Source organism: Sceloporus occidentalis, unplaced genomic scaffold (assembly GCF_023333645.1).
Source record: "Sceloporus occidentalis isolate IW3139 unplaced genomic scaffold, rSceOcc1.0.p SCAF_3, whole genome shotgun sequence".
NCBI classification, from domain to species: Eukaryota; Metazoa; Chordata; class Lepidosauria; order Squamata; family Phrynosomatidae; genus Sceloporus; species Sceloporus occidentalis.
Genome location: NW_028316983.1, coordinates 242,275,411 through 242,731,488, shown reverse-complemented (window position 1 = coordinate 242,731,488; position 456,078 = coordinate 242,275,411). Strand labels below are relative to the sequence as shown.

At 39.8% G+C, this 456,078-nt stretch overlaps 3 protein-coding genes and 1 non-coding gene across 5 annotated transcripts; 3 read left to right on the top strand and 1 right to left on the bottom strand.

The window, feature by feature from the left end:
* Window positions 1-6,960: 6,960 nt before the first annotated feature.
* Window positions 6,961-53,789, top strand: AGO2 (argonaute RISC catalytic component 2). Of its 2 annotated transcripts, none has more exons than XM_089518019.1 (19): window positions 6,961-7,076; window positions 19,575-19,770; window positions 20,537-20,657; window positions 20,986-21,170; window positions 23,882-24,018; window positions 24,171-24,305; window positions 26,006-26,093; window positions 27,117-27,264; window positions 28,172-28,291; window positions 28,691-28,813; window positions 29,510-29,643; window positions 30,614-30,798; window positions 31,869-32,028; window positions 33,581-33,671; window positions 34,486-34,680; window positions 36,022-36,156; window positions 36,400-36,501; window positions 37,406-37,605; window positions 38,801-53,789. In XM_089518019.1, exons 2-19 carry the CDS (start codon window positions 19,694-19,696, stop codon window positions 38,907-38,909), a joined length of 2,445 nt encoding a protein of 814 aa, XP_089374145.1. In that variant the 5' UTR covers window positions 6,961-7,076; window positions 19,575-19,693; the 3' UTR covers window positions 38,910-53,789. The 2 variants fall into 2 exon arrangements, with proteins under 2 accessions (XP_089374145.1, XP_089374144.1); XM_089518018.1 differs by lacking the exon at window positions 6,961-7,076 and adding an exon at window positions 7,231-7,387 and having other exon boundaries at window positions 20,989-21,170.
* Window positions 53,790-56,275: 2,486 nt separating this feature from the next.
* On the bottom strand, window positions 56,276-61,369 carry CHRAC1 (chromatin accessibility complex subunit 1). The gene is made up of 3 exons (XM_089518017.1): window positions 60,833-61,369; window positions 58,902-59,028; window positions 56,276-57,265 (listed from the first exon to the last, which is right to left on the bottom strand). Exons 1-3 carry the CDS (start codon window positions 60,974-60,976, stop codon window positions 57,132-57,134), a joined length of 405 nt encoding a protein of 134 aa, XP_089374143.1. The 5' UTR covers window positions 60,977-61,369; the 3' UTR covers window positions 56,276-57,131.
* A 2,258-nt stretch (window positions 61,370-63,627) lies between these two features.
* On the top strand, window positions 63,628-401,339 carry LOC149317694 (trafficking protein particle complex subunit 9). Its single transcript, XM_089518016.1, has 23 exons — window positions 63,628-63,940; window positions 71,720-72,320; window positions 85,594-85,739; window positions 86,524-86,652; window positions 89,305-89,331; window positions 90,252-90,373; window positions 91,612-91,737; window positions 94,889-95,105; window positions 97,533-97,676; window positions 104,986-105,112; window positions 107,345-107,490; window positions 111,279-111,364; window positions 117,561-117,687; window positions 120,051-120,183; window positions 123,001-123,164; window positions 125,323-125,475; window positions 128,653-128,777; window positions 153,877-154,019; window positions 157,678-157,788; window positions 188,947-189,100; window positions 199,539-199,629; window positions 383,508-383,731; window positions 397,502-401,339. The coding sequence occupies exons 2-23, from the start codon at window positions 71,737-71,739 to the stop codon at window positions 397,679-397,681; spliced, it is 3,459 nt and encodes a 1,152-aa protein (XP_089374142.1). The 5' UTR covers window positions 63,628-63,940; window positions 71,720-71,736; the 3' UTR covers window positions 397,682-401,339.
* Window positions 286,384-286,519, top strand: LOC149317695 (U4 spliceosomal RNA). The gene has a single exon (XR_016280765.1). It is a non-coding gene; the product is annotated as a U4 spliceosomal RNA (small nuclear RNA).
* Window positions 401,340-456,078: the final 54,739 nt, after the last annotated feature.

Sequence of the window (456,078 nt, the reverse complement as noted above, 5' to 3'; positions counted from 1 at the left end):
TGGTGTGGGTTTGTTCCCAGGAGCCCCCCCCTTCCCCAGGGATACCGAAACCTGCGGAGGTCAAGTCCCATTGAATAGAGCGTTGTAGTAAAAGGGTAGAGAGCGAGTCTGGCCCAGGGCTTTGAGTGTGGGACTAGGGCTCTGGAGACCAGGGCTTGAATCACAGAAGAGGCGGAAGAGGCCCCATTCTGCCATGCAGGAACTCTCCAGCAAAGCATCCTCAACAGGTGGCCATGAAGACCCTTTGGCCTCAGAGGAGGCCTCTGAAGAAACTTGCCAAGGAAACCATATGATAGGGTCAACAAGAGTCAAAAGTGACTTGGAGGCACACGCCAACAAAAACAACAAGGCAAGAACAGACAATTAGATTGTAAGCCTGAGGGCAGGGAACTGTCTGATTAAAAATAATATTGTAAGCCGCCCTGAGAGCCATTAGGGCTGAAGGGTGGGATATCAATACCTAAATCAATAAATCAATAAATAAACTGCGGAGGACACAGGGGCAGCTCAGATTCGCAATTCACAACTAAGAATTTCACACAGCATTGCGATTAAACGGCCATTGCCCCAGGCATATGGCGCCACTGCAATAAAGCTTTTCACGTGACGTTGCGTTAAAACTGGCATTAACCCATGAATAACCAGGCAACAAACAGCAACAAGTCACTCACGGGGGGATCCTGAAAATGCTTTCTCACTGTTTATTCCCTGGTTAACCCCTGGTTAATCACAGGATAATGGCTCTTTGATCACACTGTGTCTGAAAATCTTAATTGCAATTTAATAGCAAGTGCATGATTTTCACGGGATAAACCCCACTTAAACTTCCAGTTTTCCTCCATGTGATGAAGTCCTGGGAAGCTTTCTGACCGCTGCCAGGACTTGGCTGGCCCGCTGGAGCTGTGTTGCTGCTCCAGTTTTCTTCCGTCAGACAGGCTGAGATAAGAGGCAGCCCAAGAAACAAAGTTGGTGGGGATGATTTCAAGCTGTGTGGGGAAAGTACATGTCTGGGGAAGGAGGCTGAGAAGAATCTAGGGCTGATCCTTCAAAAGAGTCTTCCTTCGCCAGGGAGCAAAGCAGGAAGCTGGCTGCACTTTTTGGGTGCAGTAGGAATGAAAGTCCTTCCTTGCAGGGGAGAAGCTTCTCCCTTTGCACCTCTCACCTTGGGAGCAGCAACCAAACGGTCGGTCAAGTAGTGACCAAGAAGCCTTCCGCCTCAAGGCCGGCAGGGGGACAGGCTTCTCAGTCTCTGCTGATCTAGCTGCTCAGCTGCTGCTCTGAAGAAGACCGGTGCAAAGGGAGCAGCAACCAAGATTGGTTGTTTTGAGTTTGCAGTAGAACAGTAGACCTAATATCAAGAAACAGGTGTTGGGGGCTGCTAGGGTTGATGCCCAAGAAAAGAAGGGATGATAGCCCAAAAACATGTGGGACCTACTGGCTCAATGCAATGGAAACTTGGGATTTGTAGTTTGTTGTGCCACCAGAGCTCTGTGATAGAGAAGGCGAGGTATGTCACAAAACTACAAATCCCATAATTCCAGACCCTGGGCAAGTCACTCTCAGCCTCAGAGGAAGGCAATGGCACTTGGCTGAATGAGACTACATGTGAAAGGGATCTAGGAGTCTAAGTAGACCACAAATTGAACATGAGTCAAAAGTGTCATGTGGCAGCTAAAGAGGCCAATGCAAATTTAGGCTGCATCAATAGAAGTACAGTGTCTAGATCAAGGCAAGTAATAGTGTTACTGTATTCTACTTTGGTCAGACCCCACCTAGAATATTGTGTCCAGTTCTGGGCACCACAATTCAAAAAGGATGTTGAGAAACTGGAGCACGTTCAAAGGAGGGCAACTAAAATGGTGAAGGATCTGGAAACCATGTCCTATGAGGAATGACTCAGGGAGCTGGGGATGTTTAGCCTGGAGAAGAGAAGGTTAAGAGGTGATATGATAGCCCTGTTTAAATATTTGAAGGGATGTCATATTGAGGAGGGAGCAAGCTTGTTTTCTGCTGCTCCAGAGACTAGGACCCGGAGCAATGGACGCAAGCTCCAGGAAAAGAGATTCCACCTCAACATTAGGAGGAACTTCCTGACTGTAAGGGCTGTTCAACAGTGGAACAAACTCCTTCCTCGGAGTGTAGTGGAGTCTCCTTCCTTGGAGGTCTTCAAGCAGAGGCTGGATGGCCATCTGTTGGGATGCTTTGATTGGGAGTTCCTGCATGGCAGAAAGGGGTTGGACTGGATGGCCCTTGTGGTCTCTTCCAATGCTTATGATTCTATGATTCTATATTTTCTCTGAACAAATTCTGCCAAGAAAACCCCTTCATAGATTCACCTTAGGTCTTAGGCACTTGAAGGAAAACAAGTGTGTGCAATATTATTTATCTTTTGTTAGTAATTATGTTTTAAATGTGTTTTTAACCACATTTTTAAAAACACGGTCATGCTGATAGTTCCTAGAGCCTATTAGGTTGGTGAACAAATGACAGCATAAGACAAAATATCCTCCGTTTGGCTTTCTAACCAGGATGGCTTTGAGTGAGGGAGCCTCCCTTTAGGCAGGATCTTTGGGCTTGCCAGGGTGCAAGTATACACATGTGACAATGCTTAGCATCCCCCCCCCCCTAGTTTTAATTCCCTTCTTGCCAAACATTCCTTGCGTATTTGAGAAGAAGAGGCTTTGGTCATGCCCAGGGAATGTTCCTGGCATACCGAGCTTAACCACTGGGATTTGAAAGGGGAAAACTGAAAAAGAAGGCATCTAATTGATATTCCATACTCAGGTTCACGCTGTCAAGTTGCTAGCTAATGGGTTCAGAAAGTATTTGTCCGTGGGATACGATGGGGGAGGAAAAGGTTTGGAATTGATTGCCAGAGGATATAGTGGCGCCACTCGTTTAGAGGGCTTTTTCATCAAATATTAATGGAAAGCAGGAAAGTGGAACTGTGGAATTATACCTTGGAAAAATCTTATTCACAATATAGCTTTAATAAGAAATGGCTTAAGAGAATAACATCAAACTGAGGCCCCATTCATACTACAGAAGTAATCCAGGATGAATCCGTGTTGAATCTTTGTTGTTCACATACATCCCGAATGCACTTTGTGGGGCAGGAGCTGGCAAAAAACCCCAAAACACTTAACCTGAGACATTCGATACTGGATTCCCCCCCCCCCACACACACACACAAATTTTCCTAAAAGATCTGCATCATCGGCAGTGTGAATAAGCTTCTGAATCAATTCACTCTGTATCGTTGCTTCTCCTTGAAAAGAAGGGAGACAGCTCCATTTTAACCTGAGACAATCGACTGTGTGAATAACACAAGGTTTACAATGAGCGAACCCAAAACAAAATGGGAACGACAAACCCGATATGCATCAGTGCAGCAATCTGCTTCTTCTCAGGATAAAAAAATGAGTGTGAATGCCCTCTGAATAACGCCTGTTCTTATTTTGGATAAATAACTGGTATAAATAACAGTCGCCATGAATTGGGAAAGACCCAAAGGCAGTTAACCACAATAGACAGGTAACATACCTGAGAATCAAGCATCCACTGCTGTCCGGAGCTGCCTCTGCCTTGATTTAACAATTGTTTAATATTTAAATGCATTTTATTGTGGATGGATGGGTTTGGGAGGGTTGGGATATAATGATGACAACTGTTTTATTGCATTTTAAGGGTGTTTTATTATCGTTAGCCGCTTCAATCTGCTTGGAGAGGCAGGATACAATTATAATAATAATAATTATTATTATAATTATTAATAATAATAATAATACCGAAGTGCTCTCTAGTGCAGCAATTCTGAAGTTTTCATAAGTTACTGGCTACTATTTACATTTGCACTATCAAAGAACCTAGGGGTGGGGGGGTTTATAAACAGGGTTTTCTCTGCATTGGGAGAGAAGGGGAGGACACCAAGTTTTGGGGAGAATTTAAAGAAAAAGAACAATTTGTACACGTTTACTGGTTCCTGGGTCTCTCTTCAGTTCTGGGATTTACAAATCGGTTTACAAATCCCCACAGACTACTGGATGATGGAGCCATGGCAATTAAAATATGTGGCATCAAACTAACTCTATTGCACAGAAACCCACCAAACAGCGATAGCCTTATTGGGCCAAGCAAAATGCTCATTATACACGTTGCAAGCTTTCGGAGCTCCACTGGCTTCTTCACCAGTGTTTCTAAAACTTTAAAGGTGTTAAAAACCATCCAGGAGGGAGGGAGGGAGGGGGGGAATGGAAAATGTTAGACATCGGCCTGCATTCAGCTGAACTGAGTGGAGAAATAGCAACATGCCGGCCTATGACTCCCATCTTTCATTTCTCCCCCTCCTGTGTGGTTTGTAACACCTTTAAAGTTTTAAAAACACTGGTCAAACCCTAGAAGCCAAGATGGCTGAACTGAGGCTGTTGTTCTTTGGCCTCATCATGAGAAGGCATGGATCGCTGAGAAGAGACTAATGCTAGGAAAGGTAGAGGCTGGAGGGAAGAGGGCCGGTGGCAGAGGGCTGGACTCGGTCTTAGGCTGCAGGACCTGAGCAGAGCAATGGAGGACAGCGGGGTTTGGAGGATGTCGCATCCATCCGCACACAGGGTTGCCAGGAGTCTCTAGCCTAGTCTTTGTTGCCGTTGTTGTGTGTCTTATTTCCAACTTATGGCCACCCTGCTATATTCACGGGGATTTCTTGGCGAGGTTTGTTCAGAGGAGGTCTGCCATTGCCTTCCCCTGAGGCTGAGAGTGTGTGACTTCTTGCCCAAGGTCACTCATTGGGTTCAATGGCTGAGTGTGATTGCCATTTAAAAGAACTACCAGATGGCAAAGAGTCACTTATAGCCAGGTGGCTAGGTTTTGTGCTGCTGAGGCAGTGGCTCCCAAACGGGGATTCTCCAGACGTTTTGGGCTTTTCAGGTTCCTTAGGAGCTGAAGCCCAAAACAGCTTCATGACCAAAGTCTGGCCTCATTGAAGGGAGGGAGGCAAGCCACGAAACGGAGGGCTCAGCGAATAATGGTTTCCCTTATAGACTTTAATTATTACTTGTTACTCATAATGTTCCAGATATGGGCCCAGGACCCTTGTCAATGACTTTGAATTCTGTTGTTCTGTGTATGTTTAGCATTATTGGACTGAGACAAGGGAATGATTCCTTCACACAAACCCTGCCTCAAGTTCTCTAACCGCCGTAACCGTCGCCGGCCTTTTCAAAATCCCCTCAGCCAATCACCGTTCCTTCCCAACATTCCATCCTCTCGCCCCGCCCCCACTCTGCAGCGATAGTTAATCAGAGGCCTTTTCCATGACCAAGGCTTATTCGCCGCCATCTTTGAACCTCCGGCGTGGAGCCTCTTCCCTCAACAAAGATGGCCGCCGGAAGACAGCGCATGCGCGGGAGGGCCAACTAGTGACTGCTTGTAGCCACTTCCGCATAGGCCTCGCGGCTTCTAGTGCGCATGCCCCGAGGGAAATGGCTCCATTGGATGCTCGCCTGAATTAAGCGTTACTATTTCACTTTTAACTGCTCTGGCTGCCTCCTGTTGCATTCTGGGATTTGCAGTTTAAGGAGGGGCATTTTAGAATATACAGCCAGAGAGGCTTTAGGCCTCGCTGAACTACAAATCCCAGAATGCAACAGGAGGCAGCCCTCCAGAGTAATTAATGCACTTTAAAAGAGTGCAGTGCAATAATCTCAATAGGTCCAAAACACACTACAGAAATAATAATAATAATAATAATAATAATAATATGCCGCCTCTCCCACAGGATCAAGACGGCTTACAGCATCAGATAAAAGACAATGTAAAATACAACATAGAATTAAAATACATCCCATTAATTCCCCCCCTCCACCATACTTTAATAAAATATCACTAAACAATAAAAAATAAACAAAAAATTAAAAGATTAAAGACAATAATCAACAATCAAGCCAGTCAGAGACAAAGGGGTGGCCAATTTGGGTGATGTCTAAAATAATCTAGTTTGAGACCGCTTTAACTGCCCTGGCTCAATGCTAGGGAATTCTGGGAACTGTAGTTTTGTGAGACATTTAGCCTTCTCTGACTGAGCTCCAGTGTCAGAATAAACTATAAGAGCTTCTGGACTTCAGCCCCCAGAATTCCAGCCTATTGGCCAACATGGCTGGGGCTTCTGGGAGCTGAAGTCCAGAAGCTCTCAAAGGGCACCGTTAATGGGGAAGTACATTTTCTGCGTTTCGTTTTGGACCATGGCCTAAGGCTCAAGCCACTCTGAGCTCAGCAGCATGGGCAACACTTGTGCCCACATTCCCTTTTCGCATTACAGAGGAAAGCCCTTCTGCCAGCGACTGCCAGCCTTTGATGCTCAGACATTCTGCCCTGTGCAGCCACCTAAGTCTGTGGAGGCTTACTTGGAGATCACAAGCGAAAGAGGGCAAACAGGCCCAAATGGCAGGCTCTGCCAGCCAGAGACCCCTCTTCCTTTGAAATCTTGGGCAAGTCACACCATCTCAGCCCCACGGGGGACATTTTGGGACCCTGGGCGGATGGCTTGAAATGTCCTGGAAAAGGATCACACTCTCTCAGCCTCAGAGGATGGCACCTTAAGGATGGAGCAAAGGACAAGAAGCAAATACAGTATGTGGCAATGGCAAGCCCTCCCTGAAGAAACCCCTCGAAAGGGTCACCATAAGCCTCAAGTGACTTTAGGCACACAACCCCCGGTCCTTCTGGGGGGAAATACGACAAAACGGCGGAGCTTGTTGTAGTGTGTTTTCTTTTTTGTGAGGGAAAAGTGTGTGTAGGGAAACCTGAGGGATCCTCTGAGGCGACTGAGGGAAAAGAGGGCGACGACAAGGCATTCAAGACAAATGCCGTTTTTGAGGGAGGGGGGGAATAAAACCAAACGCCGAGGCTCCTTGTGTTGTTGTTGTTGTTGTTGTGTTTCTTTTTGCGCCAGGGAAAAGTGTGTGAGGGGAGAACGTGAGGGGGTTTCTGAGGCAAATGGAGGCGAGGAAGACTGAGGTAGATCGAAGCCGGCGATCGATCGAGCGGAGCGGAGCGGGGCGTCTGAGGCCGCGTCGGCCATGGTCCGTCCCCTTCCCTTCCCTTCCCTTCCCTTCCGGGGCCTAGTGGGCTGCCTCCTCCCTGGACTAGTCTTGGGCCGAGGAGGAGGAGGCGGTCCGACTCTGGGCCCTCCTCCTCCTCCGCTCCTCCTCTTTCTTTCCCCCTCAGCGGCGCCTCCAAAAGAAGGAGAGAGAAGGAGAAGAAGAAAGAGGAGGAGGAGGAGGAGGCGGCGGCGGCGGCGGAGGAGGAGGAGAGAGGCGCCACGCCGCCCGCGCACCCTCCGCAGCCATGTACGCGGCCGGGGGAGCTGCCCCCGTCGCCCCGGGGCCCGGCGGTGAGGAACGCTAAGCACCAACGCGGAGGGGCTCCTCTGGGGCTGCGGGGAGGGAGGGAGGGAGGAAGCCAGGAGGCCGCGCGCGGGAAGCGCCCTTCCTCCCCGAAGATGGGGATGGCGATGGGGCCGGGATGAGCGGGAGCACGAGGCCACGCCACCGGCCTCCCTCCTTCCTTCCTTCCTTCCCCGGGGAACGAAGGGAGGGAGACCTGGGTGGCGGTCTCGGCCTCTCTTTTCTCCAGCCCGCGCCTCCTGGGGATGGAGGAGGAGAATCAAAAGGATAACAACAACAACAACAACAAGGAGGAGGAGGAGGCTGGGATGGGGATAATAACAATGAAGTTGTGAGGCTGGTGATGGAAAATATATTATTATTATTATTGTTATTATTGTTAACAACAACAGCAACATAATCATAAGCCTTTGGGGTGGAAGCGATGGGAAATTACTATCTTTATTATTAGGCTGGTAGGGGCTGGGAATAATAACAATAAGGCTGTGGGGGTGGTAATGGGATATTATTATTATTATTATTATTATTATCATTATTAGGCAGTGATGGGGATAATAATAGTAAGGCTGATGGAGAATATGATTATGGCGATGGGAATTATTGTCGTTATCACCATCATTATCGCTATCACTATTGTGGAGATGATGGCATGCAAAAACACCAACGGTCCATAAAGCAGAGATATAATATACTCCCATGTATAAGTCCAGGGATTTTAGTCCAGACATTGGCCCCCGAAAGCAGAGTGACCTTCCTTCCGCAAGGGTCAAGGCAAGGGCTGTGCCTTAGTTCTTACTGAGAAAGGGAGCCATCCTCCCTGTTGAAAGGAAGGAGCATGGCCATCCCTTCTGGCTCTGTTCGCTCATCCCTTCAGGCTTCAGGGTCAGGATTTTGTAAGTCCTTAGACATTGTTTTCCTTTGCTTCATCATCATCCTTTAGATCCTTTGTTACAAGCCCCTAAGTTTTACCCTCAACTTATTATCCATGGGTCATATCAAGATCCATAGTTTTGGCCCCAAAACCTGCCCTCGATTTATACATGAGGCCGACTTATAGTCGAGTGTCTGTGTTAGCCGTGTTAGTCTAAAACCAGTATGGAAAGAGGCCTTGCAGTTCTTCCAGTTGCTCTGAAAGGCATTACAAAGCCTCCTTTCCCAAGTCATAAAACAGCAATAACTTTGTTTTTATCAATCTTGTTAAGTGCAGTGACATCCAAAAACCACAAAACGGTGATCTGGTTATTCTTATTTACAATAACACCCAGAATCCACGAAGGTGACATGCAAAACTCACAAAACTGATACCATTATTATTATTGCTAATTACAACAACATCCAAAATCCACACGATTAGTAGTAGTAAATACAATAACATCTAAAAGCCACAAAACAGTGAGATGATGATGATGATGAAGAAGAAGAAGAAGAAAAGGGATCTTGATGATGATGATGATGGTGACTCTTCTTGTAAAGTACGATGACATCCAGAATGGAAAACAAACAGAAGTTTGGGATTTTGGGATTCCAGAGAAGGGAGACTCAAACTCAGAATTCCAGACAAGGGAGACTAGACTCATACACAACGAAATACCTTGGAGATGAGATCCAGCTCGGAAACACAGATTTTCATATACGCCACAAACACATGGCCTGCGGATCATTTTACACACATTAAAAAATAAAAACAAATTATTTTGAGTACGGAACAAACATTTGTGTACGTTGAACCCTCAGAAAGCAAAGGTGTTGCCATCTCAGCCATCCATGTGGACAATTTCGGGATATTTTGGATCTTGGAACTCAACCCGTACATATATAATCTTGGAGATGGGACCCGTCTAAACACAACATTTGTTTGTGTTGCATATACGGCTTACACACGTAGCCTGCAGATAATTTTATACATAATATTGTAAAAATACTTTTGTGTGTGACACAAAACAGTCAGAAAGCAGAGGCCCCGGTCTCTCGTGTCGCCCATGGAAGACCTTTTGGCTTTTGGAGTGTTTTGGATTTTAGGATTCTGGAATCTAAAAACATGCAAGATGTGAAAATTAAAATAGAGAACCAAGGTATTTACAGTATTAATTCAGCTTAAAGTTAAAAAGAATTTTAAAAATGCCATTAAAGTTAAAAAGCCCTTACAAACAGTTCAGAACCTATTGGTGGGGAGAGCGTTTCAGGTGCTGCTTTTACTCTCTTCTCCCTCCCTGTAGAAAGCTGTGGGGCTGAGAGAGATGTAACCTGAGGTCCCTTTTCCTCTCCCCGCCTTGGACCCAAATGGGAGAGGAGTAGTCAAGAAAAGGGGCTCCCTTCCCATCACTGCCTTCCCACCGAGACACACTTTCAGGCACACTTCTGTGTGGCTCCTGCCACTTGCAGGTGTGTGGCTTATCTGCTTTGGTTTCGGTGCTGTTTTGGCACTCGTCACAGCTGTACTTTCATTTTATTTTTGAGCAAGCGAGCACTAAGGCATAAGGCAATGGAAAAAGAAAATAAAATACTGTGGGATTGGGGATGGGGTTCTGCTGACCAGCTGATGGCCTGAGCCCTTTGTACAGTCGGACTTCCACATCTGTGGCTTTGACTTTGGCTGATCTGATTATTCACGGATTTGATTAATACATTCTCTCTAGGAATCTCTTGGTCCTCCGACTCTGAGGTCAGCCTCTGCCAGAAGTCACACTGGAGGACCCAGAGAGAGAAAACACTTTTCTGGGCATTTGCACGTCCTCCAGCGCATCTTCCAGCAGATGTTGACCATAGAGCTTTCCTAGGGGACCTAGAGATTCCTACAGAGGTGTTTTCTCAGGTAAAAAGAAGTAGTGGGTTTTTTTAATTTCCATTTTTTCTCCTGTCATGGGGATCCTCTGCCCCTAATCCCAGCAAATGTGGAGGGCACACTGTACTACTTCTTGTCTCCTTTCTTTGTTATGTACTAGGGTTGATGACTGCTGCTTTGTTAGCCAGGAAGTCTTCTACCCCAGAGTCCTGGCACTGAATGGAGAACTGCTGTCCATCTCCACTTCTGTCTCTCTCTTATACATACACACTCACTGTATATATGTCCCCCCTCCCAAAGTGCATTTGTGTCCCCACACGTACTTGTGGCATTCTGTGAGTCAGGCAGCGTAGTATGGTGCTTAGAGGGTCTTTTCAGCACGGTTTACCTTACAGGTAGTTGTGAAGATAAAGAGAGGAGGAGGGAGCAAGTCATTGTGTACTTTCTGAAAGGATATAAATAAGTAATATGCACACATCTGTGTCCCCCTGGCATCTTGCTGCCAGCTGGTTTCTGATCACAGAAAGCTTGATCACACTCTGATTCATGCATTGTTGTCTAGACATGTTCACAGGACCACTTTCACTTCCAAGTTTATTCGTGTGGCATAATTTCCATCTACCTGGCACACTAGATGGAAACCTTTTCTGATACCCGACTGGGTAAGGAGGAAGATACTCTCTCTGCACTACTGAAATATAAGCTAGGAGTTTTTATATAATATTTTATATAAATGTAAAAAGATAGCCCCGCCCTGCACTACTTTTAATATAAGCTAGTAGCGTTTATACCTCTTGCTGCAAATGTAGAACTGCAGTGTTCTTTTAACCCAGTGTTTCCCACACTTTGGTCCTCTAGATGCTTTCGACTTCACTCCCAGAATTCTTCATTGTTGGCTAAACTGGCCAGGGTTTCTGGGAGTTGAAGTCCAAAAACACCTGGAAGACCAGAGTTTAGGAAACAATGCTTTAATCCTATGGACTGGCCTCAACTTTGCCATGTTAGAGCTTTGCATTGAGTGAAACTATAATTATTATCCAGTGTAACTCCTCTTGTGTTGGATAAGTTACTTGTTTCTGTGCCATGTGTCTGGGTTGTAGAAATAGCTGGTCTTTGTGAGAATATGTTGCAGTTATTGCCCTCCCGTTTGGCAAGTGTAGCTTAAGTCTGTTTCAAAAAGATAGGCCCATCACATATACAAAAACTGTACTTTGCTGTGATTTTAAGTCTCATTTGAGCTGGGGAGCAGGTCTGCACAGGAGGACCAGGCAGGAGTGAATGTCTCACTCCTTGTCATAGCCAGGTTCATGGACCTTGCTCCTTGTGCCCAAGGGTGCCACAAACTAGTAGTCTGGGCTGGCCAGCCATGATGTGAAGTGCACTGTATTGTACTTTATTTAGTCCACAGCTCAATGTTGCATTAAGTAAGCACTTTGGGCTCCTGTATTTTCCTAGTCAAGAACAGTGCTATAGAGCCATGCAGGGGTTACCTGCTATGTCGGCCGAAGGGACAACTGTTTGCCAATAAGCACAGTATCTGTGGCAGCTTTTAAAATATATATTTAGTTAAGGGAAACTTGGTGGAACTCCTATCTAGTAGACGTCATCTCTTGAGTATCCCATTTGTGGACTGTTACCAGGGGTCTTCTAGACACTCGGTTAAAAAACATAGCACATTTTGCTGAGCAGTTGCATAAAATTATTTCCTCAGCTCTCAAGTTGCAGGACTTGTTGCTTGGAAGACGTATTATTTTTCCACCTTGTTATTGTCAGTGGCATCTTCAGTGCAATGTGGAATATAATTGCGGAGAGCCAGGCATGCTTCTTGGATGCTGCCGGCAGAATTGTTGGTGATATGGAATATGTCTCCTCCCCCCAAGTGCTTTGACTATTATTGTGGACATCATTAAGGTTACTTTAATTCATATACATTCTGCAGAGATCGAGCACTTTACTGCAGTATTTATTATAAGACAAGATGGAAAATTAAATTTCATGTTGCTTTCCAGAAAATGGTAAACACAAGCAAAGCTAGTTTCTAGTTGTGATACCAATGTCCAGTTTTCTTTTCATCAGTTTATTTATTTTAGTTCCTTTCCTCAATGCTGACCTATACATTTCTTCTGGTTTTATTAGTACAGGTTGAGTATCCCTTATCCAGAAATAGTCCAGAATCCAAAATCACACACATGGCTGGCTGAGATAGTGACACCTTTGCTTTGTGATGGTTCAGTGCATACACACACACACTTTGTTTATTGCACAAAATTATTTAAAAATACGTGTAAAATTACTTTCAGGCTATGTTTATAAGGCTATACAAAACATAAATGAGTTTCATGCTTAAGACTTGGGTCCCATTTCCAAGATATCTCTTTATGTATATACAGGTATTCCAAAATCTGGAAAAATCTGAAATTCAAAACATGTCTGATGCCAGGCATTTTGGATAAGGCAGACCCAACATGTAACAGGAAACATGGACAAAGCTCTTGCACTTTAGGACACTTGAGTTATCCTTGAGCTTTGTTGTTGTGTGCCTTCATGTTGTTTCCAACTTATGGTGGTCTTAGTTGGAAATGACTTGAAGGCACACAACAATAACAACAAACGCATCTGAGGAAGTAGACTTAAGTCGCTCATGCTGCCAACTTCTTTCAGTTACTCTCAAAGGTGCTACAAGATCTCTCTTATATACTGATTCCACAGACTAACACAGCTATATCTTTGAATTCAACAACAAAAGTAAGAGGTAACTCAGGTCCAAAACACTCTGCAGAAACAATCCAGTTTGAGACTGCTTTAACTGCCCTGGCTCAGTGCTAGGGAATCCTGGGAATTGTAGTTTATTGTGGCACCAGAGCTCTGTGACAGAGAAGGCTAAATGTCTGGCAAAACTCCAGTTCCCAGAATTCCCTAGTTTTAAGCCATGGCAGTTAAAGTGGTCTCAAACTGGATTATTTCTGCAATGTGTTTTGGATCTCAGTTACCTTTAAGAAATGGCTAATGAAAAGCGCTGCATTTTTAAGAATACTTTACTCACTACTTTAGGTCAGTATCAGTAGGTTTATAACTAATTCTTTTAAAAAGTAACAGTCTAAATGCTGAGACTGGCATTTAATATTAGCTGCTGCGAGGCAGTAACAGAGTTATGAGAAGATTTGGGCCTTCGTTGCCATGCTTGTGTGTGTTTTGGAGACACCTGTTTGGCTTGTCTGAAACAGGAGGGCGGACTAGCTGGAGCCTTGAGGTGCTCCTGCGTTCTGAAGTTTGAGTTGCTCATTTGAAATCAAAGGAGACAAGTCTGTGTACATGCCGCTCTGCAAACATCATGAGGCTCATGGTGAACTTTTGTGATACAGGAGGGACCACTCTTCAGAGACAGAGCACATACAATCCCAGATTCAGTCCCTTGCATCAAAGAATATCAAAAGGCAGGTCTGGGAAAGGTCAGGTTGAAGTTAGAAGAGGCAGTACCTTGCTTGATGAACCAGTGGTTTCATTTGATGTAAGGACATTTCATATTTTTATAGTCCATATCTTCTTTTTCTTTTTTTTCTTGGGTGCCTTCAAGTTGTTTCTGATTTATGGCAACCCCAAGGCAACCCTATCGTTGGCAAGATTTGTTGAGAGGAGGTTTGCCATTGCATTCCCCTCAGGCTGAGAAGATGTGACTCGCCCAAGGTCGCCCAGTGGGTTTCATGGCTGAGCAGGGAATCAAACCTTGATCTTCAGAGTCATAGTCCAAATTGCTATGCCACCCTGGCTCCCTCATATCTATTTGTACTTACTGTGTTAACGTTTTCTAAGCTGAAACTGTTGATCACTGGTACCCATGAGTGTAATTTACATCCCATCTTCATATGTATTATGAGAAAGATGCCACCTAGGGACACGTATTAGGACATAATAAATGTGATTAAAGCACTTTCTGCATACAAGTGAAATGTAGAGCTGTAGAGTTGACAGTTAACCAAACACTTACTGATATTCTTGTTATATTGTGGCTTTGGATGCCCATTTGGACTGGATTTTCCTAGTCATATGCTGCAACAGAATGGCAGCAGAACTGTTAATTTAACATAGTATTTACTTTTCACATTTCTTTCCTGATTTCTTCTGTGGGTCCTGATCAATTAATTGTTCACAAGTTTGGCCGTTTCATCTTAACTCTAATAGATGCCCAGGGAGATACTCTAATAAGGCTTTATGAAAGTCCAATTTTGTAGTTTTGTGAGTTCTTTAGCCTTCTCTGTCAGAGAGCTCTGGTGCCACAACAAACTACTGTTGCAGATATCAATATCCACCTCACTGCAGATCCCAGCATTCCATGGGGTGTCACCTTGATAATTAAAGCGGTCTTAAACTGCTTTAATTGTACAGTGTGGCAGCAGCCCAAGTGGAAGAGGCCTTGACGTGCTTTTTCATTTTGCACTAAAAAGAGGTGTCTCTTATCTTAGAAATGTCATCCTGAACACTTATCCAGTGTTGATCCAGGCAACAGTGTTTCCCAAGCATGTGCTTAATAATGCTGGGATCCGAGTAACAGCATATGAGATGACTATTTGTTTTCTGTTTGGTGACTATTCAGAGGTCGCAGGTATTACTGGCTGGATAAAGAGTCACTAACAAAGCGATGGCTGATTCTTTTGGCAGTTGCAGTACCCTTGTATGTAGGTTGGCTGTTGCATTGTATTGGAAATCCAACTCAATCTGACTTTGAAGAAAATTGATAAACTGGCCTTTGAAGGCCTATAAAGGTAGCCTTTTCTTTAATTCTGGTTAGTGTTCTTCTGACTGATGCAGTGTTTTCATAGCTTCGGTTATTTTAATAAAATGACTAAGGTGCCTAGCTTTTTAAAAAATGACTGCTTTCAGGAGATAGACGAATTTGAACAGCAGATAGTGGTTGGTTACTAGTTTATTTGTCCCAAACTTATTTTCGCTCTTCCCACAGTATCATAAAATTAATGTGGATTGGATCACGTTGAGCCACAAAGATTTTCCATATCTTTTAACTCATGAGCTTACGCTTGAAGCTTCTCAAGGCCTTGTAGGGATAATACTTTAAGGAGAATCTAAGTGTGGTAATGTGCCCATTGACATACCAGAACAATCCATGGGGAAAATAGGATTAGTAGCTCATACAGTTGGCCATTTTTAAAGGTTGTGGTTATATCACTTGGTTTGTGTATCCCCCACCCAATAAAAATCCAGGCTGAATGCGCTATCCCCTTTTAAGTATGCCATTTGAAAGAACAAAAGGTATGCTGAAACTAATCTAATAGTACAAATAACGACTGTGGTAACTGCAGGAGTATTTTCATAATCAAAGGCAGTGTATTAGCTGTGCAAATTATCTATCATTAGACAGATCACAAAGCAGCACTGGTATTGTGGTGCTTGTCTACCAATTCCTGAAAAGGGGGGTGGGATTCAGGCGTTTAGTAATGTACTGTATCACCAAGACAAAAGAAGCTGAAGCCTAGCATCCTTTTTTAAAAAAGAAAACTAAGAATTTAACTATTTATTAACATGACAATGGCACTTCCAAATCTCAGCCTGTGAGTATTGGGCCGGGGGACAACATATACCTATCTGGTTGGTTTCCCAGGGCTTGCGGTATTTGGTTAAATACTGAGACTCACCCATCTTCCATCCCATAAATGGAACAATATGGTTCCTGATGGACTGAATACCTTTGGCTAGGATGGGGTGAATGTTGCTCTCAGAGTACATTTGGTACTTCATTAAAGAAGTTAGGCCCCTGTGTCTATTTCTTGACTTGCCTGTTGTTTTTGTTTTGTGTGTTCCAAGTTAGTTCTAATTTGTGGTGACCCTAAGGCGAACTTCATCACAGGATTTTCTGGGCTGAAAGTGCATGACTCGTGCATGGGGGGCTGAGCGGGGAATTGAACCCTGATCTCCAGAGTTGTAGTCCAAACCACTGCACCATGCTGGCTTTAGTTTACTATGCAGTAAACTGAATTGAATTGCTGGCAGTCACTAGTGATTTGTAATAAGCATGGGCCAGTTTAAAGGGCTCATTTTAAATCGATGTAATGTCTGTTTAGGTTATTATGTTCTGAAGGAGATAAGACCTCTTTATTCTGCTAAGGTTGGAGACACAAGGTGTATCCAGACTGATTGAGAAGCCCCAGAATTTATTTATTTCTGAGCTTATATTGGGTTAAAATAAACCAACCTGTGGAGCTTGTATAAAAAGTCTCTGATCGTACTGGGAGCTGACAGAAAATATTCTGGGCTGAACAAAATGTGTGTGGATCTCCAAAATAAAACCAGAAGGAACAGGAGCAAAATGTGGCACTTTCTGGTCTTTTTAATCAGCCTGTAACCATGCAGCCGGCAAAGTGTAGTGGTTGGAGTGTGACATTTCAAATCCCAGCTCAGCCATGTAAACCCACTGGGTGACCCAGGGCAAGTCACACTCTCTCAGCCTCAGAGGATGGCAATGGCAAGCCTCCTCTGAAGAAACTTGCCATGAAAACCCTGTGCTAGGTTTGCCTTAGGGTGGCCATACATCATAAACAACAAAAAGGCACACAACAGAAAGAATAGACCCATAGTTAAGGCAGGAGCCCATCCAGTTTAGGGAAGCAAAAGCAGGCCAGTTAATGAGTATTTATTGTCTCTATAAAGTTATAAAAAAGGAGAGGAGGAAAGAAAAAAGGAGAAAGGGATATTGTGGCACCCTTAAGAATGAATTGTTTCAGTATTCTTTTTTCTTCGTTTAGTATTATTTTTTGTGAATTGCCGTTCACTCACTCAGATTCACTAAAATGGATTGTAATCCATGAAAACCTATGATAACATGAATCAGTCTTAAAGGTGCCACAAGACTGAGTTTTCCTTTTTTTGTTCCTCTTGTTTCTTTTAATACTGAAACTGATGTATAAGGCTGAAAATCTGTCAAGTTGCTCACACTCAGCTTTTACACATTGAATCTGCCATATCTGAAATGCTCCAAAATCCAAAACCTTTGGAAGTACAACACAAGTAGTATCGTATGTACTTTTGTGAGGCTGGAGAGGGACACAGGACTGAAGACTGACGTGACCCTGAGAAGATGCACATACAAGCATATCTATGTATTGACATTTATGTATTTATGTGTGCCTTCAAGTTACTCGTCTACATGTGTTGGCTCCATGAATTTCAGAGTTTTCTTAGTGAAGGAATAGTCAGAGGTGGTTTTGCCACTTCCTTCCTCTGAAAAGTAGTCTACAGAACTTGGTATTTGTTGGCAGTCTGTTATCCAAGTACAAACCAAGACTGGCCATGCCTAGCTTGCAAGATCATACAGAATCTGGTGCCTTTAGAGTATTTAGACAGAACATTGCCACATTTAACCCTTAAAAAACCCTTTAGTTCAAGCAAAGTAAGAGGTGTAATTGAAAATAAGCACTCCAGGTTTACATTTCATTTTCCGTCTGTAGACTATCATACGGCTTCAGCCACTTTGACACACTTATGTTTGAAGCTGATAGGAAGACATGGAGAAGGAACATGTAATGTTCTGTTGAAGATAGTGAGTACTTCCAGTATATTAGCAACTATTAAGGACTTCTTAATGTAACATAAAGTAGGCTTTGGTAAATTTTGATATCCTACAAGAATATAAAACTGTTCGGAATGACGTATGGGTGAACCTACAGGAAATTCTGCCATGAACCTCAGTATTCCTAGTGTATACCTCTCCTCTTCTTGTCTCCTACTGCAGAATAAAATTGGTGCTTGAGAAGAGGCGGTAGAAAAACGGATGTTAGCTGGGACTTTAGATAGGGATGTGCCCTGCGCATTTGTTGTTAAACCTTTGCAAGATGTTTTAGACCAAAGGTCCTCTAGATGTATTGGATTTCTGCTCCAAGAGTCCTTGACAATTGGCCAGGTTGGCTGAGGGTTTTGTTGACGTCCAAAAACGTGTTGAAAACCTCTCTTATAGACCATATTTCTGGGCTTTTTGATGTGCTCTCCTATAGAATTAAACCCCTGAAATGCTAAATTCCAATCTTATATCCCCATCTTGTTGGTTGTTACAAATTCAAATGCTGTTTGAAACATTAAGAAACATTGGACCCATACAGACAGGCCAAAATAAAGCTGCTTCGGGTCATTTGGAGGTATGCTGTTTAAATGACACATGCATCTTAAGAGGTCAGAAGCTGTGCCAAAGCTGCACTCCAGTCCTTAGAGCAGAGAATTGGTTTTGCCACTAATGGCAGGAAAACTCACTGGATAGTTTTGATTAAACAGTGTGTTTTCTCTTTGCCTCCTGACTTTATTTATTGATGTTTGTTACCTTGCTATTAATGACAAATGAGACGAAGACTAATTTTAAGAAGCATTACCCCAAAAGCTGGGGTCCTGAGAGGGGACCCACAAATAATATATAATAGGGGGATTTTAATACTCAAATTAAGACAGCCCCTAGGGACTTTGGAATAGGATGCCATGGGTGCTAGCTGGCTTAATGTTTTAGGCTAACAAATCTTTGTCTAGGGGTAGGCATGTTGGCCATATAGCAAATCTTTGTCTGTCACTTTCAAGGGGAAATGTACATAGCAGGGGAGGTGGGGTGGAAAGCAGAAGTACTTAACACCCATGAAGTTGTGTGGGTCCTTTACACATGCCCCAGGTCTCTGTGACCACTCATGAGAAGCTCACTTAAAGGTCATCATGTCCTGCCCAGATTCATGCTCTTTGGCCTTTTTGTAGCTACTATTATAACAAAATATCTGTACCCCATTGCCAAATAAAAGCTAAAAACACTCCTATAAATATACATTTGTGGTTCTTAGTCATGCTCAGAATGGAGGACATTTTGGAATCCTTCCTGGGTAGATGGTTGAAATGTGGGACATGTCCTGGAAAAGCAGGGTGTCTGTTCACCCTGGTTTAGCCTGGAAAACAGCAAGTGAAGAGGTGATAGCCCTGTTTAAATATTTGAAGGGATGTCAATTTGAGGATGGAGCAAGCTTGTTTTCTGCTGCTGCAGTGACCAGAATATGGAGCAATGGATTCAAACTACAGAAAAAGAGATTGTGCCTCAGCATTAAGAATGACTTCTTGACAGTAAGAGCTGTTTGAGAGTGGAACCCCATGGAGTGTGATGGAGTCTCCTTTTTTGAAGGTTTTTAAACAGATGGCCATCTGTCGGGGTGCTTTCATTGTGAATTCCAGTTTGGCGAGGGCTTGGACTGGATGGCCCCTGTGGTCTGTTTCAAACCTGTGATTCTATGATTCGGTGAAAATAATGCAGGGTGTAGTAACAGGAGGATGTTCTTTTTTGTTGTTTACAAATGGAATACTTTTTCTGAAAAACTATATTTATGGAACATGCACCACTCATATTGCTTTTCTCTTCTTTCTAGTACTTGCAACACCTCCATCTCTGCCACCTCCAGTACAGGCATTTGCATTCAAACCTCCTCCTCGACCTGATTTTGGTACTTCAGGGAGAACAATCAAACTACAAGCCAACTTTTTTGAAATGGACATTCCCAAAATTGACATCTATCATTATGAATTGGATATAAAGCCAGAGAAGTGCCCTAGAAGAGTTAACAGGTACAGCACACTTTGATTTTTGCTCAGCTTCATATATTTCACTGTCTTCATGTCAAAGCAAGTACTGTACAGAACCATTTCTTACAGGGACATTGCTTAGTAAGTAAGATGCAGTCATGTTGCTGATCTGTTAACACTTAAAGCTAGCTCCTCTTAAAAACAAAATCAGTTTTTTAAAATCTTCTTTTATTATCTTGAATATTTCCTTGTCTTCTTGCCCTGTTGTCAGTGGTACTTTTTTTAAAATGAAGTTTTGATATTTTGGTTGGTATTGTTGGTTTGGGAGCTCATGTTTAACAGATTTCACTGTGGTTCAACTACTACTTAACTTCTTGCTTTGTTCTTCAGTTTGTTATCAAGCCCCTTAAAGGGAAACAAGAGGTTAACAAATGCTTCTTTTTCTGTCTTCACTTGCTGGTGAGGGTGGAGTTGGGAGAGTGAGTAAATAGTCACCTTGCTCCCACTCTGGGAGAAAGGTTGGGCCCAAATTCACTAAATAAAAAATTTGTTTGGTGGTATAAAGATGCTTTACAAAGTTGCCTGTATAAGCTACAGTAACTGAGTTTTTATATAGGCTATAACGTGTAGCTCTGTTTTTGGACACTTGAATGATCCCAGAGGTTGTGGTGATCTGAGCCTACTGGTTAATGACATTTTGCTTTTTGTTCATAGCTATAATTAATTAATTAATGCTTTTTGATGGGAGACTTTAAACATTTTGTTTGAACAGTGGGAGCTATTTTTTAACAGAATTCTCTGTTTTCAGAGAAATAGTTGAACACATGGTCCAGCACTTTAAAGCACAGATATTTGGGGATCGCAAGCCAGTATTTGATGGAAGAAAAAACCTCTATACAGCTATGCCACTTCCTATAGGGAGAGATAAAGTAAGTATATAAGACTTGATTGAGTTGTCATTCTAATTGTTCCACATACATTTTCATTTAGATTGTAAGCCTGAGGGCAGGGAACCATCTAACTAAAAAGATTGCATGTACAGCGCTGTGTAAATTTACAGCGCTTCATAAATAAAGGTTAATAATAATAATAATTATGAGGGCAAAGCTACATGTTTTTCATATGATTTCTTGGTACATTTATATCCCATTTTTTCTCCTAGGAGCTCAAGGTGGTATACACAGTTATCTGTGTAGACACCTTTAAGTGTACATCTCTAAATGGAAAGAATCATCTTGTTGTCGTTTCCAAATGTTGCAGGTGGAATTGGAGGTCACATTGCCAGGAGAAGGGAAGGACAGAATATTTAAAGTGGCGATAAAGTGGATGTCAGGTGTGAGTTTGCAGGCCTTACATGATGCTCTCTCTGGTCGTCTTCCAAGTGTTCCTTTTGAAACAATTCAAGCACTGGATGTAGTAATGAGGCATCTGCCTTCTATGAGGTGAGAGAAATGTTCAAAGTAGGGCTTCAGGCTATCGAAATGGATAAATTAACATTAATAATAAAAGGGGAAACAGTAAACAATGTCAATCAAATATGGAAAAAATGATTATATACCTAAAGAAGTTCTGGTGTAATATACTGTAATGGGAGACAAGTATAATTTTGATTGTGTTACATCGACTCAATCTCTGTTCGGGATTTGCTAATTTCACTATGAAGAGATTAGGATCAAATAAGCTTGCATTGTAGTTATAAATAGTATAAGAATGGAAATAAGTAATGAAGTTACTCAAATCTAAGGAAAGAAAATCAGGTTAAGGAAAATTAAAGCAAACAGTGCTTAAAGGAAGAGGAAGTTGGTAAGAATGGAGAAAGAAGAACGAGTGTTGAAGATGGTTAGAGTAATTGATTAAAGGTTAGAGGTGAAGGGGATAAGAAATGAAAGACTAGAGAACGTTAGCAATGAGAGGTGGAAGGATTTCTAGAGGATATAAGGAGAGGGAAAGGAGAAAGGAGAATAAAATAGGAGGAAGGATGGAAAGATTCTGAAGAAATCGAAGGTTAGAGGAAGAAAGATTGGGAAAGGGAAGGATAGAATTGGAATATGAAGGATATTAACAAGGGAATGTACCTTCCTTAGGCATTACTTAGGGAAGTAATAGTGCCACTATCTTCTGCTTTGATCAGGCCCCACCTGGAATACTGCATCCAGTTCTGGGCACCACAATTCAAAAAGGACATTGAGAAACTGGACCATGTCCAAAGGAGGGCGACTAAAATGGTGAAGGGTCTGGAAACCTTGCCCTATGGGGAACGACTTAGGGAGCTGGGGATGTTTAGCCTGGAGAAAAGAAGGTTAAGAGGTGATATGATAGCCCTGTTTAAATACTTGAAGGGATGTCATATTGAGGAGGGAGCAAGCTTGTTTTCTGCTGCTCCAGAGAACAGGACCCGAAACAATGGATGCAAGCTGCAGGAAAAGAGATTCCACCTCAACATTAGGAAGAACTTCCTGACAGTGAGGGCTGTTCGACAGTGGAACACACTCCTTCCTCAGAGTGTAGTGAAGTCTCTTTCTTTAGAGGTCTTTAAGCAGAGGCTGGATGGCCATCTGTCGGGGATGCTTTGATTGAGATTTCCTGCATGGCAGGGGGTTGGACTGGATGGCCCTTGTGGTCTCTTCCAACTCTATTATTCTATGATTCTATGGCGGGATACAAACCGCCGCTTTGCGGCGCTTCCCCGCCGCCGCCGTTTGCTCCGCGCGGGAGCTGCAGCAGTCAAACCGCGCGGCTTCCGCGCGGAGCAAAAAAGAAGCTCCATTTCGGAGCTTCTTCTTGCGGCGCCTCTATGGCGACGCGAGGCGCCTGGCGCGGACTCGTGACATCATAGGCGCCGCGACACGTCTGGACGCTATGCGTCCAGTACGTAAAGATGGCGGCGCCCATGTAGAAGGGGCGCCGCCATCTTGTACGTATAGGATACGTACTAGGGTTAGGGGGGTGCGGAAGCACCACCCCTTCCTGACCCTAGTACGTATCCTATACGTACTATATGGAGGTTTGTATCCCGCCTAAGTTTGCTTATTGTATGGTTAATTTAATGTATATTTGGTTTGCCTATATTTGAAATATGTATGTTATTCCATTTTTTGTCTTGTTGTTTTTCTTTTTCTTTTGTATACATGTATTATTTTAATATGTATGTTTTAAATTTAATAAACTTTTTTTTTTAAAAAGTAGGGCTTCAGGGAACTTAATTTGTTGAAGTGACGTGACTTCCCTGGGGTGAGAGACATGTTCAAAGTAGTCTCACCTTTTTCAAACAACAAAGGGCCCGAACAGACATCCCAAAATAAAGATGTTTTGGGTCACTTTAGAGATATGCTATTTAAATGATGCATGCATCCTAAGAGGCTAGAAGACACCCCAAAGCCACTCTCTAGCCCTAAGGACTGGAGCACAGCTTTGGCGCAGCTTCTGGCCTCTTAAGATGCATGTGTCATTTAAACAGCATACCTCCAAAGTGACTCGAAGCAGCTTTATTTTGGCCTGTCTGTTCGGGCCCAAAAACAACACAATTGGGGTTCTTGTTACATGAGAAAAACAATGGAAGTAGTTGCCTTGAAGGCCCCTGTGTGAGCTGTAATGTACAAGAATAATAATAATAATAATAATAATAATAATGTTTATTTATATACCGCTTTTCCAAATTAGATCAAAGCGGTGTACAACAGGAAGTACAATACAAAGTCAAAATAAAAAAAGTCAAAATAAAAAAAAATAAAACAAGCATGCAGGCTTTTCATTTCACATTGATGGAACAAGTAGGTCTGCTTCTGAATCTGTGGCAATTTGAACATTTCAGGGAGGAGCTGAAACAATGAAAAAACCCTTTTGCATTTGGGGCTGGCAGTTGTACATTTTGTCTGTCTGTCTGTTACTTTTCCTCTGCCCCAGTCCCTGTATTTTTCTGCCTACCATTATCATTACCTTTCTTTCTGCAATCAGAACGTGCCTCTGAGTATTACTAATAAGATTGGTCTTTTTCAGAAATATAGTTCTGGATTCTGATGAGAATCCATGGGCCTTTCCAGAGTTACCTATTACTTGTGTTATAAAACAGTAGCATCATGGATATCTCTTGTGTCTGTCCATGAATAATCATTGTTTTCTGACTGTGAATAAATCTGTTTTATTGCTTTTCTAGGTACACTCCTGTAGGCCGGTCCTTTTTTACTGCATCAGAAGGATGCTCTAATCCCTTGGGTGGGGGCAGAGAAGTTTGGTTTGGATTTCATCAGTCAGTTAGGCCTTCACTGTGGAAAATGATGCTTAACATTGATGGTATGTTTTGTGTTACTTCTCCATCTGCTTTTGTTTACATTTTTGTTTAATTGCATGAAAGAATGCTCTTCAGACAGATTTGTGATGAATAGTCTTAGATCTGTAACTTCTTCAGTTTCATTCATTTCCTGTATTTTTCTTTTGATTTGTAGTATCTGCAACAGCGTTTTACAAGGCACAGCCAGTAATTGAATTTGTATGTGAAGTTCTGGATTTCAAAAGTATTGAAGAACAACAGAAACCTCTGACAGATTCCCAAAGGGTTAAGTTTACCAAAGAAATTAAAGGTAAGAAAGTTGGAAGAAGATGCAATAGAGCTGAGCTTTGTGGAACAATTATTAGGATTTTCAAAAGATTTTATTGAGATTGAAAGCAATTAAATAAAAGAAGAAAAATACAATATCATTTATACAGAAAAAAATATATGAACACTTATCATAATCCAACCAGTGAGTACCAGTGAAAGGGTCCATTAGGTCTTTGCCCATTGCAGTAATCATTCCAGTATCCCTGAAAGGACTGTGTAGCATTTGAGCAGTTCTGTTGTAACAGTTTAAAGGTTGTAATCGTATGTATGTCCTTTTGCATATTTCCCTTGCTGCCATTGATTGACTGTAAGGATGCAAGGATGCTTGTCAGTTGCATGCTCCAGCTGCTAGCATATGTACAGAAGTCAGCATGTGGGATACACCTTGTTCTATATCTGATTTGAAATATTGCTTAACTCTTGTGAGTGGATTTATTTGTAGGTTCAGGCCTGTAATTCTCTTGATGGGTATTTTATTGGAGAACAATATAACCAAATATGGGCAAATGTGCCACTTCCATTTCTCTAACACCAGAGCTTTGCTTTGTTGATTAGGACTAATTACACCTCATTTGAAGAATTCTTTAATTGTTGATTAAGCATTTTTAAAATGAATTATAATCTTTTACATGCCCATTCCTCTGGTAACTTTCTGAGTGTAATTCCTGATCTGCGGGTAATGGAAAAATGGGAAGTACAAAGTAACATTCCTTTTGGTCAATTTAACGTGTGAACTATTTACCTTAAGAACAATAAAGTCCTTAAATTTTATCAGATTGCCTGTTAACCATATCAAATAGTTCTTTTTCTCTCAAGCTATTTCTACTCTATAGGACAGCGTGCCCGTTCCATATACAGACGCACTATACGCAGCTTCTGGTTTACACGGAAGCTGCGCTCTAATACTTTCAATGGTGCATACGCCATGCTGCCGCATGCATGAGCCCCATTCACTAGTGGGGCTCGAGCATAGGTGGAATTTGTCTTATGCGGCGAGGTGCGGTACGGATCCCCCGCGTAAGGCGAGGTTCCACTTTATTGATAATTGGGGCCAATAAGGATGTAACTGAACACTGATCTATATTTTCCCCATACCTTGGTAACAGAATTCCTCATTTGATTTTGATGTTAGTATTTTTTTTTATCATCATGTCCAGTCTGATAATTGATATTCTATTTCTATTGGTTTGCCCAATTTTGGTGAGGAACCTTGGAATGATGGAAGTCATAAAGCCATTGTGGCTAACAGTTCCCCATAGTAAAAACATATTCAACTCTGTAAGGCCAGACCACCTTTGCTTCTCTTTTTTTGCATGACATTGCACTTGACTTACTGATTTAGGTTCCATATGTATTCATTGTTTACTGGCTGGAAATTATTTAAGATCCTTGATGCAATTGCCATCTGGTAATGTAATGGTGTGGGTAGAAATCAGAGTACAAAATAAATAAAAACAAAAACAAATATTATCCTCCGTTTTAAGAATCTTGAAACAGTATGATCAGTATCTTACCGATTACCCTTAATCAAGTGTGCAGATAGATGTATTTTAAACTGCACTGTTCTTCTAGAGAAAACTGATAACTAATGGCACACAAGATTGCTGTTAGTATGGTGAATTTTTGGGATCTAGGCTAAATGAGATAGAAAATTGACTACTTATATTCTTATATTGTTAGGTCTGAAAGTGGAAATCACTCATTGCGGGCAAATGAAGAGAAAATACCGAGTATGTAATGTTACCAGGCGACCAGCAAGTCACCAAACGTAATATTTGACTTTTAATCTTGCTAGCAATAATTTACAAGTTGCATGTACTTGATAAAAATCCTAACTGTTTGCTCATTGACTGCCAGTTGTCACATAATGAGCAGCAAAGGAATATTTGCTTGTTTGGGTGGTTCAGTGACATCACTGCATATCTGAAACAAAATAAATAGGTATACAGTTATCCCTCCATGCTTGCAGGTGATGCATTCGTGAGTTTGATAATAATAATAATAATAAAATTTTATTTCTATACCGCTATTCCAGCGATCACAGTATTATTATTGCCACCCTACTCTAATTTTAACAGGGACTTTGATAACACTGGTGTTCCAGTCAGGAAATCAGACAGGGTGGCTGGGCCTAGCTGCGCACACGTTTCCTCACTTGTTTACTCAGTTGTGCAGGGAGGCAGGGGGAAGGGGTACGATTGGGGGTGTGCGGGGAGGGATGGCATGCACATTCCCTCACTCACTAATATGTGGGCAGGAGGAAAGTGATTGAATGGAAAAGTGCAAGAAGGGAAGACTTCCACGTTCCCTCGCTCACTTGCGCAAATGGGAGGAAAGGGGTGAGGAAGACAGGTGTCCCCGTCCTTCCTTCCTTCCCCTTCCTCCCCATCCCATCTCCTTATGCCCTCCCATCTCATCCCCTTATCCCTATGCGCTCACTTGCTCGCTCTAGGGAACATGTGCAGGGCCTGAGCCAGCTATCCCCACTAGTAATTTTTTTTTGTATGTTACATACTGTTTGGGGGAGGGTTTGGAGATATTCACATTTTCTCCACTTTTGTGGGGGTCCTGCATTACTAACCCCTGTGAAAGTTGAGGGCTGACTGTATTCCCCTTAAACCACTTATTGCATTTTGGTTGGCGATGAAAGTTATAATAGCATAATATCTGCCAGCCTGTGTCTTGAAGCAGACCTGAGCATTTTTAAAATTGCTGTCTCGCGTTCATTGTGTTGAGAGGGTTTGGAGAAGTACTAAATTCTATTATTTCTCTCAAACTTTGGTTTCTGCAGATTCCCACTTCAGCAAGAGAGTGGACAGACAGTTGAATGCACTGTAGCTCAATATTTTAAGGATAGGCACAAGTTGGTATTACGCTACCCTCATCTTCCATGTTTACAAGTTGGACAAGAACAGAAACACACATACCTTCCTCTAGAGGCAAGTAATCTCTTTGCTAAGTATTAGGCAGCTTTTTCTTTCTTTCTTTCTTTCTTTCTTTCTTTGGCTCTCTCTTTGCAGTAGTTTTCAGGAGAAACTGTTAGTCATTTACCACATTTTTTTCCCCACCATTATCTGGCTGCCTTTCCCACTCATCCTTCAGAGGAGAAAGAGGACTAATGGCAGAAGTGATTATCAAATGCCTTTCATAAAAACCCATTATGTGTCACCACACATCACCATGCATTAATGTATTATTATTATACATTATAATTTATTATAATTTTAAAATTTATAAATTTATTTATTTATTTATTTATTTATTTATGGTATTTATACCCCGCCCTTCAGCCCTAATGGCTCTCAATTAATATATATATTAATGTGATGGTGGTTTGCTTATGTTTTAACTTCTTTATTATCAGATTTTTACCTTATCTTATTTTTTAGCCCTTGCAATCTGCCTTGCGTCCCATGCTGGGAGAAAGACAGTCTATAAATGAATTAAAGAAGTATATAAACCTCTTTTATCCAAAACAATTGTAACTTTCCTTTCCCTGAGTAAATGAAGGGGAAGAAATGGCTAGACAAGGGAAAAAAAGAACACATTGATTTCCCCCCCTCAATATGGCTTGGTGTGTTGCCTGCGTAGGTTTGTGCCCTTTGGGGATCGTGTCAGGTATAAGCACTTGAGCTGTATCAGAGTCAGTAAAGCTCTATATTCTGTATAGCTTTCCAAACCTAATTTGTGGCGGTCCAGTGAATAAATGTGGGGACATTTGCTTGTGCAGTGTATTTGAGTCTTAACTCAGGGTGGACCTGGGTGTGATACAAAGTGGGAGACCCATCTTTTAGCAAGGCTTAAATATAGTAAATAAATGTTAAAATCTGTGGTGTTTTGCTTTAGGTATGCAACATAGTGGCAGGGCAGAGGTGTATAAAGAAGCTGACAGACAATCAAACTTCCACTATGATAAGGGCAACTGCTAGATCAGCACCAGACCGTCAAGAAGAGATTAGCAAACTGGTGAGTCCTTTCTCTGGAAGTAAGAAGCAGAAATATGGCCAGAGTCATGTGTTCTGTATGTATGTTCTGTATTATACCTCACATAATTCCATTTCCAAAGTTTAGTGTTGTTAAGACTTCATTGAAATAACAGAGGGTGGTGGCAGGAAGGTTGATTCACAAGGTTAAAAGGTACATAATAGTAACAGAAAGAAAACAGGCACTCGTGGAGCATTCTTAAGCCTTCCTTGTCCAATGTTTAGAAATATTGTTTATCCCATTTTCAAAATCACTTGTATCCAGATACTTTTCAGCTGCTCTAAAGCCTTTGCAACTATAACAGCTAATAAACAAGTTGATGTTTTGGATTGTGTTGTAATGGAAGAATTTGGTCTTCATCGGTTTATCTTTCATTTCTAGATGCGAAGTGCAAGTTTTAATACTGACCCTTTTGTTCGTGAATTTGGAATTATGGTCAAAGATGAAATGACTGATGTGACTGGTCGGGTCCTGCAGCCTCCTTCAATTCTGTATGGAGGCAGGGTATGTGAACAAAGATCCTTTGGGGCAGAGTGACAACATATCTCTTCATTATTAAGTGTTAGCACTAGTTAATAATGCCTAGTAGTATAGGTTTCTGAAATTTCAGATTTTATTGTGTACTCCTAGTTGTATGGCTTGTAGTGCCTGTTTTGTAAAAATACTCTCTGTGTATCTGCAGGTGCAAAAATTTTTGTTTGCTCATTCCTTTGCAGTGGTGAGGTTTTAGTAAAGAAATCCTTTCAACCTGCTTTCTCTTTAAGATGTTCTCATGTACAGTTCACCTGAATAGTTTAGATGAGCTTGGAGTCACAAATGGACCACTTGAATGTTTCAGAGAAGAAAATATGATATGTTTCCCACTCTAACAGTCTTTTGTAGTTCTTCCCTATTCTGTCTTTATACTCAAGCCTCCTATCTTAACTTACTAGTTTAATGTATGTACAGGCAGTTGTGTGTAGTGATAACTTCTAGGTTAAGGGAATGCTCAGGACTTGTGTTTTCTTCTTCACTCTGCCATACTGTTTGCTTTTGGTTGGAGTTTTGAACTGTGAGTGACTTTTTGTGAACTGTGGATAATTCTTTCCTATAGTTTCCTCTGAATGTGGTTGTTAATAGAATGTTGAGGTAAGTAACAACTGTTGCAGTTGAAACTTTTTTTTTATTGAAAGGCTTTCATTCGTTTTTCTCTATTTCTAGAACAAAGCAATTGCTACACCCGTACAAGGAGTTTGGGATATGAGGAACAAGCAGTTTCACACTGGTATTGAAATAAAAGTCTGGGCAATTGCTTGCTTTGCTCCACAGCGACAGTGCACTGAAGTCCACCTTAAGTAAGCTTGATTCATGTTGTGTTTACATTGAGATTTTGAGTCACTGTAGCTTCTCATTGTATGTGTGAATATTAAGCATGTGTGGCCTTTAAAATTTGTCATTGCTTTTCAGAGTTTTGTAGTAACAGGGCATTCATTCAGACATTTGAGAAAAATAGCTACTATAATTGAAAACAAAATCATCTCTTGAAAAATACGTTTGTATTTTCCTGCTGGAAACCAATGACTTTAATATAATTAGTATTGTACAGGCTAATGAAATACTTGCTTTGCAGTACTAAAATAATAAATATAACCCACTTTTGAGGCTAGGTGTTTTTCACTGACTACTGTGAAATGTGGGGCTAGTGAAACCGACAGTTGTACTATAACAACACCCAACAATTTCAGGGAAACTTTCCACTTGGTATTACTTCCATATAAGTGCATATAGGATTTCAGCCTTACCTTAGAACCTTTTTTGCAACACAGACCTCTCTCGTTTCTCCAGCTGTCAAATTATACATACTGTGTGAATGTGTGGGTGTGTGTATTTGAAACAGTGATGCGAGTTTTCCAGAAAAAGTAAAACAAAAGTTTTGAGTGCTCCCATCAACAGTTAAACTTTTGTTGGCTGAAGTACCTTCAGCTTCACTCACTCACTCACTTTTTGTACTACTTATCAGTTCTGTTTTAATGAGGGGAAAATCTGATTCAATACAACTAGTTAAAAATTCTGTTTCACTGAAGGGTTGGTGTGTGTGTGTGTGTGTGTGTGTGTGTGTGTGTGTGTATGCACCTTCAAATCATCTGTGAACTTTTGGTGCCTCCATGATTTTCTTAGTATTTTATTTTAGGCATCATGTGTACGCCGCGTCCCCAAGCAGGCTGGAAGCTGTCTTTCCATGCTCGTCTATTCCGGCCCTAAATTGGATTTAACTGAAAGCAAAGCATTTTTCCTTAAATGTGTGCCTTCCTTTTTATTCTCAAGGTCCTTCACAGAACAGCTGAGAAAGATATCAAGAGATGCAGGAATGCCCATCCAGGGTCAGCCCTGTTTCTGTAAATATGCCCAGGGAGCTGATAGTGTGGAGCCAATGTTCCGACATCTAAAGAACACCTATGCTGGGTTGCAGCTCGTGGTAGTCATTTTACCTGGAAAAACACCAGTTTATGGTTCGTGTTACGTCTAACAACTAAAAAATACCCCCCCAACCTGTTTTTTCCTTCTCCAGCCTCCTCATATTTAACAGTTCCCTCTCCTGTGTAGGCATCATACTCATTGGTATACTGTTTTTCTTCTTATTAACTCTCTATATACCCACCTTTTCCCCAAAATTGGGACTTAAGGCTGTTGTTTTCTCTGGAATTGTCCCATGAAGGTCTCTTGCTAGCCATACTTCAATGCAGTCTGTTTAGTTTTGCTGCTGGTTTCTGAAATAATGTGAGAAGCAGTCAGAAATAAAGCTCTCTCTGTCTAACATCTGTCCATATATTGGATGGTAGCCATTTAATGTGACCATTGAGGTTTCAGAAGGTTGCATTAAAAAAACAAGATAAAATGCTGTAAGTCAGTTCCACAATACCGTTGTGTGGAGGTGCATAACACTATAAATATGGAGTAGCATGCATTTGTAGAAGTGGAGAATGGATGCTATTAATTGAAATACAGTGTGCCCTTGGCTTACGCGGGGATCCGTTTCAGACCCCTCCCTGCGTAAGCCAAATTCTGTGCATGCTCAAGCCCCATTCGCATGAATGGGGCTCGTGCATGCGGTGGTGTGGTGGCGCGCGCGCACCATGGGTGCACGCCCCATTCATGTGCGGGTGCATTGTATTATTATAAGGAGGAAGTTTTTAAAAAATAAATAAGTAAATAAGTAAGACCAAAGAGGGCAAGACAAACAAACTTAACATAGTATTGAAATGCCAATACTGTGAAAACAGAAAGACTTGGGAAATGTTTTAAAAAGCCTTCATCTGATTTTCAGAAAGACACCATAGGTGACAATTGATTCTCTGTGGAGAGAACACTGGAAAACTGGAGCACCAGGGATGAAAATGTCCTCTCTTTCATAGATAGTCATCTCCTCCTTCTCCACCAAAGGACCTCTGTTGAAAAACTTAGTTTACAGATAGATAAAACATATGGAAAAAGTGGACATCCCAGAGACAAATAAACTATATTTGAAACAGAGTGCTTTAACTGAATATCTTGTAATTTCCCCCCCCCCCCCCCTTTGCAGCGGAGGTGAAGCGTGTTGGGGATACTGTGTTGGGCATGGCTACGCAATGTGTACAGATGAAAAATGTGCAAAGGACAACACCACAAACTCTTTCCAATCTGTGCTTAAAAATCAATGTCAAACTGGGAGGCGTAAATAACATTTTACTGCCTCAGGGAAGGTAAGAGTTGTTTAGTGTAGAAATGATTAATTATTTAGTGGCATTATGGTGCTGAAGTAGGTAGTTTATAAAGGTGAAGTAAAATAAATGTGCAAATTAGTGCAGTGTCTGGATTCTCCTTATTTCCTGGGAAATAGTTGTATTTGGCATTGTGTAATTTTAGAAAATGTTGGTTTCCCTGGCAAAATTTTAATTAACACTTCCTAAAAATGCAGAGAGCAAGCCTTTTAAGTTTGATGTAAAGGATCAAGCTAGAGTCTGAGGTGCAAAACTTGTTTTATGTGGTACCAAAAGACTCAGTTTTGATTGGTTCTGTTATTGGAGGAGAGGGAGAGGCAGAATTATAATGATCTGGTTCATTGAATCCTGATGGGTAAGCTGTTATGCCAATTAAAAAAATAACAACCAAAACCAGATCACAGTGGGAAGTAACATGCATCATGTATTGTGTGTGTGTGTGTTTGTGCGTGTGTTGCTTATGACTATTTTTTGTTGTTACCTCACAAGCTGGTTTGCAATAAAATAACAATGAAATGAATAGAAAAATAAAAATAGAACAGAGTGCCAGAGTGATGGGATTGCAGCTGAGAAGGAAATATCTCTTACTTTCACCAGTTTGATGTATTCTGTGATTAGCCTCTGCTGGGTCATATGAGTTCAAGTGCTTTTTAGGGTCAGTATGTAAGTCAGTAAATATGCTAGACAATCTTGGAAGCCGATATAGGGTTGGTGCTGTGTGCTGTGATTGTTTGGCCCCCACCAGCAACAGAGCTGCTTTATTCTATACCAACTAAACCGTCTTATCCATCTTTGAAAGTGTGTGTCCCTTGGGACTTTTCTGCCAGCTGCAAGTTCATTTCAGTTCACATTTATTTCTCTCTTGCTCAAAGCTCATAACCCAAAGCAGTGGCAAAGGACAGAGAACTAGGGCTGCATCTACACTGCAGAAATAATCCAGTTTGACACCACTTTAACTGCCATGGCTCAATGGTATGGAATTCTGTGGACTGTGGTTTTGTGAGACATCTAGCCTTCTTTGTCAGAGAGCTCTGGTGCCACAATAAGCTACAATTCGCAGGTTTCCCTAGCTCTGATCTGGGGCAGTTAAAGTGGTCTCATACTGGATTATTTCTGCAGTGTGTTTTGGACCTAACTTTCTGCAACAAAGTTTATGTCTCATTTGTACAATAAACATGTTCCCCCTTTGTGAGCATCCCGGTTCCACATGTAGTTTGTGGAAGTGATTCACAAATGTTGGCTAGCCTCAGTGGCTTCCCTGTGTTGGGGGTTGGATAGGCCTTGTCACTGACATCATCCTGGATTTCAAAGGCACTTGGAAGCTGTAAGAATCCCTGTTGCTTTAAAGTGTCTTTCAAAGCCCAGTGGTGACACCCTATGCCATATTTGTCTCCTCTAATAAAAAAGAGCTCACAGACATGACCATATAAATTAAAGTATGAGACTAAGTGCACTGTATTGCTTGTGGGAAAAAAAAATACTAACCAACTTTATTATATTACTCTCTAATATTGTACTTTTTTTTCTTAATTAGGCCTCCAGTATTCCAGCAGCCTGTAATTTTTCTGGGTGCAGATGTCACTCATCCACCAGCTGGAGATGGGAAAAAACCATCCATTGCTGCTGTGAGTAAATTTGTAAATCGCTAGCCATGTATTTACTTGCACATGTATTGGTTTTACAATATTTGTATTTTATGTTTGTGTGATGGCATTTTTGTCCCTGTCTGTCACCTGCAAGTATTCTGAAACAGTGAATACCTTGGGCACCATTAAAGGCTCTTTAAAAGCCTCATTATCACTAGGATTGCTAGATTTTTGGACTGGGCTGATTCTCCTTATTCTCCTCTGTGAAAATAGCTTCCCTCACCAAGGAGGCTTTATATATATATAAAATATATATAAAATAAACAATCCATTACAAACAAGAAATAAAAACATAAGTACATACACTACTACTACAAATACACTACTACAACAAAAAATACAAATACCCATAACATACTAATACCACATAAAACAAATTACGTCTTAGTATAAAAAAACTCAGAAATATACTGTTAAGTTACTTCCAGGATAAGCTAAGATGACCTGATTATTAAGTTTATCTATATTCCTACAAGGTATTGATACTTGTTAAACCTCTAATGTACATATAGCCTTTTCATATGCTATCTGGGAGGCTTTTAAAGTGCTTTATTGTTCCATCAAAGAGTGAAACGATAATCCCTTATATTTGATCATGCTAACAAAGGCAGCTTGATGGGGACATCCCATAGGCTGTTTCTGGCCCACTGGCTGGAGTTTCTCCGTACTTGCCCTCAATCTTTGCTATTAAGGGATTCATTGTGTAGGTACAGCTACTGTGCAGCTACAGCTACTGTGGGTGAAGGGAGCACTGCATATGGCAATTGGAATTTTTTCCCCTGCTTTCCAACAGGTTGTAGGCAGCATGGATGCCCACCCTAATCGATACTGTGCCACTGTGAGAGTCCAGCAGCACCGTCAGGAAATCATACAAGATTTGGCCGCCATGGTTAGGGAGCTGCTGATTCAGTTCTACAAGTCAACACGATTCAAGCCAACTCGGATTATTTTCTACAGAGATGGTGTTTCTGAGGGGCAGTTTCAACAGGTTATCATTTCACCTCTTCGTTAGTTTAAAACCTTCTTCCGTTCTTTGCAGAACATCATTTTACAAAGAGACTGGACAGTTTTTACTGATGCTTTTAATTATTCTTTCATTGTTGGGCCCCAGTTTTTCCAGAATCCTTCCCCTCACCCATTTTTTTCATAATAACTCTTTGATGTTGTGCTGAGTGACAGGCCAAGCAATGATCAAATATGGATTTTAAGCTGAACCTCCCTGGTCAGAGTCCAGCATTCTTTACTACACCAGATCATACTGCTTTTCGAAAAGTTTTGAAGAAGCTATAGTAGTAGAATTTGTCTTCCACAATGCCTGGCTGTGGAACTCTCCCTGGTTTCCTTACTCTTGGGGTTTTGCAAAACATTGATTTCTCACCCTCTCTCTCTTTTTCTGTGTGTGTTTTTTGTGAAAATCAGTAAGGCGAGAGGGAAGGGATCTCTAGTAACCACAAGTAACGGCTACCTTTTAAGCTGTGGCACCTTAGGCCCATGCAATCTGAAATTTCTAAGATGCAATAATTTGTTCATCCTACCCCTATTATTGTCTCCAAGAGGGAAATCTTGAGATTGGTTCTTTAGTGGGATTTTTTCAATGTTATTATCGTTGTTAACAAATAGAAAGCAATTTTTAGATATAGTGAAATATATAGAGTGAAATATAGAGAAAAAAAATCTAGTGCTGAATCATAGAATCCTAGAGTTGGAGGAGACCACAAAGGCCATCTAGTCCAACTCCCTACCATGCAGGAACTCACAGTCAACCCCTGAGAGATGGCAATCCAACCTCTGTTTAAAGATCTCCAAAGAAGGAGACCCCATCACTCTCTGAGGGAGTGTGTTCCACTGTTGAACAGCTCTGAAACCTGATTTAAACTGGGATTCTCAAACATTAAGTAGGATCATGCCCAGATTAATTCTGATTTAGACTACCGTTTCTTATATACTATTGAAATTAGAAAACGGAGTACAATTCCCTCAGTCTTAATCAAACTATAGAATTAAATGTTTACATTAGTGATGAATACAGCACTGAGATAATAAACAGTGTTTGCCAAGCCCAACTGGCATGCCTAGACCTATGCAGATGACTATAATAAGGCTGATCTTCTCCCAAGTGCTTTCTAGTTAATCTCATTAAGTAAAGAATGTAGGGTAGGTCCTTGTATGTTTAGGATTGCCTGTTTTGCTTCAGGGGAAATACCTGAACCAAGCTCTTAACAGCCATTTCTTTATTTTAAAAAATCTTTTTTTATTATTGATGTTATGTTTGTAACATTTCAGGATGTGTCATGTCCTGTTCCTCATTGCCACCTTTATTTTACTCTAGGTTCTCCATCATGAATTGCTGGCTATTAGAGAAGCGTGCATTAAGCTAGAAAAAGACTACCAGCCTGGAATTACATTCATTGTAGTGCAGAAAAGGCATCATACCAGGCTGTTTTGTACAGATAAAAATGAAAGGGTATGTATCACTGACAATATTCAGAAGCCTGCAAATGTTCAAAAAGATAGTCTATACCTAGCCGTCTAAAGGCCTGTCTAAAGAAAAGAGTTAGTCACAGTTTTATTGCAGTATCTGACTTTTTGAGCATATAGATAATTTTGCTAGTTCTTATATTGCAGTTAAGTAACTAATTGTATTGTGGTATCATGTTTCAATATGAAATGTAATGGAAACTCTTAATTCCCCCCCCCCCCTCTTAAGGTTGGGAAAAGTGGAAACATTCCAGCAGGTACTACAGTGGATACAAAAATCACCCACCCTTCAGAATTTGACTTTTACCTGTGCAGTCATGCTGGTATTCAGGTACACTCTTTAACATGTACATTATTTTCAGACATTACAGATGAAAAGTAAGCCAGGGGAAATGGAAGTATGAATTTTCTATTGCAGTCATATTTGGCCACTTTATACATTAATTACCAGTGCTGATATGGTAAACAAACATTCAAGAAAAAGTAAGGATAATCCTTCAGTCCTTTATGGATTGTAACTTGATGTTTAGCCTGGAGAAGAGAAGGTTAAGAGGTGATATGATAGCCCTGTTTAAATATTTGAAGGGATGTCATATTGAGGAGGGACCAAGCTTGTTTTCTGCTGCTCCAGAGACTAGGACCCGGAACAATGGATGCAAGCTACAGAAAAAGAGATTCCACCTCAACATTAGGAAGAACTTCCTGACAGTAAGGGCTGTTCGACAGTGGAACACACTCCCTCAGAGTGTAGTGGAGTCTCCTTCCTTGGAGGTCTTCAAGCAGAGGCTGGATGGCCATCTGTCGGGGATGCTTTGATTGTGATTTCCTGCATGGCAGGGGTTTGGACTGGATGGCCCTTGTGGTCTCTTCCAACTCAACGATTCTGTGAGTGCTTGTTGGTCTGAAATCATCAGCTTGCAGTTCTGAATTAGATGTGCTTTTTTGCTTATCTGCGGGGGTGGTGGTGATCCAGAATGGATCCCCGTGAATACGGAATTTCTTTAATATAAGCCACAACAGGACCTCTGTGGACATTCCTGAAAATGAAAGGGAACTAAAATTGGTAAACAGCTTTTGGTTGTTTTTTTACCATATAAAGAATTTTAAAATAAATCTATACAGAAGCATAGTCGAGAAATTAATTATATATTTCCTACCAAGGGACATGCAACCAATCATGTTTTGTCTAGTGGAGGAAAGAAACATTTATCTGACACTTTGCGGTCTGTTTTCAGGGAACAAGCAGACCATCTCATTACCATGTTCTCTGGGATGACAATCGTTTCTCTTCAGATGAGCTTCAAATCCTCACATACCAACTGTGTCATACGTATGTACGCTGTACCCGCTCTGTTTCAATCCCTGCACCAGCATACTATGCACACCTGGTTGCCTTCAGAGCCAGGTATCATCTGGTGGATAAAGAACATGATAGGTAAGTAATAGATTTGGGATTGCTTTTCTACGGGCATATTCCTGCCTTCCACATTAAGTGTGATTCACCTTAGTTCTTGGTATGTGTATTCTTAAATGTTTTAATCCAAGATGTCTCTTTTGTAATAAAATACGTGTGTGTGTGTGTGTGTGTGTGTGTGTGTGTGTATTACTGCAGAAGAATTCAGTTTAAGAGATTATACGGCTGTAATAATAATAATAATAATAATAATAATAATAATAAATTTTATTTCTACCCCGCCCTTCCATGGAAATGATCAGGGCGGCTTACAAAATTTATAAAAACATTACAATACAGGATTAAAAATTCAGTATAACAATTAAAACCATTACTACAAAAAACAGGAACAGGAAACAGTAAAATAGGAAAATACTGTGTATTTTATGTGTATTATGTGGGTGTTTTGTGTAAATGTCCACACAGCTTTACCTTCTGGATCTTTTTGATGTAAGCACCATATTTGGCTGTGGGAATGCTTCAGATTTAGCAGCATTCTGATGTTGTATGACAGAATGAAAATTACTTTGCATGGTGAACTGGAGCTAGTTGGATTAGTGAGGACTTCTGTGACTCAGAACCGAGTAGAGGCAATCTTTTGTTGCTCTAGAATAACTGCCATAGCTCATACTAAGGGGGAAAAAATAAAAAGGCTTAGTTAGCCTTTGCCTGTCCCATTGGTCAGGGCCTGGGTTAGTCCCTGACCAGCCCCTGGCCAATGGGACAGGCATAGGCAAGAAGTGTCATATAGTTGTATAACTTGAGAACATGGGCAAAGTTTCCTTTAGCTGAGGCGAATCTCCTACTATTCAGAGAAAATCAAATGAAGGCTGTTTTCCAGTCACCATGTAGCTCCATGATAGGATTCAGGAACGGTCTGTATGTACTGCGTCCCAGCTTTTGGTAAGCCAGCTTTGTACATGGGATGCCCTGAATCCCATCACTACAAGCTGGAAGCTGAAGTACTTGGGTTTCTTAATCTCCTTTCCATAGCTGGCACATATCCAATGGTCAGGTGAATAATAATCTCTGTGTTAAATTTCTTGTTTAGTCTATTGTTTTCATTGATGTGATGTGGGCTGAGTATCACATTCAGTTGTCTTATATGGAAATATATTTTGGGACAGGTAACAAAGTGAGACTTTCTTTTTCTTCTCTCCTCCTCTACATTTTCTAGTGCTGAAGGGAGTCACACTTCTGGTCAGAGCAATGGCAGAGATCATCAAGCACTTGCAAAAGCTGTTCAGGTTCATCAGGATACATTACGCACCATGTACTTTGCCTGACATTGCTGCAATGATTTCAGTAACTCAGTTCAGAGTTGGATTCACAGGAGACCAGCTGCACTTAGACCAACAGTTGCGCACGTTACAGTGACAGCCAGCAATGAGTGATGCATCTTTTATTTTTTTTATTAAAAAATTATTATAGTTTTTCCATTTGCAAGGAAGCCTTCCGTCCGGAATTTCAGACTGAATTGCAAACTGCAGACCTGTACAAAATTGTACGGCTGTTAGAAGTGTGGATTTGCCAAAATTAAAACTTGCTTGTCGGGAGAAAAGGAAAAAAAATTATCAAAACCCATCTTTCATAACTATATCTAGAGCTGTGATCTCAGGGCTAAAAAAAAATACTGTTCATTTAATTTTGCCTTTCTCCATATATACCTGTATGTCCCTAATCTGAAAGTACTCAAGTTCAGGCTTAATGGGCTTGGGAAAAAACTATGATTTTGCTTTTATTCCTGAAAAGAGAACAAAACATTAATTTGAGTGCCATTGAAGTATTTGATCATTCTGGATGCATTCACAAAAGTTTATTATTGAAATGCAAAAAGAGAGAATCCTGGGTTGTCTTTAGCTGTCTTATAGCAGAACAGTCTATGGGGGTCTGTGGGCAAAAAAGTATTTTTGGAAGCTTGCTCATGAATGTCTTTCATTGTGCTGTCTAATTTTTTGGTAGACTGAATTACAGATTTATTTCAACTAGAAAAAGGAGCTTATGTGTACTTTAGAGTAGGTCCATTGAAAAATTAGCAAAGTGTGCCATTTAAAAAAAAAGATGTATTTTTCCTTTAAAAATCCATTTTGATTACTAATCATGGAATTGGTCCTATAGGACTGTGACACTTAATTTCCAAAGCTTTTCTAAAGAATACGGGTCTGTGGTGATACAGTACAATCTTTTTCACTGTTATGTTTGAATTAATGTAAAATTTGTATGTGTTTCACAGTATTAACATGACTAGATGCTATTTATTTTTATTTAGTGAGGAGTACTCAGCATAGTTCTGTTAACATATCATAATGTTTTGGATTTGAAAATGAGAAACTTACCAAGTGGACACTAGTGATTTGGGTCAGAATTCATCAACCATGGCTTTTGTAAGTCTCTGTTTATTTTAACAGGCTTGTGTGGGATACTTTACCCATGAATGGAGGATATATTGTAGCAGTACTTTGTGTAAAAATAGGAATATGCAACAGACTTACATTGAGAGGTTTACCTGATATATCTTTTGTATAGCTTGTTTCAGGAAGGACATGACTGGATTGGGTAAATTCTTCAGCTCTTAACAGTTTTTAGTTTTTGCAAAGGCATGAAAGAACAGTTCTTGACTCATTCAAGCACAAATATCATTATTCTGTTCAATTATCTGTAGAAATGGAAGGAAAGAAATCTGGCATTTTACTTGTGGAGGGATATGTTAATCTTATACATAACATGAAAAGAAAAAGTGAGGGAGGAATGGCATTCTCTTTGGAGAGGTATTAATTCAAAGGCCTAGAAATAAAAGCTTCTGTTTGTTTGTACAATATTATTTGAAATGACTTTTTAGAACCACCATTGCATGAATGGTGCTAACAAGAACACTAATAAGATGCTATAGCAGAATGCCCAGGAAATTTTGTTCCTAATCTGATTTCATTGAACTTCAATGACAAAAACTGAACAAAAATCTAAACCCTTGGATTGAGTCCTTTTTTCAGTATTTTAAAAACCTTCCTAAGATTAATTCAGGTTTATTTTCTTTCTTCTGAAAAGCAGAATAGATGCTTTTGTAAGATATGTTCTCATTTCTCCATTCAGTGAAGTGGGGAGAGTGGGATCAGACTGTGTTAGAAATAGCTTGATATTGCAGAACTGATTGCCGATGCCTGAGCAAGTAAGTGCTCATTTCTTTTGTTGCCTATGATTTTTTAGGGATCTAACTTGTGTTGTATATCTGTTGAAGTCTGCACTTAGTAAGCAGTGCCTCATGTTGCCAAATCGATGTGGCTAGAACAACTGGCCTTTGGGGCAAGAGAATAGGGCGCGGGGGCACAACACACGCGTGTCTTTCTGTACACTGCAGTTCTAGATCCAGATTAGGGTCTGTCTCATTCAGTTGTGGAAAGCCAATTGCAACCTATGCTCAGCAGTTGGTATGTAGCTTTTTCTTTATAGAGAACTTGCACTTTCCAGCTAGTGTTAGTGGATAGACTAAAATGTGAAGCCACATTCACGTTTGGCACTGTTCATTTGATGAGCAAGCTTGTTTTTAAATGATAATATCCTGCTTTTGAAATTCTGTTGTAATTAGCTGACTCCTTTGGGATGTGGCTTATGAGACATTCTTTTCTTGTTTCTCCATCACCTTGTACCTCCATCAGAAAGAAAGAGGTGTGCAGAAATGATGGTATCATCGTTGTCTGCCCCTCTAGAACTGGGTGGCCAGGTCACAACAAATTTGTCATGCTTGTTGTTAATTTGTAAAGAACAAAGGGAGTAGCTGCTATTTTTAGATGCTCTTTGACACCTGTGTAGTTTTCTTTTTGCTAATTTTCAAATCATCGAAAGATATTCATCAGTATGCAGATATATGCCAACAACTATAGTTAGGAGCTTGTGCAGATCCTTCTCCAAAGAATTAATGTTGTCTTTTTACTGACCCACGTGGCAATTCTGAGTGCATATTTTTCTGTGTAGAAGGAGGGCTATGGTTTCCTAAAACTTGGATATTATTGTATCAGAAAGGAGAAATGCACGTGGTTCTCTTTTAATCTTGTGTACTGTAATCTTAAAAATGGCTTTTATTCCCCCCCCCCCCCAATTAAATGCATCATAAACTAATCCCTAGCAAAATTCAGCATGTGGATATGGAGGGAGGGGTGTAAAACTGTTTTGAGCAATTGACAATGCACTTTTAAAAGGTAGGGCACCCTGAATATGCACAACAATTGCTTTTTATAATATATGCATAAACCAAAATTCCAAATTAAAACAAAGAATACACGTTTTTGAAGTGGTCATTTACTCCAGTGACACTTGTAAGCACAGCAATATCTCAGGTGAATGATTTCATACAATTTTATCCAAAATATTATCCATCAGAATAATAATAGGGGAATAGTTTACAGCAAGTGAGAGTGAATCTAGGATTTTGACACATACCTGGCATTCTTTTAAAATCAGATTGTTTTAGTTTTAAAATTCAAACGTAAACTTACCTTGTGACTAATATGGTTGGATTTTTTTCTTTTTGAATAAGCCTAGGAAATTTTCATTCTAATCTGATTTTATTTGGTTTCATTAGAAAAATTTGCATCTGATGGATTGTTATGGTTTTTTTCTTTTTAAAAAGTTTCCCCAAATGGGTTAAAACTGGCACTGACGTTCAGTTGCTAAAATTACATTGCTTGTTATTGCACCAGTCTTTTTTTGTATTTCACTCTTAAGGACTTCTCTGTAAGAATTAGAATGTCTTTCACATTTATCTATGCCATTACTAGTTTGATGCTTAAAAACTCATGTAGCATCTTGGTATGGAAGAGCAAGAGGCTGATATCTCAGCTCTGTTAACATGAAGCTTTGCCTTTGCCTTTTCATTGCAGAAACTTCATAAAGTAGAAAGCTTTAAGAAAATGAAACGCATGGAGCCATACGCATGATGGAGATTTGACAGCAGTAACCTGTTTGCCACTTTCCTTGTTCTAAATTTTATCAGCATCAAAAAAATAAAAGAAAAAATACAGCATTTGATAGCGATGCTGCTATTGCATTGTGCAAACCAGTAATGAAGCCGTTTTATTTTTTTAAAAAAACACATGTACTATAAATTGGTCTCTTGTGCCTTTTAAACACACTTTTCCCCCCGATGACGAAAGCACTCCTGTCTTCTGTAGCACATAAGATTGCCACTGCTGCCCTTTGCTCAGAGGTTGTGCTTTGTGGGCCAGAAATGAAGACAGGTGTAGGAACGGAAAGCCATGGGCGACTCTCCTCTGTGGCTCTTGGAGTTGCTGTCATAATTAGGTCTTGGTTTGAGCCCAGCCAATTTCTTTGCATGTCCTCTTCAGCTTCAGTCTGAACCACAGATTCAATTGCGCTACCTAGCAAAACAGCTGAAGCCCAGTTTAAATTTATTATGGTAACAGCTAGACCATTGGAATAGCTTGGTCACATTTTTAAAAATCCAGTTTGTTTATTGGGGGAGTAATTTTTGACTAATTTCTAATATATATTGTGTAACTGAAAATGAAGTCTGAAAGTTGGGTTGTGGTGGAGTTATTGAAGGTGGGTTCTTGACATTGTCTCTGCTCTTGATTCCTCCCTGCTTTTGTCTACTTTCCACAAGCTGAACATTCTGTCGGGCTGCTCCTGTGTTTACAGCTAGATTCTAAAAAGCCTTTGCATGTGCCCGAAATTCAAATCACACATCACAGAAGACATCTAAATATAAGTGGGTTGTAGAAGCACCATGAGGAGATAAGTATGTATCTTCTGTTTTTGTGCTTCAGGTTGTTGGGTATGGAGGAGGTATGCATTTCTTCAAACATTAAAATAGGGAAAAGACCTTTGCTGCTTCTCACCATGACATAGATGTAGCTGAATAGTCCCATCAGAGCCTTTAAAAAAATACCAGGAAAATTGGATTAGAAATATCCAGTAAAATTTCAGAATACTAGTAAGAGCACCAAGCCTTATCTCTTAAAGGTTATTATAGTCCCCTATCCCTCTTCTTGCCATGAAAATTGAATTTGTCTTCATTGTCCCTTTCCCATGCTGAATTTTGAAGAATGGTTGGAACACTGAAAGTTGCCTTATGCCAGTCATCTGGTCCAGAATTTTCTACTTTGGCAGGGGCTTAACACAGCCTCAAGTAGAGGTCTTTCATATCACCTGTGATTGATTGTGGTTTTTAGGTTTGTGTGTGTTTTGTTGTTGTTGCTGTTGTTGTTGTGGTTGTTGTTGAACTGGAGGTATGTGAGATAAAACCCGGGATCCTTTGCTTGTCAAGTTTGTGCTCTGCCACTCAGCTCTGCCCTTACTGAAAAGTCATCAAATCTTTTTGATCAACATGGGAGACCTTTCCTCCTATCCCTTGATGTTTTGGGCAGCAGGAACAAGACTGAGCCTTTTGCTTAGAGGATTATAAATTGTCATGTAGCTGTGTATGATTTAACCAGAGAACAAACTCCTATGGCATTTCTTAAGCCATAACATCTTTAACATATTAAAAAGAATGTAAATATGTGTGTCTCTAGTCATCCATAGTTGTAGATTCTATAGCATCTTTTCATTAGAGTATATTTCTTCAAAAACAGATTTTCCTTTTGTGTAAATGATAGCTTTGTGTTCAAAAGGCCATTGATTGTGGCGGAGACCATGCAGTATATTTTGTTGTACCCTTGTACTTTTTGACAACTTGCTTCTAAAGGCCTCCTAGCCATCATTTCTAGGAGAAAACTCAAGCAGGATGTAATTGCACTGATTATTCTAACTTTCTTACTGTAATGGACTTTCTGTTGGCATCTGCTGTAGTTATTGGACTAATAGTGTACATAGTGTTAGGTCTAACCAAGAGGGAAACACTCTGTGTTCATTGCTGTATTTCTAGAGTGAAAAGGCCCACTTTACAGTATTAAGGAGATGAACTCAATGCACATATGATTTTCTGGATTTTATCCATTTAGTGTTTAGCTGCAAATCCTTGGAGGGCAGAGGTTGCTTCTTTTGCTTTGTGTATTTTGTTGGATTTTTATCTGCCTTCACTCCATGGTTACTTCCCTATCCTTCTCCAAAATGCACTTTGTTTACAGAACACCTTCCCCTGCTCCAGTCACCTTGTTCTCAAAGGCTCTAGTTTACTTGGCCGGGCTTAGCTTAGCCATACCATTTTTACCATTACCGTGCTTACTGTTGATAAAGAATTCTTTGTTTGTCGCAACAGAAATATGATGGGGAATCTTGGCATCTGATTCACTTGGGATGTTCTAAAAGGACTTGTCTCAACCGGACTGTCAGAGTAGCTGTGTAAAGCGAGTGAGCAAAGGAGGCTGGATTTGTGTTTCATCCTGTGTCCTAGTGCTCCCTACCTAGAAGAACAGTGTTGCCAACAAGCCTCAAAGATATTCCCTGGAATGTTTTACCAAAATCCCCAGAATTCCCCAATATTTGTTACTACTATTCAGTCAAAATCCCCAGAAATAAATGAATTAAATTCCCCGGATTCCAGGGAATTCCTCGGAAATTGGCAAGACTGCTAGAGAAGCCAGACCACCGTAACTTCACTCTCAAGCTTCTGTATTAGTTAAGGGGACAGTCTTGATGAATTGCTGTGTTCTGGAAAGGTTGCGATGCAGATTGTTCCTTCTTTATCTAGTAATCTTTCGGGGCACAAATAAATATCTGCTGTGTGTTCTCTATAGTATTGCTCTACGTTCAGCACACTTATTAGAAAAGCTGCTGTCGAGGCATTCATCCACTTTCCCCACTGTCAGTCACTTCATCATCTTAAACCCAGTGCTTGCTTGCTTGTTTGTTTAATGCAGTATGTACCTTACTGAGCCTCATTTAAACTTCTGCTCTTTTGGTGTGTTTTTGCCTGAAGTATTTAAAAGAGAATGTAATGACATGGCCAGATTTAAGCAGAATATTCTTCAGGCAGCAAGCAGATCAAGTTTTAAAACTACCTCCTACATTCTGTGAAAGAGAATTTATCGTTATTGAAAGCAGCCAAATTTCACCAAAAGACTTCAGTGGCTATGACCTACTGATTTCTGCTTTGAGAAGTCAGGTGCCACCGATTGACTGTTTATCCAAGGTCAGGTGCCATATGAGGTCTTTTAATATCATTGATCAGAAAGAGCAAGTTGGATACAATCCATAGGAAATTGTCTGTATACCTTGTGAACTGTGAGGCAAGTTACTTCTGCAGATTTTATGTATTACATCTCTTTCATTAGGGGTAACAAAGATACTATGCATTAGTCAACTTTACTCTTGCAATTGCATTTTTCATACTGTTGTTTCCAGGCCAGAAATGTAATAATATATAAGCATTGTGTGCACTTTTGAGCACATTATGTGAGTGCATTTGGGGTGCTTTGGCCAGGATTCACAAAGATACTTCAGATACACCCAAGGACTTGGGTGACTCCTTTTTCCCTTTAACTAGCAAATCCCTCCTTCCATGTGGCTGATTTCAGATTTCCCATTTTAAAAGTTTGACCGTCTTGTACTTGAGGTTGGTGTTCAAGAAGAAATACAACAACAATCCAGTGCTCCCTGGAGCATGCCGAACTAGTTGTATTGTTCTTTGGATTCAGTAGTGTACATGTGCATACTGGAAGGTGCTTTAAACATTTTAAATCTAGGATGAAATTATGTGTTAATTTTTAAAAATATACAATTTAGGTTTTTTCCCCTTGAAACTTTATTGTTAAAAATGCTATTTTTCCTTATACCAGTCAATAATTTATATACACTCTAAATCTGCCAAAAGGAAAAAAAAGTTGTTGAATATTTTATGAGTGTGTCCTGTTTCATTGTACAACAATTTGGTCATGCCTCAGATCTTGAAATGAGTTCAGGTGCAAGTAAAGGTGCTTTTATCTCAAATGAAACTGTAGAAAACTGTCTTGCAATCATCACATTATTCTGATTGGATACATCTTGCTTTGTATAAGTAAGCATATTGCTGTCAAGACTGCTACCTTATATTATAGGGCTGTTATCCATAAATCACATACTGTGACATAGGATATTTACTTCAAGTCATGCTGAGGCTCATCATATAAGACATTTATTAACTGTGCTTGTACACTGGAATGTTAGTGAAATGTGTTATCCAAAATTAGCTGTGTTTACTAATGGTTTCCAAATTGGTCTGTCTGTAGTTCCTCTTACCTTTTGACAGTGGAGTGGAGGGAGAGTAATTACACAGACACTAATAAAATTTGTAGGCTTCAGTCAGGTATGTTCTGCTAACATTGTCTGAGTGATACTTAAAGTATGCCCCAAATCCTGTGCTGGAAGTTTTGTATTTGAATAACAGATCCTACCATCACAATTTATTTCAAAAGTTTTCTGAAGATTCAAAAGTGGGTTATTATGTAGCACAAAGTTGTTTGCCTTTCAAATTACATAATTGTCACCCCTTCCTGGTTGTACAGCGTTAGGCATGGGACATAGGAAGTTGCTGAACAGTCAGATTTAGCTCAGTCACTTTCTTAGTGAACCAGCAACTCAGGGCACCTGTGGCTTGCCTGCCAGAAACAATTCCATTCAAAAATTTGTTTTAGACCCTCATCCTGACCAATCCATCCTTGTCCTCAAACAGCAAGCTTCCTCAGCTGAAGTTTATTTCTGGAGACCTTGTGGTTACTGGGAAAGAAGATTCTTTCTTGATTCATCTTTTGGTCTGATTCAGTAAGACTGCTATTAGAATGGCTCTTGCTTTTGCAAATAAAGCTTTTATGTAAATCCATCCTTACATGTCCCCTTACTCTGCACGGCAGGGGAAATGTTAAACTTTGGGAAGGAGGGTGCTTCTTTTTGAGTGGCCAGAGATTTATGTTTATTTTATCCAGTCACTTAAGGCAGAGAGAAGGAAGGTTTCAGAAAACACTCTGATGCGTGAGTGTTCTTCCATGTATTGCAGTGCTAGGTTGTACGAAATTCATAGAAATTCTTCTTGAATTAGCATGATTGACAACCAAACTGTGACAGCCGGCAAGCCTACTATAAATACTAACATTTAAAAATCAAAAGGCTGCCTTTCCCAGCATCCTTTATTCACAACCTGTCAGAACTTCATAAAGAATGAATGGATGTAGCCTGATGACAACTTTGTAAGATGATGTCTATTCAGCATATCATCATGTAATTACAGGAATTGCTATATGATTGCAAGTATCTAACATCACAGTTCCTTCTTGAAGAGAAGGATGCTGCTATTTTATTTTATTTTATTTTATTTCATTTATTTCAAGGATTTATATCCCGCCTCTCACCCACAGTGGGATTCAAGGCGGGTATTACTTTTGCTTTGAAAGTGAGCCTAGACATAAGGTCTGCAACTATAACCTCTTGGGAGATCTCTGAATTCAGGCAGCTTTTCCTCTAGACGATTTAAATTGTCCAAAAAGACCAGTGCAACAAAGTAAGAATGATATATGCAAATAGCTCTGACCTTTCTCAGTCTTGTGAATCTCTCAAGATTATGCCCAGGACATAAATGCTTCTTGGGAAAAAGATCTGGGCCTTCTGCCCTCCTTTAAAAACAAAAAACTACCTCTGACTATGATGAGATGGCAGTATTGTCAGCATCTTTTTAGGTTTTTTTAATGCAGTAAAGTGATGTGGGGAGACAGAAGAGTTGCTGTGCTATTGACTTTCCCATCTCACATGTTCTACTGATATAAACTGCTGATTAGAACCCCATAGATTACTCAGGAGGTGTGTTTTAACTTCTTTATCCCCCCCCCTCTCCCACTCCATGTATTGTAAAAGCCACAATGTCTTCTGTTCTCCCTTGAGGACTGCTCATACATGAAGGGATTTTAGATGTACCTTTTAAAAATTATACACATTGAATGCACACCAACAGAACAAACCAAGGGCTGGAGGGAAATAGCTTGTGCTACCTGAGTGTTCCCAGATAAAGAATGTGGGCTCACTATTTGTCTGTTTTCTGAAAAGGTCTCATAATTCCAGCATTTGCAGGTTATGAGACCTCAATGCATATGAAGAAAACTAGTCGGCCAGCAATGATTAATGCATAATAGCAACAGATAGTAGAAAAGTTTTGTACCATGAAGTGTGGAAAAAAAGACCAGAATGTCTGATGTAATCTGCCTGTGATTTAGAACATTTCCAATTAAACTGACAACTCCTGGGTGTTACTTTAATGTGTAATTTAGTGAAAGCAATTACTTATAGGTTTGTGCATAAGTTACTTGGTTATTTGTGTGGGGAATCCAGACTAAGTTAGTTCCAATTGAAAATACTAGGTGTGACTCATTATTAAGTTGTCTAATTTATTTCAGTAGCATGGTAGTTCAGCTAAACTCAACCCAAGTGGGGAAAGGGTGAGAGAAATATCTAGGCACTTCTGTATCATACAGAAGTGTATTCCCGTCTTCCCTGGAAGAAGAATGAGGCTTGAAATTTGTTTTGTTAAAAAGTTGGTCATCCTTTGAAATTCAGCTGGTTGGTAAATAGAGGACAGTTGTAAAGGGCCTTATTTCAAATGGTACTAAGCAGAAATATATTTACAGTGCAGTTCTAGACGTGTCTACTCAGAAGTAAGTCCCACTGTTTTCAGTGAGGCTTACTTCCAGGTAAGTAAGTAATGGTTTGCAGCCTTAACTAGTTTACACCCTTTTGCTGCCTGAGTGTTGCAGGGTTCCAGGCTTGTAGGGTCTAGCAAATTGTTAAATTAGCACATTTTACTTCTACCTATTAGCAGTGTTTGTAGAGCTTCCATTTGATTAGATAGACTGTATACTTCACTCCATACATTCATTTAGAAAAGTTCCAAGTGGGAGAACTAGTATTAATGCAGTATACGTACCTTAATTTCTAGTTACATGCTTGCTTCATGCTATGTGGTGATGTTTTCTTGACTTAAGCCTTAACATTAAATTTGTCCAAGATCAGAATATGCAAAAACATTGATTTAGTAAGACTAGATCTTTCCCTATGAAGGCACAAGAGAATGAATGAATGAATAAAAAAATAAATAATGGTATATCCTTAAAACCAGGCTATGTTTTTAAGGAAGCAATGTAGGTATTTGCCAGTAGTCTTATTCATTCTACCCCAATTTATGTATCCTAGATTTGATTCTAAGATACAGCCATGCTGTTGATCCAAACATAATCCTGAGATATGTGGAGAAAATGTCTTTTGAAAGGGCTAGGGGTTTAATATAGATACTGATTCATTCCTCCAACTGAAATGTAGTTGTGTCAAAGAGAAGTCTTGACTATTTTTTAAAAATGTAAATATGCTGAAAATCTGCAATAGTGATTTTCCCCATCCTGTAACTGACATAGCATCATTCTGTCTTCAAGACTATTGAGAATGGCAAATGGGCAGTGGAGGCCCAGCTCTCTTTCCAGTTTGGATCTACCTCAGACTAAGCAGTTGGGTGCTAATTTATTCAAATTCACATTGAGATTGTCCAAAGTGACCAAACAATATGTGATGACTTGTCCTCTGAAGGTAAGGATATCTTTGTGGGGAGGGAGGGGGGTTGTTTTAAAAAAATGCATTTGATTTCTTATTTGTGCCTTTTGCGTTGAGTCCCAATGCATAGCAAAATCAAGTCATACTCCTGTGCTAGAAATGAATCCTTTCTATCAGAAAACCTGAAAACTGTGTTGGGTTTCTAAAAAAAAATAAATAAAAAGAAAATAAAAAATGACTAAAAAAAGAAAATATGAAAGTATATTTTTCATGTATGAAACTAAAAAAGAAACAGCATAATGGAATATCTGTAATGTGGAGGAATTAAAAAAAACAAGATAGGATGAAAGCATTAATACTTAGATTTCAAACTATTCTATGCATACATTTGTGTGGCCATATACACCAAGCTCTGTGGAGCTCCTGAACTTTGTGCTAGCAGGAAGTCGCTTGGCAGTTTAGTCTTGGGATGTGGATGCCCCTGTGTGCAAACCAAGCTCTGAGTGAGATGCTCCATCTATTTTTGTGACAGAAGCAAATCTGCAGACGTGGCTGATCAAAATCCTAGCTTTAAAGTAATAGGTATGAGCAACCTGTGTTCTCTTTTTGTTTGGGAGATGACACAAGCCAGCAAGCCACAATGAACCACTGCCTCCTTTTCCATCCTAACTAGGAAACTATGGTTATTGGCTTTGAACGCTCCCTGTCATGTCTTGTGTAGTAGCCATTCAGTTCCTTTTGGACATTTAAGGGAGGCTATAGTTAACTGTGGCTTCCTGGAATGTATGTAGAGATCTTGTAGCCCCTTAAAGACTCTGGGGCCAAAAGGACAGGCCAAAATAAAACTGCTTCAGGTCACTTTGGAGGTATGGTGTTTAAATGATGCATGTGTCCTAAGGACTGGAACACAGCTTTGGCGCAGCTTCTGGTCTCTTAAGATACATGTGTCTGTTTAAACAGCATACCTCCAAAGTGACATGAAGCAGCTTTATTTTGGCCTGTCTGTTTGGGCCCCCTCTAAAGAAAGGAGTTGGCAACATGAGCTTTCCTAGACTTAAGTATACTTCCTCAGATGCATTTCACCAATATATAGTCGCCTCTTTGTTTTTGCGGACTTGGAATCTGTGTCCCTTGCCTGTTTGTGGGCGGCAAACGGAGGGGGACAAAATGGGGTGCACACCACTATTCAAGCCAATAGGGCTTGAATATTGGTGATTTATTTTTTTCACATGGGGGGGGGGGTCCAGAACGGATCCCCCGCGAAAATGGAGGAGCAACTGTATACTCAACTTCATGTATAAGTCAAGAGCAGGTTTTGGGGCCAAAATTATGGGCATGTAACAAAGCTTGTAAAGGATACAGCAGAGGAAAATGATGCCAAAGAACTTAGAAAATTCCGGCAGGCATAACTGCTGGTGCTCACCCGAAGGGTTGGTGCTTCTTTTAGGTGCTCTCACCTTTTGCCACTCTACTCAGAAAAGGGGTTGATTCCTTCTTTTAAAAAAGAGGTAACGTACAGTACTTCAATTGGCCCATGGGATAACTCGACCCAAGTTTTTTGGAGTCAATTTTTTAACTTAAAATTCTAGACTTATTTTATACATTAAGTCTACGAAAGTTCATGCTGCCAACTTCTTTCTTTAGTTAGTCTCTAAGGTGCTACAAGATCTCTCTACATACTGATTCTACAGACTAACACAGCTATATCTTTGAATTCTTTCTGGACTGTGTAAAAGAAGAAGCAAAATGACTCCATGAGGACACCTGAAACTCATGCATATCAACAGATTAAAGCTGGATTTTGGTCTTCCAGACTTTGCCATTAGGGACTGCAGAGTTCTGTTGGGGTGCTCAGTGTGTGTGGAAATGTGTGTATATGTAGCTACTATACCTAAGTGTAAGAAAAAGAAAAAGTGGAAGTGGTGTGTGCATATGTCAGGTAAGGGACTAGAACATCAAATAACTTTCTGCATGCTTTTATATAACAGTTTGAATACCCTTTTATATAAAACTTTTTTTACTTACCTTTTTTTGGAGACTGAGTTGTAATATATTATTGCTTTTGAAGATTGGAGACTTTATAAACAATAACCAATACAGCATGGGAATCGTAAAATTATATTTAGTTTTAATATTGAAAAAAAGCAAAAAAGACAAAACAAAAACAGCACCAACATTCCTAAATGACAGGATTTAAGCTATACCCTAAAGGAGATTTTTTTTTTCTGCAGAGAGACTCAAATCAACAGGGAAAAATGTATGTATTACAAAACTGCCCCAATGGGTCTATAAGTAAAGCTATATTTTATAAAAGAGTAACCATCCTTTTAATATGCTGCATATGAGTGATCAGCATTGTTGCACTTTCTCAGTAATAATGTCCTGTAAATTGGCTTATGGTAAAGAACTGTAACATGTTTTTAATGTACCATAGTACTTTGGGCAGATGGTAAGACTTACAGGTACCTCAAGATTGAAACAAGAGCCTGAATATGCTGCATTTTGTTCCTTTTTTATTTCATAGAGCATTATGTTTGGCTTTCATTAGTTTTATTGTTGTTACTGGCTATCTGGCTTTTAATTTGTACTTCTTGGATCCCCATAATGAATTCAGAGAGTTGGTCTCTCTTCACTTGGCTAGATAATTCTTATCCTTTACCGGTGTGTGTTCAGTAGTTGATATCAAGTCTGCCCTGCATTGTACAGTAGAGGATGTAGTGACTGTTTTTACAGAGTGAATTTTGAGAAAAAGGATCTTAAGGTTTTAAAACAGACAATATATGTTCCCTCGTCGTTTATGTACTCGCTTTATAATAATGGAACAAGAGTGAGACCTGGAGGGGGGTGTTCCTTGTTGCTTTCCATCTCAAGAGAAACAGTCTAATAATTCCACCTAAAAATTAGGAGGAACGTCCTCCCAGTAAGAGCTCTTAGACAGTGGGAGACATTGCCTTGGAGAGTGGTGGAGTCTCCCCCTTTGGAGGTGTTTAAACAGACTGGATGCCCATCTGTCAGGGGTGCTTTGGTTGTGTTTTCCTTTAGGGCAGGGGGTTGGATTCGATGGCCGTTGTGGTATCTTCCAACCCTGTGATTCCAATTGTATGTTGAACAAAGACATAAGCTAATAAAGGCTTGGGAAGCCTGGAAGCCTGAGCCACAACGTTAAGCCACACACACCCCCAACCCCAGAAATTGAGATAGTATCAAGGTAATTTCAAGCAACATATGCCCTGTGGCTTGGATATATTAGATCAAATTTCTTCAACAGTTGGTAGCTTTCATTCCTCAAATGCATTGCAATAGGTGTGTGGAGGGAGTTGGTTCACGTAGGAGTGGGGTGAGGAGAAACTCTTGAAGGAAGCTTCAGAAGACTGTGAAATTTTAACATCTATTGTCTTGTTTTTAAACTTCACTGGTTCCTTTTTCAATGTCTGTTTTACAGCTTGCTAGTAAAATACTTTGCACTACTTCTGCAATAAACTCATGACAAACTAACATTTGTTTTGGTTTCTTGTGTATGTGTGTGTATATATTATAAACTACTACTAAAGATTTAGCATAGTGTTTTTACCTCCATACAACATATGTAACAAGCTGAAAATGCTGTAAATCTTGACGAAATATGTGAATGATATTTTATAAAGTTATTTTGTATGGTGTCAATTTTGTTTCTGCCTCATAGTATGTCAATAAATTACTCATATTTACAAGTTCAAATGCATCATTTTCTCTTAGTAATTTTAGTTGCTTTGTGGGATTAACAACATCTCTGTTTTAGATCCCCTTTTCCCTTTTCTTCAAGAACTTCAGGGTGGAACTATTCGTTCTGTTAACCTAAGAGATGATGGAGACAAGGGCTTAGTTCCTGCTGGTGACATATACTCACCCTGGATTAAGAGAGCATAAGTGCTTTCAAATTTGTTGTACAAATAAGTACCCGCTGCCTCCTTGCACATCGCCTCCTCACCCTGTGTTAGATGGCATTACAGCCCCAATGTACCCATACACACAAAGCGGTGGCCATTTAATGGCTACAGGAAGGTGGGGGGTACCCTATACGATCTGGTACAAACCTTGCATAAGGATGCTTATGGAGTGGTACTCGTGGCCAGTATCACTGCTGGGAAAAGATCTGTGACACCTCAGGATGACTTGTCACTTTTTCACCGTTTCATCACTTTGCTATTTCTACAGAATAGCAAAAAGTTTCTTTACATGTTCATATTCCATGGACCCTGGAGGCCTCTTGAAGCTTTAGAAAGAGGTATTACTATGTTCATTTTGCAAGCAACATGGCTCTTTGTAGGGGTGCTCCAGATGTCATGACTGAAAGTGCCAGCTGTTCCAGCCAACATATTCAGTTGTGAGGAATGCAGAGAATTGCGGTCAAACATTTGGAGTGCTGTATTTCTACCCCTACTATACTGTTTAACCTCAGCTTGCAACAAAATGCCTGGATGATACGCTTTTAGCGCACAAAGTTTCATGAATTTCCAATCCTACCTTCAACTACTTTCCTACCTCATCCCTTTTAGTAATGGCCATCTAGCATATGACTGAGAACAGCTCTTGCAGCTAGGATAAAAATGTATGTGTTTGCTTAACAAGCAGTAAACATCTCTGATAAAACTAGTTTTCAGGTGTTAAATTTCAATTGAGACTCCAGTATTGACTGCTTTCACTCATAAAGGAGCTGAAAACTTTGCAGTGAATAACTTCAAAAGTTCCCAGCCCCAATTAAGTCATGACTTTTAAAATACCTTCAGTAGGGAAAATGCACGCTGCAAGACCTGGACTCCTCTGTTAAAAGAGTAACTTTCTAGCAAGTGGAGGGGTAGCTTTGCTGCATTTCTTAGCCTTTGTCGACCAATTTTAGGTCTAGGAGACTTTTTTCCCAACAGAAAGGACATGGAGGTAAACTTTTGGGTCTCTTCCTACTTGTGAAGAAAAATCAAATGGACGAGAGATGGCTGAAAAGGATACAATTTAGCCAATGATACTCAAAAGTTAACAAACGTGTGACTCCCCTCCCATTGTGTGGATGCAGCCTATGTAAGCTATATTGATAACTTACCAATTTTTAATAATGGAGAATGACCACAGTGTGTTGATTTTTAAGCAGACATAGTGATATTCCTAATATGATTTCCGTATCAACCAAGACCAGGTTTGAAAAGCTTAATATTTTTCTCAAAGTTTGAGTGGTAACAGGTGGTAGTTCTATGTTCCCGGTACAGTGGAAAAAGAAACCCCTGTCCCAGATCAGGTAGCCTGTGATGCATTAGTTTAACCAACAGGATGGACAAGACAAAATTGTAAACCTTGGGGGGGAATGAGTAGGAAGCCAAAACAGGCATGGATGGAAGCAAAAACCTGGGACAAAGCAGACTGTAGAAGACTATAACAGGGCTCTTGGATGGGTCCACTGTGGTCCTGCAATTATCTTCCTGGATTTCCCCTTTGCCTCCAATGTTCTTCAGTAACACTAATGTTTTGCTCACAAATGAAAGAATAGACTAGCTAGCACATGTCTCCCTGAATTGTAACTCCACTGAGGAGAGCTTCAGTGTTTACCAGTCTTCTCAACCCACATCAGACTGGGGCATTACAAGGGGTAGTAATAGGATACACTCTGAACCCACCCCACAAGCTTGCAACTCCAATATGCTTGTGGTTATACAGTCAGCCGTTCTTATACATGGATTCAAGCATACATGGTTTGAAAATGTTCAAAAAAAGTATAAATTTCAAATATCAAACCTTGATTTTCCATTTTTATAAGGGGCACCATTTTGCTATGTCATTATATTTAATGGGACTTGAGCATACACGGATTTTGTTATACACGGGGGATCTTGGAACCAAACCCCAGTGTATAACAAGGGTCCACTGTACTTCCAAGCCCATCACTGCATCTGGTGGATTGGTATCTATGAAGGCTCTTGCTAAAGTAAGTCATTTAGCCTCAAAGGTTCTGCTCGATTCCTTCATCCACACACCCCATTTATTTTAGACTGAGACAGGCTAACATAGCTGTCGCTTCAAAAATTACCCCAAAAGGATAGTTAATTTGGAGTCTGAAAAAATCTCCTTTGTCACCATGAAGCCGTGTCTACCGCTTGCAACATCCACACTCTCCTCTGGCCCACTCAGTCCAGATGTTAAAAGCCTACAAAGCACTTAATTCAAAGACAAATGGCTTTTATCAGGATGCTTTATTTCCCTAGTAGCTTTTTTTTAAATAAAAGAAAATACTCATGTTAGCATACAAAATATGTTACTTTAAATTATGAAAATCTAAATCCATCTGCATTTATAAAACTTGCCCCACTCTAGGTGTGCAGTTCCTACAATTCTTTCCATGGCAACAAAAATATATTGCTCATTTACTCCAATGGTAAAAAGTCCTGTTACATAAATCTATTATCAAAACAAGAATGTCTTTTCTACAAACAATCTATATTCAAAGTCTTCCAAATAAATGTATTTACCAAATACACATACTGTCATAAAAAAGCAGGTTGGTTGTTTCCTTCCCTTTAAGACCATGCTTTTTGTTTTTTTCACTCTATTCACAACCAACAAATCTGAAAATGAGTTCTTTTTATTTCCAACTAGGTTGGACAGTCTGCATTGCAATATGTGGCTGGGCTTCTCCAAAGCTGCTGAATGAACAGCTCCCTTTTAGAGAAACAAAAGTAATTTCCTAAGCTGTGGCTCATAAGGAAGAGCCATCATTTTGGCAAGTAAAATAGCTGAATTTTTGAAGATTGCCCAATGTGGGCAAAGAAAATGAAACATCTATACAGAAGACTGATGATCTCCTGACAAGTACGCCTGGCGTGTCATTAGTAGTCATCTGAAGGACAGGATGTAAAAGAAATAACCTGTACATACTGAGTCCCACAGCCAAGTCTCTACAAAAATGGTAGTTCAAGCAGCTAGAGGATCCACTTGCTCCTCTGTTTTCAGTCAATACAGATAGTGCAGGAGTCAGCTTGGCCACAAGGGATTTCCAAATGTTTATGCAACAAAAGCATCACTTCCCATGCTTAAGATTCTTCTTCATCTTCACTTTCATTTTCACTGTCTTCCTCTTCCTCCTCCTCCTCCTTCTGTTTCCCTTTCTTTTCTTTCTCAAGCATTTTCAGGTATTTGCTTGCTAAGATCTTCTTTGGTAGGATATCTGGAAGAATATCACCATAATATTACAATCAAGTACTTTTCCAACTGTTACAAAATAATTAATTCTATCTGTAGACCACCGATTCACCATGGAATCTGATTCCCAGGAGGGAATTTTACACTTCCAGAATACAAGCATCAAGGAAAGGACAAATGAATGAAAGGTACCTATTGGTTTCTTTTGTCTTTCAGATCTTATTTCACCAGTACCTAATGCTACATCAAACTGAGCCATGTACAAAATAGTGGATGAAGCAAAACAATGTAACTCTGGATACATGATTTATTCTCCATACAGGAACACAAATTGTTTCAGACAACCCCTGTGACATTCTTGCAAATAAGCTAGTAAAGTATGGGTTACATGGATTTGTAATTGGTTGACCGGCCGAAGCCCAAAGGTGCTCAACAATGGCTCCTTTTCATCCAGGAGAGAAGTGACCAGTGGGGTCCCACAGGGCTCAGTCCTGGGCCCAGTGCTATTCAACATCTTTATCAATGACCTGGATGACAGAATTGGGAGCATACTTATCAAATTTGCAGATGACACCAAATTAGGAGGAGTAGCCAATACCCCAGAGGACAGGATCAAGATCTAAAATGACCTGAATAGACTAGAAAGCTGGACCAAAGCTAGCAAAATGAAATTCAACACGGAGAAATGTAAGGTATTGCACTTAGGGCGGAAAAATAAAATGCACAGATATAGGATGGGGGACACCTGGCTGAATGAAACTACGTGTGAAAGGGATCTAGGAGTCCAAGTAGACCACAAGCTGAACAGTGCAATGCGCCAGCTAACAAGGCCAATGCGATTTTAGGCTGCATCAATAAAAGTATAGTGTCTAGATCAAGGGAAGTAATAGTGCCACTCTATTCTGCTTTGCTCCGGCCTCATCTGGAATATTGTGTCCAGTTCTGGGCACCACAATTCAAAAAGGAAGTGGAGAAACTGGAGCCATGTGTCCAAAGGAGGGCGACAAAAATAGTGAAGGGTCTGGAAGCCATGCCCTATTAGGAACAACTGAGGGAGCTGGGGATGTTTAGCCTGGAGAAAAGAAGGTTAAGAGGTGATATGATAGCTCTGTTTAAATACTTAAAGGGATGCCATATCGAGGATGGAGCAAGCTTGTTTTCTGCTGCTCCAGAGAACAAGACCCAGAACAATGGATTCAAATTACAGGAAAAGAGATTCCACCTCAACATTAGGAGGAACTTCCTGACAGTAAGAGCTGTTCGACAGTGGAACAAACTCCCTTGGAGTGTAGTGGAGTCTCCTTCTTTGGAGGTCTTTAAACAGAGGCTGGATGGCCATCTGCTGGGGATGCTTTATTCCTGGACTGGATGGCCCTTGTGCTCTCTTCCAACTCTTCTATGATTCTATCAAGAGGCATGCTCTTGACCCAAGTGTCTGTCAATGCCATGAACATCATCAATCATATGAGTGGCACATTCCACACTTGCTTGTCTGCAGATAGCCTGGATGCTTCCATTTGTTCCTAGCACAGAGGCAGCCCTTAAGTCTTGATAGGTCCCCAAGAATGTAATTAGATATGCTACATTTTCCATTTTAGTCCCACATTTTGTGGGCTATTTTACAACAGTGACCTTACTTACATGGTTCTGTAAAAACCTACCTGCTAGGAACTGAAAGGTCTCAGATTTTTCGGCTGCATGAGACAGGTCACTGTAGGTTAATGCTTTGCTCTCTTTGCCCTGTCCATGCTTGTAGGAATAGGTGGCTAAGTACTGAACAAACAGCTCCTAAGGATAAGACAAAGACAGCCAGGGATATATCTAAGGCATCATCATCATCATCATCATCATCATCATCATCATCATCATCATCATCATCATCATCATTTTTCCAGTGACACTCATCATCTTGTATAAACCACCTTGGCAACATTCTTGTGTAGATGAAGACTATATGTCAGTGATACGACACAATACTTCCCACATACTTCTTAAAGGCTTTGGATCTCTTAACAGCCTGCAGTTACTTAAGCAAACTAAAACCAAGGTCCAAAACACACTGCGGAAATAATCCAGTTTGATTCCACTTTAACTGCCCAGGCTCAATTGTAGGGAAACCTGGGAACGGTAATTTCGTGAGACATTTAGCCTTCTCTGTCAGAGAGCTCTGGAGTTCCCAGGATTCCCCAGCAGTGATCCATGGCAGGTGAAGTGGCCTCACACTGGATTATTGCTGCGTTTGGAGCCAAATGTCTCTTCAACTCTCTGCTCAGGAAGAAACAGAACCACAAAGTGTGCATTTCTGAATTGAATGTATACTTTTTAAGTAGACAGCAGAGGGAAAGAAGGGCTTCCCTTGCAGGGGTCACGAAATCTAACTAAAGGAGGGAGGCAATGGCAAAGCTGCCGCCGGAGAAACCTTGCCCAGAAAGCCCTGTGAGAGGGAGGCTGTAAGCCAGGGTTGAACCGAGGGCTCAGCACAAAAAGCAATGTTTGATATGCAATGCCCAGGTGTTAAATCCTCGCCTTCTCCTAATGCTAATACCCCAATACACTTGGCCCTCCATCTTTGCTGGGGTTAGCAGCACAGGACCCTGTGAATGTGGGAAAGCCGCAAATAGCAAAAGCATGATGTTTCCAGCTGAGAGAACAGCTCTCTAGGCATCTCTAGGTCCTCCAGCAGAACTCTATGCTCAACGTCTGCCAGACACTGACCATGGCATTGCGCTGGAGGAGCTCCAAATGGCTAGCAATGGCTAGCAAGCTGTTCTCTCTGGGCATCCCTAGGTCCTCCAGAGTGGCTTTTGCTTAAAGCTGACCATGGAGCTGAGCTGGAGGAGGACCTGGAGATCCCTAGAGAGAACAGATTCGTAAAAGGCGTGAAGAATCAAAGCCACAAAAGCGGAGGGAGGTCCTCTGCACCAAGGAGGACAAGGCACCGCAGAATGTAGGACATGCAAGAAGAAGAGAGGACACGACAACGTATAAAGCTTACAAGCACTCAATGTAAACGCATGCTTGAAAGGTCCGTAACACACTGGAGAAATAATCCGGTTTGAGACCGCTTTAACTTATAAAGCGCTGTAAATGTGGACAAAAAGGGGAATTCTGGGAACAGTGGTTCTGTGGGAGATTTGAGCTCTGGCGCCGCAATGAAACTACAGTTCCCAGGATTCCCCAGCAGCGACGAAGGGCAGCTCAAGTGGCTCATTCCTGCAGTGCGTTCGGGGCTTTAGTCCTGCTCAAAATGGAGGACGTTTTGAAATGCCTTCCTGGAGAGGAGGCTGAAATGTAGGACGCGTCTTGGAAAAGGAGGACGACTGTGGCCCTGGAGAAAACATGAAATGAATCTCATCCTCTGAATGTCCCAGATGTCTATTGTTATATTATAAAACATATATATATATATCTTTCATTTAGACCTTATTGATTGAGCATTTATTATTGTGATTAATGCAATTACATAAGAATACGACTACAATAACAATAATAATAATAACAGCAACAGCAGCTGCCTTGAGCAAAAGCCGTTAAAGCGGTGTCGATGCGGATCAATCCCGCGGTGCGGATGGCGCCCGAGAGGGAGTCCTACCGTGGCCTTGGCGGTGAGGAAGATGGCGTCCGGGTTGATGCTGGAGACTTCGGGGGAGCTCTTCATTATCACCCGGATCCGAGACAAAGGCAGCGACACCAGACGGTTCTCGCCTCCGGAGCTCCCACCACCAGCAGCCGCCATTTCGTCTCACTCTCCGCTCACCGCTTCCATTCGCTTGCCTGGTGGGACTTGTAGTTTCATCCGCGTAAACCGTGAGTGGATTCCAGCCCACGAACGACTACGCGTCCCACAAGGCATTGCGGACGCGGCTAGGCCCCGCCCAGCGCTCTAACGCCCCGTTTGATTGGACGAGGCTCGCCGCCGTGCTGTGGAAAGACTACATTCCCCATGAGGCCCTTCGTCACGTAACCGTCTGCGTAGCCAACCAACGAAGCTTTCCCTCACAGCCTAGGAAAAGTTACTCCTCTGGACTACAAGTCCCAGAATCCCCATCCAGCACGACCCAAAATGGCGCTTATTTTTGACTCCTTTTCCACCAAATTTCAAGGGTCATGAAACATAAGGAACGAAAGAGAGAGAGAATAAAGCGCAACGCTATCAATAGATTCATTAAAGTGTAAATACAGAGGGATAAAAGAGAGAGGCCCATAAGGAATTGTAGTCCAAAGAAGTAACTCTAGGGAAAGTTGGAAACTACGTGAGAGTTGGATGTGCCCTTGAGATAAAATGCTTTCCAAGAGGGACGTTTCCTCACTTACAGCTGTTTATTAGCACGAAATGGACAGTTGCTGTTATTATATATTATATTATATTATAATATAATTGTATTAATAATAACAATAAATGCTCAATCAATAATTTATAAATTCTATATTATTCTACATTATTCTATATAATATAGATAATATAATATAGATAAATTATCCTCTACATTATAATAATATTATATGTGTGTGTGTGTGTGTGTATATATATATATATATATATATAAACAATAAAAGAATATAGAATGTATAATTCTATATTCTTTATTGTATAATATTATAATATATATATATATATATATATACACACACACATATAATATTATTATAATGTAGAGGATAATTTATAAATTCTATATTTTTATATTTTTATTTATTTACAGTATTTATATCCCACCCTTCAGCCCGAAAGGCGCTCAGAGCGGCTTACAATTATTATTATTATTTTTAATTAGATGGTTGTATATATATTATTCTACAGTTTATAATATAATATATAATATTATTATATTATATAAAATAATTTATAAATTCTATATTATTCTATATTCTATATTTGTAGTAGTATAGATTATATATATATATATATATATATATATATATATAATATTATAGATATTATATAGAATATAGAACAATATAATATACAATGTATGAATTATTAATTGAGCATTTATTAATGCATATATATATTGTTTATATAATATTAAATATATATAATTATATATATGATATATATAATTAAATATTGTTACACTGTATAAATAATATATATATATATATATGCATTAATAAATGCTCAATTAATAATTCATACGTTATAATATAAAATGTTATAATATATAATTATATTGTATGCAATTATATATAATTATATATATAAAAAGTGACGTTTCTGTAACTTTAATATAATGTTTAAGTTTAACCATAATGCCATTAATAATAATAATAATAATAATAATAATAATAATAAAATATTTTCTTTAGAAATGTTGTCTTGGATCCTGTAGTGTGGTGATTTGTATTAATGTTCTTTCAGTTGCAGCTCCTAAAACGTTCCCAGTGATCGCCAAGACCTTCAGAGAAATTCATTAGGGCGTAAAGTAGGGTGCTGAGGAAAATTCAGTAGGATGCGGAGGGAAGGTGGGGGGCAGGGATGGGAAACCTCCATCCTATGTAGATGAATATCTATCAATTCATGGACAGAAAGCTGGGTTTTAATGTAAAACTTTCAGAACGGTTGAAACCATAGGGGGAAAAAATTCTGTTTTCCCATTTTCTAAAATAAAAATGGAGAAAAGCATTATCAGCACCCTAGAACCAGCCATATAACACCAGTCTTAAAAGACCTCCATTGGCTGCCTATTCGCTTCCGGGTGCAATACAAGGTGTTGGTTGTTACCTATAAAGCCCTAAATGGCTTGGGCCCAGGGTACTTAGAGGACCGCCTCTCCCCGTACAATCCGCCCCGCACACAGATCAACTGGGCAGCAATTGTTAAGGGTTCCAGAGGCCAGATTAGCTGCCACCACTAAGAGGGCCTTCTCCATCTCGGCCCCCAGCCTCTGGAACGTGCTGCCCTTTGAGCTCCGCTCAGCCACCTCCCTTACCCAGTTCAGGAAGGGGTTAAAAACATTCTTGTTCGAGCAAGCTTACCCCTGACTCCCTGACCCCTAAAGTATTCTCTCCTCGCCCCCTTCGTCAGCATGTCAAGCTGGCACGAATTGTGGTGCTTATTGTTTTATTGTAAAAGGTTTTTAATGCTATGTTTTGATGTTTTTATATTGCTGTATTGTTGTATGTATGTTGGAAACCGCCTTGGTCTTATAAAGGCGGTATATAAATAAACTTTTACTTACTTACTATATATAAATGTTATATTGTAATTATATATTATAACGTTTTATATATATATATATATATATATGTATATTCATATTATATATATATATATATATATATACACATACACATACATATATTTATAAGGAATATATTTGGAATATATATATAATAATGTAATAATGTATAATATTGTATTATAAAGCATTAACTGATAGACCAGGATGAAAGGAGAGTTGGCCTAAAAGCAAAAGTAGCCTAGAATACAATCAAAGGCCACCTCTGTCACGTGACCAGGGCGACGGTTGGGCTTTGGCTCCGCCCCTCAGGAGTCCAGGGCAGTGTTTAGGCGGGGATGGGCAGAGAGATGGAGAGAGAGAGGTAGCAGGTGCCGCTAGTATTGCGCATGCGCACTTTCTCCTCCGCCTGTGGCTGTGCGTGGCGCCTGCGCAGTGCGCTCATCGGGTCCCTCCCTCAGGTTGGGGGTTCCGCGTTCCTGAGGAGGAAGAGCCGGAGCAGAGGAGGCGGAGCTGTCAGGGTGAGAGAGAGAGAGAGAGAGAGAGAGAGAGAGGGGGGGGTCTCCGGAGGGAGGGAGGGAGGGAGGCAGGGGCGCTCCGCCTCATAAGGCGCTCCCTCCTCCTCCTCCTCCTCTTCCTCATGTCTTCCTATGGAGCTGAGAAAGTGTGACCTGCAGCCGCAGGGAAGAGGAGGAGCAGGAGCAGGAGCAGGAGGGCTCCTCCGACACTCCCTCCTCATCTTGTTCTTGTTCTTCCAAAGCCACATAGACACAGATTCAACCAACTGTGGCATGAAGATCTTCCAATGATATATATCTATAGCTATGTCAGGGTGTGCTTTATGGAATATATATATATATATATATGGAATACATTTGGAATATATATATATATATATATAGGAAAGGAATATATTTGGAGTGTGTGTGTATTTATATATATTAGAAATATATTTGGAATATATATATATAGATAGATAGATAGATAGATAGGAATATGTTTGGAATGTGTGTCTGTCTGTGTATATATATATATATATGTATGTATGTATTTGGAATCAGGAATTATTGTTATTTTTTATTTTATTAATAAAATGCAGTCCAATATACAATTTCGATGTTACAGAATTAACAGCTAAGTTCTTTAAGCTCAGTTATTTCCATCTACGCTTCATTATGCTTCCGAAGGCTACTGGGTTTCCCTCCAAAAATAAAGATATTTAATTCACTAACTCTTACCTATAACCTATAAGCAAAAACCATGGAATTATATTCCATATATATATATATATATATATATGGGAATACTCTCTCTCTCTCTCTCATACACACATATATATTCTTATGTATGTGTGTGTATGTTCCTATTCACTACCACAAATTATGCTGTTGAGTTTCCCGCATTTCAAAGTCATGGGGCTTATGCGCATGGTGCGCTCCATTACTTCTTCTGGCGTGTGAGAGCTTTTTTGCCTGTCTGTATGACGCAGGGGCCCTGGATAGTCCTATAACTCTGTGGTCAGCATCTGCCAGACACTGGCCACAGAATTGCGCTGGAGGAGCCCCAAAGGCCTAGCAAAACGTTCTCTCTAGGCATCTCTAGGTCCTTCAGTGCAGCTTTTGGTTAAAGCTGACCACAGAGTTGCGCTGGAGGACCTAGATATTCCTAGAGAGAACATATTAATACAATCTGAATAGTCAAAGCCACAAATGTGGAGGGAGAGGCGTAGCTGCAGAAAAAGGGGACCCAAAGCGCCCCACCGTTGAAAAAGAGAGCGCAAAGGGCCATTTGTGTCATGCCCCTGAGTTCTCTTTCTGCTCAGTACTTTTGAAGTCATGGCATTTCTGAGTCAGTAAAATCAAGACAGTTCAGAAGGACTCATACAGCCTGACTTTACGCCTTTAATCCGAGTTCATGAGTGTCAGGGGTTTTTGTCTCTTTTGCTTGACCTAATAAAAGTATGTGTGTTTTGGATTTTATTATTTTATTATTGTTGTTGTTGTTATTATTTGCTGTATGGTCAACACAACTACCCTTGAACATGCTTTTATATCAATTCAATTCGAGGTGATTTATGGCCAAGCTAATGCGCATGAGAAGAGTAAAGCTTCTTGTGGAAAGGAAAAGAAAAGATCTATTTGCTTATGGGTGGCATTTAAGAGGAGCTTATTTCTCATTTTTGGGGCCCCAGTTTTGCACTAGAGAAGAAGAAATTTGTGCAAGGAAAATAAAGATACAGATATGAAAAGAGATCTGTTATTCCAATGTTTCCTGTTACCTTTTTTCAGCCCATGACTTTTCTGGCTTGTGAGGCATGTGGGCCTAAATGCCCTAAAGGCACCAGGCCCTGTCCGATCTTGGGAGCTAAGCAGGGTCTGGTTAGTACTCAGATGAAGACCACCAACAAATATGTTGCGTGCTTTGGGAATTCATGATGTCGAAGTGACATACTTTGGTTTTCAGAGGGTTTTCTCTGATACAGTTATTAGTTCTAATGAGAGTAGACTTAATTCAATCAATGGAAACTTAGTAGGGTGACACTTGTAAATTTCATTGATTCAGTGTGCCTTACTCTAAGTTGTGCCTCAACCGGATTCAGGCCTCTGTCTGCCTTGTAGTGACTGCATTTCTGCATGCGCTTTTGCCGCATGTGTTGATGTTTACCCTGTAATAAATAATGTAATGCATTTCAAACTCTTCTTTTTCTTTCCCCCAGTTTATCCGGAAACATTATTTCATTTGGGATAATACGAACCCTATTTGGGAAGTACCACTATTCTAAAGATAACTGTGATAACACACACTAGTTTTAAAACATTTCTGCATTTTCTTTTGTTCTCACAATTGAGTATAATAATAATAAGTCTATATCTGCTGAGTACAGTTATCATGATATTTTCTTATACGATGAACTACTGAATTATAAGCACAAGATGGAGAAAAATGTGAGGAAAAAGAGGATGTGAGTACTGGCCTCAAAGACAAAAAACATTGTATGTTTCCTTCCCTGGCACTGTGTCTTTTAACAGATAAATAAACCCAGCCACTTACTCCAGAGTGCATGTTTGTATGATTGAACTTTTATGTATTATCTGCCTTCTGTAATTTGAACTGCTTTTGTTTATTTTGTAGTAATTCTTACAGTTGGAGCTAGGACTTAGATGCTGTGGCAGCAAAAGTTTTAAGGCAGGCTAGCCCTCTGCAGAACTAAATGCACACAAGCCCTTTGACATCAGTTGGTTTAGGCTAGTCTTGTCAATAAGCCCACAAGAGTAACTGGCCTGCAAAACTGACTCTTAGTCTGCAGTGCGCTGATAGAGGACCAATGGGGAGTGATGTGTCTGTGGTAGGCACAGAAGAAGAGGCTTCTTTCTTCTAGTGGCCCACTTGTTTTGTGGAGAGAGGGAATGTGCCTTTCCTCCCTTGCCAACTATTTTATTCACCTGTGTCTAATTCCTGATCACTTCTGGATTTGTTGTTGTGTACCTTCAGGTTCTGACTTATGGTGACGTTAAGAAGAACTTACCAAAAGGTTTTCTTGACAAGATATGTTCAGCAGAGGTTTGCCATTACCATTGAGGCTGAGAGAGTGTGACTTCCCCATGGTCACCCACTGGTTTCCATGGCTGAGCAGGGATTTGGTCTCCAGAGTCTTAGTCCAACAGTCAGACCACTACATTATCCCGGCTTTCACTTCTACCATGCTTAAATAAAAATGTTGGTGAGACATGCATAACTCTGCATAAGACTTAAGTTGGAATTGTGGCAATTTTATATCAGATTCAGCTAAGATTATATGACTACTGGTTTAATGAATGAAATAGGCTTTCATCAATGAACACCAATGAATGAAATAGGCTTTCAAAGAAATATTTCGAACAGTTGGTTAACAAGATGTAACCATCCTGGTTACATAAATTTCCAAGGATGTTGCCTAATCATGGCTCCAGTCTGGAGCTCCTAATGGGGATCAACAATAGTACCAAAGGTTTAATTAGGTTAAGAATTACTGACATCAGAGCCAAATCTGATATCGCTGCTTTGCCCAGCTCTAGGGCTTTAAAATGCCTAGTGAAAGCCAAGTCACAATTCATGGCAGAGAAATACTCGTTTCTTGAGATGAGAAGGAATCTCTGTGTTGCTTTTACTCATCTTCGTTTTGAGATGGTAGACACAATGATCTTCCATGTAAGATTTCAGGGTATTTTTCTCACAGATAGGCAGTGTATATCCTGTTCTCTGGTAACAAAGGACTTGACACATGATCTGCTTGAGAGCCATTTATAGGCAAGCTGTAGTCAAGCCCATTATCTGGGCCCATTTCTGACTCACAGGAGAAACTGCTCTGCGCTGAACAAACTCACCTTCTTTTTGAGTTGTTCTAATGGTTGTGTATTCCAGAGGGTTGCCCTCTTTGTATCCAAGGCTCCCAATTTAAGGAAAAAAGAGTTGGAAAGGAGGAGTAATGTTTAGTTTACTGGATGATATACAGTTAGCCCTCCTTATCCACGGATTTTTTTATCTAAGGATTCAAGCATCTGGGCTTGAAAATACCTTAAAAATATACTAATTCCCATAGGTAAACCTTGATTTTGCCCTTTTCTATAAGGGACACCATTTTACTATGCCATTATATTTAATAGGACTTGAGCATCCACGGATTTTGGTATCCACGCGGGTTCCTGGAACCAAACCCCAGTGGATACTTTTATTTTAGTTCAATGTAACCTTAGCATCATGTGGGAAGACAATGTTTTTATTGTAACTGTATTGTACTATTTATAATTGTATTGTTTAATTATTTGTAATTGTTTGGAATGGTCAGTAGACTAATGCAATAAATTGATCTGATCTCTGCACAAGATTGAGTAGGTTTTTAAAACTAGTAAAAACACTTTCATCAAAAATTAGATTAGGTTAGTGTATCCGTTCTCCTCCTTCAAAAGGGGTGGGTTTGCCCACCTTTCCACTTGCCCATAACTTCTTTAAATATTCTGCATTCTTCTTCCTAAGTGGGGTATATCCCATGAAAGTACTGAAGGATGAAAGGAGGTGGAAGGCCTCTGCTACACAGAAAACACAGTAGGTTACATACTGCTGATCTCTGAGGCATTTTCAGATCTAATAAAACCTACCTCAAAGAAGAGACAAATTTTTAAGCTCCCCAATACATCTTCTGATTGGATTAAAATTTTAGTGTTGAAGAATTACTGATTTTTCATAACCAGAGCAAAGTCTGTGTAGGAGAGATAGGAGGTTTTGCAGCTAAGGCTGGATTGACTTTATTTGTCAAAGCTGTGTCAAACCTCTTAAGATTGTCTTTAAGAATGGAATAGACCTTGGTGTTTCCAGTGCATTTCACAGGGTCGTTTTAGAGATGTATGGGGGCAATGGCAAACCCCCTTTGAAGAAACTTGCCAAGAAAATCCCATTATAGGTTCGCATTAGGGTCTCCATAAGTCGGAAATGACTTGAAGGCACACAACAACAACAACAACAACAACAACAACAACAACAGATGGAGACAAAGTTTTACAGGAGGCCAAAGGCAAACTCCATTGGTTATCCAATGGGGATATGTTTGACTTGTAGATAGACAGGGCTACTGTGAAGTGGATTCATAATTGGATGACTGACCAAACCCAGAGAGTGCTCATGAATAGTTCCTCTTCATCCTGGAGAGAAGTCACTGGTGGGGTGTCTCACGGTTCTGTTTTGGACCCAGAGTTGTTCAACATCTTTATTGATTTAGGTGACGCTTTAGAAGGCATGCTTATCTGATTTGCAGATAAACCCAAATTAGGAGGGGTAGCTAATGCTACAAAGGGCAGGATCAGATTGGGCTGTTCGAGTCAAAACTAACTGAATTTCAGCAGATAAATGTAAGGTACTACATCTAGAGAACAAAATGAAATGCACAAATACAGGGTGCTTGAAAGCCATAGAAGTGAAAAGGATCCATGAGTCTCATTAGATCAGGACGCTAAAACAGTGTGACACATCAGCCAAAAAAGTGAATGCAGTTCTAGGCTGCGTCAGTAGGATTATAGGCTGTGTCTGCACTGCAGTAATAATCTGGGTTGACACCACTTTAACTGTCATGGAATTCTGGGAACTGTAGTTTATTGTACCATCAGAGCTCTCTGACAGAGAAGGTTAAACATCCCACAGAACTACAGTTCCTAGAAGTCCATATCATTGAGCCATTTTAGCTAAAAGAGGTATCAAATTGGATTATTTTTTCAGTGTAGATGCAGCCATAGTGTCCAGAACAAGGGAAGTAGTGGTGCTACCCTGTTGTGCTTTGACCAGCCTTATCCTGAAATACATCCACGTCTAGGCATCTCAGTTCAAGAAAGATATTAACAAGCTGGAATGTGTTCAGAGAGTGACAATCAAAGAGATCTTGTAGCACCTTTGAGACTGAGAGAAAAAAGTTGGTAGCATAAGCTTCCTTTGACTTAAGTCTACTTCCTCAGATGCTGCAAGATCCCTTTGCATTCTGATCCAGACTGACACAACAACAACAACAACAACAACAACAACAATTTATTTATAATAAATAATAATAATAAATGCTTTATTTATATACCGCCCTTCTTCCAATCAGGGCGGTGTACAACACAATATCAAACACAATATACAAAGGCAATAAAAGCGCATTAAAATATACATTAAAATCACCTACTAGCCAGCACATCATTGGCCATCGGGGGGGGGGGGGATTAACTAGAACTTCAGCCAAGGCTATCAGAGCGGCTTATAATTTGTAAATCAGACATTACCCTGCCCTCAGGCTTACAATCTAAAAAAGACAGACACAAAAGGAGAAGGGAATGGCAATGAGGAAGGGGAAAAGTCCAGCAGATCTACCCTCGGAGGCCTATTGGAGCTGGCTTGCCTCTCTCTCCCCAAGATGGTGGCTGAAGGGAGGGCTGTTGGATGATCAGAAGTCTAGAAACGAAGCCCTAAGAGGAACAATTTAGGGAGTTGGGTATTTTTGTAGGAGAGAAGACCAAAATATGACAATGTAGCCATCTTTAAATATCTGAGATGTAGAAGAAGGAGCAAGTTTGTTTTCTGCTGCTCCAGAATAGAACATAAGGCTGTGCATTGAAATGGCAAGAACAGAGATTCCAGCTGAACTTTGGGAAGAACTGCTTGCCTCTTAGAAGTGTTTGACAATAGAAACAGACTGATCCTGAAAGTGATGGGCTCTTCTTCTTTGGAATTTTTTTTATTATTTGGAATAAACAGAGGTTGGATGGCCATCTTACAGGAGTGCTGCAACTGTGCGTTCCTGCATGGCAGGAGGTTGAACTAAATGGACTTTGTGGCTCCTTCTAACTATAAGATTGTATGATCTTATGTTTTTGCTTCCATAGGCATTTTTGTTTCTTCCTATATTGTGTCTAATGAAACAGTTCTTTCCTAAGGAGATGAGAAAAATGGGTTCAGTGGATATGTTTCCCATGCTCCGTTTTTATCCAACTCTACCAAGAGACTACTTGTATCAGGAATTACATTTGGCTGTTTCCCTCCTTGAACTGTTTCCATCTGCAATAATGCCCTGCTTTGCTTTTTGCCTAACCTCAATTCCTCTCCCCTTTTGTGTTACATATCTGTTTATTTTTTATTTTATTTATATCTTGCCTTTTTTTTCAATATGGGACTCAAGGCAGGTTGCCATATAAGCTGGAACAAAATAGATCTAAAATAGTACCGTAATGCAAAAGTGAAAATAATTAAACAGACAATCCAATTAGAACGTATAAAAGAGTTAGAAATGTAAGCAGAGCGTACTAAAGGTAAATACAACACACCATATTAAAACATCCTGTTGTTACCACCAATCACAAGCTGAAGGCACATTTAAATAAAAAGATATTTGTCTGCCACCAAAAAGAGCAGAGAAGGGGCATCCTAGCCTATTGTGGAATTGAATTTCATGATCTGGGAGGAATTGGTACAAGCCTGTGAGAATGATAGGACCAAGACAAACTTCTACCCCAAAGATTGTACAGTAAAACTTCTGTAGACTTGTATAAGGTAATATGGTCTTTCAGATAGTCATTTCAGGAATTGTCTTGTTCTTTACTGATCTTTAAGCCATTTTAACTAAAGGGTGTATTGTTCAGGGAAACATGACATGAGGCCCTACTTGGGATTTTTCATTAGGAAGTGTTAGCCACTTTGTTTAAGAAAATTAATACATCTAATATTGTTTGTGTTTCACATTTTAAAATGATGTGCACTTGCAGAGCAACATAGAAATGATTCATTTTCTTTTTTTTTACTAGCACATAGATGATACAAAATGAGTGTCCCTGACTACATGCAGTGTGCGGAGGACCATCAGACTTTGCTGGTTGTGGTCCAGCCAGTTGGAATTGTTCCTGAAGAGAGCTTTTTTAAGATTTACAAACGGATCTCAACAGTGAGTCAGATCAATGTCCGTGATTCTCAGCGTGTGCTTTATATCCGATACAGACATCATTACCCACCGGAGAACAATGAATGGGGGGATTTTCAGACGCATCGCAAAGTTGTGGGGCTCATAACCATCACAGACTGTTCCTCTGGAAAGGACTGGCCTCAGACCTTTGAAAAATTCCACCTGCAGAAGGAAATATATGGTTCTACACTTTATGATTCCCGTCTGTTTGTCTTTGGGCTTCAAGGGGAAATTGCAGAGCAGCCTCGCACAGATGTGGCATTCTATCCTAGTTATGACGAATGTGACAATGTGGAAAAAAGAATAGAGGACTTCATTGAGTCTCTCTTCATTGTGTTAGAATCCAAACGTCTTGACAGAGCCACAGATAAATCAGGAGATAAGATTCCCCTTTTGTGTGTTCCTTTTGAAAAGAAGGATTTTGTAGGTCTGGATACAGATAGCAGGTAAGTAACTTAATTTATGGATATACAGATCTTCTAAAATGAGTGCCTCCTTTCTGGTTAACTCTAGTAGACACACTGTAACGGTTTGAAAAAAATTGTTCCTTGATACTGAATTGCTATATTTTTGAAAACAGTAATTAAAAAATAGAGTTCTGTCATTCACTGAAGTTTGCCAGCATTGTCATTCAACTTGTATTGTATTTTAAAAATGGATTAAAAGGCTGGGCAAATAACAGATATATTTTGACAATGTTTCTGTTCGCTTTACTGAATAGTGTTTAATTATAAATATTTTGATTATTTTAGGGTGTAATAATAATCACGGTTTTGGATCCGTTAAAAAAGCACAGTTAATAGCAGGGCAGGTATAAACTTTTTCCTAATCCCCTTCATCAAAATCTCTCCAGATAGTCAAGGAACTTAGACAAATGTCTTGGGCTGTGATGTGGTAGTCAGGAGTGAAACAAGAGCATTCCCCCTCAAAGTGGATAGTGGCAACTTCTTACTCCATAATTTATACATCTGGGGCTTTAGGAAAGTATTTTGAAATACTAAGTACAGCGAGTGTGTGTGTGCACAACCCGATGCTTTTCATGGAATAAGCAGTGTCCTGATACATGTTGTCTGGTTTCTCTTTCCTGCAGTGAAAGCATCTAAACCAACCTGATGATTAAAAAACAAACAATTACGTAGTTATCATGTTACCTAGCAATAGGCATCTTGTTGTGGATCTTCTGGATCCTTCACTGCTTCTTGTCATGGATTCTCTGGAGGCCACTATGCTCAACAAACTATATAAATCTTTGTGCTTGTGTAGGGACTGGTTAAAGTATCACATTTTATTCAAAACAGCTTTGCCCTCAAGGGGACCTCAGATTCCACCTCAACAGCAATCTTTAATCTTTAAGTGAACCGCTTTTGGAACTGAGTGATGCAGTTTGTAATGTGAAGATTGTAATTGTGAGCTTTTAGAAAAAAGAGAAACATTTTACTTAGCAAGTGCAATCCACAGCCTTGTGCTGAGGAGCTCCTTGTATCCCATCCGCTGTCCATGGTGCTGAAGTGTGCCTTCCTGGTTTATTCCTGTTGGAAGTCAGCTTTGTGTAGGAAGACTTTTCATGACCTGAGAGAAATGGCTCTGCATCCAAAACCAAATCCTTTTGATGAATTAATTGTTCTTAGAGTGAACAGCCTAAGAACATCTGGTGGTTGGTCTCTCTTAATAATGTTTTTGCCATTAATAATCTCTCTGTCATAATGCAGAGTCATAACTCATATACCCATTATGTGTAGACACTATTCCATTCGTTTATTTAATAACCCACCTTTCTCTCAATGTGGGACTCAAAGCAGCATAAATCAGAGAATTACAGTGTCTTCTGCACTAAACCATATGTGTTCTATGCTTGTGCTAGTCATTTAAACCTGCTCTCTCTGAAACTTTTGTTTTGTGTTCTGTAACAAAGGTAAGAATATATTGAAACTCTTATCTAAAAGATATGTACTGACAAAGCTTGTCAAAAACCTGAGGAGTTGTAACTGTGTAGAATTGTTGACACATTAGCCTATAGCAGGGGTAGGCAACCTTTTTGAGCCGGGGGCCAGGTTGCTGTCCCTCAGACAACTGGGGGGCCGAAGCCGGGGGTGGAGCTTCCACCCTCCGGGGGCGGAACCACATAACAGGGGTGGAGCGTCCACCCCCGGGGCGGAGCCGCATGCTGGGGGTGGGGCTTCCACCCTCCAGGGCAGAGCCACATAACAGGGGTGGAGCTTCCACAGAAGCATCATCATAATCATCACTACCACCACCTCCACTGCTATCATTGTTACAGCAGACCTTTCAGCAATAAATGCACCAAAAATACACAGAAATGCACTTTGGAAAGTCACACTCCTCCTCCTCTTTCTCATTGAGAGGGGATTTTGCACATAGAACACCAAGGGCAAGTGAAAATAATAATAATAATAATAATAATAATAATAATAATAATCAGTTACAAGCATGGAAACTACTAAAATGCAATTCAAAATAAAAGGCAGGAAACATGCACTCTTTCAACCCAGAAAAGCCACAAGGTACTACTGAGAGGGCATTTTGCAAAGAACACCAGGGCAATTAAATAATAATATTAAAGTTACAAGCATGGAGATTACTAAAATGCAATTCAAAATAAAAGGCAGCAAGCAAAGAAAAGCCAGAAAGTACTACTGAGAGGGCATTTTGCAAAGAACACCAGGGCAATTAAATAATAATATTAATATTAAAGTTACAGGCATGGAGATTACTAAAATGCAATTCAAAATAAAAGGCAGCAAGCAAAGAAAAGCCAGAAAGTACTACTGGGAGGGCATTTTGCAAAGAACACCCACCTAACCCCCTCCCCCAATGAACCAACCTGTGGCTGCAGCTGCTGCTCTGGCTCCGTTTCTCCCTGGCTTTGCCCTCCTTCTGCTGCCTCCTCCTCCTCCTTTCCCTGCTCTTGGGAGGAGGAGGGCGGAGGGCGAGGTGGAGCCTGCTGCAGGCCCACTGCAGCTCCTGGAGCCCTGTTGGAGTGCTCTAGGGGCTGCAAGGGGCCTGCTACATGGGCGCCGCCATTTTGTTTTTCAAAATGGCGGCGAAATCTCGTGTGACCTTTGCCATCCTGAGGTCTCACGAGATTTCGGCCGCCATTTTGAAAAACAAAATGGCGCCCGGAGCGGCAAAAAAAGGGGGAAATCGGCGGCAATCGGCGGCAGGAGTGCTCGGGGGCCGCTTGGAAGGCCTTGGCGGGCCGGATTCGGCCCGCGGGCCGCAGGTTGCCTACCCCTGGCCTATAGGTCTCAGCGCAGAAAATGCCAGTAACTCAACTCCTATAGAACATAATTTAATGCAAACGTGATGTTATTGTGAGATTGTGGAGTTGTTATTAACATTATTGGGGGTCCGGCTTCTTCCCGTGCCTGTTCTGCCCATTAGTACCAATTGCTGTTAGAGGGATTAATTTTTTAAAAACAATTTTGCCACTTTCTGTATCTTTTTAAGACAGACACAAATTGCTTTTAGTTTCACTGATATGGTACACTGATTCAAATGCAGTCATGTATGCAGTGTTCATAGTTGGAGTAATAAGGCATCACTCATTACTTTTTGTCGACAAGTTAATGGACAGTTAATAGACAGTCACTTGTTCAGCTGATCTGTAATGCTCATAGTGCATCCTGACATCTCTTACTAAGTTAACTCCTTTACTTCAGTAGTTCTGCGTGTAGTTGGCTGTTTAATTTTTTCTACTCTTGTGTGTTTCTAATTTTTGTTTTGTTCCTTCCTTGTTTGTTTTTTTCCCCCTCTCCTACTGCCCTGTGAGTGTGTTTTTGGGTCTGAAAAGGTAGGCTTTTGATCATGTCCTATTTTCAAAGCTAGTTGTGTACTGCCTTCTTATTTTGCCTCCACTGCCTAATATAGTATTGCTTTTCGGTGTCTTTATTTCACACAGCAATTAATTGTTTCTGCTTGGACTCCTACAGCAGTTTATCTTCCTTTGGAATGTGGCAAATCCTTTTGACAGTGCTGCCACTATTATTATTATTATTATTATTATTATTATTATTATTATTATTATTATTGCTGTTATTAATTTGCCATTTTGAGCAGTGAGATGGAAGGAGTAAGTAAAAATAGTAATAAAACAACGATTTCTGTAAGAAGCTGCTGACTTCCAGAACTTGCTAGTTTTGTATTTTGTTTCTTTTTTGTTTAAAACTGTACAGTTATGTTAAGCACTTACCTGTTCAGTTTTAAAATGTAGATTTTTTTATGCTATGAGACTTAATTATTGCTGATTTATAAAAGCCTGAGCGATGTTACAATTGAAAGTAATTGGAGCTGAGCATGTCATCTTAAGTTTTGTGAAATATCTATTGTAACACTTAACATGGACACCATTGCCAACTCATTTTGCATGCTTTTTTTTTGCTTGTGCAGCTTTCAAGAGCTGATAATTGCCAATGACTTGTTTATGATGCAATTATCTTGCAATTGTGAATGAAAGTTATATTTAATAAGCTAAATCTGACTATTATAAATGATCCTTAAGAGTATCTTGAGACTAGCCTGGTATATTTTAACTTCTCTGTGTTTGGAGGAAATGTGGAGGTTTAGAAGCAAGCATTAAACAAACATACAAGATTTGTCTTACCTACAGGATACAAAGTGTGTGTCCACAGTGGGCTGGTTTGGATCTAATGCAAACCACATGAATAACCCTTGGACTTGCACTATTATCCCTTTGCATCATATTGACTACAATTTACTCTTGCCTTTCAACTGGGAAATGAAACTTCATGCAAACTATATTTTCCATGAAAACCAGAATGAGAAATCATGATCAAAATGCTGTTTCCACATCTGGTTTATGGCTTGCCATAGAAGATGATGCTGGAGTTGCAAGCCTGAGTCTCACTCACTGTGCTTTCTTACTCATGCGCAAATGACTAGAAATGCTTCTTGCTTGATTGTCCCAAACAACGTCTTCAAGTTTTTGTTGTAATTCTGCTTTTGTTCTTGAACAAGCGGCCTGCCTATCATATGCCTGTGTTTCTACAGCCAAGTATCATTTGGTCATTTTCTATCCTTTCAAGTCCTAGTTGCTACCAACTCTATTAAATCATTATTATTAATTTTTCTTCTCTTTGGCTCTTAGTTTTAATTAACTGTAGCTAGCAACTAATTATTTGCATTGCAGAGTTGGCCCCTCAGCTGTTCAGTTAATTTTTGTGCTTTTGATTAAGATTAGACTTTAAAATGACAGATTAAGGAAACAACTCAGAAGCAAGTTTACTCTGTAGTAGGAAATAAAAAGCACATTGAACAGCATATGAATAACCTACAAAATAAGTGAAATAAAGTAGAGCTGTCCCACCAAAACATTCTCTGTTTTAGAAGAAAGTAAAAAAACTTCTATAAATAAATGGTTAAATGCAACCTGTCATTTAAGCCACTAGATGCAGATGATTTTAATGTATGTATCCAAAAGGACTCTTTGAAGGAGGCTATTCTGTAAATAAATATATTCAAAAGGACAGTGACAAAGTTTAATTTGTTCAAAGCCAAAAAACCTCAAGGACTCAAGAGGATGTTTATCTGTTGTGAAATATTCAGAGAATGGAGTGTCTAAATTAATATTTCTGATTTTGCATTTATTTGCAATAGTTCTTGATCTAATTCTTGATCCTGATAGTTGTCCAGCATACAAGATAATATAAACCACATGATCAGAATTGCCGTTAGTAAAGGACTTCAGTGTATACCTGTGATTTGTGACAGGCTGAATAAACTCCTTAAACTGTAGATGTTTCTGACAACACGAACGGTGTCCACATTGGTAGTGGTCCGTTGCAATAGAAAGTGTGATTAACATGAAGAATGTCAGTGTTTACTAATGAACCTTGTAAGTTTGAAGTCTTGTAGACGAAAAATAGCTTTATCACAACCAGAGATCTTTTGAGTTGAATGCCAGTGTTTGAAAATAATTTTGTGAGAAATATGGTTAAAGGGTAAAGACCAAATAATTTCATCACAGAAGTCTTTCTGAACAGGTTATATTCAGGAGAATCTCTTTATTTTAGCAGACTTGTTTCTGGACATAGAAATAATAAGATTGGAAAACCTCTATCTGCTACTTTGGCCACTTTGGGTCCTACATAAAGAGAAAGGGGGAATAGAAATAAAATAAATAAATAAGAATCGATCAGCATAAACCTTACAATGGGTATGTATTGGACCAATGGAGGAAAGGTCGACATCGATGTCAGGTAGCTCCTGTCATCTGCTCGTCTATCATCATCATCATCATCATCATCATCATCATCATCATCTTATTTATATGGCACTATTACTGTACATGGCACTTAACACAAGTGATCTATAATTATTAATTTGATAGTTCCCTGCTCTCTCATTTACAGTCTAAAAAGATATGAATACACAGGGAAAAGGAATGGCAGTGTTCTCTCCTTCTAGAGGTCATAGTAGTGGCATTTGGGATAGCCTTTCATCAGATGCTGGACCTAAACATGAAGGAGCGGTGCCTTCCTGATCTTCTCTCCCTCTGGAGACCACTTCTCTAGAAACTTGTTTTGTTGAGTTGACTCTGCTGTCCATTTGTAAATAGCATTGGGTGCCCTGATAGACGAGATTGTGTAGAAATGTATTAAATAGTAAATATTTAGAAAAATATCTTGTAATGCTTCTAAATATCCTAGGTAACCTTGTACCTTGTTGGATGACAGTCAAATGCCTGCATTTTAGCATACTGTTATTTTTACTTTTAAATTATCTCCTGGATTGCTTGATGATGCAAAGCTCTATGTTTATACCAAAGATTTTGTGGAATTATATTATAGTTACAATACAATTTTTACCTTGTTGCAGAATTTATTTTATGGTAGCCATTATCTAAATTTGTATTCTGAGACTTAGGTGGGTTACAGACCGCCCGTTTGGAGTGGCCTGCACCCGCCCCTTTTCCCGCTATATTGGCCTCAGCTGCCAGACCGGCAGCCTCCGAGGCCCCAATCTGCCGCTTTCCAGGCCGCGGGGAAGCTTGGCCCCTTTCTCCTCTGTGCTGCTGGCGCAGCCGTCTGAAGGCTACGCCAGTGATGCAAACTCCAGAAGGAGCTCAGTTTCAGAGCTCCTTCTTACACCGCATAAAGGGCGCTCTAAGCGCCCTCGCGTGGCGCAAGGACGTCACATCCGCTCCGCCTCGTTTGGAGGCAGCGCGGTCGTGACGTTGTAATGGCGGCGGCTGTGTGGAACGGGCACCGCCATTTTGTGCATGCTCTGCGCGTGCTAGGGTTGGGAGCATCCAGAAAGGACGCTCCTTTTTAACTCTAACACGCGCGGAGCACACACTTTTAGGCCCATCTGTAACGGGCCTTAGTTTATGAAATTTAGATCTGTTTAAAAGTATGTGGGAAATGGCCTTTAATCTGGAAATATTTTTCATGTGTTCTTATTGACATTTCCAGCATGTAAAGAGCTGTTAGCAGAAACAGATTGTCAATAAGTTAACCCATTTATCAAAATAATTTTGGGCATGATTTTCCCCTCTCAGGACATAAAGTGTGAAGGAGACTGAGGACTAGTGTTGCTCAGGATATCTGATGCAAGGGACTGTCATAACTCACCCTGTGGAGTCTGAGAAATCTAGCACAGATGTTAGATGTACAAAGGCCTCTGTTTCCAGATGACAGCTTTCACCCACAATTTGGGCAGCTAGTGGCGGACACAGCTAATAAGGACCTTCTGTGAGATGATCCCCCACTTCATCCAGAATTGATGGATGCTGAGAAAACATCCGTATCATGTGCATTGTGTTAACAGAAAAAAAAAACAGCCATGAAAGTCAATACCGTACCTTTTGTAGAGGCTTAATGAGAAATGTTCAGCAATTAACCACCTACGGTTTGAAGTTCAAACAGCTATAAATTTCCCAGAAGATGCTGAGAGTTCTTTTTTGTATGCAGTACTGTAGTTCATTCTACTTGGCTTTCAGTGCTGAAGGATTTATTTGGATTCTTGATCTCTGAAAAGGCTTAAGTTACACAGTCAGCTCTCGCTATCCACAGATTCTTTATCCACGAAGTCAAGCATCCATGGCATATATATATATATATTCCAAAAAGCAAACCTTGATTTTGCTATTTTATATAAGGGATACCATTTTGCTATGCCACTGTATTTAATGGGACTTGAGCATCCACGGATTTTTGGATCCATGGGGGGGTCCTGGAACCAAACCCCAGTGGATAAGAGGACCCACTGTATGTCTCGTTGTCTGTCTCTTTTCACTTTGGTTGTCCTCACTGTCAGCTTCTTGTGATGGATTCTGGAAAGGCTGATATCCTCCTATTGTGTCTCCCTTCCTCTTAGGGAACTCCTTAAATTTCCTATGTATGGTTGAAACTGGCGTGATTCACCTGTAACTGCCTCCTCTTACTACAGCTGGCCCTTCTGGACACTTGCTGCCTCTAGGCATAGGATAGACAGGCATCCTTCCTCCCTAAGGGATTAATACCATATTTCTATTCATGACTACAACTGTTTCTTTCTTTTCTGCAAACTTGATGAAGACTGGTAGCACTGGTCTGTGGGCCATCATTTTGAGTATCACCTTTCTAGTTCATGAAAGCTCATTTCTTTATAAATTCATCAGTGTTTAAAGATGCAAAACCATCTCTTTCTCGCTCTTTCTTTTAAAGTTCATTGAAATATATTTGGCTTATGCCATTTTTATGGAACAATGGACTTGAAATCCTGAGAGAGGCTAGATGTAGATAAATTGTTACATTACTTTTAGAGGCTGGAGTGTGGATTACATGTGGCTTCTACTCTCACTTCTGCCTTAGACAGTCGTTGTAGCTACCCATTATTAAGCATGTTGAAAATGGGAAGGTTCTTAAATTAAATCTTACATTTTTCAGAACACTGAGTAACATTAGAGTGCAAATGGTCTGAAATTTGAAAAAAATGTTTGTGAGAGGGTGGAGCTGAGTAAAGTGAACACAAGGTAGAACACTTGGGCAGAAAAAAAATACAGTACATAAATATAGGATGGGAAACACCTGGCTAGACCACAGTTCATGTGAAAGGGATCTAGACGTCTTAGTAGACCACAAACTGAGCATGTCAGCAGTCTGATGCGGCAGCCAAGAAAGCCAACACAATTCTTGGTTTCATCAACAGGAATATATTGTCTAGATCAGGAGTAGGCAACCTTTTTGAGCCGGGGGCCGGGTTGCTGTCCCTCAGACAACTGGGGGGCCGAAGCCAAAAAATAAATAATTAAATAATTTTTTTAAAATTTAAATAAATAAATAAACCGGGACAAATGTAGGACAACATTTTCAAATGGTGGACACTTTTTTTTAAAAAAGTGGAGGACACGCAAAAAAATTGGCTGATTTTTAAAAAATGTTAATATAAATGCATGTTTCTGAGGCGTCTATAGACAATTGGCCCCCTTGCCCCTGCGCTTGAGAGGCCAAAGGCCCCAGCGGCAATCGGCGGCAGGACCGGGCTGGGGCCGGTCCCAAGGCCTCGCCGGGCCGCATCCGGCCCGTGGGCCGCAGGTTGCCTACCCCTGGTCTAGATCAAAGGAAGTGATAGTACCACTGTATTCTGCTTTGGTCAGGCCTCAACAGGAATACTGTGTCCAGTTCTGGGTACCACAGTTCAAAAGGGATGTTGACAATCTGGAATGTGTCCAAAGGTGGGTGACCAAAATGGTGAAAGTTCTGGAAGCCTTGCCCTGTGAGGAGTAGCTTAGGGAGCTGGGTATGTTTAGCCTGATGAAAAGAAGGTTAAGAAGGGACATGATAGTCAGGTTTAAATATTTGAAGGGATGTCATATCGAAGAGGGTTGTTTTCCATGGCTCCAGAGAATAGGATAAGGAACAGTGGGTTCAAGCCATAGGAAAAGAGATTCCACCTCAGCATTAGGAGAAACTTCTTGACCGTAAGAGCTGTTCAACAGTGGAACACACTCCTTCTGAGAGTGGTGGATTCTCCTTCTTCAGAGGTTTTAAACAGAGGCTGGATGGCTATCTGTCAGGTCTAATTTGATTGTGAGTTCCTGCACTGCAGGGGGTTGGACTGGATGGCCCTTGTGGTCTCTTCCAACTCTATGATGTTATGATTCACTATATCACTGTTCTCTTATTGTTGTAGTACACTTGCACTCATCCATGACTTAACTGAGCGAAGGCAATAATATTGTAAGGTAAGATAAACAGTGAAGAGATTCAGTCATTTAAAAGCATAACGCTCTGTTCTAAGAGCAATACATATTTTCTTTTAATATTAATTTTAATTCTCTTCTTGTGGGGCAGAGTATAAAAGGCCCCTAACCACTTCAAACAGCTGATCTGGATGATAGTGTGGAGATACAATGGGGTCAGAGAAGTATGATTTCTTCAGTGCCACCACCACAGTATATGTTTTTCAGTAAGATTAGCTCCATATTTTTATTTTAACTCCAGGGAGCACAACATGTAGTGATAAAATTCTCTAATAATAATCATCACACTTATTCTTTCTGTTGTAAGAAATGGCTAATGTATTGAAATGCTTGTAATTTTTGTTTGTTTGTTTTTGGCATTGTTTGTTTGCCTATTATGGCCTAATAAATAAGGTCTTCTGGAAACTCCGCTGAGTTGCTCATGTTCCAAAATGTGAGTGGAGAGAGACTGTAGAAGGACAGAAGTATGCATAACAGTGGAGTTAGCCTAAATGTTAAATACATTTGTTTTCATAGAATTATCCATATGTGTATCCAGATGCATTTTGGTATATCTGAATGCTTTTTTCAACGTACAGAGTAAACTAGTCATGAAAACATAAATGCAAGATTCAGTATAATTTAGCAGTGCTTTCTTAAAGTTTTTAATTTGAAGGATGTATCTTTCACATTACAACTTCTTGTAAATTTTTCAGACTTTGTCTAAACTGAAATAATGCAGTGATTTTTGCCTTTTAATTATAATCAAACTGGAATGTATATTGTAAATTTCTCTTGTATTATCTCAGATTATTTATGTGTATCATTCTGTACTCATTGTTCTCTGAAAATAATTGCCCTGTTTTGTTTTGTTTTTAATAATTTGGAAATGGAACTGATTTCAGTTTTGTATTTGTTCTAAAATTGCAATCTTGTATTCATATGGTTCATTAGGCAATAGTTGCATTATTGGTTGCACATCAGAGCTATTACAAGGGTGGTATCCAATACAGATTTAAATGTACAAGTAATTATACAAATTAGTCACACTGCTCAGCTACCAATCCTGAGGAATAGCAAAATAAGGACTCAGCAAATGCAAATGGGAAACCACTCAGAGTCAGGGGCTTTCCCAGCAGATAATGATCACCAATTAGACATTAATCCTCTTTTGCATTAGCCTCCCAGAACAATACACATGCAAATCACTCCTGCATTCCCAGGCTCACACAGTATATATATATACCCAACTTTTTCCAGGCAAAGCATTCTCTGAAGATGCTAGCCACAGATGCTGGGGAAACGTCAGGAAGAAAATCATCTAGATCAAGGCTACATAGCCTGAAAAAACCATAAAAAACCACAGTCACACAGCTAATGATGTAGTCTTCTGCAAAACCAAGTCTGCAATCTCTTCCGCACCTACTTGTGGAAATGTGTAGTGGAGCATAATTGTTCTAACAGGGATGTTCCTTCTGCTATTGATAAATTCAAACCAATGGGTCTTAGAACAGATCAAGCCTGAACTCTCCCTTGAAGCCAAGATAACTAAATTGAGGTTGTCATACTTCGGCCACGTTCATTAGAAAAGACAATGATGCTGGGAAAGGTAGACTTTAGAAGGAGAAGGAGACCTCATTCCAGATGGTTAGACTCCATCAGGGAGACCATAGGCCTGAACCTGCAGGAGCTGAACAGAGCGGTTGAGGATAGAGAGACTTAGAGATGTCTCATCTACAGGGTCACCATGAGTTGAGGTTGACCTGATGCCAGTTAGATCTTAAAGTAGCATATTAAAAATTGTGTGATCATCTTTCTTGTTTTGTCTTGGCATTAGTTAGGATATATACAATAGCAGAACTACAAACTGATCTTGTTCCATTTCTAGTGGTACAGTATTTTATTCTCCTTCGTGTCTATGAAAGCTATAATTGTGGCAAGCTGTGTTGTGTTTTAGTATTGCATAAGACGTCCCTAGGCATATACCATTTCCTCTCTTATATTTTGTGTGTGCAATATTTCAGCCTTCTTGATTCCCCCCTTCATAGAACCTGAGATTAAGATTGCCCCTTTTATTTTTAAAAAAGATTTGTAAGTGTGAACAATTTGTAACAAAAGCAGAATTTTATGCAGACCTCTTGTTTCACTGAAAGCTTTTTAACCAGTCATTAAAAATGTATGATTAAGCTGTTTTATCAAGCTTTTTAAGCTTTTTAAATATGTTGATTTCTCATTGATACCTATTAAAACATTCAAATCTCAGACATAATAATTAGTGATTCCTAAATATCTTGCCTTTTAACAATACTTTATTTCATATAGAATTTCCTCAAGTTGTGGAATTAAAACTACATTAAATTAATTGTGTTTCATTCTGCTTACACTGGTAATATTTGAGTTTCTAATTCAGTAGGACAGTGGAAAAAGCTGACAGGAAGAGAATCAATCCATTAGAAACGTGTGCTAGTGGAGATCCCAACAGATACCTAGGACTGCCAAAATGACCAATAATAAATGTGTCCTAGAGCAAATGAAGCCTGCTCTCCTTGTGGATTCCAAAGTGGGAAAATGGTTGTGCTTTGGTTATATCATGAGACAACATGAATGGAGGCTGTTGTTCTTTGGCCATATCTTGAGATAGCATGACTCACTCGAAAAGATTATACTGCTTGGTAAAGGAGAGGGGGGCAGCAGGAAAAGGGGAAGAACACGTTGTTGCTGGATAGACTCAACAAAGGAAGTCACAGCCCTGTATTTGCAGGACCTGAGCAGAGTTGTTGATGACAAGTTCTCATACTGGTCTTTTGTTCATAGGGTTGCCATCAGTCAAAGTCCACTTGGTGGCACTTATCAACAGCACGTTTTAGCTACATTTAATACAGATATTCTATGAACAGAAAATGTCTGCACCTGTCAACTGAATCTGAAAGTGTATTAACTATTGTCTGTGAAGTGTGCAGTATAGGTGAAGTTCTACTCTTGCAAAAGTTTGTTATTAATCTGGGAATTTTTACTTTAAGGCCTCCCCAGATTTTCTTAACCAGACAGTTACCTAGCCCTAGTACAATGTCACTGCTTGCTAAGCCTCACTTTAATGACAGATCAGCTATTGTCTTCAAAAAATAAAATAAAATAAAATAAAATAAAATAAAATAAGAGAATATAACACAGAGAGAGGAGAGTGAATGGGTCAGAGAATAATGATGGGCCTTTGGATGAAGCTGATCAGCACACAAGACCTGTTACACTGACAGATCGTTTTACAGTATTCACATATATAGGATGTGAGTTTGTCTCCAAATGGGTGATTTCAGGGGTCCCCCCAAAAAAGTGGCTATCTTTGCTTTTATTTTACTTATTACAATGAATGATTGGCAGCTGGAGTTGTTCATTGGTAAGGAATCATGACTATATTCCAGTCAGTGATGGGTAAACTGAAAAAGAACAGTTAAGTAAACACACTTACGGCAGCCTGGATCAAATGAAGCTAATGTTATGGTGTGTATTTTATATTCTAGACATTATAAGAAGCGTTGCCAAGGTCGTATGCGGAAGCATGTTGGTGACCTCTGTCTGCAGGCAGGGATGTTACAAGATTCCCTTGTGCATTACCACATGGCTGTGGAACTCCTCCGTTCTGTAAATGACTTTTTGTGGCTTGGAGGTATGAATGATTGAAAATGCAAAATGTAACTCTAATATCATTCCTGGTGCCTTCACATGGTTTACTTGTTACAAGTTTAAGGAAGACATTCACATTTTAAGTTAATAATATAAATAACTATAGTAGTATGTACAGTGTTTTGTTGGGACTCAGTTATTTCCTTGTGCTCCTGATTATACTGTGTAGTACATAACAAGGAGACTAGGAACTGTCCCAGAGGATATCTACTGGGCTTATCTCCTAATTATCTACATTTTGTCACTTGTTTTTGCTATACAAATATTAAATATTAAGCCTGAGGGCAGGGAACCGTCCAATTAAAAAGATTGTATGTACATCGCTGTGTAAATTTACAGCACTTTATAAATAAAGGTTAATAATAATAATAATAATAATAATAATAATGGTGCTCAGTGGATTTTTTATTTGTGAAACATGGAGTAACTATATGGATTAGCACTTAAATACCTGCTTCTATTTCGTCAGCAGGAGAGCTATAGGGGTGAAACATGACAGCAGCTGAGCCTGCAAGTGACATCGTTAATGTGTCAGTTAATCTTTATCATAATTATTTTATAAATTCACTTTAAGTAGGAATTTCCCTTGATGTTATCTCCCCCCCCCCCACCTCCAGCACCCTGAAAGTGATGATTGATTGTAAGATTGATTTAGCGGTGCTTTTCGTTCTATCTACTTGGGGCTGCCTATGCACCTCATAAACATTTGTAATTATGTGAGTAGGTAGTGATATTGCTGTCAGTTAACATCTTGCTTTCATCTCCAGCTGCTCTTGAAGGATTATGTTCGGCTTCTGTTATCTATCACTATCCTGGAGGGACAGGAGGTAAAGTTGGTGCTCGCAAAGCACAAGGCAATTCAGTTCCTACAGAGGCAGCTAACCGGCACAGACCAGGTGAGCAGTATGTTTGTTTTTTGTGAACAATTTTCTCCCTGACACATTTACTGTTAAATATTCAGTGACTTCAGCTTCTCAAGTCCACCCTTACCACCACCAGTGGCGCATGCCTGTTCAGTGTTTGGCCATGCTGCATTTTAGCCATTCAGTACTGGCTTACAAACCTACATTTCTCCATAGTGTTACAGCCTACAAGTGTTAGATGAAGAGGGGAATTAATAAGTGGCTGGCTGCTATATATTAACAGCAAGAGAAGAGTAGTATTCATTTGTAATTGCATTTTGCATGAAACTGACCAGTCTGTTCAACAGAACAGAACATTTTCTGCTCCCATAAGAAGCTGCTCTTGATATCAGTGATGTCTTGTGGGTGCTTTACGTAGGTGCCAAAGACTACACAACCATATTTCAAGCAGAACTTCAAATAGCTAGCTTTGGAGAAAAAGGATATATTAAGTAAATTGTATCCCATCACTGAAACAGAATATTGTTCAACAGAATTAAAACTAAAGTGTAACCCCATACACAAAGCAATAAACACGAAGATGGCACAACTCCTGCCTACAAGCAATAGCAGTTAGACAAGCAGTCGCTGCCATGGGTCCTGTGCAAGGAGCTAGCAGGAAATAAATAAATAAATCTGATTAAAATCAAGTGATAGGCCAAAAGCAGATGGAAGTGAAAGTCTTTTTTCTTCTCTGGGTATGCCATTAATTGGTGGTGGTGGTGATGGTGTAATCTCTGAATTGGGAAATTTAAAACTTTGTTTGGCTGCTGAAAATATCTCCTCATGTGTGCCTGCCAGATGCTCCCCTGTTATTGATGGGTTGCAGAAAAATAATCCATCCTGCATATCTTTATGTTTAGGCAAGGATAAGTTGGAGCAAGTTGCCCTAAGGGTATTCTAGCCCTATGCCATGACTTCCAAAGTCAAAACTGACATTTCAGTTGCTAAAGGACCTGTTGCTAACTATAGGTTCCTTTTAGCCTGCTCTTGTCCATAGCCCATAGGCAACATTTTGAATCAGCTGCAGTTACTACAGATTATTCAAAGGCAGACTCACATAAAACATATTGGATAGGCAACATGGTACTGTCTAAAGGTTTTCAGCTGCAACAGCTATTTCTGAACACTTTTGAAAGGTACCTCCACACAGAGAATGTTGTTCTAGACTCTTTGCTTGACCATCATTGGACTCAAAAACAAAAATACAGGCACCCGGGAATAACCTCCTTCAAAGTACAAAAAAAACCCAAAAAGAACTAGGGAATGTTCATGTTATAGAGTGGGCCCTTGGTATCTGCTGAGTTTTTAATTCTAGGACCCCTTGTGGATACCAAAATTTGTGGATGCTCAAACCCCATTATATACAATAATGTAATAAAATGGTGTCCCTTGTACAAAATGGCAAAATTATGGTTTGCTTTTGGAATTTTCTTGGGGGGGGGGATATTTTCAAGCTGTGGATGGTTGAATCCATTGATGCAGAATCTGTGGATGCAGAGGGCCAACTGTACCATATTATAGACTTTTGGATTCAGTGAGTGCTTTCTCCGAGGATGTTTTTTCTCTTTTGGCAAGTGGAATGGAGGAATCACAGGTGCTTATTTTAGAGCCCAAACAAGCCCCACTTTAATATTAGAACTGAAACAACTGCCATAGGTTTCCACACAAACAAAAAGAAATGTACAATCGGATATGTGAAGGAAGCAGGTATACAATGGCTTTTCCTCTCTGCAGTTAACTATGGGAGTAGTCTTATTTCTATTAGCCTTCCATACTTGTATTTCAGTTGCTGCTGCTGGTATAAAATTGATTCTTGAGCCAAGGCATGAGGATAACATTGATAAAAATACAAAGCCAAAATTGATAGGTGAGATAAGCAAATGCTTCATGTCCCAGGTGAAGGCAGGCACCCAGCAGTGGCAAGCACCCAGCCATTACTTTTGAGACCGCTGGCCTTTCCTTTCTCTTGAAAGACAGGTTTATGTGCCCCTCAACCTGTTCTGTGCCCCTTACAATAGCCTGCTCCCTTCAGAGGCAGTGACTCCTGAAATTCCTGTTCCCTGAATAGTCTGAACATTATTACAAGCCAAATAGAAACGCTCATCTGGGGGCCAGGCAGTGGCAGAGATATATTGAAACATTGTATTGCAAGTTCTCTTTGTACCTAGTAACTCAGGTCTGCAAAAAGACCACCTGTATGATAACCTGTAATATGTAAGAATCTCCTCTGAGCAGTCAGCCAGAGAAGCTTTAAACACATGCTGTTATTTTTATTCCACAAAGAACTAATGCTGTCTTGAGGGAAGCCACGTTGCCTACTAAAAACTTTGGATTATGACCCTGGAGACCAGGGTTTAATCCCCTGCTTGGTCATGGATCTTGGGCAGATCACACACTCTCAACCCCAGAAAATCTCGTGGTAGGTTCCTCTTAGGGTTGCAATAAGTCAGACACACCATAATAACTCCTTGTGCTGCATGATTTGTAAGATAAATTCTGTGATCTAACTTTCTTTATTATAACGATGTAACTGTAGATGTTCTCATTTTTATTTGAGTACATCTCATTGTAAAAGATATTTAATAGGCTCATTTCTTTTAAGCAATGCAGAATGTTAATGTTTTCACTTTGGTTTTCCCTTAGGGGCACAAGAAGTTCTTATTGATCCAGGTATATTGTCTTATAAATGTCTTGTGTCAGTAAAACCATTTTTTTATTTAATTGTTCTAGTATCTACATGTTGTTGCTATAAATTTTGTGTGAATTTGTCTCCAATCCCACAGTCTCCCTTACCTTGATAAACTGTAGATTTTACGATTGTCTGCTACCTGAATTTCCCCTCCATTTCTCAAATGGACATGAGATATTTAATTTAAAAACATTTTCTGGTATAAACTCAGTTACTAGTCCAAGCAAGAAAAAACCCACTAAATCAATGGGATCTTTGGCTATCAACATGTGTGCATGTTTCATTGATTCACTGTCTTTACTCTCTTACGGACTGATAACTGGTTTCAGTCCTCTCTTTAATTTGTGGTTTGGAAAATGCAGATTTATAGGATTTATAACTGTGTACAAGTTGAGTTCACCCCCACCCACCCTTCTTTGAGACCAAGCAATCTCATTTAACATCTTGAGTTTTGTTGAAAAGCATTTGATTACCTATGGTAGGCTAATATTTTACCTTGACTGTAAGACTAGCTTCCAGACAATTAAGTTTGAGTTAGAGTTTCAATAACATGTAAGCATTAGTTTCACACCATTTTTTGGTTGTTGTTCTTTTGGTCAGATAGTCTCTTCTAGCATTATGTTCTTTCTAACTTCTTTTCTTTGAATTGTTGTTTAAAAGAAGCCTCTTTTAGACTGAATCAATCTGTCTGGGGAATCATTCTGGTCAGTGCTATTTCATCTACTCTTTATTTTAAATGTGCATTTATTTTAAATTCACACTTAACTTGTGTACATTTCCTATTGGTAGGGCGTTAAGGTTTGAAAGGGCTTTCTGAAATGAAATTGTTTTTACTTGGACTTAATTGACATTAACTAGGAGTCAATGTTAATTTGAAATTTCTTACTTCACTATGTTGTAGGGGCTCTCACTTCAAATGGCATTAATGCAGATACTAGTACTGAAATAGGGCGTGCAAAGAACTGTCTGAGCCCTGAAGATATTATTGACAAATACAAAGAGGCCATTTCCTACTACAGCAAGGTAACATTGCTTTTTTTTAACCTGGTGCTCTGATATGTGAAATAAAAAGCCCTTCAAGTGATTTTTTTGAGTATCGATATTAGTAGCTTCCTGTGAGAAGCTTGTAATAGGCTAACAAGACAGTGGAGATTGTATGAAATTATAATTGTTTGAACTTGTAGTTATCCATATTGCCACTTACACTTGCATAAAGAGTATTGGCTAGAAAATGGCATTTTCTTTCACCTTGAACATCTGATTTTGAGTTAGAATTCAAGGTTTGTGCTCATATGCAGAACTGAACAGATGTTGGAGTTTGTATATTTAGATTATATAGCTGTGTGCAGCTATTTCCATTTATTAACCGCAGTTCAGCATTATGTCCAAACCTGGACAGACTATGTTTAGTATTAACTGGTATTTAGGGGAAAACAAATTAACATCAAGGAGGGTTATGAAGCTGGCTTTTTCCCTCCTATAAACAGTAATAAATGCTAATTACAGTTTACAGTAATTACACTAAATACTAATTAGGTTTTTGATGTAACACTAAACCGTGATTCCTTAAAAATGTAAGCAAAGCCTTCTGGTAGTCTTACAGCTACTCTGGGAGGAAGGTGGGCTGTATGTGCTGGGAGCTCATTCATACAATGAAACAGTATATTTCAGTGTGATATCTAAAGGCTATAAATGTGTTTCTGTTCTATTTGGGAAGCCCTTTGAAGGATTTGCAAGATATAGCATTGCAGAATTAGGCCTATACCTAACAATGCTCATGGTGGACTGTTGAAACTTGTGTCCCTTTGAAAATTTTGTCCTTGTCATCAGAGATTCAAGAATTCTATCATTGTGTTAATGACTGAAGATGAAGTACATTGTCTTGCAAGGAAATGAAAGAGCTGCTTGTCATCCTTAACACTGAAACTGTTTCGGAAATTATTTTTAAATGAACTTAATATAATTATATCATGCCTTTCCTTGCGGGGTGAGTATGGTGTACATCCCCTTTTCTTATCCGCACAACACCACAGGGAAAAGGTTACTCAGGGAAACAGCATTTGGCCAAAGTCACCAAGGTAAGTTTTTACACACATACAGCCTGTGTGAAGAAACTTTCCTGACCAGGCCCCATTAAAAGGAGCCAAACTTGTAGAGTAATTGTGCCATTGTAGGATGTTCATACAGAAGTTTGTTTTATGTTATCTTGTAGAGTCATATAATTTAATTCTGTTTAAGTCCTTTTTAATGTTATTTTATAGTACAAGAATGCTGGTGTGATTGAGTTGGAAGCCTGTGTAAAGGCAGTGAGAGTTCTGGCAATACAGAAGAGAAGCATGGAAGCTTCTGAATTTCTCCAAAATGCTGTTTATATTAACCTTCGTCAGGTAAAAATGTCCTTCTTCTTTGGACAAAGAAATAATGTATCTGTTGGCTTTTGAAATTGTTTTTGGAACATAAGAAGAACATTGCTGAATCAAGGAGCCTGTTTCATATAGCATCTTGTGTTAGCATACACCTAGCATTGGAGTACAGGAAGAAACTATCCAGGAAGAAATTTGCATGAGGAGATATAGATAGATAGAGAGATAGAGAGATAGATAGATAGATAGATAGACAGAGACAGAGACAGAGACAGAGATAGAGATATCCCTGAAACTGAGGAAGATTTATTGTATTAATTTGGATTATTAGATTATTTCTGATCTACTGATTTTGAAAATCATTGGGTTTGGAAATAAGGAAATGAAATACTAAATGAAAAAGAACTTCTGGAGTAACACAAAATGGAAAGTTGGATATTTAGAGGAATGGTTTAATGATGTTTTGAGTTTGTTAGGTTTTTTTTGGTAAAACTAGGTCAGGAATGTGAAGCTGGAAGGGAAAATGGCTTATAGGATAAATTCTAGCCTTGGGCAGCTTTTACCTAAGCATAACTCTACCTTACTTTGGTCACTTTTCTAATCTTTCCTACTTATCACAAGACTCTAAATTTGGATGTAAACTGTGATTTCACAGCTTTGTTATTTCTCCTTCTAGATTGCTATTGTTCTTGTGTGCCCTCAAGTTGTTTCTGATTAATGACTACCCTTATGCGATGCTATTACAAGGTTTTCTTGGTGTGATTTGTTCAGAAGGGGTTGCCTTTGCCTTCTAGGGTTGAGAGAGTGTGACTTGCCCAAGATCACCCAGTGGATTCCCATGCCTTAGTGGGGATTTGAACCCTGGTCTCCAGAGCAATAGTCCAGTGCTCAAACCATTACACCATGCTGACTTTCTCTTCCCATAGATACAATGGATTATTTTAAACGACTGTCTTTGGCCTTAAAACCATGCTATCAGGTCCAAGTGTTTCTCCTTCTCCCCTTGTTTGCTGCTTCAAGGAATTCGTTTCTGAATTGTATTAAGCCAGATTTTCCTGTTCTGAGTTCCCTGATATGGATGTGATTGGAAACACCAGCAAAATACAAATCATTAATGAAGTGATAGAAATGTACATACTGTAAGCAGAGGAAGACTCAGCCTTGGCATTTTTTTTCAGCTTCATAAATGATAGCTTATGAAGCTTGGAAAAAAAAATCATCTGAACTGAGCTGTTCAACAAATCTGTAATCCTGTGTAAGAAATCTGTAAACAGTGTCACCAGTTCAGCTGAAAATCCACTGAAAAGGTCTTTAATCTTTATTCTTTAAATAAACACTTACTTTATCACCACTTGTAGCAGGATTTATGTGTATGTTGTAGATTGTTCACTAGGGGTCAGCAGTGTTGCACTGTAAAACTTGGTTTTTGTTGTGGTTTGTATACGGCTGATGTAAAATACTGCTTAGCAGTGAGTTAGCCAAACAAAGTTATTTTTTCTCATGGGCTCATTTTCTCTTGGGGGCTTATTTCTTTTGTTAAATATTCTAGTCAAACAACAGAAATAATGAGCCCTGATGGGATTTGGTGCTACTGAAACAGAATTTATAGTTTGGGTTGCTGTATTATTTGACGCCTAGAAAGCCTTGTGTTGCTCATCACTCAAGTTGTTTTCTGAGACAGAGTGATATGCACTTGATAGTGTTTGAACTCTTAGATAGGTAGACAACCAGAATGCCATTAGGCTTCCATCTCTGAATCTCCTGGGAACCTCTGATAGGGATACATTTTCAGTGTGTCTCAGACATCATGAGCTGGCTAAAGCATGTTGTTTTGCTTCTACATAGGTTTAGAATTTTTTAAAAAAGTTGTCACTACAGAGGCATACTTGACAAAAGTTCTCAAAGTTACACCAACCTGCCTTCGTAGGACTAACTAGACTCATACACGTTTTGAATGCAGGATTGTGTTTTACTTAGAGGAATGAAATTTTTATGTTGAAGAATATTAGGTGACTAATAAATCTGTTTCAACATGTGGTAGCCTAGTCAAATGTTTGCCTTTGCTTTTTCAAACATGGGACCTCTGTGCCATTCATGCACTGTTTCTGAAATTCCCACATTTCATAAGCAAGTTGCCATGAGGTATGGGAGCTGCCATTCAAAAAGCCTGATCTAAGACATCAGGTTATGAGACTAGTTTAATAGCTCTTTGAATCATAACACCAAATATACTTTAAAATGTACCAAAATGCAGCTGTGATACGAACTATGGTATGCAGATAATTTTCCAATGCTTAATGTCATATATTTAGAAACATGTGGCCCAAACAGACAGGCCAAAATAAAGCTGTTTCGGGTCACTTTGGAGGTATGCTGTTTAAATGACGCACATATCTTAAGAGCCCAGAAGCTGCGCCAAAGCTGTGTTCCAGTCCTTAGGACTGGAATGTGGCTTTGGCACAGCTTCTGGACTCTTAGGACGCATGCATCATTTAAACAGCATACCTCCAAAGTGACCCGAAACAGCTTTATTTTGGCCTGTCTGTTTGGGCCCATAATGTATCTATTGGCTATATGAGAATGTTCTTTCTTCAGTCATTTGTTGAGACCTAGAAAATCATTATCTGGTGTTGCATAACTGTGCTTATAGTACTTTATATAGACTTCAGACAAATGTTAACCATAGTGCATTCATATCCTGTATGATTTACTTATAGCCAGCACTTGTCCATTCAAGATGGTGAATGCCTTGAAAATAGTACACAATTATAACAGTATACTAAAACACAAGCACATAAAATGAAAACTTACAAGTATAACAGAGAAAAATCAAACAACAATCTGCAGCTTATGTAAAGTAGAATGCGGGGTGAGGAAAAAACTTATATTGATTCTGTGGGCAAGGAATTGTTTGGTCCCTCATGATGGCCATTATCTGAAAACCAAAACAAAACATGTGTGCACCAGGGCAGAATTGTAGGTCTAACAAGCACTTGAAGATTTAGCTTCAGTTGGTCACTACTAAAAGTTCGTGTTTTAAACTGTTCCATATTTTTATTTCTGTTTTCTAAGACTGAATAAACATCCAGATACATTCATGTTTGATATGCCAGTAAGTTATGGATGCAACTTCTCTGTACTAAAATTCTTTACTTGATTTTTAAAAACTTTACAGCTCTCTGAAGAAGAAAAAATTCAGCGTTACAGTATTCTTTCTGAGCTTTATGAGCGCATTGGATTTCATCGCAAATCTGCTTTTTTCAAGCGTGTTGCAGCAATGCAGTGTGTGGCACCTAGTATAACAGAGCCTGGCTGGAGAGCCTGCTATAAACTCCTTCTAGAGACCCTTCCTGGTTACAGCCTATCTTTAGATCCCAAAGATTTCAGCAAAGGTACTGATGAACAGAAAGAGGGAAATAAGCATCAGTTGTTACATGCTTTCAAGTTGACTTTGACTTGTGGTGATTCTATCAGAGGGTTTTTTGGGGGAATGTTTATTCAGAGGAGGTTTGCCCTGGTCCCCCTCTAATGATGGGGAAGTGTGACTTGTCCAACATAAAACGATAGAATCATATGGATATCCATGGCTGAGTGGGGATTTGAATTCTGGTCTTCCAGAGTCCTAGTCTAACACACAAACCACTACACTGTGTCATCTCTCCTAAAACATCACCACCACCTCAGATTCCTATTATTCATGGAGTTGCCCTCCTTTTTGAGAAATTTTGGAGAACAGGTGAAGTGGCAGAGGACTGGACAAGAACATTCAGAAAATAATAATAATAATAATAATATTTTAATAAGTCTTATTTTTTTCAAATGTGCTGGATCCAGAATTGTTTCTGCTTTTGGGAGTGTGGGGAAGATTTTTTGTTTATTCCTCTTTCAACCTAAAAACTCTGGAGCTCTGGACCCTCCAAACCTACTTTGGAGAGTTGGGGAGCCCTTTAGAATAATCTGGGAGTGGGTCCTACAGAGAGGAGGGAACTGGTAAAAGTCTCCTCCCTCCATCTGCCAGCTGAATCCCTCTTCTTGATCAAAAGCCTGCGGTGGATGGAAGGAATTCTTGTGCATTCAGGAGGGAAAGTTTTGATCCAGCACCATGTTTTGAGGATTTGTTTAATGTGAAAGAATTTCTAAGTCATGTTTTCACAGGATAATAATAAAGTGGTTGCTGTTTAGCATGAATGGTTAAATTAAGTGGTAATGAAGAATTAATGACTAGAAAAGGTTTGAGAGAAAATGTGTCTTGGATTTCAAGAACATTAATAAACATCTTACTGATTATTATGATTTGTGTTCTATGCTGCAGTGTAATTTAGCTGATGAATGGAAAATATTAAACTGATTTTTCCAGATGGCAAAAAGTTGTTTACTGTGTAAAACAATATTCTGCAGTACTGTAGTGCAAAGAAGGATGGGGTTGTGCAGATTATGCAGGCTTTTGATACAGTTAAATTAAAACTCCTTAAACTCAGGAACAGTATTACAGTGGGACCTTGGAATTCACTGGGGTTTGTTTCCAGGACACCGTATGGATACCAAAGTCCGTGGATGCTTAAGTACCATTAAATACAGTGGCATAATAAAATGGTGTCCTTTATATAAAATGGCAAAATCAAGGTTTGCTTTAGAATTTTATATACCGTATATACTTGACTATAAGTCAACCTCATGTATAAGTTGAAGGCAAGTTTTGGGGCCAAATTTATGGATTTTGCTATGACCTGCAGATAGGTTGAGGGTAAAATTTAGGGGCATATTGCCAAGGATCTAAAGGATGAAGCAAAGCAAAACAATGTCAAAGAACTTACAAAATTCCAGCAGACATAACTCTTTGTGCTTACTCTTAAGGCTGGATAGATGAGAGAGTAGAGGCGGTCAGTGCTTCCAGGACAGATTATACTCTTGCTTTTCACCAGGGGATGTTCCTTCTTTTAAATAAGAGTTAAGATACAGTACTTACATTAAATTGATGCAGAGTTTTTTGGTCAATTTTTTACCTAAATTTCTAGACTTATACATGAATATATGCAGTATATGTATTTAATATTATGAGGTGATGGATAGTGGAATCCTTGGATAAAAAATCCATGGATATGGAGGGCTGACTGTACATACCTTCCAATATTTCACCGATGAAAGCAAGGACATGTTTGCCTGAACAATTCTAGAATGTGGCCAAGATGATAAATTCTATGAATGAGGAAGAACACACCTTTCTATCAGGACAGGTAACACCCCTCACCTTTCCTCTCCTGCTCCTTTATTAACTGAATACAAAATTCTTTCCCACTTTAACTCAGTTTGTGGCAGTTGGATTAAGCAGAGAACAAATATGGAATGTGGGAGGAGGATAGAAAAATTGGGGCATTTAAAAAGCATCTGAAAAAATGGGACAACAAAGGATTAATTGGGACTACCCCTGCCAAATCAGGACATTCAGAGGGTACAGTATTATTATAGAGGTATGGAATACTGACACGGGAGATCTCAAGAGATATAGTGAGATACACTAAAGACAAATGTTTTGAGAGGTAATGTGGATGTTATCCTTGATGAGATGGCTCCAGAGCAGGAATGACGCTTTCCATCACAGGATGGCTTTCTGTGGGATTGGATTTAGCAGATGAATAGCTTTCTTTGTATAGCACCACCATTTTAATAACTCCCTGGCAGTTCTTCATTTGTGTGGATTTGCTACTTTTGCAAAATTCCTCATCAGGTGATCTTTTAAAAAGATACTGTTCACTGAACAATGATTTCTGCTCAGTTTGAAGATTTTATTAATATGACAAATGTTCTTGACTTTTTTTAAGGAACCCACCGTGGTTGGGCTGCTGTTCAGATGCGTTTGCTTCATGAATTAGTGTATGCTTCTAGAAGAATGGGAAACCCAGCACTTTCTGTTCGACACTTATCCTTTCTCTTACAAACAATGCTGGATTTTCTTTCTGATCAAGGTATATATATATACATATTTGTGAAAAAGATATTTTCTATAGTATGTATAAAGGTAAAGGTTTTCCCTTTGACAATGTTGTCAAGTTGTCTCTGACTGTAGGGGTTGGCGCTCATCTCCATTACTAAGCTGAAGAGCCAGCATTGTCAATGACAACTGTGATAATGTGGCCAGTATGACTGCACAGAATGCTGTTACCTTCCCACTGAAGTGGTACCTATTTATCTACTTGTACTTTTACATGCTTTCAACTGCTAGTTTGGCAGATGCTGGGACTAGTGATGGGAGTGTACTCCGTCACATGGCACTTGGGCCTCGAACTGCCGACCTGCTGCTTGCAATCGCCAGAATCAGCATCTTAACCGCTGAACCACCTCATATAATGTGTGTGTGTGTACACACACACACACACACACCATGTATGTATAGATATTAAAAGATGGGAACCAGAGAATAACTTTAGGCAGCTCTGGGTCATATTACAGACTGCTTTTGAAAATTCTCTTAATTTCAAAATGGGAAATTTCATGCCTATTTTAAAACAGCATTTTTTTACTTACTGTGCATTTCTAGGTGGAATTCATAATTTCGTTGTTGACTGACCAATCTTGATATGATGTTAGAGTATCACAAGGTCTATCTCCTGTCCGAACATGGCTTCTTAATAATAATAATAATAATAATAATAATAATAATAATAAATTTTATTTATGTTTCCCTGCCTCTCCCAATGGATCAAAGCAGGGTTACAGACTAAAATAAAAGCACGAAGTGTTTACATTAAAATTCAATTACAAACAGCTAAAAACAATAAAATATCTAGCATCAGGAAATAACAGTAGCATCAGCAAGCAAGGCAGGGATCATACACAAACAGGGGCATGTCATTCATATCAGGGGGGTATTCATATCAGGTGGGTTATGCTCGGCTGAAAAGTTCGGTTTTAACCGCTTTTCTAAATGTCTCTAACGAGGTCGCCGAGCGGATCTCCTCAGGGAGACTGTTCCAAAGTCTCGGAGCCGTTATTGAAAAAGCTCTTTGCGAAGTAGTGACGTATTTGGAAGTTGCTATTTCCAATAAGTTCTTACCCAATGTTCTGAGAGTGCAGGGCTGCTTGTATAGGCAGATGCGGTCCCGTAAGTAACTCGGGCCCAAGCCATGTAGGGCTTTATAGGTAATAACCAACACCTTGTACTGTGCCCGGAAGCAAATAGGGAGCCAGTGAAGATCTTTTAAGATAGGTGTAACATGGTCAAACCTTGATGAACCGGTGACCAAGCTGGCTGCCATATTATGCACTAACTGAAGCTTCCGAACTTGGTGCAAGGGTAGCCCCATGTAAAGCGCACTACAGAAATCTAGACGAGAGGTTACCAGAGCGTGTACCACCCTTTCAAAGTCCCTTCGGTCTAGGTAGGGTCACATTTGGCGTATCAACCGAAGTTGATAGCAAGCACTTCTGGGAGGTTCTTCTGCTACTAATGCTAATGTTTTGCTTTAAGTATTTTGTTAGTTTGAATTTTAGTGCTTGTTTTTCATCTTTGTTTTGGTTTATTGGTTGTTTTGATCTTGTAATGTTTCTTGTTTTATAAATTTAGGCTGCTTAGAAGTCTCTTTATGTGGGATATAAATATTCATTCCAGTTAGTCAATAAAATGCCTTGCTGTGTGGCATGGCTGAAGGAAGACATTACTGTTACTATTTGAAAGAAAATGACAAAGTTTCTCTCCAAATCATTTGTTAAAGTCAATGAATTACCACAATATGTTGCATCCATATTAATCATGTCTGTATAGTTTGCATACATTTAATTTGTGGGCCAGAAAATTCAGACATAGGGATGGGATCCAATGAGGTTGTTCTGACAGATCTCTTTTGATTAAGTTGACCTAGAAGTGGAGTAATTCTTCCTCTCTCCATGCAACCCCCAGAGAAGTTTTTCTAGAAGCATGGGAGAATCAGTTGGAGAAGTTGGGAAGATAATTCTGTTGCATTAGCAGGTGCTGCTTTTAGGCTATATATATATTTAATACAAAGAAATTGCTTTACCGTTTCTGAGAGAACTTTATTAATGAATACATAACATAGCAAGAACTTTAGCTAATGGTGTAAGATAAGAAGCATCAGAATAACTGTTGGAATTTAACCTCAGTCACAATGTTGGGATCAGTTCAGAAGGAGCTTAATTGTAGTTTGTTATGTTGTGTAGAATGATATAAATGGTTAGTAATTGGCTAGCAAACCAAGAAGATTTCATTTGGAGACATCTGCAAAGCTTGGTTTGAACTTAGAATGATTTGATATAGCATATAAGGTACAAAATGCACTGCAGAAATAATCTGCTTTGAGACCGCTTTAATTGCCATGGCTCAGTGCTAGTAATTCCTGGGAATTGTAGTTTATTGTGGAACCAGATCTCTCTGAGAGAGAAGGCTCAATGTCCCATAAAACTACAATTCCCTGAATTCTCTAGCATTGAGCCAGGGCAGTTAAGGCAGCCTCAGACTGTTGATTCATTATGGTCTACTAGGATTCCTAGGCCTGTTACAGACAGCCAAAATAAAGCTGCTTCGAGTCACAGTGGAGGTATGGTGTTTCAATGATGCATGCGTCCTAAGAGTTCAGAACTCGCACCAAAGCCACGCTCCAGCCCTAAGGACTGGAGTGTGGCTTTTGTGTGGCTTCTGGACTCTTAGGACGCATGCATCATTGAAACACCATACCTCCACTGTGACTCGAAGCAGCTTTATTTTGGCTGTCTGTAACAGGCCCTAGATCCCTTTCACTGTACTGTTGTCAAGCCAGGTGTCCCACATCATTTTTTCTCCCTCAGTGTAGTACCTTAAATGGCTCCATTTTGAAATTCATTTTGTTAGTTTTGGCTGTCTTAATAGATCATTTTGAATTTGTATTTTGATATAGCTGATTTTGGTATATTAGCTAGTCCCCCTAATTTGGTGTCTTCTGCAAATTTGATAAGCATGCCCCCACTCCTTCATCCCAGCCATTGGTAAAGATGTTGAATAGCACTGGGCCCAGAACAGCACCCCACTGGTCACTTCTCTCCAAGATGATGAAGAAAAGTCATTGCTTAGCACCCTTTGGGTTCAGCTGGTCAACCAATTACAAATCCACCTAACAGATGCATTGTCTAACCCGTGTTTTACTAGCTTGTTTGCAAGAATATCATGGGGAACCTTGTCAAAGGGCTTATTGAAATCAAGATATGCTATATCCACAGCATTCCCTTCATCTTCCAAGCTGGTAATTTCATCATAAAAGGAGATCAGATTAGTCTGGAATGACTTGTTTTTGAGAAACTCATGCTGACGTTTTGTGACTATGGCATTCCCTTCACAGACTCCCTCTTTAATGATCTGCTCCAGAATCTTTCCTGATATTGGTGTCAGACTAACTGACCAGTGAATGTTGGGATCCTGTTTTTACCCTTTTTGAAGATATGGACAACGCTTGCCCCCCTCCAGTTTGCTGGGACTTCTCTTGTTCTCCAGGAGTTCTCAAAGATTATTTCAAACTGAGATTACATTTGCCAGTTCTTTTAATGCCAGTTAGATGTAGTTCAGCTGGTCCCGGAGACTGAAATTCATTTAGGTTAACCAGGTATTCCTGTACTACCTCTTTACTTATTCTGTGCTGCATTTCCCCTAGTGTGTTCTCTGCTCCATTTTCCTCAGGTTGAGCACCCTTTTTCTTTTCTGAGAAGACTGAGGCAAAGAAGGTGCTGAGTAATTCTGCCTTTTCTCTGTCCCCTGTTAGCAGTTTGCCATCTTCTCAGTGCAGTGACCCTACCATTTGCTCCTTCTTCCTTTTGCTACTGGCATGCTTTAGCTTTTCTGACTTTATCTCTACATGTGCTCGCTATTTGTTTGAATTCTGCTTTGGTGATTTCCCTCTTTTTCCATTTATTATACATGTTTGGTTTGAAACTTAGCTCAGTTGAAAGTTCTTTAGTCATCCATCCTGGTGTCTTGAGACACCTCCTTTTTTTTTTTTTTTTTTTAAAGAAATCCATGTTTCCTTTTTGTGCTTATGATGCTCCTTTCTAAATGCTTACAGACTCTCTGTTTAATGATGTGCTCTAGAATCTTTCCTGGTATTGATGTCAGGCTAACTCGGCAGTAATTGCTTGGGTCCTTTTCACCTCCTTTTTTAAGATGGGTACAACATTTGCCCTCCTTCAATCTGCTGAGACTGTAATAGTGGCGATCCTATATCAGCAGTGGGTTGTACTCGATGACCTTTGAAATACCTTCTGACCTTATGATTCTGTCTCCACGTGTTTGCTGTGTGTCAGTTTCTCATCTGTGTTGCTTCTGTGTTCCTTGCATAAGAAGTCAGGATTAAGCCATATTTAGGCCCAATGGTGAGAAGACCCTTTCCAGTGCTGAGAAGATGCAGTGCAGATGGGGTACCTAACCAAATAGTAATCTCTGTGGAATAGGGAGGGCTGCCCACCTAGGTCTGACAAACTGAAGACCTCACACTCTCCATCTAGGCTTCTGACCCAGTTCCCCACCGTAGGACTTTTGGGTGCAGGATTAGTAATGGGCCAGGATGGGAGCGCAGAGCCCGGGACAAGCACCCATTTAGCTGCTTGAGTTTGCCATTGATTTAGTCCTGAGCTGAGATCCAGTGGAAAGCCAGGAAGAGACAGATTAACCAGCTATTATAAATACTGTACTTCTGATTTTGCCTTCTTTCCCATAGGAGTCTATTCAAGGACTCTGTTTCTTGTTCTGAACTCATGTTCTCTGTATTTGTCTCCCCCTTACTGGTTGGGAGCACCAAGTTGTGCATTTGAAGCAGGCTTGACCTCCTTTCTTAAAAGGCTTCAGTGAAACCCATGATTTGACTAGTGTGGGCAGTGGGGCAAGCCAATTTCATTAAGGGCCTTGTTGTCCTTTGTAATTTTAATTCAAGCACAGACTAAGATCACTGTATGATTTCCCTATCCAAATAGTGATCAGGCCTAGACCTGCTGACTTGATCAGACCCATGAATTGAAACTATTGTCTGAACTATTGCAGTAGCATACTAAAAAATGGCACTGTCTTTACATGAATATGTTTATCTCAGACTTTATTGCTTTCCTGAAGTACACACTGTGCTGTAATTTTGGTATATTCAGTTTATGGTGTTATGTGTCCTCATCATCTTGCTTCATATTTGGTATTGGGGAAGGAAGTGAAAGTTAGTACTGTGAAGTGGGTCATTTTTCAGATAATATTACAGGATAAGTTCTACCAGTGGAAACATTTTACAGAAAGATTGAGGCTTCATTTTTCAGTGTAATGGTCAACAGCAGTTATAATATGCCATTTGGATTTAACAGTGGATTACACAAATTATATTGGATAGTTGTGGAAAGCCATTTCTCTTGTAAATGTTGAGTTATTAATTTAAAGGCTGAAATGGATGAGGATATAACTAGAATGTTCTGTGAATCTAATATAAAGTGATAACTTGTGATTAACTCATGACTGGAAGCAAAGATTGCTTATCTGTCATTTGTCTAATGAACCAGTTTAATGTGGCAGAAAGTATGTTGGTTAATTGAAAGTGCATCCTACTTGTCTTTGCATAACTAGCTTTTTCTTGCATGAACTAGTTAATTATAATGGCAAAAAACCCAAAGTGAAATATAACGTGGGATGTAATTTTTGATATAACTGGAATAAAACATTTTCTGACTTTTGATTGTTCTGTGAACTTGAAAAAATTTCTGAGCATCTTTAAAATATGCCACTGCAGTCATTTATTCATTTGTTCAGCAAATTATCAGTGATGATATAATTATTTATATCCCACCTCTCCCTATGGATCGAAGTGGGTTACAGAAATATAAACCAAACCAACCAAAGTCCACATAACCAAAAAAATCCCAAGATAAAAACCAAACAAACTAACCGAAGGGTTCTGGCAAAAAATATATGTGAGGAAATAACAGCACCCTGGAGCAAAGAAACAATATAGTATCTTAAAGGGTATAAATACCCCACTGAAAAATCTATAAATGCTAAGGGTGAATGTATATAGATAATAAAATAAAATAATAAAAAGCTACAATCTTTGGAATTCAGTACAGTCACACTGTTTGCTAAGGAGTTGCTATATATTTTATATTTTTAACATTGGTAGGCCACTGAAGAAGACGTTAGTCGAAACGCGTCTGGCCTTTGGTTTTTATTATTAGAATTGATATTATTTTATAATTGCCAAAGAAAAAAGGGTTTTTTCCTCAACCCTTTCAGTTGTTTTATTGGCTTTTCTCCAGGGTTTAATTTCTCTGGTTTTGAATTTTGGATATTTTATTATCTATATATATTCACCCTTAGCATTTATAGATTTTTCAGTGGGGTATTTGTACCCTTTAAGATACTATATTGTTTCTTTGCTCCAGGGTGCTGTTATTTCCTCACATATATTTTTTGCCAGAACCCTTCGGTTAGTTTGTTACAGAAATATAATTAATACAATAAAATACATAATAAAATGAAAAGTTTGTTTTGTGCATTCTTTTATCATTTTTGTGACTTCTTTTTGAAATTGCTAATTACATGACAGTCTGAGCTTACACGCAAGACATCTTTTATCTTCATTGTTTCCATAACAGATATCAAAGTAGATTTGGAGGGAGCCCACATTGAAGTCAGCTCTTTATCTCTTGGGCAGGTGTAGCTTATAGAGGATGAATATGTTACATAAGTGAGTGAAGCAAGTAGAAGAAATTGGAACCATAAGGAAATAGGACTGTAATAAGAGAGGAAATATGAATTGCTGTAAAATAATGTGTTCAGTTTGCTAAAACATACTGAACAACACATGCTATAACATTCAAGTTAGTTTTGAAAATCCAAAGTATGGATGCAGTAGTAGAGCATTTGGTATGCTCAGTTCTAGAAATGTGTTCATATTTCAAGAAATAGATCAATATACCAATATAAAGGAAGCATTCCCTTTCCTTTGACTTTTTTATAACATTTAATTGATGGCAAAATTAAGATTTGCTTTTTGGATTTTTAAAAATATTTTCAAGGCATGGATAGTTGAATCAATGGATGCAGAATCTGTGGATAAGGAGGGCTGACTGTACTTTTGAACATGTACATGAAAATGCTGGATGGGGTCATCTACAGTTTTGGTGATGAGTTTCATCACTCTACTGATGATACCTCTTCCCTCAGTACAAAGAAGGTTGTGAAAGTCCTGAATTGCTGTTTGGATGCTGTGAAGAAATGTGTGTTACAGTTCTGAGAAAGCTTTAATGAAAAATGTTGCTTTCTTTCAGAAAAGAAAGATGTGACACAAAGTCTAGAAAACTATACATCAAAATGCCCTGGCACAATGGAATTCATCACACTTCCAGATGGTTTAAAGCTCCCCCCTGTTCCATTCACGAAACTTCCTATTGTAAGGTAATTGTATCTTATAAATCAATAACTTGGACTTTCTCAGGTTTCATTTTTGCATGTGGGCATTAAAACATTTGCTGTCACCCAGTATTGACTAAGCCATTCTCGAGTACTGCAGTAGAGTGTGTCCTTCCTTTAGGATGATTTGTACAGTGTTAGGGTTGTTGTATTGGTATAGGTACTTGTGAGGAGACTCCATTGATATAAGTGGTAATAAAAACTGGCCCTTCTTTGTCATACCTTGCACTCTCACCTGTAGCTTCTTTATTTGCACAGATTTGGGGAGCCTATTAAACCAGAGAATCATTTTTTTAAGGTATATCCCCAACTTCTGGTCAAGGCTCCCAAGTAATTCTTTTCTGACTAACCCAGCAAAAGCAGCAATGAACTCTCTTGGCTTGAACAAAGAAATGAAAAAAGTTGACTCTTGCGCTCAGTTTTTCTTTATGGGCTCAGAATTGGAAGAAACCTCAAAGGCAATCTAGCTATATTCAGGAAAACACAGCTAAAGTTGTCCCAAAAGATGGCCATCCACTCTCTGCTTAAAAACCTCCAAAGAAGGATAGTCCACCTTTTGAGGCAATTTTTTTTATTTATGGTCTTTGTGACTCTCTCATATGGGTCATTCTACACCTGTAAAGAGATCTCCAAAAGATTCTACAGTTGCATTTTGGCATTAACACCGCCCCATCACTGACACGCATATAAGCCATGTGTTCCCATAGAAATCCAATTTGTTTGTTTTTGTCATCATTAGGAAGTATCAGCGTTTTGGCCTCTCTTCGGTCATCAGTTTGTGCATTTTTGTTGTTCGGATGATTGTATCGCTGAAGACTTTCTTTAAGAAGTGTCTTGAGCGTGGATTGAAGATTCTGCTTTGGAGGCTGTCTGTTTGGAGGCTGTCTGTAAGCGAGTAAAGATCTGCCACCAAGGGCCCTTAAAACAGTGTCATTATTGTCCAGAATAGGTTGTAGTTCATCGATGATGCACTTGAGTGGTCCCAGTTGGGAGCTGCATGTGGCCACTAGTGAGGTTCTGTCATTTTCTCTCTTCATTTTGTTCTGTAATAGATCAGTTCTGGATACACATTATTTGTTTTTTCACTTCATGTGGTGGGTATTGTAATTTGAGGAATACTGCTTGTATTTCCTTGAGTTCGGCATGAAGAGGGAAAATGACAGAACCCCACTAGTGGTAAAATAACAATGGCATATATATGTCTGTAACTGGCTCCCATTTCACCAATTGCATCTGAAGAAGTAGACTGAAGTCTACGAAAGCTCATGCTGCCAATTTCTTTCTTTCAGTTAGTATCAAAGGTGCTACAAGATTTCCCTTGACCTAGACACCGTACAGACTTGCCGTCCATGGATTTAAGCATCCATGGATGGCAAGCCCTCTTGTACCCCAGGGTACACAGTGTCTTTGAGGTGGTTTGCATTTTGCAGCATCCTGCTCTTTTGGTACCTCCACTTTTGGTATCAAACATGGAATGTTTGGTCTTTCTAGTCCTATACTTGCTCCCTTGGCACATGCCTTCCTGCTTGTGATATGCATCAGCTGCCTTCAAAGGTAGCTAAAAGAAAAGAAGGGTAAGTTTCCTATGATAGACAATAACATTTGTAAGCCAGGAGACCTCATTACCAATATAATAATAGATTTTCCATCTGTAGCTTAAGAAATGGAACATAAGCATTCAGTTATTGTTACTAAGCATGCATTTCCTTGGAGCTCACTAGGCTATGCCTAAGTTCCAAGGTCCCAAATGCAAGTAAGAGTCATTGATATATTACTTGTCTGGATCCAGACATAGTCATACCTATGAATAATAATAATTTATTTGTATCCCACCTCTCCCTGTATTGGATCGAGGCAGGTAACAACAAACAAAGGAACAATAAAAATGCTACACAGCAAGTCACAATTAAAAACATAGCAAAAACACCCTAAAACTCCCTCCCACCCTAAAATAACGTTAAAACAACAATTCCCAATAAGAGATGTTGAAATAAATATAAGGTCCGATATACTTCAGTTGGTCCAAGTATGGATCAGAGCCATTGTACTTAGTATTCCTGTGCATTTTGTACATCTAACTTATTGGGAAATTCCAGCATTGTCATGATATACCTTGTTTCCTTTTTCACTGCATCTATCTTTCTCATTATTAGTGTGAAGTAGATATTTACACTTGCTTACAGGCATCCATCTAAAAATAGTTTGTTTATTTAACAGATCTGTCAAGCTTTTAAACCTCCCTGTTAGCCTTCGACCACAAAAAATGAAAAGCTTGTTGGGTCAGAACATGTCAACTAAGAGTCCCTTTATATATTCTCCAATCATTGCTCACAATCGTGGAGAGGAAAAAAGTAAAAAAATAGGTGAGACAATGATTTCTATTATCCCTTATTTTTAAGATGCATCCTGTTTTTGAATGTGATATATATCATGCTGACTGGCTGGCTGGCTTTCATTTTGCAAATTGAATCAAATGGTTTTTGCCAGTTTTTGGATCAATATGCTATTCTCTCTGCTTGATTACAAAATTGCTTAGACAACTTCGTGCAGACACCCTTGTTATCCATATTTAACGTTTCCAGTTCAGAGACTCTAATACTACAAGCAGTTTACCTTTTTTTGGAATTATCAAAGATGACTACAGCAATACCTAATAAAATGTTTTCTTCCAGACATTAAGTACTTACAGAAATCAGAAAATTAAGGTTCTGTTTCCCCATTGAGCAAGGGATTGGATAACCTGATATTGTTCATAGGTCCAAACAACTGGAATATTTCTTTAGACCACAGCAGCTAAACAGGGAATTGGATATCTGAGCTTTTGATACTGTATAGCAGAAATCAGTATATTTCAGAGAAAATATAATGCAATGATTAAAACAACAGAAAAGTTGTTTTACAGAGTAAGGACAAAAAAGATGACTCTTAATCATTCTCTTAATTATGCAAAATTAGCTTTTGTTAGCCCTTTATCAAACTTCAAATTTCCCTCCAATCTTTCATGAGTCCTCTAGTTAAAGCTCACTATGTTCTTACCTGCTAAGTTGTTTGGCCTGGAGTTTCAGAAAGTAAGCTTGAGGTTGTAACCTACTGTAAGATGTAGGTTACTACAAACTCAGAGGAATATTTAGAGAGATTGATCCAGGAAGATTCAGGTTGTAAAAATGAGTCCATGGAGAAATTGGGGTGGGGTGGGGAAATAAAAGTGAAGACTGAGCCTCATTGGGGAAAGGGGAAAGCAACCAGACAACTGTTGTCCCAGGATTCAATTCCTTTTAGATCATACACAATCTTTCTTTCTTTCTTTTTCTTTCTTTCTTTCTCATTTGTCTCTTTTTTCTTGTCACTAAAACTTTGTCCTGTATTGGGTGATGGAGACATGCAAATTGGTAACTTCTCAGTACTGTTTCATGGCCTTGTATCAAGACCTAGCCACCACTGCTACCATTTGCCTGTCTTTTTGCTTTTCCAGCAGGATCCAAAAGATCCAGGCCGAGAAATCTCTATCTATTTACTACTCCGTCTTTCTCCCAGCTTGAGACCCAAGGTGGCTCACAGCATAAATGAAAAGAAAGTACTGCTAAAAGACAAAAATTCGAACCATTACATTAACTATTTTAGTCAAAACAGCACTATTTTATCTTACAACATTGAAAATGTAACTATGGTGCGTTACAGATCGCCCGTTTGGGGCGGCCTGTAGGCGCTCCTTTCCCCGCCGGATCGGGGCCTCAGCTGCCAGAACGGCAGCTTCTGGGGCCCCAATCCGCCACTTTCCAGGCTGTGGGGAAGCGGCAAAAGGCCGCTTTCCCGTGGCCTGGACAGGGGTGTCCTTGGGGCTTCATGCCCCAAGGACACCTGACAGCGGCGGGGAGGAGGAGAAAGGCTGCGCCAGCGACGCAAATTGCGGAAGGAGCTCCGTTTCGGAGCTTCTTCTAGCGCTGCGGAAAGGGCGCACTATGTGCCCTCCCATGGCGCAAAGACGTCGTGTCCACACTGCCCTGTTTGGAGGCGACGCGTTCGTGAAGTCGTAATGGTGGCCCTTGTGTGGAACGGACGCCGCCATTTTGTACGTCCTGGGGACGTATTAGGGTTAGGTGCGTGCTTAAGGCATGCACTTTCCCTAAGCCTAGTACATCCCCAGGACGTACTTTACACCTGTTTGTAAGGGGCCTATGTGAACAAAAAGTACAGCAAACTGCCCTTCCTTAAAAGACTCTTCTGCAACAACTATTTAAACATGAAAAGCTGGTCTTTGCCTGAAGTTGGACCAAGATCATAAAAGGCACCCCCAGTCTAGCTTCCTGTTGGAAAGAGTATCACAGCCTGGGAGAAACCACTGAGAAAGACCTTTGATGTACCTTCATCAAACACATTTGTGATAGTTGTTCAAACAAAAGAAAGTCCTGCCCTGAGAATCTTAAAACTCAGACAGTCTCAGATACGGAGTTAAAATATTTCAGAATCTCTGGACCCTTACTGTATAGGGCTTTATTGAGCTCCGAAATCACCCTGTAGCCAGTGAAGCTGCTGTAACAAGAGAATTCTATGTTTCCTGTAACTAGCCCCAATTGTCAGTCTGGCTGCAGCATTATGGATCTATTTATACTTCCAAACAGTTTCCCAAGGCAGCCTCACATAGGTTGCACTGAAGCAATACAGTTGGGATGTAATCAAAACATTCATCACCATACCCAGATCTGAACACCAGGAACAGTTGCAGCTGGTGTACTAGTCTTAGTGCAAAATAAAATCCTGTCTGTCATAGAAACCTGGGCATCCAGGCTGACATGTTTAGAAACACATCTAAGTTGAAATCCTGAGATTGCAGGGTGTGTGTAACCCTATCCAGCACAAACTGAGTTCCTCTTCCCTGATTGCCTTTCAGCTGACCAGGAGCACCTCTGTCTCATCTGGCTTACGTTTCAGTTAGTTCACCCTCATCCACTTCATTAGTGACAGTAGACACTGGTTTTAGACCATAACAACTTCCTTGGAATGAATTGGAAGGAGAGGAAAAAACTATATGTGAATCAAACAATGTTTCCCCCCAATTCTGCAAATCTATATTCTTCTCAGTACCTTGGATCCCCAAAATAGAGTTTAATTGCTCAGCTGAGCCAGTCTTCAAACTGGTGATATCTGAAAATAAACTGACACTATATTTATTTATTGTTTTAAAATTTTGTTCTGTTCACTGCCTCTGGGAGACTTTGCCTGGAAAGGCAGAACAAATAAATCTTAGATAAATAAATAAGCTAATAAAAAGCTTTGGAATTATTGTTTAACTTTTTGTTGGAATGTGATTATTCTCTGCTGTGTAAAACTGTAGATGTAAGGCTGGGCTGTAGTTAAAGGTTCTGTTTAAAAACAGTCTGACTCTCTGGATAGCTCTCAGTCCTTATTCCCAGTATAAAGCCTATCTCTCAATGTACAGGCTACAGAATTCACAAGCCATCAGACTCTAGTAATTGTCTAATAAAAAGACCTCAAGAGCAAGATTGTTTCTGCCAGTAAGTGTTATAATTTGATGTCTTTCTCCATCACCTGGTGCTTCTTCCTAACCCCCATGAGTTGCTTCACAGTTTTAGCTGTGCAGCCTTGTGAATGAAATTTTAGACTCCAGTGAATGTCCATCAGGAAGATATGTCTAAAGGCATCGCAAAGATACTAGGTTACATAAGATTTTAATGTGCAGTCTGTTCTTGCCACGATACCATTAGGTGTGTATAACTGCTATACTAATATATGTATGCACATGTACATATGTATGCACATCTGCAGTTTATACTACAAACAGAGACACATGTTCTGTTATGTATGTCCACTAGAGAATTGTTGCAGAAGGAGTAAACCAAAATCATGTCCTTATGCTCAAAAATATTAAAATGCAGATGATATATTGTTGCTTTCCCTTGAGATTTCTGGAAAGGTGATGTTGAGAGATGATCAGTATGAGAATGATATACCTGTGTAGTTCTATGTGATAACAACAACCAGAACTGCTTAAATGTGCATTTCTTCCCCTTGCAAAGGAACAATCCACAGTCAGATGGGGGGGGGGGGGCATTTATGCTGGATCCAATACAGAAGCTGTTTGATAATTTAATTTTTTAAAAACTAACTCTGTATATTGATGATTTTTATATAGATTTTCAATGGGTCCAGGGAGATGTTTGTGAAGTACAGCTGATGGTGTACAATCCAATGCCCTTTGAACTTCGTGTGGAAAATATGGTATGTTCCAAATGCTTATTAAATTGAAACCTTTGTTAGCCTTAATTATGGTTTCTCTGATGTTAAGCATAATGGTATCCATTGACAACGATTAGCTGAAAGGATTGGAAGGGCTGTAGAATTATCCCATGCCCCATTTGTGAACTCTTCAGAGGAGGCCAAAATTAAAATGCTTTGTACCCCAATCCAGTTGGATATACAGTTGGCCCTCGGTATCTGTGGACTTGCTATCGACAGATTTGAGTATCTGTGGATGACAAGCCCACATTGTCCCCAATGGTGGCACATGCATGTGGCCTCACCACCATTAGGGACAGCCCCTATTGTCCCCAGTGGCAATGCGCGCACATGGCCATGCTGCCATTAGGGACAACGGGAATTCAGCAGTCACCTACCCCCCAATTTCCAAGTCCCACATGGCCATGGCTGTGCGGGACCCATAACACAGCCACCTACTCCCCTTGCGGTGTTCTTCCCCACTGTATGACATCCCGTCTGGGCTGTCACCTGGTGAGGTTCACACCATCACACTCCTCCAATGACGCCACTGACACCAACACTAACTTTTGAAGAGAAATGGGAAGGAATGAGTAACTTCTGTAGGCAGGAAGTAGAAAAGGCTTGAATTACATAGTTCAAGAAGCATAGAAAGAAAACAAGACATGCACTTCAAAATTCCCCGTCTATCCCTAATTACTAAAGAAACAAGTTTTGATGCCTGTTCACTTCCAACAGTAACTACTTTCTGAGGTATTTTTACATAATTTTCCCTTTATCTGACCTATATATTCTGTAGTGTATGAAGAATATTTTTACATATGCTTTACAGTGTCTACCCTATATACTCTATATCTAATTTCAGCTAATTGTGCTTTGAATTCTGTCTGGAACCATTTATTTAAATGTGGTGTAAATCAGAGCTGCTGGAGAATATTATTAATGATATCTGTGTTTGTAGTTAACTTTGTTTGCATGACCTACTTCCCTGCTTTCCATTGGTGTTTTCAAACTTCCTTTTTCTGCTTCCCTTTGCCATAAAAATTGAATTGATTAATTAAAATGTGAATTAGAATATTTCTACTTTGCTAAATATGTAGTAGAACTCAGGGTGGGATACAAACAGTTCAAAATCATTTAAAATGTTTTTATTAAATATGAAATTTTTCAATAGAATTCATTAACAGATAAACAATATAGGAAAATAAAGAATCGCAAACATGTGGGATAACAATAATCTGATAAAATGCATTGGAACGTGCCTTAAGAAAATGTCAGTCGCAAGCTCTGTGAGTCATGGAGGAGTCTGAGGAGGCAGTTGAATCTTGTTCTGTTTTATGAGGGGACTTGTAGCATAAATTATTTATCCAGAGGTCAGTTTTTCTGCTGGAGGTTTCAAATGTTTTGATTTCTTATTTATGTAATCAATATAAGGAAACCTATTCTTAATAAAAGTAGTGTGTGTGTGTGTGTGTGTGTGTGTGTGTGTGTGTGGCTTCTAGATGCTTTTACAGTGGAACCTTATTATACGCGAGGGATCCGTTCTGGATCCCTCCGCGTATAAAAAAATCCGCCTATGCTTGAGCCCCATTGTTTCCAATGGGGCTTGTGTGTGGCGGCGCGGCGGCGTGCAAGGCGCAACGGGTGCGCGCGCCCATTCAATTGAATGGGACGCGCCGCCCCACGCGCGCCGGCGGCTTTGAGTGCCTATGCTCAAAGCCGCCTATAAAAAGGCAGCGTATGAGGAGGCTCCACTGTATATTATGGAAGAGCTTTTCCAAGAGCTAGGTATCCCCCGGTATTTTCTACCAATTGCCCATTATGAGATATTTACCAAACAGGTAATAATAATAATAATAATAATAATAATAATAATAATAATAATAGATCTGTTTTAATAGCTTTCTTAATAGCATCTAAGATAGTAATACAACGGATCTCCTCCAGCAGGTCATTCCATAATCTTGGAGCAATTGAGACAAAGGTCCTCTGGGAAGTGGACACCAATCTGGTCTTATGTGTCTGTAGTAAGTGCTTCCCAAACGTTCTGAGAGTGTGGGGTGGACTAAATAGGGAGAGGCATTCCCGCAAGTAGCCAGGGTCCAAGCCATGTTGGGCTTTAAATGTGATAACCAACACCTTGTAGTGTGCCCGGAAGCTGATTGGTAGCCAGTGAAGATTTTTTAATACCAGTGTTATATGGTCAAACCTCGATGTACCGGTGACCAGTTTGGCTGCCATATTTTGGATCAACTGAAGCTTGTGAACTTGGCACAAGGATAGCCCCATGTAAAGTGTGTTGCAGAAATCAAGACGAGAGGTTACCAGTGCATGTACCAATGCTTCAAGGTCTCCCTGGTCCAGGTAGGGGCACAGCTGGCGTATCAATCGGAGTTTTTTAAAAGGAGTTTAACATCAGACAGTCACTTTGTTTATGCCTTTTATTTATATCCATTCTTTCTCCCAAGATTTTTACAAAAAATCATAAAGCAGTCACAAGATGGAGGACCACACTATTGTCACTGAAAGGGCTCTGAATGCTGTCACTGCTACCTTAGGTTTTGATCAGAAGCATAGTGACAGCTAGTGCCAATTAATTTAAAACTGATATTTCTTCTTTGTGATCTCTGTGACTCACATATGTGATCTTCTTCTGCAGACTGTTTGGAATTTTCTGCAGCTGAGCAAGTATTTATTTATTTATTCTATTTATTTATATCTCACCTTTCTCTCTGCATAGGGACTCAAAGTAAGCAGGGAAAGGGTGATCTGAAGGATTATCTGAACAGTCTTGAGATGTTTGTATAGAATTGTGCCACTTCACGTGCCAGTGAGGGAATCTTTTTCTTTGTACATTAAAAAAATCCCTACTATTAGAAAACTAAATGTAGCATGAAATATGCTAGCTGGAACATTTTTCCTATTATGCATTACATTTTATTTGACAACAGGCTTTTTTGTGGGTAAACTTTTTCCACCTGTAGCACATGATATGGAATACCATATTTTTCATTACAAGATTCTGCTGTAAGTGTAGGTTAGGTTTGAGTGTATTTGATAAGGAGAACTATTTCTTTTTCTGGAAGAATCCTCTTTCCCACTCTTTCTGACTGTGGAGTACTTGCAGATAGAACTTTTGGCTTGAACGTACCTGGCCTGGTTGTGCAGAAGAACCAAGCTCAGCATGTCTCTCTTGCAGCAACTCCTCTCAGCCAAACCATTCCCCCAGTAATGGGCCATTAAGTCTGCTTCTCTGTGTTTGGGGAACTTCATTGTGGCAGATGTTGTAACCTTCAATTGAATGAATATATTAAACTCCCTAGCTTGCATACCGTTTTCAATCAAACTATGGGCCATGTACTTTGATAAAATAACTTGGATGTTTTGAGAGATAACAGATAGATAGCTTAATGAGGGACTGGCATAAGTGGCTGCCAGATGCTGTAGAATTGCTGGTAAGTGGTATCAGAATGAGAACCTGCGTAGCCACCAGGTTGTTGGTTACTGGATGCATTTGTTCTGAGCTAGTAAATAGTGCAGGTTATTCTCTTTGATAGGTAATCTATAAGGTGTTGCAGGATTGTCCCCTTAATAAGCCAGAAGTGAAGGGAGGAGGAGAAACTGGGAAGGTGGTATACCTTGAGAATTAGATCTAGAAGAGCAAGCAAATGCAACTAAACCAACAAAGAGAAAGCAGTGAGAAAGAGTGTTTAGTGTTATGCTTAACTCTGATTTAGGAGCTTTCCTGATTAATAAGTAGAAGGGGGATTCTATGCTGATCTATTAGTGTAATAAATTACTGTTTGATAGAAGGGATTAATCACCTGGCTCCCTATTAGTCTCTCTCCACTTAAGACTTTCCTGGATGTATATCCTCTCCAAACTGTCAGGACCAGAATGGACTGGCAGTAAAAAGTGGCTTCATTATGCTTTTTCTGAAAGCGAGTTGAAACCCTGATGTCCGCATGGCCTGCTCCAAGGTGGGCTGAACACTCACAGGCATACTGCACACTATTAATTTTTTTTGGTCGCCTACCCACCATGCATGCACACAATTGTACTAACACGCCACCAGCAACCTCCAAGCACAGATTACCATCCCATTGGATGGCTGTCTCTTTGATCGGACCACATAGTCGCACATGCAGTGTTCTGCTAGTATAAAGCATCAGAGCATTGGTGTTCTGAGTGATACATTGGTAAAGCACAATCATGGGAGCCCCACCCAAATGCTCCCTTCACTGCCTTCATCCCATAATATAAAAGCTCCACCTTCAAAACGGCTGGATGACATTTTATTTTGCCCATGTGTTTCACCCCCCAGAAAGGCAAGGCCCCAGGCCAGCTGCTGTATGAGTCCTGCATATCAGTCCTCTGTACCTTCACAACTCATGTCCAGAGGAGAGGTCTGTACACCTGCCTCATCTCTGCAGTCTTGCAACTGTTTCCTGTTCATGTTCCTTTCTCCAATTTTCATGCCTCCTTCCTCTAAATCTAATCCTGCTTTATATATTATATATTCAGCATAAAAGTTAAACTGATGGGGTGATAAAATGCAGTCTTTCCTGATCCCCTTTGTAATTGGAAACTAATTAGAAACATTCTGTTTACTGTCCTAACAGTCATTTCCTGTCCTGGGTAAAGGTTATGCATCAGGTAAATCAAATCTGTGGTACATCCATTTCTTTAAGAGCAATTTATAGTCTTTCATGGTTTATACAGTCAAAGGTTTTGCTATAATCTGTAAAACACATTTTCTTTTGAAAATGTTTGGTGCTCTCCATTATTCCGGGTGCAGTACAAAGTGTTGGTTATTACCTTTACAGCCCTACATGGCTTGGGCTTGAGTTACTTGAGGGAATGCCTCTTCCTACACAATCCGGCCTGCATTCTCAGAACATCCGGAAAGAACTTATTAGAGCATGCAAAGACCAGGTTAACAACAACTTCCCACAGAGCATTTACAGCTGTAGCCCCTAAATTGTGGAATGGCTTGCTGGAGGAGATCGGTGTCATCACCACCTTAGATGCCTTTAAGAAGGCACTTAAGATGGATCTCTTCTGGCAGACCTATGCACCCAATCTGCTATAAGAGAGTCAAAAATGCTCCACCTCCATTCGTAATGGTATGTATTTTAGATTTAGTCAGTGCATTGTATTGGTAATGGTGTCACTGTTTTACTGAGTGTATTTTATATGATATTGTAGCTTTTACTGTTGTAATATTGGTTTTATTGTTGTAATCCCGCCTTGATCCGCAGGGAGAGGCAGGAAATATAAATCATCATCATCATCATCATCATCATCATCATCATCATCATCATCCTCAGTGCCTCTTTCTTTCCTGAACCCAGCTTGGACATCTGGCATTTCTTGCTCCATGTTCTCTCTCTTTCTCTCTCTCTCTCTCTCACTCACACACACACACACACACACACACAGAGTGAACAGACTATTACTCCTTAAATGTTTAAAAATGCTAATTGTTTAATATTTTTTAAAGGACAGTCTCTCCTAGTAACAGATCAGAGATTTAAAAGGATAATATTAACACAAACACATCAGAATTAACATTAAATAAAAAATTAGCTAGCATGAGTTACTTTAATATAATTATTATCAGTCTTTTCAAGAGGGAGCAGGGGCAGGTGATGGTAAAATGTCTAGTTGGGGGAAAGTAAGCAAGTGTTGAAAAGGGGTGGTGGGTTTGTGAAAGGAGCTGAGGTTTAAGTCTAAGTGTAAACAGTTATGTGTTGTATGCATTGTATGTCTGTTAGATGTATGTATGACGCCTTAAAATTTTAATAAATAACTAATTTAAAATGGGAAAATATTTTTGTGAACATTATGATATTCAAGTACTGCATTAATCATAAGCAATGCACAAGTAACATCATTTTTCAATTAAATATTTTTTCTAAAATTGCACCCAAATGACCAGAATGACCCCAGTAACCAGACACAGACACATGTACACACAATAAAATAGAATGTAGTTTTAGCTTTTTTTCCTTGTTAACGTTGCTATTTAATGCATAAAATAATTAGTTTTAAAGCTGTTATAGAAAATAAGTAAATTTGGAACTAAAATTATTTTAATGGTTTGGACTGAGTACATAATTTACTGTCTCATTTACACCGTTGTCACGTGCATGTACTTAATGTAAACTAAATAGACTTTTCTCTTAATCTGCTTCAGGGCCTTCTGACAAGTGGAGTTGAGTTTGAATCTCTCCCTGCAGCTCTTTCTTTACCAGCAGAATCTGGTCTCTATCCAGTTACACTTGTTGGTATTCCTCAGTCTGCAGGCCAGATCACTATCAATGGTAAAACTTCTAACTACTTTCTTTGGTTGTCCTCTGGAAAGCAGTAGGCTTGTGAGAAGAATTTTAAATGTTGTCGTTATATGAAGAGCACTCTGCCTGTGTGTAAGGGAATGACAATGCTTCCTAATGACCATTTTACTTATTATGACTCTACTCAGCCATGCAGAAATACCAATAAAAGGACAATCAAAGAAAACTTCATTAATTCTTAAAAATTTATTTAGTTTTGCTTTAAGTCTAGACTGAATAGGGTGATCTGACAAGAGAATATTGAGATAACCTAATTGCCTTTGAAATTCACATGAAAGTACTTTTCAGGTTAAAATCCTGTTGTACAAAAAAACATTTTTAGATATCACTGGAAAGGATAAAACAATATTTATTTATTTATTTTGAGTGACTAGGTTAAAATCTCTTTTTAGCTTGGGTGTTCTCAGTAACTGGGTTATGGATCTGGCAGCAATAAAGCCTGTTGCCCAGGCTTGTTGCAGGCAGAGACAGAAGGAATAGGGAGCCACACCAGAGCAATACTGATGGAACATACAAGGGCCATATTTATGTAACTTAGCAAAGAGGATATGCAGAGGAAATGAGTGTGTGCCAACAGATTATCCAAAAGTTCCCCAAGTGAGTTGCCTGAGATTCAGGCAAATCTTATGCTTGCTAAAGGAATGGATGGTACCTTACTCATATGAGAACTTATGAGAACTGAACTTGCAGCTTTGTTAGATTTAATGTCATCTAAATCAGTGGGTAGAATTCACACTTCCCAGTTCAGAAACAATTTGTCCATGTGCCCAGTTACCGTGAATGGATGGTGTGAAGCTTACAGACTACAACCAGAGATTGGGTTCAATTTCATTTTAGTTTAGCATGTTGTCAAAGGCAGCCCATAATCTAAAGGCTGCTATCATTTCAGGCCAATGTACTCAGAATATATCCTGGAAGATATTTTCTATTTTCTGTTTTCTCTCCCTATTTTCCTCTACTCTGAAAGATAAAGTATTTTGTTAAGGCATCATCCTTCTCTGGTTGATTATGTCCCCAAAGAAGCAAGGAAACCATCCATTGAATTTGATGAATTCCTGTCAACATATTCCTTAATTTTGTTTTGATATCTCTTAACCCCTTTCTCTTTTTCTCCTCCCTCTCCAAAACCAAAGGGAAAATGAGGCAACATATTTTCCTCATCAGGTTTTCTCTTTACTTGCCGTGAGCAAGTGATAACCCAAGAGTGATGGCACTTTCCCCCTAAAATGAATAAGTAGATTCATAACTGTTACAGAGTGATCAATAGCTTTAGCTTGGCTTAGAATTTGTGGATAATAGGGCGAGAAAATGGTGGCAGAATTCCTGGGAAGATTAAATGAAAAGTAAGGATCAGGAACCAAGAGTGTACAAAACAAGTTCAGGAAAATGTAACAAGAGGTCTGCACAAGCTTGCTGAGTTATAACATGAACTATCCTGATTTGCATTTCCCAGACTTAATAATAATAATAATAAATTTTATTTATATACTGCTTTTCCACAGATCAAAGGGGTGTACAGACAATTAAAACCATACAGACATTTATATGTGCTTCAAGTGATTTTTGCACTTTCAAAAGTTCCAACATAGTGTTGGCTCAAAAGCGTATCAGCATTTTAAAATATGTGTATTCAGAGAGAATACTTTTTGAAATAGTATAGTTTAGAGTGGTTTATCTCTGTCCAATGTCTTCCAGTGATGGCGAACCTATGGCACGCATGCCAGAGGTGGCACTCCGAGCCCTCTCTGTGGGCACATGTGCCATCACCCCAGCACAGAGTTTGCCAGTTTATTACTAGAAAGCCAGAGGGACACAGCACTTTGCTGAGGGTTTTGGGTTGCAGTTTGGGCACTCAGCCTATAAAAGGTTCACCATCACTGGTCTAGGCCCTATATTCCTAGATGTCAGGAGCATACCTGGCCATGTTAGCAACAGATCTTTAGAGCAATGGTGACATAAGGATCTGAGCATCCTTTGTTACTGCTGTTGTGGTCATAACAAACTGATACATGTTCTTGAAATTTAGGTTGTGGATATTGTAATGACACAAGAATAAAAGTGGCTGATCTCTATGTATTAAGTGTTCTACTGATTCCATGTCAGATCACAGCTATTTGTAGGATTTCCTAAGACAAAATTTGCTATGTTACAGTTTGGAATTGTTGCTAGGCAATTGCTAAGTGTATCTTAGTTGACTGATGAAGAGGGCCTAAGTGAATTGCAGTTATGGGAGGACTGAATCTTTTTATTCATTTTTCATAAATCAGCCAATGCTCTCAGTTTCTAACATCTTCAGCTAAAATGGGGCTTATATTTATCTCTCTTGTTGACAGGTTATCATACTTCAGTCTTTGGAGTCTTCAGTGATTGTCTTCTGGATAAACTACCAGGAATAAGGACAAATGGTTGTACAGTGGAAGTTATTCCAGCTTTACCAAGATTACAGATCAGTACTTCTTTGCCAAGGTAAGCATCCTGAGTGTTCATTTGCAGTTGTTTAGGAACTGGGTGCATTGTAGTCAGGGAACCACAGAAATAGCAATGAAAACCCAATGAATTAATATCTTTTTTGAACCTAAAATGTTTATATAGTGCTTTTTTTGAAAAATATCCAAAGTGGCTTACAGTAAGAAAAGCTTTATTAACTGTAAAACAAAAACAGTTCAAACAACAGTGAGAAAAGACTAAAGTTAGTGAAAAATAGGGAAGGTAGTTCAAAATTCATCAGGCACCCATTACCTGGGGAGTAAGAAAGCCTGAGTCATTCACCTATATGTTCAGAGCTGTTGTGGGCTGGAGCACATGCATAACTGGGCACTACCACTGGAAAGTAGGGATGCAATTCTTTGCTTATTTTGTTCCCATGTGCAATAATAATTTCAGTGGACCTCTCATGAGAATATAAGGACAGTTTTCATCCACTGTTTCTGCTTCAGAATTGTCTTGGAAAATTTCATTTCCACAAAATTTCACATAGGTTTCCTTGTTTTTGCATGGCTAATATGAATTTGTACAAAAGACACTGATTCTGGTGTAAAAAAAACCACACACACACACACACACACACACACACACACACACACAGAGCGGAGAAAGTTCATACAGAAAACTACAAGAATCTCTGTTTGCACAAATAGTTGCATAATTTATGTAAACACACAGAATCCAATGCAGCAAAGCAATAATATTTTTGTGCAGGAATCACTCCTCCCCCCCAGTCCTGCTGTCAGGCATTCTTTGGATCTCGGACATTTTCAATAATGTAATGGACATAGAAGTGCTGTTTGCCCTTCTTTTTAGAAGACGTAGGAGAGAAGAGGAAGTATCAATATGTTCTGTTCAGTTTATTGAGCCTGGAAAGGAAATGCTCATGGCACTTGATTCTCTAAGCACACACATTCTCTCCATTTTTGAAAGTAATTAAAAGCAAACGTACAGTGTTTTGGATTATTTTAGAGAAGGAGTAATACTGAAGATTCCCTCCAGGGGTGTGGAAATAAATTATTTCCTCCTGGAAATGTAAGAGGAAATAGCGTGTCATTTCTCTGATGCAGTCCCAGTTAATGAGCAGTTACGTTTTATTTGATTCGGTGGGAAGTTTGCTCCAAATAAATTTTAATTGGGAAAATGGACCATAGGTCTGTTTGTGAAGATTTTATCTGTACTTAGGTTGTGTTTAAGATGAATTCTTTTGTAAACCTTGAAAGTTAATTAACAGTTAATTTAAAAGTTAATTGAATAATAAATTGAACAATTACAATGAAATCTTTGAATGAATTAATAACTTCTTTGACAAATTTAATACAGAATACAATTTCTTGATCTATTAATTGTTTAAAGATAACAAAAAACAAAACAAAACTCCATAATGGCTGCCAGCTTGCACATGCTCTTACCCTCTCTTTCTCTTTTGTGTTTGAATTTCTTCACCATTTCCCTTTTTCTTCAATATATTTAACAGTAACATCTGCTCTTTGTTTAATGCTTAGCATATGTTTCTTTAAATAAGAATTTGAAATCATGGCTAAAAGAAGACTTTAAATTACCACTTAAAACCGTGTTTTAAGAAATTGGGAAATCTTCTTGCTTCTACACTGACAAAATATTTCAAATTCCACAAATAGATTAAAGTAATATGAACAATCATAACTGCTATGGACAATATATCATATTTTCTGAAATAATAAAAAGGTTGCCTAGTCCTTTTGCTCACTGTGTTTTTATAACTTAAATGCACTCCAGATTTTTTGTTTTGTTTGGCAGCTTAAGAAAAGTGTCATCTTAATGTTAGATGAACCTGAACATTAGACTGGTATAATAGAGAGTCATTGAATAAGCCCAGAATTTTATCCTGTTTTAACCAAGGATTAATATTAATATTGGGGATCAATACATTATCTGTCATTAAGGGCAAAAACACTTCAGCTTCTCCTTTCTTTGGCATGCATTGCAATTAGAGTTGTAGATGCTGAAATTCTCCAAGTCCAGCATGTTATCTTGTGTTGGTTCCTACTTAGGAATTCAAAGTGCAGCTCTTCATATCAGCTGTTCCCCCCCCCCCCCTTCAGATTACCACGCTCCATCCAGGTGTTGAAGGGCAGGAGGTAAAGGATAGGATAAGCAAGTTAGTGCGGCATAATATACTGGTTAAGATCATGCTAAGGAGACTTGCGTTCACATCCCCACACTGCCATTACCCTCATTGGATGGCTTTCATATACTCATGTATAAGTCTAGAAATTTTGGTTAAAAACTGACCCAAAAACCTTAGTCGACTTGCGTGCACACACACACACACATACGATGAAAGGAAAGAGTTTAATCTGCCCTAGAAGCACTGACCCCTTCTACTCATCCAGCCTTTAGTATATGCACTTATAGTTATGCCTGCTGGAATTTATAAGTTCTTTGGAATTGTTTTCCATTACTTTGTCCTTTACATCCTTCATTATATGTGCCTAAGTTTTACCCTTGACTTATCCACGGGTCATATCAAAATCCATAATTTTGGCCTCAAAACTTGCCCTTTACTTATATATGAGGTTGACTTATAGTTGAGTATATACAGTAATTACTCATTCTCAGCCTAATGTAAATCACAAGATGGTTGTGAAGGTAAAATGAGGTAGGTGGAAAGTAGAATTACCCTTTCCTCTTTGTAAGAAGAGCAGGATAAACATGTAATAATTAAAATGACAAATGCATACATAAAATTAGACAATGAGTTTTATAAAATGTCATATGCCTTATTTATTCATTTATTTATTTCCACTACTTTTAAAGGTCTGCTCACACATTACAGCCTTCCTCGGGAGATGAAATCACCACCAGTGTTTCTGTTCAGCTCTATAATGGCGAGACACAGCAGCTTATAATTAAACTGGAAAATATTGGAACTGAGCCTTTGGAGAAGCTGGAAGTCACATCAAAGATGGTCAACACAAAAGGTGGCTTTCTTTCTTGCTCCTGTAGTTTTCTTGATGCTCTGGCAATATTAAAAACATTACAAGTGCTCCCTCCAGTCCAATAATACTCTACTCTGTATGCCATGCTATTCCGTTTCCTACCATATAGATAAAAGTGAGAGGGAGGAAACAGAAACCCAGAACATACAAACATGTTTTTTTCATAGTAATGTAATAGTAACAACAACAATAACAGCAAGAACTAAATATAAGAAATTCTATGATAAACAGACTGGAATTGTATATTAGGATCTCTGCATTGAAAATTAGCATTGAAAAAGTATGAATTAACATCTGCAAAGAAATCATACAATCATAGTGTTGAAAGATACCTGAAGGGCCAATCCAACCTAAACCCCCGGCCATGCAGGAATACAAAATCAAAACAACCCTCACCGATGGTCATCTAGTCTCTGTTTAAAAACCTCCAGAGGAGGAGACATCACCACATTCCGAGGGAGTATGTTCCACTGTTGAACAGTTCTTACTGTCAGGAGGTTCTTCTGCTGTGCTCTGCGACCACAACAAACTACAGTTCCCAGAATTTCATAGCATTGTGCCATGGCAGTTAAGGTGGTGTGAAACTAGATTATTTCTGCAGTGCAGATGAAATCTTAGACAATTAGAACCATATTATAAATAAAGGTTAATAATAATAATAATAATAATAATAATATCACAACGTAACACAGGATACTAAAAAGAATCCTGAAGGTTTTGTAACTCTCATGGTGATGCAAAATGAGTTTCTGCGAACCTTGTTTTGTTTTGTTTTGGTCTGTGAACAGATGTCACCTTTCAGTGTAGTGCGTCGCATCAATCTTGCAGCAGAGGGAATTTTTAACTGCTGTTTGTTTCAAGTAAGGCAATGAACAAAGTGCACACCCTTTAAAAAAGTAAAACAGAAACAAAACCCAAATTCCACTTCAGCCTTAACATTTTAGCTGGGGGGAAGCGTCCCTGGCAGGGATTAATTTACAGATATGCCTCAAATAGCTCACCTCTATTTTAAATTAGGCTTGTTTGTTTGCTGCTTGGTTACTTACCTGTTTATTACCTGCTAGTTTGTTTGTTCCTTGTTTTTTACTCGTTACTTTGTTATTCTGTTAAGTGCTCTTTTAATGTACAAATTGTAACATCTACAATATTATTTTTGTTAAATTCCATATTATCTTTGGTAACTAGGTGATATTTAAAAGGAGTAACCCATATTTAAGCACACACAAAATGTTTGGAAATGTATAATTCTTTGTCCCTTACTATTTAGTTAGGTTTTGGAGAGATTAATCTCCTTTTTAAGGCATTGTGTCAAATGAGAATTACTGTCAAATTGGCAACTGACATATTCATTGACTATATGTGCCCTAAATCTATTGTATCGAGTTCAGATTACATGTTAATCATATTTACAAGACAGTATAAAACCTCAAACCACAGATTTTATATCCTTGTGCTAACTTGTCTTTTTCAACAAGTTTATCTAGTTTACAGACATTACTTTGTTATTCTTTTAGTATTGCAGTTAAACATTGAGGCCAAGATCGTGAAAGGACTTTATGCTAACTTAGCTGCAATTTGTGCTTTTGCATGTGCTTCTAGTAGGCTTACATTAGGAGATTTCCTTATGCCAGCAATTCCTAGCACCACAACAAGTCTGCAGTGGTGCCCCTGGGATGCTTTCTCTCCCAACTTGTATTCACCATCTTAGGGAGTTGCACTAGTGGAACCTGTTGCTTCATTGGTTCTCAACAGGATTGCATCCTGAAGCATGATATATAAATTCATTTTTTCTCCTACCTACACTGATAAAATAATTGGAAGAGCCAAGTTGGATGCATTCGTTTTCTTGCATGTTCTGATATACAGTGCGCCCGCGCCATACGCGGGCGCGCCATACGCGGCCTTGAGCATATGCACTCAAGCCGCGGCGCGCGCACGGGGCGGAAGGGGCGGCGCGTCCCATTCAATTGAATGGGCGCGCCACCGCGCACGAGCCCCATTGTTTCCAATGGGGCTTGAGCATAGGCGGAATTCGCCTTACGCGGAGGGATCCGGAACGGATCCCCCGCGTAAGGCGAGGACGGACTGTATTGGATGGTGTGTCTCTGCTTATAACTGCTGTGCATTATTTTTAATACAGGAAAGCTTTTTGGTGACTTTCTGAGCTGGAATCTAGAAGACACACTCTCTCAGTTTCCTCTGAAACCAGGAAATACAGCTGTATTTACTGTGTACATTAAAGTAAAGCTGGATTTCTCCTGTCAAGAAAACCTCCTGCAAGATCTTAATGACGGTGAGTTTTGGATCCTCTTTCAATATGAAGACCTATGCTTTTATTTGAACAAGGATTGCTTTCTGGCTCAGTAGAAGCTATTTCAGAGCTTGAAGATTAAAGAAAGAATTATCTTGAGACCCTTTATGAAAAGGTAGCAATGTTACTGTAATGGAGCCAGTGATGAATCAAGTAGTCTGGGTGCCATTCTGGGAGAAAGACATAAAATCATCATCACTGAGGCAACATGAATCTTTAGAAATTCCAAGGGTCCATATGCATAGAGACACATCTCACTAAACTTTGCTTTGGTGCTTAATCTGAAATAATGTGCCACTCATTCCTTAACTGTTTTGGTGAAAGATGGGGGCTTTGGTTGATTTGTTGATGGTCTGCAAAGTTTTGGAGAATCATCAAATTTTGTGTTGTCAAAACATGATTAAGAAATTACTTCTGACAATAGCATACTCATGTATTTTGGGAGAATACAAAAAAGTCACAGATTAATTTTTCAAGATTGCTCATAATATAATTGAAAAGTGATACATATTGCACCATATCTCATAAATGTTACAAGTCTGATATCACAAAAGAAGTTCTGTGAACATAATGTATACGTTACAGTAGTGAGTTTAGTGATGCCTCACAATTTCATGCAAAATGTAATAATGTAAATTTAATATGCCTAATAATAATGATTTAATGACATACTATTTTAATTAAGGAGGGTTAAATATTTAATGTAAATCAAGTATTAATAGATTTATACACTGAGCGAATGTACACCAGAAATATTCTACTCTTATAGAACATGTTAATCAGTGGTTAGAATGAAGATGTTGTGCCCTCTTTGACATCAAAATATTATGAAATAATACAAACTTGGCATGTTGACATATGTTAGAATGCCAAAAATGTGAAGCCCTTTGCATTTGCTGGAGTTTTGCTAGTGATATTTTGATCCTATATTGGAGTAGGCAAAGTGTGGCCCTCCAGATGTTGTTGGTCTGCAACTCCCATCCCAGTCCACATGAACAGAACAGGGCTGGCCGTACTGCTCAATAACAGCTGTGTGTGAGGTAGATCATTTTTCTCAATATATGTTATTAAAGATATGTACCTTGCCTATATAAAAGTAAATAGCATTTTTTTGTTTATCAAATATTATTGGAAGGGGCTTTATAATTTTATTTATTTATTTATTTATTTTCATTAAGTTACAGCATCATCTTTAGAACAAACTAAACTTTCTGTACATATACATAATATCAGTTGGAAAAAAAGAGAAGAAAAAGAAAGAGAAATGTGTCTACATCCATTTCGAGTTTCAATTTCTATTCCGATTTTTTACAAGTTTATAGCAGAACATCTTTCTTGATCTCAAATACCTTTCCCCATAATTGTGTTATCGGAAACCATTCTTCATTTAAGTCAGTTTCAGATCTGTTATTTATCAGCTTTGTAAGTCTGTCCATTTCCCTCAAGTCTTGTAATTTTAACATCCAATCTTCAATTTATAGTGGTTTGCTGTTTTTCCAATTTTGTGCAATCACAAATCTTGCAGCTGTAACTAAATATAAAAAATCTCTCCAGTATTTTTTTTCTATCTTTTTATCTAATGCTGGTAACATGTTTAATAGATAGAATTCTGGTGACAAATTAAATTGGAGAGTAAAAGTTTCTTGGATTGCTGCATGTACTTTAAACCAAAACTTCTTAACCTTCTTGCATGTCCACCACATGTGAAATAAAGTGCCCTCACTTTTCCCACATGTGGGATGTGGAAGGGGCTTTAGATTCACTAGGGAGCTATTCCCACAGTGAAAGTAGAGCAACAGTATTGAATTCAAAAACATATGGTTGTTTTCCCACTAGTAGTTCAAGAGCTGCAAAACAAATCTCCCTTCTTTTTTTGCTTGGCTGTTTGAGGCATATAAATGGAAGGGCAGGGAAGAGGCGCTGGTACTTTTCAAGACGAAGTTTAATTCTCCAAGTCTCTTAAACTGACTTGGGAAATGTTTTTAAACAAATCATTTAATATCTAGATTAGTCCAAGGAAAGCATAGGATAGTAAGGAGACAGTTACCAATCTCGGATAATTTTTCTTGACTAGTATAGGGCCTACACAGGTACAGTTCAAATATCTGGCATTTATTTACATTGATATTAATCAGCTTAAAGACATAATTAATGATGCAATGAGTCTATGGAAAATAATTGCTAGAGCCTAAAGATCAATCTCTTGCCTTCGATAATGAGGAACTAATTAGCTATGCGTATATTTTATTTCCCTGAGATATGAATTATTTCATTTGTCAGTGAGCCATTAAAGGCTACATGATCTTGATTTCCCTCCATTTGGTAGAAATACAAATCTCACTGGAAATGATAGCATTTGAAGAAAGTAGCAGTCATTCAGCTGATTCCACAGGGAAGGTTACACATTTCAAATAACCCATTTAATGGTATACTGGTATATACTGTATGATGAAGGGTTGAATTTCTAATGTCAGTCTTTTAGTCACTTCTCTAATGTGGAAATTTGAATGATAAATGAAAGATTATATGCAAATAATTTTAATGGCTTCTTGATGTGGCATCATTATGTGATGCTTTAAATTTAACTGAGCTCATTAATAAAATCTGTGCTCATAGGCTATAATCGGTTCTTATCTGACAAATGTTGATGCTGTTTTTGTTTTTTCAGATCATTCACTCTAGCAAATGTATATTCATTCAGTATAGACTATATGTCACATTTGTTGGTCAGATTTACTATAACATTTAGATTGCTTTAAAAATCAGCCCTATTCTTCTGCAATTATTTCTAAAATTGCTTCAAGAACATAGGATTTTTTTCCATATTGTTCCAGACCATGAGATAATCTTGGACTTTTGTGCTTTTCTTTCAAACCAAAGTTACAAGTCGTGGTTTAATTGTGGATTGCAATACACAGAGCAACTCTATGTGAAGATCATTTATCCAGGAGCACTTCCAATATATATTTGATTCCCAAAAACCTACATAATTTTTGATGTCAGTCTCAATGGAATAATGTTCTTCCCTGTTCCCCATAAAATCTTCACCTGCATTTGAATAAAACATTGCTTTGTAATGTCATTCTGGAAATTACCTTAGAACTTGAAAGTAGTAAAAAATAATTTTGGTCTTTTTCTCCTCGATCCCTTCATTTTCAGATGGAATTAGTGTGAGTGGTCTTCCAGTTTCCAGTCCTTTTCGACAAGTGATAAAACCCAGAGTAGAGAATAAGCCTATTAATCCTCCAGAAGCAAATAAAGTTGGTGACTTCAGTCATGTAAAGGTAAGTGAGCGGAATCATCATAGTTAATTGTGTAGCCTTCTTTAAATATGCTGTATTGGAGTGTGTGTGTGTCTATTTGGAGGCTCCTAAGGCTGTGAGAGGTAACAAATCTTGCATTTGAAGGCACATGAATGTAAATTCATTTCATCCTCAAAACCTCTATCATGAAAGAATTGTAGCTGAATCATAAAATGGCAAATGATATTTGGTATGCAACAACCAGGGTTGAAAAAAACCCTCTCTGTATTAGTGAGGACTACTTTGTTGGTACTCTGCTGTATGCTCATCTTACAAGGCTTGCAAAACACCAGTGGATCCCCTGCCCCCCGCTCAGAGTTGGGACCTGTATGGCTGAGTAACAGGAGAGCTTGTTCATGAATGCATTAAACTTGTAACAGGGAAACTACAAGCTAGAAACTGGAACTTTATGTGAAGGTCATTTGTCCAGGGTCAGGAATGTGGGATTGGCAATAAGATTCTTGCCCAAAGAGGAGGACTGGATGTTAGGAAAACCATGCCTAGTACATTGATTCAAGACTTGTGCCCTGTTCAGTACATTTGGGGAATAATAATAATAATAATAATAATAATATTTATTTGTATACCGCCCTATGGGAAACCAATCCGGGCGGTTGACAACAGTAAAATATAAAATACAACGATTAAAAACACTTTATCCCTCCCCCCCTTAAGACAGTATTAAACAGTATAACATATTAAAAACACAATATCAAGCATAAAAACAACAATTAAAAACTAAAACCCCTGATATCCCTCTGTTGATCCTCAACCATCATTAAAAGTATTTTAATTCAGTAAGATTTTTTTTCACTGTAGCATACTTTCCCCCTATCATCTGCAATCTAGAGAAAGTAATTTGTGTTGTCATATGCCAAATTTAGGTAAATCTAAAATTTACTAAACCCATTAATCATTTCTTCTATCAGTCTGTCTCCCCTCCCACTCTTGCATAGGTTTGCTAATAACGTAAAACTGTATTTTTCAAATTGGGAGCTGGTATGCACAAGTTGGTATCTGCATACATTCAGGTGGGTCTTACTGCAGCCCACCCTCTATCTTTGCTTGAAGGTCCTGCTCCAGTGTTGTGCTGCAGCTTTTTAATGGGGCCAGTGTTACATATATTGTGCAGCAGCAGGTATGGGAACTGGAAATGGTAAGAGAGAGAGAATGTAGCATACAAAATTAGAGGATAAGAAGGAAAGAAAGAGATTACACAACAAAGTGGTTGAGTGAGTGAAGGAAGAAAAAAGAACAAAAAGGGGGTGGAAGGGAGGGAATAAGTTAATTGTTCATTTTATTGTTCTTAAATACTTGTTAAAATTGTTAAAGATATATAATTATTTTATATAATTTTTTTGTGTGTGTATGTGTATATGAGAACCTTTGATGTGCTGATGCAAAGTTTGAGTAACTTGTTTAATTGAAACATTTTGAATTTAATAATTCATTATCTAAGTCTCACATTTATTGATATGTAGATTCCAGTCTCATCTTTATTATTATTATTTTTAAAGGATTTGGGAAAAATGAGCTGGACATTTTTGCATATCTGTTGTTTAGCTGTTAAGGTGCTAGTGTACTTGGTAACTTTATCAGTGGGATTTTTTTTGTGCTTACTTGTGGGCAGGATTATCATAGACTGTTAGCAGTTGGTCTACTGTCAGTATACTGTGCACTTCAACTTGCCAGTAAACATTCTCATTCTCGGGAGGGTCAGGAAGTGCACCATTTATGATGGAGCTGTCCTTAGTGTACAAATTTGTTGTACAGGTGAGAGCCATAGGAACATGTGAGAGTTTCTACAGGTACAAAGAGCTTCTGGACTGAGCTGAGCTTAGAACAGAGAATTCTGCATTTTGCCACTGCTGTCAGCCAAGCATTCTCTTCTAAACACTAGAGAGTCATAGCTACTGCTTATGAGAATTAATCATGAATTCAGTTATTTTAATTCTGCCTCATCGTAAAATTAATTATTGCAGCAAGCAAAACCTAATTATCTAAGCACAGCTGGAGTTTTTTCATGGATGTTCACACACTTCCACACATAGGCCAGCCAACAAATTGCTCACTTTTTCTGCTCCTAATCATTTACTTCTTCTATGCCTTTACTGTACTTTTTACTACTTTCTCTCAGAGTCTGTTACTTTTTTAGGCAGGCCCACTTGGCCCTGAAAACAAATGTCAGGAATAAACTCTTCTAGAACATGGCCAGATAGCCTGAAAAACCCACAAAAAACTCTGAAAAGAATGTTTGTTTCTTATGGCCAGGATATTTTAAAAATAATCTGTCATTCTTTTGGCTTGAACATTTGGATTCCTAAATGCTTGATGTGATCATCTCCTTGATAACAAATTAATTGAATCAGTTTTATCAATTCTTTGATATATTTTACTGAACTCATTCTTTTTCTAACCTGTATTTTTGAAGGAGAAAATATAGTGGTGATTCACTTCCTAAAACAATTAGGAAAATTTTGAGATGTACAAACCCGATTATAGAACAGGCTATATGTGTAAGGGGGATATACACAGTTGTATTTGTTGAACTACAAAGCTTTTCTTTTTCACCTAGCTAATTGGAGATATAAAATTTTACTCATATAATTCTGGGAATTTGTTAAGCGTAGATCAAATACTGAGGTTTTTGGCATAAGACATTTGGGATGTAGAAGGTGACAGCTCCAGTTGATTCTGAACATTTTGAAAGAGCATTGTAAAATCTACCGAGTTTATCTATACCTGGAAATAAAGAAACAATAACTGTAACAGTTTTCATCCTTATTGCTTAAATTGATATTGTAGTTGAATAATATCTTACTTGTCATTTTAAATGAAAAAAGTATTTGACAATATTTAAGAGTAACATACTTGTCAGTAAGAAACGGTACTGTATTATTCATATAATAGGTAGTGTATGATATTCCAGGTAATTTCATAGAACAACCCATTTATTTATTTATTTATTTATTTATTTATTTATTTATTTATTTTTAAATCCCAAATTCTTAACACATAAATATAGTGAACACTCTTAAGGTAGGCACATGCTTTGTGACGCATGGTCTGCCTTTTGGGCCTTCAGTTGAGGTTACAATCAAATAATGTAATCTTTCAGACTAGCATATGAGAGAAGTTTGGATGCTTTGGTGGATAATTTACTTTGGAAATTGATGAGGGAGACTGTGTTCCTGTTGTTTTTCTTGGAGTGCTGCGTGACTGGGACTTCTGATACCTCTATAGGCTTTCTTGTAGTCCTGCTATCATCACAGGCTTGCTTGGCGAAGACATGATAAGCCAGCTTTCTCATTGGCTGCTCCCACCCTCTGGAATGGCCTTCTGTGGGAGGCTAAGCATTCCTCTCGCCAGCAGGCCAGTAGCATCACTAGGGGAGCATGGGGGGTGAGGACTGCACTGGGTAACACTCCAGAGGAGTGTCACCTTGTGGGGTTGTAAACCCAGAGGGACTGGTACAGCAATTGGACAAACAAGAAAGGGTGCTTTACTGCTTGCCCAGCAACTGCACTGGACCCCGGAGGGCAGCAGTGCCTTTGGAATCCCACACGGCGGCTGCCACACGGGACTCTGAAGGTCTGGATTGTTTTTAGCTAGATGATTTTAATTGTTTTTAAACTTTTCTTGTAAGGTTTTATGTGTGAGCTCCCTTGGGTCCCTTTTTGGGAGAAAGGCAGCATGGAAATGAAATAAAATAAATAAAGTGCACCAAGATGGCTCTTGATAATGGATTAGATATGGAAAAAATAATATAAACTTAGTCTAGAGAAGATAGAAGTGGTCAATAGAAAGATAGAACAGGGAAGATGATTCCAGCCAATTCTAAAATACAGTGCACCCACGCCGTATGTGGGCGCGCTATATGTGTCTTGAAGCTATGCTGAAGCTGCGTGACAATAAAATGTGTGGTCTGTGTGCCACCACGAGCACGCACTCCATTGTTTTCAATGGGGCGCAAGCATACATGGAATTCCCCTTATGCAGAGGGATCTGGAATGGTACCCCATGTAAAGGAAGGCCCCACTGTAAGTTGCATTCTTCGCTGTCAGAGACTACTCTGTGATCATGTGGTCAGCATGATTGCACAGAACACTGTTACCTTCCCACCAAAGTGGTAACTATTTATTTACTTGCATTTGCATGCTTTCAAACTGCTAGGTTGGCAGAAGCTAGGACTAGTGATGGGAGCTCACCCCATCATGCGGTACCCAGGCCTCAAATTGCCAACCTGCTGATCTTGCCATCAACAGAGTCAGCGACTTAACCACTTGAGCCACCACATCCCATAAAAATACAACAAAAAACACTTTTTACTGAAAAGCAGATTCAGTCTATGTGTATAAGCTGGAGGGTGCTGAAACTATTTTGAATCTATAGGCACCTCAGCACTGCAAGAACAAGCGAAGAGAAGGATTGTTGCCTCTCCTATCCATCACACACAGCACTGCATTTTCATTAGGTCTTTTAAAATATTTTAAGATTCTGATTTTGACTCATAGTATTTAAAATTCCAGTCAGTGCAGCCTTATAGTCTTTACAAAAAGTTATATTGCTGTACTGCTATTTGTAGGGTAGACACAGAGAAGAGAGGTCAGAGAATGTCACATTGCCTGTCTCTCGTGTGCCACAGATGTTCGTTTTGAACTACATGAAGGGAAAAATTGAAATTCACCCAGTGTATGTGACAGAGTGCTTCTGAGGCCAAGTGCTCAAATGCAGCATTATCAAGCTATTTTTAGAATACTGCTATTCCTACAGTGCTGTTTAAAGATTCAGTTGAGGCTGCTAATAGGTGTATTTATATCCATTCTGTCAACTGCCACAGCATGAACACTCTTACAGATGATAATTCTATTCTTGGGAGACTGTGCCATGGTTACCATTACCCTGACTGCTTAAATACATGCTGTATATCCATATACATTTCTCAAATACTTGGTTACATATTAATGCACTGTGAACATGTTGAAACAATCAGATTGAGGATTAGAGCACCAGTTTGTCAGACCATTAAGTCTTTCTTTGTCCTCAGCTAGATTTACACAACTGAACTGTTGTCACTGTTGACCAGCACTACAAATTTTTACCAGTTGTGGATTGTTTGCATGTTTCCCACTTATTGTTACTAGGGAAAAGTTATTTCAAAAGGCAGAAGATAATATGGAATAGGTAATCACCATTGTACTTACTCCACTGTGTTGGTTGTACCTTAAAGTGCATCCCCCCTTTCATATGGTGGGATTGCAGCATAATCAGTTTCAATTACAATGTAAGAGAGTACTACTAAATTAGGACGGGCTTCTAATACTTCAAAGGACAGGATCAGCATTCAGAATGACCTTAATGGATTAGAAAGCTGGGCCGCAACTAACAAAATGAATTTCAATAGGGAAAATGTTGGATACTGCACTTGGGCAGTAAAAATGAAATGCACAGGTGTAGGATGGGTGACACCTGGCTTGAAGGCAGTACATTCGAAATTGATCTAGGAGTCTTAGTGGATCACAGGCTGACCATGAATCAGCAATGTGATGCAGCAGCTAAGCAAGCCAAAGCAATTCTAGGTTGCATTAATAGGATTATAGTGTCTAGATTGATGGAAATAATAGTACCACTCTATTCTGCTTTGATCAGACCTCACATGGAAAATTGTGTCCAGTTCTAGGCACCACAGTTCAAGAAGGATGTTGACAAACTGGAGCTGAAAGGTGGTGAAAGGTCTGGAAACCATGCCCTATGAGGAGCATCTTAGGCCTGTTACAGACTGCCAAAATAAAGCTGCTTCGAGTCTCTTTGGAGGTATGCTGTTTAAATGATGCATGCATCCTAAGAATCCGGAAGCTGCACCAAAGCTGCCCTCCAGCGCTTAGGAATGGAGTGTGGCTTTGGCGCGACCTCCGGACTCTTAGGACCCATGCATCATTTAAATAGCATACCTCCAGCATACCTGAAGCAGCTTTATTTTGGCAGTCTGTAACAGGCCTTAGGGTGCTGGGTATGTTTAGTCTGGAGAGGAGAAGATTAACAGGTGACAGGTTTTAAATATTTGAAGGGATGTCATATTGAGGATGGAGCATTCTTATTTTCTTCCTCTCCAGAGACTAGGATACAGAGCAGTGGATTGAAGCTACAGAAGAAGAGGTTCCACCTAATCATGAGGAAGATCCCACTGCCTTGGAGAGTGGTGGATTCTCCTTCTTCGGAGGTTTTTAAACAGAGGTCGGATGGCCATCTGTCAGGAATACTTTGGTACTTTGGCAGGGGGTTGGACTGGATAGCCCATGTGGTCTCTTCCAACTCTGTTCTCTCTCTTTAAACAGCATGGGCAGTTCTCTCCCCTTTTCCCCTTGCACTGGGTGACACCAGCCTTAGCGATGCCACTGTCAAAATGTGTACATTTCTTCATATACATATTGCACAATACATGGCATTCACAAACTAATGGCATGAGGTTGAACAGGAGTTCCCCACTGCAACTTTCTGGAAATAGTAGACATGGGCAGTTCTCTCCCCTTTCCCCCTTGCACTGGGTGACACCAGCCTTAGCGATGCCACTGTCAAAATGTGTACATTTCTTCATATACATATTGCACAATACATGGCATTCACAAACTAATGGCATGAGGTTGAACAGGAGTTCCCCACTGCAACTTTCTGGAAATAGTAGACAATGCTTTTTGACTTACTGTAGTCTTTTTCATGTGCATTAAAAAAAACCTCACTCTACTCTATTGGTTTGTGTCCTTTGTGTTTGCAGGTGGATGAAAGCACCACAGTGATTACGTCAAGGCTTGATGGGGAAGAAAAAGTTTCTGTTTTAAATGTCACTGTAGTCAGTTGAAAAACAGGCTGAGTAAATGTTAATTAGTTTGTAGGCCATAGAGGAAAAAATATGTTTGTGTAAATTACCTGTTGGCTGATATTTCTCATTAGGAATTTCTCATTGTAAACTATCCCGTTGCAAATTGAAATTGACAGGTTAGCCAGTGTCACTATATAATATCAAAATACCTTATTGCAATGCTATAATATAGAGATTGTAGCTGGGACTACATAATAATGTAATATTATAATAACATCGTATAATAATAATATTGTAGGTGGGATTCAAAGCCTAAATTATGGCCTAAAATAGTTGTGAGTTCCAGCTACAATAGACCCATTGAATTTATGGAACTTACATATTTATGTTCTAATGGATTCAAAGGCTATACAGTTGGCCCTTCTTATACACAGATTTTTAAAACATGGATTCAAGCATCCATGGTTTGAAAATGTTCAAAAAAAGTATAAATTTCAATTATCAAACCTTGATTTTCCATTTTTTATATGGGACACCATTTTGCTATGTCATTATATTTAATGGGACTTGAGCATCCATGGATTTTGTTATCCACGGCGAATCTTGGAACCAAACCCCAGTGTATAACAAGGGTCCAATGTACTCTAGTTAGGGACTAGGGGTAACAATTTGATATAAACCTATTTGCTGTGATGTTTCTATGAATGATTTACTTCTTAAGGTACTGATGTGCCTTCTGCATCTTAACACAGTTAGCAATGTACTTTTAGTTCCTAAATTTAATTTTAATATAGAAGAAATACATATTTTATTACTGTTTTGTTGTTGTATGCCTCTGCCTTATAGCAACCCTAAGGTGACCCTATCATGGTGCTGTATGAATGTGACTTGCTCAGGGTCACCCAGTGGGTTCCTATGGCTGAGCGGAAATTGAATCCTGATCTCCGGAGTTTTAGTCCAGTGCTCTAACCACTATACCACAGTGATTCACACACATCTTATCCTACTTGATAATGTAAACTTCTGTTGATTCATAAATGAGCATAATATAGTTATCTTTTATTTTAAAATATGATGCCACAAAGAGTGAAATTGCATATAAATTAGTAATTTGAATAGGAGTTTTCTCTTGATGATTTAAACTGGTGATTTAAATATTCCTAATTAAAAGCTACCCTATAAGGGAGCATCTAAAATAGGCTAATGTGAACAATATGATTGATATTCCAGATAGGACTTGGACATACAGTCTGGCTTCTTGTACATTAGATTTTACATTGTAAAGCATTACACCTTTTCATGTATTGTCTTGGATTGGTATGTGCATGTAGAAGAGAACAGCTTCAGGTGTGAGAATGTAGGAAAAGATTGGTTTAGGATTTCTATTCAAATAGACGCATTTTCATCTGTATTTAATTTTTTCCCCCTAGCAGAGCAATGCTTTAGAAATCCAAATCTTTTATTGAATGTGAGATACTGTAATTTGTTCTATATATAGGAAGTTAAGTGTGGCTTTTGCAGCCATTGCACAGTTCATAAATATATGTTTGGATAGGAGAGAGTCTGAAATCTTTCAACCAATTTATTTTTATATTGTGCAATGAAAACTAGAAATGGTCATATATTTTGAATTGTAGAAAAATCTTGGTTCTGTTTCTCTCTAGATGTTGAGGTATGGAAGCGGAGATCTCTCTTTATCTGTTCTGCCTCTGGTAAATGTTGACTAATAAAGCATTTGGATATGAGACTTACTGTAGCTCTGTATTGTAGATAAATACCTATATTCAGAAGTGGTGACTCAGTTTCCATTCCAGACGCTGACCTGGGTCTTAAGGACCTACACAAACTATTCTGTTGTAATCTCTTACAATGAACCTAATTTTCCTTTCAAGTATGATGCATCTGCGGTCCAAAATACATGAACCACTTCAGGCTGCTTTGACATATGACATATGCCCCCAAAGTGGCTGGAAGCCGCCCCAGCACTATGCTCCAGTCCTTTGTACTGGAACAAGAAAGGAGCAGGTTACATTTGATTCCTGGTGGCACCGGTTTGGGATTGCAGTGGCCCATAATGAGAGCAGGCTATGCAGCTGCTGCAGTCCTGGACCAGTGTGGCCATCCATCTACTTCACCCCTGCATAGCAGAGGTCTCAAAGTATATTGCAGCCCATGATTTCTGATAAAATACACATTTAAGGCAAGTACTAACATTTAGCTTGAAAATTAAATGATGTAGGCCATGACAGCTCATTAAATTGCTATGTATCTAACATTGCATGTGAAGGACATAAAATCTCCAACTTGTATTTTATGCTGTCTAGATGGCATCTTTAGAGACAGTGTTAAATTAATATAATAAAAGACTTAATATTGAACAAATCATGGGCTCTTCAAATAATTGGAGAAAAGTTTTCTTGTATGTAGGAACAGATAATTTTTCTTCAGTCATGAGCAGTGGAAGACTAACAAATGATATGTTACTTTTTTATAAAGCAGTCACTGCAAAATACTATTCTGAGCAGCTTTCAAGATGTTACTAACAGAAAAAAAATTAAATTGAAAGGGCACTAATTCAAATTGCTGTGCCCTCCTACTTTACTATAATAAGCAAAGGTAGTTTATAGACTTGAATTCTAAGTTGTTCCTCAATTCAAATAAAGAGGAGGCATTTCCAACAGCTCCCCTCTGCCCCACTATGCCATATCCCACATCACTTCCAAGGGCCACTTTGAACCTCAGAACAGGGAGAGAAAACTTTTCATTTTGTGGGGGCAGAACTCTGATTCATTCACCGAACGAAAATCAGAACCAGTGCCAAAAGGGTCAGATTAATATTTTAAGTGTGTGAGATGGAGCTGGTGGTAGCATTCTTCTCAGCACCTTCGTCCCTCCTACCGCTCATCCAGAATCTATAAAATGGTATATGAGATTGAGGGGATCTTCAAAATGAGTTAGCCTGTACTGTATAAATCTGATGAGGTGATTCTCCAAAAGTTGGCACTTTCTGTGAATGAAGGTATAGTTTATGTAACCTTTGGAATTTGTTGTCGTTAACTGCCCTGTGGATGAAACATCTCCAAGACTCCCTGTCCTCAATTGTTCTGCCCAGAACCTACAGGCTCAGGCCTTTCTGATTAAGTCAATCTGCCATGTAGTCTCCCTCTCTTTCTATTTCCCTCTACCTTTCTTAGCATTATTGTATTTTCTAGTGATTCATACCTTCTCATGATGTGGCCAAAGTATAACATCATCAATTTTGTCATCCTAACTTCCTCTGAGAGTTTGGGCTTCATCAGTTCTAGGATCAATTTGCTTGTCATCTTGGCCATCCACAGTATCCTCAGCACTGTTCTTCAGCAATACATCTCAAATTAATCTATTTTCTTTCTATCAGCTTTCTTTAGCTTTCTGTACATGGTGATGAGAAATACGATGGCTTGGACAAACCTCACTTTTGAATTCAGAGGTATAGGTTTACACTTTAGGATCTTGTCAAGTTCTTTCATGGTTGCCCTTGCCAATCCTAGTATTGCTCTAATTTCTTGACTGCAGTCTCCATTCTGATCTATGTTTGATCCAAAGTATGGGAACTTTTTGACTATTTCAATTTTCTCATTATCTAGGATAAATTCTTGTAGATCTTCTGTTCTCATTAGTTTTCTTAATGCTCAACATTAAGCCTGCCTTGGCACTTTCCTCCTTGCCTTTCTTCAGCAATTGCTCCAGTAGTTGTTTTCTGCTAGTAATATTGGGCTGTGTGCATATCTTAGGTTGTTAATGTTCTTTCCTCTGATCCTTACTCCTCCTGCCTCTTGAGTGTAAGCCTGCTCTGTGCAAACTTACAGTGCTTTATAAATAAACTTTAATAATAAATAATAACAATATATTCTGCATACAGGTTGAATAAATTGGGTAGTAGTATGCAGCATTGCCTGCCCCCTTGCCTGACCTTTGCAACTGCTCTTTGCCATAGTGGATTTGTGATTAGTGTATAATTAAATTGTAAATACAAACAATTCATACTAGAGTGCTTTATCTTTTTGTTATTCATTCCAAAAAAGGGCTTTTTAATTTTTCCCCCTCAAGGCTTCTGGCCTGATAACCATGTTCTAGGTGATAAAAGCGAAATAATGCTTTCTCCTGCCATGGTAACAGCAAAAGAGTGGAGAGTTGTTCTCTGCATTGGATTTTAGATCTCCTGCATGCAGCATTTTGTAACAGATCCCAGTGAAATCCTACAGCCTCAGCAAAAGCATAGTTGTTGGGTTCAATCCATGCATTAAAATCACCAGCAGTTGCCAATGGAGCAGTAGGAAAACTTCCAGTTTAGCCCAGCAGTTTGTGTTGAGTAGGATGAAGTTCTATACATATACATTAATGAGCCCATACCAAACTAGAATTCCTTTGGTCAAATGGGACATAGCTTAAGGATTCAGTTGTCTGAGAGGTTGAATTTGTACACAAAGAGAGGTTGCTATTAAAGCAGCTAATCCCCCTCTTGGTTTGCCATTTTGTGGTGATGAATTGCTGGTGTAGTAGGCTTCATAGCCAGATAGGCTGATATCATTGCATAGCCAGCTTTCTTGGGGAAAAAACCAGAATTTAGAAGTTAATATAGTTTAGGAAGCAATACTTTTCTTTCTATATTGTTTTTCCAATATAGAAATCAAATAGACTATCTAATTGGAAGCAGAAGACGAGGAAGTTCCTTGCTCTCTACAAAGACAAGACCAGAGCTAATATAAAAAAAATTAGAATAAAGCTTAGAAAAATAACTCTAAACCAAACATTGTGCCAAAATACAACATGAAGAGCATCCCTGTAAGAAATTAAAGCTGATGTAAAAATAGATTTGCACTATTAAGCCTAATTGATCAGGAGCCAGAAGAACTCAGAACCAAAGCCAGTTGTGAGAGTAGAAAGCAAAAGGACACTATCTGCAGCCAAAAAGAAAGAAAAGCCTCATTGGCTGACTGATTAAACTCCAAACAGTTAAAGACAGATAAGAAACAAAAATAAAGGGAATAAGGTCAGAATTCTGAATGCAACTCTTGAATGTCCTGTTGAGTAGGAACAAACATAACTACAGTACTATAACAATGAATGCAGAAAAATAGAAGATGACAGCAAAAAGGTAGAGCAAGAGATGTTTTCAACAGGATCCAAGAAATCAAAAGAAATTTAAGTTAATAGTGGAAATGCTCTATGACCAGCAGAGAAAAATACTACATGATTAACAAATAATAATAATAATAATAATAATAATAATAAACAGTGGAAGTGATACACTGAAGAGCTGTATAAAAAGATGAAGGGATGACAGATTAATTCAAGGAAGAATCATTTGAAGATGAACCCACAACTTTAAAAAGTAAAGTAGAAGCTGAACTCAAAGCAGTAGGGAGAAATAAATTACAAGATAAAAATGATATATGGATAAAATTGTCCCAAGCTACATGGAGGGAATCCAGTCAGGTTCTAAGTAAAATCTGCCAACAAATAAGGAGAACAAAAGAATGGCTCACAGATTGGAAATGCTCATTACGCATTTCAGTCCTCAAGAACAGTTGAACAATTTCAGAAGAAAACTAGCCTTTGCTTTTTAGATTATAGCAAAGCTTTGGATTTGTAGATTAATCATGGATTCCTCTTAAAGAAATGGGTATGTCACAACATTTGGTTATCCTAATGTGTAACCTGTACCCATTAGGACAAGAGGCCACCATTAGTAAAATTGGAAAAGTTTTGAATTGGCAAGGGAATTGGGAAAGGCTGTCACCTTGTATGTTCAACTTGTATGCTGAAACATATAATGTCTAAAGCTGGATTAGACTCGGAGGAATGAGGTGTGAAAATTGGAGGAAGGAATGTCAACAGTTTAAGATATACAGATGGCACTATACTACTAGCAGAAAATACGTAGTAGAGGCTTAGAACAACTGCTGGAGAAAATCAAGGGAGAAAGTGCAAAGGCAGGTGTAAAGCTGACCATTAAGAAAATGAAAATGACTAAAGATGATTTACATGAAACTTTAGACAATGAAAACATTGAATAAGTCAAAGATTTGCTGTACCTTGGCTCAGTCATTAATCAAAATGGAGAATGCAGTCAAAGAATCAGAAGAAAACTAAGGGGCAAAACAGATTGGTCCAGTATGCTGGTATGGGGCAACATGAGGGTGTGGCATTCAGATGCTGCACACTCTGACGATGACCTCGAGCTGGCATTATGCTGCCCCACTGTCCACAAAGGGGCAGCTTTTTGTCACTCGAGCGGTGCACTGTTTAGATGCTATTGCTATCATTGGGTTGGCATGTCAAAATTGACTTGACAGCAGTGACAGTCGTAAGGGGTTCACAATATTTTCATTGCCACTGTAGGGAGGGCAGAAGGTAACCATCATGTTACCTTCTGGCAGCAGGGTAAAGAGGAGCAGTTTAGTCCAGTCTGCATTCTTTCACTGTAAGAATGGAATTCAGCCTACCTTTTGGGACATTTTCTTTTTTTTTTTTTTGGGGGGGGGGCGTTACACTTGCAGCAGTGTGCCACTGTTGATGTTCAGACATTACTCATTTCTCTCTTCTGCTTAGACTTTGTTCATTGAACTGGCAGGCTGGTTACTGGATTTGTTTCTAGATTGTAAGGAAAGGCATGTGTGTAATGCCCCATATATAAAAAGAAAATAAGAAATCCTACCACCTAACCTCAAGATATTAAGGAGAAAGGTACTAGCATAATATGCCTATGTGCAGGGACCTCTCCCCCTTTAATTTTGTTTTGAGGAATTTTCAAGTACATGGGCAGTATGGAGTTACTATATAATCCACACATAGTCCTGACCTGTCCTGTTTTTATTATTGTTCTTGTTTTTTAGAGCCATGCCCAATTCAAAACAGCAGAGGAATATGGAGAAAGATAGTTTAGCTGTAGTGTTTGTTTTTCCTGTCTTTTTAGTGGCATGATCAAGTGTGGGAGAGAAAACCAAGTCTCTCTTTGGAAGTGACATTCAGTCAGCATTTGCTATCTGATTTGTTGCTCATGTCAAACATATTCAACTCCACATTTTCTGTCTGGCTTTCACTTACATTTTAATGTATATCAAATTGTTTGGTTGACATTTAAAGCTCTTGACTAATCTACTGATGCATATTTTTGTAACCTCTTAATTTCTTTTGCTGTGGGATGGGGATCTAGGGTCTTGTAAAGTTCTTGTTTTGATGACCCCTAGACATTTAAAATTGCAGAGCGGAAGGAATATAATTACCCATTTAGAGTTTAGCCAGGGCATGGGGGTTAATGGTTCATCTCTGGTAAAAAGGCATCCGAGAAGCTGTAATGACAATATTGGGACTCCAGTTGTCTCTGTGACATTTCTAGCATTTCTTGAAACACCAGCAAATGTATATTTTTGATCCTTTTTTCCACACTGTTCTCATGCTTTTCTCTGAATTCTTTTGTATTTGTCTAATGTGTGCCATCAGTACTTTTGGTGTTAACTACTTATTCTTACAACTCTGGTATCTGTCTGACTTGGCTGGCTGGCTGGTTGTCATACATGTATAAAGGGAGAAGTAGAGAGATTTGGGGGGAAAGGTGACAGTTTAGTTTCAATAACCTAAAGGCCCCAGACTCTGTCTGATCTTGGAAGCTAAGCAGGATCAGTCCTGGATGGGCCAGCACTTGGATGGGAGACCACCAACAAATACCAGGTACTGTAGGCTATATTTCAGAGGAAGAAACTGGCAAAACGACCCCTGAGGATCCCTTGCCTAAGAAATGTCTTTTAAATTAATGGGGCTGCCATAAGTCGACAGGTGACTTGAAGGCACATACAGACAGAAGGATGCTTCATGAAAGATGGTGATGCTGCATTCCTTGTGATTCATCACCTAAGGCTTACCAAGCATTCAATGATATTTACTGAGTGAGCACTTCTTCAGTCTGACAAATGGATACTGGGATGCTGGTGGGAAAAGATGCACTAATAATGAGCCCAAGCTGGGATGGAGACAGTGGGCTAATATATAGCCACTGATAAGTATAGTGTCTTCACTCAGTTTTGCCTTATTATTTGTGCCATTATTTTCAGTGCAGCTTTTAATGTAGCACTGTAAAGACATTTCAGTTTCTGAAGCAAACCTTTGAATATTGTACTACCTAAAAACATCCTTGTTTTAGTGCAATATTGAGATTCTAAACCTGCCACAATTTACAGAAGTGTGAAGGACACCAAACGTATTCAGATTCCTTTAATTTAAAAGGGCTGTTTGCTTTGGGAAGGAATGGGGCTTTGTCTAAGACAAGAGTGAGAAAATGGATCCTGTAGACTGAATGAGTCCTCAAAAGCCATTTTAAGACCTAGATTGATCATGTGGTTTAGTAGAATTATAAGCAATATGAGTCATGGCTACTTGTCGGTATTGTAATTTAGGTAAAGAAGTGGTATTGCTATGTTAAGTTAACAGTGTCTTCCTTCCCCCTCTCTATAAGAACTCCTTCCTTTATAAATAATTATTACATGCTGGTTATGTGAAAGCTCAGTAAGTAAAAAAAGATATAGAAATTGATAGGAACTGCTGTGTACCAATCTTGGATTATGCTTACAAAATATTTAGAATAATGCAAAATAGTGTTGCATGAAAATAATTAGCTTAGAAACAATCTTTAAAACAATCATTTAAGAGTCAAACACACCTTTTCATACTTGTCCTTTCTTTTGTTTCTGCTACTTTCCTGAAAGTGGTGCTGCTGACTTACATTTAGCTATTTTAAAGCTTAATATCATAAATTGTTTTCTGTAGATATTTGGTTTCCAATTGTACTGATATTTGAAAGTGCCAGTATAATCCTTTCTGTATATATAGACAAATTTAGAACATGAATTGATGGGGGAAACGTGATCATCATGGACATACTGACTTTTGGTAACTATCTCATATTTTGGCCTTTAGATGGTTTCCTTTGAGTTCATCTTGAAGAGAAAGACTTCGGTCTCACCTGCTTTGGTGGACACATTTTTTTTAGCATTCTTCCATTAACCTAGTGATCCTACACTGTTATATCCCAGTTAGCAAAGTGGATCTTTTCCTGGACATTACTTATTTAATAGAAAATTTGGCACCAGAAGCAGAAATAACATGGAAAGAACATGGAGGAGCAGTTCAACAACAAATGCTTTCTTCAAAACTTAGAATATGAAATGCATGTGTAAAATGAAATAATCAGGTCAGTTAAGGCTTACTTAAGTAAACAAAAATATTTTGAACCTTCTAGGGAATGCTTGAAGGCTTTTTCCAAAGTATACCCAGCAATTACTTTCCCCCCTTGAGTAATGCAGATCTCAACAATAAAAGCTGCCTTCCTCAGAGATGTGGCATTAGGGGCTGCTCTGGCACTGAGGGTAAGAATGCATGTTTGGGTGACAGTGGTGGATGGAATGGCTGGGACCATCCAAGTTGCTTGGTCAAGATAATCTGACAGTTGAGGGGCACCATGCAATGCCATTTCAATCTGGCATAGGTAGCAGGGTCATATTGGGCCTGGACATCTTGGAGCGAGACTTTCGAGGACTTGGAGAGACAGAGACCAGCCCCAAAGTGGTGACCAGGATGTCAACACATGGCAGGGCTGGCTCTACTGAAAAGGATAGCCCAGAGATGTGTGCTGGTTAGTGTTTTCTCCCATTCGTTGTTGGATGACTGTCTCTCTGCTAAGAAAGGTAGGACCTTCGTATATAGTTCTGACACCCCTTCTTCTTGAACTTGGCCCAGGTGTCCAGTGAGGTCACTGAGGGTTTCCCTTCTTCTGTATTGCTACCCCACAGCCTACCTATGGCTTGCTGATCTAGAGGAAAGGGAGTGCTAAGGCTCAAAAGGAAAAAGAACCAAAGAAAGTTGGCAAATGTGAAAATTATAGAAAATGAAATGCATTAGTTCATCTCTGTATGAGACCCTACGTAGGCCTAAACTATGGGTGCCTGAGAACATATTATCACATTACCAGCATGTTCTACAACATATAAGATTCGTGGCAGATATGCCAGTATACAACCAGTACCATAATGCCAGAGAGATTCAGCATTATGCACTGTAATCTCCAAATATAAACACTTACAGAGGCTTATTAAAGATCAGACTATTGTGTCAGCTCTTTCAGAATTTAATAAAAAGTCAGGAAGAGACTCCCAAATGGTGAGTCATAACTCAGAACTTTCAAGTAGTTTAGTAATCAGGCATATAGGAACTGTGTGGTTGCACTCTATTTAATCCCCAAGGCATAGGTTTCTAACTTCTGAGAATTCCACTTCACAATCTGTTTAGATCATAATATGTTACAGAAGTATGGATCAGGGCTCATTTTTTTTAAGCTGCAAGAAGAACCATCATAAACAGAAATGCAAGCTCTTTCAAGTCTGATGCAGTGTTAGACTAGCATATCTAAATGCATAACATAAAACCTCCCCAGCACTCCACAAGCTCCTTGTTATTTACTAGGCATATAAGGACCATGTTTGTTGTTTCATTTTCCCCACAGATACTATGGATACATCCATGAATCTCTGACTAGCTGCTCAAAATACAGGAAACTGCCTTTGTGAGAACAGGATAAACTGATTGAAATTCATGATATATTTTTTTAAATAGCAATTGCTTAGCATTTTGCTTCATGCATTTGTTTGGAAAGTACAGATTGGGTTGCTTTGTTTTAAAATGTGAACCATACCACTTCCCCCCACATTCCTACTTTTGCCTCATCCTGTCTGATCTAGGAATATGTCTTCGAATTGCCAAGCTTTTATTGTGGCTGCACTTTGGCTGTATTTGAACAGTCATAGCTCAAACTTAGTAAGCCAAGATGAGAATGAGTTACTTAATAAGTCAAAATAAAAACGGACTACACATTCAGCTTTTCTTCTACTCGCTGCTCAGCATACCATGATTCAGCCAAGAAGTTCCGATTAACCATAGGAGCCAAATTGGGAAGCTAGGTCCACAAGGTTAAGATCCTAGACTAAATCATAACATTCACACTGTTGCTGTAGTGCTAATGTAGAAGATGTTCCCTCCTTTCTCCTCTGGAGCTTTTTGCACAGCCTGAAAACTGTCCCACAAGTTTCTCAGCTGTATAAAACCAGGTTGGAGGACACATAAGGGGGTTATAGTGGGGTACAGTGAATACTTCTCCCCATTTCCACTGAATCCCAGTGCTTATCCAGCTGATGTCCAGTGCTAGACATTTCCCACCCGACATGAACTGAAACTACAGTAGTACATTAGTTTTCTGGGTCAGGCCCAGTTTTAACCTTGGATAATTGGAGAATTTCACATTTCATTGTTACAAAGGGAAGACAGAAGAGTGCAAGTGCACTCTTCACTTGTTAAACACAGATATGATTGCCCAAAAAGAGACCTTATGGGCAGGGGACCTTGTTTCTTTTTTGACAAGCGTGCCTGTCATTGCTGTTCCCTTTATGGAACTGTAGGTCTTCTATGTATGTAGTTTGACATGAAGGTTTGAAAAATATGTTTGTCAATGCTGCAAACAGATTCCTGCTATTGGAAGCTGGTCCTGACAGTTCAAAAGCATGCCTTTTAATTGAGTAACAAGCTATATTGTAGTTCCCTTTTTTTCTTCCGGAAAATTTAGCTTATAGAGTCAAAGGGCAATCTCTATGGATGTTGTTGTATTGCCAAAGCTTCTATATTGGATTGACTGCAGAATCTGCACTAGACTTCATTGTGGAGTGCAGGGGAACCTGTTTGATAGATATCTGGTAGGAAAGTAAAACTGGAATTGCTCTTGATTTTGGATCCAGAGCTTTGGATTGATAGTGAGAATGAAAAAGATTTTTCTTGTTGTATTAAAAAGTATGTATTATCATTCTTTCACACACACACACACACACACACACACACACACACACACACACACACTTGAATAGTAATGAACACTGTGCAACTGTCAACATATGTTAGAACATCAGAAGAGAATGTTAAAAATAGTTGAAAATATTATCACCCTCCTGTCCTATTGTTTCCTGCTATTTTGTGGTCATTGTGTCTGCAGCATATTCATCTGTTTCCATTACATCTCCTCCCCCCACCGCTTCTTCCTATAGCATCACACAGAATTGTGTCATTTTCATACTGTTCTGCCTTTTTCCTTGAGTTGTGCAATGGATCGTTTTTGCTCTATATGCCTACTTAGTTCTTTGATATTTTTGCTTACCGGAACACATTCAGGGAAGCCCTTACTCACCACACTAGACACCTGGGGCAAAGCCAAGAAGAGAGGGTGTCAGGGCTATGGAGGCTTAGTCTTTTTAACTTTTAACAGACATTGAATTACAGTATTTTAAAAGTAAAACTACCAGTGAATGTCCAGTTAGCAAGTCACTGCAGTGAAGAAAGGTATTGTGGAATAGGCAGGAAACTCTAACATTTACCATTTTCAAAAAGAACTAGAGAAGAAATTATCAAACATCAACATTGGACATATAGATGTGAAGAATCTAGAACTGTTTGGATGAAGATTTAGAAAGGACTTGGACAGGGTCTACTTTAAAGCAAGAATGATCAATTAGTGACAGCATACACTAAATTTGGACCTTGGATGCATTTCTGTGTGACCTTTAGAGACAGTATATTTTGATTGCTACCTGTATCTGGATAGGGAAGATGGGGATGCAGATCTTCCTGGCAGAATTTTTGAGGAAGATCTTATTCTTTAGCTTTCACTTGCAGTGTCCCACACTACCATTGGCCTCATACAGCCCACAATACCCATACTGCTAGGTAGTTTATAAATTCTGACTTGGAAGCCTTGGATTGCTTTGGCCCTGGGCCTAGTGGTTGGACAGTAAAGTGGCCTTGGCAGCACAGAAGCTCTCCCTTGCTGCAATGGAGGACTACAGGAAAGCCAGCTTTGTGGTCATCAACAATAGTGCTTTTGGGTAGTATTTCATTCTGGAAAACAAGGTTGGAGTTGGCCATCTGGGGTATGGCTCTGTCACTTGCTGCCCTAGCAATTCTCAGACTTTTTCTCTGGCGCCTCAGATTTGGAGCAGGATCTCTCTAGTTGCATGCAGATATACACTTATACAGCTTAAAAACTGGGGTAGGAGTAGACTTAGGGACATGTAACAAGGAGGTAAAAGACAAAGCAAAGGAAAATGACACCAAAGAACATACAAAATTCTGGCAGTCATAACTGTTTGTGCTCACCCTAAAGGCTGGATGGATGAGGAGGGAACTACGATAAATGATGACTGTGCGATGTGTGGGGAGACAACCAGGCACAAGTGGGACTAAGAAAGTGCACATATGTCAAAAAGGATGAAAAGGCAAAGCAAAGAAAATGGTGACTATGTTAGCAGTGATTATAGCCTTTAATTTTTATGTGATAATTTTGCCTGGTTTTTAACCCATAAAAACTGACAAACATATACAAATGACTTACTCAAATCCTTCAAGTCTGATTCTTCTTGGCATGGCTTTGAGGAGAAGTGCCAAAGAGCTGCCATTGCTACCATTTTCCTACCCAGGCATTCAAAAAGGCCAGAAGCTGTGCCATGATGGAGAAAGTAGCATGGTACTTCTTTTAGGTTCTCCCAGGATGTACTAAGTTCTCACCTTCTGCCACTCTACTCGGAGATTGTTCCTTTTTTGATAAGAGTTACATTGCCCCATGGTAAGTCGACCCAGATTTTGGGGGTCACTTTTTTTGACAAAAATTTCTAGACTGATGCATGGATGTGTGGGTAGTACCCAAGTATGTCTTGGGATTTGTACTGGGAGAAAGTGTTGGACTCAGTGACCGATAGTTCAGAATGGAGGTCTTTCTTTGAAAAAGGTTTTGTTCTAATAGGAAAATTTCACACAGAGATTCTAATGTTATTACGCATTTGTGTAACATGGTCTCGGGTTAGCTGAAGACCGAGGCAGTGAATCAACTCCCTTCCAATGCAAAATCTACTTGCATATTTTTCAAAATACATGTTAGATATTCTCTATCAGTTCTTTTCATGGACAGCAACTCATACAAAGGTATTTGAAAGAAATGATGTAAATTGCCAAAATGCACTTTGCTCAGCAATGTGACCATCTGTCCTCCAGTCCAATAAATCTGAAATCCTGAGGCAGCTACGCTAATGTGTAAAACCAAGAAACTAAATCCCAAGTGTCTGTCTCTGTTTTAAATGCTTAAAATAACTCTTACAAATTGTCTATTTAAAGCAAGTTGGCATTCTGTGTTGTTTGCTGCCCTTGAGAGCTAAGACAGTTATTATAGAAACAGCATGCTGACCTAACATTTTGGGACATAATTACTCAAAATAGGTCTGTTAAGCAGTGAAGCCTTCCCTCAGACACGCTGCACGTAAGCTGGATTTAGTTCATTCATCTATATTTATATCTGATCAAGCCACTGGGCAATGAAATTGCATCATATTTTCATGTAATAATACAACAGTAGCAACAAATGAGAAAAAAATATATATAGCTATTATTCTGCACAATATAAATCTGAGGAATTAAACAATGCATTATAGGCCCATCACTCTGCTCCTGCTTGCCAGAATACTTAGCCCCAAGATCTATCTTGAAACACCTATTGTAGCTCAATAAATCACCCTCCCCAAATGTAGAAGGAATGTTTTAAAAAATTTTCTCAGCCAGAAATAGCCTCCTTTGAAATGACTGGAAGTGTGATCAGAATAACACTCCATTACAAAGCAGAGCTGGCAGGCTGTACTGCATGTACATTAACTAATGGAGTAAAACTATGCAGCTACTCTTAAGTTTTATAGTCAACTGCCAACATAGGTTGGCAGATGTATATAAAACACTGAAGAAGCTCTTATGAGCATATAAAGAAGCTAAAAGACAAATTGAGCTTTCTGAAATGGTTATGTTCAGAAAAGTATTGTTTTCTTCTTCATTCTTAATAGTGGGGGGGGGGGGATCTATCCCAGCCATTATGCAATGTATTGAAATATTTTAAATTATATTATATTTAATCTGGAAGCAGGATGGCATACCCAGGTACATAAGACTTGAGGCCTCATGCTCCATAAGTGAGTTGGTCAATATGGACAATAGCCTGTTTTTAATCAATTGTCTTTCCACCAACAAATCCTTTAGGGAACTTAAATATAATCAAAACGTAAATATCAGGGAGGGAAGAAGATCAAAAACGTACAGCAAAACACAGGTAGAAGAAATCAAATACAGTTATACAGTACTGTCATTTCCACAAAAGATATACACTCTTACCCCGGGATACGAATGCGCCGCGATACGAAATTTCCGGGTTACGAAAAAAAATAATAATAACAAATATTTCCGGGTTACGAAGGTTATTCCGGGTTGCGAATAAAATTTTGGTGCTTTTCGGCGCTATTTTGCACCAAATCGCGGCTTTTCCCCATTAGCGCCTATGGCTTTTTCGGCTTACAAAGCCTTCCGGGTTACGAAAATGGCGGCGGAACGAATTAATTTCGTAACCCGGGGGCCGAGTGTATTTAAAAAGTGGCCTTTACTTGGGCTGCATCTGCACTACAGAAATAACCCAGTTTGACACCACTTTAACTGCCATGGCTCAACTGCCATGGGTAGAATTCCATAGCATTAAGCCATGGCATGTCATAAGACTGAATCATCCAGATCACATTTACCTAAGTAGAGTTCCATGTTGATCGGCCATAGTATCTAAGTCAATTCTTGTTGCCTAGATTCTGCCCTGCCCCTTCATTCATTGCAGTGCTACACATATCTATATCTGCCTGCCAATGCATGCAGCAAAACAAACTCCTCACCTCTACTCCTACCCCAGTTTTTAAGCTGTATAAGTGTATATCTGCATGCAACTAGAGAAATCCTGCTCCAAATCTGAGGCTCCAGAGAAAAAGTCTGAGAATTGCTAGGGCAGCAAGTGACAGAGGCATACCCCAGATGGTCAACTCCAACCTTGTTTTCCAGAATGAAATACTACCCAAAAGCATATTTTGGGTAGTATTTCTCGACTTCTCCATGGGTCAAAATCCATAATTTTGGTCCTGAATTCTGCCCTCAATTTATACATGAGGTCAACTTATAATTGAGTATATATGATACTTGTTGTAGCCATTGATTTAAGACTGGTACTTACCTGGATGGGCTTTCCGTATTAATCCCTTTGTTCAGAGTTATTAAACATAGTATAAGAGGGTAGTAAATATCATCTGGATTTTTCTCTCATACACACACATAGTGAGAGAGAGAAAGAGAGCATATTAAAAAAAGTGTGAAATGTGTGTGTTACTGGCCTGTGGTTCAGCCATTAGCCATTTCCACCATGGCTTGGAGACTTTTGGCTTTTATTTCCCTTCTTGTCTTGTCTTTCTTTGCTATTTTATTCTCCATTTAATATATTTTTGGGACTTTTTGCTTCTTTCACTTTCTATGTTTGGTTTTGGATATCCCCTCCTCCTTTGCCATTTTAAAATCATGCCCTTTGCTTTACAAGGAACTTTAGTTTAACACACATGCTTCTGTTTCCTTTCATGGATAATGGATTGTATCTGGAGCAAAGGACTTGCTGCTGTTATGAACTTAAAGACTGGTTTTGTGTATTGATATGTGGATTTTTTTCTTGCTCCAACTCTCTACTATGAGATATAATCATAGTGTTAAATTTATTCATTTCCCCTTTTCTGTGAAATAGCTTCTTGTTTTGAGGCAGAGCAGTATGGGCCCAAGCCACTGTCTCAAAGTGAAATCTCGGAGTTCGACTTGTCTCCATCTACTGGGACTCCATGGTTTTACCTAATGTTAGCTGCAGGCTGATCCACCAGCCTTAGAGGGTACTTGTAGAATAACGCTTCTCAGAATTCCCCAGCAAGAGCTTTTACTGCATCTTTATCATCATGTTCAATTCTGCCCCCCTTGAAAGAAAGCAATAGCAACTTTAGGAATACTTTAATTTTTTTTCTGTAATGGGTTTCCCCCTCTCTTCTTCTTTCATCTTTGAGTCAATAGACAAAGAGATTTATGTGAATAAACCTAGTGGTGCTTCCCTGTCTCTTTGAGAGTGATGAGATTCTTAATTCAGAAGTAAGCAATTTTTGATGTATTGCCTATAGAGCAAGCATAGTAAGTTCACAGTCTTATCACATAGTGCAAAACTTCTGTATAGCGTTCCAGAGGTGTTTTCCTGTTTCAGCATAATCGAGGAATGCAGTTATGTAAGATTAGCAGTGTTATAAATGAGTAAGCGTTAAGAAATGTTCTATTTGTGTTATATCTGATAAATAGGATTCATTAACTTGCAATACTTGTATCCAGATATTGAGAGAAATTCATCTGAGTGAGTGAAGGTTTTATTGTCGATTTATAGTTATGTATTAATGTAGCTGTTTCACTGCCAGCCAAGTTCCCGGCTAACCATATGTGCCCTAAGCACATCTTGCATTTGTTTTTGGTCTCGTACTGGAATATTAAATAAACAAATAAGCAAGCAAGCAAGTAGTAGCACTGTAAAATGCAACCATGTTATTGGTAATTCATAACTGGATAGTAAAACAAATATATGTTCACTTCCATGTGGTCAAATGGGTAGGGAGATCTATTCAACCCACATAGTATCACCCTGGTATTAGAAATGGTTATGTGAACTCGTATTCATTTACATACCTTTGGTACCTTCCTTTATACATCTAGTTTAGTTGAGTTGAGTTGTGTAATGGAAAGCTAAATAGTTTACATTTTATTTCCAGGAACAGCACATTGTAGTTTAAATGCCATTTGTACCAAAACAGTTTTTAAAATTGTGTATGAAGTTCCTTGAAAGATTAATCAGCATTTGACTTCATTTATTCATTTGAAAGAGCTGGCATTTCTCTTGGAATAACTGAAAAATATATATGCTCATTTAAAAAAGTTACTATGTTTAAAGTGAAGAAAGTCGTTATGTTTAAAGTGGAGAAATGGAGAAATATGATGGATCTTGAGAATGTTTATATTGGACTTAAGAATTACTCCTATTTTGTAGAGCAGGCCTTCATAACTTGTCACACAATATACTAAATTCATCCATCTTTAAGGGGCTTGACAAACCTCCTGTTTTGCCTGCCTGATATTGCTGAAACCCAAAGTTTTTCAAGTGCTATGTCATATCACAAAGCATGGTTGATGAGCTGCATTTGCTACCTGATTTGACAAAGCACTACATTTTACAGTGTAGCGGAAAAAGCAGATTAATCATTTTTCCTGTAACTCTTCTAGACACTGGAAGCCATCTTGAATTTCAAATACTCAGGAGGTCCAGGACATATTGACGGATATTACAGAAATTTGTCTCTGGGTCTTCATGTGGAGGTGGAGCCATCGGTCTTCTTTACACGTGTCAGTACCCTACCTGCAACAAGGTGTGTTCGTTATTCTTAAGTATTATTTTTATTGGGATAAATATTACTCCCTGTAAAGACCAAAAGTACTACAATAATAAGCAATGTTGAAACTAATTTAGAAACAACAATCTTGTTCCACCACAAGCTAAACTAGATTACTTCAGTATTAATTGAGAAATACTGATGAAATGGAAAAATAGTAGGAATTTATTTGTCCACACTCTTATAGAAAAAACAACAACATGTTTCTTAGTTATTGATGTACTGTCTGATTGTTGCAAGAACTGAACGCTGCAGTTTATCAAATAAAGTTTGTTTTTTAATCTGTTGGAATTGTTTTTGTTTGAAATTATATGTTTGTATTTATTGTACAGTGCTTGTGTACTCTCTATTATTTTTTTTAATTTACTGTCCATTTGCATCTTATGTTTCTATATCAGCTTTCAAAGGTGTTTACAAATAAACCAGTTTTTTTTTAAATGTTAAAAGGTTGTGAATTGAGGGGATTAACTAACCACATTTGAGAAGTGATGGTGCTGGAAGACACGGAATTACAGTATTTTCCTCTTCAGTGCTTCCATGTCAGCAGGCTTCCCTTTATTTCCCTCTGTGACATAGTTGTGCAGTCCAGCTGTCACTGGTTTAACCTGTCCCTTTTTATAATGTTTCTGCAACTGCATCCCTTCCCTTTCTTAGCAATGAAGCAAATCACTGAACAAATGTAAATGTATATAACAATTGCATTTGCTTATTAAGTGAAAATATTATATTCACTGGAAAAACTATTGCCTTCCTGCATTTGAGCTTTTGGTTGCTCAACGATATCTTTTCTAAGCACTTCCTAAGGAGTAGTTGTGTTTCATATAATATAGTCCTTGTGACTTGATGAATCATGCACACCTTTGGGCTCCCTTTTTCTTTCTTAAACCAACCTCTCAACCATTGAGCTTCATCAGATAAGATACCTTTTGCACTACTGTTGAGATTCCTCTGCCTTGACCCCTGTTACAAAGAGCTACGTCGAGGCTATAATTATGTCAGTGGTACGACTAAGTTCTCTCATCCAAGTACTAACCAAGGCTGACTTTGTTTAGTGTCCATGATCAGTTGGGATCTGGTGCTTTTAGGGTGTTTCGGCCCGGTGTGGGGCTGTATGCTATGTTTCAGAGGAAGGACTGGCAAATCCACCTCTGAGTACTCCTTGTATAAGAAAACCACATGAAATTCATGGGGCATCATAAGCCAACAGATGACTGGAAGACACAGGGATACATGCCACTAAGTTGTTCTGATTTTACAACTGCATCTGGGAATTATGTGACTCATTGGAATAAAGTAATCTGTCTGTCCTTTAGGTTTCTTCCCCTAGCCTCTGGCCCTTTGCTGGTCCAGCCATTCTGGATGCCCCTTTCCCCAGTTTCTCTGCCTTTCATTTCCATTTAGCAATGTGCACCCATTCCATTCTCCAATTCTCATGTGAATTTTTCACTAACAATATTTTTCACACAAAAACAGACTGTGTTATTATTTTGTCATGGAGCCATTTCTTTCAGAGTTAGAATATTCATGAATGTTGCATGACTTCACAGCACCTCAGCCAGTGTCTTGGGAGGGGTGATGTTAGCAGAACAGACACAATTCTTAACTTCTTTTTATGTTATGCTTTGTCTGTTTAAATCAGTGTCCTCTTTCAAGGTTCATATGGAATAGGATAAAAGTTTCTTTGTTTGCTGATAAAACAAAGTTAGAATCCATCAGCTTTTCCTAATTCTCAAAGCCCAACAAACCTGCCTCTTTCCAAACTTGAAGTAGTTTGTCATTTGGTTCAATGAAATTTTATGAGGTTCTGTTTCAGTGTTACTAATGAATAAAGCAATAGCATTTGCCTCTTTCTTCTCATCTCTTCTATTCCATATTGAATGTAGGTTTTCCTATTTTTATTCCCGTGATAAATGTTTTATACATTCATGTGCTTATAAAGGGTTTTTCAATTATTAAAAAAATATGAAATTACGATGGCAGGGCAATAGATTTTCATTCTTTTAAGTTTTATGCTTTATCAAAATAGCTAACCAAATAAATCTAGAACATATCAAACATGCATCTTGGCTCATTTTGTGACAGAGGTATGTTTAGAACCAACCCAGAATGAAGAATTTAAAGAGCATTTTAAGCCCTATCATTCAAAGTTGCATTAACATTTCAACACTACATGTGAGAAATCATGCATTCATAATATACTGGAATGAATCTGGAATCAATACTATGGTTTCGTTCTGTACATTGACATCTAAAAACAATTGCTGTTCCCAACTGGACAAGACCCATTGGAGAAATGGGATTTACATACAGGTTGATTTACTATGCAACAGTTGCCTAAATGGATCTGCTCTAATTGAGACTAGCAACTAGACTTAGACATAATAAATATTCTTAATGAACATATGGACTCTTCTCTGTATGATGCATATTGTTAGTAGAATGGCTTGATTATAAAAGTGCCTTCAGTAGACTAAGGATTGCTGTAATAGATACGAACCTAGATTGTGATCCATCAAGAGTTTTTTGTGGGGGCTAGACAGATATAGTTGGCTGTCAGTATGGTGTAATGGTTTGAGTGTTGGATTACATCTCTGGAGACTAGAGTTCAAATCCCTGATTGACCATGGAAACTCACTGGGTCACACTGGACAAAAAACACTCTTCCAGTGTCAGAAGGCAAAGGCAAAACCCCTCTGAACAAATCATGCTAAAAAGCTACCTTGACAGGTTCGCCTTAGGTTCTCAGTCAGAAGCAACCGGAAGGCACATAACAAGACAGATAATCCTGAGAAGGAATGAGAGAGTGATGGCTCTGGGTGTATTCCACCCTCACCCCATGCTCCTTTCATTGACATACGGACTTGAATATACTGTATATACTCATCTATAAGTCTAGAAATATTAGTCCAAAAATTGACCCCAAAAACCTAGGTCGACTTATCCACGGGTCAGTGTAAATACTATTCTTTAACTCTTATTAAAAAGGGAGCCATCCCCTGATTAAAGGCAAGAGTGCAATCTGTCCTGGAAGCACTGACCTCCCTCTACACTCTCTTCCATCCAGCCTCTAGTGTGAGCCAAAACAGTTATACCTGCCATGATTTTGTAGGTTCTTTGACATTGTTTTCCTTTACTTCATCATTTAGTTCCTTTTTTGCATGAACCTAAGTTTTACCCTCAACTTATCCACGAGTCATATCAAAATCCATAATTTTGCCCTCCAAACCTACCCTCGACTTATACATGAGGTCAACTTATAGTTGAGTATATACGGTATGTGTTAAGTAATACTATATGGCTTTTAAAAAAAACATGTAGTAATAAATTAAAAAATGTAAAATCAGATGTATGTCCCCAGTCTCTCTTGGACAGTAAACTTTGCATCGTGTCTCTTTCCACTATTTTAAAAGGTAGAAATGCAAAATTTATTTTGGTCAGAAGCATGTTCCAGGAAAATCAGATGGTGAAGAGAATAGTTTTTTTGCTTGTCCTGAAATATGTTGACATATGTATTAAATATGCAATTGGAAATTTTGTAATATTTAAATATACTAAAACTTTGAGATGGTTTATTAAAATCATTATTTAAAATTATTAAAATCTGTATTATATTTCTGTTAATCTCTTCAAATAGTACTCGCCAGTGCTATCTCCTCCTTGATGTGTTCAACTCAACAGAACATGAGCTCACAGTTAGTGCACGGAAGAATGAGGATCTGGTTTTGCATGCTGGAGAATGCCAGCGGTAAGTTTAAAAATAAATACTCCTTCTTTTTCATTTATACTTATTTATCTGCATCTGAGCTTCAAGCCACCAAAATTTGTGCCACATAAAACTTGTTAGAATTTAACGATATAGCCGTGTTAGTCTGTAGAATCAGTATGTAGAAAGATTTTGTAGCACCTTTGAGACTAACCGAACGAAAGAAGTTGGCAGCATGAGCTTTTGTAGACTTAAGTCCTCAGATAAATCTGAGGAACTACAAAAGCTTGTGCTGCCAACTTCTTTCTCTCAGTTAGTCTCAAAGATGCTACAATAAAACTTGTTAGTACAGTGGACCATTGTTATATGCTGGGATTTGGTTCCAAGATCCCCCGTGGATAACAAAATCCATGGATGCTCAAGTCCCATTACATATAATGACATAACAAAATGGTGTCCCTTATAAAAAATGGAAAAATCAAGGTTTGATAATTGAAATTTATACTTTTTTTGATTTTCAAACCGTGGATGCTTGAATCAGTGTATAAAAAAATCCATGTATAAGAAGAGCCGACTGTATTTAAGGGACCAGAAGATTATTTGTTCATTTTCATGTAAGCCTTCTCAAACCTCTTTATAGACTATATTTGTTTTCCATCATCTGACATATTTATACTCCATCTCCATTACTACCACTCTCAAGTTTTTTGATGTGTTACATTTGTATAACAGCATGAACAAAAGAAGCTCAGATAATTTGAAATACATGTGTTTGCTATATAGTGTCACAGACATCTTGATTTTAATTTTATTTTCTCAGGTTAGTTTACTTCATTTTTTGATGTTCTACTATTATCATGATGTTTATACTGGGGTGGACAAATTGTGGCCTATGGGCCTATGGGCTCTCTAGGGAGGGTGTCCCTAAGCCTAGGGCCAAATATGCTGTAATCACTAAAAAGCAAACATGAGTATGTGTGTGTGTGTGTGTAGAGCTACAAGCTTGGTAGATGAAGATGTGGATGTAAGATACGTTGGTTTCAGTAATAATAATAATAATAATAAATTTTATTTTTACCCCGCTTTTCCAAAAAATATGATCAAGGCGGCTTACAAAATTTAAAACATTACAATACAAGATTAAAAATTCAATATAAAGGTTAAAAACATTACTACAAGGAATAGGAACAGGAAATCAATAAAATACACATGACAAGGGCAAGAGAAGAAAAATTAATTTACAATGGTCCGGGGTCGAAAGGGAAAAATAAGGGGCAGGAAAACAAACAATTTAACTAAGGTGGGAAGGCCAACTGAAATAAATACGTTTTCAGATTTTTCTTAAAAATAACTAGTGAGGTGTCGGAGCGAAGCTCTATGGGGAGCTTATTCCAGAGTGAAGGGGCAGTGATGGCAAAAGCCCTCTGTGAGGTCCGTGCAAAGTTTGACCTAGGGACCTCCAACAAATTAGTCCCAGATGTTCTGAGTGTGCGGGGCGGATTATATGGGGAGAGGCGGTCCTCCAAGTACCCTGGGCCCAAGCCATTTAGGGCTTTATAGGTCAAAACCAACACCTTGTATTGAGCTGGGAAGCGAATAGGCAGCCAGTGAGGGTCTTTTAAAATAGGTGTTATATGGTCCGACCTGGAACTACCAGCGACCAGTCTAGCTGCCATATTCTGCACCATTTGCAGCTTCCGGGTTTGGTACAAGGGTTGCCCCATGTAGAGCGCATTGCAGAAATCTAATCGAGAGGTTACCAAAGCATGTACAACAGATTCAAGGTCCTTACGGTCCAGGTAGGGACGCAACTGGCGTATCAGCCGAAGCTGATAACAAGCACTCCTGACTGTCGCATCCACCTGAGAAGTCAGCTGGAGCGACGAATCAAGGAGCACTCCCAAGCTGCGCACCGAGTCCTTCAGGGGGAGCGTGATCCCATTCAGGACCGGGTGACAGATCTCACCACCCGAGACCGGGGAGCCTATCACCAGTACTTCTGTTTTCCCTGGATTCACACTGAGTTTGTTCTCCCACATCCAGCCCATTACCGACGCCAAGCAGGCATCTAGAGGAGAGATGCCATCCTTAGTTACTGCATCAGTTGGAGACATAGAGAAGACTATCTGGGTGTCATCAGCGTACTGATAACACCGCGCCCCATGTCTCTGGATGATCTCTCCCAGCGGCTTCATGTAAATGTTAAATAACATAGGGGACAAAATCGCTCCCTGAGGGACACCAGATGTCAGAGCCCTCCTATCGGAGCGACAGTCCCCCAGTTCCACCATCTGGGATCTGCCCGAGAGGTAGGAACGGAACCACTGCAAAGCAGTGCCCCCGATTCCCAACTCCCTCAGGCGTCCCAGAAGGACGCCTGACGGACTTTGACAAGGTCTTCCATTATATTCTGGCAAGCAAGCTTGTAAAATCTGGTCTAGACATTGTGACTGTTAGGTGGATTGTAATTAGTTGACCAACTGAATCCAAAGAGTACTAACCAGTGGCTCCTCTTCATCGTGGAGAGAAGTGACTAGAAGGATGCCATAGGGTTCTGTCCTGGGCCCAGTACTATCAGCATCTTTATAAATGGCATAGATGAGGGCATACTTATCAAATTTGCATATGACACCAAATTAGAAGGGATAGTCAGTACTCCAGAGGACAGGATCAGAATTCCTAATGACCTTCACAGATTGGAGAGGTGGACTAAAACTAATAAAATGAATTTCAGCAAGGGGAAATATAAGATACTACAGTGAGGCAGGAAAAAAATGAAATGCACAGCTATAGGATGAATGATACCTGACTTAACGGTAGTATATTGTGGGCAGGGAACGGTCTGTTATCCCCTCTATTGTAAACCGCTCGGATTCCCAGTGATTGGGCGGTATATAAATAAAACCTATTATTATTATTATTATTATTATTATTATTATTATTATTATTTGCAGAAGGGATCTAGGAGTCTTTTTATTTTATTTATTAATTTATTTCCAGGATTTATACCCTGCCTTTCTCCCACAGTGGAATTCAAGGTGGGTTACAGTATACTCGCCTTAGCTGGTCTTAGTAGACCACCAACTAAACATGAGTTAGCAGTATGATGCGCCAGATAAAGCAGTGCAATTCTAGCCCACCTCAATAGATGTATACCGTCTAGATTGAGGGAAGTTATAACACTGTATTCTTCTTTGGTCAAATCTCACCTGAAAAACTGTGCCCTGCTTTGGGCATCAGAGTTCAAGGATATTGACATGATAGAAAGTATACAGAGGATGGGACCAAAATGGTGAAGAATCTGGAAACCATGCCCTATGAGGAGTGGCTTAGGGAGCCGGGTATGTTTAGCTTGGAGAAGAGAAGGTTAAGAGGTGACATGATAGCCATGTTTAAATATTTGAAATAGTGTCACATTGAAGAAAGAGCAAGCTTGTTTTCTGATGCACCAGAGTCTAGGACAGGGAGCAATGGGTTCTAATGGCAGGAAAAGCGATTTCACCAAAACTTTAGGAAGAACTTTCTCATGATAAGATATGTTTGACTGTGGAACGTGTTGCCTCAGAGAGTGGTGGAATCTCCTTCTTTGGAGGTTTTAAAACAGAGGCTGTGGGGACTGCGTGTGGCAGGGAGGCCCCAACCAGGCGTAAGCCTTCTTTTGTGGTGTCACCAGTGCAGGCTGCACCACTGCACCCCCTAGTGATGCCATTAATGTATTATGGAATAAGTTTTTAAACCTCATCTCATTTTATTGTATTCATGAAATACTTTGTAGAATTTTAGGCCTTGTCTTGATTTTGTATTTAAGGTGTGCTTTTAATAACAAAAGACAAGGAGGTACTGTTTGTGTTCAACATAATCCATAAAATAATGCATGGTTATGACAGTGATATATGTAATGCATTTTTGGAAATGTATTATGCTGTGTACTTGATGACCATGTCATTAAAATCAAGGCTGATTTGTCATTAACAGTAAATATTATTAAATCTTATTTTACCTAAGTATTTAGTATCTCATCACTTATCAAAGTGATTATCTGAGTGAGTGACCCATATCATTTGTCTTTTGTGGAGCCATGAAAGGCTTTTTAATGCATATGTGATATTCCAGAAAACAGTTGGAGAAGACATAATACTTGCTACTTGAACAACAGAAGTTTAGTTTCTATATCCTGAACTGCCCTCGATATCTTGTAAGTCATAACATCAGCCATGCTGAAACAGCTAGGAAATAAATTTCCAAGTGTAATAATAGCAAACGAAAAACAGTGTAGTTGAGCTAAGAGTTAGCTACATTTTCCCTGAATTGCCTTCACTTCTCTACAGTTTTTTCCCCTGGATAAAGATTTTCTCTATCCAGACATAATAAGTGGTACTGTGAAGGTCAGGTCAAGACTGAATACATTATGTTTCATAAAGAGAAAAGGAAAGTAGTATTTAGGAATTATATTCTCCCATGTTTGTGAGTCTAGAAAAGGCAAACACTGAGAAAAAGGGGGGGGGGTTCTTTTGTGGTGTGATGTAATGGAGTTTTTACTTTTTCTACTGAATATAACAGATCCTTTCACTTAGAGGCATTTAAAAGTTTTACCAATGGCAGAATTTGCATTAAAAGGAATGCCCTGCCATCTTCTGAACACTAAGGGTTCTTCCAGATGGACAGCTCCTACTGTTACTAATAAAAAGCACTGTGCAGCTATTTTGTTTTTTCTTCCTTAATGGTGGAGCCATGGTAAATGCAGTCTTGAAGTATGCAAAAGCAGGTGTACTCTCCTAGGCTCAGCTGAATTACCACAAAGGTGTGCACAGAAATGGAGGGAACTTTGAGAGATCTTCTGCTTCCAACATCTAATTTTCAAATAAATTGCATAATACAGCAAAACGTCTTTCTAAGATCAAAAATATAAATTAGGCAAGCCACAGGATATGCAGTAAATTGGTAGAAATCAGTTTCAGTTTTATAACTATACTTCATGGAACTCTGATTATTTGATGCTCAGTAATGAGATAGCTATGCATTCTGTATCACCTCTCTCCATTTCTGTTATGGTCATGCCTGTAATTTAGATCCTGTTATGTATCCAGGATAGTAGTATTCTGTTCAGCTTTCCATAAGTAATCTCAAAAGCTGTTGTAATAATAATGATATGCCACCCAAAAATTACCTAGCCTCTATAAGAAGGGCCACTCAGACCTTATACTGAGGATAAAGTAAGGAATTGGCAATTGCCTCATTCTCTTGAGCTCCTCTCTTCCTCCAATATCCCTTGTCTGAAATTGCTGTTGGTGCATGAACTTCCCTTGGGTAGATGCTTTACTGATAGCAGTTGTTCCTACCATGTTAGTTCAGCTATGGCAAATAGACTTTCAGCATGGGAACAATGGGGTGACATATTCCTAGCACTGGGAGGATATGGGAACAGGCAGTGGATTTACTTTTTATATTTTTGATTTTCTCTAATTGTATAGGAGGCACAGTAAGGTAAAACATGAGAATGGGAGCTAATAGTAGCTTTTTAATCCTCCTGGATTTTTTTTGTGGTGGGGGGGGAATACTTGGTTAGAGAATCCGAAATTACAGTATATATATGCAGTGTCGCCATCTGTGTACTGTTATACAGTAAGCCACTGAATCATACAGATATATAGAGTATTCATATACAGTTATCCGTCCAGATTTGCTGACTTCCCATTCACGATCTTAAATTTCCACGGACGGGAAGCCAGGAAGGACAGAATGCTGTGTGCGCAGGAGTGTGCAGCCATTATTTTCAATGGGTGCTTGAATATTTGCAGTTTTCTGATTCACGGTGTGTGTGTATCTGGAACAGATCCCCTGTGAATCGGGAGGAGCAACTGTACACTCATCCCTCCACATTTGCAGCTTTGACTTTTGCAGCTTTGATTATTCATGGATTTTATTAATATGTTCTCTCTAGGAATCTAGTGTAACTCCAGTGCAACTCTATGGTCAACTTTAAGAAAAAGCCGCACTGAAGGATCAAGAGATTCCTAGAGAGAACACTCTACTAGGCTGCTAGAGAGAACACGCCACTTAGCTCCTCCAGCGCAATTCTGTGGCCAGTGTCTCGCAGATGTTGACCACAGAGTTGCAGTGGAGGACCTAGAGATTCCGAGAGGGTAAAAACATAGTCTTTTTGTTAGTTGCGGTTTTTTTCCACTCATGAGGGGTCCTGTGCCCCTAACCCCAGGGGATTTGGAGGGACGAGTGTATACAGTTATTGTTGAATGTTGTGAACTGGAAGAGATCTTTGTTAAGAAGAAGAAAAATTTATATCCTTGTTGATTCCATCAAATGATTCTTATGCACTATTGGTTGCAAAGTAATTTTTACATTTGGGAAATAGTTTTAATAAATGATTTGTTGCTGTTGCTTTTTCTGTATTTGAACAAATGAAATACAAAATATTTTGAATCATTAGTCAGAAACACACAACAACACAACAATAACAAGAGTAACAAAGCAGACTAGCAACAATGATTCTAAAAAATGAAAAAAAATCAGTTATACAAAACTAAAATACTGCAGAACCTAGTTAGTTATAATGGCTTGAAGGCATATGATATCACTAGAAGGAGTAAGTGGTATTCATTCTTTCTACCATTAGTGTAACATGATATATCACATAGTTATCTGGTCCTGCAAAAAATAATAATAAAATTAAATAAATACAACATTGTTTGAAAGCATATTCCCTCCAATGCCATATATCTTGCTTTTAGTATATGCTTGCCTTGTAATCTGTTTTCCTCTCTACTTCACACTGGACAGATTTTACTTTGCTTACTTATAGAAATTGCCAGATAATTTCCCCTAAAACTGCTGTTTCATGTAGGAGTTGGCAGTTTGTTTCTAGCCAAGGGCTGTGTGACACAGTAAGCCAGAGGCTGCTCATAAATATTATACTGGTATAAACTGAAAGGGAGCATTGATCTCTCTGTTGTTTATGGATACTAAAATATTAGCTCATCTGAAGCCAACTAGGAGAGATAATATCTTGAAGCCCTCACTGTGTGTCAGTATGATCTATATTGTAATTCATTAAATATATCTATGAATATGAACCACTCTCAAGCGGTCACAAAACTGACAAAAGTGGACATAAGTAGGCTCCCATACCAGTTCTGTCCACCATTCCAAGTAGATAAAAGACATGAGCTACAGTTAGATTAGCACAAAAGCTTTCAGCACAACCCTTTGTGTCTCAAAACTAACCCAATTGCTCCACATTCCTCAGCCTTATATCAAAGAGAGATTCCTCCTCCTGGCCCTTACTAGGTAGCTGGTTAAAATCACACCTCGACATCTCTACTGCGCATTTTAATACCTTGGAGTATCTTCCAGAATAGGGGCAGAGATGGGAATAAGTATAGAAATTAAGAACAAAGACATATCCTTTGGACTCCATCATGAGATGTGTGTACATGGAATGGGTCATTGGGTGGAGGCTTACTGGCTTTTTGGGATACTCCTACTTGTAGCTTGTGGGGTCCAAGTATGATGGCATTGGGAAGTAGTCTTTCCCCACTCTTAATATCTGCTGAACCCATTAGTCATTTAATAAACTTAACTTTGTGCCAAAGTCTTTGTCTCCTCAAGACCATTTTCAAATCTGTTTTAGTGTAGTGGCCCTGTCCCATGATAGCAGTCCTTCTGTTAGCCCCAGCCATCATGGTTGGTAACTTCATTGTTGTGGGATGATTAAGATTAATAGTCCATCACCATTTCTCTGGCCACCAGGTCTCTTTGCCTGGTACAGATAAATCTGCTAGTTTACTTAGCCTTGTGGATGCCAGGATTCCTTAAGAATATTTATGTAAACTGTATGAGCATCCAAAATGTGCTAGATATATATAATTGGAGAATAAAATAATGACATTGGTTATCCCTGGTCTACAAAGATGCTTTCATGGGGGCCTTTTAAAGTCTTACATCTGCTTAAAAAAGGTGAAACAGTTTGACTATTATGTATGTAATCATGACCCAGGAGCCTTGCAGCTAATACACTGAGGTCATTTCATGTTTTTCAGAGCTTCTACCTAAGTCAGATCAATGGAAGCAGGGTTGATGTACATAAATATGAATGTGTTTACATAATTCCCATTACATTAAAAGTCCATGTTCATGTTTTCAAAGTTTCAATATGTTATTCCTAGTATACAGTGTCAGGAGAGGTATTAATGGGATGTGGTGTGATAACCATGAAAAAATTCTGTCTCATTGTACTGTCTGTGTTTTGTTTGTCAGTAGTCGTATGTGACTAAAAAGCTGTTTGCAGTTTTTATTCAGTACTATTCTCTCTATCCAATAAAGAGGCCATCTAGAACCCTTTGCAGAGGTGACATTCTGCTATGCAAAATATGAAAAGCAGAAGAATTAACTTTCATCATTGAAACTCAGAGCACATTCTCTGTTTTTAGCTTGCTTGCTTTTAGTACAAAGAATATAATTTTAGGGCATATGAGAGAAGTGCTTTCTCCTTCTCTTTGATGAATATTAAATGCCCTGATTGGCTCATATTTTGAACATTTGAATAGACCTGAGACAGGAAGAGAGTTTTTTTGTCTAATTGTTCTCTCTGATCTTTCTGGCTTCTGGTGCTAGAAATGGAGTTTACTTAAGAGTAATATCTAGTACTCCAGAATACCTTTGTGTGGCAGATGTAGCAATGCACCATTTCCATTTTTAAAAATAGAATTGCTTTCCCCTCTTTAGGTAGTAATGACCTTTTTCATATGCCAATATTTGTACAGGTTTTCTCATTACACTTTATAATGGAAACCTCTTTTTAAATATGTTCTTAGGAGAAACCTCACAAAATTACATACTGTTGCATTTATTGTACTGCTGTTGCTTTTGAAATCCTTCAGGTATATTCAGGAAGGGAATATTTTAAAAGCACTAATTAAAAAGAAGAAAAATGAACCTAAAATATCATTGTAATTTGCAGCTCAGTATAGATCCACCTAGAACTGCACATGAACCAAATATTTCCTTACATTACAGTTATGAGGTTGTCTTTGTCTGTGCAGTCAACATTGCATTCAGGTACGGTAGTACATATGGGAAACAATACATCCCACGTATTTCAAAGATGACCTCTTTCTATATTAGCCCTCCATCCCAACCTCTATCATATTTTCTTAATGCATGAGATAGGGTGAAAAGAAGAGCTTTTAGAGAGTATCCTAATACTCTTGATTAATTTCAGCAGTATTATGGCTGTTCTGCTTAGGTCTTGTGTTAAAAGCTGAGGAGGATGTATATTTCTGGCACCAATTTCATAAACTGGATTGTGTCCAGAGGAAGCTGAGAATGATGTTGAGGGCTCTAGAGAACAAATCCTATGAAGAAAAATGGAAGACATTGGTTATGTTTACCCTAGGGAATGGATGATAAAGAGCTGATAGGATAGCCATTGTCAGCTGAAAAGGTGTCACATAGATGTAGACCAATTTTTTCTCCTCTCTTCCTTCACATGGTAGGGCCTGAAAGAGCAGATATATTGTAGCTGCCCTGAATCTCATTTTGGGCAAAAGGCAAGATATAAATCCAATAAATGAAAAAAAAGAACAGGTTTCACTACTTGTGGGACAGCCAAGTTGACGGACAGAGTTTCCAGCAAGAATGATGCAGCAAAGTAGAGCTTCACTCAACTCCCAAAGCTGTCCCCTTTGTCTTATAGGAAACGAGGTTGTCAAATGGTTTTTATACAGATTGTTGCTACAGTGATTGCATTTTACTTCATTTTATCTGTGAAAGAGATGCATCCTTCAGGTAGGCAGGGAAAATAAGCACTGTTTGTGAGCTGAAAGTTAATTTTTGTTTGGGGAGATTATCTGATTTCCAGTATAGCATATGAAGTAGCAACAGTCTTTTCTAATGGTCCTTAACCTGGTTGTTAGAATTAACTATAAACAGAGACTCTGTGCCTCAGGAGTTTTCCATCCATACTAAAACATCTAGTTTTCTTATTTGGTTAGCTCCTTTGGCAGCAGCTAGAGAAGATCTTGGGAACTGTTAATCTGAGAAACCATACAGAGTTGAGGCTTAATCACACACTCAAAAAATCCTAGTCCCAGAGCTCTGGGCAGAGGAAATAAATAGCAGCTCTGGAAGTAAAAGAGTACAGATGGATTGTTCTTCACCAGAAGTGGACCTGTCAAGTACAGTGCTACATGAGCAATCTGAGGTGGTTGTGGTTATCTCAGCGGAAGAAAGAGGAAGAAAGAAATATTCTCACCCCTTCTCCCTTGTTATCTCCTCATTGACCTCCTGCATTGCCACTCAAAGTGATGGTAGCAGAATCCCTGGCCCCTGAACCATTGGCTACTGCTCCATGGAGAGTTTCCAGGAAAGAAAGACACAATTGTACCAAATTGGACCACATGTAGCACTGATAATAGCTGGCACATTGGTGGTGGTGGGGGGCCAGAATGTACCAGTCTGCCACATTTTGGTAGCCTAAAAAGCAGTTATCTGCCTGGTCCAGATAAAGTTATTAGTGCAGGCAAACAAAAATGTGGTATGCCCATGATCCAAGTACAGGTGTACCTCAGTTAACAATACCGCTGGCAAGGAAGCTTCTTTCCTTAAAGTCTTTTTACACGAGCTTAGACTTCTCGTTCTTGTCTTCTGTCTAGCTAGAGGGCTTTTTGATGGCGAAGGAGAACTGGAGAAAGACAGACTTTCAGTGGAGATTGTGGCACTGTTTGTAGTAAACGGTACAGTTAAATGTGAAGTCGAAGGCTTTCACGGTCATCATCCATAGTTTTTTGTGGGTTTTTTGGGCTACGTGGCCGTGTTCTAGAAGAGTTTATTTCTGATGTTTTGCCGGGAAAAACAACTGCAACAGGAAAGAAGAAACCCTTAAAGTGAACAAAGTTTGGCTACCAGTCTTAAAAAAAAAACATCAAAATTAAGACCCAGCAAAATGCAAATGAAAACCACACAGGATCAGAGATTTTCCCAGCAGACAATGGATCTCTAAACAGACACATTCCTCTTTGCATATCCTCCCACCTTGAAGCCTTGCCATTCAACAACAACAATACATAGATTAACATAAATCACTCTTCCCAGTGTATATATATACCCCACTCTCTTCCATACCAACATTCTCTGAAGATGCCAGCCACAAATGCCAGCTAAACATCAGGAATAAACTCTTCCAGAACACAGCCACATAGCTTGAAAAACCCACAGAAAGCTATAGTGTAGTTAAAGCTTGACCTGAGAAAGAATGAGATTCTGCTCTACATGATCCTACTGCAGCTGTGTGTGCCTACATGCAACAAGGAAGGTTGTATGTAATATTTTAAAAAGCATATTTAAAAGGCGTATCAAAATAGGATAGCTCTTTGTTTTACCACCAAAATGTAAACATAAAAAAGTAGAGGCTGTTGAAAGAAAAAAAAATTATCCTGCATTTTGGAAGAAGTTTTCAAATGGTCTCTAGAAGATTCAAAATGGTTTTGTTTACTTATGGAAGGCTTACCTGATCTGGTTGTTTAATTTCACATGTACATAATGTTAGTTTTGAATAAAATGTTTGTTAAAAACATGGAATTGCTCTGTGTTTGAGAGCCTATCCCTGTTCTTTCCATGGCTCTGGGGAGACAGCTATGGGTGAGGAAGGGCCCATGAGGGGGAGCAGAAGAGCCGGCATGCGGCCGTTCCTCCTGTCCCCCCGGAGATAGCTGAAGGCTGGGAAAGATCTCTAGGGAGCAGCAACTGGCATGTGACAGTCACTCACTCCTCCTCCTCCCACCCTTTTTTCGGCCTCTAGCTGTCTTGAAGAGGCAGCTGACGGCTGGGAGAGGACTAGGAGGAGGAGCCAAAGGCACGCGCCTCCGGCTCCTTCTGCCCACCACCATTTTGTGAGATAGCTGGAGGCCAGAAAAAGGCGGGGAGGAGTAGGAACAGGCACTCCTTGTCCCTGGCCCGTGCCTGGCAAAATGGCATTGTGTGCCACCCATGGCACACGTGCCATATTTTCGCCATCATGGATATAGGACTTGGCATTTACCTTTTCTCTTTTTTTACATTTAGAAACTATTATACATTAATTGGAACAGTACTTAAAACAGTCAGCTTCAACAGTTTCCAGTACCAATGTGTGTGGGGGGGGGGGGGGCGGGGGGGATGCCTGAACAACTTAAATTGATAGTCTACATACTCTTGCTCAGATAGTATCTGAAGCTAACATGTAGAATATGTAGGAACAAGATTGTTGTGAGTTTTTGGTTGGCTAAAATAAATATTACCACAATTATGGCTGTGAAATTTCTTCTGTGGTGAGTAGAGCACTCTGATTTATATGAGTAGAACAAACCTGTTAACTGTTAGAATGTAAGAAAGCTTTTATGAAGTCCACTTATTGGGGAGTATTCTGAAAATAACAGCTTAGTGGAAACACAGAAAAACTGCACTAGCTGAAAGTGAACTTGAAACTCTAGGAACTGTCATCAAGTATTGAGATAGCTTACATGTTCTGTTTATTTCTGATTACCTTTATTGCTTTTATTTCTTCTCTCATGCCCTATACTTTGAGGTATGTGACCGGTACCTCAATGAATGAAGTAGATGTGTTCCTGTGCATTATCTTTAACTGAAAATTTGGTACCAGGAGCAGAAAAAAAGGAAAGAATAGTGATAGATTCTGACACTAGCAAAAAACCAAAAACAGTTTAAGATGTTTCAGCAAAGATTTTGTTCAAAACTAGCAATAAGCATGTGTGAAATGAAACGATCGGGTCAGGCAAGCATTGAATAAGTAAATAAAAACTTTTTTCATTTCTACAGATCACTTGAAGACTTCCTGAATGTGTTCAGGGATGAATGTTTCTTTCACCAGACTCCACCCTTATGATTTCTATTTTAGTGGCCAGTCTTACTGATCTACACTTTTTTGATATGCTGCTCCCCCCTTTGTCTCTGTTTTTTGTTCCTCGCATGCTTGGTAAGGGATTATGGAAGCAGCTGCCTTTTCCCTTGGCAGCTGTAAATGGTTCTGGCAGATATGGGTAGAGTAGGCTCATCCTCTTTCCTAGGTCTCTCAGATGCACATGGATGCACAGAAGCCCCTGTGGTGCAGCACTGCATCCATTCACAGCCACAAGATTGTGAGTTCGATCCTAGACAGGGCTCCAGGGTCCACTGAGTCATGCATCCTTTTGTAGGTTGCTAAAATGAGTATCCAGCTTGTTGGAAGCAATTGGCTTACACATTGTAAACTGCTTAGGGAGTGCTTTAGTGCACTTATAAGTGGTATAGAAATGTACATGCTATTGCTATTGGGGATAGTTGGTGAGACAAGCTTACCTGCTCCCCCCTTTTGTCTCTGTTTTCTGTTCCTCGCATGCTTGGTAAGGGATTATGGAGGCAGCTGTTCTTTCCCTTGCCTGCTGTAAGTGGTTCTAGGAGATATGGGTAGGGTAGGCTTGTCCTCTTTCCTAGATCCCTCAGATGCACATGGAGTAAATAATGCTTCTGGAGTACTGTTTACTTGTAGACATGCCTCTGCAACCTGATAATGAAAGTCTGTGTTTTTCCTCCACATGCCCTTTCATTGCCTTCAGCATTAAATATGGTTCCTAGCTTCAGCATTGTTTCAGTGGTGCTGCTGCTGCTTATAAAAAACTTCCAGCAAGACAGCAGATGAGAAAGAAGGACAAGTAATGTGTAGAGCAGAAAAAGAGGTGCTTAGGAGGCTTCACACCTGGCAGCCATAGAAGGTTAAGAGGTGATATGATAGCCCTGTTTAAATATTTGAAAGGATGTCATATTGAGGAGGGAGCAAGCTTGTTTTCTGCTGCTCCAGAGAACAGGACCTGGAACAATGGATGCAAGCTGCAGGAAAAGAGATTCCACCTCAACATTAGGAAGAACTTCCTGACAGTAAGGGCTGTTCGACAGTGGAACACACTCCCTCGGTGTGTAGTGGAGTCTCCTTCCTTGGAGGTCTTTAAGCAGAGGCTAGATGGCCATCTGCTGGGGATGCTTTGATTTGGATTTCATGCATGGCAGGGGGTTGGACTGGATGGCCCTTGCGGTCTCTTCCAACTCTATGATTCTATGATATCTCTTGTACTGGCACCACTAGGAAGCTTTTCTCTTCCACGAGGGAGAAGTGGGCATGCATGTGCATCTGTGAAGGAGCGTACTTGTAGTCATGTGAATCCAGAGGCCTTTGGTAAAAAGCAGGATCACTAGTAGGGTAAGCTTGTGCTTGATTTATGCACTGTGTTTTGTTAAGCCAATTGTTTCTATATTCTTGTCAGTACTGCTAACCAAGCTCATGCTTGCTGTTACCTAGTGAGTATAGGTTTAAATAAATGATGTTGCAAGAAGCCCAATGACTTTAAATTATTTTTGATCCCAAAATTGTGTCTTCACTTAACCAAATACCATGGATTTTTTCCCGTTAAATCCTTGTTTAGTATTAATCAAAGAATTTAGGAAAGTCATGGTAGAATATCCCATGTTATGATGAAACAGAAATACTGGGCAACATTCACAGGGCCAACTATGTAGGATAATATTTACTTGCTCTCCTTTAATACCAAGCTCTTTCCTACTCAGTTTAATTCCACCTAGGATGGGAGATTTCAAGATTTATAAAACTGAAGTAACTGTTTGTAGGAAACAGACTGGATTGTCTGTTTTGTTTATTGCATTAAAAAGAGCATTTGGACAGTTAGAAAACCTGGAAGCGTAAGGTTGTGCTATCTGTTGGAAATCTGGTAAGAATTGTATAATCTGTCACTGGACATCAGAGAGATCAAGTAGATGGTATTGGATTGTTGTTTCCTTGAGGGAAATTTATAACTCAACACTGTGGTGGACACAGCTTGCCAGGTCATCTGTATTCTTTTCAAATGACTTATTCTCCCTTCTGCATAACTAGAGATTTTCTTTTTCATTTTCTCCAAATTGAAATGTATGTCAGCCACCAGAGCAAGTGGGAGGATGATATTAATTTATCATTTCCAGCAGTAAGAGCAACCCTTTTGGCATCAATATGTCTTTGTACCTCATGAAAAAGTATTAGCTGATGGCTAAACAGAGAGATGATGTGATCATGGAAAATTTTGACAGATATTTGACCTTTATAGTGGCTATACCTTCCTAAAAATAATGAACTCTGCTAAGCTAAATAGTTTTGGCTGACCCTTATAGGCTGTTTAAAGCTAGAATACATCTGTATTCTGTTCTCTGGGAATGACTGGTATTGCCTGCTCTACTTGTGATTTTGGAGAAAGGCAGTAAGGGCCTTTGTTTTCTTTAACTTGCCTGCCTAAACATGACAAGGAATATGCTCTAGTTCCAGGTTAGAGGACTGCAACTTACTGAGCAAACAAATATATTACCAATGAAAGTGTTTTAAAAAATAAGTAAATCCACTGTTGTGGACATGTTATCAGTTTTTTTACTGACATCAGTAAAAGAATTGTAGAATAAATAAACATATAAATGGAAGCATAATCCAGGCAAGGCAGAGGTGCTGCTGGTCTGTTGTGGATGGGTTTCAGCCTTCAGCCTGGAAACCCAGGTTTCTCTAGTGGTCAGGCATGCTTTTGTACACCTAAAACTAGTGCAACAACTTTGCCCCTTCATTACTGTAATGCATTCTACCATGGGACTACATTTGAAGAATATTTGGAAGTATCAGCTGATACAAAGAGATGACAGAAAACAAAGCTGATAGGAAGAAAATCCACTCATTTGAAATGTGTTGCTGGGGATGACTTCTGCAGATACCAGTGGCTGCTAAAAAGACAAATAAATGGGGCTTAGAGCAAATCAAGCTTGAACTCTTTAAGTTCTTTATGGTTTTTAATGTGATTGTTTACATTAGTTTTAGTTTAGTTGAGCTTTATTGTCTTTATGCGATTTTTTCCACACATATGCTTTTTACCCTTTTAAACTGTATGTTTTAAATTGCTTTAACTTTGTGAATAGTTTAATTTTCAGTGTTGATCCTTGCATGTTTTAATTGTATTGTACCTTTTTTAAACGGAAAACACCTGGTGTCCCAATTTTGGGCATAAAGTTCATCCTTGTTTTCCTTTTCCTACTCCTTTAAAATAAAAGCTGTTGTTGTTGTTGTTGTTATTTTTTAAAAGGAGGTGGCTTAATGTAAAAAAGGTTAAATTGGAAATGACAGAAAAAAATGTAGAATTAAAAGAAATAAGACTTGAGAGTTTGGAGAGGAGAGGCTGGAAGCCATGCACTTGCCCTCCTGGCTGGTGTATTTCTTCTAATATATGGTATGTAAGGATAAATAAGTTGACATGTTCTTCATTGTGACCAGTCAGTATCTGGTGCTTTTATGGTCCACCCTCGAAGGCTGATGGAACCCAAAAGGTTCCAGGAAGCCTTAGAGGGATACATGGTTGGAAGTGACGGCGACTCTGTTGATGCCCTGACCGGTATTTGGAATACCGGTCTCTCTAGGGCTATACACAGCATCGCTACCAAGCGCCCTCTCAAGCCTGCTCCCAAACGTAAGCCCTGGTATACGGAAGATCTCCGGGCAAGGAAGCGGGTCTTGCGATGGCTAGAGCACCGCTGGCGGAAACACCTACGCTTAGCCGACAAGGCTCTCCTAGACCACCTTTTGGAGGACTATGGAGAGGCGATACGAGCAGCTAAGAATTCGTTCTATGCTGCTCGTGTCGTGTCCGCGGAGTCGCGTCCAGCAGAGTTGTTCAGGGTGGTCAGGGAGCTAACTCAGCTCCCTCCCACCCAGAACCAGATCCTTGAACCTTCTAAGGCCTGCTGCGACCAATTTAACAACTTCTTTGCGGATAAAACCTCTCGGATAAGCGAAGGTCTTAACGCTGGCATTGGAGCAGAACCTAGGGTAGAGGCGTCCAGAGCCTCCGTGGACTCCATTATACTGGATCAGTTTGAGTTGGTGAGTACCGATGATGTGGACAAGATCCTCGGAAGTGTTCGGAAGACAACCTGCTCTCTCGATCCCTGTCCCTCATGGTTAGCAGCGCAGGGGGGACCGGCAGCAACTTCGTTGCTGCGACGGATTATTAATACATCTTTGAGGGAAGGGCAATTTCCATCTGAATTAAAATTGGCCATCGTAAAACCTTTGTTAAAAAAGCCCTCCCTTGACCCCCTGGTACACAATAATTATCGGCCAGTTTCGCTGCTGCCATTTTTGGAGAAGGTGATCGAGAGGGCGGTTGCAATCCAGCTTCAGTCGGTCTTGGATGAAACGGATTATCTGGACCCATTTCAAACTGGCTTTCGGGCGGGTTACGGGGTTGAGACGGCCATGGTCGCCTTGGTCGATGATCTCCGTCTGGGCATCGACAGGGGAAGCGTGTCCCTGTTGGTGCTCTTGGACATCTCAGCGGCTTTCGATACCATAGACCATGGTATCCTTCTGGAGCGCCTGGCTGAGGTGGGTATCGGGGGCACTGCGCTCCAGTGGTTCCGGTCCTACCTCTCCGGGAGGTTCCAGATGGTGCAGCTGGGAGACGTGTGCTCCGATAAGAGGGCCCTCACAACTGGGGTCCCTCAAGGAGCCATTCTGTCTCCCATGCTATTTAACATTTACATGAAACCGCTGGGAGAGATCATCCGGAGACATGGGGCGCGGGGTTATCAGTACGCTGATGACACCCAAATAGTTTTCTCTATGTCTCCGACTGATGCAGTGACCGAGGATGGCGTCTCTCTTCTCGTGGCATGCCTGGAGTCAGTAATGGGCTGGATGAGGAAAAACCGACTCAGCCTGAATCCAGAGAAAACGGAGGTACTCGTGATAGGTTCCCCTGGTCCAGGAATGGCGGTAGTTCCACCTGTCCTGAACGGGATCACGCTTCCCGTGAAGGACTCCGTGCGCAGTCTGGGGGTGCTTCTTGATTCGTCGCTTCACCTTACATCTCAGGTGAATGCGACGGTCAGGAACACCTGTTACCAGCTTCGGCTTATTCGCCAGCTGCGCCCATACCTGGCCCAGAGGGACTTAGAAACGGTGGTACATGCTCTGGTAACCTCTAGATTGGATTTCTGCAACACGCTCTACATGGGGCAACCCTTGTATCATACCCGGAAGCTACAGCTGGTACAGAACATGGCGGCCAGGCTGGTCACTGGTACTTCCAGGACCAGCCACATAACACCGGTGCTCAAAGACCCGCACTGGCTGCCTATTCGCTTCCGGGCACAGTACAAGGTGTTGGTGATTACCTATAAAGCCCTACATGGCTTGGGCCCAGGATACCTGAAGGACCGCCTCTCCCCATACATTCCGCCCTGCACCCTCAGAACTTCTGGGCAGCAATTACTTAGGGTACATGGGGCTAAACTCTCCTCGACATCGAGGAGGACATATTCCATCATTGCCCCGACCCTTTGGAACACGCTGCCCACAGAGCTCTGCTCGGCCACCTCCCTGGCTCAGTTTAGGAGGGAGTTAAAGACCCTCCTATTTCGAACTGCATTCCCCGAATGAAGTCCTAGATGGCCTCTCTCTCTTGCTGACGGCAATTTGGAGAGCTGACCGGGGGTTTTATGATTGTTTTTAAAATGTTTTACTGTATGTATTATTTGTATTATGTTGTTCACCGCCCTGATCAATGGAAGGGCGGTATATAAATAAAAGTTTTATTATTTATTATTATTATTATTTTATGACCTCCTTTTTACCAATATGTGGATTCATATTGGTTTAAGAGTATGGTTTAAGAGTATGGATGGTGAACTTGTCACTTTAGATTTTAGGTTCTTAATCTGAGAATTTTCTGTATAGTTTATGTTCAAAATTTTAGATTTTAGCCTGTGAAAGAATTTGAACAGTCATGGTTTGGAGTAATAATTGGACATATGAATGAACACCTTTGCATAAACTAGCAAACATACAAGAAAGTTAATTATGGCTTTCTGTTTTATATGAACCGATTGCTAATGATTTCAGGGAGGAAAAAGCCAAAATACTGAAGTGTGGTCTGAAAATTAATATCTCGGTTTGTTCCAAATATATTTTTTCTGTGCAAATGAAAAGAGAAACTGTTCAAAGTATTTTTCCCAGGCTTGCAGGAGATGCCAAGATACAGTCGTCTTGATGAGGTCAGAGTTATTTAGAGGATCAGGTCTAGTGGATTTTATTTTATATTACATAGAAACAGGCTTGTAAAAGTTTTATTACAAGTTAGGCTTTGCATTTGCCTAAGTGGGCAGGTTTTCCAAAATGTATATAAAATAAATGCAAAATCTATAATAAATGTAGTATGATAGATCTTTGTAGATCTCACCTTTCATCCACAACACAAAAATCTGACATAGATGGGTGTGAAGTAACGAAAAATGTTGAGCATTCTTGTAGTTCATTCTCCCCCTTTGAGTAGAAGGAATGGAAAAGTAACAAAATCTTTAAATAGTGACAGGCTACCAACAGCATCTGGTTTCTTTTCTGACAGATAGCACACTTCTCATTAATAGTAGCTGGAAATTGTCTTTAGTTGCTATAGTAACTATCTCAGTTTTACACATAAAATTTATTCTGAGAAAGGTGCTTGTGGCAAATGCTGCTAATTGGGAGGTTTATTCCCCTACGTGTTACTATTTTTAAACTGTGTTAACAAAACCTTGTTTGTTAAATGTAACAGAATGGCAGCTCAGCTACAAATAATAATGCTTTGTTGCTATCAACAAATTTCCAATTTAATATTTTATTTTACTTTTGTCTTATTGGTGTCCCCCCTCCACAGATTTTAAGATGGAAGCCAGTGCTGAAAGTGAGCAGCACACTCAATGGTGAATGACTGTGTGCATAATAATAATAATAATAATAATAATAATAATAATAATAATTTTTATTTATATACCGCTTTTCCACAGATCAAAGCGGTGTACAGACAATTATTACTATAGTAATAATGCAGTTTGATATCAGTTTAACTGTCATGGCTCCATCCTACAGAGTTCTAGAATTTGTAGTTTGGTGAGGCACTGGCATGCTTTGGCAGGGAAAGCCAAAGACCTTGTAGAATGACAAATCACAGGATTCTGTAGGATGAAGCTGCAGTGTATAATGTGGTATCAAACTGCATCATTTCTACAGTGTTTATATATTCCACTTGTCCCTCCATATTCACTAGGGTTAGAGGCACAAGATCCCCATGAATATGGGAAAACCGCAGATAACAAAAACACCATGTTTTTACCTGAGAGGACACCTCTCTAGGAAGCTCTAGGTCCTCCAATGCAACTCTGTGGTCAATGTCCAACAGAAACTGACCATATAATTGCACTGGAGGAGCTACAGATGTCTAGTGGAGTGTTCTCTTTAGGAATCTCTAGGTCTTTAAGTGCCACATTTAGTTAAAGTTGACCATGGAGTTGCACTGGAGGACCTAGATATTCCTAGAGAGAACGTATTAATCAAATCTGTGAATAACCAAATCCGCAAATATCAAAGCCGCAAATATGGAGGGATGAATGTATATAGTTTAAAGTGAGACATATCCCAATTACATGTATAATGGTGGGTGGGTGACACCACTTTCCTACAGCATCCTAGGATTTGTAGTTTTCTGGTGCACCAGCACTCTGTGGCAGAGAAGGCTAAAGATCTTGTAAAACTATCAATCCCAGGATTCCATAGGACTGAGCTGTAGCACTTAAAGTGGAGTCAAACTTCAATTCTACAGTGTAGATGCACCCCAGGTTCATATTACTTTGTTTAAAGTGAGGCATGTCCCAATTACATGCATAATGGTGTGTGTGTACATGTATTTGTTGTTGTATGCCTTCAAGGAGTTTTTGACTTATGGCAACACGGAGACAAACCTATCATAGGGTTTTCTTGCCAAGATTTATTAAAAATAGGTTTGCCACTGCTTTTCCCTGAGGCTGAGAGAATGTGAGTTGCCCAAGATAACCCAGTGGGTTTGATGGCTGACCTGGGAAGTGAACCATGGTCTCTAGAGCCATAGTCCAGCGCTCAAACTACTACACCACACTGGTTCATGTGCATATTACATCAAGAGGGAGATACCCTTAATCTGCCTTATCTCTCATTTACTTGTGCCAACTCTTGAATGGAGATATTGTTTGTGTGGTGTGGTATGTTGCAGGTGAGGGCAAGCAAGCTGATATTTAAAGTATCTGTGTTCAGATTGTCTTGGGTGAGGGTTTGCATCCTATTTTAAATGGGTAGTACTCCCCCAAAGGACCAAGTACAGTGGGCCCTTGGTATCCACTGAGGTTTGGTTGCAGGAACTCTTGTGGATTCCAAAATTCATGGATGCTCAAGTCCCACGATATATAATAGGTGTAGTAAAATGGTTTCCCTGATGTCATGGCCAGCCAAGATCAGCTCTCGGAGGATGAGCCTCCTCCAGAGCAAGAGTTGATTGAGGCTACACCAGGTGGCAATCCTGCTCTGCCAGGTCCCAGCTGTGCTCTCCCAGCCCCAGAGGAGGAGGCCCAACCAGGTCCTAGTGCTAGAGAGGGGCCTCCTATGGTGCAACAGCCTAGTGGTGACTCTGGGGAGGAAGCTTGCCTGGAGGTGCCTACGTTCAAAGAGAGAAGGGCTGAGAGTGCTTGCAGGCGCAGATCCAAGAGGATTGCAGAGAGGCAATTAGCCAACCAGCCTCAGGTGGCATGAGGGAGAGTTCCGAAAGCCAAGCCGAAGTCAGGATACTGGTGATACTGGGAGTCAGAGTGGTCAAAGCAGTCCGAGGTCAAAGCAGCCAGAAGATAACAAGGGTCTGGTCCGAGGTCAAAGCAACAAGGAATCAAGATACAAGAAGCCAGTGCTAGCAGCAGTCATGCCAAGGGATCATGCAATAAACTCTGACAAACAGTGAAGGTCTCTCAACAGTTTAAATAAGGGAAAATCTCCCCCGTACCACCTGAGGCTGATTGCCTCTCTGCAATCCTCTTGGATCTGCACCTGCAAGCACTCTCAGCCCTGAAACACCTATTTCACCTTACCCAACCCTTTGAAAATGTAGAGCAAAGGACATGATTTACATCTTTCTGGATCCTATCCCACTTCCACAACTGTATATAATGCTTTGTAACTCAAGGCTTTAATTTCACTTTGTACTACATCCGAAGAAGTAGGTTTATACCCACAAAAAGCTCATTCTAAAATAAAAACCAGTTACACTTAAGAATATTGCCACATTCCTTCCCCCCTCCCTGTCTATCTTTTTAAAATAAAGTTAGTAGAAATGCTACTACTGGGAGAAGTTTAGCACTCCACCAGGTGTAGTCTCACTTTCCTCTCATCTCTGGATGCTGCCCTTTCACTTTGACAGAGGTCATAACACCTTAAAAACGTCAGAAATAAAGGTTAGAAATAAATTCAAATACATGTATAGAACTAAGCAATAGACTTTTTCAAGTATAATATTGTACAGCAATACTTTTGTTGATTTGTGTAAGTCTTCCACATTTCCTTTTTGGTCTTGGTTCTAAGAGGACTTTCACTTTGACTTCATTAAAAGGCAGAGGGACCTGTAACAAAAAATTTCCATAATAATAGTCAGTGCTTGAGTCATCACTAATGAATTCCTTGGCAGTTCATTCTTTTAATCCCCTCCAAGCAATATGAGGCTGATTTCAGGCCTCTAGAGACAAAGCTTTAATGACTAATGCACAGATTTGTGGAGTGTATAGTAGAGGTCATCATATCAACCACCCCCTATCCCTTTTAGTCCTGCAGTGTGAGCAAAACTTTTCTCTGCCTGTGGAGTAGGAATGAAATGAGAATGAAGCTGTTCCTAATGCTAATTCTGATATAAAAATTAGATAATGAAAAGTCAAACATTGTGTCATGGGCATGCACTTTAATATGTAATGCCTTTTTATATATTGGAATGTCAGCTAGCTTGTATCAAAACCTATCATTACTCTGAAAATAAATTATAAGCATCTAGGGCTATTCACCTCTTTGTTATAAAGTCTTGATGAGAGCACTAAATGTGCTTTAATTATAACATTCATTGTGCTTTAATTTTTTAGATGCTCTGAAGAAACAATGGAATATAATAAATATTATTGTCATAATATCCACCATTGTCATCACTGCTGTTGTTGTTTGTTGAAAACCTATGATCTAACAAAGCAGAAGTAACATATTTGGCTTGGCAGTAGGTTATCTGCAAACCAAATTTTATTTTATTGTGAGAACACCCAAATTCCCATTTGGTCAAAGAAATATTGGAGAAGTACTTTAAATCTGAATACTGACAAAATACCCTAACAGCTTTCAGTACAGATGAATTTTCATTTGGCTGAGAAAATACCACACACCTTAACACACTGCAAGGTTGTTGTTGTTTTTTTTAAATAATCCTACTACACTCTTACTCTTAGTAACCAAACCCTTTTGCTTGGTCTGACAAGTTCAATAAGTGTTGAATTTGGCCCTTTGATCATTGATGTAGGTAAACTGAAATCCAGGGACACTGGCAGCATTGGCACTGCAAAAATAATGCAGTTTAACACCACTTTAATTGCCATGACTCCATACAATGGAATCCTGGGATTTGTATGGCATCAGAGTCCTCTGACAGGGAAGACTAAGGGCCTGAGCATACAGGCAAGAATAGCTGAGCCCATACTATCCAGGCCCCAGTATTCACCCAGGGTAGTCCCTGGGTTGGTGTGGGGACAGGCGGAAGTTCACACATCTATCCCTGTAGCAACCCAGCTCCTGGGACTGGCACACCACTCCTTACCTTTCTAGCAGGTGATCATCTGAGAAGCCCTCCAGTTGCCCTGTCTGATGAGGAAACAGGGTGCCTGGCTGCACCCATATGGCCAAGCACCCTATTTCCGTGTCTTGTAAGATTTGGGGCTTAATGTAGTACAAGTACATGGAGCCTTACCCTAAGAAGCTTATGCTGAGCTGTTGCCAACAAACAAACAAACAAACAAGATTAGAGAATGTCAGTTTCTGATTATTCTCTTACAAATTAGAGACTAAAGAGGTCACTACTTTTGAAGGGCCAGTTTTTAACGGTAAATTGGAATGAGTTAATTGTTGACAAGGCTCCATGTACTTGTACTACATTAAGCCCAAAATCTTACCAGATTAAAAAAAAACTTTGTCATTTGAAAGGATACCTCTTTCAGGTTCTATGTTTATTCAGACCTCCAAAATGTCATAATAGAAGTTCAAAAAGTGCTGGGGTACAGGGGCTGCATGCAGAAGTAAATGTACGGTGTACAAAATTAATCAGAGGCAAAGTGTACATAATCTTTCCTTCGCATGCTGTTAAATTCGCAACAATGGGTGCTTAAGATTGAACAATTGGCACAATAAAATAGCGCCTTATCTCATTAAACATGATCACCTGAGATGGAAGGTGCTTAGAGGTTATAAAATATTAACCAGCAAAAAGTATAAATGGATTTTATTGTAAGACAAATTTAGTAAGTGGCAAACTTTGCCGTTGCCTAACAACATTTAAAGAGAACCTCTGGCATTTTTAACTGAAGTAAGCCTTAATCATAAAGGGGTAATGAAAACTGCACTGACTGTTAAATAGTTCCTTCAAATCCATTTTTTCAATACTTCTGCACAAAATAGGTTGTTCTTCACCTAGAAGGCCCTGTTGCAGACTTAATATATGCCTATTGCTAGCCTTCTCATGCTGACCATGTTACTCATGGTTTGATTCCAAAGTAAATATTCACATGCAGTAGCATTATTTGATGTGATGTGGGATGGAGGAAAGGCTTCTGGTTTCAACCCAAGGCAAATGTCTGCCTCAGCACATTCCCTGTTCTTCCTCATGGATCTTAAGCATGTCATGGTTCTCTATATCTCTGTTACATCCCTCATTCTTGTTAAGTTAGTCTCTGAACTACTCTGAGAGTACTAAGGATAATTTATTCTTCTGGATGTATATTTTTAACACTGTTTTATACACCTGAAATCCTTTAAGTCCTTGTTGCAAATAGTTACTGTGTGCAAATAGACTAAGGATTACCTATAAAAACTGCAGGAAAACATAGGATGATGACCAGCTTGATATAGCTGCATTTTTCCATAGTTATTTTATTTCCTATATCTTACTTTGCCCAGCATATGCATCTGGGAGTAAGCCTCACTTAACTCACAAGCAGAATTATGTTATATCATCCAAAAACCACAAAACAGTGATGCCTTTATTGGGCCAACCAAAAAAGCTACTGCCCTTGAGATCAAGTTTGGCTCCATGCAAAAGCATGGTGGCTTCCTGAGAAATACATTATTCTTTTCCTAACAAAGGGGTTTGTTCCCTCACAACGGATCCAAGGCAAACTGGATTTTAAAGGCAGTAGCTTTTTGTCTTGCTAATGGCATTTAAAGTTTATTTTCTGGATTTTAAGAATCTCTCAGTATCTACATGACCAGATGGAGAATGGGCATGCCTCCATCAATACCCTTCTATACCATTTGAATTGAGGACAACAACCACAAGATCTTGACAAAATGCAGGCCTAAGACTAACATAGGCCCGTTACAGACTGCCCAAAAGGGGCGGTCTTGGGCCGCTGCCGGTTGCAGCGCGGAGGAGCCGCAGCAGCCAAACCGCGCGACTCCTCCGCACTGCAAAAAAGGAGTGCAGAAATCGCACTCCTTCCGGCAACCCGGAAGAGCCGCCGCAAGTGCCAAAGCGCGCACTCGCGACGGCTCTTCCAGGTTTAGACGTCCGGATGCTGCGCGTCCGTTACGTCAAGATGGCCGCGCCCGTCTGTATAGGGCGCCGCCATCTTGCCGTACGGAATACGCGCGAGGGGCAAGGCGCGTCCGGAAGCACCGCCCCTCGCGCGTATTCCTGGCGCAACGACGGCGCCACTTAGGCCCGTCTGTAAGGCGCCATAGTCATCTTTCTTTCTTTCTCCTGTTTAATTTTTAACATATTTGCCTGATAAAGAAGCCAGTGGAGCTTCTAAAGTTTGCAACATGTATAATGTGCCTTTTATTTGGCTTCATAAAGGTATCACTGTATTGTGGGTTTTGGAAGATACAGTCGGCCCTTCTTATACACAGATTTTTTATACACGGATTCAAGCATCCAAGGTTTGAAAATGTTAAAAAAAAGTATAAATTTCAAATATCTTGGTTTTCCATTTTTTTTTATAAGGGACACTATTTTGCTATGTGATTATATTTAATGGGTCTTGAGCATACACGGATTTTGTTATACAAGGGGGGTCTTGGAACCAAACCCCAGCATATAACAAGGGTCCACTGTATTGTACTTTGCTATATGGCCAATACGGCTGCCCAGAATTATGTTATGATATGCCTTGCTTTATTCTATGGATGCCAACTTTAAGAATGGAGGCTTAAAGTTTCTTATGATATATACTCACTATGAAGACTTCTAGAAACATCAGTAATCTGGCTAAATTTACCTCTCCATTCATGTTTAGAAAAATAATCTGTAAGTGCAAAGTTTGTGAAATTAATAGAATGTTGATGCATTAATGGGAAAATGACCAGTTTCCCCTCCAGATCAATCTTATTTTAACAGTACCTTTACCTTTCTTTTGTTAAACCAGTTTTAGGCTATGAATGGTTTTGGAGGTTTTTTTTCTTTTTAAACTAATTTCATTCTGTAATTGCATTTCATAATACAGTACATTTTTGAGAAGTAATTTTTATGAAACAGTCATATAACAATAAATTAGCAGTAGATCATAGTTCTTTTTAATTAACTGTTAATTTTCTCCACTGTCACTGAAGCTGAGTGATCATCTGCAGAGTGTGCATTTAAAATCTGCTTTGTGTGCAGTAAATGGGTGGCTAAATTTATTTGTCCAAGTAGCTAATTTATGTGACATTCTGTGCAAAATCTCAGTGGTTCCTTTGAAGAAAGATACATATATTACTTATTATTACAAATAATAAGTGTCACATATTAGTTGATGAAGGTATAGATACACAGATAATTTAGAGGTGATTTGATTTAATAATGTATGATGGAACTTGACATATTGTTGTAACTATATTATTAATTGGGGGGGGGGAGGAATAATAAAAATGAGAAAAAATTCTAACTTCTATCTAGTTCTCATTTCTTAGACCTGCTCTTTGTAGTTTTTCTTAATTGATTGCTCCTTTGTCAAAAGTCTGTATATGAGCTTTGAGTTTACTGAACACTTGTTTAATTGACTAACTGGATGATCAGTGTTCATTTAAATAAGTAGAGTTTGGACACTTTGATAGTAAAAATAATACTGTTGGCCCTCCATATTTGTGGCTTTGACATTTGGGGATTTGATTATTTGTTGGTTTGATTAATATGTGTCACTAGCAATCTCCAGATCCTAGTGCAACACTGCCAGAAATTGACCATAGAATCTTTCTGGAGGACCTAGATATTCCTAGAGAGAACACTTCTCTAGGCATTTGTTTGTCCACCAGAACGATTCTGTGGTCAGCGTATGGTGGATGTTGACCATAGGGAGTACTGGAGGACCTAGAGATTTCTAGGGATGTTCTGTTTAAAACCCATACTTTGATAAGGCTAATATAATATTTCTAATATTTACTTTTGTCTGCTACCATTTCCAAACCAGTCACATTTTCCTTGCATTGAAACTAATTTTGATTTGACATGGATTACCTGGTGGGTCAATAACATCTAGGTACTATTTCTGTTCTTTAGCTGACTTTTTGATGTACAGATAGTACTACTGAATGATATTTTTTTCCTGAGCACAGAGAGGTACAATTACCCCTGGCCTCCTTTGACTCCTCTTCTCTTTATACCCAGATTGATTTTGGGCAGAAAGGGTTGTGGAAACATGATTATCTTGCAGAACTACAGTTCACCAGAGAGACTGTTTTGCCAAAGTTTGAGGAGGTGGAAACTCGGAGTAGTGGTGATTATCCTGATTCAGCTCTCTTTCCCACTTTCTTACTCCAGGACTTTTCTGACATTTACTTCTTGCATCACAAATTGGTTTTTGGAATGACTAGGGGTGTACAATATGACATTCTATGTATATGTATGTTCTGTTCAGTGGAAGCACCTAGAGCACTTTCCAAAGTATGTCCAGTTTGTGTGTGTGTGTGTTTTGTGTGCCTTCAAGTCATTTCTGACGTATGGCTACCCTTGCCATATCACAGGGTTTTCTTGGCAAGTTTCTGTGGAGGTGGTGGTTTGCCATTGGCATCCTCTGAGGCTGGGAGAGTGTGACATGCCCAAGGTCACCCAGTGGATTTTCATGACCAAGCAGGAATTCAAAACCTGTACTTCAGAGTCATAGTCCAGTGCTCAAACCACTGCGCCATACTGGCTCTCATAATTGGCATTTAAATGCCTAGTAAATATTCTTAGGTTTCAAGGCCTAAGAAGCATTGGACTCTTTATGAAAACTATAATGAAGCTCTCTCTGTGTGTGTACTGGAAAGGAATATCAAAACTGTTGGGTGAATGAAGCTTGGCTATATATAAAGCAAATTGTTCCTAATGTAGCAATCAACATTTCAGTTCCTAATTATGTTTGCAGAAGCTTGGTGAATATTGGATTGAGCCATAAAAACAGTAGTCGTTAAATCATTTCTGTTTGTTAAAAATAATTTCTTCAGCACATAATTAGCCATCAGCAGTAAATGTTCTTGGTGGAAGGGGAGAAGTAGTTTTAACTCAAAACTGCCACTGTGAAGATGTCACAGACAATCTCTTATACATGTTCTGTTACTGTCATTACAACAAACAGTGTATATGCCAGGGCTCCACAATTAAGCTGTAAAATAGATGGAAAAAACCCAATGATTTTTAGATCTCTGCTCAGTTAGGCCTCTTCCTTGCCCTTTATTCACTGGTCCACATTCCGTTTCAAGGAAAACCGTTTTGTTGTTAGCTGCCCTCAAGTCGACCCTGACTCATTGTGATCCTGTGGATGAGACATCTCCAAGACCCCCTGTCCTCCACTGCTCTGCTCAGGTCCTGCAAACGTATCCCGTAACCTCTGTGATTGAGTTTATCCATCTAGCATACAGCCTTCCTCTCGTTCTACTGCCCTCTACTTTTCCTATCATTATTGTTTTTTTCCAATGTGTCATGCCTTCTCATGATGTGTCCAGAGTATGACAGCCTTAATTTAAGCATCATGACTTCCAGGGAGAGGTCAGGCTTGATCTGTACAAGGACCCATTTGTTTGTCTTTTTTGGCCATCCACGGTATCCTCAGCACTCTTCTCCAGCACCACTTTTTGAATGAATTAATTTTCTTCCTATCTGCTTTCTTCACTGTCCAGTTCTCACATCCATACATGGTAACCGGGAATACAATGGCGTGGACAAGTCTAACTTTAGTGCTCAGCTGTATAGTAGGTCCTATGTATCCACAGAGTTTTAATTCACCAAGTCAACCACCCAAGGCTTGAAAGTATTAAAAAATAATATAAATTTCAAAAGCAAACCTTGTTTTTGGCCACTGTATATAAGGAACACCATTTCACTATACCATTATATTTAATGGGACTTGAGCATCCACAGATTTTGGTATCCTGTGTAGTTATTGAGTCAGTGTGACCCATACCTGTCCATTTTAGCTTGCTCAGTCCTAGGATTGCTATATTTATGCATTCAGTTTTCTTTTTCATTATTTCCAGCTTCCCCTGGCTCATGCTTCTGACATTCCACATTCCTATAATATGTATGGTACTACTTTGGATCATGTTTGTGTTGCTGGACATGTCTGCTGTTGTCTTCCCATCTTTTCTATGTGTTTGCTCTGGTCAAAATAACTTCCACTCCTCTCCCCAGTTCAAAATACCTTATCAATTGAGGGGTGTATATGAGCATTTCCTACTGCTGAGAAATATACAACATGGGAAAAAGGAAGACTTCATTGTATTTACTTGAGGAAGTTGATAATAACTCTAATATGTACACCAAAAAAGGAGATTTGGAAGACAAAGTGCACCAAAGAGCACACTGTATCTGAGCCCAATTTTGCCTTCAAAATTTGCTCTTGGGACATGAGGAAAAGATTTGGGAGTTATAAGGATAAGTAAAGTAAAGTAAAGGGTACAAGATTACTCTTCCTTACAAACAATAGCACCATTGAAACATTCTAAACAACAGTTCAGAGGGATGTGCACTCTTTTGTTCCCTACTCTGCTTATATGAAAAGCAAAAACTTAGAAGTAGGGATGGGGAAAATATTAAAAAATATTGGAGAATGGTGGAAAAACAGGTTTCTTGAGTATCAAAAAACCCTGATAGGAAGAATTTTGGCCTAACATGAATATTTACAGTTTGGCATTATTCTGTGTTAAATTCACATTTTTCGCCTCAACAGAATAAAAGCATTTTCTGCACAGGTAACAGCGTTTTGTGTTCAAATTATGTGAATTTTACACATTTATTGTTGCAGTTGTTATTTGGGCAGAAATGTTTCTTGTGTAGAAAATGCTGTTTTCTTTGCAAAAAGCCTTGTGTGTTAATTTTGTGCAGAATAACTCCTAACTATAGCATTTTCTTCACAGAAAATATTTCTGCGAAGAAAGAAATTTCTACAGTAGGATTGGGTAGAATCTCATTCTTTGCCAGTTCAAACTGTATTTTTGTGCTTTGTGCCCTAAAAACCCATATACAAATTTTATACAGAATAAGTCCCAAACTGCTAACTATGGAGCCCTGGTGGCGCAGTGGTTAAATGCCTGTACTGCAGCCATTCACTCGAAACCACAAGGTTGCGAGTTCAAGACCAGCAAAAGGGCCCAAGCTTGACTCAGGCTTGCATCCTTTCGAGGTCGCTAAAATGAGTACCCAGATTGTTGGGGGCAAATTAGCTTACTTGCTTATTAGCTTACTTGCTGTTCACCGCTATGATCTTTGGAATAGCGGTATATTAAAAAAAAAAAGTTATTTTTTGGGGGGGAGGGTTTCTCCAAATTACTCTTTGCTCCCTTCAAGAACAAAATTAGCAAAGAATTACATCCCTACTCTAAAGCAGAGAGCTATGTTAAAAATCCATGAGATTTTATAAATAAAGGTAAACATTTGCTATAATCATATTTACAAGTGGACTTCATAATTTCTGTTCATTTTAATTCTTTTTATTGATTCAAATCACTTTATATCATTCCTTTTCATGTTACATGAAAAGGAAAAATTAATCATGTGACCAAAATATTGTTTCAGAAAACTTCTCTAATAGGTACTGTGTTTTTTATTGTAGCATGGCTATCCAAGTTGACAAGTTCAGCTTTGAAAATTATCCAGACTCTCCTGGTGAAAGAGCACAGTTTGCAAACCCAAAGCAGCTTGAAGAGGAGAGGCAGCAAGCAAAAGGTCTGGAGATCAACAGCAAGTTAGATATTCTCTGGAAAATTATATCCTTTCAGAAATGTATGCTTCTTCCCAGGGTACTATCTAGCAGTTCTGTGAACTTTGTTCAGATTTCTAGGAAGAGATTCAGATTTCTAGGAAGAAGTCGAAAGAAGACAAGAGCCTGAGCATGATACCACGGCCCAGGCCTAGTACTGACCCAGGTCAGTGCCTGTGCTAAAACAATGATGAGTGTGTGTTTACAGGCCTTCTTTTTACATTACCGCTGCACACCCCATGCTTGCTGCTGCATCCATCATGCAGATCTCTACTGCTGCCTGTAAGGGTGGAAGTAGGGAGCCTGGTTACATCTATATGGTCAAGTACCCCCTTACGACATCAGAGGTGTTGGTGGGGGCCTTCAGGACAGACACAACGGCAGAGTCAGGTACAGGGCATGTGGGGCTGTCAGGTATACATGTTATTGCTGTGAAGTTCACAGCAAACAGCCGGTATTCTTGGACTAGATAAGTCCATTTCAGTCAAGATCAGTCCAGGAGTGTCAGATCAGCATCTGGACTGACTGATCCCAGCTCAGGGCTTGACATGAGGCTAGGGTAGAACAAAAGCCCTTTGGCCCCTGCATACTGGCCCCTAGTTTGAAATGAAGCATTAAACCCTTATTGAAGCATTCTTACATTTAATTCTATTTCTTAGATTTTAAAGTATTATATAATGTTTTACCATTCTCTGAACAAGTGAGCACCATCCAAGATCCAGCCATTTTCTATGTTTTAAGTAAGAACAAGGGAAAACTGTACAGTATTTTGGTTCTGCACATTGGGAATCAGCTCTGACATTTTTTGAGATGAAGTAATATATGAGCTTGTGATAAATTGAAGCTAGGTTCTGGACATAATCCAGTGGGATCTATAACTGTTAGGACTCTACTAGCAATATATTTGGGCCTAAAAGAAATTCCTGTAGGAGTCGTTCTCCAGAGGTATTAGAAAACACTAGCGTTCCAAGTAACTTCAGTCCAAACGACAGTGGTCCATGCGATGACAGCAATCTGTTAATTCAATTCCATCATAAAAAAAGGTTGTTCCAGCATTTACCATCAAAACCATGACCTGAAATCTTTTTGAAATAACTACTTTAAAGTACCAAAGGGGCTTGACAGATTGCCCCGAAAGGGCGGGCTGGAGCCACCCGTTTTAACTCCTGATGGAGCTGCAGCAGCCAAACCACTCACCCTACCTCCGCAGCCATTGGTGCACTGTTGCATGTCAATGATGCAAGCGCGGCATTGCAATGTGCAGATGCTACACTGCGCTTGTGTCATAATGGCGGCCCTCATGTGGACGGGAGGTCGCCATGATGGCACCGCCGCCACGCACTGGGGTTTGGGACCATGCAGTCTCTCCGCAATCCGGAGCCCTAAAATGGGCCCCATCCTGCCGCTTTACGGCAGTCTGTCCCAGGCCAAAGGTACATCACACTGTTTTTTCATGTACTGTATATTAATGTTCAGTTTTTTCGCTCCATTAGCTGCAATATCATGGCATACACACAAAAGGATCTTGTAGCACAGTGGTCCCTAAACATTTTCAATCTAATGCCCCCTTTTCTCTTAGCTGACAACCCTAGCATCCTTGATGCAAGGTCTACTGTTCTACTGCAAATTCAGAACAACCAATCTTGTTCCCTGCTCTCCAGCACCTGGTTGCCTTGGGAGCAGCAACCAAGCAGCTGACAATGCAGCAGCAAAGGATAGCACAGGCAAGAGGCTTCTTAGTCATTGTTTGACTGGCTGCTCAATCATTGCTCACTTTGCACTTGGTCACCTAGGAAGCAACAACCAAGAGGCCTCTCGCCCATACTGGTCTTTGCAGTTGAGTCTGTGCAATGGTTTTAAGCAACCCTGAAAAGAGACAGTTCATGCAACTCTCATCCCCACCATAGTCCTATAGGCCACTGTTTGTCCTTGTCTTTCGTGTGTCAGTACCTTGACTTAAGGTCCCATCTGCTTTTCCTCAGCACCCCCCCTGCTGCCCCCTTTTCCCTCATTGCTCCTCGGGACCTTTCCTCTGCCCCCAGAGGGGGAAGTACTGCCCAATTTGAGAATCACTGTTGTAGCACCTTTGAGACAAAGAGGTGAAACAGACAGCCCCGAAGGAGCTGCTCTGTGCTGCCCCTTTGCTTGCTGGATTAGGGCTGCGGCAACCACATACCACAGCCCCGATCCATTGTTTTTCCAGCACAAAAAGAAGTGGCAAAATGCCACTCCTTTTTGCGCCAGAAAAAGGCGCCTCTTTCTCTGCTGCCACAGCTATTCTCCGTTTCTGCAGAGCACAGTGTGTAATTGCTGCACCGCAGGAGCGTTCTCACACACTGCTCACTGTCTGGTTGGGTGAATGGCATGACACTGGTTCAGGGGTGGAATTGCAGCAGATGGCCACCCCCACCCCATGCCACCCCCAAGCCAGCTCTTTATGCCGGTCTGTTTTGCCCCGGAATGAGAGAAAGCAGTTAGTAACATACACTTTTGTAGACTTTCTACTTCATCAGATGCATGGAGTGAACTGTCTGGGCATATTGTGTGCCATGGAAATGCAAAACTTGTAGGTATGGTGATGAGATGACAAGTTCAATTTTAACGATGGTCACTGGGGGACAAAGATGAGAGGAAACATATTACCAAGGTGAGTAGATAATGATGGTGGAGGGAGTTGCTGAAATGTAGTATGATGCTTGCTAGGAACCAAAAATGAGATGTGATAAAAGGGACAACAGAGCCCTCATGAGGTGGATTATTAACTAGTGTTATAACTGGTTGTTTCTGTTCAACCCACTGTGGATAGACTGGGGTTTGTGAATATATTCCAATTCTTCTATTTCTCTTTCCAGTCTTCCTTTGAATTTGTTTGTTTAAAGATTCCACAATGAATCTTTATGAGGTCCACAGTGAGGTCCACAATGGAATGTCCTGGAAGATTTATGTGTTCTGCAACTGTTTTTGTGTATTATCCTTCCTAATGTTCGATTTATATCTGTTTATCCTCTGGTGCAGAGACTGGCCTGTTTGACTAATTTAGAACACTTAAGTGCACTACAATGGGGTGCTGAAAAGTTCTCAGCCTGACCAGGAAGGGAATGACCTAGAGCCATGAAACTTAAATGTTATTCCACATATTCACCCTGAGGTTTGACACACTTGGCACATTGTTTCTCAAGTTTCTTTTGCCCTCCAAGAAAATTCTGATGTCTTGTTATTGAAATACTGCTCTGCTGCTGCTGTCACCTCTGAATCATTTGAAAATTTTCTTCCTTTCAAATACTTTTTAAGGTTTGGAAACAGGAAATAGTCAGAGGGATCAAGATCTAGTGTGTAGGGTGGATGGTTTATGCACTAAAACTCAAATTCTTCAAAACATCAATGGTCTTGCCACCCGGTGAGCAGGTGCATTGGACTACCAAAAGAAAACAGCTTTCCACAGCTTCCCTCCCCATTTTTCCTCAATACTTCCTTTAATTGGCACAGCAGTTAGCGTATTCCCCATTTGGGCCTTCTGAAAATAGTTATCAAAGTACCTTCCTCATCTTAAAAAACAGTGGCCAAGACCTACCGTTCTTGCTGACCTTTCAGTCTTGTCTTTCTCCGGTCATGGAGAACCTGGGTGTCGCCACTGCAAGGACTGGTGTCTGGATCATAGTGATGCATCCATGTTTCATCAACAGTGATGAAACATTCCAAAAAAGTATCACTAGACCACTCAAAATGCTGCAACATCAATTTAGAGGTATCCACTTGACTTGGTTTCTGGTCAGGATTCAGATATTTTGGCATCCACTTGACTGACAGATCCCTTTGCATACCGACCCAGATTAACACTACTATATCATTGAATCATGGCATACAGTTATAATTGTCAGTAAGAATTTACCACAGCCTGCCCCAAACTTACATCATACAGATGTGCAGGACTATAACTCTTGTCATCTCTGCTAGGAGAGATCATCCAGAAACATGGGGCACAGTGTTGTTAGTATGCTGATGACACCCAAATTTATTTCTGCTGCAGTCACTAAGGATGGCGTCTCTCCTCTGGATGCCTGCTTTGGGTTGATAATGGACTGGATGAGGGAAAACAAATTCAAGGTGAATCCAGGGAAAACGGAGGTACTCGCGATAGGTTCCCCAAGTCCAGGGATGGAGATTTGCCAAACAATCCTGGACAGGGTCACACTTCCCCTAAAGGATAAAGTTCGCAGTTTGGGAGTACTCCTGGATCCATCTCTACAGTTATCATCTCAAGTGAATGCAATGGCCAGAAGTGCTTGGTACCAACTTCGGTTGATACGCCAACTGTGTCCCTACCTGGACCAAAGGACCTTGAAGCAGTGGTACATGCACCTCTCATCTAGATTTCTGTAATGCGCTCTACATGGGGCTACCTTTGTACCAAGTTTGGAAGCTTCAACTAATTCAAAATGCAGTCACCAGACTGGTCACGGGAACATCAAGATTGGACTACATAACACCGATGTTAAAATCTCTTCACTGGCTGCCAATTAGCTTCCGGGCGCAGTACAAAGTGTTGGTTGTTGCCTTTAAAACATGGCTTGGGCTCGAGTTACTTGAGGGAACTCCTCTTCCTACACAATCCGCCCCACACTCTCAGAACATCTGGGAAGAACTTATTAGAGCATACAAAGACCAAGTTAATAACTTCCCACAGAGCATTTACTGCCTTGGCCCCCAAACTGTGGAATAGCTTACTGGAAGAGATCCGTCTTATCACCACCTTAGATGCCTTTAAGAAGGCACTTAAGACGGATCTCTTCTGGTGGACCTATCCTCCTGATTTTCTATAAAAGACCATAAGAAGACACTCCACTCTGAGTATGCTTATATGAAATTAGATGTTGATATAGCTATTTTATCAAATTAATAGTACTGTTAAGATTTTATTGACTGTATTTTATATGGAATTATATTTTTATTTTTATTGATGTAAACCAGCTCAAACCGCAGGGAGAGGCGGGAAATATAAATAAAAACTAATATATATATATATATATATATATATATATATATATATCTTTATTAATTTTCAACTTAAATAATAATAATAAAAAACTACAACCATATCAACCATTTTGGTCCAATATGAAACAATCAAACATATACATTTTCTTGCTTAGTATAGAGCAAGGGTGGGCAACCTTTTTAAGCCGGGGGCCGGGTTGCTGTCCCTCAGACAACTGGGGGGCCGAAGCCAATAAATAAATAAATAAATAAATAAATAAATAAATAAATAAAGTGAAAAAAATTAAATAAATAAATAAACTGGGACAGATGTAAGTCAACATTTTCAAATGGAGGACACTTTTACAAAAATAGAGGACACAAAAATTTGCTGGTTTTTAAAAAAATGTTAATATAAATGCATGTTTCTGAAGCTTCTATAGACAATGGTTTTAGATTGTGAAGTCGAAGGCTTTCACAGCTGGCGCCCATAGTTTTTTTGTAGGTTTTTTGGGCTATGTGGCCATGTTCTAGAAGAGTTTATTCCTGATGTTTTGCCTGCATCTGTGGCTGGCATCTTCAGGTTTTAGATTACAGTCCCAAATTGGCATTTATGGCTGGGGAGTGGGGGATGCAATGGCCCAGTGTGGTGCAGAGGTTTGAGTGTAGGACTCCAGCCAGGGTTTGATTCTCACCTTGTCCATGCAACCCCCCCCCCCCCCCCCGGGTGACTTTGAGCAAGTCCCACACTCTCAGCCTCAGAGGATGGCTGCGGCAAACCTCCTCTGGACAAATCTTGACAAGAAAACCCCATGACAGTGGCTGTAAATAAAAAATGACTTCCAGGCACCCAACAACAACCAGGAGAGGGGGTGTAAATTTACAGCGCTTTATAAATAAAGGTTAATAATAATAATAATAAAGCATGTATCCCCCAGGGCTCCCTCACAGTCACAGTCACACACTCCTTGCCCCCCAAATGCCTAGGATGTGGGCCCACAACTACAGCCAACCTTCCCCTTGCTCACAATGTCTGCCTGCCTGACCTAGGGCTGAATGCAAAAGGCACAGGCCTGGCCAGAGCTCTCTCCCTCAGTCCAGGTCCTCCTCCATTGCCATCCCCATCATCCCCTTTCTCCTCCTCCTCCTCCTCCCCATCCTGCCCCGCTTCCCACTCTGCGGAGGAGACGTGACACTGCAGGGGTCTCCAGGGCCCAGGCAGCCAAGGGAGAAGCGGGCAGCAGGGGGCCATGGCCAAGGGGAAGGGGAGCACACACACACAGCCCCAGCAGCCCCTTCCCCTTCCTTCCGGCCCTGGAGGAGGCCAAGCCTGCCAGCCCCAGAGGTTTCCCTTGCTGCAAAGAAAGATAAAAGGTGGGGGGCTTAGGAGGAAAAGCAGAGAGATTACCTGGGCGCTGCGGCAGGAGGAGGAGGAGGAGGAGGAGGAGGAGGAGGAGGAGGAAGCAGGAGACGGAGGGAGGAGCAGAGGAGAAGGCAATGGCAGCACTTCCACCTCCTCCTCCTCTTTTCTCTCTCCTCCCCTTCAACCACCTTCTCCTCTTTCTTCTTCTTCTTCTTCTCTTCTTCTTCTTCTCCTCCTCCCTTCCTCCTCCTGCTTGCACTCCTTGGAAAGGGAGAGCTGCTGTGGAGCTGGGCAGGTGAGGGTCTGGCCAAAGGCCCCGGTGGCAATCGGTGGCAGGACCAGCCTGGGGCCGGTCCCAAGGCCTTGCCGGGCCGCATCCGGCCCGCAGGCCATAGGTTGCCTACCCCTGGTATAGAGTATAGGGGTTTTCAATTATCCTCGATTATTTACTCTAAAAACCAATAAATATTATTATCGCATCATCATGTGGTGGATGGTGGAAGTTGTAATCACACATCTGAAGGTGCCAGTTTGGTGAAAGTTGCTAAGCAAGTGCTTCTATCAAACTTGTTGCTTTCTGGTGTGGCGTGGATAGAGAAGTGCTCCTCATGCATGGAAATGATCTGCTAGGTTTTAAATAAAAAAAGATATTACTGTAGTCTTTATTGAAATAGTGTAATATAGTGATTCTTGATAGCTTGGCATAGGGAGGCTTTTTGTGTTTTTAATCAAGCATGTGCTGATGGCATCTGCTGTTGTCTACACAGCAGAATCTTGCTGCTGCTATTCAGTATTTGAGCAGATGGTATGCAATTTTTAGACTGGCTAATATTTTTTCAGCCTGTGCTTTTATTAATATTTTCTAAATATTTAGTACATTATTCAAAATAAGTAGCTATTTTTGGAGCAGTTTGGCAGCTTGAAGATCAGTTTTGGCAAGCAAGATGATTCTTGGGCCTTTAGAAATGGGAAACACTTATAGTCAGATGTTAAAAGAGGAAAATGAACTGAAATAATATGGAGAAAACAATATTAATTGCTTTTGGCGTATCTACTTCTGATCTGGCTGAGACAAATGGCTGTAAATAGCATGCATCTGATAACTCCCATTCAGTGTCCCAGGTTTTGAACTCGTGTGACCTGATGCCTATTCATTTGGGAGAGATTGGGCTACCTAAAAATAAAATATTGGTTTCTATATCTCTCAGACCTGGTTACATAGAAGTTTATTAGTATGTAATTTAAAACAAAACCAAATGGTGTTGCTGCCAGGTCTGTGTCCTTTCCCTTTCAAGATCTAAACAACATTGAGGGAGGTTGCACCAAGGGATGTTGAAGTATCTGTTTTTAACAAAGAAAGGAAAATGAGGAAAATTCTAAGCCTTTTTGTGGAAATGTGGAAATCTGAGGTCTTGCAGTTTTGGCCAAAGCTTTTACAGTGCGAATAACTACAAAGGTAGACAATACAAATATTGTGACAATTAATGTAAAGGTGGCAGCTAAGGATGGGAACAAAGCACACTTCAAAGAAAAAAAACCCTGCCTTTTCCTTTGCACATCCTGGACAACCTACACTTGACAAACATACTTTCTACTACCTTCAGTACAAAGTGATTGGTCACTTGAGGAGACACTGTTACTCCTCCCTTCATGATTCTGGCTGGGGAGTCTTCAGAGTGAGGCATTGGGATCAAGTTGTCTATGTTGCTGCCGTATAGATGATCTGTAGGTCACCATGCCCACAGTGTCCTTCTCTCAAGAAGGACTACATCTAAACAAGTCATTAGGGTCTGGTGAAGTCTCTGGAAAGTGATGGTGGCCATCTTCTTGCAGTGGCATTGCTGCAGTTGGTGAACTCTTCCAGCAGATGATACTTTGCCTAGCTCCTTTTCTCCTGTTGCCATTCCTGTAGTTTTAAGAAGAATACTCAGCCATGGACTCAGAGGGCTAGAATGTGCTGTATGAAACTGGTAAGTCTTTCCCCTGTTCAACCAGTTCTGTGAAGAGAACTCTTTACAAGTGAAATTAAAAGCCGTGGAACAGTGAAGAGGAAGATTGTAAAACTACTTGCAAAGTGTGTTTTCTCACCAATATTATTTTACTAAGTAGCACCAGGTTGTAAACTAGTTTCAAGTCCTACTATTAATGTGTTTATGATTTAATGTAATATTAATCTAAAAGGAAATTGGTAATTGAAATGGTTATAATATATTGTAAACCTGAGCCTTTAAAGAGGGAAAGATGATATTTCAAAGATTAAGTTTTAAGTGATATTGATGGGGTGTAGAAACAAGAAAATAAAGCATTTCCAGAATATCACAAGCACTATCATCAATAGCATGACAGAGTACTGCTGATTCATCTCACCTGAAAGTTGTTCTGGAAACTTTAAAATGTAACCAACTTAAGAATAGGATGGCAATGGGAAAACCTAGAAAGGCAAGTTTAGGGGGAGCATCTGAAATATGAGTGAGCAATGATGTCAAAACTGGAGAGGGTGAGGAGGATATGAAACCACCCATAAAGGTGTTTAACAGGATGAAAATGCTATGATAATCAGTCTTTCAAATGATCAAACTGCAGATGAGAGGGAAGATTTATGACAAAGGTATTCATTAATCATTTTAAGCAGTTTTCCATTAGTATAATTTCTGTTTATGAAAATAAGCTAATTTATTTATGCTGAAGTAGCACTGAGGTGCATTCATTCACCTTTGTTTATTCACATGGGAAATGGCAAGTGGGACAGAAAAAAATATCTTTACAGCAAAATGCCTGAGGTCAAACTACATAGCAAAGTGAAAGCAATTAGGGTTATAAGACTCCATGTAGGGTTCTGTATGGTGCAGCGTTGTATATGTGATGTCACCAATCAGATGTTATGTTGATATAGTATGATAGATACAAATGCCATCCTTTCTGCATTGGACTGTATGCCCAACTTATTACATCAGCTTTCTTCAGCATCCTTAAAGGTGGTGACCATATGCACACCTATCATGTGTGTGCCTTCAAGTTTACTGTCAATGTATGATGACTTCATAAATTTCATAAGGTTTCCTTAGGCAAGGAATCCTCTGAGGTAGTTTTCCTTTCTTTGAAATAAAGCCTGGTATGCATTGGTGGTCTCCTATCTGACTCTGCTTAGCTTCCAGGGTAAGATGGGATATTATTTATTTATTTATTTATTTATTTATTTATTTACTTACATTATTTATACCCTGCCCTTCAGCCCTAATGGCTCTCAGAGCGGCTTACAATTATTATTTTTAATAAGACGGTTCCCTGCCCTCAGGCTTACAATCTAAAAGACACGACACAAAAGGAGAAGGGAATGGTGGAGGGAAAGGGGATGAAGTCCAGTGGTTCTTCTCTCCCTCTGAGGCCTGGACCAAGGCAGGTGGACTAGAGGGAGGGCTCTTCTTCTTCAGGCTAGCCCTGGTGGAGCTGGGCCAGCCTATTCACTCCCTCCCAGGCCGAAGATATGGTGTCTTTAGGGTTTTTAGGCTTCTATCATAACTTGTAATATTTTCCAAATCTGAAAGATACACATACTATCTGTAAATAAAATTATTTCTTTTACAGCTTTGACAACAACGTAGTTACTGAAACAGAAAATAGTTTAAAAAGAAACAGGGTGTTTGGACCTGAAAACTTAAGTAAGAGGTATTTCTTGAAGGATCAGAGTGTGCTTTGATTGTAGAAGTTCCCCGATTAAATTGTTGTCATTTCTTAATAAGATATCTATCTTGGGTAGCAAGATTGGCAAAGCTGTTTCTGAGACCTTGAAAGCTGCTCCAAGGACTGTATTTAATGCTTGTCAAGATGAGCTTATGGTCTCATGAAGTATAAAGCAGTTTCATATGGTATCTCTACCACTTGATGTAGCAAATAGGCTTGTTCCCGTTTGTCATGTTTAGAAGTAGCATCTTATGGGTTCCCAGTTTTCTCTCTCTTCTGAGCAATCATAGATGGTCATTATTTTACTTAATTTTTTGTTGGTTGCCTAAAACTCTGTTCCATGAATTTTAGCCTTCAAGGTTATATTTATGCATGCTTTTCTTACATAAGCTACATTCCACTCAAATGTTCCTTAACTATCATTTACCCCTCTTTGAAGCGTGAAGGTGAAGCCAGTGTAGAAGGCGTTCTCAATCAGCTAGTCCTAGAGCACCTGCAGTTGGCACCTCTCCAGTGGGGTGAGTAATGTGGAAAAGTTTGATGATTATATAAAAGTTGCTTTCTGATACAATGCTTTTTCCAGGCATACTCTGCAAAATAATTTAGTAACCTCTTGAAATGTTGACCGATGCACAATGCTGTTTACAGCTTTCATTTCTGATCATTTGTTAAAAGATCACTGAAGTGGAATGGCTTAGCATGAAACCTTTCCCCCTATATTTAGTTTAGTTGGCTTTGGAAAATAATCTAGAGTAGAGATTTCTTTTAATCAAAACAAACTATTACTGTTCATAGCCTTGCTGTCTGGCCCAGTGGAATACGATTTTGATGTTCAAAATTACAACCAGTTATTTTTTGAAACTCATAATTCTTGCATGTTGTAGTGTTTTGTTTTATAGAAATTAGTCCAAAGTGTTAGCAGTGAATTGAATGGGGGGCATATTGATATTAGACACATTTAATGTGACAGAGTGTGGAAAATAGGTGCAAAAAGCAAAATCGTGCCAAACTGCATATTTAGTGCTCTTCCAAGCTGTTTTTATATATAATGTAAGAGAGTTTGCATGTGTGCAAGTACTTAAGTATGTAAGAAAAGCAGCCACTACAGATTATGACTTTGAACTAAGAGGAAGAGGGAGGTTGGGTTGGCTGATTTCCCTCCATTTCAGATAGAGTGGATAAAGGTTGAAGAAGGGGATTTGACACACACACAAAATACATTCTATGGTTTAGTGGACAACCTGTGGGATTATAGGAATTGCAGTTTGACAACATCTGCCCTGCTTGATGGAGAGAATATTATGCAATACCTTTCTCTTGTTCCTTCAAACTAACTAAACAGTAAAGCAATTGTTTAACCTGAATGCATAGGAATGTTTGATGCTTGCTGCATCATTCATTGGTCATACATAAACCCATCAAGGACAAGACATACAGGTAGGTGATTGCAGTGCAATTCATCATTCTTGGATGAAGTTGCTTTTCTGATTCAAAGTTGTTCCAGTTCCAGACTGAACAAAATTGCTCTGATGGGAGTGTGTGATGAAGAAGGGTCAAGAAGGTGTGGTCGTCTTAATTCTCCTGTACTTTTTAGTAATGTTGTTACTAATTTTAATTAATTATAATTTTAATTATTGTTGGTTGCCCTTGCAATCTCTGAACTAAAGAATTTGGTTCAAAGTATTGTGAAATTATTAAATGTGATTTCTGCATCATAGGATTAATTTTCCCACTGCATGAACTTTAACATTTGTATAGTTTGTGGAATACCACAATTTTATTCTGAATTCCAAAATTCTTTGTGAGATTTTTGTTTCATGCTAGGGGATGAGCAGTCAGGTCCCCTCCATCAGATCTTTCAACCAACCTGCAAAGAGTTCAGGGATTTTTCTATCTGTTGCCTTCTTATAAATTCATGATATAAATGTTTGAGCATCTGGTGGAAGGCTAGGATTCTGTGCAATTCATTTTTTTTAAACAGGGAAGAACAGCAGTGCTTTATTGAAGATATATGTTTAATAAAGAAATGAAACAGAAAAGATGGAGGTTTAGAAGAAATAGATGTATTAAAAATAATAAAAAGGAATAATGAATTCTCACTTTTAAAATAGCCACCTGTTAAAATGTGCAAGAAATAATGTGCAGTTGAAAAAGGGTAACGTAATTTCACATTTGTGAGTTGATTTAAAGTGTGTTTGTATAATATAAGAATGGCTTTGATGGCATCAGGTTCCATTAGTTTGATGGACTCAGCAAACAGTTGCCTAATTTCTAGTAGAGTTGCTACAGAATTATGCTTGGACCTTGGGTTCTTAAAAGGAAGTGTTCGAAGAGAGGCATATTCAAATGAATTACTGTTCTACAGACCTTCTTTCAACGGAAAGGAGAGGAGAATAGTCTCTTTTCTGTGTTGAAATTTTCTGTGTGCCTTCAGGGTCTATTTTTAAGGCCACATAGAAAACTACAGGTTGGAAGGACGGTAGGGGTGTTGATTTAGTTGTCATTCTCTCCTCCTCCTCCTCCATCTCCATTATTGATTCTTTTAAAAAAATTAATTTTAGCTTTGGGTCTGGAAAATTTGGTTTGGGGTGCATTTGGAATAATACTTAGTAGTAACTTAGTAGTACTTATTATTATTATTAACCTTTATTTATAAAGCACTGTAAATTTAAACAGCGCTGTACATACAATCTTTTAATTAGGCGGTTCCCTGCCCTCAGGCTTACAATCTAAAAAGACATGACACAAAAGGAGAAGGGAGTGGTGGCGAGGAAGGGGATGAGGGCCAGCAGTTCTTCTCTACCTCCAAGGCCTGGACCAAGGCAGATGGACTGGAGGGAGGACTTGGCTTCTTTATGAATGGGTAAACTTCTTCCAGGGAGGCCTGTTGGAGTTAGCCTGCCTCTCTGGTAGGATAATACATATAAAATACATAGCAATACAGGAAATGATTCAATAAAACAGGCAACAAAAGAACATTAAATAGCAAGTGACAATTATGCAATGCCTGGGAACGCTTCTCTGAACACGATGGTCTTCAACTCTGTTTTGAAGCTGGTTAAAGAAGTGATGGCTCTTGCTCGCAGGGGAAGAAGGTTCCAGGAGTGAGGCGCAGCAAGTGAAAAGGGGCGAATTCGGGATGGGGCAGAGGAAATCCTGGGCTGGGACAGCACACCTTGACGACCAGAACGGAGGGCACTAGTGGGAAGGTGAGGAGAAATAAGGTCTGATAAGTAAGGAGGGGCCAGCCCATGGAGGGCTTTAAACGTCGACAGCAGGAGCTTGTACTGAATACGGAAAGGGAGTGGTAGCCAGTGAAGGGATGCCAAGACAGGAGAGATGTGGTCAGAGCGGTGGGCGGATGTGATAATGTGTGCAGCTGAATGCTGGACAGAGATTAAAGGACGGCGGTGAGAAGGAGGAAGCCCAGTCAGGAGGACGTTACAGTAATCAAGTCGTGAGATCACTAGGGCATGGACCAGGATCTTGGCAGTAGAGGCGGAAAGATAAGGTCGGATTTTAGCAATATTGTACAAAAAGAATCTACAAGCCTTGGCTGTGGTCTGGATCTGAGGGATACACGACAGAGAAGAATCAAAGATAAAACCAAGACTGCGGGCTTGCTGGACTGGTTGAATAGAAATGTTGTCCACAGAGACAGAAAAGGAATGTTGAAGGGTGGACTTAGGAGGAAAGACAAGAAGCTCCGTCTTGGACACGTTGAGCTTCAAACGCCGATGGTGCATCCACTGCGAGACAGCTGTGAGGCAAGACGAAACTTGCTGTTCAAGCCTTGGAGAAAGGTCAGGGTGGAAAGATACAACTGGGTGTCATCGGCATACAGATGGTAGGAAAAACCAAAAGAGCTAATGAGTTTTCCTAAGGACAGTGTGTAGAGAGAAAACAGAAGGGGACCCAGAACAGAGCCCTGGGGAACTCCAACAGATAAGGGAACAGGAGATGAATTCTGACCGCCTGCAACCACTGCAAAAGATCTGCCAGAACAAATAAGATTTAAACCAGTCGAGAACAGAGTCTGAGAACCCAAGGTCAGAAAGTATATCAACTTATTCTGATAATAGGAAACCTTTTGTTGATGTCGATGCTAGTAATGGCTTAGTGTAGGTTTGTAATTCTTGTTCTGTTACAAAGGTACAGAAATGAAAATACAATTTGTAAATATGGAATATGAACAAAGCAGGGCAAAATCAGGAAAATATATGAAACTCAATATAGTATATAGAAACAAGCTGTTCTAAAAGATAAGCAAAATAAACATTCTGCCTTGGGGGAAACAAGAATATATATATATTTGGGCTCACATAGCAAAAGGTTTTTGGGCAGAAGTTGAGTTCATGATCCCTGGAAAATATGTGGCTTAGGGATAGTGTGGAGAAGAAAATAGAAAACTTTTAACATTAATAAAAATATTTTTTTAAAATTATAATTCCTGCCACAAACAGAGAAGATAAGAATCGATCAGACAAAAAGAATTTTGTTACATGATTACATTTTGCTAGATTATCACATGGCCAATTGATTACATAATATATCATAATCAAATACACTTGGTTATGCTTTATACTAGAAGAATAAATAGTCTTTTTCTAGGGGGAGAGGGAAGAGAGGAGAGAAGAATGCAATTGTGCAGTAGAACAGTGGAGTGGCCAATTTTGACTGTAAAACAGTCAAATATTTGTTCTTCAATGGTCTTATCCCAACCTAGACCTCAATTTAACTTCTTCTGTTTAAGATTAACAAACCAGCTCTAGGAGGGGACTGGCATACACAGATACAAGACCTCCATGTATAGCAGAGCTGCCAAGAGGTGCCTGTTCCAAATACATGTGTCCTTTCTCAATGAAACACCTCTAGGAAAATTAATGTCTTTGTATGTCAAGAGCAATATTTCAATTTTTTAATAGTCTCCTCAATTTTTTAATAGTTCTCATCAAAGAAAGATGAACTTTACCCTCCAGTACTGGTCCTGTTCAAAGAGGTAGACATAACATAGCCAGACAACAACTTCTACCCTGCCAAGCTTAACTGCCTTGAATCCTATTTTGGGAGAAAGATGAGATATAAATTCAACCAACCAACTAACCAATCAATAAACAAGCAAGCAAGCAAACAAACAAACAAACAAACAGGCTCCACAAAAATCTAAAGAAGTACATAAGTAATTCTGTAAATCTAGGGGGCTTTGTGTTTGCATTTCTCCAACCCCATCCTTCCCCACAGTCTTAATGGCAAAGCTTTTGATACTTAAAGAAACTTCAGATGCAGCACATGACATGATAGGAGTGTCATTGCTCCAAGTATGAAGGGGTTCATTGAGCACGCTTAAAGTAGTTCTTTGGACACTGGCCATTGTAAAAAGTTTAACAGATTTATAGCAGAACTGCAAGTATAACAAACACTAGGATAGTCAATGCCTGGTTATCTAATAAGGAGAAAGATATGTACAAATATGAGAGAAGAAATTCAAAAGGGCATACATACCCCAGGAGCCTACGGCTGGGTAGGCCTAGGATTATCAGTTTATTTAATAAATGTAGACATTTCCTCTCTAAGGCTCAAGGAAGCTCATTTAAATTTAAAGACTATATATAAAAATAGGTTGAGTCAAAATCATCATACTCCTACCCAACTATCAATTTCACTCAAATCCTTGGCAAGTTACCTGAAATGAAAACTAGAAATCAGCATTAAAGCTCATGCTTTGCACACAAAATGTTCTGAGCTGAGTTCCAGCTAATCACCAGTGTGAGCAAAACAGTGTGAGTTTTCTGTGTTGAACAACTATTTCACATTATTTATAAAACAGAATAGCACTGGAAGAGAACCATGGAATAGGACTGTCAAATTAAAAATCACAAAACAAGCCATGAAGTTGCAGGTTTAAAAAATCTAATAGAAAAAAAATGAAGCCACTGCTTTAGGAGACTATTTTCACACTTCATTTTCTTCCTACCTGTCAATTAGTTCCTGAGTAATTGAAATATATTTATCAAACCTTGAGTCTCTTAATCTGTTTTGTCCACTGCTTCTCAGCATTTTGTCTAATATAAAATACAATATGATTGCCTAATTCTGATTGTAAAACTGCCTGTGAGAAGGGAAAACCAAGAAGGAAAAGGTTTTTTGTCACACAGGTTGAGTACTTCTTATCCAAAATGCATGGGACCAGAAGTGTTCTGTACTGATAAAAATATTAAATTTGTGAGACAACAGTGTAAGGTACATTTTAATTGTGTGTGTGTGTGTTTTTAAATTCAATATCCTAAAATACATTAGAAATATCTACAATATTGAAAAAGTTTTTTAATCGCAAGCCTGTGTTATTAGTTTTGGATAAAAATTTTGCTGAAACACATCCTTATTCTTTCTGTTATTTCTGCCTCCGGCACCAAATTTTCTCTTAAAGAAGTAATGCTTAGGAATACGTCTACTTTGTTAATTGAGGTATACCTTTATTGGAGTGACTTTACATCTTATTGCTTTTAAAATTATACTTTTTTGTTCAAGTGGGAGTAATGCTTTGCTCAAATAATGCTGAGAATGTATAAATAACTTTCACAATGCTCTTAATTAAGTAACATGAGTTGTTTCTGTGCCGGCCTGTTCTCTCAGAGGAACAATTTGCTTGTAAAATGGCAGGTTAGGTTAATTTTATGCACTATTTCAAATTCTACCTGTGGAAAATACTTCAAAAGTTCAGAGACATAATTATTTCAGCAGTTTTTCTGTATCACTGAAATGGCAGAGAATGCTAATCAGATTCTTCAGTGTGTGCTAACTACCTATTGTTTTGAATCTTGCTGTGAGCTTACAGATACACACTGGAGAGCTGGCATGTATCTAGATGTCAATATAATAATAATAATAATAAATTTTATTTCTACCCCACCCTTCCATAGATATGATCAGGGCGGCTTACAAATTTTTAAAACATTTCAATACAGGATAAAAATTCAATATAACAGTTAAAAACATTACTACAAAAAACAGGAACAGGAAAACAATAAAATACACATGTCAAGGGCAAGGAAAAGGAGAAAATTAGTTTAGTTTACTACTATATGATAGTAGAGTTTGCATTGGAGAATTCATATATATATATAATTGCAAATGTTATATTGCTCGGTGCAACTATTTTTGAAGTGTTGATTTTTCCCCATTTCCCCCTACTTGGTAAGAAAGAGAAAGGATAAAAGGACAGTTCAGATGCAGTTTCTCAAAACGTCTTGAATAGATACCATTGAGCATCTACCTTGAATAGATACCATTGAGCTTCTGTGGACCCTGTTAAACTGGATCACTTTGAGTTTGTTAGTACCGAGGAAGTGGACAAGATCCTTCGAGGTGTTAGGAAGACGATGTGTTCTCTCGATCCCTGTCCATCATGGCTGGCAGCTCGGGGGGGGGGGGATGCGGTGCTAACTATGCTGCACCACATAATTAATACATCTCTAAGGGAGGGACAGTTTACATCTAAATTGAAATTAGCAGTTGTAAAACCTCTGCTAAAAAAAACCTCCTTAGACCCCCCTGATTCATAACAACTATCGGCCTATATCGCTGCTGCCTTTTTTAGGGAAGGTGATTGAGAGAGTGGTCGCTTTCCAGCTTCAATCGATTTTGGATGAAACGGATTTTCTAGACCCATTTCAAACTGGCTTCCGGGTGGGCTATGGAGTTGAGACTGCCATGGTCGCCTTAGTCAATGATCTCTGTCTGGGCATGGACAGGGGAAGCGTGTCCCTGTTAGTGCTTTTGGACATCTCAGCGGCTTTCGATACCATTGACCATGGTATCCTTCTGGAACACCTGAGGAAGTTAGGTATCGGGGGCACTGCGCTCCAGTGGTTCCGTTCCTACCTCTCGGGTAGATTCCAGATGGTGCAGCTGGGGGACGTGTGCTCCGATAAGAGGGCACTTACATCTGGTGTCCCTCAAGGAGCCATTCTGTCCCCCATGCTATTTAACATTCAATGAAACCGGAGGTACTGGTGATAGGTTCCCCGGGTCCGGGTGGTGAGATTTGCCATCCTGTCCTGAACGGGGTCACGCTCCCCTTGAAGGACTCGGTTCGCATTTTGGGAGTGCTCCTGGACTCGTCGCTCCAGCTGTCATCTCAGGTGGATGCGGCGGTCAAGAGCGCTTGTTATCAGCTTCGGCTGATACACCAGCTGTGCCCCTACCTGGACCGGAAGGACCTTGAAACTGTAGTACATGCTCTGGTAACCTCTCAATTGGATTTCTGTAATGCGCTCTGCATGGGGCAACCCTTGTACCAAACCCGGAAGCTACAGTTAGTGCAAAATATGGCAGCGAGACTGGTCGCTGGATGCTCCAGGTCAGACCATATTACACCTATCTTGAAAGATCTCCATTGGCTGCCTATTTGCTTCCGGGCTCAATACAAGGTATTGGTTATGACCTATAAAGCCCTAAATGGTTTGGGCCCAGGGTACTTGGAGGACCGCCTCTCCCCATATAATCCGCCTCGCACACTCAGGTCGGCAGGGAAGAATCTGCTGGAGGTCCCAACTGCACGCTATGTGAGGACCTCGCAACGGGCCTTTTCTATCTCAGCCCCAAGATTATGGAATAATCTCCCGGACGAGCTCTGCTCCACCACATCTTTAGATATTTTCATGAAGAATCTTAAGACCTTTTTCTTCTCTCAAGCCTTCCCCCCATGAGATGTTATTTTATGTTTTACCCCTCCTGTTGACGACCTGTAATGTTATGGATTTCCCCACTCAGCTGGCCCTGTTGTTGTTCTGCTATTGTGACTGTTTTTTAATACTGTTTTAACTGTTTTTATCTTGATATATTTTTACCTGAATCTGTTTGCCGCTTTGATCAAAGTTGGAAAAGCGGGATATAAATGAACTTCTTCTTCTTCTTCTTCTTCTTCTTCTTCTTCTTATTATTATTATTATTATTATTATTATTATTATTATTATTATTACCAGGATCTGAGTAGCATAAAGGTCATTTGCAAAATATATTTAAGCCAAACTGTGGTTCCACACTGTATCTGATTGACTAGTTATAGTGCAAAATGTCCTTGAAGATTGACTGGCCAAAGAGAGAAGTGTTTGGGAAATGAAAACTTTCTCATGTCTGGATGGTTCTTATTGGGAGGTTCAGAAATCATGCTTCCTGCTTGATACTGAAAGGCACTAGTTTTTAAAATGAAATTGTTTAATTAATATCCTGTCTTTCTCCCAGTGTGGGACCAAGACAGTTCATAGCATACTTCCAAACAAAATATGGCCAACCATACTAGGGAAAAACAAGAAATTAAATAGGCCATCTTTTAAAAAGCAGCATTAATTTAATACATTGAAAAGTTTTAAAAATATAACAGTGAGGGCATGTGTATAGCATCTCCTTTTAAAGGTCTCTTCTGTAGCCAAGAACCTTTCTGAATGAAAAGATTTTTGCCTAGTGGTCAAAGGAGAATAGAGAAGGGTCTGGTTTAGCCTTCTACAGCCTCAGAACATCCACCAAGAAGGACCTGTCATATTTCTTCACCAAATATCCCTGTGCCAGTGGCAGGACTGAGATAAAAAGCCTTCACCTGAGGATCTCAACACTAGGGAATGCTCATATAATGAGACAGGGTGTTTTCATGTTCTATGGGTTTTACTAGTTAGAAGTAGCTGGAAATGTACACTTGTCCCTCCACATTTGTTGGGGTTAGGGGTACAGGATCCCTGTGAATGTAGAAAAAAATGCAAATAACAAAAACACTATGTTTTTACCTGAGAGAACACTTCTCTAGGAATCTTTAGGTCCTCCAATGCAACGCTGTGGTCAACATCTACCAAACATTGACCATAGAACGGAGGATCTGCAAACACCTTGTGGAGTGTTCTGTCTCGGAAACTCTAGGTTCTTCAGTGCGACTTTGGTTAAATTTGACCATAGGGTTGAGCTGGAGGCCCTCAATATTCCTAGAGAGAACATATTAATAAAATCTGTGAATAATCAGATCCCCAGAAGTCAAAGCTGCAAATGTGGAGGGATGAGCATACTGATAGCTAGTGAAGTTCTTATAATAGGTGGGTTATATGTTCTTTTTATCCAGCCTTAGTCTGCTGCCTGGCCACAACATTTTGTGGCCAGGCAGCAGACTATTTGAAATTTCCAAATACAGTGGACCCATGATATCTGCTGGGGTTCGCTTCCAGGACCCCCCCTCCCCCATATATACCAAAATCTGTAGATGTTCAAGTCTCATTATATATGATGACATATTAAAGCGGTGTCCCTTATATAAAATGGCAAAATCAAGGTTTGCTCTTGGCAATTTATATGTACACTGGTGCCTCGGGATACGAAATGATCGGGTTACGAAATTTCCGGGATACGAAAAAGTTGGATTGGCAAAAACTGTTTCGGGTTACGAAATATTTTTCGGATTACGAAATTCATTTCGGCGCGAAATTCAAATGCTGCAAAGTGCAGCTATAGGCTTTCCAGTGCTTTCGGGTTACGAAATTTTCGGGTTACGAAAGGAATGGCGGAACGAATTAATTTCGTAACCCGAGGCACCAGTGTATATTTTAATATTTTCAAGCTGTGGATGATTGAATCTGTGGATAAGGAATCCATGTGTATAGACAGCCTACTGTAATTTCCAAACCACCCCCCACCCCCGAGTGTGTTACAATGATCCCAATAGGATTCAATTAAGGCACATGTCACTATGGCCAAATTTGACATCTCTAGGAATGGATAGAGATGGTACACTATTGGTGGTACAGACCTATTCGAAAAAGCTAGGGTTTGATTCTTTGAATGTTTATTCCCATATTAGTTTCTCTGTGAGAAGTTTTAAAGTGGATTTACAGTTGCATGGATTTGTTAGTACTCATACTTCTTGGCACAGACAGCAGACATTACTTTAGGATGAAAAATGGACTGGGATGATACAGGGCAAAGAATAAAAATGAGACAATTCAGAAATATGATTAAGTTTATTTGTGAGAGATTGCTTCAGTCTCTTCACTGTTACACTACCTTGTTCTAGCACAAAAAGTTCATTTGGAAAACAACACGTAATTCAGGCAAGCCATAATAACAAGATGTAGCCCAGAGTATGTTGCAATCTTGTGTTGCAGATCTAACACATGACATAGATTCTAACAAGAGGGACAAATTGTTTAAAAATTGTGGAAGTAACAGGGATAGATTTTCTGTTCAACACTTTCTTAAGATGAATAATTTCTTTTGAATGAAAACAGGAAAGCTGGTAGGAATGTACGGACATACCTCAGTTAACAAAGCCTCTGACAAAGAAGCTCCTTTTTGTAAAGTGTTCTCATGCCTCAGTCCCCACCTTTCCTCCTTGTCCTCTGTTTATCTGGAAGTTTTTTCCCAGCAGCATTGATACTGGGAGGATGGTAAAAGAAAGCTGGCAAAATACAGACATTCTGCTTCAGTTTGTGGGAATATGTCTGCAGCAAACATTGAAGTACATGAGGTGAGAATAATGGGATTCTGGTTGTAGTCAGTCCTACTGTTGCTGTGTGTGCCTTCCTACAGCAAGCCAAATAATAAGCAGCCACCTCCAGAATCCCTTACTGAGTTTGTGTGAACAGAAGCACAGAGAGAAAAGGAGAATGCAGATAAGCTCTCTCAGCAACTAAGGAGAGATCTGAAAATGTGGCCTCTAAATGGAAACCATAAGAAAAGTGGAGGCTGATCAGATTTTAAAACTCATTTGCAAGGATCTTTTAGGTGGTCTCTGGAAGATTTAAAATGTTTCCTTCTGCAAGGATTACTTGACCTGGCTGTTTTATTACTGCTCCAGGTGCCAATTTTCAGTTAAAGAAGTACGGTGGGATCTCACCTTATCTGCGGATATGAGCATCCACAGATGGCAAGCCCCATTGTCCAAAATAGTTCCTTTTTTAAATACTACATTAAACATTTATATTGTGTTAAGTAATAAAAGAAAAAGGCCAGGGTGGTGTAATGGTTTGAGTCGGATTAGAACACTGAGAGACCAGGGTTTGAATCCCAGCTCAGTCATGGAAACCCACTGGGTAACCTTGGGCAAGTCATACACTCAGCTTCAGAGAATGACAATGTCAAACCCCCTCTGAAGAAACATGCCAAGAAAAACCTCTGAAAGGTTTGCCTTGGGGACACCATAAGTCAGAAACAACTTGAAGACACACAACAAGAAGCGATATTAAACAGATGTGTATGTGTGTGCATGTGCATGCGTGCGTGTTTGTGTGTGAGAGATGTTAAACTTGTGATTGAGTATGACAGCCTGGCCATCCGTTTTTCGTGCTGCATGCTGCCAGTTACTTTCATTTAAAAAACAAACAAACATAAAATGTGAGTTCACTGGCATCTAAGAGTTTCTATTTATAGAAACAGCACAGTGCTTTCTGCAGCATGGAAAGCTGGTCTCTCTGGGTGGCAATGTTATTTTTAGCCCCAGCATTTGGAAGTGAAGGGGAAAGGTCAAGCATTTGGATGAAAATAAGTTCTGATACTTCACATGCTACCACACATCATTCGTTTACTCTCATTCTCCAAGAGAAGAATCAGTTATTATGATACTAAATACAAACCTTCCAAAGTATTTCCCCCCCAGATACCATTGTGAAGATAGTTCCAACAACTTCCAGTGCATTCTCTCCTTTTGCTTGAATGTCGGTTTTCTTCTTTTAATAATTCAGTAATGCATTAGTCAAAGAACTGGGAGATGGATCTTCTTTAGAAGCTTACTTTGTATTTTTTATGGTTCCAAAGCAATCAGCAGGAACAAGGATTTTTAATGTGCATTGTTCTTTTAACATCTACAGTAACAATTATTACCAGACAATAGAAGAAATGTTAGCATACGCTTTGATCAGCAAAGAATTAAAAGATCTTCACTGTGAGGTCAAAATACAGACGTGTGGGCTATTAATTATTTATGGGTTATAGAAAACTGCATTCAGATTCAGGGAAATGCACAGTTGGGAGGCTTCACTGCACTTTGCTAAAAATTAAGACACCCATTTCTTAACATGCCTCTGGATTTACGTTATTTTAAATGGATTAGAATGTGTCTCCTTTTGTTTCCATAGGCCCAGAAAATTAACACAGACAAAGCCCAACTAATTCCATAGTCATAGCACATAGTCCAGCCATGGTGTATTTTCAATTTCGCATTTTCACTATTAACCTTTTGCAGATACAGTTTTCTTGAACCAGTGAAACATATACACTCAGGGCTGATACATTCACAATGTTTTGTGAGATGCAACAGGGATGTTTTAAGTATACATTATATTATAATGCATGGATGCATAAAATTAAGCAAATACAAGGATGAGTACATTAATGTACTTTTTATGTTTATTTGCCTTTTATTTTAACATTTCCTTTATTTACTTCAAGTTATCATTATGAAAGTCAAATAAAATACCAGAAAAACTCATTTTCTATTTGGTTGATGCTTCTGCTGGAAACATTGCTGACAAATTGTCTGTAAATGGGCCCCTTTCCTGCATTTATAGAATTCAGGGAGAAAAGGAAGGCAGTTTTCAATCAAAAGTAGTAACTTCCGTCTTTGTCTTCTATTTCACTAGTAAATGTTGTATACAATAAAAGATATATTATTTTCCTAGATTTTTGTTGTGTGCCTCCAACTCATTTCTGACTTATGGCAACCCTAAAGATAACCCGCCATGGGGATTTCTTGGCAAGACTTGTTCTGAGCGGGTTTCCCTTTGCTTTCCTCTGAGACTGAGAGAGTGTGACTTGCCCAAGGTCACCAAGTGGGGATTTGAATCCTAGTCTCCAGAGTCATAGTACAACATTTAAACCACTACACCATGCTGGCTCTCAAGAGTAGTGTGATATTTTTGACATATTTAAATTGCTGGTGATATTAATGATTACAGTACATCATTTTAATTGTAGACTGGTTGATAAAGTGGTGTTGAAAGCTTGTCCCATCAAATTTGTTAGTAAATGTTTATACTTCAGTGAATTTATTGTTACTATGGAAAGTGGATGGTGCCACTTTTCTAAATTAAACAGAAGCTGCAACTCATTTATGAGAAGACTTTGGCCAGTTACAGACTGGCACTTTAGTGCGTGATGAGCACGCACTAGGGTTACAAAAGGGCGGTGCTTCTGCACCGCCCTAACCCTAGTGCGTGCTCGTCACGCACTAAACGGCGGCGGCCCTTCCATACGGCCGCCGCCATGAGGATGTCACGGCCGCGCCGCCTCTAGACGGGGCGGTGCGGACGTGACGTCCTTGCTCCGCACCAGGGCGCTTAGTGTGCCCTGAACACGGAGCAGGAAGGAGCTCCGTTTCGGAGCTCCTTCCTGGTTTAGTCCGCTGGACACAGCCTTCAGACGGCTGCGCCCAGCGGACTAAAAGAGAAAGGGACCAAGCAGCCCCTTTCTCCTCCCCACTGCCGCGGGGTGTCCTTGGGGCTTGAAGCCCCAGGGACACCCCATTTCAGGCTGCGGGGAAGCGGCGTTTTGCTGCTTCCCCGCAGCCTGAAAACCGGCGGATCGGGGCCTCAGCGGCTGACGTTCTAGTCGCTGAGGCCCCGATACTCTGGGGAAAGGGGCGGGTGCAGACCCCCCCAAATGGCCGGTCTATAACCCGCCTTAGTAAAGTTGGCCCTTACTGGGCCCACCTTGATTTGAAAGAAAACACAGGTGATATGAATATGAGTGGTGACTTGGCAGCCTTCTTCTGCAGACTCGCTACAGAAGCCCAGTGATTGCGTTAAAATGGCTGAGAATTGACTCAGAAATGCAAATTCTCCCAGTTCCAGAGGTGTTACACTATGTATCTAGATCCCGGATATTTCCTTTATCATCTTTGGCAATGATTGGCAAAGTATGGTGATTACTATATATATGTATGCATGCTTATTTGGGCATATGCATATGTGGTTTGCAGTAATATGCCTGACATTTTTCATTATTAGATAAACAATAAGGTAAATGAAAATGGTCTTCTGAACAGATGAAAAGTTTATTTCCTATAGCAATGGCCATGCTAAGAAAAATCAAATTTTGTGCAGTTGATTATGATTATACAATGTAATTCATAATGTAGTTTCATGATTATTTCTGCACACTTGTTAGTATACTGACTTCAGATCTTTAGATCTTTTTGTTCATATTAATAACCAGCAATGAATTTGAAGTCATGTTTCTTCAGGATTGTATTTACTTGATAGACACAGCACTGTTTCTAGGGAGAAGGAGCAATAATGCTCTAATAATCACAGATCTAATTGGGTAAGTAATCTTATTAATAGTCAGTCATTTATCATGGTCTCATTTAAGGCTGCCCCCCCGATAAAATAAAGACATCTGTTTCTGTAATTTCCCAAGGAGTTAAACAACACAGGCAGCGATATACTGAAACCAGGGCAGTAAAACCAAGGCTTTTGGATTAGCAGCTCTGATGGTGCCATCTATCATTCCCCCAGAGCTCCTGTTCCCTCTCAGTGTACTGTAGTTGCAATCCTCACACTAGCTGGAGGAAAACAGATTGTCTGTCAACAGTATATTTAGTGTCAATGATCTCTGTTACAAAGTATTTCATGGTAGCTGCAGCTTGGTGTTGAATGGGTAGTTGAGATCTACCGTCTGCCCTCACCTTTGCAGCCCTGACTTTTGTGGATATGATGGTTCATGAATTTGATTAATGTCTCTCTCTAGGTTAATTAATTAATATATGTGTAATATGTGTTAATTAATTAATGTGTGTAATATGGATGTAGGAATGAAAACTTCAATAATTTTAAATATATGTTCTCTCTTGGTCCTCCAGGGCTACTATGCCGGAAGCTGACCATTGAATCACTTGAGGACCTAGACAGTCCTAAAGACAACACTTCTCTAGACATTTGTAGGACCTCTAACATGATTCTGTTGTCAGCTTCTGGTGGATGTTGACCCCAGAGTTGCACTGGAGGACCTAGAGATTCCTAGAGAGGTGTTTCTCAGCATAAAAAAATAGCAGTTCTTTATTTGTGGTTTTTGCACTTTCACGGGGGTCCTGTGAAACCTTAGTGAATGTGGAGGGCTCATTCTATTAGCTTTATAAAAGCCTTGCTTCTAGTGGAAATAAAAACTGCTACAGCTGGTTAATTGCTGTGAATCAGTGAATTTATATGGATGGTTTAACTCTTTGGTATAGAGTCTACAGGCACTATCATGATGAGTACCTGCTTTTCAACATTTATTGCTAATCCTCTGAATGGAAGTAGCATATTGCAATATATTTGATACTGCCATGTATACCAAACCAGAATTTCTCCTCAGTATTTCAGAAAATCTAGAATGAAATCTTCTGGTTTATTTCACGAACAAGTCCTCCAGTCCCATGATTACATGGTATAAGAGCTCTCACTATGCATATAGGAGAAATGCCTTTTGTGCCTCTCAGCCAGAGGAACAGGCCAGTAGGCCAGTTTTGAAGGACTATCTTCTTGTATGAGCATATTCAAGCTGGAAGATCTTCAGGAGAGGTCCTTCTCCCTGTCAAATTCCCTTCTTAGGGGTATTTGGTGGAACAAGGGAGAGGACCTTCTTGTTGGTTGCTCTCAGACTTTGAAACTCTTTTCCTGGGGAGGTTGGTATGGCTCCCGCCTTACTTTTCTTCTGCCACTTAATGAAAACTCTCCTGTACCATCAAACTTTTGGGAACTGATTGTGATGGGCTTTTATGGTGTACTGTTTAGTTGAATTTTTAAATATTGTCTTTCAATGACTTTTTAATGGTTTTAACTCTATAGATTTTTTATCTTTATTTTTGTAAATATACAATCACAATTAAAAAAATTAAAATAAAATAAAAAGAACATATACTAACTAAACAGAAAGAAGAAGGAGGAATGAGATTTCAAGATCTAAAATTATACTACCAGGCTAATGTTTTAAATTGGATTTCAGAATAGATCACTCTAGAAAATGAAGTATTGCTAAATATAGAAGGATATGATAACAGGTTCAGATGGCATGTGTATCTCTGGTATGACAAGGCTTCTGTACATAAAGAATTTAAACATCATGTAATTAAAAGATCCTTGCTACGAACCTGGACTAAATTAAAAAAGAAGTTGCATAGAAAAATTCCATTATGGATATCCCCCCAGGAAGCCTTTTTTGGAAGATGGAAATCTTTAAATACCTGGTTAAGATATAAAGATACTTTATGTAAAGCAGATCAGAATAAATATGGCATAAAACCTATTGAAGAACTCGCTCAAATCGAGTTGAGAATGCACCGGCTTCTGTATATACAGTTAAAAGAGAGATTCAAAATGGATCTTAAATTGCAAGATTTCGATGAAGAACAAGAAAAATTAGATAAAGCACTGACATACAAAGGAAGCAAACAAACAGCAACAATTTGTAGAGTACTACAAGAATTAGAACACGAGGAAAGTCCAATATCAGAAGGAATGATTAAATTGGCAACTGATTGTGGAAAAATCATTGATCTTAACAGTAGGAAGTATGCAAGAACAAAAACTAAAAAGTTTACTAAGTCACAAGCACTGAAAGAAAACTATTTCAAAATGGAACAAAGATGGTATTTGACTCCTACTAAAATGGCGAAGATCTATAATTTGAAGTCAAAAAACTGTTGGAAATGTCAATCAACAATAGGAACATGGATCCGTGTTTGGTGGAAGTGTACAATGATGAAATTTTTTTGGACACAAATACATAGATTTATAGAAACGACATTTCATATAAAGTTCCAACTTAGACCAGAAATGTATCTCTTAAATATGTTAAACAAGATTCCCTCATCAATTGAAAAGAAGTATGGACGAATGCTACTATACGTAATTAACTGTATAGATTTTTTGAAAAATAATTTCTTGACACATTCTAACTAATGTTTTTATATGATTTTTAACCTCAATTAATTTTAATAAATTGTTTATCACTATCGTTGTTGTCATCCTCATCATCATAATAGCTATTCTCCCATGAAGACCTATTGTATATATTTGACTATAAGGCAACCTCATGTATAAGTCAAGGACAGGTTTGGAGGCCAAAACTGTATAGATTTTAATATCACCCATGAATACGGTGAGGGTAAAACTTAGGGATGTGTAACGAAGAATCTAAAGAAGCAAAGAAAAACAGTGCCGAAAAAGTTACAAAATTCCAGCAGGTGCTCACACTAAAGGCTGGATGGATGAATGAGAGAGTAGAGCGAGGCCAGTGTTTCCAGGACAGATTATATTCTTGCTTTTCATCTTTTTGTAAGAGTTACAGTACAGAACTTGCATTGACCCGTGGATAAGTTGACCCAGATTTTTGGGCCAATTTTTTGACTAAAATTTCAAGACTTATAGATGAGTATATACGATATGTTCTTTCAAATCAATACTTGAAGAGTGGAGGTGATTCCAGGACAGTTCTGTTTTGTAAATGTTTGCTCACAGTGTTAGCTGCAACTCACAATTCCACCATATGGGAAGGGTTCCCCTTCATTTCAGTGGAAGTGCCAGCAATGATGCTAAGCTCAGCACAGGTATGGAGGTGTTTTTTTTTTTATGAGACACAACTAGTGGCTGTCGCTTGCAGATGGTGCATTGTGTGGGTGCTGGGACTCAAGAGTTCACTTTATTTGTTCAACATATGTATTTTAACAAGACAGAGACCAAACATACACCTACCCTAACATTTTATTTCTTCATTTCAGTATTGGTATCAGGATGGACAGCATACCATCCTGTAAAACATGTCATCTTATACAGGGTCATGAAGTATTCATGCTTCTAAAACCAAACCCAGATGATGAATTCTGGTAGTACTACAACCAGTATGGGAGCACTGGGAAAGAGAAGGAAAGTTTCTACAATCTTAGTCTGTGTGCGTGTGACCCCATGAATTGCAGAATCTATGTAAAAAACTTTTTTTTACTAGAAAGCATCTCAGGACAGAAAATCTCAAAAATCCCAGTAAGAACTGAATATCTGAGATGGCTATGGAATGTTAAATGATGGTTGAAAAAGAGAAATGGAGATGGTAATGCCATGGAATATTCTTCAGGATGGCATGGGTGGGCAGAATTCTGAAAAGGAACAATCTTGGCAGGAGGTCTGCTGGAAGCCAATAATATAAAGCAATTCTGCATTATTAATAATTGTGGAAAGGAGATGTTTTTTTAAATCGACCACAGTCTAAGCATGAATTAGGAGAGTGACACTGTGGTTAGAAAGGCTGGTGAAATTCTAAGTTGTTTCAGCGAAGTTGAGTGTTATATGCACATGGTCTATCTCTCCTCTGACCAGGTCTCACCTTTTTTTAACAGATCAACAGTCTCTTTGACAATACTTGCCTAGAGCTATCCATGCTCTTCTGAACTCTTTCCCTCTTATTTATTTACTTCTATTTAAGTTTTTTCAACTTTTTTAGGCAAGTAGTCCTCCACAAACTGTACAAGGCAGAGTATGGTATCACCAAGCTAATATAAATACATTTTAAAGATAATTTAAATTACTTTTTAAAAAATAAATCTTGACTGCTTATACACTTATTAAATCTAACCTGTTGCAGCAAGAAATAGCCCATTTCTGATCAGCAAAGACTAGTGATCATCTGCCATAGCAGCAGTAGCCTTTTCTTTTCTCACCTCCACCCCACCCTCCAAACAAGGAAGAGTTCAGTAAGATGTAAATTCAAACTCACTACTTTTCTTTGGTTCTAATTAATGTAATATGTTATGGCTGGTGGGTCCCTCCCCTCTTCTTTGAAATGAAGCACTGTCACTGCTGATCTTTTTGGACTCCTTTGGACTACAGATATTCCTTAAAATACATGCACCTGCTGTTCTGCCTGATGGAAGCTGTCTCACATTTTATAATGCTGCAAGATTGCTTCCATTTGAAATGAAATCTGTTACTCTCCTATAATGACTGGAAGTCTACGCTTGCTGTAAAATACATATTTTTCACTTCTGTCAGTGGTGTCTATTCTTATTACATTGGCCAGGTTGCAATTAGGTTCGAAGTGAATATAATGATTTCATTGATTTTCAAAAATGATATGATGATGACCAGTGAAAAGATTTCCGCATATATCTGACAGTGATTGGCAGTGACTGGTTTCAAGGCATATCATAATATTTTTCTATTGCATTCTCCATGTCCTCTGTGCCATTTTTTCAATCAAGACCAAATGACATCTCTTCTACTTAGCATTTACCTGTCAGTTCACAGTCTCAGTATTCTAACATTAAAATTGAAAATCTCAGTCATTTCATGATACCACATAATTCTAGTTAGATTATTCTAGGTGTTACTTCAGGATGAATGGAGTAAAACAAGAAAATTTTCTGTGTGTATGTTTTGTTTTTCTTGAGCTGCTAATGGCATATGTTTTCCTGGGTTTGGGGAGGGGAACTTGGAGTGATTTTCTAACATCCTCAATTCTGTGAAATGAAAAAGGTGGTAATAGATATAAATATATGGTTTGGCTTTGGGGATACAAAGCCAGTCTCTGTCATGTATCCAGTTTCTTGGGCAAGTTAAGGACCTGAGCCTCATGTGTTATCTTCGCCATATTACTTCTGTGAAATGTATATATTATTCTGCTGTGTAGCAATTATGGATCCGACCATTATTTTGTATTGAATTTCATGGAAAAGTTACTCATCCTTTGTGAATAGGCAGGTCTGCATGGCAAACGTTTGTGACTAGCTATGTCCTCATAGCAGTGATTTCCTGACTAGCCATTCCCTTAGAAAAACAATTTTGTGGTGGCACCTACTCAGATTTCCAAAGATCCCATGCATAATTGAATAGCCCATCTTCACGAAATACAGAAGCATGTCTTTTCCAGACCTGCTACACAAGATTTTTAATGGCAGGTGCTGGTTCAGGTTGTTGTCATGGGGGTGGTATGCCTTCAAGTCACTTCTGACTTACGACAACTCTATTATGGGCTTTTCTTGGCAGAATTTGTTCAGAGGGGGTTGCCCTTACATTCTTGTGAGGATGGAATCTTGTGATTTGCCCAAGGTCACCCAATAGGTTTCCATGGCCAAACGGAGATTCAAGCCCTGGTTTCCTAATGTCATAGTCCAGCATATAAACTACTATACCACACTGGATCTTTATCTTCCATCTGACTTTTTTTTTTTTTTTTGGTGGTCAGTGATGGAAATAGGAGATGTTTGAACAAAGTAAGGAGGAAGTCTGAAGAGAGGTGAGCAATGATCATGAAGGAGACAGCAATTATAAGCTGAGTTGGGGGCCATATGGAAGTGTTGGTTCTGTAAAGCAGAGCAATCATCTCACCAAGGCACACATGAAGGAAGAAGAACAGCTACTGATGGGTAGATGACATGTGTTTGGGAGGTAAAAATTGTAACAGAATAATAATAATAATAACAACAACAACAATAATATTTCTTGCCTCTCCTTACGAATTGAGGCATGGAACAACAACAAATCATTTCAGCAACCTATACAAGTATGCCAGCCTGACCTGACCCAGAGTCCCTGGCTGGTATTGAACTCAAAACCTTGTGGTTTGTGAGTGAGTGGCTGCATTACAGGCATCAGTCCACATTTAAAATTAAGCATCTAAATTCACAATTTAAAATTGTCTGTATAAATGTGCTGGAAGAGACTTGTTTTCAGTGCTGTTTTAAATTCAGACTTAGCTTATTCAGCTGCCAAATCTCCTCCAGCAGATAAAACTGAAGTAATAGTTGAAGGAGACTAGGTCTTGGTGTACAGCATGAGATGAAACTGAGGACTGTTCACTGAATTGTTATCAGGGCAAAATAGTAAATATTTCACAGATAGATAAATAGTAAAGGTGAAGAAAAATAGCATGGATTTAAAGTAAACAAATTTAGATTTTAAAAAAAATTTGCTTGAAAGGTACTCAGAAGCCCAAGAGAAGAGTAGAATAGATAACAAGTGGAAACAATGCAATTCAGCCCAGAGGTGCTGTTTATTGCTTTACAAAGCAATTACTAGCTACTGGTATGGTTCTGATGGTAGCCGAGACAATAATTAACATTTCGCTATTTGTCTATTGTGGTCTTTGATAGCTATTCCATGGGCAATATAACAAAACTGTTTCCTTTGCTGCTTTAATCTGTACCTGTACGTTTGTGCTAGAGTGTATTTCTAAATTCTCCTTAGCAGAAGCAGCTCAGACATTTGCCAGGTGTATGTTTACTATGAGAGCCAGCATGGTGTAGTGGTTTGGGCATTAAATTATGACTCTGGAAGTCAGGGTTCAAATCCCGGTTCAGCCATGCAACCCCACTAGGTGATCTTGGGCAAGTCTCAGCCTCAGAGGATGGCAATAGCAAGCCCCCTCTGAAGAAACTTGCCAAGAAAACCCTGTGATAGGTTCACCTTTGGGTCACCATAAGTTGGAAATGACTTGAGGTCACACAACTACAACATTTGTATTACATAATGAGCATAAAACCTAAAGAAATTTTAAAAATAAATTGATTTTACATAACCAACCTATATATAGATAGATAATAAGTTACGAATAGTTCTTCAATGAAATGAACCTTGTTGAAGAGTCTTTTTAGTTTATGTAAAGTACTCTTGTGATGTGTGTGTAGCCTATTTTGTAGTTTTCAAAGCAGAGCATCATATTTGTTCTGATACTTTATTAAAATCTGAAAGATTTGTGGTAAAACTTAACATTACTGGTACATTTGAATGTGTTTTGATCTGGGCATCAATAAAACAAAAAGTGCTTGAAAAATGCTGGTCCAAAAAAAGAAGATCAGTGAATGGAACTGCGGAGTATACTGGGACACTGCTTCACATTTGGAGTAATTTGTTCCCTGCAGTTTACCCCTTTAATGTGCTGAGAGCTGGATAATCCTGGAATGGAGTAGGTGCCACCACAGCAGCTGGTGAAATTAAGTCAGGCCTGCTCTGTGATCAAATCTTGGATAAAATGGCTGTTGTATAAGATATTGGTGTCTTATAGAGCTTATGAGACCCATGTGGTACCAATAACCACAGTTTTTCTTAGTTGCTCAGTACCTACTTCCCCTGCTCAAGTGTTGACAGTCCTACACTTCCTTCTACATCTTCAGGATGGAGGGCTTGCCTTCTTCTCTTTGAAGTGATGGGTATCAATATTGACTGAGGACTCTGTCAAAGATAGACAAGCTATATGAAATGGGAAGTCAAAGTACAACATAATTACTTGCATTCAGCTTCCAATATGTAATTATTCTCCCCAACAGGACTTTATACCAGTTGTCATGGTGTAATTCCATTAGATTCATCTGTAAATTAGTTTCACATTAGGGTCATGAAGACATAAAGCATGTGTGTCTTCAAGTCATTTTTAACCTATGGCAACCCTAAACTGGGGTTCTCTTGGGAAGATTTATTCAGTGAATCCGGGAATGAAGTTATGTCAGCCAGTTCTGGATGGGGTCACACTTCCCCTGAAGGACTCTGTCTGCAGTTTGGGGGTGCTCCTAGACTCTTCTCTCCGTCTGACGGCTCAGGTGGATGCGACGGTCAGGAGCACTTGCTTTCAGCTTTGGCTGATACGCCAACTGCGCCCCTTCCTGGAGCAGGAAGACCTTGAAACAGTAGTACATGCACTGGTAACCTCTCGGCTCGACTTTTGTAATGTGCTCTACATGGGGCTACCTCTGTGTCAAGTTTGGAAACTTCAACTGATACAGAATATGGCAGCCAGGCTGGTTACTGGCACATCTTAATTTGCCCACATTACACCAGTTTTAAAATCCCTTCACTGGCTGCCTGTTAGTTTCCGAGCAAGATACAAAGTGTTGGTTTTAACCTTTAAAGCCCTACATGGCTTGGGTCCTGACTTCTTGCGGGAACGCCTTCTCCCATATCATCCTTCCCGCACTCTTCGTTCTGCTGGGAAGATTCTGCTTCAACCAAAGAGGACTAGACTTTCGGCAGTGACCCAGCGTTCCTTTTCAGCAGTTGTTCCTAGACTCTGGAATGACCTGCCGAATGAGATCCATCAGATTACCACCTTGGAAACCTTTAAGAAAGCTATTAAGATGGATCTCTTCCGGCAGGCCTTTCCAGACTAGGTCCACTTCTATTTTCCTGCCTCCCCCCACTCCACGTCTCTCCCCTTTTCTCCATCCCTTTTTCCATCCTGTCTGGACCCCGCTATACATTTCTTTTCTTTTCTTTTCTTTTCTTTTACAAATCTTCCACTGATTTTAACTGTGATTTTATACTATTGTTTTAATATCTTTCTGGTTGAATCTTTTTTTTTTTAGTATTACTATATTTTTATACTGCGAGGGGAGGGATAGGGTTTTTGGGAATTTTAACTGTATCTTGTTTTATTGTTGTAATCCGCTTGGATTACAAGTGGTTAAGTGGAATAATAATAATAATAATGATAATAATAATAATAATAAGTGGGGGTTTGCTCTTGCTTTCTCCTGAGGCAGAGATAGTGTGATTTGCTTAAAGTCACCCAGAGGATTTCCATGACCAAGCAAGGATTCAAATCCTGTTTTCTGTTGAGGCACCATGCTGGGTCCCTAGTCTGTACTAAAAACCTTTGGTATAAGCCAGATAGTAGGTGGTCAAATAATCAAATAAGAGTTCTAAGTAAGAATACAGGTCAATTACTTTTTAAGTCAGCAGCAATGTGCTCGTTCTTTCATTTTAAGACATTGATATCGTTTCCTTTTGTAAAAATAGTACGTGAAACTGTGCACAACATAAAGCAATACATTACAACAATAAAACAGCATTTAAAAGTGTTAACTGCTCCTATTAAGACACATCTATAAAACATTTCTTTCAGCAAAATCAATTTGCATCTTTGTAGGCCCATCATAGAAGATTTATTCAAAGTCAAATCAAAAAGGGACAGTGGTAAGCTGCAAGCACCTGATCTACTTTCCTCTGTAGACTGGGCCTTTTAAAGTTATACCAGATTGAGAGCTATCACAGTTGCTTCATTTTCCCTTGTGAATTGATGCAATTACTCCCCCCCCCCTCCATCTTAACACCTTTATAAGGTTTGATCTTTGGGAACTTCACTACAAACTTGTGATATTACTTGCTATTTCACATAATGTAGCTGGTGGATGTTGCAGCCTAACAGTATCTGCTCAGACATGCTTTGAACCAATTTGGCCTTTGTAAACCTAGATAAAAGAATCAAAGAATGGTTATTTTTATTCAACTGTGGGTTTTCTATATCAGTACGGGAATAGTTTTCTGATCAGACTAAACGGCAGTGGTCCTCAAACTCTGTAATGACAAAAATTTGGGGAGGGTGTTTGTGGTTGCGGTGTTAGTCTGTTGCAAATTGCTTAGTGACAATTTAAAGAACAGCACATTTTATTGGGAATAAGCTTTTGTAGAATACAGCCCACCTCAGATTCATGGGAGTTGTCTTGGCTGGGAAATTCTTATACACACGCTTGTGTATATGAGCAGATGTGGGATCCGTCCATAGGCAAAAAATGCAAACATAAGACATTATCTTAACAAACTGAAGTTGGGTTGTTTATAAAGTACCTGATTCTCTCATATAATCAGTGTGTGAGAGACAGACAGTGTGCTGTAGTGGTTTGATCGTTTGCCTTAAAGTCATCATAATTCAGAAATGAAGTGAATGCACAGAATAACCAGTGTTGCTTTTTGAATCAGAACAGATAGAACTTAATTTCTTAAGGAATTCTTGTGATGTTCTGATCAGTGGATCAGAAGGAACAGAAATGTGAAAAGTACAAACAGTAATTACGTTTTTCACAATGGCTTCATGAATTCTTCATGGTTTTTGCTAAAGCAATCTAATATGGCTACCACTTTGGGAGCAATGGGATAGATTTGTCCCTACATTTAAGGCACAGGAGCTAGACCATGCCCCTTGAGGAATTCTTGCTCAATTTATTTGCATTGGATTTTCTCTTTGAAGTTATTTTGTTCAAGAACAAAGACTGTGAAGCCAAAGACAGGCCATCCTGGGAGACTAGAGTACTCCTCCATCGGTTTTTTAAAAAAATAAATATTGCCTATTTAATACTGTATCGGATTTATATCACTTTATTATTATTTTTGTGGAGGCTAGCCCATTTATCCTATGAAGAACGCTGAAGGGCATTGCTGGCACATCAAGGTTTTTATCACAATGCAGAATATGCTCTAGCTGGAGCTTCTGAACAAACACTAACAGCATCCCTATGTAGAGTGCATTACATTAATCCATTTTTGATAAAACAAAGAGTTGGATTAGATGATCCCACTTTTATTCACTAATATTCATGTATATAATGTAATGTTTTAATCATAGAATCATAGAGTTGGAAGAGATCCTCCGTCTGGATCTGGGGAGCCTATCACAAGTACCTCTGTTTTCTCTGGATTCAGGGAAGTACATTTTATGCAATAATGTCAGCATGAGGGGTGTTTTTATAACCTTTAACAGAATTCATTCATAGCTTTCTGATTTAGGGGAAGATGAATCTGACATAGGCTTATTTCAGTGTGTCTAGTACAGTAGTTATGTATTCAGTCAGCCCTCCCCCAGTAGTGTAGTCTACTGCAAATAGAATGATAGAATTTTATCATAATAAATGAATGTGTAACCATAATCCAAAAACCAATGTTGAATTTTACTGTAGACACTGCATTATAATTTTTTGGTTGTACGCTGGTTGGGGAGGACCACTTGTTGCCAAAGGTCTGAGTATTGGCCACTCCTTCTCTAAGTGTTAGCAATTCATTTCCAACTGCTTCTTGTGTGTGATTTGTGAGAATAGCAGAGCATCACACTTGACTTGGAGCCATTTCTTCCTGGCCATCTCACCCTGAGGTTTGCAAATCTCTTTGAAAATGTAGTTCTGCCCACAAAATGTAGGGAAATGGCTTTATTAGATGAATGAAATCATGTTAGGATAAAATGGTTTTGTTAAATGAGGATAAAAGGAAGACAAAAAATTATAGTGTCCTTAAAAAGTGTAAAGCAGAATGATTGTGTGTGTGTGTGGTTTTTTTGCAGGAAAAGGAAGGGTAAACATGAAAAAGAGCTAAATTTGTAGCCAAGATGTGTCATTGGTAGTGAACAGAAGGTACCCAGTTAGTGTTAATTTTAGCACAGCAAGAGAGTATTGGTAAGAAGCCAGAAGGGGAGATATTTGGAGTACCATGCTTTGGTCTCAGGTTTGCTGGCCAATTAGAAGACCTAAAAGCATGTAACAGAAATATTTATTATAATGTAGATACTGTTTTCGAAAGCATTTCCCCCATTGTTTAAATCATCTTCCCACCGTATGTTAAAATCAAACTGCTTGAAGAGAACATGCTGTGAGGTAAAATCTTCTTCCTGTTTTTAACCCTTTTTGGATACTCTGGTCTTGCAGAGTTCTTTGTCTTCCAATTACGTCTTAGAAAACAACTAAATAAAGGCTGTCTGATACTGCTTTTAAGAAATAAAGAAATTGTTTGACAGGTGCATTTCTACTCTAATTCATTTGCCAACCTGTGTTATATTTCTGCTTTATCGTACTTTCACTTGTAATTTTAAAATATTTTTAAAGATTATTTCATTTATCAGAAAGCAAGCATTGCTTACCTGCAAGGGGTTTTGTGGGGCTTGTTGTTTTTATTGTTGTATATTGTATTTTCTTTGTTGTTACCCGCCTCTATCCTCAATCGGAAGAGGCGGGATATAAATAAATACTTATTGTTGTTGTTGTTGTTGTTGTTGTTACAGTGCTTATAAAAAAGGAAATTTCCCTGAAAGTAGTCAACTGATATTATTCTATTGTGTCTTGTGATCATGGTTTTATGCACACTGCCTTGGCAAATCATTACATGCTATTGACTGCATAGATCATGGAAAGCTATGGAATTCTCTTAAAGACATGGAGTGTCAATACATCTGAGAGTCCTGATGAGAAATCTGTACTTAAGACAAGAGGCAACTGTTAGAACAGAATACAGAGAAACAGAATAGTTGCCAAATGGAAAAGGGAAGGCTGCATATTATCACCCTACTTGCTCAACTTGTATGCAGGTCTAGAATGAGGAATAAAGATAGGAGGAAGAAACATCAACAGTTTAAGATATTCAGAAGACCCCATACTACTAACAGAAAATTTCATGGACTTGGAACAATTACTAAGGAAGGTCAAGGAAGAAAGTGCAAAGACAGGCTTGTTGCTGAACATAAAGAAAACAAGAATAATGACCATAGAGGATCAACAGAGCTGGACAGTGAAGAAAATCAACTCATTTGAGATGTGATGCTGGAGAAGAGTGGTGAAAATACCATCGACAGCCAAAAAGACAAACCAATGGGTCCTTGGAACAGATCAAACGTGAACTCTCCTTGATTAAATTGAGGCTGCCATATTTTGGCTACAGCATTTGAACGCATGAATTACTGGAAAAACAATAATGCTAGGAACGGTAGAAAGCAGCAGAAGGAGAGAAGACCACACACCAGAGAGGTCATGGGACTGAATCTAGAAGACCTAAACAGAGCAGTGGAAGAGAGGGGGGCTTGGAGATATTTTGACTTGAGGGCAGCTCAACAACAACAACAACAACAACAACAACGGAATTAAATACATTCATGCTCACATACACAACCTGGTTCTGTGGAAGGGAGGGCTTCAGGTTCAGGTTCCAGAGTCTGAAAAGTTACGTTTTAAAAAATGTGTTCTCTAATTTGTAAATGTGGGCTTCTTCCCACATAACATTTCACAATTAATGTAGTGATTTTGATATGGAAATTAATTATATTTATTTTGATTTTCTATGATGATGATGAGGAGGAGGAGGAGAGTGAGGAATCCATTTTAAAACTGGGAAAATACCTTTCCAAACCATTTTTTTTAAATCCTAAAAAGGCAAAAAGAAAAAAAATTACAAGCCAACTTTTCTCATTACATGGAAAAGTTATTGATTTTACTGGTCATTTTTTTTTAAAAAAGAATGTCATTGTGCCATCATTAAAAAAGTAACATTTTATAACAATGTTGTTACTTGCATTGTTACATTCGAAGTCTGAGATTAGGTTTATAAACACATCAAATTGTACATATTGTAGATTAGTGGATTAAATTAGATGTTTTATGTTTAGATTTATAAAGCTGTAAAAACCTCTTACACTATCAGAGATGGATACTTACCAATATCTTACTGAGTTGTGAAAAATCAAACAGAACTTGAAGTCATTTTATTTCATTCCAGTGACAATTATTGATATGAGCTGTAATTAAAAAAACACCCTTGACTTATAAGGCTGTCAGTTCCCTGGGGTGCCCTTTTCAAACTCTAATTTACAAGAACAACATAATTTACCTTGTTCACCAATAGGTTTTAGCAAGATTTGTGACTAAAATACAATTCTGTTCCAAAAGCAGCAGACCACAATTGAGAATGGCACGCATCTTGTAATTAGGAGGCTTGTAGTACTGGGAGATTGTTTTAATCATTTAAATGGGTTGGAGATCGTGTTGTATTTAAAGTTTCATAACATTATAGAAAATAAGAAGGCACTGTTATTAATCTGGAAATGACTTTATCAATAAGAAGCATTCTCTTTTGTAGCTCTCCATTTGCATATTGCTGATGCTGTTCTCCAAGACACCTTTATATTAGCATTTTTGTACCTAATTATAACAGTGTAAGAGGCTTTTTTGCCACAGAGTTTGATAATTGCAAACATTAAGCTTCCTTTTGCACAATTTTTATAAAATAAAAATAAAAGACTCCTTTTACCAAGGATCATGGAGAATAATTCATCAAGTGCTCATGTTTAATGTAGGGATAGTATGTTAAGCACCACGGCAGAACAAGCCTGATGTGATGCTTAATGGATGGATTGGATTGTGTACTATGTTGCATTCATAGTGAGAAGATAGCATGAAATATGGAATATGAGAACCTTCTGTCAAACTCCAATTGGGTGAAGGACCAGAGCCTCAATAGAAAAATTGGTGGCTTCAAGGCTAGCTTGAATCTCTCTAGACCAGTCTAACTCTGTTCCAGAAAGATTTCTGGTCTAGCTTTTCTTCCTGTGCACACCCCCATATTAAACATGCTCCCTGCTTTGTGCTCCCCAGTCTTACATTGCCTGTTGGATCGTGGGAATCCAGCTAATCTCAGTTCATGCCCAAGACAAGTAATCTTAAATTCTGACATTTGTATTAGCCTTAAAGGTACATTCTGCTATATATATAGTCTATACATATAGTCATGAGTTGGCAATTGAATCCAGTACTAGAGCTTTGGTATGAAGAACCTTTGCATTGTAGTTCAACTTGGTTAGCTCAGAGGTTTATGCGTTAACAATTACTATTCCCACTGTGTTGTGTTAGGCACTCTTTCGTTTTGGTTAGGGCATACATATGCGCTGTAGACTTCACTGGCTTAAGCAGTTAGATTTTGAAGGAGATCAAGCATGCCATACTATACCAGTCCATCTAGAATGCATTTTTGTATGCAGATTCCATCTCCACATGCACTCTTCTGAGTTTCTTTCAAAATTAAGCTGAAAAGTAATTAAAATGCATGTCTCTCAGGTCTCTTAATTAAAAAATAGTGTGTTTCTGCAATTGAAAGATGTGCTGAGATTTCCCTGAGGCTTCCTTCTGCTATAAAAAGAGCATTCTATTTTTGTTTTACTCTCCTTTGATAGAGAACCACCTACCCTACTTATTCATTCCCACTTGGAGTTTACTGATCCGGTTGTGAGTCTGAGCTATTTTAAATTAGCAGCAATGCTGTATCAGCCTTTAGGGTGCACTACTTCATTTAATAAAAGGAAGCTGTCAGCTCAGTGCATTACTTTAACAAAAGCATTCAGCCAGAATAACCCTTATAAAGTGTCAGTACCTTTTTATTTTTAATCTTTTAACTTTTCACATAAAAATTATTTTTGGCAATGAGAACAGGAGATACAACATGTTTTCATTTTTCTTCCCTAAGCAAATTCTAACCTCTTTCTTTGCTCTGCTTTGTGAAATGAGATGCTGGTTTCCTCTGATCTTTCAAGCTGTGGGTTTTGGGATATGTTAAGATAGTCTCTTGCTAGTAAAGCATCCAGGGATAATTTGCATAGCAAATTGAACATCTGTTGGATTTGTACATTTGCCTGTTTCTAAGTAGTTCTGTTAATTAACCATTGCAACTCAAATCTGCAGGGACTTTCCTTTTTAAAGTTCTGATTATGGATATGTGAGGCCTTTAGCATGAATTTTATACATTACTAGTTATCCTTTTCTGCTAAGAAGCGCCATGATGGGTACTAATTATTACTTGTTCAATAGCTGATGCAAAATGTCTAGCAAAATGCCAGTCATCATTATGATACAAGGAAAGGAGTAGGCAGCCTGAATGAGAGTCTGCATATACCTGTATGTTAAAACTTGAGGGATACAATATAAAGCATCTCCCACTGGCAAGACCATCCTGCCTCATCTTCACATCCAACACTTTACTAGTTTACTACATTTCATTTACTCTAAATGAAATACAGTCCTTCCATTTTCGTGTACTTGGTATCTGCACCCCTTGATGATCCATGGGGGGCAAATGGAGGGAGTTAAAATGGGGCGCGCCTCCATTCAAGCCAATAGGACTTGACTATGCACGGCTTTCCATCTTCATGTGGGGGCAGAATGGATCCCCCGTAAAAACAGAGGGAGAACTGTACTGTCATTCATTATTATAGGAAATGGTAATGGGATATATTCATGAGAATGAAACATGGGATTTCTGTTTCTGGAAGGGAAGAGATCCCCCTCTCAGGAGTCCTCTAGATCCGATTCTTCCAGTAATGAAAGCCATTGGAATCATTCTTGGTAATTTTAATTTGTGACAAAGACTTGGAGTTTAGCAACTACTTATGCATGTGACTGATGTTCTGATATTCAATCCCCACATTTCTTTGACTTTCACATAGTTCTCTGTTTGGTTTTTATTAAAGAGAGAGGCTATAGATTCCAGTCTATCATTGGGGCTTTCCAGACCGGTGCTTTGCCCTGCAACCCTAGCACGTCACACCGGCGTGATAATGGCGGCGCCCTGTTTACACGGGCGCCACTATTATGACATCATGGCCGGACTGCAGCCAAACAGCATTGGGGAAAATAATCTTATTGTTTGTACAATCTTCACAGATGGGGTGGGGGATTGCACTTGGGAGGATGTCTCCTTTCCAGCCTGCAAATTAGACTGTACAGGCTAAACAAATCAGGCAAACATCACTTTGCTTAAAATACACCTTTTCTTCTAAATCCAGAGAATTTAAATGCATGGAATTATTTTATTATATTGACTATTACGTTTTATTATGTTGGCTGAAGCTCTAGAGCCCTAGGGGATGTTTGAGACTGGTTATTCTGATGACTGCCTGACAGAAGCAGGCAGGCAAGATGCTGTAAATGCCAGCACAGTCTCTGTGAATTAGGTGTCACAAATATGTCGTAGCAATTGCCCTGATCTCTTTCTGCATTTTCGAGGCCATTTTTTGAAGCCTGGGTCGGACCACGTTTCCTATCTTCTCTGGAGTTACAGCAGGCAATTTTCTCCTCATGTTGTCATACTGATTGGCAAATACCCTTTATGGCCAGATGAAGCAAATTAGATAATGGGAAGCCTTTTGTTAACTGAATCTCACAGAACTGGAACATCTGTCCTTCTTGGGTGATGTGAAAATATGGTGATTCCAACATGTAGCAGAAAGGGATGTGGCAATATACTGCAGCTGAAGAGCAGCCAGCCGTTGGAGCAAAATAGCATTTTAGTAATATTAACAAATAATAGGTTGATGGGATTGATTAGAAACAACCTTCCAGACACAGGAAGCAATCTGCTCAATGAATAACAATCTTTAGAGATGTGTCAAGTGCAGATTTAAAAAAAAAAAACCCTTGTGTTGAACATCACCTGGACTGTTTGTGAGATAACAGACAACATGTGTCAGAAAACTAGAGCTGGATGAAGTAAGAAGATGCTATGTTTTATGTTAAGTGGCCACTCATCACTTACAGGATTTCAGTGATGGAGGATTTTGTTCATTTTTACTCGCTAGCATTTCTTTCCACTCTGCTTCCTTTTATAAATGAGAGGGCGGTTGCAATCCAGCTTCAGGGGGTCTTGGATGAAACGGATTATCTGGACCCATTTCAAACTGGCTTTCGGGCGGGTTACGGGGTTGAGACGGCCATGGTCGCCTTGGTCGATGATCTCCATCTGGGCATCGACAGGGGGAGCGTGTCCCTGTTGGTGCTCTTGGACATCTCAGCGGCTTTCGATACCATAGACCATGGTATCCTTCTGGGGCGCCTGGCAGAGGTGGGAATCGGGGGCACTGCGCTCCAGTGGTTCCGGTCCTACCTCTCCGAGAGGTCCCAGATGGTGCAGCTGGGAGACGTGTGCTCCGACGAGAGGGCCCTTAAAACTGGGGTCCCTCAAGGAGCCATTCTGTCTCCCATGCTATTTAACATTTACATGAAACCGCTGGGAGAGATCATCCGGAGACATGGGGCGCGGGGTTATCAGTACGCTGATGACACCCAAATAATTTTCTCTATGTCTCCGACTGATGCAGTGACTGAGGATGGCGTCTCTCCTCTCGTGGCCTGTCTGGAGTCAGTAATGGGCTGGATGAGGGAAAACCGACTCAAGCTGAATCCAGAGAAAACGGAGGTACTCGTGATAGGTTCCCCTGGTCCAGGAATGGCGGTGGTTCCACCTGTCCTGAACGGGGTCACGCTCCCTGTGAAGGACTCCGTGCGCAGTCTGGGGGTGCTTCTCGACTCGTCCCTTCGCCTGACTGCTCAGGTGAATGCGACGGTCAAGAGCACCTGTCATCAGCTTCGGCTTATTCGCCAGCTGCGCCCATACCTGGCCCAGAGGGACTTTGTAACTGTGGTACACGCCCTGCTAACCTCGAGACTGGATTTCTGCAATGTACTCTACATGGGGCAACCCTTATACCAAACCCGGAAGCTTCAAATGGTGCAGAATATGGCAGCCAGGCTGGTCACTGGCACGTCCAGGGCCAGCCACATAACACCGGTATTAAAAGATCTCCATTGGCTGCCCATCTGCTTCCGGGCGCAATATAAGGTGTTGGTAATAACCTATAAAGCCCTAAATGGCTTGGGCCCAGGATACCTGAAGGACCGCCTCTCCCCATACACTCCGCCCCGCACCCTCAGAACATCTGGGCAGCAATTACTTAGGGTTCCCGGGGCGAGATTGGTCTCCACTACCAGGAGGACCTTTTCCATCGCCGCCCCGGCCCTTTGGAACACGCTGCCCATAGAGCTCCGCTCAGCTACCTCCCTGGCCCAATTCAGACGGGACCTAAAGACCTTTCTGTTCCGGACCGCATTCCCTGAATAAGGTCCTATAGGCCTCCTCCGCCGCACTGGCAACGGGCCTGGCTAATCTTTGTCTTTATGTTTTTTGTAATTGTGCTATGCTTTTAATGTTTATTATTGTATTTTAACTGCTGTAAACCGCCCTGATCTGATGGAAGGGCGGTATATAAATAAAAATTTTATTATTTATTTATTTATTATAAATGTCTTATTGATTTAGGACCCTTAGCCAAATGAAGCAGTAGAAGTAGTGTTACTGTAAAACTGTTGATCAGAAAGCTCTTTAGCTATCTCTGGAATGAAATCTAATTTTCTGAATGCCAATTTAGTAGTAATCTAACATTTTTGACATTTCATAGAATCATAGAATCGTAGAGTTGGAAGAGACCACTAGGGCCATCCATTCTGAATTTCAGTTTCAATACTACATGATTGTTGTTGTCTAAACTTGTATGATTAAAAATCAAACAGATTTTCTGCCTAGTGACATGCAAATATTAGCATGTAAGTGGTACTCATTTTTTCCTAGAGACCATGGTGGGAATAAACAGATTTTCCCCCATTTTGGTTTTAAAAATTGAGCAAAAATATATACATCAAATAGAATAATAGAAAAACTCTGGTAACATAGTAAGAAAAATTGACCTTTAAAGTAAGATTTAGTACTCTACATCTGCATTAGGTGAAGAACTCTTTCACATATCTGTGGTGCATGAAAATAAAAACAATAAAAATTGTGCAATGTTAAAGAAATGAAGCATTCCTTAGATAGCTTTTATGAAGGGTAATATGGCACAGTTTAGTTTGTGATTAATGCAAATAACTCTTCACGTATTTTGCAAGAGAGATAAGACAATAATTTTTTTGGATGAGGGAGCATTTTCCCTTGGCAGACCTGAGTTGCTTCCTCAATATGTCCATTTTTTCTGGGAAACTGAACTAGCACAGTAGTTGTCATATAAGCAGCAAGCATGTAGTAGTTTCTCTCTGTTGGTGTCGACAAGTCTAAAGGGCACCACCTTCTGTTTAGGAGTCACAGTACTTCAGAAACATGTAAAGATTTTGCCTCTCACCTCTTTCCATTCTGTTCAAGTCCACATCCAGTTCCATTCTGGTCAGGTCTCATAGCACTGACTGAATTGATTATTGACAGACCTTAAAGATGAAAGAGGGTGTGCTATACTACCTAAATATCCAAGGAAAGACCCTTTACTTGCCACAGCTTGTTAGACAAGTCAGAGACAGCTATCTCTTTTGCCTGCAGCTTGGAAAGCACTCTCCCATTATCAAGCCACCTCTCTGTACCTTCCCAGGACAGCAGACCTATAACTGCTGTAGCCTACCAGAATATATCATGGTTTCTCTGCTGCCTTCAAATTGGGCACATCATTAATATTTGCCATTCTTTTTATGTTTCGGAGCTCTAGATTGCTGTCTACTTGAATTATTGGCTTAAATCTGATTGATAGTCCCGGCTTGAATCAGTTGTTGAATAGTAATAGTTAATGGTACTTAAGACTGATGTCTTAAGTACCATTAACCTTTACTATTCAGCAACTGATCTAGGATACTAAACAGGGTCCGCCCTGGTTAGTCCTTGCATGGGAGACTGCTAATGAATACTAGGTACTGTATGGTATATTTTAGAGCAGTGATTCTCAAACTTTGGCCCTGCATATGTTTTGGACATCAGCTACCAGAATTCCCGACTATTGATAAAGCTGGCAGGTGATTTTGGGAGCTGAAGTCCAAAACACCCAAAAGAGTAAAGTTTGGGAACCAATGTTTTAGAAGAAGGAACTGGCAAAACCACCACTGACTATTCCTTGCCTAAGAAACCTCTGTGAAATTCATGGAGTTGCTTTAAGTCAACAGATGACTTCAGAGTATATGCCCATGTAAATGTGCATTTCCCCATTGTTTCAATAGATCTGCTCTATTTAGACTAGCCACTGGTTTTAAACCATTGCCTCTATGGCTCCATCTGACACCACTTTAACTGCCATGGCTCAATGCTATGGAATTCTGAGGACTGTAGTTTTGTGAGACATTTAGCCTTCCCTGCCAGAGAGTTTAGGTGCCACAACAAACCACAATTCCCAGCATTCCATACTGCAAACTATTCTCAAAGAAGAGATGTTTTGCTATGAAATGCTTATAGACATCAGTTTTAGAGCCTACATGGTGAGACAACAGATTAAAGAAAGAATTTACTACTGCTTATTAATTCTGCTGTTTATTTGTTGGCAACCTTAAATTAAAATGGCACACTGGCCATTAGCAGAGTATTTTGAGACAGTGCGATTTATGAAAAGAAGATTTTGCACACACATTAAAGAATTTGGCCTATGGGAGTATTGTGGGTTTTCTTTTTCCTGCCTTCTCTTTCTCACACATGCACATCAACAGACGGTGGCCTGTATTGGACATCTAATTTGTGCAATAGAGTCATTGTGAAAAAGTTACGCTTCCTAGCAATTATGTGCCTCCAACATAAAATATCTTGACAGCTTGCTAGAGTTATGAATATCAAAACAGCTGGTGTCATCTGTGGCTAAAAGTGTCAGCTGGCATGTCTTTGGTTCTTACTTTAGTCACATAATAAGCCTTGGGCAAGCCCTAGCTTCATCCCCTCTCTGCATCATGGGAATATGAAATGTGTGGTAATAGGTATTAATAATCTCTTCTTCCTCTGTCATCCAGGTTGCTTTGCCAGCTCCTTTGTTATCCAGCTTGATTTGCCAGCAATTAGAGATGATGCAGGCAAATGCGAAAGAGCAGAACCACATAGTAAAAGCCGAGGGCATGATAAGAGTAATGAGGAACACAAGCACCAATTTAAAAACTGCCTAGCCTATATGCATGAGGAAGCTTAGGGAGCTGGATATGTTTAGCCTGGAAAAGAGAAGGTTAAGAGGTGACACAATGGCCATGTTCAAATATTTGAAATGGTGAAATGTATTGAGGATGGAGTAAGCTTGTTTTATGCTGCTCCAAAGACTGGGACACAGAGCAGTGGAAAAGAGATTTCACTTAAGCTTTAGGAAGAATTTCTGGAGGGTAAGAGTTGTTCGACAGTGGAATAAGCTGCCTCAGAGTGTGGTGGAGTTTGCTTCTTTGTAGGTTTTTAAACAGATGCTTGATGGTCATCTCTCAGGGATGCTTTAATTCTGTATTTCTGCATGGCATTGGGTTGGACTGGATGGCCCTTGACGTTTCCTCCAACTCTATGATTCTATGGTGGGCTACAGATATATACCAGGTACAGTACTGTTCAAATTGCTAATGCCACCTAAAGTTTTGTGGATACTTAATTCAGGGGTGGAAATCTTGCAGCCTGCAGATGTTGCACTGTGACTTTCAGCTTCCCTCACTATGGGTTATGCTGGCTATTGGTGCTGAGAGTTTCTGTCTAACAACGTCTGGAGCGCTGCATTATTCTTACCCCTGATTTAATTGATAGATAATTCTACCATTGTGCTCTACACAGGGTGACCTAGCAGGCACTTGTCTGATTTGAGTAATGTAATAATTTTCTTTTGAGATTTTATGTATGTTAGTAATAACCAGTTAATATAAATTATCCACTTCATTGGCCTCTTAAACACTAATGAAAACAGAACCCCAAATGTTTACTTTAAGGCTGCTTTAGGTACTTAGTGGTTGGTTGTCCGGGGTATTGGAGGATGCTGAATGCATTTCAGATGCACTTTTCAATGTTATTTCAATAGTGGAAAGAGATAATATATCTATATTTACAGTAATGCCATCTGTTAAGAAAGTACACTTAAGAGGTCATAAAAGTTCAGAGTTTTATGACTTATGTAACTGTCAGTCTATTTCCAGCGCCTGGGTTTAAAGGTTTCCCCTAAAAAATCAAGCGGATCATATTTAGCCGTACTTTGTATATGTGTGTTTTAACAACAACCAGTTTAACTTGCAAATGCAATTCCAAGCATTCTGGCATTCTGTGGTATATATGTATTACCGTATAACTCTCAGCCTTGCTTTTCTCTCATTGTATATTCATTTTTGGGCATTCATATCCAGCTTACATATCCATTTCTGGAACCACAAGGGCAGCTTACAGACAAAAGCTAAAACAGCACTCATTAAAAAACAAACAATCCCAAACATAAATAATTAATATTGCTAAAAGCACAAAGTCAGAATAAAACAGTGATCAAACAATTATCCAGAATTATAGAAGGTCTCAGTAAAAAAATTAAAAAGACTTTTCCTGGTAGAAGAATAATGCAGATTCTGGCACCAGGTAAATATTCTAAACACTTTGAAATACCTCTACCAATACAGCATACCCCATTAAAAGATTCTTCTGCTAACACAGTTAGAGAATGAAGGCCTGTTTGAATAAAAATATGGATCAGTAACTGGAAGGAATGAAAATGAGGGGAAATCCTTTCCATTGGCCAATCGGCTTTACATATCTTCCTGCTCAACCTCAAAATTGTACCTTCTCCTCTGCTTTTCACATAAAGTGTAACTTCCCTGCGGTTGAGCCCATCTGCAATAATACAGTGTATTTTAAAGCTGCTAACTGGCTTAACTATCACGATTTCTGTGAAGGAACTTTGGGGAAATGTTTGGAAGGCTACTGAATGTTTCCTGTTAAAGAAACCCAGAATACACAGCAGGACAAATGTGCAGTTTACTTCTTTCTTTCATGCCTGAGTGTGTAGCACCTGTCACACAGGTGAAGAAATTGTCCCATGTCATGACAGTAAAGCAGCCATAGTCTTGCACTGTGTTTAGCAGAAAACTGTATTATGGGGGGTTAAAATCTCTCTCTCCTTCCTTCTTTCTCTCAGTTTCTCCTCTCTCTTTTCATATTTTTGTGCTGTAAAAAAGAGGAATGCCTTCAACCTTCTTAAGAATGACTTTATTGCCAATAAAAATCTGATGCAAATAGAGCAAGAGGTAAACATCTGTGTCCAGCACCACAACACCATGGAAGATATCATAACCAAGCACTATATTACTGTACTCTAACCTCTCCGTTTCTCTGTCAAAGGCCCCAAACATAGTGCTTTCAAAGGACTGATTCTATTCTAAAAGTCCTTGCAGATGTCAGTGTTCTTCTCAGCAATGTGTTGCTGTTATCCTAATTTACTCACAGCAAGCATTCTGTTTAGGCACTATAGAAACTGCAGCAGCAAAATTCAATCTCTTTTTCCAAGTGCAGATTCTCTCTTGTGAACCTGCTCCTCACTTTCCACAGCTTACAGTCATACCTCTAGGTCAACTGCAGGTTTATAATTGTTCAGGTTCTTGCTAAACCCTTGTCAATGCACCTGTGGAAATGAATGCATCAGTCTTTCCCAGCTAGATATATAAAACAAGGTTTTGAAAAGGTAAGACAGGAATTCCAATACTGAAGCTCAGATGAATCTGGAACACTGGAACAAACAGAGGCACTAATTCAATATTTCACCTTTGCAGTAACTGCTTTGGTGTGAGCTGGTGTGAGAGAATCCAGGATTCAGGAAAATTCTCAGATTGCCTCTGTTTTAACAAGACTCATGGATTGTGTATAGGAAAAACTATAGTTTCATTAGTATTTATATTACACTGTGTTTTTCTATATATTATTATACATTAGGTACAGATGTTTGTGAGGAAAGATGGGATATACAATAAACAGTTGTGTTAACCTCTGATGAAATGAAAACTGAAGGCAATATGCATAATCTAAAATGATGCTTATTGGGATATTATTTCTTTCTTTATTTCGTACCTGCCCCTCCCCATGGATCCAGGCAAGGGATAAACCCCTTCACAACAAGGTCCTTTACTAGTGGGATCTCAGTTGGAAGCCTGGATGTTTTATTGACTTTTTATATTTTTAATAGATTTGTTTTGAAAAGTTTTAATTTTAGAGATAGTTTAATTTTGTATGTACTTTTGTCTATATTTATTTTAATTTTTGTATTTTTTCCAATTTTGAGAAAAAGCTGGTATATAAATTATTAGTAATATAAATTGATCCCATTTTTCTCTTATTGCTCTGTATCCCAAATTGTTGTTCATATTCTTTCAGTTGCCAGTTAATGGTGTCTGAATGCCAAATTATTTACTTCTGAAATTTTATTTAGATGTGTTTGATTCAATTATTCCAATTGATAGAAGGAATACATTGATTTATTTAGCTTGTACATTAACTACTTTTGTTAGTAAGCTAGCACCTCATTAGTTTTGCCACCCATCTGTTTACAAATTGTCCACGTATTCTCCCTGTAATTGGTTTGATATTTCATTATATTTCCTGCGTAATTACCTGCTGTTCATTTGGTGCTCTGAATAAATGTTGTTGCATAATTAACATCCTTTTTAGCGACTTAATTATTACTTTTTGAATATCTTGAGTTGAATTGCCTGTGTTAGCCTTCTAAATATTTCTACTCTGCCAAGTCAGCTAGCAACTCAGCTCTCACGGTGCTTTTAATTTCTATTTTACTTTTAATTTTATTTAGCTGCTTACTATTCTTCACCCGTTCAAGTGTCCCTCTCTATGAGATACATCTAGTGTTGTCAGATAATACACTTGGAATCATCTTTTCAGAGTTTCACGGTTCTTGTTCTTGATGCAAGATGCTTGGCTTGAGGGCCTTAGGGTCCCCTGCCATAGTACCTCCTATACTTCTCTTCTTTTTCTCTTTCAATGGCATCACAAAAGTCATACAATGAGCCCCTGGTATCCTCTGGGGTTTGGTTCCAGGACCCCCTGTGGATACCAAAATCCTTGGATGCTCAAGTCCCATTAAATACAATGGCATAGTAAGATGGTATCTCATATAAAATGGCAAAATCAAAAATTGCTTTTCAGAATTTATATGTGTATATTAATATTTTCAAGCTGTGGATGATAGAGTCTGTGGATATAGAATGTGTGGAAACAGAGGGCTCACTGTATTACCAACTAGGAGCAACTCCTCTCACCTCAGTCCATATCAAACCAAGATGTCTTCTGTCTTTAATTAGGTTTAACCCAATGATTGGCATGTTTCCCCCTCTCCTTTTCTTCTCTTCTTCCATCTACTCCCTTACAAAGAAAGAAAATCTCAGCCTTTTCCTGGTCTGTGACCCATCTGAACATGTAAAAGATGGGAGGGAGCAATTAGACTCCCAACCCTGCTGCTGGTACTATATGTCTAGTTTTGGGAATGAGATGGACCTTGGGTTAATTTTGTGACTGCAGTTCCTATAACTGCCCAATGATCATGCCAGGAAATTCTGGGATGTATAATCCATAGAATCACTTTTCCAAGATATGAGGAGACAATATACAACTGGAACAGCAACCATACGATAAAAGGAACCTACTTTTTTTGCAAGTCTTTTGACTCCTGTTCATTTGAGGACTTTTTTGAGGTGGGGAATTGCTGGTATGGTGTTGTTTTTTTAAACAGCATTTCTCTCAAAAACAATGAATTTTGTGTAGAAGATGTTATGTGCCAAATAGATTTTAGCTAACTTTGTTAAAAGAAATCACAACATGAAAAATATCTCAGGTCAGCAAACTCTTTCTTGATGAGGATGAGAACATTTGTGAGTATTCTTGACATCTATACAAAGTATATGAAAGATACCTGATGACGGATGTTCTTCTCAGAGTGGATCAGCTCTTAGAATATTTCTTTGAGTAAATACTTCTATAGTTTCGCAAGTGCCACAGCTATTTTGTTATTGTTTGCATTTTCCCATGTGGTTTTATCTGAATATGACTGGCAAGTAGAAAAGAACTATGTGTGCATTTTTCTTTTGTGTGAAGACAAGCTTGTGTCTTTCTGTCCTTTGCAAAAAGGAGTCTCTGTCATGTGATAGTTTTTCCCCACACTTAAGAATTACATATCAGTTTTCCATTCTCATGCTTCCCATTTTATGATTTTAACAGGATGACTTTGTACTTAAGGAGGAGTGCTCTTAGTCATTTATCAATAGTTGATGAAACAAAAAATATTTTTTTGTTTTCTAATGGCAACGAATGTTGCCAGGAATAGGAAATTAATTTATGGTCTTTACAGCATAACTTGAAAAACAAAGCAAATTCTTCATATTGCATAGCACTTGCAAAAGTTGCATTCCCATGGAATTTTCCACAGAATGTCAGCACTTTTTGAGAACTGTTAATTGTCTATCTGGGAAAAATCAGTGTGCTACAAAGAGCTGATTTGTTATGAGGGCACTGCAAGCCTTCATGAAAAATAGAAGATAGCGAAAGTGCACTTAGTGAACACAAAGAGACAATTGGCTCATGCAGTCACCACTAATTTTTTTTAAAGTGTTTTCATTCATTTAAACCATTTATGGGCATTCAGTGGAGCTTTCTTCAGCCTTAGATTTATTATTCCAATATACCCTCATAGCATGGAATAATAGAGTGTTGAGAATCTTAAGATCTTTTGAATGTGCACTATCCAATGTGATCGATAATAAGCTGACATTGAGACCCACTTTTGATTAAGGGCACATTTTTTGTTCTTTTTTCCAACTCATACAATTTCCAGTGGTTACCTAGGATATGTTGTTCTTACATGCTTTCAGAGGGCAAAGGAGAATGGCATTTCTGCTGCCTGTGAAGTAACTGGAATTGAAGCAACGTACTGCTTTTTGTGAGCTGTCTTAGGTACCACACTGGAAGAAAGCCAGCATATTAATGGAATGGAATGTTTTCCATTCCTTTAACCCACAAAAACCTAACCCTGGCCCTATCTCTGAGATCTGCTGCCACAACAAACTGAAATTCCCAGTTAAAGTGACATCACACTGGATTATTTTTGCAGTGCAGATGCAGCCGTCGTGAACTTTAAGGGCCGAGTGAGGACTGATCCACATTGTTCTTAAACTGGAGCCTTTTTCATGATACATTAATTTAGTTGTAACCTTTCAAATCTGTGATTCTGCCTCTTGCGTACCTTCCCATTTTGCTGATGGAAATTATTCTGACTTGGTTCAGGGCACAGAGAATTTCCATTCTGTAGGGTTGAGATTCATTTGGAAAGCAGTTTTAGGAATGAATTGGATGTCATTTAGGTTTCATTGCAGGGTAAGGGACAGCTAGGGGCAGGGGATATCACAGAGCATAAACATGCGTTTAAAAAACAAACAAACCATCTGACACCCACGCAAAAACTTTCTTGGCTAGTTTGCCTGGTTTCTTCGCTCTTTCCAGCTCCATCTTTGTTCAGAGGCAAAAGATGGAGCAGAGGCTGGTTCTTGCCTTAGTTATCCTTAGATCATTACTTCAAGAGCCTATACAAGCTAAGTATGCCTGCAGGCTTATCCATATGGTTTTTACTTTATGAATTTTTAGATTATGAATTGACTACTTTTAATATGTATGCTTTTTAAACTGGTGTTGTGCTCTTTTAACTGATCATGTATTTTTAATTGGTGATCATATTTTAACTGCATTCTATGTCTTATATGTTGCTGTATTTTAATCTGTTCCCTGCCTTGATCCATAAGGCGGGTAAGAAAGAATAATGATAGTAATCATAAACAATAATAAAAATATCATCAAACTCCTTGGATGCATGGCAGAACTGCAGAAAGGTCAATTGATGGATGTTTCTTGCCATGTATTGTTAGTAATGTAGATAGAGAAAAGAGGGAAGGTGTTGCAAATTGTTTTTGGGTCAAAACATAATTTAAAACAAACTACTTTGCAATAAATGTTGAATTGAATGAATCTGTATCGCATCCACCTTGTTGACCACTGGAAGACACACATTTATCGTTATACCATATTGGAATCCAGGTTTTCCAACATGTATTGTTTGTCGAAGACTTTCATGGTTGGCATCCATAGTTTTTTGTGGATTTTTCGGGTTATGTGGCCATGTTCTAGAGGAGTTTATTCCTGATGTTTCGCCTGCATCTGTGGCTGGCATCTTCAGACATAGCCACAGAGGACATGGCCACAGAGCCCAAAAACCCACAAAAAACTATGTATTGTTTGTATTTTTAAAAATTACACTCATTGCCGCTCATGTGTTTCATTGCTTCTCATGCATCTGTTTCAGCCATATACAACCTGGAAGGGGAAAAAGAATCTAGGTTTGTTTTGTTTTGTTTTGTTTGCATACTGTCTCTAGTTGAAATGGCAGAAGTAACGAAGTTGAACTTCAAAAAGATTCAATAATTTCGTGGAGGACTGGACTGTCAACCATGAAATTTAGTCACAGTAGTTAGATGCAACCTTCACGTTAAGAAATAGCATGCTTCCCAACACAAGATATCAATGGATAACATGAGTGGGGAAGTTGCCTTCATATCTTATAATGAGTTTTCCAGAAGAATCTTGACTCATCGCTGCTAAAAATGCAGAATTAGATGGTCATTAGAACTGGCCAAATAGATAATTCTTATGTTGTAGGAAAAGTTTAGGGTCATCATTAGTCGGAAACAACTTAAAGGTACATCACACATACACACACACAAAAGAAAAACATCAGGAAAATCAATGTCAGGTGACTTCGCTGATTCAGTACTGAATTTCCTTAACTGAAATTCTTGGTCACAACCTCAGTCTCAGATTTAGATAATCAAACTGCAAAATCACTAAGAATTTTAAAAAAAAGTGCACTCTGAGAATTGTTTCATTTGTACTAGGAGTAATCTCCCATGATAATAAGATACTACAATCTTGTTTTGTGTCTTCAAGTCATTTCTGACTTACCACAACCCTAAGGCAAAGCCTGTCAGCGCAGCTGCTGGGGTCCAACAACCACTGTCAGCGACTCCAACGAGTCCTGGGGTTAAATCAGACCCTTGGAGCAGAGCTGGCAAATTTCCAGAAGCAGAAGCGTGGCTCCAAAGTCCAAGTTGGGATGACAGCAACTGGATGTCTTCCAGGAACTGCAGCAATGCAGGAACCTCCGGGGACACACAGCAAACCGATGCTATAGCTTCTTCTGATAAACCACCAGAGAAACTAAGTCTCCCAAAGTGCTCTTTATTTACAGTGCTATTATACAAAACTAGATCTCTAAAACTCCAAAACATACCAATCCAACTCCTACTTCAAACCCACAAGCTATCCCTTGCAACCCCTGGGTTTATACAGTCTCCAGACCATGTGGTCTCCCAAACCCAGTGAGTTCAGCTGTGTAACCATGTCATGTGTCTCCTGTGCAATCCAGACACATGGTTTGTCATCCATGGCTACGTGCACTTGGACACTGAAATGTCCTTGAGCCAATGAGCTTCAGCTGTGCTGATCAGCCTTGCCACTCTGCTGAATGCTCATGGCCAAACACACACACATCAAGCATTTCCCTGTGTGCTGTGTTTTAACCCTTCAAATCCCTGACAAAGCCATCATGGGGTTTTCTTGGGAAGATTTTCCTTAGGGTCGTTGTAAGTTTTGCCATTGCCTTCCCCTGAAGCTGAGAGAGTGTGACTCACCAGGGTCACCCAGCGAGTTTCATGTCCAAGCTGGGAATCGATCCCTGATCCCAGAGTCATAGTCCAGCACTCAAACCATTACGCCACACTGGTTCCACTGCCCTCTTATATGTATACTTAAAACAACAGCAGTGAAAACAGCAACAGAATAGTAGCTGGATTTGCCTGTTGTTCTCTTGGCTCAATGTACTGTCATATTACTTTATAGTCACAATATACAAAGCCAGACAAATTAAAGTATCGTGATTTTTGTAATTCCAGTGATTTTCCATTAGTATTTACTAAATCAATATTAACCTGACCATTTTTTGAACTGCCTCTTTACAAGATCCTCTGCATGAAAAGTTGAATAATTTCTATAGTTTCTTCTCATAGTGAAATAAAACCCAAATCTGTGCCTGGTTTTTGCCTGATACTCACACAGCTTTACATGTTTGGGGAAATTGTTTTGGGCAGAAATACATGTGTGTTTTTTATGGGTAAAGTCCACATTTTTTACTCACCTCCTTCCCCACCTGTGTTTCTGGAAATAGTATTTTTAATTCATAAAGGTAATTTTTGCTCAATAAATCCCATGTATATTTCTGCACAAAATATTTTCTCTTATATCTTGGAATGTTTGAATGTAGGGGAAAACGGCACAAAAATCTTGCATCTTGGATATTCTTGTCTGGAAGCCTATTCTTCTGTTGAGAAACAAATAGAGTGTATTCTTTGCATACTTAGTGGCAGCTGAAAATTGGGATAGGGGCTGTCTTGGTTGCAGTAGGTCATGTATGACAGATTTATGTTAAAATGGTAATGTAAAAGAGATTACAACATTGTTATTTAGCTTGAGCGTACTGATATAATTGTGATGAACTAGCTAAGAGTTGAGAATAACATAAAAGATAAGGGAAGTGCTTTAACTGGTATATTCTGCCTTTCTGGGAGGCGGTAGGAAAGCTTGTGTTCTGAAAAATGGGATTTGTAATTACTTTGAAATCCCATGTAGAGAACAAAATGAGGCAAGTATAGTCCTGCTTAGTGAACAATGTGCAGAGAATTCCTGAAATGCTGTAGAATAGTAATCCCTTTATTTCACCTTGCTTGGATGCTTAAAGGCAATCAGAGCAGGGATGATACCGCTTTGTGCTGTGGCTCCCTCTAATGCTTTTTCCCCTGTGTAATTGTGTGTGGGATGATGATGTCCTCTGAATGCTAACACTTGAGTAAAATGTTTCCCAACAGTAATGTTAAAAATGTGTGTGGCCTCTGTTTTGGAGGTTACAAAATGAGCTTTATTTTGAGCTATAGAAATGTCATGAACATGTGAAGAGGTGTGTATAATACAAGTATGCTCAGTGTAGTGGTTCTGGACCATTTATCCTCCAGATGTTTTGGACTTCAGCTCCCATAATTTCTGACTGTTGGGGCCTCGGGGATCTGAAGTCTAAAACAAATGGAGGTCCAAAGGTTGGGAACCACTGCTCATGTAGAACAGTTTTGGAGGAGTTACAAATCAAACATGGATTATCCCGTGGACTTGGTTTCAATCACATTGCTCTTGTTCATGTCCAAGATTTTTTTTTAACTCCCATAGCTATTCTGATGTCCATGCAACTCTCCCTCAGCAACTTGGTCTTGGTAATTGATCAGTTTGGGTCACGTTGTACTGATTCCTTTGATAATGAGATATGTGTCGTGAGCTTTTAGGGGCCTCAGTCTAAAAGTTGGTGTTCAGCACATTCTCTTTGAAGAGGGCTGCAAGTGACTGTTTTGGAGTTGGTGGATGTGGGTCTGTGGAGAGACGTGATTCTACCAAAGTTCACATCAATGGTTCCTCTGATAATTACATCTGTCCCTTTCTGATCACATAATTTCTTTATTTCTTTATTTTCTCCAGGCCATTCATTCTTTCCCCAGGTACAAACATCTTCATTCAATTTTACAGGCCAAAACCATCATCTTAAGAACTATATTGTTACCTCACCCTCCTTCTGGTTCATTCCATTTTCCTGTTCCCGTAACATGCCCCCCCCCCCCCCCGTATTTTGTTGGTTTGGATTTGGGCTAGTTCTGGGTACAAAAAGAATGTTGACAAGCTGGAACATGTCCAGAGGAGGACAACCAAGGTCTAGGTATCACACCCTGTGAGGAACAGCTTAGGGAGCTGGGTATGTTGGAAATGGGGAGATTAAAAGATGATAGGATTTATTGTTATTAACTCCCCTCAAGCTGATCCTGACTGATGGTGACCCTATGGATGAAACATCTCCAAGACCCCCTGTCCTCCACTGTTCTGGTCCAGCAAATTCAGACCCATGAGTTCTCTAATTGAATCTATCTGTCTAGCATGCAGTCTTTCTTTCTTCCTTCTACCCTATAACTTTCCTAGCATTATTGTCTTTTCTAATGAGTTGTGCCTTCTCATGATGTGGCCAAAGTATGACAGCTTCAATTTGATTATCTTGGCTTCCAGGGAGATTTCACAGGTGATCTGTTCAAGATCCCGCTTGTTTGTCTTTTTAACTGTCCACAGTATCCTCAACACTCTCCTCCAGCACCACATCTCAAATGAACTGTCCCCCCCCCCCCTTGAAATTGAAAATCAGAAATAGAAAAACACAACAAAGGCACAGTAGCATACCAGGGTCCCTTGTTGTCTCAGTGATTTTACCCATTGAGAATTGGAAGCTCAGATTCACATGAATATTTTCCATTGCAGCACTGAGAGGACATGGTAACCTAAAGATTTCCTACCCAACCAGAACCTGAACAAGGTATTCAACCCAGCAGTCCTTCACCAAGAGAAATGAGGTGTACAGTGATTAATTAAGTTGTTAAGATAATTATAAGAGGCAAAATTAAGAATGTATATATATGTGTTTTGGTAACAGTGACTTCATGATTTTAAAAGTTTTCACTCTTTCACCAGGATCCAAACATTAATCAAGAAATATCCATTAGCTGTATAGCCTTTTGGAAATGGCTTTCGAAGTAGGAGGTGACAGCACAAATTATTTAGCAAAGCTGATTGCAAAGGATAAACAGTGTCACAGATTTAACACCCACACGATGAAAGAGGAATGGTTTTTAAGGGCCAAACACTGAATCACTCATTGATTATGAACCACATCTGCAACTTTCTCTTTTTTTACTGTGCCAATTTAATCTGCGTTTCAGTATTGGAATTCCTATTTTCTTTACTCTGCCCCTCTTACTTCCTCCTCCTTTTATCAAAACCTTATCTATTAAAAATCACAGAAATATCACTGCATTAATTTTCAAAGGTACATTGACATGGCTTCAGCAAGAGCACAAACAATGATTAAACCTGCTGTCCCATTAGAGGTCTGATTAAAGATGTGGATGAAGGGATGTTTTCTACTTTTTCTGTTCACATGAAAGAATTTGTGCTCTTTTTTCACACTTACTGCCCTGTGACAGTAATGATTTCAAAAACATAGAGGTTAAAATATAATAATCTATTCTGTAGAAGAAAGATATTAAGAGCACTCTAATTCTAATCCAAGAATCTTTGTTTCTAATCTTTGTTTTCTATGAACCCAAATTTAAAGTTCATTTTGCCAATAATATCCCCATCTGTGCTCAGCTATTTATTTTACAGCTTGTTCAAAATACATTCAAATTAACATTAGAACCCTAAAATGTAGAGTGGAACACTTTAAAACTACTAGTATTAATCTAGACATGAAGGACACCACTGGGCAGGACATTTCTATTTGACATTAATTTTTTATCGTCCTTAATAATTTTGATCATAAGGACAGCACAAGTATACACCTGTCACATCTGATGCAAGTCTTAAATAAGCTCAATAGGGCTTACTCTGTAGTTATTGGGTATACACTGAAGTCAAAGATTCATAATAAAGTTGTTACTATAATTCCTACTTTTGGAAATTAATTAAGGTTGTGTCCCCATCTTCCTGAGTTGTAGATGGCACAAACCAGAACCCTTGGGGCACCTGGCCATGTGGGTGCAACTAGGCACCCTGTTTTCACACCAGATTTGGCAACTGGGAGGCTCTCCGATGGATCGACCACCAGAAAGATAAGGAGCAGTACGCTGGTCCCAGGTCATGGGTCATTGTGGGTATGGTTGTGTGAACACCTGCCCATCCTCCACTGACCTAGGGACTAACCCAGGTGAACACTGGGGCCAGGAAAGCACTGGCATAGCCCATGCTTTCCTGGCCCATCTACTCAGGCTCTCCTTTAACAGTCATGTGCCCTCTAAATAGGAAGAAACTAATTTATATCAGAGCAGACATTGATTTATCTAGCTTAGTGTTATTCATTTCAGTTACAATGGCCTCTAGGGTCTAATATGAGAAATGGCATCCAGATGCACTCTAGTGTCTACAGATACTTGCTACATTGCATGACATCACGTTATAAGACTCTTTGTCTCTACTTCACATCAGTCATGGGGACAAGAACACTCACAAACTAATGATGCCATATCACGTGTTGAGAAGTTGCCATCTTTACACTGTGGGATATACAAACAGTTGCCCAGAATTGTTTCCCTCTAAGCTACTCTCTACCTGCAGACCTTTTTTGATGTGAAGTGGAAAACCTCGCAATGTAATGCTACTGCAACTGTTGGCAGATGTTTTAGTATAGAGAAGAAACTCCTCTTGATGAAGCACATAAAGATGGGTAAAGTGAAAGCTAAATTAGCTTTAAGAACTACAGTGGTTTCTTAGTATCCATTAGGAGTTAGTTCCAGGACACCCCATGGTGTCTACCTCAGAGGCCTGTTGTGAATGTTAAAGGGCGGGTTTGCTCTGAGTTCTTTGGAGAAGACACATGATATAAACACAAGAAACACAAAAGTAGGACTAAAAGCCACAATCCAGAAACCCCTCGGGGGTGGAGGACCGATTAGAATGGTCTGCCCTCGAAGGCTGATGGAACCCAAAAGGTTCCAAGAAACCTTAGAGGGTATTATGTTTGGGAACGATGGCGATCCTGTTGACACCCTGGTTAATAATTGGAATACGAACTTCACCGGGGTAATAAACAGTATCGCCTCTGAGCGTCCTTACCGGCCCGCTTCAAATAAAAGACCCTGGTATACTAAAGATCTTCGCCAGATGAAGCAGGCTGCGCAACGACTAGAGCACCACTGGCAGAAATATCAGAACTTATCCGACAAGACACTCCATGAGAACATGTTACGTTCCTATGGAGTGGCAATCGATGCAGCAAAGAACTCGTTCTGTGCTGCACGGATTGCATCGGCGGAGTCTCGTCCAGCAGAGCTGTTCAGGGTGGTTAGGGAATTAACTCAACCTCCGGCCACCCTGAACCCCCTATTGGAACCAACTATAGCCTGCTGTGATGCCTTTAATGACTTTTTCGCCAATAAAATCTCTTGGATAAGGGCTGATCTTGACGCTGGTCTTATGACAGAACCTGTAAGAGAGGCGTCCAGTGACTCTGGAAACGATGTTATTCTGGATCGCTTTGAGATTGTAAGTACTGAGGACGTGGACAAGCTTCTTGGTCGCGTGAAGAGAACGACATGCCCCCTCAATCCTTGTCCTTCTTGGTTGACTGTGCAGGGAGGAGATATTGTAAAAATTGCATTACATTGCATAATAAATACATCTCTTCGGGAAGGGATATTTCCATCCGCCTTAAAACAGGCTATAGTAAAACCTTTATTGAAGAAAACCTCCCTTGACCCCCTGTTAAGGAGTAATTATAGGCCGGTCTCCTTATTACCATTCCTGGGCAAGGTAATCGAGAGGGCAGTCGCCTCTCAGCTACAAGCTGCCTTGGATGAAACGGATTATCTGGATCCATTTCAAGCTGGCTTCAGAGTGGGACATGGGGTTGAGACTGCCATGGTCGCCTTAGTCAATGATCTCCGTCTGGGCATTGATAGGGGAAGCGTAACCCTGTTGGTGCTCTTGGACATCTCCGTGGCCTTCGATACCATTGACCATGGTATCCTTCTGGAACGCCTGGGGGAATTGGGCATCGAGGGCACTGCGCTCCAGTGGTTCCGATCCTATCTTTCAGGAAGGTTCCAGATGGTGAAGTTGGGGGACACTTGCTCTCGTAAAAGAGAGCTGACATCTGGTGTCCCCCAGGGTGCCATTTTGTCCCGCATGCTGTTTAACATTTACATGAAGCTGCTGGGAGAGATCATCTGGAAGTATGGAACTCGGTGTTATAAGTATGCTGATGACACCCAGATCTATCTCTCCATACCTCCAGCTGATGCAGCGACTAAGGAGGGCATCTCTTCCCTGAATGCCTGTCTGGAGTCAGTAATGGGCTGGATGAGGGAAAACAAACTCAGGTTGAATCCAGAGAAAACAGAGGTACTCGTGATAGGTACCTCAAGCCCGGGCAGGGAAATTTGTCATCTAGTCCTGGACGGGGTTACGCTCCCTCTAAAGGACAAAGTTCGCAGTTTGGGAGTACTCCTGGATTCATCGCTACAGTTATCATCTCAAGTTGATGCAATGGCCAGGAGTGCTTGGTACCAGCTTCGGCTGATACGCCAACTGCGTCCCTGTCTGGACCAAAAGGACCTTGAAACGATAGTACACTGGTAACCTCTCACTTGGATTTCTGTAATGCGCTCTACATGGGGCTACCTTTGTACCAAGTCCGGAAGCTTCAATTAGTTCAAAACGCTGCATCCAGATTGGTCGCGGGAACTTCTAGAACCGACCATATTACACCGGTACTAAAATCTTTACACTGGCTGCCAATTAGCTTCCGGGCACAATACAAAGTGTTGGTCGCTACCTATAAAGCCCTACATGGCTTAGGCCCAAGTTACTTGAGGGAGCGCCTCTCCCTACATAATCCGCCCCGCACCCTCAGAATAACAGGGAAATATGTCCTTGAATGGCCAAAAGTAAGATTGGCAGTAACACATCAAAGAGCCTACTCCGCAACAGCTCCAACTCACTGGAATGCGCTCCCGGAAGAGATTCGACTTAGCTCGACATTGGAATCCTTTAAGAAGGCCCTAAAAACTTATCTCTTCCGGATAGCATACCCTCCCGATTTGTAAAGCTGGTTCCTAATGGATGGATGAACTTTTTTACCTAACGCCCGACTGCTGTTATATATCTTTTTTAAAAAATTTGGTTCTATTTTTGAAATTGTATGCACTGTTGATATATTGTACTATGACTTGGATCATAGAGTTTTAGTGATGTAAAACTGCTTTGATCGGAAGGAAAAGCGGTATACAAATAAAAGTTTTATTATTTATTTATTATATTATTATTATATAAAAATGGTAATAAACAAAAGGTTCTACAGAGCCCTTCTTGACAAGAATGAATCAAGAGCGTATGACATATTGGTTCATGAAACACCAGTTGAAATATTAAAGCTTCTTACTGATGATTGCCAGTTGCAAATTACAGTGCTGCTCAGATGTGCTTACTGTACACTTTGAAACCTCATGCAAACAGAGATTAACTTGACAGTCTATCGTAATATTATTAAATTGTTGCTTGTGTTATAATGAATAGCTAGTCTTTTTCTCTATAAAAGGATATCAAACAAATTTGTTAAAGCTCTTTGAATTTCATAATTTAACAAATATAAAGTGACGGTAAAAATAGAACCTGCTTGCTGTACATATTCACATATATCTTTTTCTTGCTCCACTGAGCCAATTAATTCTTTCTCTAAACAGAAGGAGGGAACACCTGAGATTTTAATTAGAAGATCTCAAGGGCATTCAGATCTTTGGAGAATTGGTCTATTTTTGGACATGGCAGTTAAGAAGAGGAAATATGGCGAGAATTGCTGGAATTACAAAATGTTATGATCCTGCTAGTGAAATGTCATGTAGAACTGCTGGATGTAGAGAATGATGCATTTTAGTGATTTGATTGAAATACAGGATGGGATATTTGTATGGAGGACGTAAAGAAGTATATTGAGGGGACTGAAGGCTAGACTCAGCTATTATACCATAGAATCACAGAATCATAGAGTTGGAAGAGACCACAAGGGCCATCCAGTCCAACCCCCTGCCATGCAGGAACTCTCAGTCAAAGCATTCCCGACAGATGGCCATTCAGCCTCTGTTTAAAGACCTCTAAAGAAGGAGACTCCACTACACTCCAAGGGAGTTTGTTCCACTGTCAAACAGCTCTTACTGTCAGGATGTTCCTCCTAATTTTGAGGTGGAATCTTTTTTCCTGGAGCTTGCATCCATTGCTCTGGGGCCTAGTCTCTGGAGCAGCAGAAAACAAGCTTGCTCCCTCATCAATATGACATCCCTCCAAATATTTAAACAGGGCTACCAGTTCGGTTGTTTCTGTGTTTTTAAAGCAAAATATACCCGTATTTATCTTGAGAGATAATTCCATTTGTAGTAGAGCAGCTGAACAGCCACATCTTTAACAGTCTGTAATAATTCTGATGCCTTACTGATACACCTATGGCCAGAAGATTATAAACTTTTGAATTTTGCAAAGTGAACGGCTGATAGTTGAATATAAGCTCCCCCATTTGAGATGACAAAGGACCAGGAGTGTGGCAAGTTCTTCATCCTCCAAGTATTTTTGATACTTCAGAATGGCTGTCTTTTACCAACAGGTGAAACATTAAATGCAAGCCTCTATAAATCATCCCTTACCCTCTCTTTCCAGCCCCATAAGAACTCCATGTATGATGAAAGCTGGTGTGAGTGTTGTTTTTTTGTGAGTTTTTCGGACTATGAGGCTGTGTTTAGAAGAATTTATTGCCCACGTTTCGCCAGCAGCTCTGGCTGACATCTTCACAGATTCTCTGAAGATGCCAGCCACAGCTGCTGGCGAAACGTCAGGAAGAAACTCTTCTAAACATGGCCTCATAGTCCGAAAAACCCACAAATAATATGGATGCTGGCCGTGAAAGCCTTCAGCTTCACACAGTTGTGAGTGTGTTAGAAATTTCCTTTATGTGGATTGTTTCAGATTAACCTTTTATTTTTATAAGATGGTTTGTTTGCCATTTATTGTAAGAGTTTGAGGCTTAGAATTATGACACCTCAAGGGTACTTTTACTTACTCACCCTTGATATATACATTTTTTCTGTTTAGAAGAGACTTAGAAATATTCCATGGATACAAACTGATTGTATAATCCTTTATTAAGATTTAGCATTGTGTTGATTTGAAAACATGATTTCCCCCAAAACCTTTATTATTCCTTGGTATTTAAACTGTTTTCAACTTAATTTGGATCTTTTTACAGAAGGATATTTAAATTATTGCTTAAAATTAAGAAACGAATGTAGCTCATTGTGGGTGCAATATCTGCTTGTGGCGGGTTTTCCTAGGGGAATAGCAAAAGCAAGTACAGTCATCCATCTGCTTTCGCAGACTTGAAATCTGCATCCCTTGCCCATTCTCAGGTGGCAAACAGAGGGGGACAAAATGGGGGTATGTTCCTGTGGTGCGCCCGTGTGCGTGCACTGCCATTCAGGCCAATGGGGCTTGAATATAGGCAAGTTTCCATTTTTGTGCGGGGGGGGTGGGGTCCAGAATGTATCCCCTACGAAAACAGAGGGGCGACTGTACATTTCTATACCGCTTATCAATGCACTTAAACACTCCCTAAGTGTTTTACAGTGTGTAAGCCAATTTCCCCCAACAAGCTGGGTACTCATTTTAGCAACCTATGGAAGAATGCAAGGCTGAGTTGAGCTTGAGCCCCTGGCTGGGATTGAACTCACAACCTTGTGGTTTATGAGTGAGTGGCTGCACTACAGGTATTTAACCACTCTGTCACCAGACCTCTTTGAATGACAGTCTTATTCTTCACCTTTGCTTTATGCAATGTAGACACTCAGTTTACTGGGCCCTTAGAGAGGATTGGAAGCCTGTCTGTATTTTTCTCATCTCAGCCCAGCATCTTTTTTCTGGTACATGAAGGAACATGAGTTGGAAGCTTTGGTTGATTGAGGAGCATAAGGGAAGTGCTGCATCTCCTGTAATCCAAATGGACAAGAGCAGCAGGATAGATAGAAGTAAATACTTTGTTGTGTAATGTATACTGAAATTGTAGAATTTTGGTGCCCTAAGAAGTTATGAGGGCTACCAACGTAGACAGATCTTAGAGGGAATGGATTAGTCTGTGGAGGATGGGTCTAAAAGTAGCTACTAGTAGTCACTATGGGTATATGCTCTTTTCATTACCATAGGGACTATTCCTCTCTGTATCTGATGCTGGGGAGCATGAGACAGAGGGTGCTATCGCACCCATATCCTACTTGTGGGCTTCTCATGGGCAATCAGCTGGTCACTATGTAAACAGAATGCTGGACTAGATAAGTGTTTGATCCAGCATAGATCTTATGTTCTTAGGTTCCTGTTGCACCTGCATTCCTGCTGCACAGAGAAAGCACTATTGTTTGTATCCTTTGGAGACACAGTTGTACCTCTAGTGAATTGATCTGATCCTAAATTTTCAGTTATTAAAAGGAGAAATGTTGAAGACTGAAAACTGTGGAAGGAAAGTTTGGATACTTACAGATGGATGTATGCAGAATTCAGAACCTGAGGTGACTTATTCCTTTTACGTGTAATTTTTAAAGACTGTGTGAAAAGTTCAAAAGTATGCGACAAAACAGAATAATTGATTCTGTGAAGTGAAATAAGAAGCACGAGAATCCTGACTTTATGTTTTGATCTTATTCATGTTATTTTTGTTCATGGTCAGAAAAATCTGCAAACAAGGGGAAGAGTGTAAGGAAAATTTCATCGGTATTTTAGATATATGCCCAAAACACATACACTTGCCTAAGCCCAATATCTAGTCCTGACTACAGTAGCCCCATTAAATCAATTACTGGACAGTGAGTTAGCCCTTGGTTCACTGACTCTGGTGCCCAAACTACAGTTCCCACAATTACATAGCATTGAGCCATGACAGTTAAAGTGGTGTCAAACTGGGTTATTTCTGCAGTGCAGTTCAGCCATTGGGTCTTCAGTGTGGAGCAGGAGGTGGGAATTAGTTGTTCTAATTAATTAATGAATTATCCTGTCTTTCTCCGAAGATAGAGAAGGAGCTATTGTAGCTTCAGGATGGCATGATTTGTACAAGTCGGATAAGACTATTCATAATATATTCCCAAACATTTTAAGGGTTAAATTCAAAACTAGAGAGCTAGTGAACTGGAAAGTTAACATGGTTTAAAAGAAGGAAATTGTTTCTATAATATCATCAAGATCTCTTATTTATTACTTTGGGTGAATTAGCTTAACCATCACATTTGGAATGTCAACAATGAAATGCAGGAGAAGACATTGCTCCAAATACTCTGCCTTAAAGTAGCATCTTCTTATTAACAGAATGATATCATAAAAGGCACCTTTACTGAGATGAAAGTGTAGCATATTATTCCCCAGAAAACAAAAATGGGTGCGTAATACAGCTAGATGCACTGGGATTCAGGCAGTGCAGTAGAACCAGCTGAGTCTATGAGGGAAATTTAATACTTTAATTAAAATATAAAAGAAAAGAAAAACCACAGTGTATGCATTATGAAAACACCAAATGGCAATTCTCTCTTGTTAAGTGTAATACCAGGATAGCTTTTATTAGCAACACAAAAGCAAATGTATCATGTTGATACAACAGTTTCACCTAGGGAAATGTCTTTTATGTAGGGAGCATTTGAAAATCATTTAAATCCATCCGCTCTCTGCAGTGGTACAGTCCAGAGAACTTTCACCACAATGTACAGAGTACTTCACGTTAAAGATTTGCTTAATGGAGTGCTGTTCTCCACAAGATCTAACCCCGGTAACCCTGTTTGTTTTAGAGCTGACCCTCTGGAATTCTCTTCATTAGCTGCAATTCTGCATCTTTTAAAACCCTGGATTATACAGAACATACCTTTTATGCCAAGTCAGTTCATTGTGCCATTTATCCTAGTAGAGTGATTTATAGTGGTTCTGATCTCTAGAAATCTGGAGAAGACTGCAGTCCAGCCCTGAATGAAGATGACCAAATCTGGGATGTCCTGCATATGAGACATATTGACCTACAGATGAGCTAAACTTCCCCCCTTCATTTAGCATATCCAGCTTGGTAGGCTTAGAAGAACATTGAACAGCAGATATATATATATCTGAATTTTCATAATTAGGTTTTCTTTATAAATTCAGTAGTATATTTGTTTTCTGGCTGATGCTTTTCAAAATTCTCAAAATTTTTGAAATATGAGATTTCATTCATTCATTCATTCATTCATTCATTCATTCATTTATTTTTGTGATGCTTTTGTTTACACATTATGTACATAGGGGTGTTATAGCATGTTACAGTGTTGTTAAAACTCATTGCTGAAACTCATGGCTGGTTATTTATATATTTACTTGAGGTAGATCTTGTTCTTTATGCAATGTATGTGTTGTGTTGAGTATGTTCTGTACGTATAAAACTGTTGTATTATTGTATGTCTGCATAGCCCCATTCTCAAATGAAAGGTGGGAAGGATCTTAATGCCTAAAATGGAAATCAATATATGTGCTCTTTGGATCTCTCTGGCATTGAATATTTTATAAAATATAATTGACAATTCAGGAAAACAACCAAAACATTATGCCATTTGAAAGAGCTGAATTATGAAGAATGTATAGGCCCCGTTCCAAAAGTCTACTTAATAATATTGAAGAAGAATGTGAATACCTGAAATACTCCACAGTTTAGCACTTTGCTGTGTGAAAGTCACAGTAGAAAAGAGAAGTGCCTAGTCCCAGCTGCTACGGGCCCAAGACACGGGTTCTAGCCAGCCTGGAGTCAGAGGATTTCAATGAAGGAAGAAGGAAATTACACCCCAAACCCCGCCAAACCCCTCATGCCTTCTCCTAGTGAGCCAGAACAATTAAGTAATGTCTGAGGTTAAATTTGTCTGTTTGAAATTTCCAAGAGCCAATGCCAGTAAAAGCAGACAGTCCTAAACCTTGTGAATAAGCAATCTGACTTGGTATAGTACAGCTTCCTTTTTTGTTTTTGGTGTTTAGCATTGGGGTTCCCAAGCCTCAACCTCAACATTTTACAATTATATACTGAGTGAGAGAGGCCTGGAGAGTGGTGCACATTCCCCCAGCCCTAATTCCCTACCATCCAACACCATGCGTCTCATCTGATTTTAATTTTACCCAGTTTTCAGCTTATTTGGGGGATTCTCACATGTTTCTAAGATATGTGGAAGAGGGTTTGGGAGACCTAAAAGCACTGAATTTTGCAGCATGGGGGCAAAAGAAATCACCTGGAATTTAATATTTTTAAGGTGGTCTGAGGGCTTTGGGGAGCTAAACTTCAGAGCCCCAAGGGCTGTCTGTGGGTTTTGTTTTTTGTTTTGCTCACTCTTGGTTTATATTGTGGGGATTGACCAATCACACTTTGCAGCCCAAAGTGTTCAAGCTTAAAACTGCTTGGCTCCTTGAAGAACAGAGTTTATTCTGCTGGGTTTATCATGTAAATAAACTGGAACAAAATGAGCCCTTATTAGTTCAGCTGTTTCCTTAGTGTGTTATTTTCCATTCTGTTTTTTTGTCGCCTGTCACAGTTGTTGTTGCCACCTTGCCATTGCTGCAAGTTATTCTTACAGGATCCAGTATATATTTTAATGTGATTTAGAGTAGCAAATGACATTGGGGACTGTGGAGTGATGTGAGCAAAACAGTCCATATTTAACACATCATTTTGTTTGCTCATGTTGATGCTACAGAAAATCTAGAATATTCTTGGGCACAATTATTCCTTCCACTTGGAGGAGTCTTTGTTAAGTGTTTCCAAAGCAAAGTTAATATTATATTCATTTTGCTTTACTTAAATAAAATGAGCTGATAAATTTCTCATTTTGTTTAGTACTTTAACTTGGGTAAGCTTATTCAGCTTTCCTGTTCATTTGAAAATGGAAATGTGCAATTAAGCCCATTTCTTCTTACCCTAAACCAGAATACGCTGAGGATTCTCACTCAGAAGTCAGCAAAATGTTACCAGAGTACACCTTGTAACTAACCACTATCCAAACACCTGGTCTGTTTTTCTTAGACAGGTCATTTTCACATATTATTGACAGATGTTTTCAAATGTCACATATGAGACTTCCATAAAAAGTCAATGAATGCATATTTTAACTCTAGGGTAGATAATCTGGTGCCCTCTGGATGTTTTCCAGTACAACATTGGTGATTCTGACAGAGTTGCCATGCTGGCTGAAGGGATGGGAAATGTAATCCTAACGTTATTTATCATCATCATCATCCCCAACCCACATGGCCAGTTTAAGTCTCCATACCTATCAGTCTCCCATTCAGTTTTACATGGGAAGGGATGATGAGAAATTACTGATCTGATTTACAGGTTCCAGAATATTCCAAGATAGTTATTTAAAGTAGCTAAAGCAAGGAATTAATAGATGCCTAGTTAGTCTTAGAATCATCATCTCTATTGCTTCTGGATTACCTTAACTATGGCCTGTTACAGACTGCCAAAATAAAGCTGCTTCGGGTCACTTTGGAGGTATGCTGTTTAAATGATGCATGCATCCTAAGAATCCGGAAGCTGCACCAAAGCTGCACTCCAGTGCTTAGGAATGCAGTATGGCTTTGGCGCGACCTCCAAACTCTTAGGACCCATGCATCATTTAAATAGCATACCTCCAAAGAGACCCGAAGCAGCTTTATTTTGGCAGTCTGTAACAGGATCACCTAGCCTGTGGGTTGACTCTGCTATCACCTATCACTACAGGTGGCCCTCAATATCCAATGATTCCTTATCCATGTTTTTTGTGGGTTTTTCAGGCTATGTGGCCATGTTCTAGAAGATTTTCTTCCTTATCCATGGCTTGAAAATACTACCCAAATATATCCATTTCAAAACGCAAAGTTTGATTTTGTCATTTTCTGTAAGGGGCACCATTGTACTATGCCATTGGGGACTTGAGTATCCACAGATTTTGGTATCCACAGGAAGTCCTGGAATCAAGCCCCAGTGGATACCTAGGACCCACTGTACTACCATAAAATCATGCATAGGGAAAAGAGCAAATAGATTAAATAAAATATACTAATATACTAATAGAGCACGAATTTGATCTGTGAACTCAGTATGATTTTTAGCAGTTTTATTTGTTTATTTAGAAGAGTCAGCATTTTAAATAAAGAAGTGGATGACTGGAAACAATAACATAAATCCACTAATCCTAAAATCAAACTACAAATGATTACCATGGAACAAATTATTTGTAAGATGCATAGTGGAACTCAGTGGTGTGTGCTGTCTTTAAATTAGGTGGCACAGCTTTAATATGTTAATTAATACAGTAACAGTATTTATTATATGATCCAACATTACATGCTTTCTGTTCCTAATTTCATGATGCAGATCTCTTTGGTTATTCATAGGCAGGTAAGAATTATTATTATTATTATTATTATTATTATTATTATTATTATTACTATTATTATTATTATTATTATTATTATTATTATTACCGAAAAGAACTGAGCAGTCAGGACTTGTCCCCCAGACTAACTGAAAGGAATGCTCTTAACAGCATTCCTCTTGTAATAATCAAGGTAAAAAGATTGTCTCCCAATTTGCATAATACAGCACCTTTGAAACACTTCACAAGTTCTGTTTCTTTGCTAGTAATCCAGAGTAACCAAAATGATCTCTTATTCATCCTCAGGGAAGTTCTAACACCATATAATAACTTATTCTGATGAAATACATTTTAAAGCATATTTCATTTTTTCTCACATAGAAGCAACAGAACATTTTTCACATCACCTGTCTTCTTTAATTGAGTTGTACTGAAATTTGACTTTGACATATTGATAATAGGGTGCCTCTCTTTTATTATTTGTTTCATCCACCTTCCCTCAGATTCCACCATCTGTGACACTCTTATAAATTCTATCCACAGTCAGTGCTTCAAGGGATGATCTCAGCTTTTCCATGACCCTATAGTTAGTTTGACATAGTTTGACACAGCCTATGGGCTTTTAAAATGACTGGTGGTAATTTCTTGTCAATGCTTCTTTTGCAGATTATTGTGAAATATGAAGCATTTAACCTAGTCTTTATTGAACCAGTACCTACAAAAGTCGTATTAATCTTACTGTGAACTCACGGATGGCAATACAGTGTAGACAATGCACACACATCATGGCATTTCCAGAGATTGAAACTGGATGCATTCCACTTTCTGTCATAATAATTGATTTTATGAACATGCTGTTGTTCAGTTGTGAGTTTATGCTACTTTTTTGGCTTTTGCTTCAAAATTTAAATTGCTTTGAATGTAGGTGAGGCTGGTTAGGAGAATGAATTATTTCCCTTCTTCCTCTGTTTCCCCCTCCTCTTCATGACCTCCATCACTATCATATTACCAAAGAATCCCATATCACTTTCTTTAGCAGTCATATCTGAGAATGAAAAAAAAAATCAAGCTATAGCAGATGTTAGAAATTTACCTGTTTTCTGGTTCTGATGCAACGTTTATTTTTGTCCAAACCCCTTCTCCCACCTGGCATCCTTTTCACACATAAATCAATATGCTTTGGATCTCATTTTGGAAGAAAGATATAAACCAGCCTGAGGGCAGGGAAATGTCTAATTAACAAATTGTAAGCCACTCTGATAGCCTTGGCTGAAGAGCGGGGTATAAATAAATAGGCATTATTATTATATTATTATAAATAAAGTAAGCTAAAAGTTCTATCACCTGTCATTTCATACTGGATTTCATGATGGAAACTCCTTGGTCCTCTTCGTTGACACCTTATCTTGAGAAAGAGATATGAAGAATGCATCGTACTTTCCTGGACTATTCGGTGGTTTTTAATACCATCAAACTCCTTTGCATCACTTGCGAGAGGAATATCAGGAACTACTGTTTTGCAGTGGTTCTTGACTTTCCTGCAGGGTAGGTTTCAGAATATGGTGCTGAATTTTAGATGGAAGAAAAAACAACATCTAGGTATTTTAGGGGAACATTGTTACAAGGCAGCTTCCAGCAAATAATCTTTAAGGTGCCAGAAAACTGTTGGTTGCTTTTTCTGCAACCCCTTGAAAATTCAAGTTTAAGAAACCACATTGCAAGACTAGTATGAGAGGAATCAAACTAGAGAGGCTCAAGCATTTTCTAAATCATTAAGTCATTAAGACTTCATAGATAATGAATTTAGGTTAATGTTACATTAATATGTGCCTGACAATCTTATACTAATACTGTAAATACTTTGTCCTCTCAGAGACTTTGTCCCAATGCAGATACAGCTTTTGGACAGGATAAGAGTAACTGTACAAATATTTCTCCCATGTGATAAAAGCTATGGACTTGTGCTCTTGTTACCCTGCATTAAAATAAAATGGAAAGGAATTTCAAAAGCACTTTGTGGTATGAAAGCAGCATGTGCTGTTCAAAGGAAATGAAAAATAAATCATTGGTAGCACTTTTCTCAGGCACACCTGATAATTTTTTCATCAACCTTTCTACTGATTTATAAATTTCCAGTATACCTTTACTGTCTGGTATACTGTGACTACCTATCCATCAACTAACCACGATTTTGACAATTTTGCTCCTAGCTATCTGCATTTTTAAAATTAAAATGATGAACTGGATTAGTAAAACAGAAGCATCTGTGTAGACAGGATCTTTTTAGTACTTAGTATATCAGGGAAGGAGCTATTTCTTCATGCAACCTTTACATTCCTCCACATCTGACTCTGATCTCTTTCTGATGTTCTGTTATGTGTGGAGAATTACTATGTAATCTAACTGCATCTTACAGATGTAGGGACACTCCATATGATTATTTAGCTTTCACCAAATGTTATGTCGTGGCTAATATTTGTATGGTGATATAAGACCATTTCACCATTTTTGGTGCAAGACTATTATGTACTCCGTAACTTGTGCCATCTGGCACATCCATTCTGTAACTCTTTGCCTCATTGATTCTCCATCTAATTAGAGTCACAGCTGAAGATAGCTGAAAATAGAATGTAATGTAGCTTTCCCATCCTTTTCTTACAGTGTCTCTCTTTTAACTTTATCATTATATTGGTCTTGGCCTTGCCACTTGGGAATAAGACATTAACCTTTTCCCCCACCCATCTGTAAGTGTGTTGATTGAGGATACACAGACTTGAGACTGTAGGGTCTGTACGTTAGAAGCTGAGGCCTCTAATAAGATGCTAGTGCAAAACAGTGGCTCAGAAGTACATTATCAGTCCTGGATTTAGTGACCAGTACCAGAAACAAGTTTAGAGATCCTTTCACACTTTTCCAGTGCCATGTTCTTTTTCAGCACCTGATGGAGGGAACTTGGTCACTAGTCCAGCTCACCTGGTGTTGGAAGACTTTTTAGTTTGGGCACTTAGCTCCTAAAAGGTTTTAGGTTCACATACAGAGAGACAGAAATACATGTGCCTTTAAGCAGGCCTCTGTTACAAGCATCTCTCTCTATTCATCTGTAGATGAACTTAATACTCTGAGAAGAAACCCATCCTATCTACCTTGCCTTGATATCCAGACAGGTGGCTCTCTTGCCCTCCCTCTCTTCCCAGTATTTTTACCCCAAGAGATAGCCTAAGAAGCATCCATGGGAATTCAGCTGCTGGAAGCAGTCATTAACTGCCTGAACTTTGTCTCTCCATGCTCAGCTTTTGTATTTTATCTAGTCCCTCCTTATCTGTTCATCCAGCTATCAAGAGTAAAATTCACTAGTCCCCCCCCCCACAAGATTGAATTGGATTGCACTCATCCAATCAGAGTTAGGTTTTACTGGTGTTAGCTAGCAAAGAGTATTACTGCTGCCTAAGTCTTTGTTTATTTTGCACCTGCTCATTTTAACTTCTGTCAATTGGAGTTGAATCTTTAGAGATGTGTTCTGTTTTGGCTGTCTGCCATCACAAATGACTCAGGTGACTGCAAGACTGAATTGCATCTGGCCAGCTGCCTGCTTTTTCTCTTCACGTTTAACTGAGTTATTTCTTATCTTTTCTTTATATTTTATTACAGTGAGCCCTTGGTATCCATTGGCATTTGGTTCCAGGGTCCACCCATCCATGGATACCAAAATCCATAGATGATCAAGTCCCATTGTATACAACAGTGTAATATAATTGTGTCCTTTGTATAAAACCACAAAATCAAGGCTTGCTTACTGGAAGTTTTGTGTGTGGAAATTTTCAAAGCATAGTTGGTTGAATCCGTTGATGAAGAATGTGTAAATTAGGATGTCTTGATTAACCCCTACTCTGTTAGCTGATAGTTTCTAGATGGGTATGAACTTGTTTTGTACTCTCAGAGAAATGCATTTTCATGAAGTTAATTTTAATTGGGGAAATAGTGCAGGAAAAAAGTATGTAATAGGCTTTCCACAATAATGGAAAATCTTTCTTCTTTTATCTCTTGTATCAACTTGTACAGTTCAGAATCTTTCTGTCTTAATTTTACAGTATATTTTATAAGTCATAAAAATATAGTAATACTGAGAAATACAGTGCTGATGGTTCAGCCCAGACTGTTTGTGCAGTTTGTAAAATCTTAATGGTATGGTAGACATTACTTGTAGATGAGAACCAGCATGATATAGTGGTTTGAGTGTTGGACTATGACTCTGGAGATCAGGGTTCAAATATCTGCTGAGCTATGGAAACTCACTGGGTGACCTTCAGCATGTCACATACTCTCAGCCTCAGAGAAAGCGAAGGAAAAACCCCTCTGAACATATCAGGCCAAGAAAATCCCATAATAGGTTCAACCCAGATCACCATAAATCGGAAATGACTTGAAGGCACACAACAACAATGAAAGTGAACTAAAGAATATTCTTCAGACTGTGATCCACAAGCTATAGAAGAAAAGACCTGCGGCCTTTGACTTTCATAATGCAATCTGATGTTGAGTGAAGAAAAAAATGTGATTTTGTTTTGTTTTCTCATCAGTCACATTTGAAACACAACACTACAGTTATTAAAATGGAAATGGTGCATGTTCTTAGAAGTATAAAAATGATTTATACTAAATGATTTGGTTTATAAAAAAATTATAAAAATTGCAGCAGTCAGATTTGAGTGTTATTAGTATACAAAGTGCTGTGGCTGGCTTATCTCTGTCCAGGAAAACCTCCAAGGTACAGCACTCCTTCAAAATACTATCTGATAATTAAGGTCTTTTTCGAATTTGATAAAACAGTCATGTGCACTAAACAAGAATGTCTGCAGCCTTTTCAGAACTGATAGTAGCTGTTTCCTTTCTGCGGGTGCTTATGCAAAATTTGTGTATGTCAATTTTTGGTGCAAATCAGCATATGCGACATCAGAGTAGTGGTTAGTGGTTACCCTAGTAGTAATCAGGCTTTATTAGCACATGTTTTATCTTTGATTAACTGCTGTGTTGCTCTATACTTTACAGTATAATAAAATTCTTTCAGAAAACAAAAGTATATGGCATGAACCAAACTGACTTTCACTAATATGATATCAAAGACATGTTTAACTTATATCCAGTGGTATTATTCTAATAGTGCAAAGCTTGTGCCATTTGTGGAACCCAGTTTTCACCCTTGTCACAAATCGTAAATTCCGTGCTTTTTATTGCACAAGATATTGCATCACCCATAACAACTACATTAGCTAGGCAATGCTTGCACTCAGTGTATTACTTGCACTTCTATCATAGCTGACCGTTCAAGGTTTTATTGCTAAAAATAACTCAGAAAGTAAATAAAAAATTTGTCATCTGTGAACTTGGGAGCATTACTGATTTGCTTCAAAGAATTCTGAGAATAAATGGGAGAAGAAGTAGATTGGGCCCTTAGTATCCACTGAGGCTTGGTTCCATGACCCCCTGTGGATACCAAAATCCATGGATGTTCAAGTCCCATTATTTGCAATAGCATAGTAAGATGGTGTCCCTTATCTAAAATGGCAAAATCCAGATTTGCTTATTGGAATTTAATTTTTTTTTTACCCTAAGCCTTGAGTGTTTTAATGTTAATGCATAATGTTTGAGTGTTGATGCAAATCTTTGGCTGATTGTATAAAGATTTCTGTGTTTGATTTGTATAAACATAGTCCTCTATAAAAACACTTACTTAGTGTCTTGGATGCCACTGAGCATTTCATGTTTGTTTTCTTTGCTCAGCTGAAGAAGAACTAAGACTTATTTTTAACTGGTAATAGACAAGTTCATTATCTATTTTTTTCTTTTCTTTATACATAATATCTGATGATGTTGGAAAAACTGCTGTGGAGATTGGACTCACAAAGCTGAAAAATTTAAGCTTCCTAGATTTTTAAAAACTTGAGATTGGCATTCACAGTAATTTGTTCCTTTAAACCTTCATCTCATTTTCTTTGAATTTGTCATTATTGTTATTTGCATTAGAGAATCAGCTGGCCCACCATGAAGAATAAGCTATTCAGGAGATTAATTTTACAGAAAAGCTTGAAAGGGCAGGGATGGGAAGAGGTCTCCATTATATACAGCTAAGTATTTCAGCACACTTCTAGCCAGGACAGAGCCATGTCTATTTACATTATAATTAGTTGTTACGTGAATTTTTATGTTGCTCACTCCCCCACCCTAATCCCATCCAAAGCACACACACTCATACTTCCACAGCACAGGTTTTAATATTTTTCCTCCTTAAAATAAATGGGTAAAACTGAAGCCAATCTCTACCTCCCTGCTTCTTTTTTCAGATCTGATGATTTCACCCATCCCATCCCAAAAATGATCACTACCAGGGTACCACTCCTCCTTACCTTGGATGCATATTCTTGGCAAAAGAGAATATAGTTTAATTCTCCAAAGAAAGTGTTCTTTCTAAGGGATGGTTTCCCTCTTTCTCAGAATGGCACTTTGCTTCCTCAAGACCTTTATACTCAGTAGAAAAGCTGTCACTTTGGGAGGAATATGTTGCTAGCACATCTCTGGCCCTCTCTGCTTTTCTAGGTCAGTTACTTAGGCTTCAAGGGAGCAAACATGGCCCCTTAGAGGTAGTTGCACCATTACATCTGTTGAATAGACTAATAGCCATATGTATGACCCTACAAAATGCAGGATAACCCACATATCCATGTTTAGTTTTTACCATATTCTCAACTGTTTTTCTTTTTAGTGGAAGTGGGATGGAAATGGATAGCCGTAGTCACCTTTGCAGAACAGTAGTAAATGGGAATACAATTAGCAACAAGGAAGATTATGAGAGGCCACAAACCAAACACTAGAAAGCCTATGACCCACAGAAGCAGAACCATGCCATATCTTAGAACTACCTAATCAGTTTCCTTGCACTTTCTTCCAGAACTGGGATGATAGCTGCAGAGTCAGGGAGCGTGGGCATAGCCTTGGAGGGTTCTGTAGGTGAATGAGAAAAAAGATGTTACTGTCGGCGATTCCCTATTAAGGAAGGCAGAGGCACTGCTTTACTAGTGTGAAGATCCAAGGCATAACCGAGTTGTTGCCACGATTCATCAGATCAACTGACTGTCTACTATTCTTTCTGATCCATGTGGGAAATAATGATGTTACCAGAGACACACTTAAACATTTTATAAATGACTTTGATGCTATAGGATAGGAAGCTGAGAGACATTGGGGCACACAATATTTTCTCATCACATTTTCCTTTTGAATGTTATAATAATAAATAAATAAATAAATAAAAGTTTTATTTATATACCGCCCTTCTACAAATCAGGGCGGTGCACAACAAGGTTAACAATACAACAAACTCCAACAGAACAATATCCAATTACAATATACAAAACCATATCATAATAAAACCTAGACATATTAAAAAGCATTACTTCCTCATGCCCATCTAATACTGGCAGAGGAAAGGGGGGGGGGAGGTGAGTACACTTTCTGGGGGGAAAATATTCAGGGGTAAGCTTGCTCGAATAAATAGGTTTTCAACCCCTTCTTAAAGTGAGGTAGGGACTAAGAGCATACTGCAGATGAACACAGATGATGTTTCATAGATTATTATGTTGAAAAACATGAAAAAGAATTTCTGGCAAGAAAATGAGTTACCCCCAACAGGAATTTGGTAAGGAAGTGTTTGCTAGAAGTCTTGGAAACCAGGTCAGGAAGGCTTTAACCATTTTGAATCCCATATTGGGAGAAAGGTGGAATATAAAGTCAGTAAATTAAATAAATAAATGAATAAAAAAATTTATACTGAATCCTACAGGGAGGAAAATAATATTTTAGAGGGTACAGGGACACCAGGTATTGAGGGCAATAATGACATCAGTTATATGAAGGAAATAAGGGAGGAAGAAAATAATATGGAAGTAGCTAAAGGGAAAGTGCCAAGATGTGCAAATATGCAGAGTATGAAAAATAAACTTGATCACTTAAAATCATAGAATCATAGATGTTTATCACACTATGCTCTTAAAGAGCTACTATTCCAGTGTGACTCCTCTAGCAGCCTCCTGTTGCATGCTGGGATTGGCAGTTTTAAGGAGCTGAACTTCTCTGCCTGAGAATTCTAAATACCCCTCCTTAAAACTGCCAATCCCAGCATGCAACAGGAGGCAGCTAGAGGAGTCACACTGGAATAGTACCTCTTTAAGAGCATAGTGTGATAAACATCATAGAGTCCATGCCATGCAAGATTATATGGAACCCTGGTGGCGCAGTGGTTAAATGCCTGTACTGCAGCCATTCACGCAAAACCACAAGGTTGCGAGTTCAAGACCAGCAAAAGGGCCCAAGCTCGACTCAGGCTTGCATCCTTTCGAGGTCGCTAAAATGAGTACCCAGATTGTTGGGGGCAAATTAGCTTACTTGCTAATTAGCTTACTTGCTGTTCACCGCTATGATCTTTGGAATAGTGGTATATAAATAAAACAAATTATTATTATTATTATACAGTCAAGGCACTCCTGACATATGGCCATCCAGCCTCTGTTTAAAAACCTCCAAAAATGAGATTCCACCCCTCCCCAGCTCTTACTGTCAGTACATTTTTCCTAATGTTGAAGTGGAATCTCTTCTTAACCTCACTTAATGCTGGAAGGGAGGTATGATTTAATAGGCATCCCTGAAACCTAGTGGAATGGAATTCATGATTCAAATGTAAGAATTGAAGGGTATAATCCATTCTAAGGCTGCACCTGCACTGCAGAAATAATCCTAGTTGACACCGCTTCAGCTGTCATGGCTTAATGCTGTGGTATGCTGGAAACTGTAGTTTTGTGAGATATGTAGCCTCCTCTGTCAGAGAGCTCCGGTGCCACAACAAACTACAGTTCCTAGAATTCCATAGTACTGAGCCATGGCAGTTAAAGTGGTGTCAACCTGGATTATTTGTGCAATGTATGTCACCAAAAAGAATACATCAGACAGATAGGGAATAATATTATATATAAAGAATGTTTACTTGGAGCAAGAAAGGCAAATTGTGAACATCGAAATGACCACTTCCCCCTTTGGATTCATCGTGTAAAATAAAGGCAGATGTTTTCAGACAGGTACTCTGGATTACAATTGGCCCTTTTTTCTCATGGACTTGAGGTCCACAGTCTTAAATATTCACAGAGGGGTGACCTCTGTTATTTTCAATGGGGCACGTGCCCTGCAGCACACCCTCCCATTCAAGCCTATGGGGCTTGAATACCGGCAAGTCTCTGTTTTTCCGGGGGGGGGGGAGGTGACAGAACGGATCCCTGCAAAAATGGCGGCCGACTGTGTAAGAAAACCAGTTTCAATCTTTTTAAAGAAAACAACGAGTGAGACCTTTTGGTTAGAAATACAGTGAGCCTTCCACATTTATTGGGATTCAGGGTTGAGAACCCCTGTGAAAGTGGAAAAAAACACAAATAAAAATCAACCCTTTTTTTAACCTGAGAGAACACCTCTCTAGGAATCTCTAGGTCTTCTAGCGCAACTCTGTGGTTAGCATCTGCAAGATGGTGGCCATAGAATCATGTTGGTAACCCTACAAATGCCTAGAGCAGTGTTTTCTCTAGGAATCTCTAGGTCCTCCAGCATGACTCTATTTTTAACATCTGAAAGAGTCGCACTGAGGATTTAGAGATTCATAGATTGAACATCCTAATCAAATCTGCAAAAGCCAAAGCTGCAGATGTGGCTTAAAAAAAGAAGGGTGTTTATGATGGAAGGAAGGCTTTTTTTAAAATGAGTTACTGAAAGCATAATGGTAAACAATTCAAATAAGCAGGAAAGGGGGGGACCTGAAGAAACTAGTGTGGGTGCAAAATAAAATTTGGATGATCTGAGATTTAAATGGGTGTGTGAATAAGAAATTGAAGATTAAAGAGGGCTACAACTCAAAATGAGCTCAGGCTTCCAAAAGAATGTAATAAAAAGAGGGTTTTTCAAAAAATGGTAGCTGTTCAACTGTGGAAGCATATATTCCATGGAAGGTGGTATACTCACTCTTTGGAAGTTTTAAGCAGATGTTGGATGCCTATTTCTCAGAGGTACTTTACCATTGGATTAACAAAAAAAGAAAATACATTGAACAGTCATTAATTACAGCATTTTCAACTGAGAAAGTCCAGAAGAAACAGAAAAGTGAAACCTGCATTTTAGCAAACACAGAAGACAAGTAGAAAACAGAGTAATGGAAAATGCCCACAGGGAAAAGGTGAAGTGGTAGAAGAGAAAATAAGCTATTTGTTCTCAGGTAAAAAAAGAGGAAAGCTAGCTATAGCAGTAGGAGTAAGTGAAACAGACGAAGGGAACAGGAGAAGTTGGAAAATATTTAGTTGGAGTAGCTAGTACAGTGATGGTGAACCTTTTAGAGGCCGAGTGCCCAAACTGCAACCCAAAACCCACTTACAGTATTTATTGCAAAGTGCTGTGTCCTTCTGGCTTTCTAGTAGCAAACTCTGGATAACTTTGTGCTGGGGTGACGGCACATGTGCCCATAGAGAGGGCTCTGAGTGCCATCTCTGGCACACATGCCATAGGTTCACCATCACTGAGCTAATATATAATCAGTGAATTTTTCACTATGGGGAAGAAAAGATGAAACAGAATGGATGGATAAATGAATGGAGAAGAAAAATTATGCCCAAAAAAGATGCTTGTGAACAAACAAATGATGAAAAATAAGACCTGTTTGCCAATACTTGAAAAGGTGAATGTATACTTTGTAAATATAGACTGACAAACAGCCTGAAAGAGAAGAGACAAAAACATGTTATATGGATACTTTGGATGCTAGAAAGTGTACTTACTAAAAGGAAGCTTCAAAGAAAGAATGATAGCCAAGTATCAAACTCAGACTGATACTGATATACCAGATAGACAACATTAGAAGATTAATTGATGCTGTTGCTTTGTTTAGGATCTCTACTACGTAGTATTTTGAATGACTCTCAGATCTTTCTGTCTAGAACAGAGTTTTCCAAACTTTGATCCTCCAGAAGCTTTGGACTTCAGCTCCCAGAATTTCTGACTGTTGGCCAAGCTGGCCAGGGCTTCTGGGAGTCCAAAACACCTGGAAGACCAGTTTAGAAACTACTGATCTAGAAAGACCTACTACTGATGCTAGCTAGCTCTTCTCTTCTCTTCTCTTCTCTTCCAGACTTGTTTCATATCACTTGACATATCTAATCAATTAATTCTTTTAAATAATACTAATCAAAGATATATAGTTTTTTGTGGGTTTTTCAGGCTATGTGGCCATGTTCTAGCAGAGTTTCTTTCTGACGTTTTGCCAGCATCTGTGGCTGGCATCTTCAGAGAATGCTTTGCCTGGAAAAAGTTGGTTGTATATATATTGTGAATGCAGGAGTGATTTGCATGTGTATTGTTCTGTGTTAATGGCCGGCCTCAGGCTGGGAGGCTAATGCAAAAGAGGATTAATGTCTGCTAATTGGTGATCAATTATCTGCTGGGAAAGCCCCTGACTCTGAATGGTTTCCCATTTGCATTTGCCGAATCCTTATTTTGCTAGTCCTCAGGACTGGTAGCCAAATTTTGTTCACTTTAAGGGTTTCTTCTTTCCGGTTGAAATTGTCCAGGTGCTTGTGGATTTCAATGGCTTCCTTGTGCATCCTGACATGGTAGTGGTTGGCATGGTCCAGAACTTTGGTGTTTTCAAACAGTATTTTATGCCCAGGATGGTTTGTGGCATGTTCTGCCACTGCTGATTTTTCTGGCTGGCCCAGTCTGCAGTGTCTCTCGTGTTCCTTGATTCTTGTTTTCACACTGCATTTGGTGGTCCCTATGGAGACTTGTCTGCAGCTGCATGGTATGCGCTAAACTCCTGCGGCTGTGAGAGGGTCTCTCTGGCCCTTGGCTGAGCAATGCATTTGCTGGATTTTCTTCGTCGGTTTGTAAACCATTTGCAGGTTATGCTTCCTCACCGCTTTGACTATTCTGTCTGTGACAGATGCTTTCCAGGCAAAGCATTCTCTGAAGATGCCAGCCACAGATGCTGGCGAAACGTCAGAAAGAAACTCTGCTAAAACATGGTCACATAGCCCGAAAAACCCACAAAAAACTATGGATGCCAGCCGTGAAAGCCTTCAACTTTGCAAAGATATGTAGTTTTACATTATTTTGTGCATGGCACTGGTTTTAATTCATTACTAGTACAAAACAGAAAGGTTTTTTTTTTTTTTTACAAATGTATGTCTTTGATTTCAAGGACTAACTTAAAGCATAACAACTTATAATATGGAAAATAAAGAACGGTATGTTTTTTTAAAATGACTCATTACCATTAAATTTTAAACACACTGAAGAAGCAGAAATCAAGGACCAAATAATATTTGCAGTAATGCATTATTGATTATGCTGGACAAATGCACAATTACACTTACTGCTAGTTCAGCAACTATATACACATATTCATTGTGTTTATTTTTAAAATAATCACAGCTTGCCTAGTCATGTAGATCTAGGTAAAGGGGTGAAACAGACGGACCCTTTGCAGCATTTCACCGCTGCATGCTCTGACTCCTCCTCCAAGCCAGTGTCATGCTGCCTGCCTCACGGCGGGTAGCTTTACAGCACTCCAGCTGCATGGCATTTATTTGCACGCCGTAGCAGGACTGCAAAGCCGTGGCATTGGGGAAAAGCTGGCTTTTCCTGGCCCAAAAAGGAGCAGCATTTTGGGCTCATCTAGATGAAATCTTGAAACACCACAAAAGCCAATGGTGTGGAACCAACACAGCCTCTAGCCACCCCTCAGTGGATTAGAGCTGTTGAAACTGTCAGGGATGATGGGAGTTGTAGCTCTTCACCTCTGGCTCGAACTCACCACCTTGTTACGCACCGGCGCTGACCAGTTTTGGCCAGTGGTTAAAGCTTTGCTCTAAAGCAGCAGAGTTACAGAGAATAGGCTGAAGACCCTGACAAACTCTCCAAGCCTTCTCACTCTTGCTTCCACAGAAGTCTTCCCACTTCTTCAGGATCCAGCTGGCTCTTGTATCTTCACCCAAGACACCAGACAACTCAGTAGTCTTATATAAAAGATCTACTTTATTCTACTATATACAGCTCCAAAACTATCCAACACAACTTCAGTACTCCACAACTATCCACTACTACCCATAAAATACATTGGGATTGATAGCCATTATTATAGCCCGTGGAAAACACCACCCACTCTTGTCAGTTTCCACCCAGTGGGCGTGTACAACCATTTTCATTGATTCTCTTGGTTCATCCCACAATTAATGATTTCATCATCTCACCTTGTCCACTTAACAATTCTCAGGTGTGTTCAATTATCCACTTTGCATTTCTGTCCTTGGCATTTAGGACTTGCTAATTACATTACCTTTTACACCTGTGTGGCTTCTAATTGCTTTTGCTGAGTCATCCTGACTCTCACATACATGTTTTATTTCTTTCACTGTATATCCCATGTTGCTTTTTCCTTAACAGAAACACCATGCCCTCAACTGACATTCCAGAGATATTTTAAAAATCAGTATTTATTGTTATTTTTTACAGAAAATTATTTATATATACTCCAGAACAGGATAATTAATTATCAGTAGCCTATCAAGCCTGCCAAATTTTAATCAAGTTAGGAAACAGAGGGAAAGACCCTATATCCTTCTGCTACATCACTTTTGGACCATACTTGGGCATACACATTCCATTACTGTAAAACATTTATGTTATATGACACCAACATTATTATGTTCAACATGAAAAGGTTAGCTTTTGCAGAATGATCTCCTATTTTCTAGGCAGTTGTCACAGCTTGCTAGTTTTTAATTGTTTGATTTTCTATTTATACTGTTGGAATCTGCTTTGATTCCTTTGTGAAAAAGCGGAATACAAATAATAATAATAATAATAATAATAATTATTATTATTATTATTCAGGACTGAAAATTCATTGATATAGAAATAAATAAATAAATAAATAAATAAATAAATAAAGGCTTTATTTTTACCCTGCCCCTCTGTCAAAGGACAATTGAGGCGGCTTACAATTAAAAGAATGCAACAATGCCCAACATCCCAATTATACATTCAAATCTATCTTCTCTCATGTTCTAGTTCCAGCACTGCAGAAATCCAGAATAGATTCTGTAGGAGGTATCTGAATTGTGAAGAAGGAAGCTGAAACACAACTCAAGCATCACAGAAATGTGTATTGGGATGTCTGCAGATGTAGATGGTAGTGTTTAGCTATTCGTAGGCCTAGTTGCATTCCCTCAAAGCATCAAGCACAAATTTAGAATATCCCTAGCAGAGTCTGTGTCATTATTGATAGCCAGAAATTTGTGTGTGTGTGTGTACCAACTTTGGAAGGTTTGCCAGCCGCTTCTAGAGAATATAGACCATGCCTTAGCAATACATATGGTCTGACCAAATTACTGTAATTCACTGTGTGTGGAATGACCCTTAAAAGATTTTGTGTAGCCAAGGTAGGCTGTTGTAGATAAAGTTAACAAAGATGCATAGAGAGCAACCTGCCTTAATAGATATTTGCACACAGTAGGAGGAGAAAATAAGAGAGGCTGGAAATACAAAAGGTACTAGCAAGTGGTTTTCTTAACAGGAAATCTTAGTGAAGAAAATTGAAGAAAAATCCAGTATTAATGAAGAGATTAATACATGTACATCAGTGAAAAATCTGTATCCAATTCAGAAAGAAAACGGCTTGCAGATACAGTTTTCATTTCCAGTCTTGCTCCCCAGGAGGTGTATAAATATCTATCAGATGAGACTGTTTTCCATACAGGGATGGAGTGAGTTTGAATCTGTGAAAACTTATGCCAGATAAAATGTGTTTGTCTTCAAGTGTCCCAAAACTGATGATTCAGAATGATTGTCTTGACAAAATTGGAGTTAACCTGAAGGCAATAAAAGGAACAACAAGAGCATAGTTCCTCTCGCTCCTGCAACAATGAATAGATTTTTGGAATAGAGAACAGATTTCTGAAACTTAATTTTGTCCCTAAGTTATCATTGAACTAAGCCTCTTGGTTAAGTTATTTTTCTTTCTGAGGTGAGAATTCTCTATAGAGATTATTTCTTGTTGTCAAAAATGATCCAATTTGCAATCTCACTGTCTACAGTACCTGCAGTAATCCCAATAACAGGCTAATAAGGATAGTAATTTATTTCTTACCTTTCACCAAGATTTGCTGTGATTTTTGAATCATTAATGTATGCACTTACTTCCAGCAAAGAGAGTAGCAGAGATAGTGCCAAAGGAATTTCTTTGCACACCAGAGAAATTATTATTTTTTTGTATAAATCCACAGAAAACATAACCAAGTATGGAGTCATGGTCTTTTCACTCTAACAGGACAAAAGCTCTTACAGCAGTTGACCCTTTTTTTGTAACAGGCAAATATTCTTCACTGTCTTATAACTTAGGCCTGTTACAGACGGGCGTAAAGTACGTCCCCAGGACGTACTAGGGTTAGGAAAGGGCGTCCATTCTGGACGCTCTAACCCTAGTACGTCCTGGGGACGTACAAAATGGTGGCACCCTATACACATGGGCGCCGCCATGGGGACGTCACCACCACGCCCCTCCAAACGGGACGGCACGGAACTGATGTCCCGGCGCTGCGCGAGGGCGCTCTTTTCGCAGCGCCGGAAGGAGCTCCATTTCGGAGCTCTTACAGGATTTGCGTCGCTGGCGCAGCCTCTACACGGCTGCACCAGCGACGCAAATGAGAAAGGGGCCAAGTGGCCCCTTTCTCAGCATCCCCACCACCGTCGGGTGTCCTTGGGGCATGAAGCCCCAAGGACACCCCTTTCAAGGCCGTGGGGAAGCAGCCTGTTGCCACTTCCCCATAGCCTGGAAAGTGGCGGATTGGGGCCTCAGAGGCTGCTGCTGTGGCAGCTGAGGCCCCGATCTGGCAGGGAAGGGGCCGGATACACACCGTTCCTTTGTTATGATTATTCTTCCCTTATGACATTCTTTTCCAATTCTTTTGGTACTCCAGTGACTTCTATAGGCTAAATACAACACACTCTTATTTCTCTGTGTCTTGGGAAAGAATTATGCCATTTGGACAGTCAGGTATTTGGAGTATATGAAGTACAGGTGGATAGACTTAAGTTCTATCCATCTTAAATTCTATCCACAGCCTGAGTTTGCAAGACTTGAGCAGGTCAGTTGATGACTGGAGTCTTTGAGATTTCTTGTTCATAGGATCGCTGTGAGTGAAAGTTGACTTCACAGCAGTTAACAACAACAAAGCAGAAAAAATAGAAGAAAACTTTGAAGAAAAATAATGGCAAGGGAAGATTTAAAAATCTTGTCCTTTAGATTTCTCTCTTTGACCAGCACAAAATTCTGGAGTATATGAAAGCATAATAGCATAAAGATACCAACAAAACACCTCCACTCCCTTCCCCTTTTGTGTCATGTCTTCTTAGATTGTAAGCTGAGGGCAGGGAACCGTCTAATTAAAAAGTTTGTATGTACAGTGCTGTGAAAATTTACAGCACTTTATAAATAAAGATTAATAATAATAATAATAATAATAATAAAACAAAAGTCTGTTAAAATGTGCTAGGCACTATAAAATGCACTATGCTGATGCTTGAATTAAATTGATCTCACACTGATTCAGTTTGATTTAATGGAAATAGGTGAAAATTCAGAGACTTTCTAAGTTCATTGAGGTACGACATGTCAAGAAGATTGATGCTTTGAAAGCTCTCACCTGGTACCACGTCTTCAGTTGTCTTTACTCTGTTGTTGCTTGGTGGAAAGTTGATGAACAATGAATCCTAGAGGCAATGAACTTGTTTTTTCTCTCTCTCAAGTAGCCTCTGTGTCATGATTTTATTGATTTTGTCTATTTATCTTCCACCTTTCTCCCAATGCAAATGGTTTTTGTTTCCTTTTGCACTAAAGTAGTGGGCGTTGGGTGAATGAATGAAGCAAACGTGATTCATGAAGTATGGGAGTGAACCTGGAAATGAGTAAAGAAATATGCATCTGTTACTATGCTAAATATTAAATCACTGGGACTACTTAACTTTTGGTGAGTGATATCTCTGGTTCCAGTGTCAGAGGGACATTCACTTGTTAAGATGAAACCTTTGGAACCAACCCAACAGCTATAAAAAGGGGGTGAGATATTGATTACTTTATACAGAGTGTTGTCATTGTGCTTCCAAATGAAATAACAGGTCCTATTGGTTTCTCTTCATTAGCTTTTCTTTACTTTTCTTTCAGTTTGAAAACAATAGAATTCTTGATTTTTGCCACCTTGAATAATTGCCTCTGGTATAATCCGATTAGAAAATAAGTGAGGGTACATCTGCACTGTAGAAATAATGCAATTTGACACCACTTTATGTGCTACAGCTCTTTCCTATGGAATCCTTAGCTTGACAGAGTTCTTGTGTCTCACAAAACTACAAATCCCAGGATTCTGTAGGATGGTGCCATGGCAGTTAAAGTGATGCCATACTGCATTATTTCCTACAGTGTAGATGCACTCTGATTTTTGTTGAATAGAACAACAGAGAAAAACGATTCCTATAGGGTTGTTTTTTGTTACACAAATTGCCCCTTCCCTATTCCAGTTAGTCTAGGTTTTGCTGTCCTACATGTCATAATTATAAATCAAATAGTATAATGTTGTGAAAACTGGGTTACTTTTGGTTGTGTTCTGTTTTTTGGAAAGGGTATGAACTCAGTTGTATTCACAGTGGCATTACTCCAACATACATTTCTGAGTGATAATCACGGGTGAATAGATTATCACCATCCACAAATGGGTGCGTAAACTCAGATAGAATCAGCTGGATCTGCCTCTGGCTTGGAAAGTCTTCCTCTGGTTTGAATAAGTATTTGTTGCTATTTGTACATAACCTCTAGAAGCAGCTTTTCTCCCTGCAAACAATATGTCTCCATAAAAACAAGACTATCCAAGAAGAAGTTGAGTATCTAATTTTAAATCTAGCAGAGGCTTTCCAAGGACCCATATGTAATAGGAAAAGATTAAACTGTTGAAATAGATTACAGTTGTTTGTAATGCTGGGTTCTGCAGCTGAGCAACATAATCACCATAATAATTAAAGGGTTTTGCCCCTGTTGTCCAGGTCTAGATTTGTTTTAGTCCCATTGCAGTTAATATTGTGGCTTTGAAATAAGATAGATATGGACAGAATTAGGCTGTTGATTTAAGCAGCAGAGATGTTGTTGTTTTTCTTAGGAGAACAACATTTGTTCTCTTTTGATTAGCAGTGATAAAAGAATGCGGTGATTGTTCTTTTAGCTTGGATGTGTGTGTCTTGCTCTCTTGCAGAGATTGGATGTATTCTGTTTACCTTGCGTTTATGCTGGAGGTGGGTATACTTCCTGCATTGTTTTTGTTTACGAGAAAGGCAAAAGAAATAAATAGATACTTCTGCATTTAGTAAACACAATTAAACATATCTTAATAGACCATAACTCAAACATTTCAACAGAGAAGTAGGGTAATTAAGTTCATGGGGGGGGGGGTTAAAATTCTGTATCCTGTAGTTTATATACCTGTTAGTGTCCATTTATGATTTAATGGGAAAGAGCCATTTGTTTTGCATGTGATTTCTGAAGGGAAACTGGAATTCATCCTTTACCATTGTGTAACCTATCAACATCACTTTAGCTGCTTAATTCCTTAGAAGCATTAGAGAGTGATAACGGCACTTTAAAGCTGTTGAATAAAATCCCATTTCCTGTTCTAAATGTAGCACAGATACAAAATATAATAAAAGAGAATCACTAGAATCAAGATGCAGCTTTATTTAATCTTAGAAGAAAACACAGAAATCAGTGTTGTAATTATCATTTGGATGGCCTATGGGAGATGTAGTCCTTTGTTGCCTTATTCTGGCAGTTGCTGTATAATCAGAGTATGGCCCTTTGTTGCCAAGGGATAGAAGTGTGTCAAATCCAAACATCCCTGTCCAGATACAGGCCTTGAGCCCTGGGGGTGCAGTGGTTAAGTGCCAGTCCTGCAGCCATAACATTGTGAGTTCCATCCCAGGGCTCCGAGGTTGACTCAGCCTTCCATCCTTTTGTAGGTCAGTAAAACGAGTACCAGCTTGTTGGTGGCAATTATCCTAAACCACTTACAATGTAGAAATGTAAATGCTACTGCTGTTGCTATTGCTATTGTTTAGGTCATTGTGCTGGTGGCCAGTCAAAGAACACTTGTCAAAAGTGGCTTTACACAAAAATAGCATAGCACCTTAATGTAAAATACATTAAATTCAAGGTTATCAGTGGAACATAGAGGAAGAAATCAATTTGAAATGAACAGAGGAGAATGTATTCAACAAAATACAGTTGTCCCTCCCAATTCGTGAGGGATCAGTTCCAGACAACCCCCCCCCCCCCCCAAATTAGAAGAACTGGAAATATCCAAGCCCCATTGGATATAATGGGTGCACACACCATTTTGTCCCTCCTGGCTTCCTGTCTGCAGAAATTCAAGACCGTGAATGAGAAGTCTGCAAACTAGGAGGGACAACTGTATATCAGCATTTAGTTTTTCACCTGTCTAACTTTTTGAGATGCTTCTGAATTGCCTAGAAAGATAATTATCTGTACTTGCTAGATGTACTGTGAACATAGGTGTTTGTGGCCTCAGCATAAAGTATTCTGACAGGAACTGTATCCCAGAGACAAAAAAATCTTTATTCTTGGCTCCTTGACCCTCATGCCCTTGAGTCAGTTATGCTAGTAGGTGCTTCAGCCACACAAGGACTGCGATCTTCCTGGAGAAATTGTGGCCCATCTACAACAAAAAGATATGCAGCCACTACTCACAACATTCACAACAGTACTGTTTGACTATCTGCTGGAAGCTTCAAGTAGATGGGGCCAGCCTAGTTTCCTTGGGGAGAAAGTTCTACAGTTGAGTGCTACTGCAGACAAAGCCCTGTTATGTGTGCCTACCAAACTAACTTCATGAGGTGTTGGGACACTCAGCAGGGTTTTCTTTGATGATTTCAAATTTCTGGCAGGCTCGTATGGGAGGAGGTGGTCTTTCAGATATTTTGGCTTGAAGTTTTTTAGATATCCTGGTTTGACTTTTCAGCCTATTCCACTTCCTGACCATCCTCTGGTCACTAACTTATCAGATAACCAGGTATATCATACCTATGGGCAACAGGCCTTGTCAGGTATCATATAAGTTGCTTCATAGTTGAGATCAAAATAGAAGGATAACTGGAACTGCCAGGTATCACTAAACTGTTTAGCCACAGCATTTTAGAGAAAGTTTGGGTTTGGGTTTTATCAAGTAAACTTCTGTTGTCCTGGGTCAACATCTGACATCTATAAATTATGTGCTGACTTTGATCACTACAGATTACTGTTCTCCTCAGAGCAAACTAGGCCCTACCATATATACTTGTGTACAAGTCAACCTTATGTATAAGTCGAGAGAAGGTTTTAGGGCCAAAGTCATGGATTTTGACATGACCTGTGGATAAGTCGAGGCTATAACTTAGGGGCAGGTAACAAAGGGTGCAAAGGGGGAAACACCGTTTCTTTCCCTCTTTGTCCTTCTCTAGACCTCTCCCAACCACTTAACACCACTTCCCAGTCGCTGGAGGAGAAGGTTTTAACATTGGATTGAAAAGGGAAGGAACTGGAAGAAAATGGGGTGTTTGATGGGGATACAAGGTTTTAACATCAGGTCGTGAAAAAAAGGGAGTTAAATGAGGTGTTTGGTGGAGAGAGAGAAGGTTTTAACATTGGATAGGGAAGGAAATGGAGTTAAATGGGGTGTTTGGTGGGCAGAGAAGGTTTTAACATTGGATTGAAAAGGTTAGTCACTATCCCCCCCCCCCCCCCCCGCCTCGGCATCTCTTTCAGAAATCACTGTGGAAGCATGGAGAGTGGGTATCAGGCAGTGCTTTCTTTCAGTACCTTTCTACCCAGTATTACTGTATTGAGCCAGGATTTTAGGGTCAATTTTGGGCATAAATTTTTCAACTTATAATTGAGTATGTACTGTAATAACTGAAAACATATTACACCGTTCAGAAGACCAGTTTTTCCCCTCTGCCTCAGACCCACAATTAATACCTTTTCTTTGCAGTACCTTTAAGAACATAAGGAGAGCCCTGTTGGATCCGATCAGCCCTGGGTGAATCTGCCATTTGGCAGCCTCTGAAGTGTAATTGGTTCAGTTTGTTCCCTGGACAATGACTTCAGTGATGAGAGTGAGCCATTTATCAATATGTCAGTCAAATGAATTATGCTGGATTGCAATCTGGAGTGGCGTCAACTACTGAGGGCAGACTGGAAAGAAAATCCGATATCAGTTCTTAAAATAGCTATTTATTACTGTCACTTTGGAACAGAGGGTTTGAGCTTTAAAGTAGTAATGTGATCATCTGTTTACTAGCCTTTGTGTATTCTGCTAATTTCGATCCAGATGCAACCTAAATGGGTCTGGTACAGGAGAAGTTAGTTTACAGCCTTGAAGGCCTGACAGATCGCCACAGAAATAATTTGCCAGCTCACATGTTGTCCAAGTCCTTGTTCTGAAATTTTGTATGATTCCCCTTCTGAACTAAAAGCAGCTAAACTGTCTTTTCCTGAAGGAAGAGCTAGAATATATATTGTCATTTGTGTTAATATTTGCTTGGCTGGTTCAACCATCACTGCTTTAAATGAAAGGAGTCCTTTGATTGTTTGTGATGTGATGGCAGTATGCATTACGTCTATGTCTGCTGATTCCAAACATAACTCATTTGTTTCCTTGTCTTTCTGTTTTTTATAGTTGCAAGACACAATGATAAAAACATACTTGTGGAGGGCCAGAACGTAGACACTGTGACCTCATGTATAAGTCAATGGCAGGTTTGAGGGCCAAATTTTGCATTTTAATATGACACACGGCTAAGTCGAGAGTAAAACGTAGGAGCGTACAACAAAGAATCTAAAGGATGAAGCAAAGAAAAACGATGCCAAAGAACTTAAACAATTCCAGCAGACATAACTGTTTGTGTTCATACTAAAGGCTGGCTGGATGAAAACAGATGAGGGTCAGTGCTTCCAGGATAAATTACATTTTTGCTTTTCACCAGGGGATGGTTCCTTTTTTTGTAAGAGTTAAAGGTACAGTACTTACACTGACCCATGGATAAGTCTACTCAGATTATTTGGGACAATTTTTAGACTTAAATTTCCAGACTTATACATGTGTATATGAAGTAGTTATTTTTCTCATTAGGACTACACACCTAACTTTTTATTTGCATTTCTGTACTTGATAGGAGGAATTCAGAGACATAGCTGTATTAGTCTGGAATATCAGTATCCAAAGGAATCTTGTAGCACGTTTGGGACTAACTGTGCAAAAGATGCCTTGGGATGACAGCAAACACATGTTGTGGTCCCAAAGGTGCCTTCTGCTGCCAGCCCAAATAGGAAAGAAAAAGATCTACTCCTATTTGGGCTGGGTTTGGGTTGCCTTAGGCGGCCCTGGTGGAACTTCCAGACACTCCGGCAGCATGTGGCATCAAAACACTATGTCTCTGGAGCATTTTGAAGCTGCTGCCATATGGTTGACTGGGTGTCTTCGGGGCATCTGGGGGTGTGCAGCGTTAAAATGCTGTGCCTATGAGCCCCCAGAAGCCAGCTTTTGCAGCCACTCTGTTCTAGCCCTCAGTCTACAGATTGGAAGAAGAGCTCTACCTAGATCTCTGAGTGTAGAGATATAGTGATTTCTGTCCTCTGAGAGTAGCTAATTTTAGTGCATGTTTGAACCTGTTATGGTTAGGTTACTAAGGCCTGTTACAGACTGCCAAAATAAAGCTGCTTCAGGTCTCTTTGGAGGTATGCTATTTAAATGATGCATGGGTCCTAAGAGTCCGGAGGTTGCACCAAAGCCACACTCCATTCCTAAGCACTGGAGTGCAGCTTTGGTGCAGCTTCCAGATTCTTAGGGTGCGTGCATCATTTAAACAGCATACCTCCAAAGAGACCCGAAGCAGCTTTATTTTGGCAGTCTGTAACAGTCACTCTCAGTGCAGACATAAAGAAATACATGCTTTTTATGGAATAAAAAAGAGTCTCATACAAATCTTTAATTATTTAATTCTTTTTTTCAGCACACTAGAAGCTCTTTCCAGTTTTATTAATGTTCCTGAATTGAGGAATCACTGGAGTAGAAATGAATGAGCTGGATGAGCTGATGATCACATATGGTTTTAAGGCAGCTTATTGGTTTTGTCAGTTTGAATCCATTTCCCGGAGCCATGTGGCATCTTCAAAATAGTTGTCTTACTCAGTGGTTTGAAATTTCAGTACTACAAAGTTAATTAAAATAACTGTGATATTTCATTAAATAATTTAGAATCATTAAAACTCTCCTTTTCTGCTTGCTAACTGATTTTTTGCATATTGCTCATCACAAAAAGCAAATCCGTAACCTATAAATTAAAATATTTAGATGCCACCTTTTCATTCCATAAGAAATCATCCCCCAAGGCAGGTAGCAATTTAACTTTGAAAATAATGCAGGGTTCAAACAAAATAAAGCAAAAGAAGACAAGCACCTCATAATCAGAGACATTATATATGAAGTCTGCAGAGAAGGGCAGAAAATTATTTCAGGAGAAGCCGGGTAAAAGTAAAACAAATTCACTGTCTGCTACAGTTCTAATGAAGAGAGAGCTTCCCAATCCCAGAGCAGGACTAAGCAATTGTGAAAGACTAGGGGGCTACATTAACCCTACAGGAGACCTTGGGAACCACAGCCCTACCACATCTGCTCCTGCAAAACAAATCACACTTTTTTGCCCCCAAGTACCCTCTCTGGGACATGGAGACATGTTTTGGAGACTTCCTGCTGAGCCCTAAGAAAAATATTTAGAAATACTGTTTAGATTGCTTGTGAAATACTTACTGAGAGATACTGCTTTGGGTTCCACATGGGAGATAAGCAGGGTATAAGTTAATTGTTTTTGTTGTTGTGTGCTTCCATGTTCTTTCCGACTTCTGGCAAAACCTAAGGCTAAACTACCGTATTATCGGGTTTCGTCGGTGAGTTTTGTTCAAAGAGAGTTGCCACTATCTTCCACTGAGGCTGAAAGTGTGTGACTTGCTCAAAGTTACTCATTGGTTTTTCATGGATGAGCAGAGATTCAAACCCTACTCTCCAGAGTCAGCCCAGTGCTCAAACCACTACACCATCCTGGCTCACATCAATTAAATTAAATTAAATTAATTAAATTTAATGTATGAGAATAAAATAAAATAAATGAGAAATAAAATAAAATAGACGGATAAGTAATAAGAGTCACCTTACAGAGGTATGGGCTTACTCTACTTTGCCGCAGTCTGAAGAAAAATAAGACAGTTTTGAACGCTACGGTATCCAACATTTGAAAAGGCTTTAAATATTGATTTACTGGATCATGGATTGACAGGACTAAGAAATCACAAAAGAGGCTTAGCAGGGAGCTGAGCGCTGACTGTGTGGTAAAGTGTAAGGCAGAAAACATAGAAGCAAACCCAAGGCTCAGTCAAGGGAGTTGTTATACCAACAAACATACAGTAGTTAGGAGAGGGTGGGTATACTAACTGATGTACTATGACAACATTTCAAAACATGCTGTTGTGACAGCATTGCATGGGCCTTCTTTTAAACTTAATACTATTTTTTAAAGATTCCAGCAAAGTTTCCTCAAGGAATTTCAAAACTGATTTATGGAGAAGGTTAAATGAGGAAATTTTACTCCTTAATGTGAGAAAGTCATCACAAACTACACAGTTTTTGAAGATGATTGGCAGTTTGGGATTTAATTTGTGCAACAAAATGTCTGTGGTTTTTCCTATACAGAAGAGAACATTTTCTGGATGCACAACAACATTTCTGTGCAAAACACCACTGGGCAAAACACCACTGGGCAAAAAAGCTCCGTCTATCTTAGTCATCTGTTCCTTGCATGCCTCTCTTTTGTGCACATGCACGCACGCACGCACACACTTACACACAAACAAACTAGAGATGGCAACACTTCAAAAATATTTCAAAATTGGTATAAAAATAGTTTTCTCAAGTGTTAGGAAAGTCTGACTTGGGGAATCATTGCACTTAGGCTGAGATGGGTGAGAATCATTGCAATTCAGGAATTATTCCAAGGGGAAAATATTTTAATTTTTTTCCTTCACAAAACAGCATATTCTGCACATATACTTTATTTTTTGCCCAGTAAACTTGGTGGTATTTTGCACAGAAATGCTGTTGTGTATGTTTCTCTTCTGGGTAGGAAAAACCACAGACGTTTTCTTGTTGCACAGAATAAATCCCAAACTACTAAGTCTTTAGAAACTACAGTTTGTGATGACTTTCTCACATCTAGGAGTAAAATGGAAAAATCTTTCTTGCCTATGAGAACAATATTTATGAAGTTTATGTTCTTGACATACAGGGCCCAAACAGACAGGCCAAAATAAAGCTGCTTTGGGTCACTTTGGAGGTATGTTGTTTAAATGACACACACATCTTAAGAGGCCAGAAGCTGCGCCAAAGCTGTGCTTCACTCCTTAGAACTGGAGCATGGCTTTGGCACAGCTTCTGGATTCTTAGGACGCATGCATCACTTAAACAGCATACCTCCAGAGTGACCTGAAGCAGCTTTATTTTGGCCTGTCTTTTCGGGCCCACAGTTACACATCACTTATGTTGGCAAAGCCAATGAGAAATGAGAAAGAAGGGAGATTTCCCTGTCTCTTGCATCCTTTTCTTGCTCTGTCACACTTACTGACAGTATGATAGAATGCAAATAACGTAAGGTGCATATAGTTCTCCCCCAAATGCCTGTGACAAGTGTGATTGGTCCAAAAGAATGTGGAATAAGCAAAACCTTCCTCAGCACCCTCCCTATTTTTCTTTACCAACTCTAACCACTGCTTCCAAGTAAAAGAGAAAGAAAGAGGCCCATATTTCAGTATTAGGGATGGTGGAGAAGTATGAGAAATGACTTCCTTCTAAGTTAGGAATGTGAATTTGCACAGTGGCAGTATCATGGCCAATGAGGTCAATCCAAGGCACAATTATTGCTAATTGAAAACTTTTCCCAATGCCCCTCCATGATGACTTGAAATATAGTTGGCAATGGCAATTTTGACCGTCTATGGAATGGGAATCATGCAGCCTTCTAGATGTGATGGGAGTTGCTGTCAAACAAGATTTGGAGTGCTGCATGATTCCCATCTCCAAAACCATTGACAGAGCTTGGGATCTTCCCCCAGATTCCCCCCCACTCTAATTTCTTGAGAGATTTATTAGAATCATAGAGTTGGAAGAGACCACAAGGGCAATCCAGTCGAACCCCCTGCCGTTCTGGAAAACAGAATCAAAGCATTTGTTTTGTTGTTGTCATAATCAGTGTTGTCATTTACATAAATGCTAACAAAATGTTGGGAGAAAATATTACTATTTGGTCATTTTAAACTTTGTTCTTTGTGTTCTTATAGATCAATGTTAGGTTTAGGGTTAGAATTGTGGACACACGCACTTTAGATGATGATAATAATAATAATAATAATAATAATAATAATAATAATAATAGTTTTATTTATATACCGCTATTCCAAAGATCATAGCGGTGAACAGCAAGTAAGTTAATTAGTAAGTAAGCTAATTTGCCCCCAACAGTCTGGGTACTCATTTTAGCGACCTCGGAAGGATGCAAGCCTGAGTCGAGCTTGGGCCCTTATGCTGGTCTTGAACTCGCAACCTTGTGGTTTTGAGTGAATGGCTGCAGTACAGGCATTTAACCACTGCGCCACCAGGGCTAGATGATAATATTCACTTCAAAATGTGATAAGCAGACCTGCTACATTCTGTTGGCTAGGACCCTCAGTGTCTACCCATTGGTCAGAAATGAAATGGTGTACACTAAGTTCTGTTTCTGCATTTCTCATTTGAAAAAAATCAAGCAAGCTATGCTGTTAAGTTTTTCTGCTTAACATCCTTCCAAGAACTTCACAAACTTGCACCCCCTTTTAAAAATTGCATTGCTTTTTGGCATATTTCATAAAAATTTATATTATAGCTGATTCCTTTTTTCAAAAACCTCAGATCATACAACCAGCTGATGAATTGTGCATGGTTGCTCAGGGAATCAATATCCTCTGATATCCACTGTGTAGGAATAGTGTGTGCTGACAAGAGTTGGAAAACTAAACAGGATCAACAAGCTTATTTAACTATTTTGTATATAATACAGTATTGTCAGATGAAGCTTACGGTGTAAACAAGGTGGCATGCAATGTAGTAAGTTTGATTAGTTTGTAGCTATGAAAGTATCTACACTTGAAGCTTTGTTTTTAATGATTTGTTGTTATCTGCCTTCAAGTCATGGCGACCCTGTGAATGAGACACCTCCAAGAACCCCTCTCTTCTACTTCTCTGCTTAGTTCCTGCAAGCCCATGTCCATATCTGTCCTGATTGACTCCATCCATCTGCATGCAGTCTTCCTCTCCTCCTCCTACCCTCTATATCTCCTAGCATTATTGTTTTTTGCAGTGATCCATGCCTTCTCATTATATTGTGAAAGTACATCAACCTCAATTTGATAATCTTAGGCGGGTTACAGACTGCCATTAGGGACGTCCTGAGGACGTCCCAGTTTGAAAAAGGGGCGTCTCTTCCAGACGCCCCTAGCCCTATCATGGACAGAGTCCGTGACAAATGGCGGTGGCTGTTCCACACGGCTGCTGCCATATTGACATAGCGGATGCTGTGCGTCCGCATGTCACGCCCCGGAAGTGACACCGCGAGTGCACGACTAGCACCTTGCGGTGTCTCTTCCGGGGCCCAGGAAGGAGCGCGATTTCTGCGCTCCTTCCTCGGAGCGTCCGGGAGCCGCATGGTTTGGCCTCTGTGGCTCCCGGATACTGAAAGCGGAGGTGGAGCCAGACCGCCGCAATCCGGCGGTCTGTAACACCCCCCCGCTTCTAAGGAGGTCTCTGGCTTGATCTGTTCCAAGTCCCATGTGTTTGTCTTTTTGGCTGTCCACGGTATCTTAAGTCCTCTTCTCCAGCACCATATCTCAAATGAGTTGATCTTCCTTCTGTCTGCTTCCTTTACTGTCCAGCTCTGTACATGGCGATGGAGAATATAATGGCTTGGATGATTCTAACTTTTGTACTCAGTTGTATATCTTTATAATTCAGTAGCTTTTCTAGTTCTTTCTTAGCTGCCCTTCCCATTCCTATCTTATTATTTCTTGTCTGCAGTCACCATTCCAATCAATATTTGATCCTATATACAGGAGTTCTTTCACTCTTTCGATTTCCTCATTGTCTGGATTGAATTTATGTATCCCTTCTGTGGTCATTATTTTTGTTTTCTCTGTGTTCAGCCTTAAACTGCTTTTGCACTTTCATCTTTGAACTTCCTTATTAATGTTCCAAGTCTGTGATGTCTTCCGCCATTATTATGGTATTATCTGCGTTCCTTAGGTTGCTGATATTCTTTCCTTCTTCCTATCTTCACTCCGCTTTCTTCTGATTCTAGCTCTGCTTTTCTTATGATGTTTTTAGCATATAAATTGAGCAAGTAGGGTGACAGAATGCAGACTTGTCTAACTGCTTTGCCTATTGGGAACCACTCTTTCTCTGAATTCAGTTCTCACAGTGGCCTCTTGTCCTTGATACAGGTTTCTCATCAGGATTATCAAATGTGGTGGCACTCCCATGTCACTGAGTGCATTCCATAGCTTTTCAAGATCTATACAGTCTAATTCTTTGCTGTAGTCAATAAAATTAATGCTGATTTTTTTCCTGGATTTTTTTGGTGCACTCCATTAGCCACCGTATGCTTGCAATGTGGTCCCTGCAGCCTCTTCTTTTCTAGAATCCTGCTTGCAGCTATGGAATTACCCTCTGTATGTATGGTTGGATTCTGTTTTGCAGAATGAAACATTGGAGACTTTTATATTTTGTCTGCAACTTTTGGACTATCGTCTCGAAATTGTGACTACATTATCTCCCCGATGAAGATTATATAATGTGATGTCATAGTTGTAGGAGTAGTTAGCTCCTTGTCAGTACCTTTGTGGTACACAGCCTATCTGGGAATTTCTATTTTGTTTATACATCCAGCCCATATGCAGACATGTACTTGACATTAGCGTGGTTTTAAGGCCAACCGTGGAATCTCCTGTGTTTTCTAGAACTGTTTCCTAGAACTTGAAGCTTCACCTATTACATTGCTTGTTTTTGACTAGATGTATGCTTTAATATGTTTCCAGAAATTCTTTTGTACAGTATTGATACATTGTCCAACATAGAATGTTGTCATTTACTATTATCTTGTGTTTATATGTATTGTGTTCCTTATTGTTATTGTTATGTGCCTTCAAGTCAATCCTTATTTAATTGCATAAAGTTTGTTTAAAATTTCTGATACATTTGTTTGGGCTTCCTCCTCCCCCTCCCCCCATTTTGGTCCCTTTGGGGGATGTTTTACTTGTTTGGAGGATCTAATTTCTTGTTAGTACACATCTCCTACATGTCTAAAAAAAGCCACTGGAATTTGTCTTCCTCGATGTGGTTGTACATTGTGCAGAAGAATTGCTGGAGAGTGAGAAAAGGTGAAAGGCTTGCCCACAGTATTAGTGTATCTTCTAGTGCTATTGAAGAAGTAACATTGTTGGACCGCTAAGATGGCATATTAGAGCTAGTTCAGAGGTCCAGCTTACTACCTATGACAGCTCCTTTCAAATTGTGGCACATATGTTATGGAATCTTCTGCCCTACATGGCCTTTTTACACTGTTTCGCCATTCCTTTGATTTGATTATTTGGTTGTTGCCTGCGTTTGCTGGGTGTTTTTCTTTAGTTTTGTTTTTTGTGGGGTGATTAACTGATGGTATGTAAGCTGCCTTGGGACTCCTGTTTGGACCAGGGGATTGAATACAGTGATTTGAATATACTATGTAAGAAGCTGCCTCGTATAACCAGCTCATGCTGTTTGTCTTGCCAGTAATGTCTACTTTGATTAGTGCAGTTTTTACAAGCCATGGGCAGAGGTCATTCATATTAATAGATATCGGAGTATTTTTTTTTAAATTGACTGAATAATGCATGCTCTGTTATTTAGCCACCGAGGTTCTTCTCTAGAAAACTCAGTATTGGCCTGGGAGAATATCAGATTTCTTTCTCTGCACTAAATCTAACACCTTTATTAGCATATGGTGATGTTTGACATTGTGGAATTTATTACACTTGTGAATTAGAGGGAATGGCTTGAAACAATGTACTGACGTCCAGTATCCTAATTAAAAAAGGGGAAAAACCTATAGCTTGACCGCCATATCTGCCGGGGATATGTTACTAGACTTAGCATGCAAAGATTATACTATGAATAATAGTGAGAACCCTATTAAAACTAAGCACTTCTAGCAGACACATACCATAAAATCGTGCTGGAGAATATAGGAATGCCTAGAAAGAACACTTCTCTAGGAACCTCTAGGCCTCCAACCTCTGGCAGATGCATACCATAGAATTGCTCTAGAGGACCTACAGAGGACATTTTTTTCCAGAAGTGGGTAAGTGAAACCAGAGGTACTAGCCCCATGAATACACAGGTTGTTCTGTATTTGTGTTACCTGAGTAACACAGGTTGTCTGAGTAACAAAAGTCCAGAAATAGGTCTCTCTGAAGATATGCTTTCCAAATTTAACAGTATTCTTAATCTGTTTTGGGATGCTCACCTTGCCCAAAATTAGTTCAAATTTTCATTTGTTTTGCCTTTTTAGCAGCATTGCATTTTTCTTTTTATTTTACAAATGAATGCAAATGTGACACTATGATAAATTGGTCCTGGGTTTTGATCTTTGTTAGAGCATTGCAATCAGGTTTCAATCCGTGTTTTGTATTGCTTTATATTTTGTTATCCATGAAGAAAACAGATTTTTGGCTATTGCAAAATTAAATGTTATAAAGCTGTTTGATAACAATTGTGGGTAGTATCTCTCAGCCCCAATCACACTTTATTCAAAAAGTGATTTGTGGTTTTGCGACGTGCAGCTTTCTTTCCATTAGATATGAGTATGTGTATTTTTTGGCAAGGTGAGGATCCCAAAACAGATGAAGCATACTGTTAAATTCGGAAAGCATATCTATCTTATATTGTAGCACCTTTGAGATTAACTGAAAGAAACAAACTGGTGGCATGAGCAGTTGTAGACTTGAACCTACTTCTCCAGATGCATGTTTGGAGTTGAGAGTCTAGAGCAGTGATTCCCAGACTCTGGTCCCCCAGTTGTTTTGGACTTCAGTTCCTAGAAGACTCAGTCATCTTGGCCAATGCCTTGGAATTCTGGGAGCTGAAGTCCAAAACACCTGGAAGGCCAGAGTTTGGGAATCACTGGTCTAGAGAAAGACCTGTACAAACCGGTTGTGTGTGAGAATATCAATTGAAGCTCAAAACTCCCACCTGGGCTTTTTTCACCAAGGGGAAAAGTCCGGAAGAGAGGAGGAAAGGTGCACACATGCAGTCTTTCCAGCTGTGCTTCAGACAATGTTGGGAATAATCAAATCTGTGAATGTTATAAACCCATGGAAGTGGAGGGCCAACTGTAAGGTTAACTGGAAAGCTTGCAATAAGAAATAATCACCTCTTTAGATTTTTATGGGTTTTTTGGGCTATGAGGCCATGTTCTAGAAGAGTTTGTTCCTGACGTTTCACCAGCAGCTCTGACTCCTGGCAAAATTCAGCTGCTGAAAAAATGTCAGGAATAAACTCTTCTAGAACATGGCCTCATAGCCCGAAAAACCCACAAAAAGCTATGGATGCTGGCCGTGAAAGCCTTCAGTGTCCCAAACCACCTTTGTGTTTGCCAGTAATAATACTAAGCAGGTAGAGAATCATTGGAGATTCTCATTGGAGATTATCGCACTGCACTCTTAAATCATTGCTATTCCACTTTTAACTGCTCTGGCTGCCTCCTGTTGCATTCTGGAGTTTGTAGTTCAGAGAGGCCTAAGAATTCTCTGGCTGAATATTCTAAATGCCCCTCCCTAAACTGCAAATCCCAGAATGCAACAGGAGGCAGCCAGAGCAGTTAAAGTGGAATGGCAGCACTATAAGAGGGTAGTGCAATAATCTCCAATGCTAAGTCCGAAGTTCATTTCCATTTAAAAGGATCACGTGGCTGTTAAAGGCTGCTGTAAATCAGAGTCTACAGTGGTCAAGTGTACAATATGTACAATAATCAGAGCTTGTTTAGGACACTTTTCTGTGTTCCTAATATTTGGCCAGACACATGATTATACAAGATTAAATGTTCTATGAATGGTTAATACTTGTGTGGAGGAAATAGACAGTTGAGAATGATGACAGCCAATGGGAGTTAAACAAGAAAAAGGTGGTGGCTTCTCCCAGGCGCGGATTATAAAAAGAAAGGCAGAGGTGTATGTTAGGGGAGTGTGTCATTTTAGCCGGAAGGGTTAGGCAGCCGAGAAGGCTGGGGAAGACTGCCATGAAGTGCAGTTAGAAGGGGTTTAGTATCCAAGTTAGGGACAAGAAAAGTCCAGAGTTAAAGTGTATGTGGATATCCTGCGGGATATATACCTCTAGGAAGCGATGGATATTAATAAAGTAATCTGAAGGATAGATGAAGTAATCATTAGGAAATGGAAGACGTTCACTTATTGGCTGTGGTCACAGATAACCAGAAGGGTTAAGAGATACAGAGGCTAGATAAAGGTTCTATGGGAACTAAGAGTGTAAAGAAACATTTATAAAGTCAAGTAAGGGAAACTATTAAATCTTGTAACTACTGAAGCTTTTATACACCGTATCAATCTTGGATATCAGCCACTAATAAAGATACTGTAATCAACCCAGATTGTAAATAAAGTTCTTTTGTTGTTTCAACAATTAGTTGTCTTATGTGTTTAAATAAACGTATTCAAAATGCTACCAAAAGGGAGAAAAACACTTTTATTAGTTGGGACGCATCAGAGAGTGGGTATGTAGCTATCAATTAACCATTGGTGCCAAGCTAAGGGGATTTTAAAACCCATAGGGCAGGCATTTGTGAAGAGTTCTAGTGTAGGAGTCACTGGGGAGCGATCCGAGTTCAAGGGTCTGGGCACATAATTGGTGGCAGCGGTGGCACACAGTGTAAAAGAGTGCAAGGTTTTAAGAGATTTTTGGCAGTGTCACGTTGTCACCGTCACAACTTGTATTATAAAAAGCATTGACAAGGGGCTTGTCATTACTCCAGTGCAACTAATTTAATATGTATATAAGTCATATGAAACCTTTGCTACTGTTTAATATACAGTGGACCCTTGTTATACGCTGGGGTTTGGTTCCAAGATCCCCCGTGTATAACAAAATCCGTGTATGCTCAAGTCCCATTAAGTATAATGACATAGCAAAATGGTGTCCCTAATAAAAAATGGAAAATCAAGGTAAATTTATACTTTTTTGGAACATTTTCAAACCGTGTATGCTTAAATCCGTGTATAAAAAATCCGTGTATAAGAAGGGCCGACTGTACAGTTGTCTGTCTGTTTTTAGTTATGTCTTAGAAACAAGGCAAACAAGCTATGCCAATCTTGTAAATAATTCTGCTTTGCCGAAATAGTCCTGTGGATCGCAGTATGATTACTCATCTTTTCAGAGATTTTTAAAATAACTCCTGCAGCTTTTATTTTCAGTCTAGAGTCAAAGTGGCTCACTGCAGTACATGGGAAATCAAATTTGAAATCCTAAGAGCATAAACACCATTATAAACCATGCTTTAAGTGGGATGTTACCATTGTGCTAAGTAATGAATCAATATATAACCCATATGCCAATTCAGTCCTAATTGCCCAAAAGGCCTAGATGAAGTAAAGTGTAAATTATGGTTTAGAATATTGATCCTTAAATAAAAATTATTGCTTTGAAGTGCTGACGATGTACTTGGTGCTGCTGTGAAAACATTCTTTTGACTAAGGACATGCTGTCCAAAATTTCTGTCCCTGAAAAGCAATAATATTATATACTGAGACTGAAAGAGAAACTAATCAACTTTTCTTCACAATGCCAGCTGTAGCCAAGAAGAAAGGCTCATTTATATTATTCATCAGTGCATGCCTAATTGTTTGCATTACCCTCATGTGTTAGGGGGTCATTGCAGATGGATGACCCTGAGCAGAACAAACATGGACCTGCCATCTTCTGGTTTTCCCTTAATCGAGTAAATATTATCTATGACAGCATCACCCAAAACCAAAAATATATTTGATGCTATTTCACTGTGTATCTAATCATGATTTCATTATTCATTTACTGCCTACTGGTACGATGGCTAGATATGAAGACAGATGAGAGGAAGGTTTAGCCCGTGGTGGCAGACCTATGGCATGTGTGCCCGCTCTGGCATGCTAAGCCATTTTTGAGGGCACACGGAGAGATAGAAAGGTGGGGGAGAATAGGAACAGGCATGTGCCTGTTCCCCCTCTTCCCCCCCCCTTCCCATGCCTTTAGCTGCCTATTGAGAAACAGCTAAAGGCCCGGGAAAGGGGGGGGGGATCAGAACAAAGACTGCAGTCAAGAAATTAAATGAAGGGTAGAATTAGGATGGGCAGCTATTAAAAAACTAGATAAAATCCTAAAGTGCAAAGATATAACTCTGAATACTAAAGCAAGGGTTGCCCAAACCTTTGTATACCCCATCATTATGTACGGATGTGAGAGCTGGACAGTGAAGAAAATGAATAGGAAGAAAATAAACTCTTTTGAGATGTGGTGCTGGAGAAGAGTGCTGAGGATTCTGTGGATGGACAAGAAGGCAAACAAATGGGTTCTAGAACAGATCAAGCCTAAACTCCCCCTGGAAGCCAAGATGACTAAATTGAAGCTGTCATACTTTGCCCACATCATCAGAAGGTATGGATCATTAGAAAAGATAATGATGTTAAAAAGAGAGAGGGGAAACCAGCCACATGCCAGATGGATGGACTCAGTCAAAGTGGCCATGGGCCTGAGTCTGCAGGACCTAAGCAGAACAGTAGACGAAAGAGGTCTTGAAGAACTCTCATCCACAGGTCGCCATGAGGGTTAGGTTGACTTGACAGAACAACAACAACAAATTCCATGTGCCTTCATTATTAAATAATAATAATAAATAAAAATTTTATTTATATACCGCCCTTCTGTATAACCAGGGCGGAGTACAGCATTATAAAATACCTCAATAACAGTACAATAAAACAATTACAATTACATTAAAAACATTCTAGCCAGCTTTAAATGGCTTTAATAATTAAAACATTTAGACTTAGCATCGTTCATGTTCACAGAGTCCATTTAGAAACTCATGTGTGTTCTGAATTTAGATGTTGGTAAGAGATATTTTAAATTCGGCAATTCATTTTAGACAGATGGAACCATGTAAATCTATCTAAATTTTATTGAACATTCAAGAATCAAAATATGCACAACAATTGTGCTGGGAAATAACAAATATTGTAGTAGGGCTTTACAAGTGGCAAACTATAAGTGAATTACACAGAAAGCCAACAAAATGCTTCAGGATGGAAAAATATTATCTGAAAAAAGCGCATTTGCAAGCTCAAGAGGATTCTAAGACCCAGGCTGTTACTGAAGATGCTATAGAGTTGGATTCAAATTGCCTGAATACAAAGAGTTGGATTCAGATTTAGGGGCTAAGCAGAAGTTATTAGGAAAAGAGAGAAAGAGAGAAGACTCAGAAAAGGGCGGCAATGGCAAAGCTATTTTCCTAAACTGCATAAAAAGAGGGAGCAGGTGGGAAAAACTTGAGAGAGCACTCTCTGAAAAATAGATTTGAGGTGACAGATTTCATTTTTCTTGCTAGACTTCTCCAAAGAACTGCTAAGGAGTGTTGTAATTCTGGATGGATGTCAGGCCAGAGACTAGGTTAACAAAATTGTCTGGTGAAAATCCCAGGGCTCAAAAGGAGTAATTTCAACTTGAATTGATTTAAGCAAAGCTTGAAAGCCTAGTTGAGGCCAGTCATTTCACACAGACTTCAGCAAAGCCTGGTCTTCTTGCAGATACAACAGAGCTCTTGGAGCGATAGGATCACGAAGCAGTATGGTCAGCCAGAGAAAGAACAGTTACCTTTGTAGTGTAGGGTCTTTTATATGATTTCAGGAACATTAAAAATATTGTCTCATTATTACTATCAAGCTTGCATATCTCAGAATTTTGCATGATCACAAGGTCATGTACCATTTTGCTGATGGACATGTAAAATACAGAAAAGCAAAAGAATGACTAAGATTTGAGAAACTATGTATGAACTTTAACTTTTAAAAAGGAAAGAAAAATATTGAATGACTGTTCCTAGTAAAAAGGTGATTTTCCCTATCAGTGTGATTTCTCTATTTCTAAGACATTTGTTGATACTTTCAAGATGCCATGTCAGGAGACAGAAGTCTTTACCTGGGCGTACTTTCTCGTATCCAGTAATTTTAATCACTATTCCTCACACGCACAGCCCAAGCAGTGACAGTTAATGAAGTTTAATTCATCATTTCCTTCTAATATGGATACTGGGCTCGATGATTTGGTTAGCAAGGATTTAATTTCCATTCTAAAGTTGTACTGTGCTAATCCCTCTTCTGTAATCTGTCAGGCATAGAGATTAAACAGCACTTTCCATAAATACATGGTCATATATAATAATATAATAATAATAAAATTTATTTATATACCGCTTTTCCAAAACTGATCAAAGCGGTGCACAACAAAGAATACAAAATACAATAATCAAAAATAACAACACGATATATACATAACATTAAAACTTGACAATAAAAATTCAATCGCAATTTAAAACCATAAAAACCATATCAAAGCCAGCTGAGTTGATAATGGTATAAGATACATATCAGGGGGGAAACCACACATATCAAGGCACATGGGGGAAAGCTTGACTGAACAAGAAGGTCTTGAGTCTCTTTTTAAAGAGATCCAGGGAGGTGATGGAGTGGAGCTCATCGGGAAAGGTGTTCGAATTTTGTGGGGCCGAGATGGAAAAGGCCCTTTGTGAGGTCGCATATCTCGTAGTTGGCACCCTCAGCAAATTCTTCCCGGCTGACCTGAGTGTGCGGGGCAGATTATATGGGGAGAGGCGGTCCTCCAAGTAACCTGGGCCCAAGCCATTTAGAGCTTTATAGGTAATTACCAACATATATACATGTTTTGGCAGGGATGTACAAATTCAGGAAGTTCAGCAACAAACTACAGTGGGCTCTACGCATTCGCTGGGGTTAGGGGCACAAGACCCCCATGAAAGTGGAAAACCCACAAATAAAAAAGCCCACTTTTTTTTTATCTGAGAGAATACCTCTCTAGAAATCTGTAGGTCCTCCACTGCAACTCTGTGGTGAACATCTGTCAGAAGCTGACCATAGAATTGTGCTGGAGGACCTACAAATGCCTAGAGACGTGTTCTTTCTAGGAATCTCTAGGTTGGTCCTCCAGTATGATTTCTGCAGACGTTGTCCATACAGTCAGGCTGCAGGAGTTAGAGATTCTTAGAGAGAACACATTAATCAAATCTGTGAATAATCACATGTGCAAAAGTGAAAGCCACAAATGTGAAGGGCTGACATACAGATTATATGACTGCACATGGCTTTAAAGGAGTGTTCACATCTAGATAGGCAAAGGAAACCAGATATCTCTGACATTTCATTTCTTTTACTTATCGAGATGTGAGCACCCCTTTAAAGCAATGTGTAGTCATACAATCTGTACCATGAGTCCATTCCTTCATGATACATGAGTGTAGTTTGATGTCAGAGATAGCTCAGACATTTCTTGCATTACTATCATCTGTTATTATTAAATTAATTATGTATAATGACTGAATTAATCATTATTTTAAAAAGTGACAATACAAATAGAGTTCTATCATTAGAATTCTAGTATGATGTTTTCCTCATAACCACACACTCAAGACTTTCTTCATTTACCCCAGACCTGGTACATTTTTAACTTCCTTAGTAAAACTATGTATGGTTACGCTATGTGAGCTGAATGAATAAGGGTGGATGTCTTAATCTATGTCACCTGCATGGATGATCTGATCTTACGAGATGCAGGGGTGAAATCTCAACATGCTGAAAACTATATTTAGTTAAATGTCGTATCAATAGAAGTAACAATGTCATTACTGAATGCAGAAACCGAGTCTCCACTTTATTGAAGTCACTGCGTCAGCAGCTTCGAATGCTAGAGTCCAGCTCAGTTTCTGTCATCCACAATGATGCTTGAAATTGGCAAATTGTTTGGGAGCAGCCAGATTCTCAGTGATTTTAAATTGTTTTGTTCTGCAGTCTAAGTGAAGGCATTTCTTCCTGTCGATACATAACTGCCGAGTGAGAAACATCCAAAGCTAAATCCTTTTTTTCCTGGTTGGCATCCCAGGTTGTTTCTACCCCAATGACAGGATGACAAAGCCAGACTCTTGAAAAATGTCATTTGTTAATGTACACTCAGGTTTCTGTCTGTGCAGTTAAATGTCTTTTGCCTTTCGTCTTTTCAGTCATTTGCTAATGGGAGAAGTCATCAAACAGATGCAGATTTTGTTTGTCTGCTGCAAGAGAACCACAGTTGAATGGGCTAGATACACCTTATCTCTTTGAATTGTCTTGCTTTTTCCAAACAGACTTGGTAACATTGATAAAGTGATAGTACATTGACAAATGCAAGTGCCTGTTCCCCCCTTCCTGAAGCAATACCCAGACTAAGGAAAAGGATTCGAAGTATCACGAGAAATCTCCAAATGTTAAAATGTTTAACCCTTCTTGAGATCTGCCCATGCTGTATTTTGAGTTATTGAAAAAATCAACAGTGGCAGAAAGACAGAAAGGCACAGTTTAAGAAATTAAATGGTGAGTGCATGTCTATTAAACTGTTTTTTACATTTTTGCAACTGGCGCCAGGCAAAAGCTTGTTTTAAACCTCTGTGCTTTTATTCAAAAGTGGGGTTGGAGCTGAACTGCGGCACCAATCTGTAATCCAAATTTAGTTCTTGTTGTAACATCCTTCTCCCTTGCCTACGCCCATACCATCTTTTGTCCACTTTCATATGATAGAGCTGTATCATGCAAGTAGTATTTTGGGTGGTGACTGGAAAGAGTAGATGGGCAAAACTTAGCAGCTCATGGCATCTGTACTTTGGAGTTTCTTTTGACATATGGAATACTTACTGTCTATTTCTTCATAATCTGGGGTTTCATGAATTGACGTTTAGATATAAAAAGTAACCGCCAATATCCAAGGTGCCAATGGTATGAACATATAGTGGCACTATGAGCTTTTAATTATGAATGGAGAAATTCTTTCTGGATCCAGAGTTGGTTTGTTGTGAAGCATGACTTTACTGAAGCAATTTCATTTAATAAGTAATGATCTATGCAGGAGATGTATTGAAAAGCAAGACAATGTGGACATTTCAGAAAAGGAATTTCTTCAATTCATTTGGAAGCTACTGCCTTTTCCTTTTATTTAATGAAGAATGGAAATTGAGAGTGACCATAGCATTTTACATTTCACGTGTTGTGTGCATGCACATGTGTATCTTCTCTTTAATTTATAAATTCTATTACATTGTTGGGATTTCTCAACAAATTCAGCCATTAAATCAACAGTGCGGACTCCTTAATTCAGAGAGCATTTGATGCCTACCATTTTAATAGACCCATTTTAACATTGTTTTCCTTGCATACAAGAGGCAAACTGGAATATGGTGAAAGTTTGGATAAACCTGTAACTTTTTGTTGCAGTTATTTAACTGAAACTGTAGGGTGGCACAATATTATAAATTGGCCATACTGGGGCAAGAAATTAGGTTTTAAAATTTTGTTTTATATCATAGCTCTTGCAATATTGATTTCATGCTGACTTGCTAAGTAGCAAAAATCCCCATTCTGAGAACTGGTAAAATGATTATGAAACCATCTCTGATTTTGTAGTATTCTTATTGCCATTGATTATAATTTAAAATGAGTTGTTTGTGCTCTCCTATATTAAGTGAAGGGCTCTTACCTAACTTGAAAGAAGAGCTTGCTTCATGTTTTCCTAATAATTAACCAGGTGGCCTTACTCTTTAATAGAAGCAGTGTAAATTATTTAACATTAAGACATCAGTGAGAAATAAATTGAGTGCTTTCAGAATGTGCTGTTTAGGCCATGAACCATAGATTATTGTTTCTTTTTAAAGCTAATCAGTTTTATAAAGAAAAGGACAGAATACACAAGTAACAACTGAGAAAATTTAATCGAATGTTGTCGTTCTTGTTTTGTGCCTTCAAATCATTTTTGTCTTATGAGAACATGACTTACCCAAGACCATCCAGTGGGTTTCCATGGCCAAGCCATGGTCTCCATAGTCTACCCCTGGTCTCCAGAGTCATAGTCCAGTGCTCAAACTGCTACACCATGCTGGATCCCCAATCAAATACAAATAAATATTTGAACATGCCCACTAAAACCTTCTAGGCAAAACCAGTGGTGTTTCTCCTAGCATATTCTCTGGATGTGAATTGCTTTAGGATTGTTACCACATATTTAAGCATTCATTTAAGAACCTATAGGCTTGTGTCTAAAACTATATTCTCAATCCCAAAACAAAGCACAAAGGCCTAATGGGGGCAATGGGTAAAATGCTCCCTTGAAGTGTCCTTAAAATACAGTGCCGTTCCTTTTTTGTCGATACTTTCAGATTTCATACAGGGCACACTATTTCTACAAAATAATTCCACCTCATCTGAGTGATTTTTAACAATACCAGTATTCTTAAGTTCATGTTGGCCACATAGGTGTTGTTTCTCATGCAGTTAAGTATCCATTTGGTTCCTAATTTTGGTAGTCATGCCCTTACTGTGACTCTTCAAATTGTTTTCACAGGTGTAGCTTATTGGACACCATACCTGCATAGAGTATTTATGTTACCAGAACACCTTTATGTGTTGGTTTAATGTGACAGAATGAGTCTCTTATAGCTTAACTGTGGCAAATGGATGCTTTCATACCCTGCTCCTTTTCTGCACATAATTTCAGCTTCATTGTGGTTTTCTCCTTCCTGACTAGAATTCTTCTCCCCTTCCTGTGGAATGTTAGCTGTAGTTAGTGTCATACCTGTAACATTTAGCAGAGTGCAGCCTAAATCATGATTTACAATTTGCTTCTTATCAAATTTTAGAGAGATCAGAACTACACAAATCTGAGAAAGAGCACAAGTACTCCTATTCAAGAAACACTTTGCCTGCATTGAATCCTCCCCTGGATCCCCACACATGTAAAAGGAGCTTAGGCAGACAGATCTTATAAATGAATTATATTCAGTAATCTTCTGTCCCCCAAACAGTTAGTTTTTGTCTTATTGTCAATGTAGTAACATGGAGAGAGGAATACAGTTTATTTTCTGCATGCTCAAAAGTTATCATTGGATAGTTTATCCTAACAATAGAAAAGTATAAAAGTGGAGAGTAAAGGGCTCTGTCTCATGCTTTACATAAATCCTCCTGGTGTGTGCTTGAACTTTCAGGCAATATGAACAAGCGAGGCTTGGAATAATGGCATGCTGGGTTAAAAACAAAATAAAACAAAACAACTTTTTTGTCTGGACCTTAACACTTAAGATCATGATTTGAAAGTGCAAACTTTGCAGATGATGAAATCAGAGCCTGCGCACTGCCACTCTGACATGTAAAAAAAAGATAGATTATTAACATGTCAGGATAATTCTTAGCCAGGCAGTTGTTATTAGAATCATAAAGTTGGAAGAGACCTCAAGGGCCATCCAGTCCAACCCCCTGCTGTGCATTATTGGCTTTCATTATTTGCTATGTAATTCAGACACCCCACCTGCTTGATTTTTATCCTTGCCAAAGGTAGAAACACAATAAAACTTAGCTATCCCTGTGGTAGTTTCTTCACAATTCTTGTGCTGCCTAAAAGAAAAACTACTGTGACTATGTGAGCCCCACTGTATTTGTAATTTTACTCTTGATTAACTCCACTTCAGTTATGTTTTTTGTTATCCGTGGCTGGATCCCCAGGAAGCTAATTGCTACTGTAGAACTATAGATACTGCTGAGTTAATGCATTCTGAGAGTGAAAATATCAGAAACCAAATGAGCAGATAGCTAGGAAATGAACTTCTGAAAATGTTCATCTAATGAGCATCTCTGGTGCCACAAACGCAGATGGCAACACTACTCACACATCTACTCAGGAAATGGCATCACAGGACCAAATCACATCACCTACAATACTATAGGTACTTTCACTTGCTCATCCTCTAATGTGATATATGCCAACCTTTGTCAACAACAAACCTCAGTGCTCTACATTGGCCAGTATCTGCACGTGAGGAAAAATGGACATAAATCAGACATTACAAATGGGAATACACAAAAACCAGTTGTAGAATACTTTAATTTTCCTGGGCATTCCATCTCAGACCTCAGAACAGCAGTCCTGGAACAAAAAAAAGGAAGATAGGAAAGAGAAACAGCAGAATTGGAATATATCCACAAACTCCAGTCTATCAACAATGGGTTGAAAAGAGACAATGCTCACCGCACACATAATAATGCTAATTTACACCTCAGCCTTATGAGGACTCTCTTGGCTAGTTCATCACATCTCCTTTCTGGTCCCCAGCTACATTACACTCCAATATCTCCCACCACCATTCATATGGTTATCTGCTCACTTTGGCTTTAGGCAACATTCTTCCTCCTGCCTTTGTCCTGCAATGGCCATAGTTAAAATTGAACTTGTTACCTCACCACCATACCCATACAGACCCAGCCGGCTAATAAAGGTCTATTTCTAGGCACTTTATGCATTTGAGGAGGTAGACTTGAGTCTATGAAAGCTTATGCCAGAAACGTCTTTCTTTCTTTCTGTTAGTTATTCTCAAAGGTGGTACATGATCCCTTTGCCTATAATTGTCATAGTGATGGTCTCTCTTTCGCTTACTTTCTTCCCATGTTAAAATCACTTGATTTGCTTTTCTCAAGGAAGCCATGAGTAGTGAAAGAGACAAAGCACGAGGTCACCAATATCAGCCTGTGGCTAGAGCTAGCAACCTTCAGTTCTGAATTGCTGCATTCTGAATGGCAGCATAGAGAGAGCTACTAGAATTGCAGGCTGACATGTGCTACTGGTGGTGAAGTACTTGTAGGTTCTGGAACTCAACTGAACCTTTAACTCAGGCCCGAAATGCATGGGCCAGATAAAGCAGAGTTTGGCTGCTTTGGGGGTGTAGTGTTCACATGGCGCATGCCCCCAAAGCTGGTGTAAGCTGCTCTGAGGCCACACTAAGGGGGTAAAACCCAGACTTTTAAGGAGCAGAAATAAACCACTTTGGAAGCAGGGCATGCAGTCCAAGCATGATCATGGTTGAAGCAGCCAGAGGCCACTCCTATGACGCTGTCTGTCTTGCCCCTCAGAGGACAGAAAAGTGCTTTCTATTTGAGAACATTTCCTGAAAAGCAAGGTTTTCTAAGGTTCAGTACACCTCTGGATTTGACATCTTAGTTCTATGAACAGTTGTCCTCCATAGTCATAAACATGAAGTTATGCATGTTCCAAGGTACACACGTATAAAAAGTCTTTGCACATTGGCAGTAGTATATGGTTGCAGATTGGTCCCAGCATTGCAAAAACATGCAAGAGCTCCTCCTCAGGGGACTTGTCAAAACAAAAACAGAATGAAATACACACAATAATGACTTTCAGGAATTAGCTTGGTTGCAAGAGGGACACAAGTATTACTATATGAATTTTAATAGGTTATTAGTTAACACATTTTTTTTAAAAAAAGAAAAGGCCAAATGAACAAAACACAGATCTGTACACCAGACTTACATGTAGAGAAAATAGCATGAAAGGATATACCCAACATCTAAATCACAGCTGGCTGTTCTGAGAGACTGTGCCAGAGCTGTTTCCCATGCGTTACTTCATGTTTGCATTTGCCGTTCGTTTTGTTTCTGTTGACTAAACTGGGGCTAAAACAATGTATTGAAATATGAGACTATTCTACAGTAAAAATTAATTCTTCCCACACCTGTGTTACGCTGTACCGCTTTTCTTGCCAAGCAGGCCTCCCTGGCTTTCTTTAACACCATGCATTTTTCACTCGTGCCTGCTTTTCTTTCACTGCGATGAATACTATTCCTTTTTTGTTTATTTTGGGTAAATCTAGATGGGCTGTTTGCTTTTCCATCCTCAAACTTATTATATTACTGAATGATCATTGTTGCCTGTTTATCAGCTTTTGTCTCTCTGTACAAACATTGTTGGATTGAAATAGCCTTTTGGGAAAACTGGTCTGCCAAATAAGCAAATATGAGTGGTGAAAAGCAGTGAATCTGTTTGATAAAAGCTTTGCTGCCTGGAAAAGCTGTTATTTTTAATGGATATCAAGTTCAATTAGTTCATTATAATATAGTTAAACTGGAGCAAAATGTGCATGTTACAGTCTGCACTTGCCATACTTCCCTTACGTGGCTTTGAGCGTATGTGTACGGGAAGCAGTAAGGGACAAAATGGCGCACGCTCCAGAGGAGCATGCCGCCATACAAACAAATGGGACGTAAGCATAGCCGTTTTTTTCTCATATGCAAGGAGGAGGGTCTGGAATAGATCCCCTGCATATGAAAAGGTTGGACTGTAATTCCTGTATTTAATTTTTGAAGAGATCGTCAAGTTAATCTGTTTCAGTATACAAAAAGGGGGGCAGAGGAATTGTATCTAAAAAAGTGGATCAAACTCCACCAAAGTTCATGCTAAAATAACTCTTAAAGGTATTTTTAGATTCCTCCTCACCTTTCTTTTTGTACAGAGTTTGTTTCACTTTCATATATATTAATAATAATAATAATAATAATAATAATAATAATAAAATTTATTTTTATCCCGCTTTTCCACGATGATCAAAGCAGCGTACAGATTAAAATTTCAACATCAATGTACATACATAGCAATAAATACAATATATAAAAATATCATGTTAAAAACTATTACACAGCCAGCTGAGTTAAAAATCCACGAAACAATGCAAAAAGCATTACAAGATAGGGGGAAAGGACATAACATCACAACTCATGGGGGGAAAGGTTGTTGAAAGAAAAAGGTTTTAAGATTCTTTTTAAAAAGATCCAGGGAGGTGGTGGAACGGAGCTCGTCGGGAAGGTTGTTCCACAGTTTTGGGGCCGAAATAGAAAAGGCCCTTTGTGAGGTCAACACATATCTCGTAGTTGGCACCCTCAGCAAATTCTTCCCGGCTGACCTGAGTGTGCAGGGCGGATAATATGGGGAGAGGCGGTCCTCCAAGTACCCTGGGCCCAAACCATTTAGGGTTTTATAGGTAACTACCAACACCTTGTATTGGGCCCGGAAGTGCCCAGGGTACTTGGAGGACCACCTCTCCCCATATATATATAATTTTATACTTGTGGAAATGATCTTTGTAGCCCAATTCTTGACAAGTGACTGCTTTGGAAAAACAAGCCTAAAAAAAGGATAGTATTGCTACAACAAATTTGTAACAAAATCCAAAATCCATGCCTTAACTTGACCAACCAAGACAATACCTTTCAAATATTCACAGGCTTCTTCATCAGGCAAAGAAGGGAATTATGATGTGTTGACAGGTTTTAGTATAATTAATCATTCTGGGAATTAGGAGGCGTAGGTTTAAATTGAGAGTGTGTCTGAATGAACATCTGACTATGATTTGGTAATAGCAGTTAAATAGACTAGAATAATAAATGAATAATAATTAATAAATGCTTCAGTTTCAGTTCAGTTTCTACTTCATTTTCATCTTCTTTTGGATACTTCACTGGTGCATGTACATTTCCTCTATTACTATTTTCTCTAGATATTTTTCATTATATCAGAGATTCTTAACTTTTGGCTCTCTAGATGTTTTGGACTTTAGCCGCTCAGAATCCCAGACTTTTGGTGATGTTAGGTGGAGCTTCTGGGAATTTAAGGAGCCCTGGTGGAGCAGTGGTTAAATGCTGGTACTGCAGCAATTCACAACCACAAGGTTTTGAGTTCGACCCCAGACAGGGCTCCAGGGTCCTCTCAGCCTGGCATCTTTCCGAGGCTGCTAAAATGTTGGGGGAAATGAGCTTACACATTGTAAACTGCTCAGGGAGTGCTTAAGTGCACTGATAAGCAGTATAGAAGTGTACTTGCTATTGCTTGGTATATTGCAATTTAAGTCCAAAACATCTGGAGGACCAAAGGTTGAAAATGATTGCCATTCTGAGCTATGGATTTTCCTGGTTCAATTTCACATATAAAGATTTGGTACTGAAACTGACTGGCAGGACTAATCACTCCCGTTTGGGAAGAAGCTTTGACTCCTGCTTGGAGAACTACATTATTAAATGCCTTGAAGGGATTTGGGAGTTTGGGTATCTGAATGTTGTAAAATGTGTTTATACATACTAAGCCTCTATTCATTCATATTCTGGGATGCATAGTGTCTCCTCAAAGGATTTTGGAGGATACTTTCTGAATGTTGTAGTAGGTCAATCCATCCTACTAATTCAAACAGACAGCAAACGCTTCACTTAAAAATGATGAAAGTTAGAATTTGAAGTATTCTCTTGTTAATTGCATTCATTTCATTCTCATGTAAAAGCTCCATTTTATTTTAAGGAGTCTTGATCTATACAGAGATGTCAGCAAAGTTGTTTTAAATGTGGCTAATTCTTTTTTCAAACCACTCCCTGGTTTTTCTAGATGGAGGTTAGAGGAGCCATAATAATGTGTATTAACTACTTGTGCTGCGGAGGATCTTTACATTTGTTCTTAATCTTGTGGAGAACTGTACCCTTTTCAAAGCTAAATTCTTGCATTTTTACATAAAATGTTTGTGGAACTTTTGACACTATCAGTTCTATGGAAGGTTACGTCAAATACTTTAATGTCATTTATTTCATTTAACCCCTTCCCATCCACGGGAGTTTGGTTCTAGGGGTCCTCACAGATGAGAAAAAGCATGCATACTCAGTGGGTGACACTACGCACATCTGCATGCATGGGCTTCCATTAACAATAATGGGATGGGGAAATCCATGGATGCTTAAGTCCGCAGATAACTAGCCCATTGATACAGCAGACCGACTGTATATGGGAAAGTGAGCCAACCTAGTTATTTCTCTCTCTTTAAAGAATAACTGCCAGTGCTGGATAGATTCACTAGAGATCATAATGGCATAACTGCTAAATAAAACTATGCTATATACAGAGCATTTTTTTTTTTTTTTGGTGTACATCGTCTTGGGGGATCTGGTTAAGAGATGATAATAAATGCAATAAACAAATAAATAAATAGGTACTTGTTACCCCTGATTTGAATATTTTCTATAGTGAGTTTTACGCAAGCCCCAGCATTTTTACATATTTTCCTCACATGTTTCTGCTAGAATAATGTTGCAACACACTTTGGAATGTGCAAAGATTGCATAGAAAGAGAAATCATTTTTTTTCCATAGCAGGGGGGAGGACTGTGGAAATTCCTTGTCTTTACAGGTGACAATGAAATAGCTGAAGATGTATATCCCTAGTTCATTCCAGTTTTATATTAGTGTTATAATTTACCACTGTAGCTTGTAGAAACACTATAACAGCAGGGTTAACTGTCTGCTTTCTAGAAACTTGAACATAGCTAGGAGGCAAAACAGAATCAAACTCTTTCCAAGGAACAATATCTGCAACCAAGAGATTACATTTTGTGTCTCCCCTTCACCCCGCCAATCCTTTCTAAAAGATCTACATTATGTGTCCTTACAATTATAGGTTCCTCTTGCATGTTCTTCCTGTTTCTGTATATACAATAGGTATTTGATATCCATTGGGGTTTGTTTCCAGGACCCCCATGGATACCAAAATCCACGGATGCTCAAGTCCCATTAAATACAGTGGCATAGTACGGTGATGACAAATCTTTTAGAGACCAAATTCCCAAACTAAAAGGCCTTCTGGTACCAGGTGTTACCCGGTGCCTGAGACAGGACTTCTAGGGCAGGATTTCTTCCTTCCCTCCGCTTGCCACAAAAAATGGCTTTGCCTGCCATCTCTGGCACACGTGCCATAGGTTTGCCACCATGGGCAGAGTAAAATGGTGATCCTTATATTCAGTGACAACATCAAGGTTTGCTCTTTGGAATTTATGTATATGTTTAAATATTTTCAAGCTGTAGATAAAAATGTCTACGGATATGGAGGGGCAACTGTAATCTTTTTGCCTGATGGTCTACATTATGACTGCTCACTGAAATTAGTATTACATATATATTTGGCAAGCAAGTAACAATGCAGTGGTTATTTGTTTTAAGGTTTGCCAAGATAATGACAAATGAAAAGAATTCAGACAATATTTGTATAGTTTGGGATTATAGTCAATATTCGGGCCTAGAGCTGTTGGCATGAGGGACATGTGGGAGGTTTTTGATTTACTTAGAGTATTTAGATTAGTATTTAGATTTGTGCACAATTGTCCAGTTCTGTCCAAGTGAAGGAATAACAACCCTCTCCCTCCTCTTGAGTGGGAAGAGGGTTGTTGTTCCTTCACTTGGACAGAACTGGACAATTGTGCACAAATCTAAATACTAATCTAAACAATCCAAGTAAATCAAAAATCTCCCACATGTCCCTCATGCCAACAGCTTCTAGTTCCAGACTTTTGTTGGGCTTGCCCTTTTTAAAAACAGATGACAGAAGAGGAAATGAGTGCATTTGTAACTGAAAAGGCTAAGCAGCATTGTCCCAAGTAACAGAATGCTCAGTTAGGCAGACTAGACACATTGATAACCCATTCCCATCATAGGGACTCAGAGGTAAATCTAACCTGCATTTGGCTACATTTACAATTTTGAGAGGACTGTGCCATCTCTAAAATACATATATTGCAAAGTAACTGTCTTCCTATATGAACAAATCTTCAATCCTACTAAACATTTGGATGCCTGAGGAATTCATTCTCTTCATTGTTTTAACTCCATGCACACGAATATGGATTGTACTGTGAAACATGATCCTTGCCTCTCTAGACCGCAAGCCAGCTTCTGTCTCAGTCTGCATAACCATCAGCTTCCCCTCCTCTGTCCTGGAACACAACCATGTAGATGCACAACTTTTGCAGGGGCCTCACATTATCTGCATATATTTATAAATTGTGTTTTTCTTTATTCAACAAAAGTAGTGAAGTGTACGACTGGGAGGTAAGAAACAAAAAGTGCTTATTATTATTTACAGTGACTGTACAACAAATCAGAATTATCTCTGTGTGTCAGCATTTCTATTTCTGGCAAAGGAGTAGTCTTGGAAAATTTTATTCACAGATTTTCAGGTAACAGATTTCTTAAGATTTTTATTTCTACTTTCAAGATTTCTGGGAAGCTTTTGTGTAGAACTCATAATTAGGGGGAACTTATAACAGAATTATTATTAGGCTATTAGGGAGGCTAAACTTTACATATCATTGAATTGAACAGTACTTAAGATGTGTATAGGAAGAGCATCAGTTGAAGTAATAATTTAAAAAAATGACTCTAAAGCCAAACCAATAATTAATTGTGTGCAAAGGGATCTTGTGGCACCCTTTGCTACAAGATTCCTTTGCATATTGATATCCTAAACTAATATGGCTATGTCTCCCAATAATTAATACAGTCTGACCTTCTTATACACGGATTTTTTATACATGGATTTAAGCATACACGGTTTGAAAATGTTCCAAAAAAGTATAAATTCACCTTGATGTTCCATTTTTTATTAGGGACACCATTTTGCTATGTCATTATACTTAATGGGACTTGAGCATACACAGATTTTGTTATACACGGGGGATCTTGGAACCAAACCCCAGCGTATAACAAGGATCCACTGTATTGTTATATATTCTGCATCACAGAAAATGTGCCATTTATATGAATATCATTTGGGTTAGGAGCTTGGGGATGTGTTGCTCAGTGCTTCCTGTCAGGGATGATGGGAGTTGTAGCTCTTCACCTCTGGCTCGAACTCACCACCTTGTTACGCACCGGCGCTGACCAGTTTTGGTCAGTGGTTAAAGCTTTGCTCTAAAGCAGCAGAGTTACAGAGAATAGGCTGAAGACCCTGACAAACTCTCCAAGCCTTCTCACTCTTGCTTCCACAGAAGTCTTCCCACTTCTTCAGGATCCAGCTGGCTCTTGTATCTTCACCCAAGACACCAGACAACTCAGTAGTCTTATATAAAAGATCTACTTTATTCTACTATATACAGCTCCAAAACTATCCAATACAACTCCCCACTACTACCCACACAATACATTAGGATTCATAGCCATTATTATAGTCCTTGGATCATACCACCCACTCTTGTCAGTATCCACCCAGTGGGCGTGTACATCCACTCTCATTGGTTCTCTTGTTTCTACCCAGAATTAATGATTTCATCATCTCAGCCTTGACCATTTAACAATTCTCAGGTGTGTTCAATTATCCACTTTGCATTTCTGTCCTTGGCATTCAGGACTTGCTAATTACATTACCTTTTACACCTGTGTGGCTCTTAATTGCTTCTGCTGAGTCACCCTGACTCTCACATACATGTTTTATTTCACTCACTGTATATCCCATGTTGCTTTTTCCTTAACACTTCCATCCCTACCTACAAGAGAGTGGTATTGAAGACTATTTCCCAGTTCCCAACAACAGTTCTACGGGTGCCACTAGATATTATCTTATGTTTTAATATATCTAAGATACTGTTTGAGTGCAGTTGTAAGGAGCAAAGGATAATCAAGTTAAAGATGGCACCCAGTTCTGTACCTTTGTACAACTGAATTATGTGCAGGTTCTAAACCAGTGCCCAGATGCAATGGTGGGTTGAGTGAGGGTTAGTAACCTATGGTTGAATCTGGGTAAGATGGAGGTCCAGGAGAGTACTTATTCTAGATGAGATTACACTCCCTCTGAATGATAAAGAGTGTAGTCTGGGGAGTACTTCAAATTGCAGTCTTTGTTGCTAGAGATCCAGGTGACCTCAGTGACTGAGATTTACTAACTGCAACTGTTCTTGGCCTGGGATACATTGGCTTCTGGGAATGCAATGTTATTCTGATGATAATGCACTATGATGTGTGGGGATGTCTTAAAAGTTGGTTTGGAGACTGCAAATATTGTAGAATGCTTCAGATAGGCTTTTGAATAGATCAGCCTACTGGCAGTATAAAACACATTTGTTGAGGGAGTTGTGCCAGCTGCTTATTGGCTAACAATCCAATTTGATTGTTATACTATACAATAGTACATAATTAGGAAGGAAACATCTCTTAAGTGTCCACAGTGAGAACTGGGGAGCAGATTTCCACCAAAACTGTGGTTGGCTACCTGTAGAGTCCATGCTCTCTGACGAAACAGAATCCTTCACTGCTGAAGAAAATCGTCTTTGATCCCACCAGACTGGAGAATTATCAGCAAGTGTCAAATACCCCATTTGGGGCAATTGGAGTGTGTTGTGGCCTCCCAGCTCCAAGGGTTCATGGATGAAATGGATTAACTAGATCCATTTCAATCTGGCTTCAGGCCTGACTATGGAAAAGAGATAGCTTTGGTTGCCTTGGTGAATGACCTATGCAGGAAACTTCAGTGTGTCCCCGTGTTGCAGCTTTTCATACCATCAACCACGATATCCTCTGGGCTGGCTATCTGGGATGGAGTTTGGGGGCACTGTTTTACAGTGGCTCCATTTCTTCTTGGAGGGGCGGACCCAGAAGGTGGTGGAGGACGTCTGTTTGACACACTGTGATGTCCCTCAGGACTCAGTTTTGTTCCCTTGGCTATGATGACACATGCCTTGATTCCATCTTGTTTGGACTGTTGTAATGGGCTCTACCTAGGGCTGCCTTGAAAACTGTTTGGAAGCTTTAGTGGGTAAAAAATGCTATGCCCAGGGGTGTTGATGGGGGCTGGCTACAGGGATCATGTGACTCTTCTGCTGAAACAGCTGCATTGGCTACTGGTTCATTTCTGGGCAGAATTCAAAGCTCTGGTTTTGACCTCTAAAGCCCTAAATGGCTTGGGTCCAGACTTTCTCCCATATTTCCCCATCCAATATGTGGGCAGGTAACCATTCAGAGAACCACAGTTACAAGTAAGCAATCTGGTCTCCACCTTCCCAAAGGCCAGTCCCTTTTCATATTATGGTCTGTGTTGCATCTTCATTCTGATGCCTTTGCATATCTTTTATCTTCATTTGCTGGTTTCTGCATTGAGAGCACTGCATTTAATGCTGCTGCTTGACTATTAGCCATTTAAATGGCTCCATCTTTAAACCTATTTAATTCTTTATCCAATTGATTAATGTAATACACTTATAAGTAGTATCTTATTCCCATCACATTAGCAGTCAGAGGCTCAGGGCCAGTCCCATGGTCTAATTGAAGTGCAGCTGAGTTTTTCTTTTTGAGGCTATCCAAGATAAGGAGCCAGAGACAAAGTGCTCCTTTCCTGCAGAGAGGGAGTTCTTCACATAGCCCCCTAATGATTACTTTTCTGGCCAGGCGCAACATGTCTCAGCTACAGAAGGGCAGACATTTCAAAACATTTCAGTGAAAGGGGCAGCTTTTCACAGGCGCAAGGCAATAAATTGGGTTTCTTAGTAACCCCTTCCTTTTGAGTTTTTAATGGGGGAACAGAAAATGCTGCTTGAAAACCTATTACCTTTGGCTGATTGTATTTTTACTCAAGTATAACCTCAAACTGAGTGTATCTCTTTAATAGTTTCTGTTCAAGAGCTATAAAAATAACTTGCCTAAATTTATTTGATTGACACCATTTACTCTTAGCAAAGTGTTGTGTTTGTTATCAGGTCATTATATATTGGTTCCATATTACCAACAACGGATAATGTTGACTCAGAACAGCCAGACGTCTTGCAGTATTTGGGAAATATATAGGTTGTCTGAACTTCATGTTGATTGAACATTAGGTTTCGAACAAGCCTGGCTTGTGCTTTCTGTTCAGAAAATGATGATATTAGAATGTTTCATGACATCACTTAATGTGTTCACTTGATGCAGCAGAATTAAACAACCTGGACATCCAGTTTTATTTGGGGGAGGGGGGGAGTGTAAAAGTGTTTACATATTACAAGAGTATTTCAGGTTGCTCCTTCTTTGTCCTCATAACTGGACAACTGCCTACATTTCTGCATACAGTATACAATATTCAGACAGTAGTGTGTGTCAGTTAAAAGGTGTAAACTTACTTGTTCTCTGCTGCTTTGGGGATAAAATACAACTTAAGAAAACCTTTGAAATAGCAGGGGGAAAGTTCTGTTGTAGAAGATCTTAAAATGACCCCTTCCTTCAAATCTGATCTCTCTTTTTCAGAATACTAAATAAATAAATATCAGTCAGTATAGATCTGTAACAAAAAATAGGGTATTGTTAAGGGGTGTGTTCATATGCAAAAGCTCCCACACTGAATGCCTTGGGAATGTATTCTGCAAGGAAACAATACAGCCAATGCCGTGTTGTTGGGGCAGGTCACATGAAGTGATTCACTGCTAGAGAGAGTGGATCATGGGTATGAGATGATTTACTTATCCATTTCATTTGAAAATCTGTTCTTTTTAACTTGTGGAACCTTGAAATTATTTACAAGCATTACAGTTTCCAGCAAGTGGAAATCTTTTTCTGCAGTGCCCCTTGACAGCCATGAAACCTTCAAAGTGTACTGTAACAGCAGAAGTTGAATGAAACCTTTGGCAACCCTCAAATTCATAAATCATCAAAGAGTAGTATCCACGTGAATGCTGTAATGAAGGCCTATTAGATCAATATATGTCGACATCTTACTGCCATAGCAATTAATGTAATAGTAAAGGATGAAAAGCTAAAAGTTTCATGTAGTATGAGAGTGGCTGAAAAGAACCAGGCACATGTTGTGATAATGGAAGGCAGATTGAAGAAAATGCGAGTGACAGCTCATGTATGCTCGCTATGGTCTCTGTTAATATTCTGGTCCAAAGCTTTGTCTGTACTCTGGAGCAAACGCTCACCTCCTGCATTCCCAAAGCTTCCTAATTTATTTAACCATCAAGAAAATACATAATAGAGTGGGCCATGGCATTGGAATGATACCCTTGTAGGTAAGTATTGGCCTAACTTGGATTTCTTGCATTTGGACTTGCACTTGGTCTAACTTCTATATACATCACATGGCAGTAAAGCTGGGTCCTTCCCCGTGGGTTGCAGGTGGGCCATTTTACCCAATCCGCATGAAGTGAAGAGGGCCCTGAAAATTCTGCTAGTAGTCCTGCTGGGAAGACCTCTGGTGGCCAGACCTGTTACTCTCAGAGAGATCATTTCAAATCAGTTTCGGCATCGGTTTTTTTCCTGACTGAATGTGTGTGGAGTCTTCTTGGGAGCTATCTCTGCCTGGAGTTTTAGTTTAGAATAGCTGAAGGTAAGCAGGCTGTTGAGGATGACTAGTCATCAGTCTGCATGCAGCCTTGGTCTGAGACATGCAAGGCTGCAAAATGGGGGCGATCTTCCTGTATATACCTGCCTGATAATAAATTTTACATTGGCCTTACCCTACTTTGTAGACACTACATTTCCCATGCTGTCATTGACATGTACATACAATGCTTCTCATGACAAATATAGATGGCTGAAAGGTTTGTATGCAAGGTATTTTCCAGATAAGGGGGAAATGGTGTGGGGAGAAGAAAAGATTCTCTCAAGAGGCTTGAAAGGGGTTCTCTGACTGCAACCACCTTTTAACCTTCCTGCCCATTTAATTCCAATTTCCCTGATGAAAGAGTCATCTGGCATGCTTCCTCACTGATCATTGAAGCTCACAAGCCATTCAAGCCCCATTAGCTCCTTTCAGTTCAAAGTATGCACTCTTTTGTAGGAGATAGTAGTGTTTTGACTGTAAAGGTAAAAGTGCATTTAGATTGGAATCTTACCCTGGAACAATGAAGGAGGATCTGAGCCACTTAATGATGGTGCTGTTTTTAATTATAGCTATCTTTAAGTGGTTCTGTATTGTATTTTTTTTATTGTGGCTGCTATAAGATTTTATTGGTTATGAACTTGGATTTTAAATGAAATATTGAGGGTTCAAAATGTGTCTTTTATGCAGCACTATCTTTTTAATGTGATACTCCAAACTCTGATTAATTGTTTCAAAGACGCTTTCAATCTAATTCACGAATTCATGCTTACTGCATCTCATTTGGAGAAGCACTTCAGAGGGCCTGTGTGCGTTCCTAGAGGAAATAAACATCTACTTTCTATATTGAAGTCCCTACTTTTTATAGCATTAATGTAATCTATTTTGTCTGCTCGTATTGAATGTACGAGGCCTTCTTCCTCTGAGCTGCAAGAGCAGTAGCTGAGGAGGCATTTGTATAAATGAAAGCAATTGACATTTCTAAGATTTATGGTGGCTTGGTTTGTTTTTGCCATTTTATTTCTTTCGTTGTTTAAGGTATACTTTCCTGGTTTGAATCCCTCTTTAGCATTTGGGGTGGGGCAGTTACCCTTGTTATTACTTTGTGATTCTATTGATGGATGTAAGAAGAGGACACATAGAGTTGAGTTTTGTTTGATTTTGCACCAGTGACCCAAAGTACCATAACTTTCTAAAAGAGTCTGAAGGGCCTATGGAGACTGAAATGTATATGTTTGGTACTCAAAAGGTTATGTGATGTGGCAGTTTTGATGTGATCCTCTCCACGATCAAAGGCAGAATGCTCCAAACTAACAAATCTGTCCTGCTTTTCCTTACATAATGACAAGGAAAGAAATATACCCAGGAAGCTTGTCCTTATGTTGGACTTCATTCTTAGTTCTTACTAAATGTTGATGTTTTAAATGAAAATCTTAACCTCCTATAAAGTGGATTGAGCCAGAGTGTAATAGAGGTGTGCTCTCTCTATAGATTCCTTCTATTACTGAAGTGAGAGCAACTGCACAGTAGGGGCTGAAATGTGGTTCTCAACTTCAAACTTCAATTGGAACTGAAAGGATGGAATATTTCTTCCTGAAAATATCTATTTCACTATGTACATCTAGAGAATGACTATGTCAGGCTGATAGACTAGAAATCTTTTCTCAAACAGCTATTACTACTATTTCTCCTCCTCGTCCGCCTCTTTTATGGCAAAGCAAATCGATTAGCACTACTTACTGACATGTCAAAAAAGAAATGTTAAGTCAGAAAGAACCAACTAAATGGGCTTATCCAGACTGGCAAATTGTGATATGTCCCACACCATTTTATGTCATTTTTGCTGCTTCTTTCCATTTCCCAGTTGAAATATTCTTCAAGGGATGGCAGTTGGGGAATGGAACTATGACTGGGAGAAAAATAAGTTTCTTTTTTCTCTTCCATTTTTTCTCCTCCATCCCAATACCTCCCCAACACAAAGCTCTGCAAATTCAACCTTTTTTGAAAAATGAAATTTGTATAGCTTTAACATTAAAGCCACCTTGAGTCCCAGCCTATGAGAAAGGTAGGACATAAATAAAGTTATGGCAATGGATGTATGGATGCAAGCTCCAATCTTGCTTTTGTTGTGCTTAGATCAAAACCCCACCCTGTCGATTTCAGTTGGGATCAATGGTGCCTCCGTCCCCCCCTTTTCTCCCCAGCACCACCAAATCCTCAATGTTCTTCACATCTGTGCGAAGATATTGAACAAATAGCTGTTATGTGCTTTCAAGTAATTTCTGACTTATAGCAACCCAAAAGCAAACTTATCACTGTGTTTTCTTGGCAAGATTTGTTTAGAGGAGATTTGCCTCTGCTTTCCTCTGAGGCTGAGAGAGTGTGACTTGCCCATGGTCACCCAGTGGGTTCTCATGGCTGACCAAGGATTCAGATCCTGACCTCCAGAGTTGTAGTCCAGCACTCAAACCAATGCAACACGCTGGCTCTTGAACATATTTTACAGGCTACATTTTACAACCTTTCCTCTGAACTCAAAAAGAGGAGAGCTTGCAACAGTGTCCTCCTCTCCTTTCCCTTGCTCATCTTGCTGTCTTCTGTTTCCCAGTGGCACCAGCAACCCCAGCTGAAATTAAGTAGTAAGTTTGAGATGGGGTTGATCTTACCTTGCATAGCAATAGTATTCCTGGAAGTCGAAGGCTTTCCTGGCCAGCATACATAGTTTTTTGTGGGTTTTTCAGGCTATGTGGCTATGTTCTAGCAGAGTTTCTTTCTGACGTTTCGCCAGCATCTGTGGCTGGCATCATGCCAGCCACAGATGCTGGCGAAACGTCAGAAAGAAACTCTGCTAGAACATAGCCACATAGCCTGAAAAACCCACAAAAAACTAAGTATTCCTGGAGTCTAGAGGATTAACAGAGGAGCAGGAGAATAGGACAATGGATAGAAATATCATGAGAACAGGCAGAGGGGAGGCATGGTACACACTAACATGGATCATTGTAATCTATGAGAAAAGCAATTTGCATCCTAGTTTTAAAAAAGCCAGCCTTTGTAGGTAAAGAATCAGTTTTACCTATGAATCAATATAACCTATGAGATAAGCAATTTGGATCCCAGTTTTAAAAATATACCTGGTTTTAAAAATATACCCTTTGTAGGTAGGTAAAGAATTCTTCAGAATACTGTGTCAAAGGACCGGGGAGGAATAAATAGCCCTATACCACAAATAGTGCTTTGAGATATGGTCTGGAATTTCTCATAGCTCACACATATTAAAGAGGTCAGAGCCCGTACATCCAATGGTAAAAGAGTCCCCTTACCATCTGAAAAAGACAGACCTGTCACTCTTGACCCTGCTTGTTGAAAATCTGAAACTCCATCAGGACACAATAAGACAAGAGAGGTCAAAAAGACTTTATTCTCAATGCTATACAACACACCTGGTTTTAGCATTCTTTAACACACTGTCTTCTCAGCTATTCACCTGTGTGTATGTGGCTTCAAGTCATCTGTTGATGATAAATTTCATAGGGTTTTCTTAGACAAGGAACAATTAGAGGCGATGTTGCCAGTTCCTTCCTCTGAAATATAGGCTACATCACTGGGTATTCTTTGCTGGTCTCCCATCCAACTGCTAACACCTTGCTTGGCTTTTAAGATTAGTCTGGATCTAGTAGCTTCAGATATTTAAGCCCTTGACCTATAATTTAGTTGCCCAAGGAGTGAACATTTGATTTTTGAGGAATCGGGTAATAAGGCAACTAACTTGAATGTGTAATCTTGTGTAATTTATTTTGCTATCATACTGCTATAAACACATGCGGTCCTTGCACTAGATTTTAAACTTAACTGTGACCAGTTAAAGAGATTGTGACATGTTTGTTCTTTATCAAAAAATTAAAATCCCAACCTAGAAAGGATTTGTCTAGTTGAGATTCTTCATTTAGTGTACAAGAGATCCTTTATTTATTTATTTTACAAAGAACCATACCAGTAACTGTTAGCAAAGGAATAGCAATTAATATATTATTTTTATGAAGTAGCTTTAATGTTTTTCTTGGACTCTTTACCCTTTTTGTGCACTTGCCCAGAACGTCTTCTTTTTTCAAATGCTCCAGTTCTGATGTTGGAATGGGTTTGTTTACTTTGTGCTTGCCAAAAGGCTGTTGACTCAGCAAAGCTAGCAGTTTCTGTGGAATGAAATTGTACAAGTAAAAAATAAAATAAAAAGGAACTGGTGGTTTTAAGCCCTGAGGTGTGTTCTACAGAGGCCTAACTTTTTTTGTTTAAAAAATCAATATAGCTTTTTATTTGAACGCAAGAACAAGCAGTCAACATGTTTTTAACTAATAAAAATGCTCAGGACTCTTCTCCTTTTCATATTTCTTGTAATTTTCCACTGCTTCCCTAGCAATGTTTATTTTTCACATTTATTTTTCATTGGAAAAGTAGGGCATAATCCAGCAGGAATTTCTCATGCTCATGCCACATTGGAAACTATGTGTGGTATGCACAGCATAAGCAGTCTGCCCCAAGCATACTTGCCTACTACTGTCAAGTAGATAATGTAACAGGAGACCTGTCAAATGATTTCCTTTGGCATAGTGGGAAGCTAAGGCTTAAGGGCTTCTAGCAGCATTAAATGGAGCTCTTGAAAATGGGAGAGGAGAGATGCTCACAAGTGAGACAAGAATTGGGAAACTGCCTACATCCAAAGCATATTATTTGGTCAGTGATTCATTAATATGTTGCCCATTCTTTAGACCAGTGGTCCCCAACTGTGCCCTTTAAGAGATTTTGGACTTCGGCTCCCAGAAGCCTCAGCCATGTCTGAGTACAAAATCCATTAAAGAACACAGTTTGGGGACCGCTGCTTTAGACCATGAAACAGGATACAGTAATGGGGAACAGCTTCGCAGCCTGTATTCATTGGGGAATTCCTTATGAACACTTCTAAAACCAAGCCTCATCTTCTGTTTTTCACTTGCATTTCAGTGGAAATGAAATACAAGCAGGTATGTGGAAATGTGTATTACAAAGTCTAATTCCTGTTGTAGTTTCCAGCAGAATGGACCTATTGAAATCAGTCTGGCTTATGTACACTTTCCATTCAGCAATTGATTCTGTGGGTCCACTTTAGCTGGAACTAGCAATTGAATTCAGGCCCAACTCAACATTTTAAAGGGTGCACATTTCTGTTACCTATGTTTTGTTTTGCTGGTTGTGTGCCTTCAGGTCATATCTGACTTATGAAGACCCTAAGGCATGAGGTTTTCTTAGCAAGATTTGTCCAGCCCAGAGGCTGAGAAAGTGTTAACTAAGGTCACCCAGTGGGGTTCCATGGCCAGGCTGGGATTCGAACTCTCGTCTCCATAGTAATAGTTCAATGCTCAAACCACTACACTACATTGTCTTTCATATAGCTATACCATCTGTATATAGTAATCTGAAGCAATCATATTCATATTGTGTGAAATAGTAGTAGTCCAGCTGCTTCTAACAAATGCATCAATCTTCAAGGGATAACTAATGAAAATTATGTTTTGTGTCTTATGATCTCATCATCTCTACTATTAATCAAACGTTTGGAAGTTACATTTCTGGTTGGCTTCTCTCATAGTCAGCAGAATAGGTTCTCTCAGTCTTTTCCCAATGTAAGTCAATTTCATTTAATTTTGCATCCATAGGTAATATGCCACAGTAAATCTTGAGGGAGTTTTAAATACTATGTAATGCAATGGAGCTGTGGAGGGATAAGTTTTAGTGCATATGCATATGCACTAAGTGCATATACACCCTTGTGTATACCTAAAGAGTAGTTTTTTGAATCATGGTGCCTGACATGTGTTGGGTTTTGGTTGATTCTAAAGAAATTTTCATTGATTCTAAAGAAAGTGACAACTCTAGAGTAATCCTGTCTTTGAGAAATATGGTATAAAACTATACTTCAGCTCCTTACAGTTAATTATGTCTCTTCCAAGAATGCTATTATGCTGTTTGTTTTTGCTAGAGACTGTGGTTTGTTTCATCATGTCTTAATCTTTCTGTCACAGATTCTGATTTCTGATTTAATTTTCCAAGTGTTTCTTTTAGTGGTCTATGAAATGGGCTGCTGCTTTGTAGATGTACTTGTCCCTGTTTTTTTACTTCTTTAATTTCTAGCTTGCTTTTTAAATCCCAAATATCCTCAAAACATGTCAATAGGTCTTTTCTTTCTCTGTATAGCACTGAGAAAGATCAGTGTGGGAGTAAGCGAAGGGTGGCTCAACCAGACCACAGAGCTTCTTTTCATATTCAGTTCCCCAATTTTAGCATGGAAATAGCAACCATTCCAGTTGATATCTCCAAAACAACAAACAGTTGGAAATTTGTATGTTCAAATATTCATCTATGGATGCTGAAAAAATGTGTTGATCAAAACTGTTATCACCAACTATTGCAAACTTACTTCACTAAAGTTACTGGCTTTACTTCTCATTTGAGTGCATTTCTTGCTTATTATTTCATTCTTCTTGTGTGGATGATACGAGTTTGGTCACATTAAAGGTGCCACCATGTGGTATGTACCACATATGCTGAGCTTTTACAGATTTATGCTGTTTAAATGATGCATGCATCCTAAGAGGCCGGAAGGCCACACTCCAGTCCTAAGGACTGGAGCACAGCTTTGGTGCAGCTTCTGGCTTCTTAAGATGTGTGTGTCATTTAAACAGCATACCTCCAAAGTGACCCAAAGCAGCTTTATTTTGGCCTGTCAGTACGGACCCTAAGTTGTATTGAAAGCCACACTTAGACTTCAGTCCTTATCCAAAAGAATTGCTGGCTTAGAACTGTCAGAAGTTCTGCAGGTAGATAGTTCTTTTGTGTGTAGCAAGCTTCTGCCTGAAGCAAGGAAAAGTCAGCTCTTTACATGAGTGTAGCACTGGAAGGAGAAAATGTACCTTACATTAAAATATGTTTAGAAGACTAGAAACACTTTATTCAGAAGAAGAAGCCCTGGACATCCTGATCCTGACTAGACCTTGATGGGAGGTACAAGAGTTAAACATTCCTGCACAGCTTTTTCCTGCTGGTGATCACATCACAGATACACCCGATTCTGTTGTCTCCCAAAGGCAGATTAGCACCATTCAAAAAGAGCCAGTGAGGTTTAGTGGTTTGAGTGTTGCACTATGACTCCAGAGACCAGGGTTCAAATCCTGCTCAGCCCAGGAAACCCACTGGCTGAGCTTGGACAAGTGATACCCTCTTAGCCGCAGAGGAGGGCAAAGGCAAACCCCCTCTGAACAAATCTTGCCAAGAAAACCCCATGATAGTTTCACCTTAGGGTCACCATAAATCAGCTTGAAGGCACACAAGGACAAACAACAACAAGCACCATCAAGGATAGATTTTGAAGGAAAATAGATTGAGGAAAGGGTTACTTATATTCCTGCTCCCCCGAGTTGTAGTCCCAGTTGGGGTGATGGTCCCCACAGGGAGAGGGTCTGAATCAGAAATTCTTCCTCCTCATGCCCACTTTGAAAGATGCCTGATAATTTTTCTGTTTAGTTTACTTGGGACAGCTCTCACATCTCTAGTGCAGAAACATGCTGCATCTACATTGTCGATTTAATGCAGTTTGACACCGCTTTAACTGCCATGGCTCAATGCTATGGAATTCTGGGATCTGTAGTCTTCTGAGATATTTAACTTTCTATTTTAGAGAACTCTGTTGCCACAGCAAACTACAAATCCCAGGATTCCATAGAATGAAACTATTACAGTTAAAGCAGTGACAAAATGCACTAACTCTGTAGTTGGCAGCAACCATAGTCACCTTCAAATGACCCTGGTTCCCACTTAAATTGAATTGCTGTAGCGATTCTGCGAGGGGGGGGGGCATACACCAGACTCATTTAACCCATGTCTTTTTGACGCTGAAGTTTTCTGTGTCTTTTTGGAGAAATCGATTCTGCACAAGTGTGAACCAAATGTGGATCAAAATCGATTTAAATTTGCCCTTTGGCCACCTGGGGCCGGTCCATTTTGAACCAATTCATTAGTGAAAGTGAACCACAGGTGGGTTATTTTACAGGGGGAAAATGCCATCGGGGCAAATGTAGTGGGAACCACACTCCGCTGTTGAATCGATTCGGATCGCAAAGCTATTTTTTTGTAAGTGGGAATGAGGCTCTAGTATGAAACAACAGAGAAGTAAAGCAGAACCTGTCCTATATAGTAGTTTGAGAACCACTGTTTTAAGAGATGAATATATTTCCCTTGATTATCTCTGCTGCCAACCCAATCCCTTTGTGTTGTGTAAGTAGCAAAGTATCTCCCTTTGTAAACTCAAAATACAGCAGCATTCAGATCTAAAGGTTTATATCTTACACATTACAATGAAAGTCTTGCACAAGACTCTGAGAGAAAGCTTAAAATAATTAAGCAGTTGACTTGATGCTGCTTCTTGCCTCTCCTCCCCCTTCTAAAGTTGTCTCCAAGTGTTGCATTATTTAAACAAATACCTGCTGTATTATGAAAGCCTGCTAGTTTGGAAAGCAAGAGGAAACATCAGCAGGGATTTTGCCCACCTATAGGGAAGATTTATCAAGTGCTGTCTGGAAAATTGTTGAGAAACTTAGAATATCTCAAGAGAGAGGGGGAATAAAATTGTGTTACCTTCCTTTGGATCAAGTACATTTCTGCCTTTCCAGCAGAGCTCAGCCTTTAAAGCTTCACCCCAGGATTTGCAGATATGCAGGTGTAAAAGCCTAAAGGCTTTACAGGATGCAATGTGAAGTGATGGTTTCAAAAGGACTAGACAGCTTCACAGAGAATACAAGTATTAACTGCTGTTACCCTCTGAGGACATACTTTCTCTGATTTAAGATATTCCTTAAATCACATCTATCTGGAAAAAGGGACTTAGCTCTTGTAGAATGAGTGCTGTGTTAGATTCCTGGAGTTGTAAGAGAGTTGTAAGGTCATCTAGTTCAGCCCTCTGCCAGTTCAAGTATTCACAAGCCGAAGCATCCATCCTAGGTGTCTATACAACCTCTACAGTCAGAATTTTCCTTCTTGTAATTTTAATTCATTGGTCCAGGTCCTGGACTAGCATATTTAGAAATGGCTGTCCTTTCACTTCTCAGTCTTACATTTTCCAGGCTAAACATATTCAACTCAAATGACCTTGTTTTACAGATCCTTTATCAATTTGGTTGCCTTCTTTTGGACATGTCCAACCTTGCTATTATCCTTCTTTAATTGTGTTGCCCAGAACTTGACACAGTTTTGCAGGTGACTAAAGGAAAATATATCTGACGAAAGGAGAATATATTGGCACTGTTACTTTCCTTGTTCTTGTCTCTATACTTCTGGTGATATAATCTATAACTTACCTTCCATTTATTCCTTTTGGAATTCATTTTGTTAATTTTGGCCTATTTTTGAAAAATGTTTAGATCATCTTGAATCCATATTCTTCCTTACACTTGTGTTCATATTGATGTAAAGCTTTCAATGAGGAGCTGTGCTTCATAGCTGGAGAAATTGGACTGGGCCATTTTGATATCCCAACAAGTCTCTTGTCAAATTTTTAAAACCCCAAATTTAGAAATAGTTCTTCATTAGTCTCTTCGGATTATAACCATATATGATTAGAATTAAGCAGTATAGTTTTGTGATTTGAGCGTTGGACTACGACTCTGGAGAGCAAGGTTCAGTTCACTCCTCATGAATCTCACTGAGCAAGTTACGTGTTCTCAGCCTCAGGGGAAAGCAATGGCAAACCTCCTCTATTGCCAGGTAAACCCCATGATAGGGTTGGGCTAGGGTCTACATAAGTTAGAAAAAACTTGAATATTATATCCCTTGACTGCTTTTGCAATGTCTTTCCTCATTATTAATTCCACCTCATTTTTTCTTAAATTTTCATTTCCTAAGTGAAACACTGCAATATTATGTTATAATAGAGGCAGATGAAAGTCCCTGCCTCCATCTTAACTGCTACCATCCTGGGCTTGCGGAGGAGAGAAGAACCAGCAGTATCTGATGGACTTGATCCCCTTTCCCACTGCCATTCCCTTCTCCTTTTGTGTTATGTCTTTTTAGATTGTAAGCCTGAGGGTGGGGAACTGTCAAATCAACCGTCTGTAATCCGCTCTGAGAGCCTTTGTGGCTGAAAAGCAGGGTATCAATACAATACAATACAATACAATACAATACAATACAATACAATACAATAAATAAATCCTGATTCAAAATGTCCCATTCCTTTCCACTTTAGCTTGCTCACTCCAAGTATTGCAATGTTATACATTCCATTTCTTGTTTTTACTATGTCTAGCTTCCCTAGATTCTTGCTTCTCACAATCCATTTTCCTATAATATGTGTTGTGCAGTTTTGGACTCTCCTTTTGCTTCTAATTATGTCAACAGCTGAGTGTCCTTTCAAGTTGTATCCACTTACATCATTAGCCACAGCACTACTTGGAGTTGGCTTCTGCTGTACCCCAGTAGCTTGTGGAGTGCCTTCTGATCTTAGAATGTCATCTTCTAACACTATCTCTTGTTTCATTTTGAATTATCTTGTCATAGAGTCTTTGTGGTAAAAGACATTCAAAAGAGGGTTACTGTGCCTCCTTTTGGAGGTTTTTAAACAGAGACTGGATGCATTCTATGATTCTACACAGCACTAATAACTGTTAGCTCTGGTGTCTCTGGCATTATCTCTTGAGAGATCCTCCACCAGTGTCCAAACCACTGCTGCTGCCGTGTAGTTGTTTAGCACAGATCTCTCAGCAAAAGCCTGTCTGGCATGGGAGATCCTACCAGCAGCACTGAGGGCATCAGCTTATCTTCTTGCCTCACAGGAGCATGTGATCCCATCAGATACCTACACATATCAACACAGGATACGTTAAGCTAAGATTTTGACATGCACAACACCTTTTGAAATGCTTGTTCATGTCTTCTGAAGTCATCCTAGTAATTTTGGGAAGCTCTGGCAGGCCTTGGGTTTGTGCAAGGTATTTCCAGTCATCTCATGGTCCAAAACCTTTGTCATCTACTGTGAGGAAATTTGCAAGAAAGATATTAGTAAGGAGAGTATAGATTCACTCTGTGAAGGAAATGGATGGAGTGAAGGTGACTATAAGTTGGCCTCATATATAAGTTGAGGGCAGGTTTTGGAGCCAAAATTATGGATTTGATGTGACCCATAGATAAATCAAAGGCAAAATCTAGGGGCATTTAATGAAGGCTGTAAAGGACAAAGCAAAGGAAAACAATGCCAAAGAACTTACAAAATTCCAGCAGACATAGCTGTTTGTGTTCAAACTAAAGCTGGATGGATGAGGGAGTGGAAGGGGGTCAGGGCAGATTAACTCTTGCCTTTCCCTACGTGTGTGTGTGTGTGTGTGTGAGAGAGAGAGAGAGAGAGAGAGATAAAATACATTACTTACCTTGACCCATGGATAAGTCGACTCAGGTTTTTTGGGTCAATTTTTTAAATCTAAATTTCTAGACTTATACATGAGTATATACAATATGTGAAATTCCCTGTTAATCCTGTAGATACTTCAAAATCTAATGACAAATAATTTAATCAGTTAAAATTGCCATTCTAACATTAATAAAGCATTTTAGTTCACTATTGATTAATGAAACTATTTTGTAAAAGTAGCTAATATGCCAAGCTCTATAGCTCTACAGCATTTTTTTCTGAAGATTTTTGTGCCTAAGGATGAAGTTTCGTAAAGGAACCCCTTTATCTGTGTGTGCCTACCAGCATGTAAGTTCTTTAGTGGAGAACTGATGTGCAGACGCCTCTGTCATTTGAGAGGAAGTGAGTAGCTTCAGCAGAGAGGGCCTTCTGTGTGATGAAATTCCAGCTGTGGAGTTCTTTTTACAAAGCTGTTCATATAGAGCCAAACTTTAACTGGTTTTCTGAGCTATACCTGAAGTCCTTCTAGCAGTTTTATGCTGCTTCTATTATTTTCTGGCATTTTTTCCCTTTTTTTTTCTTTTTGGGAGAATGTATTATTTCATTTCTTCCATAAACTTCCCTGGGAACATAGAACCATAGAGTCATATAGTTGGAAGAGACCACAAGGACCATCCAATCCAACCCCCTGTCATAGAGGAACTCACAATTACAGCCTCCCCAACAGATGGCTGAGCTCAGAGTTCTGTAATTGCAAACCAACAAGGCATTTTAATCAAGAAAAATACAGTTGAGTACGAATAATAATAATAATAATAATAATTTTTATTTATATTTCCCTCCTCTCCCTGCGGATTGAGATGGGATTGAGAGTTCCTGCATGGCGGGGGATTGGACTGTATGGCCTTTCTCTTCCAACTCTATGATTCTAGTCTGAAAAAAAACAACTACAGTATGCAAAGGGATCTGTAGCAACTTTGAGACTAAGGGCTGAAATAGATCGGCAGTAAGCGCCAGCTTGGCAGCAGCGTGAAACCATGGCGTTTAGATGATACACACCCAATGCTGCCCCCAACCAGAGTCATACCACCCATATGACTAGATGGTGGGCCACACTGCGGCACTCCGGCGGCACAGCATTCAGACACCACACACCGCAGGAGCGCAGAAGAGCCATGACCACAGCAAAAAGGGAGCTTTTTTCTGCCCCAAAAAGGAGTGGCATTTTGCAAGGTGGGATTTAAAATCAGGTGGATGGACTTAATCAAGAAAGCCACAGCCCTGAGTTTGCAAGACTTGAACAAGACTTTGGATAGTGGAGATCTGGAAGTCTTCTTGGTTTTGCCATAAGTCAAAGTTACAATAACTTGATGGCAGTTAACACCAACAAAATTAAAATCTTTATGAACAAATACATGCTTCTAAATGTCTGCACATTGCTTTAATGGAAGTGCAAGAAAAGGAGACCAATCATGATAGAACAGCAATCGCAAATACCTTGTTTTTTTCACCTTAGGCAGCAAAATGACAATCTTGTTTACCAGAGCCGAGCAGTATAAGATTTTGGTGGGTGAAGATGAGGCATTCAGAATTTCATACAGTGTAAGCTCAAATAACTAATTACACACACACACACACACACACACACACAGAGTAATTAATTATAAGAAGCCAAAAAGTCAAACTCTTGAGCATGTCCAGAGGAAGGCCACGAAAATGGTGAAGGGTCTGGAAACTATGGGAACGTCTTATGAGGTGAGACTTAGGGAGCTGGAGAAGAGAAGGTTAAGAGGTGATATGATAGCCCTGTTTAAATCTTTGAAGGGATGTCAAATTGAGGAGGGAGCAAGCTTGTTTTATGCTGCTCCAGATAACAGGACACAGAAGAATGGATGCAAGCTGCAGGAAAAAGAGATTCCACCTCAAGATTAGGAGGAACTTCCTGACAGTAAGGGCTGTTCGACAGTGGAACACACTCCTTCCTTGGAGTGTAGTGGAGTCTCCTTCCTTGGAGGTCTTTAAACAGAGGCTGGATGGCCATCTGTCGGGGATGCTTTGATGGAGGGTTCCTGTATGGCAGGGGGTTGGACTGACTGGCCCTTGGGGTCTCTTCCAACTCTATGATTCTCCTTTATTGTCATATCTGAACTGTCAATGAACCCAATTCACCAGTTGTTTAAGTGGAAATTCTCTGAAGAAACAGGAGTGTGTATAATTGATATAAATGGACCAAATGAATTACATACAGATACCTGTATTTCATATCTGGCATTTAGATTTCTCACTGTGTCAAAGAAAGTCTTGTTAAGTGCCATTAGAGAGTTTCTCTGTACTGTGTGCTTTCAGTGCCGTCATCTTATTAAATGCAGCGCTTCCTGCATCCTTTGATTTGTTTCTGATGTACTTGAATGCTGATTAGATATTGTCCAGACAAGATGATAATAAGATCTGATCAACTGTTGCTGCTTGCTAATGAAAACAAAATAGAAAAGATTGTATTAAAGGTTTAAAAATAAAAGTGTTCTTTGACAGCTTTTTTTTATTAGAGTTTGCCTAGTCTATTATTTAACAAACCCCCTGTTTATTGCTTAACGAAATTGTCGTTCTATTTCAGAAGGAGCTCATTTTTCTACAGTTTCACTAGTGTGCTTCAGACAGCTTTGTGTTCTATTTCTCATGCTAATTCCTTTTATTGCCACTGGTGGAGAATCTAAATGAAATTTGGCATGTTTAAGGTCTTTTCCCCCCTTTTTCTGTCTGCCATGTCCAGAGCATCAGTAAAATTTGGTTGATCAACTGATCTACAGACATTTCAAAAATGCTTTCAGGATACTTCCAAACAGAGTGGGACTGAACGTCAGGAATGCAGTTGCAGCATTGACAAGCTGTTTCCTATGCTTATCCCTACCAATAAACATGACATGATGGAGACTGACAGCATAGTCCAAAACAGTGATTGCACATAAACTCCCTTCCTCTCTCCTTTGCTACTTGGTCTTTCCCCCTTTTTTTATTTTTGGAGTATATTTTAAAAACAACTGTGGGTGAAGCTGTTACCTGATACAATTTTATCTATAGTAATAGGAGACTCTCTCTCTCTCTCTCTCTCTCTCTCTCTCTCTCTCTCTCTCTGTGTGTGTGTGTGACAGACATAAATCATCAAGACATCATACCAGATGCCTCAAAATTTGGCAGCGTTTTTTCTGCAGTTGTCCAAGTTTCAAGTTGAAATTCCAAACTGCAAGGGGGGGGGGGGGGAGAACAAAAAACAGTTGCCTGCATCTCTCATCCTGATCCTTACAACCATAGGCCTCCCTTCTCAAACTCCCTCAACCAGTCATCATCCACCATAGCTCATTCCTTTTAATTCACACCTGTCAGTCAGTCTTCTTATAGATCTCCAAACATTGGAACACAGTCATACAACAGCAGTATGTTTTTGTGAGAAAAATAAAAAGCCCCATGGATCCATCTTGAGAGATTAGATACAAAGCCAGGCAGTGATGGATACAATTCACCCAGAAAAAGGAGATGGCTCTCCGATGCAATAGTGTTAAGATTCCTTGAACAGAAAACAGGAAAGCGCTAAGGCATTGCTGCTAAAATTTCTAAAGTGGAAAAAATGGATGCAGGCCCTCTGAGGCACAGCTGGTAAAATTCCTGATGTTGGGGAAAAAAACGGGCAATCCATGGACCCCTTTTCAGATGCTAGTTAGAGACCTGGACATCATCCAGTACACTTTGACTAGTAGGATACTAGCAAATATTGAAGTAGATGGATGTTGAACTGATGCTAGCAAGGTGCAGTTGTAAGGCTGTCATCCCAAAAGTTCCATTTGCAGGCATTACAGGCTACTCAAGCTCAAAAGCAAACCTTAAGGCATGTTTCCAGTGGCCTATAAGCCTGCTCTGATGAGCTGTTATATCTCATAGACTCCATCATCACTCAGTGCTCTTCTGACTGAGAAACCAGGTGACTTTTACTCTCTGTTTTTGCCCATTTTGTTTTCTGCTCTGCTGCCTTTCATAGGTACTATTTAGCTGTCTTACACCAACTTTTAATTCCATTCCCTTGTCTTGTCTATGTTTCATCTGTACTTCAACCACATTTTTTGAAAAGAACCTATATTATACAGTATCTGACTGACATTGTAATCAAACTGTTTGAAGTTGACTACTTCTCTGCCTCTCTAGTCATCTTCAAACAAAAATCCACCAAACAGTGAGTGATAGTTTTATTGGCTAACCAAAATGCACAATATACTTGTTGCAAGCTTTCTAAACTCCACTGACTTCTTCATCAGGCAAGATGTTACAAACCAAACAGGAGAAAAATTAGTCATCTTGTTGCTTTATTGTAACAAATACCCAGAGTAATTTTTCTCACATAAAAAACCCTGACAATACACACTTTGGATCAATGTAGTCCTCTGGGTATGGAGTAGAAGGTGTTGGGACCAGTAGGATTGGGAATAGGTTCATATATGAATTACTGCACCTGATCCTAGAGAGGAAAAGAGGGGGTTCAATGTGTGGGATAAGGGCAGAACTAGAGATTACAAAATAGACCATTGTAATTCTAGTGCTGGGGAAGTGACTGTTCCAGGGAAGAATGAAGAGACTCTTAACTCTGTCTTGGATGGCTTCATAGCAAGAACGGCTTTGGAAGAACCAGTAAAACATGTGAAGGGAAGGCTGCCCTATTGAGGCTTGGGAGGACAACCTGCATTAATCTTCATCTTTAGTTTCTCACTACAAACAGCTAACATGAAACTTCTCTCTTCTGTAGATGTTAGTGCTCAGGATGCTGACTAGTTCATCAAGTAGACAAGTAGAAAGAAAGAAGTATGAGTTGGGCCTCAGTCGGTACAGGGGGATATGGGGGATATGGGTATCATCACTGGGAGTCATCATAAAACAGGCCATGTTCAGACAAATAAAACAGCACCCTACCAGTTCATAATGCCAAGCGAGGACCAAGCAAAGAAGTCCAGGATACATGCCAATGTCACTGAAGTAAAAGGAAAACAATAATAGAAAGATGAGACTGCTGAAAAGAAGGATAATAGAAGGAAAAAGACAGACATTAATTTCAACATCTCAGAAAGTGTGTGCTTATATACAGCTGTCCAAAAGATTTACTTGGTTACTTGGAGGACCACCTCTCCCCATATAATCCGCCCTGCACACTCAGGTCAGCCGGGAAGAATTTGCTGAGGGTGCCAACTGCGAGATATGCGTAGACTTCGCAAAGGGCCTTTTCCATCTCGGCCCCACAAAATTGGAACACCTTTCCCGATGAGCTCCGCTCCATCACCTCCCTGGATCTCTTTAAAAGAAGACTCAAGACCTTCTTGTTCAGTCAAGCTTTCCCACATGTGCCTTGATATGTGTGGTTTCCCCCCGATATGTATTTTGTACCACTGATTATCAACTCAGCTGGCTTTGATATGGTTTTTATGGTTTTAAATTGCAATTGAATTTTTATTGTCAAGTTTTAATGTTATGTATATATCGTGTTGTTATCTTTGATTATTGTATTTTGTATTCTTTGTTGTGCACCACTTTGATCAGTTTTGGAAAAGCGGTATATAAATAAATTTTATTATTATTATTATTATTATTATTATTATATTATTATTATTATTATTTTGTTGCTAATTAGACTGATTCTGCTTGGCCAAGCCATGCCAAATTCTGTATCTTCATCACATCTGAGTTCTTCATGCCACCTCTTCTGATGCTCTCTCTTTTGTGGGTATCTTTGCTTTGAAGTGTGGATCCTTTTCTTGCTCTTGTGGGGGAGACAGAAGAGGGCTGGTAGCTGGACCCTCCAGTTGATCCTGAGTTTTCTTCTTCTGGGTTCTGTTTTCCTGGTACTCCTCCTCCGAAGCCTGGATTTTCCTTCCCCTCTGACACACAGAAGCATGCATTTTTAAAATACCTGTTCTGATGGCTAGACTGTTGTGTGCCAGGATTTCAATAAATGTAGCTGTCTGGGTACAGTTGGATCAACCATAACATGGTATTTTTTGTGTGTCATAATAATACAGTAATGTGTTTTTGTCTTTACCTTTTTGCCGTTAAAATGCTCGTTTTCCTCTCATAAATATGTCTAATCATATTCTGCAGTAGAAGCAACCTTCACAGATAAATAGTTAAAGCAGAACACTTTGGCTCTTTTATGTGCTTTGAGATGTCACAATCTGCCCTGCCAGGGGATAATGTACTAAGTTTTCAGCTATTGTGCAGCTCCTGTATAGCAGCTGCACCATGATAAATGCCAAGCAACTAACTTTGTTTTTTTGTGTGCAATCTAATTGATTCATCTGGATTGAAGATTGAGACTCTGAGTCAGTTATACAGTTGCCCCTTGGGTCTTATTGCAAGATTTGCAAAGATCAACAATTAGCTCACAACCTTCCTGAGATGATCCAGAAATAGCATATTTTTCTTACACTTTATGAGAGCCCAGTGGCTTTTCACTGTCTGGCTAACTGATTAGACGCTGACTATTCATTCTCAAGATTATCACCTTTAGAAAGAATATTGGGAGAAGAAAATATATTTGTCTCTGTTCATCAATTAAAGTAGTATATGATTATGAAGGGTATATGATTATGAAGGGTAATCTTTAGTATGCAATTCTGATACTGAAAAAAGGAAAAAAGAATACTGTCATCTTTTTAAAAAGATCATTTCTTTTTCAACTCTGTAGCATTATATATCCTATATATATTATAAACAAGAACAGGGAATGGAAAATATAAATTGTGTTGGATGATCATACTTCTTGAATAGGTTCCGTGCAAGACTGTTAATTTCTTTTTAAGGATCTACCTCCTACTCTTATTAGTTCATTTTTAAAAAAGCTTCTATCTTGTGGTGATTCACATTCTAGAGGAGAAACTGACACTTCAATGGCTACCAGCTGCAAAAAAGAATCACCAATGAAACATGCGCAGAGCATGATTTCTGTGATGCATTTAATTTTCTTTGATCAGCAGGCAGTGCTCAAAAATGAACAGACTACTGGAATGTCATTCGTGCAGAGTATGTGATTCCTTGCTGACTCCAATGGGATGGATCGCAGGTGAAGTGTGATCTGTTTCCCTTTTCAAATCTCTGTCCAAAATTAATGTGCATGACAATCTGACATGGCAACTGAGAATGTTTTCCAATTGTTGTCAGATGAAAAACCAAGCCCTGAAATGCTTTCTTTATACCTGGTAATTTTTAGCAGAAACCTAAGCAGATAATGGAGTTCAGGGGTCCGAGTCCTTATGTTTGGTGAAAGATGCTGCGTGACACTGACAGCTAGACTAAAGAACTAGACATATAAAAAAAGCACAGGACTTGCACAGTTCAAATACACAAAAATACTGTGTCAAATTAAAATTGAGTCCACCTTGTTGTATAGCTAGCCATCTGCTGGACCAGTGAATGTATCATATTTCACCAGATCATCTTCTGCAAAGGAATATTCTTTAACTGTGTGAAATTGACAGAGTGAAGGTCACATTTCTGAGTGGGATTGCCCTTCCCATAGCTGCACAAAGAGGACACAGTTTCTCTGTTTGCTGCACATTCAGTGCTCATTCGAAGATAGAGGGACAAGACCTGCACTCTGAGGATTCTCTTAGTCCTCACTTGATTGCCCTTGGATACTTTGGGTGAAGTGATAATGGCAACACTGTTAGGATGGTTCCTAACAGTGGGCCATCTACTGGTCTTGGAAAACACCCAACTGCCTTTTCTTCTAGAGCTGACCAGACACAGACATCTCCTATTGCCATTTTTGCCCTATATGTTTTATCATACAGTTGTCTGTTTATGATTTGTTCTCACTCTCTCTGTATACTTCCAAGTTTTTCTATATCAACTTTAGATTCACATTTTTACCAAACCCTTTGAGTCTGGAGCCATTGCTTTATAATAATTGGTTTTAGATGCTGTATAGTTTTAATTGCTATGGGTGGTTGGTTTGTACACTGTTGGGGATATATGTTGCTTTAACTGTTTTTGTTGCAATTTATTGTTGGAAACCACTATGATCTACACAGGAATAGCGGTATATAAATAAAAATTTTATTATTATTATTTATTGTACCTCACTCTTTCTACATCTCCAGTTCTGGTCAGCTGGTCCCCAACATATTCCTATGAAACTGTCCTCAACATCCTAGATAAGCATCACCATGCATATCCATATCTTGCAGTCCTGGGTCTATTTTTATTACAGATATTATCATCAAGACTTTTCTTCTGGACCTAAAAGGAAAATTGCCCTGTTCTCTCAGGAAGTCAGTTGTTCTGCCAGGCTATTCTGTTCCAGGGCTTTGAAAATCTGCTTTTGGGGACTAGTCTCCAGCATGGGTGATTCAGCGTTGTGATGCACAAAAGTGACTTCCCTGATATTCTCTTTTTCTACTACATTACTTCTATAAATCAAGGAGTAGATGCAACTTAGAAGGAACCATACTTGCAAAGGGATCTCAAGGAGAACCTTGATATCATATTATGACTGTTGTGTGTCTTCAAGTCATTTTCAACATATGGTGACCCTAAGACAAACTTATCACAGGGTTTTCTGGCAGGATTTGCTCAGAGGGGGTACACCTTTGCCTTTCTCTGAGGCTGAGAGAGTGTGGCTGGGTTAGCCAGTGGGCTTCCATGGTTGAGAAGAGATTCAGTCCCTGATTTCCAGAGTTGTAGTCCAATGCTCAAGCTTCTACACCATGCTGGATCTCATTAATATTGTTACTGTATACATAATCTAAATTAGAGTGTCAAGATATAATAGGCTATCCTGTTATTGTCACCTTTTTTTAAAAAGCCAAATCATTCTGAGGACTTTTTCTGTATTTAGATGCAGCCTTCTTCCACTCCTTCCCTTCCCTTAGGGGATACCTAATTGATCTTTGAATGATCTTCTCACTGTCAATTAAATTGCATTGCACTCCAGAATTTATTTTTTTTATAGTTTTTACAAATATTATACGGTCTTTCAAAGCACAGCCTTGGCAACAGGTTTCCAGTTATTTTGAGAAGGCAGAATTGTACAGTTCTTTGTTTGCTCTTTGAATTGTAAACTATCACTAATTTTGGATTTGAGCCTCTGTGGAATAGTCATAATGACAAAAACAATAATGTATATTAATTTAAAGGCCTTGTATGAAGAGGAAAACATCTCTCACAACAAACTTAAAACACACACTGTCTGATTCAAATACTTCTGATATTAAAACAGTAAACATAATAATAATAATAATAATAATAATAAATATTTATTTATAGTGGGTTACAACAATAAAGAAAGAACAAAGCAAATAAACAGTACAGTAACAATAAAATAACGAAGCAATTCACAATAGCAATAAATAGCAAAAAATACATAGCAATTCACAGCAGCAGTAAAATTAACAAAGCAAATTACATAGCAATAAACGAACAAAACAAGTAAAATAGAAAATAATCCCCATTCTCAATCCCCCATCCCAAACCTAAAAACAATATAAACGACAAACAATCTTAAAACATTACAATCTAGGACCATGGGGGGGGGGGGGGGAACAGCTGGGCTCCTGTGCCTCCAAAGTCTCTGCTGGTCCCTGGTGTTTCTGGGAGAGGCAGGTGATGATTCTTGGGGTGGCAAGGCAGCTTTTTCATAGAATCATAGAGTTGGAAGAGACCACAAGGGCCATCCAGTCCAACCCCATTCTGCCATGCAGGAAATCACCATCAAAGCATCCCCGACAGATGGCCATCCAGCCTCGGCTTAAAGACCTCCAAGGAAGTGCTTCTTGTCTGCCACACCCTCAGCAGCTGGGCTTCTGTGCCTCCAGAGTCTCTCTGCTGGTCCCTGGTGTTTCTGGGAGAGGCAGGTGATGTTTTGCAAGAGATGTTTAAATTCATTTCCCTCCCAACCTGGCTTCAACACCACCTTATTTTGGAAAGACTGGCAGTGCTTGAAACAACAGTCTACTACAGTCTACAGGACAACTTGAAAAACAACATCTGCCACATATCAGATGGGGCTATTTTTGAAATGTGGAAGATGTGGGGGAAATTCACTATGTAATGAGACATGAGTGAGTGCTGGAGAATTTCTGCTCTGGCAGATCTATAATCCAGATAGTTATATGATTCTACAAGAACCTAGTAAATGTCAAATTAGAAGCAGAAAGCTGAGAATATTCTCAGTGACTGATTGCCGTTTCCTATTTTATGGCATGGTGCCCCACTTCAGTTCCAGTAAAGACATTTAGTGTTGTTCACTTAGTAACCTCAGTCAGGCTCTTTTTCTCTTGGCCTTAAACCCATCTAGTTTCTATGTACAATAGCAGGGTAGTACAGATGTAAATACTTGACTATTTTGTCCTTACAAATGAGGACAAATAATTTCCATAGTTTTCTCACACCTGTGGGAGAAAATGAGTAATTCTGCTGAGTTTTCACTCAATATTCTGGAGTGTCTTAGGAAAAAAAAATCTGTGCAAAAATAACGTGAGTGTTGTCAACAGAAATGTGGCTTTTTGAAAATGAAATACAGAAAACACAACCCAGCACTGTTTTACATAGCCATGTTTCTTTTGTGTCAAACTTTTGTTTCTTTTGAGGTGGGCTCCCCCCCTCCAGAGAAACAGCAATCTGGCTGTCCTAAAGATTACTGGCATGTGTATGTGCATTTGCACAGACAGAGACGAAGTGCTATGGATGCCCTTAGTCTGCTATCTAATTAAAGTTTATAATACTGTGAAATATAATTAGTATTGGCAGATTATTTTGTGATGGCAGATTACTATGGTTGTCAAATCATTTCCATTTATCATTTCGCTGCTCTATGGGGTCAAATTAATGACAGATTTCTGGTGGTTACTGACCCTTACATTCCACTTAATGTTTACTTAAACAGTGTGCATAATATTTCATTCCATCATCACATTCAACATTTCCCCACGCCCATAAACATTTTGCAGTCTTCGCTGTCTGCTACTGGCAAAGGGGAATGGTGAAGAAACAAAGAAAATGTGAATTCAAACCTTGCTCAACCATGAGTGGCCCCAAAGCTCATTGAATGACCTGGGACCAGTCAGCCAAAGCCACAGTAGGGTTGTTGTAAAAAGATTAGGGTGGGAGTGAGATCCATACATGCTTCCCTGGGTTCCCTGGAGGACGGGTAAAAGATATGTTAAATTAAATAATAATTAAATAATATACATACAATTTTTCCAGAAAGACATGATAGGAGATGTGGTACAGTGGTTGGCCAGAATGTTTCTGTACTATGTAGCTGGACTTCACCCCTACAAATACTGGCTATTTTTATTCAAATTAGGAAAAAGGAGGGGTCTGCAGTGTGATATATAATTACACAAGAGTGCCAAAAAGCACCAGACTGCAGAAAACTTGACTGCTTGAAATTTTGCTTTCAGTGTCTCCTATGTAAAATCCCATATCCATCATGAATTCCCTTTGCATATTTATGACCATATAATCTCAGTATGTCCTTAATCTTACTGAAATCAACTTTCTTAAAGTCCAGAATTCATGACCAATGATGTTGGGCTTACCCTTTCCTCTCTATAATAAATCCAAAGAGGATGTGGTGACTCCCTCGCATTCCTACCCTCAGTATCCACGGGGGAATCTGTTCTGGACACACACACACACGGATACCAAAATCCATGTATGCTCAAGTTCCATTGTTCCCAATGGTGGCACATGTACATGGCCGTGCCGCCATTAGGGACAACAGAACTTCAATAGCAGCGTGTGCACGTGGCTGTGCCACCATTAGGGACAGTCCACATTGTCCTGTGGTGGCACATGCATGCAGCTGTGGTGCCATTAAGTTCTGTTGTCCACAATGGTGGAACGGCTGCGTGCACGTGCCGCCGCAGGACAACAAGAGCTGCCTCTAATGGTGGTGTGGCCATGTGCATGCATGGTCATTCAGGACAATGCAGGCTTGTCATCTATGGATGCTTGAATCCATGGATGACAAGTTTGCGAATATTGAGGTCTGACTGTACTTCCATTTCATTCACCTTGTTCCCTGTTGATTAAGAATACATCAAAGATAGCCTGGACAATGAATTTTTCAGCAAGGAAGATAAGGAGTTTGTTGGACATTACATTCTTGGCAGAGTTGATCTTCCAAAAGATACCATGATGGTTGAAACCACACATTGGCGGGATACAGACGGACAGGGGAAGACGTCTTGGAGGTGTATTCTGCTGAATACGGAGCCTCCAGACCGCCCGCCCTGGGGGCGTGGCTCAGGAGATGGGGCTTCCACATGGGGGGCAGTGAAGACGCCTCACCTGGGGCCGTTTCTGACCTGCAGTTTCCAAACTGCCGCCTCGGAGGACGCTGCAAAGAGAGAGGCAGCTTCCTCACGGGCGGCCAAAAACGGGGCTTTTTTTTTTCCTTTGCCGGCTGGCGGATGCGCAGCTGCGCAGCTGCAGCACTAAGCAGCGGCGGCAGAAAGCCTATGGGCACATTTAAAGCGCCCAAGCCCCTTTAAAACTTTTCCCCCCGATCTGCCCAAGAACAATGGTGGTCTCCTGCCAGCTGGTGATCAGCTGGTGTTGGCATCCTTGTCCACTTGCACTTTGCCAGTGTCACCAGCATCATGGATGCCTCCTCTCCTTTGGTCCCCGCGCTCCTGCTGAATCTGCAATGCACAGCCACAGCTGTTGCCGCTGCCACTGCTGTCCCTCTGCCATCCCCCATCACCTCCCTTGTACATATGTAAATATTTACAGTTTTAGCGGTTTTTATTGTTAGGTGAAAATGGCACAGGAATGTGTGTAGGGGCTCACTTTAAAGTCCAAACTTTCCAAGCAGCGCATGCGTACATGTTGCTCTAGGGTTAGGGTTAGGGTTAGGGTTAGGGTTAGGGTTACGAGTCTTAAAATGCGCTGCAGCTGTGCTGCAGCTTCCACACCTGCATGGCAGCTGACGCTGCAATTAAAGCCTGACTGCAAACTGCGCATGTTCCAGGACCCCGACTCATTATGCGACGCAGCAGACACGGAGCTTTTAAATGGGCAACTTAAATTAGCGGCGTAGCAATTCTGACGTACCGGTGCAGCAGCTTACAGACGGAGCTGCGCAGCTGCGCATCAAACGGAAAAGAAGCGGAGAAAAGCAGCACCTTTTTAATGCCACTTCTTCCCGCTTGGGGCGTGCGGGGGGCGTGTTCATGGCGGCATTCAGGTAAGGCCCGTCTGAAGGCTCTACCTTCATGACGTCATGAATACACCCTTTTTTGCCCGTCTGTATCCCGCCATTATCTCACATTTTTCTGATCACTTTGTAATCTGTTCTAGGAAAGCACAATCAAAAGTCTCTGTCTGGGTTGGAAGTCAATAGTAACTACACAACTGATATCACTATTATTTTCCTTCCTCTTATATTTTACCCAAATGCTTGTTTTCCTTGCTTTAACCTTCTACTACTATTCACATCCTTAACACATAATGCTGATCCTCTTTCTTTCCTGTTTGGTTTATTTCTTTGGACTAGGTTATACCTCTCTGTTACTACATTCCAATCCTGAGACTTGCTTCACTTGGTTTCAGTGATGCCTATTAAATCCTATGTATCTTGCTGTGTTAAGAGGTCAAGTTCATATTTTTAATTTAATTTCCCATATTCTATGAATTGGTGTAGAGACAAAGACACGGGCCATTCTCTCCAGCTGCTTACTTATTACAGTTGACCTTTCATATTCACAGATTCTGCATCCACAATTCAATCATCCATGGTTTGAAGGCCATGCCCTTCTACAGGAGAGAGTGGTGAAATAACAGCCTATGCCCCTAAGGTCTTGAGCTTTCTACTCAGAGTCTCATGGTCCCTTACAATGTTTTATAGACTATATCTTGTACCAACATTTATTCCCACATGGATCAGAAGGAGAGAATAATAGTCAATGGGCTTGATGAGTCTTGTCAGCTTCTCTGTTTTGTTAGGAATCTTCACCCTTGAAAGACAGCACACCTCTTGGGACATCCTGCCAGTTCTTCATGTCTCTCTGTTCTTCTCAACAGGAAATTGTCTATCATTACCACATGTCTCTTCTTCTGAGAATTAGCATCAGATCTTTCATCCACAGAATCCTCCAAGCCACCTGTGTGCTGTCTGAGGACTGCGACATTTGTTCCTATCCCTCATTATCACATTTCAAGAGCACAGCTTGGAATGGTTTCTGATCCCTCTGCTCCTGTGTGTTACATTCTTCCAAATATATGTGTTTAGGAAATGTCCTTTACCTAGAGGCATCCCCTAAATGTGGCCCTTCCAAGAGAGTCTTCTCTGCTCTGTCCAAAAAGGATTAATCCTTCCTGATAAATTTCAGCATGGATATGTGGGCTGCAAGCTGTTGCACCTTCCCTTCCAGCAGTGTAACCAGCTTGCATTTGATCCATAGCATGATTCTCAGGCAAGAATACAAACATAGCAGACATTGCCAGTCATTGTACTAGTTCCCCCATCAGACATGTCCAGTCATCCTGGTGTCACTGTATTCTGGCCTCCCCTGTAAAACTCCTATTGCCCTATGTTGCTGCCACACTGCAGAAAAAAAAATCAGTTTGACACCCCTTTGACTACTATGGCCCAATGCTATGGAATTCTGGAATTTGTAGTTTGGTGAGGCACCACCACTCTCTGACAGGGAAGGCTAAACATCTCACAAAGCTATCAGAAATTCATAGCATCAAGTCATGGCAGTTAAAGTGATGTCAAAATGCTTTATTCCTTCAGTGTGGATAAACCCCCTAGTCTTGTTTGGCCAGTTCCAGAGACTAAGGGAGCAGCTATATTGAGCAAGGTATATCTAGCTCCACTCAGGTAGAGCCTGTACTCAGGTAGAGCACACAGTCCTCAAAACACATCACCACTCAAGTAAACATCCAAAGAGCTCAGCCAAACAATTAGCCTTGACCTTCAAAATACAAACTCATTCTATTCAGTTCCTTCTACCAATATCACATAGAACAACTTCTGTCCCTGTCGTGTTAGCCAAGCTTCTTTTTGCCCAATGAGACAAACAAATAAGATAAAACAAATCAATTAAGAAAAAACAGTTGGACAAATTGTACCATATTTACCCAGGCTCTAATGAATGAGCTTATTGACAGACTGATTTCAATAAAAGGCCTTCCTAGCAGAAGAAGTCCTCATCCACATCAACCCCAGTGCTTCATCAAATTCTTGCTTTCTCTAGAGTTTAAACTATTTCATCTTTCTCCTTTCCTTTTTGTTATTTATCATTTTAATGTACTCTTTTTCTTGCAGGATGTGGCTGAGAACCAAAATGTAACTGTTTGAAAAGTATTTCCAGCAGTATTGCTATTGTATTTCCATGTTAGCTGGAAACAGGTAGCACTGTGAATCTCAATAGAGATTTTTTTTAAATTACTTTTTACTTTCGTTCAGTCTCTTTCTTAAGAACTGTCTCAATTCACTCTCTACAAAGAACTATGGAAGAAGGGAGGGGGCCAGAAAGACAGGACAGGACAACTTGTGAATGATTTTATGTGTGCTGAGGAAGTCTGAAGCTCTGTATAGAGAGGTGAAGAAAAGAGAAATCTAATTGGCATAACTGCTCTCAACACAAAATGTCAGTGCTAGTTATTAGGTACTGGCAGTTTAGTGTGCAGGGAACTGAAGTGGAAATTCTAGAAAATATGGGACAGCAGTTAAATAGAGCTTAGGGGCAAGTCCTCCAAGAGTCAGTGTAGCAGTGTACTGCAGAAGGTCAGAAGAGATCCACACCATCTAGGGCAGAGTTCTACACTTTTAAGAAGTAGGTCAACATAACCTATGGAGGTTAGGAGGAATAAGCAGGCTGGCAGACAGAGATATGTGGAGCATAAGTAAGATTGCCAACAATGCTAAAATATGGTCGTCTCCCTGGAAAGCAGTGAGGTCTGTCCTGGAGGGTCTCACAGGCCCTCTAGAAAAAACACGTGCCACATCCAAACAGCATTGTGAGTGTATGATGTAACCACAACGCCGCAAGGCAGAAATGGCACCTTGGTGGCGTCACAGCAAGGAACTCCATTTCGGAGCACCTTTTTACTGTGGACATTGCCGGGGCCCTATGGTTGCCACAGCAACAGTCCCAAGAAGAAAGGGATGGCCTCTGGCCTTCCCTTTCTTCTCATCTTTACCGGGACTTAGAAGGGGAAGTGCGAAGAGCTGGGGTGGTGAAGGAGTGGATCAGCAAACCCATTTACCTTTCTTTTTAGTACTTTTTGGGACTCCCACATGTCGTTGAGCCAACATGCTTTTTCAAACATGTAACTTCCTAGTGTTTCAAAGGTCTTTGTAACTTCTCAAAAACATGCCTGACACTAGATATCAACCATGAAACCCCACACACTGAAAAGGCTCCTCCGCTTGCGTCCATCCATTATGTTTCTAACAGTTGACAGTGCATCAAGCAGCTTCCAAGAGTGTGTGTATATCCTATGGGAAGAGACGGGATATAAATAAAAATTATTATTATTATTATTATTATTATTATTATTATTATTAGGGAGAAGGCGATTATGAATAGTCAGTACACTCCATTCTGTTTTGTTGCTATGCAATTTTTGGACTGTATCCAATCCAGCCCCCTCAAATAAGAGTAATTAAGTGCATTAAAGGTATGAGTGGATATCACTGAACTTCTTGAATGTGCATAGAGCTCTCTTCTGGTTGTAGTGCCCCTCTTTTTAAACCCTTGTGTTGTTTTTTCCTTTGAAGAATGTGTCCCACTGCTTTAGCCTCTCCCTCTCTCTCATTTTAGAAAGACGCGAGACTACCTTTTAGCTATTAATGAGTAAATGCTGGGCACTTGTGTATCTTCTGTTCATTCTTCTGGGGCTTTCACAGGGGAACTGCCTGGTGGATTGTGCGCCGTCTCATTTAATAATGTACTGCAGGAGAAGTAATGTGCTGTATATTTTGTGTGATGTCATTTTCTGTTCCTAATGTTTATTTGACATGTCATTTTAAAGTGTTGAATTGAATTTTAAAAAAAATCATTTCAGTTATTTCCAGAGGGGAGATTTTGTACCTAGCAAAAGTTGTGTGCTTCATTCTGCATGCTTCAGTGCTAGATGAAAAATTCTCTTTCTTAGCCAAAATCAACTGAAGTGATTGGTTTAGACTTTGCAGAAAAACGTGTGTTCCTTCTGACAATCTGATGAGAAAGAATAAGGAGGCTGTCAAAGCCTTGGATTCCAGTGGTGTTACTGAGTCGTGTGAAGATTTGGGATGAAACATTTTATAATGTTTTCCTTAACAAAAACTGGAAGAAAAATAGCTACTTGGAGGTTAAGAAGAGTACACCTTCTTTTGTAAAATTATTGTAGAAGAGCAAATCTTACTGAAATGCACATGTTTAATTCTTGCGTACTCCTTGTGAAAGAGCACCACTACTTTAGCACTGTCAGTGTGATAGGTATTCTTTTCTGCCACATACTCTTTCCAGTGTTTATATCTTTGATCCCAATTAAGCAGTAGACTCAGCCAAATTTGGCTAACACTGTCATTCAGGTAAAAATTTGCTATAAATTTATAGGTCTGTGGTAGCGCTGACTCCCTTTGAAGCAATCCAACCATATGGGCAGGTTTAGTTTCTTGAGTAAAATGAACATGGAAGAGGGGCTCTGTGGATGAAACTCTCTGTTCACATAGTGGCTCAGATCCAGTTTATGATGGACAAAAGTTCAAAAATCATCAGAATGGGAAATAAGGTAATTCCCGCTGGCCTCGCAGATCCAGTAGCTCTCAGGTAAACAAGAACAATTTAGGATTTGAGCCTAATGTCAGTAATACTTTGGATAATCTCACTGAAAGGAATCATCACAGCACAAGTCCCATTGATTTCAGTGGTTCTAATCTCAACTATGGATTCATCCCTAGATAAATACTGTCTTGAGGCTTTATAGCATCATAGAATCATAGAATTGGAAGAGACCACAAGGGCATCCAATCCAGCCCTCTGCCATGCAGGAATTCACAATCAAAGCACCCCCAACAGATGACCATTTAGCCTCCAAAACCCCCAAAGAAGAAGACTCCATCACCCTCTGAGGGAGTGTGTTCCACTGTTGAACAGCTCTTACTGTCAGGAACTTCCTCCTAATGTTGAGGTGGAATCTCTTTTCCTGTAGCTTGTATCCATTGCTCCATGTCCTATTCTCTGGAGCAGCAGAAACCAAGCTTGCTCCATGCTCAGTATGACACCAATTGAAGTAAACAGGGCTATCATATCACTTCCTAACCATCTTTTCTCCAGGCTGAACGTACCCAGCTCCCTAAGTCTCCCCTCATAGGGCTTGGTTTCCAGACCCTTCACCATTTTGGTCGCCCTTTAACAGAGGTTAGACAATTTCCATTGTCTTCATCTTAAATTCCCATTGACTCTGCTTATTGTGACTTGTGATGAAACTAAAGGCAAATCCAAATAAATGAAAATCAATCAAACAAACAAATGAATAGTGAAAACCATCTATAGCCAAGAGAGTTGAAGACATATCTAAAAATAGAACTCATGCAAGAGGACAGTGCATGTTCACTAAGGGAATATGTCCATCATCATGGACAGCATTTTTGTAATGTCATCTTTAATATCAGTTTGCCTAGTATTGCTTCAAGGAATTGTGACCCATTTCTTTTTAGGGCATTTCTTCACAGGCTTTTCTGTATGGAATGATTGGCAGGGTTAAACAGTGCAATTGCTATGCTGAATAACAGTCTGTTTCAAGGATAATGTATAGGTAAGAGCAAAAAACAACAGATGTGCACTTTTTCACTGGAGTGTGGAACAAAATGCAGTGTCAATAAAGAAGAGTTGCTATAGAAGAATCTGTGGTAGGGATGGGAAAAACTAACTTACCAGAAGTGCTTACATTGTATAAACTGGATGTGAGACTGCAGAAAGATAATACAGTTGGCCCTCTACAATGGTGGCTTTGAAGTTTGCAGATTTGATTATTCATGGATTTGGTAAATATGTTATTTCTAGGAATCTCTAGATCCATCAGCACAACTCTGTGGTCAAGTTCCACCCAAAATCATGCTGAAAGACCTAGAGATTCCTAGAATGAACACTTCTCTAGGCAATTGTAGATCCTCCAACACAATTTTATGGCCAACGTCTGGCACGTGTTCACTACAGAGCTGGCCTGGGGGACCTAAAGTTTTCTTGAAAGGTGTTCTCTTGGGTAAAAAAAAGTGGTTTTTTATTTGCGGTTTTTCCACTTTCAAGGGGTTCAAGTGCCCCTAACCCCAGTGAATATGGAGAGCCCACTGTATAAGCAGGGAGTAGGCCCATGAGCTAAATCTATTGTGACCTTTCCTCTTTTATTTTTTAAAGTGAAGTGAAAAACATGTAAATCAGTATTGTAATTAAGATTTTCTTTGAGAAACATCCCAGATGTATGGGCTTCCATATTCATTGTTCCCTCCTGCTAATAAGCAAAAATTCCAAATTTCTATTTACTCACAGTTCCTTCTTGTGTCTGCAGTTATTAGGAGAACAATAAAATCTGAGACAGAAAAAAATATCAAAGGAGGTTATGGAATTAAATGCAGGTGCCTGGTTCCATTAGCTGCATAGGTTATGAAACTTCTATGACAGGCCTTTGGGGTCTTTTGTTTTTTCTTGGCTGGTCTTTGCTATAATGGTACGATTTAAAAACAATCAAAATGTGAAGGGATTGGAGGGGCTATAGCAGTAACTGCTGTTTTTAGGTAAAAAGTTAGAGGTGAAGTTGCTCTGTGCTATAATAATGTGAAGCAACTTATAATAAGAATGCTAACATGATTGCATCTGGAATTGTGTAAAATAAGAATAACAAATGTACGTCTGTACTTTGGCTTTATCTCGCCAGTGTAGCTGGCTTAATTAACAGACTCATTTCTGATGGAGATTTTGTTTTTCCAGATATACCATGCTATTACCTTCCCATCAGATAATACAACTCTAGAACTAATAAAAATGATAAGTGGGTTGTAATAGACGGCTTACTGGTCTATGCTATAATTTGTCTTTAATGTGAAGTTTTCTCCATCTTTTATTCAAGCTATCTTGTATAACATAATGAGTGATCATTTAGATAGGGATGGGGTGAAGAGCAGACCTCTTACAAAGGTACAGACACATTAATGAGATAATTGACAAAGAAAAAAACAAGAAATTGTCAGGCCTGCACAGGAGTTCTTTTTGTTGAACATCTCTCTTGTTTCTGTAAACGATTATTTGTTCCTATGTACTGTACATGCATTATGCAATACTAAATCTGGTAAAGACAGTGATAGGTTATTAAATACTGATGCTTTAGTTTTGGTTCTATTTTTCTTCAAAAAAAAAAAAAGCAAAACGAATAATAGGGATGAGCCTACATGACAGGGATGAGGAAGTACATACTTTGAATGAACATGGTTCTCATTTCAATCCATCATCCATAGTTAAAAGGTCTGTGTTCTTCAGTTTCACTGCCACTCAGAGGACATAACACTGGGATCAACAGAGAAATACTTTGCATCTTTATAAAACATCAATTTGAAAATGCTCACATTGTAGAAAAAAATATTACTGAGAGTGCCGAATTCTAAGAGCAAAATGTTTCCTGCAGATTAGGAGAACTTGCCTTTCACAGAGAACAAGGCAAAAACAAGGCTGTATTTATCTTTCCAAGACCACTTCATGTACAATAATCCATTGGTCCATGCATCATGCCTTAAATGTGGAATGCATGAGGAAATGAAGATGATGGTTGTATTTTCTGCCTTTTAATCCCAAATATTTGAAATGGATGAGAAAAGGTAGCAGTTCCTAAAAATTATCTTCATAGGATTACTTTACAGTTTAAACAGTTTGCAAGCATTTGATTTATGCAAGCTTCTGTGAAGAACAAAATTGAAATAGGATCTTATGTAAGAACTGTAATAATTATCTTATTATTATTATTATTAATATTCTATAGTATAGTTTCCTACTGTTCTATGCTATATAAGAGACATAAAAGTAAACAGATACATTCTTCTAACTTTTTCTTTGTAGTATTTCCTGGGGCAGATGAACATAATGATGTTTTGCAGTGCTGTTAACTATGGTGATCCTTGATCTGATGCAGATCTGTGAGCCATCAGCATAGAGTAGTAGTTCTCAAATGACGTAGCAGAACGCCCAGATGGGCAGAAGAGTTGCTAATGTGGGCATGAGAAATGGAGGCTCTGATCCCTTTTCCTCTTTCCCTTCCCAAACCTTTTTATGTCTAAAATGTACACATGTGTTGAGTTAAATATTGAATTTGTTTAGATAAAACTGTTCTAATTTGAATGAGATTTCCTTATAAAATGTTCAAATATGAAATGTATATTAATGTGTGAATGAAGATGCACACACTAAATAAACAATTTATTTTTTATTTATATACTACATTGAGTGGGGTATGTGACATCTGCATGTAGATGTAAAGCAGGGGAGGAAAGGTCCCAAGGGGGAAAAGTTTGAGTACCACTGGTGTAGAGAGTTTCCAAGAAAGAAAGAAATGGTTGTAACCATTATCAGAATTCAAATATGGTAATTTCAGACCTTCATATATCTTCATTGAGATCCAGTCTTTCAGTGTGAACTTCAGTGGCTATGAAAATGAGAGAATAAAAGAAGCCAAAAGGAGATAGCATTTAAATTGCTCTTCAGTCTGGAGCAGATGAAGAAGAGGCTGTGATGTAGCCTCTGAGGTTCTGTACCAAGCTGACAGTTTCTGCACAACCCAGATACACTGGTGCTGGTAAGAGAACTAATTAGGCTATGATAGATGGATATTATTCCTATTATGGTGAAAGGGACAAGTGGTTATGATATATGGTTTAAGATGAAATTCTTACAGATGGGTGGTGTAATGAATGTCTTACCTGCAATACAGTGGAATGCAATGCAGTGAAAACAACGTGTCTAGTCATTGACATGTCTCTATTTTTTCCTAAGGGGTCTAGCCTAAAAGATTACTGAACAGCTTGCTCATTCTCCCATATACATATCCTGGAATTCCAAGGCTTAAGAATGCTTAAGTAGCCTGTTTGGTTATCACCACCAACACAAGTTGGACACCCAGGTGGCCAGAAGGTCATAATGGAACCCCAAGAGTGGATACAAATTGACTGATGAATGGCAAGGACCCTCAATACCTCAATCTAAAGAGATAGGGACAGGGATCCATAATATAAATGGTGATATTCAGTTAAAAAGACCTCACTGCATTGCAATCAGTTTTTGTCCAAGGAATTTCCAGCCAGATGTTTGTTTGTTTTTGGTTTTTGTTTTAGCTTTGAACGGTTTGTCAGAAGTAGGTACAAAGGCAGTGTGTCTGAGTTCTACTTCTCTGGCAGTAACCATATGATGCTGCTCCCTTTGGGGAACTTAAAGGTCTTATTAGAGTACTAGGTTGGTTTCTTTCTATACTAAAAGAAAAGAAAGCCACAACACTAATGACTAATGTTGTGGTAATACACTGCCAGCTGGTATCTCATGAGGGAAAATCTTTGACAATAGGTCAACCATGGAGAATAGCATTGCGCCTCTCATTACCAAAACTTTGCCTGTAGGTTGTTTTAGGCAGCTGGTTGCAAGCATACAGTTGTACCTTACAGTGATGACTATATGGTTCGTTTACGCCAGAATGGATAAAGTTATTTCTTTTCTGTTCATCTTTTCATCATAGCTTTGCAGCTGTTTTCACTTTGCTAGATATAAAAAGAGTATATCCTTCTTCCTGTAATTTTGCACTCTTCCTTGTCCCTGTCAAAGCCTGGGCTATTATGTCCCAGCTCAGTTGTATTTCTTAGCATTTTCTATCATTTTCACCATGGACAAAAAACAGTGGCTATATCATAGCTGGTTTTCAAAATAATAGCCATAGAAAGGCAGAGGAATTTCTGACTATATCAGGCAATCTTTGGAGAGACGTTGTCCACAAATTCAAGCAGAGTGCCTCATATCAATTCCTTAGATACATTATGCTAAGAATCAGAATTGTGCTCTTTAGAAAAAAGGAAGCATGATCTCCTAAGACAATTCAAGTGTTACAATAATGAGCTATATCTTTTGGAAGATGTGTCATTTTTGTTCTTTTTAACTGTTGTTGGCATTGGTTGACACCATCTGTCTGTCACCACATTAGTATTTCAGTTTAAAACGTGTGTTTTGTGTGAGAACAGAAAATTTGGCTGTAAAGTCATCAAATATAAGTAGTCACTTGTCTGTTCATTATGCTCATTTATATTTTGCCCTTTGGTTATTTTGCCCTTCTTCCAAAGAGTTTAGCATAACACACATGGAATTATCCTGCTAATCCTCTCAACACCTTGGCAAAGCAGGCTTGCTCGATAGCTGATCCAAAGTCACTTAGTGATCTTTACAACTAACTGAGCAGAGATTTGAACCTAGTCTCTGTGGTCCTAGTCTAACACTTGATTCACTATAGGACATTGGCTCTGCACATGCAGAGAGCCATTTGATCTCAGTACATTCAGTTGAGTGAGGTGGTTTAGACTGAGAAACAAGAGATGCATCCTAAGTAAACCTCATATCTGAGAGAGTATCAGACTCATTTTTGTCATGTTCAAACCCAGTGTACTGCATTGCAGTATCCTTTGTGACATGTGGTTATAAGATGTCAGTATTCCCACTTTGGTAAATAACAGTTCTTTCCCAGTACTGTATTAGCTTTTTGATGCTTGGAGATGTGCTGCATTAGAATTTAGACTGTGTCCAAATGGCCCTCCTCATGTTGGGAAAATTCTCATCAAAATTTCTACATGAAAAACTTATGCTAGGGAGGGAAAGAATGTTTTAAAAATGGCAACCCCCCCCCCCCAAAAAAAAAAAAACCCGTAACATATTTCTCAAGTATCAAAAAACCCTGATGAGAAAGTGTCCCAAACTGACAAGAATCTTTGCAGTTCAGGACTTATTCAACATAAAATTTACACAGCAAATTGAAATAGCATTTTTTTCCCAAATAAAATGCTGTTTTTTTGCACAAAAAGACCATGTTTGAATTTTGTACGTAGCAAGTCCTAAACTGCGAATAGCCTTCGAAAAACTACTCTGTTATTCACAGACTTTCTCACAAAAGGAAGAAAATTGCTAGTTACTCCTTGTTTCCTTTGAGAACAAAATAACCAACCTATAATGGGTTCAGTGAGAAATGTTGATTGCTTCGAAGCAGACAACTGTAAATAGGTGTAAGCAGAAGAACATGATTGTGTGAGTCTGTAACATGCTTTAGATAGTAGAACAAAGTACTTTGGATGAATATCCCTGAGATCTCTAGCCCTTGCATTCAGTAAAAAACATTGCTAGCATTTCAGCTATGTGTGGTCCTTGAGCCATTTCTAAATGTCAAGACCAATATTTCACTAGACAACAAGACCATGCATATGGCTCCAAAACATACTTAATGTTGGGGAAACTGGTATTGGAAAGACTGGTATTTGTAGATCTGGAAAGGCTGGTATTAGTAAATCAGGAATGGACAAAGGCAATAAATATGAGTCATACATTTTATGTGATGACATATTCCTATGAGGTTTGCTTAACATAAATACTTGAAAATTATTTGTTATTTCTACTAGACAGATGATAACGCACTGGAGGTTGGCGAGTGGGTCTTCTCCTAGTCCTCAAATCCATTGCATTAAGAATGATTGTTTAAGTGACACATTTGGGTTGTGTGGTCATCAAAGAAAGGAGTGAAGTCTGGGTCACAAGTTGGAGAACATAGCAGCTGGTTTATTAGGGGAGGCACTTGGCCTTGTGTGTTGATGGAAAGATTAATTACCATTGGAACAGGAGAGGAAGAAATTCATTTTGTGACTCCCTGCTGTTTGTATCAGAAGACCACAGAGATTACAGTTAAGTAATATATTCTTCAGGTGCAACTATGTACTGCTGATGTTCCTAGACTACATTGAGAGACCATTGTACATGTTTAAAATTCAGATTCAAAATAATAGAAGCTCTGATCACAGATGCTCAAACAGGAATGCACAAATGGATAAACATAGGCTGTGGTTATCGAGTCCCTGCTTCCTTTTGCACCAGTAAATCAGCTGGAAAATCCAGTGATTGTCCTATTCTTTTTCCTTCATTCCTGGACAGCTGGAGCAAGGATGGGTGCCTGGGGCTGTTCCACTCCCCCTGGAACTGAGCCGTCTTTTCAGATCTGCTGCTTTAAGAATATCCAAAGAGGATCACTGTGCTATTCGGTTACAGCAAAAACAGCAAGGTGTTCTGTGGCATCTTAAAGACTTAGAGATCACTGGAGGTTCAATAGTGGTTTCTTATTACACTGTACATGTTAATGCCAAAATGATTTTTTTTAAAATCAGCAATAGTTTGGGGAATGTCAATTGTTAATAATGTAATAATTATTGTCAGTACTTTCTGCATTTAATTTAATTTAATTTAATTCTTACTTTAATATCTACAGTCCTGCTCTCATTAAAAATACTGATATGGATATAGACACACAGATCACACACATGCACGCACACACACAGGCATACAGACACACACACTCAGGGGAAAAACAACTCCATACAATTGATGAAATGGACTATAGTCTGTAATATAATCAACTCTTAAGTAAATGCTAGGTCCAAAACATAATGCAGAGATAATCCCGTTTGAGAGCGACCACTTTAACTGCCCTGGTTCTATGCTAGGAAATTCTGGGAACCGTAGTTTTGTGAGACATTTAGCCATCTCTGTCCAAGAGCTTTGGTGCCACAAGAAACTTCTCAGGATTCCCTAGCACTGAGCTGGGGTAGTTAAAGCAATCTCAAACTAGATTATTTCTGCAGTGCATTTTGGACCTAAGTCATCATGGGATAAGAGTAGGGTTGCCATAAGTCAGGACCTCCAAACCAGGACAAATGTAGGGCAACATTTTCAAATGTAGGGCACATTTTTTTAAATGGAGGAGACGCAAAAAATTTGAGGTTTTTAAAAAAATGTTAATATAAATGCATGTTTTTTTAGACATGATCAAAATGGAGGACATTTTGGCATCATTCCTAGACAGATGGCAGAAATGTACTTGCCCTCAGGTTCAACTGTACTTCTCAGAAGTGTGTACTTGGTCAAGGGACTGTGGTTTTTCTTCACTGTGCATGAGTTTGTAAAAATCACAGCAAGTTACATTGGCCGTGCCTCAGAGGCTTGTTGATATCAATATCACCACCACCACCATCATCATCACTATAATTGTCCAAGAAAGGCAGACTTGTTAGCATTCAAAGTGCCATAAATACACAGAAAATGCACTTGCATATATTTAATAATAAAAAATAATGGGGAAAAAAATAAAAAAACAAGGCAGGGGTGTATATATTTAATAATAAAAATTAATGTAATAAAACAAAAAACAAGCAATAATAAAAATTAATGAAACAAAATAAAAACAAGCAATAATAAAAATTAATGAAATAAAATAAAAAAGCAATAATAAAAATTAATAAAATAAAATAAAAACAAGCAATAATAAAAATAAATGCAATAAAATAAAAACAAGCAATAATAAAAATAAATGCAATAAAATAAAAACAAACAATAATAAAAATTAATAAAATAAAATAAAAACAAGCAATAAAAATAAATAAAATAAAATAAAAAGCAATAATAAAAATTAATAAAATAAAAAACATAAAATAAGTATTTTATATTTTTAAAAATTAATTTAAAAAAAAAACCCAAGGCAGACCTGAAATGGCCACTGACTCATCTTTCTACCTCCTCCTCCTCCCTCCCCTCCTCCTCCTCGGTGCAAGGGCTCCTTGGGAAGCCCTGCGCGAGGGCGCACAAGTGGGGAATGCTTGCGCACTGCTGCTGGCCCATGCTGCAGCCGGGGCGACGTGCGCAAGGGAAGAGGAGCCCATCCCCTTTGGCCAGCTGGCTAATGGCTGGCTGGCCCAAGGGGACGAGCTCCTCCGTCATAGCCCCGCTGCGGGTGAGGAGGAGGAAGGCGGCGCTGCCCAGGAGCAGGAGGGCGGCACTGCCCAAGAAGAGGAGGAGGAGGTGGGTTGGCGGCCAGCTGCATTAGCAGCCGCATAAGCGGGGCCGGCCTGGAGGTGGGACAAAGGCTGGGGATGGGGGGAAACTAGACCGGGGCAGGCAGGGGGCCCCCAAAAGCGGAATTGTCCCAGGGGCCACTGGGATATGGCATCCCTAGATAAGAGGTTAAGTCCCCTTATGATTTTGTAACTGGTTACAGTACAAGAAGCAAAGAATAGCAACTTTGTGCCAGTTTGCACAGTGATCGAATGTAAATTGCAGAGTACTCCAAGGGTCTTCTTGGGTCCAGAGATGTCTGTCTATCTATCTGTATATTTTACAGCATATTTGTACTGCCCCAATAAAAAAACTTCAAATACATGGATAAAAACTAAAACAAAATAAAACAAATCGTCAATAATCTTTGAGGATTCCTGGAGAACAGAAGAAGTCCCAGAAGGCTGGAGGGCCCCATTTTCAAAAAGTTGGAAAAGGGAGGACCCAAACAATTACTATCCAGTCAGCCTGACATAAATACCAGGAAAGATTCTAGATTAGACAATTAAACAGACGTGAAGTCAAAGGCTTTCATGGCCAGCATCCATAGTTTTTTGTGGGTTTTTCGGGCTATGTGGCCATGTTCAAGAAGAGTTTCTTCCTGACGTTTCACCAGCATCTGTGACTGGCATCTTCATAGCTGAAAGATGTCAGCCACAGATGTTGGTGAAATGTCAGGAAGAAACTCTTCTAGAACGTGGCCTCATAGCCCGAAAAACCCACAAAAATAATTAAACCAACAGTCTGGAAACATTTAGAAAGGAATGCCATAATCACAAAAAGTCTACTCAGACTAATCTGATATATATAATCACCAGCTTGGTAGATGAAAGGAATGCTGTGGATGTAGCACATCTTGATTTCAGTAAGGCCTTTGACAAGGTCCCCCATGATATTCTTGCAGACAAGCTAGTAAAATGTGAGCTAGATAGATTTGTACTCCATAAAGGCTCCTCTTCATCCTGAAGAGAAATGACTAGTGGGTAACTACAGGGTTCTGTCTTTGTCCCAGTGCTATTCAACATCTTTATCAATGACTTGGATGGAGGAACAGAGGGCATGCTTATAAAATTTGCAGATGATACCAAATAAGGAGGTGTAGCTAATATCCCAGAGGACAAAATCAAAATTCAATATGACCTTTGTAGATTAGAAGGCTGGGCCAAAACTAACAAAACACATTTTAAAAGGGAGAAATGTAATATACTACACTGAGACAGAAAAAAGAATGCACAGATATAGGATGGGGGACACCTGGCTTGACAACCGTACATGTGAAAGGGATCTAGGAATCCTAGTGGATCACAAATTGAACACGAGGCAACAGTGTGAAGCGGCAGCTAAAAAAAGTCAAAGCACTTTTTGATCCAGGGGATTTTCAGTAGAGCAGCCAGGAATCCGTTGGTTTTTGTTCATCAGTGATTTGAAGTTAGTGGTGAGCAGCAAGGTATCCAGTTTTGCCAATGTCACCAAAATGTTTGTTAAAACAGAAGATGGAGAATTCTTGTGTTCTTGTAACAACAGGTGAACCACCTTGAGAAAAAATCTATTTATTCCATACTAATTTTAGCACAAGCAGCTGGCTCACTGGGTTTGCAAAAGCAAAGTGCTGCCAGTAAGAATGTTGAAAATTATTAGCCTTTTGATAAAAGGATTACTTAAAATTTGAGTGACTTGATGGCCACGTCAACTAGCATTTTGAAAGGGAAGCTGCTCAGGCTGAGATGAGGATAAAGAGGGGATTGACACACACACAAGATACCTGCAACCAAACAGGGCATATATTGTGCTTTGATACCTATCATGCTACAGTTGGCCAAATGAGAATTTTGGGTGATGTTTTCAGTCCTAATTTAATGAAAACCCAGATTAGCTTTAACATTGCTACTGATAACTGACGAAAATCATAGCTGTGGTTTAGAGCTGTGTATGTTCATGTGCTGAGGAAGGTTTGTTTCAGCAATAGGAGAAGCTGCAGGAAATGTGCACGGATTCCCGAGACTCATTCCTGATTTGTTAACTCTTAAGCTCTGGCCCTTTCTCTGTTTCTGATTATCTTTTTGATCATTATCCATTCCGCAGGGTGATTTGCTGTTCATAACCAAGCAAGGTTATGCTTTGACTGCTTTTAATTACATCTGAACACCTTAAAAATGAATCTTCTTGTGCCTGCCTGTGGCATTTGAAATGCTAATGAACTCCACATCTAGCACAGCACAGCCTTGTCATTTGAATTTTCCAAAAGCCCTTTTCAGTATGTGTAACTAATATCACTTGATGGAGAAGGAAGCTTATGAGTGACTATCTTGTCATATGATTGCCATTAATGAACTGCTTATCTGAATGTCAGGTTGTTAGATTCACTATTGTGGATTTACTTGTTCTAGAACAAGGAGAAAACTGGCAAGTACACACTGTCCGTTCACTTGTTGCTGGGAACGTCCCATTTTGAACAATACAATTTGGTACAAATTGAATAAATTATCATATAATAACAGAGCTCTATTGGTGTTGAAGCTTTTGTGTATCTAGGTGGTTACAGTGTGGATGATTTCAAGGATGGGAATGGATTACTGTCTTCACACAAAAAAGTGACACATGTATGGGCCTTGGAAATGGGATTCATTTCAGATTTCCTAATCCACAGAATTTATGCTTTGACTGTTTCAAAGATCCCTAAGGTTATATGCATGCTGGATGGAGCAATTTGCTGGTAGTAAAACTGTAAAAACAAAACAAAAACCAGACGGACACACAAAATTGTATTTTCTGCTGTTTACTCAAAATATGTCTGAATTTTCATCTTTTCCTTTTGTGTAGCTAACCAAATTCATATTTTGTGTGTGATTGTGGTCACAAGCCTCCTGTTGACTTATGGCAACCCCATGAATTTCATAGGGGTTCTTATACAAGGAATATTCAGAGTTGGTTTTGCCAGTTCCTTCCTCTGAAATATAGCTTCCAAGCTCAGACAGGATCTGGTACCTTTAGTGTATTTAGGCCCTACATTCATATTAGTGAGCACAAAAGAATACCCCAATGGATCAGATGCCAAACCCATCCATTGCTACCAATTCTAATAGCCAATGCAACACAACAATGTTGTTTATCACAGTTAAACATTCACACTTTGACACCACTTCAACTGCCATGGCTAAATGCTATGAAATTCTGGAAATTGTAGTTTTGTAAGACATTTAGCCTTCTCTGTCAGAGAGCTCTGATACCACAACAAACCGAGATAAACAAGTCCAGTTACAGAAAACACAGCAGAAAGTCTCCTTGGCTGATGTTTCCGGATTGTGGTTCTTTCTGCGTTGTCTTTTCTCTTTGAGACTCGTTCGGCGTGAGCTTTCAAAAAAGGCTGCAGCATCATGGATAGTGCGTCTCTATGCCTCCCGATGCGAGGCCAGGGAGGACCATTGTTGGTGATCAATTTGGCTAAGCCTGAGATGTTGTTTCAGGGAGTCCTTGTATCTCTTCTTTGGGGCGTCCCCCTTACGCTGACCTGTGGCGAGTTCACCGTAGTATACTATTTTTGGGAGGTGATGGTCCTCCATCCTAGAAATGTGTCCTGCCCAGCGCAGTTGCGTCCTCAATAGCATGGCCTCAATGCTGGTGATCCCTGCTTGCTCAAGGACAGCAACATTTTGTCACATAGTCAGACCAGTGTATATTTAGAATTCTATATTTAGAATTGTGCATAAACAGCGCTGATGAAAGCGTTCAAGGAGTCGTAGGTGTTGGCGATAGGTGACCCATTTTTCAGACCCATAAAGGAGAATAGACAGTACAATGGCTCTATACACACTGATTTTTGTGCTTCGCCTCAAGTGTTTGTTACTCCAGACTCTTTTGTGAAGCCTTCCAAATGCACTATATGCCTTTGCTAATCTGTGATCGATCTCAAAATCTTGGCGTCTGAGGAGATGATGCTTCCCAAGTAGGTGAACTGCTGGACGGACTTAAGCACAGATGTGCCTACAGTGATGTGGGGATGGTAGTGTTCTTCCTGTGGTGCCGGCTGGTAGAGAACTTCCGTTTTCTTCAGACTGACTTCCAGTCCAAAGAGCTCTACAGCTGTAGCAAAACAAGATGTTAGGCGCTGCAGAGCTGTTTCCGTATGGGCAACAAGGGCAGCATCGTCAGCAAAAAGCAGCTCATGGACTAGATAGTTTAGAGTCTTAGTGCGGGCCCTCAGGCGGCTTAAGTTAAACAGGCTACCATCAGTATGGTAGCGTATATAAATGACGTCTATCTTCTTTGAGATCTGCTGTAGCCCTTTGGAGCATCATGTTGAAGAAGATTGTAAATAGAGTTGGAGCGAGAACACAACCTTGTTTCACACCATTAGTTATTAGAAAGGGCTCTGAGAGAGTGTCATCATATCTGAGTAGACCTTACTGGCCTTCATGTAGCAGGATGATCATTTGGAGGAATTTGGGGGGGGGGAGGGGTATCCTAGTCGTTCCAGGATCTGCCACAGACCTTTTCTACTCACAGTGTCGAAGGCTTTGGTGAGGTCGACAAATCTTACATAGAGTCCTTTGTTCTGCTCTCTACATTTCTCTTGCAGTTGTCTAAGGGCAAATACCATGTCTGTAGTGCTCCTATTAGCTGTGAAGCCACATTGGCTTTTAGGGAGAAGTTCTTCTGCAATGGCAGGAACTAATCAGTTCAGGAGTATCCTTGCAAGGATTTTTCCAGCAATGGAGAGCAGTGTTATACCTCAATAGTTTGAGCAATCGGATTTTGCTCCTTTTTTCTTATACAGGGTGATGTTGACTGCATCTCAGAGATCTGATGGCAGTTCACCATTTTCCCAGCAACTCACAAGGAGCTCGTGGAGTTTAGCATGGAGTACTTGACAAACAGAAAAATAAGTAACAATTGAAGGAACACAGGTAGTAGGAAGTACAGTATATGTTACATGTAATTTTAGGCAGTGTTATGTAGAGGGAAGGGTTATGTTCATGTTGTGGTGTTTAGTAAGTGAATATGTAAATGTGTATGTATCTGTTATGTGTAGCTTTTTGTGTAATTTATGTTGTCAATATGTTTTCTACATGTGGAAAATGATTAAAAGTAATAAAAAAATAAAGGTCTCCAAGGAAGGAGACTCCACTCCAAGGGAGTGTGTTCCACTGTCGAACAGCTCTTGCCATCAGGAAGTTCTTCCATCCATCTGTATCATTGTCTTCCTCTTTTCCTACTACCTTCTACTTTATCGAATGTTAATATTTTTGTCAATGAGACATGATATCTCAAGATACGTCCAAAGTATAGTAGCCTGAACATATTCATATTGGCTTCTAAGGAGAATAAATGAAACCCATTTGCAGTGGACCCTTATTATACGCTGGGGTTTGGTTCCAGGATCCTCCTTGTATAACAAAATCTGTGTATGCTCAAGTCCCATTTAATATAATGACATAGCATAATGGTGTCCCTTATAAAAAATGGAAAATCAAGGTTTGATATTTGAATTTTATACTTTTTTTGAACATGTTTAAACCATGTTTAAAAAATACGTGTATAAGAAGGGCCAACTGTATCTGTCTTTTTTTTAGTTCATGGTTTCTGTAAACCTCCTCTAGTATAGCATTTGAGAATAGTTGTTTCTCTTCCATTCAGCTTCCTTCATTGCCCCACTTTCACAACTATATACACAAATCATTGTGGATAATTCTGACATTGCTATTTAATGATATGTCTTTATATTTCATCTTTGCCCTTCAAAGTCTTAATTTTTTTTGATTTTTTAAACTTTATTTATCGTGTTTTTAAAAATGACATCAAATGAAAATAACACCACTTTGTGATTTGTTGACTGCATTCTGAATTTTAATTAATGACTCAGCCAAGGTATGGAAATCTTTAACAATTTTGATGTCTTCCTCTACCACTTTAAAGTTAAGGAAATCATCTGTGGTCATTATTTTTGTCTTCTTGATGGTTAGCCAGTTTTCACACTTTCTTCCTTAACTTGCATCAGTAGTCATTCCAAGTCTTCTCTATTTTCTGATGGTAAGGTGGTGTCATCTGCATATTTTAAATTATTGATTTTTCTTCTTCCAATTTTCACTCCTACTTCCTCTGAGACTTTTCCTGCTTGCTGTATGATATGATCTTCATATAAATTAGACAGATAGGATGATAAAATGTACACTAGTCTGATGCCCTTGCCAATGATAAACCTTTCTGTTTCTTCATATTCTCTTCTGACAGTGGCCATCAGTTTACCTTGTTGCTCTTGGGACTACTAAGAATGTGTGAAAGGGGCTTTTGAATGGTTTTGAATGCTGTGTTTTTCATAGGATGGATTGAAATGGATATCTCCGAAGACTACTATCCAAAAGCATTGTATAGGTATTCTCTCCCTCCCTCTGTAAGAAGTTGTTTTTGTTTTGTTTTTTAAAGAAAGCAAATGGAAGAAACAGTGTAAAAACACAGCTAGGTTACAAACAGAAAATGACTACTTGATCCCAGGTAAAATTTCGCGGATGAATCAGGTTAGTTGCACAATAAAAGCTCAGTTTGGAAGCATTCAGTGTTTTCACATATTTGTTCTCTGCTAATGTGGTTTTGTAGAATTCATATCTATTAAAAGAAGGCTTCCCATTATATTTATAGACTTAGAGAAGAGCAAGTAGATGCTCTATGATTGAACCGTATTCCCTATCATGCTTCGTGATTTCTGTAAAAATTGAACAGTCTAAGCTTTTTATCAAATATATATCATTTGGGAGATTTGGTAATTAATGTCCTAAATATGGAAAGAGGGCAATATATAAACTTACAAGGAGAGTCATTTTAGAATGTTTAAAAAAAACCTGCCATCTAAGTGACTGTTTTATTAAGTTTTCCTTATTATGGAAAGTCACACTTACAGCTTTCTTTGTTCAAGATACTCACGTTGCAAAATATTGTCAAATACAGGTGTCTGAAGCAATATGCCATGGCGGATACTGACTTTTTCTCCCTACCGAATGAATCCATAAATTAAGTTTCAATAGGTCAAACTTGGCTGCCTTTCCAGGTAATTAACAATTATATTGGATAGTCTTGCTGGATCTCCCCCCCCCCCCCCGAAAAACCTGAAGGTCACTGGAGCAAGAGATGATGATATTCTTTTAAATCAGTCCTAAGAGATAAGTGTCAGAGGAAATGGACCTTTGCTCTCTCAAAACCGATTTCCACCAAGCAGCCATGCAGCAGAATTTAAAATTACAGTCTTCCTAGAAATGAAAATGAGAGGGGGATATAAAAACAAAATTGCCACAGCTCACCAAGGTGGTATTCCTGCTGCACCTCAAAAGAAGTTGTGCAGTGTAGGTCTACAAAATATTTCAGATTTTATTTTGGTAACGGAGTTCTCAGATAGCATTTTGATAAATGAAGTGTCTACCTGTCAGTTACCAGAATATTTGTGTAACTGCTCATATCACATTTTCCATGAATAAACAAATCTACTCTTGCACACTCCCCTACCAGCCCTCAGTTATCTGGATCCATTTCAGTCTGGTTTCAGGCCATGGTATGACACTGAAATGGCCTCAGTTTTTCTGACTGATGATCTACTCCACGGGGGAGTGCTACCCTGTTGATCTTTCTGGATATCTCAGTGGCTTTTGATATATTTCATCTTACTAACTTACTCGACTGGTTTGTGGGATGGGAGTAGAAGGCACTGTTCTACAATGGTTCCACTTCTACCTGGAAGGCCAGTTCAAGACAGTAGCATTGGGAGATTCCTGCTCCTCCTCATGGTGATTAAGCTGTGGGGTGCCACAGGTCTCCATCATATCCCCTGTGCTGTTCAATATCTACACGAAACCACTGTGGGACATCATAAGTTGTTTTGGAGTGTGGTGCTATCAGTAGACAGATATTTCTCCTTGTCTTTGGAGCCAGCAGTGGCTTTACCTGGATGCTATAATGGGCTGGATGAGAGTTGGTAAACTGAAGATGAATCCTGATAAGATGGAAACTCCGTGGATTGGTGCTTCTTGAGTCTGGTGACTGAGTAAACAGCCTGTTCTGGATGGAATTGCATTCCTCCTGAAGGAGCAAGTACATAGCTTGGGAGTGCTTCTAGATCCTCCCTGCCACTTGAGGACCACATGGACTCTGTGGCTCAGAGTGCTTGGCACCAGTGTCAACTGGTGTGTCAGCTATGACTGTTCCTGAAAAGAGATAATCTATCCACAGTGTCCCATGCAGTGATAACCTCTGCAATGTGCTTTGTGTGAGGCTGCTCCCTTTAAAAAGTGTCAGAAGCTGCAGCTAGTGTAAAATGCAGCAGCTGAACTGTTGATTGGAATATCATATAGGTGGCATGTTATGCCAGTCTTCAAACAACCACACCAGCTGGCTGTATGTTTCCAGCTTGAATTCAAGGAGCATATGATGATGTTTAAAGCCCTAAAGCCCTCTCCCCATATGTGTCTGCCTGTAAACTAAGATCTGCTGGGGGTGGGGGACTCTTCCATGTCCCACCATTATGATCCACTGTCTCAAGACATGGGAGAGGTGTTTCTCAGCCAGGACACCCAACTCTGAAACGATCTCCCCCTAGACGCCCGGCTGACACCAGCACTCATGTCATTTAGGTGCCAAGTTAAAACTGCCTGTTTACCAAAGCCTCTGGGCCTCAATGATACAACCCCAAAGCCTGTTAAATATAGTTTTAAAAACCTTTAATTCTTTAAACTGTGTTTTTAGCTTATATTGTTTATTTTTTTATTATTATTATTTTAATGCATTTAAAAAAACAGTATAAAATTTACATTCAAATACCATATATAACATAAACAAATTACACCAGAAACAGACAGACAATTGACAAATAGAAAAACTAACATAAAGAAGCATTCCAAACCAATCGTTACTTCCTGTTACTGATCTAAAGACATTTCCTCATCCATTTTCTCAAAATGTGATCTTTATCTTTTAACTACTATTAGAGATTCTCTTCCATAATCTTCTTAAATTGTCAGCTTAAAATCTGTACCAAAAATTAATAGTCTCAATAGCTTATGTAGTGCGTATATTTTTTACAGAACTTGAATCTTATATCTCCAAGTCTATATCTAAAGTTGCTCGTTTCCCCCATTTTTGGTGAAAATGATCAAGAAGTAATTTCCAGTCTTCCAAATATTTATCAGTCATTTCATATTCCAAACTTCTTGACAGCTTATCTAGCTCCAATAAATCCAGTAATTTAAATGATCAGTCTTCAAGAGTGGATATATCTTTTTTCTTCCAGAATTTCGCATAAGTTATCCTCGCAACTGATACCATATAAAACATAATTTTACCAAATTTCCTATCCATATTTACATCCCACATATTCAGCAAAAATAGTTCTCGTTTAAATTCAGTATTAAATTTTATAATATTTTTAATTTCATGGTGTATCTGTTTCCAAAATTTGTTCACTTTTTCACATGTCCACCACCTTATATTGTTCAATATATTTTTTGCTTAGGTAAATTATCTTACTAATGTTTAACCTGCAAAGGGATCGTATAGCACCTTTGAGACTAACTGAATGAAATACATTGTAGCATGAGCTTTTGTAGACTTGGTCTGCTTCCTCGGATGCATGGATTGAGTAAATAGTCCATGTGTACAAAAGCTTATACAACTTCTTTCGCTCAGTTGAGGGTTGTCCGCATGGGCCAAATGGTCTGGGTTGCTTCCTGCCTTGCATCATCAAGTGCTGATGATACAGGCCAAAAACCCCAGGGCAGGAGCAGGGCCCAATCCTCCTGTTTATATGTTCACCAGCATGAGCCCAGGGCAAAGAGCCTTTAGCCCTGAGTAATTTAGCCCTGGTAGTCAGTGGAGTTTCCAGGACATGCCACAGCAAAAGTGAACTGTGCACATGGCCCTCCTACGCTACTTGGCTTTCCTGCAATCGATCCAACTAAGAAGCTTCCCAGTTGCCCCATTTGACACATAAATGGGGCACCTGGCCAAGTGGGTCCAGCCAGGTGCTCTGTTTCTGCATCAGATGGGGCGACTGGGGAGCTTCTCAGTTGGATTAATACCTGGAAAAGCAAGGAGCGGTGCATCAGTCCTGGGCCAGTGAGAGATGGGCTATGAACATCTCCCCATCCCTGCGCTGACACAGGGACTGATCCGGGTGAGCACCGGGGCCATCTGCTCAGGCCGTGTTTCAAAGGTGCGACAAGATCCTTTGCATGTTGATATTGCAAACTAACACAGCTATGCCTCTGTTTTAATTTGTTTTAATGCTATTTGTAACCCGTCCTGAGATTTCTAGATATATGATGGGGTATAAATATGTTAATAAAATAATAAATAACAAAATAAACAAATTAACATTCCTTTCATAGTGTTGCACTAAGACTGGGGAAAGGTGCATTGGATTAAGATTGTCTTTCTTGTTAGCTGTGCTTTTGTATCTGATCTATGGATTGCCCCATATTCCCAAAGTTGCTTCTTACTGTGTTATAAATTGTTCTGTTCTTGCTGCTGAACTGACATTGTTTTGAACCAATTTAAAACCTTTTTTATAATTCCACACAGGCTACATTGGTTGTGGTGAGTCAAAAACAGCTCTGTTGTGTGGTGAAGTTGGCAGTGCATTTTAACAACATGCTGTAGGCTTGGGAAATACTTCTCTTCTGCTATGATTTAATAATCTTTTTATTAAACATGCTTTTCTCTCCTGAAGAATCATCTCCTCTGTTGTCCTAAAAGTCAGGGTTATAATTCTTCTTTCCCCCCTTTACCAGTGATAACAATAAAGTCTGTAGAAGTTAACGTGTGAGACGCTGAAAAAGGAATTGGATGTACAGTATTTAATTACAGGCATGTTGGTTTGCTGGGCTGATCATATGGATTATCAGTAGCTTTCCCACTGAGTCAGTATTGCCCTCTTTTTTTCGTTCTTTAATTTGTTTTCTTGGTAGGACTTTGAATATGTGAAAGCCTCACTTTCCTATAGTTGGGAGGGGAGCAGATAGCAAAATAGCAGATTATCACAGCCTGAGCTCTGTAAAACAGAGGAATGCTCTTGGAAATTTTGATGTCTCTCTTCCATTTTTGGCTTTCTGTTCAGGTCACTGAATTCCTGCCCTTTCACCCTATATATACCTAGTTGTACCATTACGTAGCAAAACATATACCATTATAATGAAAGCAGAGGCTGCCTGTAATGAGACACTGTACTCATTTTAGCAACCTTGGAAGGATGCCAGGCTGAATCGACCCTGAGCCCCTGGCTGGGATTGAATTTACAACCTCGTGGCTTGTGAGTGAGTGACTGAAGTATTGGCAAGTCTTCTACTTGGAACTCTTCTGGGTTTCCCCGCAGAGACATAAGTGAGAATGCATTTTAATTTTTTTTTTAAAAAAACCACCCTTTCAAGACATTAATTTTTGCAGTTTTCAATACCAGCTTTTGAAGTGTTTGTGCATTCATCATAGTATCTTTATTACTTCCCAAAATCTTCACTTGCAGATTAATGTCACAAAAGCGAGCTAAGAATTTCATTTGAAAGCATACATTAGAGCAAATCTAAAGTGATGTTTACGCTCCTTTTGCAGCAAAAAACCTGCATGCCATCTGTTTTCTTTGCTGCTGTTCAGCAAGCATTAATCTCTGTGTTCTCTAATTATGCTCCTGTGTCTTTTGACTAGCTATATATGGCAAGACTCTGGTAATCAAAGTTTCTGCAGATAAGCTGATAGCTCATCCTTCTCTCTGTACACAAATAATTCAGAGAAGAGAGGCCTAATGAACCACCAGACTGCTTTCACTTTTACATGATTGCATCTTTGTTTTGAAAACTTAGGAATAGAGGAATAGATCTGATGCCTGTTTGTTAGTCACTTCCCCCATGCTGTTCTCTTTAAGAAATTAGTTCTAAATTACTGTAACTTTGCCACATAACTAACCAATTAAAAAAAGTGGCATAGACATGCTGAGAGGTGAGGCTGAAGGCACATACTGTGTGATCGGAAGGAGAGATGTCAGTTTTTACAGCAACATCTTCTGAACGTTTAGAGCCTTTTGCTTATAAGCAGATCCATTGGGAGAGGCGGGAAATAGAAATAAAATTTATTATTATTATTATTATTATTATTATTATTATTATTATTATTATTAGAGAGCAGCTCTCAAGTCCTGATCCTTGGACAAAATTCTGAGATTCTAACCAGAATTTTTCAAGCATCAGCAAACACTGGCAATTAGACGTTATTGAATAGGCCATGTAGTGCCAGGACAGATTTGGCCCCTCCTTAGAATGAGTTGCAGCTACACCATCAACCAGTGTGATCCTAACCATAATAAACATACAGCCTACAACTTACCCTTAGATCCTGAATGATTGTACAGATAGGCCAGGTCGTTTAGAAACCCATGGGAGTTCTAGAATTGTCAAGCTTGTTCCACTGTTCCCAGTTGACTCTGAAAGGGCAGCAAGAACTATACAAACTCCAGAGTTCGACAGAAATCCTGCATGGATTTTTACAGGAGGAGGGTTTATGTGTACAGGTTCATGTATGTGTGTGTGGCTGTCGAACTTCCCTTAATAAGCGCATTGCACATTGACCAATCCTATGCCAAACAGCTATTCCAAGAATTTACTAATGAATTTTCCTGTTGTTAAAATAAAAAACTGAAAACAGCTATGATGGCCAAATATGATCATGTTTCAAATTTCTGTTTCTTCACATTTATGTATTAATGTCAATCAGTACCACAATGCCTTTTTCCTAGAGGTTTCTAGAGGTTTTCAATGCAGGTACCACTGGCCAGTTCTGATGACTGGAAAATCGGAAGGTTGGCAGTTTGAGGCCCGGGTGCTGCATGATGGGGTGAGCTCCTGCCACTAGTCCCAGCTTCTGCCAACCTAGCAGTTCGAAAGCATGCAAATGCAAGCAGATAGATAGGTACCACTTCTCAGTGGGAAGGTAACAGGGTTCGGTGCAGTCATGCTGGCCACATGACCACCAGATTCGTCTTCGGACGACGCTGGCTCTTCGGCTTAGAAATGGAGATGAGCATCACCCCCTACAGTCAAGGGACTACCTCTGCCTTTACCACTGGCCAGATGCTGTGTTTACAGCTACCTCAGATCACTTTTTAAATTAATTTTTAACACAGGCAATCTAATTTACAATTAAAGTAATATACATTCAGAAAGGAAAAGAAAGAGGGGGAAGACATACAACTAATACACAATAGGGTCCTAATCGCTCCCCCACCATCCTGACTGTAATGAGGGGGATAAAAAAGAAAAAAAATTGTACCAAACCACAGCAGATAAAAAGGGCCCACTGTACTTTGGTTGTTTGATTTTTAACCAGCTTTTCTGAACTGAACCTTATTGCTAAAAGCTATGAGCCGTCATAATTATATAGACATAAATAAAAGCCAAATGGCAAAATAACCTTAAAATTTGGCATCAAAGACAAAATAGAAATGATAAAACAGAAATTTGTCAGGAATATAAAAATGTAAGAAATGTACAACATTGTGTTTTAACAGCACCTTTAACAACAGCTTTTCTCTAAATAAAAGAGAAAAAAGATTCAAAGCAAGTACTATTAATAAGCATCATTCAAAGATAAAGAGATTAGCTGCTGTGTAAGATAAATTTAAAAGTAATTAAAACATACCAAAAAGAGATACAAAAACCACACCTGCTCAGGTAATGCCCCTTCTGCAGCAACCCAGTTTAATGTCCAAATGCCTATCTGAATACAAAGATGGAAGGCCAGCAAAGAATTACCCAATCCTTGGTAGAGAGTTTGATAGCCTGAGGGTGGTCACTAAGAAGGCTCTCTTTCATGTCCTCGTCAAATATGAATGTGAGGTGGATGATTCCAAGAACAGGACTCCCTGTCTGACTTGGAGTCTCTAATTCCATTGCCTGTCTCTTAAATCCTATTTTATAAGATATCCTTGTTTGGGGAGCTTGGGGAGCATAAGAACATGAATATGGAATATGGAAGGGGTGAGTTCCATGGGGAAAATATTGCTAAGTGGGTGTTATTTTGGGGTTTTCTGAATCAAGGATCTTTTGTTTGAGAGTTTTGTGGCCATCAGATTGTTGTCAGGGCCAGGATCCAGCACCTCCACACAGTTGACAACACTCTACTGCTTTCTATATAGCATTTATCATTTGCATTTCTATACCATTTAAATGTGAACTCAGCAATCTCTAAGCGGTTTACAATCTGTAAGCCAATTGCCTCCCAAAAGCTGGGTACTCATTTTACGAACCTACAAAAGGATGGAAGGCTGAGTCAATCTTGGAGCCTTGTCTGGGATTAAACTCACAACATTGTGGCTTCAGTAACAGCATTTAACCGTTGTGCTACCAGAATTTCTTAATACATGGCTGCAGTTTCAGATCATAACCAAGATCCCCCTTCCTGACACCTTCTATTAGAGCCTTTTCTTAATCTAATTTGTTATTTTCTGAACGTTTTAAGTCAGCAGTGGGCAGCCATTTTCAGGTCAAGAGCCACTTTGAATATTAGGTGACTGATTCAACAAAGTCTACCTGAAGCAAAAGGTGCAAGTAGACATTCTTCATATTTATCATGCCTTCTAATTGCTTCCAGTAGTGATTGTAATTTAACTTTGGTCTTTTCTCTAATTATCCTTTCTTTAAAATTGTAATTTTCCTTTCCTCATAAGTTTGCATTATACTCCCATTCCTGTGCCCCTGCCACATCTCATCCAACAGCTGGATTTATTTTGGATGTGATTTTTTCTGTGTTAGGGCCATCAGACTTAAGCACTGATATGGAGAAAAGAGAACGACAGAGAAGCTAGTCCCCTCCAGGCTAGATATACTGAGAAGGTGGAGCCATAACTGAGAAGCCCAGTACTACATGAACCCTGGCACTTTTATATCAGTGGAACATAAGAAATACCTTTTAAAAGTATAATAGCACTAGAGTAATGGAGCCAGTTTCCAGGAGGGTGATGGGTTCCCCCTTCCAGAAAGTCTTTAAGCAGAGGCTGGAAAGACAGGTGTTAAGCACAGGCTTTCTTGCATTGAGCCGAGGTGCAACTAGGTGGACTATTAAGACCAACTCCAGTTTTATAATTCTTTGACTCCTTGGATATGTACATCTTTCCTCCTCCTCCAACTTTATTGATAATTGTTCCTGTCTGATTTTTTAAAGATTTGTTTTATGAAAATAATACTTCATATGATAGCCCAAATTTATCACAAGAAGCTTACTGCTGGAGATTAAAAAAAAAAACTAACTTTGGATCGCTCAGTTTTCTTTTCATTATATGAAAATGACACAGCTAACATGCTTTGAAGTAGAAACAGCCCATATGTCTTTAGTAATGTGCTCCTATCTATAACTATTTCTTAAGAACCTAGATGAATTGTAATTCCTATATGATTTCACCTTTGCATTTTGTACAGCTCATAAAGAAGAATGTTATTCCTGTGTCAATATGTACAGGCTTGGAAAAGACATTTGCTCAGTAATAATACCAAAACTGGAACAGTATAGAAGTGGTAAGATTAAGCAATTTAATTCACACCTGTCTGAACATAAAGAGCTTGGCTATGACTACTTAGGACAGTTAACACACTGGAAAAACCTTACATGACCTTTTTGTTAAAGATACATGTTTCCAAAGTTTTCTGCAAATTCCTAGGCCTGAGGCAGACATTTCTCTCATCCTATCTTTGTAAAATGCTGAGATAAGAAGATTTGATTTTCAATAAAGCCTTAAATGTCTCCAATTAATTCCAGCTCATTGTGCTTAAATCATCATTGCCTTCAGCAAGGTCTGAAAGCTCAGTGTTCTAGCATGGATATTTACACAGCCATGGACATGCTGTAAATCATCTACCTGCCTATTAACAGGGAGTAATGTGTTATCTTTTATATGTGCCTGAAAATAGGCTGCAACTTTGGGGTCAAAAGGCTCATGATTTGGTCAGATATGACATGGCTTTCTCTTATCACACTGGCCTGGAAAAATGAATCTCCTAATTGTTCTTTTTCGTGACCTTAAAATAGCTTATTGTGTCATTCTGTAGTTGAACTTGTACCAGCACCTGTTTGATGTGCTAGAATGGGCCTGTGATTCATTAGAATGTAATATACTTGGTTCAGTGTCATCATTTGATTCTACAGTAATACTAGTTCTGTGTAAATTTCAGAAATGACCTTTGTTTTATGTTCTGAGTGATTTGCTGAGGCACAGAATTTAAATATTAGCAATAGCAATAGCATTTACATTTCTATACCGCTTCATACTGAACTAAGCAATTTCTAAGCGGTATACAGCATATAAGCCAATTGCCCCCAACAAGCTGGGTACTTATTTTACCAACCTTGAGTTGACCTTGGAGCCCCTCAAGATCGAACTTACAATGTTGTGGATGTAATACTGGCATTTAACCACTGTGCCACCAGGGCTCTTTTAAAAGAAATTTTCCTAACAAAAGGTATTGCCCCATCAGATCAAGATCCTAGTCATTCATATTGTCAGATCCTCAATCCCTTGAGCACAGATAATTCTCAGGTCTTTTACCTGTTCTCTTAACTGGATACACATTTCATGTTGTTTTGTTTAACATTTTGAAAGGGCAGTGAAACAATAAGTAAAACAATTAAAACAAACAAAATAGATACCATCACAATAAAACAAAAAGCTCCAAATAATAATACAGTGACAGAGTTAGTTACAGGAAATTTCTCAATAAATGCATTAGTTAGCACCAAAATAATTGCACACTCAACATTATCATACGCACGGGACAGACTGTCCAAAAAGGATGGTCTCCTGACACCTAGCTTTGGTCTATGGGGAAGCCGCAGACTCCAGACCGCGGGACTTTCCCGCGGACCAAAAAGAACCCGCAAAAAGTGGGTTCTTCTTGCGGTGCCATTATGATGCTGCAGTGTGCCAATGGCGCACTCATCTAAAAGCGCTGCCCCTCACATGTGGCAAGGGCGTCCTATCGCGCCCGTCTGGATTGGGCCACACAGGCTTTTTGCGGCTCCTTTTTGCACCCTGGAAAGGCCAGATCGGGGCTGCGACATGCAGTTGCACAGCCCCTAAATGAAAGGTAGAAGTTGATAGTACCAAAGGCATCTGGGGAACTAGGCTCAGGTCTATGAAAGCTCATGCTACCAACTGATTTTCCAGACTAAGACGGCTGTGTCTTGGAAACAAGGGAAGAGAAATTGTCTGCCTCCGAATTTCTGAATTCAGTAAACAATAAACCAATGATGAGGCAAAATTTAGCCACTGCCATTTTAAGTGGAAGTAATGAGCTAGCATGAATCAGTACACTACTGATCACCAATAAACCAAGGTTGTTTCAGATCCCTGATATATCATATATATCATATCATCCAGAGTGGCCCATGCTACCTGAATAGCTTACCCTGATTATCTTCTTCTATTGATCTTGAACTATGTGACACCATGGAGTGCATTTTTAATGTAACATACCGTGAGCAACTTTTCCACATGAGCTATTTCACTTATGATGTCTTATGAACATGGAAATTGTAGAAAAATATTAATATTGTCCCATGTACAGTTTCTGGCCATGTATACATGTTGGAGAAACTGCAGGCAACCAATCTGCCATAGTTGCAGACCTGATCTGTGGGTATGCCAGTCAGCATGCATGTAAATAACAGCATTTACAATCTAGAAAGACCAGACTGGCGGTGACTTCCCAGAGGTCCTTCTCTGTCACCACTCCAAAAACTTGGAATGACCTGCCAGAAGAGATTTGCCAATTATCCTCATTCAAGGCTTTTAAAAAGGCGACAAAAACCTTTCTCTTCCAGCAGGCCTTCCCCGATTGATAATGTCCAGAACCAACTGAATCCCACTCCTTTTCTTATTTTTCTTATTTGTGGTTTGTTTATTAATTTTGTCATATTGTTATGTATTCTTAACCATGTTTTATTGTTTAATTTTATACTTGGGAGGGAGGGTTGGGTCGGGGTCTTGTGGGCTTGTTGTTTTTATTGTTGTATATTATATAAACTTTGCTGTTACCCACCTCGATCCTCAAAAGAGGCGGGATATAAATAAATTATTATTATTATTATTATTATTATTATTATTATTATTTGCAGAAACCTTTTTTACTGGATCCTCCTTATTTTACTGGAAATAATATGCAATAGAAGGTTACTCCCCCTCCAAACTAATTATGTTCCATTTCATTAGAAATTTCTATCATAGAGTGAAAAAGAGAGATGGAATTAACATGACAGTAACTGGGTCTCCTTTTTGTATGCGGTTCTACTAAAGTTTAAGAATAAATTATTTTGATTACATACTTTTCATATGGAAGTCACTCCAAGGTTAAGCTTACTGAGTCCAGATATTGTACTTGGATTTGACCGAACATGAGAGAGAAAGAGGGTGTGATATCTTGCTGGGAAATTTCTTCTGTAAAACTAGTGAATTGATTTAGTGTTGCCTTGGAAGGAAGCATGCTACTTTTGAATACCATCACAATTTCCTTTAGCAATCTGGGGTTCCTCAGAGGCCTGTGTTTCTCTCCTGACCACTTTCACTTAAACAGCAGGCAAGCTTGCAGCACCACATGGTTATGGCTTTAGGATACGATGTTCTCTCCATTAACTTCTCAGCTCCAAAAGTCTTTTCTAACAGCCTGAGGCACATGTCATTATATCTCACTGTCGTAGTGTGGGTGAAAAGAAACGTCTTGTGAAAACATAAAAAATCCTGGAAATGCACTGCAGTCTGAGCTTGTTTTTCCATGAAATACAACATTTCTGGTTAATCCAAAAAGCCTTGTATGCCTTGAATGATCCAAATTGTAGAGCACCAAATTAAAATCCTTTCCCACATTTCTCAGTCTCAGCGTCCCAGTTTAGTATGGGGAAACTTATGGTATAGCACAGAAATATATATCTTCCCATCCAGTCTCAACACACCACAATTTTCCTCTTCAAATCCCTTCAGTAATTCAGATGTGGTCCCCAGAAATCACTTTCCTACTGTTTCTGAATACCCTCATGCAGCTCCAATTCCTCATTCTCTAACGCCTCATTTCTGATGGCGCCGGTTGGCTCACCAAAAGGACTGACTGTGCCTACTACCTAAAGCAGCTCTTTTGTGCTTTGTTCATATACACATCCTAAATGTATTTACATTTACAACGTTTCATGTGGTTTGGTAAGAACAGGTCCTTGGCCTCCTGCCTGTTTGCTTACGGATAATTGTTTTATTGTTTCTTGTTTTAGAATTTTTGTTAGTCATTCTGGGAGTTAACTGAAAGATGGGATATAAACCGAAAAAGAAACACTGCAAGTTTACTAGCTCATGAACATCCAGTAACAATGGAAAGTGTCATTGTGCATGATTCTGTCTATCTGCAAAGATGTGTTATTCTTTCTCTTGGCATGTTTGTCGTGAAAGCACAATACATTTTGCAGTAGCATTTAGACTGGAAAACTAGTTTTAAAGAGATGCAGGTGAACATCGTAGCCAAAAAGTAGATTTCTGGGGAGCAGTGGTGTCACCCTGCTTAAGGTGTCACCTCCTACGTCTCTGCACCTCCTAATGACACCTCTGACTTCTCCCTAGTTTCAATGTGAATTACTTAAGGCAGGGAGGTGGACAGCCAGTGAATATGATCCTAGTAGACAAGCAAGTTTGTAGTAGGGTCACACAGTAATGTGTCATCATATGTCCTAAAATTAATTTTTAGCTTCCATACAGCTTTTCAATAGGAATATCGGAGCCAGCCAGCCCTCAGCGCACAGTGAGCTAAATATTTTTCTTCCCCGAGAACAGCATCTAGTGAGAAGATTTAATTGAAGAAAATTGTACACCATCCAGATTTTTTTTCAGATGTCAAGAGATTGAGCCAAGGATGGATTTGGGAATCAAGAGTGAATTGATGAATAGAAAGGAAGCTAATGCAATCTGGTTCAACAATTTTTTTTTTAAAAAAAGCACAGCTGTGCTTTTGAAATAGACCCTTGTTTTCTTTCCCTTTTAAATCAATAGCTAATAAAAGCACTTATGTGATGATCCTGATAAGATCAAAGGTGGGATTTTCCAATTGGAATAGTCAATTGGAAAATTGTTGCCTGGAATCCCAGTGCTATTATTCTGCAGAACAAAACCAGGCATATCAGTCAAAAGGTCTAAAATCTACAGGTGATTTATTTGAGAGATGGAGTAAAAAGAGCAGGTCCTTGGTCTCCTGTCTGTTTGCTTACTGATAATTATTTTATTGTTTTATGTTTTAGAATTTTTGTTAGTCATCCTTGGGAGTGCATTGCAAGTGAAGGGTGGAATATAAATCGATGCAGTTCTTAAAAAGAAAAAGAAACACTGCAAGTTTACTAGCGCATGAACATTCAGTAACAATGGATACAGTCATTGTGCATGATTCTGTCTCTGCAAAGTTGTGTTATTCTTTCTCTTGGCATGTTTGTCGTGAAAGCACAATACATTTTCCAGTGGCATTTAGACTGGAAAACTAGTTTTATTTTAAACATGAAATGCTCATGAAGGATGATGGGTGTCACAAGTTCTTTTCTGTTCCTTTTTTATTTATTTAATTAGTTCTGATGGTGCATTTGAAACTAACTAGTAGAGAACAAACACCCTATATGTTCTATTTGCATTTTGAAAAAAACAACCAGATTTCAAATCCCTCCTTAGCCAGGGAAACTCACTGGGTGACCTTGGGCAACTCATACTCTCTCAGCCTCAAAAGAGGCAAAGGCAAACCCCCTCTGAACAAAACTTGGTGATTCACTTTATGGTTACTATAAGTTGGAAATAACTTGAAGCAACACTGTAACAACAACACTTAAAATACAGTACATTCATTTAATCTGTTTAAAAATCTAAACCTAAGTGCCTTGTGCTTGCAGCATCTAGTACTTTTGTACTCACTGTTAGAAACTTGGAAGGTGGGAGCTGGTTTACTTTTTAGTGAGGTGGTTAGTAAAAACTTGTCAGAACTCCTAAAAACAGTATATTTCCGTTAACTCTGTAAATGAAGCTCCTTTTTGCAAAGTCTTTTTACATGTGCCCAGTTCCCTTTTCTATGTCATCCTCTGTTTAGCTGGGCTTTTTTAGAAGCATCAGCACTGGAATGATGGTGAAGAACAACCAGAGAAACAGATTTTTCACTGTCCAGTTGAAACAGCATGTCTGCAGTAAACAATGCAGTAAAACTTGTCCTGGAAAGGAAGGGAGTTATAGTCTAGCCAATCCTGCTATAGCTGAGTGTGCCTGCACCAAAAAGGCAAAATGAACAGCAGCTGTTTCCAGAATCTTGTATGTGTGAACAGATTATAGTCCTATGTACCCTAGAATGAGAATTATCAATCTTTCTGGAATTCATTTATTTCACCTTATATAGAAAGGATTGCTACAGGGTGTCCTTTAAACACACCAGGGGTTCTTTCAGACCTTATACATCAGACACGTGCATTCTAGATTTCAGGTTTTCAGAACCGTTGTACATTGGTCTGAGCCCAGCTTTTTATTTACCCAAAGCCCTTTTGCAGCCTTTGGGTTGACTAAATTCCTCTATTTGAATACTGACTGTGGGTGCCCTCTTGGGAACAAGAATCTTAAGAAAGATGCTACATTGGGATTTACCTCAGATTATTGTGAGAAAGAACAGGCCCAAATTAGTAGGGTAGTAGCAGATCAGGAGCTGGTTTTTCACAGTTGCAAATCTGGGATTTACACCTGTGCTCCTGGGATTCTTAGGCCTGTTACAGACTGCCAAAATAAAGCTGCTTTGGGTCTCTTTGGAGGTATGCTATTTAAATGATGCATGGGTCCTAAGAGTCCGGAGGTCGCGCCAAAGCCACACTCCATTCCTAAGCGCTGGAGGGCAGCTTTGGTGCAGCTTCCGGATTCTTAGGATGCATGCATCATTTAAACAGCATACCTCCAAAGAGACCCGAAGCAGCTTTATTTTGGCAGTCTGTAACAGGCCTTAGTTCTGTCTAAATTTTCATAAAGTTCTAAAACTGTAAGCCTCCTGCCCCCGAGGCTTTCTTTAATATTCCTAAATGTTTTGACATATGTGTGTCCTTCCTCCTTTTGTCTTCTTTCCACCTTTTGCCATCTCTGTGCTCCCACAAAGGCATCTGGCACCTTAAACAGAGTACTTGGCACAGCCTTACAGAAAAGTGCAGTGAAGTACCAACATATGCTAGCTGCTTACTCTCCCTTCTATTAGAACATAATTTGGGGTGGTTTTTCCCTTCATTCCTTGTCTAAATTTGAAAGAAAACAACTTGACACTAATTCAATTTTTAAAATGTTTATCATGCATGGGAAGGTTGCCAGAATCTAGGCGGCTAAAAAGGATTATGGAAGCAATGGACTGTTCTGCAAATTAGTATTGGTTTTTGGCTATTATGTGCAGTAAAAAGATGCTTCTCATTCTTGTGTTCCTTATGCATGCGGCATTTACAGCCACCCTTGTTTCTCTCTTGAATGGTTGTTTCTTAAAAAGAAAATAAAATAAAGTTGTATTGGCTTCCGTTTCTTTTACTCTAACTGTGAAGGCACCAGGCTTTCAACATTTTTTAAATCTAAGCTCTTATCAGGGCTGGCCTTATTCAGTATCAAGAGTTTCACATGCAACTGTCCTGCCATGGTATACCGGGAAGGTTAGATTATGTAGCAGTAAAAGTGTATTGCAGTGACATGATGATTTCAGCCACAAGTGGTGAGATTTCTCTGGGAGGGTGGCAGGTATGAGTTAAGCCTGTTTGAGGTCATTACTGTGAGAAGCACCTAGCTGAAAGAACTAAGAACAAGAGGGGGAAATGTGTTCAGAAATTATATCATATGAGAATAGAGCCTACCATGAATTTGAAATGTTGGTTAGTTTAACTAAGCAATGGTAACACTTACGGTTTAGTTCTGACCACGAACCTCTCTGGATTGGATCTATAGTTACCGAACAAAGGTTTGCCAAGTTTTCACTAGTGACGCCTGACTTTCTGAACTTGGTTTCCAGTTGCACTTGGCATTCAGATACAAATTGTCTTCAAGCCTAGCTTTCTTATTGCAGACTTTAGTCTGCTTGGAGTATGTCACCATGTCTGGTGTTGCCATTAAATTCATTTTGCTGTTGTTTGGTAAAGGGGCTATTTGGATTACTGTTCTTCCCTTTGTAATCTCACTCAGCCTTTTTATTTGTTGCTTGCTCCAAGGATTTCTTGTGACCTCCTGAATATCCAGATTTACACATCAGCCTGGCCTCTAGCCCATGGCATTCCCTTGCTGGTTCTTAAAATGCTCAAAAGTAAAATCACTAAAACCACTTAAAAAGTACTAGTAAGAAGGAAAAAAAAACTGATGTACATTTTTAGAGAATGTGTATAGTGTGTAATTCAGGAGAACATCCATTATCCATTAGCCACTTATTGTCTAGATGTTGTCTCCTTTCATCTCTAGAAACAGGGTTTTCTACCCAGCTTAAATGCTAGTTAAAGGTAGAATGGAATTTATGTGAGAGACATGCAGCAGATTTAAAGCAAAATGCACACATAATCTGAAGACTTGACTGTCATGAAAACACCAATTGGCACTTGCAGGATGAGTTTGGTGGAAGCACTGAGTGGGATCCCCTCCCTGAATCTGTCTTGTTTGGATTTATCTGTCTAATATTGGCCTTTTCCAAGATGGAAGAACAGGGATGTTAAAGCCTCACTTTGCAAATCATAAAGAGAATACAAAAAGAAAACCATTTATGCAGAAACATACAAATTAGGATCAAAGGGCACAAGAGCAATTTGTGGGGTCCTCTAACTTAACACATTCCATAATACAGTTCAAAACAGATTTAGAAGCCTTGAAAAGCAACCCAGGAGCCAAAAGTGCTTCTATCAAACATGTATAGTCAAGAGGCTGTCAGGAATTGCTTCAGATTGCAAACAGAGCACACAGGAGAAACAAGGTACTTGCCTAAAGTCAATACAAGAAACTTACTTTGCATTATACACTGCATTAATTTGCAATGGGATAGTATTTTTTTCTCACCTTAAATCTTTCCCCAGATGTTTTGAAAATCACAGAAGACATGAATTTAGTAATCCGACTTCTTTTCTAAAATATTTTCAATCCTTGGCTGTAAGAATTTCTCTCCATGTTCTGTTCCAAATCCAGAATGAGTTTTAAACAAAGACAAAAAAGGAAACACGATGAGGAAAGTTCGAACATTTTCTAGTTCAGTGGCTAGCAAATAAAATCACATCCAGATTTAGTGTCATTCTAGGTTTTAGTGGCTTCTCTCCCATCTCTCTTTGCAAGTGAAAATAATTTTAATGAAACACCTGCTTTTAAACACTTTTCTCACCTTTTCTCCCCATCTAATCTCATCTGAAAAGTATTCAGTCATACCTGTTACTTAGCTGTTACTAGTGGTCTTTTTATTTTATTTTTAGCACAGCTGCATTACAAATTGCAATATATTAGTACAGTGGCACTACCAATCTTTTAGAATACCATATAGGCACAGTACTGGAACTGAGTAAGGAAAGTGTCTTTTACTGAAGAAGTGGGGTAAGCAGCATTCCTTTCCCCAGTTTAGTTACAATTTGCCAATAATGGTAAATACCTTAATCTTCAGGGTCAAAAGGGACTATTTCAGATTTTGAGACACAGATTCTTAGCCCAAGGCCTTTTGGCCAAAAGCTCACCCTTAATAACTATGCAAGATTAAATTCAGGACATGCATTACCTGGTGGAGCCAACTAAATATCTATTTCATTGGAGCATTCTGTTTCCAGAAGTGTCCAATAGCCCACCTTTGTAGCTAAAATTTCTGTTTTACTATCATGTCTGAGAGCCATGAAAAGCTCTATCCTCCACAAATTGCAATTTTTTTTTAAAAAAAAGAGTGAAGCATAGTCTCTGTATTTCATGTGGTTCCTTTTCATGCATCATAATCACTTTAGCTGTTTTAGCAAAAACAAAATCCCCTCAACTATCCGCATTCCTGCCATAATTTAATCTTACTCATGTCAGACCCATTTAAGTGTTCATATACAGTGGTTATTGAATGTGTAGAACCAGAAAGGGGTCTCACATTCCCTGGTAATAATCGCATGCCGTCTAAAGCAGGAGGGATTGAAATACATTTCCTCTTTCCAAATGGCAACCCATTTCAGCCTGCAGGCCATGGTACATGCTTTGTGTGAGTCATGCATTTTATTGTATGCAGCTGCTCAGAGATGTGGGAGGGTGATGCTACACAAATAATCCCCCAACAAGAGGTAATTTGGCTCATTTTTTGTTCTCCCCTGGCCAACTTGTCTTTCTATGGGAGCTTTAAATGTTTCAGCAATGCTCAGCTTAGTCTCTTATCATCTTCTGAAACAGAAATGATCTTTGCAACAACCTCAACAAAATCGGAATCAAAGCAAAATGAGGGTAGCACTCGCCACTTGGCTGTGATGCTAGAGATTTGGAACTACCATACATTAGCACCAATAATGACTTTATATGCCATCTGTGTTAACAAGTGAAATCTTCAGCAATGGTCTATGGATCTGATTCGGTTTCCCCTCTTTGTGGTTGAAATAAACAGGGCCAAATGGTGAAATGGACCATTGCTATGGCAGGAAGGGAATGAAGCTTTGAAATATTTTCTTTGTTCTTATGTGACCATCTTGGAAAGTGCCTGACCATAATATATTCTTTCACCCACACTTGGTTGGGGAAACATTCATCGATCATTTGGCAGAGATGATTGTCTGTACACTTTTATAGGCTGTAACTACTGTTGCTGAGTTCAGGAAACAATTACCATAGTCTCTCAACTCATAACACATCCTAAATGAATGTGAGGCTAATTGACTGTGAGATATATGGCATAAATAAACCTGATTTGAGGTTGCTGTCTTCTGACCTTTCAGGTTTTAATTGGATGTGGAGGAGGGACACTTCAGATTATTGCATGAAAAGGTGCATTGTGTGCCCACAGAATAAAGGGGAAATTAAGTTAAAGTTCCTCTTTGTTCTTTATTGTTGGAATAGACCTTGTGTGGTTCAACAGAGTGGCCAGCTTTTCAGAGATGAATTAAAAACCCACTTGAAATTCTGAATGCCTATTGAAATATCTGGCCATATGTGTGATGGGAAGAAAAGACATGAGGTTTTACTAAATGAAAGACTTTTCCTTCTGCAGAGCCCTGTCAAACATAGTTAGAAATTCGTTGGGCAGAAGAAAGGAGAGAACCCTACTTTCTGACCAACAAGACTGAAGGCTTTTTGTTCAGAAACCACATAACCTTGATATTGGCAGTCTGTGAAAGATTCAGTGTGTGATCTCTTATTACCCATGCCGAATGTACCCAGCAAGAATAGAAAATTTGGTTTTTCCACTGTCTTGCAACAGAGAAGATGGAGACATCTTGAATCCAATGTATAGATGAAGGTTTCATATGCATCTCCGTTGAGAGATAACTTTAAAAAGTCCATCTAGGGATTTGAAAGTGGTATGGATCTGTTTTGCCTGTTTTATTTATGGAAAAACATATGAGACTCAAAGATTAATATGAATGCGTTTGGCTAATCGGCTGTGAAATATTCTCAGGCAGCAGTGAGAGAGAGTGTCAGTGAGTGAGTGTGTGACTATAATGTTGATAGCATTAGGTTTCTCTACAAACCAACCTAAAAATACCTGCGTTGTGGTGGTGAACAAAGAAAGGAATTGAAAAGTTGATCCTCTGATCTGATTTTTGTTATTGTTTGTAAAGATATTAAAATGTCTGATTCTCATGTTATCATTATATTATTCCTTTTCTCCTGGTATTGCATCAGAGCTCAGTTGATGAGATTCTGAAAGGTGTTATGTACTTGGTCTCAATGGCTGACAGCCAAACATAAGATAAAGTGAAGGGTACAGATTCCAATATTGACTTTGTTGGCAATAGCTAGATGTGGCTTCTTCTTCCATAGATTGTTTTTCCTTTTAGAATTCACTGTTGTTTTGTGATGGATATTGTATTCTTCAGGTTTAAGAGCAAACACATTAGTTCATCTACAATATCGATAGACTATCAGTAAGAAGCAGCTCATTATTTTATTAAAATATGCTCCAGCATGTTCCCAACATCTATAATTGGAAATACTACCTGGATTGTGGTTGTTTACGTTTATCTCTCTCTTATTTCTTCAGTGAGCCGTCTGTGAAAGTAAAACGTAATATTGTATTAGGGCCTGAAAAAATATCCAAAAATATTTTTAAAAATGGTTGAAACACGATTCTTGAGTGTCAAGGAACCCTGACTAGAAAAATCCTGGATTGGCAAGAATCTTCACAGTTTGGGACTTATTCTATGCAAAATGTGCACATGGTTGTTTTTCACAGAAAACAACATTTCCTGTGTAGAAATATTATTGTCTTTGCAGAAAACAATGTTTCCTGTGGGAAAACAAGCCATTATTGGGGCCTTAGTTGATGCAAATTTTGCATTTTGGGGGTATTGAAAAACAGCATCTTCTACACAGTATTTTTGCACATAAACATTATTTTCTGTACACAAAATGACTTTTGCTGTGCACAAAATGCTGTTTTCTGTTTTAAAATGTCACATATGAATTGTGCACAGAATAAGTCTCAAAATGTACAGGTTTTGAAATTTTCATCACAACAGGAAGGAAATTGCTCAGACTATTCATTGTTTCCTTGGAGAAGAAAATTAGCAAAGAATTGCGTCCCTGTGTTCTCCTTGTATTCTTAGACCAGCAGGAACCAAGGTAATGTGACTCTCACATTACTAACATGTCTTTACTGAGACTTTCTTTAGGGATTAATGGCGGGATACAAACCGCCGCTTTGCGGCGCTTCCCCGCCGCCGCCGTTTGCTCCGTGCGGGAGCTGCAGCAGCCAAACTGCGCGGCTCCCGCGCGGAGCAAAAAAGAAGCTCCAAAATGGAGCTTCTTTTGGAGTCGCATTTGCGACGCTATGCGTTCAGTACGTAAAGATGGCGGCGCCCATGTGGAAGGGGCGCCGCCATCTTGTACGTATAGGATACGTACTAGGGTTAGGGGGGTGCGGAAGCACCGCCCCTTCCTAACCCTAGTACGTATCCTATACGTACTATATGGCGGTTTGTATCCCGCCAATGCAACATGCAAGAGAGTTGCATCATCTTTTTTCAGTCCAACAGCTGTCTCTCTTTTGGCAAATGAAGTGACATCATGGAGTCTTCTGCAGCATTTGCAGAAGCCTCTGGGAAACAAGTTTAGGGTTCCCTGTGAATGTTGCAGTGAGGTCCTTCTCCCTTCATGGATTGGGTTCATTGAGTGCCCCTTTCTGCAGCTTGGACAGGAGGAGCTAATGGTGGCATCACAAGAGGAGTAACATCACTGTTTTAACAATGATAACCACTAGATCTCTTTATCTATTGTAAAAATATGTTGTATTTCTGTAAAAGTGTACATTTTCTGTGTAATTAGTTTCCATGTTCTGGAAGAGGATTTTTCAGCCTATTCCGGATGTGATTGTACTCAAACGTTTTGTCGTGGTTGTCTAAGTGTGACCATTGATTTTGCTCTGTCAGTGGAAATTCAGATAGCCTCTGTGGCAAGGATTCCATTCTATACTGATCAGGCCTTCAGAAGAATTTTATTTTGGTATATTCATGAAAGCTCTACTGAAGCTAAAGCATATCCCAAAATATAACGTCTTAAATTAACACAAGTGGAGTTTTAAAACTGTCAAAACCAGAGGAAGAGCTGAAGTCATGACTACAGTATTATTATGCAAAGGAATACTGTAGCACCTTCAAGACTGAGAGAAAGAAATTTGTAGCATAAACTTTCTTAGACTGAGGTTACATCTGCACTGCAGAGATAATCCAGATTGATGCCACTATAACTGCCATAGCTCAATGCTGTGTAATTCTGTGTAGTTTTGTGAGACATTTAGCCTTCTCTGTCAGAGAGCTCTAGTGCCACAACAAACTACTATTTCCCAAATTTCATAGTATTAAACCACATCAGTTAAAGTGGTGTCAACCTGGATTATTTCTGCAGTGTGGATCCAGCCTGAGTCTTCGTCATCAGATGCATCTGATGAAGTAGACTTGGTCTATGAAAGCTCATGCTACAAACTTCTTTCTCTCAGTCTCAGATGTTCTACATTCCCTTTGCATATCGATCCAGACTAACACAACTATGTCTTTGAATTCTATAACATTATTAGATAGCTAAAGCATTAGCACTATGTTAGGCGTGATGGTGCCCATCAGGAATCACTTAGAATATATGGCAAGTATGGCAAAAGACAATTTCTTTAAGGAACCAGCTTCCTCATGAAAGCTCTCTGTTCCTCTTCACATTGCTCTTTACCAAAAGACTTGTTAACGCATTGCACACGACCTAAGGATGACTATGTTGTGTTTCTGCTTTTCTTCCTTTCACCCTTCAAACTGCTTCTGAAACTTGTTTTCTATATTATTTTTACACATGTACAGATACTCCAATTTTATGCCATAACAGCAACAAAGAAACCATAAGTATTTGCTGTCTTTCATTTTTGTCTGTCTTATCTTCCCTTTCTCTTTTCTATCTCTGGACTGTAAGAATTTATTTGGTTTCTCCTTGAAGGAACCCCCCCCCCCAATCTTTTTAGCTTTGTAAGTCTTCATATGTATTCATGGGACAGATAAATAAAGCTTTTATAAACAGCTTCTTATCATGGCCATTTTTTATATGTTTCCAACTCATTAAGCTTCTCCTTATAGAGCCATAACAGTAGAAAAAATATTTTATGGCTTCTCAGCCCATAGCGACCCTAGTACTTTTCTCTCTTAAGTTGCCTATACCCAGGGAAAAAAGTAACATAATAATGATGCAACATGATCTAGATTGTATAACAGTGAAGATCACAAAACACAATATCAGCTCAAAATGTAAATATATGTAATTTTGTTACGTAGATGTTTAGTTGTCAAGTGCTTTATTTTGGTGCTGTGAAACTATTTAAGATTCCAAGTCCCTGAAGTCTAAACCATTTACCCAATCCTTTTGGTCTTTATGTTACAGATGTCTTGGTGGAAGGAAAGCTCTGTGACTGTGACATTGTTGCGGATTGCACAGTTGGAGACCCCGTAAAGCTGGAAGTGAAGCTAACAAACTGGAGCAAGCACAGTGTTGGTCCATTCTCTCTCACTATCATCCCTTATCAAGATTACCAAAATGGGGTCCACAACTATGACCTCCAAGGCGGTATCACTTTTGTCGGATCCAACACTTTTTATATTGATACGGTAAGTCCATCATTGAGTTATACAGTGTGCCTGGTCATACACGGGCGTGCTATACTGAAAGCCGCACAATGGTAGAGGCAATGGCATATGTCCGCATGGTGCATGTGTCACACCGCGCCATGTGCACAAGCCCAATTTTTTCAACCGGGCTTGAACATAAGCAGTATTTGCCTTATGAGGGGGGTCCAGAATGGATCCCCCATGTAAGGAAAGGACGCCTTGTATTCTGTTTTGCAACATGCATGTAAATAAATAATAATGTAAAGCAATGAAGTACCTGTGCCATTTAATGCCTTTTTTCCAGTGCCTGTTATGAAATAATGACCAAGGAGAGTCTACATAAATTCAACCTTGGTAATGAGGAAATCGAAATAGTTAAAAGATTGTGAAGTCGTAGGCTTTCACAGCCGGCATCCATAGTTTTTTGTGGGTATTTTGGGCTCTGTGGCTGTGTTCTGGGAGAGTTCATTCCTGACGTTTCACCAGCATGGAAGTGAGTGGGGTATATATGCTGTGTGAGCCTTGGCTGAGATGAAGTGATTTATATGTTAATCTCTGTGTTCGTCTGTTGTTGAATGGCAGGCCTCAGGGGGTCTATTTAATTAATTATCATTGTCTGCTAGGAAATCCCTCTGATCCTGGGTGGTTTTCATTTGAACTAGCTGGGTCTTGATTTTGGTATTTTCCAGGACTGGTAGCCAAACTTTGGCCCCATACAGACAGGCCAAAATAAAGCTGCTTCAGGTCACTTTGAGGTATGCTGTTTAAATGATGCATGCGTCCTAAGGACTGGAGCGTGACTTTGGCATGGCATCTGGACTCTTAGGACGTATGCATCATTTAAACAGCATACCTCCAAAGTGACCCGAAGCAGCTTTATTTTGGCCTGTCTGTATGGGCCCTTTGTTTACTTTAGGGTTTCTTATTTCCCATTGAAGTTGTCTAGGTGTTTGTGGATTTCAATGGCTTCTCTGTGCATTCTGACCTGATAATTGTTGGCATGGACCAGAATTTCAAATAGCATTTTATGCCCAGGATGGTTTATAACATGTTCTGCTACTGCTGATTTTTCTGGCTGACCCACTCTATAGTGTCTCTCATGTTTGATTCATGTTTGAACACTGTGTTTGGTGGTCACTATGTACACTCGTTCACAGTTGCATGGTATGAGGTAAACGCCTGCAGCCGTGAGAGGGTCTCTCCTATCCTTCGCTGAACACAGCATTTGCTGGATTTTCTTTGTCAGTTTGTAGATCATTTAGAGGTTATGTTTCCACACCATTTTCCGTATTCTGTCTGTGACTCCTTTGATGTATGGTAAAAATTTGCTGTGCTTAGTTGTTTGGGTCCCCATGGCTCCTGGAGGCTAAAAATTGGCCCCTGGATCCATAGAACTTACTCATCTTTGACTTCATAGAAGAAATTATAAGTGTCACGTAATTTTGCACACACAGAGATTTTATTTGAACAGTGCAGGCTCAAAAAAATGCACAGTTTTACCAAGTTGAAAGTTGACTCCTCTGACATCAATTTATTGTAGAGGGAGGATGTTATAAAGCAGCTTTTAAACTAATTTCTGGGAAAAAGCCATTGGGAGCTAGGGACAATTCACTAGGGTGACTCATCTGTTAGGTCTGATAGTATAAATGTTTGAAGGGGATCAGGTAGAGCTTGGCAATGAACATACAAAATAGAAAGAAAAGCAAGAATGTTATTTAAAGGGATAAAAGAGTCATAAATTGCATAGAAAAGGGCCCAAAAGCTCCAGTGTAAAAGTGGGGAAATAGAAGTGCTTGGTTCTGAAAAGAACATAAAACATTTTTAAAATCTGATTAGACAAAATCAAGGGGAGTTGTTTATTGGAATATAGTTATTAGAACGTGGTTACCTGTTCTATAGAAGAGTAATGGAGGAGGTTCAGCAGAGGTCCTGCTTTAAATGCCAAAGTGGGAAGTGTCCATTAAATAAGAAATTACGGCCTGTTACAGACTGCCAAAATAAAGCTGCTTTGGGTCTCTTTGGAGGTATGCTGTTTAAATGATGCATGCATCCTAAGAATCCGGAAGCTGCACCAAAGCTGCACTCCAGTGCTTAGGAATGGAGTGTGGCTTTGGCGCGACCTCCGGACTCTTAGGACCCATGCATCATTTAAATAGCATACCTTCAAAGAGACCCAAAGCAGCTTTGCGGGGTGTCTGGAAAGGACGCCCCGAGGCAACCCTAGTACATATGCAGGGCAGCACTTTGTGCCGGTCTATACAGCACCATAGAGTACATTGACTGGATACATATGGCTGTTGTTGCTGCAGCTTTTTAAAGAAGCAAATGTAGACATTGGCATGGAATGATCTACCTTCTCTCTTGACAATAGAAGTAGTGAGGCTCTATGCTCATTGCACAAATATAGCAGTTCAATGCCACTTCAACTGCCAGGGATCTGTTCATGGAATTTTAGGTTTGCAGTTCCCTACAGTGTTTAGAATTCACGTTCAAGAAGTTTTAATGCTCTAGTTTAGGGTAGTGCACGAAAGATTCTGTGGCTCCATAGCCATGTATACTGGTTCCCCCCACCCTTCACATGACCCTGTCCACATGAAGCAGGGTCAAAACTGCTGTTCGAATGTCGACTGTCTTCATGAGGAAAGACCAGTTCTGTACTGAATCTGGGCCACTCCTTCCTTAAACCAAATATTAATAACTTATCTTTTGTTCCGAATTTTCCAGGAAAATCCAGAGTACTCCACAACAATGTCAGATGGTGGTTTACACCTGTATCCCACTGTACCACCCACAACCAATGGCACAAGCTGCTTCCTTTGAGGTCACAACAAGGTGTCCAGCCACGTGATTGATGGTGGGTGCCTCATTTTCAACCTTAGGGCGAGTGACTCGCACCAGCAGCGCCATGGTTGGGTGGCACAGTAGGATGCACATGTAGATAGCCGCCTGGTGGCTATGTGGAGGGCCAAGGTAACTGAGAGATTTCAGGCCAGCTTCAGTGCCAGAATACTCCAGGAGCAGCCCAGAGTATGCTGGCCAGAGTAGACCTGCCCTACATATAGCTGCCCTACATACAGCATTACTACTCAAAGTGATGATATTTAGACTGGTGCCAGTGCATGATCCAAAAGTTACTAATTTATGGAGAATTTCTAGGAAAGATATAACAGTTGTAGCCAGCATGGTACTAGTCCCTGACAATTTAGGAAAAAATGACTAGTGCTCTCTTATCAAATAGCCTGAGAAACACTAATAGCACAGTGTCATATCATTGTTATTTCTGTTCCTGGATTCCCTTTTTCAGTTCTTTTTATGGGAATGAGTCCATTATGTCTGCTTGACATTGTGGAGCACTGGAGGAAACAAAATAATTATCTTTCTTTATTAATATGGATGGTTTGTTCTGTTCTTGCCCTTTTTTAGTCTGATTCTCATAAACTGTCAAAACCAAAAGGATTCCTTGCAGTTCAGCCATCCCTTACCCATTAACGGGCTTTTGTTTCAGTTTGTAAAAAAGAAGAATAAGAAAAACTTTAAAAAGGGAATTCCACTTTGTAATTTTTTAATCAACTGGACTTTTCATATCTCAAACATTATAATTTTATGCCAAACCAAGCTATATATAGCACACTTATGTCCCTAAGTCACTTTCAATCTGTTGAGGGGGCTGTTTCATTCCCCCCCCCCCAGCCCTTTTTTCCCCAGGAAAAAAAATATCTAGAAATTTTGTATCTCTAGCTTTCAGTTAGTTTAGTCTAGCATCATACTTCACAGACTGGTTTGCGGTGTGTGTGTGTGTGTGTGTGTGTGTGTGTGTGTGTGTGCGTGGGAAATAAGAATCAAAATTATCATGATCTATTAAGGCCAATTTTCACTTACCCGCTGCTTGTTCTCCTGTGGCTCCTCTTCACATACCTCCTGCAGCCAGCATATGAGGGAGCCACGTGGGCAAGACACACACTCCTAGAACTTCCAAGCATTGTTGGAAGCCATGAAAAACTTAGGACCTTATCGCACACACAATTTTCAACGTTCTGGGGACGGAAGGAGGACGCTCGTGTGTGTGCGCGCTCTGCAGAAAACGGAGTTTATCACACACAATTCAGTCCTCCAAGAGGCCCCGTTCCATCCCCCGGCGCGCACCCGTTCGCGTCCAGTCCTGACGGGCATGATTTTTGCCTGACGGATTACCTTCTGTCGGCAAAAAATGGCGCCCGTCAGGACTGGACGCGAACGGGTGCGTGCCAGGGGACGGAAAGGGGCCTCTTGGAGGACGTCTTTGTGTACGATCAACTCCGTTTTCTGCAGAGCACGCGCGCACACGAGCGTCCTCCTTCCGTCCCCAGAACGTTGAAAATTGTGTGTGCGATAAGGTCCTTAGGATGCATCCACACTGTTGCAATAGTCTGGTTTGACACCACTTTAACGGAGCCATGGCAGTTAAACCCGATTATCGCAGCAGTGTGTATGCATCCCTAGACTCCTTAAAGAGTCTAAGCAAAAATTCAAAGTAAGAAGGAGCGAGCCACATGTTACATTTCTTAAAATGTTTCCACAGGAACTTTCAGGGATCACTTAAATCTAAATTTTATGTGCAGTCATGCACATAGGACTTGCAGTGGTTCATCGTATGCATCGCCATAGCCAATTCAGTGTTGGTATGAGGAAAGACTATGAATAATACTCCATCCCAGTGTAGAATGAGGCATGCACAGTCAACAAGGATAACCAAATTCTACAGAGTATTATTAGGCTAACATCTTGAGAGCTTTCAGGGGTAACTGTGTTGGCCATTTAACAAATGCAAACAAAAATCCATCAGCGATACCTTTATTGGCCGACTGAAATGCACAATATACTTGTTGCAAGCTTTCGTAGTTCCATGGGCTTCTTCATCAGGCAAGATGTTACAAACCAAACAGGAGGGGGGAAATGGCGATGTTAGCCAGATGCCTGCATGTTGTTTCAGTCCTAAGTAAAGCTTTGCCTAGTACTTCTTACTAAAGCCAATGTGGGTTAGTTGTTTGACTGTGGGACTGGGAGACCAAAGTTTGAATCCTGGCTCAACCATGGAAGCCCACTCGGTGGCCTTGGGCAATTCATGCTCTCTTAGCCTTAGATGACGGTAAACCCCCTTTGAACAAATCTTGCCAAGAAAACCCCACTACATGGTCACTATAAGTCAGAATTGACTTGAAGGCACATAATACCATGGGGTAGATGCTCCCTAGTTTCCCATCTGTCAGCTTGTTCAGGCTGCAGACTTCATAGCTAAATCACTTCTCTTTCTATTCCTCTTTTTTCATATCAAAATCAAAGCTTTGAAACCATTTCTTTCCCTCTCCTCTGAAAAGCCACTTTTAACTTGATTGATATTCGCTTTGCCTAATAATCCTTTCACTTTGCACTAATATTGCCTCTTCAGTAATTTATTAGACTAGGCCTGATTCTTGCCAATTTAACAAGCAAACAGTGAGATGTCTTCATGGCTTTCAACATGCCTGTAACAACCTGTATCTCATCTTTTACTATATCCCACATTCACAATTGTTGTTTTCCAAATTACCTGCCTCAATATAATGAACAATAAAGATACATTTTAGCATTGCTTCAGTAATTAGTTTGATTCACAGAAAGGCAAGTGGAATTGTGACAAAATGTGGCAATGATCTCTCTTCCCCCCTTCATCCCATTTAAGATTGCAGGGCAAGAAGTCCCTCCCCACAACCTATTTCTGTGTCTCTTTTGCAAATGCTTACCTGGGGTATGCAGAGATAATGACTTTAAGTGACCCTGTTTCACTTCCAATTTCTATGTATAATTGTGAAAGCTGGACAGTGAAGAAAGCTGACAGGAAGAAAATTAATGCATTTGAAAAATGGTAGAGGAAACATCTACAGATCCCACAGATTGTTAAAAATACAAATGAATGGGTCTTAGAGCAAATCAACCCTGAACTCCCAGTAGATGCTAAACTCAGGCTGTTGTACTTCGGACATATCATGCGACACCATGACTTATTGGAAAAGGCTATCATGCTTGATAAAGTGGAAGGCAGTAGGAAAAGAGGAAGACCACGCTATGGATAGATTGAGTCAATCAAGTAGCCATGCTCCCGAATTTGTAAGTCCTGAGCAGGGCAGTGGTTGACAAGGGATATTGGAGGTTTCCCATTCATTGGGTCGTCATGAGCGAAGTTGATTTTGCAGAAGATAACACGTTCCAATGGCATAGGCACTGAAAAGAGTCTTGCAAGCAGTGTTTCCAATCACCCTTGAAGATATTCCCCACCATCCCGGATTGGTTCCCTGGAATTCCCCCAAATTCCCCGGAAGAGGGTGAGACCTCCGGGTCGGGGTCAGGACTTTCAGGGTGGGGGCGGGGCTTCTGGGTCAGGGGGGCACAAGGCACTATGGGAAGGCCCCCCTGACCTGGAAGTCCCACCCTGGGATGGGAGATAGGTTTGGGTAGGAAAGGTATGTTTGAGTGGGAACGGGATGTATTTTGGGTGGGAAAGTATGTTTGGCTGGGAAGGTTGGATTTCCTGGAATCTCCCCAGAAATTTGGCAAACACGGAAATAAAACGATAAGGTTTTTAATCCCCCTGTTTCAGGGGAATTCCCCGGAAATTGGCAACCCTGCTTGCAAGATGTTGCAGCTGATCTTCCTCCTTAAAAGAAATTCTGGGTGCTGATAGGCATCCATCCACTCCTTCCCTTAAAGTGCCATCAGCTATAAGAGCTCAGATGGGCTACTTGCTTTTGTATGCATCTCTTCCTTTTCTTTTTCAAAGGATATTCAACGCTTTATGACTTTCAGAGGATAGCAAGCTCCCTCATTCCTCATTGGGTTGTTTTCTTGTTTGGGGGAGAAGGATTCTTGTCTTTTAAAAACAAGGGTCACCCAAGAATACTGGTCTCTCCCTCTTTTCCCCCTTTGGCTCCTGCCTTGTCTGCAGTCTACCCCCTGAGCTTCATTATCATCATCTGGAATGGCAGGCAGAGTGTTCAGGGAGAGTTATTTGTAGTTTTGCCCCAGTGTAGTTTTAGCCTTAGAATCATAGAGTTTGAAGAGACCTCAAGGGCCATCTGTAGGGTAATTTAAGTTTCCTAAGGCTTCAGCCTTTAGTAAGGAAACAAAAATATTGAAATATCCAAAATGTCAAAGCCAAGCTTGTTACGGTCTAGCTTTAAATCAGCAGAGTAGCAGATATGTGCCTTTGTCTAACTCTGCTTCCCTAAGAACTGAGATTGACTCCAAAAAACAATAAACACAAGTAGCTTGTAGTTCAAACAAAAGTTTACTAATGGTTTTAATCTATGTATACATAGAAGCTATATCCTAATCTAGCTGGTAAATAGTTCAGTTAAAAAAAATCTTTATCTCACCATCTTTCCAAAGAAAGTTAAGAGAAGAGGAAGATGGAAAACATGCAGTTCAGAAGAGAATATTTGAGAGAGAATGCCTTTTAGTGCCCAAAAGGGGTGTAATCTAAGTTACATGGTTAGTTTGAATGAGAGAGAGAGAAAGAGAGAGGAGTGTTTGCATGCAGGAAATCCCTATTTATCTAAGGAGGGGGAAAGAGAATTCCAAAAATCTTCCAACACCATCCAGTCCAGCCCCATTTTGCCATGAAGGAAGATACAATCAAAGCACTCTCACAGATGGCCATCCAGTTTCTGTTTAAAAAACGTTCTTGAAAACATGTTGGCTTTGAGTTATTATATGTGATAAATATGTGACTAATATGACAGAAGATTGGCAAACTTTTAATTCATTACCTTAAAAACTACATATATTATAGAACCTTTTATTATCTGAAACTATTATTTAAGGGCAGTTTTTCATGTTGTACTAATGCTGTAAGCGCTCAAGGATCTTAATTATTACATGCCTCAGATCCTGTTAAGACCTGTCTTTAGAAGAGTTTAGACGTAGAACCAGGAGTGAAGGACCATTTTGGCTTTCAGTCCTTCAAAGCATTTCCATCACTTTATGTTGAAAATACACTCCTGCACCATAGAAAGGAAAAGGCAACGTCAGATGATGGACTAGGGTTACAGATCTCAAGATTTCTGGTGGATACCGAATACCTGTGCATAACCTGTGGTATAGGAATGGTGTATAGGGATTTCCATTTCCTTCCAGGGATAGTGGCACTTAAAGCAGCAGGGAAGGATTCTTTAATAGCGGTTGCTACCTAGGACCTTTGCTTGTCCAAAAATAGTTTTTTCACTGTAGAGCAGGAAGTAAGAGAGGTCTGTGCAGAAGTGAGGTGGGCACACATGGTCAACTTGAGTCTACAGTTTGGCAGGCATAATCCTGTCTAAGGAGAAACTATGCTTGCAAATGTTATCCTTTTCTGACTAAAGTTTTTAAAAGGTTCTGTTTTTGCATTTCCAGCAGTAGTGAATCAGAAGACTCCTTCTTGGGACTGCCAAATCTTGCTTCTGTGTTCAGAACCAAATTGAAATGGACTGGCTGTGGTTTGGTGTGACCAAAATTAAAAAAAAAAACCAAAACAAAAAACACAGCCAGAATCTGAACCAAAGTCTGTGGTCAATGCACACCCTCTGTTGTGATAAAAAATGACTTCTGGCAACAACAAGATTTTATTAATTTGCTCTTGGAAATAGGATAAAACCTTTACAGTTCAATAATGGGCAGTGTAAACAGCTAAAAGCAATATACCTTTGTTTCATTATAATGCCAAGAAGGATCAATTATATTTGTTTGTAGTTTAGATATATATATGAGCTCCTTAATATAAATCAAAAAGTATATAAAGCAGTAATATGAGACTGAATTATTTGGTTGCACATCTCATTGAAGGCAGCAAACTACAGTTCTAGTATCAAATCACTAGACTTCATTATTGTTTCAAATAAAATAATAACATCCGTAGATCTTAATGTAGGTCATGGGAAAGGTCATTCAATATGTCTGAGCAGCCGCCTCTCTTTCATTCTCATAACTCCATTAAATGGACCCAATTTTATATGGCTGCAGTCTGGCTGCAGTCCTTCCTTCTAGTTCCACAACCTAGATGGGGATGGAAACTCATCTGAGCCCCAAACAATTATTGCTAACAAGGAAAAACTTTGATTTTTCGTGGGTGACATTGAGCCAATGATTATCCCTCAGCCTAACCTCCCTTATAGGATTGTTAGGATAAAATGTGTTAATATCATGTCCAGCTCATGGGGAAAGAGCTAAGGCAGAAATGCAGGTGATGGTTATGATAAATTGTGGTTGTTAATTTCATTATCATCATCACCATCTGGCTTTTATTTTCTTTTTCATATTAAATGAGCAAATGCTATTTTAGCATTGCTGATGTTTATTATCCTTTTGGGGTTTTTCCTCATGGATTTAATATTTTTTCCTGTGTTATAATGGCTTGTGGCCAATTTTGAACAAGGATTGCTCTGCCTGCTGTTCTGTCCATTGAAATCCAGAAGGCTTACTCTTTGTCAGGCACTCCTCTTTCCAACTTCAAGAGTAGTTTGCCTTTGGGGCAGATGTTTCCAACCTTGATCCTCTATTTTGGGATGAGGAAATAACAATCTGTTCATCTGTAAATGGCCCAGTTGGGCAAAGAGATGTAAACAGTGGTGAATTTCAAGCATATGACTTTTCAAGGATTTTCAGGGAAAGGCAGCAGCTTGTGGCTGCAGTAAGCTAATTTTGCACTTGGGTGCCATCCAGAGAGTAATACATACTGAAGTATTGTTGACACCAGGCAGAGTCTGCACTGTTTTCCTGAATTTGGATCCAGTCTTGCTGTTTGATAAACAGGTTGCAGCTGGGGCTGAACTGCCTGCTACCACTTCTGTTGGATGAATCAGCAACAACCCATCTTGTAGACTGAGAGTTCGTGCTATTTTAAACACCTGTTTGACTACTGCAATGTGCTCTACATGGGGTTGCCCTTGATTATTATTCAGCAGCTGCAACATATGTAGAGTACTTGCATAGCTCTGAGAAGCTACAGGGAGGTGAGATGGAATCCAACCAGCTGCACTAGTTCCTGATGAGTGGCCATATATTTATTTTAGTTACCGTATATACTCGTCATGCTATATGAAGGCCAGCAAGGTCAAGTCAGATATGGTGATGCTCTCTCTGAGCCCTTTCTAATAAGTGATGGTGTGAAACAAGGTTGTGTTCTCACTCCAACTCTATTTATAATCTTCTTCAACATGATGCTCCAAAGGGCTATGGCAGATCTCAAAGAAGAAGAAGACGGCATTTATATATGCTACCATACTGATGGTAGCCTGTTTAACTGAAGCCGCCTGAGGGCCCTCACTAAGACTCTAAACTATCTAGTCCGTGAGCTGCTTTTTGCTGATGATGATGCCCTCGTTGCCCATATGGAAGCAGCTCTGCAGCGCCTAACATCCTGCTTTGCAACAGCTGCAGAGCTCTTTGGGCTGGAAGTCACGTCTGAAGAAAACGGAAGTTCTCTACCAGCCAGCACCCCAGGAAGAACACTACCATCCCCACATCACTGTAGGCACATCTGTGCTTAAGTCTGTCCAGCAGTTCACCTACTTGGGAAGCATCATCTCCTCAGACGCCAAGATTTTGAGATCGATCACAGATTAGCAAAGGCATATAGTGCATTCGGAAGGCTTCACAAAAGAGTCTGGAGTAACAAACACTTGAGGCGAAACACAAAAATCAGTGTGTATAGAGCCATTGTACTGTCTATTCTCCTTTATGGGTCTGAAACATGGGTCACCTATCGCCAACACCTACGACTCCTTGAACGCTTTCATCAGCGCTGTTTATGCACAATTCTAAATATACACTGGTCTGACTATGTGACAAATGTTGCTGTCCTTGAGCAAGCAGGGATCACCAGCATTGAGGCCATGCTATTGAGGACGCAGCTGCACTGGGCAGGACACATTTCTAGGACGGAGGACCATCACCTCCCAAAAATAGTATACTACGGTGAACTTGCCACAGGTCAGCGTAAGAGGGGCGCCTCAAAGAAGAGATACAAGGACTCCCTGAAACAACATCTCAGGCTTAGCCAAATTGATCACCAACAATGGCCTGCCCTGGCCTTGCATCGGGAGGCATGGAGATGCACTATCTACGATGCTGTAGCCTTTTCAAAAACTCATGCCAAACGAGTCTCGAAGAGAAAGACAGCGCAGAAAGATCCACAACTTGGAAACATTACCCAAGGAGACTTTCTTCTGTGCTTTCTGCAACCGGACTTGTTTATCTTGGATTGGTCTTTTTAGTCTTCAACATGCTTGTAGAAAGCGCGGGATGAGTCCTTCCTGAATCTTCGTTCGTGAAGAAAAGTCAGAGATACTCATCTATAAATCTAAAAATTTATGCCCAGAAATTGACCCCACAATCCCAGGTGGGTCATTATGGTAATGCGATAGCAGCTCTTTCAGATTTCCTCATGCAAGGTAGTTGTCAAATTCCTTTCACCAACATCGAGTTTGCTACTCACAGGATAGCAAAGTGGCTAAGAGACTTTGCAGAATGGATCCCCCTCATAAGGAGTGGACCCACTGTACCACTTTACACACACACTATATTCCATAATCAAAATTAAAAGGCCTGCCTAAATAAAAATATCTTCATCTGCCATTGGAAAGACAGGAGGGAGGGAGTAGCCACTGAGAATGCTCTGTCCCAAATCCTCACCATCCACACCTGCAAATGTGGAGGTACTGAGAGAAAGCCCTCTTCTGCAGACCATAAAGCGCACACTGGCTTATATAAGGAGATACAGGGGCTGTGCAGGCCACTCCTATCTTTGCCAGATCAGGCTGCAACAACTGCACGCCACGGCCCTGATCTGGCCTTTCTGCAGGGCAAAGAGGAGCTGCAAAAGGGCGCCGTCACTGCCGGCGTGTCAGCTTTACAGCACTCCTTTAGTGCTGCGTCATCTAGACACAGCACCAGAGGAGCGCTGTGTGGTGCAGCGTGTGGCATCACGCTGGCCTTGGGGGCGGAGTCAGGGCATGCGTCATGTAGATGCCAGTCTGCACAGCCCCACAGTCTTTCAGTCTGGACCAAAGCCATGTAAGGGTTTTAAAGGTCAAAAGCTGCACTTTAAATTCTGCCCAGAAATGGTCCAGTAGCCAATGCAGCTATTTCAACAGGGGGGTAACATGATTCTTGTATCCAGCCCTGGTCAACAGCCTGGTTGCAGCATTTTGGATCTGCTGAACTTTCCATACAGTTTCCAAAGACAGCTCCCCATAGAGCATGTTACAGAAGCCCAAAGAGGATGTAATCAAGGCATGTGTTGCTGTTGCCAGATCTGACTATTCAAGGAACGGCACAACTGGTGCACATCATACTGGTTGTGAGTTAAAAATACAGTTTCCATATCATTCAGCACAACTAACTAGCTGGTGTGCTGTTAAACAATTAATATTTTCCTTTAATTGGCTGGCCATCATACAGTCTATACACTCCACAAATAACCCTTTAGTTATACTGTCCCAAATGGAACATGTTTTATTGATTGTATTTGTATGCTTTTATCGGGTTGTAACCCTGCCTCAATCCACAGGGAGAGGAGGGAAAATATAAAATTTTTGTTGTTCTTGTTGTTGTTATGTTGGATCAGCATGCTTTTTCCTCTGAATAAAATTCACTGTTAATCTCCTTTTACATATGTGTTAGCCTCAATGTGCCCTGTGTTTTAGATAAGCAGTTGCTACATGCTTATAACAAACTCCTTTCAGAGAGCAGTTAACTATTTATTCAAGCTTTAATCAAATCATAATAATGTTGTCCTTCAGCTGGATCATCAGTCATCTGGATAACCATTCACAGCAGAAAAATACGTATCTGCAATTTATAGAAACATAACATGCTATAGAGGGAAGTGGCAAAAACTAGTACTCTCCAAAATTCATCTCTTATAACAAATCATTCTGTCTAGTGTTTAAAGGAGTCTACCATATTTCTCTGATAGGCCTGCCTTCTGTCGAGACCGTCTTCTTTGCCCAGGTTTCTCTGCATTTACTGATGATGACATCCAAAGCCCTAAATGGCTTGGGACCTCAATACCTAAAGGAGTGGCTCTCTCTGTATAGCTGCTTGAGCATCGAGATCTGCCAGAGGGGCCTTCTTCTGTGTCCCACCAATGGGGGCAATATGATGGAGATGAGAGAGGACCCCATTCCTGGAAATCCCTCTAACCAACATTCTTTTTTTTTTAGTGCCAAAGATGTCTTTTTCTTCAAAGCCTTTGAAGTTTACTTCCTCAGATGCATTTGGACACCTGAGGAAGTAGACTTTAATCTACAAAAGCTCATGCTGCCAACTTCTTTCTTTCGGTTAGTCTCAAAGGTGCTAGAAGATCTTTCTACATACTGATTCTACAGACTAACACAGCTGTATCTTTGAGTTTTACATTTAACCATGTATATGTTTTTTTCAAACTCTTCTAGCCTTTTTAAAAAGCTGTTTTGACTTGTTTGAATTGTTCGCTATGTTTTTATCTTGTTAATCTTATTTATTGATTTTGACTCGAATCATCTAAATTGCTTGTATTTTATTTGTTTACTGACTGAGATCTCATGATACAAGCATGGGATAAAAACCTTTTAATAATCAAATAAAATATACTTTTTCCATTACATGCTAGCGAAATGCACAGCTGCAGTTTACTGATTGTCTTTCTCTCTCTCTCTCTCTCTCTCTCTCTCTCTCTCTATCTATCTATCTATCTGTATCTCTTTTTCTTTCTCTGTCTGAATTCCCATTTGTCTTTTTCAGGTTAAACCAACAGAAAACTCGGTGTGCATTGGCGCTCTTCTTTTTCTCTATACGGGTGATTTCTACTTGAATATCAAATTCCATGAAGACAACTCCAGCAGGGAGCTTCCCCTCTCATGGTTTTGCCTGCCCAGCATTCACATCCGTGCTGTGAAGCCTGTGATCCAGACCAAGATGTAAATGTATCATGTAATCTTGCATTAGCCACATTCTCTGTAAGGATGACTGTAGCCTCCTCTCAATCCCAATGTGTTGCTTTGAAATCTGAGGTTTCTCCTGGTTCTCAAATACTTTCCACAGTTGGTTGATAGTAACTGGACAGCTGCTTTATCTTATTTGAAGGACTTTGATTTGCTTATGCCAAGGAACTGGATTTTCTGAATTTTTAAAGTGTTTACAGAATATCATTCCTCTCTTTCTTTCCCCATAATACTTGCTGAGATTAACAACACAATTTAGCAATTAACTGTTCAGGCTTCAATCTATATATTTGCTTGTATGTCCATGCTTGCCTAGTTTGAGTATATATGTTATTTTTTTCCCCTGTACAATATGATCTGACAAGGCAGAATTTTAAAATTCTGTTCCTTCTATTTTCTCTTGAATTTTTAGGAATGTGCTAGAATTTTTATTATCTACAGCAACTGCGGGATCAGAATACAACTCTTCATCTCCAGATTCAGCTCCTCAGGATTTCATTTGGGGTTTAGACTTAGTTTTTACCATTTATTTATTGTTTAAATTTATTTAAATTTAAATTTACTGGCCCAGATTTAATGTTGATGTGTCAATGCCATAATTTGATTGAGCCACCAAGATGTCAGGCTCCAGATTCTTTCTCTGCCACCGATGATCTTCTCAATGGTACATCAGAGTGAGATTGCAGCCCAGGATAGAGCAGGCAGCTAACAACATGCCAGCTGGACATTCAGTCCAACTGTACAAAAATATTTGGTAGAGATTCAAGACAAGCCCCTGTGTGGCACTTTGAACCCATCAGAATTAGTTTGTGCATAACTCATAGTAAGGAACAGGAATCTCTAGCCCTTTTTGCATGCTACAGAGAAAATCTGAAAAGAACCTCAAGCATGTGAATTTTCTCCCCCACCCGCACTTGTTTTTCACTCACCAGCCTCTTTACTAGTCAGAAAAGTTAACAAGTTAACTAATTTAATTTAGGCATTAGCACCTGCTGATCAAGCATCACAAGACGAAACTGATGGGATAGGTTTCAAAGCAAGTGAAATTCAAATAAGCATTTCACATCCCAGTTTACCTTTGCCATCATCACTTTATTTTTCATTGTAAACAAAATGGTTAAAGCATGTGTGGGACCATCACCTGCCACATAGGCTGCTTAGCATGCTTTGCACAGAATTTGTAGGATGCTATGGCTTAGTGGTCAGAGGCTAACCTTCATGTTTTCTTTGTAATCCAAATTTCACTCAGCTTGGTGTAATATACTGTGTACCTCATGGTCTTGTCTTTCATCTAGCAATTTTTGAAAAAACACACAAGAGTGTTGATATAAAAGCATGTACCATCCACAGTGTTTGGTCCTACCTTTTATTTTATTTTAAGAAGACACGTTCTTTTAAAATTCTTTTCACAGATAACCTTACGTCAGCTTCAGTGTGGCCTGTATTAGGAATCTGAAGATAAATTCACTTTGACCTCACCATGTGCACATTTGGTCTTGAATTAATTGAAAAGGGGAATCTCACAGGTGTGGATTGGCAGTATAGCAAGGCCATTTATTTTGAGGTTTGAAAAATAGCTATGCATGCCAGTCACACAGGTGCTTGCATGAAGAACAGATTTCTCCTTTCAAAGCGTTAGGATTATTTTCTTAGTGCAATATTTGCACATCCTAAATCTTCTCTTCTGGTGTTAATAGACAAGCCTGGGAGGTCATAGGAGAGAAATCAGCAGGGAATGTGCACCTTCCTCCTCCCTTCTTTTTGCCAAGGGTAGTTAATCCCAATCCTTTCTGTCATCACAAATAGTGGAAAGCATGAGGGAATAACCCTCCCATTCCTTGACATGATTGTTTCTGGTGCTGAGAATCACAGCATCCAGCAAAAGATTAGGGCTAGGGAAAATGCCACATTTAAAACCACCTCCCAGGAGATGGCATTTCTTTTTCAGTTTACAAGTATTTTTGGCTGGGATTTTAACTTGTATCTAATTCTGAACTTGGCATAGAAGCTTGCCAAATTTTTGTCACCTGATTACCCTCTTATACCTAGGTTTACCTTGGCTTCCAAAGGTAAAGAAAGAATTAGGAATGCAAGCATTAAGGTTACCTTTTGAAAATCCATTGAAATCTTTTAGGGTGTGCATTATTTATCCTTCTCTTGAGCATTACCTAAATAGCCATAGAATCCATTTAGCGTTTGCTTACGCTTGTTGCCAAACATTTAAGACTTTCCTGTACAAAAAAAGAAAGATGAAATGGATTGGAAAAGTAGCAACTTTCTCCATGCCATTCCACATGATGTCATAGCACCTCTTCTCTTCACAGCTTCATAGCATTTTCTCTTCACAAGGGGAGATGGTCATCAAGCCACCCCTTTTGCTGAGCAGGAATCTGTTCAGCAAAAGGCATGCTTTGATGAAGGTCTCACCTTAGGAAGAGAACAGAAGTGCTGTGAGGGCAGGGGGAGCAGCTTGGAGAAAGCTGCTACTCTCTTGATCCATTTTGCCTTTCTTTCCTGTGCAGTAAAGTCCTTAATGGCAAGCTTACTCTTATTTGTGATAAACAGAGAAAACTAGAAATTGTACAGTATTACCTACTAATTCTAACCACTCATCCTAACAACCGATAACATTTCCACAATAGGAAAATGCTTCTGCATTGTCTTTCCCCTTTTGTTCCTGAACTCCTGCAATCATGACTGAGAAAACAGAATGTCAAGGCTGCATAAAAAGTGTGTTTTCCTTCTACCTTGCAGTCCATTTGGCTGCTTCTCTCCAGAAGCCTCTGCCTGCTAATAGATACTGCTCTGTGCAAGGTGACCTTTGAAGTCGGTTCCATTATAGAAATGTAACAGCTAACCTTCCTCTTGTTAACTTTAGTGATTATCTGCTTTGGCACTCCCTCAGTTAGCTGCCTTGCTTGCACGCTTGCACCTGACTTAGAGAGAAAAAGTCAGTGGTTCTGACAGTTTTGGAATCCAGAAGATGGTGAGTTTCTAGGGAGAAGTGGTTTTCCTGTTGTGTTGCCCTTTGTTTCACAGAGGTGCATTTCAAAGGAAGCTGCTGTAACTCCATAACTGCTTAAATGTGGAGTCTTAATTATAATATAGTTCCACTGAAGTTACTGTCAGAAATTGTCCTTGCAAGAATTTCGGTGCAGATTTTTCTCCCATTTTTAAAAATGCAGGCAGATAGGTTCCCCTTTCAAGTTTGATCGGTAATGAGCCAATGTTGACTTGTAAATTCAGTCTGCCCTACTTGGATAAGTTTAAGATATTAGTTGATTAAAAGCTTGTTAGAGCTAAATTTGGTAAGTTTTATGTATATACTGGAGAATTTCAAGTCATATGTCAATTGAACTTGCCAAATAAATACTGAGCTTTTGTTGTATAACTATCTGCTTGACTCCACTGTGCATGTTTCTGTTGTGGGTTTAACTGCTTGCATTTACTTGACCTCCATGCTACTGATGTAACACAAAGACCTGTGGAAACTTTTCAAAATGTCCCTTGGTCTGGAATTCAGTATTACATTAGAAGCTATGCTTCTTAAAATAAAGATAGAGCAATGGACCCACAATGTTCCCTCTAGTTCCTTTTTAAAAAAAATCGCCAGTGTGCCCGCAACTACATGTGCTTACATGCTTGTTTTTAAATAGCCTTTCTTCTCCAAAATTTTTACTATTAGCTCCTTAGAACTTGAAGTACATTGTGCTTGCCATTCCAGATATATTATGGTATAGAGCAGGGGTCGGCAACCTACGGCCCGCGGGCTGCATGCGGCCCGCCGAGCCGTTGGGACCGGCCCCTGCTCGGTCCTGCCGCCGATTGCCGCTGCCAAAGGCCCTGCGGGAGGACATTTGGTGGTGCCCAAATGTCCTCCATTTTGATCATGCCTAAGAAACATGCATTTATATTAACATTTTTTTAAAATCATCAAATTTTTTGCATGTCTTCCATTTTTAAAAAATGTGTCCTACATTTGAAAATGTTGTCCTATATTATTTAATTATTTAATTATTTATTTTTTGGCATCGGCCCCCGCCGATGTCTGGGGGACAGCAACCCGGCCCCCGGCTCAAAAAGGTTGCCTACCCCTGGTATAGGGGGTAGGTAAAGAAAATCAAAGAATCACAACCAGGGCAAAGCAGTGATTACTGAGGAAGACTGCAAAAGGCTTGAGTGCTAACGCTACACAGTACCTTTTTTCTGGGAGGAAGAACCTTTTTGTTGTTAACTGCCTTCAACTCAACCTCAACCCATGGCAACCCTATGAATGACAGACCTCCAAGTCACCTGTCCTCAGTCACCTCATCTCCTGCAGACTCATGGCTGTGGCTTCTCTGATTGAATCTATCAAACCTGGAACATGGTCTTCCTCTCCTCCTAGCAGAACAGTCTTTTCCAGTGAGTCCTTTCTTCTCATGATATGGCCAAAATATGGCAACCTCAGTTTAGTCATCTTTGCTTTGGGGGAGAGTTTGGACCTGATCTGTACTAGGACCCATCCATTGGCCTTTTTAGTGGTCCACAGTTTAGCAGTCAAAACTCTTCTCCAGCGCCACATCTCAAATACATTGATTTTTTTTATATCAGTTTTCTTCACTGTCCAGTTTTCACTACCATACATAGAAATGGGAAACATGATGGCACAGACAATTCTAACTTTGGTATATAATGATATATCTCCATCCTACGGAGTACTGGGATTTGCAATTTTACAAGGTCTTCACCAGAGAGTGCTGGTGGCTCACCAAACTACAAATCCAAGGATTATGTGGGATGAAGCCATGGCAGTTAAAGTGATGTCAAATTACAGTATTTCTACAGTGTAGACATATGAAGAACAGGAGAATAGGAAGCAGGTCTGACCCATGAGTGTGGGGTTTTCCTCTGTAAAGACATCAAAATGAATTACAACAGCCTCAAAGCATTAATGTGACCCCCTTGCCTTGGATTCTGGTCACTTAGTGGGTGTGTAATAATAAGAAGCAAAAGAGAAGCTGGTGTTTTGCCCAGCATTGGGCCCCTTGTGAACAATTGTTTTCCATTTCCCTATATTTGCACTTATTTATGTTTTTTTTTTTTGTGTTGTCTGATACATTTTAAAGCATTGTGGCCATTCTGAGACTGCAGGGAAGACTAAAATGTAATAAAGAGTATTGCTTCTAATGCCTTTTGCTGCCCCCATGGGCAGCATTGTACTGTTTTGTCAGCTGCTATCCTGTGATCTATCTCTGTGTACATCTTGTACGTTAATGGAAATGTGTCAGCCATCATCATGATTGCTTTTTAACTAGCCTCTGTTGATTGAAAAATTGACATCACCCCTCTTGCTTTGAAGGCGGGGAGAGAGGCGCGGTCAGTTGTGAGAAATATCAGGTGCAGACCACAGAACAAACAGACGTTAGCAACTAAATATGGCAAACCTGATTAGTGCCATTAGGTGCAGGGCTGCTAGGGGATTCTCTGGCACATTTGGACCTTATTTCAATATTGAATCGCAGCTAAAGTGTTTACAACTCTGTGCACATGTGTGTGTTTTAAATCAAATTGTTTGGCTGATTTAAGAAGCTCCTTCCAAGATGCAAACAATTGTATTGATGTCCTTTAGTCTAAGATGCCTTGCATTGCATCAGATTGTTGTCCACCTGGTCCACTATTTTTTCCAAGTGCAAAACCAATCCAAAACCTTGCAACCCTGTAAATGAGAGTTTATGCTCCAAGCAAAAACTTTCAGGGCTGCAAATGAGAGCTCATTGCCTGCCTGCCTGCCTGCCTGCTTATCTATCTGTCCATTTGCCTATCTGCTATTTGCCTATCTAATCTAATCTAATCTGCTACCTTTCTCCCAGAGTGGAACCCAAGGCAGCTCACAGATAAATTGGATAAAAACTTAGCAATACCATTATTTCATTTACATAATAGAAAATGTAAAAGTTAAAAACATAAACACAACACACTCCAAAATAAGAAGCCTCCCTGAGAGTGATTGCATATTAAAAGCTAGCTTGAACAAAACCCATCTTGCCTGCCAGTGAAAGGAAAGCAAGCCTGGGCTAGCCTAGCCTCCTGGTGAAGGGCATGCAAGAGTGTGGAAACAACCACTGATAAGGCTCTCTCTTGTGTCTTCACCAACTGAACCTGTGATGGTGGCTGGTCCAAAAGAAAGCCTTCCTCTGGTGATTTTAAAGCTCTGATAGGTTCATATGAGGACATAAGCTCTTTCAGATTGTCTGGACCCGAGCCATATAGGGCTTTATAGCTGATGACCAGCACTTTGATTTATGCCCATAAACTGCTAGCCTGTGAAGATGTTTTAACAAAGGAATTATAGATAACCTATAAGTGACACTGGTCAGCATTCTGGCCACAGCATTTTGGACCCATTGAAGTGAACAGTCCAAAAGCAGCCCAATGTAGAGTGTGTTACAGTAGTCCAAACAGGATGCATTCAAGGCAAGTGTCACCATAGCCAGATGTGACATCTTAAGGAATAAGCACAGCTGGTGCACTAGTTTTAGCTATACAAATGCACTGTTGGCCACTGCTGATACCTCAGAGTTGAATCCAAGAGGACACCCAAGCTGTGAGCCTGAGATTTCAGGGGGAGTGTGACCTCATTCAACACAGGCAAAGTCCCTGTTCCCTGATCTGCCTAACTATTGACCAGGAACACCTCGGTCTTCCCTGGATTAATTTTCATTTTGTGAACCTCGTCCAGGTTGTTCCTGACAATAGACGCTGGTTTAATGACAGTAACAAGACAGCTACCTTCAGGGACGTAGCCAGGATTTTGGGAAGGGGGATCCAGACTAAGTATCACCATTATAATGGGGTGGCGGCACGGTGGCACACACCATTCATTGTATCTAATGGAAGAGGGGGGTCTGGACCCCCCCCCCCCCGGCTACATCCCTGCTACCTTGGAATCAGATGGAAAGAAGAGACTGAGCTGGATTTAATCAACATACTGATAACACTGAACCCCAAAACTTCAAGTTATCTCACCTAGAAGTATCATGTAGCTGTTAAACAGCAAAGAATCATAGAAGACACCACAAGGGCCATCCAGTCCAACCCCTTGCCATGCAGGAACTCTCAATCAAAGCATCCCCAACAGATGGCCATCCAACCTCTGTTTGAAGACCTCCAAGGAAGGAAACTCCACTGCACTCGGAGGGAGTGTGTTCCACTATCGAGCATGGGGGACAACACAGAACCCCAAGGACCCCCTCCACAGGCCAACAGCTGGGGCATCAAACAGCACCACTGTTTCAGTTTGCCCATCCTGGGCATCCAGACTCGAACCATTGCAAAACAGGACCCCCAAGTCCCATCCCAAAGAGTCAGCCCAGAACTCAGTGGTACTGAAAAAGCCCATCTTCTAAATATCTTATCTCTGATTGTCAAAATAAGGGCAGAGGAACCTGACTGGGCCAAATGAGTCCTGTAGGCCAGAGGTCCCTCTACTGTGCTATCTAATCATTTTAGCGGGAGATGTCAGGACCTTTCCTGTAGAAAGCATGTGCTCTGAGTTATACAGTAGATCTCGTTGTGTCCTGGTGTCATGAGCTATTACAGAAATATCAGACATAGACTGAAATGGAGACATGCAACACTCATGCCTGAGATTGCCTTACACCATGAAGTCTCTGTATTGGCCAGGCCCTGGTCACTCTTGGATCAAATGGGAACATCTCCTTTCATTTTTTTTACCCACCCACCGCTGCACTCAGTCCATACACCACCATTGCACCAGATTTATGGTGAATTAATCAGCATGTATACAACTATTCTGGTGATGATTTTCATAATTGCCTTCCATGTAGCAAATTTGGCAGTGTCTAAACTAGGACCCCTGAAACAGGGAAGCCACAACATTTGGTTGTGTAACACTGATCAGTGTGCAGGCAGGCTTCTCCTCCTTCTGTCCATGTGGCAATAGGGAGATTTTCAAAGTCCAGGAAATTTAAAGTCCATGTGCATCTAACAGCGACCCCTCTTTTCTCTCCATACTGGATTGCAAAAGAGATGTAAATGGACTTTAAATTTCCTGGACTTTGAAAATCTCCCTATTGCTGCATTGGCCAGAAGGAGGAGGAGCATGCCTGCGAAAGATATCCTCTCCAGCATAACATCTTTACTAAGGACTGAAACAATATGCAGGCATCTGACTAACATCTTCAATTGTTTCCCCCCCCCTCCTGTTTGGTTTGTAACATCTTGCCTAATGAAGAAGCCCATGGTGCTTCGAAAGCTTGCAACAAGTATATTGTCCATTTTGGTTGGCCAATAAAGGTATCACTGATGGATTTTTGTTTGCATTTGTTAAATGACCAACACAGCTACACAGGCATGTTTACTGATCAGTGTGTTATTGTGGATAGTGGAGTAAGAAATTTGAAAACCTCATTGGCTCATCAGTGCATTTGCACCACAACTCTTTAAGGCAAGGCTGGTAGTACCCCATTCCATGCATGAATGATAGTAGAAAAGATGCAGAATAATACTCAAAGACAGATCATGTAGAAATGCATCCATCAGCTTTCTCTGAGGTTGGATATCTCTGTCGTGTGTTTCTGTTGGGAGCGATCAACTGTTCCAGTGCAAATAGACAGCAAGATTAACCATCCTACCCCAATGAAGACTGACTGGAAGGTCGCAAAGCAAAACAAGAATATACTCTTGACACACTGGAGATACTCTCCTCCTGTGAGTGACTGCTTCAATTTCACAGTAGGTTTTCATTATTCGTGACCACACACCATTTGACTGACTTACGGAGTTCACTACTGTAAGACTCAATGAGCGTCACTAAGCTTAGGAAATAAATTCATGTAGTGGAGATCCATCAGTAGCTCTTAGTCATGAGAGCTAAACAGAACCTTCATAGTATTAGATCTCTGAGTGCCAGATGCTAGGGACAAAGAAGGGGATGGCTGGGTGGGAAGCAAGTTGTTTTCCTTCCTTGTTTATAAATTTCCAGACATATCTCGAGGATTATTCATATAAACTGAGTGCTGCACTGGATGTCCTTTTGGTAAAAGTGTCAAAACTGTAAGAGACAAGTCTCAATGAATTCAAACATACTGAGGCATTTTGTTTATGGAAATACATTTTTAATTGAGAATGACAGTGCACCAGCTCTGCTTTTGGAAGGTGTCCAAATGGTTGCCAGATATCTCATTGTCCTGTACCCTTGGGACTGAAATGCTGCAGTGGTAACTGTTCCTGCAGCAGAGTCCAGAGGCAGATTTGATGTAACTCAAGGAACAGGCAAGGCAGAGGATCTTTCTTTGAGGGGAAGAATGAATTTTTGTGGGGAAAAATCTCTATTTTTGTTAAAGCCATGCTGGGCGCGTGAGACACATGGACACCGCAATACATTTTATTCCAGGAAAAGCTTCTTGGGACAAGCGCCAGCATCTGGAGATATACTGATTCCATTACTCCTTCCAGCTACTGTGAGCAATTCACTAAAGACCTGGCACGGTTGCTCTGGCAATCCAGCATGTAGATGCAGCACAGATCCCAGACAAAGGCAACAAGAAATCATCGTAATGAGCCCACTGAATGTGCAATAAGACTCCCATAATAGTTACTGCTGGTCCATTTTCATTAACTCACCTTAATTTAGAAGCTTGGCATCAGGCATCAGAAATCTTTTTAGTGGAAGGAATCTTAACAAAGTGTAGCATCCTGCCTTGTTGTGGAATTTAGCATGCTTTCATGAGAGTTGTAAGCAAAGTGGACAACTCAAGTCCTCTTGATACACATTTTCTGGAGCAGTGGAGTTGCTTCTGTGTTGCAAAGAGGTCTCTCTCAGGTATTTTGCATATTGTGAAAGAGTGCCAGCTATATGACCCTGCCTGCATGCATGGCCTATTGCAACTTGCTGATATAGCTATCAAGCATGTGTGCAAATGCGACAAGGAAAGGAGCCATGCAGACAGAAAAGTCTAATGAAAACAGACCAGGCCATGCAATTGTATTATTCACATACATTCCTTTGTAGAGCAGAGGTGTCACAACAGAAAGAGTGATCAGGCTGTTGGGCCCACAAGTGATGTACAGAGACTGTTTCAGCTCCCTTCATTCTTAATTCCATCTTCATATCCTCAGTAAGAAGAGCCCAAATAAAAAAAGATCATATGTAGCTCAAACATATTTCATGCAAGGGAGGAAATCATGTGGTTCAAATGTTGTCGGACTCCATCTCTCATTATTTCTCACCATGTTCACTAGGGCTACTGGGAGTTGCAGTCTAAAAACACCTGGAGGAACTACCCCTTTTAAAAATGTGTTTCTTTGGAATCTTAAGGTTTAGCCTAATGGCTGAAAAAACAAGATAATTACCTGGTACATTCTGCCTAAATTTGGCCTTGTCCCAGAGGAATAAATTCAACATGTTTGGTGGTAACTATCCTGGGTTTCAGGCAGGTGTTTTCCAGGCTTTCCTGGAGTTTCTGCAGAAAGATACAGGGACCTTTAATATGCAATGCATGGCCTCTACTGAATAGCCATGGCTCCTTCATGCAGTGAAAGACAAAACTGGAAGGACTAGAATCTCTGCAGTTTAGGGCTTATTCTTTTGATAGAAGACTGGTTAAAAAGCAGGAAGTAGATGGTTAGTTTTCAAAACAGAGTGATTTCAGTAGTTTGGTCTTTCGGGGATCAGAATTGGGCATGGTGGTTTTTAACTTGTTCATAAACGATCTCTGGTTATGAATAGACAAGCGAGCTGTGGAATAGATAGAACTTTGGCTTCATCCAACACGGCCCTCCTTGGGATCTTCACATCTGCAGCATCAGAGTCATATGCTATGTTTAGCCATTTTATTTATAAGATATGACTTCTGGTTACAGAAAGACCATTTGACTGCTGGTTACAGAAAGGCCATTTCTTTCACTGTTCCTCTAGATCAGAAGATTATCAGAAGCAAGGAAACCAGGGTGTGTGATCAATTTGTATTGGGAGCACTTTTTACAAGAACTAGTCACAAAGGGAAGACTGAGCATGTACAAGACAGAGTTGGTTGTATTTATAAACAGACCTGTAAGCAGTCTGCAGCAGCACAGCGTGATTGTTTTATGAAATTTTTCATACATATTCAAGATCCCCCCCACACACACACACACAAAATAAACACCAAGGAAGCTATAAGGAAACAATGCAATGATCGATCATTCCTTGTATTGAATATGAAAATACTTCATTTGGAAGGTGGGATGTTGGTAAGGGAGCAATTCTAGTCTGGAAGATTTTAAAAAGAAAGAAATGCTATACCTAGAGACAGCCAACACTCAGCCTTGGAAACCCACTTGGTGACCTTAGATAAATCACACTCTCTTAGCCTCAAAAGGAAGGCAAAGGCCACCTCCCCAACAAATCTTGCAATGAAAACCCAGTGATAGGGCTGCCTTAGGGATGACTTCCAACTGTAAGCTAGAAACTCTTTGAAGCCACACAACAACAGCAGCAATAGATCTAGAAGATGAGCTTGCTTTGCTTAGTTAATGGGTTCTTTTGGGGGGTATTTGTAGCGGTATAGAAAATACTTCTAGATCTCACTGATGATGACACAGAGAGATGTGTCTGCTACAGTGAGCAAGCTTAGGGTCAAGAGGATTTTTTAAAATATGAAAACCAATATACCTGTTGAATGATATCACACTGAAATGCAATAATGGTAATAGTAGTAATGGCCGCTTATAGAAATAGCCACTTATAGAAGCAACACAAAAATGAATTCCAGAATAAGTTAAAAGCTCCAGAAAAAAAAAAGGTTTGTCTGGGAACAAAAATATTAACAAAAACAGGTACTTGGTGGGCTTTTCTTGACAAGATATTTCAAAAGTAGAGTGCCACCACTGAGAAAGCTTTCCGTCTCTCTTATCCCAGAGGGTGAGATCATATGGAAGGGAAGAAGATGCTTAATGGAGGGATGGGGTGATGTGGTAGCATGGGATATCTGGCCCTTAGCTGCAGGGGTAAAACAGCATCAGAAGGCTGAGTGATGCTTGGGAGCACACAACTGTTTAACCACTGTTGAGATGGATCCCAACCTCCAATCCGATTAGTAGTCTAAACTGTTCTTTTTAGCTAGTGTTTAGCTAGGTAGTCCCATAATCATAGAATCATAAAACCGTAGAGTTGGAAGAGACCACAAGGGCCATCCAGTCCAACCTCTGCCATGCAGGAACTCTTAATCAAAGCATCCCTGACAGATGGCTGTTCAGCCTCAGTTTAAAGACCTCTGAAGAAGGAGACTCCACCACCCTCCGAGGGAGTGTGTTTCACTGTTGAATAGCCCTTATTGTTAGGAAGTTCCTCCTAATGTTGAGATGGAATCTCTTTTCCTGCAGCTTGCATCCATTGCTCCGGGTCCTAGTCTCTGGAGCAGCAGAAAACAAGCTTGCTCCCTCCTCAATGTGACATCTCTTCAAGTATTTAAACAGGGCTATCATATCACCTCTTTAACCTTCTCTTCTCCAGACTAAACATTCCTAGCTCCCTAAGTTGTTCCTCATAGGGCATGGTTTCCAGACCCTTCACCATTTTAGTTTCTCAATATCCTTTTTGAATTGTGGTGCCCAGAATTGGTCACAGTATTCTAGGTGAGGCCTGACCAAGGCAGAATAGAACAGCACTATTATTTCCCTTGATCTAGACATTATACTTCCATTGATGCAACCTAAAATCACACTGGACTTTTTAGCTGCCGCATTGCACTGTTGACTCATGTTCAACTTGTGGTTCACTAGGACTCCTAGATCTCTTTCACATGTAGTCTCCTTTAGCCAGGTGTCCCCCAACCTATATCTATGCATTTCATTTTCCACCCTAAATTTTCCTTACATTTCTTCATGTTGACATTCATTTTGTTTGCTTTGGCCCAGCTTTTTTTAAATTAAGGTATAATGTACATTGCATTTTAGTAGTCTAGCCCAGGTGGCACTGATCATGGATTACCATGGCTCTGCCTATCTAGAAAGGGCCTCATCTGGTATAACAGTGTGAAGGAGGTGCCTTGTATCTCCACTAACAGAACTTGAACAGTGAGAACCCTGAAGTGGTAGACCTGATCATTTTGGATGAACACAATGCTTTCTAGAACAGGCTGAATCACATCATCCTGTGTAAACAAGCCACTCATGGAATTATAGAGTTGGAAGACACCCAAAGGCTATCCAATCCAACCCCATCCTGCAGGAATACACAACCAAAGCACACCCAAAGTCATCCAGCCTCTGTTTAGGAACCTCCAAAGAAGGAGAATCCACAATCCTCTGAGGCAGCATAGTCCACTGATGAATAGCTTTCACAATCAGGACGTTCTTCCTAACATTTAGGTGGAATCTGTAGTTTGAATCCAACGGCATCACTCATCCACTCATCAACAGTGACTTGTTTTGTATCTGAATTAAGTTTTATTTGCCCTTCTCCAGTCCATAACTAGGCTTCAGTTCAGCACATCCTCTACCTCACTTCACAATGAAGTGAAGAAGGCGAGAAGGAAGAATGAATATCGTTTAAACATGAAAATCCAGGATGAACATCTAGGACGATTATCAACTTGAAAATCCAGGATGATCATCAGTAATTTTTACTAGCAGATGAGGAAAGGCTCCTAACACCCAAAGGCTCCATCCTCCCTGAGGAAGTTGATCAACGGAGACTATGTGGGTGTTTCTACCTGTCTGGTGCACCTTTACCCCTCTCTCCAATGTATAAGGGTCCACCCATGTAAGTTGTCACAGGATCTAGCCCAAGCTGCCAGAGTCCTGGAAGGATTGGGGCTAAGTCAAGAGGCACAGGTGGCTCTGATCAGCTGGAGGTACTTTTAAGAGTACCATTTAAGGGTTATATTGGCCTCTCAATCCTTGCCACAGCATCATGGTCTTCTGTATTATTAGCAGCATCTCTGGTTGTCTTGTTGTGCTAACCTTGCTGTCTTTAGACTTTGGTGTGTCTCTGGCTCCAAGAACTCTGCCTTGCTCTGTTTAGACCTTGGTCTGCTTCCTGATCTTATCTTCTGCCTCTGGCCTATTGGATTCTCTAATGTCACCATCCATGGTTTTGGCCCCAGAAGATCACCTTGGAATCCAGGCCCCTCACACCGCAGATACTGACACAATTCTATCCTGTTCCTCTCCCTCTTCCACACCCTTCATCTACATGCATGCCCATCTTGGTCACTTTGTGGGGCCTTAAGTAGCTTGTTTTTACACACACACACACACACAAAATCATGGAGATAATTTCTCTGCTCCCCAGTGGGTATTTTGGCACACATGCTTGCAAAAAATGGATTTGGGAGGAGGCAGAGGTGCAACCCTTCGAATCTCCCGAGGTCCAGTCCAGCCCTCTAATCCTTTGTCTAGGAAGAGAAGCTGGGAGGCCAGATGGAGAGCTGCACTTTGAGGGTGCATCAAGCTTACATATCAGAGGCTGTCCACACCTGGCATAGATGCTAAAAAGCACAGAAGAAAAAATGGAACTTGGTGGGACTTCATAGCATTGATGTCATGTTATAAAGAAAGATGATGGGTTGTGATGCTTTCCTGAACTTTGAAAATCAGCACTCCCCATTGCTGCATGGTAGATTACTTTTCAATTGATTCACCAATCGATCATTTCATTTATATCCCACCTTTCCCCCAAGAGTGAGACTTGGCAATTAATGCTGAACCTGTTCTAGGGCTAGTTTCCACTATTTTTCAACTATTTCATATGAGCTTGCTGTCTCAAGGAGGACAGTCCCCTTGGGAACAATAAAGGAGGAGGTTCACTTACTTGTAGTCAGTGCTTCGGTTTCATAACCAGCTGCAAGAAGGGGCAACTACCAGGGCCATTGCAGCAAAATTAATGGCCATTGATCAAAAGTCAGATAAGTTTAAGGGTATTTGGAAGTATCTGGTTTTCCACAGGCCAAATTTGGTCTTTCACTGTAGCTTTATAACACTCTAATGAGAAATGGCTATGATTTATGTTGTTGGTAATAACTGGAGGGTTGATTAGTGTGTAATGTACTCCATTGCATGATATGTTCCCTAGATGATTGATTATATGATTTTTATATAACTCCTTATGAATGTTTTCCTATAAAAGGGAAGAACTGCTGCAAAAAAACACAAACATAGCACATAAACCACAAAATTAAACAGCTATTGCTCAGAACAATTTGCAAATATTGAATGACTGGTCATAAATGTAATAATGATGCTCTTTTCTACCCTCCCACAGTTTGCTCTAGCCCCACAACTGCCCTTGTATCAAGGAACTCAGGAGAATGGGCAGAGAGAAGAGAGGTATGAAAACAAGGAGATGAGATAAGAGATAAAATAGGTAAAAGAGAAACAGAAAGAGCCCTGGAGGTAGGAATGTAGCTCCATAGCACAGCATATGCTCTGCATACTGAATGCTTCAGTAGGTTCGATACCGGGCATCTCCAGGTAGAACTGGGAAAGATTCCTGCCCTCCACTCTGGAGAACTGCTAGCAATAGACTGCACTGAGCTATGAGGACTAATAAAGGACACAGCACATTTTTACACCCACCTTCTGTGTAAAACCATGAGAACTGGGATCTTTATTTTTACTAGACGGATGCCTGAACAGTAGAGTACCCAGGGGTAGGGTGGGCAAAATGAGGGCATTGCTTCCCCAATAAGGCTTCACCTTCCTGAAATGAAAATTTCCTTCATTCCTCAAGTTTCTAGCACTGCAGAGAGACACTGAAGGCTGTTCACACCTAGAACTCGTATATATGCTGTGATCCTGTTCAGGGCAGCGTTCCCAGGCATTGCATAACTGTCACTTGCTATTTGATGTTCTTTTGTTGCCTGTTTTATTGAATCATTTCCTGTATTGCTATGTATTTTATATGTATTATCCTACTAGAGAGGCCCCTTCCCCACCACCACTCCCTTCTCCTTCTGTGTTGTGTCTTTTTAGATTGTAAGCCCGAGGGCAGGGAACCGTCCAATTAAAAAGATTGTATGTACAGCGCTGTGTAAATTTACAGCGCTTTATAAATAAAGGTTAGTAGTAATAATAATAATAATAATAATAATAATCTCAGTCAGTTTACAGCACATGGTCTGCCCCTTTTCTTTGGGTGCCTGAAATTAATTTCTAAATGCTGCAAAGGCATGGTGCAATTGGCTAGTCAATGCAATGACACTGTGCAATTGACTAACATAGGGCCAAAACACACTGCAGACATAATCCAGTCTAGCTCAATGCTAGGGAATTTTGGGAACTGTAGTTTTGCGAGACATTTAGCCTTCTCTGTCAGAGATCTCTGGCGCCACAATAAATGACAATTCCCAGGATTCCCTAGCACTACGCCAGGGCAGTTAAAGTGGTCTCAAACTGTATTATTTCTGAACATATTAAAACATATGGTTAAATTGACTAACCTAATCAATGGCTAATGTAAAAGCAAACTATTCAGTGGAATTCATTGATCTTGTCAGGTACCAGTGAAGCAAAAAACATTGGTCCCATATTGGATGAAAGTAGAATATCAAATAAATAAATCACATTTCAAGTCATTTCCCTAGGCAATTGAAATAAGATGTCTTTTGTCTCTTCTTTTGCTGTCCCTACTACTGTTTTCCATTGTTGCACCATGAAAAGTTAATTTTAAGTTCCCCTTCTGATTTAAAATTTAAAATGGTTCTATAATGGCTTAAATACATTCTGTAATGAATTTCAGTTGTTCCACGATGAACTAATTTCACTCTCAAATAAACTGTCATTAATGCAGTGCTATATAATACATTAAAATATATTAGTCTTTTCAAATAAAAGTTTAGTGCATTTAGAGGGATTTTATTTCTTCATGGCAAAGGCTTTATTATCAAAATTATATGTTTATATTAAAATAAAGAATATTTGTCAAATCATACATGCTTTTACCATTTTTAATCAACTTATATCTGGTAAACAAAACTTATTATGTCACCTCCTGGACTTCCCCTAAGGCCATGCTTCTTTGGGGGTGGGCTACAGCCCCTTGGGTCCCAACTTTCTCTGGCTGAGATCTTACATGATTGAGTGTAGCATAAGAGTTCCTAATGCAGACTTCTACTACAATTCCCCCACTATCAAAACTGCAATAGTCCACTCCCATTGCTATTCTGTTGTGGAGAGTGGCAGGAGAGATCAGAGAAGCATCTGGCTATGTTTCCAGACAAAGGACTTCTTCCACAGAGATCTGCTGGGATCCTCATAGAATCATAGATTTGGAAGAGACCACAAGGCCATCCAGTCCAACCCCCTGCCATGCAGGAACTCTCAATCCAAAGCTCCTGCATGGCAGGGGGTTGGACTTATTAAAACATATGGCCCTTGTGGTCTCTTCCAACTCTATGATTGATATGATCATGTCTGTTTACAATGATGTAAATACCTAACAAGGCACCAGGCTACATATGCAAGTGTAAAGGTAAGCCAGTGTGGTGCAGTGGTTTGAGTGTTGGACAATGATTTTACAGACCCGAGTTCAATTTTCAGATTGGCATGAAACCCACTGGGTGAACTTGGGCAAGTCATGGAGCCCTGGTGGCGCAGTGGTTAAATGCCTGTACTGCAGCCATTCACTCGAAACCACAAGGTTGCGAGTTCAAGACCAGCAAAAGGGCCCAAGCTTGACTCAGGCTTGCATCCTTCCGAGGTCGCTAAAATGAGTACCCAGATTGTTGGGGGCAAATTGGCTTACTTGCTAATTAGCTTACTTGCTGTTCACCGCTATGATCTTTGGAATAGCGGTATATAAATAAAACAAATTATTATTATTATTATTATATGCTCTCAGCCTCAGAGGAAGGCAATGGCAAACTTCCTCTGAACAAATTCTGCCAAGAAATCCCCCTGGGAGGTTTGCCTTAGGGTTGCCATAAATCATACACAACTTGAAGGTACACAACAAGAACAACAACAAAGGTGGATTTAAGCTTGCATGTGTCACCATCAGGATGCTGGCCTCTCTGTCAGAGGGGTGCCTGCCATGAACTTTTGAGACATCTTTCACGCAATGGCAAATTGCTTGAATGACATTGTCACCTAGTTTGGCTCTGAATTTCCTGACTGAGCCAGGGACAATTTTGCCTGGCGGCTCACCCATCCTTTCTTTGCTTTTGCTTTTTTGCTTTCAAATGCCTCTTGAGTTGAGTCTTTGCAATTCGATAATCAAATCACTAGAAAGGGTCTCGATGAAATAATAGGCCTGGTTTGTAAACAGATTTGAAAGGCGAAGTCATTCACACCAGCCACATTTGTTGCCAAGTGAATGCCATGTTCTCTGAGGATTCCTTTCAGGGCTGATCAAGTGGCGGCTTTGCAGCTCTTGTGGCTGCTGGCTGTTATCAGGGCAACCTTTTGTTGCTCATGAGTTGCAAACAGAGTGATGAGCAAAAGAAAAATGACAGTGCTACTAATAACAACATTCTAAAAGTTATTACACTTTCCAAAGCCTTATAAGATTTCATTAAAGTTAATGCAATTTTACCCTAGACACCAGCAATAGAAACTGGGCTGTTCAAATGGTGTAATAGGTCTATCAGTTGTGTTACTGCTGCTCTTGGTTTTCTTTAAGTACACAGTATATCTTGGAGAAGAGAGAGAAAAAGAGACAAAGAAAGGATGGAGCTCATAGTATCATTTCTGTAGTTGGATTGCTTGAAGAGAAACGTATTGTTCATGACAGAACTCTCTGATGCTGGAACTGACGACTGAATGGAATTTGAAAAAGACATGGCCAAACATTTGGAGCATAAATGGGGAAAGTATTTTTTTTTATGAACAGGATAAGTCTTGAACTCTGGAAATTTTTAGGAATGATTTAAGGACCTGGGTATGTTTATCTTAGAGATGAAAAGTCTGAGAGATGACGTGATAACCATCTTTAAAAACCTGAGGGGATGTCATGTAAGAGAAGAAATGAACTTGTTTTCTGCTGTTCCAGAAACCAGAATGAGAGCCAAAGAATTAAAATTAAAAGAAAAGTAATTGCACCTGAACATTAGGCAAAAGAGTTTTTATGGGTTTTTCAGGCTCTGTGGTCATGTTCTAGAAGAGTTTCTTCCTGATGTTTTGCCAGCATCTGTGGCTGGCATCTTCAGAGAACGTTTGCCTGGAAATATATATACCCAACTCCTTTCCAGGCAAGCATTCTCTGAAGGTGCCAGCCACAGATGCTGGCGAAACGTCAGGAAGAAACTCTTCTAGAACATGGCCACATAGCCCGATAAACCCACAAAAAACTATGGATGCCAGCCATGAAAGCCTTTGACTTCACATTAGGCAAAATGTTTTCATTGTAAGAACTGTCTGAGAGTGGAATAGAGCACTTTGAAGGACAATGGACTCTAGTTTGGAGACAGCATGGGCATCTTTCAGGAATGTTTTAGTAGTATGTTCCTGCATGGCAAGAGGTTAGACTAGATGGCCCTTGACACCCCTTCCTACTCTATGGTTCTATGATCCTATCATATGATTTTCCCAACACATGGGGAAGCTCCCTTTTTATTTGTGGTATAGTGGTTTCAGTTTTCTACTAGGCCTTTGGGAGACCAGGATTCAAATCTCAATTTAGCCATGGAAACCCACTCCACTAACATGGAAATGACCAACTTGGGGAGAGAAGTTGTCACACTGAAGGTGGATTGGGGAGCTTTTGGTCACTGCAGTTAAAACAGATTCCCAGTGAGCCCAGAAGTGGGTTACAATGGCATACATTGAACTTACACCATTGTAACTCACTAAAGGAATACCAGACAATGCCTTATTCCAGTTGCAAGTGGACTTTGAGTTTCATCAGGAGAGAGTGTAGCAACCAATGGCATTAAACTTCTTATTAGTCACAATTAGAGTAGACCCATTAAAAGAATGGGATTTGCCTACATATTGACAGTAACTTAATAGGATTCATTGCTTAATTCAGTTGATTTACTGCAGTTGGGATTAACCAATAGGATTTAAGCCTATGGCATTGTTTTAGGGATGGAAATTTGGTCAATGGTATCATCAAAGTCACATATTCCTTGCTGTAAATAAATATTCATTTCTAGAGTTGGAGATTTTCAAATAGAGACTGGATGGTCATCTGTCCGGAGTGCTTTGATTGTATATTCCTGCATGGCAAGGGGTTGGACTGTATGGTCCTTGTTGTCTCTTTCCACTCTGTGATTCTAAGATTTTGCCTTCTGGTTCAGGTGCCCTGGAAATATCTGGTTCACTTGTGCACAAAATAGATACTGGACTAGCCACATTTTGTGCCTGGTCCACACAGGATCTCCTTATATAAAAATGACGTAGAATTGGCTACCCTTTGAAAATCGATTTCTATAACTCAGGGTTGGTGAACTTGTGGTCCACCAGATGTTCTTGGATGCCAACTCCCAGGAGCCCATGCCAGCATGGTCAATGGTCAGAAGTTGTAATGAGACATCCATAGGTTCTCGACTCCTTTGTTATCTGAGGTATGGAAGAACCCACAAATTATAGTCAATTGAGAGGTAGTAGGATATTAGGTTGCATTATCCATAGAACATTTCCTCCATGTTTCACTACCATTCCTGTTTCTTTGATTGGAGATCCCCATGATGCCCATGTAAACATCACCAGCTCCAGCACAGCTTAGGAATGTGTTGGTGCTGTCTGTGCCAGATCATTCAAGAGTCCATGTAACTTAGTGCGCAGATAGATGCTTTTGGGAAACTTCCATTAGAGAGAAGGTGTTGTGTGCACTCAGCATCTGTTCTAATTCTCTGTTGACATCCAGAGGCCTCTCTGTACACTCGGAGATAATGTCTATGATCTCCATCCCCCCTCCCCCTGGTCTTATAAGGTGGATTTTATCTGAGTAGCTGGGATTTCTGATGACTTCTGCTTTTCTGAAAGCACATATCTCTAAAGTTGCTCGGAGGTACAATCACAATTTGAGGGCCACATGTTCTTGGCTCATCAGGTTTTATAAATTTCTTGTGTTGAGGAAGAACTCCCAAACACAGGAACTCAGCTTTGCTAAGTTTCTCTGAATTACGCCTCTTCTCTTTTCTTGTTGTTATTGGCCCCCTTCAAGTGGTTTCTGACTTATGGTGACCCTATGGGGTTTTCTTGGCAAGATTTGTTCACAGAGGGTCTTCCTTTGCCATTTTCTGAGGATGAGAGGGTGAGACGTGGCCAAGTTCCCCCAATAAGCTTCCATCACTGACCTAAGATTCAAACCCTGGTCTTCATAGTCGTAGCCCAGTGCTGGCTCACATTTCTTCCTCTTTCTCTTTCATATCTCAATACAAGATTTCACAATTTCTTTCCACACTGAAATTCATGTATTTTTCTTAATTCACACAGTTATTTGCAGAATGTATCTGTTGTTAAGGAAAAAGCCACATGGGATATACAGTAAGTGAAATAAAACATGTATGTGAGAGTCAGAGTGACTCAGCAGAAGCCAATGGAGAACCACACAGGTGTGAATGGTAATACAATTAACAAGTACTGAGTGCCAAGGACAAGAAATGCATAGTGAATAATTGGACACACCTGACAATTGTAAAGTGGTCAAGGCTGAGATGATGAAATCATTAATTGTAGGATGAACAAAGAGAACCAATGGGAATGATGTACACGCCTACTGGGTGGAAACAGACCACAGTGGGTGGTACCATGCTTTGACTATAATAATGACTATAGATCCCATTGTATTGTGTGGGTAGTAGTTGGGAGTATTGGAGTAGTGAGGAGTATTGTTGTGTTGGATAGTTTGGAGCTGTATATAGTAGAATAAAGTATATCTTTTATATAAGACTACTGAGTTGTCTGGTGTCTTGGGTGAAGCTACAAGAACCAGCAGGACCCTGGTGAAGAAGAAGGGTGAAGACTTCTGTGGAAGCAAGAGTGAGAAGGCTTGGAGAGTTTGTCGGGGTCTTCAGCCTGTTCTCTGCAACTCTTGCAAAGATATAACAACTGGCCAAAACTGGTCAGCGTGGTGCACAACCAGGTGGTGAGTTCCAGGCCAGAGGTGAAGAGCCACAACTCCCATCATCCCTGACATCTGTTTGTTACAACTTTTCACATGGACTAAGGTGTGTTTCTGCATGCTTTAAATGTGCAAATTTTAACTCTTTGCATTTTAATATATGCACATTCTTTTATTTAGATTTTGTTTCTCAGAATAGCTCTGTAAACCCCACAAATGAGCAAATGTTCATGGCAAGGCACACTTTCCCTTGCAATAGGTCTCAGGAGGTGCAAAAATACTACTTCCATTGAGACTATTAAGTTGCACTCCAATTCTTTTCCTCCTTACCAAAGTTATCACGTTTATAAATAAATGCTTATAAAGAATTACTGTGGCTTCTCCTTAAAAATGCCACGAAACATCATTCAGGGGAGTATTGAAATCAATTCCTCCGTGAGTTAATTAAATAACAGTTCAATCCTGCACATATTTTTATTCCATTTTCTTTAATATAAAATATTTATTATTTCTATCCAATCCTTCAAAACAATTTTCCCCCAGAGGCATCTGTAGATGGTAAAACAATTGCTCAGTGCAGCACAATGCCTATGTTTTCAAAAATGAGAAGTACAACAGCAGACAAAAGAGCATAAAGCCAGTTCAGCAGGGAATCAAAACCTGTTTGTGGTCTCTGTGTGTGTCTCCCTGTGTGTGTTTTTGTGTCTCTGTGTGGATTGACCTGGTGTCAGACACATTATAGTGCTTGGAAGACAACTCTACCATTGGGGCAGCCCCACCGCTGAGAAGTCCTTGGTGAGACACATCAAGACCTCTTTAGGAATTAGCATGCCTAGGATTAAATGTAGAATTCAAAGATATAGCTGTGTTAATCTGCAGAATCAGTATGTAGAGAGATCTTGTAGCACTTTTGAGACTAACTGAAATAAACAAGTTGGCAGCATGAGCTTTTGTAGACTTGCCAACTTCTTTATTTCAGTTAGTCTTAAAGGTGGTACAAGATCTCTCTAGGATTAAATGTGTAACTGCTAATATAGCTGTGGTTTGATATGACGCATCAGTGCATCTGAAGAAATGCATCAAAATCCATGATCAAGGAGCTAGAGTCTTCTTTTCCCACCTCTCTTTCTCCTTCTTCGGCTGTGACTGACCAACAGGAACTCCTAAGTACAGTGGGCCCTTGGTATCCACAGGGGGTTAGTTCCAGGACTCCTTGTTGATACCAAAATCCATGGATACTCCAGTCCCATTAAATACAATGGTGTAGAAAAATCTTGTTCCTTATATAAAATGGCAAAATCAAGGTTTTTGGAATTTATACATTTTCAAAATATTTTCAAGCTGTGAATGATTGAATCAATGGATAAGGATTCAGTGGATATGGAGGGTGGACTGTTAAGTGTTGAAAAATACAATATTAAATGGATCAGAGAGCTAACAACCCAGTAGAAGCAAACACATAAGAACATAGCTCATCTCCTGTCTTTAAAAATTGGTGTGGTGGTGATTTTCTTCCTAGCTGAAGGTGGGCAAAAGCATGAGGAGGAGTGGGCAGTGTTTACCCCCATGACCAATGGAACAGATGCATGATATCATTTCTGTCCACCATTTTCAGCTGAGGTTTGTTCTTCCTAATGTTGAGATGGAATCTTTTCTTTTTCTTTCTTTCTTCCTTTCTTTTTAACATATCTTTATTGTGTTTATATTTAAAATAAAATGTAATAAAAAGTATACATTCAAACCATTACAAACTTCCCTTAGTTGGTTTTGTGTCTTAATTTCTACATTTTTGCTTCTTTAGACTCTAGTTTTCCCTTATACACCATTTCTCTAACAGCAAAGGAATGCACAGATTATATAGAAAAGAAAAATCAATTTTGTCTTCCTTTGTCTTACTTCAAGTAACAGTTTTGTTCTGTTTCCCTTATCTAATTCAAGGTGTATTAAAACTATTACCACATTTCATTTAGGATATCAGCTTACATCTATGCAGAAAAGAGAAAACCTCTCCCCACAACAGTGTATTTACTTATCTTGCATCTCTTCCCTAAATCTATTTCTCTTATCTATATTGCTTTCTTGAGTTTCCTATACAAGGAATTCATAATTTACTGTCTTACAATTAAACAACTTATTGGGTATTAACATATTTTTCCAAAATCTTAGTTTACTCTTTCCATTTATATTTAAATTAAACTACTTAGTAATTCTTTTTTTATACCCCAAATCTTGCCCCAATATTCCGTAATTGGATACCATTCACTTTCAAATTCTGACATGTCCTTATTTTTAACCTCATGTGAAAGTCTGTCCATCTCTTTCATATCGTGTAACTTTAAAAGCCAGTCTTCAATCTGTGGTGTTTCTTCTAATTTCCAACTTTTAGCAATTAGCAGTCTGGCAGCTGTCACCAGGGCTAGAATCATTCTTCAGTCTTCCTTTTCAATACTATATTCCATAAGCGTTGTCGTATCGAGTAGATAAATTTCAGGTCTCATCAAGAATTTAACTTTGTAAATCTTTTGTATTATTTCATGTATATTCTTCCAAAATATTTTTATTTTAGCACAAGACCACCACATATGATACATTGTCCCCATTTCCTGCTTGCATCTTCAATATTTGTCGTCTTTTAATTTATATATCTTTTCTAGTTTCGTTGGCATATAATACCATCTATTTGCAATTTTCATAAAATTTGCTTTTAGGTCTTGTGCCGCAGAGAATTAATTCGCTCTTGCCCATACTTTTTCCCAACATTCAATCATAATTGGGTGACCTATATCCTGAGCCCATCTATTCATTGAATCTTTAATAAGCTCTGCTTCTGTTTCTCTTTCTACTATTAATCTATAGATTTTGGCTATTTTCTTTTTTTCCTTATTCCAGATTATGCTATCTATGTCATTCAGTTGATCTTCAATACCTTCGTTTCTTATGTCTTCTTTACATTTCTTTTGATTCTGCAAATATTTGAACCAGTGTAGTTTTGTTTCTCCCTCACTGATCTCTTCAAGGCTCTTAATCTTTGTATTTCCATGTGTGTCTTTCATCAACAGATCTTTATAAGTAAGCCAATGTTGATATTCTTCCCATCTACTGAATAGTCCTTCTTGTGAAGATAAGGGTAGTTTTGTGTAGGACTTTTTCCTGATTTTTGTCCAAGTGAAATATAATGCTTTCCATTTAGGGTGGTAATTGAATGCCTTATTGACTGAAGTTTTCCTGTAGTTTGAATCCACTGCACTGAGTCCTAGTCTCTGGAGCAGCAGAAAACAAACTTGCTCCATCCTTTGACATCCCTTCAAATATTTAATGACATCCCTTCAAATATTTAAGCCAACATGGCATAGTGGTCTGAGTGTTGAATTATGACTCGGAAGACTAGGATTCATTTCATCTCCGAGCCTCAGGGGAAGGCAATGACAAACCTCTGAACAAACATTGCCAAGAAAATCCATGATAGGGTCTCTCATAAGTTGGAAATGACTTGAAGGCACACAACAACAACAACAACAACAACAACAATCATGTGACCCCTCAACTTTCTCTTCTCCATGCTAAATATACCCACCTCTCTAAGATGCTTCTCAAAGAGCTTGATGGACTTTTTACCAGTTTGGTCACCCTCCTTTGGACAAATAAGGAACCGTGTGTAGTGAGGGAAGCCCCGAGTCTGAGAGAGCTGGGGGAGTGGAAGAGGCCCAGGTGGATAGAGAGGGAGGAGTTGACTTGGAGGTGGGGCGAGGAGAGGAGGAGCCAAGAGCCCCAGGGAGGGGGATAAAAGAGAAGGGAGAGTGGCGCTCAGGAGGAGGGAGACGTCGCGGAAGAGGAGGTCGGGGAGCTGCGGACGAGAGAGGGGCAGCGCAGGTGACCAGGAGTCCTGGGAGGAATGGGATCCCAGTCTCTCTGCAAGGTCGGCTGAGTTTTCGCCGACGGGGCCCTCACGAGGAGGTGGAGTTGAAGAATCCTCGAGCAGAAGGAGACTTCCCTTACTCCGACGAGGAGGAGTGGACCAGGTCTAAGGGAAAGGAGGCAGGAGGCGACTGGTGGGACCCCAAAGGGGAGAAGTGGGAGTCGGGCCCTCAACCCCAGGACCGTGACAAGGCTGACTGCGAGCCACTTGAGAAGCACACAGGAGGACGGAGAAAGGAAGCCGTGAGTTCGGGACCCGCGGAGGAAACGCTGGACTAAGAGACTGGGGTTACTGGAAGGGGAAGCCTTCTGTCTTGTTTGGCCCGTTGGCCTTGTTTGTTGAGCCCGGAGTAATAAGGGACCAGTTGGGTGGTGGTTGAAATAAACTTTATTGCAGCAGAACCGGGTCCTGAAAGTTTGTCGCACACGTGGCTTACTTCCTCTTTTCTGTTGGGCTACAAACATGCAACCGGCTACTCCAGCCCCGCCCACACCGTGGCTCTAAAACAAGTTGAGCACCTTGTCTAGATCTTGTGAAGTCTGGAATAAAACCCAGAGTGGGTTCCCTGGAGTAGAAGTCATGGGTCTCTACTGCAGCTCCATGGAATGCTGGCACTTCCTGCAAAAGTGTTGCCAGGATTGCCATGTGCCTATTGAGGCACTCGCATGTAAAGACACATTTTGGAATGAGCCAAACCAGAGCATGAGAAAGTAATGCCTAGAGTTGAGAAGTGACTCAGCCCTTCACATGGCTTTCAGGCCTGACAACAAAGACAGCCAGCCATGTCCTTAAGTTTCTTTTTAATAAAATTATTCAATTGCTTGTTACCTGGAGCTGTTGCAACTGCCACAAATTGTTATGTTCTTACATCAACAACAGAAACAACACCAAAAAATGTTTTCCTTTTTTAAAAATACAGGATTTCTTGTTCATCTTGGACACACTTTGCAGGACTCAAGATGGGATTCTGAGGAAGCAGCCAAAACCTGGAAAAGTGACTTTGATGGGACTACAACCCCCAGAACCTAGCAGCTATGCTAGGCTGGGGGATTCTGAGAGATGTAGTGTTGAAAAATATCTTTTCCAGGGTCTAAGAGTAATTGTGTAAAATAAGCTGATGGAGGCTGCCATACCTAGACATTTTGATGCCTGAGGAATTGGACAGTATTGGCAGCTGGATGTAGCTTAGGGGTTGTCATATCACCTCTTAACCATCTCTTCTCTAGGCTAAACATACCCAGTCTAGGCTAAACATACCCAGTTTCCTAAGCCTTTTCTCATAAGGTATGGTTTCCCAACCCTTCACCATTCCAGTCACCCTCCTCTGGACATGTGGCAACTTGTCAACATCTTTTTTGAATTGTGGTGCCCAGAACTGGACACAATATTCCAGGTGAGGCCTGACCAAAGCAGAATAGAGTGGCACTATTACTTCCCTTGATCTAGACACTATACTTCTATTGATACAGCCTAAAATCACATTGGCTTTGTTAGCTGCCTCATCGCACTGTTGACTCATGTTCAACTTGTGATCTACTTGGACTCCTAGATCCTTTTCACACGTAGTCTCCTTAAGCCAGGTGTCCCCCATCCTATATCTGTGCATTTCATTTTTCCACCCTAAGTGCAGTACCTTACATTTCTCTGTGTTGAATATCATTTTGTTAGCTTTGGCCCAGCTTTCTTATCTATTAAGGTCATCTTGACTTTTGATCCTGTCCTCAGAGGTATTACCTACTCCTACTAATTTGGCGTCATCTGCAAATTTGATAAGCATGTCCTCTGTTCTTTCATCCAAGTGATTGATAAAGATGTTGAAAAGCACTGGACCTAGGACAGAACTCTGGGGGACCCCACTAGTCACTTCTCTCCAAAATGAAGAGGATGCCCCTGGGGATACCTCGTATATTTATGGTCATTTTTAATACTCCTGTCCTCTCTTGAACTACCTTTCCCAGGTTTAGTGGAGCTACTGGCTGGAGTGGGGGCACAGGGGAAAGGGAGGTGATTTGCTTTTCCACCTGGTCATCAGAGGGAAACTAGATCTGGAAGGCAGCCCCATCCCCCCAGAGGCCATTGTCTGCCCAGCCCTGCCTTTTAGGGAAGAGACTTCTAACAGGAGGGTAGGTAGATCTTGCTACTGATAAAGGATGTGCATTTGCACCAAGTCTTTTCCTTCCTAGACTATCAGGGAAATACCTGAGACTGCTGCTGCCACTAGGGCCCCAACCTCTTTTTTGTGTCCTCTCAAACTTCCAAATCCCAGGGGGAAAAATCATCCCCCCAATATACGATCTGACCCATTAAATGTCTCCAACTGCTGCTTGGAGCTGCATTGGATATCAGGGCAATCCAAGTCCTCTAGGTTTCTCCCAAGCTTGCAGAAGTAACTAGAAATTGACTGAAAAGTGACCAATGAGCCCAGAAACACAGGGCTTGATGCAGTTGTCCACTGCCCACCAGTGCTTTACCTGTACAACTCCATCACGCCTTGGCCCAACAGCTGAGGACAACTCCTCCCTCTAAGTTCTAATTGATATTGCAGTTGCCTCCAAGGGACAGAAGAGCACCCAGGCATAGGTCCAGTGTGCCTTGACTTGTCAGTTGGTGATAGCCTCTCCCTCCATTTCCCATCTCCTCTTGCTTTGGCCTCTGATGGATTGAAGAGCAGCCAGGCTTAGATCCATTGTGCCTTGGCCTGGCAGCTAATGATAGCTGGTGATGACCATTGTGTGCTGATCAAGTAGGTGTTACAGAGCAGACTAAGGTGGCCTTGAATTTCAAAAGGTATGGAGAATAATAATAATAATAATATGGTTTATTTATATACCGCTATTCCAAGGATCATAGCAGTGAACAACAATAATACAACAGTTAAAACAAAACATCATAGATCACAAATTACAACCCCCCTGTACAAACATCATATGCTATAAAACAATTAAGAATACATGAAAACACCCCCATACAAATAGCAGGGGGAAAAAAAAAGTTCCACCCGGTGGCGTGGGGGGTGTGGCAGCGTCCCTCAGGAGGCCGGGGAGCCGGCTTTTCAGGAGGGGCCTCTCTCATTGACCCCTCCCCCCTGGGAAAAATGCCGCCGCAGCGGCAAGACAGTCCTCCGCAGCTCTGGGGAGCTTCTTCCCCGGTGACATGGGGGGGCAGCAGCAGTAGTAGTCCTCCACCAGCTCTCCCAGCTCCTTCCCCGATGGCGTGGGTGGTGTGGCAGCAAGCTTATTAGGTGCATCTCCTTTCAGCTCTATGGGTGGACAGAGCTTGAGGAGCATGTTTGGGGAGCTGTGGTGACATCACTTAGGGTGCCACCTGGTGTGGTTTGCACCCCCTGCACTCCATAATGATGCCCCTGATGTCCAGCCCATGTTTCAATATTAGTAGTGTTGCCTGTATTCTTTCTTGGAGATTTCACTACAGGAACTGTCATAATAACAGCCTAAAAATATACCCAATGCCACTGAGCTGGAGTCCATTAGTATCCTACATATTCTTGGATCCTAATTGTTGTCAGCACTGTCAGAAGAAACAGAATCACCGGTTGTGTCAGCTGCTAGGAGCAGAAAGAGCATGGTTATATATAGCATTAGCATTCTTTAAACAGAGTTTTAACTTGCTTTTGTGTTTAACATTAAAGCACACAAATGTTTTATTCAAATGTTTTTAAAAAATACAAATGCAACTAAAGCTGAGGTGGATGGTGTCAGTGTGCCAGATGAATGGCATCTAATGGGCGTCTTCAGCATTGGTGCCTGGAGGCTTGGTGTGTGTGGTGATAAATGGCTTTGTTTTGGGTTGTTGGAAGAGCCATTAAATTATTAAAACAGAAACAAATACATTTGATTTTTCTTGCACTGTTGCTCTCCCACCTGGCTGTGAGAAAAATGAGCAAATGAGCAAATCCTTGTGCCTGGTGCTGTGGGGAGGGAGAAGAAGAGAGATTTAATGGACTAAGGAATTTATGTTACGTCTAGAAGTAATTTCTCTTTATTTACAGTGGCTGGCTTCCTATATTGAAGTTACAGATTCCTAGAGTTATAGATCTGTAACTGCTCCGTATTCAGTAAGACTACATAGGCTGCATTTGCACTGTAGAAATAATGTGGTTTGACATTGCTTGAACTGCCATGGGTCAAAGCTATGGAATTCTGGGATTTGTAGTTTTGTGAGCTATTTAGCCTTCTCCGCCAGAGAGCTTTGGTGCCCCAACAAACTACAAATCCTAGAATTCCATAGCATTGAGCCATGAAAGTTAAAGTTTTGTCAAACTGTATTATTTCTGCAGTGCAGCTGAGGTTGTAGACATGTCCAGAGTCATACTGTCGCAATTGTAAATGTCCCCCAAATGTACTTTAACAGCCAGCAGCTGCTCCGAGCAAAGGAGGTCTGTTCTGCTGGCAATCATGTCTCAGCAGGATGATGTTTCTAGCCCTTACCTGCAAGTAAATAAAACAGATAGTCAGAGCCAGGATCTCTGTCACATTTCCTTCTCTCTTTTGGTTAGGTTCAAAGGTGCTACAAGATCCCTTTGCATACTGATCTTCCAGACTAATGCAGCTATGTCTTTGAATTCTACCAAGGTGGCAAGTTGCGTTATTCCGTTTTATTCTAACAATAGCCCTGCAAGAGTGCTTCACCTGAGAAATAGCAACTGAGAAAAACTGGCAGTTATTGGAACAGGTGGCTACCATGCCAGTAGGACAGTGAACCCATTCCATGTTTGCATGCTGTTTTTAAAGTAGCTAACATAGCTTGATGTAGCTTGCCCAAGGTCACCCAACGGGTTTCCATAGACAAGCAGGAATTTGAGCCCTGATCTTCTAGAGTCCTCATCCAACACTCAAAAAACTGTTATACCATGCTGACTCCAAGCTCATCTACTGCTGGTTAAGTATCTGATCCTTGAGACATTTGCTTTCTGGGGTCCTCTTGGTTTTTTGTGCATACTAGGTTCTCTCATGCATGCAGTTGTACTTTTTTGGCCACTACGAAATGCCCCTCTGTTCAGTTCAGTCATATAAGTAGAGTTCTCTAAGTGTAACCATTGCACCCATGCAGTTTTGTATTCTCAGATGGTGAAAGCCAGTGAGGTGTAGTGATCTGAGCATTGGACTACAACTCTGGAGAACAGGATTTGAATCCCCACTTAGCCATGGATCCCACTGGGTGATTTTGGGCAAGTCCCACTCTCTCAGCCCCAGAAGAGGGCAAAGGTAAACCCCATCTGAACAAATTTGGCCAAGAAAACCTTGTGATAGGTTCTCCATAAGTAAAAAATGACTTGAAGGCACACAACAACAGCAACAATTCTCAGGTGGTGTATAATTGCTGATCACTGCCTTCAATGTACCATTGGATTCATTAGGATTGCAGAAACAACCATTGTATATTTCTCATTCCGCATTGAACAATAAGCAAGCACACTGCCAGATAAGCAATTGGTTGCACAGTGCTTGTATTCAAAAGAAAGATGGAGGAGCACAACTGCCACTAAACCACATTATGCGATGCAAGCCTGGAAGTGGAATGACTTTAGAGATACTTGGCCTTGTTGTTGTTTCTGTGTACCTTCAAGTCTTTTCCAGTTTATGGTGACCCTAAGGTGACCCTATCATGGGATTTTCTTGACAAAATTTGTTCAGAGGAGGTTTGCCATTGCCTTCTCCTGAGGCTGAGAGCCTGTGACTTGCACAAGTTCACTCAGTGGGTTTCATGGCTGAGCTGGGAATCGAATCCTGGTCTCCAGAGTTGTAGTCCAGCATTCAAACCACTACAGCAGGCTGGCTCAAGGGATTTTTAAAAAAAGAGTATGGAGTAACTATGTTTTTGGACTATGGCTTCCAGAGTCCTCCAGTTATATAGAAAAGTAAATTTTCCAGGCTCTGAACTGTACCTTGCATGGTGTACTTTACATTTCCAGGCCTCTTGCTTACAAATGAAGCTTCTGGTGATGACAGCTATAAATTGTATTGCCTCTAAGGAGGAGTTTGAGATACACTCTTTTACAATTTCTCCTAAACATATTGTTCTTTGCCAGTTCCATCCTTGCAATGACATTTCAAAAGTGGGGAACAAACCGGAGTCAAGGCTGTCAGATACAGCTATAAACTTGAGTGTAATTACAGTCGCAAATTACTGTGTTCCAGCAAACCCAAGTTTGATCCAAGCTAAGCAATCGCAGCCTACTTGGTGTCTTTTGATTAACCACTTGTCTGTGGGAAAACTTTTCTCAATAAAACAAGTGTAATGTTTTTATTGCCAGAAGCTGAGCAAGGAGGAAGCGTCATTTAAGAATGCAGCACATTTTGTATTCAGATTATCCCAGATCCCAGGGTCTTGGTGTGGGTTACAGTGCTTCATATAATGTGATATATGTATATATGTGTATGTGTACACACACACACACACACACACACACACTTAAATGGATGTCAAATGCAGGAACAGAACAAACCAACGTGCTCCCTAAATTCAGCCAACTTGTCGTCAGAAAATTTCTATTGGGTGACAATCCAGTCATCAATATGTTTCTTAGGTCCAAAACATACTGCAGAAATAATCCCATTTGAGACTACTTTAACTGCCCTGGCTCAGTACTAGGGAATCCCAGGAATTGTAGTTTATTGTGGCATCAGGGCTCTTTGACAGAGAAACCTAAATGTCTCACAAATCTACAGTTCCCAGCCTTCCCTAGCATTGAACCAAGGCAGTTAAAGCAATTTCAAACTAGATTATTTTTGCAATGTGTTTTGACCTAAGTGACAGCATGGCACCAATTTCCCATGGAACTATATGTTAATGAGATAGTAGACGGTTGGATAGAAATGAATTGGTAGTTAGAGAGGGCAATAATCACCAGTCCTGAAGAGAGGTTCATGAAAAATGGAGTGTGGCTCAGGCAGCATCTGAGGGTTACACAGAGAGAGTGGGACAGAGCCTTGGTCTGTGAAGAGCACCCCCATCTGTGAACAAGATGGCTAGGGCTGTGATGTATATTTATATCCCATTTCATGCCCTTGAGGAGTGTTTGATGTTACCAAACAGGGTAACAAAGACTTTGATGGTTTTCCTAAGGAATTGACAAAAGGGATCTGGAACAAGTGATGGCCCTAGCTCTGGAGTGACAAAACCATGATTAGATTTAAGACAATTCCTGATGGTCAGGTGGGAAGGGTGACTAGGAACACATCAGGAACTGAGATGAAGGGCATGGTCTCTGATCTCTTTGCTGTCATTGCAAGACTAAATGCAAAGAGCCAGGGTGGGGAGAACCGAGTGATCAGCAAACCGATTTGCAGTGGTGTCACTAGGACTGGCATCAACTGGTGCAGCAACTCACTGTACAGAATCCTTTGTAATGCTTTTTTATACTGATGTTACTCATAAATCGTAATTCCCAAATATCAATGAATGTTATAGCAATAGTTGTGACATAAAAGCAACTAGCAAAATTAAGATGATACCTTTAAATTACAGTATCATATGCACAGCCTCCTTGATCTTCTTTCATCAGCAGCTGAAAACATTCTTATGCCACCAAGCTTTTTAAAAACTATGGTAAATGGGACGGGCTTTTAATGATGTGCTGTGTTGTGTTGTGTTATGGCTTGAACTGTGTTGCAATGTTTTTTAAAAAGTTTTTAATGTTTAATGTTTTAACTTTATAAATTGTTTAATTATATTTTAAACGGTTTTATATTTACACTTTCCTCCAAATTGTGTTTACTTTTTCATCTGTATTGTTTTAAAATATGTTGTTAGTTGCCTTGAGTCCCATTATGAGAGAAAAGTAGGATATGAAAGAGAGAGAGAGAGAGAGAGAGAGAGAGAGAGAGAGAGAGAGCTCCTCTGGAACCCATTTGCAAGTTAACCCTTCAGCACTGAAGCTCATTATAAATATATGTTTCCTTAGATGTCAAACTAATTATCCTCTCTAAGAAAACATTCTCAACCTTTGTTCCTTTTCAATAATCCTTATAGGTACTTAAAATGTTTTCTGCTCCTCTTTTGAAGAATAAGTAGAAGTGATCTGCAGAATGTCTTTTGATAACAGCAGAAACAGCGTGTTGATTATAAAATAATGGAGTTGGCACATGCTTTGTTTCATTAATGGGATCGCTGTGAACATTCAAAGAATAGTGGAGTTTAAAGTTCTTTTGTGTTTTTGTTTGGAGGACTATTATTCAATGCACATGTTTACTCAGTAGGTCCCTTGGCACTTCTTTGACAAAACATGTTTTTAAATTACATGAAGTGTCTGTACATAATCTTGATGTATTGAATGTTGCATTACTTTCTGAATTGTATTACATTTTCTGGATTGCTCCATTTTGTTTATAACACAGACCTGCTTCCTATTGCTAATCCCAACTAGAAAAAGTATGTGAAATCTATGGAATTTACCTGTGGAGGTGAATCACCACTCAACAATTGATTTATTGCAGGGGTTGGTAAAGTGTGGTCCATGGGCCTCATGTGGTCCTGGGGTGGGGTGGGGGCTTCTGTCTAGATAGATAGATAGATAGATATTTGCAAAAATTGGTTTGCTCCAAAATGAGACAATTAGTGTTTGGCATGCTGCTAGACAGACTTTGGGTGCATCTACACTGTACAAATAATGAGCTTTGACACCATTTAAAGTGCTGTAGCTCCATCCTATCGGATCTTGGGATCTGTAGTTTTACAAGATCTTTAGCCTTCTCTGCCAAAAGTGTATGTGCTTTCAAAACCACAGATCCCAGGATTCTGTGGAATGGAGCCATGGCAGTTAAAGTGGTGTCAAATTCCATTATTCTACACTGTAGATGCACTCTGATATTGACAGTAACATAACCATAAACTCTGGGTCCATACAGACAGGCCAAAATAAAGCTGTTTTGGATCACTTTGGAGATAGGCTGTTTCAATGATGCATGCGTCCTAAGAGGCTAGAAGCTGCACCAAAGTTGTGCTCCAGTACTTAGGACTGGAATGTGGCTTTGGCATGGCTTCTGGCCTCTTAGGATGCATGCACCATTGAAACAGCATACCTCCAAAGGGACCCGAAGCAGCTTTATTTTGGCCTGTCTGTACGGGCCCTCAATTTCTAGCCCCATTCAGGAGAAAAGCATGGTATCAATCAAATAGATAGATAGATAAGATGGTGTATATTTGTTTCTGGTCCAGTTAGGGGCAGGAACAGAGGTGGGATACAGACCTCCCCTTTGAGTCAGCCTGCACACGCCCCTTTCCCCTACGGATTGGGGCCTGGGCATCTGCAGCGGCAGTTCCAGAGGCCCCAATCCGCTACTTCTCCAGGCCTCGGGGAAGCGGCAAAACGCCGCTTCCCTGCAACCTAGAAAAAGGTGTCCTTGGGGCTTCGTGCCCCAAGGACACCCCAACAGCTGTGGGGAAGGGGAGAAAGGGGGTGCTTGGCCCTTTCTTTTCCACATCACTGGCATGGCTGTGTAAAGGCTGCACCAGTGATGCATGCGGCAAAAAGGAGCTCTGTTTTGGAGCAACTTCCCGTGATGCTGAAATGGCACCCCAAGCACTCTGCAGCATCACAGGGATGTCACACCCATGCCACACCGTTTGGCTGCAGTGCAGCTGTGACATCATAATGGTGGTGCCCGTGTATACAGGGAGCCGCAATTATCACGCCGCTGTGACCTGCTAGGGTTGTGGGGCATGTTGTGGCGCCACCCTCGGGCAACCCGAGCATGTATCCAGGCCGGTGCAAAGCACCGGTCTGGAAAGCCCCTGAGTTTCCTCGGTATGCAAAGCACACAGAAGCAGTTCTTAGAATGACATTAATGCTGGCAACCATACTATATTCAGTCTCAATTAAGATGGCAGGGGATGACATGGATTTGTCATAGGAAGCAAGCAAGCTAAAACAGTCAGCACATACCAAGCCTCCCTGTTCTGTCCCTTCTCTCCTGGTTTCCCATTTTGTTGATAGATTAATCTTCAGTAGTATGAGAAGGAAGCCACCTTCCAGGTGCCAGCCTATGTGTTTGGCATGGGGACGGGGGGGGGGGGATAATGAAGGTAGAGAGATATCTGTAGAAATCAAGAAGGACTTTGATCATTTAAGTAATTGGGCAAAAAGATGACAAAGAGAGCTTAGTGTGGATAAATGTGGGATAATGAGTCTAGGACCTGGCATATAGATGCAAGTGAGGCTTCACTGCTTGTCAGGTAGCAAGAAAGTCAGGGGTCTGTGTGAATCTGTGCACAGTTGCTTTTGAATGATTGGGGTTGATGTGGCATGAATGGATTAGTGCGTTTCTGTTTTTCCTCCTGCGGCTTTGAGTGTTACAAGCAAGCCAGGGGCAGAACATCTGGGCACAACTTCTAAAGGTGTTCTTCAGTGCAGCTGTTAATCAAATACTTTTCTGTCTGGTTCAGAACTGTGCAGGAAAACTAGTCTCCAGATAGTGTTTGTATTCCTAGAAATCTCATCTCCCAGAGAAAGTTCTCCCATTCCCTTTTACTTGATGCTTTGGACACTTTGATGGACAGCAAGAATCTGACAGGCAGGTCACAGGTTTTCTACTTCAAGCTGGCCGTGTGAACCGTGAACCTCGAACCTCCGAGCCACCTTGAATTCCATTTTGGGAGACAGACAGGGTGTAAATGCCACAAATAAATAAAATAAAAATTAATAAAAACCTCTCTGGAGAGACAGAATTCCAAAGCCCAGGTGCCTGCACACAAAGGTCCTGGTATTGCTCACTGTCCATCTTATCTCAGGTGTTGGTGGGATCTTAAGAACAGGCTCTGAGGTCTCTCTTAATTATTGGATATCTTTATGTGGGAAAAGGAATGCAGAGTTGGAAGGGACCCCAAGAGACATCTAGTTCAACTCCTGGCCAGGGTAACAATCTACTGCCAAGCTACACTAAGACATGGGCAACCAACCCCTGTTTCCACTGAAGGAAGGAGTATCTTACACTGCCAAACACATCTTACTTTTAGGAAGTCCTAATGTTTACTTGGACTCTCATATACTGTAATATGAACCCATTGGTTTGAATCCTGTTCTCTAAAGTACCATGAGATACCATAGTGTGCACCTAGAGTATCTCCTAGAGAGCTGGCATGATGTAGTGGCTTGAGCATTGGATGAAAATTCTGGAGAACAGGGTTCGATTCCTCTCTTGGCCATGGGAACCCAAAGGGTGACCTGGGTGAGTCACACACACTCGGCTCCAGAAGACCCCATGATAGGTTTGCCTTAGGGTCACCATAAGGCACACACAACAACAACAACAACAACAGAGTATTTCTCAGAACTCTCTCCAAAGAGATGCTCCATAGGATATGTTCAAGAAGAAAGGTTTCCTAAAAGAGTGAGATGCACTGGATTAGAGTAGCCAGCCGTTATGCTTTCCACATATGTCATGTGGCTCTGGTCTGATGAAAAGTCCATCTTTTGACAATTCTCCACCACTTGGCACTTAGCCATCATGTCTTTATTAAATGTACAGTACTTAATAACCAACACTTTAATAAAACACTTAGGATAAAGTGAACCTTACCCCTGCTTGCTTGAGGGGGATCTCTTATCAGGATAGTCATAATTCTTTCTTCCCAATTAGTGCTTATTTAGTATGGACTTTTGCCTTCCTATTTGTTTTAAGAGCAAGGTTGATTAGTTTTTATCCTTCTAATCAAGTTGTTAATGAGCTTCCGAGGCTGCTCACTCCCTTATGGCACTTTGATGGGCTTCTCCTTGAAGCCTGCCCCAGACTTCCCCATTCACTTTCAACACACAAATTAGCCAATCCCCCAAGGCTTTGATATACCAGAGACTACAGCTAAACCACTGCTTTGATATCACATAAATGCCAATACTCAATTAAATGCTTGTCAAACATGCACTTAGTTCCTTTTTTAAAAAGGAAGGTACATCTTATCCTAATTCAAATAAATGTCTGGGGGCTTAAAGCAGGAAGGAATAGGGGTGTGAATATGTCGGCCGCACCTTCATATCCCCATGAATGTCCATTCCAGGGCTGGGCAGGGACATTTTGCTGCCTGAGGGACAGCAGAAAATGGCATCTCACCCAATGTCAAGGTACTGAAAGAAAAGGCTGGAACTTGACCTTAAAACCAAAATAAGGTAGAATGATGCTAAAGAAAAAGTATTTTGAATCAAGAGGAGAGAAAAAAACCTAAAAACTGGAGAGTTACTAAGCTCTTAGGAATCTTAAGGAAAAGCAGATTAATCATTGCCATGGCATTCTGTCCCTACTAATGGCTACTTGGCATTTTCTGATAATAACAACAACAACAATTTTCTATTATTGCTTAATAACTGGTTCTTTGGGTTCTGGTGCCATCAGTATGAAGATAACACCCAGCTCTAATACTCATTTTCATGTCAATACAAGGAAACTGTCTTGGTTCTAAATCAGTGTCTGTCAACAGAAATGACTGGATGAGGGCAAACAAATTGAAACTTAATCCAGACCAGACAGAGGTGCTCCTGGTCAGTCAGAATAGGGATTTAACATGTGTTACTTGGGGCTGCACTCGCCCTGAAGATTCAGGATTGCAGCTCCTGGGTTCAACCCTGAGCCTGGAAGTTCAAGTTTCAGTGGTGGCCATGTGTGCATTTGCACAGAGTGTAAACTGTACCTATTCCAGGAAATGTTTGATCTGGTCATAGTGACATACGTCTTAGTTACATCCTGTTTAGATTACTGTAAAACTCTATGTGAGGCTGCTTTTGAAGCATTTGGAAACTTCCACTGTTTAAAGAGCTGCAGACAGATTGTTAACTGGGGAGCACCCAACTCGTTTGCTGCATTACCTCCACTGGCTGCTGGTCCACTTCCAAGCACAAAAATGTTGGTTATGACAAATAAAACCCACATGGCTCAGGCTCCAGGTTATCTGAAGGTCCACAATCTTCCATAACGCTTGTTAGTACTGCACAGAAACAGGCACAGTAAGTCCTCTCTGAATGCCTTTCACCATGAAAATCCTATGGTAAGACAATTCAATATGAAACAAGAGATAGTATCATAGAATCATAGAGTTGTAAGAGACTGCAAGTGGCATCCAGTCCAACCCCCTGCCATGCAGGAAATGTCAATCAAAACATTCCTGACAGATGGCCATTCAGCCTTTGCTTAAAGACCTCTAAAGAAAGAGACTTCACTACACTCTGAGGAAGGAGTGTGTTCCACTGTCGAACAGCCCTCACTGTCAGGAAGTTCCTCCTAATGTTGAGGTGGAATCTCTTTTCCTGCAGCTTGCATCCATTGTTCCGGGTCCTGTTCTCTGGAGCAGCAGAAAACAAGCTAGCTCCTTCCTCAATCTGACATCCCTTCAAGTATTTAAACAGGGCTATCATATCACCTCTTAACCTTCTCTTCTCCAGGTTAAACAACCCCAGCTCCTTAAGTCGTTCCTAATAGGGCTTCATGGTTTCCAGACCCTTCACCATTTCAGTCACCCTCCTTTGGATACGCTCCTGTTTCTCAACATCCTTTTTAAATTGTGGGGCCCAGAACTGGACACAATATTCCAAGTGGGGTCTGACCAGAGCTGAACAGAGTGGCACTATTACTTCCCTTGATCTAGACACTACACGTTTATTGATGCAGCCTAAAATTGTATTGACCTAGGTTGGATGTCACTCAAGACTGCATATTAGATGGATAGACTCAGCCAAGGAAGCTGCTGCCCTGAGTCTGTAAGACCTGAGTAGGGCAATGGAAGATAAGCTGACTTGGAGGTCTCTCATTCATTGGCTCACCGTAAGTTAAAGTTGGCTTGAAGGCAGTTAACTATCTTTGGCTGGGTCATGTGGTACAAGCCGGATCACCAACTGGGGTTATAATTTGCTAAATTTAAGCCCTGAAAATGTAAATAATGGGTTCCAGAGATAGATAAAATATAAGGTTTAAAATAGAAAGCAGGACGCTTTGTGTATTAGAATGTGTGTGTGTGAGTATGTTACTGGGAACAAAAAGACAAGCGAATCTCAGGCAAAATGCCTACTCAGATTTGAACAAAGAGATGGGAATGCCTGTATTCTATCAACATTGAGATATAAATAGATTTTACCACTAATAAACTAAAGTATCAGTAATTTTGTTTTTGCTTAAATACCTTATCAGGGGTAAAAGACAATTCCACTCCTCTCTGTGTTGTTTTGTGGTTTTATTACTACAAAAGGTAATTAATTTGTCCATTTCAGAGATATCAGATAGTTTCAATAGCCATTCATTTATTGATGGAACTTGGGTTTTTTCCCCTTAGCATTTCCTCTACCTGGAATTTAACTGGAATTTGGAATTTAACTGGAAATTCCAAAACTACAGTTGGAATAGTTTTAGAGATCTGATGGTTGCTCCTCACTTTTGAACAGCTGTGCATATTTAATGCATGCCTATGTGATGTCTGGACAGATAGTCCTTCAACAATGAGATGGGGTGCATCGGAAATCCTTTTTTTAAATATAGCACTGCTTTGGGTGGTTACAGGAGTGAAATTTGTAGAAGGTACTTTAGGCAACTGATCCGCTGTCACTTGTCCAGTTGCCATAATTATGTAACAACTACTAGACGGACATAATTTGCAGTGATTCATTGGTTTGACCTTTGTGATGAAGGAATGATAAATGAGTCTTCTGGCCTACATTCATGAAAAAAAAGCCCCCTGGAAACTACGGAGGAGAAATCTCTACCAGTGGGGGAGGAAAATATCCTGATAATAGCAATGAAGTCAATCTGGTTTGAAGGGGGAAAATGATATTGATGCACTCTAGAGATGCTCTTCTGGAGATCCAAGTTGCCTCCTTCCTTTATGAAACTACAAGCTCCTTTCTTAGGCAGAGAGCACCGGGTTTCTAAAGAACACCTCCATGTTTTTGCATTAGGAAACATTTTCAGGTGTTCTTTTGGTAAAGCATACAAAACGTACTCCAAATATTTTAGAAAAATGTTTTATGTTTGTTAGAGTTAGAAACCTCAAATGGTCAAGTCTTGGTCCATTGTCCCTCTTTTAGATTTCTCTTTCTGTGGCTAAAATGTGGTATATTACATCCAGAAAACATATTTTCTGGAGTACCCACATGGCCAGAAAGAGGAGGAACTTGCTTGCATGAATGCCACTTCAGTACAACCTGAACTGAGAACAGCAACATCTTGAAAAAATGCAGGATTGGGAATAACATCGTCTTAATCCCCCCCCCCCCCCCAATCTGTATCATTTTCAACATCTTTGCCTAATGAAGAAGCCAGTGGAGCTTCAAATGTTTGCAAGATGCATTTTGTGCATTTTGGTTGGTCCAATAAATGTATCATTGTTTTGGATTTTGGATGTTTCTGTATTTCTCATGTTGAATGGTAACACTGCACAACTGAACCAAGACAACAAATATGTACAGCTGAATGTTCATGTGCATGAATGCACATTACCCATGTGCATCCATCTGCAAAGACAATACATGCACAGCTCTCATTTCTGCAACCTTGGGTTGATAGTGACCATTTTATGTTGGACAAAAATGTCCAGTTATTTCATGGGGCAACTTATTATTTTGTGTAACTTATTATTATTTTGTATCCAGCCCTTTATATGGTAGATCTCAGTGTGGATTATAATAAAATAAATTTTAAACAATAAATAATTAGAAATGTTTAAATGGTTTAAAATGTAATAAGTAGTTGCTGGATTTCAAAAAAAATTGAAACAATGTAAAACCGGATAAAACCCAGGGAAAGTGACTTTTGGTAGGCAGATCTGAAAGACCAGTATCCCCTTTGAAAATGTAGGGCAAAGAGGCACGATTTGCATCTTTTTGGAGCCATTTACATTCCATCCCACTCCCAAAACTGTGTAAATATGCATTATACCTGAGCATTTATTATCTCTCTGTACTGCATCCAAAGAAGTGGGTTCATATCCATGAAAGCTCATGCAAAAATGAAAACCAATTAGTTTTGTAGATGATGCCACATTCCTTCCACCGCTCTCTTCTACCTTTTCATGCTGCAAGAGACTAATATTACCACAATTTGTGGGGCTCTCACATAAGCCTTGGGCAAGGTACAATGGCAAACTCACTCTGAACAAATCTTGCCAAAAAAATCTTGTGATAGATCCACCTTAGGGGTGCCACAAGTCAGAAAAGACTGGACTGCACACATAAACTATAACAGGATTAGAGTGCTAGTGAATTATCTTAGCTTATTTGAAGAGAGTTTGTGTTATCTTGTTGTGAACAGACTACCTAGAGCTGGGGAGCCCAATGAAATTCACAATGCTACTCCTTCATTAGGATCCTGGGGTGAGAAGAGAATAGCAAAACATCTTCCACTGTTGTTGTCATTTTCCATTTTCAAAAAGAGCCTCAAATGTCTCTTGGTGTGTTGCGGGAAGCCCTGGAATCCTCAGCAGGAAACTGCTAGCAAGGGCCTCATTTATACTGGAAGAAAGCCCATTGGGGAGCCCCAGCCCAGTCTCGAGAAAAGAAAAGGATGCTTTGCTAAAGTTTGGCAACTACTTGTTTTCATGGCTTCCTTCCTATCCACTGAGATAAGTCTTCAGGCTTTGGGGTAGGGAAAGAAGGTGGTGAAGACATCTTTCAGAATTAAATGATCAGGAGGCCTGTTTTGACATTCAAACTGGTTCACTCGTTTTTGCATGCATCCTCTTGAAAATTCCTAATTAACTTCTGTTATGTGATCCTTGCTATGTAAAGGAGTGTTAAGAGCTAAGATCACAAAAAGATTCACCTGCTCAGATTGGTCTTTTTTCTTTGCAACAACCAAGAAAACTAAGGGCCTGAACAGACAGGCCAAAATAAAGCTGCTTCGGGTCACATGCAAATCACTCCTGCCTTTCCAGGTCACACAGTATATATACCCAAGTCCTTTCCAGGCAAGCATTCTTTGAAGATGCCAGCCACAGATGCTGGCGAAACGTCAGGAAGAAACTCTGCTAGAAAATGGCCACATAGCCCAAAAAACCCACAAAAAACTATGCTTCGGGTCACTTTGAAGGTATGCTGCTTAAATGACACACACATCTTAAGAGGCCAGAAGCTGCGCCAAAGCTGCGCACCAATACTTAGCACTGAAGCATGACTTTGGCATGGCTTCCAGCCTCTTAGGACACATGCATAATTTAAACAGCATGCCTCCAAATTGACTCGAAGCAGCTTTATTTTGGCCTGTCTGAAGATACAAGGATGAGGAAATGAAGAACAAAAGAGGCAAGCTTGAATATAACCAGTAATTGTTTCAGCCTTCGATTAAAATGGTGCCCAACTGCTTTAATTCTGCAGTGTAGCTATATCACTTGATTCAGGATCTCAGCCAATACAGTTGATAGATTACTATTAATCCAGATTTTAAATTTGCATTCATTTAATTCAGGGATGGAAATAATGAAATCCTCCAGATGCTGTTGTGCTGGAACTCCCAGTATGGCCCACTATTGCCTGATATGGTTAGAACTACTGGGACTTGAAGTCCAATAAGGAATAGCATTAAATATTGCAGATATGGATTCATAATATAATGTTAAAGGTCCATAACTGCTTTGTATTCAGTAAGACTATATAGACCTACTATATGGCTGTGTAGATGCCACCTTGAAAGCCAGCAGTTGGATCAAGTGAAGGAGAACTATTCAGCTGCAGACTGGGGCAGAAGGAGGGTTATATTTCCAACCTCCTCCTGCCTGCCAATGACATTATGACAAGCAGAAGCAAGATCCCTCTCACAAGTCTTTGTTGCAGCCTCAATCACTGTGTTTGGAGATAAAAGTTATCCTCTCTGCACCCCAGTCAACAGCAGAGCAGACCCCCTTCACCTGATTTGGTTGCTGGGTGGGTTCGGAGTGGGTTGATCCAGGAGATATTGGTTGTGAATATGCAACTAAGATCTCATTTGCACTGAAGAATTAAAGCAGTTGTACAAAAATAAATAAAAAAAATTTTTTTTATTTCTATCCCTCTTTTTGCCAGGCAATCAAAGTGGCGTACAACAAGTTAAAATCCATCCATAGATATACCCCCCTTAAAACAAGATTAAACCATATAAGATTAAAAACTACATATTGAAATCCGACTAATCCAAATAACAATCATCATGGGCAGAGTTCAATAGCATGGCATTAACTGCCATGACTTTATCTTATGGAATCCTGGGATTTGTAATTTTGTGAGATATATATCCTTCTCTGTCAGAGACCTCTGGTGCCAACACAACTGCAAATTCCAGGATTCCATAACACTGAGCCACAGAAGCAGTGGCACCAGAGCTAGAGCAGTGGTCTTCAAACTGTGCCATTTAAGAGATTTTGGACTTCAGCTCTCAGAATCCTCAGCCATGTTGGCCAGTAGTCTGGGATTCTGGGAGCTGAAGTTCAAACTCCCCTGAAGAGCACATTTTGGGGACCACTGAGCTAGAGTGTTATCTAATGCGGAACATGTCACCCAGGAAGGGCATGTATTCATCCATTCTGCACCAAAGTCGGAGGAGTGTCCAACCTGGTGTCACCTCCCTCTGGGGCGTCACCTTGTGCTCTCCTCACCTGCTACCCCCCTTAGTGATGCCACTGCATAGAAGTTAAAGTGGTGCCAAACTATTTTATTTCTGCAATGTGGCAGTAGCCTAAGTCTCCAGTGTAGAATACTGGCTAAGATTTGGAAGGCTGCAGGCTTTCTACCCCTGGTTTAACTGATGCCAGGGAATCTACCTAGAGTGGTGCATCCCTTTGGGATTCAGCAGGAAGGCTGCAGCGTAAGAGAAAAGTAAACTCATCTCTAAAGACATTTGCTTTAAACTAATTTTCAATATCAGGTTTTCCTAAAATGGCTTTGTTTTTCTTTTTTCTGTTTCAGATCCCAAGAGTTCTTGCCAAAATGAATACCCAGGAGTGGAGCTGTTGGCCATTTTTACCCCACTGGCAATCTGCTCAGCCGGAGGAGGTCATTCTCTTTGCTTCCTTGCCCCAGCTGGACCTCCTGTTGGCTAAAATCCCTGGTTTGAGAGATCATGGGGTTTCGGCGATCGCCATGGGAACCAGGAATGATCTCAAAAAGTGCTGGAATCATCCAATTGAAAGATGATTTGGTATTCAGTGGTTACTATGGAGACTGGGAATAGTATTGGAAACTGGGGTGTGTGTTTTGTGTGTCAAGCTCATTTTTGGAGGAGACAAACTTTTGCTTTTCTTTTAGGAAAAGAAATATAAATTAAGAAGGCCAACAGAATGATTAGAGTTTCATATCTTTCACTAGTGGGTTTTTCATTTAGGCATTCCTGAATGTTGCAAATAATCATATGAAATGTGTGAAGTTCTAATCTCCAATTGATCTTTTGCCAGTAAACAAACATGATGGGGTAATATATTTAAAGTACCTTAAAGTATCATGGTTGGCTGCTTTAAACCATGATGGTTTAAACCATATGATATAAGTACAAACACTCCTGTTTTTAATTGATTATTCATATATATATATTTAATAAAGTCTGGGCATTATTACTGTTTTCCAACCCTCTTATTGGAACAATAGTGACTCTTTGAATGTAAGCATTTTAATTTTGCTTGTTGGGAGTTGTTCGTTGTTAGATGAGGATCCATTGTCAGATGCTTCTCTTTAATCACTTTATTGCATATTACAAGAAATACCATTCAATAAAAAAATTAAAGTAAGTTCAACCAAAACTGCTTGCTTTAAAAGAGTCCTTTTTAAAATAACAATTATTATTATTTGCGCTAACGGCCACAACATCTGAATAGCATTTTGCTACTTAATTTTCTAATTTAGTCTTATATTGGTATAGTCCTACACTTTAATTAAACAAACAAACAAACAATCAAAAATATTTTTTATTTATCACTGGACTGAGGCTGTGGCCTCAAGCACACTTAGCTTCTAGGACCTGTCAGTCTCAGCTGAAGGCAAGGGCAACCCGCCTCTGAACAATTTCTTCCAAGAAAGCCCATCATAGCTTCACCTTTTGTTGTTAACTTCCTTTGAGTGAAGGAGACATCTTCAAGATCCCCTGTCCTCAACTGCTCTGTTCAGGCCTTGCAGGCTCAGGCCTGTGGCCTCCTTGGTTGACTCTCTGGTCATAATTTTCATTTTCTTCATGTTCAGTAATAAGCCTAAGGTTCAGTTGAAGGCACTCAGCTTTAACAAAAGCCTATCTAATCTTAGGTCCAAATCACACTGCAGAAATAATCCAGTTTGAGACCGCTTTAACTGCCCTGGTTCAGTGCTAGGGAATCATGGGACTTATAGTTTATTGTGACACCAGAGCTCTGACAGAGAAGGCCAAATGTCCCACAAAACTATAGAAAACCCAGAATTCCCTAGCTGGCATCCATAGTTTTTTGTGGGTTTTTCGGGCTTATGTAGCCATGTTCTAGAAGAGTTTATTCCTGACATTTCACCAGCATCTGTGGCTGGCATCTTCAGAGAATGCTGGCCTGGAAGAGAGTTGGGTATATATATACTGTGTAACCCTGGGTAGGGAGGAGGGATTTCCATGTTAATCTGTGTATTGTAATGTTCTGTTCTGTTCTGTTTAGAACAATACATATATTAACATACACACACACACACACACATACACACACATACACATATACATACTGTGTGATCTTGGGTGAGGAGGAGTAATTTCCATGTTAATCTGAACAACATCCACCCTAACATCCAATTCACTATGGAAAAAGAAAAGGAAGGAACACTGCCATTTTTGGATGTCCCAGTCATCCACAAACCGAACCTATGTTTGGGTCACACAGTATACCGAAAACCCACACATACAGACCGATACCTGCACAAGAACTCCAACCATCACCCAAGACAAAAAAGAAGCACAATCAAAACACTGGTAGACCGGGCAAAACAGATCTGTGAACTCCACTTCTTGGAAGATGAACTGAAGCACCTAGACCAGGCTCTACAGGCAAATGATTATTCCAGCTCAGACATCAGAAAGGCTGCCAGGCCCAGGAAAACCCAGAGAAGTGAAGACAAGCAGCCACCCAAAGGGAAGGTATTGTTACCATACATCAATGGAGTCACAGACAGAATAGGAAAACTGGTGAAGAAACACAACATCCAAATGGTTTACAAATCGACCAAGAAAATCCAGCAAATGCTGCGCTCAGCCAAGGACCAGAGAGACCCTCTCACAGCCACAGGGGTTTACCGCATACCATGCAGCTACGGACAAGTCTACATAGGGGCCACCAAACGCAGTGTGCAAACACGAATGAAGGAACATGAGAGACACTGCAGACTGGATCAGCTAGAAAAATCAGCAGTATCAGAACATGTTATAAACCATCCTGGGCACAAAATGCTGTTTGATAATGTAATGTCAAAGGCTTTCATGGCTGGCATCCATAGTTTTTTGTGGGTTTTTCGGGCTATGTGGCCATGTTCTAGCAGAGTTTCTTTCTGACGTTTCGCCAGCATCTGTGGCTGGCATCTTCAGAGAATGCTTTGCCTGGAAAAATTGGGTCTATATATACTGTGTGAGCCTGGGTATGCAGGAGTGATTTGCATGTGCGTTGTTCTGTGTTGATGGCTGGCCTCAGCCTGGGAGGCTAATGCAAAAGAGGATTAATGTCTGCTGATTGGTGATTGTTATCTTCTGGGAAAGCCCCTGACTCTGAATGGTTTCCCATTTGCATTTGTTGAGTCCTTATTTTGCTGTTCTTCAGGAGTGGTAGCCAAATTTTGTTCACTTTAAGGGTTTCTTCTTTCCAGTTGAAATTATCCAGATGTTTGTGGATCTCAATGGCTTTCCTGTGCATCCTGACATGGTAGTGGTTGGCATGGTCCAGAACTTCAGTGGTCCAGAACTTCTGTTTGATAACATTGAAATTCTGGATCATGCCAACCACTATCAGGTCAGAATGCACAGGGAAGCCATTCAGATCCACAAACATTTGTACAACTTCAACAGGAAAGAAGAAATTCTCAAAGTAAATGAAGTTTGGCTACCAATCCTGAAGGACACCAAAACCAGGACTTGGCAACTGCAAATAAGAAACCACTCCAGGTCAGAGACTTTCCCAGCAAACAATGATTACCAATTAGCAGACACTAATCCTCTTTTGCATATCCTCCCACCCTGAGGAGGACATCAACAACAGAACAATACACAGATTAACATGGGAATCACCCCTCCTCACCCAGGGTCACACAGTATATATGATACTCCCTCCCTCTTTTTTTTTCCAGGTCAGCATTCTGTGAAGATGCCAGCCACAGATGCTGGTGAAATGTCAGGAAGAAACTCTTCTAGAACATGGCCACATAGCCCAAAAAAATCAACAAAAAATTATGGCTGCTGGCCATGAAAGCCTTCAACTTTCCTTTACTCTGTTTTCTCTTGTCTTCCTTCACAGAAGCCTGATTGCATTGGCAGGCTTACTTCCAAGTAGGCACATGGGGGATGATGCCATAAATTCCACAGAAAACAGTGGAGTGGGACTGTGATCCTATCTCAATTTCCTATTCTTCAGTGATATGGTGTTCTGATAAGTTTGGGAAGAAAACATTTTTTTTAAAAAAATAAAGACAACAAAAACAAATTGGAAAATTCTCCTCATAAAAATTCAGATGAATATGCACTGGCTTATTTAGCATTAACTGTCCAGCTCAAAAAAAGAATGTATTAAGCAGAATTGCAGAAAGATACCAGGGATTTGGCTGCAGAGAAGAGATGGGGCAAGCAGCACTCATAAACATTAGCAACTGCATTTGGATTGAAAATTACAAAAGTTTGTGAACCTGATGTGACATTAAGGCACTTTGGCCAAATCAATGAGGCTCAGTCTGACAAAGACGTGGTGCAGAACTGAACTGTGTGATTTTATGTTCACGAGAGCCTCTTTGAATGGGAGAAAAAATCCTGTTTGAGTAAATCAGTGGGAGCATAACTCTGTGAAAATAGATGTTCTCAGTGCTTTTTGCCTCCTCTCCCTCCTTTTTGGTCTTTTCATCTGTCATTTTATTTTGATGAGGTGGTACATCAAGCCATGTTGTCCCACTTATTCCATGACTGTATACAAAAAACACTCAATCACATTTTAAAAATATAATAGCTATAAGTGGAAGATTGATAGCTGCTTGTCTTGTGAACCTATCAGATGGTCTCCTCCATAGAGAGTTCCAGTTTTTGGTTTTTGGGGTTTTTTTTTATGGGGGGGGGGGCATGCATTCTTATTATATAGCTTCTCAATCTAGCCTGAAGTTATTTTGCTTGCCAAAAACATGATCAAACATGGCTACACAATCAACTGCTGGCTGACTCAGCAGACAGAGAACATTTGACATTTTTGTTGAAGATTTTTGTCTAAAACTGTTAATGGGGCTGTGTCACAAACAAATCTGACAATATCAACTATGTGCATTTCAGTCCCGTGGTCAGTTCCACTTGCATTTGTGATTTTCCTTTAAAGTTATTTTCATTCACTTCCCAGTTTCATTTTTCATGTGTGATGGACCTCCCTTTCTCGTTCTCTCCTTGCCACTGCCCCAGATGTTGTGACTTTGGAGAATCAATAAGGGCCAAGATCCTACATTGTATTTATGTAATGCAAAACCACACTCACAAGTTATGTGATGGGAATGCTACACCACCCTTCTGCTGAATGCTGATGTAGAGCAAGCAATTGTGTACCTGCTAACGTACCTGCTTATTGTTTCATTGTACAATGGGAGATACACAGTGGCTGTTTCTGCAATCCTAGTGTGATTCAAATGGTACACAGTGGGACCTCGGTATCCACAGGGCATCTGTTCTGGACCCTCCTCCCTGCAGATACCAAAATCTGTGGGACCTCATGTCCTGTTGTCTCCAGTGGTGGCACATGTGTTCAGCCACACCGCTATTAGGGGCAACGGAGCTTCAGGTGAAGTCCTGTTGTCCATAATGGCAGTGTGACCACATGCACATGCCACCATCAGGGAAAATGGATGCTTGCTGTCCATGGATGCTTAAATCCTCAGATGGCAAGTCCATGGATAATGAGGCCCCACTGTATAATCAATTACAAAACAATAAAACAACTGCTAACTAAAGGTGACATTCCCACCACTCCACCAGTTGCTACTCGGCAGCCTTAGGCACACTCAGCAGCTTAATGTTGCAAATTAAAGAGAAAGGTTTTTAACTTGTGTATGTTTTAAATTTTAACCTTCTTGTGTTTTAATTAGGTTATTTCAATGGTTTTTAAACATGTTGTTTTGTATTACACATTATATTACCCATTGGGTCCCTTTTTGGGAGAAAGGTGGGAAAGAAATAAAATAATAAAATAAAATAAATAAGGTCTCGAGCCCTTTATGAAAATGGAAAATAGATAAGATCCTCCTCTGGCCAATGAAATGCAAAGCCAGGTCCTGATAGGTTTACAGCCTTGACAGAGTTGTACACATTGGTGGAACAGCCAATAATGCTTTGCCTATAGTTCTTAGGTTTCTAGATGGTACTTACCATGCTACCAAATACTTGGGAAGGTTAGAGCTCAAGGCATTAAATACCAGGACCAAAAGCTTTGAATGAGCCCTGTTTCAAACTGGTGGCCGAGGCTTGCAAATATTAGAAAGATTTCAAATAACTTGGATAGAAATACTCTGGATTAAAGATGGGAAAAAGAAAGCAAGAAAGCAAACCTGCCAGTAGGCTATTACAGAAGTCCAGGTGTGAAATAACAAAGGCCTGGACAAGCAGATGGATAGTCCTGATGGTCTAAAACCTACAGATCCTATGGATGCTCAAAAGTTGGAAGTTATATATGCCTTTGCAACAGAGACAGGGGCCAATGTATCACCTTGGTAAACACAGTGGAGGGCTTCAAAATTATAGCCAGGTAGATACCATCTTGTAAACAGTGAAGACTGGTGGATCCAATGTCAGTGGGGTAGTGAATTTTTGGGGGGTTGGTCCAAAATCTAAAGCAGCTATCTAAGATAGGCTTCTGTCTGGAAATGCTGCCAACACACACTCACATGGCTGATAAGAGCCTGCTTGGCAAAAGTAAACCACGCCGAGCTGTCAAGAAGCAGTTCCACAAGCAACAATACCAAACGACGTCCGACTAGCATAAGCCACAAGCCAGTCCAAAATTCAGGATTACAGAGAGCAATATTACCAGTTCAGTCCTAGGTCGAGAGTGCCAGAGGGTTGGTCAAAGTGTCCAGTCTGAAGTCAAGGATTGAAAGGCTGTCAAAGGTCCAAGAAGCCAAGAGTCAGATCCAGCAGCATCCACTAATGAGAACAAATAGACTAACAAGAGAGCTCAGTGTCTGACAGGTGTCTTATATCTAGCTCCCTTATCACAGCTGCTGAGTGGCTTTTCTCAGTAAGTCTTTTGGAACGCCAAAGGCACACCCTTTATGATTTCCTCTGGCTGAAGGTAGGAATCTCAATGCTCTGCTGCTCTATGTCTCCCAAGGCTGAAACATCTACTGGGGCAAGGCTGGGCTGCTGAGCCCCAGGATCCACTGAAGAAGATCCCACAGAGCTAGGGTCTGGCTGAACCAAATCCACTGGGGCTGAGAGAGCAGAGCTGGGACCTGGCAGGGCAGAACTGGGGCCTGGCACAGCTTCTAGTTCCTCCTGTACCTGAGGAGCCGAGTCCTCCTCATTATCCTCCGAGTCCTCCATGTGGCTGGCCATGACAGCTCCATCAATAAAAGTATAGTGTCTAGATCAAGGGAAGTATTAGTGTCACTGTATTCTGCTTTGGTCAGGCCCCACCTGGAATATTATGTCCAGTTCTGGGCACAATTCAAAAAGGATATTGAGAAACTGGAGCATGTCCAAAGGAGGGCAAGTAAAATGGTGAAGGGTCTGGAAACCATGTCCTATGAGGAATGATTTAGGGAGCTGGGGATGTTTAGTCTGGAAAAGAGGAGGTTAAGAGGTTATATGATAGCCCTGTTTAAATAGTTGAAGGGATGTCATATTGAGGAGGGAACAAGATTGTTTTCTGCTGCTCCAGAGAACAGGACCCGGAACAATGGATGCAAGCTACATAAAAAGAGATTCCACCTCAACTTTAGGAAGAACTTCCTGACAGTAAGGGCTGTTCGACAGTGGAAAAAACTCCTTCCTTGGAGTGTAGTGGAGTCTCCTTCCTTAGAGGTCTTTAAACAGAGGGTGGATGGCCATCTGTCGGGGGATGCTTTGATTGAGAGTTCCTGCATGGCAGGGGGTTGGACTGGATTGCCCTTGGGGTCTCTCCCAACTCTATTATTCTATTCTATTCTATTCTATTCTATTCTATTCTATTCTTTTTTGGAGTCTGTTTAATCACCTTTGACAGCACTCAACTATTTGGATTAAAGAGTAAAGTAGATTCTTGACCCTACTGACATCAGATCCAACAGCTACTGTTGATGGTGAATTTTTCCTGTGTGATAGTGACCCCTCCATGCTGCCCATTGCTTGTTCCTGAAGAGAAACTTCTCTCTTTCATTCCTCCCCTTTGTTTGGGGAAAGCTGGGAGACTGACAGGAAGATCGTGCAATTCTACTTGTGCTTCTGGAATTTTCTTTTGCAGCGCTGGTAAACTCTCTTGGATTGTTTTTCAAGTGTTCCAAATAAGGCTAATATCTTTTTGCTGGCCCCAGCAAGAGGAAACCTATTGAACTGATTACTGAAAAGTTAGTCAACACTTAAATGAATCCTGTTGATTTAATGGGTCTATTCTTTTTGAGACCAACAATTGGATTTAGGCCAAAGTGTTTAACAAGAGTACTTAAGAAAAGCTCAAATAGGTTGGAGGGGCATGACTCAGTGAGAAAACCATTACTAGCAATAGAGCCATGCCAAGTGCAAAAATTCAATTTCTTTTAGTTGGCAATAGAACCCCACCTATTGTACTGGCAGGTTACAAAAGTGATTGAAATTCCTACAAGATGTGTTGTTTGAACAAGACTCCTCTGTTTCTCCTTAACACTCCAGGGGTAAAAAATGCTAGACATATTTTATCAATCCAGAATCTTCTTGGCATCCTTAGTATCCCTCATAACACCTGACTCTGTTTCTGGGGTCTCCTTAGCTAGATACAGCTCCTGGAGGCCTCTTGGGCTGGAACAGGATTGTAGTTCTCTCTTTCATGTGGCTATTCAAAATCCAGAAACCAATAGCCTAAATCCTACTGCTTAGTGTCAAATAGAGAAGACACATTGAATCAACTGGTGAATTCTGAGTTAATATTTCGCTAAGTCTTATTAATTCAGAGTCCACTCTTGTTAAGAGCAGTGCATTGGGTTTACAGGTTTGTGCAGGGAAGGCTCCTCCAGGCACTAACTCTCTGCAGGATCTTACAGGCTGAAGGCTTTAAAAATGGTACATTAAACAGAGTGACTTCAAGTGAGAATGCAGCAGAAGGGAAGAAATCAGACTGAGGAGAAGCTGATTTTACAGCAAAAAATAATTATTCATTAATTCAAAAGATAGAAAAAGATAGTTGTCAAAACCAACAGAACAGTCAATATTCAAGGCAAGTAGTTTCCAAAGTAAAAGGAGAGGGGGAACAGAATAAATGCTAAGACCTGGCCGATCTAAGAGGGCTAGAGAGGTGTAGCTAAGATGGCCTACAGACTAAAACACATATATGAATTTTCTTACCCTCCAACATGAAGAAGAATCTAGCTCTGTCTCTGTCTTGCTTTTTCCTTTTACCTATATTTAACCTGTCCCTAACTTGGGGACTGTCGCCTGGAGTGAAGGGGACACTTGTGGCAAAGCGTGACCACAATATTCTATGGAGGATTAAAAAACAAAACCTTGGCCTTACAGCAATGTGCCTCATGTGCAAAAGGGCAGATGTGAACATGTCTTCTCAGTAGTGATAATGGTCTGAGGAACTGAAAACAATGGAGTTACATATTGTACATGAGAGAAAGCCAATAAGTATAAACCTTTCCCTCTTTTAAATCCAGATAAGACCACCCAACATCTTGAGTCCTCCAAGGCTATTTGTTATTTATGTATTAATTGTTTTCTACTGTTGTTATAAAACAAATAAAAACACTTAATTATATATAAAAAGACGCTTGATTTTTCTCAGATGGACAGGGATTTAGGCCCTCTTACCCTACCTTTCCGAATATGTCTTATTATAGCACATGCAGACTCTGGAACGAGGCAGTTCCCTGCCTTACACATCAAAGTCTAACAATTCATATTTATTGAGCATAACTCTCAATATTTAAGCTGGGATTAATATTAGGATTCCAATCAAATCATCCTGTTTTATGAGGATTTTCCAGGCTGTGTGGCTGTGTTCTGGAATTATTTATTCCCGACGTTTCGCCTGCATCTGTAGCTGGCACCTTCAGAGGTGGTTGGCATGGAGGTGTGTGGAGTATATATACTGGTGGGACCCTTGTTTGGCAGAAAGCGATTTTACATGTTAATGGTGGAGTTAATTTGTGTGTTGTACTGCATTGAATGGCGCAGCCTCCCTGTGCATGTCAGTGGCTTTTGTGTGCATTTTGACCAGGTAGTTGTTGGCATGGTCCAGAATTTCAGTGTTTTTAAATAGCATTTTATGCCCCAGTTGACTTATAATATGTTCTGCTACTTAAATCCACAAACACTTGAACAACTTTAACAGAAAAGAAGAAATGCTGAGAGTAAACCAGGTTTGGCTATCAGTCCTGAAAAACACCAAAATCAAGACTCAACACAAGCAAATGAACACCACTCAGGCTTGAGGGGTTTCCCTGCAGCAATGGATTACCAGTTAAATGGACACAAACCCCCTTGTATTATCCCCCACATCACATGCCTCCAGGCTGTGCCATTCAACACAGTACAGTACATGAAGTAATTCCATCATTAACTTGTAAAAACATTTCCTGCCAAACAAGGGTTCCACATATGCCACACACTTCCATGCCATCAGCCTCTGAAGATGCCAGCCACAATTGCAGGTGAAACATCAGGTATAAATTCTTCCAGAACACAGCCACACAGCCCCCCAAAAACCCACAGAAAACTATGGATGTCGGCTGTGAAAGCCTTTGACTTCACAAATCCTCCTGTCTTTGCAGGAATGTTTTGAGGCATAGTTACTGTTGATCTCACCTTGAATGGTGCTTTCCCAATAGGGGAATCCTATTGGTGTTTTATGCACAATTAAGTTTTATGTACATGCAAGTTCCAATGTGGTGTAGTGGTCTGAGCACTGGATGTGACTCTGGAGACCAGGGTTCAAATCCCAGCTCAACTATGGAAACCCACTGAATGATCTTGGGCCAGTCACACCCTCTCAGCCTTAGAAAAACCTGTGATAGGTTCATCTCAGTGCCACCATAAGTCAGAAATGACTTAAAGATGCACAACAACAACAACAACAACTTTTATGCATGCAATTGCACTTTTGGGGGCTTTGCACAACATCTGTATTCAGTTCAAAGTGTAAGCAGACTTTCACAAGTGTAACCTTTGCACATACACTTGTGCATTCTTTTATGCTGCATAACAACAGTGCCTTCAAGGGAGCACCTGATTCATTAGGTTGTGGAAACAGCCATTGGCATTCCCCATTGCATATGAAACAATAAGCAAGCACATTTACAGTGTCACAACCGATTGCCCTATGCTGATATTCAGCAGAAGGTAGTGTAGCAAAGCTAGTAGAACTATGTGATTGTAGATCTGTACTACATAAGCAGAATGTAGGGGCTTGACCATCAGATGCTAGTGTCATGCAAAGATGGCTTTGAAAGATTTCAAGACAGGAGGGTTGAGGTAGTGATGCGATAAACAAGGACCTCCATGGTTTAAATCTTTCTTTATTGACAAACTCACTTAATTTCTTTGAACAGACCACAGTCTTAGCTCCCTGACTTGCATAATGGGCATAGCAATACCAAAAGTGATGCATGGGATACACTGTGAATGCCTGAACGTATGCCTAACATTGCAAATTAGTCTTATTCTTTCCACAAATTTAGCAATGTCCCATACTTTCCAACATTTCACAAAAGATAACTAGGACATGGGTAGCCAAGCAACATCCGAAACTGATCAAGTTTGGAGAGGCTGCAGCAGATTTTGCCTATGGCCCTGTACAGGTTGTGGGAGGAGTCAGCACTGAGCATCTTGACACTTGACGTCCTTACGCCACCGCCATGTTGCCATTTTGGCATGCGCAGGTCCACACATCGTGCACCATGATGACATACCTCTGGTGCAGCACACAAATGATGCAGTGCCAACGGGGCATCATCACACTGTGCTGCAGTGAATATGGCATCCTTTAGAGGGTGCAAAAAGGAGTTGCATTTTGCCACTCCTTTTTGCATCCTCCGAAGGCTGGATCAGTTCCCACAGCCCCCAGGGTGAAAGGGGCAGCATCTCGCTGCCCCTTTGGGCCAATCTATATATCCCCTGGATCTGGAAAGGGCAAGACTCCACTCCCTCCTCTCCCCTCTGCTAAGTTAATTCAGTACAACTTACTTTTGCACTTGATCTCAATTTGCTATAATTGGAGTAAGCTAATAACAAAAGGGGAAAGTGGGCAGAGGAGAGAGATACTGGGGCATTTTAGAAGCTGCTGAAAAAGTGGGATGACAGAGGATTAATTGGGACTGTCCCTTCAATATCAGGACAATTGTGGGGGTATGCAGTCCATGAACATAGAGAAAATGAAAGGCTACAGGACTCCCTTTCAATGGGCCTGCAATCTAGAAACAGACACACTGGAAATAATAGGGGGAAGGAAATGAATGAGAGACAAAGGGGAAAATGTATGATTTCAGTTGCATGGATTTAGGCTTAATGATGTCAGGATGTTTGGACAGTCGGTTGTGAAAACTAAGCTGGAGGTATGACACTGCATGGCAACTTTTAGCACTGAAAAATCAGTTGTGCAAATTGCTTCATGGCAGGCACCAAACTAACGGGTAGATTCTTCTGCCTTAACATTTAAATGTAATTTTCATTTCCTGGGTAGAAGATAATCTAGGTGCTTAATTTGTTGATGAACACATAGAGAACGGTTTTGCAAAGTGTGCAAACAGCATACTGTACACAGAAGATATAAACTTATGAGAAAAAAAACCCTCCCCCTTTCCTTTCCATGTTTCTGAAATATCTTCCAATTCTTACATGCTGCCTGTTAAGAAGACCTTTGGCTCGAATGCTGAGGAGTGATGTCACCCTTCCTGCCACATGCCAGCTCTACAGAATAATAATAAAAACAACAGTGATACATGGATATAAAAATAGAACAGGAGAGACAATTCTGGCTGGACCAGATGCTCAAAATTGTCACTACCTAGGCTGATTTGATATCAGTACATGGCATCATGAAAAAGAATGAGAAAGGTAAGTCCAAAATAGGTTGAAGACCCTGCAGCCTTAAAGCTGATAATGGATAAAATACCTTAGCATTGGGAAGGAAAGATTTCTCAATCCTGGTCTCAGTCCTATTTATCTGTAAACAGAAGGGAAAGAAAAACATTGTAAGGATGTCTGCTCATTCAAGCCTTCATCTCTGTTATGATTGCTTTTGAATCTCAGAGCTGTTTCATACCAAAAATACCGGGTGATCACTGCAGAAACAAATGGCTGTTGGAATTTGAGAGTGAGCTAGTGCCCTGAAATGCTACATACAGGGTTTCAATCATCACCCTTTTTAGGATGTTGGCATGAAATACATTTTCAGGCTCTTCCATGAAGAATCTCAAGCTGGCCTCAGATGCTGGCAGCTAATTCCCTAAAATACCAGAGAGTTGCTTATGCAGGCTTTTGCTAGGCTTTGCTAAATTACTAGTGTGACCAAACAGCTATAATTTCAAAAGTCTGAACACAACAAGAGTATTGAGAACAAAAGTTGTGATCAATGCCACAGCATCTGCAACCCTGAGAAGAACAAGTTATTGCTGCCTCCTGTAACTTCCAAGGAGATTGTGTTCTTAAAACTGTGACACGGATAAAAGGAGGAGGGAGGAATGTTGGTTTACTGTCTGATGTTTTCCTTGTAATGTTTTGCTGAAGCTGAAAAGTCCTATATATACTTGATGTTTCATGAATGAAGTGGTCCATCTTGACCACTCTGAGAGTCTGGGCAGGACGGAAATGCCTCGGCCAATGTTCTCTCTGTGTGTGGTTTTTACTTCCTATCCAGATTCAGGGCTCAGTCCAGCTTTGTGTTGTGCTTGGATGGATATGGTAGGACACAATGCTATTCTAAGGAAGCTTGCTCATACATGAAGTAGCAAGTGCTAAGTAACCAGCAGCACAGAGTTCCATCTCAAGAGTACTCACCTGACAGCGAAATATCCTTTCCGACAAGTAAGCAATGTTGCTAGACTCACAACAGCTCCATTTAAAGTAGGGATTTCCAGACTTTAGTTCTCCGGGTGTTTTGGACTTCAATCCCCAGAAGTGCCAGCCAGCTTCTGGGGATTGAAGTCAACAGCCAGAAGTTCTAGGAGTTGAAGTCCAGA

Bases quoted from the DNA above. Each gene is read 5' to 3' on its own strand.
- LOC149317694 (XM_089518016.1), top strand. From the start codon at position 71,737: ATGAGTGTCCCTGACTACATGCAGTGTGCGGAGGACCATCAGACTTTG. The intron at 85,740-86,523 runs GTATGAATGATT...TTTCATCTCCAG, and splicing joins TGACTTTTTGTGGCTTGGAG to CTGCTCTTGAAGGATTATGT. The intron at 107,491-111,278 runs GTGAGACAATGA...ATTTTTATATAG, and splicing joins GGAAAAAAGTAAAAAAATAG to ATTTTCAATGGGTCCAGGGA.
- AGO2 (XM_089518018.1), top strand. From the start codon at position 7,342: ATGTACGCGGCCGGGGGAGCTGCCCCCGTCGCCCCGGGGCCCGGCG. The intron at 26,094-27,116 runs GTAATATTTGAC...TGGTTTCTGCAG, and splicing joins CGACCAGCAAGTCACCAAAC to ATTCCCACTTCAGCAAGAGA. The intron at 27,265-28,171 runs GCAAGTAATCTC...GTTTTGCTTTAG, and splicing joins ACACATACCTTCCTCTAGAG to GTATGCAACATAGTGGCAGG.
- CHRAC1 (XM_089518017.1), bottom strand. From the start codon at position 60,976: ATGGCGGCTGCTGGTGGTGGGAGCTCCGGAGGCGAGAACCGTCTGGTG. The intron at 59,029-60,832 runs GTAGGACTCCCT...TCTTATCCTTAG, and splicing joins TCCTCACCGCCAAGGCCACG to GAGCTGTTTGTTCAGTACTT. The intron at 57,266-58,901 runs GTAGGTTTTTAC...ATATTCTTCCAG, and splicing joins GACCTTTCAGTTCCTAGCAG to ATATCCTACCAAAGAAGATC.